The sequence below is a fragment of the Drosophila santomea genome, chromosome 2R (assembly GCF_016746245.2).
Source record: "Drosophila santomea strain STO CAGO 1482 chromosome 2R, Prin_Dsan_1.1, whole genome shotgun sequence".
In the NCBI taxonomy this organism is placed as follows: Eukaryota; Metazoa; Arthropoda; class Insecta; order Diptera; family Drosophilidae; genus Drosophila; species Drosophila santomea.
The window spans coordinates 13,993,408-14,532,519 of NC_053017.2; the positions used below are offsets into that span (position 1 = coordinate 13,993,408).

At 44.1% G+C, this 539,112-nt stretch overlaps 99 protein-coding genes, 3 long non-coding RNA genes and 3 other non-coding genes across 164 annotated transcripts in view; 42 read left to right on the top strand and 63 right to left on the bottom strand.

Moving 5' to 3' along the window:
* LOC120445903 (protein dopey-1 homolog) overlaps positions 1-1,168 on the top strand; it is a 9,857-nt gene extending 8,689 nt beyond the window's left edge. Inside the window, exons 10-11 of the mRNA XM_039626555.1 lie at positions 8-350; positions 416-1,168. Of these exons, the coding sequence (XP_039482489.1) occupies positions 8-350; positions 416-637 (565 nt within the window). The 3' untranslated portion in view covers positions 638-1,168. The remainder of the gene's footprint in view (positions 1-7; positions 351-415) is intronic.
* On the bottom strand, positions 1,132-2,625 carry LOC120445908. Its single transcript, XM_039626564.2, has 4 exons — positions 2,383-2,625; positions 1,614-1,681; positions 1,395-1,557; positions 1,132-1,314 (listed from the first exon to the last, which is right to left on the bottom strand). The coding sequence occupies exons 1-4, from the start codon at positions 2,501-2,503 to the stop codon at positions 1,214-1,216; spliced, it is 453 nt and encodes a 150-aa protein (XP_039482498.1). The 5' UTR covers positions 2,504-2,625; the 3' UTR covers positions 1,132-1,213.
* Positions 2,626-3,106: 481 nt separating this feature from the next.
* LOC120445907 lies at positions 3,107-4,482 on the top strand. Its single transcript, XM_039626563.2, has 4 exons — positions 3,107-3,408; positions 3,485-3,570; positions 3,738-3,891; positions 4,079-4,482. The coding sequence occupies exons 1-4, from the start codon at positions 3,222-3,224 to the stop codon at positions 4,210-4,212; spliced, it is 561 nt and encodes a 186-aa protein (XP_039482497.1). The 5' UTR covers positions 3,107-3,221; the 3' UTR covers positions 4,213-4,482.
* A 122-nt stretch (positions 4,483-4,604) lies between these two features.
* LOC120445906 lies at positions 4,605-6,770 on the bottom strand. The gene is made up of 3 exons (XM_039626561.2): positions 6,575-6,770; positions 5,142-5,651; positions 4,605-5,018 (listed from the first exon to the last, which is right to left on the bottom strand). Exons 1-3 carry the CDS (start codon positions 6,627-6,629, stop codon positions 4,690-4,692), a joined length of 894 nt encoding a protein of 297 aa, XP_039482495.1. The 5' UTR covers positions 6,630-6,770; the 3' UTR covers positions 4,605-4,689.
* A 1,580-nt stretch (positions 6,771-8,350) lies between these two features.
* On the top strand, positions 8,351-15,490 carry LOC120445904 (kelch-like protein 17). The gene is made up of 6 exons (XM_039626556.1): positions 8,351-8,575; positions 11,939-12,134; positions 12,608-12,791; positions 13,473-13,569; positions 13,742-15,074; positions 15,131-15,490. The coding sequence occupies exons 2-6, from the start codon at positions 12,109-12,111 to the stop codon at positions 15,342-15,344; spliced, it is 1,854 nt and encodes a 617-aa protein (XP_039482490.1). The 5' UTR covers positions 8,351-8,575; positions 11,939-12,108; the 3' UTR covers positions 15,345-15,490.
* Positions 15,491-16,082: 592 nt separating this feature from the next.
* LOC120445905 (prohibitin-2) lies at positions 16,083-18,862 on the bottom strand. Of its 2 annotated transcripts, none has more exons than XM_039626558.1 (7): positions 18,787-18,862; positions 18,539-18,683; positions 17,799-18,145; positions 17,500-17,733; positions 17,215-17,292; positions 17,050-17,149; positions 16,083-16,355 (listed from the first exon to the last, which is right to left on the bottom strand). In XM_039626558.1, exons 2-7 carry the CDS (start codon positions 18,669-18,671, stop codon positions 16,231-16,233), a joined length of 1,017 nt encoding a protein of 338 aa, XP_039482492.1. In that variant the 5' UTR covers positions 18,672-18,683; positions 18,787-18,862; the 3' UTR covers positions 16,083-16,230. The 2 variants fall into 2 exon arrangements, with proteins under 2 accessions (XP_039482492.1, XP_039482493.1); XM_039626559.1 differs by having other exon boundaries at positions 18,810-18,846.
* Positions 18,863-23,464: 4,602 nt separating this feature from the next.
* On the top strand, positions 23,465-30,220 carry LOC120445860 (putative inorganic phosphate cotransporter). 2 transcript variants are annotated; one of them, XM_039626501.2, is made up of 4 exons: positions 23,465-23,876; positions 28,365-28,501; positions 28,572-29,657; positions 29,749-30,220. In XM_039626501.2, the coding sequence occupies exons 1-4, from the start codon at positions 23,789-23,791 to the stop codon at positions 29,911-29,913; spliced, it is 1,476 nt and encodes a 491-aa protein (XP_039482435.1). In that variant the 5' UTR covers positions 23,465-23,788; the 3' UTR covers positions 29,914-30,220. The 2 variants fall into 2 exon arrangements, with proteins under 2 accessions (XP_039482435.1, XP_039482436.1); XM_039626502.2 differs by lacking the exon at positions 23,465-23,876 and adding an exon at positions 27,005-27,160.
* A 6,280-nt stretch (positions 30,221-36,500) lies between these two features.
* LOC120445744 (putative inorganic phosphate cotransporter) lies at positions 36,501-42,118 on the top strand. Its single transcript, XM_039626319.1, has 4 exons — positions 36,501-36,930; positions 39,801-39,991; positions 40,295-41,371; positions 41,434-42,118. The coding sequence occupies exons 1-4, from the start codon at positions 36,882-36,884 to the stop codon at positions 41,608-41,610; spliced, it is 1,494 nt and encodes a 497-aa protein (XP_039482253.1). The 5' UTR covers positions 36,501-36,881; the 3' UTR covers positions 41,611-42,118.
* Positions 42,119-42,473: 355 nt separating this feature from the next.
* Positions 42,474-44,499, top strand: LOC120445220 (putative inorganic phosphate cotransporter). The gene is made up of 4 exons (XM_039625476.2): positions 42,474-42,660; positions 42,737-42,873; positions 42,947-44,044; positions 44,107-44,499. The coding sequence occupies exons 1-4, from the start codon at positions 42,486-42,488 to the stop codon at positions 44,302-44,304; spliced, it is 1,608 nt and encodes a 535-aa protein (XP_039481410.1). The 5' UTR covers positions 42,474-42,485; the 3' UTR covers positions 44,305-44,499.
* On the bottom strand, positions 44,500-55,862 carry LOC120445219 (mucin-5AC). The gene is made up of 6 exons (XM_039625475.2): positions 55,484-55,862; positions 51,895-51,952; positions 46,423-49,820; positions 46,173-46,358; positions 45,835-46,115; positions 44,500-45,782 (listed from the first exon to the last, which is right to left on the bottom strand). The coding sequence occupies exons 3-6, from the start codon at positions 49,807-49,809 to the stop codon at positions 44,966-44,968; spliced, it is 4,671 nt and encodes a 1,556-aa protein (XP_039481409.1). The 5' UTR covers positions 49,810-49,820; positions 51,895-51,952; positions 55,484-55,862; the 3' UTR covers positions 44,500-44,965.
* A 6,565-nt stretch (positions 55,863-62,427) lies between these two features.
* On the top strand, positions 62,428-63,787 carry LOC120446346 (probable 3-hydroxyisobutyrate dehydrogenase, mitochondrial). The gene is made up of 2 exons (XM_039627272.1): positions 62,428-62,546; positions 62,619-63,787. Exon 2 carries the CDS (start codon positions 62,621-62,623, stop codon positions 63,593-63,595), a length of 975 nt encoding a protein of 324 aa, XP_039483206.1. The 5' UTR covers positions 62,428-62,546; positions 62,619-62,620; the 3' UTR covers positions 63,596-63,787.
* Positions 63,788-65,733: 1,946 nt separating this feature from the next.
* Positions 65,734-72,784, bottom strand: LOC120445771 (multiple C2 and transmembrane domain-containing protein). 2 transcript variants are annotated; one of them, XM_039626369.2, is made up of 12 exons: positions 72,451-72,784; positions 70,933-71,600; positions 70,587-70,695; positions 70,284-70,426; positions 69,391-69,585; positions 67,939-68,090; positions 67,365-67,880; positions 66,939-67,298; positions 66,763-66,882; positions 66,509-66,709; positions 66,238-66,445; positions 65,734-66,178 (listed from the first exon to the last, which is right to left on the bottom strand). In XM_039626369.2, the coding sequence occupies exons 1-12, from the start codon at positions 72,554-72,556 to the stop codon at positions 66,098-66,100; spliced, it is 2,859 nt and encodes a 952-aa protein (XP_039482303.1). In that variant the 5' UTR covers positions 72,557-72,784; the 3' UTR covers positions 65,734-66,097. The 2 variants fall into 2 exon arrangements, with proteins under 2 accessions (XP_039482303.1, XP_039482304.1); XM_039626370.2 differs by having other exon boundaries at positions 70,587-70,638; positions 72,451-72,783.
* Trnal-aag lies at positions 69,736-69,817 on the bottom strand. Its single transcript has one exon. It is a non-coding gene; the product is annotated as a tRNA-Leu (tRNA).
* Positions 72,785-78,814: 6,030 nt separating the features above from the next.
* Positions 78,815-82,974, top strand: LOC120445358 (flocculation protein FLO11). Of its 11 annotated transcripts, none has more exons than XM_039625703.2 (10): positions 78,815-79,049; positions 80,344-80,579; positions 80,685-81,034; positions 81,102-81,347; positions 81,407-81,539; positions 81,752-81,793; positions 81,890-81,991; positions 82,093-82,419; positions 82,525-82,599; positions 82,659-82,974. In XM_039625703.2, the coding sequence occupies exons 2-10, from the start codon at positions 80,354-80,356 to the stop codon at positions 82,853-82,855; spliced, it is 1,698 nt and encodes a 565-aa protein (XP_039481637.1). In that variant the 5' UTR covers positions 78,815-79,049; positions 80,344-80,353; the 3' UTR covers positions 82,856-82,974. The 11 variants fall into 11 exon arrangements, with proteins under 11 accessions (XP_039481637.1, XP_039481641.1, XP_039481639.1 ...); XM_039625707.2 differs by having other exon boundaries at positions 78,816-79,049; positions 82,525-82,603; positions 82,659-82,852; XM_039625705.1 differs by lacking the exon at positions 81,752-81,793 and having other exon boundaries at positions 78,816-79,049.
* On the bottom strand, positions 82,962-85,038 carry LOC120445359 (probable cytochrome P450 12b2, mitochondrial). Its single transcript, XM_039625717.1, has 6 exons — positions 84,821-85,038; positions 84,627-84,750; positions 84,319-84,565; positions 84,150-84,266; positions 83,668-84,094; positions 82,962-83,615 (listed from the first exon to the last, which is right to left on the bottom strand). The coding sequence occupies exons 1-6, from the start codon at positions 84,917-84,919 to the stop codon at positions 83,019-83,021; spliced, it is 1,611 nt and encodes a 536-aa protein (XP_039481651.1). The 5' UTR covers positions 84,920-85,038; the 3' UTR covers positions 82,962-83,018.
* A 327-nt stretch (positions 85,039-85,365) lies between these two features.
* On the bottom strand, positions 85,366-131,383 carry LOC120446956. 3 transcript variants are annotated; one of them, XM_039628210.2, is made up of 9 exons: positions 123,456-123,885; positions 122,980-123,259; positions 108,813-108,842; positions 94,902-95,907; positions 91,946-92,378; positions 91,428-91,643; positions 88,956-89,404; positions 88,372-88,565; positions 85,366-88,228 (listed from the first exon to the last, which is right to left on the bottom strand). In XM_039628210.2, exons 4-9 carry the CDS (start codon positions 95,225-95,227, stop codon positions 88,005-88,007), a joined length of 1,842 nt encoding a protein of 613 aa, XP_039484144.1. In that variant the 5' UTR covers positions 95,228-95,907; positions 108,813-108,842; positions 122,980-123,259; positions 123,456-123,885; the 3' UTR covers positions 85,366-88,004. The 3 variants fall into 3 exon arrangements, with proteins under 3 accessions (XP_039484144.1, XP_039484146.1, XP_039484145.1); XM_039628212.1 differs by having other exon boundaries at positions 94,902-95,910; XM_039628211.2 differs by lacking the exons at positions 122,980-123,259; positions 123,456-123,885 and adding an exon at positions 131,181-131,383 and having other exon boundaries at positions 94,902-95,910.
* LOC120446961 (elongation of very long chain fatty acids protein F) lies at positions 96,085-97,571 on the top strand. The gene is made up of 4 exons (XM_039628216.1): positions 96,085-96,159; positions 96,232-96,547; positions 96,619-96,803; positions 96,874-97,571. Exons 2-4 carry the CDS (start codon positions 96,505-96,507, stop codon positions 97,432-97,434), a joined length of 789 nt encoding a protein of 262 aa, XP_039484150.1. The 5' UTR covers positions 96,085-96,159; positions 96,232-96,504; the 3' UTR covers positions 97,435-97,571.
* Positions 97,580-98,764, top strand: LOC120446960 (elongation of very long chain fatty acids protein F). The gene is made up of 3 exons (XM_039628215.1): positions 97,580-97,714; positions 97,779-97,963; positions 98,026-98,764. The coding sequence occupies exons 1-3, from the start codon at positions 97,684-97,686 to the stop codon at positions 98,599-98,601; spliced, it is 792 nt and encodes a 263-aa protein (XP_039484149.1). The 5' UTR covers positions 97,580-97,683; the 3' UTR covers positions 98,602-98,764.
* On the bottom strand, positions 102,315-104,399 carry LOC120446962 (probable salivary secreted peptide). Its single transcript, XM_039628217.1, has 2 exons — positions 102,666-104,399; positions 102,315-102,610 (listed from the first exon to the last, which is right to left on the bottom strand). The coding sequence occupies exons 1-2, from the start codon at positions 102,852-102,854 to the stop codon at positions 102,440-102,442; spliced, it is 360 nt and encodes a 119-aa protein (XP_039484151.1). The 5' UTR covers positions 102,855-104,399; the 3' UTR covers positions 102,315-102,439.
* Positions 110,915-113,628, top strand: LOC120446958 (sodium-dependent nutrient amino acid transporter 1). Of its 2 annotated transcripts, XM_039628214.2 has the most exons (7): positions 110,980-111,674; positions 111,858-112,232; positions 112,391-112,580; positions 112,637-112,919; positions 112,994-113,170; positions 113,257-113,360; positions 113,412-113,628. In XM_039628214.2, exons 1-7 carry the CDS (start codon positions 111,166-111,168, stop codon positions 113,487-113,489), a joined length of 1,716 nt encoding a protein of 571 aa, XP_039484148.1. In that variant the 5' UTR covers positions 110,980-111,165; the 3' UTR covers positions 113,490-113,628. The 2 variants fall into 2 exon arrangements, 1 of the variants encoding a protein (XP_039484148.1); XR_005615899.2 differs by lacking the exons at positions 113,257-113,360; positions 113,412-113,628 and having other exon boundaries at positions 110,915-111,674; positions 112,677-112,919; positions 112,994-113,134.
* Positions 130,241-134,157, top strand: LOC120446955 (vacuolar protein sorting-associated protein 51 homolog). Of its 2 annotated transcripts, XM_039628209.2 has the most exons (7): positions 130,241-130,632; positions 131,517-131,622; positions 131,691-132,442; positions 132,498-133,134; positions 133,191-133,721; positions 133,774-133,886; positions 133,943-134,157. In XM_039628209.2, exons 2-7 carry the CDS (start codon positions 131,542-131,544, stop codon positions 134,049-134,051), a joined length of 2,223 nt encoding a protein of 740 aa, XP_039484143.1. In that variant the 5' UTR covers positions 130,241-130,632; positions 131,517-131,541; the 3' UTR covers positions 134,052-134,157. The 2 variants fall into 2 exon arrangements, with proteins under 2 accessions (XP_039484143.1, XP_039484142.1); XM_039628208.2 differs by lacking the exon at positions 130,241-130,632 and having other exon boundaries at positions 131,457-131,622.
* LOC120446957 (transcription factor grauzone) lies at positions 134,079-136,326 on the bottom strand. The gene is made up of 4 exons (XM_039628213.1): positions 136,126-136,326; positions 135,295-136,073; positions 135,017-135,211; positions 134,079-134,957 (listed from the first exon to the last, which is right to left on the bottom strand). Exons 1-4 carry the CDS (start codon positions 136,240-136,242, stop codon positions 134,282-134,284), a joined length of 1,767 nt encoding a protein of 588 aa, XP_039484147.1. The 5' UTR covers positions 136,243-136,326; the 3' UTR covers positions 134,079-134,281.
* Positions 136,327-136,492: 166 nt separating this feature from the next.
* Positions 136,493-155,355, bottom strand: LOC120444592. 4 transcript variants are annotated; one of them, XM_039624364.2, is made up of 12 exons: positions 155,218-155,355; positions 150,525-151,382; positions 142,697-143,032; positions 142,379-142,634; positions 141,725-142,323; positions 141,385-141,667; positions 141,076-141,319; positions 140,851-141,017; positions 140,070-140,336; positions 139,579-139,743; positions 138,385-139,484; positions 136,493-138,319 (listed from the first exon to the last, which is right to left on the bottom strand). In XM_039624364.2, exons 2-12 carry the CDS (start codon positions 150,720-150,722, stop codon positions 137,510-137,512), a joined length of 4,425 nt encoding a protein of 1,474 aa, XP_039480298.1. In that variant the 5' UTR covers positions 150,723-151,382; positions 155,218-155,355; the 3' UTR covers positions 136,493-137,509. The 4 variants fall into 4 exon arrangements, with proteins under 4 accessions (XP_039480298.1, XP_039480297.1, XP_039480299.1 ...); XM_039624363.2 differs by lacking the exon at positions 155,218-155,355 and adding an exon at positions 154,944-155,075; XM_039624365.2 differs by lacking the exon at positions 155,218-155,355 and having other exon boundaries at positions 139,579-139,734; positions 150,525-151,256.
* LOC120444593 lies at positions 145,064-146,136 on the bottom strand. The gene has a single exon (XM_039624367.1). The coding sequence runs from the start codon at positions 145,791-145,793 to the stop codon at positions 145,167-145,169; it is 627 nt and encodes a 208-aa protein (XP_039480301.1). The 5' UTR covers positions 145,794-146,136; the 3' UTR covers positions 145,064-145,166.
* LOC120444594 lies at positions 154,922-156,346 on the bottom strand. The gene is made up of 3 exons (XM_039624368.2): positions 155,989-156,346; positions 155,588-155,621; positions 154,922-155,525 (listed from the first exon to the last, which is right to left on the bottom strand). Exon 1 carries the CDS (start codon positions 156,250-156,252, stop codon positions 156,022-156,024), a length of 231 nt encoding a protein of 76 aa, XP_039480302.1. The 5' UTR covers positions 156,253-156,346; the 3' UTR covers positions 154,922-155,525; positions 155,588-155,621; positions 155,989-156,021.
* Positions 156,347-156,892: 546 nt separating this feature from the next.
* Positions 156,893-159,477, top strand: LOC120445586. Its single transcript, XM_039626077.2, has 2 exons — positions 156,893-158,871; positions 158,938-159,477. Exons 1-2 carry the CDS (start codon positions 157,094-157,096, stop codon positions 159,281-159,283), a joined length of 2,124 nt encoding a protein of 707 aa, XP_039482011.1. The 5' UTR covers positions 156,893-157,093; the 3' UTR covers positions 159,284-159,477.
* A 27-nt stretch (positions 159,478-159,504) lies between these two features.
* Positions 159,505-162,500, top strand: LOC120445583 (serine/arginine repetitive matrix protein 1). Its single transcript, XM_039626075.2, has 3 exons — positions 159,505-161,259; positions 161,403-161,622; positions 161,683-162,500. Exons 1-3 carry the CDS (start codon positions 159,646-159,648, stop codon positions 162,489-162,491), a joined length of 2,643 nt encoding a protein of 880 aa, XP_039482009.1. The 5' UTR covers positions 159,505-159,645; the 3' UTR covers positions 162,492-162,500.
* Positions 162,501-162,529: 29 nt separating this feature from the next.
* Positions 162,530-164,945, top strand: LOC120445585. Its single transcript, XM_039626076.2, is given in 3 exon segments — positions 162,530-163,547; positions 163,604-164,433; positions 164,436-164,945. Coding segments are annotated over 3 exon segments (2,190 nt in total). The 3' UTR covers positions 164,778-164,945.
* A 5,563-nt stretch (positions 164,946-170,508) lies between these two features.
* On the top strand, positions 170,509-176,647 carry LOC120446429 (ETS homologous factor). Of its 2 annotated transcripts, none has more exons than XM_039627392.1 (2): positions 170,509-171,088; positions 175,775-176,647. In XM_039627392.1, exon 2 carries the CDS (start codon positions 175,792-175,794, stop codon positions 176,323-176,325), a length of 534 nt encoding a protein of 177 aa, XP_039483326.1. In that variant the 5' UTR covers positions 170,509-171,088; positions 175,775-175,791; the 3' UTR covers positions 176,326-176,647. The 2 variants fall into 2 exon arrangements, with proteins under 2 accessions (XP_039483326.1, XP_039483327.1); XM_039627393.1 differs by having other exon boundaries at positions 175,778-176,647.
* A 2,072-nt stretch (positions 176,648-178,719) lies between these two features.
* Positions 178,720-180,188, top strand: LOC120445350. Its single transcript, XM_039625691.2, has 3 exons — positions 178,720-178,853; positions 178,908-179,299; positions 179,364-180,188. Exons 1-3 carry the CDS (start codon positions 178,825-178,827, stop codon positions 179,453-179,455), a joined length of 513 nt encoding a protein of 170 aa, XP_039481625.1. The 5' UTR covers positions 178,720-178,824; the 3' UTR covers positions 179,456-180,188.
* A 3,791-nt stretch (positions 180,189-183,979) lies between these two features.
* On the top strand, positions 183,980-184,606 carry LOC120446126. Its single transcript, XM_039626951.2, has 2 exons — positions 183,980-184,395; positions 184,467-184,606. Exons 1-2 carry the CDS (start codon positions 184,110-184,112, stop codon positions 184,544-184,546), a joined length of 366 nt encoding a protein of 121 aa, XP_039482885.1. The 5' UTR covers positions 183,980-184,109; the 3' UTR covers positions 184,547-184,606.
* On the top strand, positions 184,467-186,184 carry LOC120446125 (UBX domain-containing protein 6). Its single transcript, XM_039626949.2, has 4 exons — positions 184,467-184,608; positions 184,662-185,675; positions 185,743-185,891; positions 185,955-186,184. Exons 1-4 carry the CDS (start codon positions 184,552-184,554, stop codon positions 186,064-186,066), a joined length of 1,332 nt encoding a protein of 443 aa, XP_039482883.1. The 5' UTR covers positions 184,467-184,551; the 3' UTR covers positions 186,067-186,184.
* Positions 186,185-186,418: 234 nt separating this feature from the next.
* Positions 186,419-204,539, top strand: LOC120445652 (protein N-terminal asparagine amidohydrolase). 3 transcript variants are annotated; one of them, XM_039626196.2, is made up of 7 exons: positions 192,192-192,447; positions 202,767-203,120; positions 203,208-203,390; positions 203,467-203,675; positions 203,741-203,902; positions 203,970-204,083; positions 204,356-204,539. In XM_039626196.2, exons 2-7 carry the CDS (start codon positions 202,868-202,870, stop codon positions 204,365-204,367), a joined length of 933 nt encoding a protein of 310 aa, XP_039482130.1. In that variant the 5' UTR covers positions 192,192-192,447; positions 202,767-202,867; the 3' UTR covers positions 204,368-204,539. The 3 variants fall into 3 exon arrangements, with proteins under 3 accessions (XP_039482128.1, XP_039482129.1, XP_039482130.1); XM_039626194.1 differs by lacking the exon at positions 192,192-192,447 and adding an exon at positions 186,419-186,573 and having other exon boundaries at positions 203,970-204,539; XM_039626195.1 differs by lacking the exon at positions 192,192-192,447 and adding an exon at positions 186,428-186,577 and having other exon boundaries at positions 203,970-204,539.
* Positions 204,540-204,798: 259 nt separating this feature from the next.
* Positions 204,799-205,426, bottom strand: LOC120445653. The gene is made up of 2 exons (XM_039626198.2): positions 205,373-205,426; positions 204,799-205,306 (listed from the first exon to the last, which is right to left on the bottom strand). The coding sequence occupies exons 1-2, from the start codon at positions 205,421-205,423 to the stop codon at positions 204,821-204,823; spliced, it is 537 nt and encodes a 178-aa protein (XP_039482132.1). The 5' UTR covers positions 205,424-205,426; the 3' UTR covers positions 204,799-204,820.
* Positions 205,427-205,754: 328 nt separating this feature from the next.
* On the top strand, positions 205,755-205,825 carry Trnag-gcc. Its single transcript has one exon. It is a non-coding gene; the product is annotated as a tRNA-Gly (tRNA).
* A 156-nt stretch (positions 205,826-205,981) lies between these two features.
* On the bottom strand, positions 205,982-206,053 carry Trnaw-cca. Its single transcript has one exon. It is a non-coding gene; the product is annotated as a tRNA-Trp (tRNA).
* A 307-nt stretch (positions 206,054-206,360) lies between these two features.
* On the top strand, positions 206,361-213,430 carry LOC120444622 (heterogeneous nuclear ribonucleoprotein U). Of its 3 annotated transcripts, none has more exons than XM_039624425.2 (10): positions 206,361-206,802; positions 207,008-207,772; positions 207,901-208,752; positions 208,818-209,299; positions 209,364-209,492; positions 210,740-210,911; positions 211,431-212,317; positions 212,380-212,551; positions 212,617-212,690; positions 212,755-213,430. In XM_039624425.2, the coding sequence occupies exons 1-10, from the start codon at positions 206,661-206,663 to the stop codon at positions 212,917-212,919; spliced, it is 3,840 nt and encodes a 1,279-aa protein (XP_039480359.1). In that variant the 5' UTR covers positions 206,361-206,660; the 3' UTR covers positions 212,920-213,430. The 3 variants fall into 3 exon arrangements, with proteins under 3 accessions (XP_039480359.1, XP_039480360.1, XP_039480361.1); XM_039624426.2 differs by having other exon boundaries at positions 212,620-212,690; XM_039624427.2 differs by lacking the exons at positions 210,740-210,911; positions 212,380-212,551; positions 212,617-212,690; positions 212,755-213,430 and having other exon boundaries at positions 211,431-211,611.
* A 359-nt stretch (positions 213,431-213,789) lies between these two features.
* On the top strand, positions 213,790-215,826 carry LOC120446145 (peptidyl-prolyl cis-trans isomerase FKBP8). Its single transcript, XM_039626972.1, has 6 exons — positions 213,790-213,946; positions 214,070-214,567; positions 214,623-214,705; positions 214,759-215,068; positions 215,128-215,358; positions 215,417-215,826. The coding sequence occupies exons 2-6, from the start codon at positions 214,076-214,078 to the stop codon at positions 215,492-215,494; spliced, it is 1,194 nt and encodes a 397-aa protein (XP_039482906.1). The 5' UTR covers positions 213,790-213,946; positions 214,070-214,075; the 3' UTR covers positions 215,495-215,826.
* Positions 215,827-216,426: 600 nt separating this feature from the next.
* Positions 216,427-217,800, bottom strand: LOC120444480 (cystathionine gamma-lyase). Its single transcript, XM_039624159.2, has one exon. It carries the CDS (start codon positions 217,697-217,699, stop codon positions 216,518-216,520), a length of 1,182 nt encoding a protein of 393 aa, XP_039480093.1. The 5' UTR covers positions 217,700-217,800; the 3' UTR covers positions 216,427-216,517.
* Positions 217,801-217,917: 117 nt separating this feature from the next.
* On the bottom strand, positions 217,918-220,439 carry LOC120444478 (exocyst complex component 3). The gene is made up of 2 exons (XM_039624157.2): positions 219,359-220,439; positions 217,918-219,293 (listed from the first exon to the last, which is right to left on the bottom strand). Exons 1-2 carry the CDS (start codon positions 220,328-220,330, stop codon positions 218,049-218,051), a joined length of 2,217 nt encoding a protein of 738 aa, XP_039480091.1. The 5' UTR covers positions 220,331-220,439; the 3' UTR covers positions 217,918-218,048.
* Positions 220,440-220,654: 215 nt separating this feature from the next.
* On the top strand, positions 220,655-225,190 carry LOC120444479 (ubiquitin-like modifier-activating enzyme ATG7). The gene is made up of 9 exons (XM_039624158.1): positions 220,655-220,919; positions 220,973-221,494; positions 221,551-221,763; positions 221,886-222,030; positions 222,089-222,436; positions 222,497-222,661; positions 224,331-224,624; positions 224,693-224,809; positions 224,874-225,190. Exons 1-9 carry the CDS (start codon positions 220,723-220,725, stop codon positions 224,925-224,927), a joined length of 2,055 nt encoding a protein of 684 aa, XP_039480092.1. The 5' UTR covers positions 220,655-220,722; the 3' UTR covers positions 224,928-225,190.
* LOC120444481 (32 kDa beta-galactoside-binding lectin) lies at positions 222,679-224,196 on the bottom strand. Its single transcript, XM_039624161.2, has 3 exons — positions 223,781-224,196; positions 223,076-223,663; positions 222,679-223,019 (listed from the first exon to the last, which is right to left on the bottom strand). The coding sequence occupies exons 1-3, from the start codon at positions 223,870-223,872 to the stop codon at positions 222,734-222,736; spliced, it is 966 nt and encodes a 321-aa protein (XP_039480095.1). The 5' UTR covers positions 223,873-224,196; the 3' UTR covers positions 222,679-222,733.
* A 2,422-nt stretch (positions 225,191-227,612) lies between the features above and the next one.
* Positions 227,613-228,926, top strand: LOC120445798 (cysteine dioxygenase type 1). The gene is made up of 3 exons (XM_039626409.2): positions 227,613-227,800; positions 227,874-228,432; positions 228,506-228,926. The coding sequence occupies exons 2-3, from the start codon at positions 227,895-227,897 to the stop codon at positions 228,682-228,684; spliced, it is 717 nt and encodes a 238-aa protein (XP_039482343.1). The 5' UTR covers positions 227,613-227,800; positions 227,874-227,894; the 3' UTR covers positions 228,685-228,926.
* Positions 228,716-229,572, bottom strand: LOC120445800 (protein FAM136A). The gene is made up of 3 exons (XM_039626412.2): positions 229,431-229,572; positions 229,204-229,368; positions 228,716-229,143 (listed from the first exon to the last, which is right to left on the bottom strand). Exons 1-3 carry the CDS (start codon positions 229,515-229,517, stop codon positions 228,946-228,948), a joined length of 450 nt encoding a protein of 149 aa, XP_039482346.1. The 5' UTR covers positions 229,518-229,572; the 3' UTR covers positions 228,716-228,945.
* Position 229,573: 1 nt separating this feature from the next.
* On the bottom strand, positions 229,574-230,531 carry LOC120445801 (protein FAM136A). Its single transcript, XM_039626413.2, has 3 exons — positions 230,348-230,531; positions 230,123-230,287; positions 229,574-230,000 (listed from the first exon to the last, which is right to left on the bottom strand). The coding sequence occupies exons 1-3, from the start codon at positions 230,432-230,434 to the stop codon at positions 229,812-229,814; spliced, it is 441 nt and encodes a 146-aa protein (XP_039482347.1). The 5' UTR covers positions 230,435-230,531; the 3' UTR covers positions 229,574-229,811.
* Positions 230,532-230,572: 41 nt separating this feature from the next.
* On the top strand, positions 230,573-231,389 carry LOC120445799 (28S ribosomal protein S28, mitochondrial). Its single transcript, XM_039626411.1, has 3 exons — positions 230,573-230,931; positions 230,993-231,114; positions 231,172-231,389. Exons 1-3 carry the CDS (start codon positions 230,653-230,655, stop codon positions 231,353-231,355), a joined length of 585 nt encoding a protein of 194 aa, XP_039482345.1. The 5' UTR covers positions 230,573-230,652; the 3' UTR covers positions 231,356-231,389.
* LOC120445797 (probable inactive tRNA-specific adenosine deaminase-like protein 3) lies at positions 231,341-232,525 on the bottom strand. Its single transcript, XM_039626408.2, has one exon. The coding sequence runs from the start codon at positions 232,467-232,469 to the stop codon at positions 231,387-231,389; it is 1,083 nt and encodes a 360-aa protein (XP_039482342.1). The 5' UTR covers positions 232,470-232,525; the 3' UTR covers positions 231,341-231,386.
* A 234-nt stretch (positions 232,526-232,759) lies between these two features.
* LOC120444785 lies at positions 232,760-233,818 on the top strand. 2 transcript variants are annotated; one of them, XM_039624727.2, is made up of 3 exons: positions 232,765-233,083; positions 233,141-233,276; positions 233,349-233,818. In XM_039624727.2, the coding sequence occupies exons 1-3, from the start codon at positions 232,871-232,873 to the stop codon at positions 233,417-233,419; spliced, it is 420 nt and encodes a 139-aa protein (XP_039480661.1). In that variant the 5' UTR covers positions 232,765-232,870; the 3' UTR covers positions 233,420-233,818. The 2 variants fall into 2 exon arrangements, with proteins under 2 accessions (XP_039480662.1, XP_039480661.1); XM_039624728.2 differs by lacking the exon at positions 233,349-233,818 and having other exon boundaries at positions 232,760-233,079; positions 233,141-233,274.
* A 378-nt stretch (positions 233,819-234,196) lies between these two features.
* LOC120444784 (myosin-M heavy chain) lies at positions 234,197-278,886 on the top strand. Of its 4 annotated transcripts, XR_005615711.1 has the most exons (9): positions 234,197-234,738; positions 271,709-273,368; positions 273,428-273,622; positions 274,309-274,474; positions 274,548-274,701; positions 274,769-274,914; positions 274,974-275,187; positions 276,007-276,271; positions 276,586-276,726. XR_005615711.1 is itself a non-coding variant. In XM_039624723.1 (8 exons), the coding sequence occupies exons 1-8, from the start codon at positions 234,687-234,689 to the stop codon at positions 278,670-278,672; spliced, it is 4,674 nt and encodes a 1,557-aa protein (XP_039480657.1). In that variant the 5' UTR covers positions 234,197-234,686; the 3' UTR covers positions 278,673-278,886. The 4 variants fall into 4 exon arrangements, 3 of the variants coding, with proteins under 3 accessions (XP_039480657.1, XP_039480660.1, XP_039480659.1); XM_039624723.1 differs by lacking the exon at positions 276,007-276,271 and having other exon boundaries at positions 276,586-278,886; XM_039624726.2 differs by lacking the exons at positions 276,007-276,271; positions 276,586-276,726 and adding an exon at positions 276,447-276,565.
* A 5,439-nt stretch (positions 278,887-284,325) lies between these two features.
* LOC120446399 lies at positions 284,326-293,860 on the bottom strand. Of its 5 annotated transcripts, none has more exons than XM_039627338.1 (7): positions 293,539-293,860; positions 289,601-289,750; positions 288,404-289,545; positions 287,935-288,336; positions 287,482-287,766; positions 287,274-287,374; positions 284,326-286,695 (listed from the first exon to the last, which is right to left on the bottom strand). In XM_039627338.1, exons 2-7 carry the CDS (start codon positions 289,741-289,743, stop codon positions 286,537-286,539), a joined length of 2,232 nt encoding a protein of 743 aa, XP_039483272.1. In that variant the 5' UTR covers positions 289,744-289,750; positions 293,539-293,860; the 3' UTR covers positions 284,326-286,536. The 5 variants fall into 5 exon arrangements, with proteins under 5 accessions (XP_039483272.1, XP_039483268.1, XP_039483269.1 ...); XM_039627334.1 differs by having other exon boundaries at positions 287,482-287,772; XM_039627335.1 differs by having other exon boundaries at positions 287,482-287,772; positions 289,601-289,753.
* A 616-nt stretch (positions 293,861-294,476) lies between these two features.
* LOC120445516 (phosphoenolpyruvate carboxykinase [GTP]) lies at positions 294,477-297,147 on the bottom strand. Its single transcript, XM_039625973.2, has 2 exons — positions 296,834-297,147; positions 294,477-296,664 (listed from the first exon to the last, which is right to left on the bottom strand). Exons 1-2 carry the CDS (start codon positions 296,863-296,865, stop codon positions 294,753-294,755), a joined length of 1,944 nt encoding a protein of 647 aa, XP_039481907.1. The 5' UTR covers positions 296,866-297,147; the 3' UTR covers positions 294,477-294,752.
* A 2,791-nt stretch (positions 297,148-299,938) lies between these two features.
* Positions 299,939-307,716, bottom strand: LOC120446142 (phosphoenolpyruvate carboxykinase [GTP]). Of its 2 annotated transcripts, none has more exons than XM_039626967.2 (2): positions 306,842-307,716; positions 299,939-301,908 (listed from the first exon to the last, which is right to left on the bottom strand). In XM_039626967.2, the coding sequence occupies exons 1-2, from the start codon at positions 306,874-306,876 to the stop codon at positions 300,024-300,026; spliced, it is 1,920 nt and encodes a 639-aa protein (XP_039482901.1). In that variant the 5' UTR covers positions 306,877-307,716; the 3' UTR covers positions 299,939-300,023. The 2 variants fall into 2 exon arrangements, with proteins under 2 accessions (XP_039482901.1, XP_039482902.1); XM_039626968.2 differs by having other exon boundaries at positions 307,615-307,631.
* Positions 307,717-308,414: 698 nt separating this feature from the next.
* LOC120445590 (sodium- and chloride-dependent transporter XTRP3) lies at positions 308,415-320,713 on the bottom strand. 3 transcript variants are annotated; one of them, XM_039626084.1, is made up of 10 exons: positions 320,506-320,713; positions 315,643-315,962; positions 314,406-314,638; positions 313,771-314,348; positions 313,241-313,382; positions 312,810-313,171; positions 312,586-312,748; positions 312,323-312,526; positions 311,986-312,054; positions 311,282-311,826 (listed from the first exon to the last, which is right to left on the bottom strand). In XM_039626084.1, exons 2-10 carry the CDS (start codon positions 315,911-315,913, stop codon positions 311,821-311,823), a joined length of 2,028 nt encoding a protein of 675 aa, XP_039482018.1. In that variant the 5' UTR covers positions 315,914-315,962; positions 320,506-320,713; the 3' UTR covers positions 311,282-311,820. The 3 variants fall into 3 exon arrangements, with proteins under 3 accessions (XP_039482017.1, XP_039482016.1, XP_039482018.1); XM_039626083.1 differs by lacking the exons at positions 311,282-311,826; positions 311,986-312,054 and adding an exon at positions 308,415-310,761; XM_039626082.1 differs by lacking the exons at positions 311,282-311,826; positions 311,986-312,054 and adding an exon at positions 308,415-310,764.
* A 10,255-nt stretch (positions 320,714-330,968) lies between these two features.
* LOC120446619 (glutathione S-transferase 1) lies at positions 330,969-332,377 on the bottom strand. Its single transcript, XM_039627665.1, has 3 exons — positions 332,288-332,377; positions 332,100-332,208; positions 330,969-331,608 (listed from the first exon to the last, which is right to left on the bottom strand). Exons 2-3 carry the CDS (start codon positions 332,195-332,197, stop codon positions 331,029-331,031), a joined length of 678 nt encoding a protein of 225 aa, XP_039483599.1. The 5' UTR covers positions 332,198-332,208; positions 332,288-332,377; the 3' UTR covers positions 330,969-331,028.
* Positions 332,378-338,440: 6,063 nt separating this feature from the next.
* On the top strand, positions 338,441-372,594 carry LOC120445203 (NACHT domain- and WD repeat-containing protein 1). 6 transcript variants are annotated; one of them, XR_005615725.1, is made up of 20 exons: positions 338,441-338,609; positions 339,593-339,715; positions 352,033-352,596; positions 352,670-352,977; positions 353,395-353,570; positions 353,629-353,773; positions 354,306-354,471; positions 358,270-359,182; positions 359,279-359,736; positions 360,978-361,425; positions 361,490-361,619; positions 361,929-362,043; positions 364,001-364,183; positions 366,255-366,350; positions 366,406-367,489; positions 367,557-367,799; positions 367,869-368,185; positions 368,455-368,533; positions 370,631-371,231; positions 371,518-372,594. XR_005615725.1 is itself a non-coding variant. In XM_039625441.1 (19 exons), the coding sequence occupies exons 3-19, from the start codon at positions 352,402-352,404 to the stop codon at positions 371,556-371,558; spliced, it is 5,097 nt and encodes a 1,698-aa protein (XP_039481375.1). In that variant the 5' UTR covers positions 338,441-338,609; positions 339,593-339,715; positions 352,033-352,401; the 3' UTR covers positions 371,559-372,594. The 6 variants fall into 6 exon arrangements, 4 of the variants coding, with proteins under 4 accessions (XP_039481375.1, XP_039481376.1, XP_039481372.1 ...); XR_005615726.1 differs by having other exon boundaries at positions 370,977-371,231; XM_039625441.1 differs by lacking the exon at positions 370,631-371,231.
* A 2,247-nt stretch (positions 372,595-374,841) lies between these two features.
* On the top strand, positions 374,842-376,604 carry LOC120444907 (dynein axonemal assembly factor 3 homolog). The gene has a single exon (XM_039624899.2). The coding sequence runs from the start codon at positions 374,957-374,959 to the stop codon at positions 376,577-376,579; it is 1,623 nt and encodes a 540-aa protein (XP_039480833.1). The 5' UTR covers positions 374,842-374,956; the 3' UTR covers positions 376,580-376,604.
* Positions 376,594-378,126, bottom strand: LOC120444910 (mitochondrial ribonuclease P protein 1 homolog). Its single transcript, XM_039624902.2, has 2 exons — positions 378,111-378,126; positions 376,594-377,974 (listed from the first exon to the last, which is right to left on the bottom strand). Exon 2 carries the CDS (start codon positions 377,961-377,963, stop codon positions 376,614-376,616), a length of 1,350 nt encoding a protein of 449 aa, XP_039480836.1. The 5' UTR covers positions 377,964-377,974; positions 378,111-378,126; the 3' UTR covers positions 376,594-376,613.
* A 171-nt stretch (positions 378,127-378,297) lies between these two features.
* On the top strand, positions 378,298-381,981 carry LOC120444908 (pre-mRNA-processing factor 19). Its single transcript, XM_039624900.1, has 3 exons — positions 378,298-378,455; positions 378,520-379,873; positions 381,718-381,981. Exons 1-3 carry the CDS (start codon positions 378,437-378,439, stop codon positions 381,860-381,862), a joined length of 1,518 nt encoding a protein of 505 aa, XP_039480834.1. The 5' UTR covers positions 378,298-378,436; the 3' UTR covers positions 381,863-381,981.
* On the bottom strand, positions 379,906-381,705 carry LOC120444909. The gene is made up of 5 exons (XM_039624901.1): positions 381,572-381,705; positions 381,442-381,518; positions 381,276-381,385; positions 380,451-381,221; positions 379,906-380,395 (listed from the first exon to the last, which is right to left on the bottom strand). Exons 1-5 carry the CDS (start codon positions 381,609-381,611, stop codon positions 379,954-379,956), a joined length of 1,440 nt encoding a protein of 479 aa, XP_039480835.1. The 5' UTR covers positions 381,612-381,705; the 3' UTR covers positions 379,906-379,953.
* A 71-nt stretch (positions 381,982-382,052) lies between the features above and the next one.
* LOC120444911 (ragulator complex protein LAMTOR2 homolog) lies at positions 382,053-382,778 on the bottom strand. The gene is made up of 3 exons (XM_039624903.2): positions 382,620-382,778; positions 382,373-382,559; positions 382,053-382,307 (listed from the first exon to the last, which is right to left on the bottom strand). The coding sequence occupies exons 1-3, from the start codon at positions 382,685-382,687 to the stop codon at positions 382,185-382,187; spliced, it is 378 nt and encodes a 125-aa protein (XP_039480837.1). The 5' UTR covers positions 382,688-382,778; the 3' UTR covers positions 382,053-382,184.
* A 1,071-nt stretch (positions 382,779-383,849) lies between these two features.
* Positions 383,850-388,453, bottom strand: LOC120445402 (kelch domain-containing protein 10 homolog). The gene is made up of 3 exons (XM_039625817.2): positions 387,095-388,453; positions 385,139-385,696; positions 383,850-385,004 (listed from the first exon to the last, which is right to left on the bottom strand). The coding sequence occupies exons 1-3, from the start codon at positions 387,926-387,928 to the stop codon at positions 384,573-384,575; spliced, it is 1,824 nt and encodes a 607-aa protein (XP_039481751.1). The 5' UTR covers positions 387,929-388,453; the 3' UTR covers positions 383,850-384,572.
* Positions 388,454-388,905: 452 nt separating this feature from the next.
* On the top strand, positions 388,906-399,360 carry LOC120447020 (TRPL translocation defect protein 14). Of its 3 annotated transcripts, XM_039628339.2 has the most exons (11): positions 388,906-389,673; positions 391,225-391,292; positions 391,554-391,591; positions 391,928-391,965; positions 392,805-392,936; positions 396,887-397,015; positions 397,083-397,219; positions 397,640-397,853; positions 397,915-398,245; positions 398,323-398,507; positions 398,803-399,360. In XM_039628339.2, exons 1-11 carry the CDS (start codon positions 389,430-389,432, stop codon positions 398,856-398,858), a joined length of 1,572 nt encoding a protein of 523 aa, XP_039484273.1. In that variant the 5' UTR covers positions 388,906-389,429; the 3' UTR covers positions 398,859-399,360. The 3 variants fall into 3 exon arrangements, with proteins under 3 accessions (XP_039484273.1, XP_039484274.1, XP_039484275.1); XM_039628341.2 differs by lacking the exon at positions 392,805-392,936 and having other exon boundaries at positions 388,908-389,673; XM_039628340.2 differs by lacking the exons at positions 392,805-392,936; positions 398,803-399,360 and having other exon boundaries at positions 398,323-398,768.
* LOC120447021 lies at positions 392,943-396,506 on the top strand. The gene is made up of 2 exons (XR_005615903.1): positions 392,943-394,091; positions 394,147-396,506. It is a non-coding gene; the product is annotated as an uncharacterized LOC120447021 (long non-coding RNA).
* On the bottom strand, positions 399,348-403,285 carry LOC120447019 (GPI ethanolamine phosphate transferase 3). Its single transcript, XM_039628338.2, has 6 exons — positions 402,841-403,285; positions 402,137-402,780; positions 401,889-402,072; positions 400,211-401,819; positions 399,701-400,149; positions 399,348-399,640 (listed from the first exon to the last, which is right to left on the bottom strand). Exons 1-6 carry the CDS (start codon positions 402,985-402,987, stop codon positions 399,440-399,442), a joined length of 3,234 nt encoding a protein of 1,077 aa, XP_039484272.1. The 5' UTR covers positions 402,988-403,285; the 3' UTR covers positions 399,348-399,439.
* A 202-nt stretch (positions 403,286-403,487) lies between these two features.
* Positions 403,488-407,979, bottom strand: LOC120445959 (tumor protein D52). Of its 13 annotated transcripts, XM_039626656.2 has the most exons (8): positions 407,828-407,965; positions 405,814-405,816; positions 405,684-405,722; positions 405,437-405,561; positions 405,215-405,375; positions 405,034-405,093; positions 404,631-404,835; positions 403,795-404,386 (listed from the first exon to the last, which is right to left on the bottom strand). In XM_039626656.2, the coding sequence occupies exons 1-8, from the start codon at positions 407,835-407,837 to the stop codon at positions 404,279-404,281; spliced, it is 711 nt and encodes a 236-aa protein (XP_039482590.1). In that variant the 5' UTR covers positions 407,838-407,965; the 3' UTR covers positions 403,795-404,278. The 13 variants fall into 13 exon arrangements, with proteins under 13 accessions (XP_039482596.1, XP_039482589.1, XP_039482597.1 ...); XM_039626657.2 differs by lacking the exon at positions 405,684-405,722; XM_039626660.2 differs by lacking the exon at positions 405,034-405,093 and having other exon boundaries at positions 404,673-404,835; positions 407,828-407,964.
* Positions 407,980-408,639: 660 nt separating this feature from the next.
* On the bottom strand, positions 408,640-416,366 carry LOC120444392 (vigilin). The gene is made up of 6 exons (XM_039624014.2): positions 416,292-416,366; positions 414,130-414,217; positions 413,820-414,070; positions 411,882-413,735; positions 410,435-411,820; positions 408,640-410,348 (listed from the first exon to the last, which is right to left on the bottom strand). Exons 2-6 carry the CDS (start codon positions 414,164-414,166, stop codon positions 409,974-409,976), a joined length of 3,903 nt encoding a protein of 1,300 aa, XP_039479948.1. The 5' UTR covers positions 414,167-414,217; positions 416,292-416,366; the 3' UTR covers positions 408,640-409,973.
* On the top strand, positions 414,805-416,088 carry LOC120444407. Of its 2 annotated transcripts, XR_005615665.2 has the most exons (4): positions 414,807-415,184; positions 415,240-415,484; positions 415,554-415,900; positions 415,962-416,088. It is a non-coding gene; the product is annotated as an uncharacterized LOC120444407 (long non-coding RNA). The 2 variants fall into 2 exon arrangements; XR_006356458.1 differs by having other exon boundaries at positions 414,805-415,184; positions 415,262-415,484; positions 415,554-416,044.
* Positions 416,367-417,756: 1,390 nt separating the features above from the next.
* On the top strand, positions 417,757-419,515 carry LOC120444394 (protein immune deficiency). The gene is made up of 2 exons (XM_039624016.2): positions 417,757-418,537; positions 418,980-419,515. The coding sequence occupies exons 1-2, from the start codon at positions 417,878-417,880 to the stop codon at positions 419,139-419,141; spliced, it is 822 nt and encodes a 273-aa protein (XP_039479950.1). The 5' UTR covers positions 417,757-417,877; the 3' UTR covers positions 419,142-419,515.
* LOC120444873 (glutathione S-transferase 1) lies at positions 419,479-422,332 on the bottom strand. The gene is given in 3 exon segments (XM_039624853.1): positions 419,479-420,298; positions 421,943-422,137; positions 422,139-422,332. Coding segments are annotated over 3 exon segments (1,107 nt in total). The 5' UTR covers positions 422,318-422,332; the 3' UTR covers positions 419,479-419,565.
* Positions 422,333-422,463: 131 nt separating this feature from the next.
* Positions 422,464-423,236, bottom strand: LOC120444400 (glutathione S-transferase 1-like). Its single transcript, XM_039624022.2, has one exon. It carries the CDS (start codon positions 423,201-423,203, stop codon positions 422,535-422,537), a length of 669 nt encoding a protein of 222 aa, XP_039479956.1. The 5' UTR covers positions 423,204-423,236; the 3' UTR covers positions 422,464-422,534.
* A 174-nt stretch (positions 423,237-423,410) lies between these two features.
* On the bottom strand, positions 423,411-424,171 carry LOC120444399 (glutathione S-transferase 1). The gene has a single exon (XM_039624021.2). The coding sequence runs from the start codon at positions 424,133-424,135 to the stop codon at positions 423,467-423,469; it is 669 nt and encodes a 222-aa protein (XP_039479955.1). The 5' UTR covers positions 424,136-424,171; the 3' UTR covers positions 423,411-423,466.
* A 546-nt stretch (positions 424,172-424,717) lies between these two features.
* On the bottom strand, positions 424,718-425,936 carry LOC120444402 (glutathione S-transferase 1). The gene is given in 1 exon segment (XM_039624025.1): positions 424,718-425,936. A coding segment is annotated over 1 exon segment (669 nt). The 5' UTR covers positions 425,472-425,936; the 3' UTR covers positions 424,718-424,802.
* A 63-nt stretch (positions 425,937-425,999) lies between these two features.
* LOC120444401 (glutathione S-transferase 1) lies at positions 426,000-426,845 on the bottom strand. Its single transcript, XM_039624023.2, has one exon. It carries the CDS (start codon positions 426,806-426,808, stop codon positions 426,140-426,142), a length of 669 nt encoding a protein of 222 aa, XP_039479957.1. The 5' UTR covers positions 426,809-426,845; the 3' UTR covers positions 426,000-426,139.
* Positions 426,846-427,118: 273 nt separating this feature from the next.
* Positions 427,119-427,965, bottom strand: LOC120444405 (glutathione S-transferase 1-like). The gene has a single exon (XM_039624028.1). It carries the CDS (start codon positions 427,939-427,941, stop codon positions 427,282-427,284), a length of 660 nt encoding a protein of 219 aa, XP_039479962.1. The 5' UTR covers positions 427,942-427,965; the 3' UTR covers positions 427,119-427,281.
* A 374-nt stretch (positions 427,966-428,339) lies between these two features.
* On the bottom strand, positions 428,340-428,999 carry LOC120444874 (glutathione S-transferase 1-like). The gene has a single exon (XM_039624854.1). The coding sequence runs from the start codon at positions 428,997-428,999 to the stop codon at positions 428,340-428,342; it is 660 nt and encodes a 219-aa protein (XP_039480788.1).
* A 671-nt stretch (positions 429,000-429,670) lies between these two features.
* On the bottom strand, positions 429,671-430,419 carry LOC120444404 (glutathione S-transferase 1-like). The gene has a single exon (XM_039624027.2). It carries the CDS (start codon positions 430,392-430,394, stop codon positions 429,732-429,734), a length of 663 nt encoding a protein of 220 aa, XP_039479961.1. The 5' UTR covers positions 430,395-430,419; the 3' UTR covers positions 429,671-429,731.
* A 474-nt stretch (positions 430,420-430,893) lies between these two features.
* Positions 430,894-431,645, bottom strand: LOC120444403 (glutathione S-transferase 1-like). Its single transcript, XM_039624026.2, has one exon. It carries the CDS (start codon positions 431,598-431,600, stop codon positions 430,935-430,937), a length of 666 nt encoding a protein of 221 aa, XP_039479960.1. The 5' UTR covers positions 431,601-431,645; the 3' UTR covers positions 430,894-430,934.
* Positions 431,646-431,979: 334 nt separating this feature from the next.
* LOC120444398 (glutathione S-transferase 1-like) lies at positions 431,980-432,835 on the bottom strand. The gene has a single exon (XM_039624019.2). It carries the CDS (start codon positions 432,746-432,748, stop codon positions 432,077-432,079), a length of 672 nt encoding a protein of 223 aa, XP_039479953.1. The 5' UTR covers positions 432,749-432,835; the 3' UTR covers positions 431,980-432,076.
* Positions 432,836-433,528: 693 nt separating this feature from the next.
* Positions 433,529-434,312, bottom strand: LOC120444397 (glutathione S-transferase 1-like). The gene has a single exon (XM_039624018.1). It carries the CDS (start codon positions 434,267-434,269, stop codon positions 433,595-433,597), a length of 675 nt encoding a protein of 224 aa, XP_039479952.1. The 5' UTR covers positions 434,270-434,312; the 3' UTR covers positions 433,529-433,594.
* A 754-nt stretch (positions 434,313-435,066) lies between these two features.
* On the top strand, positions 435,067-435,988 carry LOC120444396 (glutathione S-transferase 1). Its single transcript, XM_039624017.1, has one exon. It carries the CDS (start codon positions 435,148-435,150, stop codon positions 435,868-435,870), a length of 723 nt encoding a protein of 240 aa, XP_039479951.1. The 5' UTR covers positions 435,067-435,147; the 3' UTR covers positions 435,871-435,988.
* Positions 435,989-437,375: 1,387 nt separating this feature from the next.
* LOC120444393 (chitinase-like protein Idgf5) lies at positions 437,376-438,980 on the bottom strand. Its single transcript, XM_039624015.1, has 3 exons — positions 438,825-438,980; positions 438,201-438,761; positions 437,376-438,131 (listed from the first exon to the last, which is right to left on the bottom strand). Exons 1-3 carry the CDS (start codon positions 438,952-438,954, stop codon positions 437,488-437,490), a joined length of 1,335 nt encoding a protein of 444 aa, XP_039479949.1. The 5' UTR covers positions 438,955-438,980; the 3' UTR covers positions 437,376-437,487.
* A 2,798-nt stretch (positions 438,981-441,778) lies between these two features.
* On the top strand, positions 441,779-442,136 carry LOC120445510 (bomanin-068). The gene is made up of 2 exons (XM_039625968.1): positions 441,779-441,919; positions 441,999-442,136. Exons 1-2 carry the CDS (start codon positions 441,868-441,870, stop codon positions 442,067-442,069), a joined length of 123 nt encoding a protein of 40 aa, XP_039481902.1. The 5' UTR covers positions 441,779-441,867; the 3' UTR covers positions 442,070-442,136.
* Positions 442,137-442,291: 155 nt separating this feature from the next.
* LOC120445511 (bomanin-065) lies at positions 442,292-442,586 on the bottom strand. Its single transcript, XM_039625969.2, has 2 exons — positions 442,490-442,586; positions 442,292-442,423 (listed from the first exon to the last, which is right to left on the bottom strand). The coding sequence occupies exons 1-2, from the start codon at positions 442,539-442,541 to the stop codon at positions 442,353-442,355; spliced, it is 123 nt and encodes a 40-aa protein (XP_039481903.1). The 5' UTR covers positions 442,542-442,586; the 3' UTR covers positions 442,292-442,352.
* A 495-nt stretch (positions 442,587-443,081) lies between these two features.
* LOC120445288 (bomanin-836) lies at positions 443,082-443,511 on the bottom strand. Its single transcript, XM_039625590.2, has 2 exons — positions 443,353-443,511; positions 443,082-443,289 (listed from the first exon to the last, which is right to left on the bottom strand). The coding sequence occupies exons 1-2, from the start codon at positions 443,414-443,416 to the stop codon at positions 443,123-443,125; spliced, it is 231 nt and encodes a 76-aa protein (XP_039481524.1). The 5' UTR covers positions 443,417-443,511; the 3' UTR covers positions 443,082-443,122.
* Positions 443,512-443,874: 363 nt separating this feature from the next.
* On the bottom strand, positions 443,875-444,299 carry LOC120445289 (bomanin Short 3). The gene is made up of 2 exons (XM_039625592.2): positions 444,140-444,299; positions 443,875-444,068 (listed from the first exon to the last, which is right to left on the bottom strand). The coding sequence occupies exons 1-2, from the start codon at positions 444,189-444,191 to the stop codon at positions 444,001-444,003; spliced, it is 120 nt and encodes a 39-aa protein (XP_039481526.1). The 5' UTR covers positions 444,192-444,299; the 3' UTR covers positions 443,875-444,000.
* A 1,056-nt stretch (positions 444,300-445,355) lies between these two features.
* On the bottom strand, positions 445,356-445,802 carry LOC120445472 (bomanin Short 2). The gene is made up of 2 exons (XM_039625917.1): positions 445,643-445,802; positions 445,356-445,579 (listed from the first exon to the last, which is right to left on the bottom strand). Exons 1-2 carry the CDS (start codon positions 445,698-445,700, stop codon positions 445,500-445,502), a joined length of 138 nt encoding a protein of 45 aa, XP_039481851.1. The 5' UTR covers positions 445,701-445,802; the 3' UTR covers positions 445,356-445,499.
* A 928-nt stretch (positions 445,803-446,730) lies between these two features.
* Positions 446,731-447,370, top strand: LOC120446660. The gene is made up of 2 exons (XM_039627732.2): positions 446,731-446,875; positions 446,930-447,370. The coding sequence occupies exons 1-2, from the start codon at positions 446,818-446,820 to the stop codon at positions 447,340-447,342; spliced, it is 471 nt and encodes a 156-aa protein (XP_039483666.1). The 5' UTR covers positions 446,731-446,817; the 3' UTR covers positions 447,343-447,370.
* A 42-nt stretch (positions 447,371-447,412) lies between these two features.
* Positions 447,413-448,258, bottom strand: LOC120446661. Its single transcript, XR_005615885.1, has 3 exons — positions 448,244-448,258; positions 447,616-448,175; positions 447,413-447,553 (listed from the first exon to the last, which is right to left on the bottom strand). It is a non-coding gene; the product is annotated as an uncharacterized LOC120446661 (long non-coding RNA).
* A 1,552-nt stretch (positions 448,259-449,810) lies between these two features.
* On the bottom strand, positions 449,811-450,230 carry LOC120445912 (bomanin Short 1-like). The gene is made up of 2 exons (XM_039626570.1): positions 450,050-450,230; positions 449,811-449,981 (listed from the first exon to the last, which is right to left on the bottom strand). Exons 1-2 carry the CDS (start codon positions 450,177-450,179, stop codon positions 449,905-449,907), a joined length of 207 nt encoding a protein of 68 aa, XP_039482504.1. The 5' UTR covers positions 450,180-450,230; the 3' UTR covers positions 449,811-449,904.
* Positions 450,231-450,557: 327 nt separating this feature from the next.
* On the bottom strand, positions 450,558-450,851 carry LOC120445913 (bomanin Short 1-like). The gene is made up of 2 exons (XM_039626571.1): positions 450,797-450,851; positions 450,558-450,747 (listed from the first exon to the last, which is right to left on the bottom strand). Exons 1-2 carry the CDS (start codon positions 450,849-450,851, stop codon positions 450,614-450,616), a joined length of 189 nt encoding a protein of 62 aa, XP_039482505.1. The 3' UTR covers positions 450,558-450,613.
* Positions 450,852-451,156: 305 nt separating this feature from the next.
* On the bottom strand, positions 451,157-451,522 carry LOC120446572 (bomanin Short 2-like). The gene is made up of 2 exons (XM_039627594.2): positions 451,444-451,522; positions 451,157-451,370 (listed from the first exon to the last, which is right to left on the bottom strand). Exons 1-2 carry the CDS (start codon positions 451,499-451,501, stop codon positions 451,291-451,293), a joined length of 138 nt encoding a protein of 45 aa, XP_039483528.1. The 5' UTR covers positions 451,502-451,522; the 3' UTR covers positions 451,157-451,290.
* Positions 451,523-453,220: 1,698 nt separating this feature from the next.
* Positions 453,221-453,674, top strand: LOC120446567 (bomanin Bicipital 1). Its single transcript, XM_039627587.1, has 2 exons — positions 453,221-453,284; positions 453,347-453,674. Exons 1-2 carry the CDS (start codon positions 453,227-453,229, stop codon positions 453,640-453,642), a joined length of 354 nt encoding a protein of 117 aa, XP_039483521.1. The 5' UTR covers positions 453,221-453,226; the 3' UTR covers positions 453,643-453,674.
* Positions 453,675-454,529: 855 nt separating this feature from the next.
* On the top strand, positions 454,530-455,415 carry LOC120446571 (bomanin Short 1-like). The gene is made up of 2 exons (XM_039627593.1): positions 454,530-454,587; positions 455,275-455,415. Exons 1-2 carry the CDS (start codon positions 454,530-454,532, stop codon positions 455,352-455,354), a joined length of 138 nt encoding a protein of 45 aa, XP_039483527.1. The 3' UTR covers positions 455,355-455,415.
* LOC120444879 lies at positions 454,851-455,830 on the bottom strand (the record flags this gene model as incomplete). Its single annotated transcript, XM_039624861.2, has 1 exon — positions 454,851-455,830. A coding segment is annotated over one exon (345 nt), but the record flags the coding sequence as incomplete, so codon positions are not given.
* Positions 455,831-456,687: 857 nt separating this feature from the next.
* LOC120446570 (bomanin Short 1-like) lies at positions 456,688-456,990 on the bottom strand. Its single transcript, XM_039627592.1, has 2 exons — positions 456,913-456,990; positions 456,688-456,844 (listed from the first exon to the last, which is right to left on the bottom strand). The coding sequence occupies exons 1-2, from the start codon at positions 456,968-456,970 to the stop codon at positions 456,768-456,770; spliced, it is 135 nt and encodes a 44-aa protein (XP_039483526.1). The 5' UTR covers positions 456,971-456,990; the 3' UTR covers positions 456,688-456,767.
* A 629-nt stretch (positions 456,991-457,619) lies between these two features.
* On the bottom strand, positions 457,620-458,484 carry LOC120446569 (bomanin Short 1-like). 2 transcript variants are annotated; one of them, XM_039627591.1, is made up of 2 exons: positions 458,357-458,414; positions 457,620-457,813 (listed from the first exon to the last, which is right to left on the bottom strand). In XM_039627591.1, exons 1-2 carry the CDS (start codon positions 458,412-458,414, stop codon positions 457,734-457,736), a joined length of 138 nt encoding a protein of 45 aa, XP_039483525.1. In that variant the 3' UTR covers positions 457,620-457,733. The 2 variants fall into 2 exon arrangements, with proteins under 2 accessions (XP_039483525.1, XP_039483524.1); XM_039627590.1 differs by lacking the exon at positions 457,620-457,813 and adding an exon at positions 458,195-458,294 and having other exon boundaries at positions 458,357-458,484.
* An 11,874-nt stretch (positions 458,485-470,358) lies between these two features.
* The window catches only part of LOC120446231 (trithorax group protein osa), a 77,300-nt gene continuing 8,546 nt past the window's right edge, over positions 470,359-539,112 (top strand). The window contains exons 1-3 of one of the 3 annotated variants that reach the window (XM_039627100.2): positions 470,359-470,828; positions 537,467-537,797; positions 538,900-539,112. The exon at positions 538,900-539,112 is cut by the window's right edge and continues 55 nt beyond it. In XM_039627100.2, the coding sequence (XP_039483034.1) occupies positions 537,747-537,797; positions 538,900-539,112 (264 nt within the window). In that variant the 5' untranslated portion in view covers positions 470,359-470,828; positions 537,467-537,746. Of the gene's footprint in view, positions 470,829-537,466; positions 537,798-538,529; positions 538,730-538,899 lie in introns of those variants that run through there. The other 2 variants (XM_039627099.2, XM_039627101.2) reach the window with 2 other exon arrangements.
* LOC122756426 (high mobility group protein DSP1) lies at positions 513,535-514,944 on the bottom strand. The gene has a single exon (XM_044005873.1). The coding sequence runs from the start codon at positions 514,942-514,944 to the stop codon at positions 514,768-514,770; it is 177 nt and encodes a 58-aa protein (XP_043861808.1). The 3' UTR covers positions 513,535-514,767.
* On the top strand, positions 523,029-523,573 carry LOC120446239 (protein GSKIP homolog). The gene has a single exon (XM_039627110.1). It carries the CDS (start codon positions 523,089-523,091, stop codon positions 523,437-523,439), a length of 351 nt encoding a protein of 116 aa, XP_039483044.1. The 5' UTR covers positions 523,029-523,088; the 3' UTR covers positions 523,440-523,573.
* Positions 526,964-527,727, bottom strand: LOC120446234. Its single transcript, XM_039627104.1, has 3 exons — positions 527,653-527,727; positions 527,417-527,569; positions 526,964-527,354 (listed from the first exon to the last, which is right to left on the bottom strand). The coding sequence occupies exons 1-3, from the start codon at positions 527,725-527,727 to the stop codon at positions 527,010-527,012; spliced, it is 573 nt and encodes a 190-aa protein (XP_039483038.1). The 3' UTR covers positions 526,964-527,009.
* LOC120446238 lies at positions 528,100-528,870 on the bottom strand. The gene is made up of 3 exons (XM_039627109.2): positions 528,795-528,870; positions 528,573-528,725; positions 528,100-528,508 (listed from the first exon to the last, which is right to left on the bottom strand). The coding sequence occupies exons 1-3, from the start codon at positions 528,858-528,860 to the stop codon at positions 528,170-528,172; spliced, it is 558 nt and encodes a 185-aa protein (XP_039483043.1). The 5' UTR covers positions 528,861-528,870; the 3' UTR covers positions 528,100-528,169.
* LOC120446235 lies at positions 529,241-530,080 on the bottom strand. The gene is made up of 3 exons (XM_039627105.1): positions 529,924-530,080; positions 529,714-529,866; positions 529,241-529,656 (listed from the first exon to the last, which is right to left on the bottom strand). The coding sequence occupies exons 1-3, from the start codon at positions 529,990-529,992 to the stop codon at positions 529,312-529,314; spliced, it is 567 nt and encodes a 188-aa protein (XP_039483039.1). The 5' UTR covers positions 529,993-530,080; the 3' UTR covers positions 529,241-529,311.
* Positions 530,297-531,055, bottom strand: LOC120446236. Its single transcript, XM_039627106.1, has 3 exons — positions 530,946-531,055; positions 530,734-530,886; positions 530,297-530,672 (listed from the first exon to the last, which is right to left on the bottom strand). Exons 1-3 carry the CDS (start codon positions 531,012-531,014, stop codon positions 530,328-530,330), a joined length of 567 nt encoding a protein of 188 aa, XP_039483040.1. The 5' UTR covers positions 531,015-531,055; the 3' UTR covers positions 530,297-530,327.
* LOC120446233 lies at positions 531,651-532,389 on the bottom strand. Its single transcript, XM_039627103.1, has 3 exons — positions 532,297-532,389; positions 532,067-532,219; positions 531,651-532,010 (listed from the first exon to the last, which is right to left on the bottom strand). Exons 1-3 carry the CDS (start codon positions 532,372-532,374, stop codon positions 531,666-531,668), a joined length of 576 nt encoding a protein of 191 aa, XP_039483037.1. The 5' UTR covers positions 532,375-532,389; the 3' UTR covers positions 531,651-531,665.
* LOC120446237 lies at positions 532,587-533,563 on the bottom strand. Its single transcript, XM_039627108.2, has 3 exons — positions 533,337-533,563; positions 533,127-533,279; positions 532,587-533,040 (listed from the first exon to the last, which is right to left on the bottom strand). Exons 1-3 carry the CDS (start codon positions 533,403-533,405, stop codon positions 532,702-532,704), a joined length of 561 nt encoding a protein of 186 aa, XP_039483042.1. The 5' UTR covers positions 533,406-533,563; the 3' UTR covers positions 532,587-532,701.

Genomic DNA, 539,112 nt, shown 5'->3' on the forward strand with positions numbered 1-539,112 from the left:
TTTGCAGCCAACAAATGCGCATGCCTTCTGGGATTGATGTGTCCTGGTCCGCTGCTTCTGGAACTAGCAATGGCTACAATTCGCAAACACCGATGCAGCACTGGCGATCTGTGCAGTTGGAGGCATGCAAGCTGCTTGAATTGGGATGTGTGCTGCCCGCCACCAAGCTGCCACATTTCCAGATGTATCGATGGGCCTTTGTGGGCACCGAGTTCGATGTTCACGAGGAGGAGGTGCGCCTGCCCAACGGAAGTCTGGAGAACCTGGCTACCTTGCCCAGCGCGCTTTATGTGCCGCATGTCAGGCGTGTGGCCAGGCTGATGGACATGAAGTACACCAGCCAGTCACCGGTGAGTAATTCCCTTCCACATCGTATGCGTCATCTAGCTAACCAATACCTTTGGATTTGTTCCAGATACTGCAACGCCCCAGCAATAGACACCTGATGTTACACTTTCAACAACTACAATCGCTGCAAGAGCTGTATGCCTTTTTCACCACGCTGGGTATCAGTTGTCCCCAGCCGCGTAACTTTGCCGACACGGAGAACGATGTGGCTAATTGCTTGATGGAGATCGAAGAGCTGTTGGCCAACGATTTCCTGGAGAAGTTGCCCAGCATAACCACGCCGAGATGAAAACCGGCCGTTGCCCACCGGCAGACACAGTCGCAGATCCAAGCGAGTGGGTCGCAATTCGAGCTCAAGCTGAACCTCAACCTGGGTATGGAGTCTGCCATGGAGTCGGGCAGTGCCGGCCAGGCTGTGCGCATTCTGGCCGCCGTGCAGGCTAAGCTAACTACCCAAAATGCCGAGACGAGCTTTACGCAGTCGCAAAACATCAATAACAGCAGCAACAATAAGAAGACCAACTTTCCATTTTATGTCTAAGTAAACAGATTGGAGCAGAAGACGATGCCGAGTATGATAGCTAGCTATATAGATAGAGAACTGGATCGAGAGTATATAATTGTCCGTAGTGTGATCGATCGTTTTAAATGTTGAATGTTTAAGAACGCGGTAGCCCAATAGCCAATAGCGCCCTGTATGTATATGTAACCAATGTATTTAACTGTTGATAGTTGATCCCGAGTCGATGTGAGTAAGAGATGTGCGTTAACGACAAACTGCAATTAAATAAACAACAAAGCATTTTATTGCATACACTGAGATGAACGGTGGGCTTCCCCAACAATTAATGTAGAATATCAAGAACTAAACCACATTTAAGGCGGCTGGCGTTTGTTTGCTGGCTTCGTTGTTTTTCAGCTGGAGGTAGAAGGAGTACACGAGTCGGGCGCTGAACAGGATAACAACTGAAAGTGTAAGGGCGAATGAATATCCATGACGTGTTCATTTTTGTTTACGCCATTCGGTGGTAATGGCCAATACATACGAAGTGTGAGGATGTAGATAAACAGGGCGCCAAAAGTGCTGTTTAATCCGGTCGCTTCACGGTATCCTCCGTAGTGGAAGATAACACCGAACACGGCAAATGGAAAGGAAATGACTTCGATGGCAGCGAATATCAGCCAGACCAACACCAGTACTGGCTTTTCCTGGAATTCCGCAAGGTGTTGGGTCAAAAGGGGAAGGGGGGGTGTACTGTTTTTACCTTTAGGGTTCCTATCAGCAAGCATATGTTGGAGACTACAAATATGACGAGTCCAATGAAGTTAAGAGCTGCAAGGAATTGAACGATGATGAATAAGAATAATAAAATATATGTTTGCATTATACAGTGAGCGTGTAAAGTATGTATTCAAAACAAAACTTGCTTCTTATCTTACTTCCGAAAAAATATGTCATATTTGTAACTAAAAGTAGTTACTATGTGTATGTAATGAGTAGTTATGCGCTACATGTACATATTTGTTATCAACAACTTTTACCGCATTTTCTACTTAAACCATAAAAAAACTTTTTCAAATGTCTATAGAAAAGTTCTATAGAAATGCTTCGAATCAAAGAGAAATCGGGTTTTAGATGTTTTGGTGACATATGGTGAATAAACTGTATAACGTCAATAACGAATACTATCATCATATATTTTAAATTAGTTTTACGCCATACAAAGCCAAAGTAAATTATTAAATTTTCCATGGAAAAAGAATTTCGTGGTGGAAAATTCAAGTCTGAGAGAAAATGCATATACACATCTAGAATGAAATGTCAGCTCGAGTTTGGCGGCGATGTCGTCATCGTTGGAGGCGATTGTATCCAAAGTGGTTGTGAATTGGAACGCGTTTGTCTCGAATGGATTAGCTCATTCGTTTATTTGGTATATGAATACCATGGGTGTATTGTATGTATATGAAAATAGCGTCTGTATGGGCAAACCGCTTGTGATAATAAACAAATGCCACGCCTTGCATTTCTCCTACCATTCGGAGCTAATATCACGCTAAAAGTCGTGGACACTAGCCAGTAGATCGCAATTGCCAGGCACCAGCCGCGCAATTCGCTATTGCAGGGCCCATTTTCCACCGTCAGGGCGATTTTCATTTTGAAACTTTTTTGTTTACAGTGAGTTTTCCAATTTCCCCAAATATATGGCACTAGAACCGGTTTGTAATCTCTTAGCGCACGGAAACACAACCGCACTGCGCAAGAATCAAATAACAACTGAAGCACCAATGCCTGTGCCGCTCAGAAGAAACATGTTCTTTAACTATCCAACAAGAAAATACTTTATTTTGGAGCGCTGGAAAACTATGTTTGATATGTTCTTAAAAATTGTATGAATATAGTAATTTTCTGTATGGATCTGTGTCTATATGCTACGTCACTTTATGGTAGAATGGATAATATGTGGAATTAAGCTTCAATATCTTAGTGACTAATGACTTAATTAGTTAATATCATCAAATTCGTACTTTGAAAGAGTTACATTTAAAAAAGTTAGTTTAAACATTAATATATTTCGTGACAATTACGCTAAGTAATTAACGCTAACACATGTTACAAAAAATAAAAATCAAATTTGAAAATCACTAATACACCTAACTTTAGAAAATCACATGAAATGCTGGTGAACAAGTCACAGTTTCCAAGCAAACTAATTGCACCAGTCTGGCAACGCCGCGATGCCCAAAAAGCTTTCATTTGTCAGTGAATTGAGGGAATTGCGACTTATTAAGCAATTGCATTTTCGCTACGCCGGCGAACTGAAGTTAAATTGTCTATCCGCATCCGCACTAGCTCGACATCAAGGAAACCCAAAATGCTGTCCAGGGTCTTCTGCATGCGCCTGAACACCTATGGTGTGGTCATTGGATGGCTGGGCGTGATTCTCTCCTTCTTGGCCACGATCATTTTGTCCGTCGCCCTGGGATTCGTCGATGAAATTGCGCAGCAGATCGCCAAGGATTCCAATAATTCCGACATGACGGCCACCCAGATTCGCAGTGGTAAAGTTCTAACCAACAAATGCACCCACAACACAACGCATATTTCATGTTTGATTGTTCTTTGTGGTTTTTGCAGTGCTAATCATCGTGTTCAGTGTTTACTTGGCGCTCAAGGTGATTAATCTTCTGGCTTCGGCCATGTTGGTTGCAGGTACCGTTAAGGTAAGTACTGGTATCAATGCGCAATCTGTATTATCTCTTATATATGCGAACTGTATGTCAAGAGCTAGACCTCTTAAAAACCCCACTATTCTGTGGAAAACCCACTAGGGCTCTGACACCATAATAACTGGGGATAGTTTCTAATAGATAGTTTACTTGCCCCACAGGAACGTCATCTGCTCCTACTGCCCTGGCTGATCAACAATGGAGTCCTGCTTGTCTTTGGAATCGTCGCCAATATTGCAATGTTGGCCCAGGTCATCGAAACTAAGCCATTCGTGGGCGCCCTTCCGATCATTTTGCTGGATGTGGGCCTGCTTGGTAAGTGAATCACCGCATTCTTACGCATACATACGCTGCAGCTATATCTGGAAATGGGTATACACATTCTCTGTTATTGCGAAATTGTGCATCCCCATTTCGCTTATCGCTCAACGGCTTGCGATCGTACAGTAATTGCACTTGGACACGATGCTAACGTAATCACCATTTCACCATCTCGTTTCAGTGCTGAGCTGGTATCTGTACTACGGCATCTACTCGCTCTTCAAGCAGATCCAGGCCTCCAGTGAGATCCAGCGCCCGCTGATCCCGCCGCCGACCCAGCAGACCAACTCCTATCCCAGCTACACCAAGATTTGAGCCCGCTTGAAACTTTCCATTTGGCGAGCTCTGATTAAATACTGTTCGAATGCTATCAATGGGGCTTCCCCAAATAACCCAATATTTCCCAAGCTAGTAACACCAAAATTATTTGCTACACGGTATTTCCGTTGCATTAGAGAACGAATATCCGTGTGTACATCCTATATATTTACTTGAACGCGATCGTGTCTATACGTATATTCGAACGAAATGGCCAATCTCTATATTTCGATTGGCTGCAAAAAATATATATATTTTGTATACATACTGAGATGGGAAATTATTTGAATGGCAATGACAACTTCTATATTCCCTAAAACTTTAAAACTTAACACACACTTGTTCGTTTTTGCTGCGATAGACTTTCAAACATATATTTCTACACACACAGAGGGCATAAATTAAATAGAATTTCGGGGCGGCATTCGCTGCAGCTACCTAAGTACCTAATCCGCTGCTCCGGCGGTCTCACTGTCATTTGCCCAGACCCAGCCACATGTAGCTGGGATCTATGAACTGGGAGCCGCGGTATCCCTGCGGATTGCGCGACACCAGCGATCGAATCTTCTGGGACGGCCTGTAGTCGCGCAGTGCTTGCAGGAGCTTCGATGTCTTCCGATCGTGCTCCTGCTGCTGCTGCTCGGAATCTCGAGGAGCGTCGGGCGGCACGGGCGGCAGGTGCAGTGGGTGCGGGTGCTTCCCCTCCAGCATTCGCGTCTCGGATTCGCCCAGTTGCGACTGCTCCGCGAAGCGCAGGTTCGCCTCCAGGCGGTTGAAAAATCCGCCCAGATTGGTCATGGCTCCTGGAATGCAGAACGAATGTCACTAGCAGCGTTGTGGTTCGTTAAGTGACTTCATTAACTAAAATATGTGAAAGAACCAAAAAAAAAAGGCTCAGTTGTGTGCTGGCCAAATCCCAAATTTACCAGCACTGATCGAGGGCATATATCGAAGCGACTCCGGGACGTCCTTTCGTTTCCAGCGCAAGTTGTAGGCGTAGGGATACGGAAGCGGCGGCTCCTCGTCGTCGGGTGGCCAGTTGGTGGGTTCCCTCTTGGGCTTGACGTCCGCAAATGGTGGAGCCGGAGATTGCCACTTGTGCTGCAGCTGCAGCTGCTTGCGGTGCTGAAGGTGCCACTGGCGACCAAACAACGCAGGATACGGGCCGAGATAGCTATCTCCGAATTGGTTATCCATTTCCGCTTCACTCGTTTTTGGCGGCGGATTTCCGCCATCGAAAGGATAAAGGTTGTCCAGAGTGCGTGACGTCGTCGGCGGCGCGACTGAGTACCTGTCCACACTTCCAGTGAAACCCCAGTCCGGATCCAACTCCCAGTCCCGTTGCCACTCCGCCGGAATTTGGCGGTCACGACCAGTGGTGGGTGATGTCGCTATCGCCACCTGTGCGCCGCCAAAAGGTGCGTTTCGCAGTGGACCTGGCGGTGGAGAAGCATATCGGCAGACGGGCCCCATTAATTGTGTGTGTTCCCGCAGGATTTGGGGTAGTCACTTGGGTATGAACAGGGTTGGCTTCGCCAAAACGACATGACATCCAATTTCCGCTAGTGCCCTACAGATTTTAATTAGTGATAGGCGCAATGGCGGCTAATAAAAAGGTCAGGTTTCCATTTGAAACAAGTGCCGCAAAATGAAAAATAGCCGAAAATGTGAGATAGTTACGATGAAGTTTGCCCCACGGGATTGATGTCATATCTTTTTTTTGAAATTCAATAAGCAGGGAAGAACCATTTACCTGTCATAGCACTTAAACATATAACTAAAAAAGCAAAAAAAAAATACATTTTTAGCTTATAATCTATTTAGATTTAATGAAGTTTCTTAGATGAGTTTTTAAATCATAACATCATTTTGATAAGAAAAGTAGTTTTTATAGCTTCTTGCTTGATTTACTTTCTTTATGGATAGGCTTCAAATTGAAATGTAAATTAGAAAATAAATCGTTTTATTAATAAATTTTAGTAGGTTCGAAAGATGTGCGGGTAAATTGATCCGATAAGTTATGTTTCAGGAAAAATGCAACTTAAAATCGGGAAAATCTTGGTTTCTGCCATTTAATAACTGAAATTTTATCTAAATCGCAGATTTATACACCTTTTAGGAGAAAAATGTTTTTAATATATATGTTTTTTAATATAATAATAGTATAAAAGCAATATGTAGCACAATAGTATTAGAATAGTATATTCTAAAGAAAGCTCTTTGAAGAGTTTATTTTATAAACCTTGGTTTCATTCGAGTTTCCTAATACCTACAACCATGATCTTTACTGATTTATTATTTCTTAAAATATTTTCTGTCTGTTGTGACCGTAACTGGAACTTGGTACTGATGGACTTACCTGCAAACAGCAAAACCATTAGCAGAATCCGTCGCCTCATTACCAGGTGCGACATTGTGTGGCTGATTTTCGAGGTCCGTGTTCTGGGTGCTGTTACATTTTACGGATACACCGATGCTAAATAGTTTGCAAACACATTTCAAACGATGGTGGCTATGCTTTCACGGTATATGGCTGCTCCCACGGCGAGGATCGAGTTCCACGCCGGAGGAGGGACGACTAACGGCCGAGTTGCTCGCATCGAGCGCTTTTATAGCTCCTCGCGGGCAGCGCACCAAACCCAACTCCGCCGGAATCCTTTCGGCCACCACGACCACGCTCCGCGCAGCTAGCACCTGTTGCCCGACGAAAGGAGCAGGACGACAGCAGGACAGGACGATAGGAGGACAGAGGGACTGGACGACGGGAGAGGACAGGATGGAAATAAAGGACGCTAGGGACATGCGCACCAGCTGGATGGCAGTGTCACCTTTGCTTGGTTTTTGAAGTGCGACTTGAGCTTCTGTAATTTTCTAATATGCACGGAAATGGCGCACAGCATTGCCAGCAATTGGGAGTCGAGTGTCCAGGCTGGATTCCAACCCACCATTGGATGCGAAGCCAAGCCAATAAGTCTCAGGTGTGCCAAAGGACCCTTTTCTTTTTTTTATGCAATTATCTTGTCATATTTCGCAATTTCTGCGGCAATAGAGATATTGCTCCAGGTGTAAGCCGGTCTTGCCACACGCCTTTGTTCCCTCGCATCCCAGACATCCATCCATTTAGCCATTTATCCATTTAACCATTCATCCATCCTGCGTTCCTGCATCCGGCTAACATGACGTCAAAGGCTTTCGAGTTTGGCCACCGTATTAGCATAATTGGGTCAGTGGCTGACTTCGGTGGCTTCCACCGGCCACTGTGAGCCACCGTGCATCCAACCATCCAACGATCCAAGCATACAGTCCAGGAGCTGCACCACCTTCGGGCCTTGGCCGCTCCACGCTCCTAATTGGATTTGCATGGAGCTTCTTTGTGACACGCTGGGCGTCCTAATGGTCCAGAGGTTTGGTTTGGCCAGCTTTGCTTTGGTTTGCTTTTGTTTGGCTGGTGAGTGACCCCCCTGCTCCAAAGGCAAAGGTTCAGTAGCAGCAGTTGGTTGGGGAACTGAAAGTTTGCCTCCACAGCGTTTGAGAAACTTAGAAGCACTAACTGTTTGTTAATTAGGCTTCAATTACAAGTTAGCTCAAGTCAACTCACGGCGCATCAGCATTCGTTCGAGTTATTCACAAACGCACAAAGTTACAATTTTTTAATCGATTTAAGATGATATTTTAGTTTTTACCATTTTTAGGCTGCAAGTAATTTTATACATTTCGACAGCACACGAGTCAGTAATATGCAAGTAAACCCTTTTTTGCTTGAATAATTGCAAAAGTATCAAGGTTGCTGGAATAATAAATAAAATACTAAGATAAACAGATCATTACTTAAAATATCCATAAAAAATCATTATATTTCTGATAATTCTGATCTAATAAAAATTGTTTATTATATAAAATTATTTTCCTAAATTTGCTTAAATTTTCGTTTGATTTGACCAAGTATGGAAATGTTGATTTTGCAAAACAATGGATATTTTATTAGATTTCCAGTGTAGAGCGTTAAAAAGTCGTTGAGAACGGCGAGCTTTTCTGCTGTTCCAAATCCCAAACATTCCGCTCAAAGAAAAGCTTTGGGGGTTTGGTTTTTGGGGCTCCAATTCCAATCAGATTCAGATTCTCGCTCAGTCGCTCTTGAGCTTTCGTGCCGCGAAGTTGCCGTCAGCACAGCGCAGTTGTTGCAGTTGCGACGAAAAATAATTGGCTTCACAGCAGTTGAAATTCGTAGTGAAAAGTGAACTCCACCCGGAAAAGCTAGCGAAGAATAAAAGCCACCAAAGAATAAAAGTGCAATTAAGATCAGGAAACTCCAGGAGGAGGAGCAATATCTGAGGAAAAAGCTATCAATTTTTGGATAAAGGTGCGGCGAACTCCCTTTTCCTTTAAGTTTTCCTTTTTTTTGTTTTTGGGTGGGAAGGAGAATGTGCACATGCCGTTGCATCTTAGAAACTTCCTTTTTGGCCCCACCATGGAGTTTTTCACAGGCCAGTGCGCCGGCGCCATGGGGAAAAACGGCTGTTTTTCACATTTCCCGCGCTGACAGCAGGTTGACGACCCACACCGATAACCAAACCCCAGAACCCAAACCCCAAACTCAGGCCTAAAATCCGAAATGCCGGCTTCCACACTCACTTTCGTTATGTGCTTTTCCCAGCCCCTATCGCATTTTCCACGCTTCCACGTTTCCTCGTTCCCTTTTCCCGTTTCCAACTTCTGGGCTCACCAATAGACCAATAGAGCAATCTGTCGGCTTACGCTGCGTATACTTAATAATGGCTGGCCATTGGTGTTCTTGTTCGTTGTTGCCGCTTGTTTACTTGGCCCACATCCCCAGCTGTAACCCTCATCCAAATTCGGAGGTGGGCATCTCTTTACCAAGCACGCACTGGCACTTGATGTTCGATTTGGGCGCGGGCGTCTTCGAGAGCCTCTTGTTCTTTCCGCTAAAATCAAAAAAAAAAGTGCTAAACATTTTTGGGACTTTTTTGTGTGCGACGAATTTTGCGTTCACTGCAAAGAGGTATTCAAAATAGTATAATAGCCTATTCTACACAAACTGTAGTTCTTTGATACCTTAAGAGCACCTGCTGAAATATTAATAACATTTATTTTCTATCTCATTTCAATATGTACATAATTTATGAAATATTGTGAACGTATACAGATTTCTGCGACATACTAGATTCTGTGAAATTTGTATAAATCAGCTACCGAGAACACTTAAGTTCGGCTTCATTAGACTGGCAGTTGCTTAGAAATCTATCCTATTCTCCCCACCTGAGTTAGCTGCTATAATCTGCATCTTATTCACCAACTTTTAGCTGTAAGTAGCGCTGAGTCCGCAGCTCGATTTCGCGATTTCCGCTCGATTGCAAAAGCAGTTGACCTTGGTGGGTCGCAGAATATTGCATTGCAGCAGCAGAAGCAGCGGCAAACTTAGCTGGTTAATCATCAATGAAGCGTGCAAGAAGCATGCTGGAGGCCCTCCGATTTGGCACTGTGATTTCAGTTGGCCGAATCACGTGGAGGTGAGGAGCATAGACATAGTGGATACCTCTCCACATATCCATAGGTGGCCAACAACAAATTGGGCGAGTGGTTGGGCAAAAAAAAAAAACTACAACCGGTTCAATGTTTGCACAATTTTTTTTGTGTGGCTCCGTGTGTTTTGGGTTCTTTTATTTGTTTTTATATTCCGCGGTTCTGCTCCGTCGCCAAAAAGCATTTAATATTACTGAATGAGTGCGGCTGGTATTACTCCCGTCGTCGGTTTACCCACATTTCGGACTCTACGTGCGGAGCATTTAATTTAAATTTCACACTCCAAACCGCAGATGTTGCTGGGGAACAGCTTCCCACTCTCTCTCTTTCTCTCTGCCAAGCGCTTCTTTGATAATCATATTTTTAGTTGGGTTTGTTTTATAATTAGTGCCACCCCCTGCAGCCTGAGTCAGAGACCCCCAGCTCATCGAACCGCTGAAGGTCAGCGAGAGTTACACCTTGGCTAAAACCCACTTCCTGCTCCACCCTCAGCACTTCCGGTTCCTGAACCTGCCATTGCGTGTGTGTTAGACATGATTGCCCCTTTAAGTACACAGAGAAAAAGCCAACTGACTTTGTAACCCAAAATAGGATTATTATTCCACACCATCTTTCTTCATATTTTAAACAAAACTTCACATCTTTCTTCGTATTTTAAACAAAACTTCACATCATGTTTAGATTAATATATATAATTTTCTACAAACAAGATTCCACCTATTCCTGAAAATATTATAAATATTTAAAAACTACCGTTGCTCAGTAAAGCTGCTTACCTTCATATATTTCATAAGCTAAATTTCCCAGCTCTTTGCCGCTGTGCATAAATGAGCTCGCCTAGCATAATTTCATTGTTTTTTGTTGGCCACAAACAACAGTTAGCCGTGTTAGCTTAGTTACTGAGACAACCGCACCGCATTCTGACCCTGGCTGAAAGCCTTTAATTACTCATACGCCGCGTGTGACGAAGAGTGCTGACCCCGCCCAAAAAAAACTGCCTGCAGAATGCAACTCAGAATGCAATCGAGGGCTGTCCCACGATGGCAACTGGCCTGCTTTTGCTTTGCCAGCGCAGTAAACATTTAGCCTAATGGGGCTTCTTTTCAAACTGGGGGGTTCTGAGGTGGTTTTTGGGGGCGTTTTGGGAGGGTGCTGAACAGAAACAGAAACAGAAACAGAAATTGAAACAGCAACAGTCGGCGTACATTGCCCTCCAGCACAATTGCGCCCTCAAGCATGGCAGGCCGCCTCGATGGCTGTTGCTCAGTTAACTAAAAACTAAAAAAAAAAAACTAAAAAACAGCGTACTGAAATTGTCGTTAATTCGTGTTGTGCGCAAAGTGAAATTTTGTATGTTTTAAGCAGTTGATGGTTGTTAATGCTGCTACTGCTTTTTCGTTGCCTTGTTTTGTTTTGTTAATGCAGCGATAAATTCGTGACGTTAAATTCACAAACATGTGCCAGAGACACGTTTTGTTGACCCCAAAGAGCACTTTCCAGACGTGATAAAGAGAAACGCTCTCTCCACATTTGAAGAACTACCTTTTTTTGGTTATAATTTCCTATACCCAACACCCTCCATAGAATCTGTAAATGTTTAAAAAAGATAAAATTACAGACAGGCTATTTCTACAAAGCTACTTTTGCATATTTAACAAGGTCAATGAACGCCTGAAATATCTTATGTAAATGAGATTCGACTCAAAAAAGTTTAATATACAGATATTGTACTCGTATTGCCTCAAAATAAACATTTTAAAATCAACTGTCACATAAACATTTATTAATTTATTCTGCTGCAGCATTTCTTTCTGTATACAAATCGCGTGGCTTTTTTGTTTGCCAACAAAATTGCTGACAAAATGCGCAAGTTGCATGCGACAAGCAATTTGGCGAGGCCACATCCTGCCCCATTTCCTGGGTCCTTCAAAGACTCTCCCACGCCTAAGCACTTCACATCCCGAGAACAGGCATAAACAATGGCCGGGTGGCACTTAACCCAGTTTTTAGTTTCATTCAGATGCTTCCTTCACTTTGACATGCCAAAAAGCCCGAGTGATATCATATCCAGCCAACCACCAATCCCTCCATCCATCTGACCCAAATCCAAAGCCATTCTCTTCCATGCGGGCGGCCACAACAATTGTCCACAGTATTGATTTTTGGCTTCCCCCCATTTCAGCTGAAGTTGGAGCTGAACTGCCAATATAAAGACTGAACCGTACCGAACTGAAGACACCAATCAAGGACCAAAACGAGGATATGTTTTAGGAGCAAGCTGCAGCACAGAGATAAGGGAAGTGCCGCCAGTAACCCCATCATTAGCATAAACATCGGCCAGACGAAGTCGCAATGTTTCTGCCCGTGAAATCCAATCAGTAAGTACACGGGAAATAAATCTAATATAGTAGCTTATAACTAAAAGGTGAAAATTTCTAAAGAGTGGTAATGATATTACCATACGCACCCATTGCCATATACTTATTCTAAAAGACTTTGAACTATGATTTCAATGCTTAAAGTTTAGCACATGATTTTTGTACTATGATTTCAATGCTTAAAGTTTAGCACATGAATTTTGTTCATTATTTTCTGTGCACCAAAACTGAAATTCAAGTGGCGACTTGGTGCTTCATGTTCGCTCCATTCAACCCCCAAAAATGCCAGCCCCCTCAAAGTGACATGAGCATAAACATGTAGCATAAACAACCCCTGGCGTTACAGCAGTGGAGCAGTTCCTGTTTCTGTTTTTGCCGACACCTTGTCGCCGGCATTACCATTATTATTATGTTTTCGCGTCTTGATTTTGTGGAGGCGATGATTTTACGAACTCATCACAATCTCGTTGCAGCGCTGGCGAGGCGAGTGGCAACAACGAGGATGTCACCACCACCAGCAACAACTCCACACAGACGCCCAGCGATCTGAGTCCACCGGGTCCCAATGAGGAGGTGCTGCCCCAGGCACATCACCAGAATCCTGGCCACTGCATCGCCTCCTTTGCAGCCATCAACCAGATGCGGAGCAATGCGCAGGTGAGGATGATTTCCTAGTTGGGAAATCAAACAAGTTATGGTCATGGCCAGATCGATTGCTTCTTTTGAAATCAGCAATAAGACAGAGTTCAAACGCATATATACCATTAATTGACAGATCTTGATATTGCCGTACTAATTGCATTAGGCGGGAACATAATTAAAATACTCGTATATATTTAGAATGGGCGCGTGATTGAGGTCGTCGCAAGTCCGACTTGACGCTGGCCCACATGGCGCATACATAATGTCTTTCGCGCGTTTCTCTTTCATTTTGGGCAGTCGGCAACATTAATTGCGACCGATGCCGCCCCCTCGCCCTCGCACGAAAGTTCAGCTGGGTGAGGCTATTAGAGCAAATTGCCATTTTACTGGCAATCCAGCAGCGGGTGGATGAGTTGGCCTTAACCAGAAGCGCGCCATGATGTAAGCGACACGTTGCCATTAAAAAGTGCCTCCACCATCGGGTTCATTGACTGCCCTGCACTCCCTGTCAAAAGTTATTGATGGAGAGTCCTTGCCAGGCTTCAAGATGGGGGTGGAAGTGGAAGTGCGGGATTTGGAGTACAAATTGAGCACGTAGTCGGGCATTAATCGGATTTGTAAGGGACACTTTGCCCCGAGTCTCAACAGCCTTCCCATTCTTCACTCCATTCACACTCTGTTTTCTGCCCATTTCAGCTGTGCGATGTGCGCCTGGAAGTGGGCGGCGACACCATCAACGCCCATCGAGTGGTCCTGGCCTCCGTATCGCCCTATTTCTATGCGATGTTCAACGGTGAGTGACCTTCTGTAACAAAAAGCAATGCAATCCTATCCAGGCACTTCCAGTTCAGCTGGTACCTAAAGAATACTGGTAACCTATGTAAATACGTATTACACAATCCTAGATATTGAATATCAATCCAATCACTGAAGCAATATGGTAACTGATCTTATACATTCACCAGATGACATGCTGGAGCGCACCCAGGGATTAGTCCGACTGCACGACGTGGACAGCTCGGCGCTGCGGCAGCTGATCGATTACACCTACACCGGCGAGATCACGATCACCGAGCAGAACGTGCAGGTGCTGCTGCCCGCCTCCGGATTGCTGCAGATGCACTCGGTGCGGGATGCCTGCTGCAAGTTCCTGCTGCGCCAGCTGCATCCCTCCAACTGCTTGGGCATACGCAGCTTCGCAGATGCCCACTCCTGCAAGGAGCTGCATACGCGATCGCATAAGTACGCCCTGCAGAACTTCCAGCAGGTGGTGGGCACCGAGGAGTTCCTGCTGCTGCCGTTCGAGGAGGTTCGCGAGCTGATCTCCAACAGCCAGCTGAACATCAGCTCCGAGGAGCGAGTCTTTGCCGCCGTTATCAATTGGGTTAAACATGACCTGGCCGCTCGACGACTCCACATTGCCGAGCTGATGTCGAACGTAAGGCTGCCGCTGGTGAGCAGGGATTTCCTCATGAGCTGCGTGGAAACGGAGACGCTCATGCGCGATGACTCCGAGTGCAAGGAGCTGCTCCTGGAGGCCATGAAGTACCATCTGCTACCGGAGCAACGCAGCATCATGGGCAGTCAGCGGACCCAGGAGCGTCGTCCGGAGGGCATGAAACCCTACGTTTTCGCGGTGGGAGGTGGCAGTCTCTTCGCCATTCACAACGAGTGCGAGGTGTACAATCCGCGCTCCAACTCATGGAGTCCAGTGGCTCCAATGCTGTGGCGACGTTCCCGATCCGGCGTAACTTCTCTGCACAAGCAGCTGTACGTCGTTGGAGGCTACGACGGAGTCAGTGATCTGGCCACGGCGGAGAGCTACAATCCACTGACCAACAAGTGGAGCAACATCACCCCAATGGGCACGAAACGCAGCTGCTTGGGCATCTGCTCCTACGATGCCTTGATTTACGTTTGTGGTGGTTACGATGGCGCCTCCTGCTTGAGCAGCATGGAGCGCTATGATCCGCTCACCGGCATCTGGAGCTCCTGTCCGGCGATGAGCACAAGGAGAAGGTACTGCCGACTGGCTGTGCTGGAGAATTGCATCTACAGTCTGGGCGGCTTCGATTCCACCAACTACCAGTCGAGCGTGGAGCGGTTTGATCCCAGAGTGGGTCGCTGGCAACCGGTGCCCAGCATGACGGCACGCAGGAGCAGCTGTGGCGTCGCCTCCACCGACGGGCATCTCTACTGCATTGGTGGTAATGATGGCACGATGTGCATGTCCAGCGGCGAGCGATTCAACCTGCGCAGGAACAGCTGGGAACCCATCGCAGCCATGCACTCGCGAAGGTGAGGAGTTCACATCAATAGTGCATCTTCCATTTATTAATTGGGTTCTTTTACAGATCCACCCATGAAGTGGTCGAGGTGGAGGGCGCCCTATTCGCCTTGGGCGGCAACGATGGCAGCTCCTCGCTGAACTCGGTGGAGCGATACGATCCGCGGCTGAACAAGTGGAGCGTGGTCAACGCAATGGTGGCTAGACGCAGCTCCGTCGGCGCCGCCGTCCTGGAGTGCTTCCATCTGGAGCGCGGACTGGTGCAGACGACGAACTTATGACCCTTGGCCAGCATAACCGAGTCCTTCGCCGCAGCTGCAGCGAGCGGCACTAGTAATGGCAGCAGCACCATCAACGGCATTGGATCCGGTGGTGCCATTCCACCCGCGTCATCGGGAGCGGGAGGCACTCTGACCGTTCCGAGCCGTGCCGAAGCTGCTGCCTTCACGGCCAACATTGCGCTGAGTAGTTCCGCGCCGTCGGCCAGTTCCACGCTGCGTCGCCATCGGAGGGAGACACCCGGACTGGCGGAGAGCCGCAGGGCCAACAGCAATGCCAGCAGCAGTGGCAGCGAGAGCGGAAGTACCAGCGGGGCCAGCGGATCCGGAGGAGGAAAGCCACCGGCGACGGCCTGATCGTGGTCCATGTCGCGTCGCTTCTAAGCCACCTTACAATTACAAATTAACACTTACATACAAAGCTAACCCCACGCGCCTAATGCAGGAATTTGATTGTTCGAGTTCGTTATGGATAGACTTTAAGAATATTTATATGACTTGGAGACCCCGGGCGGTGGCTCGATTGCTCAACCAAGAAGGAAAATCGCAGTGGATGCATGCCCATACACCATAACACACACACATGTTTCTAGTCAAGATCTCTCACATACACACACACACACACACACTTACACACAACATGGGAATGCCGCGGGGACACAACTCCTGGAGAAGCAACCTAATCTGCCTACAATTTACATAGATAAACCTCTATACACTTAAATTATATACTGTATACACTCTTATGTACTATTCTTATGTATTTTATACACGCAATTAAAACGATAAGTAAATGTTTCGTAATCATATGCGTCGTCTGTCGTCTGTTCTTTTCTATGTTCGATTTGTACTAGGATCTTGACAGGAAGCCCCCGCGCTAAGGAGTGGATCACATCATCCGCTCGGCCATGCTGCTCGCCACCTTGCCCACGTTCTTCTCCTTCTCCGCCGGCTGGGCGACCTTCGAGGCCATTTTCCTGGCGTCCAACCAGTCCTTGGGCAGACCGGTGCCAACTGCAAAGATTGGGGGATTGGGATTAGTGGAGGGATCGCTGCACGGGGACGCGGCTTCGTTTTTTCACGAGTCTGTGCCCCGGCAGTTAAGAGCAAAAATCAGTTGGTATTTGGTATTAAGGGGACACAACGATCGTCAGACAGTTCTCAGTACGCATTTATTTTCAGTTTCCGATTCACGTGACTCTCGATGATGGGACATGGAAAGTTAAATGCTGTTTGCGACCATCTGCCCGCATTGGTATCATTGATCCACAAAGAACTGTGCCGCGTTTCGATCCTTGGCACCCAGTGAACGGATGTGGGATGAAGCTGCCTCCGGGTGAGAAGGATGTTGCACTTGGCAGACAATTCGTGAAAAAATGAAGCCGATGCGCCGCTTGGGAGTGGTTAAAACTAAACGGTACTTAGGCTCTAGCTCAAAAGGAATTGCAATAAAAATTAATTAACAACGAATGCGGATCGCCTCCTAGTCCAGGTCATCGGCTACTGGGTTGCGCGATCGGGAGAAACGTTAACAGAACGAAATTTTGGTGGCAAATAGGAAGAGAGATGGAGTACGGAAAACGCGTTAGAAATTACTCAATTATATAGGCTATGTCTAAGTTCTGGCCAATGTGATTGAAACCAAAAGCACAAGTGTTTTCAACTTAAAAGTAAACTCTTTTTGTTAATCAAAACGAGAGCTATTTACTTTTGTAAACCTTCTCAGTCATGTCATCGAAGCCAGAGTCCTGGATGTTGAGCATCAAGCTATCCGCCGACAGATAGACCTTGTTCTGTGAGCTGGCAATCTGTTGATTGGGAGAAAGCAATTAATTACTTTTAAATCAGAGAATGTTAGAGAGTGTAATTCTACCGTGCGGGCAATGCTTTGAGCGGCACGCAGCTTGCGCAGTTTCAGGTAGGCTGGGTTCTGCTTCACGGCCAGACCTAAGTAAACATATCAATTAAGGAGAACCAGTAGGTGGCAATAATGTTGGCAAACCTAATCCCAATTTACATGTTTCTAGAAGGCCAAGAGTACACGGTGAACAAAGAAAAACAGTGAAGTTTTTCTAGCTCACATAATACTAACAGCTTATTAGTCAAAAGTAAATGGATGTAAAACGGATATTCAAATTAGTGTTTTGTAAAAGGATATCATTTTGGCAGCCTCGGCTTCTCCCTCAGCCTGCACAATCTTCTGCTGCTTCTCCTGCTTGGCGCGCTCCACAAAGAAGACAGCCCGCTGTGCCTCCTGCTGGGCCACTTGTTTGGCCTCAATGGCGGCAGTGTATTCCTTGCCAAAGCTCAGCTCGGTGAGGGACACATCGTCCAGAATGATGTTAAAGTCGCGGGCGCGCTCCACCAGCTCCTTGCGAATCAGCAGGGATACCTTGATGTGACAGACAAATACTATATACAAACTGAATTTACAATTGTAAATTTAAATATATCTACCTGCTGACGCTGGGTAATAAGCTGCGAGGCATTGAACTTGGCAATCACGCTCTTCAGCACCTCGTTGCAAATGGAGGGCAGCACCTTCTCGTCGTAGTCCACGCCCAGCTGCTTGTGCAGATAGGGCAGGTTCAGTGAATCGGGACGCGACAGCACACGCAGCGAGATGTTGATCATCTGCAGATCCTTGGAGCCAGTGGGCGAGGATATTTTGCGGGGACGCGAGCGAATGTCATAGATGATGGGATACTGGAACCAGGGGATGCGCACGTGCAGGCCCTCGGAGTAAATGTCGCTCTGAATGCCGCCCAGACGGCTGAAGATGATGGCGCGGTGACCACCCTCAACTGTTGAATGGAAAATGAATGAAGTGAGTGCTTTTTCTCATATATATTACTTATAATTACTTTGGACTTAAGACCCTAAAGTAAATAGAAATCTAAGTGGAGTTTGTTATGCAATCAAGGGAAGATGAAATGTGGGATTGGCTGACTATAACTAGTAACAAGTAAGTGAGGATAACTGATATTCCTTACAGGCATCTTATTAGAGTCTAATAGGAATATTGCAAATCAGATTGTTAGTTATGAAATCCGAGAAACAGCAGAAACACACACACAAGGGCATATCTCTCTATGCACTCTGTAATCATTTGAGGTTATGTGCACATGCCGCTAGTGGCCGTGTTTATGCGGTTAATCATTAAATCGGTGGATATATCCGATCGGCTATATGCTTACCGGTGTACAGGGACTGGCTGACACCATAGGCGGCAGCTCCCACGGCAGCCAGGACCTTCAGTCCGATTCCCAGTCCCGGCGGACCACCTTTGCCCAGCTTGCCGGCAAGATCGTTCAATTTGCTCTGTGCCATCTTGTTTGTCTTCTGCGGCGAGGAATTTCAAAAATAATTAGAAAAGTCGTTAAACGCAAAGCACTCTCTATAGAATTTGTAATAGTAATAATAGACGTATGATTTTTAGCCGTACAATATTGGGAAATTCTTACGCACGTTTGGTTCGGTGTGACCGTATGCGACGTTTTCACATAATCATTCGTTATTTGTAATCGATTGAAATGCAATGTATAAGCTACTATCGGTTTGTGTATTTGCTAACGAAATTGCAATTGCAATTGAATTAAAATATATTATATATATTTTCTAATAACAGAGTACTCGAAGCCAAAATGATTAATAATATGCTTTAATGTTAGTTATATTACTTTCTTTTTACTGAACAAATTGTTTGTGTAGTAGTATTTAAGTAGTGAGAAATACTGAACAAAAAATTAAAAATAACAAAATTTAAATTTGGCGCGTTTTGCACGCGACTTATGTACTATTTGTGCGCGATTTCCGTGCGGCTTGGGCGCGACTTGAGGATTGGACACAGCTTGAGTTAAACTTTTAAACATTTATTTAAGCTCTTTTACGAAATAAAAATAAAATATAATAAATACAAATAATTTATTTACATATAAACTCCATTACTTGACTCTCTCTGCTTGGGAGCTTTGAAAACGAACATATTTACATAATTAAAATAACATAAAAAAGAACTCGTGGTGCGTTGCCCCTAATCACTTAGAGCTGTGGGCCAAAGTTATAAATAGACAAACAAACGTAGTGATGGAATCTGCCAGGGTCTGTTTTTGTTTTTTTTGCAGCATTTAAACTCACCTGTTGTGAGTTTTTTGTAAAATTGTGACAATTACAATTTCAAGCGAATAGCTCCAGTGTGCTGGAGCGGAAAGGAATTCAAATCGTCCGGAGAAATTATTTATGCCCCTTATCGAAATGTTCGTGGGCCCTCTGGTTTTTGATTTCGTCGTGTTTTCACAATCTGATTTCAGGATTTACCCTCTGCGCAGTGTTTATTGGTTTGTATTTATGGCTTAGTAGCGCTGATACGGAAGTGGATGATTGGGGGCCCACAATTGCTTTATGGCCCTTGTCGCAAATTGGCCACTGATGGATTTGTAATTAATTTGAGGCCAGCATCGCGATTAGATAAGGGATGTGAAGCTAAAGGAGACACAATGTTTTGCTGCTGTCAAGTGGCGTGGAAAATTCCTCGAATTAGCTGCGCTAAAAGCGCCGAAATTCGGTTAGTTAGCTGACGCACCTGCCACCTTTCTTTTGATCACATCACATCAAATCACGTTAAGATGCTAACAGGTGCCCCTTAGTGGCTGCTAAATTTCGATCTGACGTCGAAAATTCAACTGCGGGCCTAAGACAACGTAGACCCAATTCGATCTGGTTCATTTCGAATTCGCAGCGCAAAGTTTGCATCAAAATATATGACGGTGACGTGTGAATTCGCACTCCCGGAATCCCCCAAGGAAATCTACATACTAAGCTGCACAGCACTGAAAACAAATTTGGGTTTCTGGCATTTATTAAATGAAAAATCAGTGTTGTGATTTCTGTTTTCTTGAACTGACAGATACAATAAACATTCAAGTTACTGCAACATAAATGTGTTGAAAAGCAGTCATACTATTATAATCAAATATGGGTGTTAAGCATCAATTTCTTTGCGTGCACTTAATACCTGATGAGTTCGGTTGGAAGACCGCAGAGACTCACAAGCGGAATACCCAATACCAAGTTCTGGAGGAGAGCTGAGCATACATATGTGGAAGTGGGTGGAAGTACCCTAGTCAATGTCATCTGAGCCAAAATCGACTATCAGCTGGCAATTAACATGCGCAACGAGCCGCTGGAAAAGCCAAATGCGATCGTTCGGTTGACTTTAGTATGGGCCAACATCGGATCGGTTGTACTTAGCTTAGTTATGTGCTTATTGGCGGGGCCAACAAAGCTTGCCAATTTAGTTTCCATTGAGCGACGACAGGCACTTGAACTTGAATTTCCATGTGACACGCCGAGGGGGTGTAAGCCAATGGTTTCGTATTGAGGAACTACCGTCGACTTGTCGTTGGCCAAGTTCAAGCCAAACAGCACGTTTTGCATATTAAGAACTTGGGCATCATTCATCACTTGTGCAATCAGATGCAGACTGCAAGTCTATATAGTATATGTGGTACGAATCTGTAATCCATTAGAACAACTGCTCATTTTGCTGGGCTGCAAAAAAAAATGTGTAACGGATTGTAATTGGTTGAAAAACACCCGACCGATAAAATCCGACGGAGGATGTGTAATTGCATTGACTGGCAATTATTCCGAACCAATACTCCGCCCCCTCTGCCACCTGACATGTGAAATGTGAAAAGCAAAAAGCTAAAACACAAACAAAAACAAAAGCACAGACATCATACGGATTTGGCAGTGGAGCATAGCGTGATCACTTCGTTGGGGGGTGGAAATTCGGTTGGGGATCGGAAAATGCTGCATCATTCGCCAGCGGAAGAGCTGCTCTATCGCAGACCTTTCCCATTTACATAAAACCCTATTCGTTGTGCTTCTCATAGGGAGCTATTTTAGTTACCAATGGATCTATTAACGGATCTATTAATATTTTGGGAACCTTTTGTGCCAAGCACGAGATGGCTGAATCCATAAAACATTCGGCTATCGAAACACAATTAATGCGGTGCAGCCAGCAGAGATTTCAATAATGCATAAGGCCGATTAAAAAGCGTTACTAAAACCAAAGTTAGATTAAATCAATATGTTTGTAATAACATTATGGTGAAATCGGTGATCACTGCGGGGTTTTTTATGGGATAAATTCCGAACAGTGCATGAGTTTACTAATTATTATTCAGTTTCTCTTACTTCAATTTCTCTTACTTCATAGAACTTGCGTTGTGTTATAATCTTGAATATATAAATCAAAGCAGAATCTCCATTGACTTAAATTTTAAAATTTAAAGCACAGTGTTAGCATAAAATATTATACATCAGCGTTCAACTGACACAATCAATGGTTTTCAACAGAGATTTGTATTATATATGATGCGACTTAGTCATATTGAGCTACACATAGCGCCCTTGATGGTGAACTTCCTGTAGAGTGAGTAGGGTATTATACCCACTAAAATACCCACTAAAAATGTTAAACGAAACCTAACCAATCGATTCGTGACCCGACCATCAGCAAGAGCCCAAACTACCTTCGCTCTCAGATGCTCGTAACTCGTTTGATGAGGTGAGATGAAATGAGAAACCCAAACAGCGGCATCATGACAAGTGTATTAGGAGGAGATCGGCAGTTCCAACCCCCCGCCTGGTACTGAGGCGGTACCAATTTCAGATTGGACACGATATCTGATACCATCTGAGCGGACTTAAGATCGTTTAGCACACCTATTCTGGAGCACGCGTCCACTTGATTCGATGCCTCCGTTGTTTAGCGACCGAAGATAATCAGTTTGTTTTCATTTCCAGGGGACACGAGACGGGCATGTGTCCAAATATCTGGCAGATACATCGCTCCAACGCTCCAGCGCTCCAGCGCTCCAATGAGCTATCTAAAGCACTTGTTTGCTCTGCTGACGCACCATTAGATCGAACTTTCATTTGCGGGGCCGTAAATTTGGCAATGTGATGTGTGCGAATCCGGACAAAGTCGGCGATACAATGAGATATCGGTGTACGCACGCGGCGTGGTTAAGATACTAAGTTGCAAGAAATGCCAGTTATTGTCTTAATAAAAACACAACAATGTGAATCGTTTTATAGAGAGAGGTAGATGAGATCCGAAACAAATTCCATTGAAGCAGCCAGGCATGAACTATGCATAACTAAGAATTTCAATCAGCACCTGCACTGTGCGACGACAGCCGAGAACATTTCTAATTGGGCCCCTTTTTTTGCGCGGATAAAAGTGAAAGTGCCCTAATGTCAAGAGCATTGCACTCCACTCTAGTCCAATCTCCAATCTCTGGCAGGAATTTCCGAATACCCCCAGATAGTTTGATAGATCGTTAAGCCTGAAGTTCCGTGGCATCCACGAGTACGGCAAGTGATCGCTTAACCAGTTTTCAAGCTACGCCACTCTGCGCTCTTTTTGTTCGTATTTTTGTTTTCGGCTTTTATTTTGTATTTTGTATTTTGTATTTTTTTTGTTTGCTAACCGGGGTTTCCCTTGACGCCCAATAACTCAATCTGTGTTTACCAAAAAGGTATCTGTGTTTCATTCACTCGAATAGCTGAAGACCCCCAGTCTGCCGGCTGTAAATTTTCCACTGGCCCATTTCGCTGCTGTGGAGGTGCATGCCATTGGCATCGCCCTCGGGATTGATACCAAAGAATATATCATTATGTCAAGATCATCAAATGAGCCTGCCTTTGATTGGGTGCGAGGTCCGGCCACTCGACGCGTTGTGCTCTACATACACTGGCACACGGAGTCCCTGACAAGTCCGGGTAATCTAAAGATGAGTTCGATAAGATTCGATTTCACGGATATCTCGACCACAACGCCCACCCCACACGCTGTCCACGAAGCGGGCAAGTGGTCTGCTTCTGGGGAATTTCTCTGTCCGCCGGATTTTTCACTTGGAGAGTGCTTTCCATGGAGTGTCAACTGGCTAGCTGGCTGGCTTGTTGGCTGGCTTGTTGGCTTGCTAACTGGCTGGCTCAAATCTCCGGTGACGTATTTTGGAGCGTGCGAGCACGGAGCGTGTGTTTGAGTGGCGATCGATCGAGCAGCGTATAAATGGAGTCCGCGCGCCGACTCATTGTTCAGTCGGTCTGAAAGCGCAGCGTCGTCGAGAGCGGTACTTTAGTACACTGACTATAGCACATAGTTAACATCAAATTGTAACGATCCGAGCCCATCGAAATCGGGCAGTAACGAAAGCGATTGCATCGGTTGTGAATATGGTGACATTTGCTTCGACCGCTGGCAAACATTTAATTACCACGCCGCATTAAGAGCGGCCCCCAGGCGTAAAAGTGATAGAACAATCCAACGAATACCAACCACTGCCAACACTCGTTTAGAAAGTAATTCATTTGAGAGAGTAATCACCAATAGTCAAAAGTCAAAAGCCGAAAGCCGAAATCCAGTCATCATGAAGCTCTTGTGTTGCGGTGGCAGCAATGGAACCATGGACATGGAGGCCAAAAACTCCACAAAAGAGGATGAGGCTGTGGGCAAACGTAAGTGGAACTATGGTTAGATAATTGTGATTACTGGTAGGTGGCGATGAAAGTTACTTAAGGTGGCTGTAATTTCACAGTTGTACACATTAAATAGGTTGATTGAAACCAATTTAACAAGTGCCTTACGACATGGGAGGTGTGCGCAAAGATTCACAACAAACACGTTTTACTTTCTAGAAATTATACGGTTTATACTCTAATTTATTTTACTAGCCATAAAAGCCAGTGACCATTCAACCGAGAACTTTAGTTCGGAAGTGATTTAACGATCTGTTGCATCAAGAAAAGTTATATAAAAGTCAGCCCTAAAGAAGAAGGTCACCTTTGAGTATTTTTTCAGTGATAAAAGCCAAAACGATAGGATCAACGTTTTGCCGAAAGTTTTCCAAACCTGAAGTTTGCTGTTCGATTATGATGAACAATTAATTTTGAAGTGCGGCCAGTTTGCTAATTTGACAAAATGTGATTAAATCTTAAGTGGCAGTGACGGTTAATTATTTGTTGCTGTTATTCACTTTATTTAACTTTTTGCGTACTGACTGCATCAAGTGTTTTCTTGGTGCCAAAATGTGTTTTGCTTGATGGGTGTTAGTCACTACTGGATCGAGTTCGAGTTCGAGTTCGACTTCATTATTATTATGGCCCAAACAGAGGCTGGTCATTAAATCTGAATTAGTTTAGATAGGATGAGAGAGGGGCCTGTCCGCAGAACGAAAAATCTGATAAATCGGACAGACAGGAAGCGGTTTCGTAAATATAAATCATCAAAGTTCGTATGCAAATCGCGACCCAGGGCACAAAACCACCCAACAAACCGGATAATTTCACTTTGTTTGGGTGTACGGGACAACGGGGCGTATGTGGAATACGAAAATCGCAGGTAAACAAACACAACAGATCACAAAGAATGCACCAATACTCGACAGGCTGTCTGAGGCGAATCCAGTTTAGTGCCGGCGACTAATGAGCAACTAGTGCACAAATACTGCTACTAAGCAACAGCAAACATCAGCTACGGATCCAGACTCAGACTCCGATTCACATTCAGATTCAGATTGAGATTGAGATTGAGATTGAGAGATACGATTCTTTGAACAATTAGAGTCGGCCGCGTATATGGCGAAAACATAAATCTCGCATATTTCCTATTATGTTCCTGCTTTGACTAAACCAAACCAAACCAAACGAAACAACAACAACCACACGGCAGTTGAGGGGGAAGTGTATATGGCTAGTTGGATATCTTGATGAAAGGCGGGGGGCCAAGCCTTTAGGGATAAGGCATGTGGCTAATTAAATATGCACATTTATCGCTAATAAATCGAATATCTTTATTTAGAGCTGCGTGCAATTATCGGGCGCCAAGTGGCCTGCATGCAAATTCATTAGCACTTGACAAAATGAAAATGAAAATGAAAATGACAAAATGCGGGGAACTCTTCCGTCAGAGCATAAATTACACATGTACGCTCAAAATAAGCAGCCAAGTTTGGATTACTTGTAATTGTATATTTAAATAATTTCACTAAATATTCAAATTGGCAAGGCAGGCGCCATGGCGCCCGCTAAATAACGCAAAAAACCTCACATCGAGACGAGGCTGACACCGCAAGTCGGGTCACAAATCACGGGTAGAACGGAAGGCTGTGTTGCTGATAGGCCACAAAATGCACAGCGAAAAAATGTGTGGACTAAAACAACAGATGCATCTAAATTTATTTACTTATGAAGGAAGTTTATGTTCAGCATTGCTTTTTATGCTGTTGTTTTACAACTAATTACCACTTTTTCTACTTCTGTGTACTATTAGAATTCAGTCACTTGACACACATTTACAAATCCAATATACACCCATTCAAAAACCATATTTTCCAATACAAATTAGTTGTGTCCAATGTAAGCCCCTGCGTTGTGGGTGGTTCTATCGGTTTGGAGAAACCCGCTTCGCCAGTTTGTACCAGATATAAACTAGGCCAAAAAGCAGGCTTATCAGCCGTCCATCCATCCATCCATCCATCCAACTGTCCATCCATCCATCCATCCATCCGTCCAACTGTCCATCCGGCCGGCGGCACAAGGTGGCCAAGTGAGTGGGCCTTGTCTGGGGCAAGTTGTGACATCTTGCCACTTGACGGCCATTATCCCCCGAACACCAACGACACCGGGCTATCATCGAATGGAAACCCTATCTGGGATGTCATCGAGTGGCGCTCACTATCTGGTCAATGTGGAAGTGAAGTGCCTGGACATTTGAAAGTCGTTGGTCTTAACGTCTTCTGAGCGGAGTTTCCACCTGTCACATTCGTCGTCTCCTTATCAGCCCCATATGATAGTGACGCGGAGAGCCCAAAGCTGTGTGATGATTACCCCAGAAGCGTGTCCAGTGGCCAAACTGAAATCGATTCATTGAGTGACTGAACATCAATGTGGGAAATGGAACGCAATTAAAATGCATAATTCCGTTTGCTTGATAATTACAGCACTAATTGCGTGACTTGTGGTTAGCGAAAGCTTTAAAGTTTGATGCTGGTTCGTTGTAGGCACTCCCCACCGTAGTAAACAATAACATTGCAGCTTTGGCCAGTTGGCTTTTGGCGCTTGAGCTTTGGCACTGAATGCAAAGCTTTGCTATATGGAATACGTTCCAATTGCCAACCGACAACCAACTTTCAAGTTCAAAGCTATCGGTTAACAATTTGAAAACCGTATGTAGGCAATAAATCGCAGATAATTTAGGATCTATGATAGGATCGTAGCATGCGCTCGCCTTGTGATCAGCATAATGCCTCAATGCCTCAATGCCTCAACTGGTTACATCAAAAGCTGGAGATAAGCACACCCCCAGGGGTCGAAAATGGGTTTGTGTTTTTGGGGTGGTTAGGTGGTGGGGTGCAACTGGCAGGAACAAGCAACTGCCACGCGCTTTTACAATGTCAACAAATCAGAGCGACAGCTAACGTCACAGTTCCAGATACAGATACAGATACAGATGCAGATACAGCTGTAGCCCCGAGCTATAGCTATGCCATATACAGATAGGCTTACCCATATAGCCACAAGATTAGCAGGCGATGCTGGTTAGATGATCTGACTATTTGCGTAAAGCACCTGCTGATGCTCCGCCAAGAAGCCATCAGTTAGTGAACAGGCTCCAAGCCGAACGGTAGTGCCTTTGCCTCAAATCCCACACCTTATATTCATTCAGAGTTAACTAGTTAATTGGCTTAGTGCACATCCCAGTATGGTTACCACTGTGAAGAATCGTCGCTTTGAGGATGAAGGTGGGTCCTGATTGAGGGTGTTATTCAAAGAGCTTAAAGGGAAGAAAGCTTAGTTGAGAAAATAGCATGGCTTAAATATAGATAGTCGTATAGTAAGGTGTGTAAATTACAAAGTGAAGTGTAATCTTTGAATTAATATAATAATAGATTGTGCATTTATACAAATAAATGTGCATAGCTTGCATTTCTTGTCTGAATTTCCAAGTATATGTATTATTAAATGTAATATATTTTTACGACTATTTACAAATGTATTCAATCGACCACAAAAGTATCCCCACATTACCACAGCTTCTTTCCACCAGCTCAAAAAAGATAGATTTGCTATGAATAGCTCTCCTTCAACTGGCAAGAAATTGCGTAGGAGCTCTTATCAGCGTTGATAAGAGAATATCCATAAAAGACGAGCCCCCGAATTCAGCTAGAGCAAATGGGAATTCAAAGTGCAAATGGGAATTAATTCGAGATTTTTAAATAGCCCTCTGTAAAGCGGTTGTAACTGGCTCTTCTAATGGCCCACTCACAGCTTGTTAATCTCTGTCGGCCAACGCGGAATTAAACAAACATCGAACATTAGCCCGACTACATGCAGATATAGTTTCATATCTAAGTAACGTGGGGTGAAAGGGGTGGAAAGTGGGAGGTGGTTGGGTGGTTGGGTGGTTCAGGGGCGCAGACATAGCCTCTAAAGTGTGGCCGACAATTTGGCGCCATATCTATGAATGGAATTTTTTTCGTAATCCAGAAACCAGAAACCAGAAACAGAAGCCGCCCCCCCGAATGCAAATAGAAAGGCAAATAATTCTGTCTCCAGCGCTTGTCTGGCTGATAAGGGATGATAAATTTATGCTTTAATTACGCCTCAAATGGAAGAACAATTACTAGAGCAAACAAACTGTCGGTCATAAATCCATTCACCTGGGGGTAGGATCTCGGAACGTAGAAGAAAAGTTCGTGTCCCGTGTCCGTATCTTGGCCACAGGCGACCTACAGGTGACCTACAGACACATCCCCGCAGTCATAACATATACTTAGGTACATATATGTAGGTACATGTGTCTATAATAATGCCGCTGATAATGCGACTGATTAGCTCTGCTAATCGATGTGGGTGATTGCCCATTGACTGGGCTGAAGATCAATATGGGTGTCAGATTACCCAACCTTACCTAATCGATACGATTGCTTTCTGATTGCTTTTTAGACTCCGGCTTGGGCATCCGCCACTTCCAGATCTTCCTGCTCTTCTGCGCCCTCACGGTGGCCTATGCCCTCCGAGTAAACCTCTCCGTGGCTGTGGTGGCCATGACCGATGCCGCGTCCGTGAATCCCGATTTTCCCGTAAGTATATACGTAAATCTCTATTGAGGCTAAGCAAATACTAATTACTTTTCGATCATCTTTCCTGCAGGAGTACGATTGGTCGGAGCAGACAAAATCCCTGCTGCTGAGTAGTTTCTTCTGGGGCTATGTGATCACCCAGGTGCCGGCGGGTCAATTGGCCAGGAAATATGGCGGCAAGGTGATGATCCTGTCGGGACTGGCCGTCTGCTCAGTCCTGAACATCCTGACACCCATTTGCGCAAGGATCGGAGGCTGGCAGCTGGTCTGCGCTTTGCGTGTGGTGGAGGGTCTGTGCCAGGGAGTGGTCTTTCCCTCCACCCACACGATCCTCTCCCAATGGGCACCGCCCAAGGAGAGAGCCACGTTGGGCACCTTTGCCTACTCGGGTAACCAGTTCGGAACGATCATCATGCTGGCCACCAGTGGAGTAATTGCAGCATCGCCCATCGGGTGGCCCAGCATCTTCTATATCTCTGGAGGAATTGGATGCGTGTGGGCGGTGGTGTACTTCTTCTATGGCGCAGGATCGCCACAAGAGTGCAAGAGCATCTCGGCTGAGGAGAGGAAGCTGATCGAGATGTCGCAGGCCGACGAGGTATCCAGTGACCAGGAGCAGCCGAAGGAGCTGTTGCCCACGCCCTGGCTGAGCTTCTTTACGTCACCCGCCTTCCTCGTACTGATCGTCGCCCACTCGGTGCACAACTGGGGTTTCTGGACCCTTCTCACCGAGATCCCCAGCTACATGAAGAACATCCTTAACAAGGACATCAAGTCGAATGCTCTCCTCTCCGCGCTGCCCTACGTATGCATGTTCGCCATGTCCTTTGTATTCTCATCGATATCCGCCCAGTTGAACAACCGAAACTGCATTTCAAGAGTTACGAGCAGGAAGCTCTTCAACTCCATTGGTCTGTGGGTTCCCATGGTCACCTTGATTGGCTTGGCCTACGTGAACCCAGATCAGTCCGAGGTGGCTGTGGTCCTTCTCTGCTTTACCGTGGGCATGAACGGAGCCACCTACCTGGGCTTCAACATGAACCACATCGATCTGTCGCCCAACTTCGCTGGCATCCTCATGGGCATCACCAACGGTGTGGCCAACATCATGAGCATCATTGCCCCGCTGATCGTCGGATTCATTGTCACAAATGAGGTGAGTCTACCATCGATGTGTAATCAATGTCAGGATATTTATGTTATCAAATTCCTTGACTAACCCCAATATCTTCCGATCTCTTTTCCAGCACGATCCCGAGCAGTGGCGCATTGTGTTCTTCATTGCGGCCGCCTTCTACCTGGTGGGCAATACTCTGTTTGTGATCTTCGGCAAGGCGAATGTCCAGCCGTGGAACGATCCTCCGGCGAAGCCTCGTCGCAACTCCACGCCCCAGGTGGAGTCGCAGCACTAGATGAACGGATGACGGGGACTTAGTTAAATGGGTATCGAAACTACTAGTCAGTTAGTTCCGCTCTCCTATAAAATCCAAAACTATCCACCCTAGTTGCAGCCGGGTGCAATGCATTCTCGCATTGGCCGTGTATATTTGTAAAGTGTATTTGTTAACTGTGACTATTTCGTATTTGCATTCCACTCGTCTTAAGTTTAGTTTGTTAATGCTATGTGATAGGATTACCCACGCAAAAAAAGAAAAAAACAAAAATTAAAGAAGAAAAAAAAAACAATAAAAAGAGCATGAGCAACATGTGAAAAGAAAACCGCAGAGATGTTTGATTCCCACATGTGGTGGGGCTTTAATGTGGGTGGGAAGTGTTTGATTTTGAAGGTCAGATAAAATAATATATTTCTTTGGCATATTTTGAGTTAAATGCTCAAATTAAGAATCAAAATCTTAGAAGTTATAGCAGCGAATTAGTTATACATTTACTGATCCTTTTTGAACTATGATATTCTAGATCATTTTTAACAACATTGTTGTGATTGAATCAAGTCAAAATCTTTATTTTAAGATCTACTTGTGCGAATTCAATAGTTAACTATACTAATATTAAGACTTAACAATTGGTGCCATTTAAATTACCTACAGCACCCACTAAATAGAAAATTAAAGAACTAAAAGAGTATAAGTATTTCTTAATCTAGTTATGGCTATATGTTTCTAAATTAATTTTATTTTTAAACGGATTTTTTAAAAATAGTTTAGATATTAGTTGCTTGACGATTTTATGAATAAAAGAGCTGTCAATGAAACTTTGGATTTGGCTTACCAAACGCCCCAAAAAGTATGCTTTAAAAATAGAGATCGCCGTAGAGAAATTTTGTAGAATGTAAGCTACATACACATGTAGATTACATGTAGACTTCGCTTAAGTAAACATAAGTTGCTAGGTGATCAACCACAACCAATGTCTACATCTTTAGGAACGTAAACCTGACCTTTTGGATATGGGATACCATATTCTTTCAATCCAAAAAAACACGCGCTGAGTACAACGTGAACATTCCAACGTTTTGCTGACGCAGCAAAGATGGCAGACTAGAAATCGCAGATTTGAGTTAAATACTTTACTCTAGGCTTCGAAGGCAGATAAAGTTGGATCACAAAACTAAGTCGAGCTGGCAAATCAATTTTGCAATCATTTAATCCCCATTTCGAGCGTATCTCGCATATTTGAGTGACGTGCACATTTTATAGCTTCGAACTTGGCGGGCTACTGGAAAGTGGGGAGCGAGGGGGGATTGGGGGAACATTTCAGTGGCGGAGCGAACTTGTTGATAAGCGGAATTTGAATAAATGCTTTTTTTCTTCCACTTTCAAGCACGCGATATGAACAAAGGCAGTGTTACGTATATGAGGCGACTTATGTACATACATATATATTTACTTAAAAGTATATATTCACACATGTATTTTTAGTTGTGTGACGGCAGTGAGCGAGTATTTGAGTCAACCTAATTTAAATTTGATTCCCAGTAAAACTATCATTTCGAATCGGATCTCGTGCTGGGTAAGTTACGAGTTCTGGGGACTTCGGCAATTCTCATTTTCCAACCACATGTGCAGGAATCTTGAGCTCTTAAGCTATCGCACGATAAGGGAATCCATTAAATGCCCATTTAAAGAGGGTTATTTTTATGAAATCTGAGGAGATCTTATCAAGTCGCAATAAAACCGTACAATTCTAGCATGCCGATTGTCCTATCGACCAAGTAATGTTCTACACTGTAAAAAATATAGTACTACCATATATAAGAAAAGCTTAACGAATAGGAGCTACCTCTCCGTTTAATTAGCATAAACTGAAAAGATAGGAAATCTCTCACATGTGACTGAAATCATTTGTAAAGATGGCATTATTAAAAGATCTCAAGGAAGTGAGATTTTCAGATTCAACGGTGCAGGGGCTCGATTGGGTTTCTGGCCTCGGTTTTTGGCCATCATCATAAACTGGTTGGTTGGATTGCGGGAGGTGGAGGGGATCCATTCGTTCGAGGCCCGAAATAAAGTGTGCAAATCTCGACCAGAATGGGGAATGAGCAATGCGTGATAGTCGGCCGACACACTATGAATCGGCAGTTTCTCGCGTGTCTCTCTCAACGGCGCTCCCCAGTGGTGAAATCATGGATAGCACACCCATCGGTCTCCAACTTCCCCCGATCTTGCCCCACCCCACCCCACCCCCCACGAACATGCTGGCCCCATCGCAAAAGTGCACAACTTATTTCGCGACTCGTTTTCTACATAAAAATATACAAGGAGAGCGAGAGAGGGAGCGGCAGCGGGAGAGAGAGACAGCACATGGTTATCACGTGAACGAGGCTCCAAGCGTTGGAATCGGGTGCCTTCGTCGTGTGCGGGAAACGTGATCAAAGATCGGCCGAGAGAGTCGCCCTCTCTTTGGTGCTTTCGTACCTATGGGTGTGTGTGTGCGTGTGTATGCGTGTGTGCATGTGTTTGTGTGAATCGGATTGGGGCCTGCAAAATGGCAAAAACAATTAGCACAGTGCGGCGCCCCATTCTCTCTCTCTCGCGATCACATTCTTTGTCCCCCTCTCTTTCACCCACTCTCTCCCTCCCTCCCCCCTCTCTCTGTCTTTGTCTTTAAGGTTATCGCTTAATCATTTTTGCACTGTTAACGCAAATAAGTGTTGTTTGTTGTTTTTTTGCAACAAATTATATTCGTATATTCGTATTTATATTCAAGCAAGTATTCAGCTGCCAGTGCGGCGATAATGAATTGTTCATTTTCATTTCACAGCCAACTCGATGGCGCTTTTAACTAATTTTCGATCCTATTCACATTTGCCGAGTCATCTTGGGCAATTTTCGCGTGATCTTTGGATCTGGGCTTTAGCCAGCTAGCCAAATGTGGCTAGATAGTGACTATGTAGTTTTAGTAGTTTTAGTAGTCCGTGATGTCACGCCGCAGGTGATAAATCAGCGCTACTGTTAGGGTCGCCTGCAAATGATAACACTTGTGCGCTTGCACAATAGAATGTGATATACGCCTTTCTTTATGGCTCCTCGAAATCTTCCGTGCGATAAGATTCTGGAATCTAGAATCTGGAAACGAGATTCTGCAGTCGCACTGCGGCCACGAGAGATTTGTCGAGTGACTCAAGGCAATTGGTTCTTGTTTTTTTTGTCCACCTCCGGCGGAAATAACCGCTCCCAAATGATCTATTTATATGTCCAAGCGACCGCAATTAAGTTGAATAAAAATTTTGATGAAATTTTTTTCCGCAAATACGCGTCTTTGAGTGTTTGCCAATTGGCGGCTGACCCACAGACATTTTTCCGCGGCCTCCGATGACAGGGTGCTAATAGAGAGCCACGCCCCCGATGGTGCCCCACCCACCTGGCGGATCAATACCCATTTATATGTACATATCGGCGATAAAAGTTTCCAGTGGAGAACCCACGCTAATTGAAATTGGCGGGTGGCAGTGGACAATGGACAATTGCCGCTGACTGGACACAATTCAATTATCTCGCCGACAGTCGGTAACTCAAATATGCTATAGGAATTCACACAATCGCCCATCGATTTGATGCCCCGCTGTAATGAGCCATTTGCCCAAACATTTAGATGCCACCCAAAAATATAAATTCCAATATTGTGATCAATTTATTTCGACTTGTTTGCATGCAAAATCCATCGCAGCCTGGACAAAAACAAACGACGATCAGATACTCTTTTCAATTTATTCGAATTTATTGCCCGCCCAACGGCCAACTGATATTGATCAATCTTAATTACCGCTATCTTTAGGAGCGGAAAAGTTTTCGTTTCTGCTATTTAAAGATGTTGGGTAACCGTGATTGCTTTTACGAGAGCTTCAGGTGAGGTGTGTTAATACACTTTCATTCATTTCGTTATGTCACTTACGTGATCCTTTTTTTTAATAAAATTGCCATGGCATGTCTTCATTGATTACAGGGAATGAAAGCAAAACTCTTTTAATAAAATACCTCCAACTCTCAGGGTCAAGTTCACCCTATTATGAGTTATACCCGCTTTAGAGGGTGCCAACAAAGGTAATTTCCATAGAACAACATTTGCGGAGAGCATTAAAATGCTGTCGGCGCCATCGCCTCAAACAATGTCCAAGTGTCCCGGGGACATCGTGATTAGCACTGGAAAAAAACTCCCGACGGCCACTGGACAGGAGCCAGAAGCTAGAAGAATCCATACTGATGGATACGCAACACCATCCGCTCGCAATTAGCCCGTTTAGAGGGTTTTTGTTTGGTTACACCTGGCGTATACGTAATGCGGCGTAAATAATTTTCCAACTAAGCGATATATGTAAATTTAAATAGGAAGATGTAAGAAAAGAAGGCTGCATATTAATTAGTCCAGAACAGGGCTCACATGTAAGGGCGCCATATGCCATATGGTATAGTGCTTTCAAAGTGCCTGCATCTGACCCCCCAGCCCCCCATTTCCCCTCGCCGATGATTAGTTGACGTCAAGCGGACTGACTGACTGTTTACCATTCGTGAGGCGATAAGCTGTACTCTGCTGTAACACTCGCATCCATCAGTGCCGACGCCTTATTAAGTGGGCGTGTCTCTTGATTAGATTGCCATCAGCGGATGGATCCGCATATTCACTAAATTTAGCCAGCCATAAATCCGTATTTCGCCCAAATCACTTACTAAAAACGTCCCATTAGAGGCGATGACCAATTAATTCTTTGGCCGCAGATCCGGTGCTGATAGCCAGGTTATGGATTGGGCCACGGGGGCTTGGCTAATCGAAATGGCCAACGAAATCGGAAACCGATAACGTGCAAATGTCTCGAGATTCGCAATCCGGGTACTGGACAAATGAACGTGCCTTGAAACGTGTGTGCCATGTGCCAAAATTGATTTGCCATCAGCGGAATGCACGGAAAACAAATAAATATATCATATGAGCAAAAGTCTGGCACTGTTATTGTTTTCGCTGTTTGTTTGTTCAAGAAACTCAATCATTAAGGCAACAGTTTGGCTGCGGAAAATGAAGCCCTCTACGATGAGCAGCATTTGTCTCTTTATCCTCAGCGGTTATAACTTAATTAATATATATTTATTTTATTTGAAGTAATTAAATAATGCAATGCAGGATAAAATTAAAACTTTAAAAGAAAATAATACTCTTTATTTCAGATATCCTGTGAGCTCAAGCACTACCTATTCAAAGGAAAGGCGTTTTCACTTAATCATTACTTTAGATTAAATCTTTCATTTGCTCCCTAAAATTCCCAAAAATATATACTTTTAAGCAGGAAAATGTGTACGAATGCTTATTTCTTTGTGTGTAAGAAGGGGATTGGGAGTGGGGAGCCTTATCAGCCAGCGGCTGTCGTCATTGGCCCCTGACTCCTGCACCTGCCCCTCCGCCAGGCCCTCATCCCTGCGGCGATTGTCAGAATCAGAATGAATTTGCAGAGCGTTTCCTGGGGGAAATGTGGGCAGAAGTGGACAGAAGTGGGTAGAAGTGGGCTGTGGAATGGGGACCGCCGGTGGTCGGCTCACATTTACTTAGTCGAAAATCAAAGTCTGAAGTGTCGGGCGCTGATAAGCATAAATAATTTGTTTAAAACATTTCATTTTCAGCAATTATATTTTGATAAGACGTGTGCGCGGGCAAGAGCAATGAGAACAATAAACTAGAGTGCCATAAAAACAAGAGAAGTAATTAAACTGGGCGAAGTCGCGGGGAATTTCGTGTCGACTTGAAATCAAAATGGCATCAATCAAAGGGTCTGTGTGCATGACGAGGGTGTCCATCGATCAGCCAGCGCATTGTAATAGATCGTCTCGAGGCTGGGTTATGTCATTAACCACAGAGAGAGAGTACTCAAAAGATGAAATGGCATGCCACTAGGATGACTGAGGCTACTTCGTTCTTATCAGGGTAATGCGATGACCTCGCCTGAGGTTTTCGTGGCACATTATCTTCGGCTGGCTCATGTCATGTTGTTTACCTAGGATTCCGCAGGATGCAGTCGTCCATTCATGCCACTAGACAGACGGAATTTGTATCTGGAAGATACCAGATCTGCCGACCAAAGGCCGCACTCTCTCTTTCAGCAGAAAGAGAATGGGTGTGCGTTTGCGTTTGCGTGCAGAGAGAAGCTGAGCAAACGATCTGTGTGACTAATGTTACAGCGCGCTGCAGGCATAATACCCAGAAATTCGAGGACTGAGGTCCGCGGAGCGCGGAGCGGAGCGGGTGACGGTAACCACTTGGCCCGAACTGATAACCATGTGCTGGTCTTGGTGTTGTTTACTTACTCCCGTTCGTTCGCCGGTTCACCCAGAGAGAAATCCACATCGAAACATACATATACACACACACATACAGGCGAACGCGGAGTATCTGTGAGTGCCAGCGTGTTCGGTTTGACTGATAGCGGAATTGGAACTCACGCGATACAGATACACCACACACTCTCTCCGGCGATTTGCGAGTGTGTTGGTGAGAGCGGCTGGTCCGAGTTCGATCATATTTATAAAAGAATCGACCACCGCCAGCTACTCAAGCAGTCGCAGTCGTTCGCCAGAACGTTCAAAACCCGCTCGTCGTCGCTGAACCAAATAGCAAATAGTATAGCCAGAGTTTTGAAAAGTCCTACGGTTAGAATCGCTGGATCCGTAATCTTTTCGCTGTTCGCATTTCGCATTTCGCTTTTTGCTTTTCAAACTAATAGGGAAAACACGCGCAAAGAAAATCGTGCGCACACACATGTGCGGCAACTTCATGACGGAACCGGAAAACGCTGCGTGAGAAACCGAAAAATTCCAGTGACCCAAACCAAACTAAACCAAACGCGAACGTTAACGTTTCGAAAGCAAAACCAAAAAAAAACCAAATAAGATCTAACAGATTATATATCAGATATATAAACTCAACCCGCGCCGCACACATGACAACTGCATTGACCATGGTGAAAACGGGTGGTAAATACGCCAACGGTGAGTAGTACACACACGCCCCCACCGAAGATCTACTAAGCACACCTCCAATCCACGATCCACGATCTCCGATCTCTCCCAGCCTCCAAGCCACATGCATCATATAACAACTGTCCCAAGCACGTGTCTTATGTAAGCGTCGCGATCGTTCGACTTGATCCGAGCTCGTGTTGCCGGAAATCGCTTAATTGGTTCTCTAACAGCACTCCCATATTCCATCTCGATCTGTATCTCTATCTGAACCGGCAGCTCGCTCTATTTCTAGAACCACTAGAATCACTTTTTTTCCCCCGTTTTTTGTTTGAATCCAGCCTGTGGAGCTGCTGAACTGAAAGCGTTGCTCCAGTGATTCAGAAATATCAAAAATAATTGTGCAGTTTATACAGCCATATAGACGACCTCCACTGCACAGAAATGCATCCTCCGAGATACAATTAAATTTTTCCTCAATTTATTTACGTGCGTTGTTGTTGCTCCTTTTGATTCTTAGTTACGCTGACAAACAAAATAAAATCACATTTTAGCACTTTCGGGTGATAAAAATAAACAAAAACGAAGAAAAACGAGAATAGAGCGCTGATGATCTGCTACCGTATATCTGCTGCGCCAATGAAATTAAGAATTTTAAATAGATCCCCCATCCCCCCTCCCACCACACCACCACACACGTGCCGGGCATGCGGGGGAGGGTGACATCGGGATGGGCAACTGGCAGTTCGCTCGCTCGGTCGGTCAGGTGATAAGCCGCAGTAAAGCCAATGACAAATTCGGGGCTGTTAACTAGTCCGTCGCCATCTGTACACTTACACGTTCCAAATGCATGTGCTCGTCTCAGTTACTTGGCCATTGGCAGGGTCTAACGGTAAACAAAATGGTTGGGTGGTTTGGGTGGTGCTATAGCGGGAAAAGCGACGCTGTAAGCGGCGATTATCTTATCACCCACCGCTCGGATGCCTTCTGCCGCCCGCCGCGCCTGGAAAACTCGACGGCGTTCCAGTTTTATCGGGGCCCCGTGCTATCGGTTATCAATACGGCACACTTGACTCACTTAGTGCTGTGTGTCCTTCGATTGTCCCGGCCCCAGGCGGTGACTGTACCCACTGGGGACCGCAGCGGACCGGCAATCAATCAAAATATACGCGAATATACTATAAATGGCAGCCAATAAACACTCCAAGCTGGTGCTGGTGCTCTTGCCTTTATGGCGGCTCATAAATGCTGATTGATTTGGCTCGGCATATGTATGTATATTCCGCAGAAAATTAGTTTGCAATCGTTATTGTGATCGTTGTCTGATTCTTTTCTGGGCCTCTTCGTCGCGAGACAAAAAAAAAAAGCTCTATATATCTTGGCCATAAATTTGACGGGGCATTACGCCTAAGGGGAAGACATTGCGCAAATAAATTTAAAAACGTGTCAGATAAAGCGTTCTCACACGACCACGAGTCATCGCATACGGCACGAAAAAATCGCGGCGAAAGAGACGGCACGCTTGCGGGGGAGAGAGATGGGGAACGAGCGTCAGAGAGAGATAGAGGGAGCGCCACTCAACAAGAGGAAATGGAAGTGGCAGCGGTAGTGGCAGTGGAAGTGGAAGAGAGAGCTCAAAGTTCGGACGTCAGTTTGGTTTTCGGACAGCAATTCAAATGTGAAATTACTGGAAACACAGTAAAACTCGTATAGCTGGAATCACCATTTAAGGTCTCATTCATGGAGAAATATTTATGGAAGCTGAGTTGCTCAAGTTATGCTATCAACAAGTCTCAGTCATAGTTTTTACCAAAACTTGAGTTTTTTAAATTTTTGAAATTACAAAATTCTGAGTATTACAGTTTTTTTTGTTACCCTGGTAGTTTAATGAAAAGTATGAAATAACAGATTTTGGATGTTCAAACCGTAGAGACTTAGAGACTTTCGACTGTAGCTGTAATTAATGGTTAGCAATCAAACTCGAGCTCCGGGGTTCAATAGACCCCAGAGCCGTGTAAGGCCGCGTTGCAAGGTTGCCTTTGGTGAGGCGGTGTTGCAATGTGCACCACCCTGCCACCGACCACCAACCACCGCCCACCGCCTGCCAGCCCACTCCTATTTATAAAGACTAAGCCATTTATGGCCAGAGTCGGACCAAAGTCGGGTTTAAAAATAGCCAAATGCACGAAAACAAATCCGCGTAAGGCAGCGACCAAAACCAAAAGAGATACATACGTACATATGTATGTGTGTACAATGTATGATGGCATGCCGCGGGCGGAGGGATCGGATCGTCACGTGAGGATCGCCCGACCGATCCGCCATCCGCCGGTTGCCCCGAGAACAGGTAGTGTAGTGTGTGTGTGTGTGTGGAACATAGTAGTACCTTATACTCTATACTCTATACTTTAGAGGTGATATAGTACAGCACCGTCTCGTTGCATTTTACACAACAATAGCAAAAGAGGACGTCTCTCAAAGTCCAATGCTCGTTTCCCAGTGTGTTTGTAGCCAAGTTTTTGGTCGAGTGGGTGTCTCTGTATATGTGCGGCTGCCACCCATCTCTTTCTGGCCCGCTGGCAAGTGCGTGCGTGAACAAGATTTTGACATAGTCAAAGTGTTTTATAAATAAACGCGCCCCACATACTTACATGGCGGCTACCAGTTTGGGGCTTACGGAGCGGCCAACACCGCAGAGAAAGAGAGCTTGCGATTGAGAGAAGCGGAGAAACAGAGAGCTCCGCGCGTTAATGTTGATAAGGGGCCGCGAGAGAGCGAGACGGCGAAAAAGCGCCACATGTGAAGCATGTTCCCCCTCCTTCCAATCACCCGTTACCAATACTCCCCACTTCGTAGACCTCATGGCATAACCAACTCATCCGATCTCTCTACCATTGCAGAGAAATTCATTGGGGTGAGGCATGTGCAGTGCATCCTGTGCTTCTTCTGCCTCGCGATGAGCTACGCCTGGCGGGTGAACCTCAGTGTGGCCCTGGTGGCCATGACGGACAACAGCACCGCCCTGGCTCAGAACACCACCGATCCCAAGGCGCCCTCCAGCGAGCCCGGCTTTGACTTCTTTAATTCGGAGGTAAGTGCTGGAACTCCTGAACAACCGATCTAATGATTCTCAAATTCTCCAAACGATCTGAAACTTTGTATTCACGTGTATTTCGTAAATTCCGAGTTGATACTCATGATACTTGTATTATCATTATCATAAGTATTACACAAAACCATTTCCGAATGCCACATATTGTACATATTATGTGGTTTCTGAGGTTTGCCGTTTGAGCTTTGAGTTGACACTGAACCATAAGTTTCCTATGTTTTGGAGGATCTTAGAGGTAATTGCCTTGCCCGAACCCCATCTCACGTATGCTATCCTTCACAGCGCTACTACAACTTCACCCAGAAGGAGAAGGGCAGCCTGCAGGCCAGCTTCTTCTTTGGCTACATCGTAACCCAGGTGCCCGGTGGCTATATCGCCCAGCGCTATGGAGCCAAGACCATGCTGATGTACGGATTGGGTATAGCCGCCATGATCACGATGCTCTCGCCGATGTCCCTGCAATTCGGATGGGTGGCCCTTGCTGTGATGCGATTCGTGATGGGCCTGGCCCAGGGTGCAGTGCATCCGGCCACGCATGCGCTGTTGGCCAAGTGGTCGCCGGCGGAGGAGCGAGGAATGCTGGGAACACTCTGCTACTCGGGCGCCCAGTTTGGAACGGTGGTGATGCTGGCCACTAGTGGCTTCATCGCCGACTCCGTCTTGGGATGGCCGAGTATCTTCTATTTGGGCGGAGCATGCGGCTTTATTTGGATGGTCTTCTGGTACCTGTTCTCGGCCAGCACTCCGGAGGAACACCGTCTGATTTCGGCCGGCGAACTGAAGTACATTACGGACTCGCGTAGCGATGGCAAGATGCAATCCGCCGAGAAACTGGCGCCCACGCCCTGGAAGGCCATCTTTAGTTCCCTGCCCTTCCTTTCCCTCCTGGTGGTGCACTGCACCCACATGTTCGGCTACTGGCTCCTGCTCATGCAGATCCCCACGTACATGAAGAATATCTACCACGTGGACATCAAGCAGGGTGCGCTGCTCTCCTCCCTTCCCTACATGGTCATGCTGCTCCTGAGCTTCTTCTTCGTCTGGCTATCCAAGGTGCTCCAGAAGAAGGAGGGCATGTCGCTGTCCTTCAACCGCAAGATCTTCAACAGCATTGGCCATTGGATACCGATGCTCTCGCTGATCGCTTTGGGTTATGTGCCGGCTAATAATGCTGCACTGGCGGTAACGCTGCTCACCTTGACGGTGGGCATCAGTGGAGCCACCTATCTGGGCTTCCAGGTGAACCACATCGATCTGTCCCCGAATTACGCCGGAACACTGATGGGCATTACGAACTGTGCAGCGAACGTGATGAGTGGAATCGCACCAGTGATCGTGGGACAGATTGTCGTTGATGAGGTGAGTTAGATGGCCATGATATGGAAATGAAACCCAATTAATATTCGAATATCAATCTTTAGACAAGCGTAACTGAGTGGCGATTGGTGTTCCTGCTGGCTGCCGCCTTCTACTTCTTGGGCAATCTTCTCTTCGTCATATTTGGACGCACGGAGGTGCAATGGTGGGACTCCCCACGCGACAATAAGGAGGATGCGGAGCAGGGCACGCCACTGGCGCCCAATGGCCAGGTCAAATAGAGCCTGCGAAGGCATGTCCATACCGCATCCAGAATCATCCGGGCTGTTGTTTCTTAGATTCGTAGGCGTAGTTAGTTAGTTAGACACCAGACAAGCTGAAAGTTAACTTTAGTGACGATCGCGTGCTTCCATTAGCGATATTATACGGTAATTGCTTAGTCCTAAGGCAGCGTAAATTATTATTGTTTGCAGTATTTCCATAATGTACATAATCCCAAAAAACAAAAAAAAAAAACAAAATAAGAAGAAAGATAAACAAACTATCAAACAAACCAATTAAACGTGCAACTTGAGATAACGTTCAGTGTAAATAGGGACAGAGCCCGCGACGAGCTGCAGCATCAACTCTAGTAATTGTTATGTTTTAGTGTTAAGTTAGGCATTAACGAAAACCAAACTTGTGATGAAAAAGTAAACTAAAAAAGGCAAAAAAGAATGATGAAGACAACACTAGCCATGAATAAAACAGCTCAATTCGCAGCTGTGAAACAGTCAAAATGTAACGAAATCATTTGTGTTTTATTTGAACTGGGTTTTGAATTTGATAGACAGCCACCTGTTTGCTATCGATTGAAGCGCACTATCAACTCTAATGAACTATCGCATAGTGGCGTTGCATTATAAGATGTTTTCACTAGTCGCGGATTTTCTGCTAAGCTAAAGTTTTGATGAAAAGCAAGAATATGAATATAGATCAAATTTCTTTGTTGTTATTTTTATGAAAAAGAAACAATGCAATGAGATTTATAATTTAATATGGTGATATAAATTAATATTATTGTTTGACGTCCACCCTGAACTTTCGTTGCACTTGTTGGAGCGATAGTTTCGATAGTTCCACCTCTACCATTGTGGGCAGCAGCTGGCACTTGTCTATGTTATCAGCTGTGTTATGTTTAGACGCTAGTTCCATCCATTCCAAGCCGCCCCTCGCAAAGAATCCAACACATCACCTGAGTTGGCTACGTGGAAGACACGGCACCTGCAACATGGTGCTGGGATGCCTGCCATGCTGTAATCACAATGGCTACCAGCAGATCGGGAACACTGGTGAGTGATGACATGACCTTCTGGCCTTTGTTTCCGCATCCACATACATTTCCTTACTTTCGCGCACTTTTTGCAGGTCCTCGGTTCGGAGTGCGTCATCTGCAGTGCGTCCTGGTGTTCTTCGGACTGGCCGTGGCCTATTCCCTTCGTGTGAATCTCTCTGTGGCCATTGTGGCCATGACCGATCGCAATGCCAGCAATCCGGATTTTCCTGTATGTATGCAGATAAGCTGAATGAATTATTTACTTATCATTTACTTATTTAAATCAACTTATAATTGCGCAGGAATTCGACTGGAACGAGAGTACAAAATCGTACCTGCTAAGCAGCTTCTTCTGGGGCTACGTGGTCACCCAAATTCCTGGAGGCTACTTGTCCGCCATTTATGGCGCCAAGTACATGCTCTTCTACGGCGTGCTCATCTGTTCCTGTTTGGCACTGCTAACACCCTTTTGCGCCGTAAGCGGTGGCTGGAAACTGGTAGTGGTGCTCCGTGCGGTCCAAGGACTCTGCCAGGGCGTCATATTCCCCTCGACACATACGTTCCTATCGAAGTGGGCGCCGGCAGAAGAGCGTGGGCGTCTGGTGGGCTACACCTACTCGGGCTCCCAGTTTGGAACCGTCGTAATGCTGTCAGTCAGCGGGTACATCGCCTCATCCTCATTGGGCTGGCCCAGCACCTTTTACATACCCGGATGCGTTGGTATCATTTGGTCATTCGTGTGGCTTTCGTTATGTTCCAGTACGCCGGCGCAACATCCAACGATAACGCCAAATGAGCGAAGGTTCATTGAATCCTCTGGACAGGCGAGAAGAACTTCGGATGCAGGCCGCGAGGAACAGACACGTCCGCCGACTCCATGGTGGAGCATCTTCACCTCCGTACCATTCCTAGTGCTCGTTCTGGCGCATTGTGCTAGCAACTGGGGCTTCTGGACTTTGCTAACGGAGATTCCATCCTTTATGAAGAACGTACTTGGCATGGACATCAAGCATAATGGACCGCTTTCAGCGCTACCCTACTTCGCCATGATCCTGCTTACCTGTGTCTTCATCTGGCTGTCAGATGCACTGAAACAAAGGGGCACAGTAATACCCTTGGGATTCTCCAGAAAGTTCTTCAATACACTGGGAATGTGGCTTCCCATGCTGGCACTTATTGGACTGGGATACATCACCGAGGGTGAGGCCAATGTCCGGCTGGCCATTGGTTTACTCACCGTTGCGGTGGGTACCAACTCGGCCACTTATCTGGGCTTCCATGTAAACCACATCGATTTGTCACCGAACTATGCGGGTACACTGATGGGCATTACAAATTGTGCGGCCAATTTTATGAGCATACTGGCACCGCTGATTGTAGGGCTAATTGTCTGGGATGAGGTAGTGAAATGATACTTTTAATCTTGAATAGTTATTTAAATGGTTTTCGTTATCCTTTGCAGACAAATCCGGCGCAATGGCGAGTAGTATTCTTTTTCACCGCTTGTGTTTACTTTGTTGGGAATCTGCTGTTTATGCTATTTGGACGCACAAGGGTTCAACCGTGGAACAGTCGCCCTACAACGAGAACTCCAACGCCTGGAGGAGAAGGAGAACGCGATGAAGGTACTGAGACTAGAGGTCCGCTCCTGGACGCGTAAAATGTAACACAAAAGGTGGCCTAAAGATTGGTTGTAATGTAAAACATTTGTACCTTGAAGGCGAAGCATTCCTTGGAATTGATAGATCGCAATTAGTTACGTATTACTAGTTATACACACAATACATATTTATGTCTACATATATACGGAATATATATACAATTTACGTATAAAGCATTAAAGCATTAATTTTGATTTTTCGTTTCGTTTTTATTGGTATTTGTATTTTCATTGTTGGTACACAATGATGTACATATGGTAGACTTATATGCTGGCTATGTGGTATCCTGACATAATGCTAACTCTAAAGTCTACAAACTAATTGTTCTAAATGGAAGTGTATTGGATTTTTGAAAGGGAGCTCAATGCAGGGAAAGTTTCTTAATGAAAAATTTCATTTGTGGTTATGGTTAACTTATTCAAAATTCTGTTTTAAAAAAATGTATTACTCTTCGATATTTCATTATTCTTGTAAGCTGCTTATTCCTAACATATTTTTAGTTAAAGCTAGGTAATTACAGCGGATACGTTTTTGTATTTCGGGCCAGTGCAGCTGGAGGAGCGGTCCTCCATCGTTCTGGACCCCTGAACCCCATCCGTATCCCCTCTGCCCCTATGTACATGATGAATCTTTTCACTTTCCGCTGCCGGAGGAGTGGGCTCACTGCAGCTTGTGGTTGGCGGGCAGATCCTCGGAACGGATGCAACGTCCGCGGTAGCAGATCTCCGTTTCGGAGGTGACTTTGGTCGACGTAGACGTGGCGTACACCACATGCTCCATTAGATCCTTGTGGAAGCTGTCCCTTTTGCTCTCCGCCACGGTGGCTTCCGTGGTGGTGGCTTCATCCGTTGGCGCTAGAGTCGTTGTTTCCGGCGGAGTCGCTGGACTGGTGCGAAGGATGCTTGTGTACTCCTGGCGACGTTTGCCCACGGCAGCTAGGGCGGCGGTAACTGCTTCTCCTTCACTTTCCTCTATGGCAAACAGATCGTGCAGCTGCTTCTTCACCTCGGAGAAGATGCTTGGCTGCACCTCCAGATCGTCCACATCCGCTGCCGTGTCCATGCGACGCGTGGCACTCTCCTCGCTCAAAGGAAGTGTGGAGGTAATGGTGGCCTCCTCAATGTCCAGGGCAGTGGTCACCTCGTACTCCTCGGGCGTTGTGGGGGATGCCACTGTGGTGGTCGCAACCGAAGACTCTGTCTGGAGCTCGGTGGTGGGCGTTAATGGAGTGGTGGTCTTGGGTAGTTCCACCTTTTCGCTGGCTGCTTGGAGAGCATTGTAGAGCTGAGGTCCCAGATTCTGGGACTCAGCCGTCTCGAAGTTCTCGGAGTTATCCGAGCCAGATAAGCGGTTCTTCTTCTGCCACTTGCCACGTCTGTTTAGGCGACTAAAAGTGGTGCTGGTGGTTTCAGTGGTTGATTCCTCGGGTGCCTTGCCCATCACTTCCTCCAAGAGCTCGGCAAAAGATTTCTCTGGCCTAAACAAATGTATTTAGTATATTGTTCGATTTATGAAACCACATTTCTTACTTCAGATTGGGTGCCATGATGGTGGTGCGCTGTATCGCTGATCCACCAAGATCAGCAGCCACGTTGACATCGAAGGTCTCTGGCTGATTGGTGGGTCCTGCGGTCACAATCTCCGGCTCACTCTCAAAGTTATGGGTTTCCGTTTTGTACTTGGGACTCAGTGGCTTGAAGCTGTTCGAGTTTGAGTTGCTGTTGGCTGTTTCCGAGGATGGCGACCACTGGGATTCCTGGCCTTCCAGTTGGAAGGGTTGCTTGTAACGACGACGATGGGTGATGGGTGCCTTATTGTTCAACTTATGTTAAAAGGAGTTTTAATATTTAAAAATAAATTCGCATACCACTGTAGCCTCCTTTTCCCTCGTCTCCTGGTTGTTGTAGCGACTCAGCTTGCGGAGATGGCTCTTCTGGGTGACCGGTTCAGATTCCTCCTCGGGCGCCACTGTCGACGAGGATGCAGGATGAGCAGGGCGACGCTGTCGCTGACGCACCTTAACCACTCGACGGGGTGGCAGACGGGAACGGATCTGAAGAAAGTGTTACATTTATTAGATGTATGTATTAGTAGAATGTGGAAATATAAGATCTTACCGATGGCCTCTCCTCAGAGGGCGTGGTGGAGGTGGCTGGTGTCTCTGTGGTTGTGGTCGTACGCAGACGTGGATAGTTTCTCCTCACGAATGGCGAGCGGCGTGTTGTGGTGGTCAATGGAGCCTCAGTGGTTGTAGTGGTCGTGGTCGTCGTTGTGGTTGATGGAGTTGTGGTGGCCAGAGTGGTGTAGATCGGGCTCACCTCGTTGCGCACGATGGCCTCTGTTGGATTAAGATCCTCCTGGTTGGGGAAATAGCCTGGTCCATAGTTATCCTTGGAGAACTCTTGGTAGTGCTGGGCAATCTGCATGGGTTCCAAGAGATTGGCGGGGAAGACGCTCTGCTCGTTGCCACCATCGATGCTGTTGCTCGGGGTCACCGTGTACACTTGCTGGGACTCCGATGCGGGTCCTTCGGTGGTGGCCTGTACATCGTAGGAGCTGGGAATGGCGGTGGGACTGGTGGGTCGTCTGGATGAGGCCTTGAATACCGGATAGTTCTGCTTGAGCACATCCCGCTGGTAATCAATGTCCTGATCTTCCTGTGGCTTGCCGTTCTTCGAGCCTTTCCTGGTCTTGGTCTTCAGAGTTTGGCGCTCCTCCGTTGTGGGCCTGTAGCGGATGCGGTTGGGATTGCGGATGAGTGGGTTCCGGGCACTGGTAGGACGACGAGTGGGGGTCACTGCTAATTCCTCGCCACCATCTCCGCTGCCGGTGGAGGCATCTGGGGCGGTGGTTCCTCGGCTGCTGTATGGCCTCCTGATGCGGTGAGTGGGCTGTTTGCCACTGGACTCGGATTCCGAATAGGAAACAGAGGAGGTAACCTTGGTCACCGCTGGCTTACGAGTGCGCAGCACTGGTCTCCTGGTGGGTCGCGTTTCCGGTTCCGGTTCGGCCAAAGGAGTGGTCGGAATTGGTGGCTGCAACTTGTCCTTCTCCTGCAGATTGTTAACCAGTCCGGGAATATCCGGAGTCAGAGGCGGCAGCTCCGAGGGCACATGGTAGGGATTGGGTTCGTACTCAACATTGCTGTTCTCCAGAATCTCGTTCTGAGCTTGGCTATAGCTAGGGCGATGGTTAAGTGGCCCCTGCTGAATCACGCTGTTATAGCCCACATCCGATGTGGTCACAGGAACGGCAGCGGGTGTGTACTGGTTCACCCTGTGCTTGGTCTTGATCCTCTGGGTTGTGGTGGTCGTGGGCAGAGGAGCCTCATAGTCTGCAGTGCTAGGAGTGTATTCGAAGGGAGGATTTGTGGTGTGAGGACGTTGGCGGAAGGCATCCTGTTGCCGGAAGTACTGTTTCATGCGGTGCTCCTCCTCAGCCGTGGACGAAGTTGGAGGACGGGTGGTTAGACGTGGAAGTGGCTCTTGCACCGGTTGCTGAACATACTGTGGATACAATTGGCCACTGGAGCCGGGGAACTCGATCTGTGGTCGCGTGCTGTAGGTGAACAGAGATTGCGGAGTAGCCGTCGTCGAAGTGGTGGATGTGGTGGTGGTCGTGGAAGTGCTGGAAGTGGAACTGGTGGTTGGTTTGCTGCCCAGGGTCTTGAAGAAGTCATCGCCTCCAATTTGGTTGAGCGAATCGAAGGGATCCTGACTTTGGGCTTTGGTTGGCGAGGGACGGTAGATGGACTGTTGCTGCTGCTGCTGCTGCTGCACCTGGACATTCTGGGGTCGCTTCTTCTTGTGCCTCTCCTGCTTGACGGGAGCCTTGGGCGAGCTTACCTCCTGGATGCCATCCTGCACATAATAGTAGCTGAACTTGTTGCCCCGCTCCGGAACTTGGCCTTGAGCCTGGCTCTGCGATTGAGTGGTAGTCTCGAATGGATTGCGGGTACTACTAACGCTGGCATACGGACGTTGGGGACGCGGAGCAGGTGATATTTGCTGGCTGGCAGCGATATCCTTTGCCCGGTTAATCACAATAGAACCCACATGGGGTTCTGGAAGCAGGATCTTATTGAAACCGTTGGGTGTGCGGTAACTCAAGGGCGCCACAAAGAAGGAGACATCACTCAAATCGCGACTGGAGGTGAGCTGCGACAGATAGGGCAGATCGAACTTCACATAGCCATCGGGAATGGGCATGCCAGCTGGGCCCACAAAGATTTCCGGTGTCTGCTTGGTGGGGGAATCAATTACGGAGATGCTGTGCGCACTCCGCAGCGCAGCAACCACATCCGATTGGGAGGGACGAGAGCTGGATCGCAACAGAAACATGGCCAACGGAGGCTGATGGGCCTTCGGCTTGGGCTTCGCTGTGGTGAATTGCGTCTGCGTCTGCGATTGCAGCTGAGGCTGTGGCTGTCTATAGTTTTGGAAGATGCTCTGCGGCAGGCTGGTGGTGGTGCTGGGTCTTGTGGTCGTGCCAGAGCTAAAGAAATCACTGCCCACACTGGGATCCTGGGTGTAGAACTGGTTGATCTGATAGGGATTCACAGCGGGCAGACCGGGATTCACATTGAACTTGTTCACCTCGAAGTTGGAGTTCGATCCGGAACCCGCTTGCTGACGCTGCTGGTTGTACAGGGTATCGTAGGGCACATAGAGCAGCTGGACATCCTGATCTCGGGAGGAAGTTGGCGCCGACGACGGAGCAGCCTTGTTCGATCCGAAGAGCGTATCCGGTTCGGGATCCACGGGAAACACTTGTGGGGTCACACTCTGCAGTGAAGCTTGAGTGGGTAAGGGTTTTCCCAGTGTTTTCGGAGGAAGAATGTCCTGGATGTAGTTTTGCTGATGGAGTGGCTTGTTTAGAGCCTGGGCCAAGGGCTTTTGCGAACCCAGCGAGTGGAATTCGGAGCCAAAAGGTTGGCTCTGCTGTTGTCCGAAGAGCGATGGCGGACTGAAGAGCTGCGAGGGACTTGGGAATCCTGGCGCTCCTGCTCCAAAGGTGTGCTGAATCTGGTAGCCCGTTTGAAGAGTGGGTGGTGCCTGAGCCTGTCCCTCACTGTTGCTGTGGAAGGGCATCTCGAACTTGAAGAAGGACTGCGAGGTGGGCTCCTGACCACCAACTCCAGAGGCCTTTAGCGTAGCGGGAGGCGGTGGTGGCGCCTGTCGTAGCGGCAGAGCCTGGCCCGCTCCATTGGGATAGCGCTGGAACTGGAAGGGATAGTCGAACTGGGAGCCCGGCTTGGTCAGATCACCGAATCGTGCGCTGGGCGGAAAGGTCTGCGAGTAGGTCAGCACACGTCCATTGCCCGTGCGATCCTTGCTGCCATCCAGCGGCTGGGCCAGGGGCACCCAGTCCAGGGAGTCCGTATCGGATGTGGCCACATTCTCCAGTTGACGCGACCATTTGGAGGAGGACTCTTGGTTTTGAGCCAGACTAGCCGTGGCCAATAAGCACAGCCAGGCGGCGGTGAGTTGCATGCCTCGCTTCATAGCTTAAGTGCCTGAAAATATTCAGAAAGAATATGGATTTGATGATACAAAATTCTGGTTTTATTATAAACAGAATTTAATGCAACCTAGTTAAAATATTGTTTAGTTTACACAGATTACCTATCATAAACTTAAGATAAATGAACTATTCCAATTTTAGAAACAGACCAGAGATCACCTGCTGTTTACCTGAATCGAAGGCAGTTTCGATGAAAACTTTGGTCAACTCAACCGACAATTATGTGAGTTTCGCAATGCAAATACTGAAGACATTAATGAATTGCAGATTGTTTTTTTGGGCCTATCAAAAGGTCATAAATTGGGGTTTCAAAACCGAAAATGCCAAAAAAAAACTATAATGCCAAGAGCTCGAAACCGGAACACTCAGAACCGGTAACTAATTGTCCCTTGTAATTATACGAATCCAAATGCTAATTTGCCAAGTTCTTTGAATGCCTAATGAGATCTTTTCCCATTATTCGTTCGATTGCCACACCCACAAGCCCAAGGTCGCTGGGCGTTGGATGCAGTTGAATTGCAAGCTCGATTCTGGGCGATTTGCATTTTTCACGATCGCAGGTGACTGGAGGGGATCGAGTGAAAGGCTTCTCCCAGTTTCGCTGGCTGGCCGGGTTGTAAATCAAGAGATAATTGCCGGGGTCTTGGTCTTCGGTACGGCATCTGGATTGCAGTGGATTGTAGTGGATTGGTTTGCTGGTGGTGTGGCAAGTGTAACTGTTGGTGCAACTGGTCGAGGAGCGGACTGTGGCCATAACTGCTCCGGCAGCCAAGTGGCCATAATTGTGCGCTTGTTTTCATTTGGCCAATGCGAGAAATTGCAATACTTAAGGCGAAATGGCAGTTCGCTGTGGCTTTTGGCTTTTCGCTTGGCTTTGGTAATGCGCCATTGAGTAGCCATGATCCATGAATCGCGATCAATGATCGGCGACAGATTTCCTCATTGCAAAACGGTTTTGCATACGGCTGGGATGCTAATTGCGTCATCAGTCGGCGTAATCATTAAGTAGTTTCTTTGATTTTTTTTTTTATTTTTTGAGTCCAAGACGGCCAGAAGATTCGCCATATGAATATGAAAACGAAAGTGAGTCTGGCAACTGACCAAACCTGATAACTGACCACTGACCAGTGAGCGCACAACTGCAGATCTGCGAGCGTCAAGCACTTTCGTTTTCACTTTTCCACTGAATTAATCGCACATACTCGTATGCCCCCCAACGAACGGATGCCGCATTAAATGGGTTAAACGAAAGCAAAAGTCCGCAAAAATCGAGCGCGCGCTCAAAAAAGAAAGAAAAAAAACCAGTAAAAATAACGCGAAATATATCGTAACAGCTACGAAAAAAACGGAACTTGCAGCGGTGCAGCCAAACGGGAGAGCACTGTCTACAGGTGGCACAGTGAAAGAAGAAAGTTCATTCGGCGGCCAGCTATTAAATGGGTACAGCCAGCTAGCCAGCGGGAGTGGGATGGCAGGAAAATAATAAAAATTTGACTCACTTGCGGTCAATATTTCGTACCGCCGCCGACCAAAGAAAACCAGTTATCAAAAGGTTCAACAAAGCAAACAACGTCACACCTCAGTGGGTTTTTTAGTTTTTTTTCTCCAAAGAGGCGGACTGCACTTGAAATCTACGGCGATCATCGAAAGTGAAATGTGACAATGCCCTCGGAAAAGGCGAAATGTCTGGGCCCCAAGTAACATGAAATTTAAAATTTCCCTTTCATTTCGGAGCACACACATCCATGTACGAATCGAAGCGGACTTTCCTCGCTGACGGGGGCGTGTCTGTGGTTGTCTCTTCGGCTTAATCGTTTTGGTAACTGGCCGAAAGCCACAGAGCCGGATGTAAACAAGCAAAGAGTTAAGCCGCTTAACTCTGATTCGTAGTACATGAAGGGATTATGGTATGCCTCCTGGCATTGACATTGTTTCATCGCTTTGCTGATCATTTGGGTGTGATTTAATTGGATTACCAGTGTCCACACCCTGACACACCACACAACACCTATCTAATCCGCGGGGGAGGAGGCGACAAGGTCACTGCGGCTCCATTGTAAACTTACCATAAACAGCGGCAGCAGTCGACAGCTAACTAACTTGGCCCAAAGATCGGCGAGGTAACTGCAAAGCAAAACGAAACAATATATCATTAGTTGGCAGGCGGGCGAGTAATTAAAAGGGATGCAAACACTGCGGAATACAAGATGTGTTATTTTCGGTGTGGCAATGCCACCTGCAGATACGTTTGTATCTCGGTTTCTAGAGCTATCTGGCTTTAATTGCATCTGGAGGCTGCAGTGCGGGCCACGCTTAGTTGGCCAAACATAAAACGCAAAAAAACACACCTACTTTAGGGGTATTTTTCTTCTATTTTTTTTTGGTTTTTGGTTTATTAGAGCGCAGAAAAGCAAGAATGTGCGTGACCCAAGTGACTCACTATTGGCAATCCACTTGAAACTGTGCCAACTGTCCGCCAGAAACTTGCACAAGTCGCACATTAAATATTGACTGATTGTATCGCTCGAGTGCCGAAATCCCCGATCTTTCAGTTACAGTTATGGCCAATTAGCGTGACTGGCTAACGATAACTCCGGGATTGATGGCCACTATATATACTCTATGCATATATCGTTTTTGCTGCTGGGCTTGCGAACGCATAAATTATGCAGAGCCAATGAACTCGTCGCCAAACAGAAAACAGAAAACAGAAAATGCAGCGAAATACAAATCCAAAACGAAAGCGACAATGAAATGCACTTTTCTGTCTGATGGCTGCCATTCAGCAGGGGGCGTTGCTAGCCAGGCCTGCCGGAAAGAGCAGCTCGATACCAGAAGAAAAACAGACGGAAAAACAGCGATTTCTTGTTCGACTAATTCCTCAAATTTTATGCCACAGCGACCCCGAAGAAATGTTTGAAATTATTAAACGAAATGTAAATTTCACGCAACGCAGAAAAATGAAAAAACAAAAACTTTCATTTCGCTGCTGCTTTCCAAATGAGGTAAGTGGCTCTTTAGCTGGTGGAGGTGGCTTTTTGGATTTGGTTTTGGTTTGCTATTGGCGGCGGCACCTGCTCAGCAAACCAAAACATGCCGCAAGCATTTAGCTTGCGTAATCCCAAGAATTTATGCTCGAGCATTTGAAAGCGAAAGTATTTCTCCATTTCTCCTCGACATTTATTTGGTATGCGGGGGTGTAATAAAAACGTAATAAAAACCGGATAACCGGATACGAGCGAAATTAGGCCCTTAAATATCACTTATCACCTGGCACATCGCATCAAATCGAATTGCGCAAATGATGGGCCAAGCTAATTACAAAACTATTGCCACAGTCGCTGTCGCCACTGAGCCGCAGATAAGTGTGTCCCAAAACAATGTGACAATTGCAACAGAGCGGTACTTAAAGTAGCTACTACTAGCTACTACTACTCTATATATATGAAAAACCATAAAGCAAGAGCTGACAAAACAAAGCAGCCGGGCAACTGGCGCAGCTGAAGAAAGCAAGAGTGGCTTGGAAAACGTATAGCCACAAGTACCCGTACGTCTCGAGTGTGGTACTCATTCTGGCCCAGACCAAAACCAGACTTGTGCAACACGGCAACTTTGCGAGGGTATCCACATAAACCGCCTGCCTGCCGCAGATAGATATATACCCAGATGAACATTAGCAATCAATCCACATCCGTGACCAAGACACGGAGTGTGAGAAAAAATTCAGTAGGCCAAGACACTTCAACTTGTCGGTCTAGAAGGAAAACACAGAGACAAAACGGAGCAAAAAGCCCCAAATGGTTGGTTGTTGGCTTGCCTTACCAGCCAGCCGGGTGCTGACTAATCAACTGTGTGGGTATTCCAGGGGTGCCGAAGGAGGATTACGAGGGTCTTTCGGAGGCCGTACATGCAACTGCAAATCACGATTTGGATTCAGCGAACTAGCAGCTATAAATGCCCGGCCTGGAAGGCATTTGAATTGATTTTGTTTCTTGCTCGGCGTAAATGCACTTTGAATCTGATATTGCTGAATGCATGGCAATTACTCACATTTAGAATTCAGTGCGTGTCACTAGTGCGAGATAATTGTGGTTTTGAAAGACCGCTGGCCATAATCGATATTAATCTTTGAAATTGAAATCTTTCTATATTGTATGACTTCAGTCATTGGCATAATTTAATTTTAATTTTGAACAAGTTGTAATATAAGCAAATAGATTTCTTAATTCATGAGTAATCAACACCAAAACGGGCGCGCATTATGTTCTGCAACGGATACCGTCGAACAAAGCGAACTAATGAAGCAAGTTTGTGTCTTAAGTCTTTTGTTTGGCTCGCTGCGAAAGTCGTAATCCGGGCTCAACGCTTGACAAATTGAACATTATGCGGTTGAGTAATTGAAAGCCGTGAAAGACGTAGACCACACGGCTAGGATCGCTGGGCACGTGCTGAGTGGCCGAGTGATGGAAGCTTCTGCAGCTACGCAAAGTCATTCGCACGTTTCACTTTCATCGGTTGGGGAAAGGGGGTGTGAGGGGTAGGAATGTGAATTGGCGGTGGAGGAGGCCAGTGGCAAATAAACACACATCAGGCGCCACATTAAGACATGACAATAAAGAAAAAGTGAATCTGAGTAGTATTATATTTTCTTGACACTTTCGCGGGTTTTGTTTAGCCACTCCCCGCTCTGCCCCGCTCTCCCCGCCGCTGCCTCTTTTATATCCCTCTTTTATATCGGCTGGCATTGGCCGATGCGGCGGCTACGTGATTTCAGTCCGCTGCCAAAGGCTACGATGTGGACTTTGCTGGACGTGGGACAGGCAATTGGCAATGGCCGGCCGGCGGCCATCGCCTGCGTTTATTGTAATTAGAAAGTATTTAATTTCGAAAACGCTGTCTGCTCGCACATAAAAAACTAAAACAACAATGTTGGCATAAATATAAATAAAGATATATAAAACGAAAAAGACGCTACGGCGTAATTTATGTTTTTCCCTCCGCTGTTTGCTCTCATGTTAAAATGACAAACGAACGAATAAGTGCACACATTAGTTCCGTTAAAGATCAGATGGCACATCGGAGATTAGGGAAAAGAAATGACTGGCCCTCGGAAGAGAGCTCTGTATGTAAATTGGCTCGATAAACAAGATTTTTCTTGTACGAAACATGAAATTTCTCCAGGTGAAAATTGGGTTAATGAAGTGGCCATGGCAATGGAGTTGGAGTTGGAGTTGGAGATGGACTTAAAGATGTAGATGGAAAACCCAAACGAACCCACAGAATACTGATGGACCAGTTTCTTTTCTTTTGGTCAGGGGTCTGGCCAGTGGCCACCTTATCTTTTAACGAGGAAGTCTGCCCATAAAGCTTGACTCAACTTGACTCTCTAGTGGATGGACGGCTGTTTGGTTAGATGGATGGACCATAAGTCTTTGGGCAAACAAATTGCATGCCAGTTAACGAGTGTCGGTGGGCAAAAACAAAATGAAATTTCCAAATAATTAGAGCATGAAAAAATAAACAGCAAAATTGCCAAGACAGCCAAATGCGTTTGAGTGTGTGTGGTTAGTTGAGTGAAGAGCTGAAATTTCTATTCGCCTTTTTTGGGAGAAAAAATAAATAAATAAATAAATAACAAATAAAAACCTCACTTACCACTCTCCTCAGTTGCCTCTTCTTCTTCTTCTTCCTGAACGACGGCTGATGTTTCTCTTTCACTTGGCTTAATTTAATTAAGATCCTAACTTGCCAAATTAGCAGCAATTCAAGCGTTTTACTTTTAATTTTTATATTATTTATTTTTTAGGTTTTTCTTGAGTTTCACTTAGACGTTATCCACTTGAAACGGCAGGACGCTCACGCACTTTCAGCATGAGATACAAAATCAAATGTTGCTGGTACCACTGTGCGTATACGCGATACGTATGAGTGTTACACTTAGAAATCAAGTTATCACTATCTTGCGTTAACAGTTAGCCGGAGCTGGTTTTTAGCCGCGTCTGCATCGTTGGCGTGCCGTTAACAGACTGAAGAAATGAAAAGCGTCGCGGGCCAAAGTAAGTAAGAGTGGTTCGCTCGTGGTTTTTCAGCCAACCGCCTCCGTCGCAGTCGACGCTGGCAGCGCAGTTAGCAGATCAGTGGCAGCGCAGTCGCAGTCGCAGTCAACGCAGTTAACGGCGCAACTAAAGCGGCTTTTACAGCTTTTGGGCCAACAAAAGACTTGGTCAAACCGACAGAGAGGTATGGCTCCTAGCTGAAAAGATCCTCCAATGATTTGTTGTGGTTAATTGAAATTAACAAAACGGGGATGGGGATAGAGATTTTGCAGGGGGGGGGCGAGGGGGTGTGTCCACAAGAATGCACTAAATGCAAATCGAGTTGGCCATAAATGCTAACGCAAACGTGTTTTAGCGTTAGTTGCGGCGATGCTGTTCCAGTTTTGCAATCTCTGGCTGGCGACAAGTTTTTGCCACATTTTGCTGGGAAAATCGATCCGACTGTGTGGGGGTCTCATGAATCGTGCTACACCCCTCGCTGATATATACTCGTATATATCTGCAGTTTATGGCCAGACATAACAACAACAATTCCATAATTCTGACTCAGTGCCATGTGGTATTCATGCGAGCCGTGCATCTAGCTTTTAATTGGCTTTTTAGGCTTTGCTCTGCAGCCAAGGTCGTTTTGTTGTTTCACAAATTCCATTATGAGTTTAATTGAATTGTTTGTTTTGGTTTTTTTTTCACTCTCGTACGCGTTTCCTCGTATTTTCGGTTGGTTTGTTAGGAAACCCATAAACCGATTGACATTTACCAATTAAAACGCGTAGAAACCGATTTTTTCTTCGCCGACCTTTGCCGCATTTCTTTTGTTACAAATTGGTTACAAACTTCATAAAACCTTTAATAACAAAAATGCGAAACTGTGGTCGAAATGTTTTATTAAGTGATTTAAGCACCATATCAAATAAATCGTTGTGTTATTTTTGCCAATATTTGTCTTTAATGTGCTACCATTACACATTTTTGTGCGAAGCTTGTTGCCAAATATTTCTTTGGTCTGCTAGAATTGGCCTTAAAAACGGGGCATTTTTTCCAACTTCTTTTGGGGCAATTAAAATATTCTCATGCCGGCAGCCGCACAATTTCCGCTAAGCAGACAATTGTCTAAGTGAGACGTTTATGGATCGTGGAAATCGAGCTAATTAGCATATCGTTCAGCGTCCGCCATTATCCATTATGCATTGGGTAACCCAAACGCGATGTTCGGACGCTTTTCAATCGCATTTTTTTCAATTTCAATTTTGCAGCAGCAATCGCGACGGGCGATGAGTGCATTGACAGGAGCAGCAACTTCGTCGCCGCAAATCCAATCAGTCAACTTGTCATAACGCCTGCCCACCTGTCTGTCCATCTGTCCGTCTGTACGTCTGTCTCACCTGCCAGGTCCCAGGTGGGCGTGAGTTATGTGCGGACTGATGACGTACGAGGAAGGTTTCCACCTCGCGGCCTGAGTTATGTGACGGGATCTTTTGGCGTTCGAAGATCGGAGATCATTCAACCGCGACTCGCGTCTTGAACTTCCGCTGAATGTTATTTAGTTGCCTTTGCAACTCTGTTTCTAGAACAAAGCACTTTCACCTGCCTCATCGATAGAGAATCAAATTCAATCGCATTCAATTGGCCACCAATGGTGGGGTAGGGGCTGCAATTAGCGTTGACCTTTTCACAGGTGTCTCATTGAAATGGCTCACACGCCCAAGGTGAGGCGCTGCCAAATGGCAAAGGTAACAGATCGCGACCTTCAGGGCCCTGCTTATGAATGGCTTTTCCCAAGCTCTTTGCGCATTTTCCGCGACGTATGCGGAAAAGAGTAACGAGATTTGCATAAAATTCGACACTAGTAGTTCCCACAGTCCGACATAAAATAGTTCAACTTAATTGGCCATGTTTTTGCTGGCATAATTCAGCCCAATTAGCCGTAGAATCTTTTGGGCCAGCTGCAGGTGCAGATAACCAGCAGATTGTGATTCGCAACTGATGCTGATGCTGATGCTGTTGCTGATGCTGATGCAACGCTGACAAGAAGACATAAATATCAGTTATGCAATCGAAAGGAGAGAGCTGCGTTGTCGATGCGTCGACGCATCGAGTGCCGAATGCATTTAGGCTCACGAAAGTAAGACAACTTTTTGCCGCTGCTCTGCCCCTCGGGTGATGCCCAAAATGCTGGCTATTTGGTGCTCTTGGCCATAAAACGCTTCCTGCTCCCGCTGCAATGCACCACCGGTCAAAATGTGGTCGAAATCTGGTAAACTGGATTGCCAGCGGAGAGCCTCTCGTGGCGAGAGGCTTCGCTAGTTGCCTTCCTTGTGTGTGGATTTGGGTTAGCCAAACATTTATCTGCCACTCGAGCTGTTGGTTGATGCTGGTTTTTATGTTGATGTCGCCGCTGGTCGAGATTCGGGGATAAAAATCAGGTGGGGGAAGTGTATCAGTGGGTGAAAACAGCGGGCGATTGCTCCAAACAATGGGGTTTTAATCAGCTAATTTTGTACGAGTTGTAAGTTAGATTTCCTAGTTTTTAGAGTGCCTATTCAAAACCTCTTTTAATTGGTAATGTACATTTTCAATGTGTTGTACTTGTCTATGAAAAATTAATTACCTTTTTTTATTGAGTATAATAAATTTATTTTATACATTGCAGCGTTCATAAACTGCCAGGCAATTCGAAGAGCATTCATTCTCCGCATTTCACTTTCATCAACTGAGTATTTTTTTTTTTGGTTCACTCTGCCAGCTGCAATTAAAATTTTGTAATACGGTGACCAAAAACAGAAAAAAAAGAGCACAGAAAACAGAAAAAGATGGAAAATATAACCCAAGCACAAACAACATCGCGATGAAAAATTACGACAAACAGAAAAAGACATTCGCTCTAAACGGTCGCATGGAATGTGTGTTGTTTTGTCGGGCAGCGAATAATTTGACCACTTTCAAAAATGATTTTCAATTTCACTAAACTATAGGCTGGTGGGCCAGGGTGTCGGCAATTTGGGGACTAAGTGAGCAGATACATACATACATACGTATGCGAACACATAATAATTATGCATGCGGCGTATTAAAAAGCGCGAACCTTAGAAACGATTCAAAACTCAGTCCGAATGAAATCGAAAATGAATTGAATCCAATTGAGTTGAGTTGATTTGGATGGTGACTGTGGCTATGGCGGGGGGATGATAATTTCACTTTCCTTTTCCCAAACTCGCTGCAGTGACTCCAACTGCATTTCAATTTTCCGCATTGGGCGTGTGTGTGTGTGTGTGAGTTAGTTTTTCATTTTCATATCGTTTTGGAGTGGTCTCTTCAGTTGGCATGTTAATGTAGGTCCGAACGTACATACATTCGATTCGAGAGCAGAGCGAAAGTCCAGCAGGCAGCAAAGTAGAGTCTAGCACAGGGAAACAATTAAATCCCATGAAAGTGATTATCGAACGCAATTTCACTGCCAAAAATTTGTGGCTTAATGTAATTTCAATTACGTGCTGCTGGCCGGAAATGAAATCGAAGACAGGCTGCCCCGAAACCGCCTGAAAATAAAATGTCAGTAGTCGCTCACGATGTCACAACCGCTGGCTGGCAAATTACATGGTAATGTGCTCCTCTGTGAGTCACGGATCTACGCGGTGGCATGCAGATTGTGGCGACCTGTCGCATTCATCAAATTGCGTGCAGCGAGTTCAGGGCGGGTCAAGTAACCAGATTCAGTCCGATTCGCAAATATAAAGGAAATGCGTAAGTATGAAAACATACTACTGCAATAAATAACTAATATGACTAAACTTCAAGGGATAGTAATACCCCTAGAAATCATCCATGTTGGATAGTTAAATCTATTACTTCCTATAATAATAATCCTAAGCTCTTGAAACGCACTGTACTGATTGCTTATAATACATTGTTTGCAGGCGCACAAAATTCAATCGCAATGTGAATTATTTCAGCCGCCTTCAAGTGCACGCTCTTTTATGTTTTATGTTTTCTGTGTTTGGTGTTTTGAGTTTCAGTGATTAGTGATTTGTGGGTGCGCGGTTGACGATGAGTGAAATTTCGCTGTCTGGCTGCCTGCCTGTGTTTGACATGGAAATTAGTAGCAGCAAACAGTAAGTGCGACCGCAGCGGAGAAATGTTATAATGTCTGCCTAATGAGCTTGGCACACCGCTGCGTATACTTGATGTACGATGTACGCATAAGAGTGTGTACAAATGCCATGAACATGTACATTTTCCAAAGCCAAGCCCCAAATGGTCCACTTGAAAACTCGTAGTTTTGCGCTTTAATGCTTCACTTCGCTTGTGTGGCTTCTTTGGCGCCTTTGGCTTTTTAATTTACAATTTTTTTTACACTTTACTTTTGGCTTGTAAATTGTAAATTGTTTCAAAGAGACGCGCTCTCGCCTGTTGTTGTGTTAATCATTCGCTGAATTGCACTTTATGGCGTTAGATAAGGGTCTTGCCCGGTATTTTGACAATTGACAAGCGATTATGTAAGTGAGCGCTGCCGGGCAACCGATGTCCCCCATTCGATGTGATTTTTGCGCCATTGTCGCGATCTCGATCTCGATACGCTCCACTCCCCAAATTGAAATGCACTTAGGCGATCGTCGCACGTTTGCGGATGCTGCAGACCCGCTGACACAGATAAATCACCAACAAATCATCAGCAGCGGTGCGAATAGAGATCGATTGTATCAAATATACACTTATACATACCTGTGTGGCGATATGGCTACTTATTAGCTCTCTTATTCAAATAAAGTTTTTTCTTTACTTGATTGAAGTCTATAATAATTTATATATACAATTCTTCAATTGTTGTGAAATTTGTATGAGATTTGGTTAGATATTAAGGGTACATTAATAAAATGGGAAAATAAAAGTAGGGATATGCATATGTACATACTTGGGTATTCAGTTTGAACTTTAGAGATCTATTCAAAGTAGTGTTTATGAGAACCGGTTTATTTTCTGTATTACCCTTGTATTTAGATATTAAATTATTTAGTTTTTCTTGTGTACTTTAGCTGTTTTCTTTTGATAAGCATAACTCATTCGCTGACAACGAGGTCCGGGGAATTGCGTAAGATCGGAGCCACGACAGGCGGGCCGTAAATTGGACGAGATTTTGCGAAACGCAGCTCGAGCAGTTGCAATTTCATGCATGCCGATTTTTATGCGAGCAGCAACATTAACAAAAAAAAAACAACAACTTTAGCAACAGCATCGAAACCTTATGACCATTGTACAATTTGGGCGAAAAAAAAGTATCTGGGCCAATTGAGATTCGAAAAGCAGTAATATAAATAGCACAGGAAAACAAAATCGCGAAACATCAAATTGTTTATTGTGGGATCAAGTATTGGCAAAGCTCAAGCGCAAGAAAGGTGCAAAAAGAAAAACTAAATAAAAAGTTGGGTGTACGATAACGATGCTCAGATACCCTAACAATGTGGACAAGCAAATTTATGAGCAAACACTTATAAATTTAATATGTTTTAACTAATTTTACAACGGGCATAAATGTAACAATGCAGTTTAAAGGCCCTAACCATGTAGTTAGGCCTTTCAAGGTCTAAGGTCTTTTCAGTTATTAGGCTATAAAGTTATGGTGGATCAAGGTACCACAGTACCTTGAAGGGAGTGTAAACTGAAACATCAGTTTGGAAATTGCTCGTGTGACTTTAGTTATGCACGATATTTCACGCAATTGAAGCGACTCGCAAGTTGCCATTCATTCATTCATTCAATTGAAGAAAGAGGCGTTGAATGAACAGAGTTCAAGCTGCGAAGGGATCAAATATTATTTACTCATTAAAGTTAAATGAAGATCAGTGGTTATAGAAGTATTTTGAATCCATTTAATTGAAACTGCGACAACTGCGTAAAAGCTTACAGTTTGGAAGCCACTGGTCTGAGCACTCAACGTCGAGCCGACACACCCACAAAAATTTCTATACCCACCCCCCCATCATCCATCATGCACATAAGCCCCCAGAAGCGGCGAAGGTCAATGAAAGTAAATAAAATCGAAAGTTTTGCTCACACTGATAAGCGAAACAGCGGCACGTGTCGCTCACTTAAAAAATAAATCAAATAAAAGCATTGGAAAGAGCAGAGCTAAAAGCTTTGGCCGGCGTCACTGGAACTCTAGATACAATACAATATATAATGTGCTTACCATATGGATGAGAGCTAGAAGCTACATATGTACTTATATAGAACTTGTTTTGATCCAGCAGAGTTGTCGCTACTCTAAAAGAAACCATAAAACTGAGAGTTTTTTAATGAAATATATTGGAACTTGATATAATTGATATAAATTTATATTTTAAAATACTTTTAAGTTATATGAAAAATTAAACTGATTTTTAAGAATTTTTATTTAAGATCAATTGTAGTAGTACAAGTTTACAGCTACTTAACAAATGTAACTTTTCTAAATAAATATTAATAAATAAAGACAAAAATTTGCTTAAAGTTTTTTTTACTATATTTAAGCGAACAATTAGCTTATTTAGTGTAGCCGACAACCCTCGAGAAATCGCTGGAATGAGCTGAAAATAGGCGGCCATCCAACGGCGGGGAACAGTGTGCTTCTGACAGCGGTCCGATCACGTAGAACTTGTTTCCCCTTAGATTTCTTAGACCAACAACAGGTGGGTGAGATCTAGTGGCTGGTTGCCCATTCGTGATTACATAACACTATGACACTGTGGAACTTTTTGCAGACATGTCGCTCTGTGTGATGTCCCCCGCTATGCTGAATGCCTGGAGTCAGACGCTCGTGAGGGCCATGTCCACCCAGGGTGGAGCCAAGAACATCGGCTTCGTGGGTCTGGGCAACATGGGCGCCAACATGGCCAGCAACCTGATCAAGGCCGGCCACAAGCTGCATGTGTTCGATATCTCCAAGCCCGCCTGCGAGGGTCTGGCCGCCAAGGGAGCCACCGTCTACGCCAAGACATCGGAGCTGGCCAAGAACTCCGACTTTGTGATCACCATGCTGCCGAACAACGCCATTGTGGATGCCTCCTACGATGAGATGACGGCCGATGGCGTCAACAAGGACACCATCTTCATTGACTCGTCCACGATCTCGCCGGATTTGGTCAAGTCGCTGCAGAAGAAGATCAGCGCCAAGGGTGCCCGTTTCATCGATGCCCCCGTTTCCGGTGGTGTGCCCGGCGCCGAGCAGGCCACCCTCACCTTCATGGTGGGCGGCACCGAGGCGGAGTACAATGCCGTCAAGGCCGTGCTGGAGTGCATGGGCAAGAAGATCACCCACTGCGGCGTCTATGGCATGGGCCAGGCCGCCAAGCTGTGCAACAACATGATGCTGGCCATCTCCATGATCGGCGTTTCGGAGGCCATGAATCTGGCGGTGCGTCAGGGTCTCGATGCCAATGTCTTTGCCGAGATCATCAACTCCTCCACCGGACGCTGCTGGGCCTCGGAGATCTACAACCCGGTGCCCGGCGTCTGCCCCACTGCCCCAGCCAACCGAGACTACGCCGGCGGCTTCTCCACGGCCCTGATCACTAAGGATCTGGGTCTGGCCTCCGGCGTGGCCAACACCTCCAACTCACCCATCCCGCTGGGTTCGCTGGCCCACAAGGTCTACCAGTCGCTGTGCGAGAAGGGACTGGGCAACAAGGACTTCTCCGTGGTGTACGACCTGATGAAGAAGGAGAAGTTCGGCCTTTAGGTTAACCACACAGACTACTACGGTAGTGGTGAGTGGTGGCCAAAAACCACGTCACCTCCACATCCAAACCAGTCCTGCATTTAAATATATAGCACTAAGTTTCCTAATTTCCCATTTCTATTGTGCCTGTTGACTATGCCTGTTCAATGCAAATTATACGTAAATTAAAGACGTATCGTATTGAGTGAAAAAGTTCCATGCTGTTGCGTAATCGTGGGCTGGTCTGATTCGGTCTGGGAATCGTCTGACGAATGGAACTCCGAGTGCTGATAAGCACCTACAAAATTCATCTGGGCTGCTTTGTTTTATGGCCACTTTTGAGTCCCCTGCAAATACAATTCCCGATTAGGGGTTATCTCCAGCGATTCAGCACTCGTGGCATTAGATTCCACATGGAGATAGTTTTTAATTCATAAAGCTTGCCAGGTAAACAGAGAATCGAGCCGAGCAAAACAAACAACATTGAAGTAAACGAATGGAAATTATGGCGTGGTTATCAAAAGCTCACCGATTGAGAAGCACTGGCGAAATATTTCGCAAGTAATTTTACGTGCCTAGCATTAAAGCTTACAGTTTGAGAAGCGCCACGTTGCCATAAACTGATTTCCATGAAAACACTTATTTTCGGTAAACACCGATATATGTACATATACCAACTCTTTGGGTAAAAATAAAATATTAATTGGGTTTTGCTAATTTTTTTTTTTGCTTATTGTTGTGACTTGGGAAGGTGTAAATTAATCTAAACTTTCTTCAAGAACTTGAAAAGCGGAATTTCTCAAATGTGTAACAATCTAATAAGAACAGAGAAACTCAAATATTGCATTAGACCCAATTTTAAGCTCATTTTAGGTATTGACAGTTTGTTTTATGATTTCATATAAATATTTGTTTACCAAAAAAAATGGGAATTTTTTTATAATACATTCAAATAAGTAGATAATTAGTGGAACCGCTGATAAGCCATATCGTAGAGAAGTGTTCATTTAAGTGGCTAGTTCGACACACACAGCCAGCTTTTATCTGCTACTAATTTTAAGCACAGCAAAGCCTAAGTGTCAAGTAAACAGAGAACCGAGCAAAACAAACAGATACAAAAGCGATTTGGTGCAGTATCTGGGCGCTTTTTGGGCGTTACGAGTGGGCGTGGCAACGTTTTGAAATACGCTTGTGCTTCTTTTACTTCTCTAGAATCTGTATGCTTAATTCCAACCTTTTAGCTTTATAATCGGGGACCATACGGACAACCCGGACAGACAGATCCGGACAACAGACCCCGGACAGTTACAGTTTTAGCATCACTCCGAACAGTGGTCAATGCAAATTTTGCAAAGCAACATAATTTGAGCGAAATCCGAAAAATATTTTTTGTTTTATTATTTTTACAATCATATATATATGTATTTAAAAATAACAAACTTAACTTAGGTGCTAATTAATTAATTGAGTTGGTATGTATGTATATAAAAACTTTGTTGCTGCTCTTTTTTGTGGGGTATAAAATAGTTCAACTATCTAAAATGTATCAAATCGATCAATAGGAGTGGGTTACATATCAATTAATTTATATATATTTTTTTGTATGGCTGGGCCGGGGCCTTTAAAGAGCTGATTATCCTAGACAAAGTTAATAAATATAAGTTTTAGAAAATGTTTTGAACAATCTTTCCGAGTGAAATAATTACAATAAATTTGGTAAGGATAAGGCTTAGGATTAGGTATACATATACAGTAAATGGTATATAATGAAAAAGCGTCCTTAAACGAGTCGAGTGCAATCGAGTGGTAAATTGTAAATGGAGTTTTGGGGGGAAACTTCGGTGCGGTACTGAGCTTCCGTGGGTTAAGTCACATTAAGTAGTAAGCCTAGTTGCAAAATTCTTTGAAAATATCACAAATTGAAATACACAATAAATAATTAATCGCATTTGGATCCGCGCGAAAGGAATCTGGTAGTTAGCAATTTGAGTTTTGGTAAATATACGAATAGATCTTTGAGAGAGGTTACCTTAGGTACATGCAATGTTTCAATAGACTCCTAGTAATAGATTCGCTATCCTTGTGTATGTACATAATCGCTTTGTGTAAATAGTTTGAGTTTTGCGCACATTTACATTAATATTCTTCTCTTGTGTGTATGTGTATATGTATATATATATAATTATATTAAAATAAGTAAAGCATTTTGGTGCTGCATAATTGAGTTTTAGGTGAATTGCGTGTTGTTGCCATCTATGGGTGGAACTGGTTGACTTCGATTCTTAACTAGCTAACTAACTTTGGTGTCTAATTGAATTCGCTATGGCTCAGACTGAGGCTCTTGGCCTGGCCAAACTTGTGCTTCAACTGGCTGGTGTTGGCCCGGAAGCGCTGCATCAGCTGCTGCTGCCTTCCGCCGGATACGGATCCATATCCGCTTCCGCTTCCTCCTGCTGCTCCTCCCAGTGCGCTGGACTGCAGCGGCGAAAGGGACGCCATTGCCGCATCAGCGCTGGTTATGGACTATGAACCTTTCAGCTTCTTCTTTGGATTGTTGCGCGTCTGATCGGTGGGTGCCGATGGTGGCAGCTCGCGATATTGGTTCTGTAATAAACAATATTATTTATAGTACAAGTAGCTAGTTAATCGCAATGTCCACTTACAATATCCTCGTTATCTGGCACTCGTGAAAGGAAGTCCAATAGCTCGTTGTTGGGAATGGTGTTGGGTCTTAGCAGACGTCTGGAGAACTTCATCAGGCCCCAGAAGAGCAGCAGCCAGCGGAGTGGCACAAAATGCAGGACCAGAATGGCGCCCCATAGTAAAACCACAGCCAGCCAAGTCAGTTCGGGGACGGAAAAGTTGAATGTGCTAGGGATTGCACGGTATTTATATAGACTGTGATATATCTATGAAAAAATAAATGAATCTCACTTGATGGTGCTCTCGCCTAAAGAAGCCAGGTAGCCGATGGTATTTTGAACGGTTTGGGAGACTTCTTGAATGGCCTGCAATCGCTCCTTGATGGACTTCTTTTCCTCCTTCTCCTTGTCGTCATCATCATCTTCATCGTACTCATAGTCGTAGTGAGCAGCTGCATCTGTGGTGCCCGTTATGAGGCGAAACAGCCAGTTTCTAAATGGCCATTAATTAGTACCAGGATGATCTCTTGCATACAGTATACCTACTTAAGTATGATGAGCAGCAGGACGAGGGGTACTGTATCCAGATCGCCGTACACACAGGCGACTATCCATAAGACGAAAGCTATGCTGGATCGCACTGGCGATTCCCACTCGAAGCAGCTCCTTTAGGAAACAGACAGTGAATTTAAAAGAAATTGTGATTTGAGCACTATACTCACTGCACATAGCGCGCTGCATCTAGGATATCCATGATTATCTCCTTGAGTCGGTTGACGTTGCGCAGGAAGAGCTGTCGCTTGAACTTGGCCTCCTGCTGGATCAGTTTTTCCTCCTTGGGCTGCAGAGCTCGACAAACGGCGCGGATCTCGCTCCAGACTACAGTCAGTTCCAGCTGGATTTGCGGTGAGTTTCCTTTGGCCCGCACACAGAGGTTCTTGTCCTTCAGCGTATACCATCGCTTAACGCCACTTTTGATCCGAAGGAGGGGAATGACTAGTTTGCCCAGGAACTCTACGCGATGGTCGCGATCCTCATCGAAGACGGTGATCTCCAAGACCTGTGTGATGTCTTTCACGTTGCTGCAACACGGATTTAATAATTTTGTTAGCAAAATATAAGATCGACAGAAGCTTAGCCTTACTTACAAAGTAAATATCTTATTCCAATTAGGAGTGAGTGTTTTGTACTCAGTTTGTGTCTGCAGTCGAGCGTTGCCCAGTTCCAGTACACAAAAGGGATCGGATTTTCCACCAATATCTGCCGCAGCCAATCCAGTGGCTCCAAACACCTTTACAGTCAGGTGACCCACATCGCGGAGATTTTGTAGGCATCTGAGAAACTTGTATCTATCCCTTAGCAGTTGCGCCTCTCGCGGATCCTCCTTGAAGGCCTTCAGATCGCTGATCGTCTCCAAGGCAGTGGTTCCACTGATGGTGAGCATGAGGTGGACTTCACCGGGGCAATCTTCAAGCGGTTTCCAAATGCCATGCGTGTTTTCGCGTTGAAAAACGCTGAGGTCGATAATGGCTTTGCCATAGAGGGTATTCCGGTTCCAAAGTGCGATCTCCAGGTTTTGATCTTCATCGAACAGGTGCAGATCGAACTGCTCCAGCCAGCGCTCCGTCCAGGAAGACTTGCTCTTGTACTTCTCATTGCCCAATCTGAATTCAAAAGTAAACGATTATCTTTCGATTTAACTGGTATTGAAGTGAGTAGTACCTGAATTTGAAGTGAGTATCATTCAGCTTGCTGCCATCTTCAGCTAAGGGCAAATCCTTGGCCTTAACCAGCAGTATGGTGACCACCGAGCTCCAGATCTGTGACTTCAATCGCTTCGATGACTCGGCCAGTTTCGAGTTGCGCTGAAAGTGCTGCAAGACATCCGGAAAATAAGACTCGGCCACCTCTCTGAGTTCATCGCATCCCTGCTCAAGTTGCTCCCGCAACTCCTCGTGCTGCCGCCTCACATGTTTGAGCACCATGCGAGGAGCCCGCTTGCAACCGGGCCAACTGTTGCCCAACATGATCCGCGCTCGAGAGCCCCAACTAAATCGTACAGCAAATTACACAGGCCCCAACACAAAGCCCAAAGCCACACTTCGCTTTCGAGGCTCCAACGGTGACTAAAACCATTTGGTAGTGAGGTCTAGCGATTGCGAGAGCAATACATACACTAAGTGCAATTTAACGAGGTATGCCGGACTAGACAGAGTGCTCTTACATATGCAGGTTTATGAGTCAGCTTTACACATTTCTGCTAATGGGTAATAGGTAATAGGTAGTAATATATAGGTATCACATCACAAATAGCATTAAATGTATGATACGAATCAGCAATACTCATTTAATTCATTTTCGGACCAATTAGAGTACCGAATATATATGCTTATTTATTATATCTGATTTAATCAAATACTTGATAGAGGCCGTGTTACCTTTTCTTGTATTGCATGTTAGCTACCTTGTTCTATATATATGTATATAAATTATAATTTTTACAATTTGTTGCAATTTACATATAACTGCAGTAAGCATTATCTTTTTTTGGATCCATAAATCATGTTGATTTTTTTCAATTTCCTGACCATAGGGTATTCATACTTTGACTTTCTCATATTTCCCCTTTTTTAAACGGCAACATACAGAGCCCCCTTTGTCATTTATTTGTTTTGGAGCGCCCTCGTTGAGAGATAACAAGCAATACCAATGGCAGCTCAAGCTTTTATTTGTTGAGCCACTGCGGTGATCGTGGCTCTCGCCTCATGAAAGCTAGTCATGATGAGTTGCCATAGTGGGAAAACCGCTCAATTGTGCGGCTTTAGTTCGGGTTAGTTGCGGCCACTGGATCAAAGTTAAAGCTTCGTGTGTGTCTATCCGAAAATAAAACCAGAAGCCATGTCAAACGGATTCCGCTGAGCCATAAATAAAGTTACTAGGTAAGCTGCCGCTTATAAATAAAATGTGGATTGTGGGTCGAGACTACATAGTTGAGAGGCAATTAAGGGTGCCAGACAAAAGGTAGCGAGACAATCGCTTAGCTCACTGTGGAAAAGCTCCGGGTGAAGGGCTGATTGATGGGCCAGACGAGCTGCTTCCGTCTTTCCCAGAGAACCCCAACCATTAGCGCTGCCGAACAATATGTTATAGTTGGATTTATGAGTTGCCACTCACCATTTCCTTGTCCTCCTGACTGCGCGGCCAGAGCGTCAAATTGATGAGTATCTCGCCCAGGCCACTTCCGCCATTTCCGCTGGAATCGCACAGCTGCAGGTGGATGTCCTCGGCCTTGCCCAATTCCAATTGGGTTAGGTCCAGCTTGGCCGAGCCCATGAAGTCGTCCTGCAGTCCCCAATCGTAGTCGAAAACCTGATTGGCAAACGTATCGATTGGGATAAAACGGAAATTCATTTTGATTAGATGAGATGATGGTCGCTTTTGGGAATTCGATGCCAGATTGCGGTTTAGACACTTTAAAACCTACAAAAATGGATTTGTGTAATAAAAAAAGTTTCCAACTGGCAGCGGTGGGATTCGAACCCACGCCTCCGAGGAGACTGGTGCCTTAAACCAGCGCCTTAGACCGCTCGGCCACGCTACCGTTCTGGCGGCCCGCGTCCGAATTCTTATCGCATTTTGCTATTCTTATCTGGGCCAAACTATTTGTGCCAGTGCACCAAGAACTTTGAGAACAACCATTTCATTTTATATCTGCTCAAAATTTAGACAGTGACTTTTAATTATGTTTTGAACACTGTTATTAGAGGCCAAAGTTCAACTAAGCATTATACATTTGAAGAATGAATTCCACAAGGAAATTAGTCATTCAACCTAAACCATTATGTTTCTTAACTTTAATTTTCTACCGATATAATGAAACTATGGCTAGAAGTATGAACAGTATATTTTTAAATCATTACTAGCTACTCTACTTTCTTGTACAGTTGTTTATCCACTACAACTGCTAATACTTCTGTGCCAGAATTTCTCTTTGTGCAGCACACAATGCACAACTTTGCCGAAGTGCCTGACAGGTCACCCCAAACTTTCCCAGGGACTCGACTCACCTTGACGATAATCGGCTGGAAGGGGTCCTCGATGGGCACGATGAAGACCTCGTCCCACACGGGATTCAGGTCCCGGTGAATGGTGCGCGACTTGTGGAGGAGGCGGCCGCCGACCTTGAACTTGACATAAGGATCACTCAGTCCTGCGGCAGGGACGAAAGACAAAAGAAAATTTCTCGCTGCAGTGCCAGTGCTTTGTGACCAGTGCTTAATTAAGCACAAAGGAGTGGGCAGGCCAGGATAATACTAATCGGATGTGGACGGGGGACGGGGGCAAAGATTTGGGTGCTGGGATGTGCTCACCATTCTTGTCCATGGCCACCAGGTCGCTGCCGGATTTAAGATGCACGCGCAGCTGAAAGAAGACGAATTGACGTAATTGGGCTTCGCGCTTGCGACGCAGTTCGTTGGCCTGATCGATTGCGTTTTCAGTGGCGGTTTTTCATTTTGCATTAATCAGTTAGTTAGAGTTGTGCAGCACAGCAAGTCGTTGTTGGCAAAAGCGATAATCGAAAATTGAAAATTTCAAACAAATTCAAGGAAATTTCAGTTAGTGCCATTGCGTAAAAGAAAAGGCGATAAAGTAAAGTGAAAACCAATTGTTAAAAGGAGTGAAGCAAAGAAAGAGATGCCGGATGATACCACCAACCTGCAGGGCCTCCAGTTGCTGTTGGGTGGTCAATTCCGGTGGACTGCAGCCGGCCGAACCGTTCTCCGGATGCTCATCGATCCTGCCCTCCATGGAGCCGCCAAAACGCTGGATAACCTGCGCCATCTTGGCCGTGGCACGGAATTCCCGGGCCAATGGTGAGCCACCAATGGTGGTGCTGCGATGCCGAGGACTCTGCGTCACGGAACTACTCTCGGAACTATAATCCGCCGCATAGTCGGTGCTTTCTTCGAGAAAATCACTGGGTGACTTGCGACCCAGACGATCTTTGCTCTTTGCGCGACTCCAGCGATGGCGAAGATTGTTGAAGAATCCGTGCGTCTTCTGCAGCACGCCCACGCCGCTGGCCACGCCCCCCGAACCAACACCGGCCAACTGCTGGGCCACAGCGCTCTTGGCCCTCTTCGGTGATATGTGCGGTGATTCACTGAGATGGCAATCGTGACCATTCAACTCCGAGGCGGATTTGCTGAGATGCTTGCCCAGGCGCTGCGATTGCTGCAACTTGGGCGAACCATGTGGCGAAAGCCGGAGCGGCGGTGTGGATCCGCTGATGGTGGAGCTGCTCCCAGGCTGCTGCTGGTGCTGCTGGAGCTGCTGGTGATCCAACTCCTCCTGCTCCACCTGGTCAACGTAGTGGATGCGTGCTGAAAGCGAGCGGGAGAAGGCAGAACGGGTAAGTGTTATTTCACCTGGCACGCAACTCCCACAATCGATTTAACAAAATTCCAGCGACCGATTGATAAATCATGTATTTACTACTAAAATCAACACTCATACGTATATACCCTCTCATACATATTATTCGCGGAATATTGAGTGTTTTCAGGCGATTCAATTGGCTCTGACATCACTGCTCTTTTGCGATTGTCTTAATTATAAAAATTACACAGAGCAATAGGAAAATGGAATGATTCTTTCCATTCGTTGATGTGGTCATCATAAAGTTGAAAATAAGCCACCACTTATAGAACTTAAATTGCTTATACGTACTATACAAGTTTTACAGCCCGAAAAGTATGACATTTGTTTTTACAAAAATTGGTATTTAAACTTTTATACTTTAAATATTTTTCCCATAAACTGCGCGGCACCGTAAACACTTTAATAGAAAAATGCAATTTTTAGTATATTTTGAATATTATTTAATTAAAAACGTACTAAAATAAAAACTTAATTAAGCGAGTGTTAACTGCTGACACTTTGATTTACGTGACTGTCAGCTAGGACGACAAATGAACTTGGAAAATAATGAACACTGCATTTAAAGAAGGGGACTTTAGTCCAAATTGCCAAGTCGCTTGACTTCATGATAAATCATTGCATATTTTGCTGGCATTTCGCAGTTTCCACACGCATTTATCAGTGGTTCGCCGCAGAAAAGTGACAGCCAGTTGGATTCAATCAAGCTATAAGCATTATGTACGAAGCTCGTTATATATCACTCTTGCTACATATGCTATAAGAGTATACACTACCCAGTGTCCCACAAACTACCTGTGACTGGAAAAATTTTATTAATTCTGTGGCACAACACAGAGGCTTGTGGCCTCGCCGCGTTCTTCGAGGACTTGAAGGAGTTGCCGAGATGCAGCGGTTGCATGACATGACCAATACTCGCGAGCACGAGCTAAATTGCACTGAATAATTGATTACGGCACTTTTTGATTGCTTTTAGCTGTACTTTCAAGCTACGTGTTATTTCATTTACTTATCACTGTCAGATATATCAGCACGACACAAACGCTTAGTGATTGTATCAGATTTTGCAGAATTGTGTGGCGACTGTATGATTTTCTCGCGATTTTCCAACGCGCAGCTGGGCGAACTGCACGCTGGCAGTGCCCCTAGAAGACTGCTTCGGATTCGGATTCGCTGTCTGGCGCTATGGTTCCATCACCCATCACCCATCCACCCACCACCCCATTCACCCAACCCCCCAACAGTAACTTTTGCTCTCCTTTGGCATTTGTTATTGTTAACGAACGCGCACATACAGTTACAGTTTATGCCAGTTTATGTGTGTGTGGGTGTGTGTGGCATTGGGTTGAATGTGAGTGGATGAGTGGGTGGTTGAGTGGGTGGTTAGTGGGTGGTTGGGTAGTGGGTGGTTTGCTGGCTTGGTGGTTGTGGGTGCTCTTGGGCGATTTTGCGGGTGGCCGCCCGGCTTTCCCTCTTGCATTATTAATGCCTTGCGATGCTGCAGCTGGCTATATTTTTCTCTCTCTTCGGTGCCGCGAAAATTGGAAAAGCATCCAACGATGGCGTCACCGAATGCAAATGTGTGTGTAAGCCCATTGGTGTGGGATAAACGACAAAGCTTTACGCACCCCGTGTAAAAGAAAAGCTTTAAATTTTCGGTATTTTCTCGGACATTTTACACTGCTTATTTTATTTTAATGAATGAAATGGAAGCCAAGTGCGAGTGAGAGGGCCACAATTCTTTGGGGGCCAAAACCGTGGCAAGGACATTGCTGCTGGCTGCAGTAGCAATTTGTCTGAGTCTTGTGCAACCGAAATGGGAATGTTCTCATGTACTTTCAATTAATTTAATGCAAGTGCAAGGCAGATTTCCCAACGCCCACATACAGGTGTGGTTTCCTGCTCGCCCCTTAAATTCCAAATATTTGTGGGCAACTTTTCCCGGAGGAGCACTTTCCGGCTTATGTGCCTGTCATTAGTTTTCCTCACACAACACATACGTTCAACCTACTTTTTTTGCTTTGCTACTGCTGGGCACATAAATATAAGGTTTTACGAGTGGTGGGCCCTTTAGTTTGGACAGCAGTGTTTGGCCCCCAAAAGTGTTGCAGACTTTTGGGCTCTGAAGTATTCTCGTCGCTTGCTACAAAAAAAAAATAAATTCATTTGATTCTTGACTGCGTTCTGCAATTAGCTAACTTTTTGGTCGCAAGTCAGCCAAACTTTTGTGGCCATAAACCTTGAGCCAAAGCGAAACATCCTTCAAATTATCGCACATACGCCATGTGGCCGGGCCTCATTTAATATCATTAACAATGCTGAGTGCCGTTTCGTTAGCTTGAAAGCACGTGCTTTCGATAAGCATAAAAACCCAATGTTTTACCGCCCTTTTTACGGCCCCAAAATAATGAAATTGTGCGTTCATATATATATAGGTATATCCTTTTCATCGCAGCAGGTTCGTAAACGCAGCGTCATTATTGTTTTCGTTTTTTTTTCGGCCATATCATGCAGGTTACCGTATCGGAAATTGGCCTGCGTAATCGCGCAGTATAAAGGAAACATCGGACATCAATTATGGATTTCGACATCGTGCACGGACTTTTTCTATCACAACTTTAGTCAATAAATCGAGCTCGTTCAAGGTCGGTCATCAATTATTTAGACATGGGTCAGCAAGTGTCATATGGCACTAATAGCACTGGCCCCTTGGCGCTTTCACTGTGCCATTCTTTCGACTTGCTCACCTGTTGACTTTTGCTGACATTTTAGCGATTCTATTTCCGTCCGAGTGCACTGTTAAAAGTATATTTACGCGCTATATTTATAATAAAACAAAATGTGGAAAATCACTTTAGACAGCATTTTAAATGCCATCTATTGTTACCAATTTTTGTATACCACTTTTCTCTTAATTAAACCTTTTTACACTTAGACCCATTTTAAATTCACGAATTATAAGAATTTTTTGCGTGTGTAGGCAAAGGTTTTTCACAGTTCCTTTCTGCATTGTTGTTCCCAAGTCTTTTTCTGCCCTTTGGCTTATTGGCCCTGTTTAGTTAGAAATGACGTCACTGCCATGCCACACATGCGAAAGTGGGAGACATGTAGCTGTCTGGGTGTCCCGCTGTTTGCAACTTTGCCGCTTGCCGTCGCCGTTAGCTTTGCAACACTGTACCCCACTGTGCGGCTTTGTTGTGGTTCTGATTATCATGTTTACTCAGCACGCAACGAACCGAAACTAGACTTATCACAGGCCTACTGGTTTAATCGCATATCGTTTGCCAGGGCGTTACTTTTGGGCACCCAGGTGGGCGTCCAGGCGAAAATGAATGAATAGCTTTATGGGCATCTTATAGTTATATATGTATGTTATATACATATATATATGTATATATATAAATATATTTCGCGCCAGACAAACGAGAGTCTTTCAGCCGTGCCAGATGGATCCGATATTCATAATTAGCACATTCTGGGCTGTCAGAAAGCCAAACAAAACAAATCAAACATCTGCCTCTGAGTTACTCGAGTTTCGATGGGAAATTCTTAAACTTTTTGCATTTTCCGACGCTGCATTGCTCTGGGATAAATGATTTTCCTCAATTTGTTTGCGACTCTGAATTATTCATGGAATTTTTTTTTACCATGCATACAATATTTTCTTGGTCACCACCACAACCGGCAGTTTAGTTATTTGTTTGTTTCTTTTTTTTGCCTTTCAGCCCAAGAACTGAATTATGCATGCATTATTTATGCGAATTGTGTCCTTATTTGAATCGGGAACTCCTTAAAAATGTAAAGCAAGTGGCGAACCACAGAGGCGGACGAGGACTAACATCCGTGGTTCAATTCTATATGTAAATTGCGTATACGCAGCGTGAGCCCAGCTGATGGACAGCTCGTTTGGCAGCTCATAAATGCAGAACATCTCCGATGGACTGTTGCTTAATTAACTGCCAGGATAATGACGATATTAAGCGGGATTATGCCAGAATTTGCGATGGCCTGGCTTACACTGATGCCCCATAAGAGTCTCCAAAGCTGGGATTACTCAATTTCTGTGTCTGAACGAGTATGCCTGCCCTTAGGGAGGATACTGCCAGGATATGTGCGGCAGTTAGGGAGCCACAATATGCTCTGGCCCGAAGCTTTCGTTTTAATTAACTGGGTTACCTTTGTGGGCCGGCCATTTCGGAGCCAAGTAATTACAACTCGTCGGCGAACTAAACAGCCAGAAGGAAAAAATCCAGAGAGAAACAGTAATAAACTAACTTTCTAAATTTAACTAAGCGAAATTTCCCAAAAGAGTGCTGTTTTACAGTTGCAAAGTATATACTTTTCTATTTATATATGAGCAATAATGTGCAGCGTAAGTACATCATTTATTTGTTTCTCTGTATGAGAAAATGCGAATTGCAGCCCAAGAACTTGTCACTGCGGGAAAACTTATTTTCCACTGGCACACTTTCCCCTAGATATGTGACAAAATCTTGCCAAGGGCGCCACTTTTGAAACTCCATCCTGACTTTATTCCCAGCTGCGTTTGAGCCAATTGCGACAATCAATTTACGCGTTCATGCTTGAATTGCTATGTCCAATTTTACATTTGCCAATTTGCAGATGGTGGCTGCAATTTCAATCAACGAATACATTGGGTGCTAAACAGCGGGAAATCTTAGGGCTGAAAAGGGCAGACACCTCGAGGCCACCAGTGGCGACAGTTTTCTTCGTTTTGCCGCTCTTGGCTGTTGATTTGTCAGATGGTCACATAAACAGGAACAAATTAATTGCAAAGTGAAGAACAGAAGAGCTGAGAAATGAGCGCCATGCGATAATTAAAAACTGTATGGGGCAAATAGCACGCGACATCTAGACAGACTATATAGCACATATATAGAAACTGAACTGAACAGAACCGAACAGAAGCGCCCAGTGTGTTGGCCACTTATTTTCATTTAGCCATGCCAACTGCCATCGATGTACTTGCGTGTCTCAGTGTGTCTCAGTGTGTGTGTTCGTGTGTGTGTGTTAGTGAGTGTGTGTGTGGACCGGAAGCGCAGCGGCATGCAAAGACGCCATAACTGCCATGACGAAACAGCAGCTGAATGTGAGGAGGGGGGGGGAGGGGAATGACCGCCGGAAAGTCCGCGGAACCTGTGCGTTTCAGAGGTTATCGGTCCTAACTCCTTGCTGACATGGCGCCAAAATCGGAGCGAGGGCGGTTCCAAAAGTGCTACGCTGCAAATGGGTCTTAGAAAAAACTTAACTAATATTTAACCAACTTATCAAGTTCTTAAGCTTAAATTTCGCTAATATTTTATTTCTATGTATCATAGTTAATTAAAAGAGCTTAAGGTATTAAGACATTCTTACATTTGCACAAGTGTTATGCCACATATGCGGTCACAATGAAGATATTGCTTATATAGGTTAGTAGACCATGAGTTATGTGTGAGTTTGTAAACGAATCTTAATGCCCCATTTGTCTGTTTGTCATCACAAACAACTCAAGCACCCCATTGCTGTGGCAAAATTTATGCGCAAACTAATTTAGCCAAAGCCGCACTCAACCCGCATAAAAATAGCTGTCCAAATTGTGCGGCGTTGGCTTTTGCTCAAGTGGCAGCAGCTCAGTTGAGCTTGGCCATTTACTCGTGGCCATATACCACACGCCAGCATCAAGAGCATCAAAGGGAGTTGGGCGGGGGCCCAAAGGATAAGGGATAACGGATTACGTGAGGTGGGCGAGCTGCTTAAAAATACCAAACAAAATATAAAACACACAAACGACGCAAGCTGTCACAGGTGGAAAAGAAAGGTTCTAGTCAGCCAGTTGTATTTGGTGGCTTATCAATGGCAATCGTGGGAGCCAAAACATTTTTATTTCGCCAAAAACACTTACACATCCTGACACACCACCACAGTTCACTATGTTGCTGTGTGTGTGTGTGAGTGAGGTCACCAAGACAAGTGCATGCGAATTCCGCGACTACATCCTCCTGCCTGCGCGCTTTTCCGAGTTTCCTTGCTGGCTGCTGGTTGGTACTCCTCGTGATTTTCCTATTTTCCCATTCACTAGCGCTTTGCCCTAGCGTTTTGCATTTGCAGTTGGCCAAATAATTTTTCACAACACACTGCACACGGTTAACATTTTCCTGCTTCTATATCCCTTTGCTATTTGCGGCGCACACACGCGAGATGAATGGGTTTTTTCAGCGGGCGCATAAAGAGGAGCATGAACGGAGTCCTTCCAGAAATTCACTTGCTGAACGGAGGGGGGCGGGAGCGGGAAGTCCCTTTGATTTTACACAGGAACGCGCGTTACGAGTGAGCGGGACGGAGAAGCGCTCCGCAGTGCCGTCCGCTGCCGTGGAGAATTTTCGCGCAACTGAACGCTCGTCGAGAGCTTTTCCCCGCTTGCTGGGCGGCGCGAGAGCTTTTGCCGTCGAGCGAAAAGCGAAATTGAGTGCAATTCGGTCGAGTGGCTGCTCAAAAGTGCCGAAAGGACGAAGGGTCCTTCAAACGGGATAAACAAGCCAGGTAAACACGATTGTCATTGGCGACTGGCGACTTTAAAGGGAAAGCTTTAATTTGCTGATCCCTTATTCATGGCAAATTCATTTGATTTAATCTTGCCATAAGCATATGCAGCAGATTTTTTAAGCCAGTCAATAAGAATGATTAACAGGATGATTAGTATATAGATGTGAGTGGGCAAACTGTAACAAATTTACCAATCAAACTACAAAAGTAAAATGGGCATAAATTTCTTTTCACCACTTCTAAAGCTTGTATAATTAATATTCTATGAATTAAGGGGTAATAAAAATATAACTTTTTAATACTTATAAATTTAAAGATTGGAAATTCTTAAAGCCAGCAAAATACCTGCTAGTAATAAAGATGTAATCATAGTGATAGTGATGATTACAGTGATCAGTGATTATATGCAGTGTAGATCTGCAATAGCAGATAACCATCGTGACTCGGACTTTCTATAAACTTCCTACAATACCCTGCAAGAAGAATAAGAGAGGCGAAAAAGAGAGAGATAACGCTTTTGACAGTTGACTTGACTGCTCGTCTTTGAGCCGAATAAAAACCGAATGAAAGCCGAATGCACGGCATAAGACGATTGCGGTTCGAGAAGTCACGAATCGAAAGCCACTGATCAGTCAGTCGGGAGTTGTGCAGCCGGTAGATCGTTGCTCCAGGATTTTTAGGCGGATTTGGTAGAAAGTTCTGCCAAAGTGTTTTAATATATCCAAAAACCGTTTGGTAACGGCATTTTTTTTTAGCAAACTATCGGCTGGTACGAGAGTTTCGATTAGGTTTGTGCTCATAGAATTGCACAAGGTAGCGGTGAGAGAGAGAGGAAATCCAAGAGACCGGTAAGTGGGAATGCTGCATAGTCGGCTGGTGCGGCCTCTCCGCTGATTCGCGAACGCCATTATGGCAGGAAAACGAAACTACCGTTATCAGCTCGATTTCCAGTGCCTTGCACTTTATACTTTCGCTTCCCTGCTCTGCTCCCCCTCCTACTCTTCCCTTTCACACCGCCTTCCTCACTCGCCGAAGAGCGGACTTCTGCACTTCCATCATCTCGTTACACTGGCTAACAGGATTTCGCTTCGATTCATTCCAGTGCGGCATGTGTGGCCGAATGTTTTTAATTTTGCATTTTATGGGAGAGGGAACAAGATACACTTTGATCCCGAGAACAAATTTTTGTGATAATTTTATTATTTTTGTTATTTTATTGAGCATTCGCGTATTTTCTGGGCGATGCAATAAGCGCTATAAATATCAAATAATTGACTGTTATGCTTGTGTAACTTTATATTATACAGCACGCCAGATTTCTTTCATCGCGCCAAGAATGGGAATGCGATGCTATCAATTTGAAAAGTAATTTATGTGCTCACAAGTGCGATAGGTATTATTTGAAATCACCAATAACCTAACTAGTAACCTCACCCACACAACGATTATTGTGATCTCCGAGACGGAGATCTCCCGTAATCAATGATTGGAACTATTCCGCCGGTCACAATCGTACAAAGTTCGGATCGTCTAATTATAAAATACTTAATTTGTTTTGATTGTTGTTGCTGATTCTGCAGCTAGGTCTTCTTAATTTTTGCCGTTAGTCATTGTCGGCGGAAGGCATTAGCTATGCATAGTATTAACATACATATAGCGACTATAAGTTTTGCCAGACGGCAGCAACAAAAAACAAAAGCAATCCTCCATCCGAAACTCAAACAAGTGCGAAGTTCCGATCCGCTCCGATAAGCGATCCACTTTCGGTTCCTCCTCCGGCAGACGACCTCGCATCGTCAGGTTTATTAATAAGGTATTACCGTACTATCCGCTTGTTCAGCTCCTAATCACGCGGCAATCCCGAATTTATGGCAGCTCTAGTAATTGCCGAGAATTAAATCGCTATTAAGTCGAATTATAAACAAGATTGCTCAGTACAACCACAATGTGTACTAAAAAGTGCATATACAGTGCAACATTAATATTTGAACCTGTTGTTTTATGATTTGTATCACAGATTAGGCAGATATAAAAGTAGTTTTCTACATTTCATAGGAAAGTTCTTAGTTCTTATCGCACTACCAATAGCTTTAGTTATAAATACATAGCCCTAATATAATAAGATATCTATATATTATATAGAATCAGCAAGATGGCACAAGATACGAAGACGGTGGCGGCAGCCAAGGATCAAAACCAACGAGACCATATCGACGAGGAAGAAGTCATCGAACTCCACAAGTCACGCAGCTTCTACGACCGGGTTCGCGAACAGGCCGAGAGATTTGCCAGCACGCAAATTGGCCAATTCGTGATCGAAAGGGCCGATAAAGCCCTGGCGATGATCGAGGATACTGCCAAGTGGAGTCTTCCGCAAGGTATGAAAAGATCAAATACTTTATTAAAAAATATATCATTATCATTATAAAATGAGATCATTCATCTTATAAATATATTAACATGGTATTTACTCCAAATTATAGAAAAGTCTGCCGTTCCCTTGGAACGCCCCTTGCCCTGGGCTGCATTCCTGATGCTCATCGTCCTGCTGCGGCTCACACGCATTTGGTTGTCGCTTGGAGCCCTGATGATCGGCAATGGTCCGATATCACCCACGGACATGGTCTACTTCATACAGACCAGACGCCGCAAGCTGCGGGCCATTCGCGTTCATGGCCTTAAGGTGATGAGGCGGCGCCAGCAGGAGGTGTCCTATGGCAGTGGCAAGGGTCTGACTCAGAAGCTCAATCAGTGGTTCTCCCGAGCCATGTGCCGTCCAGGAGTTCAGCAGGATAGCAGCAGTCGCCGGGTGTTTGTCCGCCATTCGGAGCAGGTAAGTTTGAGAATTAGCATTGGATTAGATTTTAAATCATTAATAAATGTATAAATTGCTGATGCAGGGACTAAGCAATTCGGTGGCTAAGCGCCCTCGGGAGGAGGACTGCAATGCCGATGCCGATGCCAACCTGACCATCGACCAGATGCTGGCCAAGTATGCCAACGAGAATTCCGAGGATGACTCCGACTTTGTGCCCAACGAGGAGGAGGAGGATAGCAGCAGCAGTAGCAGCAGCGGTGGTAGCGATTCCGAATCCGGCTCCAGCGAAGGAATAAGCAGCGGCGATGTGGATGAGGTTGTCAGCCAGGTGGGATACACTTAAGCCCCTAACTTAGTACTTCATTTACCTCCTGATTTACCCCGTAGGCCAAGCCGAAATCAGCTGGAGCGGTGGTGGAAAACGGAGTGCACAAGGCCGAGGAGAAGGAAAACGATAAGGGAAAACTGAACGTAACGACAACCAGCAATGGCAACAACGACAAGGAGCAGGCGGAAGTTGGTAATGGACATTGAACATTATTAAGACTCTTGTGCGTAGCCCCCTAAGTCTAGGTTAACTCCAAGTATCGATTATCGAATTAAGCGTTGATGAAAACTGAACTTGAAACGTTGTCATGAAATACAATACAATACCGTTGCAACAATACACCAAAACTCGTCTCCTCGAGAACTCGACTCAGTAATTTCCGTAGATCATCCATTCATTTGCAGGCCCCAAAAAGAACAAATTCGAAAGTTGCCACCAAGCCTCTTGTGAGTTTGGCCCACCTCGTTTCATTTCCTTCCCGTTGCCCTGACCTCGAATCTCTCTCTGTTTCTCCCCCGTTCCCATCCGAATGATAACGATAGCCACTGCTGCCCCCCAGCCGGATGAGGAGTGGAAATCTTCGCCAGGACACATGAGCGCCGCCGTGATGAGCACCCGACTGTACAACAATACCGCCGCTGCAGGTAACTCACGCGTGAATCGCACCACGTCGCCCAATTAACATTTTAACGTTAGTATTTTGTCTCTGTTTCTGTTACTCCGTGCATGTGTTCAAACACAACAGCCACCACTGATCCTGATCCCCAACCAGAGCCTGACAATCAGCCCGAACCCGAATCCGAATCCGAAATCCCATCCGAACCTCCATCCCACTCCCAACAACCCTCAACCGATGAAACCGATGACGATGCCGAGGACAGTTGCAGCACCAGTGGCAGTAGTCAAACCGGGATCACTGTCTACCGGGCCGATGAAAACCAGCCGGATACCCAAACTGCACAGATACTCGAGATTGCCGCCACGATAATTGATTCACATCTATCCAACTATCCCACTGTTGACACCCTAACTCCTGCCACCTCCTCCGAAGACATATTCTATAGCCCAATCGGTGTGTGTTCTTCAACTATCCAAGTTCCTTATGTGCTAACTAGTGCACTTTATGTTTTTAAGTATTTGTATTATGTTATAAAGAGAAGTCTCTTTCCCCATTTAGGTTCACCCACTTGCTTCAATACTAGCCTAGGAAGCCAGGCGCTCCACAAGCGGGCCAGCATTCAATCCGTCCTGGGCAAGTAATTAAAGAGCATTACCCATTTGTTAGCTGTCTAATAGCACTGTGTTCCTCAGCCCACTCCACGCCCACGACGGAGGTGAGAGATCAACCCACTGAAGAGGCAAACCAATCGGTGCCCCAAACACCTGAGACCGAGAAAACTCAACCGCAAACTCCGAAGGATGTCCATAATCAGAATCAGCAGCAAAATCAACAGCAGCGTCAACGCAATCATCCCCACCAACGCTATCGTGGTCGCAATCGCCGCTAGTCCTTGGAGGGATATCCTTGTCATATCATTCGATTTTCCTCCTAGCCAGCTAGCCGTTCTTCTATTTTTTTACATTCCCATATTGTTAGTGAATACTGCGAGTAAATCTCTGAACTTAACCGGTAGTCTGTACTTGAGCTTACGATAAACATATCACATTGAATCACCGACCGACTGGTTCCAATTTGAAGCGAATATCACCACAGGGTGCCAGGATAATGGTGCTCTCATATTCCATCGCAGTTTCAGGCACCCAGCTGACCTTGTAGTTGCGCAAAAGTCGCGCCAGGAGCGTTTCGATCTCCAGCTCCGCAATCCTTTTGCCAATACAGGTGCGAGGTCCAAAGCCAAATGGCAGGTATACGAAGGGGTTACGGGTTCGGGCTGCTGGACAAGCCTGGATATCCGGTGCCAAGTCGGACTTGAGCCAACGTTCCGGTAGGAACTCGGAGCTCTGGGCAAAGTAGTCATCGCTGTTGGACAGCTCCAGGACACCCATCAGGACACCAGTGCCACGTGGCACCTGATAGCCCGACAGCACAAGATCCTTAGGTGTTATGCGAAAGTTTCCCGGCGTAATGGAGGTGATACGCAGACCCTCCTTGATGCAGGCTCTCAGATAAGGCATGTTCTTGGTATTCACATCAGTCAGGGAGTCCTTGGGCGAGGGCATTATGCGGTGAAGCTCCCGACGAAGTTGCTCCTGCTTGGATGGATTGCGAGCCAAGTGATAGAGGATAGTCAGGCATGCTGATGATGTCTAAAAGAAAGCATTTAGTTGTAAATCCTGCCGTCTATGTTATATCTCATACCGTATCGATTCCAGCCATTAGCATGTCCATAACCATTGTCACAGCCACCTTCTTGTTGAGTGCCAGCAACTGCTCCAAAACGCATTTGGTCTTACGGTCCTCATCGTTACCAAAGCGCTTCATTGCCGTCTCTATGTAATTCGAGGTAATCTCGGTAATATCGTCGTAAGTTTTAAGAAACTTTCGAAAGCCAGCGGTTTTATAAAAAGGCCAAATGGAGGGCTGCACATCATACTGGAAGCTATAGTTAAAAAAGTCACCCATATGTTTAGCCAGAAGATCGGCATTGGAATCGGGATTATCACTAAGTAAACCCATGCGGGTGTTCAGTGCCACAAAGCTAATGGACTCGAAGGCCCACATCTTCAGCTGATTGTGAAAGTCAGTACTCAGGGTGTGGGTCTCTGGATTCCTTTGAGTTTCCAATCTAAAAAGAAAAGAGTAAAATGGTTTTAAATGCTTTTGATATGGGTAACTCCTACTTGTCTATAAACTCCTTGGATATCTGGTCAAGTTGCGGTAGATTTTGCCGCACATTCTGAACTTTCATAAGAACGGGATTAACCTTGTTGCGAATATCAGCCCAGTCCTGACCCTGACTAGAAATAAATCATTTTAATATACATTCCCTTTCATCAGATATTAGCTTACTCAGATACCAAACCACCAACACCCTTAAAGACATCGGGTCTGTGAGTCTTGCGATAGTAGTTCAAGCTCTCCAGACCGATGCGAATGGGCCAAACACCCTCGTTGCGGTAGGTCATCTCGAAGTCCTCGGGATTGTAAGTGAAGACTACGTTTGGTTTTCCCATCATTCCGGGAATGCAGTATATATCCCCGTACATCTCCCTCATGCGGCGGTTCATCTGAATCAAGTTTGTATTGCGGAGCGCTCCTATGGGATTATTGGGTAATATTTACTGATATGATATAAAATTTTTAGCCGAATAGCTCACCGCCTGGCATGAAAAAGGATAACATTCTCAAGGCGCTTGGTCCAGGTATTTCTCCATACGGCCTGGCCTGTTGCCATTTCGCATCTATGCGTGGCGTCGAAGTGTCCGCAAGTTCCAACTGGGTCTGCCGAATTATATAATCATTGTTTGTAAACAAATTTGTGCTCATCAAAAGCTCTTGCTCAAGTTATTACCTGCTGACTGAGAGTTCCACCAACAGATAGTTTCCTATTAATCCACAGCTGACTGCAAGGAACGTTTCGGTTGAAAAATTTGTTAGAATGTTTCCACATTCTTAGTGTATTTAAGCTGACTGTTTTTAAACTGTATATATTATTTATATACTATATAAAAGCTTGTAATTAGAAAACAGCCGGAACAAAAATGTACTTGAACTGCAACCGGTGGCGAGAACTTGCCAACTGAAACTAAAACTAGAGAAAATTTATTGCGCCGATTAAGCTTTTTCTCTAGAAATTAGAAAACAGAATTTTAGCTTTTCTCTACACTGCAAAGAAAAGGTTTAAGTTTACAGGAAAATAAATTATATAGAATATATCAAGGTTGACTTCATAATCTATGCCCAAGCATTTATGTTAAATCTATGTATTTTACTTTAAGCTTACACAGGTTTGTGTCCAAAACCTGTAGAAGCTTTCTACGCAAAAAAATACATGTGTGTAAAATGTATAAATTGAGTTCCCCTGAAATAAAAGCAAAATCTATCAGCAGATTTTCCGTTTTTCGAATTACATTTATTTATTGCATGCGTAAAATTTTCCATAGCATAAAATGTTGATTCTTGTTGGTTTTCTTACAATTTGTTGAATTTCTATACGATTTAGTTTCGTTATTAGTTGGTTTATTTTTGTGTGTGTGTTTGTTTTTTTTTTCAATTTTGGAATATTTTTTTATATGTATGTACATTGAAAGTTTGAATAAGTTGTAAGAGTTGAGTTATCGTTAGAGTTTAAGTTAAAGTTAAAGAAATAGAGAGTTGATTTTTAAGGTACATTATAGTTGTTGAGTTTTGCACGTTCAATTTAAGTAGACAATACATCAATAATATCAATTATATCAATATATATCAATATCAATGGAGGATCTAGAGTTGAGTTAAACTTTTGATATGTATTTCGTATGCAATTGGCTTAGTTCAAGTTAGAGGACAAAATGTGACTACAAATTGCTCTTTGAGTTTGAGTATATTAATATATAATTTCGCATTACTATAATATATATTTTAAAACGGAAATTGGTTCCATTTTGGGTTTTCTTTCCTGGATTTCGGTTAATGTACTTTACGCATCTGTATAAAAATATAAACAAATTAGAAATGTTCGTTGTCTTTGCTACTATATTTGTTTTCGCTTGGTTTACACAATTCAATACAACTCAGTGACTGACACAAAAAAAAAAATAAGTAGGAGAATAAAATATTCTGCGGAGGACCTTCAGTCTTGCTTTGAATTTATATTGCTTGGTTTGTTTCATTTGTTTCGTGGTTCCATTGTCGCTAGGAGATCAGCATTGGATGTATATGAGGAGATGCACTGTAAAAACAAAGTTTATACATTCCATAGTCTATTTTCTGTTTAGTATTGATTAAGCGCTAGTCGAGCTCTGTGCTGAAGATCCCTATGAACTGGTACTCAAACCTAATAGGTATTAATACGTACACATATCTCCATGGACAGTGTCTGTGTGTATAAGTTTGTGTAAACCGAAATTGGATGGAAATGGATCGTCACGGAAAGTATTAGCCTAGGTTAAGTTTTTCACATTGAGTTTGATATGCATATGAAATGTTTAAACGTTAGCCAAACAGCTGATAAGTGTGTGTACATATATATATATATATATATTTAATATGTGTATCTATAGGTAGAGTTGCCGTAATTGATATGGATTTCTCTCGTTAGGAATACAAAATAATCTGGCTTAAAAATGCATTAAAAAACTATCTTTGATAAACCTAACACTAAGTGGGTGCAGTATAATTATCTAAACAGACATAACTATTCTTTGTTTTAGGCAGTGCGATATTAACCTAGAATACGGCTATATTCAACTAGAAGTTTGTCTATGACGATTCCGTGACACATCGCTCACTACAAACTAGGTCAAAATCAAAGTCATTTACAACAAATTTGATGCTCGACTTACTGCCTACGATACGTTATTCATATATATATATATATAGAGAGGCTTGTATATTTATTTCTTTTGTATATTTGCCGACGTTTGCAGCTGATATGTTTCGATTTCATGGTTGGTTTAGCTTTTGATATGTAACATACGCACCAATTGCATTAGTTCAATCATATTCAGTATTCAAGTTGCTTGAGGACCTCGAGTACCCCTGATATGTATGTTGTGTATAAACTACACTATATTATACTATATACTATTTACTATGCAATGCTATGATAAACGTGATATGTTTAGTTTTGCTCATGTTTCTGTACGCACACATTTAATTCAGCCGACTGTTAGTCTAAATACATTTTGAATTGCCACTTCACTCCTAATTTCCATATCCATATCCATATCCATATCCCTCTCTCCCCCTCTCCTGCATCGTTCATCTGCATATATGTATATCCACAAGCACCCATCGCAATCATTTTCAATTTGTCCTATGCTTACATGCTATAAAATCACATTTAGTTGCTTAATTAATTTTTATCCTCTCGAACTGTTCACTCCTATTCACTCTTATTCACTCACACACACACACGCACACATATGCACGCACGAAGAGGGAGAATGAATATGTAGAACACAAACAGACGTAGAAAACGTGTAACCTTCGAAGTTCGAACATCATGTAGATATTGCTTTTCATTTCGCTACATATATACTCGTACTATATGTATATTGTATATATGTATATACGACATGTATGCCCCATTCATGCACACACATTTTCATGGCCTGCTGCACAGCAAAATGCGTGCAGTTTATTTTAGTATATATTTTTTTTATGCGGATCCTTGTTCCTTCGCTGGTTCTTTGCTGCTGCAAAGGCAAATTTGCATGTGGTGATGGTGATGGTGATTGTGATGGGGATCGGGTTGGGGACGGGTATGGGGATGGCAAGTGGGTGGCTGGGCTGGCCCGGGAAAATAGGAATGCAATTTTTCAATACGCGCACATAATTGAACTGTCAGAGTAGCTCGACTCGGCCAGGCAGAAATACTGCGCTCCGCCTCCCGCAAAAGTGTGCAACGGAAAAGGGCAAATGAAAGTCCTGGAAAACTTTGCACGTTTTTTTCTTTTTTTGCCATCGACCGCTTTTCCTTGTAATTAAATTGGCTGCACTGTGACCCAAACGTTTGACCAACTGCAGATTTATTGGCAGCCAGGCCAGCCAATTTACTCCTCCGGCCAGCCGAGATCCTCGCCCACCAGCTCGTAGAATCGCTGATTGTACTCGGCGAAGAACTTTCGCAATCTGGAGACCACCACGGGATCCACATGCGGGTGCTTCCTGCCCTTCGTCTCCCGGAGACAGCGATCCCCGTTGTCGTAGCGCAGACAGTAGAAGCCCTTGGTCTCGTTGAAGTAGAAGTGCTCGCTATTCACCCGATGCTCAATGCCTGAAATTAACAAATAAATGTAGTGCAAATTAATAACAATAGAATAAACATACAAGCAAGTTTTAAAAGCATTTAAAAGTATTAGTTAGAGTTGTAGAACAAACATAGCTGCAATCACAGAGCGCACTTCAAAAGTTACTCACCCAGGAAGGCCTCGATGCGTTTCAGCTGAGAAACCGGATCCTCGATGAGGCGATCCCCATTGACCACCAGTAGCTGCTCCCGCGGAAAGACCTCCAGCCAGCGATGGAGGTGGACATGGTACATGGAGATGCTGAGCGGTCGATAAGCCTCGTTAACGGTGCCATTGGGAAATATGGCCAGCTCCTCAAAGGACCTGCGAACGGGTTGAAAGGCAGGCGAGGGGATTTAAGTCTTCCTTTCGACAACGATGGCAAATTGAATTGCCAGCAGCTGCAAATGAGCAGCTCCCCACTTCCCCAACTCCCCCCACTCCCCACTCCAGCTGGACGACCATGTTAAACAGAGTCCTTGGCTCCTTTGGCTACCCTACCCTCCCTCCCCATCCTGCGCCACACACCCTCTGTCAACAAGTGAGGCCGCAAGAAGAAAGTTTCACCAGCCAGAGCCAGAGCCAGAGCCAAGGACAAGAGTCGCATTTTGGGCAACTTTCATTTGCAGTTTGCATTTCATTTGCATGTCAAGCAGCAGCAGCGAAAGGGGAGAGGGGGGAGCACGGGGAAATGGCTCAGTTCGGTTCACTTACTTGGCTGCCATTTGGGCGGCGCTCGCCATTGGCGACATTGTAGTCGTGGTCATCGCAGCTCCAACGACACCGCCGCCAACACTGCCCGACACTGCCTGTCTCCTGGCCAGCGAAGAAGATACCGTTCTGCCTTTGGTCTCCTTGGCGCCCGCCCCACTGCCGCCCACCAGGGCATTGTCATAGCCACGGGCCGACTGCAGTTTGGCATACAGCAGTGATTGTGTTGGCATCTTGGCAGCTGCGGTCCCACTTCCTCCACTTCCTCCACCACCTGCTCCACCGCCCGAACTCTCCCTTGGAGTAGGTGGATCCTTGTCGGCCAACGGCAGAATGGCAGTGGCCGCATGGCTACGCAGCTGCGTGTAGTCCGAAATGGCCCGGGTCACCGGCTCCCGGACAATCAGCAGCAGCTTGATGCTCGCATTCATGGCCCGGACGCGTTCCGGCACCTGGAATATATGAAGAGTCAGGAAGCATATTTTTAATAGGGCTTATTAAACGAGAAATATGTTGCAAGTATACTACGCAGAAGAACAGAGGAACACACTGAAACTGAAAGCTAGCTTTCATATAGCGATCGATTAAATGAAAGAAGATAAGCTTGCATAAAATATACGCTTATATGCGCATTTTCAGTAGAGCTAAATATACAAACGAATTTGAGTTAATAACATTGGTTTAAGGCATTTTGCCAAAATGAAATATTATAAAATTCAAAATGCACTAATGAAAAGCAGAAAACTTATTTACCCAAAACGTATAGTTTTTGCCTTATTATTTTATGCAAATATAAAAACAACCCGTCATATTTGGCGGAATAACAAAAATAATGAAAATGCCATGCGCTAAAAAGCGCATGAAAAAGACTTTAATTAAGTTGCGAGCTTGAACGGAAAAACGATATTTAATCCAAATAAACAGCATGTGCTTGAATATTTAAAGAAATGAAATGCAGTTGGCAATAATAATGAGGCTTTTCTGCAGTTATTTTCGATATTTTCTCAAGGTGGGCAGGTGTGTAAAGCTGATGCATCTGATGCTGAGCCTTCCTGCCTTCTTTCCAATTAATGAATTTATGCCGTGTACTTGCCAACACAATCGATAATAATTGCAAACTCTGGGCTGCTACATTTTCAGAGGAACTTGGTCGCCTACCCCCCTTTTGTTGGCTTTAATTTGCAGCCTTTTGTGGCAGCCACGCCCCCTGCCAGTCCCGTCATTCGCCCCCTGCTGCTGCACTTCCGCAGCAAGTGTGCTGTGAACAATTTAATTAAGCCGGAAAATATTGCCGTACAATGTTGGCAGAACGAGTCCATAGTCCATAGTCGCCGACTCCGGCGGGGTCCTTGAATTTGCCACGTTGTATAAATAGCCTCGCAAATGGGCGGAACGAGCCGAGTAAATAAAATTAATCAATTTCAATAAGAGCCACCAGGCCGTGCAACAAGTTCATAACTTTTTTCTGTGTTTCTCAATATTGTATTTTCTTTTGTTTTTTTTTTTTGCCTTGGTCGCCTGGGCACTCAAGCGTTTCAGAATTATTCACGTTGATGAACCATTTGCAGTTCGCATTTGGCCCCATGGGTATATGCATTTCGCTGCATCTTTAATGCAGCCAAAATGCATTTGACATATCAGAAGGGATATCAGGGAGCAGTTTCGTGGGTTTCAGTTTTGAGGCCAAAGTGCACCCCCGAGAAATGAATGCATTATTTATGCTGCTCCACAGGATAATTTGACATTTTGCGCCCAGGGAGCTCCGTTTTCGGTGGCATTAGCTCCCCATCCCCGCTTCCATCTCAATAAATATTAATAACAACATTAATGAAGATTTATGTGAATCACTGGAGTGGTAGGAGCTGCGACATCCAAGGCCCGCATCAAAATGCCAGACAAATTGAAATGCTGCCTCAACTGCTGCAGTTGAGCGACGGCGACAAGGCAGTTAAAATTGAAATGGAACTGGATAAAATATTGCCGTGTCAGGTGGATAGTGGATGCTAGGTAACTTGAACCACCCACTTCACCCACTTGATTCACCTTGGCCCGTGTGTGGCACATGCAACTTCCGGCTCGCAGCGAAATTGCATCAGGCCAAAAACCCAATTTTGTGACACTCTGCGGGCTGGGCAACAAATACAAGGCGACCGGAAAAGAAACAATAATAAAACCAGGCCCAAACCAGGCGATTCAGTGTTGGGGTGTTAGACCTGTAGCCGTTTGCCAAATGAATTTGCAAACATTTCCGCTCCGGCTCCCGACATGAACACGGAAATTGGCTGGGACATGGCCAGCGTTTCAGTTTAATTTGATAGATGGCCAGCCAGCTGCAGAAGTAGTAGTAGTGCTAAACTGGCAGACAGTTAATTAATAATTATGGCCTGGCCGAGAGAAAGGCAATCCTAATTGCCAATTAGAGATCAAAGCGTAACGAAATGAAAATGGAAAAATTGAACTAGAAACACTACTCACCTCTGGCGACACAAAGTAGCTGGGACTCTTCTCGATGGTGATCTGGCCACGGAATGAGTGCGGCATCTTCTTGCGATACCACTCCAGACCCTTCAGGTAATTCTCGTCCCGGTCGAAGAAGTGCACCTCGCCGCCGGCCTTCTGGATACGCGGATGCAGGTAGAGCATCTCCAGCAGCGCCCGTGTTCCACACTTTCGCACACCGATGATGAGTGCCTGGGTGCGGAAGTCAGGCCCAAAGAACACGAACATGCAAATTGCAGCAATTAGTCGGGGTACCAAACTGACTGCCACCACATACTAGCCACATACATACAGGGTAACTACATAGTTACCATGAAAGGCATGTAAGTCAACTTAGTATGTATGTGGATCTGGTTTGTGCTAGTTTAAAACATGTTACTGTGGCCTCATTACTCTATTTTCCGTCTCAATAAAAGTGGGTACATTAATTAACAATTCCTGGCTATATTGTAGGCAAACTATTTAAGAATTTATCAAATGTACTCAGCACTTACCTGTGGCAAACGTCGACTGGTTTTGGGAAAGTGCACACGGCTGGAGGGAAAGACCATCGGATGGCTGAGCTGATTGGAGCTGGGCACGGGCTTCACGAACACCGGCAGATGATTGGATGCGCCACCACCGCCGGCGGAGGAGAATGAGTTGCCGTTGGAACTGGACGACGACGAGGATGAGGAGGAGGAGGAGGATGCCAGTGATGATGCGGAGGCGGCCATGGATAGTCGATGCCTTTCGTGGACAGCCTGTGCCGCTTGGATGTTGTACACGGCACTGTCGTACAGGACGTGGAAGGTGAGGAACAGTGAGATCAACATGACCGTAAGGAAGACGACGGCCAATTTGGGACGGGACACGCCCACCACCAGGATGCAGTCCGTGGGCGAGGTATCAGGACCCGCCGGCCGCATTGCCGATTTCGGTAGCCATCTATTAAAGGGAAGGATAGAGAAGACATCGATTAGGATTTGGTTTTGGTTACAGCTAATTAGATAGCCCCTTCCTGAGCGTGCTGACTAATTAGGGCTGACGGTTTCGCAGCACTTTCTGCTCAACCCACTGCAGTGCACTGCTGCTAACTCCCGTTTTCCGGCTGCCTTTAGATAAATTAGCAAGACGACACTCTGGACGCAGTACTCCATTTGCAGCCGCCACCTGAACGCTCACGTCCGGCGGCGCTTAAGCGAATTCCATTATAAACGTTTCCGCTTAGACCGCAACAAACACGGGAAACACTGGCAGCATTATTATGAGCACCACATTGCAGCGCACTAGGCGTATACGTAACGTGGCCTAATGGATGACTTCATTTGCAGCATGCCGCAGCTGCACGGTGTATGGTGTATGGTGCACGGTGTACGGTGTACGGGTGAGCAGGTGGTCAGGTGACAGAAGGAGCTGCTGCCAGTCTGCGGCTAAGTGCAATTTCATATACGGAGTGTGCGGGGGAAAAGGCATAGCAAAGTGATGGTGTTAGTGTTGGGGAGCAGGGCATGGGGCATGAGGCGTGGCTGGAAAAGTGTGGCAACTGGTGGCTTTGCCTATGGAGCTACCCCTGCTGCCCGCTAAAGGCTGGCAGTGCCTCATCCACTTCGCATGCGACACCTCGTTAAAAGTAACGACACACTGGGCTGCAGGCCCGCAAGGAGTCGAGGCACTTCACTCGACGGCGCCGTTTGTGGCGCACGGAGCAACCTCAGAGCAAGACCGACCCACCGACCGACTTCCTGCCACTCTACATCCCCCCCCCCCCCTTCCTATTTCAACATCCCCGCCCTCCCTATTTCTACATTTTCGCCCTGGATCCCCGATTCCCTCAATGCCCCTAACCACTTTCTTTTTCTGCCAGTTGTCGACACGCTTTAAGTTCTTTTTATATTCCCAGCTGTTGTTTTTTTTTACATTTTCTTAACCCGTTTTAAGCCCGCAGCTGCAGTAACAACACTCAGAGAATAGCAAAGTACTTTTTAGAAATATAAATAATAAATGAGGTTTAGAAATAGAAATAATAAATAGGGTTTAGAAATATTAATTATAAATGAGGTTTAGAAATATAAATAATAAATAGTATTTAGAAATAGAAATAATAAATAATGTTTAGAAATGTATATAATAAAGAATGTTTAAAAAATATAAATAGAAATAATAAATGAGGCTTAGAAATATAAATAATAAATAATGTTTAGAAATAGAAATAATAAATAATGTTTAGAAATGTATATAATAAATAATGTTTAGAAATATAAATAATGCTTAGAAATATAAATAATAAATAATGTTTAGAAATATAAATAATAGATAATGGTCAGAAATATAAATAGTAAATAATGGTTAGAAATATAAATAATAAATAAGGTTTAGAAATATAAATAATAAATTAGATTTAGAAATATAAATAATAAATAAGGTTTGGAAATAGAAATAATAAATGAGGTTAAGAAATATAAATAATAAATAAGGTTTAGAAATAGAAATAATAAATAATTTTTACAAATATAAATAATAGATATTGGTTAGAAATATAAATAATAAATAATGCTTAGAAAAATAAATAATAAATAATGTTTAGAAATATAAATAATAGATATTGGTTAGAAATATAAATAGTAAATAATGGTTAGAAATATAAATAATAAATAATGTTTCTACAGATTAATAAGTAACTTTACCAGAGATCTTCGCTATATGCGTTTTGCACAATGCAGGCATTTGAAGTAGATCCCATATCCACTTCTTCCCACTTATTTCTCCCAGTGTACCAGCCCGGCTGCGACTGGCCTCGTTTCGCGCTCCACAAGGCGGCCCGCCACTTGACTGCGATCTGCATAAACGCAACGCCACCCAGCAAGGAGTGCCCCTCCCCCTCTGACTACTACTGCTACTGCTCCTTTTCGTCCTGTCGCTGTCACACACACACACTTTCTGGGTTGGCTGGCAGCCTTCCTTTAAGCCCAAATCCCCGGCGAACGCAAAGCTTTAAAGACGGGCTCAGGCACTCTAAGCCTGACAAAACTGGTATAACTTCCATTTCGCAGTGCTAAGCATTTGAAACGCTTCATTTGTCCCTGTCTCTAGTCCTCCGCCTGATATCCTTCTGTCTCCTGACCCCCACTCCCCCGCTCCACGGGTAAATATTTATAATTCCCAGATTCATTTTGAACTAAAGTGGGGACTGGTTTGCTTTGCTGTGCAGCAGCGCGGTAAATTCGAATCGAGCAAATGTTGGGCCGTTAAAGTTAATGCAATTTTCAATCGCGTTGTTAAAATGTAAATTTTATTAAACCATCCAGACGTGCGGCTATCTCCGCACCAAATTCCCACTGGGTCCCAGTTGGGTCGCTTGGGAAGATTGGGCTTGACCTTTTTACGGCTCCAACTTTTGGCCTTCTTATCGGCTGGCTACGTGCAAAAGGGAAATCTCCCAGCCCCAAATGATTTGTTGGCCGTACTCACAGGATATCCAGCGGCAATTTGACGGAGCAATCGCGCAGTGTCGCCTGATGTTGCTGCTGTCTCTGGTGGTATTGCTGCGTGTTGCTGCCACTGTTGCTGCCGCTACTGTTGCTGTTGCTGTTGCTGTTGCCGCTGTAGTGTTGCTGGTAGTGAAGGTGGGGATGCTGCAGCAACTGTTGGTACTCGTTTGGCTGCGTCTGCTGCTGTTGCTGCTGCTGCAGCTGCAGATGTTGCTGCTGGGAGTGCTGCTCGTTGCCATTACTGCTGCCGCTGCTGCTGCCGCTGCTGCTGTTGCTGCTGCTCGCACGTCTTTTGGCGGCAGTCATCAGAGAGGCAGCTGCGCTCGGCTGGAGAACGCGTTCAATGGAGCCCAAACGATAGCCGCTCTCGGCTGTTGCAGCAGCTAATTGGCCAGTGGACGTGGGCCAGCTCGATTGCAGCAACGTGCAACATGGGTTGCTGCCGGATGGTCGGATAGCTGGATTGCTGGTGGGCGGTTAGATTTATGGGCCAACCCACCGACACACCCACGCCGCCTCCACCTCCTCCACCTCCTTGGGGGGCAGGGGAAACTGCTCTTTTGTTTCGACCCTTATCGCAGGAGTTTCGTTTCGTGTTTTTTTGCGCTTTAATTAAATTCCAGGCAATCGAGGGGCTGGGATTCCTTCGGCTCTATGCGTTCGAGGTCACTGCTCACAGCGCTGGAAGGCTAACCTGTGACTGGGCGACATATTGAGCCTCATTTCCGACCGGGCAAGCAAAACGGAAGTTTCCTAACATCATCATCATCATCAACATCATCAACATCATCAGCATTGGTGGCACCAGGTCCTAACCTTATTGTTGTTCTGTAATTGTATTTGCTGCTGCTGCTGCTGATGTGGCTGTTGTTGCTCCTTTCCTGGGATTAAAGCCATAATGGCCTCGTCCGATTTGGCTGCTGCTGCTGCTGCTGCTGCTGATGTTGCCCGGAGCCATCGTCTATTGTCTGGCAAATGGCTTTAAACTACTGAAAAGAGTGGCAAAACAAAGGAATTGGTTAGGCAAGTCAAGGCTATAAATTATTGTTATATTGAACGTATGTATTAAGTTTTCAACAGTTTTATTTCTATAATATTTTTGATGATGTATATGCTGGCCATAAACCAGAAATTCTTTTCAAAATTCCTACCCTAGCCATATTTGCAGTTTTTAATACATTTGCTTTGTTTCTTTCGAAGATGAAACTGAGAACTGCAATGTATAGAAAACAGTTTTAGTAAGTAGTCTTTGAAAATCACATTAATTTTGAATATATACATTTTTTTTGCATGTCTAAATGCCCGGAAAGCTAACCACCTGACCTCAAAGTGGATGCGTGCAATGCGTGCGGGAGAATTGGCAACTTCGTTAGAAATTCAAATCTGGACGACTCTTGGTCAGGGCATTGCACTACGGGAATAGCTTAGAGCATATAGCATATAGTTGTGTGTGTGCAGGAGCATACATAATCAGGTGTCATTGTGTTTTGGGTCGGAATACATTGCGACTGCACTGCAAGTGCATTGGTATATAAGGTGGCGAATGGCAAACGCGCTCCTCAGTTGCATTCCACGGAGTCACCATGAACTCCACACTATTGGATTATTTGCGGAAGCTGCCGGCAGGTCAGCCTGTTGATTGCATCTGAAGTACCCACATATATACTCTATAATATACTCTATAATAATCCCCACAGATCCCGTGCGTCTGCCCATGTTGGGCACACCTCTGCCAGCGATTGGGATAGTTGTGGCTTACCTGCTGCTGATTTTCAAAGTGGGCCCCGATTTCATGAGAACCCGCAAGCCCTACAATATACGGAATGCCATGTTGATTTATAACTTTGGTCAGGTTTTAATGAACCTCGGAATTTTTATAATGGTATTCAATGGGCCTTTTCATCGCTTGCATTTCCACAAAGAATCTATTTTATGTATTTATGTTATTGCAGGGCACTTACTATCTTTTCATAAAAAAACTTTACAACTTCAGCTGCATGGACATGCTGCCCTGGGATCATCCAGATAAAAGTGTCGATCGCATGTTCACCTACGTTTACTTCATCAACAAGCTGATTGACCTGATCGACACCATATTCTTTGTGCTGCGCAAGAGCGCCAAGCAAATCACCGTACTCCATGTGTATCATCATGTATTCATGGTTCTGGGTGTGCCACTCACCTACTATTTCTACGGACCCGGCGGACAATACAACCTGATTGGTTACCTCAACTCATTCGTGCACGTGGTGATGTACTCCTACTATTTTGCATCGGCTTGGTATCCGAACGTGAAGAGCACCGTGTGGTGCAAAGAGTATATCACCAAGCTGCAGTTCCTACAGTTTGTGATCCTCTTCACACAATCTCTGCTGACATTGTGGCTGAGTCCTGGTTGCGGTGTGCCCAAGGTCCTGCAGTACGTTCAGCTGTGGGGTTCCGTTTCCATGATGGTCATGTTTGGGAACTTTTACTATCAAACCTATGTCAAAGCCAAGAGCAAACAGCAGTGATTACCAAATACATTGTAGCACTCTTCTTTACGCAATTGAGTCGGTCTCGGTTGAGTGTAACTAAGTGGATTGAGCGTTTTATTCTGGGTCTCTCATTCCGAAATGTAGGACAGACAGCGCAGTTCAAATAGCTGAATAATACATTATCTCATTTGATTTGGCTTCATTTCGATAAAGCAAACTGGATTGTTTCCAGACTGCTGAAACAGTCGCCAGCGGTTCCTCAAACAACAATCAACCCATTTAATAATGCTCCGATACTTGCGCTTACCTCCAGCGGGTAAGTTTGGTCATCTGCTGGTTTTGCTACAAAGTATATATAATTCTATTTGAAAACTCATCAGATCCCAATCCGATTCCGCTGGCTGGTTCACCATGGCCTATCACACTGATTTTGATGGCTTATCTACTGTTTGTCCTCAAATTGGGCAAGATCTTCATGCGGAACCGGAAGCCATACGACTTGAAAACGGTCTTGAGGGTGTACAATCTATTCCAGGTGCTCTACAATGGCCTACACTTCGGATTGGTAAGTTTTAAGTCAACACATTCTTTCTGCAATTAATACGAATTTTCCTTTTTTTGTTACAGGTATTCTACTATCTCTTTATCGAGCGCATTTGCAATCTGCACTGCATGGAGAGCTTTCCCGCCGGCCATGAACGCAAGCAAGTTGAACGCGTGTTGCATACCGCCTATTTGCTGAACAAGGTGCTCGACCTAATGGATACCGTGTTCTTTGTGCTGCGAAAGAGCTATAAGCAGATCACCTTTCTGCACATCTATCACCACGTGTTCATGTCCTTCGGGAGTTATGCCCTCACGCGATACTATGGAACTGGTGGTCACTTCAATGCCGTTGGATTGCTAAACTCCTTGGTGCACACGGTCATGTATATCTACTACTATCTGTCCTCGGAATATCCCGGAGTGCGGGCCAATATCTGGTGGAAGAAGTACATCACACTGACACAGCTCTGTCAGTTCTTCCTGCTGCTCAGCTACGCCATCTATGTGCGATTCCTTTCGCCGAATTGTGGGGTTCCCCGCGGCATTCTCTATGTGAATATGCTACAAGGCGTTGCCTTCATTTATATGTTTGGTAAATTCTATATACACAACTACCTGATACCTCCGAAGGCCCAGATCGACGCAAAGCAATCGTAGGCCTAAGCCATTTGAATATACGTAAATGCACATTAATTAGTCCACGTATTTAACTCAGCACTCGCTCTGACTTCTACTTTCTCAAATGTGACTTCGGACCGCAGCTACATATGTATGTATATCTAAGCTAAACGAAACAATAAAATGGTATTGATCCAATCTATTTCTGCATTTCAATATGGGGCTATGTTTATGGGGAAATCGTAGCATTGTAGATAGAAACTTTGGGCTATTGAACTTAAAATAATCAGCGCTATAATGGAGGCTTATGAAAATCTTAATTGTAGAGAGAACTAAACAATATCTTTACAAGTTGGATCGCGAGATAAATAATAAATACTTGAGATGGAGAAGGAAACCTTTGATCTGTTATCAGTTTAAATAACAAACAGCATTGTCATATCATGCGTGTTGATTTGGACTTTCGAATTGACTTGGTGTGTGAATTCGCTTCACACTGAACTCACATTTTAAGGGGAAAAGTACTGAATAAATATAGGAAAAAAAACGCGTGTACTAAAGTTTCATAATATTAAAAGCGCATGTACTAAAGATTCATAATATTCGCTAGCGGTGTAGACAATTACATGAGCAAAATAACAAATTATATTGTGCTGGTAATCGCATTCGTAATTTATGTTATTTTCCCAAGGTTTGTTTATTGTCAATGGCTTATAAAACCATTTTAAAAGCTCCTATTGAAAGGAAAATTTTTTGTAAAATAAGAGAACACCAATAACATATACGAAAGAGAAATTGCGAAACAAGTAATGCTAGAATTCCAATCAAGAGCTCTGCAAGTCGCAGCTTTAAGCTCCATCCATATGAATGAGAACGAGTAGTTGTAATCGAATAATTATTGTAAAATTACAACGAATTACTCATATGGCATTGTCTGTAGGACAGCTGACGAGAAAGCACCAAAAGTCCAGTGATATAATACAGTACTAAATGGTCGATCCTTTAAGTAAGTAAGATTCTGACAGTGGAGCTGAAAGAATTGATCAAACTGAGAATGTCTTGACTTTGACTGTGACTGTGACAAAGCCGTGCCACTTAAACATCGACGTAGTGAAAAGTGCACGCCGGAAAAACAGCTCCGGGCAATCAAATGCTGCCCCTTACTATAGTCTTTGCTTTTCCAGCTTTTCCTGCTGTTTTTGCTCGTTTGTTAGCACGTTGGAAAAGCTTCGCTTGATAAGCATAAGAAATGGTAGGAAACTAACAAGTGCGTTGGCTTGAGTGTGTGTGGTATGTGAGTGTGTGTGGGTGTATGTGTGTGTGAGTGTGTGTGTGTGAGTCCAACAAGCGACTGCACATAACAAGCTTCCATTCTATCCCATTTGTGCTGCTCCTTGCCAGCTGATAGGACAAACCGGAGGCGCTATAACCGTAGCTAAAGTCTGTTGCACTAGTCAAACCTAAGCCGGAAATTCACTGTGAGTGCAGAGAGAGAACATTTTTGCATTTCGAAAGAATCACTTAAAATAATAATGCATTTTTCTATCTGCAGAAAGCAGTACCTTCAGAATCAGTATCAAATTCCCTTATATTGGAGCAAAGGTATTTTTTATTCCTTATTGAATAGTATATAATTTTAGATCAAACATACTTTCAACTTCTGTATAAACACACCCATTTATTTGAATTATTTCTGTTAAATTGAAAAGTTTTTTCTCAGTGCATGCCATGCACAGAAACATAGAACATTCGCTAGCCGGCAATAGTATTTACTGCTAGAGAAAACGAAAACAATTGCCGCAAATATGGCAAATGGCAATTGAAAAACAAAAGTCCCTGGCGAAACGAGACCAGAAATCCGTTCGCCAGCTCCTTTCACACTTTCCAGCCACGCAGGACAAAAGGCCAAAAAACGGCAGCAGGGACGTGAGTGCGAAAAAAAAAAATCGAAGGATGCAGCTGCACACACACACACACGCACACATAAGCAAAAAAATGAGGGAAGTGTGGAAAAATGCACAAAATTGGCTGTGAAATGAACGAGATGAGGCGACGTGGCATGGCGTCTATTGTTGCCATCGAGGAAATGTAGGGGAAATGTCTATGACAGCAGCGCAACTGAGGTCAACACTTGGCTTTGTGTGCGCAAAAGGCAGGCCAAAGTCAAACGGAAATCTACATAAGACCCTCCAGTTGCGATTGACAGTCCTTGAGATGTTTCCACTCATTTTCAGTTTCCCTAGAAGTCTATGGCCTGTGACCGAGCGCACCGAGCACCAAAAACATCGAAACAGCTGGCTGGGCAATTAAATGGCATTCCGGAGCTCAGCATAAATTACTCAAATGCGAGTACGAGTATGCAAATGGCATTTGTGCGATTAACAATGCAAGCGTCAAGACCACTGAGCACACTACGCACAAAAGACACACATTAAAGTTATCTGAAATTATATAGCAAAGGGTAGCACACATACGTAACTAAGAGTATATACTATATATATTTGCAGGATATATCCCAGGTATGGCAAGACCGAGGGGAACTGACCTGGCTGCCTGGCAGCTTTCCCATAATTTACACTTTATCGAACGATAACAAACAACCTGCATAATGTATGGCTCTTGGTTTTGGCCTGAAATGGCAAGGAATGGCAGCTCACCTGGCCCACTTCTCCTTGCTTCTGGCATTGACTGGCGCTTGAGGTTACCGAAGGTAACCTGCGTAAGATCCTTCTCGCCTTCTCGCCTTCTCACCATCTAAACGGTTACCCGTAGGCAAAGTGTGGCGTCAATCAAATATGCCACAACTGCAACGCGTTGCAACCTTTTGGGGGCAAGTGTGCAGGACCTGTTAACCCCACATTTGCCAGTCGATTTGGCGACTTGGGAGACAAAAAGCATTTACATTCGAAAACCATAAACGATACAAACGCCGACCTTCTCGCCACTCGTTTGGGGAATATGGCATAATAAAATTTTAATTCGTTGCGATTGATGGTATGCCCTCATACGTAACCACCCCATACATATGTATATGTGTATATCGATGGTTGATTTCGCAGCGCCAAGGGAACCCAGCCAATACATTACATTTTATAACCCCAGCTAATTTGCATATATGCAGGCATACGTAGGACCATAGAAATAAGAGTATATGTATCTGCGTAACATTGATTGGATTTGTTTGACTTTCACACTGCCTGATGGCATCGCATCGAAGACGGGCGGTGTTTTGGGTCATGGGTTTTGGGTTTTGGGTTTTTGGTTTTCGGTTTTCGGGTGGTGAAAGGTGGGTTTTAGGGATTTCTGGTGGTTTTTAGGCGGTGGTGCTGGTACTGGTGCTGGGTGGCTAAGTGCCTGACATTTGCTAAATGGCAAAAGCGGCTGGCTTCACAGGCTTTTGCTGGTTATACTTTCCCCATTTGCTCAACCGAAAATTGTACTTGCCTCGTTAGTCGAAATGGCTGGGTAATTACGAGTGGTCGGAATTGCCCTTCAAACAACTCATCGCCTACTTGGCCTATAACCTTCAAAGTTGCAGCTAACAACGAGAAACCGGTAATGACTTTTGCTATCCTTTAAATAGATAATAACAACAACTTGCACTTAGTATCTGGCTCTAACGATCAATAATGTGGCATATAAAAGTAACTGGTGGTAACTATTTATAAGGTACTTAAACCAATCAGTCAGTAACTTTATACTTTTCCCCCGCCAACTGTAAATTAGCTGCAGTTCATTTGTCGTGTGTCAATTGTTTGATCATTTACATAAATACGCAATGAGTGTGCTTGCGGATATATATTCAGTATGTAAATAAACAAACTATCTGCATTTGCATATGTATCTGAGAGGCATAAATTAAGGGGCATATGTATAATTAAATGCCGTAGATGTCGATGATGAAACTGAAGCCCTGATTGCGCTGGCTCTTCAAGTGGATCTTGGCATACGTGGTCTGTGGTCCACCCTCGGTGAGATAGGCATGACCTCCATTTCCATCCCGAACCTGATCCGTGATCACGATTTGTGTGATGGTGCGTGCCAGTTTCTATGAAAAGCAAGCTTATGAAGGGAAAAACCCATTTCGAGTGTGAGTAACCCACCTTTTGTTCAAACACATAGTCTCTGGTGACCACGCGCAGGAACTTGGACTTCTCCGTAATGATCTCCCTGCGCAAATGCATATCCCTGTAGCTTCTGGCGCCCCACGTAATACTGTGACTACGGCCACGCCCCGCTGCCTCAGAAAGGGCGGCTAGCGAGATTAGTAGTAATATTGCGGAAATTTTCATTTTTCAAAATGATTTAACTTTTTCTTAGCACGATGCTTTTATAGCTGCAAACAGCTGCATTATTTCCACCCAGCTGTTTGCTAAAAACAATAAACAATGGATATTGAATAAAGTTGTGGCAAACAATAAACTACATAAAGTTGATTAATTGTGACACAAAAATTGCTGCTTTTATTCAGCATTTTGATTTACTTTTATGTATACAAAATAAAATGGTGTATAAAATATACAGACAGACTGGCAGTCGGAAAACAAAATAGCAATCAACATAAACAGACTTCTTTGCAAATAAATATGGTCTTACTCACTTTAATAATGAAACAGTTACACTTTAAGAAACATTTTACCAACAAAGTTATACATGACTATGTAGCTTAGCACAAATAAATAAGTAATAATTCACTGAAAAATGTTGCGTGGAGTGGCGAATAGTCATTAAATATTCATTTCACTAATATAAGCCATATAATCCCAGTCATTAGGCCAAAGCTATTCGGAACTCAACCAATATTTGCTTTAATTATGACCACAAAAATATGGTTTTTTGTCATTACATTAGCTTGGTAATTAAATAAGGAGCATAAATTTATGGCTTATTAGCCTTAAAATGTAAAACTTTAGATTCGGAACCCTTCGGGTCTGAGAAAATGCTCCACTTTCCACTTACCGTCCGCAGTCTCGTATTTTGCCAAGTGGAAATACTTTTGCCAAGATTTCCGCGACTCGAGACTTTTGTTTTCGACCCGGTTTTCTGTTGCTCTTGCTGTTTCTGCGGTCGGCTGCTTTAAATACCGCTCTGTGTGGGTGTCTTGTTTCGGTTTGGAAAGCCGCCGCGGCATTCTTTAAGGCAAATATTTATTTAATTTTAACATTTCCCCCACCCGCGCCACCCGGCGCACACGAGCCACTGCACAGATCCAATTTACTCAAGTACAGAGGCGCCCCGGTCGCGTATATTGTTGAAATTTTATTGTGCAAACATGAGAATGTCTCTATGTGTGCGCTGGTATTTGTGTTTTATGGTTGCCACGTTGGTTTTTCTCATTTGCTCACACACACACAACACACATACACATAGACAGACGCACAAAAAATGGCAGTAACACAAACAAAATGGCCGAGAAACCGTTGTTAAGTGTCTCTTATAGCTGCGTTTCATGCTGCCTCTGTGTTGGTGCATAGATTGTATAAGTGTGTGTTTGTGAGTTTGTATGAATGGGTGTGTGTGTGTGGGTGTGGGCTAAAAGATGTAGGTCTGCATGTGTTTACCGCAAAAAGAGAAGCAAGCAAACAAGCAAACAAACAAAAAGCGATTCGTTCGTTGGCAAACAAATCAGCAAAGCAAAATTTAGGTGGACAATAAAATTCAGCTGCAGGGCCTCACATGCAAAAACATTCACAAACACACGAAAAGCAATAAATATTATGCTGTCTTCTATTTGAGCATGAAATCGGATAAAAAGTACACAATATGTTTTGCATACGCACATATAGCACTGTAGCTACCTGGTAATATTTGTTATAACTTTACTTATATGCAATTCATTGATGGCAGAATATGTTACATTAACTTTAAATATATTTACTATAATTGCAGTTTCTGTTAGTTGATATTTTACATTCAAATCTACAACCTTTTCATTAGAAAAGTAGTAGTTCGTTCACCTTCATTAAAAAGAACTTGAATGTTCTTCTTTATAACGATGTAACCCCAATACAGCCAGTGAAATTCATTTTGTGGCGTGGCAATTATTGCATGTTTCCCATGGGTCACGAACTAATTGGATAAATTGGATAACCCTATCTCGTATTACTCTCAAAGCAGCCATTTCTCAAACGGCCAACAGAGTTCGGTTCGGTGTACAGTGATACAGTGTGTTCGTTGCTAACGAAATTGTGGCAAGGGCAAAAAACTTAAATTTTGCCACCATGCCGGCGCACTTCAAGCTGAAAACGCTTTAAATAATTTTAATTAAAACAAATGGCACTCGAAATAAAACACGCACATCAAACAGGAGTGGGTGGACCCACGGGGTGTGGTGGTGGGGGATGTGGATGTTGATGAATGGAACAGACATGCCGTGTAATTACGCTTGACGGACATGAGAGGGGTGAGCGAGGGGGGTGCAGGATCAGGGGCAGAAACAGGAGCCGGAGCAGCAGGACGAACCTTGTTTGTGCATTGAATCAAGTGGCGTCGCTGCTCTTGCTGTTCAAAATGCAACACGAACGAAGCGGCACACAGAAATAAATAACTTAATCACAATTTATTCATGATATATGCGATAATGTTTATGTCGGAGGCAGCATGACTTTTAAGAAATGTTCAGCAGATGATCTTCAAATCCAATTATAAATGAGTTAAGCAGCAGTAAACAGCATTTTAAGGTTTAGATTATTAAATTTAGATAATTTGCTTAAAGGTTTTTGTATAACATACAAATGATAAATAGCATTAGTAACAAATAACAGTTTTCTCATTACAGCTATTGCCCAAAGTTTCAGTTAAAAGATAAACAATTAGTATATCCACAACATCAGGGCACTCTTAATAGTAAATAGAAAAATCGATTACTGTGCAATTTTTCTCAATGCATCCTTGTTTGCAGGAGGAGGTCCTGGCGCCGCTCTTGTTCGTGACAAGTTGAGACAGAGGGCAAACATGGCGAACTACGCGCCGAGTGGACAAACTCCCACAACAACTTCATTTTGCGAGCTGTTGCCGAACATGTTGGCCAACTTCTCGCGGCACTTTTCACGCTCTAGGATGGCACACAGTAGCCTCCCAAATTGGCCAACTCCCAGGCATTCGCCACCTAAAACTGTGTCCTCCAACGCCCGGTGGCCGCACAAAAGCTTTAGGAATAAAACAAACCCAATTGTAATTAGGCTTGAGAGCTGACTGCCCGAGGGATGGGGCCAAAAAGTAGGGTGGTCTTCCTGAAATTACATTTAATCATTGTTATTTTAGGCCCTCCGATGGCTAAGTGCCACCAGCAGCACCATCACCAGCACTGGCCACGCCCCTTCCGCACGTAGATGCCACTAAAGCCAAACAAGTGTGCGTGGTGTGTGTGTGTGTGTGTGTGTGTGTGCAAGGGCACTAAGGACATTTGATAAAAAGCCACTTTGTGTGGCACTGCGCTCTTAACTAAAGCCGACAAAATCTGGCCAACAAAGGCGCATCCCATAACCCATTCGGATGATGAGGCTGCAGGGGATGGGGATGTTGGGGTGTTGGCTCCAACTCCCCTCTCAACTGGTTAACACTTTGAACGTGCTACATTTTGACAATATCAAAGTTGAGTGGCTTAACTGACAGCGCCAGCAAATTGGCTCTGTTTGGCAGCGAGGGCGGCGAATAAATAAAGTTTATAGGGTAAATATGGTAAATGGCAAAACGGACGCCTCAAGTGTCAGTTGTCGGCTGTCAGCGCCACAACAGGCATTCCTCCTCCGCATACTGGCCAAATGCCAGAATAATGCTGGCAAATAATTGTTAATAAGGCAATGCCACTATGTGCTGCCAGGCAGCCGCAATCCAAGCGATTGACAATGAGATTGCGCATACGCCGGGTGGGCAAGCCAAAAGAGATTTTCACTGCCAATTACGCTGCAAAATTACGCTGTGTTAGCCAGGCCAAGAGAGCTTGGCTAAAAAGCGACACTTGTTGAGGGCGGGCAAAGTTGGGCGGCTGTCAAGTTGAATTTAAGTACGTTTCACTAGCTGCCAAAGACATTTTTCTTGACTGCACCATTTTCATTTTGAACCCCAAAGAGCAAGAGCAGATTGCGAGATTGCTATAAAATTATTTTTTTTGGCATGCAAATTGCATTTGCTTGTGCTTTTACCATGCCATTTTCTTTGGCTGTCAACAGCGAAATGCAGATAAGTCGAAAACGAATGCATTTCCAGTGCCCCCGGAGCTGTGCCAGTTTTTCCTTGGCTAACAATGAAAATTACTTTTCATATTTAATTGCGCTCTCGCTATGTGCTGTGATACTAGTGGTACATGTGGCCAAATACCAAAGCCAAAGTGCAAGCCAAATGCCACATTAAATTACATCAAAGTCAAAGAAAACGTAAAGAAATGTTCCCCACCAAACTTGCAATTGAAATTTGTTTGCCAACTCAAACACGAACATGGAGCACCAGAGCACCGAAAAAAAAAAAAGAAAAGTTGGTGGAAATTAGACGTGGCAAGCAAGTAATGGAGACACCAGAAAGGAAATGCTTATTATTTGCATAAATTCCACACACATACACAAAGCCAAAGGAGCAAAGGAGCAAAGGACCAAAGTGACAGGCTAAAGAGAGGCGGTGAGTTGAAAGAGAGAAAGAAATGCAAATTGTGTTGGCAAATTTAAATGTCAGTCAACAATTCAGTTGTTAAACTCGCATTACCCACAAAGCCATAGACATTGCTGGCCGTGCATACCAAAAAACAAAAAAAATAAAAAAAAAGTGATGGAATGGAAGTTGTTACTCATACGCCCCGTGGTCGGTGTTGTTCCTAGCACTCGTTACTCATACGCCCCATGGTCCATTTTCTTTGGACTTTTGTCTTTGGCAAGCAGCTCTGCGCTTAATCGAAAAACGTGCGTGACTCCGTCTAAAGGAAAATGGAGTGTGGGTAAAGGGCGGCTTATCATTTTCGGTAAAGCAAACTTTCGACAACTTTTCACTTTTGTTAGGTATTGCCGCAGCAGCTTTTGGTTTTGCCATTCGATGTCAATTTAAAGTTTCTCCTCTACTTCCCTTTTCATCTCGTTCTTTTCTATTGGTATTTTTCTTTTTTTCCGTTTTGGATTTTACCTTTTTTTTTGTGCCGAAATAAAAGTTTTTGCGTGGCGCAAAGTTAGAGCAATTGTGAAAGGTTGCCGTGCTGCTGCATCCGGCATAATCGATTCGCTTTTGGCTTTTTCATTTTAATAACTTTTGCAGCAGCCATGGCAAAATAACAAGCACTGCAACAATTACGTGCCGCAAGTGCAAGAGCAGCAAACAAGCGGCAAACAACGAAACAAAACTAAACTGAGTTGCAACGAACCGAAGCAAGGCGAAAGCAGTGGCAATCGACAACAATGGCAACAAAGGCGGCCACAAAACCTGGATCAGCAGGCGCTGTGCGCCAAACTGCGAACTGCGAACTGGGTTAAACACTTGGCCGGAGTTTCCACCACCTGCTCTGCCATCTGCTCACCCGCTCACCCGGTCACCCAACCGATCCCTGGATATCCGTGTGCTGCGCAGAGTTTCCACCTCCTATCCCTTGACATTTGGCCGGGGCAACTAACTAAGTTGCCAATGCCGTTACTGTTGCTGCTTCGTTGGTGGCACCACCACAGCCACTGCCGCTGCCACAGCGCGATGCATTCAAGTGGATGTTACCTTGCTCATAATTGAGGCACGCGCTAAGCGAAACAAATAACAAGGGGAGCCGCACAAGCAGCTCAAGCACTGATTGCTGCCCCGAAAACCCTTTAAATTCAAGTTAGGCACTCAGCAAAAGAGGTGCTCGGCAGCAGGAACCCTAACTAAAAAGGAGTTTGAATACAATGTATCACGATTCAAATGGTTTCGTTTCCTATATTTGGTTGTTATTATATATTACAAAAAATTTAGAACAAATGTTGAAAGGATTTTTTAAAGAATATTTCCTAAAATGCCTTTTAATATTTTATTTTTTAGTAAAATATATGTTATGCCATAGTTGTGATATATATGTAGATCAGGAACCCAATAAAAATGAATAAAAGCTACATACACTTCTACGTAAATTTAAAGGTAGGATTAATATATAAAAATGTCCTTTTTTCTCACTGTAATGGGGCTGATAAAACGAGGTTGCGTACACACTGTAGAAAAGCCAGTTAGTTTCCCTGAAACACGTACTCGATTCATAAGCCAGCATAACACATCGCTGGAAAACTTATGTGTGTAGTTTCTCCACTCACCGAAAGTTAGTTTCCGCTTGGGCAACGCACCTGCAACGAAAATGTAATGAATGAAACGTAATTTATAATTAATATTAACGCATTTTCAATTCAATAATAAATGAGGCTAATTTATTTACAGTCCAATCACCGCAGGGCTCCAATTCCTACGATTGGCAGCCCAATTAAGGGGATTGAAGGTAGAATTTTCTTTTTTTTTTGCGAGCATTTTAATTCAATTCAAGTTGATTAACAATTCATTTAAAATTAAATATGAACTCAAATCGAGTTGTAACTGAAAATAGTCGAGTTCAAATGGGTAAGCAAGCAAAAAACGTGACATTTGACAAGCTTAGCAAAAAGTTGATTGGTTGGAAAATTGCGAACATAAACGGGACACAACACATATGTGTGTGTGTGGTTTGAATTACCAATAGATAGGCAGGTGAGGCGGAAGCGGAACTTGTTACAAAGTCCGTTGAAATCAATTTAAAAAGAAAACTTGTTAGGAGCAGAGCCGAAACAAGAGAACGCCAACGGAAACCGAATGGCCGGGGTTTCCATTCAGACAAGAAAGGGAAAACTAATTGCAGCGCTCATTTCATTTTTTTTTTCTTGTTAATGGGCCTGCAAACGAGCTTCGAGTTTCCCTCCTTCTATCGATCCTTGCACACACTCGCACACACACATGCTTACATCCCTATATCCACACATGTGTTTTGGCTTGTGCCATCGGAAAAAGTTTTTCCTCCCAATTTTATTTGCCTCATTTCGCTGCCATTGTTGCTGCTCGTTGAAAATCTGCGTGCGCAAGTAACAACATTTTACAGCCGCAATTAAAGTTAGTTAGCACACTGCCTTCAGCCCGTTTTTCCGCTTTTCCCGCTTTTCCACCCAACAAGCTAATGCACTGCACTTTAATTAACCCAACACCAGGAGAACAACCCAGAAATTACACATCCCATTCGCTTGCCACCCAACTAATGGCAATTTATGTGCGATAAATTGCGGTATGAAAACCATAAAAACAACTGCGACGACTCGAATAACAATCAACTAAATAACGAAGCACTTTAATGCGAAAAAATATATTTTTAATGCATTTAATTTTATTGTATGCAATTTAATTGCTGACCAAATTCACGCGTAAGCTGCTCACTTATAATAGTTGAACCACAAAACTCCCATTTTATTACCTTTAATACGCCACTTCATGTGTTAGCTAGAGGCTAAGAAAATGTTTTAAATAGTTGTATTTTATTGAAGTAGTTAATAATGTATATCCAAGTAGTTTAATACTTTCCGCCATTGAATGCAAACAAGTTGTGCTTGAAAGGCATTCGTGTGCATTATAGTCAATTACGAGGGGATTGCAAATTGCAATGCCCACGCAGTGAAGCGAAAGCCAGAGGCAATCGGCATTATCAAAGGCTTTTAATTGTCATAAATCTGCGAAAGTTGTTAAAAACCCATTTAAAATTGTCACCGTAATGGCACACTCAAGCGGCTCAGTGGCATTTAGCCAACTATCTGCCACATCCCACATCCCATCCCTTTCATTTCCTTGCCAGCCAAAGTAGTGCGCTTTAGTTTCTTGGCTCGGTGGCTTCTTCTTTTTTGCCAAGTTCAGTTGCTGGCTGGCAGGGATGTTAATTAGAAAACTCTTGAAAATTATTAAAAACTTTCCAAAGCTGTCAGACAGACGAGTGCTGAAGAGATACCACTGGTAAAATAGAACTTCAAATAGTTGCCAACTCGGTGGAAAATGTTTTTGAAGAAATTTCATAGCTCCTTTTTGATGGCTGCACCAAGTATAATATTTTACTCAAGAAATTACTTTTGAAAGGAAGGGCGGAAGAGTTTAATATTGTTTGTGAACTGCCATAAATCCGGACTTTTATTTAATTAAATATAATCAAAGATCTCTGCAGCCTTTCCAGATAAACTCAGCCAGCTGCCGTATTGCAAATTTCACAACTTGGCTCAATTTACGTCGTCTGAATTATATTATAGCATGTTGACAACGCCTTACCCCCTTACAAACTTGCTCAACGTCCAGTTTGAAGAGTAAAGAACATCTCTCTAATGGATCTGTATACAAATTGCCTCTGTTTCTGAATTTGATTCCAATTCCGACTCTGGCATCTGCATGCCACTTAGCACCTTTTATTAGTGCCAATTAAGACTCATTTCACGATGCGTTCCGTTTGCGAGTGTTTGTTTCGCCGACGAGATTACAGCCCCAGACTGTCCCAAACTAGATAATCAACCGCATAGAATTTGTGGCTCTGACACTGAATCCGGGCATCCAAGTTGTCAGGTATCTCGATTGCGGTTAGTTAAACGCGGTATCTCCAAGTGCACAGTTCTCGGCATGGCGCAGCTACAGATTTCCACAAAGTCGGAAAAACCCGCGGTAAAACCAGTGGAAAAACCGGCGGAGCAATGGGGAAACGGACTCGAGTTTCTCTTCTCCTGCATTTCATTATCCGTGGGATTGGGGAATATCTGGCGCTTTCCCTACATTGCCTTCCAGAATGGCGGCGGCACCTTTGTGATTCCGTACCTGATTGCCCTGCTGGTAATTGGACGGCCTGTCTACTATCTGGAGATTTCCCTTGGCCAGTTTACGGGTCGCGGCGTGGTCAAGGCCTTCGATGTGGCACCCCTGCTCAAGGGCGTGGCGGTGGGTCAGGTTCTGGCCACAGCCGCCTCCATCACATACTACTCCAGCATCATGGCCTTGACTCTGCGTTTCCTGCTGGCCTCCTTTGGCTCCCAGCTGCCATGGAGTAGCTGCTGGGAGAGCTGGGGCACCGATTGCCACGATGGCAATGCTCAAAATAGCAGTGGAAAAATGTCACCAGCACAGCTGTACTTTGAGCAAGTACCTCCACTTTTAATTCATTCAAGTACTTGTTGACAGCATTTTATTAGATTAATTAAGACAAGCTCCTGCTTATTTGCTGCATATTTGCTTGGTAAAATCATTAGTTAACTCAAAGCTAGCTTAAGTTATATTAAGTGCATTTTAAATATTTTAAAATATTTTCCATTCCTTTACAGACGCGAAATCCTCCATGAGCTGCCTAATATAGACAACGGACTGGGACTGCCCAACTGGCAACTGGTGGCCTGTTTGGCGGTGGCTTGGCTGGTCATCGGTGGCGTCCTCATTCGTGGCATTAAGAGCAGTGGCAGGGCGGCCTACTTCCTCGGCGTATTTCCGTATGTGGTGCTGCTCATCCTGCTCCTGAGAGCCGTCACCCTGCCAGGAGCCATCGATGGCATCATATACTTCTTCAAGCCGCAGTGGCGGGAGCTGCTGAACCCACTGGTTTGGTATGCGGCAGTGACGCAGGTCTTCTTTTCCCTGGCCATCTGCTTTGGCACTCTGATCACCTATGCCAGCTACAACAACTTCAATCGCAATGTTTACAAGTGAGTATATTTATTAATAACTTAAGATAACAGAAGATAAGCTGGGATACAGAATGAATGCCTGGAATGCATATTCCCTTAGCAGTTTGATTACAAAATCTAAAGCTAAGCCAAGAGATTTTTACGAGCAATCCGATTACCACCCCTCCAACCCGCAGTGACATTGTGATAATCACCACCATGGACTCCTGCTCCTCCATAATTGCTGGCTGCATCACCTTTGGAATACTGGGTAATCTGGCGCGCGAGACTGGCAACACGGATATTGGCAGTGTGGTGAAGGGCGGCGCCGGATTAGCATTCATCTCGTATCCGGAGGCGATTGCCAAGTTCGAGTATGTGCCACAGGTAAGGTATCGAGAGGAGCCAGCGCCATGGGCGCCCTAAAGCACAACTACCTAAAGATGTTCGCGGTCCTTTTCTTCCTCATGCTATTCGTCCTAGGCATCGGCAGCACCGTGGGCATGGGATCCTGCATCCTTCGCGTCATCCGGGATCAATTCGGCTTACGGGCCGCTCCCATTTGGAAACTGGCCAGCGGACTGGCGGTTTTGGGCTTTGCTGTGAGCATCGTTTACATGACGCCGGGCGGTCAGTTTATCCTGAATCTGGTGGACTTCTATGGTGTGTCCTTTACCGCCTTGATCCTGGCCATTGGCGAATTGGTGGCTGTTGCTTGGATTTACGGTAGGCTTATATATCCATCTTGGGTTAAGCCATTGTTAAAATTCCTTTTCTTTTTCTTTCCTTACTGTTTTTAGGACTTAATCGCTTTTGCGAGGACATCAAGTTTATGATGGGCATTGAAACCGGTTGGTACTGGCGCCTCTGCTGGCGTTTCATTACTCCTGGCTTGATGACCGCCGTGCTCATCTACATGCTCCTCGACATGTCCGCTCTGGAGTACAAAGGCGTGGGCTATCCCACCTTGGCTCACGGTAGGTCCACAATTTCCTGTACTTCCATTTTATTGAAGGGGTTTATATACGGCCGTTGTTTTCTTCTCTCGCCCCCCAACTAACAGTTTTTGGCTGTTTTTTGGCCACCTTGGGGCTGATTCAACTACCCGGCTGGGCCATCTATGCCATCTATAAAAAGCGTGGCCAGAACGGCCAGAGCTTCTGGCAGGTAAGTTTTTCCCACTTTCCTCGGGCTTTCCACCCATTTTCCGTCTTTCAGAGAGTACGTGCCGCTTGCAAGCCGTCGGACACTTGGGGACCGGCCAACGTGCAGCTGGATGTGGATGCCACCATATAGAAAATTAGCTCGGAACAGTCGGAACATTGCGTATACGTAATGGGTCCAGTAGTCGGGGGCATTATTATTTGATATGGTCTAGATGAAAATGGGTAGAGTAAAGTGAAATATATGAGGCTCGTGGAGTCGAAAAACAAAAGCGGGTTTATTCTGGCGGAACAATTTAACTGCCCGAAGGAGTTCAGCTGGCCAAAGGAGGAAGTCGAGGAGGAGCTGTGCTGCAAGCACTTTTAATTACCCCAGGGCAGGGCTCCAACTGGGCGTGGCAGCTGCACTGTTTCTTAGTTGTGTGTTTGTGTTTGTGTTAGTCCGCTTGGCATGTCAGTCATGTCAGCAATGCGGAAATGCGCAAATACTAAATGAATACAAGCAGCGATGCTGCTTTTCCCTACGACGACTCTTATAATACTCTTGCACATGAAAAGTATCTCTTCGAAAAATTAAAAAAAAATTATTTCCAATCTCTGAATTAGAATTAGAATATTAAAAATACTAAATAAAATATGAATTGCATTGATGCACTTGTTTTAAAACAAGTTGCTTTGCAAATATGCATTATTTAACTCTAAATAAGAATTGTATTAGAATATTATTATTAATATGGCCCATAAATAGCCAATCCCCAATCAAATGGAATAAATAGCTTCTTTTGCTGAACTTTTTCTTGCAGACACCATAGCTTACAATAAGACTCGCGCAGCGATTTCCATAAAATTGCCCACAATTTGCAATATCCTTTTGAAAGGATACAAAGTGCTGCAGCGCAGACAAGCGGGATGACTTGGAAAAGGATGAAAAAAGATGAAAAAATGTGGACTAGAGCACAGCAGGGCACTGTAAATAAAACATTTGGTTAGCTGCTGTTCGACACATTCGCATTCATTTGGCGGGCGGAGCGAGATGCGAGGTCGCAAATCAGAATGTCTGTGGCATGTGACAAAGTTGAAAAGTAAATATGCAAGAGGGCAAAAACATGGTTTTGCCGGGGGGAGGGGGTTGGGGGTGCTTGGATTTCAGGAAGTGGATACAAGCTCCTCACTTTTGGCTGTCCGCTGCAATGCTCCACACATATGACGGCGCATTTATTTACTACAACATTTTTTTTGTACTCTGTGCCCGTTTTTGGTTGTCGGCAAAAAAAGTGACAGTGTTAAATTTTTGGCTCATCCCCCGCAGCAGCAGATGAAATTGAAGTGTGTGTTGACTTTGACTGACGTGTCGTTAGCGCTGAAGAGCAGGGAGATTCCAGTTAGAAGCGTGCTTGCGTGTGGCACAACCACCCACAACGCCACCCACACACACACACACACACACACACTTTCCACACGTCTGTGCCACGCGGCAAACAACTTTCCTTCATTTCTTTCGTGCCTCCTTTTTAGGACTACCATCGTTGTTACTGTTGTCGTTGTTCATTGCTTTAACGATGCGCGTAAATCTTGACATACTTTCAACGCCGCCGCCGACGAAGCGGGCCAAAGAAAGCGGAAGAGACCCACTCACACACACACACACACACACACACACACACACGAGCACACGCCCATTATTAGTAATGGCCAGAAGAGCCGACTTGGCCCCTGTCAGCGCAGTTGGCCGAAAAGTAGACTACGCTTTTGGCACAACAGCGCGCAACATGCAACAGGGCCGTCTAAATGTCTATCTAGATAAAAATAGCCAAAAGCAAATCGAGAACTTGTGTACATATGCATAAAATAAGAAAAGAAACCTCGGAAAGTGCATAGAAGAAGTACTTAGTCAGCAGACTGTATATTCAAAAGCAGATTTGGCCAATCTACCTATTATAAGGCAAACCTATACATATACCAAAAACTAGAGACTAGGTTCAAGAATTTCAGGATCTAGGCATAAGAAGTTCTGCACAACACTGAGTGAAGAACGCACCAAAGCTGACAAGAGTTCTTTCCTGCTTGACTGACTCGAGCCGCACATGCAAAAGTACCTTTGAGTGGCGGTGGCCCAGTGCAAAGTGCTCATCAGCAGGAGCAGCATCTTTGGGATAATGATCATCATGCACCGCAGATGGAGTCGTACCTTTCAGCTACTTTCATGCTCCGAATCCGGAGCAGACTTGAGTTTCGGAAGCAGCTGCCAGCTGGTCTGCTGTCAGGATGTCTGCATCCTGCACAGGAGCTGAGAGCAGCAGGATTATAAATATGAACCGAGAGTTGAATGAAGGCGGAAAATCCGCTCCAACTACCATGTCTGGCTGTCAGCGGCAACTAACCGTATTTATTGGACTACTTGTATATGCTTTATTTTAGCCCGACAGCAGCTCAGTTCGATGACTTAAAACGTTTACCATGTTTGGCCCAAGTATCTGTTATGGCATTATGCTACGTCCAACATGTCGTATACGTTACGTATACGTACCGTATGCCCGTACGCCCGTATGCCACAACTTGTGCACTTTCCCAGGCCAATCCTCTCGATATCCGAATATCCCTGGCATAACCCACCCCTTGACATTGTCACTTAAGTGATATTTAATTGTGCTCGACAAGGATTCAGGTTCGGGTAAAAAAGGGAACTCAACTGGCAACGGTTGGTTAGGTTTTTTCATTGATTTCGTTTTGAGTCGATTATTTCGAGGGTCTCTCATCAAATACATGTATACTCACTTGTATGTGAGTAAGCACGTGGGTCAAAGCAATTACCTAATGAATTGAATCGATACTTTCACTTGCTCAACCCGCCCCTTCCCCGCCGTCGTCTTGATAGCATAAATTGATTTTAACGTTGCTGGCGCGTTGGAAATTACTGATTCATCTTGAGGCATTGTCTTGGGCAATTTATGTCATTCACGAGCATTTGCCGCTTATCAAAGCCACAATAAATTAAAACCGAAATGATCTGAACCCCGCAACGCATCCCCCTCGCTCCTGTCAGCCAAAGCCAATTACGCTTATTACATAATTCAGCAGCTGCCCACGCATCCAACAGATGAGGAAAATGTGGAAAAGCCAAGGGAAGTGGGTGGTGGGAGGTGGATGGTCGGTCGATGGGGGAGAAAGATAACCTGGGCGAATAAACGGCAGCAACAGCAGCGATGTCAGCAGGAAAAACCGCGATGGACACAAGAGGACCCAAAAGAAAGAAAGGTGCAAAGCTGAAGGATACGAGACAGAGGGATAGGGGGGTTGGGAAAAGTCAAGTCAAACAATTAAGAAAAGCCCAAGGAAGGGCGACTAAAAGCCCTGAGATGCCACTCCCTAACAGTTCGTTTTCCCATTTTCCTCCGTCCACTCGAGTGGGCGGAAAAATGTTTGTTGCCCAATTCGAGTTTCATTAGCAGTCGGAAAGGAGTTCGCTTCACGCTTTTAGCTGACAACCTAATGCGAATGTCGAAACAATATTTTCCATGTCTACTAATGTGTCAGCATGTGTGTTTGTGCACGGGAAAGCACGGGAAATTCGGGGGGAAATCCACGCCAAGTCCGGGAAAAAGCCTGGCAAAAAGTGAAAGCAGCGAGACAGTGAAATCCTATTAAGAAGTTTCTATCGCAAATTAAAATCTAAATACGCAAACAAAATGATGGTGACGTCTACGCCACGGGGAAGCCAGACAGCTAAAAACGCAAGAAGCACTCGGCACCGTGAGAAAAAATAGAACAGAAATAAAAAAGCAATAATAAAAATAGAAATTACAGATTATTTGCTTTTATGCAGGCTATTTTTGGATAATGTTTGCCGTTTACCAAGAAATACTAAAGATCAACATTTTGCAGGCAGCACAAATTGTTGAGTTATGGAAATTTCTTGGATTTCATTTGTTTATCTTGCAGCCTCTCTTCTCATATGTATATTTTTATAGATTTTCTGCGAAACGTGAGCAGAAAATTGTAAGCATTTAGATATGTCTGTTTTAAGTCTAAGATCAACGAAAAAAATTTGTGGAATATATTAAAGCTCATTTAAATGCTATTTTTTCATGCTTCTTATATATGGTACTATATCTATCACAAAAATCCAAAAACTTAAATCGGATTGTTAGTTAGCCGGATATTCTCGCTGTGTGCACAGCAAAGACGCCAAGGAATGAGCATTAACCAGGACAAAGGTGACTGCTAGCCAACAGACAAACCCCTCTCCCTCCGAAAAGGCGCACAGTTCTTTTTGGCCACGCCTCGCATTTCCCTTTTATTTGTACTGTCTGCTTACAGTTTGAATTATAAGCTAGCGAAAATTTAATAAAGCTTTCCCCCAGCCAAGAAACTAAAGGGGGTGATGGGTGGGAACTTTCGGGGCAGGACACGCTTGGCAAGGACATGAAACTCCGCCGTTGAAAAGGACAGACTATGACAATGTCAAAGAGTTTCGCTGCACGCAATGTGGGCGTGGCAGGCTACGGGCTATGGGCGGGGGGCTAGTTGTGGGCGGGAAAGGAGCACCTGCGACAGCAATAAGAACAACAACAAGAACGATTGACGGTAAAGTTTCTGGCCTGGCAAATGGCAAAAGTTTTGAGCCCTATCCATTCATATACCTATATACCTATATACCTTTATACTTCTATATCATTACATATATATTTATTTACGTTTTACTTTGCCCTTGCAGCAACTTTAAGCCTTTATTAAAGTGGCAATCCAAAGTCAGCAGGGAAAGCCAAGGCAAAGGAGGGAGGAACAGAATGACAGCAACAATTGACGGCAAAACAAACGATTGTCATTGCCAAGTGTGTGCGTCAACCTTTGAACCCGTCCCAGGGCATCAGTTCTGTGTCAAAGTACGTCCCCACTTTTTTGACTTTCCACTTTCCACCTCCATTGCCGCATTCCACGCCGCTGCTGGAAAATAGATGTCAAGCGGTTTTCCCCCCAGTCCGTTTAAATTGAATTGTTAATTCGGCACCGAAACCTTTTCCCTTTTCTTGCTCTTTGTGTGTGCGTGCGTGTTTGGCATCAATGCGATTTTCTTTATATACATTTTTTTCTTTTTTGTTTTGTGTTTGACTCGTTTCGGTTGAAAATATTTATGTTGAACCCTTTTTGTGGCAGCTTTTGTTTTGGCCTTTGTTGCGTTATGCAAACATTCAACTGCCAGTGACAACAGGACAGGAAAAGCATCCCAACTTTCCCCACCTTTTTCCCCCTACCTAAAACATCCCAACTGGTTATAACTGAGCTGGATTCAATGGGGAATACATATAGTTTGGTAGTTAGATGACTAGATGGCCAGATAGCTACACCTGCATTGGATGGCACTGTGTGGTGGTCCTGGCAGCCGATTCTATTAACTTTTTGCCCGTAAAACATTTGCATATCCCGACCGCAAGAGTCCAGTTTTCACAGTTTTCAGTTTGACTCCCGACAATCCGCCATTTCCACGCTCACAGCTCCCACATTGTTTGCCATTTGCAATTGAATACCTCGTGTACACTCCGTCCCTTGCCACCCATTGCCACCCATTGCCACCCATTCGCCATCCATTCGCCATTTTCCGCCCATATTCCGCCCACCTTGCAGCCATCTCCGCACCGTGACTAAAGCATAAATCAAGCGCAAAGCACAAATATTTTTCAAGTGACAACAAATATATAATGGCGATTCCCCGGACTTTGCCTCTTGGCCAGAACCGGAATACCAGAGCACCTGAATGGACGCTGCCGGAAGTCGAGTACCGTGCCTTTCTGTTGACTCTGTTGTTTTTTGGCTGGGAAAAAAAGGCGCCACCCAGGCTCTCATGATTTCTGCAGTAAGGTTACTCTAACTGGTTGGGGGACATTCCAAATTTAATATTACGATAGTGGGTGGTGGATAGTGGGTGGCGTGGGCTGAGGTCTTGAAACCTATTGCAAATACACACAAAATCTTGACTTTCAAGAGTTATCATAAAAGAGAAGAAATTTGCAGATGCTTCTTGAATATTAATATAGAACATTCTTTTGATTTAAATATTTTCTTAAAAGTTCCAAAAGTATGACCGCCTAAATGTAGTCATCTATGTAAATAAAAAACTTTTATATTTTTGGGAAACTTCAATAAATGTTTACTATTTTTGCGGTTTTCCTTCTTATAATACAATTTAGCATTGCCATCTTAGTTTCAGCGAAATCCCTTCTTTGCAGGGCATCAAAGGCTCGATTTTCCCGTGGCATTTTCCCAGGCTTTTCCGGCCAAAGCTGCTCCACTTTCCGCTGCGACGCTGCGGCCTGCGCTTTGCTGATTTCGTTTTGATTACGGCAAATTGTTTTTAGTTGCCTCCGTCGTCCTGTTTTGTGGCCAAGTTTATATTGCGGCATTTGTGCAGTTTGCCCAGTTCCGTTGATTTGCATTTATAGCCGCGGTAATCACAGGCCACAGGTCACAAGTCGCAAATTATATTCAACTCCAATTGCCGACCTTAACTCCGTCCTCAATATTGTTGACAAAGTCCCCAACAAATGAAAGTTGCGTGCCATTGCCATTAAGTACTGATAAATGCTTCTATTTGTTGAGTAATTTTTGGGTGGACTATGTGCATTATTTATTCTTCTACGAGTATTCCAAGGGACTGTATTTGTAAAATTACATGGTATAGTCGATCGTTTTGGTAAATATCTGCAGGGCAAACAAGTAATAACAAGCTGGTTTGTTTGCTTGCACCCGTTAAATAAATTTTTTGTTACAAGGTCTTTTTTTCGGTTTATGTTTAGTTTGCTGTTGGCGTCAATTAGCAAGTTTTACGATGCACAACTTTTTAATGAAATTAACACACCCGCGGGACCCGTTCCCTTTTAGTCTTCGTGGAGTTAAGTGCAAAAGTTAAGTGCTACTTCAACTCCAGACTGCTCCTAATGAGCGGGTATACTATGTACTAGTATACAACAAATATAGGTTGATAACCATGACTGGACAGATCTCTCTTTCTGTCTGTCTGTCTGTCTGTCGGAATGATGTGATATCTAGGCGGTCGGCACTGCCATTATTCTGCCATTTTGCTTAGCTGATTGGTTTGTGTGGGCGCGACTTCAATGGCGATCTATTGCGATTATAAGTAATACGGCGTAACAGCTTGGTTCCTGCACTCATGTCATACATATTTCAGTGCCAGTGACAGTCGGAGGTTAGCACGCACACATGCCACATACCACATGCCACATGCCACGCCCCCCACGACTTTCCTGCCACATATTAGCCATTCCACATATTATTATACAGATAGACTTGGAGTCGTTTGCGTTTCGATTAAACAAACCTTGTCGAATATGCAATGACATTGAGGCAAAGGCATGGGAAAATCTTGTGGAGTAAAATCAGGGCTGTTTCGTAGGTTATGATCCCCTAACACATATTTCAATCGCCGGAAAACGAAACTGTTACAAAAAAAAACACCAAACACATTTCTGTGACTAACTTAATTCAACTTAAGCCTTGCGGATTAATGGATATATTTCACAGACAACACTTTCATTAATGAAACTTTCTATCCCTGATTTTAGTTAAGAAATCTCAGCTATTAGATGTGATAGGGATTTTCTATATATATCTAAAGGTTGACATATATATCAAAAATAAATTGGCATTTGTTTAATAGCTCTCTGTTTCCCTTTTAACAATTTCAAATATAATGCATGCTTAACCCCCCAAGGTTGAATACTATTAAAAATCCTTTTTAATATGCAAAAGTGCTTAATTTTTGCATGAAGTTCAGTTTCAGCAGTGATTGCATAACTTTCGCTCGGCTAATTAGGCAAAACAAAGAGTAGTAAGCAAAGAAGAAAAGACAGCGAAAGGATTGTTGAAGGGTATGAAACGCTTTTATAGGCGGTCATATATATTGCATGACTGGTAGGTATGGAAAGGAAACAGGACATTAGTAGTTGTGTGGAAAATAGGGGAAAATGTCAACGCATGCAACATGCCCGGCGCCCAACTGACGCTCAAGGATACGCAAAACCCACTCACACACCGACAGCCCTGGATGTTGGTGTGTATCTGTAGAGTCGTGTATGTATGTATATCTATACGTGTGTGTATCTGTGCTTGCAGCTTGCTTGCGTAACGTAAAAATAGCCTTGAACTGCAGCCGTGCGCTTTCAATGGATTTGCATGCCGCCCACCATGTCCCCCACCTCCCAGTGCCACCCACTCAAGGTCACGCGATGCCTACCGCAAATGGAACAGTTGCGGGCCGTAAGGACGGGCTGACATGACGCCCATTATATAAGCCCCGGCGACCGACGCAAATGTCGCCGAGACACCCAGCTAATTGCCACTCGAGGAGTAGGAGCAGCAGGAGGAGGAGGAGGAACAACTAGAACTGCAATTGCAATTCCAGTTGCAAGTTGCAACATTGCAACAGCAACAAGGACACGCAATTGCATTATTGGCCAGCGAATGCCAACAAAAGTTGGTCCTTTCGACTCGAAAAACCAAAACGGAAGACGCCGCCAAACCGAAGATTTTTGCTCACCGAAAGCGTAATTCCGGCTAATAACATTAATTCCAATTTTTGGTAAATTTGCTAAAGACTGCGGGACCGAAAAGAGCAAAATCTGAATGGGAACCCTAATGAATATTTATATGTATTTGTTTGGCTTTATATTTGGAGCTGCCCTCGCCGCTGCTGGCCATTAAATGTCCCTCTTCCCTGCGTTTTCGCTCACTTTGTTCTATTCTGGTTTATTCCCGCCATATCCTTGCTATATCCTTGCCATTTGCTTATGCTGGCAGCTCTTTCATTTTGCTTTTTGCTCTTTGCTCTGCTCTGCTTCATCGCCATCGTCGTGTGCAAGTTGGCCATAAAAATGGAGTAACATTTATGACCCACATCAGGCGCACACAAGCAAAGGCAGCACACACACATACACGCAGAAGGACTCTGGACGCAGGGCGTGCACTGCGAAAAATTGAGCCATTATTTTGATATTTACCAATATCGATTATCATTTTTTTAACGTTAAAGAAAATTCTTTGATTTAAAATGTTTATTGTTTTAAAATAAAAGATTATATATCTATTATACCACAAAACTCTTTTAAAATGCATTTCATTTCTTAAAAGTTTTAAATTTCAATATAAGTTCCTTGACACTTTTTACTAGATTTGTATGTGTATCTTTCAATCCTTTTGGACCATTACAAATGATGTAATGCAAAACTATAAAAGAAAACAAAAAGGTATTGAGGTATTTTTCTCTGTTTTGCTAAACGAAAATGCTTCTGCGTGGGTGTGGATGGACATTAGGGAGTTTTAGAAGGGTAGGGAATGACGCCTGCAAGCGCTGGATTCACAAGGATATTTTATTTTACTGTTATTCCATTTCCCACTTCTTGTTGCTGTTGCTTCTACCGTCGCTGTTCTTTTGTTATTGCTCCTTTCGGCATTTCGACATTTACTTTTCGACTCGCAGCGCGTATCCTTGAACGTTTCGAAACCCCCCGTACTTTTTGTGATGCTAACCCGTTATGGGTTAAAGCTGTTTTCAAGGTTAAATATGCGTGGCATATCGGAATTCAGGAATTTTCGTGTGTTGAGTGACTTACCCTTTGCCCCATTAAGTATGCTACACTTTGGCTGCAGCACATGCAACATTGTGGCAGCTTTTCGTGCTCCTCCTTGCCGCTCCTTCTCCTCCTCGTCCTCCGTCTCCTCCTCCTCCTCTCGTCTTCGCCTCCTTTTCGCTCACTGACCCAGTTCGCTTTGTTTTGCGTGTTTATCTTGCTCGCTCAGGTTGTTTTTGCGTTGGCGGCTGCTGTTGCCGCTTGTTTTTTGTCTGCTTATATTTTAGCCCTAAACTACTTCTTGTTTTTGCTGTTGTTGCAACTGTGACCGAGTTAAAAGCACACACACATTCGTTTAATTAAGAAGAAGGACAAGACAAGGAATGGAAATGAAGGAGATTTCAGACCTAAACGACTAACGCTGCAAAATGCATTTCTTAAGGCAACTTCTTCTAATCTTCTCCTTTCCTTTCCTTCTCCGCTTTGCTTCTTTTTTTGGGGCCTCTACTTTCACTCACAATTGTGCTGCTAATTTCGTTACTTTCACTTTGTTAGGCCTTATGTATGCACGTGTGTGTGTGTTTTGGTGTATCGGTGTGTTTTGGCTTTTGAAGCACACGTGTGCGTTTATGTGTGTATCCGTGTGCGTCGATTAACGGCATTGATTTTTTCCAAAAAAAAGACAAGAACTCCACTTTAATTTCACAGATTCGATTTGTTTTCGTTATTCGATTATTTTGTGCACTGTTTCACGTTTCACGTGGACATTTAAGCATTTTCCGTTTCGCTTTGCTGTAATTTCGGCGATTTGCGCGCGCGCTGGGTGTACAGGTGTGCGTGTCGGATTGCGTGTTTGTGTGAGTGTCCGTGTGTTGGCCATGTGTTGGTTGTATACAGCTGCCCGAGAGCGAGGATTTCGCAGAGGCAGCAGCGCACGTCTGCTCTGCACGACGCTTCACACACTTCTAAAGGATCCGAGCGCCACTATTGCGTTTTTATTCAAAGCGCTCTCCCCCACCAAGAAGCTCTCATTCATTAAAATCCGTTCTCTCTCTCTCTCTCTCTCTCTCTGCCTCTTTCTCTGCCTTTCTTTGGGCGCCACAATGTCTACGCATAAATAATACGCACGTTGCACGTTAAGCATGTAAGTGCAAGAGGGAGAGAGGAGGTTCAACTCTCATTTCCATGCAAAGTAAGCTCCAGCAGGCAGGTGTCAAAAGTGGGGGGTGGGAGACGGAATCCTTAGGTTATCAGCACTTGCAGATATCCTTCCGACCGAAAAAACACGGGCTTTGTCAACAACAATCAACATAATATGAAATTTAAAAACAGTTAATACAAAATATAACAAAGTTAACATTTTATATGATGTTATATTTCATTTTGTTATTCATACAATATTTAAATGATCTTCCCGGTTTTCTCCTACACTAACGGCATACGTCATCATAACGGTAAACAAAATTTCGCCAGAGAGAAATTCCCATACAGCACACAAATTGCGTTGCCTTCCCTCTCGCTATTTGGCTCACGCGCACTACGCTCCTCTCGCTCTCTCACACTATTTTTGCTCTCGGCGCAGACGCACAAGGGATTCGCTTTCTCCCTGCCACCCACTACTAACATTTCGTCACTCTGCCTCTCTCTCTCTCTCTCTCTCTCTCTCTGTGGCCACCACTTGTGTTATTGCATGCGAAGCACGTGAATTTTTGTGTTTACTTTTTAATTTTCTCCATACTCTCAGCCTCAGTTGCCATTTGTTTTTATTGTTGCTCCTACCAGTCGCTATTGTTGTTGTTGTTGTTGTTGGTGCTGGCACCTATTGGGGCTTTTGTTTTTCTTTCTGGCATGTGTGGTCCTTTGTTTTCCTTGTGGGCCTTGCTTTGTTTTGTTTTGTTTGATTCCATTCATACGGAGTTTTCTGGGTTTTGGTTCAGTTTTTTTTTTCTTTTTGGTTCGAAACTATGCAAACCGTTTTCCATTTACGATCGACAGTGTGTGTTTGTGTGTGTGTGTGTGTAGCTGTGCATGTGAGAGATTTGTATGGAAATTGGCGCAAAATACGCCCCAAAACCGAATTCAAGTCCCCAGTTAGTTATGTGCAGCGTCTGCCTTTTCTGCATTCACATTTTCCAAGCACACACATATGCATGTGCATATGTATGAGTGTTGCATATGCTTTCTGACGAAACAAGGACCATTCCTTCTTTCACAATCTCGCTTTTAAAATGTTTAACTTTTCTTGCAATTAACATGATATTTAATGTAATTATTGCAGAGTAAAGTAATCTTTGTAACCTATTTTCTTAGGTAATAACATATAAATGTTGTTAGAAAACTATATAAATACAAAAATATACAATTATGTTTAGGGTAAGTAGATAAGTAAGATATATGTAGTATTACTTATAGATATTTTTACAGCAGTTTTCAGCGGATTTTGAGCGATGGAATCGCTCACAAAGTGCGCTATGGCATTTTCGATGTTTGTTTTGGGGAAATGTTAAATCATGCATGCTGATTGTCCTGTGGCCTCGAGGATGCCATAAGCAGCAAGGATACGCAGCGTAAAACAGCATAAAACAGCACATAAGCATCACAATCGGCAACAGCCATATTCGAATTTCGTTTACATTTTCAGCATTGTTTCGCCCAGCTGACATGTCCAAAGTGACGGGAAAAAGCGGAAAAAGCGAGTTGGATGCAAATGATGATGTTGCTGGTTATTGATAGCCAGCGTATCTGCCGAGTTTTCCCTCATTTTCCCCAACCATGACCCCCTACCTCTCTAACGGCTTCAATTTGGCCCCGAGAAAATCAACAGCATAACAACCGCCGCAGCAACAGGAATTCTGATTTTGAGCAAACGGAGTGCAGAGTAAACAAATAAACAAAGCACTACCCTGGAAGGGGGGGAAGGGGTGAAAGGGGTGGGTTGGTGGGGTTGTGGGGTTGTGGGAAACTGTATGCGAGCGGCGGAAACTCTAACCGTAACTCATGAGCCTGCTGCTCCCTGTTCCCTGTACAGGAACTATTTCCATGAGTAATTGCCGTTGTGCATGCGCCTCTGTCTGCAAAATGGAACTGCCCTTCATTCCCCATCACCATCACCATCACCATCAGGAATAGCAATAGCAACACCATCATCATTATCATCGCCAGCTGTATTTGTTGTCAGCTTCGGTCGGGCTTTAAGCCATTTAGCCAAAACAGACGGCTCAGTCTGCTCCCAGCAGGTGTATCCAGCCAGGTAAACTGTTGATTCCATGTGGCGACACGATTGCCGAGTATTTTCCCACAAAAACCCTGCGCTCCAACACAACATTTCCACGTGAGAACTTTGGCCTATGCCACCCATCTGCTATCTGTCCACGTCGGAATATATGTACATACATACCAGTTTATATATATCCATACAATTGAACTTCTCTAAGGGAATGCCCAAGCTGACACATAGATGCCTTAAATCTCTAGTTAATATAAAACATACCTTTATAAACATGAAGCAGAACACAAAAAGATCTTTATCCATTCACGGCGTAAGAAATAATGCCTTTTTGTGGCACTTCAACTGAATTTCTTCACCTCTCGGCCTTTGACAAAGGAGTTTCTTTCAGTGGACGGCGGCCATTCTCCGATTTCGTACAGAAATAGCATTCATTTGCCAGACGAAACGCTACAATGAGGGGTGTGGGGGGAGCGGGGGCCTTTCACGATGAAGTATAAACCAGATCCAGTCCCCAGATGGCCATAAAGTCCGACAGAATGCACTCAAACACGTAAACATTTCGTTGCTGGGCAAACAAACACAAAGCAATGTTCTGAAAAGTATGCTATAAAAATGCGAAAGTGACCGAGGACCCACAAACATTAGGCCATCAATTTCGGCCGGTTTTTCGGTTATTTTTGTCAACAGTCGATAACTAAGATGCCCTCTCGAAATCAACCCCTTAAAAAACAACACCCCTACTGTTACTCTAAATTTAGGCATAAAATGCTGATTATTAGACCATAAACGCTTCTATCTCGTTTCACTGCACAATTCGAATTTCCCAACTGTGGTCAGCACTTTGGGCCGTTGTGACTGCGGTTTGATTAGTTAGTTATTTTTGCAAAAACCACATATTGTTACAAACATAGTCACGGGGTGAACTTTAATTGCCCGATGCCAAATGCAAATTTCCCATCAAATAAACCGCATGCTAATGCACAAACAAATCGCATTAAATGGCAAACAATTTTTTTTACCCCATTACTCCGATACGGTTGAGATTCGATACGGTAAATGGGGAGTGGGAAAATGGAAAATTTTAGGAGGCTGATGAGCAGATGAGATGACTGGCCCCTCCCGGCTCCTGATTGTCACTTGAATATTCCGGGCGTGATCGATGCGCAAAGCTTTTGGTTTCCTCCACTTTGCCAGCGAATTGAATTCGTAAAAGAGCCACACGTAAGCAGTGCTCCGTCTCCCTCACACCCACCTGCCTCTCTCTGTCGCACTCTATCTACGGGTGTTTTGCCCCCCTCTCATGGGCAAAATTAATGTCAATTTTTATGCTTGATTTATGGCATCGCATTTATTCTTTTTCGGTGGAGAGGAGCCTTTTTAGCCCGGCTTCATTTGAATTCAATTGCTGGCGAAGATGCCACAGCGCTGATTTTGTCGCAGCAAATGTCGAAGGAGCAGGTCGAGTGCGGCACGTGACCCGCTAACCTCGAAAGCGCAATACACACAGCATCCTGCCCCAACCCCCCTCATTCCCCCCATTCCCCCGTCAGTCAAACACATCTGCCGAAGGGCAATAAAAAATTGACAACGCCAACAGACAGCAGCAAAAAGGCGTTGGAGGAGGTTCCAAGTTGGGCGGCCAAACAGAAAGAAAATCTTCTTACTTATAAAAGATATGTCGAAATAATCTGAAATTGTAAGCATGCAACCTGAGAAGTAATTGTTAAGTAGTGACAAAAAGCCTTTTCCTATGGCTTCTTTAAGATTTTCTGCAATATTTTCTCTGTGTAGGAAAAGCCAACTGCGCATTGCCCCAATCATTTGCCAAAAACGAGAGAGCTAGTGGCAATATAAACCAGCAACTGCCTATCACTCGACACAGCTGCAAATGTACAAAGTGCCACATTGCAGCGAAATTCTTGCTGCAGCTGCAGTGTCAACTGAAGTTGCATTTGCAACGCTTTTTCCCCGAATGCTTCACTCGGCGGGGGAGGGAAAATATGCATAGCCCATAGGTAAACACCTGCGGCCGGCACTTTGGCGCTATTAAAGAGCTCCCCAGCGGAGGCCAGAAGTAGAATCATCAGCCATTTTTGGCTGGAAGGCCGGAAGCACTTTGCGTGCAGATTTATGGCTTGCCCCAAGCCAATTCAACGTTGCAACGTGGGAAATGCATCATACATACACATACATAAATGCATGTATGCCACATGCGTGTGCCTCGTTTTATGGGCACACATCCTTCGGTTTTCCACGCTCCCATGCGCTTTTATTTTCGAATGCATTTAAATTGCATTTGGCTGATAAAACTGTCCGCACTTGACAACCTTATCGCAGCACTTAAACTCGTGGTTAAAAACCATGCAACCATAAATTTAATGTCGGATTTATTGGCGAGGGGTTATGATTAACATGCTATGCAAAATAAGGATAGTGTAAAAAACATGAATTCGTTTTTACAACTGGAACTGACAGAAATCTTCCTTTTTGTTATCTATTAAAATAATAACATTTATGATGCTCTAAACTTTACACATCTTGTGCTTTTATTAGCCATTTAAATTGTATTAGTTTCTTACCATAGTTTTAAGTTAATATAAATGATTTTAATTGAAGGATATACTACAAATAAATGTAATAAAAACATGTTAAATATGTCCATTGAATTGCTTTATTGCTTATGATTTGCTGCCATTTAAGTGAACTTATTTCGAACTCCCTCACTTTTTCCCTTTTGTGCCATTTTTTTTCCAGACGAACAACTTTTGAGTGTCAGCTGAAAAGCTCGAAGTGAAATCAGCCATGCCACTTGAGTTTTCCCACCCACACTTTCCTTTCGCCAAATCCACCCAGCCTTTGACTTTGGCTTAAAGCTGTGTGTTATGGCGCTCGACTTGTTTGCCTTTCATTTGCTGTCCACTCACGCAGCTTCACTTCAGTTGTTGGCTCCGGCCACTTGCCACTTTCCAGTAATCTCTGAAAAACTGCTCCACCTGCCACCCAACCACCCACCCACCGCACACCGCCCACTCCAATGCCGTACACATAATCCGTTTAAAATGAGCACTGGCTGTGTGCTCCAGTTTCCGCTGCTCCTGCTTTTGAGTGCACTGAAATTAATTTAACGACTTGGCGCACTTCAAACTGCACAAAACATACGAGTTGGCTGAGCGTGGGTGGTGGGGCAGCTTTCACTGTGCCGCACGCAGGCGAGGGGAGGAGCGCAGGTGGAGGAGAAAGTGAGGTGTGGAAAACCTGGGACAATGGCAACTTGACCTTGACACGTTCGACGCTTTCCACCGCCTTCACGTCCTCCAGCTTTTCACTTTTTTGTTATATTTCGCTCGGCTTACGTAAATTCAATTTTCAGTTTGATGAAAGCAAAGTTCAGGGCACACACACAAGCCCGTGTGTGTGTGTGTGTGTCGCTGTGTGCTAGGATCCTACCTTAGGATCCTGTGCCTGCAGGTATGCAATGCCATTTGCGCACTGAGAAAAAATACCCACATGTTGAAGTACTTAGGCTGCCTCTAAATATGAAATCCATTTAATGGAAAGCTTGGATTATCAAATATTGTGAACTTGTACGCCAAATAAGTAAGGATCCTTGTTACACCGCCTCGCTATACATTTCTTTCAGTGCACAGGACAAGAGTGGGAGGCTGATGGTATTGGAGAGCGTGTGATTTGCACAATCTGCACACAACTCGAAATTAAATTCGGCCCCGGCAACAGCTCGAACTTTTTTGCGAAAGGTCAAAATGTTAATGTATTTGAAATGAGACGCCGCAAAGGAACGAGAGCGAAAGGAGCAAGGATAAAATATAGTGCGAACGAGGGGAACGAAGGGAACGAGGGGAAAATTACGGGGCAACAGCATCCGAAAAACGAGACTCAGATGCGAGATACAGCACAGAGAACTTTCGGCCCTCGGAAAGTGGCAAAAACTTGTCCATGTTCATTCAACTTGACACGGTCGCCGGCGGGCAGACAAACTCCCACAGAAATAAAAACGACGCAGGCCGAAGTACAGAGAACTTAATCTTCTTTATGTGACGAGACTAAAAATACCCATTAAAAATCTTGTTTGTAGGGCAAACGTTTTCGCTGAAGTGATTTAATGATGTTTAATGGATAGTAAAGCTGTTTTAGTCAACCATTAAAACGATATGTTTCTATAAGCGTTACAAACTGCTTCGTAGTATCGAAATACCCAAGAACAGGGTATTGAAACCGTAACAAAAAACATGTCTGGTAGTGTGGAGGCGGTGGGCGTGGAATGTTTAATGCGATTTGCCACACGTAACTCAGTCTGGGGAGACTGTTGAATTACTTAGGATACAGAAGCCCACATCGTGTTCTACTTTTGTGCTTTATTGAGAAGGTGACACACAAAGTTATTTGCCGTGATTTGGGTCCAAAATGCACAGCATTGTCACGGGATCCGTCACACAATCTACAAAATGGTTAAGTAATTAAGTACATTTGTTAAATAACTTGTTGTTGTTACCAACCACCAGCCACAAAAGAGCTCCAAAGAGTTACAATTAGTGAGAAAACAGTGAGTAATAGCTCCATGTTGCGTACAAGTTAGTGAAACCTTTAACAATAATACTATTTATTCACAAGAATGATTAATTTCCTTATCAGTTTTCAATGGGAGCTTCCCAATAACAAAGCCAAGATTAAAATATAAATTTCAGAGAGCTTTTAAAATTAAGCTAGTCTCAGTTTCACGTCTCTCTAGATTTAATACTAATTTACCACACACCTATGAGCCTACAAATAAAAACAAAAAAAAAGAAAAACAATACGAAAGGTAATAAAACAAAGACTTGCACTGTAATTTTTATTGCTGCTTGACTATCCCATTGCACAAATAATGTCTTACTACTCATAGAAAAAGTTGGTGCATCATCGAAATGTATAATAAGGAATTAAGTAAATAATAAACACAGATTAAGCGGATACAAAATTAAAATTCTTTTGGTAAAAGGCAGCACATATTACTTACTTGGCCATCATAGTACAATTCTGTATTGTTTTTTAACTGTCTAAATTACTATTTTGTTCATTCATTTTCATTCACTTGGAATAGACACAATATTTGTATTTAATGTAGGCATCACTTAATATTTTTTCTTTAAAATAAAAATTTCGGCTATGAACACCGTTTGAAAAATGATATTGTGGCGCACTTACGTTATCGATAACAACATTGGAAGTCAGCTGGGAGTGTACAAATAATTGTGCGTTAACCAACACGCCCCAACCTATCGATATGTAAAACAATTCCGATAAGTCTTCAGCAACAACAAGTTTACGAAATTTAGTTTATTTATTTATTTAGACTAGTGGTAAAACAATTGTGAGAAATGGCTGAAACCAAAGCCAATCCCTTCGACATGGACAGCTCCAACTTCGATGCGGAAAAGTATCTGGAACGACTGCTCAAGGTAAGAATCCCAAAATGATAAAGTTGCAGCTATTAATTCTTCATTTTGGCTATTACTCACGAATTTAGGATTGCTCCTTGAAGCAAATTATGGATACGGAGGCGGCGGTGGTCAAGGACACGCAGACATTGCACTCGGATATGCAGACGTTGGTCTACGAGAACTACAACAAGTTCATCTCCGCCACGGATACAATTCGCCGGATGAAGGATGACTTCAAGCAGATGGAGACGGATGTGAATCTGCTGATGACCAAGATGCAGTCCATAACGACTTTCAGTGAGCAAATCACCGGAACGCTGCAGGGCACTAGATCGCAACTATGTCGCCTGTCCGAGAAGCACTCGCTGCTCAAAAGGCTTCAGTTCCTCTCCACACTGCCAGCCAAACTAAAGTCCCTAATTGAGGAACAGAACTACGCGCAAGCTGTCCAGGATTACCTGCATGCCCAGAAGGTGTTCGCCCAGTACGGTCGCCAGCCCTCCTTCGATGGTATTCAGCGAGACTGCGACGCCATCATGGCAGATCTCAAGGAGCAATTGCGAAATGACTTCCAAAGGGCGGGGAACACGGCGCAATCCTTGACGGAAATTGGAGAGCTCCTCCTGCAGCTGGACGAAAAGACCTCGGATCTGGCCAGCGAAATGCTGACTTGCGCGGGCAAACGACTGCACGAGCAAATCGTCATGCTGCAGGATCAAACGGAGCGCGATATGCTGGAGTTTGTAGACATGGGCATCGATGGTTTTCTCAACGATCTGGCGCTGGTAGTGACCTCCTACTTTGACATGTTCGTTGCCAAGCACTACGAGCATGAGCGGTAAATTAGCACTATGTTCAACTTACACGAGTTGTATTATCCATTCCTTTTTTAGCGATGACTTCCAGGAGAACGCGCTGCAGGAGTTAAATGTCTTCCTCAATCAGAACATAGAAAAGTATCTGACTCTTGTGCAGGATCGTGTTGAATCCGACATTGGCTACGGCGACACCCAGGTGATGTTGCGCGCTCTGGACCGTCTTCATCGGCGCCTTCAGGCCATGCGAAATATCTGCCGCGGCTTGGAGGTGCAACGCAACACAGTATCCATCATTATTTCAGCTGCCCACCAACTTTGCGATGCCCATGCCAAAAACCTCAAAGATCACTTTGCCGACAGCTTAAGTGCGGTGCGTCTATCCCTGGTTTCCGCCAAGAGCGATGCAGCGGCTGGTCTCAATCTCGGTGACCTGATCAGCAACCTTTATGTGTCCATGGTGGAGAAGATAAAGGGCGTACTGCAGGACTTGCTCATATTCCTGCGCACCGACTGGTCATTCAACATCAAGGCGGAACACAAGGGCGCCCTGTGCGTAGAGGGCATTCGGGAAAACCTACTCATTGGCTTCCTGCGTCACATTGCCAAGGTGATGTGCGGTTTCGGAGATGCCTCCAGCTCCAGTCCGCCCAATCTATTGCTGGTGCTGTCCAAAACATGTCTGGAACTCGAACAACAGGGCGTCCACATACTGGTGAGCTTTATCTGTCTCCTTTTATGTATTATTTTCCTAATAAGCCGAATCCTTAGATTGCTCTGGTGGATGACCTGTACGAAATCGACTCGGAGAACAGTGCAACACTTACCCACGAAACGGAGATATGTGCAGAGATGCGGGAAACGGCACAATCCCTATTAGACGCCTATGTGCGGCTGCAGGGCACGAACATTTCGCAAATGCTACGCAAGAGCGTGGAAACAAGGGATTGGCTTAACTGCCTGGAACCGCGATCTGTGCGGGCGGTGATGAAGCGGGTCGTGGAGGAGCTCGGCAGCATCGAGACGGTGGTGGCCAGTCTTTACGAGGCAAACACGAATGCTGCGTCAGGATTCCGCACCACAGCCAGCAGTGATTCAAGCCGAAAAACATATTTTAGTAACTTTGCTTCCACATCAAAGCCACAATATCGCTCGAATTGGTCAAATTACACGCCCTCGCAACTGGAATCCAGCTATGTGTCCAATATACATCGCTTGTTTTCGGAGCGAGTGGAAATCTTCACCTCAGTAGAGTTTACCAAGGCCTCAATTATAATGGGCATCATTAAAATCGGTCTAAAAGTAAGTAAATATATAAAATTTGGCGGGCTAATTACGTGATTTCTGTTTTTAGACTCTTTTGGAGTGCGTGAGGCTAAGAACTTTTAGCAAATTCGGACTCCAGCAGATTCAGGTGGATGCCCATTATCTGCAAATGAATCTTTGGCGATTTGTAAGCGATGAAAAGTGAGTTAGCTTCGATAATTGAAAGACATGAGAGACCTAACACACTTCTTTGACAGTCTGGTGAACTTCCTGCTGGACGAGATTCTTGGCTCAGCTGTCCAACGCTGCTTGGAGTCCGTTTTGATGGAGCCCAATGCTGTGGAAATTATTTGTGAACGGGGTTAGTATTTGTTTCCAGAACTGAAAGCAACATTCCACTTAAAATCTCCGTCTATTTTGTTAAACGCTGCTAGCCTAAGGATCTAAAAATAAACGTTCTGTTTCTAACTTAGATAATTATCTAAAATGTGTTGGAAATTGACTTCATTTTTCAGAAAAAATCTTTCAAATTCCCATGTCGCCAATTTTTAACTGAGCTGCCAGTACATCTAACAAATTTCAAATAGAAATCATTTTCAATCTGTGGTATCGGCGCTGAGACACAGAGTGAACTCGATGGTATCGCTCTTAAGATCCTCCTCGGTGTTTGCTAGCAGAATGCTGTGGGATTCCACATCATCGCCGTCGCCCGTTGAGATGGTCAACACACTGGGTGTCTCCTCGCCGATGGCTTTTCGTTTCTCGGTGCGTGCCTTCCGCGCTTCCTCGAACTCCTTGGGATGACACTTCCTACGATGCGTGTGCTGATTCGCATTGGAGTTAAAGGTCTTTGGGCAGTGAGGACACTTGTATAGAACCTCGCCCGTATGCATGGTCATGTGTTCCCTCAGTGTGATGGCCTTCTTGAAGGCTTTACCACACACACTGCATTCGTGCTTCCTATCCGTGAGATGCACATATCGCTGGTGACTCAGCATGGCGCTTCGATTGGGCGAAACCTTTCCACACAGATCGCAGGTTGCAGCAGTGCCATTGTGTCGCCGCACATGCTTCTTGAGGCTGTGCTTGTTCTTGTGCCACGATCCGCAGATGTCGCACTGTACCTTGGGCTCCGTGACACCAGCGTGCTCCAGCTGATGTCGCTGGAAGGCAGCTCGTCCACGTATAACCTGGGCGCAGATGTCGCACATAGTGCCATAGTTGCCATGAGCCATCTTGACGTGCGTGCAAAGCAGGGATTGGTTGGGAAATCTATTTGAAAAATAAAATATCTGTGATACAACTTCAAGATGGGTTATACCAAAGTGTACCTCCTCTCACAGAGATCGCACACCACATTGCGCTCCTTGTGGATGACGCGATGCTGATCCAATAGATACTGCTTAGTGTATCTTTTGGGACACTGCTCGCACATAAAAGTCTTCTCCTCCTCCGGATGATGCTTCAGCAGCTCATGGTTCCTCAGGCACTGTTTGTCTGCAAATCGCTTGTCGCACTGTGTGCATCTGTAATTACATGTTCTTATTGGTTAAGGATTCGACTAATGGGATTTCTGATTTAGATTGGCTCACTCCACTTTACCACTCACTTAAACTTCTCTGGATCGGCGTGACGATCAATATGATCGGTGAGAAACGAGCGCTTGTAGAACTTCTTATTGCAGCAAATCGCATACCCCTTGCGATGGTGCTCCTGCAGCATATGCTTGCAGAGCAGCAGGAAGGTCTCCTGCCCCTCGTGACAAACGTCGCAGGTGAGTCGCATGTGGGCAGAGATCTTGGCATCGATATCCAGCATGCACTGCTTGTAGTCCGCATAGCGTTTGCTTTTCTGTGGGGTTCCTTCTGTCTTGCAAGAGATTCGTTTCGCCCTCGATTTGTTCGCCGGTGGTTTCGATTTTTCAGGAGCTGGTGGAGAGGGCAACGGATGATGTGCTTTACTTTTGGCGGTTGATCGCGTTTCTCTGCGTTCTTCTGTGGGTAAGGTGGCTGTGGTTGTGGGATCATGTTCTTCATCCTGTTCTGTTGCAGGGTCTTCTTTGATGAACTGCTCCAATGGTGGGTTGGATTCCGTCTGCTCCGCCTGCTGCACTATCACTTCGGTGAGGAACTGCTCATTGGTGAAGGAACCAGCCTCGCTGTCGCTGGCATGTAAGCCCAGTTCCTGGTCCACATCCTGCTCCTCCTCCTGGTGCTCTGGTTCCTCACCGTGCTCTAGTTTCCCCTGATCTTGGCCAGATTTCAGGGAAAACCTTTCGGTGAGCAAACGATGTGCACTTTCCACGGCCACATAGAAATTGTGAAAATCATTCACCTGGTTCCAGCAGGTCAAACATATCACCGTGGATATGGGATCATCGCTTTTTGGCTGCAATTGTAACATTTACGTATGCCACCAAAATAACAAACCATGAAATTACCTCAAACCAAAAGTATTTGGCCAGCACATTGGCCACATTTAGGGAAAGGCCGACATCCTCGAATATCCGAATCGTATCCGTATCGTTCACGTTGTTCAGGCACAAACGGCAAATCATGCTTAAATAAATGCATTCAAGCTAAAACCAATTTATATATTTTTTTATATCAAATCAAAACATAAACACTTCTTCGATATATGAGATGCGATTATCGTGTGATGTTATCGGCCACGATATCGAATATGACCACAACAAATCGAAGTTTGCAGAAAACTGTGGGTCATCGATATCGAAAGTAGGCGCCAAATTTTGAAATGATTTTGAAGCTTCGCATGTTAAGTGCAAAAAATGAAAAGCACATCGGACATTGTTTGGAGAATTGGTAATTTATTTAAGATAAAGTTCAATTGTTTATTTATATAAGTATATAACTAATTGGTTTCAAGTTTGTAGTTTTTGTTTGTATTTCTTTTTGTTGTTGTTTACTTTCTACCTTCTTTCGCTCTAAATTAATTACATGTAAAATCACAGCAGTCTTTCATTAAAAAATAGATTTATCAATGTTGTGTTTAATCCGTAGAATATAACTCTAAACATAGATCGTGTGTATAATAACAGAACAAACTTTCACACTACATTCATAAAAAATGTTTAAAATTTAACGGAATCAAGAGCTTACCACTAATCGGAGCTACAAATTGCCACTGCAAACTAACTTTAGATTCAGTAATCACCTATATATATTAACATTAAGGTTATCTATATCTCATACAGATATAGATGTACGTATCGTCATTGAACTGAGTTGACAAAATAAACACTTTTATCTCGTTTACGAATTGCACAGAAGTCAAAATTATCATTAGTCGATATATATATATATATTGTATAGTTCTAGATATTGATAATCATTACGGCTAGAACGAACGTTGGTTTCCTTTGTATGAAATTTCGGCTACTGGAATGTATTTTACTTGCTCCTGTTGCTGAAAAACCTTGCGCCACCAAATTTGTATTACAAATTCACTAAACTATCTTGGCATGTGCGTTATTCGTTAAAATATAATATGTTAGCGAATATTTCAAATATTTCTACACGTATTTACACGTTCCTTTTTTTGAATTGAACTACCTAAGTATCGGTGTGGTCTACGAAAAAATTGAAAAATGTATTTATAATTGATATTCAAAATTTTGATTACGCTACTGAACATGAAAAACGGGAAAGGGATAAACTTTGTTAGGAAATTGATACATAACTCCTGTCCAATTGCTACTGGTTTAGGATGGCTATATCGTACATATCGACTTTAATCACAGCTACGCAGAGTTTAGGCAAGGCGAGTAGTCATTTTGGGTAGCTAGCAGGGCGGGATGCCTTAATTTAGCCTGCCACCTGCTGCATTGTGATGGTGCTGATCAACTGTTGGCATATCTTTCCGTACTCAAACTGGTCCCCGGAAATGCGACGAAGCTTGATGCCTTTGCCGGCGCCATGGTGATCCCGGCTGCGTCCCTCGCACACTTGAAGCTCGATCTGCAGGCCCCCCGAGTACTCCAAACTGAGATTTGTGGTTGGCTCGCCATATCCAGAGTGTGAGGCGAGTAGGGAAGCCGCCTCGCAGGCCAGAGGATTAGAGGTGGATGCATTTGAGGCACTGCTATGGCGCGATTCCGCTCCACTGTCCTCCGAGCTGATGCTGCCCTTGTGCAGGACAAAGCCCTTGGGCGGCATTGTCGAGTCTATGGTCTGCTTCACCATCTCCAAAATGCGTGTGGAGTCCAGATTGGAGCACTCATGTGGCAGCGGCACTTCATAGCACATCTCATCCGACATGCGCCGCGAATCGCACATGGAATCGGGCGTTAGATGACCACATTCCGTGTGATCGCCCATCTCCGAGTGGGAATCCGATTTAAAGCCAGAGCTGGCGGATGGCTCCTGGCAGGGCGACAAATTATTCGAGTCATTGCTTAGTGAATCATCAGAGAAGCCAAGCGATTTGTCACTGCCCCGCCGGCATTGGGCTTCGGTTTGAGCTTGGGATTGGGATTGGGCTTGGGTAGCATGGGAAGAGCTACTGGCTACTGGACAATGACTTCCAGCGCCCGATTCGCAGTCTAGGCTAGCCTTACGTCCAATGCCCCTGGTGATCGAAGGCATATCGCTGCTGGGTTCCGTGATGATAAGCCCCTATAAAGAGATTTTAGTGCAAATTTATTATTGTCTTGATATAAATAAATCCCTATTACTCTCACCTGCAGTGACATAACTGGAGTGTGCTGCTCGAGGGAGTCCTCACTGTCACGACTATTGTCCGAAGATAGAGCCACCAAAGTGATCTCGCTGCCCTGGACATCGGTGAGGCATATCTGCGGCGTAATTCCCCCCGTACAGCCCGCATATGGAGTACCCGTGCTGATAGTGTGACACATCTGCCCGTTTCCATTCTCCTCCTGGATGATGCACAAATTGGGCGAAGCTGGCGGCGTTGGCACGACCCTTACAGGTTGAGCGGGCGATAGGTTAAGCGGTTTCATGTCGTAGTACGCAGCCGTGGGCATGAACCAATTCGTGGCTGCATAGTCCGTGGGCTGCTGGTCCATGACACCGCCGCAAACATCCATGGACAAGTCAAGAGGTTGATTTGCAGCGGCGGCAGCTGCTGCTCCTTCGCTGGCGGCCGAAGTGCCCCTGGTGATGGAACCACCAGCACCACCGGTACTTAAACCAGAGATGCCCTTGGTGATCTGATGCAGTGGTGAAGAGCCACCGGCGGCACAGGGCAGGTATGGATTGGGAGAGCAACTACCGCTGAAGCTGGTGCTAAACACCGGCGACTGGCAGCCGCTGCTTGAGTTCGAGTTGCTGGCGCCCAAATTAATGCTGCTAAACTGGCCAACCAGCTGCTGTTGATGCTGCGGCTGCAGGGCCAGGGTCATAGGTTGATATTGCGTATAGCCACAGATCGGTTGACCAAACATCTGCTTGGCTGAGGTCAGCGAGGCATTCACAGCTCCGCCCTGCGGCATGCTAAGCGGGGACACACTGAAGCTGAGCATGTGCTGTTGCTGCTGCTGCTGGAGATGCGAGAAGTGGCTCTGGTCGAGATGACCTCCACTAACCGCCGCCGCACTCGAAGCATGAGCTGCCAGTCCCAGGAGCGGAGCCAGATCCATTGGCACCACATGCGTTGAGATTATCTTGTTGGCTATTTCGAAGCTAACACGCTGCTCCTTAACCAGTCGATCCAGGGCGGGCATCAGATTCTTGATGGCTTCCGGTGGAACTTCAATGTCATGGCCACGACGCAGAGCCAGCTGCAGGCCCATGCCAGGTTTGCCATGTATGGGCGAACCTATTAAACAGTTTAAGTATTTAAAAAAATATTTCATTTGAAAAGTAAGCTTGTGTAGAAGCTTGTTGCGTTTGTATTGGTCTTTTTATCTCACCTGGCAAACTGATCGAATTTTCTAAAAGCGGCGGACTGGGTGCAACCAAAAAGTTTCTCTGTGCAATACCTTTCTGCAGGGACTGGCATTCCTGCAGCGGTCCTTGGAACTGGCTCTTGGATCCCTCCGATGCTCGACGCACTGGACTGTATCGTCCTATTGTCGCTAGATGACAGGCAACAGGAATAAAAGAGTAGAGGATCGAGAGTGTTAGCCAATTGCAACTATTTTCTTGCTTATAAAATAGTAAGGTTTTCCGTTGTGGATTTACAAAGGGCTTCGAGTTACACATGTAACATCTCAAGTAACAAATACATTTAGTTATGTGAGTAATCAAATATTTAAAGTTTAAAGTAAAGTAAAATGAAGAGATTAAATGTAGAGAAGGTTAAATCTGAGTATATGTATGCAGGTTAAGATATTGGTTATTTTATCGTTTGTATACTTTGCTTAATTCCAGGATGAGCCAACAGAAAAAACTCAAGACTTACCACCCTCCTGGACGGTGGGCAACTTCGAGTGGATCACCCGATGGATGCGCCGATTGTTGGGCGCCACCAGGGGCACGGAACCACCAGCGGCCGCAACCAGGGGCAGCGAATGGGGCGGCGATAGGCCCTTTGACATGCCCATGGGCAGGGCCACGCCCACCGGGTAGGTGCCATTGGGGGGCGATTGACTAAGAGATATCAGGGTGGGAGGCAGATAGTCGCGGTTCATGCGAGACTCAACCTCGCGAATTAACTCGGGTGGAATCACTATCGTTTTTGGGCGGTTTTGGTAGAAGGGATTTGTAAGCAGCGAGTTCAGGAGCGGTAGCGGTTGCAGTTGTTGTTGTGGTTGTTGTGCAGTAGCGGGCAATGCAAAATTATCAATTGCAATAAACCAAAAATGTTTACATAAAACGAAAGTTAAAAAAGGCAAACCATCAAATTAATACAGTAATTAAATTATAATTAAATACAAATATACAAAATAAACAAGTGATCATATATGTATCTCTCTTATAAACACTAGGCAGCACATAATAATTTACTATATCACTGATTTTAAGCTATTTATTGAGCGCCATGCAGCTATAACAATTAAGCAATTGAAATATTTAAGCCAAATTTAAATAAATTTTAAATCTTCTTATGTAAGATATATGTATAAGCCTACTACAAGTTATATTAAATGGAATTTCGAAATAACTCATTGTGTACATAATCGGAATGATTCAAAACATTCATTGGATATTTAAAAATATTTCAGTTAGCCTCCCTAACGCACCTGGCGGCCTTTCGGTGACCGTGAGCAGTCCTGTTCGCCGCTGCCGCATATTGGAGGAGGTAGCTGGCGCCTGGGACTGTGATCCTGGTCCGGATCCATGTGATACGGAGAGATCCTCCGTGCAGCCCACCGTGTGGCGCTGAGTGCCTCCTCGCTTTTGCATATAGCTACAAAGAAAGAGAATGTTAGGATGCTCTTAAACAGAAAATGTAGACCCAAGTCAACCTTTGCAGCTCCTCGTTGCATTCGCCGGTGGCATTCTCCTGGCAGCACTGCATCTGCGCCACGGACTGTTCGTTGAGCGGTGACAACTCCTGCACGGCCAAAGGATCTGTGCCGCAATTCGGGTTGATATAGTAGCCGGCCGTGTCCATTTGCTGACCCTGAGCTGGACCCACAACGGTGCCCGTGGCGGGATAGTAGATGTGTAGATTTGCCCCGCCGTCCGAGGCGCGACGCCCAAATGAGCCTAGAAAAATGAGTGTAACATTTATGTGGTGCATGAATACTATCGTCAGATTGACGAATACTCACTGGCTCCCATAACGACGGGCGGCTTGAGCAGATGCTGGTCCTTGATGGTGAGGTTGTGCAGGGGCTGGTTCTGCAGCATGGGCAGATTGACTGGATAGTAGGGCACTGGCTGAGCGGGATCGCTGCACTGCGGTGGACACTTGAAGTCGATGGGCGGCACATGGGGATTGGCCAGCGCCTGCTCGTGCGCCACATCTCCGGGACCCACCGTATGGCGTCGCGTATTGGCTCCATTGACGCCTCCACCAGCATGTGCACTCAAATGCTGCGCATTGGCAGGAGGCTGGAAAAATTTAAGGTTGTTATCAAAAGTTTTTTAAGAATCATATAGAAGGCTTACATCATTTGATCGCGCCAGGCATTCGAGCTCAAATTCACCATATTTCTCCAGATCCACGGCGACATCGGACCAACCAAAGCCCAAAGCTGAGCTGGAGGCGTTGGCATTGCTCAGCGGACTGAGCCGGTCCAGAGATTCCTGCTTGACGGGCTCCGATCGATCCACCACGCCCGTCGTGATGCTCGTCTTACGGGATCGGGAGTAGGCTAGGCTGGCGTGGTGCTGCAGTCTTTGGTTTTCGCGTCGCCGTTGCTGCAGCTTGTCATGCAGCAGATTGTAAATGGCGTAGATGTTGTCGAATCGCTGCTCATGCACCGACTGGGCTATCATGTCGGCGGTCAGTCCAGGCAGTTGGAGCATGTGCGTCATCACCACAGAGTCCAGTTGCGGCGGTGAGTCCGACGCACTGCCCAGCGAGGATGTGGACGCCGATTTGGACACTGTTCCCGATCCGGGGGCACAGGACATGTCTCCGAAACGCTCCTCCTCCTGCATCTCTGACTGCCACTCGCTGAGCCAGCGATGCTTGATGATCTGTTTAATTGTGTATCGTCGATCAGGCTCCACCACCAGCATGTTCCGTATTAGCTGCTCGCATTCTGTGCAACATAAATTAGTTTATTGCTTGTAAATAGTTACGTTCAAATATCTCACCTTGCGACATAAAGAAGGGAATGCGAAACTTGCCCAACACTACGCGACTTTTCAGCTCCAGGATGGTCTTACCATCGAAGGGCAACGCTCCACAAACCAAGGCGTACAGCACAACGCCCAAACTCCAGATATCCGACTTGGGTCCATCGTATTCCAGGCCCTGGAAAACCTCTGGAGCGGCATAGGGCGGTGATCCGCACCAAGTTCTTAAGGTGGCACCCTCATCATAGTAATTACTGAAGCCAAAGTCGGCAAGCTACAAAGCACAGAAAACAACTTAATTCCAAATACTATCAATGTGATATGTAAATAGCATACCTTGATGTTCATGTCCTTGTCGAGGAGGACATTCTCGGCCTTGAGATCGCGATGCACCACCCCCCGCAGGTGGCAGTAGTGGACGGCCGAAACGAGTTGGGTGAAGACGCGTGCCGCCTCCGGCTCCTTCATCCTGCCATTGGCCACCAGATGGTCGAAGATCTCCCCATTTGGCGCATACTCGGTGACCAGATAGATCATCGACTGCGACTCCATCACCTCGTACAATCGGGTAATGTGGGGATGCCGCAGCGATTTCAGTATCGCTATCTCGCGGAACGTCTTGCTCAGGTACTCCTCGTTCAGACATGTTTTGTCTATGATCTTGATGGCCACCTGCAAGAAGATGTCGCGAGCAAACAGGAACAAGAATTTAGCCAAAAAACCAAAAACATCTCATCCTCCGCCGCCGACTGTTTGTCGTCTCACTGGTTTGTTTGGCCCAGGTGAACGAACGTTCGCGGTGGAGCAAGAAAAGCGGGCAAAATGAGATTTAAAAGGTACGCGAATCAGAAAAAAAAACTTCCGAAAATCAAGATAGATGTGTGGGTGGCACAGAAACCAAAAAAAATGTGTCTCGCTTGGCTAACACAACAGTGGGAACAGAATAACTGCAATTGCTGCGCTACTGATGTGAAATAGTTTCACTTCTATATTATAAATATATGCCATGGAAAGACGCACCAAAAAGAGGGGCAAGTTCAACCATATTATGTTCTTATAAATACATTTATACAGATTATAGTTACTATTTAAAAGAAATATGTAATTAATTTGTGCTCTTAGGCTTCATACCTAACAAAGGTATCGGAAAGTTGTGTAATTCAGCCATGTTTTACCAATCGAAAAGGGTTATTGTTTTATCTTAGTGTGAAACCACTGTAGTTGTTCCTGTTGCCAGGCGTCTATGTGCACCATACATGGTGCGCGTGCTCGGATCTCGGGATCTCTACGGATATGTGAGTATGCGATATGGATGGATGATGATGAGTGCGGAGCGGTGGCGATGATGTCTGCCGCCAAGACAAGACAAAAACATTCTTTGCTCACGACTTTCGTTCGCAGACGACGGCGACGACATTGCCATTGCCGTTTGCCGTTGCCGACTGTTTATTTGCTTTTGTGTATTCGCGAAACATTTTAAAAATTTAACACAATGTTAAATAATTAACAACACAACTGAGCGCACACTCACTCAATCGCCCCGTCTCTTTCGCCACAGCTGTTCCTCTCTCGCTCGATGACAATGAGCAGAAGCATCATCATCGCCACCGGTTTCTTTTAAACATTTTTGTTATTGTTTGCTCAACATTTAAGCAAATTCTTGCTGCTTCCTGAGTACTCAATGCTTTAATATATTCCGCTTTTTTAATGAAAAATTTGCCAAAATATTAGCATCTTTACAATTGCAGGGAATCTTAATTCAAATGCCGTTTAATAAATGAAATTCAATCACACTTTTGTGAGCATTTCATTGCGAGAGAGACTTTGAACTTGAGACAAGTGTGCAATGCAAACTATTTGTTTATAATAAAGACGCAGAGCGTTCTCACCGCCGGGCGTATGGGGCGTATGCGTAATGTTCGTTGAGCGAAGTAGACGAATGGCCGACGAAAACGAGATGAGTGTCAAACTTTTACATAATTGCATGAAACAATTGCTGATTCTGCACTGATATTACGTCCTACGAATCGCCAATGCCACGTGAGCCGGTTTGAACTTCAGCCAACGACGGAAAAGAAGGAAAAACAAAATCGAGGGAGGGGTGGAAAACAGTATGGAAAAACAGAAATGCCATTGCCACGTGCCGTTTGACCTTTCCCTTTGGTCGCCGGCGAATGCGATGAACCTCAAAGCCGTGCTCGCAAATGAGACATTTCAAAATAATCGCAACCAGAAATACACGAACAAGTGTACAAACATAGCAGTTGTGGCAGAAAATACCAGTGTCGCCGCCGTTTGGGAATCCTTCAAGCCGAAGGCGAAAAAAGTCGTATCAAAAGGTCCTATTGATTTAAAAGGCTAGCTCAAGGCAAGGTCTAAAATGTTGTTGATTACGAGTGTCGCCCATTACGAGTAAATAAGGGGGCCCTGAAACAATGTCAAGAATTTCAGAAATGTTTGTCTGCAAATCGCAGTGCATGGCAATCTACGAAACCAATTGCTTCGTAATACATTTTCGTAACTAATGTTGGCAAAGATTATTTGCATTTAAATTGGATTGGATAATACTTTGTTGTTATGAGTAGCATTTGAAACAAGTTACAAGTATTTCTTTATTGGTTTAAAAACAATACAATACAGTACAACATACATTTTTGGGATGATTGTGATGAGCAAAGTGAATAAATATATGACAATAGAGTGAGGACCATTATTAAACCTAATTTCAATGAATTTAACTTCAAGAAAACTTTGTAAGTTTTTAACTTTAGAGTTTAAATCAATATTATCTATGAAAACTGTTATGCTACATGCTACCTTTCCACAACAGCTTATTTTCACTTTCCAATTGATTGTACTGCTCCTTCAATTCGGCGAGCTCCTTTGAGTTCTGAGCAGCCAAGCGGCACAATTGGGCATTTAGGCCAACGATTCGTTCCCGCAGAGCATTCACTGTATATTGGCTAAGACGTTCGGGCCGAAAGACGTCCTCCTTAATAGTGGCCACAAAGTGCCACATATCCTGAAGCTCTCCGCGCTTTTCGCTGCAATATAGCTTCAGTTTTTCATTGAGCACCAGTTTCTCCTGTTCGATTTCGTTGATTAAACTTATTAGATCTGCTGTGGATGAACTGTTTGGTCGTGGATTTCGACCAGTTTCCGGCTCTTCGCAAGGAGCTGTGTCCTCATCATCTTTGAGTATGAAATTATTGGGATTCAGCTTGACTTGATTGCATTCGAGATATTTTTGCTGCGCCTTCAGGCGAGTCAATTCACAAAGAACAGCGGTGGGTGTTGGTTTTGGGGCCCTGATCTTGGGCGGAATTTTAACTTGATTCCGCTTGCGAGTGGGCTTTTCGGGCGCTTGAGCCCTTGGAGCCGTTGGCTTTTGTTCATCGTCTTTTGGACTTTCCATTTGGGGCTTCGGTAGCATGTGATTGTTGCACAATATCCAAGGAAAGAGTCCTTGCAACTTCTGCAGCGCTCGTTGGGTTGTTGTTATTTACACGCGGTAATCAAACGTGTTGCCAGCACACCCAACCACCCACCCACTCTTTCCACGTGTTTAATCGATATGCGACCTCCTTCGTTGCCACCTAACCCCTCCCCTCCTCTACCCACCGCTTTTCCGGCTGCTGTGCCAAATATTCGATGCTTCTGCAAGGGGTCAGTAAACTTTATTTGGCTTGGCGGAATTGTACAGATTTCCAACCGGTAGCGGTAACTTTCAGTGAAAATGGAAAATCGATTAGTACAATTACTGTTTCCATGTCAAGGCCTACTTAATTGCCCATGGAAAATGGGGCAAACGGGGTCGTGGCTTGAGGACCACTTGCGTGGTTAACCAATTCCTAATCAGTACCTCTGGAAGACAGGGGAAATCCACCTGCTCAATCCAAACTCAAGTGACGATCAAATGTTTGGCGCGCTAATCAAGTTTCAATCGACTAGCAAAACGTTGGCAAGGAAATACAGTGGGTCTTCCTTAAGTAAAATTTATATATACAGAAAGCAAAAGGATGCTAGATAAATGAAATATACATTTTATATATAAAAAATCACTAATTATATTCAATCAAATTCAAGTTAGAAATGTATAGATGTTATATAGTAAACTTCCCTTTATGAAAGCTCTACTGTAAACTAACTAATTATGGTTCTTTATGTACGTTTAAAGTTGCTTTTCATACAAAAGTGCTTGGTAATGAAGCTTGACTGTTTGTGCGGAGGAAACACATGAGTTTTTGTTGACTTATTATTTGTTTTGCTATCGCCTACAAATTCAAATCGGGTAGCATTAACTTGGCGCGTGCTGTTTGTCTTCCGTCTCCCTCCCACCCGCCAGTCCGCCACCCACTTACGCCCACCACACACTCCGCTGTGGGTGTGGCGGTGCGAGTGAGAGGGCGAACGCACGTGACTGATTTGCGAATTTACTTTTACTTGCGATGACAAAACATCGTGAAGGAAAAATCAGCAGAAGAAGCAACTACGCTGATAACATTTCTGGTTATCATTGGAATGAATGCCCATGTATGGGTGGTATTTTTCTGCTGCAGATAGAGCATAGTTTTATTACTATCTATACTACGAGTATATACTATGAAAATGGTAGGGAAAAGCATAAGGTCGACCTTAGATTTTTTTTGGGGTTTTGTAAACACAAATACGAAAAATATGATAAAAACCACAGACACAACAATGGTGAGCTGCAAAAAGCCGCGAAATTGTTAATAAAAAGGTAAATAAAAATTGTTAAACGATTTCTATCGCCCATCTCGCTCGCACACCATCTCCGTCCCGCTTGCACCCGCTCGTTTTCGGTCTGACGCGTGTTAGATGTTCAAACATGTTTTCGGTCTGCTGGCCAAAAGGCAACGCTCAGACGGCAGCTTAAGTATTTGCCCATAGCGAAAGATCAATCAACAAATGTGAGCGAGACGGTGTGAATTGAGCAGAAAGAGACGGTAAGAGCGTAGGGCTGCACCGAGAGAAATATTCGCCGAAAGTCGCAGATCTCATCTACGCCTTTGAAATATATTGCAGAGTACTCTTTTTAAACAATTCAAACTCATATTTGCAATTTTATATATAAATTAAACACAACAAGAGAGAACGCTATAGTCGAGTTCCCCGACTATCTGATACCCGTTACTCAGCTAGTGGAAGGGAGAAGGAGAGTCTTAAACACAATTTTTGGCGGTTTGTAGGCGTTATAGTGGGCGTGGCAGAAAGTTTTTTGACAAATCAGTAGAAATTTACAAGACCAATATAAAAATGAAAAAATATCAAAACATTTTTCAAAAGTGTGGGCGTAGCAGCTTTGGGCGGTTTGAGGGCGTTAGAGTGGGCGTGGCAAAAAGTTTTTTGGCAAATCGATAGAAATTTACAAGACTAATACAAAAATGAAAAAATTTCAAAACATTTTTCAAAAGTGTGGGCGTGGCAGTTTTGGGCGGTTTGTGAGCGTTAGAGTGGGCGTGGCAACATGAATCGACAAACTTGCGCTGCTTCTATGTCTCTGGAGTCTGTATGCTTAATCTCAACTTTCTAGCTTTTGTAGTTCCTGAGATCTCGACGTTCATACGGACGGACAGACGGACAGACGGACAGACGGACAGACGGACAGACGGACGGACAGACGGACATGGCCAGATCGACTCGGCTATTGATCCTGATCAAAAATATATATACTTTATATGGTCGGAAACGCTTCCTTCTGCCTGTTACATACTTTTCAACGAATCTAGTATACCCTTTTACTCTACGAGTAACGGGTATAAAAATGTATAAAATATTTTCTAGTCTTTAAAACTTTAAAATGTGATTTATGATACCTGACAAGGATTTTTTCATTCAATTATATCCTTTTCAATATAAATTGTTGCATACTTTCAGGAACGTTGTTACCATTTTTGTGAGGTAAAAGCCTAATTGCAGTTTATGATGTTCTCCTCTTTTTTAATTCGTTTTAAGAGTTACATTTTAAAAGCACAAAAAGTCCCCTGCTTTTCTCCATGTAAAAAATACGAGAGGAATATAAAGTGGCTACACTGCATGGCTGGTGCTTAATTGCATCAATTGGAGCATTAAAACAGTTGCCAAGGCAACTAGAGAAAAAATTCAATTAAACTAAAACTTGCCAATTGAGTGCGAACACATTCCGCACACAAAGAAAGTAAACTGAAATTCAATTTTAAACAGCACATGAAAGCGATCAAGAGAGCGTAGAACTCTAAACAAAGAAAGCAATCAATTAATACTATTTATATAGGCTTAGAAATGATAAAACGGTTTATTTCTATAAGATTTTCACTAGAGAAAATCATGTAAACTAGGTTATGGTTTGCATTTACGATACTCGGATCAAAGTACGTATCGCACACTTTCTTATCGCTCCTTCGGTTTAAACAAATAATCATTATTCGAGTTATTTACTTTAGTAGGTTCGCATGTGTGCGATGTGCACCCAAATTTGTGTGTACAAGTAAACTTTTGCCATTTTCCATTGATAATAGTGAATTATTGGCAAAATGCGCTTAAGAGAGATAAGCCACGGGCTCTAAGGCAATACACATACATACATATGTACATACATACATATGTACATACATATTCATTTGTATTCAGATCGTAACGTACTCATGTTTGACCAACGTACAGATAAAGCTATACTATATAGAGTGAGTATATATATAAGATAAGTGGGCACCATTGGACCTTGAAGTTGTCGAACAGCTGTGTTCTTATCAAGGGAAACTAAAATTCGTTACAGTCAACAAACAATTCGCAAGATCGAGGGAATATGATTCGATTTGTTTATCTGGTTTGAAGTGCCACTGGTGATTAAATGGGATTACTCTACCAGTTATAGATAACCATTACTTCTACAATTATTCGTTTTAACCCATTAAATGTCACAGCATTATTCATTAACGATCGATTTCGCCAGAGGCACGTGCTCATCGCAAAATTCTTCAACGCAGTCAATTATGCAAAAAATTATTGTTTGCTCTATAAATTTGCATGCTTTTTTGTGTTCGGTTCTGTTTTCATCGCTGTCAATGTAGTATTTCACTTGACAATCCCAATTAGCAAGTGTCACAGCTGTTCCTGTTGTGTTAGCACTTCGTTGAATGATTCCACCCACAAAGGCGGATAAAAAAAACGTTGTAAAAAGGTAAAAAATGCAGGTGAGGCAATCGCTTAGATGAACCAAGTAAGAAAAGACGCTTGATTGTGATTTAGCCGGCTCATCAACTTCAGTTGACTTTATGGCAGGAAATTCGCGGAGGAAAAAAACGATAACAAATGCATGTATCATCGCAAAAAAAACAAGAGACACAATCAAATTACTTCCTCATAAGGTTCACACACTCGCACACACTCACATGGCAGTAAGGTAATAAAAAATAAAAAAAAATAAAAAAAAACACTCACACTTTTGGGGAGCTTTACAAATGCGATTCAATTAGCATCTACCGATTTCCACCTCCGGATTCCCCTCTCATTTCCCAATCGAAGGCAAACAAAAAGCCAAGCCAGCGATACAGCATCAGAATCAGAAAGACCGAGATGCCAAAAACGAAACGAAACGAAACTCCTGATTGTCAATAAGTTGTGTAAATAATTATTGTACACATATTTACGCGGCAATAAACAAAATCATCAAAGAACAACAACTAAAATCAATTCGATCAGCGCAAATGCGCAAAAAACGCGTAAGAATATGCTGATTGGTTGAAGGCGTTCAATTTACATGTGCCTCAAAATGCTGAACCAACGTGATTGTTAGAACTACTATAAATCGTAATATTGTCTTATATATTTTTATAGACATTTACATAATCAAACAATCAAAAGAATTCGTTAATAATTGATTTGATTGAGAGGCCTCTTAAGCTTAGGTATTCAAAACTTTTCACTGCATTTTGTTAAGCGTCAACATTCTAGAATTAGGAACAGAAAGATACCTTCTCAGCCCAAGTTGAACTTCATAGATACTTTTAGATATATTTGACTTTCATCTTTACAGAGCATAATCCATATTTTAACCTTGCAGAGATTAGTCAGTTATGACTAACTGGTTATCGAGTTGTTAATTGAGTGGGAATCGGGACTTGTTTATGATATTATGATATTTGGATTGCTGATGGGCACTCACCTTTGTCTTGGTCACAATGTTGGTGGCCAGCTTGACCACGGCAAAGTTGCCCTTGCCGATGGTCTTCTCCAGCTCATAGTAGCCGACGCGAAGCAGCTTGTCCACGGATATCTTGCTGGTCGATGGCACCTTGTAGTTCTGCGGCGTTGAGGATGTGGCTGGAGCTGCTGCTGGCCCAGCCGTTGGTGTGGTGGCCATCGCAGCTGCTGCGGTTTCTCCTTTTGTGCCGTGGGAGGATGGGGCTTCACTGTACAGTGGCGGATGGATATCGGATGCGTAATTGGCTTTTCGCGCACAGGAAATTCACTTAAAATGCATTTTCTTTTGTCGCGCAGTTCAAACGCGAACGCGAGAGTTCATTTGCTGGCGGCGAGACTGACAAACCGGAGAATGCTGAACCGGAGAATGGTGAACCGGAGAATTGAGAACTGAGAACTGCGAATTGGGATGCGGGTTGGGGGTACGTGTTGGGGATGCGGGTGATTGGAGACGGGGGAGCCGCCGCCAGCAACAGTGGGATTTTGTGTGAGATGTGGTAGAGCGATGTGGACTCTAAAACTTAACTCGATTAAGAGGTCAATGGCAGCTTCTCGTTCGGACTTTCCAGCGGATTCTCGGCGGGCAGTGGGCCATGCCCACCTGGCAACTCCAATGCTCACTTTATTCTTTAGCTTTTTTATATTTGTTTTTTAATTTTTGGTTTTTGATTTATTGAAGCGACACTTCCTCGAACGTTTTATTTGTTCTCGATATTTTGCTGGTTTTACGAACGCCTTCAAGTCTCGAATTTAATGGCTCTTTGTTCGCTTTTGACGCAAATTACTTTTCACATTTCGATTGTGCACTTTTTGTCACCGCCTTGAGGGAAAAGAAGGAAAATTATTAAATAGGTATATCACTGTGTGTAGTCTAACGTTTTTGACCTTGGTTTTTGTCATTTCTATTTTTCTTTATCGCGGGTGGGCGTGGCGCATGTGTGCGTGTGGTTTAATGAGCAAAACAAACACCAAAGATAGCAAAAAGAGCAAAAGAAATAAACTAATGAAAACAGAGAGCTGTGTGTTATCTATTCGACCAGAAATCTCAAAGAAAACAAAAGGCACATGAATGTTTTTGCGGCTATAACCGCTTTTTGTACTTTGATTTGGGAAAGCTTCCATTTTATTTTATTATTTTAGTATTCAAATAAACAAAGTGATAACATTTTTGGTTCAGTGATTGTCCATGAAAAATATAACTTTTTAAACAAGGAATAACTTAGTTTATCAATCTTTTGTTATGCTAAAAAAATACATTATATCTAAAAGATATTTTTTAAATACAGTAATTTTTTCGCATATGATTAAAAAGGTATCTAGTGGATCTATTTCTTTTTATATTCCAATTTTTTTTTTAAATGATTAGTTGAATTTAAGAAAGTGTCTTGTCTACAAGATACAAATAGAATATAAATTTTATGTGAAGCGTGGTAACTTTTCAAGCTCAGTGTAACGCTAAGAAAACGAAGCGCGTTAAGACCATGATAAAAAAAAATGAAAACAGGGCCCATGTCTGGAGTTTTTTATTTTTTTGTTTTTTTGTAAGCTGATCGCGCGAAGGAGACAGCAAGTAATAGGGGCTCTCAATGGGTTAATGTACAGCATCAAGGTCGCAAGAAAACCGGGCACTTGCACAGCCACATTCGCACATAATCGTGAAGGGAAAGAGACGGGGAAAGCGGCGGGGTGGCAAGAGAGGGGGAGTCGTCAAAAAGCTCATTGAAATCAATTTAGAGCAGAGTGTGTGCGAAGAAGAGGAAGCAGGCGGCGACGACGATGATCAAACATTAACCCACCCAACCAACACTCGCCACACCACACTCGCATAATCCAAACAAATTGTTTTTCCCCGAAAACTTTCTCGTGATATTTTCGCGGGTGTGAAAAGAGCCGCGGCAGCTGGACACCTCGTTCCCTCTCGGTTCCTCTCGCTCCCACCGATTTTCTCACATTTCTAAAAAGGTTCTCGCGTACGCTTTCCTATTGTTTATTTGCATTTATCATTGGAAAGACACAAAACAGTTGTAGAGTTTTTGGGGGAATTAGCAAGCGGTTGGCATACCGGAGAACGAATCACCCGGAGTACGAAGTGCACGGAGTCAAAAGTCAAAACTGAATGAACTTCCAACCTGGAAGAAGCCGGAGAGGCTGCGACCTCGCTTCCAGTTCCAGCCAGCACACATCAACTTCCAGCGCAGAGCGAGAGGGAGCGACTTGAAGAGGGAGACAGAAAACGCAGGCAGCACTATGTGTGGTGCAGATGCAAAAGACGTCACCGGGTCAAAGGTGCTGAAAATCCACTAGATATCGCACCGTGTACTCAAAGAGGAGTAACGCAGACACTTTAAACTTTTGCCTGTTTATTTTCTTTTAATTAATATATTAATTATTCGTGTATGACAATATAGTAATTAAATCCTAGTTAATATATGGTTATTTAAAAAGATTTAAGTTATTCAAAAGATTGATTTTAAATGAAATGAAATTTGAATCTTTCGCCACAATGTACCTAAACATAAAAATCTCGAAACTATCTGATTTTAAACTATTACCTGTATAAAAACATAGAGAACCTTAACATTTAGAAAACGGTTTTAAAACAGCTTTTGAAGCATTCAACGTATGTATGTACATATCTGGCCAATTTCGCTGATAACTAGCAGTTGTTTTGGCTCTTTTTTACCAAATCGCAGAGACAAAAATGATTAAAAAACATAAAAACAACGGCAAGCGAAAGGCCGAAAAGAAACGACAAGTAAAATAAATGAGGCAGCAAGCCGAAAGCAAAAGAGAGCCGCAAAACCAAAGGCAGAAGCAACAACAACAACAATGGCAACAACTAGTGAACTTGGACTTACACAGCAGCCAAAGCCAGACAGAAAAGCAGACGGAAAGAGAGGGGGCGTGTGGGAGTGGGGGCGGCGAACAGTGGGTAGTGGGGCAGAGGAAAAGGGATAGGGCGATGGAGCAAAGCAAATATGCGAGAGAAGAGACAATCGTGGGTTCTCCATCGACTGACAAAGCCAAGAGGGAGAAGGCACAATCAGCAGGGCGCCCATTTGCATGTGTGTGTGTGAGCGGGGGCGCAGCAACAGCTTGTGTATGTGTGTGGGGGGCTTGGGACTCCAAGGAGTCAAGGAATTTCACAGGAAAACTACCGCAAACCGTATGAAAATTACAATTACCGGGACATACACAAAGGGAAAATTCGTTGTGGGTATCAATTGCAAATATATTTGTGTATCTTCAGAAAATAGCCAACTAAATTTACATTCTAAGAAATACTATAAAATTTTATTCCACTAAACGCCAATACAACAGGAAAAAAATAATTTAACATTTTTTAGACATTTATACCGACATTTTTAACATTCGTTGGTTATTTCAACGCGCCTTATGACCTAGAAAATATCTCAAAATTCATTTACAAAATAAAGCATAATGAGATTGCTTTACAATGGAAATAACATTTGGCAAAAAAACTGTGACCCATAAGCATATGGAATTTCGTGGGTTTTTTGTTTTGTCACAACCATAAGATAATAAATACAAATTTGTTTTAGGAATGTCCACGATAAACGTTTTAATTGATAAAACAAGATTTTACTCAAGAACCTAAACTTCTTTGCTCTCTGTGCAATTGCATATGTGTGAAGACAAGAGAAAGAAAAAGAACTTGTCGAGGTCGCACGCACTTACACACACACACACACACTTACACGCTGTTTACAGGAGAAAGCACCTGCAATTGATAACGGGTCGCCAAATGGTAAATAGTACAAGCAACTCATACGCAAGGCGTCCAATTAGACCACTCAACGGCAATTGGCTTTTCGCTGCCCCTTATTTGCGTTTTACCGGAGTTGCTATGACGTACGCACGCACACACACAAAAGCGAGCGAGCGAGTGAGAGCGAAAGAGGGCCCCCAACACAAACATACAAACACACACACATCCACTCGTACGCGCTCACACCGTTATGCATGGGAAAACGTCACGACTTCCAAAGTGGAAAATCGTACGCGTATTTTTTTTTGTTTTCCTTTTTCCACGACTCGGAATCGAAGGTAAAACTTGCCGCAGCGCACGTCACATAATTGCCATTCATGAATATGTTTTTAAGCTTCCGCATCTCGGTGGCCGTTGGAGATGGCCGCGTGGGTCACGAGCACGTTTATTGCACTCCATGTTGAGGGGATCGTGGAGGCGCAGATCGTGTCACGCGCTCATCACTGAAAATAGTTGCTCACCACACACACACACATGCAACAGCGCTGCTGCTGCTGTGTTGTTGTTATTCCGCTTTTCTTTCAGCCTCCGCAAAAACAAAAACAACAACAACAATAACACTCACAAAAGCTGGTCAAATACAAAACACACTTGTAAATTTATTTAATCTTCGCTCCGACGTTGCTTTTCTTTTTTTTTCGATTTTTTCATACGCTCTGGTCCCGCTTACACATTACGATTTCTATCTCTCCGCTCTTCTTCATTTTACTTGATTTCCATTTTGTCGCTGCCTCCGCTTTTATTTTAATTTTTTTTTTCGCCTGGCGAGATTTTTTTTCACGTTGAATTTATACTACATATATTGCATTTATATTATTGCGCTTATCACTGGCGCTTTGTTGCTGGCTTCTTGCCTTTCGCTTACATATTATATTCACTTGGTTGTTGGTGTGTGTTTGCACTGAACAATCCGATGCGGATTCGAATTCGCGTGGGCGCAGCGTGCGACGCGTAATTTTGCATTTAACATAAAACATGAACACACATAAATAAGCGCCCTCGGCTGTTCTATTGGAATTTTTTTTTCTTTTTTTTTGTGTTAATCGTGCCGTCGACGGCGATTCTGATTGGACAACACCACCTGCTCGCGAAGCAAAAACTCGGCACCGACTCAGTGTGGCCGTGTCGCGGAGCAGACAAAATGCTGAAATCGATGACGGCAGCGAGACAACTCTGTGGGAGAATGCGGTTATTAGCCAACACTGACAGCGCATTTAAATTCGTTATATATTTACCAACACATTCAGCATTCGTTTAAAACATTTAAATCTGTAAATAAAAAATATATTTGTTATAGAGTTGAAAAGTTATATAGAGTTGTAGAGTTATAAAATATATATACAAATTTTTTAGCCGGAAGTACTTAGCAACTTAACTTATCCAACATAGGATTATAAGTTTTATAAGATTAAAATGATGTAAGAGTCTTACAAATTAGTAACGGAACTATGCATTATTTTAATGGTATACTAGTTAAAAAGTTTGGGCAGTACTAAGATGTATATTTAAACTAGAGAATTTAAGAATAAAATCTTTAGTTCCGTTAACTAAGGGCTTGATTTCCTAGCATACTTTCAGGCGTCCATCAAAGGGTTGTATGTACAGAACCGAAGCAATTGTTTTAGAAAATACTCACCAATGAGTGATTGTATCCCTATCTCCTTGGAGCTTAGAGATTTAGTTGGCGCCTCTGGTTGGGGGCTTTCTTGGGCGGCTCCGCTGTTTGGGGTCGCTGACGAATCACCCTGGTGTTCTCCGGCACTTGTTGCACTTTCTGGATCAGGATGGTCTTTGGAATCTCGCGAGCCTCGTACCATCCGGGATTCACGGCTTTGACCCACGTACTGGCACTGCACTCGAAGCTACTCAAAAGTTTTGCCACACCGCCAAAGGACACCATTTTCCTTGTGAAATAAAACTTAAAAAATCTATGTAAAATATAGAACGATATGGAAGCCGGATGCTGTTAACTTGATACTTGGAAATCAAATAAGCTGATTTCATTGTCGGCTCATGAAAGTCCATTTCTACGCTTGCTTTTGTAACGGTAATTTCTCCTTCCTGCGCAGCCTGGAATACGCACCAAACTAATCGGCATCCTGGAAGGGCGCCGTCCATGAATGAAAGCCTTCCAGCTGGCCGTTGATTCAACTTTCCACCAGCAGCCACCTGAATGAAAATGGAGCCGGGAATTTCACTACACCACTAAAACGGAAATTGCGTAGGTGGAGAGAGAGAGAGAGAAGAAATGCGCGAAAGGACCAAAAGAGGAACCGGGAGTTACGCACTTGGAGCCGCGTGACGTCATTTCAAAGTTTTTGCATCACTGCGAGAAACTAGGGTATACAAACAGTATCAGTATCAAGTGCTTAAATTAATTTGAAAATATTTATTAAATATAATTGAATGAAGAGATTTCTTATTTAATAGTATAATAAATACAAATATTCGCTAAAATGTTTTTAATAAACTAAAAAATACTAGAAAATGTAAGGCAATAATTTTATTAATATAAGTAAACCTTTCTTGGCAGGCCGTGTACCACTTGTCAGGGTTTTTCCCATAACAGATATGGCACGAAAAGTGCATCCAAAATTTTCAATGAACCCACAAGCCCCAGATAAACCGGAAAAAAAGAAAAAAAATCTATTCAACAGCAAAGCAACCCAGCAGAAACTTTCAGAGTCGGCAGTCGAAGAAGGAAACCTCCAGCGAATTAATACGATTCCATCAGTTCCACAATGGTGCGGAGCAGGGTACTGAGTAATTCGGCGAAGCAGGCTTCGATGAATGCCTATCAGCAGTTGTGGCAGCAACAGCAATTCGCCCGCGGTCCATTGGATGCGGCAATGCCAGAGTATTGGCATTCGGTGTGCAACAAATTGGGTGGCGCTATGCCGCGAATGGCGGTGATGGCTCCGCCGGAAGTGAGTAGCCGGAAATTGAGTCGACTGCGGCGCCAGCTGATGAGATCCCCACGAGAAACCGCTCCGATTCAGAGCTTCATCCCCAACTACGGACTGCAATTTCAAAGGGGCTATGCCCACGCCGGAAATGGATCCTGTCCAAGTGGATGGGTTTCCAGGGCAGCTCTACTGACGCCAGGTTGCATCCTAGCCGCTTGTCAAAATCAGTGCTACGAATCAGTTGCATCCACCGCTCAGCAGCCGCATCTTCATCTGAATCAAGGCACTGTGTTCAATTATCCGGTGGCAGCTAATGCGTTGCAATGGCAACAGCAGCAGTATCAAGTGCAGCAGCAGCACAGGCAATTTCTGCAGCAGCAGCAACAAAAGACCGCACCAGTTGGTATTTTGAAGAATTCTTCCAGAGCTGCAGCTGGTCAGCAGTTCAAAGGTGATTATCATACCATCAGTCCTGCAAAAACGAAGAAAGTGACCATCGGGAACACTTGTGACACCGCTACCACATATCAAAAACCCATAGTGGAGCAAATCAAACTTAGGCCCGACATTCCACCGAAGCCAAATAGGAAAACCAAACTGATTACACTGAGAAAAGAGCGACAGCAACTACAGCAATTGCAGCTGCAACATGAGCTACTCAAACAGCGTGAATCCATGCAGAATCAAAAGGAGCAAGTGCATCCAAAGGATCTGCAACATGAAAAGATTTCAAGGAAGCAGCCACAAAGTCAGAAAACCCATTTGGAACCAAATACATGTGAGAGCTTCAATTTTGGGAAATTAGCAGATCGTTTTATCAAAGGTTTTAGCTGCGATTCGGATGCCGAAACTCCCATGTTTGCGGCAGCCAATGCTGAAATCAAGCCAATTAATTTAGGAAATGACAAACCATATTCAAAAAACTTCTCTTATGAGGGAACAGAAATCAAAGCTAAACAGGGAACAGAAGTCAAAACCAAACAGGAAAAGTTGGAGTTGTCCAACAGGGAGAGTAAGTCATCATCGCCAGGCTTGTTTGATCGCCTTTCCAAACGAATGGAGTTGGAAAATGATAGCAGCACAATTACACTGACAACAGAGCAGAATCCATCAAAACCAGCATTGCACAGTCGCACTTCTTTGACCGACAAAGCCACGAATACTGGACCCGATCCACTGAAAAGGTATCTAAAGCCCGGACCGCAGAAAGCCATATCGACCACCTCAGCAACCAGTAAAGGATCGAGGAAGATGAACATCAACGAGCTGCTGCGGAAGGAGAAAGTCAAGGGCCTGGATGACAATCCCATGTGGCACTCGCTGATGCAACTGGTGGCACACATGTGCGAGGCCAAGGAGAAGGAGAAGGGCGAGGGGGAGCAGAAGAGTCGTTTACTGGCAGGATCTGGGCAGGATGGTCTTCGGAAGCAATACTCCGTATACCTAATGGTTACCTCCGATGAAGACGACGACGACGACGAAGATACTACGTTCACCAAGGCAAATGACGAACAGAAGGGCAGTGCTCCAAAACTGGGTAACCATCAGGGGATTCATGGTGGAAACGATTACTTCAAGCGGTGCAGCAATGTTTACCAGGCTGAGCATCCCAGGTAAATTCAACTCAAATATCTAGTTATATATTCTCGAATTATATTCAATCCCCTAACTTACCTTAGGCTAGTTCGTCGCAAACGCTCGAGAAAGAGATTGAATCCCCGCCTGCGTGATCTTTCCATTCCGTATCCCAGCACGCAGACGCAGTTGCCAATGAGAAGACCACTGCACTGGCCCAAGCCAGATTACTCCAAGCCACAAGGTCGCACCAGTCGTACTAGGAATCCATCACGTGCTCGATCCCACTCCGCAAACAAACCCATTGTAGGCAAGAGAAGTCAGAGGTCCTTGAGAGCTAATCTCGACGAGAAGCGAAGCTGGCGCTTGTGGCAGGATCTTCCGATGACCGCCAGAGCTCTGAATAGAGCATATAGTCGCATGCTGACCCGAAACTCCACTGATATATAGAACATCTAAAGCTTGTTTTGTTAACTGACAGACGACAAATCATAATCAGTTCAGCGACCAAAACCAAAGTGCAGCTTGGTTTCTCCTCAAAGTTATGTAATCATTTCGTTGAAGAACAAAGCTGACCTTTTGTTTTCGTCTTTGATCTGAGATATTATTCCTGCTACAAATAAAGACTGCTTTCGGCTGAAAAAGTCAACTTTGATTTTTAAGTCATACCCACACATCAAAAATGTTGGCGTATACCGATGTTTTGTTACACACATTTCCCGCATAAGAAATAACTCTAAATTAAAATATACTTGTATAACCAAAAAAAACAATTGAACAACGCATGTTTAAACAACAAGTTCCAGTGGAAAATGGCAGAACTTTCTGGGAAATACTTGGCCATTGAAAATGCAGCCAGTGGTTTAAGCTCGAGCACCGACAACAATGAAATATCCAAGGATCCAAAACAAGGAACTAAGCTCAAGGAAAGTGCTTCGTTCGCAGGTTTTGGATCCCATTTTGTCGGTCTAACGCTTCATTCGGAGAGGAGAAGGAGGGTTTCTGGCGGGGATTGCGAGTACCATCAGCAGCCCAATTTACTGCGAAATCCGTTGGTCGTCAGGAGTGGCCATCTTCCAGACGACGAAGAGTGCCATCCCAGTTGTCCTTACCGAGGAAATTATCAGACACAAAACACTTGCCCGCAGCCATCGAATCAATATTATAATCAGAACAATCAGTGTTCAGAACCTGCACACAATCACTCCAGTTATTATGACAATAGAAACCATAGAACACACCAGCAAAACCATGGAGCACCATGTCACCAATGCTATGAGCAACAGACGCGCACCCAGGTGCGGTCCCAATCCCAGCCAAGGGATCGACATGGAAGTGAATGTGGATGCGATCGGCCAGCGGGCAGGAGAGCCTACAGGACACCCTCCTCGCACTACATGGAATACAGGGAGTTTCAGCACAGTCCCAAAAAGAATCCTGCTGTAGAAAAGCATAAGTACAGTGAATATCCTGCAGACTCGCAGCGTAGGAATCGATTGCAAAAGAAGACCTCCGATTGCAGTTGTGGATGTCCAGAACCGTTGCCAGAACGCAAACGAGTTCAGAAAACCAAACGCCTGCAAAAGCAGCACTCCGAATGTAGCTGTGAGTCTGAGGAAAAGCAGCAGGTTCAGAGGAGCAAACGAATGAAGGTATCATCCTCCGATTGCAGCTGTGAGGTTGAACGTGCACCAAAAAGGCCGCCAGTTCATAGGAAGACTACACCGGACAAAGCTTATTACCTAAGGAAACCCACTCCAGCGGCTCAATCATGTCCCGTTCGCTGTCATGCTCGCTCCCACATCCAAGGACCAGCACCTCCACCTCCACCACCTGTGCCCAAGCGAAAGTGTCCTGCTGCTGCACCGCCACCGGTTTCCAAGAAACCCACACCCAAAACCAAGCCAACCTGCACACCAAAAGCTAAAGCAAGTTCACCAAGGAAAGGATGTAGTGCCTGCAATCGCTGTTCCGACGAGGAAAGCGATGCCACCGACTACTTGGAGCACAGTCGTTCCCAAACGCAGGTACTTAGGAATCCACTGGTTCAGTCTCGTTCCTATGATGATCATGGAGCGCCTCCCTACGAGAGCTGCAGTGAGGAGTGTCCTGCCCAGCGAAGAGCACGATCGCCAAGTTGCAAGCGAACCAAGCCGGAAAACCGCAGTCGTTCCTGCAAGGAACCGCCAATCTGCTCCAATGAAACGCTGATGGAGAAGCCCGTGAAAAGCTATCGATTCAATTGCCCAGAGAATGGCAAATGTGCGTCGTGTCGCAAACTATGCCCGAATTGCAACAAGGTTCTGGCCCAAAAGAAGAAGACTCCCTCGGCCAAGAAGTACGCTGCATCGGTGGCCCAAAAATGCTGTCCCATGTGCGGATTGCTACCCATGATGCCAAACATTTCCATTCCAAACGTGGCCAGTGTAAGTTCAATGAAGCATAGTTCAAATGATTACCTTCCATAAATAGATTTTTATAGCATACCATTATCATAAAATATCTTTTCATAACAGCTGCGCTTTAAACTCTGAACTGACAGCTAATTTTGTATGGTTTTCTCCCGAAGGGCAACCGCATCATCTACAAGACCTTGGGAAGATGTCGACCGAGGAAGTTGCCCAAGTCCAGATACGAATTGACCATTTGCTGCAAGAAGCGCTGCCAGGGAGGTCGCAACTCGCACTACATGACCGGCACTATTGCCACGGGCTTGAAGAGAAGGGCCAAGGCGGCGATGACTGGGGTTAATCCGGTGGCGCCATCAGGGATGTCAAGTCATAGACAGGGTTAGTTTGATCGTGGCATTTACACATCCTTCCTCTAAGTTTTTCGTTTTTTTATTAAAGGTGTCAGAGCATCTCCTTCTCCAGCTCAAAACATGCCCAGTCATCATCCGGTTTACCAGTCGACAGGACATGTAAGGAGTCCGAGCAAAGCAGGTCACTCTAGTCCAGCAACTTCTGGCCAGCAACGTGAGAGACCAGCTGCTCCACCACCATTTAAGATGCGCTCTCCTTCTGCCAACCTGGTGCAGAAGTCCGAGAAACGGGAAAGGGAGCAGATTCCTTACCAGGAAAGGACAAGGGCTGCACTGCCCGTGGTAGAGATCCATAGTTCCGTTAGAGGTTCCTCGCATCCCAGGGAACATGCCCACTCCTATAGAGCTCAACCAGAACCAGGACCATCAAGTAGAGCAGAACAGAATAGAACAGAACCACCAGCATCCATTAAATCCAGAACTGAACCGCCTGAGATACCAGCATCCTTAGTAGCACCCGCTTCCATGGATGCGGATATTAATGAGTCCGTTCGACGTGGAGCTTCCTACTTGGGCACCGAGTTGAATCCCTTCTACAGAGGCAGTTTCCTAAGAGTACGTCAGTCAAGGGATTCACCTCAGACCCGCTTGAGTCCCATTCACCAGCGCGGGGAGAAGATCTCGAAGGTGCCGAAGTCGCCAAAAATTCCGGGAATGGGTATGCCCGTAAAATATACGAAACTAAGTCAGCTGCAGGCATGGGTATTTGGAGACCCCTTCGTAAAGGGTAACAACGATTCGGGAGCCTGGAGCTGGCGGCAGATTTTTGGCCGCAGAAAGAAGCGCTCCACGGCCAAGGATAAACCTGCCAAAACAGTGGAGGCGACCAGTACATAGGCCTAGAGTCTGATGTCTGAATTGGAACTCTTTGAAAAATGAAACATTTCGTCAAAAACAAAATTATGGGCCATTTCCGAAGCTCAGAGCAGCACAGAAAAGATGCGGCTCAGGGCAGCCAAACAGATCAGGCCGAAGTGTGTCCACAGCCACGTCCTGCTGCCCAAAGATCGTGTCCTGGCAGCTTGAATGTACCCGAGAATATGTACGTGCTGAAGAACTGCGATCGATGTCAGGACTACAAGGTGCAGCCCTGCAATTGGAATTGCAAGTGTCGCTCAAGAGGAACTCACTGCACAGGTCATTGCGACATTTCGTATCAGGATAAATCGCCAACGAATTCCCAGGAGAGCATTCCAGAGGCGGTGACACCAAGGACCAAGTCGCCTGAATCCTCAAAGTCCCAACTTGACCTTGCCTCACAGCGGCGAGTGGGCGGCAACTGTGCCATATGCCAGTTTTGTGGCCAGGAGGAGATTCGCCAGCCAGGTCAGAATATGTGTCCGCAGTGCAATGAGAAGATCCAGGCAGCCGTGGACAACTACCATGTGCAGTGCCACGGACAATGCCAACCGATAGCGGGGCAACCGTGTCCCTTTCAACAGGATCACCAGCACTCGCAGCCACAATATCAGCCAACTGGTCAGTGGCAACAGTTGAGTGGGAATCCATATGAACATGGTCAGCAGCATCAGCCAACTGGTCAGTGGCATCAGCTAAGTGGAAATCCGTATGAAAACAGTCAGCAGCAACCGGGCGATCAGCCCTTCAACATAATTGTGCTGCAGGATTGCAACAATCACTCGCTGATCGATCAGCTAACTGCTGCCATTAGTCGCGGTGGTGGTCAAGTGCATGTACCCACGGAGGCGCATAACACCTATCCCAACAACCATTCCAGTAACTATCAAAGCAACCCACTAGCTGGCTACATAGACTACGAGTACGTGGACCCGAATCGCAAGGAATATGCTTACGAGCCGGAAAGGGAAGATCGCTACGACTACGGATATGATGTGGGTCCTTGGCGGCGGGATTCCTTCTACCAAAGAGATGGTAAGTTTATATATAGTACTACTATACTTTAAGTAAAGTGGAACATATTCATCCAGGCTACGAAGACGACGGGTATCAGAACTACGCACCATGCAACAGCTACGATTGTCCCTCCAAGCACAATCAAAGTCCCGATTACTCGACTCAAACTAGAAACCAGTCATCCGATTATGGCCAATCCCAGAGTTGCACCTGCAACTGTCAATTTTGCAGGAAGGCCTTTGAGAGCAAGGATAAGCTGGCTCTGCTTATAGCCGAGGCACTGGAGATCTTCATCAGTCATAATAGAACCAAGGCGGAAAAGGTGAATCACCACGAGCAGAGTCACAAGAATGAGTCGGTCAAAAATGCAGATCCAAAGACTAAAGCAAAGAAAAAGAGGGCTAGAAAAGCTGTGAGTTCGGAGCCTGGTGAAATGACTCCACCAAAGTCCAAGCAGGAAAGTCCAGAAACTCCAAAGTCCAACAAGGAAAGTCAATTGGGATCCGCAAAGAGTAGTAAAGGAAAGATTAGCTCGCAATCCACGCCAAGTAGCAAAACGATATCCATGCAAAGTTCCGGTCCCAAAATTGCCAAATATTTGGGCAACCCAGGCAAGGTGCCATCAAACCAAAACGATTCCAGCCACGATGCAGATAGTGTGGATTCCCAAAACAAAACGCCTTCGTTTTTCCTGCCCAACTGCGAGGAGCATCGCTGCAAGCACGATTGCACAGGGATGTGTTCGCGAAAGCCGCATGATTGTGAACGAGGTTGCAAGTCCAGATGCCGCGGTCCCTGCTCCAAGTCAGGCGGCGGAGATGGACGTAGTCGCCGGAAGGCATCCGGAAAGCGACAGCGAACCAATCAAAGACACTCCCGTTGCCAGCAGTGCAACCAGGCTGGTGAGGTCGCCAGTGGCAGGAAGTGGACGCCAACGATTGTCCAGCAGGCATAGCAAAGAGCAACAATCGAAATGCTGGAGGCAGTGGCATTGGCAAGAACGCCCTCTTGGGACTCAGTCCCATTGCCCACTATCGACCCGGAATGCTGCAGTTTCCCGTGAATTACCTGCTGGCGGGCACCAACTTCCGGCGCCGACTCGTTCGCACCGCCGCCGGCGTAACGCTGCACCAGAAACCCTACGTGGACAAGGCCGATGCCAAGGATCTGCCCAGCTTTCCCAGCTGCAAGAGGAGGAGCAGCAGTCCAGCAGCAGAGTGTCGAGCGCCCGTTAGAAAGTGGCTCTGAGCTGCGGAACGCGTCGCCGAAATATATGCATTGTTGAGCACCGAAGGACCTAGAGGGTATCCTTCGGTCCATACAGTGCATACGCTCGCGCAGTCGCGTGGTGGCTTATAGTTTTCTTTATCCAAATTCCCAAGTATTTCCCAAGCAATAAACCGGCTAACCAACCAACTCTATCGATTGTATTATTTTATTAATTATTATAATATTATAATGACACCCCCTAGTACATAAACACCAACTACTCGTCTTCTCCCACACACAACTGCATTAATCTGCTTGCTTGACTGCCTGGCTCGTTTGCAAGAGTCCAGCAAATTTCCAACTAATTTCCGGATCTTCCGGCTTCCGTCTTCCGGCACTGCCGTTTCCGCTTCCTGTGGCCCAGATTAACCGCTTTGAGCGGCGCAAATCAAACGAGGTGGCCAGCGATGAGCCGGGACAAACAATTAACGCCACAGGCGTTTTCTCATCGCCACCGACCAAAAGTCACTAATCACCGGCAATATTTTGGGAGTTTTCAATCCGTACCTGATGAACCGGTACGTGAACGGACAATGGACTCGGCATCTAAATTGAGCCTGCTGCAGCAGCTTCCTGCACTGCATTTCACACTGCCTCGAAACGAGAAACTAATTTGGTTTCCCTGCTGCGTTCGACTTGCCACATGTCCTGCGGAGCGGATGGCGGTACAGGTACACTGGGGAAAAAGTCGAGTAGTGGAAGATTAATAGTAGTGGAAGGGTCGAGATTGAAAGTGGAAAATGTATACTAAACATTGTTCAATATTTTCTTATTTAAGCTGGAAGCATCAGAAACAACATTGTTTAATTTACACTTAGTCCTTATAAATCAGTATCCTCATATGGTATGTAAAAAACTCAATCATTGTTAGTTGATAAAAAAAAGTGTTGTACCTAACATATGAAAAGTATAAAATACTTTTAAACATACCAAGACCATAAGATAGATGTGTGATTCTCAGTGTATTAATGTTGATTGCAACGCACAGCATTCTACGCACTTTTCTCCGCTCAGCAGGACATCCTTTTCCTTGTTATTGTTGTTTGACAACATTTGTTTTTACAATTCCCTGCGTTTCACGTCCTTCTTTTCTTTTTTTTCTTATTCTTACCCCTGCTCCTGTTTTTTGTGTACAGGGTACGCGCCTTCCCAGCTCGATTCCCGTTTCCGCTCGGGAGTAGCCTTCATTTGTGCCCCGCACTCACGACCTCGAGCAACAGATGAATCCTGAATCCTTGTGAGTCCTGAGTTGTGAGTTGTGAGCTGCTGCAGGAGGCGGACCTAATCCCATGTGTTGTTTGGCGAACGGGATGCGGAATGCGGGCCAACAGGCAGGAAATGCAATTGTCTAGGCGCAAATATTTGGCAAATGCGCCGAGCCATTCCTTCAGCGGATGCACGTATCCATGAGTTGTCGATTGCTATCTGTATCCTGCATCTGCATCTGTATCTGTATCTGCCCATTGTGCTGTTTGTCTTTGCCAAACGGAATCCGTTAGTTCGTTTTCAATTAATCGATTCATGAGTTTACATCTTAAACATCGCTCTAATTAATTCATTTATTTTATAATTATAAATAAATAAGTTGTGCTATATTATAAGTATCTTTCACAAGCTTGGAGTTGCTCATAAAGTATCTTCATCTGCAAAAATAGTCAGTAAGCAATTAGTTAAATAGTAAGTAGTTAAGTACTTCCCTAAGCCCATAATCACTTCCCTTACACTCCATAAAGACATCCTACTTCCCCACGAGGCGATCCGCCCACAATCGTGATCGGATTGGAACTGTGTAAGTGGTTTAACTAACAAAGAACCTTCGCCTCATTAGGGATTTCCCTTCGGAGACAATCCGCTGAGCTTTCCACACCGGTTTTTTCAGTTTTCTGCTATTTATGTATGTATGTGCGTTCTATGGATGTGGATTGTTCTGGGGCATGTTGTTGTGGGTTTTCGTTAGTTTATTGCCCGGTGGGTTGGACTACAAACCATTTACGTGACACGTTTTTGTAACGTTCCCATTTGTGGACAATGGTGTTGTTGCCGTTAATCAGATTCACGGAGCATTTCTTCACCGCCGTTCTCTTTATTTACTTTCATTGTTATCATTTGAAAATGCCTTAATCCGAATTTATGAAACGAAAGCGGAAGTCGGCTGCGGCTTGTTGCCCCATTGTCTCCGGTATTCGGTGCCCAGTTTCCCAGATTCCCAGTCTCCCTGGTTGATATACCCATCAGATCTTGCCTTGGAATCTCTGCTACACTCGAGATAAATCATTGGCAAGATCACATTAGATATAAGAAAATTCTATTAAAGGTTCTATAGTTAAAATAGCTGAGTTGTGTAAGACTTATGTGACTTATTTATTAGTTAATATAGAACATTATGACATTATACCTATTAAATGCCTTATAATTAGTAAAATAATATTTTCTAAATTTAAAATAACTTTGCAAACATGATACTATAATAAATATAATTTAATAGGAAAATACCATATTTTTTTAAGTGTATAATCCCTTGCCTACTGTGTGGCCTTTCGTTGCCATGTTTGTGTCTGCCCGTTTCTTTACGAGCGCGTCTTATTTTTCCAGCTTTTTTTTTTTCATTTACGGTTACTTGATTTGCTTTTATTATTATTCTTCTGATTGATTCGAACGTTTTCGTAATAAGATTTCAGTTGGAAATTTGAGAAAAACCCGGAAAAACGGCGAGGAAAACGGGGAAAAAACATGACAGCTGCTACGCCATCGCCGTCGAAATTCTCCGAAGAAAGACGCTGAAAACTTTATGACGGAAGATGCCACACAATCTGTTTATTGATTTATAGTCTGGCGAAAGTGCCAATAAAACTGGAGGCTGTTTGGGGATTAGTTCTACGCTAGTACGTTGGGGCATCCCCTCGATGGGATCGTTAAAATTATCATGCTATTCCAACACACTCGCTGCATCCCATGTACATATAGTACTTTCTGTATATTTTTGTAGACCTTTAACGACTCTGGATGCCTAGATGGAGCTAAGGAAATTTTCGAAACTATATATATGTGGCTCGTAAATCGTTTAGTTTGGGGTTGGTTTGGGCTCTATAAATAGCTGGCGACACCCCGAATATTGTATGAATGGATATTTTTGGGAATTTCCTATATATTTCCACGGCACACGCCCCCCATTCCCAAATCCCAATACAAGTTCCCATCCCCGGATTCCGATCTTCATCCCCACACAGCTGGCAGATGTAGAAACATGAGTGTAAATCAACTATCGTGGCCGATCGTGTTGGGGGATTTAACTTCCTTGGCCGGCAATTTATGCGCAAACACAATCCGGACCCGGGCACGTAATTGAAAATCAACAAAGCTAAGCAAATATCCAGGCATTCCTTCTTCTTTTTGGGCAATTATCAGCCGGACACACAGAAATTGCCTCACTGCGTCACGTACGTGCGCCTAAGTAAACATCCTTTTCGTTTCTCTCCTTCCACTGCCTTATAATACATATACATATGTATATTTTATTTTTTTTTTGGCAACTCTCATTGCACATCCTGTGTCCGAGGCGATTCTTATCGCCTGCGAGATGCCCGTACCTAATGCGTAGATTCAAATTCCGATTCCTGGCCAGACAATAGGGAAAAAACGCTGCAATTGGATGCAAGGCAGCTGCTTTGGCTTGGGTTCGTATGTGGACAGGATGAGCAGGGGATTAACTGTATGTGCACTCAGAGAAACTCCATGCAGGATTATACAATTAATGAATAACTATCCAAAGAAAGGGTATCCATGCTGATAGTACAGCTAACTTCCAATGAGAAAAGTATATTAAACGTTAGATCACTTGTATATTGATACAAGTAAGATACTGTTAGCCAAAACATATAAAATGATATTAACCCTATATGATTCAATCTTTAATTCAAAAGCAAAACCAATTCCTTTTTAGCTTGGTACATTAATCATAAATTTACTGATATAAAGAACTGCCTAAGTGACTTGCTTTCTGGGCAAGGATTTTTCTCCGTGTGCGCCTATCTACGCACGTCCTGCGCATCGCAATTAGAAATGATTAGAGCGACGCCGCAATCAATTAAGGCAAATGGTACCTACTCAATTTATTTGCCCGGCGATCGACAACTGCTGATAAACAAGCCATTAGATGCACTTGAGATCGCAACAGGACACCGCTTCAAAGAGGAGCTGCAGCATCTGCGCTGCAACTCGAGTAGTGCAGCTCATCCTGATCCTGCGCACCTCCGCACCTTTTTTCAGGGCGTACGCGTGCCCGTGGGCGGGGGCGGCAAAGGAGTAGGGGGCGTGGCCGTGGTCCTGCAACTGCTGATAAAATTTCCAAGTAAACTGGCGTAACTCGATCAGCGGCATGATCCCGCCTCACGCGATGCTTGAAAGGATTCCAGCACGCACTTGACAGCTCCTGGCACATGGCTGACCCATAGTTTACATATATACAATATATATATATATATATGCCATATGCTATACCATTCCAATTCGAGTCCCCAAAAAGGATCTCCAGTAATCGCTTGGCATGCGTGCCAGCCGCAAAACATTGAAATGCTTTTTAGTGCGCGGCAGGAAAAGGATTTCCTGTAATTACTCGGCGATCCATGCTGGCTGAATAATTAGAAACGTTCAACGAAATTAATGAGTCAGTTACTCACAGAATAAATGAATGCACAAGTGCAGGGGCCTAATGATAAATCTTTTAAAATTGTTAATGTATATGCTGATAAGTTAGGTGCCAAGTCGGATCTATCCAGTGAAAATCTAGAATAATTAAAGGAAAAAAGCCACTTTCAATTAGAAACCAAGATATTCTTACTGCAGAAAGATATGCCCCTCAAAATGTTATGCATAAGTGTGATTACAATTTTGTTTCGGATTATATCATGCTTTTAATAACTACTTCTTAAAATACTTTCGTATCAGCTGCGAAGAGAAGTATTAAGCCAATGGTATTTCGAAGCAAAGAACTAATGGATACTCGATGACAGCTTCCAAAAAGAGATTTTTGGAACATTCGAATGCAGGGATTAACCCAACGGATTGCCTTTCTCTGGCTCTGGATTCATATGGCATATGAATTGTTCGTGTCCCTAATACCCCTATAAACAAGAAAACAAATACCATAAAGTCTGTTTTCAAATCCCTTAATCCTTGAACAAAAAGTTCATGCAGCTAAAGTTAACCCACATTTCTGTAGGCCAAGGGATCAGTCTTATTTCCTCCTGCCCGAGAACCTTTTTTCATTGACCTTAGCTGTTGACTCAATAAGCAGGAAAGGTAGTTCGAAATGCGGGTCTGTATGTACACAGAGAAAAATTCACATTTGTATATATGCATATTAAGTCAGAGTAATTCAGTTTTATGCTATATTTCTTCACTTTAAAATATATGATATATAAATATGATATATTAAATTATATATTAAATAAGGTAGTACTTTACTTTCAAAAAAAAAAAAGAGAAGTAATACAAAAATGCAAACAACTTATTTCTATAATAATATGTTTTCTAATAACTAAATATATATATTTTGAAAAGTTTTTCATATCCCAATTTCTTTCAGTGCACGATCTTCAAACATGCCCACAGCTGTTTGCGAGAGAGATTCGAAGTTCGAACTCGAATTCGAAGAGCGCGCAGTCAACAAAAACCGCTGCACGAACACGATCGCAATCAGTTGAGAACGTGAAGCGCGCGCGAGTAGACGCAGATAGAGATACATTTCTGGGCATTACTCACTAATCCGCCAGATACAAAGATACGTTTCGCAGTACGCCAGACGATTGCAACTGGCAAACTGGATTTACCACCCCAAAAAAATAAACGAAAAAGAAGAAGTAATACAAGAAAAAGTAGAAAACCAAAACAATAGCCGCAACTACAAGTCGTGTTAAGTGAAAAACGAAGCCAATTGCAGTAGCGACCGAAAACTTTCAAAACCCGAGCCATAGCGAAATAGGAAAAGTAGTTCAGAGCGTGAAAAGTACGTTATATGCTGCAAAAGTTGTGAAACGAAACGTATCCGAGAGATACAATCCCACTGGGAGAGCAAAAGCAAAAGCAAAAGCGAGAGCGAAGCAAAGTGCAGTTTCCAGTAGCAAATACCATTTAGCAACCAAACATATTTATAACCCAAAACGAAACCAAACAAATAATAAAGGCTGATAAATTGAATACAACCGAAAACACAAATTTTCCAACAACTCAACCTCGACGACGATTCGCAAGACAAACTATTGTTGGATTAACATTTATTTTTTCTGATCAAGGTAAGTCGGTTTACATAATTTGTTTTTGTACGGCCATCATTAACACTCAAAAGCATTCCGAAGGTTTAAGTTGACTTGGCTTTTATAGTTGCTATGTATGTAGCTGTCTTGCAGTCGAAACTGAAACGACAAAAGTTGACTTTGGCTAATTGACCTCCAAGCTTGTGTTTTCGTAATCAAGCGGCAGTTTCAACATGGAAAGTTCACGTAGAGTTTTTGTATGCAGATCTCAAGATCTATCTTGAGTTTAAGCGGGCATTTGCAAAGGCAAAAGATACGACTAAACACCTTTTGAGCCACAGATACAGTTCCCGAAAGAGAAAAGACCACCACCTTATGCAGCTCGACTTATCCCATATAATGCCATACAATTTCGTTCTGTGCACACACACAAAGCGACACTTAAAATGCCAAGACGGCAGCTGCAAAAACAGAAATGTTGCGGCCAAGTCGATAAAGATGCATTCGGCTGGATGGTTTCGTGGTTTCCCCAGTTATTGACCCGTTTCTCCTTCGTTCTGTTCCTTTCAAACATTCTGGCTCACATTCTGAATGCGCGCGCATGCGCAAAGGATATGTAGTTGGGTATCTATATGGGCGTCGGGGGTTGCAGGAGTGGCATGCCCCGCATGCCCCGTGTGTTCTGGGTAATCTTTGCAGCTGCAGGATGGAACGAGCATGATCTGCACCTGGCCTCGCCCGCCTAATTAATTTCCCAGCTGACTCAGCGCGCCTTCAGTGTGGCACTTTGTGGGGGGAAATGACAAACCTCTCTGACTATGCCACTCACATTGATAAGCACTTACTGCTGTTACTGGGCCACTGGGCGGCGCAGGGAACCCACTTCCTGCTTACCCATTTGCGAGGAGGAGGAGCTGGTGGTGGAGCTGGTGGTGGAAGTGGAGCTGGGGAATCGACTCACTTCGCGGTGACACGTGCGAGGCGCAAACAGAGGAACACACATGTATCCCCCACTTTCTTCGTTCATTTCATTTCATTTCATTTGGTTTCGTTTCAATTTGAATTTACTTGCGCTGCTGCACAGTTGACAAGACTCAAAGCGATTCGAAATGCATTTGGCGCCATTTGGCCGCACGGTACTTATATTTTTAAACGCATCAGCGACAACAAGACCGAAACTCGTCACACATCCGTCCATCACACATTGGGGGCCACAGTGGCGCACACTGCGCGAAAAAGTGCTATGATGACAAATAAGAAATAAAAGAAATATCAGAAAAGAAAGAAATTTCAGAAATAATAGAACATAATTGTATCTAGAACTGTTTAGGATATATTGAAAGAGAATGATTTATTTAAGAATTTTATAGATTAGATTAGATTGCATTGTAGATAAATAGATAGATGTTTATGCTACCCATTTGATATGTGACTCTGAGTGGCACAGTGACTTTTTCTCTCAGTGTGCGGGGAAATGATGAATGGGGCTGTTGGGGGCAGACAGAGACGGCGATAGCAGACGTCAGGCAGACGATGCAGTTTCGCTGCCTTCGCCTCGATGGCGTTACATGATTTGTAATATCAGCAAACATGCGTCACAACAACTACAAGAACAGCAACAACTACAACAGCAACAACAATGGCAAGATGTGGCAGCATGTGCACAAATGGAATCCGGTTCGCTAGACGAGGAAAAAGTGTTTATTTTTAACAATATTCAGCAGATTTTCATCTGTCGTCGTCTGATGCACTCCGATGAATGGGCGAGTTTGTTTGCCTTGAAGGCTGGCCAATGAAAATGAGACTTGCATTTTGGCAAATGCAACAAAACTACCAATTAATATATATCCCTAGTCATTTGTTACAAATTTCGCCGATTATTCGCTGACTTTTCACAGAATATAAATGTTTATTTGAAAAATAAGCAAACATATCTAAAGCGCATTCCATTAGTCGCTATAATTACAGTGATTCTCCAAACGGATGCTTACACACACAATATTTTACAAATGTAAATAAAATATTTTTTGAAAATTTTCGAAAATTATATGTTTTGACTGTCGCCCACATAAATTCATGGCAATTTTGATTCACAAAGAAATGAATCTGTTTCGCTGAAGCGGACGCCGCTTGAAAGATGAAAAGGGCAGCCTGGAGAAAAGAGGAAATTGTGGGGCATAAACACCCGCCGACAAAAACAGATACAAGATACAAGATACACACACTCGCGAAAACACCGAGAATCACATATATTTGGCGGATAGCAAATTACGCACTTAAAGTGCTCGCCAAATGACAGGAAACGCGTCATTTTTACGAACTTCAAATTACGATTTTTTTTACGTTTCCTTGTCTTTCGAACACTTAAAGTTATCCAAGTGTGTGTGTGCGTGTGTGTGACTGTTGGTTTAGTGGCTGCTACTAAGTAGCACGAGTAGAGAGCAGACTGTATACTTTTGTGGATGCAATTAAAACTGGCGCACATTTCCTCATTTATTTGTGCGAGTGTATTGGCGGGCATTTCCTTGAAAAAAAAAAAAGAAAAGGGACATGAGGGCGTGCATCCTGTGCGCAGCGGATATGCGACTCAACTTCCTGCCATTTGACTTTTGTCAACCGAATAGTAACTGAAAACCATTTCCCTTTCCTTTTCCTTTTCCTTTTTCCATTTCCATCCATCCACCGAAAACAAAGCGAAGCGTGAAAAACAACGCGTGCTGAGCACGAGCTGCCGATCAACTCGAATGTCAATGCCATATGCCATATGCTATATATGTACTTACATATGTATGCTATAGGGTATACTATAGTTTGCTACCCGACAACACGAATCAATCACTTGGAGTCTCAACTTGGTTGAGTTGGAGGTGGAGCTGGAGGTGGAGGTGGAGGTGCCTTTCAGTCAACGGAAGCCTCGCAGACAGCTCCGTTTGACAATTGCTGACTAATCTGCTCCGCTTTTCCGCTTTTCACACGCTTTTCCTGCACGTGGGCGTAAGTGTTTTATTGGCTTCAAACGTGGGCGGAAGTGATTGCTTATCATAAAGAGATTACACACTAATAGGAGTTCATAGCGTAGTTAAGATCGTATTTTAATATATAAGTCATTTTAGATTCCGGCCATTTTCGCTGTCAGTGCTTCATGGGTGGGCTTAGTTTTTTCCTTGATTGAATTAAAATCAAAATTTCATGAAATTAAATGAAATTCACTGAGTGTCTGCCTGCTGTGGACCGCCTGAGGATCGGCCAGACTTGGACTTTCTTAATGGGTCATTCTCCACCAGGGGGCTTCGTTGAGGGCTTTGTTATTTCCACCTAATGGTGTCTGGAGTGTCGTCTTACTGGATTTTTCAAATAGTTTATGGCATCCGCTGTGTGAATCACCATTTGGCTTTGATAGCTGCTTTCCAATCCACATTCATCTTAACTTTGTCTTCGCTGCATAAACATTTCTATAGATTTCTAGGGCTTATTACGCTGAATATTATTAAACAAAATCAGGAGAATTATAATTTTGAAAACACACTTATCAGAATTAGCGATAAAGATATGCCCTATTTCCTTTTCCCAGCTTGAGTCACATTTCGTGGGAATTTCTTTGAAGCCGGCGAATGAGCTGTGTAATTAAAAACCACTGCGACTCCTTACGCATTTCCTTTTTGGAACGGAAGCTCCCGGCGGCAGTTCATTCCGGAAAACTATTAAGGTTCCCTTTTGCCCAGCTTGGACGCAGTTCTTCCGCCGGCTTCCAGTTCCCATTGCCATTCCCATTGCCATTCTTACCCACATTCGCATTGACACCTTTTATGATCCGTCGGCGGATGTTTCTTATATGTGTGTATATACATTTATTTTGTTTAATACCCCCATTTCGGTGGCTCTTTGTTTTGCTCGCCACATTCGCAGCTGCCAATTGGGCGGGTAATTATTTCCGCTCCACTCTGTTTTGACCTCACCACCACCTCCTCATCCTCTTCCTCCGCGTGCCGGATTCCCCTGATCTCTGACCATCTTGCTTGTAATCGCAATCTTGTCGCAGCTTGGCCTGCGTTTCCATGTGAGCCACATGCCGTTACCGCTGGCCCCGCCCCCCCTCTTTTCAAACCCCCCTCCCCTTCCCACAGCCATTCAAATGGGACCGCCGATCGATATGATAGACAAAGCCAAAGCCAGAGCTCCGTAATGATTATTCAGCGCTTCCTTTCGCTCGATCCGCTGACGCCGCCCATTCCGGCAGCAAGGTCAGATTTAATAACGAAATATTAATGCGAAAAGGAAGTGCTGGCAGCCGAATAGTCGAATGCCAGATACCCTAATGCAGAGCATTGCAAAAGTTATAACTTGCATAGCAAACTTTCTTGTTAAGCTAGCTATAATAAGTTTATAAACTGATTTTGCGAGGTTTCATATATTGCACAGATATGTAGAGTTAACAAAATCAATATATTATATTAATCTTCTTGCCAATATACCCTGTAATCGCAGAGAGAGAGCGAGGGTCAACACACTTGTGATGTGTACAAATCGGCGTATGCGTGTTATTATTATTAATATTAGTATGTGCCTGTTGTTTCTTGCTGTTGTAGCGATTAAAACAATTGCCCGCTTGTGAAAGCATTTCCGTTGTACTAACCCACCGCCCCCCTCTCTCTCTTTCGCAAAACTGAAAACTGAAAACTGAAGTGAATCACTCGCATTAATCAGCAATTCTTACTCCACTTCCAGAAGCGAACGGAAGCGACATGCAAGTGGAATCGAGCTATCCCAAATACGCCGGACGTGTGCCACCTTTGGACCTCACCCAGGTGAACGGTGCTCAGGATCTGTGGGGCGGCACTGGTGGCGTCAGCACATCCGCCAGGCGCCACCTGCATCATCCCTACCAAATGCTGGACAAGTGCCGTGGCGGCGTTACCCTGATCAACACCACATCCAACTCCTCCCACTCCGCATCATCCTCCTCCTCCGCTGATAATAATAACAATCGACTGATGAGCGCGGATGATGGCACCACCAGCCTGCTGCATCCCATGGGCTCCGATGGTCTGCCACTGGATCCGCGCGATTGGACGCGGGCGGATGTGTGGAAGTGGCTGATCAACATGGCCGTATCCGAGGGACTGGAGGTGACCGCCGAACTGCCACAGAAATTCCCAATGAACGGCAAGGCATTGTGCCTCATGAGCCTCGACATGTACCTGTGCCGCGTTCCCGTGGGCGGCAAGATGCTCTACCGCGACTTCCGGGTGCGACTCGCCCGAGCAATGGCCCTGTAATCATACGGATTTTGGGATCATATCTCACGGATACCCATGCTCTATGGTTGTACATATCTCTAGGATACGTTTCTAGTTGTAGTTCTAGTTTCTAGTTCAGCTAGCTGTAATGCCTAGTCGTTAGTTCTGCTCGTCATCTAAGTATTAGCGATAATAAACTGCATTTCAATATTGTCAACTTCCACTTCCAATTGCATTTGGATTTGGATTTGGATTTGGTTTGGAGTGAATAGCACAAAAAAAGAGTGAAGTTATAATGCTGTCCTATTAGCTAAGTAAGTGCGCATATGATGAAAATATAAAATGAAATTTTATAACTGAACAAGCTGTTGTATTTATTGCACAAACTTCGGGGTAATTTACTAATTAAATATATTTGTTTTTAAATGTAACTTTACTTCTATAACCAGCTATATTTCAACAACCATTACTTTTCATTCCGCTCCACGAATCCTGAATACTCTTTTGAGTAGCGACTTTGGGACTTAATGTTCTGTTTTTCCGTTTATGTCTTTCACAATTCCCCCAGACGAACTCACTCACATTGACAAGTGAAATATACGCTCGACCAATTAGCACATCATTAAGTCCCAACAAATGCTCCAAGATGAAATTTCGGATGGAGTGGGGCCCAACACTCACACCCTCACAAACAGACACACACAAACACACTCGAAGACAGACTGAATCTCACAGACAAGTGCAGTAAGCTCTTTGTTATTGTTGGCCAGAAGTTAGTGGCAACATTTGTTTAGGCCCTGGCCATACATAGATCACCAGAAAGTGTTTATTTTCCAAAGACTTTTTCGGCTGTGTGAGTTTTGTGGGTGGGGAAACAGGAGTTACGACTCGGCAAATAGGGAAAAGTGCTACTACTAAAGATATTTCACAGCAAATGAGAAAAAACTTGGCAAATATACGCATATATAAATGGGTATTGAAAAGAAATTGTTAGCACCGCAAAACTAAATAATGGTTGCTTAAACAAACTGTAAATGATAAATTCTAAATAATACAGAAATTTAAAAAGAAATATGTTTAAGTTATAATTTCTAAATAATACAGGAAATTAAAGAAAAAAGCTGAAGCCTTGCAAATGCAACCCAAATTTTCCCATTTCAAATTCAGCGGTTGCAAAAAACGCAGCGGAACAATTATGACAATAGCAATAACAATAACAATAACGGATAACGATAATCAGCATCGGTAGTCAAATAGAACCCGCATAGATACAAAGATACATCCGTGTGTGGACGAGTGAGAGCGAAGTACATAACATATGTGTATATATGTACATACATATATAAAGTATATACAGATTCAAAGCGCTCCATCCGCCCGTGCATCCGCTCATTTGATTTGGGTTTTTCTTTTTGTGCCTCCTATGAATGGGCAGATACACAGATGCATAGATACCCAGTTACCCAGCTACAGATACAGATACAAATACAGATACAGCTATAGATACAAGTACAGAATCAGATACATTTGGATGCTCTTCCTGCTGGCGCTGCTGTTTCAGCTTTTTTTCGCTCCATGTGGCCCATTGTCGCTGGGCTCTGTAAGTTTGCATTTCAGTGCAGTTCGTCTGCTGGTTTTTCGGGAGCATCCGGGATGTAGTTAAAGGTAAAGGAAGTGAGACAAATGAGCCAGACCCAAATGCCCTTACTCACTCGCTGGCTTGTAAAGCAGAAACCCAAACATAAAACATCATGCAGCAGCAACAGATGTCGCAACCTGACACATGCCACGGCCAGGGGCACAGACCACAACCTTGTCCACCAGCTGACGCCGCTGCATCCAAACACTCTGAGGAGGGCCACAGTTCCACAGTTCCGCAGGAACTGGAACTCCAATTACAAGTCAGCCGAAGCAGCAGGACTCATTTTCTGGGGCAGGTCAAGATGTCTATCGAGTTAGGCTTAAACTGCTCTGTTTTAAAAACCAGATTATTGTACCTTCAGCACACGAATTTAGTTATAAGATCAGATGCTTGAGTTTAGATTCACCGAGAAGTCTTTGAACCAAAGGAACCTGAAGTCCAATTACAATTCAGCAGAATCACTAGGACTCGTCGAGTTAGGTGTAAACTACTGCACTTTTCTTAAAAACCAGATTATTTTACTTACTAGCTAAATTATAAAACCATAGATTATTAGACTTATAACACACGAGTTTTATTATAAAATTCATTCACATTCTTGTATATTCATTGCGAATTGTTTTTGCATGTTTCTATACAGCCGGATGCATGAATTCGCGTTGATCAGATAAGAAAGTTTTAAATCATTTCCTTTTTATATTCATCTTTAGCTTATTTGTTGCAGATATTTGGCCCGCAATTCTAAGAATAATTTCATTGTTTTGCTGATGAATAATGGGTTTGCAGTAGACAAAATAAATCAACAAACTGCGATTTTACAATCAAAGCAAAACATTTTTCATCTTTTTTCACGCCAGAAGTAATAGTTTTATAAATTGCTAAGTGCAAAATCCGCAATGCAGACAGACAATAGCTTTTTTAAAAGGTACGTTGGCTTAATACTATACAAAATCTCTAGCAGCATTTTCTTCCGCTTTAGTTTCATACCCGTGAAGATCTACCAATCGGCCAGTTCGCTATATATGACCTGCATATCGAAAATGCCACGAAATGCCATTGAGCCGGAATGCGATCAGAGTTTGGTGATTGAACAGGCGCTGGTTTCCTCCGTGGATTCAACTCTGCGTCCTGTGGACTACGAGAGAAGGCAGCGGGAGGCGCGTGAGATACTAATCAAATCGCAGGAGTATCTGCTCCAGCACATGGACCCCATGGATGCAGATAGCCACCTGACGGATGACGATGAGGATGCGCAGTGCGGGAGGAAGCCAGTGCGTCTCAAGTCGAAGATACTGCTAAACGAATACGAAAAGCGGTACGAAACGCCGCCACAAACTGAACTGGAGGACTTGGTGCCCATCAAGGCGATTGGTATGTATGAATTGGTATCATATCATCATATATATATCATATAAGATAGTGATTCCAATCGCAGCTCAGTGTTCATGGTTTGTACTGCGCCTGTTAATCTTGGCTTGTAGCGTATTTGTGCTGATCCTTTGCGGCCATTATGACTACTTCCTATGACCGATCAGCAGATATATGAAGTATGTAGTATCTATGAATCGAAATGTGGCGAATGCGGTAACCAAAACAAAACGTCGAATCAAGTAAATCATATGAAGACCGGGAAAAATTGAGGAAATGCCGCTTATGTAAAGTAGAATATCCGCTGGCAGGCGAACGGAAGGCGAGGTGCGAAAACAATAAAAACCGGACGGAAGTGGACAGGGACGGAAACCGAACGACTACACATAATAGATACATACATACATATATATGTATGTATATATAGTAAACCATAGACCAATAGATAGACAAACGGCTACTGGGCATTTTGAGTCTGCTGTCTGTTGCCAATTTGTCGAAATGCTTTTTCCGCTTTTCCGGCCCGGCGCCGTAATTGAATTTCGTTTCGTAAAGGAAATGACTTAACCAAAAAAAGAATAAGAAATCTCTTTTATTTACGCCATCTTCAAGTGGCTCAGGAAGCTCCATAGGATGGGTTTTCAATTGCACAACAACAGCGACGAATGGAAACGAGCTCCAGAGCTCCAGAACGCCAGAACTTCAGAACTCCAGAACTCCAGAGCAATGTTATATTTTTTAATTAGTTCATTGCCTGCACTGGCGCGATATTTCCCACGAAACTTCATCTGTTCCATGGGGTAAACAAATGAAGTGAATCAACAGAAAAAAATGAGGGAAAAAAAAACAAACTGAAAATACAGAATTATGGAAAGAGTTTTTCGAAGCCACACACAATGCTTTTTTTTTGGGGGGTGGGGGGAATTGCCACTTGTTGTTCTTTCCTCGTTTGTTTGTTCTGGATCAAGAAAAATATGCTAAACATGTTTGGGGCAACAGCATCGAGGAATTTACGATCCCCACTCCCTTATCAAACTAATGCATATGTTTGAATGCATAAAGCCCATCATTACGACCCACGCAGGTGAGTGAGTCAGGTGAGAATCGAATGCCATTAAGTATTTCAGCCATTGGACACCATTAGGAGTTTCAGAGTTGAAAATAAAAGCATTGAATTACGATACCCGCGTGGTGGAAAGTCTCGAGATATTTTCTACAGCTTCAGGCGGTCCACAGCGGGAAAGTCAATTGGATAAAGTTAAAAGTGGATAATTAGTAACTTAAGAATTCAGAAACAACGTAGAAGAATCAAACTGAGCCGGCGAATTGCAGGGGGCCAAATTCTTGCCGCTCACATTGGCGACTTCCGGCCGCATTAGATGAATTATTATCATTTTTTTTGTTTCAGCGAATCCACCAAGAGCACTTGAAGTTCAGCGGCTTGTATTTCTCGGTTTTTTTCTTATTTTTTTTTGGGGGGCTTCTCAGGCATTCTCACTCCCACGCTCATGGGAGCTGGAAAAGCTGTGTGTGAATGTGGTTATATGGTTATTTGAGGGAAATGGCCAAAGACAAAAGTCTCAGGGCAGCCGAAGAAACTGTCATTGCCAGCAGAACCCACACACAAAGAGATACTACTCGGTTTCTTAAACTGGATGTATGAATGGATGGGAGAATGTTATGCATAGAGAGCAGAACAGCAGAAGAACAGAGGAAGTTCATGGGAACGAACTTTGTGGCCCCTGTAAGTCAAGTGTGAAGAGGTGTTGAGGATCCCAAGGGGGATTCCTCTGTTCGTTCCCTCTGCGTTGCAGCAAGTGCATTCATCTAATAGATACGAGTGCCGGCCATGAATACGACAATTAATGCACCATCCACCATTCACCATTCATGATTTGCTCCTTCCACAAGCGGCAATCCAGTTGAGAACACCCTCCACACGCAGAGAACTAAACATGTGTTTATGGAAAACATTGAAGCAACTCATATATATGTGAGAATGAATGAATATGTTTTTTCTCCTGGTGTAGCCCATAAACTCCTCTGCCCATCCAATTGCTTGCTTATGCAAGGCAACGTGACTGTGTGGGCGTGTCATCACTTTCAATTTTGCGGCCAATTTGAGTGACACTTTCTGCCTGTTTGTCACGCCGCCTGCGTAGCCAAAGATTGTGGCAGGGGGCGGGGTAGTGGGGAGTGGGGAGTAGGGAGTGGCATGAGGCACGGAGCCACCAAGGAGGACCATCATCATCATCATCATCATCATCGTTGTCGTCATCAGGAGGAGGCCTAGAGAAGCAGCAACTTTGTGTCTGCTCGTCGTCTGCGGCGCTTCCGTTTCCTGTGCATAAATTTTAATGAGCGAGCCAGATTCCCCTCCCCCTTCCCCTCCCCCTCCACCAACTCCAATCAAGACACTATCAATGCGAGATAAGAAATTAAATAAATTTCAAATGACAAGCAACAGTCGTCAGTGGGGGGGAAATGGGAAACCCTTGGCTGTTTCAGTGTTTCTTACCTCTTACCTTGACTTTCGCACAAAGTCACGGCTATGTTGGCCCAACCAAATTGGCACAACCAGTTTTGGCCACGGGGAGAAAACAAAAGAAAAGCCGAGGCATTGGCCAAATGCTTTTGCTGCTTTTACTGGCTTTCCCAACCGTGAAATTCGTGGCAAGAAGCACGCCAGCCGCAGTGCAGGTGGGCCACACTGATCGACAGGTGAAGTATCTGCCAGATACATTTGCCTAATCACTTTTCTACTTTCTTCTACAGAAAGTTCAACTCAGGAAGGCTTAAGTACAAGCATCTCTATTATACAAAAGTAAATACTAAGCTTCATAACGAAGGCATATTAACTTACATAATGTACATAATGGGTATTATTTCAGTTGGCTTATATTATCCCGAATTCCAGCATACCCCTGCATTGCTGGGAAGCCAGTTCCCCTCCCCCTCTCCCCCGCAGACTTGGCCACACACAACTCGCCGTCTTCAGCTGGCGATTGGAACTAGTTTTTCAGGTTCGGCGCATGGCTGATAACAACAATTGCAATGCGAATGACGCCGGAGGACGGCGCATGCGCGCCACTCTTGCATTCCTTTCGATGGCTCTGGGTGCGCAGAAGCCCCCCTCTCTACCCCCCCTCCTTCTTTGGGGCATTTGTGGAATTTTAATTGTGCAAAAAACAAAAAAAAAAAGGAGGGGCAACTGCAATTGCAAGCGATGCGATGCAATGCGATGGGCTGGAATGGAATGGGATTGGGAATGGCTGGGAATGACGTTGAATGATGGTTAGTTGCAGCCTGGTTGCAAGTGAGAACATATCGCGTGATGGTGATAGATATAATGGCCATGGGACACACTGCTCTTCTCTTGCAAAAAAAGATGCAGCTGGGGATGGGCATGGAGCTACAACCACGCCTTGGACTCAACTCAACTCAACTTCAGATTGCGATGGCAAGCCATCCAGAGCCAGATACAGAAAGCAACGGACCAGAGCAGAACGAAGTCGATGGAGGGAAAATCTTACACGCTGCTCGAATTATAAGTCGTCGACATTTTGCCCAACAGTCGCCACAGAAAAATGAGCCAGCATAAATAGAGCCAGCCAAGGCAAAAGCGAAATGGAATAGAATAGACATTTGTGTCTGTGTTTGCTGTTGTAATTGAAGTTGCAGAAAGCCAGCAAGCCAGCAAGCCAAGCAGCCACAAAACCTAAAACCTAAAACAAGCAGCAACAGACGGAGATGGGGGCCATCTCCGCATCCACATTTACAGCCACATCCACATCCACGTAGCCAGTGGAGCGCAAGGCATGGCGCATACGGAAGCCATAAGCTGCAAGAGATTTCTCTTCTCTGGCCTCCGCTCGACTTTCGGCTGGCTGTTGAACCCGCTGGTTAGCTGAAGCGTGAGCTACCCGCCCTTCAGATAGACATCCCCATTCGCCCCATTGGCCAAATCACTTGGCCCAAAAATGTGCTCAAGGATGCCAGCGAAAATCAATCGCAAAAGATGCGAAAAAGGGATCAGGGCCGAAAGGCAGCGATGCGCAGGCTCCGATCGCCGAAAATTACAGGAAGCAAAAGCACTTGGCGAAACGATCGAAAATCATTCAATTACGACAGCTGGCCCTGCATATAAATAATGGGCGTGTGCTGGCCAAAATATCATGATGTAAGCACACTGTAGAAAAGGAGCAATGGGTTTTCAAATTATCCTAAAAGAAACAAAGGCGGCAAATATAAACAAAAATATGGAATCTTATTTATTATTGAAGTCTTATATTGCTTAAAAGTCATAAAAAATATTCCAAATTTTAATTAAACACCTGAAAATTACCATAGGCAATTATAATCATTTCTGCTGAGCATAAATCATAAATTCCCATCTCCAGGAACTGAATGAGGTCAACAGCAGGTGCATAAAATAATTACAGGATGCGGGTGCAGAAATCAAGGCAATTCGAATGAGGTCAGAATCCCCAAGGCAATCTATAAATTATTGCTCCCCTTTTGAAAACCACAATTTAAATTCACAGATGGCGCCAAAACAGCACTTTCAGATATTAACCAGCACTGGAAAGCAGTTTACCCCAACTCAACTCTGTTATCGATAAGTAAGTTGTTGTTACATTTTCAGTTGGTATTTTTCCCAAGCCCAACGGTATTTACACACAGACCAGCAACGGGCACACCAGCAAATACGTAAAAAAAAAAGGCGAAAAAATTAGGATAATGCAGCGAATATAAACAAAGGATTGCGGAAAAAACGTTTTATACAAGATCGTTGGCACTTACCCAGCAGGCAATGAGTTTCCATTTCTACGTGGAATCGCTCAATACAACGTTGCAGTCGATTGCGCGACAAGTGGAGCAATTTGCTGGCGTTGCACTGAACGCAGCTGTCGATCTGCGTGGAAATCTGGAATCCTTGACCGGTGATTTTCGCTGGGAAAACGGACCCATCGCCTTCACCGATCTGCAGGCGACGCTGCTGAAGGTGCTCATCGTCCTGCTGCTGGGCACCTGCGTACTAGCCGGCTACTCGTGGTCCGTTTACGGCCAAGTCATCACGGAGAAGTTTGTCAGGCCAAGTAGGCAACAGCTTGAAATCGGGATGTTACATTAGGTTTGCTAAAACAGAGATTATGGTCTTGCATTGCAGGCACGCTCAAGGAAATCGAAGAGCTTAAGTTGTCGGTGGCCAAGTTGAAGCTGCCCAAGGAGCACTCGCCGCGCATCTAGAAACCATGTCCAAGATTAAGAAGTTCTTTTCGCGGAAGAAGGAGGAGGCGGCGGCCTTTAAAGTGGGTTCTCATTAAACCATATAATATAAATTACTTACCAAGTTCAATTGCAGCTCAAGTTAACTGGCAGCGGCATGGGCACTGGCCACAAGCTGAACTCCCCCAAACAGGAGGCTCCTTCGAGCAGTTCCCGCCAAAAAAAGTACGAGGCCTATGTGCCACCCAAGCGAAATGAAATCAGTAACGAGGCCAGGGCAGCTGCCAGTGCGGCACTGGCTCGCATTGACAAGAAAACATCCAGGGAATTTAATACCTCGCTGTCGGCAGTGAAGGCGCAGGCTAAACGAGAGCTGGAGGCGGAGCGTCGTCAGAAGGAGGAGGCAGTGGGCACGGCATCCAGCATAAGCACATCCACATCGGCTTCCGGTGGCGATACACGCAACCTGGCCTGCGAAGGCGTCTTCTTCCGCTGCCCCCTAATCAGCGAGGAGATTCTACCGAAGAGCGCGTGGAAGGCCCGCATCAAAGAGTTTCTCTATCAGCAGCTGGAGTCAGATCGCGGGCTCACCGCCTGCCTGATCATCCACAATTGCAATGTGAAGGAGAAGGCCGACGAGTGCATTGCCACGCTAATCCGATATCTGGAGAATCTAATCAAGAATCCCGAGGAGGAGAAATTCTGCAAGATTCGTATGTCCAACAAAATCTTTAGCGAGAAGGTGCGCTACGTGGAGGGTGCCCTGGATGTACTGCAGGCAGCCGGCTTCACCGAAGTCCAGATCGATGATGAGCCCTTCCTTCTGTGGACCAAGGAGCAGACGGAAAAGGATCTCGACTTGCCCACGCTGGTGGAAGCTCTCAAGAACTCTGAAACCATTCCCCTGGAGCTGGATCGCAACATTAAGGTCCTACTTCCGTCGCAGGCACGTCGTGTTGTCCTGCCCGACGAATTCTACCGCCTGGCACCGGAGGAGATCAAGAAGGAGCAGCAGCTGCGAACCGAGGCCATTGCCCAGTCGCAGATGCTGAGGACAAAGGCGATGCGGGAGCGCGAGGAGCAGCGCAATTTGCGCATGTATCGTTACGCTTTGGTCAGGGTTAAATTTCCCAATGGACTCTTTATACAAGTAAGCCACACCGTGATGATGTCATGTGCAGTAATTTTGTGTAATAAGGTGAATCATCCATTTCCAGGGCACTTTCAATGTGTACGAGAAAATAGCCGATGTGTTTGAGTTTGTGCAATCTTGCCTGGCGGACGAAAGCCTGGACTTCAGCCTGGTGGCCACCAGTGATGGCAAACTGGGCGAAGAGGACCTCGAAAAGACACTATTCGACTACAAGTGAGTGCCGGCATTACGTTTTTTTAACTGCCTGACTAATAGGATGAATCTCCTTCATTGCAGACTCATTCCCAACTCGCTGCTGCTGTTTAGCGCCAATGAAGTGCCCGCTCCCGTGCAGGCGGATATGAACTACTTAAAGGAAGATCTTCTTATGCTGGTGCAGGCTATGTAGGAGTGCTTTAACCCATCTAATCAGCGGTATTTGTCCCTTGCATTGTAATGGAGCTGTTGTTATTTATTACTTTCAAACCTATTATTCAAAATCAATTATAACGCACTTTTCAAAAAAAAAATAAGATTCTTTATTTAGGTGGGTTGTTAGGTTCGTTTGGTTGCTAAACACTAGTCAAGTTTGTTACATAAACATATATTTTTATTTAATTTGTTTAATATATATTTATAACATACTTTTGTTTATTTAATTTGTTTAATATATTTTTTAACATACTTTGAAACCACTGTGCAGTGAACAGCTGTTCGGTATCTTTTCGCCTGCGGTATTTCAGGTGGGCTTTTGCGCTTACCTGCATACGGTCTTACTGTGTGCAAAAATAAACAAAAATTGCAAAGCTAGCAAGTAGAAATTAACTTAATATTATTAAACTATGCACTTAAATTGTGAACTGTGAGGTATTGTGAAAAGTGCACGAATCGGGTGACCACTTGGTGCTATGTAAATGTGAGTGAGTATATAAGTCTGCCCAGAATCATGTGTTTGTGCCAAAAACAATAACAAAGTGCGGCCCATTGGATTCAGGCCATATTTTCATTAACAAATGCCCAATTGTTGCTTAGTCACATTAGTCACACTTAAGGGTTGGTGCTCATAAATAATGTTTTTAATAAGCGGCGCAGATGTTACGCCTGCTTTGGTAATTTCCCGCACTCGTTTGTGCGGTCAGCTCATCGCGTGGTTTTCTCTACGAACTTGTGGTCCGCTGCCATTTTCCACTTTTCCTGGCCATTATCGAATTACTAATAGTATGTGGGTGCAATTTGTTGATCTGACTACAAATGAACACCAATTAACAAGGCGCTTGATTGGCGTGCTCTCACATTTCTAGAACCACTGGGAACTTTGCCCCACATTTCAATACGATCTTCTATGATCGATTTGAATTATGAACTTAAAGCAACATTAGTATTCCCAATTGCCATACAACAAATTTTCAAAAACTATATTTCGAAAATATAGCTAACAAAGCGTACAGCTGCAAGCTAAGATAATGAATAACTTTATTTTCAAAGTCTGTTTGAGTCTTGAAATGGGAAAGTATTTGAATTTCGTGTGAGCCCCAAAACTGGAGCAGTGATCCCAATCCCAAGCTTAGTTCCTCGCTGCCACTAAACAAACAGTTGCATTTAATGAACCAATTTCGCAGTTGGCCTTTACTGTCTATCACGGCGGCATCAGAAGCGGCCAATTCAAAAGTCTGTGGAGGAATGGAAGATGGAAGATGGTGGAGTGCATCGCCCAGGCTCCGGGCACTGGCTATTTGGCATAAATCTCGCTTGATCTTGGGAAGAAGTAAATAGAAAAGCGCCCAAAATCAAACATTAATGAATCTCCACGGCTCAGGGCTTAAATTAAGCCAAGCAATCGCGCCAAATCGAAACACGCAGCCACGAGAAGGTAGAAGTTACAATGCCAGCAAAGCCAAATAAAAAGCAGCCAGAAAGTCAGATAGCCAGAAAACCCAGAGAGCCAGAGACTGCAAGCCATCGCCATCGCATAAATTGGCCTGGGCTGGAGCCAAAGATTTCATTGCTGGCCATTGCTTATTATGGCCAGGCATCGGATCTAGGCCTTCATTAAACGGCCAAAGGCAGCGGGCTCAGCTGCACTGCGAAAAATGTCACCAAAGTTCGCACTCTTCAAGTGTTTAAGTGGCATGCCACAATGCCATCCAAATAGAATAGCTTACTTATAAGAAATGTTTATATTTACGCTCAAAACTTAAGCTGCACTTGCTAGCATATATTCGATGCAAGCCTATTTCTCCCTGTGTACGAGTTGCGATACAAAATGGGCTGTTTACACTAGCGAGATTTTTCTCATTGCTGCGGCAACTTGTTGCAGGCTGACTTCCTGGTTTCTGGCCAGCTGCAGCCAGGCGAAATTCCAAAATGATACGAATAGTTTGTTTCTGTCGGCAGATAGCGTAAAATATGTGGGACATCCTGAGGATCGTTGTTCGCTTTTTTTGGAGGGTGGGAAGGTTAGGGACTTCAGGGTTAAGGATTGGGGGTTAGGGATTAGCAGAATGCCATGTGGCAGGTTACCAATGGCAGGTTAGCAATGGCAGGTTGCAACCTGCACGTGCCTCACCTCGCTGCGCCGCCTGATTGAACGATTGAGAGATCATCACCCGGGCGGAATATCTGGCGGCATATAATGATGATGATGAGGTGCAAATTGCCGCTGCCATGAAATTGCAAATCAACTTTCCTGACTCCCGATTCTGCACTTCATTCTAAATTGTTTGCTCAACCCAGCAGCACAGCAACTCAGCAACTCTGCTGAGCTCTTCTTTAGTGAATCCTACGGCGCTGGTGCAAAAATTGCAAATCGAATTTGCCAATTGCCGGGATGCCTGGATGCCTGCACTCTCCGGCTGATTTGTTTTTGTGGTTTGCCACGAACCAAGCAACCACCGCATTGCCCACCAAAACGGCAACAATTGCTAACCCGCCCTTTAACAAGCATTTGCTCTTGCTCTGCCAAGCTCGTGACCCATTCCCATTTCCATTTCCATTCCCACACCCAATCCCTTGCCCTTGCCCACTACGGAGTGCCGAGAACTACTCCAAAACGCCGGCATGTTTATGACCCGGCTCGAAATTGAAGTGGAAATCGGTTAGTTCGGTTAGCTATTCGATTTGTTTTTATCGCTCCACGCAAGCGCCCTGAATTTACATAATTCTGCCTGCATTTGAACCCTGAACCAAAGGAAAGGCCAAAGGAAATGCGATCCCGAATGGTGAGCTGGATGCAGTTCACTCCTGGCGGAAATACTTCCCCTATGACGGGCAAAACAAACAAATACGAGTAAGCATAATTAAGGCTTTTGCTTTAATTAACACTACTGAACTTGGGCGACACAACTGGCATAGGAAGAAATAATATTTGAGGAAACCGGAAGCTAATATACTCTATACAATGTAAGATGAATAAAACTTGAACTCTCATATATGAAGAATATTTATGAATTATTAATAGAACTTGAACTCTCATTTAAACACTATTGATACCTTTAAATATTTAACAGATCACTTTAACATAAATGACTTTAAGATATTGATGTGCTCCAGTTTACCCTGCCATGGAACCTATCACAATTCGCAATCAAATAAGCGCTTCCGGTCCACTCAGCGAGTGTTTTATGAATGAAAATCTTGTCCCATTGTCTCATCCAGCTCCTCATCCTCCTCAGCTTCCATCCTCCTCCTCCTCCTGCTCCTCGCCATCCATCGCTTCATCATCATCGTTGTCCAGCAGTCGATGTCCATCGTCCGATCGTCACGCTCATCGCCAATTAGTGCAATCAACAGTGCGGATGAGATGGTGGGTGCGGTTTTCTGTAGCGGAGTGGAGGCAACCGGTCGCTTCATCGGGTTGCCTTTGCTTGGAGCTCAATGGTAGTTAGGCAATTGCTAGGGAAATCTTGCAAAGTTCACTTTTCATAGGATTAATTGACGCGGTCGCCCCTCTGTTTGTCAGCATAAATGCAACACAATCGATGCTGTAGTGAAACAAAGTTTAAGTAATTAAGAAATAATAATATATAGGGTTTTGGACCTAGGATTATGTTCAAATACACATCCCAACATTTTTTTAGTAATACAACTTACTATTGTAACTATCCAATTTACTGGCTTAATCCCAAATCTTCAGCTCTTATAATTTACCATACATAGAAGTGCACTTTTCCGATTTGGAAGTTATTCGGAATTAATTGGGTTTAAAAATACATCTATATACTTTATAAGATTAGAAAGGCATCCTTCTTCCTTTAGATACTTAAAAACGATATAAGACTTAACATGCAAAACGCGTTGCAACAAACTTGCATATTAAATGCCGCTGTGATCAAACAGCATAATTAAAAAGATCAGATATTGCAACAGTCGAATGTATGTACATTTTATTGGCTATTGCGACCAGCGGCTCGTTCAATTTATAACGTAGCCCCTCGATAAACTCAACCTAGCGACTGCAGGCAATTTCAAACACATTTGCAATTTGTCAAATTTTGGTAGCCGGTGCCAAGATAAATTAATTTCGGCATCGATTTGATCGCTTGTCTCTATGCTCATTTTGCATGGCTGTGTGAAAAGCAGGGGGGTTAGGATAGAAGGGGGTGGGTGGGAAGGGGAGTTGGCTAAGTTTGGCTAAGACCATGTTAGCCACAAGCCAACATGGCTTGGCGCATTGTAAATGTGCTTTAATGACCACCGGTCAGCAAATCTCATTTTTTGTCCAGGGACCTCTTGCTGTTTCACACACACACTGAACACTCGCTGTAAGAAAGAGACGGACAAGGGGGGCCAGAAAGAGAAGAAGCTATAGCTTGGCACGAAGATTTTCTGGTACCAGCAAAGCACCCTCCTTCCCCCCTGCGAAACGCCCCTGCGTCCATCACTGGCCAAAATAATGACCACTGTCCACATGGTGCAAAATTAGACATATTTCCTTCTTACTTCGGGTGTTATGTGCCTGCCCCGCCCCGCCCCCTTGTGCCGCCCCTCCCCCTCCCCCCCCCCCTTCCACTTTGCACATCTTTGCTCACCTTTTGCATTTTCAACACCGAAAAGTTTTACATTCGGATTTTCCGCAAGTGGCGAGAAAAATGACATTACAAATTGTGGGACATTTGTCTAATTAAATCCCTGCCTGCTCCAATAACGAGAGCTTAGATTACAATCTCACAGCGGTGCGTAATGGCTTTTGAGCCAACTTCCTCTTGAATTGGGTTTACGGAGGGGGGTTGGGGGAGGTGTGGAAAAGGTTGCATTTTGGGGAAAAAATGTTGGGAAAATTGAGTTGGCAGGAGGTCGGCATGCGGAATGATGATGGGCTGCATATTGTGCTCCACTTTCGGGGGATTCTTTGTGAACTGAAAAAGCTGCCCAATACAATCTATTTCTATTCGAAACTTCATCATTTCTAGGACCTAAGTCGGTCATATATCCGCTTAATCTGAACTCTCTTAAAAATGGATAAACACTGAGTGTTAATCTGTTTTAGTTATATAAGAGTTTTATAATAATATAAATTCTGGCTTAGGTATGTTAAATTGAGCTTTCATATCTTGGGGTCTTGTTATCATACAGTTTACTTGATAGATATGAATACTTAATACCCACATGTAAATTGGTTTGATACATGTGAATATTTTGTCTGCATTAAAAGGATTTCCATTATTTGTGAATATATATGATTTTTTATACAGATATACTAAAAATATTAAGGTAAAACCATTTAAAAACATGTATTAAAGCATGATTTACTTTAGAAAATTACTATTTAAACAACAGTTTAGCTAGCAACAAACCAAGTTTTTGTACAGAAATTGTTCAATAACATTAAGCCTATCAAATATATCCAGATTAGGTTTATAAAAATATAATAGACGCTGATACGCTTTAATTAGATTAATTTCCGTGAATGGTTACAGATTGTTATAACTCATAATTTCCTGCACAAAAGAACCCCTTTCTTGTAGCTCCTATTTCGAATATAGGGGCATTTGGTGCGCGTACATAGAGCGCTGGCCACTGACCAATTAGAAGGAGCAAAGAAGTGCAACCCCATGTGGATGAGTGACCACTTGGCCCACGCGAGTGGCACAGTGGACCGGCATCTAATGAAATTAAGATAAACTTAAACCCCACTCAAAGCACTTCACTCAGTTTCAATCGAGTTGGGATTACTCACCTGAGGAAAACCACTCAATAGACGACTGATAAGAACACGTGTTGCTGCAGCAGCCGTCTCGCTCGCACCACCCCAGAGAGAGGCTCCACAAGTTGGGAGAGCGAGAGGCTCGGTGCGACTGAGCTGGGCTCGGGAGAGCGAGCAACTGGTCTACGGGGTCCAATTAGATTGCCGGCAACAAGCATGCGCTCCCTTTCTGCCCCACGCACGCTCAACTGGAACTGGAAACGGTTCCAAAGGCTTTGGCGCTGGCGCTGCCGCTGCTCTCTTTTATTCTCGCCGAGTGTCTTTTGGGCCCTCCATTCGCCAGTCGCCAGTCGACTTCGACTCGGACTTTCGGCTCAGTCGCTTGTCAGTCGCTTTCCGGTTTGCGTCTCGTCGTCTCGCGGAAACTTTGGCGCATTCGCAGATCCACACAAATAACATATATGCCAAGTCAGTTATTCTTAAAATATATTAAACAAATATCCTAAAACACAAGTGTTAATCCGAAGTTTCCTATAAAAAGCATTGTATAGAAATGCCGATGGCTTTGTGAAACAGAAACAGTGAAAGATAACAATCATTGAGATAAAGATAGATCCCATACAGTGCAGTGAGAAATTGGAAATCAATGTAAGTTCTAGGCCTACAAAATACATGGATTTTAAAGATATATTATTCAAAATATACCAAATGTTCAAAGAACTCCCTAAGAATATGATCATATGATGTAAGAATATGTTCAAGAAATGCTTTTATCAGCCTGAAAAACAAATGGGTATTTGCAAATTCCAAAGAAGCCTATGAGGTTATTAATACGCCTCCAGAATAATAATCTTTGTAAAGCAACGAAAGTGAGTTCTGCCTATCTTAGCTCCCAGATTCAAATTCCCAGTTTTAGTAGCAACACTCACGAAAAACGAATGCCTTTCCTTATCTCGCATCGCTTGAGGATCGTTAATATTTATGGAATAGGGAATATGGTATATGGAGGATGGGGATGGCGATGGGGATGGGGATCCGAGCGAGTAGCTGATAAGCAAACGACGCTGATTATTCCACAATATGCATCAGAGATCTATATTGTGTTAGAGCTCCATTCAATGAGCGTTCGCAGCGTCTTATCTACGATTCTTCCGCCGGGTTTTCCCCGACTATCGATCACCATGCGAACGTTCCGCGCCGTTTGGAAATTAATAACTTTTGTGAGAACAACTGGCAGCGGAGCAGGCGCACAGTGAAAATCATGTTCGAGTGATTAAATTAATTAATGATATAGACACACTGCGCAATAGTGTCCACGCAGCCGCACGAGGAGATCGTCGGTGTTTGCAGATCCCCAGACTTGGCGATCCTACAGCGACCAACGCCACATGATGCGGATCGCTGGATTGCTCAGATCCCGTGGCCAGAAATCCAAGAGAACACCAGCTGAAGTTGCAGAGGCGAGCAGATCGTTGTCTTAACTTGTCGTACACGATGTCTTATACGTGTAGCAACAATTTATTTCGCTGGCCAGCGGATCGATGATCGCCAGTGCAATCGATGATCATGGGCTCTGGGATCTGGGAAACAGGAATCCCTGGCGATCAATCAAGCCCGTCTGGATGATCAATATTAGCTGGTCTAAAAATAATTGTACCCTGGCTATCTTTATCTATAAGATGGAAGAAGGAAACACCGAAGAACAAGTAACTAAATGGGTTCGTTTAGTTTTCAACTGATAGCCAGCTACACTGTTGTAGTTGTGTGTTATTTAATAGGCATATAGTACAGAGTATAGCTAAGTAAAAATAGATTACATTTTTGGTTGAGTCAGAGAAAAAAAGGAACTTTTCTAGATGCCTGTCGCTGTCCAGTCGCTGATAGGAAGTTCGTAAACAAATGATTAATTCAATTTAATCTGACAGATTTAAAAGTAAATGCGTTAAACTTAACTCAAGAATTAAATAAATAATTAGCAAATATAAAAAAGGCATATATGAATAAAGCATTTATTTTTTTACGAAATTGTAGCTCATAAATTGAATGTATAAAAATACCTTATTTATTAAAAACACTGATAATACAGCAATGGACAAGAAATGTCTATATAAGCCGCATGAGTCAGATCAACTCAGTTCACTTCACTGAGATGTCGGAAGATCTAATTTGGCTTGCCTTTTAGGTTTGTTAAGACTTTACGACTTGTGTAATTAGTTTTTCCCTCGAAGATCTTTTATGGCGACCGCCAGACTCCAACTAGTACTTACATACGAGTATATAGATATGGATGTGCTAACGCCCCAAACAGACAACTCTCTCTCCCAGTTACATTGGTTTTAAAAAAAAAAAAGAAGTAAAAAACACAAAAATAAGTTGCCATTAAAAATTGGAGTAACTGTTTTTCCAACTAATATCTGTGTCCAAAGCGCTAATTGAAGGCAACTTCACAACTTCATAGGCGACTCTCCCAGCAGCCAGCTCCTCCGGGTCAAGGGTCAAAGTTCTTTCAGCTTGCGAGTGTGTGTGTGTGTGTGTGTGTGATTTCCTTGAGACAATATAGGGGGCCGAAAAAGAGCTGACTGACGACGACAAGTGCCCGTCCGTCCAGTGAACACCCCTTTTCCGAGTAAGCTGTCAAAGACGGCTTGGTCCGCTGGCCAAGAGGCTTGTTTACAGCCATCGATGTCGATGCTGATGCTGAATTAATTAAACTAACTCTCGGCTAACTCGAATGGGGGCCACACGTAACCCCCAATGGCAGCCAGGTGAGTGCAGGCAGCTCAATTTGGTCAGTGTAACCCGAGGACAATGACTTGGACTCCCTTTTTGGCCCCAACTTGTCTGCCGTTGACCGAGCACTCGTCAGAGGTCCTTTGCCAGAAAAGGGACATAATTGCTGCCATAGATTCTCGACAGAAGTTGAAAGGTTGCATCAGCATAGGATGTTCTTACAGCGACTGGAAAACGGAAATGAAATCTGAAATCACTTGGGTGCAGAAAACCCAAGGATATTCAATCGATGTTTAGGCTGCAATGTTTGTTATGTTCTGCTTAAACTAATAATTGCCAAATAAATATATATATATAAGCTTTTGTGCTGCTTCTCTGTCCTTTGGGAGTGCAATTTTCACTAATCTAACCATCTCATTGGTTAACATTTTAATTTCCTGCTGCGACTTTGGGTGAGGGGAGAAGGGTCAGAGATTTTCTAAAGCTTCGGCAACTACTCATCCTCGTCCTCATCTATTTTGTGTGTGCGATGGTCTATTGATTGGAATATTCATTGAATAGTTTCTAAGCTGATTTATATGCCATTGTGTGTATATGTGTGTGTGGTGCTGTCGATTTAATAAATATTTAATTTCAAACTCCGGCCCTGTCTTCTGATGGCTCCTAAATCCACACATAAAAGATTCAATCAGCGGAAGGAGCACGGACCAGTTGCCAGTTGGAGGCCAAAGTGCCGACGATGATGATGTTGTTATAGCCGGTGTGCCATAATGCCGGCCAGCGAGTAATCCCCAGAGCTCCTGAGACATCGTAATTTGCAAAATGCACAATCGCTTCCTATAAATCAAAACCCAAGAGGAGACGCACACCGGCCAGCAGACGAGAATCTATTCAGATCCCAACGCGCTGGACTGCAGCATTCATATATATTTCACCTGGCCAAATCACAAAAGGTTCCTTTTCGAAAGCCTTTCAAAACGAAATCAAGCACCGAATAGCTGCAACGTCGTCAACCGCTATCAATCTCGGGTGAAATGGAGCTGCGTCCGCTGGCCATTAGATGCTCCCAGGTACAACTAGCCGGCCATTCCGTTTGCTCCATTCTGTTTGCAGGAAACCAGGCAGAGTCACAGCCACATCCAGAGCCAGTGCCAGAGCCAGAGTCAGAGCCAGAGCCATCCAATCTCCCACAATCCCAACCAGCTTCACAGTCATCGCAGGCCAAGTTGCCCCGCTCAAAGGAAAGCGCCCGTCGCAATAGATCGCACATTGCAGATAGAGGCGTGCCTGCCACTCCACTCCACTCCACTCCACTGCACTGCACAAAATCGAGGAGTGACAAATCTGATGGCGAAATCTATATACCCTAGAGTGGAGCGGAACCAAATGCTAGTAATGGCTAGTACTCAAGAAAAGCGAACTAAGAAGTGGCAATTCGGAATAAAGTCTACGAGGAATTTATAAAACTAAACATGTACATATATGATAGGCTGAGATGAGATATAAAATGATATATGATATGATGAGTTATAATATGATATATGATGTGATGAGATATACATAATATGATATCATAGTTTGGCTATGCTATCGAGGATCTGATATGCAAAAAGACTAATTTTTGATGAAGAATACATTCTAAACATCTTCTATAAGTGACATAAAAACTATGCTAATTTCTATGACCAAAGATTTCCTAAAAATGTTCCAAAAAGATCACTGAATTTTCGAGTGATAACACCTTATCATGCCACCCTTTATAAAAGGGTATACAAAAGGCAAAGCCAAACAATGAGCTGCAACTTCTGGCCACAAAGGATGAACGCAGCGCGTACGCCGGTTGGGGAAGAAAATGATATAGAGGGGGCAAGAAGAAAGAAGAAAGAAGACGTAGGAGAAGGAGAAGAGAAAGGAGTTGGGGACAAGAGCCGAGAAGAGTTGGATAGATGGAGCCGCAAGAGTCGCACATTCGGCGAGCGCCTTCAGCAGTTGTTATAAATTATAGTGCCGCATGCGGAATGAATGCCCAAGATCAAACCGGTGGTGGCGGTGCACACATCGCATATACCCAGGTACCACCGTACCTGCAGGGGGAGGGTCTATTGGGCGGTTGGGCGGCTATAAAAACAAACCTCCGCCCCCGCACGTAGTTATTTGTGGTTGTTGTTGTTGTTGTGGCATGCTGTGGTTGTTGTTGTAGTTGCTGTTGCATGCTGCCTGTTGCATCAAAATATTTAGCAGTGTACCGCTATGAAATTTGGTATTCCAAGAGGCACCAACATGCCGCCTCAGTGGTGCAGGCCACTGGAAAAAAATAGCATACTTTTAGCTACTTTAGTTTAAAGGGATTTAGCTTCTCTTTTCTCATTTCCATACTACTATTTTTTATAATTGTAAAAATTTTTAGTGCATACACACCTACTGAATCTTTTTAAACTACTCTTGATTCTTGATCCATTTGGATTTTGTCAGAATTTAAAGAATTTCTAAGCCTCTTTTTAGCTTCAAGTACTTGAAAGTATTTTAAAGTGTTTACCGAAATCCAAAATTTAGAAATCAGCAACTTAGGAATAAACTCCAAAATGATGTTACTTGTATAATATACATTTTTCGGTGTATTTTGGCGGTGGTGCTGCAGTTGGGTTGCCATTACCATTACCACGTTGTAGGCATGTTGTAAATGCCAGCCGACTGCTGTGGATTTTTGTCGTTTTTTGCTGCTGCAGTTGTTTCGTATATATGTTTTGTATGTACATATGTCGGTGTGTGTGTGCCTTTTTGGCCATAAAAACAGAAATGAGCCCACGGAAAACATGTCCAATTGCGCTAGCAAATATTCAACGCTGGCGGCGCATCAGACAAGAGCAGAAACGCAACTGCAATGGGCGATCCTTGATCGGAATTTGCTGCAATTCGAGACTACTACAAGATATTTTGTCTTGAAAACCCTTCAAAATAGGTATAGATGACAGAAGAAACTGTTTAAGGACATTTTATAAACATTGATTACATTCAAAAGATGCTCAGTTACTGGGGAGCTTTATAATGATCCCTGCAAAATCATTCAAAGTGAAATGTTCTGATCACAAACGAATTTACTGAAATTACAGATTCTCGGCTGCTCAATAATATTACATATGTATATCAAGTGTGCAGCGATTTTCCGAGAATTTCGCAGTTCATTTTTTTTAGTACGTAAAGCGTAGATCGCAGTCCATAAAAGCCAAACGAGTTTAACTTAGTTGGAGTAAGTCAGACTTTGGTTTCAGCTAATGCAAAGCGACGGCGCGTTTGTTTGACGAGTGCAACTGCGGAGGAGAGGACGACAAACAAAGTGCCGCGGTTGTCAAGCGGCAGCAGCAACAGCAACAATATCAGAAAAGCAAGGAGGAACGCGTTAGTCAAGTGCCACGACTATGAGATACCCATTATCTCAATCTGATCTCAGATGTACAGCTTATTCCAATAACGGACAGCCAAACGGACAAATGAACGGACAGATGTACACTATATGTACTTCAAGAGGAATAGATTTCTGCCTGTCTGCCTTCAGTGCCTAGCATACCCTCTCCAACCCCACGAGTAAGGGGTATCAACATGTAAATACAAAAAAAACAAAACCGAAGACAACGACTGCGTTTGGCACTGTGTGCTATGCTAATTACTGGACATGACGGCAGCGCATTGCTTTCGGAATCGACGGACCCCAACCACATCCACATCCATATCCACATCCACATCCAAATCCGAAATCCATGTGAACAAAAGGCGCAAGCGTTTACGCACACTCTGCTCCGCAGTCGCATTTGCATTTGCATAAGCAGCCATAAAAGCGGAATAAGGAAAAAAACCCAAAAGAAAAAAACAACCAGCTGGCAGCGAAGGCATTTGCTAAAAAACCAAAACAAAAAAAAACAAAAACCTTAAACAACAAAAAGTGGAGGCAGCGGCAACTTAGCAGATACTACACGACAGCAACAACGGCAGACGATCCCAACTTAGTAATGGGACAACGGACTTAGTCAGAATTCGCCATTCTGGGGGCTCACTGTTCAGTGCTCACTGCTCAGTGCTGTGTGAAAATGGATTTCCTTTTCGGCCAGGTCCGTGGAATGGTGCAATGCAAATGCCGCCAAATAGGCCATTTGTCCCGAGACTCTAAATAACTTACTAAATAGGATCCTTGTCGATGGGCGCTTAACTAATAGCCAGCGAGAAAGGCCAGCATTAATCATTTATAAAAAGATTTCTTTTCAGGAAATAAAAAAGATAAACTGAAGATATTCCAAAGAAGTTATAGTAAAGTTACTCTCAAGACTCAAATGTTTGTTAGATCAAAATTAAAGATGAAGAATTTAGTTTCTATCTATTCAAAGGCAATATTCAAAGATTTCTTTTTAAGAAACTAAAAATGAAACTAAAGATATTCTAAAGAAGTTAAAATAAAGTTATTCTTAGGACTCATTTAGGTTTTCTAGATCAAAATTTAAGATGAAGGGCTTAGTTTCTACCTATTCAAAGGCAATAATAACCCACATTTGCAATAGTAACCAATTCAAATTATGGCCACAATGCTGGAACTTCAATTCTACTCCTTGGTCATTTGAACATACCTATTGCCGTTCAGCTTTAGAATGATTGACAGCCATAAGTTTCAGTTGCTTTTATTGCATTTCTAATTGAATGAGGCGATGACAGTACGCGTATAATGAACCTATCATCATTAATCATTATCTGGATGAAATAGAATTATAAAATTGAATTGCTGATTTGAGCACATTGAGCACCACGGGGTGCACGACGATCGGTAATTCTAATTAGAGCTATTCAGCAAATCTCCAACTGTAGACTGTAGACTGTCTTTCCATCTTCCACCACGAATCAGAGTCGCTGCTCTAGACCAAAGATAGGAGGTTAATACAAAAAAAAAAAGAGGAAACGACACGAAAAACATGGCCAGAAATGTCAACTTGAATTCAGTCTATTCCGTAGCTTGTTGTTATTTCTTTTGGCTGATTTTGGCATCCCAGAAAGTTGTAACCGCCGGTAAGGAACACGAAGCCCAGCTTCCACTCAATGTTAACTTTCGATTTCCATTTTTATTTTCCTCTTTGCCATGGGTGACCATTTCTCGGGGGGATTTCTGAGCTGGCTCAGTTCGGAAGGTAGCCAGCCAGCCACGGCCTCACGATATTTGCGTGCCAAAGCGAAATTGTGTGGAAGTCAATTGGCAGTCACGTTTGGGCCAAAACCATTGGACCTGGTCTCTTTTTTTCCTTTTTTCGACCAGGGCCAAAACCATCCACTGCAGATGGGCCAAATTAAATTGTCAGTGCGGCATTAAATGCCAGATTATGGGCATCAACACAAGTGGCGGGGAATTGGCGAGCAGAATCTACTCCACTCTTATTGTTGTATAGAGTTATCTTTCGATTAACAAGCGATTGAAATTAATTTTACAATATTTCCGCATGCTGGCCATGAAATGTGTGGAAAACAATGACAATTGCAACAGCAGCAACAAAAGGAAAATCACGAACCCGGAAGAAGGCCTTCAGTTTTTGGCCAAATCCAAGTCCTCCAACTCCTCCGCTCGCCCTGTCACATCACATGTTGCTGTTGCATTTAGATTCCCGCCTGCAATTTCTTCATTTTGCCCGGAATTTGGAATTTTGGCCTGGCAAAGAACCGGTTATGTTGTGTTGCTTGTTCGCTGTTAGCTGAAAATTTGTTCGCGCTCTCGTTGACAATTGTGTTGTGTAAAAACCAAAAAAAAAATAACAATAAAAATAAAAGAACTGTCTAAAAGAATTTCAAGTGTGCGGCCAGCTTGTTCAGACACATGGACAGATGAGCTGCATGGCAGAGGCTGGGTGTAAATTACTTGGCCAGAACCAAGAGCCAAAAACGAAGAGTTAAAAACCATGAACCAAGAAACCAGAAGAAAAGTAGCAGTTGTAGCTGTTGCTGCTGTCAGTTGCAGTTGCAGTTGCTGCTGCTGCTGCTGCCGTCGTTGTTGCACTCGTCAAAATTGCAATCAATCATGTGGCCAAGAATGCCCGGCCAGTAGTAGACAAATGGAACCTGTTTGCTGGCCGGGCTATCAGTGTTAAATCTACAAGATCATTTCGCCAGCTCGGCCACAAACCCATAATTTGTGATTGTTATAAGCCAGAACCGTAACGAGTTTTACTGACCAGTCTGCCAGTGCTCCTAATAGACTCGTCGCCGGCCTAATGAATTGAATCGTTTCTGATGGCCTTGTTTGCTGCGTTTTTTGTGTTTTTTCCCCCTTTTCTTAGCCATCCCATCATCTATCCGTTCGACGGCCATCGATCAGCAGCGGATTGGGGACTCCTCTTTGACTAGCTGAATGGCTGGGATTTCTTGGGATTCTGTTGGATTTCTGGTTCTGCCAGGACGGCCTATCAAGTGGAGGGAATCTCTGGTCCAGGCACGAACTGACTGGCAAGACCGCCCGCTCAGCCAGAGTCAACAGAACTTTTGGGTCTTTGATTAGGAATCAGTTTTGGCGGAAAACTCGGTCATCCTGCCTCACCTACATAGATCGGCTGCATTCTGTGGCTCCTTTTCCTGCTCCATTCGATTGCCTAGCTGGCTGAAATGCATAGAAAAAATTTAACTTAAACTAGAAGCATTTACAACAAAATTACTTAAATTGCTATGAACTAAATCTATTATTTTTTGTAATTTTTGCCATTTTCGGGTAGTAAAGTTAGCAGCGAATAAAAAACCTGCCAATCTACACATCGTTTAGATAAACTAGTGTTTTATGAGCTATTCCAATAACTTAAACAAAATGCTTCTGAATTTTTAAATAGCTTTAAGTTCGATTTTTGATTTATACAGCACTTTTCTCTCACTGTGACCATCCATCCTTTGGCTGCGAGAGTGGAGCGAGCCTATCGCCAACTGTCATCATTTTCAAATTATTTCTCGTTGAATATCTAATCAAGATTCATGCATGATCGCGGCTAAATTGCTTCCAGGCAAGACCAGACCAGGCCAGCATAACAATTGCTATCCTAGCTGGGTTCCTGAGCCATCCGCAATCCACCATCCAAGTGCAGCATCCAAGTGCAGCATCCAAGTCCAAAATCCAAGTGCAGCATCCAGCATCCAGAGCGGGCTCTTCACGTTTTGCTGTTTGATTTTTCCACAACGTTTTCCATTGTTTTCCGCCTCGAACGGAGTTCGAGTTCTTTTTGGTACGGGGCTTTGTTTGCTCTTTTCGTTTATTATTTTTTGTTCGTTTTGGTTTTTTTTTCGTTTTTTTTTTGGACAAGCAAACAACGATTTTTGCATCGGGAATTAGCTCTGACAATTGTTTTTTGCGCTGCCCATGTAATCATTTATGTTTATGAGCCCCTTGCGATGCTCGTATATATATATGCACTTATACTTGAACTTTAACTCGTCTTTATTTCACTTAATTGAAACTAGACAGCATCCGTAGGTAAATAATTCAATTACCCAGCGGGGCGGTGACTCAAGTCGAGTTGCAATTGCACTCAGCAAACCGGGCAATGATGTTCGGCATTATTATTATTAAATTCTATTAAATTTGTTGTTCATTTGTTGGTTAATTCGCCGCTGCGTCCACTTAATGGTTATTAACTTTCGTGTGACATCTGTGACTTGGGGTGTTCGCCTCAATTGCCCGTCATATGGGCAGTGGTTAGCACTCCGTAAATTGATGACCTCCCTCCCCCCGCCAGTGACCTTCTAATTGTTTCATTAGATTTCCACCACCCTCCCCAACCCCCTCTTGAGAGCCGCAGCAGCGGAAAGGGAATCGATCCCCTTTTGAGCCACGCCTCTGCGAACCAATTTCAGGGTGTCCATTGTTGGTTAACCAGCGGTGTGGTGTGGTGTGGTGTGTGCAGATGGGAATCGAATCAGCCGCAGGCCCCCAACTTTTGACATTTTTATTTGCACTTTTCGTTTCGAGAGAGCTGGCTAAATTTACGAGTCAGCCGTGGCAGGATCGAGGTGTAAACATATATTTCTCAGGCCCGGCTGCATGAAATTATTATCAAACATGCAAATCTGTGGCGGTTGCGGGCATCGTAAATTGATTTTTATGCTGCTGCTTCTGTTGAAGTTTCAGTTTGAGTTTTGAAGCAAGGGGGAGTGGGGAAAATAGTACTTATATATCCCAACTCCTTTGGATTCTAAGTCTCATGTTGTGGTACCTCTATCTCCACCTCTTCCAGTTGCCTGCCACTTGTCTTGCTCGAGAGACAAAAACGCCAAGTAATTGAAAGCGAAACCCTTGCGAGAGGGTCAAGGAGAAGGACTAAAGAGGACAGCCAGGATGGTGCTCGTGCTGAATGGTGTGCTGCAGGACGACTGCCCCATGGACACCAACAGCCTGTTCCTGCAGCATCCCGTCTACAGAGACTACGCCCAGCAGCTGCACTCCATCCAGGCCAAGTCGGTGGGTCCGGTGGGTCTGCTCTACGTGGGTCAGCGGGAGATGGCCGCCTCCGCGCCGCACGACAAGCACGTCAACATCATCGGTGCCGACGATGCCACCACCTGTATTATCGTCGTCGTCCGACACTCCGGTGGGTATCCTTTGTCCCATAAACAAGCGTCGTTTGGCTCATTAAACCGGTGACTAATAATAAACAATTGCATACCATTCACGACAGGATCTGGTGCTGTGGCACTGGCGCACTTCGATGGCAGCGGCGTGGACGAGGCTGTGTGCACCATGGTGTCGCGGGTTCAGGAGCTGGCCGTCGGCTATCCGGAGGGTCGCATCGAGTTGCAGTTGATTGGTGGCTATCGGGATGCCAAGGGATACGGCGAGGACGTATTCTTCAGCATTATGCGTAAGTTCATTTTCAAGCTATATTCCAAGCTATATATGAATTGAATTCATCATTTGCTGTATATTTGACTTGTCAGAATCATTCCACAATCACCTACTGGAGATCGATCTGACGCAGGCTTGCGTGGGCGAGCTGAATACCATGATGCGCGGCGAGATCAACTGCCCGATCATCTACGGCGTGGGCGTGAACATCAAGACTGGTGAGATCTTTCCGGCCTCCTTTCCCGACCGAGGACCCGACCGGGAGCTACGCGATGCTCGCATTTTCATGGGCGCGCAGTCGGTAAGTGGAGCCATTTGGCATTTGCAACGTGTTAGCTTTGCTAATCACTAAGATGTATTCCATAGGTTCTGGATATATACGACTCTTCGCTGGGCATGCTACGCATTGGACCCTTCAACTACGATCCGTTGCGCGGCGCTGAACTGTGGCTATCACAAACGGATGAGTTTCTGCTGCAGCACCTGTCCTCCAGTCCAGACGTGGAGCCGCCTCACTTTGCGCCTCAGGTATATGCACTTCTATATGCATCTCTATGCAAGCATACTATAATAACACTTGTTGTTTCAATTGCAGACGCGTGCCACCATTAGGTTTATACAGGAGAATCAGTTCCCCGCCGTCACCGTCTTCAGGGACAATCGGCCGCGCTACTTTCGACGGGATGACGCCACGGGCTTCTGGGTGCTGGTTAGATATTAAAGCTTATTTTTAGTGTTTAGTTGTTACGCAGTTCGAAAATGTCGCAGATGTGTTAATTGATTGGTGCATGTGTTAATTGTCGCTGTCCATCGCAAAATGCTTCTGCTTGCCTTTTGTTTAAGTTTTGATCGTTGAGTTGATTGTATTCGGCTGTAATTGTCATTGATTTCCTGATTAACCAATCACCTGTTAATCTGCTGTAATTATCGGCCGATTAGCAATTGCAATTGATGAATGCGACATAATCTCTCTTCAATTAGATACAAGATTGAGTTCCGACGCTGGAGACGGTTGCTTGGGACGAGCCTTAGAAATGGATCTGAACTGGGAACGTAAAAGCGATATATAACGATAAATAAATAACTATTACAATTCGATGTGCACATGTGCATGTAAATATTTATGTGAAACCCCATTAAAGAACCTATTACTATTTAAAAGAGATTCTTAGCTAAATATATATATGCGCATACTCCGTGTAAACGAAACGAAACAATTTCGAATGCAATCATTTTAGCTGTAACTATAAACTGTAATCAAAAATGTAAGAAAAATATATAAAAATGGCTTGGCTATACATACACACACAAGGAAATAATTGTATTTTTCATCTTTGGATGGTTTTAAAAACTACTTTTATTTATATAAACTGACTTACTTTCGGTAGAAAGTATTACCTTGCCATTTATTTTCCCTTGTTATACATTTTTAAAACCTGTTTAAAACTATTCATCGGCTTCTGCTATACTTACAGTAAGCTCAATTCCCCCCCAAATTTTGCCATCTTTCATATACAAAACCGAGAATCTGTTAAGACCTTTGAAGACAATGGGTGGCCAATCGTCGGTAGAAACAACGCCGTCTTTCACAAAATATTCACCCTTTCGAAAAGGACACATTTCAGCACCGGTAGTGGGTAAATTCGATTTGGTCGATAATACACGGAAATAGGAAATGTAGTAGCGATCGAAAAATTCGCATGGTTTGCTTTTGACATTCACAATTCCTTTAACCCAAAATCCATTCTTAAATGCGTGGGATTCGAATAGAATTTCATACGTTTCGTCCAAGTCTTCTAACATAGTAACAGTTCCATTTATCTTGCGCTCCCTGCCGAGCAATCGTAGCTGGTATATAAAAAGGGTTTTTGTATTTCCTTCAATAGCATCTATCGACTCAAAGCGGACTTCATAGTTGCTTTTCCTTGAGCCCTAAAAGATGAAAATTAGTTTGTTATTATATTAAGTTTGTTTTATTTTTATTTTATTTATTTTTACCACTGAGACTGTCCACAGGATCAACAATCCTAGTATCCACCATGGAGTCATATTCCTGAATTCAATCAACCAAATTGTGAAATATTGAGGTCTGTCCTCTTAATTTATAGATTTAAGGCAACAAGAGTATGGCATGTCGATCTAATGTTTTCCAAATTTAATTACAACTGTGTGTTAATAAGCACTTGTTCTGCTAAAGGGGCATGGCTAGAATAGATGTTGCAAAAGCACGTTTTTATTTTAGAAAATTCAACAAGTGTCATAATACCAAATACATTAAAAAATCGCAACATTATTTTAAACTCCCTTTTTTCTTTTCCACAAATGAACAACTGGTTTTGCAAGCCAAGCATATATTTATGCTAGGCCAAGCTGTATTTAAGCATCGGTGGTTCAGTGGTAGAATGCTCGCCTGCCACGCGGGCGGCCCGGGTTCGATTCCCGGCCGATGCAACCGCTTTTTTTTTATATATTTCTAAATTCAACTAAAAAATAGAATTGTTTTTTTGTTTTCCTTTAAACATATAAAAAAATTTATACTGCAGCTTAAAGAATATTTGGTATAAAAAATAACTTTGAATTTAAATAAAAATATTATACCCCATCAATTGACCCCGACGTGATTTGAACACGCAACCTTCCGATCTGGAGTCGGACGCGCTACCGTTGCGCCACGGAGTCGTTGTCAACATTCGCGCCAAATGGCCAACATACGTAAAGCCAATAAAAAAAATGCACTTTGTAACGTACGTATTTGTACTATTATCTATGTTTTGAAGATAACGTTGACTTTTTTATGCTCTTAATTCTGTTAAATATAGTATAAACTATATAACCAGCAATCATTTGAAATTTTTTTTGCAGCGCACAATCAAACGGTTGTTGCACACCAGCGCCATCTGCCGCTAACAATGTGCAGCCAGGGTATCGATAAGCGCACAAGCACATGTATCGAACGCCGGCACTGCAGCCCTGCGTTTTCGTTTTTCGCAATCGCAGCCAACTTCACTTCAACGCGTTCGGTATAAGATTTTGGGCCATTTATTTATTCGCAACGAATGCGAATGTAAAAGCGAATATTTCGGTTGATTTGTGCGCGCACGGTGCTAGCAAACATTGCGTCTTAACTTGGGTGATATTTCCAGCGCGAGTGCCATTTGCCTGACAGCACAATTTGGCCAGCAATTCCCCCCAAAATTCATTTTTTCGCATCGCCAGCTTTGCAGCGGTGCATTGGTGTGAACAAGAGTGTGTGTTTCTGCCGCCAATCCAAAGTTGAAGCGCAAAAATGGATGTGGCGAAGCTGGAGAAGATGAAGGTGGTGGACCTGCGCAACGAGCTCCAATCGCGTGGCCTGGACACCAAAGGAGTCAAAGCTGTGCTCGTCGAGCGCCTGAGGGCATATGTGGAAGGAGGAGCCGGCGACGGAGGTAAGTTTGTGTGTATGCGTCATTTGTGCGCCCGTTTTGTGTCTGTGTATGCGCGTGTCACTGTGTGCGTGACCCGCGTCCAGGTCATGCGTGTGTTTTTCTGTTTCTGTTTGTGTTCGTGTTTGTGTGTGGCTTAGCGTGAGTTAGTTGTAAGTTTTCCTTATATAACGCGCCAGTAATCACTTTTGACTTTTCCCGCCTCCAGAAAATGCGCCGGTCACACCAAGCCGCCGACAGCGTCGCACGCGCTCCATGTCCCGCTCTCCATCGCCGGTGCAAGCGGCTCCCGTGGCCGCAGAACCAGTGCTCGATACACTGGAAGAGGAAGAGCAGGCGGAGGAGAAGTCTGAGCCAGAACGTGAACCGGCAGCCGAGCCGGAACCGGAACAAAGTGAGCCGGAGGAAGCTGCTGAACCAGCTGCAGAGACAGAGGACACAACCGCAAGCCAAGCGGTAAACGAGGAGTCGCAGCCAGAGGCCGAAGAGTCTGATGAAAAGTCGGAAACGGACGACAAGGAGGAGAAGGAGGAGGCCATCGAAGAGGAAGTCCCCGCCGTCGTTCCACAGAATGAAGTGGGTGATGAACCCATGGAAGAAGATCATGATGCTGCTCCTGTGGAGCAGGAACCAACGCAAACTGACGAGCCTGCAGAAGCAAAACCAGCCGAGAGCACTGTGGCCGAGCATCAGTCAAATGGCGACAGCTTGAAAATGGACGTTGATGAGGAGGATGCGGCCGCTCCAAAAGCAGAGGAGGAAACCGAGACAGCAGCAAAGCCTGAGGATCAGCCCCAGGAACGGCGCAAGCGATCGCACAGTCGCTCCAAATCCCGATCGCGCAGTGGTTCCCGCTCTCCCAAACAGCGCAGCAGCGTAGGTGACAAGCGTGACTCAAAGGCAGCTGCCGAGGAGCGGACAGTTCCTGAGGACGAGCCCACCATCGAGGAGAATAAAGTGGGATTGAGCTGGTGTAAGTAGACTACTGGCATTTATATTTACACCATGTACCACAATTATCTTATCCAAATCATAACCAATATTTTTAAGCGCGATATACACATTCTCTGCAACTAATAACCCTCTGTATTTATATTCCAGTTGATTCCGATTTGCATTTACGCATCGACCCAACCACGTTTGCATCGGCCAAACCTCTTACCTCGGAAATTTACTCGTTGATTTGGTCCGGAGCACGCGCAAACTACGGAGTGCGTGAGGGCAAAGTATGCTTTGAGGTGCGCCTTTCCGAGGAGTCGCTGCCGGAGAACTCGCACTACTTCCGGGATGAGCCGAATGTGCGAGGATTCCGCGTGGGATTTTCAATGCCCCAGAGCTCCTTGTTGCTGGGCGAGGCCGAACATTCATTTGGTTACTGCGAAACCGGGCGTAAGGCCACTCAGAGCGAGTTCACCGACTACGGCAAGCCTTACCAGCTGGATGACGTTATTGGCTGCTATTTGGATCTGGAGAGTGAGCCATGCACAATTAATTACACTCTGAACGGCGAGGATCTTGGCGTTGCGTTCGAGTTCGAGAAGAGCATCCTGGGCGAGGAGGGTGCCCTGTTTCCGCACATCGTAACCAAGGGCTACGAATACTCTGTGAATTTCTCTGATACCGAGCAGCTGTTGGTGAATGCCGAGAGGCCAACGCGCAAGCGCCGCAAGCCACGTAAGGACGAAGACAAGGATAAGGACGACGATAAGGATGACAACGATGGCGAGAAGTGGAAGGTCTTGGACGAAGCCACGGCGGATGATGATGAGCTGGAGAAAAAGGATGAAGATGGCAAGGCTTCTTCGGAGAAAGATGAAGAGGAAGTCGAAGGTCCTGAAAAAGCCAAAGAGGATGAGTCGGCGCCGAAACCGGAGACTGAAGCCGAAACAAAAGTCGAGGCTCCTGCTGATGTTGCTAAGCCCGAAACAGAAGCTACCGAATCTTCGGAAACTGGTGATTAATGATTAAATAATAATTATCATACAATAGTATACTAATTTTTTGGGTTTTCTTTTCAGCTGAGACTTCTACTGAAAACTCGGGAGAAACTGCAGCTGTGGCAAATGGTGATGCTTCTGCAGAAAAGGCCAGCGATGAAAAGGTATCTGAGGAGACGAAACCCTCGGAGACCAATGATGAAGAAGATGAGGACGGTCCTTCGCCTAACAAGCGGCCCAAGACCGATGGAGATTCGGAAAAAGCGGAATCCGAGAAGGAAAAGGACAGGTCGCAGACGACCGAAGATGAGTATGAGGACGTCGTGCCCGAGCCAAGAGATACGGCTGCTCTGCTGGAAGGCTATGTATTGATCGGTTTAGTACCTGTCGAAAAGCTGGTTTCCGGTCCCCAACGCCTCGGATCCCGCAAGGAATGTGAAGTCATTTTGCTGGTTGGCTTACCAGGAGCCGGAAAGACCCATTGGGCCCATAAGCATGTGGCTGAGAACGCCGACAAGCGTTACGAGTTGATTGGTCCCGACGCATTTATTTCAAAGATGACGGTAAGTTTTTTTTTAGATAAAGCTATGTGCTAAAGACATTCTATACTGGCCTCAATAATTGCAGATCGATGGCGCCTCCCGCAAGACTGTGCACAAAGGTCGATGGGACAAGGTGTACGAGATATGCTTAAATAGTTTGGCGGCTCTGGAAGATATTGCCATGAAGCGGCGTCGAAATTTCATACTTGATCAGGTAAAACATAAACTAATGACTTACAAACACCCGAAACAAAACACCAGTCCACAAACACACAAGATTACACTATGAACGAACGATAACCAAACACAAAACAAACGAAACAAGCGAGAATTATACGTTGATGATGACTTTGGCGCCCACCCAACACACTGGGGCTCTGATCCCCTCGGGATTGAGGGCGTTCTACCGGCAGGGCACAACTATATTGTTGTACAAATTTTTTTTATTGTACATTTGAGTATGAAGTATTTTTTTTTTTTGCTCATTGCTCTAACTATAGAGATCCCAAGTGCCCCCAGTGGGGCACCAACTTGGCATGCAGGTATGTCCTAATTATAAGTCGATCCGATAATTAGAGTGCTTAAGTTTGAGGCAGTAAGTATCTATGGAATTCCCATTAGGTTAAGTTTAACGTGCAGGTGCAACAGTTGACGGGGCAGTTAAGAGGGCATTGTAAGAAAAGTGGGGAAGGAAGTGGATATGGAAATGGCATTGGAGAAAGATGAGTGAGTGAAATGGAAATGGAATGGAGTGAAGTAAAGTAATGAAGGAGGAGAAGGAGCGAGCGGCATGGAAGCCACTGTAAGTAGACAAACACAAATCCGATCGACGAGTCGTTCGCCTACAATCTAATCACATATACGTATTAGTACCTACTATCTCTACTCTATCTCCCTCTCTAAATGCCAACTATTCTCATATATATGTATGTGTATCTACAGAGAGCTATGCGATGCCTCATCCTACAGCCAGCAGCACAGCCAACCGCAACTACTTTTCTCTTCCCCCCTCTAGTACATTACATGTTATCCTTATGCAAAGTATTAAGTCAACTGTTGTTAGATGTGGTCGCCGGGTTAACCCGCGGCCACTAGGTATTATGTTGGTGTGCGCACCACTTCCATCGTAAGGCCCCATCCCCTGCGGAGTGCGGGCAGTGGAAAGTGTGTGTGCAACACACCGTGCAACAGGTATGTGTTAGTTTGTAAGCGCAGAAACCGAGCTCTATGCGAGTGCGGGTTCGACAGGATCCTATGCGGACTGGGTCCTGCAACTGTCGCCTGGCCAAGCGGGCCGTATCATCAACGTGTTTCTCAAGGGGCTTGCTATCCGTTCGACGACTATCCCAACAACAACCAAACCAATTTCCAACCAAACAACAACTGGCAGACAATATCTGAACCCAATTCAACCAAACACCAACCAACCAACCAACCAACCGATCAACTGTATTCTTGTAGACCAATGTGTATGCCTCGGCCCAGCGACGTAAAATGAAGGGTTTTAACGACTTCAAGCGAATTGCGGTCGTTTGCATACCCAGCGAGGATGAATTGAAACGTCGCATCGCCGAAAAAGAGGAAAAGGGAAATGCTTTTACAGTTAAAGAATCAACAATTAATAATTTGCGAGGTAAATATTGTCCACCACACCAAAGCAACGAATTGAAAAAAATATATATCCAGAATAATGTACGATCGTATAAACTACTTATGTTCTACCTATCTAAATAAGGAGACATTCTTGTTAAAATGAAAAACAGTATAAAAACTTATGTAACGTATTTAGTTTGTAAGCAGCTGCACTTTATGTATCTATACGTAATTGTAACTGTAAGCCCTTAAAAATATCTCATAATTTAATTACTATTATTGCCATTATTCATTAACATTTATTCTATAACAACCCACTTGGCAACTGGAACGTATAAAGTGTCCAAATTTAATCACAACTTTTTGTTGTCAAACCTGATAAAATCGCATTTCTTGAAAAAAAAAACTAAACTTATACGCCTCTTAACGTCCGGTTGCCAAAGTTGACCCCTCCTGTCCCCTGATGCTCCATATACAATAACTCCTAATTTGTAATGATAATGAGCGATTTTAGCACTTGTGCAGCCTTACTGATGATGTACACGCAATCTTTTTCCAGCCAACTTCACACTTCCCTCGCTGGAGTTTGGCTGGTTCGATGACATAAACTACACGGAGCTGACTGGAGACGAGGCCAAGAGCGAGGTCAAAAAGTACAACGAGAAGGGCAAGAAGGCCATTGACGCGGAGAGGTCGCGCGACAAACGATCCCGAGGAGGTCGCGACAACTATCGTCGTGATGACCGGAATCGGAATCGGTACAATGATGACCGACGTCGTGATTATGGTGGCCAGCGGCACGAAAGCCGATGGAGCGACTCCCGCCGGGGAGGCGGCGGTGGCGGCTACTCCAGCAATAGTGGTGGCGGCGGTGGAGGCGGCAGTCGTGGCTACGACAATCGCCGCAGCTACAACAGCGGCAGCGGTGGCCAGCAGAATTGGGCGCAGAACAGTCGCAGAAGCGGCTATGACGATCGCGGCTATGGTGGCGGTGGCGGTGGCGGTGGCGGTGGAAGCGGCAGTCGTGGCTACGACAATCGCAACCGTGGATACGCTGGCGGCAGCGGTGGTGGCGGAGGCGGCGGCGGCGGCGGTGGTGGTGGCGGCGGTCAGCAAAACTGGATGCAGAACAATCGCAGAAGTGGGTATGACGATCGCGGCTACGGAAGCTCGCGAGACTATCGCGATCGAGACCGCGGCAACGAGCGCAGTCGAATGGGCAGTAATGACCGGAACAGGGGCAGCAGCCAGAGCAGCTATCGCTCGGGAGGTGGTGCTCATCAACAACGGGATTTTCGGCCTGGCCACCGCGACACCAAAGAAGATAGTCGCGGTGGCTATGAGCGGTCAGCTGGTCAATCGCTACCCAAGTATGGCAATAACACCGCTGTAGGCGGTGGCTACGATCAGTACAAGCAACAAGGTGGAGCACCTGGCGGAGGCAAGGTACGTGTGGGGCGCAAATCATCGACCATTGACATTTTGGCTAACCGAAATCTCTACTCTAGGCCTCCCTTAGCGGCAAGTGGAGTACGTACAGCCAGCACCATCAGCAGCAGCAGGCGCCGCAACATCAACAAACTGGCGTCTGGCAGACTCAGCAGCAGTCACAACAGTACCAACAACCTCAGCAAGCAGCGGCGGGTCAGCAACAATACTGGGCCTATAACCAAATGCAGGGTATGTAACGCAGAGTTCGACTACTCAAGGCTATAGCTATAAGTGTTCGCTCTTTGTTTTTTCAGCAGGTTATGGCAACCAACAGGCCTGGCAGAGTGCCGATCCGCAGCAGCAACAGCAGTGGATGTCCTGGTGGCAGGTAAGCAGGAGAGGAGTCTTGTGTAACCACAATACTAATGGCATCGTTTCTTTAACAATAACAGCAGCAGCAGCAGGGTTCTGGCGGAGCAGCGGCCGGCAATGGCAGTGGCGGATCAGGCGTTAATGTGGGAGGCGCTGCTGGTAACAATGATGGCGGTGCCGCCAATCATTACTGGTCTCAATATTCGTACTCCACGCAGTCCAATGCGGGTGCCGACAAGAAGTAGAAGATGTAGAAAGCACTATGCAACCGTGTTCCACCACCATCAGCCCAGACCCCTCTACGTTGTCGCGAAAGGAGTAAACCACAAATCTGAACTAATCTTTATATAATAGTTTTAAAAGATTAACAAAAACCGTAAAACAAAATTAATTTAGTTTAGCCAGTTTGGGCTAGTCGAAACCAAACAATTACGAGGGCTAAACCCTCAGTCAAAATTATTACCTAACCCACAGATGGATTGTGTACCATTAAGAAGACTATTTCATTTGAAATTGAACCTGAATGTTTCGCTTTTCATTTTCCACACAAAAAAAAAAGAAGCATTTTCTATATGACAGTGACAAAGCAATTAAATGAAACACGGTCTTTACTCTGGCACTACGTATCTAGGCAGTACAACTTGTTTTAACGTTTATTACGATTATTGTTTTATTTTTTACAATCAACGCAAACAATTGAAGGAAAGCATTAGAGAAGAAACATTAACGAATAAATCTATACATTGAAAAAATTTATTTGATCGACTTTATTTCTGGGTGAAAGGACAAATCATTTAAACTGGAAAGACGCAGCTAAGTTTAAATTTTGAATTAAGCACTACTAATTAAAATTTCTAAGGAAATATTTTTATTTTAGTTTAGAAAGTTATGAAGTATTGGAATACAGAATTTTATTAAACTGAAGCTGAACATAAGCTTTTCCTTATTAATATTTATAAGCAATAAATAGCATTAACTAGAATTCAAATATAAAGAAGAGCATATTTGTGGCTATTTGATATTTATGAGTGATCGACTAAATAAATAATTGCTATGATAATATTTTTATATATGTATATATCACTACCGGTGCGGTATTGTGGAATTTTCCGCCCACGGGCACACTGCAACCTGGTCACACTGGTGCGCTAGCTGGCAGAAATTCGTAGAATTATTTTTCGTTTCCCTGTAACTTTCTTGTCGTATGTTGCTTTTGTAATAAAATTAAACCATTTTTGCTACTAAAATCCGAGACCACAATCAGATACAGCTGTAAGTTGGGATTACGTGTGTCTGTGTGAACCGCAAGCCGCAGCAATCCGCCCACTTTGCCTTTGCCCTTTGTTCCGAGTTCCACTGATTTACATACTTTCGCCGCCGCCTCGCCAAGCATAGGTAATTATGGATACGGAAAAGTCTAGCAGCAGCTCCTTCGAGGATCTGACCAACGCCGAGGACACCAAGGACATTCGCAAGGTGGCAGTGGAGGAGGCGGCCGCCGGAGATGGCGCTTCCCCGGCATCTGTTTCTGGAGACGATCCGAAGACGGCGGAGGAGGATGCCGAGGAGGAATGTGATATACTGGGCAACAAGCAGCTGATTAAGCGCACCATCAAGAAGGCGCCGCAGGACTCGCTCAGGCGTCCGATTCGCGGCGAACTGGTTACCGTGAATTTCACTGGCAAACTGGACAACGGCACGGTAGTCGAGAAGGAGATAAACTTCCAGTGTCACGTTGGTGACTACGAGGTCGTCCAGGGATTGGACATGGTTTTGCCCATGCTGCAGGTCGGCGAAGTGGCCCAAGTCAGCGTGGATCCCCGCTTTGGCTACGGCTCCCTAGGACTGAAACAGGACGGGGAATCCACGTACCTGGTTCCAACCGATTCGCATGTAAGTTTCGACTTTAATTTCCATAAGAACTCGTTAAATATTTCATTTTTTGCAGCTTACCTACGAAATAGAGCTTTTGGATACCAAATACGAAGACTTTGCGGACCTCAAGAGCTTTGAAATACTGCGCAAATATGGGTATGTTACATTGCATTGTTTCTCGGTTCTTAATAAATAATTCATCTTTTCAGTACGCGCAAGAAAGAACGTGCCAATTTCTTCTACAAGCGCTCGGAGTTCACCACCGCCATTCACCTGTACAGACGTGCTCTGGACTTTCTGGACAATCGGGATGGGGATCCCGAGGCCGAGTTCGACAAGGAGGACTTGGAGCTATCGAACAGCGACACGCAGACCCTGCTGGAGGATCGGTTGATTGTTTACAATAACCTGGCAATGACTCAAATCAAGATTGGCGCCTTTGACGCAGCTCTGCAGTCTGTAGAGCATGTGCTGCGGTGCCAGCCAAATAACTCCAAAGCCTTGTACCGCAAAGGCAGAGTAAGTTGTTGTCTCAGCAGCATAGTTTTCCGTTTACTAATTGACCTATGACCCCGCAGATACTGGAGGGCAAAGCTGACACCCAGGGCGCCATTAAGCTACTGCAAAAGGTGGCTACTCTCGAACCTGACAATCGAGCCGTTCAATCCGACTTGGCCAGACTTTTCATCAAGGCTCGTCGGGATGAACACAACGAAAAGGAAATGTATCAGAAGATGCTGGGTCAGGCCAAGAAAATGGAGCAGAAGACTGCCACCAGGCAAAAGCAGCCTCTTGTAGACAACTCCAAGGTGACAAAACTAAATAGGTGATTTAAAACGATGTGTTAAGCCGTATATTTCTTTTCAGCTGAAGTTACTTGGCTATCTCATGGGTTCAATATTGATTGGAGTAGCTGGCGTCGCTATTTATCGTTACAAGTACTAAGGACAAGCATTGCACACGAACTACTGGTTACTTTAAGCAATTGAAATGCATTTTTTAAGTATATATAGAAGGCAAAATTATGAATGTTGGAAAGCCGCAGTTGCTTATTATAATGATATGGCTCTTGTTGTACATTTAATGATATGCACACTTCACAATAGTATGTATCTTTCAAATAGTATGGTTTTGGATATCGTACATATAATGTTAAAGCTTAAGTTTAATCAACTACATTCTATCAGACGTGTACCGGGAATTGTTCAAATAAACACAATTTTCTCATCATTGTGTTTCATACAGTTCTGAAATAAAATAAACCAACACAATCGAAATCAGACCATATTTATGAACTTGCCATAAGGCTCGAAAGCTTATGAAAGACCCCACATGAACGTAATGATTCTGATAAGCAACACTGATAAGAACTCCTAACTTGGTAAAATATTCTGTTTTTTCTTCGTTACTTAAATAATGCATTTTTTTTTAACTAAAACACGCTCTAATCTGAAAGGCAAACGAACTGTTGTAAAAACACATCGGAACATCCGTTCAAGAGATATGATTTCCCTCTATCGCGACTTAGAATAATTAAATGATGGTGCGAATTTAAATGTGCTGATTCATTGTTTGCGTATGGCCATCGACATGACAATGGGTATTTTTGGGTCTGCCAAGTCTGTATCTATGGGGGGTCGTGGAGGTAATGCAGCTGTCTTGAAACACGAACTTATCAAGACATCAACAATTGTTGAATCTCAGTACGAGCGCTTAATCAACAATAATAACTAAATAACAGCAGTAATAACAAAGCTCTATTTACCACACGTTATCAGTTCGCTATCCTAAAAGATAGCACATCGTGTTATACATTCGATTCCAGACGATCGATATATTTACTTTGTTTATGTTTATAAGTAATGCTCATAAATTCATTCATTTGAGACAAAACACTTTTATTGGGGTTATAAATATACAAATTCATAAACTTTCGGTCGAGGAAAAAATACATGTGATGTGAGTAACTTAAGCCTTCGATGCAACTTCTAGGGCCTGCTCCAGATCCTTGATCAAATCCTCGGCATCCTCCAGACCAACAGACAAGCGAACTAGGCCGTCAGTGATTCCCAAAGTTTTCCTGTCCTCCGCCGGCACAGAAGCATGCGTCATAATGGACGGCAACTCGGCCAGACTCTCGTAGCCGCCCAGGCTCTCCGCCAGGGTGAACACCTTGAGGGCCTTGAGGAACGCCGAGGAGTGCTTCAGCTCGCCCTTGATGTAGAAGGAGAACACGCCACTGTATCCGTAGGTCTGCTTGAGGGCGATCTTGTGCTGCGGATGGGAGGGCAAAGAGGGATGCAGCACCTTCTCCACGAACGAGTGGTCCTCCAGGTACTTGGCAATCTTCAGAGCATTCTTTTGGTGCTGCTCCATGCGCAGTGAGAGGGTCTTAAGACTCCTGTTGACCTGGTAGCAGTCGAATGGAGATGGCACAATGCCAACGGCGTTCTGCAGGAACTTCAGGCTATTGTAGAGCTTCTCGGAGTTCATGGTGATGCCACCCATGACCACATCCGTATGACCGTTCATGTACTTGGTCAGGGAGTAGCAGACCAGATCGGCGCCCAGCTCCAGGGGTCGCTGGAAGTAAGAGGTCAGGAAGGTGTTGTCGACGGCCAGGATGAGATCCTCGCGGACTCCATGGACCAGCTGCGCAATAGCCTCGATGTCGGCCACCTTAACCAGCGGATTAGTTGGCGACTCGATCCACACCAACTTGGTCTCCGGCTTGATGGAGCTCTTAATTAGATCCAAATTCGTGGGATCCACAAAGGTGGCTGAGATTCCCAGGCGAGTGGCAACCTGACGGATCAAGCGGTTGGTTCCTCCGTACACATCGTCGCCCATGATGATGTGATCGCCGCTGCTCAGCATGGTCAGCACAGCGGTGGTGGCTCCCAATCCCGACGAGAAGGTCAGCCCGTATTTGGCATTATCCAAGGCGGCGAAACAGGTCTCCAGCACGTTCCTAGTGGGATTGCCACTGCGGGAGTACTCATAGCCCCTGTGCTCGCCCGGAGCATCCTGCTTGAAGGTGGTGCTCAGCGATATCGGCGGAATCACGGCGGCACTCTTCCACTGCTCGGGGCTCTGGCCCGAGTGGATGGACTTGGTGGCGAAGCCGCTCGGCTGGACTCTGTAGCTCATCTTGTCTGGTTAGGCGGATCGTGGGGAACTGACACGTGGAGAGAGCCCGTCGCGAATATATATACTCCTGCCAGCTGTTATCGCCTAGCCGGTTCTTAATCATTTCGTCCGTTACAACACTACACTCGCCGACAGTGATGGCACGCTAGCTATTAAACGGACAAAGATCTGTTCTCAGTACAAAACAGCTTCTTTTACTTTCCTTAGAACTTCTGTGATTATGTATACAATAATTTATTTGTTGATAAAGCACAATAATATTACAATCCCAGCTTAAGAGTAAACACGATACTGAACAAAAAGGGACCTGCGGAATGGGTTGGTTAGTGTCTTCCAAGTATTCCAGGGTCTACCACAGTTTGTCGCTGAACACGATCTCCTTGAAGATGCAATCCTGCTTGGCAATGCTGACCATTGCCTTCTTCGACTTCATGGCATCCTGCACCTTTTCCCGCACCTCGGCCGCCTTCACATCGTTGCGAATGTAGAACAGTCGAACCAGGTGGTCCTCGTTCAGAGACGGATAGCTGCCCAGCAATGTGTGCAGATCCAAGACGAGGAGCTCGATGTCCGAGCTAAGCAGAGCCGATAGCGTGGATATCAGATCTAATGGAGAGTCGCTGAGCGAAATCTTCGGGGCGATTTTCTCGAAGAAGAGCTTAAACCGCTTGGACTCGGTCTTGATTTTACGGGTGATGGCATCGCACTCGGCCCGTGGCTTTGACAGTCGCTTGGAGAGCAGCGCTCTGATGTAGCGCTTGGCCAGCAGCTTTTGGGCCTCGTTGATGACCATCTCGAAGTTGTTGGGTCGCAGGTGGTTGTAGTCCTGGAAGTAATCGTCCAGCGTTACGCAAATGGTGTCCACGGCAATGTTACTGGCCAGCCACTTGGCGGTAAATAGGTCGTTAAAGTGACACTCCATGTCCAGGAAGGCTTCCTCCAGCAAGTAGCTAGCGGCATGAGCGCGGATCCGCTGGAATGTGGCAAGCAAACGTTCGAAATCCTCATAGTGCTCGGTGCGCGACTTGGGCCAGTAGAGTTGCTTCATCTGCTGCGCCAGTTCAACCATTTGCTGACTGTTATTCACGATGGTGATGATGTAGTGAGTAAAGTATTTAATCTGGTCCCGATTGCGGAAATGGTGTTCCTTCAGCTCGATTACGTTCTTTAGGTACGTCTGGCCAAAGATCTCCACCTGCTGAATGCTCATTACCAGCGCCTTGAACGTCAGCTCCTGATGAATCGTGTTGGTCACCTGCAGATGCTGGTCGATCATCTGGAAGATGATAACCGGCGCTGAAGTGTGGTAGTACTCCTCATCCTGATCGGGCACTGTCTCAGTAAACCACTCTTGCTTCTCCGTTTCTGCGGCCTTGGTCATCCATTCCTGAAAGTTTCTCTGCATATTTTGCAGGTACTCATCCTCCAGCGCCTTGAGATGTTCGGGACGCAGCAGAGTACCTATCTGTCGGTGTACATCCACATTTAGATCGGGATGGGACATCAGCTCCACGCCAGGATAGGTGTGTGTAACCCAAGCCATCATTGATACATATTCATTGCCTTCCAAGCCAGAGCGTACAATGTTGTCCAGCTAGAATGAGCAAATATCAGTGGTAAGAAAACATTGTACAATTTAAATGTTTGGCGGTTACTCACATAGCTGGAAAGTCCCTCGTGATAGAACTTGACGTATTCGCCGAATATGTCGTAGTGCGGCGGGAAACAGGGCACACAAAGGGACTTTACCACGCGCAGATCCTCGAGAATAATTTGTCGCAGTATCTCCAGGTCTCGTACTAACCACATCTTGTTATCCGCACGCTCCTCCAACTTGGATCCCTCTATGCGCGTTACCACCGACTGCTGTAGCACGTCCATGATCATGCGGCGCCAAGCCTTTGGTCTTCCAGGCGGCAGAAATCCGGTGACCTTTTGCTGCTGCAGGGCGAACTGGTCGTTTTTCTCTTCCCGCTCTATGATTCGTAGTGCCGTAACTATGATGGTGGGCTTCTTGCGCAGAGTGTTCAGCGTGCGGCTGAGAATGAGGCGCAGTTTCTTCTCCAGCTCTTGGGATACGGTGTCCACCTTCTCGAAGTGTCGCTTTAGTGTGATTTTGTCAGAGGCATGCTGTTTGGGCTGCTTGTGCAGCTCGTAGAGGAGATCATCCCTTGAATTCTCCAGATCCGCCAGGCACTGGTGGGCATTAAGCAGTTTGTCATCCTCGATCAGCGCCATCGTCTTTTGGACGCTGGCATCGACGTTGAAGATGTGCTTCAGGTTCTCCATGGCGGTGGCGTACTGCGAGTGCTTTGTGTTTTCCTCCCGCACAACTTCCAGGGCGTCGTAGACCTCGGGAACGCCCCTCAGCAGACGCTCCACCTCGTCCATTCGACGCCTTACCTCGCGTACGTCCTGCATGCAGGTCTCCAACTGCTTCAGTCCCACCCTGACACCGTCGAGTTGTCCTTGCATCCCGGTTTTGAGGAGCGCCTCCACGGAGGCCTTCTTGCGGGCGATACGGTGGCGATATTGTTCCACCTTCTCCAGCTGACCTGGTCGCTGCAGCATGTTCTGTATGTCCTTGAGCGCAGCCTGGCGAGCCTGCTCCTCCAGCTGCTGCAGATCCATGTTGAATTGATTTGGTTCACTTTCGGTCTCTGTTTTGCTCAATCTTCGTCAGCAGTGCAAGTGCAAGTGTGACCGTAGCGCCGTCCAGCTAGCTATCTCACTTCGACAGTCCGATAACCACAGTGAAACCCCAACATAAACTATCCTCTAATTAAAAATTGTTGTACTTGAAATGTTACTTAAGTAAATAACACCACATTTTCACTTATACTACAACTTTCTACAATTATAAAGTTAGACGACGAGTTTCAATTAGCCAAAAGAGCAGAGTATCCGACATAGCATAATCAACTATACTAATCGATAAGTTTTCTTGTTGTTGGCTTATCGCCATCGAGAGCTTTGTTTATTATTTGCATCCAAAAGAACGTAAACAACGCCCTAAACAAAACATGAGTACGGAGAACGAGACTATTTTGCAATTTGCTCCGTGGGAATCCTTTGTGTCGCCCACTTTCTGGCACAAGCTAGCGGAGCTTAAGCTGGACCATGATCGCCTGTCCGACTCAAAACGCTCCATTACTGGCCACTATACAAACCGAAATGCAAGTGGCTGTCTCCTGGAAGTGGACTACACGGCCTACAACAGGTGAGCTGGGATACTCACATTTGATCAAACGCGTCTAAATTCCCACATTTTAGAACGGCACAGCCACCAAAATTCAGCCATGCCGCTATTGGCACCATCTACAATAAGAACACAATCGAAGAGTTCAAGGCCCTGGACAAATTACAACTGCTGGCCGATGAGGGCAAGGAACTGCTGGCTGATATGTGCAGTGGTGGGGTCTTGAGGGATCCCAGTCTGCTAACCCGCTTCTTTGTTCTCTCCTTTGCCGATTTAAAGTGCCACAGCTACTACTATTGGTTCGCCTTTCCCTGCCCGCTGACGCCCACCTTAAAGCTCCAGGGTGCCGTCCAAAAACTGCGGGACTTAGACAATAGTAGTAGCTATATAAGCGCCCTGAAGACCCTTCCCACTGAGTCACAGAACTTCTTTATTCTGTATGCTAATGTGGAGAAGAATGTTTTCGAAACCCGTAATTTGAGTTCCCTGGACGAAAAGGATGTCGAGTTCTGTTATTTTGGGTTTGCCGATCCCAGCGAGTTTGAGCATCCAGCTTGGATAATGCGGAATTATGCTGCCTTTCTGCTTCAGCAATGGTAGGTTGTGACATTAACTAATGGTATCAGTACAAAAAGTTGTCGGTCTTTCACAGTCCCTCTTTTGTTGGAAAACCGCTAAAGTTTCTTGGCCTGCGACACAATCAACAAATGAGCGTAGATGACAGCCTTGTATGGCAGGTGATTCAAACTGAAGCCAGCGATCTTAGCCAAAGCGGAGATATAAAGTTCGTGGGCTGGGAGGTAAATAAAAATGGCAAAATGGGACCGAGAATGGTCTGCATGAGGGACAGCATGGATCCAGCAAAGTAAGATAACAATTGATAAGAACTATCAGTTCTTTGAGGCGTGTCCTTAGTGTTAGATACCCCATAATCATCCATTATCGCGACAATTGAAAGTATCTTACATATTACACTATTTTCTATAGGCTCGCTGAGAACTCTGTAAACCTCAACCTAAAACTCATGAAGTGGCGCCTAGTTCCCGATCTTAATCTTGAAATCATCTCCAAAACAAAATGCCTGCTCTTCGGAGCTGGTACTTTAGGATGCGCTGTAGCTAGAAATCTGTTGGTGTGTCTCTATGTGAAATGATTTAACTGACCTCACAACTAATTTAAAAATTTTTTAGTCCTGGGGATTTAAGCACATAACCCTTCTGGACAGCGGCAAGGTTGGCTTCTCCAATCCAGTGCGTCAGAATCTCTACACGCATGCAGATGCTGTGGCCGGCAATCGGATGAAGGCCACTACAGCTGCTCAGAGATTGAAGGAGATCAATCCGTCTGCTGAAACGGCGGGTTATGTGTTGGAGATTCCCATGCCCGGGCATACTATTGGGGAATCTCTTCTAGTCCAGACGAAGGAGCATTTAAAGGTTATTGAGCAGCTTGTGCAGGACCATGATGTAATTTTCTTGCTCACGGATTCGCGCGAAAGCCGCTGGCTGCCCACCCTGCTGGGAGCGGCAAAGGAAAAAGTGGGAACAACCATATACACAACTTTCAGAACCGATGTACATAATGTTTTTCTCTTTTAGATTGTCATCAATGCAGCCTTGGGCTTTGATAGTTATCTGGTAATGCGACATGGCACTACGCGAAAGGAGGCGGTAGATGATGGCCAAGAAATCGAGGGACTTAAGTGCATTAATGGCGATCAATTGGGTTGCTATTTTTGTAACGATGTGACGGCCCCCGGAAATGTAAGTTCAGTATTTCGTATAGTTAAAGATAGCTCTTGTATTTTCAGACTTCATTAATTGTTAAAATGGTTACTAAACACACTCGTAATCATGGCGGGAATATTTTTCAAAGCCAGCGCACGTAGGATCCCCCGTCTGCAGGTGATCCACACCGGTTATCTGCACCACCAGGCCGTTTATGCTGGTCACCTTGAAGCCCACTAGATTCATCATGGCATTTGGTGTGCGCCAGGTGTAGCTGAAGAAGTTATAACCATCCACGGCGGTGAGAACCTCGCGTTCCGTAAAGGCGAGCGCCAGCTTAAATTGCTGATTGAAGACAAAGGGAAAGCCTCCATGCCGCTCCTCGTTTCCGAACCTAAAAAAATAATTAGTTAACGCCCAGAAGGGTACGGCCTTATAAAGTTTACTTACTCAAAAGTTTTGTTCATAGAGTTGCGCACTACTGCCTTTTCATCGAAGCGCACACTAAAGTGTAGCTCCTCGCGCTTGGTATCCGAGTCCATGAACTTGATAATGAACTGTCCCTTTTTATTCTCGAAGCACCGCGCGGTAAGGACGATCACATGGCCTGGACTAAACAAAATTGGCTGATCGTTACTGAACGCCTTAAAGTAGTCCGAGGCGTGGACGGCGGGCCACGGATTGGGAAACACAGTGCGATGATCCACCTGTTTAATGACTTGGATCTGATCACGGATCTCCAGTGCACGAATCGCTGACAACGGCATGCGGTAACGGAATCTGCAGAACTCCCGGCTATTTATCGAGATGGCAAAGCTGTCCTCGCAACACAGGATGTATACCATAAAGAACTCGCCACTGACGATGGGATTGGGCAATGTGTTGGGGTCCAGGACTTGAGTCTCCTCCTCGCCCCAGGCGCCGTTCACCCGGGAATTCCTAACGATAACATCATTCCGAAAATAGCAAGAAAAGCGTAGCCCAATATCCGCGTTCGGATCCACCGTACTCTTGGCCGTGCAGAGGTTTATGTGGAACCTAACAGAACCAAATGATCACAATCGATTAGTCACGTACTGATAAGAAGCCCAGTTTGACAAGGAATTAGTCATAAAACGAAAGAGCAGTCTTACACTAACACCGGTCACCTCTCACCTGGCTGCTCCATCGATGGTCTTGGCCACCACCTCCAGAACATGACCAAACTCCAGCGGATGCGAAAGATTGCCAGCGAATTCCGTCAACATGATTCCTTCCAGCAATTACCAATTGAACTAGCTTTTGCCTTGGCACTGAACAAGCACAAAATGTATTTTATAGTTGATAGTCCGTGGGAGAGTCCGGAGTTCCCCGGCTCTCCCGCACGCCAAAACTTTATCTAATCAGTGGCGGGCGGAGCGGCGGGTTACTCAAGTAACCGATACAACCGCTAAAGTTTCTACACTCTGTGTTTTTTCCTTTATAATAAGCCCTGCTATTTGTTTTGTTCTCGCTCGAAGGCGTCATCTTTGTTTGCTCGGAGCATGTGTTTGTGGACACTAAAAAGCTTTAAAAAGCTCTCGATCTTACTACTGCACCGGCGTCGAAACTGTTTCAGTTTACACTGAGAAAAACTGTGTATGAAGCTTGATTAAGATAATGTATACGTACAAATTCGGATATAGATACTTATTGCATTTCGTACTATTTCATTTCCACATTCCAGTCTCTCAAAGATCGCACGTTGGATCAACAGTGCACCGTGACCCGACCCGGAGTATCCAACATTGCGGCTAGCTACGCGGTGGAATTGTTGGTGGCTCTGCTTCAGCATCCTCGAAAGGAGCTGGCACCGGCCTACTATGCACAGAGTGGGCGTGGCAAGTCGGAGGAGGCGGCTGGAAAGGTGCCGGAAGGTCTGCTGGGAATTTTGCCGCACTCCATCCGCGGAATGCTGTGCAACTACGAGAATATTCTGCCCGCTACTCAAAAGTTTGCTCAGTGCATAGCCTGTTCAGCGGTATGAAATGTCAATCTTTTAAATATGTTGGTAACACTTTCAAAAATATAAAATATCCCGCTTTACAGGCCGTTCTGGATCAATATAAGAAAGAGGGTCATGCCTTTTTGATAAAAACGTTTGAAACAGCCAAATATCTGGAGGATTTGACTGGTATCTCCGAATTCAAGCGGCTAAACAGCGAGGTTTGTTTGACTTTAGTCTCATATCTCTATGATTTATATAAAATTTGTTTAATTTGTTGCCCAGATTATCGATTTTGATGAAGAAGAATTCGACATGTCCGATGACGACGAAGATTAGGATGCTCCCAAAAAAAATGCCCCAATTTTGCCTTCAAAGCAGCAATATTTAATATGAAATGCAGCTTATTTTGGCTTTAATTTTCTGCAGCATTTAGAGTTCAATGTCTATACCAAAAATGTGTGTACTTTAATGCTTTTATTTTATCTAGTCATTAAGAAAATTGTGAATCATTCAAACGAAATTGATGTGAAAATTAGGCATAAGAAATGTGTGAATTTACTATTGAAAATTGTAATAATTAAAGTGCTCAAGTATGGGAACATGTGTATTTCCGTTAATTTACAAGTCGCAGCCTTTAACCTTTGTTTGTTCGTAGAACACGCTTTTCTGCTGATAAGAGCACTCATTTAAAGGCGAAAATATTGTTCTGATCTGAGAATTCCCGCTTATGCGGTTGACAAATACGAAAATATTTTTTCGATTCTCGATCGGTCATTAAATTTGTTATTAGTTGCATTATTCAAGGCGAAAACACGCAAACAAAGACGAATGTTCGTATAAAATTGTTTTGGGAATATGCAAATGATTTACATAGTGGGCCAGGTATGCGAAAAGAATAGTTCAAAGTTGAATAAACCCGGCTAGAAAGCCACGAACTGATCGCATATGTTAATCTGCTGATGATACTTCGGTAAAAATGGATGCCATCCAGAAATACGCTCACAATTGTTACATTTTAGAGAAATACGTAAAATAAAAAATATAATTTTAGTACAGCAATATAAAATGTTTGAAATTTGTATTAAATGGTATTAATAAAAAAAGAAATAATTCTAATAAACCACTCGAATATATGAAAATGGTTTTAGGCCAAGTGTTTTGAGCTGAACAAATATTGGCAACCAGTACTTGACACACAATTCGTGTGCGCTTTCAAGCGATTTGATAAAGCCTTTCATCATTTTGACCCCAGGCAACCAGGCCAAAATGGAGCTAGAGAATTCCAACCACTGGCCAAGACAAAAGGCTCTCGGCCATTTCTCTTGGCCAGAAACGCAAACACGAAAGAAGATCGGCCGAGAAAGAAAAAAAAAACGGCACGGCTCCATAATTAATATTAATAGTTGGATTGGGGGAGAAATGTATTGAAATATCTGGCATCTGGCCGCTCAACCTCGGATCCAATAGGTAGTAGTGGTGGTAGCATAAATTTTGGGCCTGGCCAACTGAGCAAACAACAATGAGCCAAGTTGAGTTTGAGTTTCGCTCGCGGCTGTAAAAAGCGCTCAAAATGCCATTCGAGCTGCGATGCCGCTGCCAGCGTCGTTTTTTGTCACTCGAATTGCGTTTTGAGTGGTTACCCGGGGTTTTGCTGGCCAAGATCTTCATAAATTGGTGAAAGATACCCAAAACGGGCACATAAGCTCGGCGGCGCGCATCCAAGTGGCAACTACCCAGTGAAAAGTCCAAAAAGTGCAATTCCCAAGTCCTCAAATCAAAAGTGTTTTTCAAAAGTGAATTTCAATTTCAAGCAAAATTATTCAGTTGCCTTAGCTAAGAGTGAATTTCAAACAAGTCTAATAAAATGGTAAGTCCTTTATCCTTAAGATCCCACAAAATCACTTTCCCTGCTGAAGTGGCAGGAAAATCAGAAATGTTAACTTCAATCGTAGTTTGTTGAACTGTTTCGAAAATTGGCAGCGGCTTTTCACGAATTTTCCAAGCCATTTGTTCGCATAATATTTACACAAATGGCAGTTCGCAGCTTTTAGTTTTTGCTACGACTTTGCTATTGGCCTTAACCTGTTGCGAAAGTTGGCTGCCAAGCTGGCATTTTTATGCTTTTCGGCCATTGCAAAACATTTTTCAAATGCCAAAACGAAATACCTTGATGTGGCACCAAGGAGAAAATATTTAATAACAGGGCCTAAAGGCCGTAAAAAAGTTATTACTCTTCATGCAACTTCACTTGCATGACACTGCAGTCAAAATTAAGTGTTTTCTTTATTTCGAGTTTTCACTTGAAGTTATATAATTCGTTCATGGGCTTAATGCATATCGTGTTAGGAAGAACAATGAAAGAACCCTTTTCTTTGTTCATTTGATTTCATTTAATGGAGAAAGTAAGGTCAGTGTTAGTCACTAATGAACTTCCTGAACAACAAAGACATCATCGTAACCTTACTCAACGGATCGGCTGACAAATGCAATTAAGTGAAATCTGTAACACATCTGAAAGTAGGCAATATTTTATTGAAACCAAAAGTATCTTAAAGTCTAGTTCCAGAACTGGAGAAAGCTGCGGTTCTTTTTTCAATGAATTTAAGGGAAAATCCCTGATGCACAGACCCGCAGATCTTGAGGCCAAATGCGTCAGCATCCAGATTCAACCAGCTATCAGTTATCAGTCGGTATTAGCGAGCGTATCAGTGACAAAACTCGTATCGCCAAATATTTTTGGGCCAGAGAATATATGTGGAATAAATTTGTTTTTTATTTGCAAACGATCCCATTAGATTGCCGTTAACCTCTTGTCAGTGATTCGGGCACATCTGTTGTGCTCCTCCTGGCAACATTCGATGTGGGTATATAGCTGTGGGTATTGGCAAAATCTGCTATTGATAAGTGGGATGGACGATTATCGCCGGCGACTTCTTGTTTTTGTTATTGCTTTGGACTTGCGCCTCCGATTTACGTCCGATCCGAGCTGATTATGCAGCCTGGACAGGAGAGCGAAATCTCCAGAATTCAGTTCGAATTTTGCGATCCGAGGTGGAGCGTGTGCGGTCACTCGAGGCAATTCAATCATCTCCAACAGCAACGAATCGGAATATATTTATATATACCCATATAGCCATTATCAGCGATCATCGACTTTACAACGTAATTCATCTAAATCAATTGAGAAGTGATCTTTGTAGACTTTATAGGTAGTTTTCCACGCCCTTCAGCCTCAAATGATGCACCACACTAACTTCCGCTTCCCTTTCGAAACATACTCAGGTCAACCAGAGCAAGCCCAAAATGGCCCTGTCCAAGATCGACTCCGAGATCGAGCAGGTGGACCAGGAGAAGTACCTGCGTCAAGCCACCAGCTACTATCAGGCGCTGGAGAAACCGCTGAAGTACGGACCCGCGGTGGATTCCCTATCGGACTTGGTGGCCGCCCTTCACCGGGAGTTCGAGTCCAACTATGTTAACATCGAGATGGTGAATCACCTTATGCTCAGCTACAAGTCCAATCCCCGCGAGTGGCGCAAGTATGCCAAGTTCGATCGTTACACCTACACGCGGAATCTTGTCGATGCGGGCAATGGAAAATTCAATCTACTGATTCTGTGCTGGGGCGAAGGACACGGCTCCTCGGTGCACGACCATGCCGACTCCCATTGCTTCATGAAGATGCTGAAGGGGGATCTGCGCGAGAAACGCTATGAGTACCCCAATAGATCTGCCAGGGACAATGGCCGGTCTCATCATCCCGATGGCGAGATCGACAGCCGAGAGCTGGTGGAGATTGGCGAGACACCAATCGCCGTTAACGATGTGGCCTACATAAATGGTGAGTAAACTAGAAACTTGAAAATGTGGGTCTTCCAATACTCACTGCCATCGCTTCGTTTTGTTTTGCACAGACAATCTGGGCTTGCATCGCGTGGAGAACCCCAGCCATTCGGACACCTCTGTGTCCCTTCACCTGTACTGTCCACCCTTCGACACGTGCTCCGTGTTCCAGGACAACCTGAAGAAGACCACCGCCAAGGTGACCTTCTGGAGCAAGTACGGCGTGAGGACGAAGCAGAACGAGCAGTAGATCCAGCAAGATCCCCAAATATAGCCACTCGTATTGTTGCATATTACTAAGAATCTTTATTACTAGATATTTAATGAGCTAGGGCCCAAGAAGATCCGGGAGTTAAGCAATCAAGCATGGAGAGCAAGGGCCACGTTGGCGCTGATAAGTACTCATTCCATAAGCTATCCCGGATCACGATTAGTGTAATTTAAGTGTTAGCTGTACCAAAAATATTCAATAAATAAGTGAACCATTGACAACTCCTGGCTTAAATCTCGTTTAGGCATCCATGTTGCGTGATCTTTTCGGTGGACCTCTGTCCAGTGTTTGCTTGATTGACTTGAGCAAGCCGGGAATCAGGTTGATGTACTTGTCCACACAGTTGTTCGTGCAACTCTCAAACATGTGCTGGGATCGGGACATGTCCCGGTCACTCGGATTGCTGGGCAGTTGGGACCGCGCATCGCTGTTGCAGTCCTGCGTATAACCAATCCAGTTACAGAAAGAACTGATTAATAATTATTAATCTAATCCTACCCTGACACAATTTTGTAGTCGGTTCTGGAACTGGCCCAGCTCGTGCTGCAAAAAATCTTGGGCATCCATCAGAGGTCCAGCGCACTTCTCGATGCAGTTCTGTACGCTCTCCAGCGTTCCTCGATCATCATCGCAGCAGCGGGCGGCACAGCGGTGCATCGTGGACTTGGTATTGGAACATTGTTAATGCCGGAAATGCATAGTAGGCAACTGGGGGTCAGACTCACCTGCATTCTGCGCAAGTGGGTGCGGTACATGTCCTCGATCATTTCGCTAATGGCGCCCTCTAAACGCTTCTTCTGTTGCTCCACCATCTCAATTTAAAATTTGAACAATTTCGAAAGAACAAAACAAAATGTTGATATGACAGTTTTCGGTGTACAAAGTATGTTTATTTTTTTAACTGATGGCAAAACATGACATTTTTCCGAAGATTGTTAGCACAACAGTTGATTGCTACTTAAGACTTTCAACAATTAATAAGGTAAGTTTTGTTCTGTATTCTTAAAAGTGTAAGCAAATGTGAAATGATTCCAGAGATGGTACACATTGCACGGATTTAAAATAAACGAGTTCAACAACTAATTAGGTAGTAAATGCAGGCTGGGTTAAACTTGGGGAATGCCCTCGGGTCCCTTGGAGAGCACAGCCTTCATGGTCTTCATCATGCCGGGAATGAGGCCCACATGCTTGTCCACACACTGGATGGCACAGCGCTCGAACTGGTCGGTGTACTTGGCTATCTGGTCCTCATTGGGGTTGGGTGGCATTTTCACCTTCACATCGTCGTTGCATTGCTGCGGAAGACAAATGGGATTTAAATTCGGTTCTAGTGATGAAAATTTAATGTCGCTTATTGCGTTTAGTTTGACAATAAGATACATTATCCCTGCAACAAGTGGGTGTGATGGATACTAACCATGACGCAACGCTGAAGTCTGCCCTGGAACTCCCCCAGTTCGTGCTGGACGTAGTTCTGTGCCCTCGTCATGGGTGCGGAGCAACGATCCACACATCTCTGGACACTGTCCACGCTGGAGGTTCCATCCTGGCAGCACTTGGCCGCACACAAGTGCATCTCGTTCTGGAATTTGTTGAAAAGCAAGTCAGTGTTTGGATATTCCTGAATGAGGACCCAAATTACCTGCATTTTGCGCAGGTGCGTCTTGTCCATGTCGTCGATCATATCCGTCACCGCGGACTCAATTCGCTGGCGCTGTTGCTGGATCATTTTGCTGGTTTAATTGTTAGCTACCTATGCCTTACAACCGATTTCGTAATATCAAAATAAATGCCGGCAGCGTGTTTTTTGTAATATTCGATTAGTGATGAGCCGACGCAGCGGCGAATTATCGATTTGCGGTCTATCGATGCTGCTCTTCTTCTTTGGTTTTCCACTTGGGTTTTTGGTTTCTTGTGGATATTCTTAGTAAATAATAAATTAAAACCATGTCGCTGTTGCAAAAACTAAGTAGATCCGGTGTACCGATGGCTTCATTAACCTGTCGAGCTCGTATGCCAATGGCCATTCGGTTTCTCAGCGGGGACACAGAAAAACCGGCGGAGGCAGCTACTCCCGTAGTGAATACGGAAACAGCGGAGATTGGTAGCAGCAAGGGAGGATTCGCCCGTGCCTTCGACAAGTACACGGCTCCTGCCACGCCCCCACAGCTGCCGGAGGACAACCAGACCTTCGCCTCCCTGCTGCGCAACTCCAAGTTAATAGATGTGGGTACTTGATTTAAATAATCCCATTGTTTATGTAATAACCTGTTGATTTCTGGAGCAGCTGGGCAACGCTGAGGGCAAGGTGGTCAGTGGCAAGATCTTCCATGTGGTGGGCGATGATCTCTACATAGACTTTGGCTGGAAGTTCCACTGCGTCTGCAGTCGTCCAGCTCGCAATGCCAGGTGAGTTCACTCAAATCCCCTGTCCGCTTTATCCAATGAACCACTCTTTTATTTTAGCGACTACGTACGAGGAGCCCGTGTCCGACTGCGCATCAAGGACTTGGAGCTGTCCACCAAGTTCCTGGGTTCGTCCAAGGACATTACCATTCTGGAGGCAGATTGCCAGTTGCTGGGTATCCTGTCCACGCCCACCCGCCAGTCGACGGCCAAAACAACGCCGAAAATCGAAGATATCCTATAAATCCTTTATTAAAACCAAGGTTTGTTAAACGTTACGTCAAGTCTTCGTCCTTTTCGGTTGTGAACTGAAACACTTCGTAGTGATGGTTGAGTTCCCGCACCGAATGCAACTGGAACCTCGTGGCTAAAGCTCCGTTTTCAGAGTTCTTAACGAAAAATACTCTTTTCGCTCTGCTATGTACCAGGGCCATGGAACACATTAGGCAGGGTTCCTGCAGCAGATAGACATCGTAGCCGGTGCACAGATAGGGTCCGAATTTGGCCAGGTTGTCTGCTCCTTGACTTGGGTTAGCTTCTTTACATTCTCTCGACTTTTCCGCCCCGAATGTCAGGTCTTTGCAGTCTTCGTTGTTCATCAGGTAATCGTAGTAGGCTTTAGGAATACCCCGCAATGTGGTCTCCTCCTTTGAATCTTCGGTGAATATCACCTCCGTTTGTGTGGCGCCGCCTTCTTGACTGCGAGCCACAAAATCGACGAGCATCATGCAGCAGTGCTCGTGTGGCTTACAAGCTTCACCGGTTCCAGCAATAGAAACTATGCTCGGTTCTCGCGGATCCACGCAGATGCCCACCGGCCGGTTGGCATTGACATCCCGTGAGAGCCGCAGAAGCAATTGGCCCATCCTTTTGTGAAATGTGCGTTGTGCGGAGCTGAAGTTGCTGCCATTCCTCAGTGACTCCGAGTAGTGATTGGGATGAAACTTGCAGGGCCAGTGCTTAAGGGTCTTTTCGTACTGCACCCGCAGCCGAGGCATTCGTTCTGGCACCTCCACCACCCGGACACCCTGGCACAAAGCACGGAGCACGTGCTCCGAAAAAGCGAACTGTTCCAGGTGCTGTTCGAGGCTTTGCGATACTCCGAGCTCTGAGCTGGGACAGATGAGTACGCTGCGATCCTGGACGCGCTTCAGGTGCTGAAAGTGGGGCAATTTCTGGGAGAGCTCCTGGATGACCGCCTGGAGCTGTTGCTTCGTCTCCAACTGGCAACTGTGCGCCTTGATGAGCGCAATGTCCTCGTCGAACTCATCGGAGAGGATGGCCCGTATGCCAGTGATGTCTTCATCCAGACGTGGTGATTTCCGAGCACGTTTGCTTGGAGGCGCTGTTATATCCATTATTTACTTAATTCCTCGATTAGAAGAATGCTAATTGGAAACGATAGTTTGGTCAACTCCACACTGGTTATCGATAAGTGCCAATCGCTGACGCTGAAACAGCTGATCGGTGAAGCGCCGAAATTTGAAAAACGACCTTCGTTTGAAATAAATTTGGGAATAATTTAGCCAAGGATAATACCTTAAAAAGGACTATTAAACAATTAAATTCAATTAATAACACATTTGTTCATATGAATATCTGTTGCTTTTTTGATTACTTGCAACCATCTTATATATAATCAAATATGTAATTTTATGTCTATGTAAGCAGTGCCCAATTTGATAACCAAAGTTTATCTCAAAATTCCAGTAAAATATGTGCTTGTGATTTCTAGTCAAAACACAGAGGAAACATCGAAATGTGTCTGCGTTTGTGTTGCGGCTATTTGTCGCTCTACATGGGCTGCATCTTCATTGGCTTTACGGGGATGCTTGTGGCCATAATGGTCTTCTCTGTGGGTCTATTCGAGCTGGTCAAGGGCAATGAGGAACTATTGCTTGTGATTTTGGCAATGGTCTTTGGCATTGTCAATGCCCTCGCCAAAATACTTCTTCTCTTCGGCACCATGTGGGTGAGTGAATATGTTACTAAATTGAACTTGTAACCATATCCAATCGCTGCTCAACAGGATATGTGCTGGGCCATGCTCCTGTCCTTTTTGATAGGTATTGTGTCCCTGGCTGTTCTCGTCGCATTTATAGTGTTCTTCTACTTGCTCTTGTTGGAACCTCTGCACCTCCTGCTAGGATGTTTGATAAGCATAAGTAAGTAGGGAAATGGAGTTTTGGATTATGTTGATCCTAATATACAATATATATATATTTTCCTCTTTCCAGTCGAGATGTACAACGAATGGGTCATCATTTCAACCTGGTGGTGCTGTCGATCGTGCACCCACGACTGCTAGGAGTTGCAGTTGGTTCCACTGGTTGCATGTTGGGCATCGAACGTCTTCGAACGTCTTCGAACGTACATACAACTCTTTGCGATCTTCAAATCGGTTGTAGTACTGTGAGCACCAGAGAGAACTTGTATCCGAAGCACAACGTTGAGATACAGATACATTCGGCTGTTCCGACTTGAGTGCCTTTCAAGTAAGTCAGTTCACTCTGAGACGCGCGCTGGATATGTCGTTCCTGGAGCCCTCGAGCTGTTCCAGCAAATGAGCGTGTGTGTGCCAGTGTATCGCCCCCTACCCGTCAAGGAAAGAAAAAAAATTCAAAGAAAAGAAAAATATCGGAAGAAAAAATCAAAAATTATATCTGAAAATACACAAGTGTATCTGCAAGTGCAGTCGTATCTGTGAGACGAGAGTGTTTTCTATTTGCCGCAATTAGAAGTAACGGTGCGAAGGTGATTTTCACGGGAGAAACTGGAAAATCAGCGAAGCGCGAGATACTCGTATCTGCAATTTGTGTTTTCGTTTTGTTTTCGGTTTCGCAAATAGCAAGTGAAGAGCCCATTAATTTTAATCATTGATCGTTTGACCACCGGTTTAGGAAAATTCCCACAATTTGTTCTAAGCCCAAATAAAAAGTAATCAAATAAAAGCCACAACCCCAGAGACACAAGTTCGCAAGCCGGTTTAGTCATCCAAAAGTTCCGAGAACCGAGCGCAACGTTGAGATACATTCGCGTTATTCTCATTCCGTATCGCTGGTGACCAGCTGTTGTCCACAATGCCTCCGTACCTGCTGGATATTTGCCTTACCCTGGAGCTTCGTAGACCGCGATAAGATATCGCCAACTAGTGGTGAATAAAGCCAGATACTCGTACTCGAAACTGCGAAAAAAAAATCCATATACGACAAACAAACGGAAAAGAAAATCGCACAGTTCGGTGCCAGTGTTTAAAGTTAAATCGAGTGCTTATCTTATCGGCTAGCCATTGATTGAGCTTTGCCTTTCCGCTCGGCTTTCTGCTCCGGGTGAAGTCATTTGCCCACAATTGGCCCGTTTTAGATACTGTATCTGCTGCGGCCGTATCTAATGCAGCAGCCAAAGCAGTCGCGATAATAACGACCTCCTTCAGTGTCAGTTGCTCTGCAATCGCCGTCTAAATTTAGAGCCAGATCAGGAGAGTGGAAAAAGATCTGGCCAAAACTAAAACCAAAACCAAACCAGACGCACTCGGAAATCGTAAATCGTAAATCAAGCAGCCGGAGGAGACCAAGATGGACATAGAATCCGATTCGGACACCTCGGAGAGATGGGAGGACTTTTTTGGTAAGCGAGCGGGATCACTGAACTTCTGCGTGCAGAAATGACATGACTCAGCGGGCTGGGGAGTTGCACTGAGGAAAAATCACTTATCAATCACGGAGAATGAGTAGTATTTTGGTATTTGAGCTATTGAGCCACAATAATGGGGCATTGCATTTCAAAAGCATTTGAGGGTATTGAATAGTAATAGGAATCTTATTATTTCGCACTTTACAATGGGCTGGGTTAAAAATGGGTGTTGGCGATTTTACTTCCTTGACTAATTATTAATAATATATACAATATACATAAAATATTGATATGTATGTATTTTTTCCTGTGTGAAGACTCTACGCATTCTCCAAGAACTCCGAACTCCGAATATGGACTTGCGTACAAGAACAGACCATCAAGTTGGCTTTCTTTGGCTCGTCGGGTTGGGGGATGGCGATGGAATGGGAGGATTGGGGATTGGGGGCTGGTGCTGGGACTGGGACGGGGACTGGGGCCAATGCATTTGGTGGCTCGACGGCTCCATTCCGTTCCGTTCCCATAACTGTACAAAAAGTGGGGGGAAAAATAAAATAACAACCCACTGAGTGGCGGTGGCATTGCGTGAATTGCGGTGTAACGGGTTCGCTTTGTTTTTGCATTCCGCTTTTGCGCAGTCCGAAACTTTTTTCGACATTATTTAAGCGCTCGAAAAGTCGGTTGTAATGAAATTTAATGATAATACATAATTTCGGGCCATTTTGACCCACATTACCATACAAGTGTGGCCAAGAAAAAGGTCTGTCTTCGGATTTGCAATTTATGTTTTGGCTGCCACCATTCGCGGTTTGCTGACCCACTTAATTTGTAACGCCGATTTGCTTGCCACTTTGGGGGGCACATGTTGGTTGCATTTGTTTTCCTTCTCGTCGAAAGCTTTCATTCAATTAGTGCATTAGTCATAAGTCTTGACGCTGCGTTTCTTTTGTTGACTTGTTTTATTACTATTGCACGCCCGCTAACAGCGGATGTTAGATAACACCGCCCCTAGCACAACAGCGCTGTGAATAGCTCTGTTAGTTAACCCATGGTGGGCCAAAGAAGTGTTCAAAACTTACAAGAATCTAAAAATTCCAAGAAAGCCAAAATTTAACAAAAGTAATATTGAAGTGAACATTTCAATCTATTTAAGCATAAAAAAGGATTATTATAACAGGTGCTAATAACATTTTTAAAGTGGTTTGTAAATGTTTCATTATAGAAATTCTGTTCTAGTCAATTTGTAAATAGAAAAGATGATACCTTCAAATAAGTTTAAACTTTTTGTAAGCTAGCTTCAGAAAAATGAACGAATAAAATAGTTTTAAACGGGTTAAGATGGTGCGTCAATTATTGATAACGGACACGGCGAATTCAACCAGTGGCCTCTGTTATATCAATTATACGAGCATTCCCATGAGTAGGGCGAATGAATCATGTCATGCATGTATGGGTGATCGGGGGGAACAGGGACCTTTATAGGTTTGTTCCGCTGATCCCACCAGCTTAGATGGCAAACTCATAAGCCAGAGGCGATTGTGCAAGTGGCTGGCATTTGGCGCGGCCACCAAACGTGACTCCATCTGCTGTCGGCATGTCCAGGATATTACCGATTGCATCGACCTATAAATAGAACACGCCGAAAGATATCGCCGTCCGTCAGTTGACCGCATGCACTATCAAATGTCACCAGTACGTCTTCTTTTGCCCTTTATGTCTGTGTATCTGTGTGTCTGTGTGTCTGCGTGTTTGTTTGCCTCTTCAACGACAGCGACTTCAATTTCAGACAAACAAACAAAACGGGCAATAAGAAATTTTCATCTGTGGACACAAGTGTACATATGTATGTATGTAGGGGCAAGGGGGCGGGGTTCAGGTCAAGTCTTTGAATTACCTCTGGTAACCACAAACACCACGGGAGTCTGTTCATTCGATATTGTTAAAGATTGTGATCTGAGGAAACCTTTTTGGGGGCCCTGCGGTTCGTTGTCGATTCTCTTGTGACATTTATTTGGCTGACATGGCTTTCATATTTGGTTTATTCAACAAATACTAATAGATATCGATGGTAGTGGGGCTAAGGCGTTGATAAGATTTCGCCGCAGGTATTTATTGACTTTTTGATAAAGCCGACAAGGCCAGCACCGCAGACCTGTTCGTACATATGTAAGCACACATTTGTGACATGTGCGTGGCTGCCAATTGAAATTCCCAAAAGTTTAGGGGTCAGTTTTGCAGTGCTCCACTTCCGCAGCCGCAGGGCAAAAGGTCCCAATTACAAGCAATTGACGAAGTTCATCTAATTAACCGCTGGCATGGAGTTCGGTTTCATAATCGGCGGGTTCATTGGCCAATTGGATGTTAATGCCATTACCTCACCCAGTTGGTGTGTTGTCGCAGATCGCAGGAAATGGCCAAGTCATATGCTAGATACAGATACTTTCTTAAAGAATTATAAGTATGTATAGAAATTCCGTGTATCTTTAAAATGATAGTGTCATTCCAGAACTAAGGTATTTTGATATTCTTTAAATAGAAAATACTTGTAGTAACCCAGCTAAACCAGCACATAGCCAAGTTGGCACCACTGCGACGGGGCTATAAGTCTTGCCCCCTAATTGCCTGCAACCAGACTCTGGGATTTTGGAGTTGGAGCTGAAGTTGAAGTTGAAGCTGAAGTTGAAGCTGAAGTTGAAGCTGAAGTCATATCCCAGAACCAGAACCAGACCAGACCTCAAGTGATCTGTGTGTGGGCCGCCAGTCGGCGTTTGTCTGACGTCTGACGACGTTTGTGGAAGTCCTCTCCTCTCAGCACCCAGTGCCTCGACGGCTCTCTAATTGCATTTCTCTCAGTGCAACGGCTTGTGTTGTGGGCGTTGCAGAAGGTCGTAAAACCCGAGTATTGTGCACGCACGTCCCAAAAGGTTTTTCTCAATGAAGTTTGAGGAGTCTGTCTGGCGATATACCCTAACCCAAATGGGCGTTAGGAAGTAGTAAACTTTATACTCTGAATAAATTTATTGATTAAAAGTTCTAATTAATAATAAACAGCACATAAAAGTTTATGGATTGCTTGTTCGCCTGAAAAAGCACATGTAATGCGTTTTATGGTAATTAAGCATTAAATTAGGCATTTATTTAAAAAAAACAGTTTGATGATAGCAAGCATGGTAGCATACTAAGGATGGTGTACTTTTTTGCAATCTATAATATATTTGCATTAGGAACAGTGCTTTCTATATTTTTACTTCTTTTATTAGGGAAATATCTTTGAAATGCATATTTTCGAGAAGGGTATAGATATCTGACGGCCTGTCATATTTCCTTTTTTTATGTTGCAGTGGTACCTGGAGTTTAATGAACGCTTTTGCCGCTCACAATTCTATTTGGCAGCAGATTTACAACTTCCTTGCAGAAATGCCATTTGCTTCGGCAATTTACGCCCACCTCTGGGAATGAGGGGGCGGGCTATGGATATTGTACCTATGACATGCACTTAAGCCGCTTAGAACCTACATAATCGTATATATGGGTACTTGATTTTATATAGGTAGCTAACGTACTGATCGATAGAAACTGCCTGATGATCGTGAGTCATGTTGAATTAAAAAGAGAGCTGTGAAAAGTTATGTTATCGAGCTTTTTTCTTTCTTTTTTTTTGTGTTTGTTTGGGTCTTGCGTTCCTAGCAGAGCTCGCAAATAACAGTTGACCGTTTCTTGCAGTCACCAAATAACTGTTTTTTGCGCACCACATGCGCAAATAGTCAGACAAGAACCGTTTTCCAGTGTCTCTTGAACGAATGCACGGTGCTCAACCAAAAACACAATTTCGTGTTTCTCTTTTGCTCTGCTCATCGCTGACCGTTTTGCAACGAGCGAAGATTTTTTGCATTTGTTAATGTTAATGTTAATTCGCTACTACCTGTAAAGCTAAACACTGAATAAGTACTAAATTTAAAGTTATATCTATCTATCTAATAAATATGTTAAAAATTTTAACTTAAAATTGTTGCAATGGTTTGTTTGCACGGAAGACAAAAGACCGTTTGCGATGAGCCTTTCGTTTTTTCGCTCTTCTGCTGACCCTCATCGAGCGAGCGTTCAGTTGGCCCGCTCTCTCTGAGTTGTTGTTGAGTGAGCATAACAAGAACAACGCGACTGAGAACTGTTGACCGAAAACCAAAACAAAGAGAAACGAAAAGTTCTGTTCAGAGCGAGAGCACACGTGCATCGTCTTTTTCGGTTGTGTTCGAGTGCAGACCGCAAAACGAAAAACGGTTGACAGTTATTTGCGAGCTATGGTTCCTAGTGAAAGTAGTCACTGCAGTCAACCGGGCTGCCGGGCTCCCTCACCTCACGAGCCGCACCTTTCTCCCTCCCACTTTTCCATTCCATTTCACTGGGCATTCACTGGGCACGCATGCGCAGAGCATTGATCGTCGCTCTCGCTCGCACTTGTGGGCAACGACCTGCAGAGAATCTGTCACGCTTCGCCGATGTCTCTGTCCCTGTCTCCATCTCCATCTGTCTCAGTTGCTCTTAATGGCCACCTATAAAACCCATCCCGCTGACACACTTTCGCTTTCATCGACTGCAATCGGCGATCTCTGACATAATGGCCACGATTTGCATTAATGCTAAGCGATTATTACTCGGAAGACACTGAGAGAAATACACGAAATACATGCTTGGGTATTTCCAAATAGTTCTATGCACTGAGGCAGATTTAGTTGTTAAACATAGATTTTACTAAAGCATTGCATTTCTCCATTTGAAATCTAATTGCTTTTTATATCTTTCTAACGCCTTATTATATAAGTGATGGGTATCTAATAGTCGCAACACTCGACTACAGCGTTCTCCCTCGTTTTGTAGAAGAACAATAGCAGTTTTTTGTTCGTTTACTCAATCGTGGTACACATCCATATTTCCCATTCTCATTTGGCGAGTGAAACTGAAGCTCTATTTATTGATTAATTATCCCCCATTTCGTGGTTTCGGTCAACGGAATTGGGTCATTGCAAATGGCAAAACACAAAATCAGCGGGAGCCAAGTGCCTGGTGGTATCACTAACTTTCCCGGCCGCATTTCGGCCAACAGCAGGGGGCGGCTTATAGCTGGAGTCAAGGTCATAACTATCATTAGTGAACACCTTTGGTGAACGAACACCTTTTGGAAAACCTGAAGCGCTATATAACTTTTACCTCCATCAGAGTGACTAATAGAAAAGCTTTTATTGCTCAAGTCTTTAATTGCGCCTTAAAGTACTTGTGTATATTTTTGTTCTTTTTTTTAATTGCTCATTTGAAGTGTAAAAAAATTCGATTGGCTTAGGTCGCTATGAAATAAATGCCAAAAATAGCTAAATTGGATAAGTGAAAACGCATTTCGTTTTGAAGCGTATCGTTCACTATTATTGCGAAAAATTTCCGCATTGCCTTTAGTTCTCTCTTTTGTTGTTTCGAAAGTGAATTCAAATGGTGGAAGTTTATGTACATAATTTCCATACAATAGCAACGTAATTTTATAAACGACTCGCTTTCCAACTAAGTATTTCAATGGGCTATCGCACAAAACTACTTTTGCACCCATTCGCCCCATTATAATAATTAAAATATTGCTGTAACCACTTAAAGTCGGCACAGAGCTGACATTGATCCATGGCATTGAAACTTCCAACTGCCTTACAGTTCTGAAACGCACTGTACTCACACACATATAAATACCAAGCAGTTGGGTGTAACGAAGTTTTTTGAGAGGCCAACCTTCAAATGTCAGCGACTGTTTTACATTGAGTCTCTGCCGCGATTTAAAGTTGTAAAATGCATACGTAAAACAATAAAAAATTTATAAATTTACACATCCCATGTGGAGTGACTCGAAATTCCAATCGCAAAATGCAATCTTTCTGCGCAAATGTTAGTCACATTGTCGCAGATTTCTCATTTTTCGTTTGCCAATCAAACAAAGCCAACTCGTCTGGACATTGTTTAAGTATTGTTTAAGTATTCATATGGCCACAAAAATTGTTTACCTTTGGCCAAACATGGGCAAACACAGCTGTTTGGCAACAAAAAGTCAGAGCCACATACAAAACAAATTGCGTTAGAATTGTGTTTACTAAGCTCTACAAAACGAACAAATGCAAAATTCTCTGAGCCGAAAAAGCTCTAAAAATATGCTGCTGAACAGGTTTGTTATTTTAATTTCGTTTTTATTTTTTTTTTTTTTGTTTAGCACAAAAGTTCAACAAAATTGAAAGAGAGCGAGTGGAAAACGTGAGCAGCTGTGAAAAGCAAACAATGAGAAGCGAGAATCTGAACTTTGCTCAAGCCAAATACAAAAGTTGCTTACATAAGAACTTTAAACGAGGCATAATAACCAAAAAAAAAAAAAAAACGTGTTAAGTTTTATTTGGTAACCGATCTTAGCGCTGTGGAAAATTCCTTTTTCATGACAGCAATTATGACATTGTATGAGTAAGCAGTTTAATTTTGATCATCATAAACAAGGTTTTAAAACATGTAAAAGTCACACTAGTCAACTTATCAGTTTAATTTTCCAATCAAATTTTAAAGTGTGCTCACTTATCGATCATTGATTCATGATCACCTGCAGAAGACGCCGATCATAAGCATACATCTTCATGTTGTTCGAAGTCGAGTTTCCAGTTTTTCGGCCACTCCCCTCGCACTCACGCCCACCTGCTAAATGCCAGTATAGGTGCATTTGCATGATTTCCACATTAAAACAATAGAGAACGCTTCATTCAACTTACTCGACTATCCGATACCCGTTATTCAAAGGCAAGTGCTGTAGCAAGCATGTTTAAACTTTAATAGAGTAATGACTCTTTCCAACTGAACTTTTAGTTAGCTATTAATATGTTTCTCATATAGCTTACCCATTACTTTTATAGAAAAGTGCCACAAATTTTCGAGTATGCAAGGTGGCGTCTGCCCAAAAATCCATATTTCAAGTGAAAACTGGTTGTTGATGTGTGTGTGTGTGTGTGTGTGTCTGGTGTTTGAGCAATCTGCGTGATCAATACACGACGCTAATGTACAGATCATGAGCACTGATTGCGCCTGCTGCATCGGAAAATGAAAAATCGGAAAAACTCGTTGTCGTCTGGAATCTCTTGGCCTGCTGCAGTTTGCAGTCCATAGTATCCAGTGTGCCATCCTCCTTCCAGTGCGGCAACTTGTTCTCCAGTGCTGCAGTGCTGCAGTGATGCAGTGAAGATCATCGTCATGGACTCTCGACTCAACAATGATCATCACGATGATCGCGGCTCGTTCTCTCCTCTTATTAATTTCCAGCACAATCTGTGCGGCATATCATGTCAAAAATTACAAAGACTCGCTTGTTCAGGGGGCTGGGTCAAACACACACGAGTGTGTACATACATATAGATATAGTACATGGATGTATACTCGAATGGTTTGGAATTTATGAGTTTGCTTTAGGTACCGCCGCTCTAATTAATTCGAATGAACATCGTCGGTTTGGCTTCGAGGCCCATGACCTGTGCACCAGTTTCCCAATACGCGTATTTGCTCGGAAAATTAACGCCACGCCTTGTGGGCTCATTAAAAAATGGCAATCAGCGTGACCATTCCGTGCCCAATAGTTTGACTATTTGGCCAGTTTCAGCTAACGAAGGCACTGAAAGAATTATGTGATTAGTTAAAAGGGGTTTCCACAATTAGGAAATATTTAACTATATATATAATGGATTTTATTTTCAACTTAAAGTGAGGTTTATTTGAAGTTTAAGACTATTTTCGCTTTATCCTATGAAGTACTGCTTTTTTTTTCCACTGTGCCCAGCCTTCACCTTCACCTTCGATCTGGGGCTTCAAACTCATTTGTATGTCGCTGACGCTTTGTAATTTAAATGAATTTGTATTTAACAACATTATTTTCGGCCTTTCGACTGGCAATGGCCAACGTGGCGTATGATTTTAATGATACCCAGTCAAGTCTAAGGTTACAACGCTCATTTGTTGTAATCCGAACTGTGGCTCAAGTTCTCTGGCGGATGGATTTCCTACATTCATTTCGCAGCGATTACTGAACGATTACACCGAGCCAATATATCCATGGGCTACAAATTGTGCGGACATGCTAGCATGGATGTGGTCGAAAAAAAAAAGTGAAAGAGCCCCAAAGACTTGGTCGTGATAACACGTAGGCCACAAACAAGGCGCGCATGCGAGTGCCACGCCCCCTCCCATCGAATGCAAGATCGAGCTTAGTTTTTTTTAGTAATTTTCCTCATCTTTGGCACGCCTGTGGAGCTCTCGAAGCCGAGCAGCGAGCAACACCCACTCGATATGGCCGACAGAGGTTTATCTCTTCTCGACTGGCTGCACAGTCTTATTTGGTGGCATTGCCTGGTTTTATGACCTCCCCAGAAAAGCAGAAACCCGAAAAAAATAACAAAAAAAAAAGTAACGAACAAAAAGACTACGGTTACGCCTCTCAAGTCAGGTGCCGCACCAAAAGCTGCGGTCTCGCATCTCGAATCTCGGATTTCGGCTTAATGGCCAGCTTAGACTAAGGCACATTTTTCTACTCATTTTTATGGCCAGCGTATAAATCTGACCCCTATCAGTGGTGGGTTTTCCAATGGTCTTATCTACAGAATCACACTTTCGGGGCGATGGAAATTTTGATTTACAAGATCCATTTGAATTCATTATGGAGTGTATCGTTAATTCATGTTGCTCCATTAAACTGATAAACTTGGGACACCCAGTTGATGACACAGCAAAAAGGAATTCCGAACTACTCTCTACTGAAATGGTTACCTTTTAATCATTTCCCACCTTTAAAATGCTGCCAATAGCAGAAATCAAGTCAAATGCCATAATGAGCGATCGTAAAATGCTCAGCGAAACGCGCACGTAATGCTCATGAATTCATTTGCATTTGCCAAACATGGGAAAGAAATGCGAAGCCAAAACTGGCACAAATTAAGTGAAAAGTAGAGACATATCTGTCGGCACCTTTTGGCCGATCATGTTTGACACAAATCAAATCGAAACCAGAAAGCGCGCCAAACACGAAACAAATCAAATTAATCCAAATCGATGGCCATTAGCAGGCGGAGCACACGACGGGCATAAAAAACATAAATGGCTCGGGAAGCTTATCACTGAAGTTGGACGTGTTTCGAGTGGTTGAGTGACCTGGACCAGCGTGTCCAGCTCCTCCTAATTAGCACCTCTAATTGCGGTCCGAGGTGCAGCTCTAATTTGGGTAGAGTAAACACTGGGAGTAAAACCTTTATTTAACCTTTTCTCGCTTGCGCAATCGCAGCTTTCGGTGGCTACGGTGGCGTATGCGTAATGTGCTTCTTTATTTACTTATTTTGTTTTTGTTTTTTTTTTTTGGGCATTTTGGTTATTCCGAGTGCATGCTTTCCTTTTATTTGTCAATGTCGTGCAGTTGGCATTACGCCATTATTGTTATTGTTCCGTGCCATACACTCCCCTTACACTCTTTCAATCTCTCGGCCACTTTGGCTTATATAAACCAATTAGTCGCCTTGGCATTTGCATTGAAATGCATAATTTATGAGTGCAGAAGACAGGCAATTATTATTATCCAGCTGAAATCCCAAAGTGTGGCAAAAGATATGAAAGAAATGTTTTTCACTCACACGAACCTTAGGCGCAAATGAAGCAATTAAATTCAACAGATGCAGAATCATAAAAATTATATTTTAATGTGTCGTTTTTTTTTTCTTGTTGTCTGCTCCTCTCTGTGGAATATTATGTTAATTTCTATGCGCGAAGCATAAAATTTTAATTTCGTGTAACTTTAATAGGCCGTAAAACGTTTAACTTTTGAATTTTAATTACTTTGCTTTCGATGATATTAGTAAGCTTCGTATAGATCATGCTGGTTCTCCAGATTGTATCGCCCATTGAATTGGCTTTCACATCATCGGCGATGCTGCAGTTCTGGGCGATTTATTACGGCCAAGCCAGCATAATCTGTGTCCAATGCGGGATTTCTTTCTTTTTCTTTTTACAAGGGAAATCGCTTGAATTTTGTACACAAAGAAGTATAGATATGAAGAATAGACGCAAAATAAATATTTTAAAATCTTAAAAATATAAGTAATAGTACTGATAATCCTTAAATAATCCCATTGAACATTTACATTTTATTTTTCTGAGTGCACTCTCATGTTTGGATTTTGGCCAATTCGTCTTCAGTCGAGTTGATCCAAAGTATCTGTAAGCTTCTTTTATAGCTCTTGCTGCTGCCTAATTGCTTTTCTTACTCGTTTCACCATTTTCCTTTCTTTGCAGGTAAGCAGCCCACAAAACTCTAGAGAGCACCACTGACCCACTTGCTCGGCGACAAGTGGCGCCACCAGGGGATCGCGCAGAGATTTCCAATCCCGCAGGGCGGTTTCATACCTAAATCAATCGCATCGTATTGGATTGGATCTGATCTGCATGTGGGATATCTTTATTGCCATGTGTCACCATTATCGCAGTGTGCTTTCCACCCATCCAATCCAGCCCCTTCATGAGTTATGGTCCCCCATTGCCAGAGAGATCGGGTTAATTAAATGCGCTTTTCCCTCGCCGCTGACAGGCCGACGACTTTCCCAAACATTCGCCCTCGCTTGGTTGACAAGATGATGCTGGTATCCAATACACTGGCACTGATAAGATCTCGAGATCGCCGATCCATTGACTGCTCCATATTTTTGGCTAATGCGGAGGTGCGAACCTGTTCTCTAATTGGGTTAAAATGTAGTTGGCCTGGCCCAAAGGCGGAAATCAGCCGGCGCACAACGGGCGTTGGCCATTTAGCAATTGATGTTGCAAATGGCGAGTGGCATGATTTATTCGTGAGCCTGCCGACTGACCTGATTTCCGCTGGCATTTTTAATGATGCGAAAAGTGCCAAAAAGTGATAGCTGGTCTTGCCATAGCTATCTTGGGAAATAGGAGTGGTATTTGCAGTCAAATGATATCCAAGAAGCGTGAAGCATCTGGAGCTACTATATATCTAGTAATTATAACCACTATAGTTTATAGTGGGTAGCTATGTTATATGCGACACAAGGGCAGCTATGTGAGTGATCTTTAATCGGCTTAGAAAACGTTCAGTGAGGCCATCTGGGAACCCTCACATCGGTCGACTGTGTCAAATGAACCTGTCAAACGTCAGCAGACATTCACTTTCTCCTCGGCGCAGCTGGCGCCTGGCAATGGGTGGTGGTGGTTGGTGGCTTGGTGGCTTGCAGGTTGGAGGTTGGTGGCTATGGGCTGGAAACGGTGGCTGGAGGTGAGCTGCATCCTGTGCCGCGCTAGATTGCAATTTGTTTATGCGCCCAGCACCCACCCACACACTGCGAATCAGTCGGTAGGCAATAAGTCAAACGCCGCCGCTGAAAGTTCAACAAATTATGGCAAGCTAAAGGTTTCAGTAAACGCCGGCATTTGTTGCTATTTTTGCGCTTCCGTTGCATGTTGCAATTGTATATTGCATACTGTAGACTGCAGACTGCAGACTACACACTGCATATTGCAAATGGAGTTGAAGTCAGTCAGGCAGTCAGTTAGTCAGCCGGCTGTCTATCATTTGCCAGGCACTCATGCCTTTCATTTTAGCCGCAGACAATTGCCATGCCTCCCCGGACAGCGGCGATCACCCACAATATGCAATCCCGATTCCCGCCATCCAATGCCCTCCTTCCCTCCACCCATTTGCCTGCATTTTCCAACATTTTCCTGCATTTTCCTGCCCTCAAAGAGGCCGCTCTTTCATTTTTGCCCGCTCGCAGTGCAATTTCTATTTTTGTAACGCTTCGTTTTCATTCATAACTTTGCGTTGGGCCTGAATTTCGATCGGGAAATGCATTGGCTGCCCACAAATTAATGCTAAACTCTGTTTAAGTTGCACCACCACCATCACCACCACCATCATCACCACCCCGAAGCCCTCTTATGCAACATGCGATCCTTTGATTTCTGCATCTGCTGCTGCGTTTGGCGGCAATGAGGAAGTTGTCTTTTGTGGGTGACTGTGGCAAATGGCCAGCGCCTGATTATGATTATGGTGGGGTTAAGTTTCTTCGCGATTCGCTGCGGTTTTTAACTTTTTTCTTATTTTTTGGCACTGCGAGGCGATTGCCCGCCGTGATAGCCCAAATGTGTGGCAGTTCGAAATAATCGACTGAAGTTATAATCTTTTATATTAGTGGACCATTACGTTGTCTATACAAAAAAGAGAACTGCCTGAAAAGGTCAGCAATTGCTTGGCGCTTTAATTTAAATCAAGTTTTTGATGCCTTTTGACTGTTAAAAACCTGAGATAAAAGCATTTGAAGTAATGAAACACAAAAACACTAAGTTAAGTGAAAGAAACATACTTTTAAACCTTATACCACGCAGTTGTCACTTGTTTTTGTTTTTATAGAAAGTAGGAATATTTAACAAGAATTCCTTTCAATATCGACGAAAGTAACTCATTGATTGTTATGGTCTAAAAACAAGATTTCGACTTGGCAGCTGCACGTCCTCGACCTTTTCGCGAGTGAAGTGGCTGCTGCCAGCTTTTCAATAACAATAAAGGCGAGATCCCCGCGCCCCACTCTCTAAATCACCTTGTCAGTCCGACAATGCAGCCTGGCGCGTGCTTCTGGCCAGGCCCAGATAAGGCCCAACCAGTCCCAGTTCCTCGGGGATACGCAGATGCAGATGCAGATGCCAGACGATGACAGCTCCAAGCCGAGCCAAGCCAAACCGAGCCAAGCCTAGCCCCCATTTGCCTGGCCCATTAAACGGCAGCCCAGGTGGGCGTCGCCCCTCATCCTGTCCTTCACCAGGTCCCCTTGCCACCGCCTGCTCCTCATCAACGGCAGACAACAATGGCAACGGAGGCGTCATCTACCAGACTACGCCGGCTAACAAATGTGTCCGCGCTGCTTGATGATGGCAGGTTCCAGGATCCGCGTAATGAGTTACCCACACTTTGCTCAGTATGCATACAAATTGCAGAAGTTCTGTAGATGCATTCCGCATCATTTAGTAATTTATGTTTTTAAAAAATCTCATTGTGTATGTTTTTAGAGTGGACCCAAATTCCTGGGGGTAGGCGACTGACTCCATTTGTCAAGCCAAAGCTTAAGCGCCGTCATGTGCATTAATTGTGGCAAATGTTTGCCCGAGCTCTGCTCTCAGACCAAAACAAACAACTGGAGGGCCAAACTATTTTGGCCAGTTGTCGGCTGGCTAGCAGCTCATGATTTTTTGGGGCGGTCTTGAGTCTTGAGCTTGAGCATGAGCGAAAGTGATTGCAGGCCGCCGGCGGCATAAATCCTGCAATGAATAATTTAGTCGTTCGCCAGTCGCGACCGTGGAATCGAATGGATTGTATACAACAACGAAACGTACTGTTTGGGGCAAGCATTTAAGCCGCAGGAGTTGCGCCCAGCCCCATTTTGACCACCCAAGCGTCAGTGGCGGCGGCGCCTTGGCGGCAAATTCATCACATGAGTGTCCCCCGCTTCCGAGATGCCGAGAAACCGAACCATGTCCCTCGTCGCCGACCTCTTAAACCCCGGGGCGACTACGCTAAATCGTGTGTGAATGGCGAATTGACGAACTGCAGTGGGGCACAGTGGGGCAGAAAAGTGAAAGTTGTGCAAAAATCTTACTAGACAAATATAAGTGCGTAAGTCTGTGAACGAAAACATAAGGTTTATATAAAGACATATGCAGATTTAAACACTAAAAGAACAGTTTTTACGATATTTTACCAAAAAAACCCCTCAAACTAGCTTCAAAGTGTCAATGATGCCAATTAATTTGTGGAATTTTAAATGCAACTCCATAATGATGCCAATTACTTCCTTTACTAGTGAACTGCAACTCTGGCAGTGCTGCCAATTTTTCAAAATATAACAGAAATCCACATATTTTCTTTGTGTAATTTCGCTTAAGTTTAGTTGTATAAAATAACGTAAATCTCTGAGTGGCTGACCACCGTGCAGAGCTTTGCTTTAATGGCCCCAACCTGGCTTGGCCGGGCTTGACCATTACGGCGACCAATTAGTCATTCGGCACTGGTCTTACATGTCATCCGTTGCAGGGGTTTGGCCAAAGAGACAAACAGCATACAGGCAGGCAGGCAGGCTGTAATTTGTTTGTCAATTAAAAGCGCCGGCAACATGCAAAACATGCCTTTTGTGCGACTCACTTTCGCAACATGTTGCACGTAGCCGTAGTTGCCGTATGAAAGCGGGGTCACAGAATTCACCGGCGCGGGGTCACCATTGCAAAGGGAATGGTGTTGTTGCAATGTGCCAGGGGAAGTGGCCACCGAATGCGGAAATTGGCGACAGCTGGCGCTCACTTTCCATGGCATTTGGGCGACTTCTTTTGTGGTTCTGCCTTGTCAACGCTAATGGTGATATGCAAAAGGAAAACTGAAAATCGAAAGCGGTACACAACGGCAGCGGCAACAACAAATCACAGTGCCGCTGTTGCAGCTCATTATTTTAACGGTGCCGCCGGCGGCACTTTCTACCGACTGTCCAAAAATAAGCAGCCATGTTGCATATAGTCTCCATACACATTTGTATTATTTTTGTTTCCACTTCATTTTTTTTCGTTTTTTTTGTGTTTTTTGCTGCTCTGCGCTTTTTGGCCACAAATCCTAAAATGGCAACGGCGACATGTGCGACCGACTTAGCCAGGCAGAGGTGACAAGGTGATGGTGACATGCTCGCCGGCTGAGGATGGCAGCGTGATTGGAACTGGAGGAGTCCGGTCTCAAGTATTCGGAAGTTGGCTAAAGTCATAGCTATTAAAGTTGTTCACCAACTTATGGCTTTAAAGGAAGTATTCCGGCTTAATCCTGTCAGAAATCGTTATAGAAAATTATTTATTTTAACGAAGCATTCATGCGACTAAATGCTTCAACAAGAAATGAGATTATTTCAAAAAAATTTAAAAGATTTTATCAAAAGTTGAATGTACATATGTATAGGCTGTGGTATTATTTCAATGCTGATTCTCATTGGAATTTTAAGTTAGTCACTACTGTGATGGCGAAGCGTGTAACTACATATGTACTTTTATATTCTGAAATATAAACACGTCACTACTTTTGCTTCCTTTATTTTTATAAAACCTACTAATAATGTACGCTGCAAAAATATGGGAATTCAAAGTAAATCATTTCCTGAAGAAAATACCGCTTTGTGAGAAATATTGCGATGCGATCTCTCGAACATTTCCATCCCTAGCAGCATTCGCAGTCGCAGCTGTGTTTTTTGGAGCCAGGTCGGAATCGAAGTCGGATGCGTGTGTTTGCCTTTCGGCGAATAAATCTCAAATATAAATAATAAGCAAATATTTTATATTTACCTTTTCAGGCAGACTCCGCTGGTCTTTGTGCCCGTGGATCTGCTGTCGCTCTTGATGCCCAATTTGGTGTGGATTTGGATGTGGATTTGGTTGTGGCGACGAGATTGGCGACTTTAGTGGGTCAGGCGGTCGTTTGAGGGAATCGAAATTGAGACTGGCGCCTCGCTGGCATCGATTGATTTCATATGGTTGCCGTGCAATTAAACCCGCTTGGATGTATGTATGTATGTATATGTATGTACGAGTATATTCATATAGCTGCACTGCATCATCCACATGTATAATGGCGGCTAATTCGATCTCAACGAGCCCCCAGAGGCGCAAGGAGCCCGATTCTGATCATTCAATTAAAATATTTCAGAGGCGCAGAGCAAAGCCCCGGAGCTGAATTGATTGATCAAAGCGCAGAGAGCAATAAATAAAATGAGAAGTGAATAAAATGAATAAATGCAAGTGCCAGCTATGCGCCGCACATGTTTAACACTTTGCACTTCCTCGTGGAGTGGGCATGGAATTCTGCTTTTCGCCGTTGTGCATTGGAATGCGAAATTAATGAAATCACATGCAGACGAGAGTCGGTCGGCATGGAGGCGAGGGGCAGGAACTGGGGGATACCAGGGGATACTAGGGGATATCAGGGTATATCAGGGGATACCAGGAACCCCGGCGGACGAAGATGAGGTGGCCACAGCGCCGCTGACAGTGATTAATGTACGCAGCAGGAACAACAGAAACTACCCGCACAGAGGAAAAATTAAATTGAACTTGGTCAGTAAATGAGATTCAATATAGAAGTTTTCAAGCTTCGCGAAACAAAAGTACACGGGTATTTAAACAAAATGATTCAATCAAGTTTGCGTTCCGTTCGCCTTCCTGCTTGTTAAAAAATCTTGAAATTTAAAGTTATGTGATATTATAAAATGTTTTAATTTAAAGATATGTGATTGTTATAAAATGTTGAAATTTAAAGTTATGTGACTCTGTTAATGAAATGTTATCAAATTCCTTATGTTCGTAAACAAATTGGACAGAATATAGTGCAAGCACAAAGATATGAAGAAACCAAAGCCGCGAGAAATAACTTGAGTGTGACTTTTCTCCCCAGCCCTTCGACCAACGCACACTCACATTAATGACACATTAAGATCCAGAGAACAAATCACGGTCAAGTGGTGCTCCAGTCACTTGGGTGGCTTATTAAAAGCGAAAATAAGACACTCACAATACGTTTCGAGAACGACAGATCGAAAGTAGCTTAGGTCCACAAAAGGCAGCGAAACGAAACGAAATGGAATGTTAAAAGGGTTACCACAAAACAAAGAAGCTGAGGAAGCTGAGGGCCAAGAAGACGAGCGAGCTTAAGACCCATTAAAGTGAGTCAAAAGTAAAAGCCGTGAGACAGTGACAGTGTTGGAGATAATCCACTTAGGAGATACACAACAGCAGATATATGGTGTGGAAAGCTTCCGTCTTTGGGTTCATAATTCCCAGCAAAATTAGTGGACCACAACACTATTGTTCATTATCTACATTACATTTCCGAACTTATTTATTGGGAAATTATTCAGCCAGTTGACTCAACGCCATAGACTGAATCACTTGAGATTTGGCAGCCATGTTGATGACCAAAGGAACTGAAATTCTTCTCCTGATATCCCAGATATTCCTTTTCGTCAACATATAATTATGACCGTCTTCGTAATCAGCCGGCAAGTAAATGCCAGAGAAAGAGAGAGTTAAATTACCAACCTGCTAATAACAAACCTTTGTTTTGCGACTGAAATATTCGGTAATAAGCAGAAAACAGAAATTCAAAGCAGACGCTCTCTGAAGAAAGTATCGCATTTCCAGATCCCGAAACCCAAAAAAACACAGCCCCTGGACTTGGGTTACACATTATACAACACATCGCCATCGGCGAAACAATAAGCAGACGCAACTCACATGGTTTCGGTTTGTTTTCCGCAAAAGTCCGACGACAGTGGCCACTTATAATTTGTTTCATTAGCCAGCGTGAAATGCACTTTTGGCCAGCTCGGCATCTCCACGTCCAGCTCCTTGTGGCTTTTCCAGCTGCAGCTTGGTCAGTTTTCATAATTTTTCATAATTTCGCGTGGGCAGCCCAGCATTTGCATTTGCATTTACATTCACATATGCATTTGCAATCGCATTTGCCAGCCGACCGACTGACTTCCTTACAGCTGGCCTCCACTTTCTGGGTCCCCGACTTCAGTTTTATGTCCTCAGCCTCCGCAGCCTTCGCAGCCGCCCAGTGACTGCCACGCCCACTGGCGAGTGTCCACCGCCAACTGCCCACTGTGCGAATGGGCGGCTATTTTTCATTTCAATTAAATTCGCACTGCGAATCAAATCGATTGCCGGCGCATTTAACGCCTGTCGCATTACTTTGCGAGCCCACTGTTTGCTCTTACGCAGCTACAGTAGTCAGTCTATGAGGTGCGACAAATGTTTGAAACATGAATCCACCTGTTATCAACCTTGAGAATGTATAAATACTCATAACCTTAAGTTTGAAACCATCATTGCTGCACAGATGGACTGAAAGATTTTAAGACACATGAAAGTTATAAAACGTTTTTCTGCTGAGCAATAGACTTTTTAACCTGCATTTTTAGATCTTTTGAAAGAATTTTTTTCACCGTGCATTTGACATGTTGTACCGGCATAATAACACTTTATTACCTCGCTTTTAGTACTCTGTTTTTCTGCGGTGGCACAGTTTTCCAGCCAAGCGGCTCCTTCCAAGTGCGTGGTGCAGTCATCATTTGTTTGGGCTGGTTTGGCTAATGACATGTGCCTGGTCACGAAATGTGCTCCAGACACATTTGTTGCGCCCAAATGGTAATAGAACTCCACGCAGCTAGCGATGACAACGTGTAATACGAGTATGTTCCGAATCGGAGAAGTATTTCCAATGGATGGGGACATTTTTCAAGGAAGAATGTATGGAGAACTCACAAGAAGTCGATCTAGAAGCATCTATAGTACCATCCCTAAGCACTCTTCATTTCAACTCCACTCAGACGCGTGTCTAATTTATTATTTTGACCTTTGTGTGCTGCCCCCCTTCCCCTCTCACATGGAGAATTCCTTCTGTTGTTTTAATTATTCACCGTGCTAAACACCTCAATTAAACAGATTGCAGTGTCAGCGTGTTCACCCCTCTCGGCAATCGCGTGTCAAAGTTGGATTTCCATTACAATGGCACATTACAGTGTGCGCAAAGTCACCCTGTTTATATGGCGATTTGTGCTGCACTGTGGCTGCGTTTTCAAGGAGTGTCCTTAAAGGGCGGAGCTGAGCAACCCCCGGTTGGATACGGATACGGATACCCACCTCAGCAGCCCTCGATTATTTGTTGTCCCAGTGCACGAGTGCGCCAATTTCCCGGGAACTCCCGAAAGCACGCAACAGTTTTCGCCGGTCGCTCCCAGCATCCCCACGAGGTGGGTGGAAAATCTCATCCCCTGTTTTCCGCTCCTCACTCGAGAGTTGAATACACCCGCATCGCCACTTTCACAGAGTGGAAAATAAATATTTTATATTGATATTTGCTTTAACCAATATTGGTTACATAGAAAATAGTTATTTTTCATCAGCATTGTTAGTATGTTTACTTAATATTTATTTCCTAAGGAAGTGATCATAAAAATACAAAAAACCAAAATACCTTTAACTACCTGTTAAAAATGTTAAATGCCCAAGTATTTTTTTAAAGTAACATTTCTTGTGCCGAAGACAACTACTTTCGAATGAGAACTCAAACTTGGTAGCCAAGAAATAAAGGAAAGGTTACTCTGATAAGTCGAGTGTTATACAACAATCTCGAGATGACAATATGCAGTTGATTTGCTTTTCTTGTTTTCCGCTGTGTGACGAAATCTGTTTCTGGTCCCCCCATTGTGTTCACATGTGGGGGAGTGGTGGAGCGGGGAGGTGGGGCAAAACACTTTCACCGCTTACCGAAGAGCGGGGCTTCCACTGCATTCAATACTCGTAAATCAAAATACTCCACTCCATCGCCATCCCCATCCCCATCCCCATCTCCATCTCCATCTCCATCTCCAACTCCAACTGCAGCTTCATCTTCAACTGGAAGCAGCAGTGAATGCGACTATTACCCCAGTTTGAGGTCCAACCCTTGAGATGCAGATACGGCTGCACAAGGGGCCCACACAATGCATCCGGCAGATACGGTGCGCGCATCTGCGAGATACACGCACAAGTGCAGCGCCAGTTGACAGTAGTCACCCCCTAAGCGGGACGACCATCGCCCACGCGCATGAGCACTCAATCCGCAGCACTAATACTCTCTTTTTTCACTCTCTCTCTCTCTGGCATTTGGTCACTCTCTCTCTCTTTCGGGGCGACTGTTACATTTTGATTTGGGTTTCGGTTGGGTTTTGTTTTCAGTTTTTAGTTTTCAGTTTTCAGTCTCACGTTGACCGGTGAACATCGCACAGGAAACGAACAGTGAAACCTTCGAAAGTGCGCATTCTTGCAGCTGACCGTGTTTTTTGTTTAAACATATGAGGAAAGAGCAGTGAAAATGTGTGCAGCGATGCGTTTTTAAATTGTTTCTGAGCAGCCCCCCCTGGAATATACATATATGCATGCCATATAGTTTGCTTCCGTTGCGCACCAATTGTTACTGCACCCCGCCCCCGTGTGACACGCCCTCCCCCGCTGGCAGGCAAACAGAAAAATAACAAAAGTAAAAAATAGAAAAAAACCCACAAAACCAAAAATGTTTACAGTGTTTGGCAACATTGTTGCCCCGAAACGAGGTCAATGCATTTCCAATTGCCGATAACGAAAAGTGAGGCGAGCGCTCGAAAAACCGAAATGTTAAGTTCAAAGTTAAGTGCAGTGCAGCGCCCCAAAAGCATTTACTTTAAATCATAAATGAATGAAGAATTTTCCACTCGAGTGAACAAACTTAAATGGCCATTCGTGTGTGTTGTATCTACAGCTGTGTATCTGTATCTGTGTCTCGGGCAATAATTGCATGCCATAAAAACCCAGCAGCAACTTGTTATCAGTGCGGCTGCTGTGCCTTGTAATCGCTGGGCCTCCTCCACTTGAACTATATCCCGTCTTTATTGGTCTTTATTGGATTACCGGATTACCAGTGGATGGAAGCGGGTTAAGAGCGGCTACAGTACGCCCCACATACAGCAAACAACGCCGACAGCCAGGTGAGTGTAGTGGACATGGGCGAGCAGCAACATTGTTGCCGCATCGATATGTTGACCCGGCGTTGCCCAGCGAGTGCAATGCTCTCCACGACAAACTGTGTCACTGTCCACCCCCAAAAATGAACCCACGCCCGCATCCCAAAGATAGTTCTTAGTAGTACACACAGAGATTGGGTTATTTTTGGAGCGAGTTTAACCAAGTGGTTGCAGACTTGTCAAGCTGAACATACACACAGTGAAAATTGGTGAACTACTGCAAATCAACCACCCAATGATGATAAGTAAACATAAGATACAAGTATTCTAGATACTTTTCGTTGCACTGAAAACAGCCGCAAACCCTTTGGCTCCCCCGCAAAGGCGGCGATATAAATCTTTTCTATTGAAATCGAACATCAAATACCCAGCGAACAAGCGGAGGCGGCAGATAAAACGGATTAGCGTAGCGAAGAGCGACAACACCACTTTAAATTAATAAACAAAAGTCAATGACTGCTCTTTGGGGCGGGGGAGGGGAAGATATATGGTATAGAGTATATGGTATATATGGTATATGGTAATGTGATATTGGGCCCAAGTACGCGGCACAGACGATAATGGCGAGCGAAGACCGCATAATGGGTGTACGATTTCCTAGCTAGATTGATGCAGATTGAGCCATAAGCCCGCAGATGCCGTTATAGTCATTGATTAGCCATATCCATGGCAGTTAATTAATCAGGCCGCGATTTGGGGTCACTTGTATCTGCGAGTCGTGCGGGGTGTGAACTATGCGCAATTGGCTTATCACCAAAGAACCAAAGAAGCCCCAAAGTGAACGGATTGGGGGTTTGGGGGCGACGCCAAGATAATGGCCAGTGGATTTAGAATGGCGAACAAAAGAAGTTCAATGCGCTCGCACGAACAGTTGAATTACAGTGAGGCCTCGCCGAAATCGATGGCCGTTGCCGATAAGCGTTTCTCGCATTAGTACCTGCCATTTAGGCCACACCGTGACCAATTTTCCCGTCCGGCCCTTTTTCCGCAGGGAAAGCCCATGCAAATGGAGTGTTTTTTTTTTGGGGGGAAATACCGGAAAAGAGAGCTGTTCGCTTGTTTTTGCTGCACACCGGAAAAAAATATGTGAAATACATATCTAAAAATATTATTTTAAAAAGATACTTTTTTGTGCTCTCTTAAGTTATTTAAATTGAAAACACAGTTTGCATATGAGTTTAGTAAGCAGATTTCTTTACCATGAGTAAAATTTGTTGACTAATATTTTGTATTGTTTTTTGGAATGTTTAGAAGTTTCGTACATTTCTGCTTTCCTATCAAGCAATCATTATCAAGTGAAATGTGTGTTGGGAATATGGAAGTGGGTTTCCTTGTTTCCTCGTGTAGAATTAGCTGTAAGCAGCTGTGGATGCAGCAGAACAGCTTTATTTTGGCAATTGCAATTCAGTGACAGCTGAAGTGGGGCCACAGGTTTCTTTGGGGCCCACCAGCCCGGGCATAATAATAACCCTGAAAGTTTACTGACTTCCGTTGCAGCGACAGCAGCGGCAACTGCCACACCAGCGACGTTGCAACACCAAGCGACAGCGACAGAGTTGGGCCTTAAGCCCCGTAGGCAGCAGTTGGCCAAGATGCGGAGGCATGGCATGGGGCATGGGCCAGGGGCAAGGGCGATACCATCTGCGGACACCCATGCTCCTTTGTGGGGATCTTGGGGGGATATCTGTGCGGCTGGGAACGGAGCACGTAGGTGGCGCTAGTGTTGTTTATGCAGAGGAGGAGGCGTTCGCATCCATTCTCCTGTTGCTGCTGCTGCTGCTGCAGCCTTCTTGCCTCGTGTCGTCTGCAATTTGTTGCTGTTGCTGCTGTTGGTGGTGTTGCAGTTGTTGTTTCGAGTACCTGCAACCTGCGGCTAGAAAGGAGCTGCGATGTTAACAACCGTTGCTACGGTTTGGGCCCAACCCGCCGCAGAACCGTGTTAACTGAAAAGCGGCGACTGCATTTCCACACGTTCCCCGGCAGCAGCAGCGACAATGACATGACAGCAGCAACATCGGCAACACCAGCAACATTGGCAACACCAGCAGCATCTCTATGCTGAGCCAGAGATCCCATCTGTGTATTTATCTTAATTAGGCGGGCGTTGGCCAAGTAAAAATGCATGAATCACTGGCGAACGGAGTGACAGGGCTCGAAAGAGCCAAGTCGTAAAGGAGGCCTAAAAATAGCAGCTGCATTCGTGGGTTAACTGCTAAAAACTTGATTATGTTAAGCGAATATGAATTAATTTAAATGCAGCTTTGCCGTGGAATTCCGAGATATGTATACCCAAACAAAAGATGGTCGAAAAATGGTAGAAAACTGGGTTCATTTCATTTATTTAAAGATAATCTGTGTGGCGTTAGTTATCTAAAATGTAATTGAAAATCCATAATAGCTCATATATCTTTTGCTACGTATCCTTAAGCCAGCGAAACCAATTCCCCCAAAGGCCAATAGCAATTAATTAGAAATCGCCGAGCGACGAAAATTGATTTTACTAATCAAGTTGAACACACACACATAGATACACACAGAAAGCGGCATCGAGAAAATGACGCTTTAAAAGTTTTTCGCTGTTGCCAAACGCACCAAAATTAATCAAGCGCTAAAGGCAACAACAAAATATTCAAAACCCAACAAAAGTAGACATAAAAAAAAAAAGAAAAACAATTTTATAGGCAGCGCTTGAATGCCCAAAATGCATATCGCTTGGATTCCAATACGAAATATAACGTCGCATGGCATTTTTTGTTTTTTGTTTTTTGTTGTTTTTTGGTTCCAGCTTGTTGCCTGATTTTATTTTCAGTTTTGGACATAATTTACGTGATCATGGCGCGTCGATAGCAAGAAATTATCGACGCTCATGCGCATGCGCAGCCTGCCCCATGTTGCTGTTGCAGTTGCAATGCTTGTTGCAGTTGTCGCTGTTGCTGCTGCTGCAACTGCTGCTGCTGCGATTGCCATTGCTGCTTGGTTTCTAATTGTTGCGCGCGTTTGTGAAATTTATTGCGTTTCGATCGGTTTTCCTTCGCCACTCACGTAACGCCAAAAAAAGCGCCAAAGAGTCGCGAATCCATTGCTTACAACTTAATTTCGCCTTGGCGATTTGCTGGCCGCGATATGGCCGCGCAAAAAGCGAAACTTATTTTTATGTTAATGGCTTTGGCGGCGAACGCATTTCGTGAAAGGAAAAGCTCGATCGTTTTGGGGTTGCCCCCCCCTCAGGTTGCCTGGTAACCATGCGCCCAAGAGGGCGTGGCAGGCACATGTTTCCTGTTCAGCCGCCGCATTGCTGTTCGCTGACTTTGCGCACTGCGAGAATCAGAACAGCAGTCGGTAAGCAGCTGCTCTTTGTTTGCATCGCCGATCGCTGAACCGGGCTCCACTCTCCCCTTGACAGCTTTGCTCCCCCCATCCCCGCCAGATCCCGAGATCTGTTGGAATTTATGGCCAATATGGGGAATGACTCATCCTGGCGAGCATGCATCACTCCCCTTATCCTTCTCGGATTCTCAACTTCTCAACTTCTCCACTTCTCCACTTCTCGAGCAGCGTGTGAACGAAAGACAGACTGCCTGGGGGTAATCGATATGCTGTTTGTTGTGACTGTGACTGTGGCACGATAAACATCCGCCGGATTCGATTTTGGCAACCTGAAACACATGGAGCGCTGTGATTTCTGGAGGGGAATGGTGGATTCTATGGCCAAGGTTCTTTGCACATAACTACTAAGCATTTCTAGCGAACTCACACTGTTTACCAATAATATTCTTTGCTTTTCTTTGGCATCTCGCCCCCTGTAATCTCCATTAGGTTCTCGCATCTCCGTTTGCCACATGCAGCACATAATTTGTGCTGCGTTGCATCTGCAACTCGGCAATTTTGCAATCATCGAAATGCAATTCGAGTGCAATCATTTATCTGCCGCCTGGCTGGCACAATTTTTCATATTTTTTCTCCCCCCATTTTCACCGGCGATCGAATCCTGCGAAAGAGTAAATATTGAAGCTGGGAGGAGTCTGCAGGCCCCAAGTTGCAAGTCGCAAGTTGCAAGTCCCAAGACAATCGATTACCGGACTGCGGCGCAAACGTAATCAGACAAATTCAATTTACGGCAATTTGCATGCCGCGTTCGTTCGTGAAAAATGACAATTGCTGTGGCAGTGCGGCGATGTTGCAGTTGCAACGTTGCAGCAACGTTGCTGCCGTCATTCTAAGGCTGCGCCCGTTGCCAAGGCTGAATTGTGTGTTTTTTTCTTTTTTTTTTTGGCTTTATCCGCCTGGCTACCTGGTTCATGGCTGTTGCACATTTGGCGCCTTATCGCCGCGCTCGCATCTGCTGGCAACTTGCGGCAGCAACTTGCAACAGCAACAGCAACAGCAGCAGCAGCAGCCACTCGCGATGTTGGCAGCAGCAGGTACGAGTTTTGTTTTGGCCATTGCAGGAAATGAAAAATTGGCAAACATGCCACGCTTTGCTCTCCACAGACCATGCATATGTTGCACATAATTGGCGTTTATGCCACAAGCGACGAAATGCAACCTGCAACTAATGTTGCTGATGCGTTGTTGATACGCCTGGATTTTTGCCGCTTTTTGCTAGTGTTTCTGTTTATTTTCTTTTGGATTTTTGTGGCAACTATAAAGTTGGCGGGGGTGTGTCGCCTGCAGCCGAATGCGATTACTTTTGGCGCACTCACTTAACCTTTGAACTGGCCATGTTGTCGCGGCGCAAACGTGATTAAATTTAATTAACATTTGCTTCCTAAAAGGTTGCCGTAGCTATGTGAAATTTAGTCATTAGTTGTTGTTATTGCGCGCCCATTAGCCACGCCCACCGCCGATCACGATCCGCCCGCCAGCTGCAGGTGCCACACGTTGCCATTGCCATTAGAGTGAGCCAAAAAAAAAACAGGCAATATGTGGTTACATCCCGGCACGACCGAATTAGCATAACCCAAACGGGGTTAGACTCAAGTCTCAAGTCACACAAAAGTTGGCGCAGTTGGCGGCGATAAAGATGGCGTGTCTGCGACACACGAAAAGAATTTAATTAGGCGACTGCGTTCTTTTCTGCTTGGCTTTTCCATGGCTTTTCCAGGTCATCAGCTTGCCACACGCCAGCTAGACAAATGCTACGAAAATGCGAAGAAAATGCGGGGAAAGAGCTACGAAACTGTGGAGAAAATGCGAGGAAAATGCTACGAAAATGCCATCATTAAGCGGAAAGCTTTGCGGCATGTCAACACGGGCATTTGCCGTAAATCAAAGGCAGCAAAATTCTACAGATCCCAACAGCAAATCTCGTTCCCCATCTCCATCTCCACTCCTTCAGCACAATTTGTTCGAGGAACGAGCGCCGGAATGTCGCAATCAAAATTTCAACATCATGTTGGGGGCAACAAAAAAGTGGGAGAACTATTTATAGCTGCAGTCGATCGCCAGTCCATTGGGCCAAATGTTTCTGAAGTCGATTCTCTGGCATTGCACAAGCCCACGGAGCGAGGGGCCAACCTCATCATAATAATGGAATAGAGGAGCGCTCGAAACTCACTTGAATGCCACTCTGAATATGCTTCTAATTGGCGCAAATTATTGAAAAGATCTTCTCCAGATTGTGGCCCCTTTGGAAGCCTTTGGAAATTGGAAATTGCCAGCAATTTGTTTCATCTGCAGAGAGAGGCGCAGCATAAATCTTCTATTGCGTCTGCTGCACTCCGCTGACTCTGAATAAAGTATTAAATTACCATAAATTAATATTATGCCCAGGCATTTAATTAGGCATCCAGACACAGGGGATACTCGTAACAGAGAGGGGAATGCCAAAAAGAAATGGGGGGCAGAAACTACGGCCAAGGCTTTGACACTAAACTTGACCCACAAAAAGCAATAGAGTTGTCTCTGTTTTATGGATCAATTAAGACGGGAGAACTCCATTCTGGCAAAACTGTGTGCAAGATTTGGGTTGATAGAATCTCTGTTGCACAGCAAGAAAATTTGGATAGTTATTTAGCTAATTTGAATAGTAAATATACATCTATCTAAGTGCAATTTGTTTTGAAAGCTTTGTGTTTAAATGTATAATTTGGCATTTGATTTGTTTGACTAGAGTGCGCATATTACGCTTTTTCTCTGAGTGTCGCTTTCAATTGAACTTGATGAATGTGTTGCGTGCCTTAATTCGCCGCGAGTGTGTGGCAATGCCAGACGCCCATTGAGGCACTGGCTCCACATTTTGCGGAGGTGGACACACTCCGTGGCGTCCACTAATTAGTCACAATTTCCAGCGACATGGCCAGTGTCAAAGGTCCGACGGATATTTTTAGCCATCGTGTTGCCGCATCATGCTGCGGGCAGCAGAATGTTGCACACCGCTGCGCATGTGCAACCAATTATTAATTGCATATGCAACATTGCAGCATTCCTGCAGCCTGCCAGAACGAAGGAGTTGGCAGTGATGGTGATGGTGATGGTGGTGGTGGTGGTTGCGGTGGAGTCATCTGAGTCAGCAGTTTGCTCCATGGCGCCGATATCCGTCGTCAGAGGCGTCAACGGCGTGTGCCCGTCTCTTTCTTGGCCAGAATGTGTGTGTGTGGGTGGGTGGACTATTAGCCAAGCGATTCGCAAGCCCGCAAAACGTTATAGCCGCTCACCCAGCAGGCAATTTGCCATATGCATTCCGCCACAAAGCCATGCCCAATCCTGGCCAGAACACGAAGAGTATCAGTGGATCGGTGGGTTGGAGCTGCGCTTTCTAGTCGCGCATTGCTTATTAAATTACAAAACAACGGCCCACACATAAATAAACGTGGCAGCCTCTTCCCTGGCCAGGCATTAGATGATGGCAATAGGAAATGCCTGCCCCACATCCCCCCACACCCCTCACCACCCTACCCACCTGGTGTCCTCAGTCTTATGAAAAATTCCTAGCGCTTGGCGTCTATAATTAAGCGTGAAATGTTGCTGGCGTTACGCCGCATTCCTTGAGCCAACTGAAGCCCTTTGGCTATAAAAGCGGACTCGAGAGCACGAAGGAAGTGCCACGGCTCCAGCTCTGGACACGGGTGCACTGAGAGAAATATAGCCACCCTACTACTATGCTCAAACTGGATCTCTATAATCACTTGGTAGATCACTGTGATACAACATCTACGATAGAAAGTGACGTTTCTCATATTTGCTTTATTTGAAATTTATGGGCTTGTTAAAAAACTTGTATACCTTCAGAAACTAAATCGCTTAGGGGAAAATCTAAAATTACAAATTCCATTTTCTCTTAAAAATAAAATGCAATAAAAATGCACTTTATTACTAAACCGCTGAAAGTAGTAACTACTGCAGGAGGACACGTTCCATATTTTTCGGTGTAAAGTTTATATCCCAAAGACGAAGACGAAGGCCAAGAGCAGGCACTTTTATGGGTTTTCTTGTGCAGCGGCAGCAGTTCTTATTAATTGCAAGTGTCCGCACTTACTTTGCAGCATGTTGCAATTAGAATCTCGACTCGGAGCCGTACAGCCTGCCACTGCGGGGCAGCCTCTTTGTTGACGGAAGTCAATTCAAATTAAGACCCCGAGGGCCCATCGGCACCAGAGTTCAACGATCTGGGACATTGCGACGCCGCAATGGCAAACTGTTGCTGTTGCAACATGTGGCAACAGGGCCCCGCGAAAATTGATTTCTCTTGTTAGGGTTTTAGCGCTTTTTCGGATACCCATCGCCATTTGAGCTAGCCGAGGCTTTGAGGCATTCAACCAACATTGAACATTCTCAGCCCGGCGAGAGGCAGTAATTAAAATAAATTGCCTGCCCAGCGCAGTCTTGGCCACATCTAGTGTTGGCCATCGCCATCTAACGTAGCTGTTGATAGAATTTGCACCAGGACCGGCTGTCTTGTTGCTCCTGCTCCTCACAGCCATCAAATTAAAGCGCTAAATTGTTGCTCGCCTTTTCCTGTCTTCCATCACCATGCCATCGTCGTCTGGTTTGCTTCATTAACATATGTTTGCCGCCGATCGGTTTTGGCTATACTGCATACTAGACACTGGGTACTGGATGCTGGCATCTGAAATCCGGGGCATGGCTGGCCGATAGAATGGGTAGTGAAATTTTATGATGCCACCAAACCGAGTGTGCGAGACGACTGGTCATCGATTAAAGAAGTGGCCATTATTTGATTGTCTTGGCAGTGGCCTGACCTGCTTTTTATGGCCACGCCGCCAGTTTTCCACATGCCAATTATGGCTGCCACAAAACAGCATTAAACAGCAGAAAACAGCTGCCACGACCACGGTGGTCGTTGTGCCAATCTTGGCCCGAACTGGATGACAGTCGATGGCCTCAAACCTGGCCTCAACTTCTCGCTCCTCAATCCTTTGGCCAGCGGCAGTGTAGATTTTCCAGCGAAAATCTTTGCAGCCGCCACGCGCAGCGCAGCTCAGTGCATTGACCATTAATTGATGCCTTTCATTGGATGCATTGACATTGGATCTAGCTGCGGCATGTGGTCCACTGCCTTGGGCGGCGATCTGGCACAGCACTGGATGGATAGTGCATAGTGGAGCAGCAGCTCCAAATGGGGGATGGCAGCGCATTCCGCGGATGCGGCCTTGCTAAATAGGGGCATCTATTGGCCATATTGGCCATCCTCGGGCACGACTGGGAGTGCAATTTTCTCTCGATGATCTGGCAGAGGCCAGATCATTCCAAAGTGGCATTCCTAGCAGCAAAGAATCACATCATTCACATGAGTTACTTAATAGTAGCATTAGGTTTTGGGTTTTTTATGATAATAGCTTACTAGGCTTACATGTGGCTTGCACTAAAGTAAATAGACTGTTTAGAGTTTGGCCCATTCAATATTACTTGGAACTTGACCGCGACGTTCGATGAACCCAGACGCCGTCGTGAACTTAAACCGATTGAGATTGACTTGTCATAAAGCGCGGGGCAAGCAGAACTCGTTAACCATGTTAAGAGAGATATCTTGGCCAGAGCCCCAATGCAAATTTATCCAGCATGTTTATGGAGCTCATTAGCGGTAAGCCATTACCGAGAAGCCAATACCAACTGTCTGGGTTGTCCAGCTCCTATCTAGAGTCAACACTACCCTCGACTGGGTCCGCACTCAACTATATCGCGGTGTGGTAGTATATCTTGGCCTTCAAACCAGACAGACGTGGTCTCTATCTGTGCGACAACTCCCACTCCCATTCCCGCTCCTCCCGAATACAGCAATCCAGCAATCCAACAATACAGCAATCCACCTACCACTCCACCTCCAAGTGGCTAAGTGAGTGATTGACTGACTGATGGCTTGACTGGGTTACCAGCGTGTCGCCCACGTAGATGTAAGATTTTCGGCGACTGCGACTGCAATCCCTTATGCAATCGTGCTCCACATTAATCAATCAGCAGAGCAGCGGCAAAAAGCCTTAAGCCCTGACTGACATTTCCTGGCCGCTTTCAGCTCATTGGCTTGCGTCTCTGCGATGCGTGTGCGATATGGGAAAATTGAATTGAAAATTGATTTCGAAAGCGAAAACCGCAGCGCTGAAACCGCACGAAAATGTTTGCCCGTCCGCAGAGATTAGCGTTTCTTGGCCCTGGCCAAAGACCAAAAACCAAGAAGCAAAAACCAACAACCGCTTTCCATATTTGCAGCTTCGTTTGGCTAATTAAATGCGATGGCCTTACATAATGGCGCCAATACCACTAACTTTTTTCTTTGCTCACCCGCCTGATATATCTCAATTTGCATGGCAATTTCACCCAGCCCTTGAACTGGTCATGACCATGTATGCAGATCCAAGGAGCCACCATATTTGGCACCGCCAAGCGGCACAAACTTAAGGTGAATGCCCCCGACATTTTCGCGAGATTAGTTTTGCAGTCGATGCGGCTATATTTAGTGGGCAAAGAAATTTGTTCACACATTTATGCATTTTTCGCGCAGTTGCCATTCATCACGGACAGTGTTTTACGGCCAGAAGATCCTCCAAAACGCCACAATCACGCAGCTCGTCATGTCAAAGTCAAGGGAGGCCATTGAAAATGCACGAGATGCCTGGCCGCCGAAGGGAAGTTCCTCAAAAACACGTCGGCCTGCACCTCAACTCCGCCTCCTTGGGCTGAAGTGCAAAGTGCAACAGCTCCGGCTGCTCCACTCCACTCCATTCTACTCCTCTCTACTTCTTGCTACTCCACTCCACTCCACTCCAGTCCAGTCCACTCCTCCTCAGCTGAAGTGTCGCCTGCCAGGATGAGGAAAAAGAGAGAGGCAGGCACAGTGCATTTGTTGCAAGTAAAACTTATATAGAAAGATGTTATTGTTGCAAGTAAAACTTATATAGAAACAGCATTTGTTGCAAGTAAAACTTATATAGAAACTGCTTTTGTTGCAAGTAAAACTTATATAGAAACTGCATTTGTTGCAAGTAAAACTTATATAGAAACTGCTTTTGTTGCAAGTAAAACTTATATAGAAACTGCTTTTCTTGCAAGGAAAACGTACATAGAAAGAGGTTATTGTTGCAGGTAAAATTTATATAGAAAGATTTTATTATTGCAAGTAAAACTTATATAGAAAGAGGTTATTGTTGCAAGTAAAATTTATATAGAAAGATTTTATTGTTGCAAGTAAAACTTATATAGAAAGATTTTATTATTGCAAGTAAAACTTATATAGAAAGATTTTATTGTTGCAAGTAAAACGTTTATAGAAAGATTTTATATTAAACTGCATACACTGAAATAATGGCTCATAAAAAGCATCAACACTGCAAGCTATTAAAATCTGAAAATGTATTCCTAAAATACTAAAGAACGAGCTATTAAAATCTGAAAATATATTCTTGAAATACTAAAGTGCAAGCAATTAAAATCATAAAATATATTCCTCAAACACTAAAGTGCCATTTATTAATTCGTAATTAAATAGTGCGACTGTGCTATACCCATGTGCCATTTAATATTGCCTAGAAAGTAGAACTACGTTCCATTTGGAACACGTTTTTCCCACCATCTGGAATCACTGTGCCGGCGGGGAAGCCAAAGTTAATTTAGAATCAGCAGTCAGGCAATGTTTTATGAGATTTTAGCACTTTTCAGCTGTGGCATGTTTCGGCCAGGCAGCGAGCGGCTCTTTAATGGACACGTCTGCCCCATGGAATTTAGCACGTTTTGCCACTCGCTCCGTGGAAAACTAATATGCCAGGCCGCTCTTGGCCGCCTCCAGTGACATTTATGGCTTCCCAACCTGGCCTGAAAGTCTGCATTTGGCTAAGAGTAAGGCTGTGTCAGTGGCTTTGGCTTTGGCTTCACGTGCAAATATGAACAAGATTTATAACATTTTGGCGGCGACATTTTCCTAGTTTTTTTGTTTGCTGCCGCTTTAAAAGGATTTCACTTTTTTGTTGGCCAAATCCAGGGGGCTTGGTAGAATGGCTAGGATGGGTGGGATGTATAGGATAGGGGTCTGTGCCAAAAGCAAAAGTTGCCAATGCGTTGGCCTGGAGGAGCGCAGCGCACAGCCGTCGTTTAAGTGGCTCCGATCCATGGATATATCCAGCCAGGAGCTAAAAATAACACACAAATCCATTGCCCTCCGTGAGGGAGGCGCATCTTAAGGAATTTTTATGCTTATGCGTCTGCGAGATTCGCTCAATTTCAAAAGAATTTCCAGCCTATTTCTGGTGGAGGCTCTTTTAGCTCTTTAGCTGGCGGAAAGCGGAAACGATCGTTAATCCTCGGGAAACTATCAATGACTCATAACGAAGATTAGCTGCAATTGGCCGGGTTGAAGAATGGCTCTTAGTTTTTATGGCCAGGCAAAGCCACTTTAGCCAGAACTCAAGTGCAATCACATTTTAATTACTTTCGATGCATTTTTAAGTGTTTCAAAGTAATAATTCCGAGAGCATCTTAAATAACTATTTACAGTTTATTAATAACTAAACCAATCTTTTTTATATTTTTATAGAAATATATTTAATGTTTGCCAGCAAACTATAGACTTTTATGTTTAGTACGGTTCTACGAAATGCATGTTTCCGATTTTATAACTTGATTTTAAAGGCCCATTTATTTTTATTATATTTCTTGGAGGCCTACACTTCGAAGTTTCTCAACCAAGCAAAATGTTTTCCTATCGATCGGAATTTCCCCATCTTTTGTTGATACTTTGTTGTTCAGCTGTGTGTTTTATTGCCTGCAGTTTTTCCCGACACATGTGCCTTGAATATTTGCCAACTCTTGTGACCATTTGCCAGACGGATTCCACTTCCGTTTTCCAATTTCAGTTTCAGTTGCAGTTTCTGTTTCAGTTTCTGCTTGGGCTTCTGTTTATGGCCATATCGTTTGAGTTAAGCGCCATTAAAGTTGTGGCTTTCAGCTCGTCGTCTTATCGGGGGAAATGTGTTTATGTGTTTATAAGTCGCGTTCGGCGACGCATTGAATAACATTTTAATTGGGAGTTGCAAAATGCGTGCCCATAAGGCAAGCGAACAGGCAACACGTATGGGCCCAAGTTCATAATGATAGCTGATAACCTGCACACAGAAAAAAGGTGGCATTCCAAATCGCTTTTAATTTTAGCATATATGTATGCCTGAGAGATATATTGATTCATTTAAAATCTGTATGGTATGTGGAATGTGGGTGATCTTTTTCTTCAATCCCTCTAATTTCCAACTGCTGAAGGAGGTTATCAAATTTTTCTGGCTGTGTAGCAGCTCCCTAAGCACCGGACTTGCCATGGCGCCAGTTGCCAAGTTGCGGCAGACAAAATGAAATGGCGATTAAAATATCAATTGCCAGACGCGGACCTGGGACATCGATGATGGCCACTAAGCGCATTAATTTAATGCTCTCAACAGCTGGCCACGCCGTGCATAAATAAAATGTCATCGCATACCAATCCAATGCATCTCATTCCGTCTCCGGAGGTGCAACGTTTGAACGCTGTCGATTTCGATTCGAATTCGGTTTCGGATTCAGATACAGCTACAGATACAGCTACAGCTACAGATACAGCTAAAGCTACAGATACAGCTACAGCTACAGCTACAGATTCGGCTGGCGATGACAGCACTTTCCCTCGCCGCGCATAATTCAATGTCGCAAGTGTGGCAAGTCCAGAGAGGCCAACTTATGAGCGACTTGCACTTGGCTTGTAAATCAGTCAGCAGATAGCAGCTGCATCTTCGGGGCCGGCTGACCTTTAACTGCAATATGGCCAGCTATTTTTAGCCACAATCGCGTAATCTTTAGCCCGTACTACCAGTTCGACTCCGGCTCTGTGATGCGAGCCTTTTGGGGGCCTTATGAAATTGTGTCAGGCCCGCCATAAATTGCCGGCTTTAAAGGGCATTAAAGGGATTTGGATTTTGAAAATGAAACCACCTCCAGCTCCAGCTCCAGCTCCTTCTCCTTTTCCACTTCTGGCCCTGACACCCTTTTTTCACTTTTTGTGCAGCCGTGAGGCTACTCCAATTGCAAATTGCAAAATGCAAAATGACAGAGAGCTTACTTTGAATTTTTTCAGTTGTCCGGTTGACAGGCTGCATTTGTTGCACTCCACTCCGTTTAAAAGTAGGGATAAATATAGTTAGCTATGTTTATTAGCAACACAAAACAGTTTTTATTTAAGCTGTGAGGCCATTTTTGGCCAAGTTATGGCGAAAACGCCGATTGAAAATATTCTATTTTAAAATAAAAATGTTCTTTTTATTTTTTGTTAAAAAATAATGCGTTTTTTTCCGATAGCACTAAAAATAGTTGTCCAAAAGTGGAATGCCATACCTCGTTGAATTCGTAGCAACATTTCCTATTCACATGTTCTCAAAAAAGGAAAATGTAATTTTTTGCCATTTTTCGCAAATTTTGGATGATGGTACCCCTCATCAAAAAATGCAACAAATTTAAAAATTTGTTTTTTTCGAAAACCGAAAAAGTAAGTTTCTACCTACGTGTGCGAAGATCGCCGGCTGGATTCCAGATACCAGATTTCAGATTTCAGATTAGCCCGGACTGGCCAACATTTTGTCCAGGTCTCGACGGAATTATGCCATAAATAGTTTGGAACGACCACAGCTGTTGGCTTTTAATTAAATGCTTGCCAGCAAGTGGCAATGATTTGACACTCAACTTGCACAGGGAAAAATATTTACGTAATGCCAGATCTTTTGAACTTTAAATTAGCAAGCAAGGCAAGCTAAGATAACGAAATCAGGTTAAGTACATGTATTTAAGAATCGGTGTTTCCTGAATAAGTTTGCAAGAAATAGTTTAAGTACCTTTGGTAGCAATATGGTTCCTTTTTCTTTACCGTGCATTAAAACCCATTGGAGAACCTGTCGTCGCGGCCCACGTTTCAGCAATTAAGCAAAACGCTTCGTCGTGAAAAGTGGGTCAGCCTGCAGGATGACGGCAAGCAACCAAGTTAGTAACTGGCATCCCAGTTAGCAGAACTATCTATTCGCAGCTGGATGAAGGAGCGAGCGAATGCAATGTGTCTGCGTTTGCGGCCCACGCAAAATAATCAAACAGAATGGTGGAAAATTAAATGTACAAATCATGTTTACGACTTGTCGTCAGTCTGCCCGAAAAGACAGGCGGCACAGCGGCGGTCTGACAGTGGGCGTGGCACTACTCATGCCAACTAATTGTTGTTCGTGGCTTTGGCAAGATGTTGCCCAAACCAGGCAAAAGCCGTAGAAGAAAAAAAACAGGGGCGACAAAGAAAAAACCAAGAGAACCCAGGCCACATTGACACCATTCGCAATTAGGAGAAAAGTGCCCCGTCGGCTACCGGGGATATGCTGAATCTGGCTGTGGATGTGGATGTGTATGTGGTTGAGGATGATGCTGGTGGCTGGTAAAAAAAATCTGAATAGCTGAAAACCGGTAGCCGCGGTAACGTGGGCCGCAGTTTTGTCTTAAAAAGTTAATTGCCTGATTTGCTTAGCCTCTCCACGCCGGGAAGTGAGATGTATGGTCCACTGGTCTATGGTCTATGGTCTATAGTCTATGGCCGGTTGGGATGTTGGGCTGTTGGACTGCTTGACTGCTTGACTGTTACGCTGCTGGGTTGTTAGCCAAATGTGCTAGGAGATAATCACATAAACAGTGGCCTTAATGAAGCTTGGGCCAAGACGAAGCATTCACACTCACACTCACACTCACTCTCGCCGATGCATTTGCAGTTGCAGTTTCAGATGATGCCTGGTATTTTATTGATATTTTTAGAACCCACAATGAGAATGCGATATAGAATACCGGCTTGAACTGCAATTTGCAGGCCATCATTAAAAGTGCCTGCATGCACCATTGACTGTTGACTGACGCGATCTGTAATTTATGGATCAAGTTCCCCCCATGTCGATAATGTTATTAAATCCGCAGTTGTGAGCGCATTTGATTAATTGAACCGTTTGTGAGAAATGATGAGCGAGCCACGGAATGTTCATGCCAATTGCCGTTGACTCGGGTCGTTGTTCTGCCATGTTGCAGCAGTTGCTGCCTGCCAGCCTGCCTCATGTTGCCTCATGTTGCTTGTTGCCTGTTGCCGCTTTGCTGCTTGCTTGTTGCCTTGCGGTTTTAGCCATGTTGCGTTGGCATATCAATTCACATGTCAGGCCGCCAGGCAGGCGAACAGCAGCAACCTACTTATTTATGCAGCAGACCAGGCCAAGTAACTCCACCACCAGTTCCAGCTCCGAGCCCAAAGCTTCCAAGCTCCAACTTGGACTCGGAGCCAGAATGCACACACACTGACTGATGGCCACGTTCTGACTGCAGCTCGTTGGCCATGCATCCTGGGGCTAAACAACTCAATACATCAGCCATAACCATGCCGCACCGTTCGCCGTTCGCTGTTTGCCCCGGCATAAATCATTTTATGCAACAAAATGATGGCAAATATCGGGGGATTACGAGCATGTGTGCCGCGCAGGCCCATCAACATTGCAGCACCTCCAATCGCCTGGTATCGATTGGGGTTGGGTCTCCACAATGACTTGGGGTTTGGGATTGGGAGGGGGAGTGGGAGGGGGTCATTAGACACCGCCCACTAGCCACGCGCTTACGAGGTTAAGAACTCGTCGAGACTTATCATCCAAATTAGTCATCACCTCGTTGTTTGCTTTCATATAAAAATTGCGTTCTAAATTCATTCGTAGCTCGTGCTCGTTTAAAACCTGCGCAAATTATGCTGCCTTTTGTGAAAAAACGAACTGTTGTTTTAAGTGTATCGTTTCCTAGCACTTTATACTAAAGTTCCCATTATTTTCGCATTGCAGGCAGCTCCACCGAGTTGGCACCCTCGCTGCTGGGCATCTACGACACATTGACAAACAGCTTTGCCGCGGGGGGCGTGGCAGCTGCTCCCACAGCGACATCTCACGAATCGAAAGCATCCAGCAGCGGCGACTCGACGCCCAAGAGGAGCAACAGTAACTGCAGCAACAGCAGCAGCGGCAGCACTGCCTCATCCACTGGCAGCTGCTCGAGTGTACCCACTAGCGATGATCAGTCTGCCAGCTACACGCTAGCCGGCTCCAGCAAGCATTTGAGCCACCAGGAGCCACCTGCTCCGCTGGTGGTTGCTGGACTGCGGGACGAACCGGATGGCGCTCAGTTGAGCAGGTTGGTGCAGCGCCGGAGCCAGGAGTCGCAGATCCACGGCAGCAGCAGCAGCATAGCCTCGAGTGGCGGCAGCAGTCGACGGGGTAGCAACATTCGCATCCTTTCGCCCAATGTGCACCGCATCATCACGCACTCGGATATCCAGCCAGTGGAGGCGGTGTCCGCGGAGGCACTGAAACAGCATCAGCAGCAATCCCAGCGGAGTCCCACCCACGGCCGGTACACAAAGACCGGTCATAGCGGAACACCACCGACCGCCAGTTCCACGCCCAAGCTCAAGCTGTCGCACATACCGCTGTCCAAGATCACCGGCAAGTTGTCCACCCAGTCGGGCAGCGAACTGGTGTCCACCTTCGATTCCAGCAACGAGTATCTGAACTCGGTGGCCTTCGCCGCCTTCGAGAAATCCAAGCCGCAGGACGAGGATCGCACACCAACGAACAAATCGGTACCAGGCACTCCCTTCCATTTCGATGGGCATCCGTTTCAAGGACGCAAACTAACCCTGCCCCGCTACGATTCCCAGCAGAGCATCAAGCTGATCGAAATGGAGCAGCTGGCGGCCACCAGTGCGCAACTGCTGCATGCCAAGCCCGCCACGCCCGGAACTCCGGCCATGCCCACGCCCACGCCCAATGCCACCAAGCCCAAGGAGTTCGTGTGCAGTGAGCCACTGAGTCCCGTGGATATAGTGGCCACCATTAACTTCGATCTGGTGGCGCAGCATATGGAGCGATTGACGCTGGCGGATCCAGGAGATCTGGATCCACGGGCGGAGCTCATAGAGGCGGTGAACAAGACACTGGTTAGCAAGCCGCTGGTCAGGAGCTCCTCCGCCGCCTGTGCCTCCACGATCTGCAGTTCACCGCTGCTGACCTATGCCCGCACCAAGAGCTTGGGCGCCAAGGCCAGCACTCTGGGCGGCGGAGTGCCTCTCAAGCTGCCCACTGCCGAGCAGCTGGCCGAGCTGGAGGAGGCCAACAAGCTGTCGGCGGAGAGTCTGGACAGGCTGACGGACATCAAGCCCAAGTTTGCCGCTCGCCTCAGTGAGCTGGCCAGGCTGAACAATCGCCCGCTGTCCTCCTCCTCCATTTGCTCCACCTCCTCCAGTTCCAGTTCCGGGTCGGACCAGCTCCTCAATGGCAAACTGACGGCCACATCCTACTTGGCCAGCGTGGAAAGTCTGGCGGAGAGTGAGAACGAGCTGGGCGACCAACACCATCCGCCAGCGATGAGTGTGCTCGAGAAAACCTGCCTGGAGATCATCGACTCGGAGCGCAGCTTCGTCGAGGATTTGGGTCAGGTCATCAAGGGGTAAGTACTCCCGCAGCTCTACTCAGGATCTTAAGGATCTAACAGTGTATTATTTGTAGGTACCTGCTCGACTGGAAGGAGCGTGCCTGTCTGCGCGTAGACGAATTGCAAATACTCTTCGCCAACATTGAAGAGATTTATGAATTCAACTCGATGCTTCTGCAGCGACTTATCAACACGGGAAGGGATCCCGGTAGAATTGCCAGGTGCTTCATTGACCTGCGCGATGGCTTTGATGTGTACACAACCTACTGGTGAGTATATCGGTCTTTACTAGGAACAGTTTGGGGAGTCCTTGGAACTTGCCTGTTATTCATTGAAGTGAATAATGATGGTGGCTTACGCCTGACCTAGTTGGGTATTCTGGCCAAGATCTTCACTCTTTGGCTTGGCGTGTTCGCGCCATCTTCGATACTGTGGTTTGTGGCCATAGCCAGTTGCCAAGAACGGTAACGACGACCAAAGCGATCTCGATAGGCTGGGAGTTAGCAAGCAATAGGCTAGGAGTTAGCAAGCAATAGGCTGGGAGTTAGCAGGCAATAGGCTGGGAGTTAGCTAGCAGCATGACACGAAACAAAACGCCACAAAACGTCATCGATGACGATGAGGATTGCGATGGCGATGGCGATGGCGTCTCTTGGCAATCCAAGCACGCCATGTTCCATTTAAACGCGGACGTTTACCTTCGTTTACCTGGCCGCGTTGCCAATTTGGAGAGCGGGATGCGATGGCAGCGGTTTGATTTGTCGCCTCCAATGACACGCCGCATTCATCATCGTGCCTCCCACTGCCTCCAAACTGCCCAATACTGACCACACTGACCACACTGACCACACTGACCACACTGCTCCCAGCGACTGATTTGAAATTCAGATTTAATGCTGCCGACCATGATGAAGACCTAAAGCACATGTCATAAATCCCGATTCCCCCTTTGCAGCACAAGCTACCCGGAAGCCATTTCGCTGCTGACCAAGTTGCTGCAGGCCACGCACACGTACTCACTGCTCGCCTCCACGCAGAAGCTGCTGCAACATCGCCTGCCCCTGGGATCCTATCTGCTGAAGCCGGTGCAGCGCATCCTCAAGTACCATCTGCTGCTGGACGTGAGTGTGGTCGATCCGAGTGGGTGATCCTTAGTGACAGTCCCTAACCATATAACCCTTCCATCCCAAACAGAGTCTGCGCAAGCACTGCGATGTGAAGGAGGTGGTCGAGGCGCATGTGATCATGCGCCAGGTGGCGCACAACATTGACCAGGTGAAGCGAAAGCAGGAGCAGCAGAGTCGCGTCAAGGAGCTGTCCGGCATTCTGGACGGCTGGCTTGGGCCAGGTGAGTGTGGGAGCCACTTTTGCGTATTCTGCGCCCCAAACTAAACCACTTCCCTCATCCTTCACAGAACTCACTGTGCTGGGAGAGCTGCGCCAAGAGGGTCTGCTGATGGAGCAGCACAACAAACAGCGCCTGGTACTCCTATTCGCCACCATGCTGATCATCACCAAGCAGAAGGAGGACGGCCGACTGCAGTTCAAGACATACATTTCGGTGAGTTTGTGCAGATCCTTCGATCCATGAGCTATCTTCGTAATGCAACCAACTTGCAGCAAAACAATCTGATGCTGAGCGAACACTTGCCGGGTGAGCCGACCAGCTTCTATGTCATACCCTTCGACGAGCCGCGCCATCAAATCAAACTGACGGCCCGGAATCGTGACCAGAAGCGCATCTGGACGCAGCACATCAAAGGTGTCATGCTGGAGAAGCTGGACATACCGATGCGCGCCAAGGAGCTGGTCTATCAGCTGGGCAACGAGGAAGGTGAGTGGAGTGCTTCCCACTTGGCCAACTTGGCTAGCTCGGCTTAACCGCGGCTTGGCTCTAGGGCTCTTGCTGTTTTAGCTTTTTATACTTTGTTTTACTTTTCGTTTTACCCCCCTTTTGCCCACGTTTTTGTTGTGTTTCTTTTTGTCATGTGGCCAAAACACTTAACGATTTGGATTGGGGACTGCACGAGATGATGAAGTGCCCAACAGTTATGCACATGCGGGTACTTGTTATAGTTGGGTAATGCCTGTCGGCCGCGAAGAAGGAGAGCCACTTCGCGAAAAGTGCAGGAAAATTAAGTTTTCTATAAGTAATCGTTCCAACTAACCTCAACTAATAACTGAATACCAAATTAAACGTAGTTTGAAAGTATAAACCTAAAGCATTTGTACAAGAAGTGTGCTATAACCATAAGTTTTGCTATAGAGGCTGGTTAAGTAAGAAACATTTTCTCGCACTGCACCCCGTTTGGCGAGGCTCTCCTTAATCCCGACCACATGGAGGACTTATGATTCGCACGCTCCAGCTGCGACCAAGTGACATAACCAAGTGGCAAGCGAGTCTTTCTAGCTAGCCTTTCGCCAAAATCGTGCCAAATCTGTCGACGCCTCGGCGGCGCATTGATTTATTACTTGGAAGTATTAGTTGGATGTAGGAGCATTTTAATTGCGAACCACGGGCGCCCACTTTCCTGAATCGTTGGGTGTTTTTGGCCACACAAACTAGCGTGCTTAGTTGGTGTCCTACTCTCGTACTAATTCCAAATATTGATCTAACTCTACTCTACGAAATGCTATATGTTTACCGTTGTAGTACTACCAGTGATGCATTCTAAAACTAAACACCCCAAAACCAAGAAACGAAAAAACTTTGACTAGAGCTTAAGGCGTTTTAAGGCTAAATACCCCACACCCCAGAGACTGATAACCCAACAAAAAATAAAATAAAACGAAAAAACGAAAAAACCAAAAATAAAATCCGATCAGACAGAAACTAAGGGCTACAACTAGTTGTTTAACAAGCTATATCGTAATCGTAGTGTTCGCTAAATGTAACTCTCTGGTGTCCGAAGAGCCTAGTAAGTATTGCGAGAACCGTACTTGGATTGCTAGCTTTAATTGGCCGTCTAACTCGAACGGGGTCTGTGTTTTGTTTGCATGCATCCTAACCCTGAACACATAATCGTACTGAGAACGCCACTTACTAACCAGTTGAAACTAATCAATCAATCCCAATGACCGCATGTTCCACAGCTGACTGATACCCTAGAATGCATTCGCACTGGTGTTTTTGCTTTTCGCTCACAATCTCCCACCACTCACCCCCCACCGCTTATCATTGCCTGTGAACCACTGAATCAGACCCAGACTAATGGATTGTCCCTAAACGCAGATCGCACGCCAGATCGCAGCACCTGGAAGTGGAGCCTTCACTCCGGAAGCAACTCGACGCCCACGTACCTGGAGCGCAGGAATGCCTGCCGGCGGAGTGAGATACGGCAGCGGAACTCCAAGTTCAAGCGGAAGACGGTGGCCAACTCCAGTTCCTTCGACAGCTTCAATGAGTCCCTGGAGCAGGAGGAGGAATCGGTTAGCCAGGCGAAGCCCTCAAAGCCTCTGGCCAGAAATAACAGCCTGGACGATACGGCTCTGCAGAAACTGGCTGCTGCCATGCGATATCGCAAACGGGATGCTGCAGTGAAGGAGGAGACGAAGACGCCGGTCAAGGAGCCGGAGTGTAAGTGCAACCAGGATGAGCGGGTGGAGGAGTGTTCCTGCATTCTGCGGGATCGGGATCAACGCAGTCGCAGTGCCAAGTCGCACTCGCCCGTCTTCAGCTACAAGGCACTCAAGGAGCGCAGTAAGTCGGTTCCCCGGATCGGTGGCTTCAGCTTGGATGAGGAGGCGGAGAGGGAACGCGAACAGGACGAGGATAGTGCCGCCTCTCTGCGGGGAAGCAGGCCCGATCTCACCGAGCGCAAGACCAAGGGAAAGGGATTCTTCGAGGTCAAGCAATACAATCACAAGACGATGCCCAAGAAGATAGCCAATTTGAAGAAGCAACGAAGTAGCACCACCAAGAGCTGCTCCAGATTCTACATGGATCTCAGCGAATTCGATAGCAGCAGCGCCACTGTGCTCAAGATAACCGAATCCACCGAGGAGCTGCGTCCAGACGGGGAAATCGAACTGGCCCAGGAGGCCGCCACTCTAGATGACTCCACGCAGGATCAGTATTACAATCCAGATCAGGAGACCGAATCGCTGTCCCCAGCCGAGAAGTCGAAACGAGATGCGCAAATAGTCCTTGACTTACTGAAAAACAACAAGGAATTCGAGAGGATATACAACAAACAGCAGAAGAGGCGCGAAAGCCCAGTGAGTCCCGTGAGTCCCGATATAAGTCGTGGACCCATCCTGCCGCCGCCACGCCCACCATCGCGATCTCCACCACCCCTGGAATTGGAGGAGCAGAAGAAGAAAACAGTCGAAGAGGTGGATTCGGTGGGCGAGGAGCCCATCTACGAGACTCTGCTGCGCAATGTCCATGTGCCTTACAAGTTCTCACCAGTGATGGGGCGAGCCAAGTCATCGCAGATGCTGAAGAAGAGATCGAAGACTGCGCCCGCAGCTTCGCGACCGGAATCGGACTACGTCACCCTGGTTTACTCGCCCGACGGCGTTCTGCAGCGAGTGGGCGAGGAGACAGTGCAGCGGGACAGCTGCAGTTCCTCCACCACTTCGACATCCTCGAATGGATCGGGATCCACACTAAAACGTGATAGCCAGAGCACGGTGATCAATCTATCGATGGAGACGGTGCAGGAGCATGGATCACGACCCTTGCCGAAGAACTCCGTTTCGGGATCGGAGAGTTCGCTGCTGCCGCGAGCCCTGAAGTCCATAGACAACCTGAGCATGGCCTTCGGGCGCTCTAACCGACCGCCGGAGCGCCGGTTGTCCGACGTGAGCGAGATGTGCCGGCAGAGTGTGCTGCATCGCCAGGGCAGCGAGGCGGTGGGCGAGAGGATGGCCCACGTGGACTACGCTGATCCCAAGACGCTGTTTGGCCTGGGCGTACTCAACCACTCGGAACGTGACTCGGTCTTCTCGCTGACCTCCTCCTCCAGCGACAGCATGTGCGAGCAGCAGCGCAAGCGATCTGGAGTGGAGCCGCCAGGCGCCACCTTCGAGTACGAGCAGCAGGTGGAGGATAGCCTGGAAAACGATTTCCGCGACTCGGCCATTTATAGCGATGACAACGAGAAGCGTTCCGGCGACTACGATGTCCATCTACGTCGTCCCAGCAGTCCGCCTCCTCCGCCGCCGCCGCTGGGACCACGTCCCCATCAGTCTGCGCCACAGATTGCACCCAAGCCGCCCAAGGATCAGCTCATCCAGCAGCGATCAGGCGTCATCGTCTGCCAGTCGGCCTCGCGCAGCTGGGTTCTGCAGCAGATCGAAAACTTCAACAAGTAGGAGGATCCTAGTGATGCACAGAGGAGCCGTTGTACACGACCCATTGCCATAAATGAAATTCCTTTATTATTTCTACATGTACATAGTTCTAAGTGTCTGATACACACTTTGTATGCAATGCTAATCTTAGATAATCTTAGTCGACTGTTTTATATTTAGAGCTTAGTTGCATAAACGCAGAGTCATTTAATAAAGTTCGTAATCAATTTGAAAATTGTCGAATACTTCTTTAGCACTGTGAGTTTGAATTCGAAATTTACACGTTTTTTGACATAACTAGACATCATTTGACCTTACTTGACATGCTGTTTGTGGTAAATAAATTGCAATGTATTTGCTGTCATGTAAAATGGACCTTACAACACAAAAGAGCTTTTCACCTTTCGAAACGTGGTTGAAAAGCTCTTTTTATAATTAACGATAAAAACTGCCCAAAGGTATGCAAGTAAAAATAAACATTTGAGTACAACATAGGCTGCCGAAAAATATGCAATAAGAAAGCTTCAATTCTTAAGGGGAAATTATTTAACTAAAATTCAAACTTCACTAATTTGTATATAGTGTTTGGTTACCCCTAGGATATTGCTCCCCTGTGATGTTACGATACAATATTATGATGTACGTATTCTTCACTTAATAAATAAAAATAAAAAAAAATAAAAAAAATTCTGAGAATCTTATTTAAGGGTTTCCTTTCCACTTTTGTCGCGTTTGCAAGCACTTTGCAAATTTAAAGTCAAAAATGGTCAATACCATTAATAACCATTGATGTAACTTTTTATAGTGTGGTTTTGTTTATAAGATATACAATGATAAATCATTAAAAATCATTGTTCAATATCTTTAATTATTATAAGCTAACTGGAAATCCGTTTCTTGTTCAGATTAGTTGGCAAACTCTCTCCTATTGCTCGAAATCACGACCAGCAACAGAAAATTATCATAATTGATCTGATTTGAATGTTAATCCTGTTACCTGCTAAATGGTCTGATTGACAATTACTCGCCTGATAATTACGACAAAATGAAATTTATAATTTAAATGCCAGCAAGTGCCATGACGTAATCCACTTATACAGACCGGAATATTTTTGGGTGGCAAATATACGGCTGTGCAGCAGCTTTCCACTGATTATGCACACCATTTTGACCATTTCTCTGGAGGATCCGCCATTGGACAATGATGAAAATCAGACGGCCATGTGCCCATGGCGACCGTAACGTCAACGTAATCTGCCGGAAAATTAAATGCGATGTGTATCCCCGACCAGTGCACACATATCAACATTGTGTCAACACGGTGCTTCTTCCACCTACAAACGACAAAGAAATCCACGTTAATTTCCGTCTGCATAATTCATGGACCAAATGACCGTGCAATTACGAGTCGCCCACTCAAATCCACATTCGTGCAAACAGTTTAAACTATTTAACGCATTTCCAGTTAGCAGAAGTTCAAGAGTGCCATCCGTCCGCTTCCATAACATTTGGTTAAATTGTCCGAGCGACCTGGCCGAGTGTCCTTGACAGTTGCATGCACCTAATGGCGCAGACCAGGAGCAGCAGGATGCAGCTGATGCCAGAAGGCCAAGCCGGGTTCACAGCTCATTTCAAGGGGGCAAGGTCGAGTGTCTGGGCCAAAGACCAAAGACCAGCTCCATTCAATCGGTTTGCAGCTGAGTTTTCCAGGACCATGGGAGCTCCCATGGTTTTCCCCCATCGCCCCGAGCATTTTACCAATCGTGAGCTGACTGCATTATGTTATAACCCCGCTGGCATAGAGGTTGCCTTCTCTACTTTCCTGTGCCACTGACGTCGCAAGGCGAGCAGCTTACCTGCTCACTGTTAGTGAAGACAGGAAAAACACACTAACTTACACACAGAATTTCAATTTCTTTGACACGTTTTTGTTGCCCTTCGTTTGCAAAACGCTCAACAAGTGCCAGGATGCCGAGCACTGGCGCCTGAGTATCTACTACAGGCTGTCATGCACTGGAAGAAAATCTATGTTCCCAAGCTCACGTGCTTGTACTTAAGCATCTTATGTTGCTTATTATAAGGAAACTTATCTAGTTAATATGAAATTACAAAGTTTTCGACTTGGTAGATATGAGTTGTTGCTAATTACACACAAAGTTAAACCTTTTTTTCTATTAACTTTCACTTGAATTTTGAGTTAAAATTTTCCAACTAAATAGGGCTATAAGTGATTCAAAAAAGCCAAGGGACAATACATTTTTATCTTTTTAAGAGCATTTTAAAGCCACTGAAGATTAGTTTTATGGGAACTCCATAGAAAATGATATATTATATATGATTTGTGTGTCTGAATGAGTGAATGATTTATGTGATTTGCTCTGCTGGAAATACAACGCAACGAGTGCGAATTATGATTGATTGGCAAAAGTAATTAGCCAAAAGTACATAGTGGCACACTGCATTATTTTTCCCAGTGTTACTGAATATTGGGAGTGTAACAGACAAGCTTTGACTTTTATGGCCCCCGGAAAATCTCGCCCCCAACCCCCCTGAACCTGCCATTCTGGCACCCCATTTGAGCTCCCTGGCCACTGCCATGTCTGCTCGCTGCTCGGAAAACTCGGGAAAAACTTTAGCAAATTGCCATTTTGGCATTTAGCTGCAGCAGGAGGAAACGGCACCCCGCCGCCAGTTTTCTTACATTTGAGAGATTATTTTGTCGTGGCCCTTTCGCTTTTCGCATTTAATTCCCTTCACTCTTCACCCTTCGTCCACCGCCGATCGAAGTTCGTGGGCCACAGTCGAAATTCCGCTTGTAATTTGCATGCCGCGAGTGCCACACCCACTCGCCCAAACACACGCGCGGCCGCCCCTTTTCGCAGCTCTTTACGCATTTTCGTATCGTTAGGATACCCGGTGACTTTTTGCGGCCTGCCCGCCAGCCGACGAAGAATAAACAATGCCCCAGCCCCACCGACGACAACTTCCTGTTTCCTGCGCCACGCAAATTTCCAAGCAGATCCTGGGACCCACAAACATCAACAGGCGGGCAAACAACCCGGCCAACCTTTTCTCATTTCCTTTGTAAGCCCGAGCGTAGAAGTCCTCTATATATAGTATGTAGAATATGGGTATAGAGTATGGGGTATAGTATAGGTGTAGGCGCAACTTGTTGCTGTTGCCTCCCAGCTATCGCAAAAAGCAATTTCATGCCAATGCGATGAATTGACAGCGACAGCAGGAGCAGCCAGTGCTCGCTGGATGGTTGGATGGCTGGATGGCAAAAGGAGCGACCTCGTCTGCTGCCGCCGGCGTTTGATCCTGATAACCCAGCACATACGGGCGGACAGGTGTACCATATGAGCAGGAGTAGCAGGAGGAGCAGGTGGAGCAGGAGGAGCAGGAGGAGCAGGAGGAGCAGAAGGCGCAGGAGGAGCTGGTGGAAGAGGTGGCATAGGTGGGTCTATCCGTCCAATCCATTCCACATGTCCAGCTCTTCATTACGCTTATGGGGCAGGACGCACGACGGACTCATCCGGTGGCGGTGTACGGCCACTCACATCCTTAAATGCCACTAACAGGGAATAGGTTTTTCTGCTTTTTCAGGATACATGATATCCGCTTCTTATTTGCACATTTTTCGAACAACTAAGACGATAATAAACGAGGGAACAGAATAATGGAACTGAGTTTATTGGAACATAATGTTTTAGATCACTATGTTTATTGTTTGCTATCTAAATGTTATAGTTCTTAACAAAATAGTTTATAATTACAAGAAATTATATTATAATTGCTAAACCACTGAGCCACGTTTATATCAAGTTCATTCCTTAATTTAGCACTTTATAAATAGCTTTCAATAAGCTCAATTCATTTGCGTTACTACAGTGACAAGTTGACAGTCAACTTATTGCTGCCCCAGTGAAATTCCAGAACTTTGGTGTCCAGCCTAATTGGCATGCTAATGCTAGGGTATGCGGCATGTCGACATGGCCTTGCCGCCATTTGTTTACCTAGTCCCTCGTTCCGCCGTGCAAATAATCATACTTCAAAGGCAATAAATCGTTATTTAAATTTCATTTTCCACACTGCTTAAAGTTTCATTTCGTAAATTTCAGTTGCGTCGCCGCTGCGGGAATCCCTGCCAAGGATTCAGCTGTATCCTGGTAGAGGCAGTGGGTGGAAAGTATGCTTTAAAAATTCGGCTTATTTGGTTATGAATCCCCCGAGAGTGACGGCTGGCGGCGCGAATATTTCTTCATCTGCCATGCGAGAATACCTGAGTGTTCGCTTGTTTGTTTGTTTGTTTGTTTGTTTGTTTGTGTGTCTGAGTGGCCCGGCCCTTTTCTGTTTTTTCTGTTTTTTTCTCCTTTCTTTCTTTTTTGAGCTTGCCTGGCACTAGGCACACATCCATACATTCACAAGTGTGCAGATGGCCAACAGCTTTTGGCCCTAAATAAAATTGTATGTACTCTGGCATCCTTTATGATCCCTTTTCCGGCTAGCTCGTAAGGTATTGCCTCTGCGTTGCGACGGACAGAGTAATCCGTTTGGAAACGTAAAAGGATAATGCAGTGTGTCGTTATCCCATGTGCTATACTGGTATAATCGATGGCGCAGATTCGAGATTGGATGTGGGCATGGCTGTCCAGCTTCTTAATAAGTCTCATACCTGTCCGCGTTTAATTAACACAATATCCAAGCCAGTTTAATTGTGCGCCTGGCATTTAGCTCCACGAAATATCCCAGCTTAATGGCTCAGTCTTTAATCGATTTTTGTCGACTCGATTATGATTGCGATGCGGGCGGATGGGCGGGGTCATGGGCCATCCTTGGAAACCCTCAATGACTTCCGCGCCCCAATGCCAACGTTGCTTATTTTCATAAGAATTTACACTGCCCGGGGGAGGTTGGTGCTGATTAAGGAATGACTGCGCCCGCTCGGCGATATTCATTTAGGCTTGTTTATTGAACTTGGAATTAGTTTGATTTGGTGGCCACTGACTCCGCGAAGGACGCAGGACGAAGGACGAAGAAGGTGAAGCGACACAATCCACGCTCAAAACGAAACCATTTGCATGATGATCCCGGGGCGGCAGCCACGCGGTGCGTTAAATGTAATAAAATAAGCTCATTAAAATTATGAGAGCCAGCAGGTGGCGGGGTCGGTGAGGCGACTCAAAGTTTCGCCGATAAGTCTGCAAGAGAAATCTGGGCTCTGGTTGCCATGCCATTGTCAGGAATGCCGCCGAGTCCACTGATTTTGGGCCATCAATCAGAGCCGGATTGTCAACTTTTCAGCAGCTCCGGACCGACATCTTCGTAAGTTAATTACGGCCATCCAGCGACTGTCGATTGATTCTGCGATTTTGGGATTCTCGGAAAATCCAATATTGTGTCCGGAGTGTTTCGGGTCGCAGGAGCGTGAAATCCGGCCAAGTTTTGGGTGCGATTGACAACAAGCACTTAACACATTTACACACTCGCCTGCTGCCCTCCCCCCGCCTTAATGAACCACAAGTGCGCAACAGCTGAGAGGCTGAGGAGGCCAAGACATCAGTATTTCAGGAGCAGTCGCATCAGTTGGCATTGAATTTGCGGTTGCACCCCGTGACCCCGTGACCCCTGACCCCTGTGCCCTGCAAAGGAAACACAAGTTAGTTACAGAGCGTCCTTGTCCTTTATTTATCGAATGAAGAGATCGAGTCGCGACGAGAAGGGAAGGGAGACAGGATGGAGACGGAGGTTTAGGTGGAGATGAAGGAAAGTTTTATACACCAAACAAGTAATCGGATTTTATCTCCGTGTACTCTAATTAATTTGCTTTTTCTGCAGCCTCATCTCGGTGACGGGCAAAAGCGTACAATTGTGGATTATATACTATGCAACACAAAACTGATTCTCTTTGGTGAACATTCCCTTGAGTTGTACAGCGCTGCTTGGCTTTTGTCTTTGTTTGGAAAAATATATAAATATACATCGATCTTTACACATATGCATAGGTATATATGTATATATATGTATTTATATATATACATATTGGTATTTGTTTGGATATCTTTATAGCTACGCTTTAGGCCAATTGTTATGGTTAAGTGGTAGCGGTACAATTTGCATCGTTATTAAATGGCATTTCACAATAAATTCGGTGGGAGTTCATAGCTGGCTCTGTGATTCGATTGTGGATTCCTCAGCAATTTGATTAGCAAATCAATTTAGCAGCGACCCGGGCGCACGCGGCGTATGCGCGATGCAGATTGCCACAGTGCGGCTGCGAAATATTTGAATTTATTTGAACTTTCGCGTTGCGTTGCGTTGCAAATTAAAACTTTCGCCGTAGCAACTTTCTGTTTTGTTTGCTAAATGTTAAAAATGATAAAGTGCACTCGACAGAAAGGCGGACGTGAAGGATGGGAAGGATGCGAAGGATGTGAAGGATGCGAAGGATGTGAAGCGGAAGGAAAGGGGTAGAGCAAACATGAGTGCACAGCCGTCGAGTGCTCGACTTTTGGACGAGTCCGGAACGGTCCAGGTTCCATGGTCCTGGGCCAGGACTTCAATCCCACTCCCATTTTGGATCCTCGCATTGCCCCCTTTAATGTGTAAGTTTGCGTATGAAAATAGTTAGAGATACGTTTGGTTTTCGCATTTGCTTGCCTTTCGCATTTTGTAAAAGGTATTTTTCAAATATATAAGCGTATGAGTTCAGAAGTGTTAGAAGTTCCATCCGAGCACGGTCGTAAATTTATATATATGTATATGTGTATATGTATCTAACTCTAAATATATATATAGTACATATAATGTATAATATATGGTAGGTACACGTAAAGATACACATCAATATACTCGTAGTAACGTCTGAGTGAAGTACTTTGATTAAATGGTATTCCCTTTAGTTTAGTTTAGTTTTGCTTGGTTTTTTACTTTGTTTTTTTTCTTTTTAGTTTTTGGCTTAGACTAACAACAGTCAACATTCAACAGTCATTCCGATATGAGATATTCGTCAATTGGAAGAATTTCTTTGCGAAGCAGGTGGAGCGTTTAGTAACCCTAGCCTAGACAATAAACTTATCCCGAATAGAGGTCACGTGTATATGGTATGTATGTACTACATATGTATACTATATGCTGCTTATGGCCACTATGTGTATACATAAATCAACATCTATAAAGTTTCTCGCGTCCTGTGGGGCCTGCTCCTCAAGCGTTTCAATTGACAGCGCATTATTGGAATTGAAGTTATTCGCATTGGAACACATATATGTTAAGTATGTATATGCAAGTACGCATTAAAAAGTACACCTATAAATAAATAGTATCTGCACACTTTTTCCTTTTATTTATTTTTTTTTGAGTTGAAGGCTGCACACGCCTCGCTGGATCGCTGGCATGTTGGATCAATGGATCATTGGATGATTGGATGATTGGATCATTGGATCAGGGCTTATCAATCTGGCCTTCGTCACCCAGTTGGAGGAGCGTCTGGTGCCGATAAGCCGATCCAAAAACATCCGCCATAAACAAAGACGACTATCGCCGAATCTGGAGGCCTGACCACAGCCAATGACTTGCCAGAAAAGCCAGATTCGAGCCGACATTCAACTTTTAATAAACGCAGTTCCACAAAAGGAGATGAACACATCTCCGCCTCGTTTCCTTTGCGGTACCCATCTGAATGGCATTTGGAATATTTTGCAGCCAGCCACCGCAGCCCTCGCAGCGTTGCTTTTGATAAAATTCTCTTTTGTATACAGTTTTGTGGCATAATTTTGTGGCCCAGGAATGCCGGGCGATATAAACGAAGACATCGAGGTTGGCTCAGCACATGTGATTGGGTTTCGCCCGGTTTACATCTTTACATCTGGGCATCTTTACATCTCTATAGCACATGGAGATTCTCGCAGCTCTTCGACTTGGAGATGTCGCTGAGGCAGATCTTCTGCAGCAGCTCCTTGGCCAAGTGCAGCGATATGTGGGTGCGAGAGGTCTTCATCTTCGAGGCGGTGGCCTTCTTCTCACGCTTCTCTTTCAGCCGCATCTGTTTTTAGAGGGTTTAAAGAAGTTTGTTTAATTAAAGTATATGGCACATTACAGCAGAGATTGATTGCTATAAAATGCTAGAAAATACAGCTTTCTTTCATAGATGTGTTAATTATATATATGCAAAGATGTCTCTTTATTAATTTTACGACCTAATCAACTAGTAACGGAAGTATCCTGCTCCGCGTTAAGTAACAATGCCCAATCACCCAATCGAGTTAGTTGGCCGAGTTTCCTTCGGCCCCGCTTACCGCACCATTTTCATTAATTAGTGAGCTGATCCGGAAGCAGGCCCACCGTAGCCCCAACCCACCCCCAAAACCCAAACCCAATCCCAATCCCAATCCCAATTCCAAAGCCTGCCCAACCCAAGCCGAAAAGCAAGCCATCCCGCAGCAGCGTGGTAAATCCATTTAACTCCATTTCCTGCACAATTTCGGTGGGTGCATCGGTGGGTTGCGTGTGGTTAGCTGCTTGCCCCAAAGACCGCAGTCGAACCTCTGCCCCACTTGCCCCACTTTGCCTCACTTTGCCCCACTTGCCACAGCTTTCCCACCACCTGCAAACTCAACTCACCTGCTTCAATATGCCGACGAGCAGCTCATCGACGTTGTGCTGTATGCCGCTGGACGTCTCAATAAATTTGGCATCGCGTGAGGCGGCCAGGGCTTTGCCCTCTTGGGGTTGCAAAAGTGAAATGGGGTTGTGGAATGAAATGAAATCAAGCCATCATAATTAAGGCACACACCACCCACACCCACACCCACACCCACACCCAACTTACCCTGCGATGTGATAAGGCGGGCGCGAGCCAGATCCGCCTTGTTGCCCACCAGGATGACGGCCTTGTCCTTGGTGTAGTTCTCCTGCCACAGATAATTGATGATTTCCTCGGCCACGCGAAACGAGCTGCGGTCAACCACCGAGAAGACAACGACACAGCCATGCGGCTCGTATGTGGAGAGGGAGTTCTCCACGCTCATCTCGACGCTGGGATGATCGATGAAGACCATGTCCGATTCCTCATCGTCCAGCAGCACGCTCACCGTCTTCTCGCCGAACTCGTCGTCTAAAACTCAGATCAGAATTAAACTCTAAAGACGACAGTGGCAGCCGGGAAGCTAGGGGTCGGGCACACACATAGGTTCCAGCTAGGGGTTCACTCGGCGGCTACTCACTGCGCTCTGCGGACCATAACCCAGACCATAACCCGGACCCACTTTGGCATACAACTTACCCAGGCTGGCGTCATAGGTGTGCATGTACTCCGACGTCATGAACTGATTGACCAGCGCCGTCTTGCCCACGCCGGCATCGCCCAGCATCACGACGCGATAGCGGGCTGGCGGCGGTGGATCCAGATTCTCCGAGTCATCCGGCGTCGCCGGCAGGGAGTCCACATTGGCATAGCCCGCTCCGCAGCAGCTGCCCTCGAAGGGGGAACGCTCGCTGGCCCGGCTGTTCGTCGAGTTGACGCTGGTGTTGCTGCGCGATCTTCGCGAGATTATCGAGTCGCCGCAGTTGACCACGTTGCCCTTGCTGATGGAGAAGTGGCGCAGGCGGTACAGGTCATCGCTGGCCCGCGGATTGTATGGTCGCTCTGGAAGGGAACAGACGCGCGGACGAACGTGGTCGGGCACTGAAATGGATTGCAGATAGATGGTTAGGGTTATTTATCAATCGATGTTGAAGATTGGCATTCTCACCTGGCAACTCGAGGAAGTTCGATGTTCTGCGCTGGCGACCGCGATTGGAGCTCTGGAAGGCCAGTGGTCCAACATCGTCGTTGGACACGATGGAGGCATTGGAGCAGGCGCTCTTCATCGACTCCCGCGAACTACGCCGACTGGCCAGATAGGCCAGTCCACCCTTGGAACTGCCCCGGCGACGCGGCTTGTGCTCCACATGGGCCTTCGGCTTGGTGGGCTTGCAGCCACTTAGCTCGTGGTCGGCATCTTGGGTCAGGTCACTGGTGGACTTGCGGTAGCGCAGTGAGACGACGCTGTCGGAACAGGTACGATCCAGCGTGGAGTGGGAGCTGTGGAGCACCTGGTAGCCGGGATTGGAGGTGATGTTGATGGCATGGCGACGTTGGCGTCGCAATTGCGGCTGTCCGGCCTCTTGCTCCGTTTCCGGCTCCGTAAAGCTAAAGCTGGTGGTGGTGTGGGTCACCATGGTGCTATTGGTGTGCTGGGTGCCCGTCTCGCCGGATTCCATGGACAGCTGCGTGCAGTCAGTGACGCAGGAGTCGCGCTTCAAGCCATAATAACTACCACCCGCCGATCCCGATGCTGCTCCTGCAGCCGCACTAAGATTTCTGGCCTCGATCTTGCTGATCACCGGCAGCTCCCACTCATCCCGCTGGCGCTTGTTGGGTGCCCCTTGGGCGTATCCACCACCACCTCCTGCTCCGCCCATGGCCATAGCCAACGCCATGCTCTCATCCACGCCGGTTGTGGTCAACTGGGGCACCGGATCCAGTGGGCTCTTTGTACGCATTAGCTTTTTGGAACCCTGTCGCCGTGGCGAACTGGGCGGATCGTAGTACAGGGCTCCATCGTCCGGTGAGATCGGCTCGTAGTACTCGAACTTTCTGCCGTGACTGGGACTCACTGCATCGAAGACGAACTGGCACTGGGACTTTGGGCTGCGGGCCGTGGTGCGTCCACTGAGCAGGGAGGCCGAATCATCTATCGATCCCGATGGTGGCGTCTGATAATAGGAGCTGGGCGTGGAGCTACTGACATCATCGCAACTGTCCTGGGCAAAGGTGGTGGTGATCTTGGGACTCCTCGGCGTATCGTAACCCCCATAGTTATAGCCCGACGTCGGACCTCCATGGTATTGCCTGTTTTGGGATGTCGCATCAAGCTAATTGGTCGCCATTTCATTGTGGATCTCACCTGGGCAGCTTGGGCGTGGCTCCTTTGCAGGGCAGCGGATTGCTGGCAGCTCGAGCAGGCACCTTGTGGTGCGAGGAGTGGGTTTGGCCATAGGATCCTCCACCGACAGCTCCCTCGTCCCAGCTGCGCTGTTGCTGGGCCATTTCACGACTACTGGGCAGTTAAACATGAATTACTCAGTGCACTTGGAGGAAAGTCTATGCACATTTAAAAATATCTAATATATATATATAAAATACCCATATATGATAATATGATGATAACTAACATCTTTATAGCAGTTTATTAACGCAGTTTGGTAAGATAGAAAACATGTTCTTAGTGAATCAATTTTTGCTTGTGCATCTGGTGGGATGATGAAATGAGATGAGATGAGATGAGATGAGATGAGTAGATGAGATGGTAACGCGTCGCTGATGGCCAACTCATGTGTAAATATCATGGGCCATTACTCATCCTCATCATGCACACACACACACAAAAGTGCCTCCTGGCCATGGCCCAAACGGGGCACAAAGTAAACATAATTTATGGCTTTATCTGTATTTAATCAAAATAATGAAAAGCGGACCATAGCAGCCGAGCCAGGGCATTATAACGCCCACAAGTCCGTTTAGCCAGCAAAACGGGGCGACGACTGCTGTGGCCGCAAGTCATTTTCCGACTTTGGTCAGCTGGAGAGACAGAAGAACATAGAGGAAGACATAGATGCCCGGGGAAGTGCTCTATTTGGCCAGGCAATTATTGTTAAATGTGTGCGTTCTCTGTCGGATGGTGGCGTAAGTGGCTGCCCCCATTATCGCTCCACATCCCCAACCCACCGAGTCATCCAACCACCCAGCCACCCAACCACACCCACAAGCTGTCAGCACATTCACACACCACGGGATGCTAACTTATGCAAAAGTTGGCAACAATCCGCTTGCGGAAAACTTCGGCAACAAAGTTGCCTCTAATGGGATTTGCCAGCCACGACTAGTTTGAGTTGCAGCCACTAACTGTTGCCTACATTTGGGCGCCCTCGGACTTGATTATGCCGCCAGATGGATGGATGGCAATGGCCAAGTGTTGGCCACTTCTTTAGCTCCAATTGAGAAAGCCGTCAAGTGGCTTTCCCAGGGGCTATGTTTGGCCAGCACTTAAGTTTTACGATGGCGGAACATCCCGTGGCGATTGCTGCACTTTTATGCTCTCGTGCCTCATGGCTGTTGCATGCATATGTTGCAGTTGCAGTTGCTGTGCCCCCGGGGACACGTGGCTCGTTCGAATTTCCACTTGCTACTGCTGCAGCAGGCTGTCTCACGTCCGACCTGCGGGCCATTATTATCTATCGCGTGTACAAATAGCCCTGCCACCAACACACACACACAACGCACACACAATCACCCATACAAACACACATCCATATGCGTGAGTACGTGCCCATACGGGAAAGCAAATAGTGCGGAATAACCGTCGCTGAATACCTGGCAGTTGTTTACCTGTTGGATGCGGACCTTCGTGGTTTTTGCCACTCGGAACTCTTGGTTTTGGCCACTCGGAACTCCACGCCGTGTAAAATTTGGTATATTTTTATATAGGGAGACTACGAGACTACGTTGGTTTGATTCAACGATTTAACACATGCCACAAATCGCTATTCACATTTCATTTTTGCTTTGTAAATTCAATTGAAAAGCACCAAGGTTGCGTGGAGTTTTGCTTCGTAACTCAAAGTGACTTATGTAGGTCTTGCGTAGATTGTCTGGAATTAATTTGAATGCATATTCATGAACTCAAAAGTTGGACGTTTAAAAGTTTATTCACTCAAGTCCTTCAATCTTTGAGACAATCTTTTCGTAAATTCCACTTACAAGGCATCAATTATTCGAGTGATTGATTCAAGTGTTTAGCAACTTGTTGTTTTCCCTACCACTGCCACCTCTACGCTTTTTTCCCTATACCCATAAATTTTTTTCTTTTTTATTTTGCATTTCACGTAATATAATGGCGTGTTGCCACCGCAACGAATCGACCAATGGGGTTGGATTGGAAGATTGGTGGATTGGGGGATTGGGGGATATGGTTCGAGGATGATAACAAAAATGTTGACGGAAAAGTGGCCATGGGTCCAGTGGCTCACCTGACCCACGCCATCTCGCTCTGGCCAACAGGCAGGTGGGCATGGCGAGCATCTGCAGACAACAAATCAATAGGAATATCTGTCGCTTTCGCTTTCATTCTCGGTTTCGTTCTCTTTGGGCGCATTCAAGTCCTCAGCAGTTAGCAGTTCGGTCCGCATCGGCTTTTTTCAATGCGGAATTGTGTATGCATAAAGGCCAACGGAGCTGGCTGCCTTGGGGGATTTCTTTTCTCTCTTCTTATTATTTTTTTTTTTTTGGCCAGCTTATTGTATTAGACCTGGGTCCTGGGGGGTGGGACAGCCCGAGAAAAGGTAAGCTTGTGTAAGATAATAATTGCTACAGATTTGTGAATTATAAAGGGAAATGTGAGTCCTTTCCGAGTCCCCCGGCAGCGCATGGAATTATTGATGGATTCCATTGACTTTAAATCCAAACCGACTGTGGTCCATAACTTATGCATGGCAGGGCGCGATGTGTGGATAATTTGAATGGGGTTAAGCCCCATTTGCATATACAAATGCCAATGCGTGGGGGGGCTTCAATCAGGTTTATGGCCCCGGGTTCGCCTGCACTGGCACCTCTTCGCTTTTCCGACTTTCCGCTTTTCCGCATTTCTGCTTTTCCGCTTCTCTGCTCTTCTTCGCTTTCCGTTTTCCAACTGCGGCTCTTCCCCTTCTTCCCCCTTGGTGCTCCGGCTGGCCATCATCATCATTCCGGATTGGAGTACAAGGTGGCCAGAGTAATGACTCTTCCTGCACGGACCGTCATTAAGTTGCAGGCCTCCATCGCGTCATAAAGAAGTTGGCGGGACAACCCTTTGGTAAACTTTGCTTGTAATTAAGCCCGCACCCGTTAAACGCATACTTAACACCACCCCCCTATATTCTCCCCCCAACTGCCCCCCAACGCAAGCTGATGGGGCACTTTCACCCCCCTGTCTGTGCTGTAAAAATAAACTGAGTGTGTGCACAACACAAACAGGGAAAGTCCATAAAACACTTAAGATCTAGGAGTATGTATATGGCGGGGTTGTTGATTGGGGGATTAGGAGTTACTGGTTCTGGGCTGGTCAGTTCGCAAATTACAAATCGTGGCCAAAGTCACGTCGCAAGTTGGTCATTAGCCGCCACTTGAGTCCCGAAGCTCCGCCCACGCATCGATTTTATTGCAACACATAATTCTTGAGGCCGGGGCCATTTGTGCAAATCTCATGTTGATGGCATATTAAGTGACCTCCGGGCTGTTTTTCAAAACCCCCTCCCCCCCCACAGCACACCAGCACCCCCCTTACACTAAGCCACCCACTCTAAGCCACCCAAACGAGCAATCCGCATTTGGTGGCCCCAAGCGCCTGCCAATTTGCACTTTAAACGGCCGGCGGGTGGGCACAAAGTGATGTCGTTGGATAGACAGAAGCAGAAACAGAAATGGCGCAAACTTACGTGTAATTAGACGCGTCTGGGCGCGAGGATTAGCAATTAAGCGAATGTCCTGTGAGCGCAACAAGTGCCGTCGCCGTAGGGGAGGGGGGGGAGAGGGGCATGCAAAAAGGACGAAGTGGCGTTGAAAGAGACACAGGACACGAGTAATCCCAGCTGGGGGTGGGGAGCTTAGTACTCTAGTACGGGGGTGTGGGTGGCAATTGCCGTTTGGGGGCAAAGTGAGAGCAGCGCATAAATCAACATGTCAAATCGCAGCTTACAAAGTGCCGTGCAAACACACACACACACACACACAGACACAGAGGCACACTAACACACACACAGATCTCGCGCTCATTTGAGCACACACCCAGCTAGAAAGACTGAAACTCACTTTTACTCCGCGTGCCGCATTACAGTTTAATGTTTACCATTTTCATCAAATTTGTCGGATAATTCGGTCTGTTATAGCAACTTGGCTAATTGTTTAACGCCAACAATGCCACCACGACAAGCACCAGCACACCGATACTGGCACACCATCACCATAACAAACACCATCAGCAGCACAAACACTAGCACAACACAACACACCACACAACACAACACACACCGACGAGCAACAGTTTGCACGGCCAGCCGCTCGGGGCTTTCTGCACTTCCGTTTCCGCTGGCGACTGCCGCACTCACCAACTTCCGCCCGTTCGAAGCTGCGGCGGCGGCTGCTCGAGCTGAACTGTGTTGTCCCCCGAATTGTTGGCTGCCGTTTTCCTGGCTCCCGATTCCCGTGCATCCGAAGTGCTGGAAAAGCTCCGATGGCCGAGCTTTTCGCCGCCTTCCAGTCGCCTGGAAAATGGAGCCGACGGGAGCTAGCGAATGCAGTGGATAGCACTGTAGTTGCAGCAGATGATTGGGAAATCATCTAGCTGTTTCATCTTATATAATACGAATGTTAAATAATGCATTTATTGTTTCATCTTATTATTATGCGAATGTTATTATTGTATTACAATGTATTTATTGTATTACTATAATCATATTAAGTATCTTAGTTACGAAACAAGAGTTAATCTACTTACAGATGTCACATCTTACAATTAAAACATTTCAAAATCATTAGCCAAATACGTTTATAAATGTATCTTAAAACGTATTAAAACTTGTTTATCTATTTAACTAATTTGCTAATAATAAATTGTTGCTAATAAATAAATCGTGCAGCTATGAAGCACGACCCACTATATTAAGCTATGCTTACTTATAGCTTAGAATGTTTATAACTTTCAAAAAACATCCAAGTTTCTTGTGATGAATAAATACTCATATAGAATGTAGGTTATAAAATCGTCTTGTTTTATTTTTTTGATATTTTTTGTTTGTTTGGCACTACTTGCTAATCTTATAGCTGCTTATATAATAAATAGTTGGAAGTCTTCGGCTTAAAAACTAGGGAAACGACTAAATAAGGTATTTGGGTATTGGGATATAGGGCAGGATAACAAGTTGGTGAGTATATGGGGCTTCAGTACGGGATAGCACAGTGGGTGAGCAGGTATGTATGTGGGTAGGTAAAGATGCTGCAGATGGAACGCTCCTCGATGATTCCGCTTACAGGTTGGCCACGCGGGTGGACAGCTCGTCGAGCTGCTGGTAAATGCTGGCCGGAAGATCGGCGCCCACCTGCGACTCGAAGTAGGTGCGGATCTCCTTGACCTCCTGCGACCAGAACTGCTTGGGCAGCGAGAAGATCTCCTCCACGTCCACCTTGTCCTTCATGCCATCGAGATTGAGGGCACCCTCGGCGGGAATGTGTCCAATGGCCGAGTCCACGTAGCAGGATTCGCCATTGACCCGGCGCAGAATCCATTCCAGCACACGGGAGTTCTCGCCGTATCCGGGCCACATGAACTTGCCCTCGGCGCTCTTGCGGAACCAGTTGACGTGGAAGATCTTGGGCACCTGGCCACGCTTCTCCATGCTCAGCCAGTGGGCCACGTAGTCGCCAAAGTTGTAGCCAAAGAATGGCCTCATCGCGAAGGGATCGTGCATGATCACCTTGCCCTTGTGCTCGGCGGCAGCAGTGGCCTCACTCCTCATCGCAGCTCCAATGAAGACTCCGTGGGTCCAGTCCCGAGCCTCATAGACTAGGGGCACTCCGGCGGGACGACGTCCTCCGAAGAGCATGGCGGAGATGGGCACTCCCGCTGGATCTTCCCAGGCTCCATCGATAATCGGGCACTGGGCAGCCGGGGTGCAGAAGCGGGAGTTGGGATGCGCAGCAGGCTTGCCGCAGTCCTTTGACCAGGGCTTGCCCAGCCAGTCGGTGATCTGGACATTGGGTGCCAGACTGCTCTCCATGCCCTCCCAGTAAACTCCACCATCGGAGGTGGAGGCGACGTTCGTGAAGATGGTGTTCTTGAACACCGTGTTCATGGCAATGGGATTGGTCTCCATCGAGGTGCCGGGTGCCACGCCAAAGAATCCATTCTCCGGGTTAATGGCACGCAGCACTCCCTGCGAGTCGAACTTCATCCAGGCGATGTCGTCGCCCACGCACTCCACCTTGTAGTTGGCCAACGAGGGATTCAGCATGGCCAGGTTGGTCTTGCCACAGGCCGACGGGAAGGCGGCAGTGATGTACTTCTTCTCGCCCTTGGGATCGGTGATGCCCAGGATCAGCATGTGCTCGGCCAGCCAGCCCTCCCGCTTGGCAATGGTGCTGCCAATCCTCAGGGCGAAGCACTTCTTGCCCAGCAGCGAGTTGCCACCATAGCCAGATCCATAAGATACAATCAGATTCTCGGCTGGCTTGTGCAGAATGATGGTGCGCTCGGGATCACAGGGCCAGGATGGCTGCTCCACCTGTCCGTTGGCCGGGGCGCCCACAGAGTGCAGGGCGCGGACGAACTCCTCCTTCTTGGCCAGCTGGCGCAGGACGGCGGCTCCCATGCGTGTCATGATCCTCATGGAGGCCACCACGTACGCGGAGTCCGTGAGCTCGATGCCGATCTTGGAGAGCGGCGAGCCCACAGGTCCCATGCTGAAGGGCACCACGTACATGGTGCGACCCTTCATGCAGCCGGGGAAACGCTGCTGCACTGCAGCCTCCATGTCGCTGGGCGAGATCCAGTTGCCCAGCGTTCCCTTGACGCCCTCCACTGGCGTGGGAATCGTCTCCTCCCGCCGATCCGTGCAGATGAAGGTGCGCGACTCCACACGAGCCACATCCGCGGGATTGGTGCGAGCCAGCCAGCAGTTCTCGTACTTGGGCAGCGGCACAATGGTGCCCGCCTCCAGGAGGCTCTTGATGAGCATCTTGTTCTCCTGCTCGCTGCCATCGCAGATGTGCACCTGGTCGGGCTGGCACATGGCGATACCCTCCTCCACGAACGCACGGACGCCGGCGGTCAGCGCATCCACATTGCCATACGAGATGGGAATGCCACGGATGTGGCTATACAGACCGCAATTGTCCTGGCGCAGCTTGTGCAACTGGGGCAGACCGCACACATTGCCGGAGCTGAAGAGGAGGAGATAGAGGAGGTGGGTGATTAAAATTGCAATTTAATTAACTGACTGCGTGTAGTGGGACACCAAATAATGGACTGCATTAAATATTGATTGCCATTAAAATCGCCCATTGAATGCGCGTTTTGAGTGACCTCTTTCATATATGTTTGTATACTTACATAATTTTGCTTTGTTCAATGAGCTCAGGCATTTTGTTATTTGTGTTGTATTTTCTGAATTTCTCTCGAAAAAAAGTTTGGAATATTTTTGTTAAATAGTTTTTTTTTTTGGCACTTTGCTTAATTCGCTTATCACAATTTTTGGCGGGTGGTGGGTTGGGTGGGTAATTATCACAATTAGTGTTCTACTGTCGCGGGGACTTTGCGTTCATATGTTCTTCCACAGCTTTTTGTCAAACATCAACTTGAGTTTCAGACCACTGAAAGTAGGCTTTTCACTTGATCTTTCCATTTACTCTGGCCACGAGTAACTGATGCCAACTGCTCCGATCCGGGGCCTTATATACCCGCACCCAAGCCCATCGAGGCGACTAGAACCAGTCGCCGACAGCCGGCCGCCGATCGCCTCGGAAATCGGGTTTTACGATCGCCACGCCGCCGAGCGAGAGGGTCAAACTCCGGACGAGCTGATTGGCTGCCGGCGGAGGCTCGGCGATTGTTTTGGTTTTTCACAGCCGTTCAGCTACATTCAGATGGGGGCTATGGGCTACTCATTGGTATATGGGGTATGGGGTATGGGTATGTCCCCACTTGGCAACAGCAGACGACGACTATTGTTTTCGTGTGGCGTTTTTTTAGCTAGTGCGTTTGCATTGATAAGCGTTTGTTGTTATTTTGAACACCCTGATATTTGCCACTTTCGCGCTGTTAATTTAATTATTCTGTTTATGATTTTGTGCGATACAAGTGTGTGCGAAAAGCCGCTGCGAAAATAGAAACCAGTTCACGGACAGCTGAGGCAACAACAGCAGTTGTTGTTTGTTGCCTCCCTGCAGCTGGGTAAATTCTGGATGAGTCCATAGCTGCATTGGCCACATACAAGATACATACAGATACAGATACATTGGCCACTCATACAGATACAGATACATTGGCCACACTCATACAGTTAGATACATTGGTGCAACATGGGCTGGTTAGCCACCAGACTCACACACGCGCCCTCCTACGCCTGCTGACCACATGTGTTTGCCTCTCGTTTTGTTTTGGCCATTTGCCAAATCGAAAAAACTTTCGCTTATTTGCAGAATCGGTGACGGAAAATTTGTATGCTAATCCGAGCCCCCGCCCCCACTTCCCCTCACGGCAAGCAGATGAGTTGGGGGGGGTATCTCCTCAATTGGCCATGGCCGCCTTGGAGGCCAGCATTCGCATTCATGTGACTCGCGGGAGGCGCACCAAGAATAGCATGGCCCGGATGGTTGTCATGTGGCCACTCTTGTTCTTTTGTCTCTGGGGAAGGAGAAATGAAGGTGCTGCCGGTGGTGTGACTTTGCTCCCCCCAATCCAGTTTACCAGAAGACCCAGAAGCCCCAGAAGCACCAGAATCCGCTGGAATCCGCCACTCTAGGAAGAAGTTCAACGTAAACATTCGGGAAAGTTTCTGCCTTTTCTTCGCTTGTGTGCACATTTATTTTTAGCAGTGCTATTTCTAATATTACATCAACTTGCTGCTTGCCAACTCTAATTTTAAACTCCAAGCTAACTTCAACTTTATAACAAAGAAACTGTATATAATTAACAAATAAACTAAATGCTATTTTAATTAAACTAAATGCAATTTAAATCAACTTAATGCAATTTTAAATAAACTAAATGCGATTTTCAATCAACTAAATGCTATTAAAATCAACTAAATGCAATTTTAAATAAACTAAATGCGATTTTAAATAAACTAAATGCAATTTTAATTAAACTAAATGCAATTTAAATCAACTAAATGCAATTTTAAATCAACTAAATGCAATTTTAATTAAACTAAATGCAATTTAAATCAACTTAATGCAATTTTAAATCAACTAAATGCAATTTTAAATCAACTAAATGCAATTTTAATTAAACTAAATGAAATTTTAAATCAACTGAATGCAATTTTAATTAAACTAAATGGAATTTTAAATAAACTAAATGCAATTTAATTAAACTTCTTATACATAATTATAATAAACCAGCTCTCGTTGACCGCTCACTTAGCCTAGACCCAGAAGCCACTGGCGCCCAACGTCCTTGGAGAAACCTGATCAGATGGTTGTCCTTGGTCCTTGGCTGCCCATTCCCCCATTCCCCCATTCCCCCCTCCCATTCCCCATCCCTCATTTTTGACTCCCTTTTGCAAACAGTTGAGTTTCGCATTAAATCGAATTCGTCTACACGCGTTGCCGCGATTTTCGGCTCGTTTATTTATAACTATGGACTTGTTTTTCTAGTTGGGCCTGATAATCTTCATCATCGTCGCTAATTGCTGGACTCAGACTTGGACTCGGACTCGGACTCAGAATCAGACTCTTAACTGCTCCGCTCCTGTTCCCAGCAAAGCCGCCCACTTGGCGCATTTCGATGATTCGGGTGTATTTGGAATGTACGTCAATAGACGATCGATTCGCTTAATATATGCATAATCAATATGCGATCGGTTGGGCAAAAGGCATTGGGGATGAGGCGACCGGGTGGGTTATCAGTGGACGAGCCTCTGAGTTCGTCTAAATATAGATCAGACCCGGATTTGTACGGTCGACCAGGAAAACTTTCCAAGGGAAAACATAGCCATGAGGATCTTTGCACTGCCTATGAACTATTTTTAGGGATTTGCTTTCTTAGCTATTTGACCTTTTGGGTTTCCTGGCTAATTGCACTTTTGGTTTCTGGACTATTTGGCCTTTTGGTTTCTTGACTATTTGGCCTTTTGGTTTCTTGACTTTTTGGTGATAAGTAACTGTTCGCCCCATAGTGCAGATCACACCACACGCTGCCAATTCAGCAATCAGTCCTTGGCAACCCACCCAAAATGGCAAATTGTCATCCATAAACATTCTTTTTTTTTATTTTTTTTGGCTTTTTCTGGCATTTATTTGCTTGTTTTTCATCGCGTCGATCTGTTGATAAGTTAGGTTAAACGGCATTATGGATTTATACGCTTGTTTACGCCAATTGCGGACGGGCCTCCGCCGGGGCGACCACTGATAAGCCGCGTCCAAGCCACGCCCCAAACCCAATTTCGATGGCAATCCCAATCCCGAACACAATCGCGAATAGGCACAAGTCGAATTTCGCTATAAAAATCTCGTTCGTTTCGTTTTATTTTAGGCAATAAGGGGTCTTAGATTAGGAAATAACCTATGGAACACACACATCACATGTCAGCCACACGCGCCTTCAGCTCCCTCAGCTCTTCGGCCACGGGACCTGGCAGATGGTGACCCACCTGCTCCTCGAAGTACCGCTCTATGGCAGCCACTTCCTGCGCCCAGAAGTCCTTCGGCAGATCGAACAGCTGGTCGAGATCAATGTCCTCCTTCAAGTTCTCCAAGTTCAGTGCATCCTTGCTGGGCAGCCGGCCAATGGGCGAGTCCTCAAAGCACTGCTCGCCCTCCACCCGTCGAAAGATCCAGTCCAGAACTCGGGAGTTCTCGCCGAATCCGGGCCACAGGAACTGGCCCTCGCTGCTCTTGCGGAACCAGTTGACGTGGAAGATCTTGGGCACCTGGCCACGCTGCTCCATGCTCAGCCAGTGGCCCAGATAGTCGCCAAAGTTGTAGCCGAAGAAGGGTCTCATCGCGAAGGGATCGTGCATGATGACCTTGCCCTTGAACTCAGCGGCAGCGGTGGCCTCGCTCCTCATCGCAGCTCCAATGAATACGCCGTGCCTCCAGTCGCGAGCCTCGTACACCAAGGGAACGCCACTGGGACGACGTCCGCCGAAAAGAATGGCGGAGATGGGCACTCCTTCGCTGTCCTCCCAGGCGGGATCGATGATGGGGCACTGAGAGGCGGGTGTGCAGAACCTGGAGTTGGGATGGGCAGCCGGCTTGCCGGACTCCTGGGACCAGAGTTTGCCCAACCAGTCCGTGACTGTGACGCCCTTCAGCTGATCCTTCTCCATGCCCTCCCAGTAAACTCCACCATCGGATGTGGAGGCCACGTTCGTGAAGACAGAGTTTCGGAATATAGTATCCATGGCTATGGGATTGGTGGCCCTCGAGGTGCCGGGCGCCACGCCAAAGAATCCATTCTCCGGATTAATCGCGCGCAGCACTCCCTTCTTATCGAACTTCATCCAGGCGATGTCATCGCCCACACACTCCACCTTGTAGCCCGGCAAGGTAGGTGTCATCATGGCCAGGTTGGTCTTGCCGCAGGCCGATGGAAAGGCGGCAGCAATGTAGATCTTCTTGCCCTGCGGATTGGTGATGCCCAGGATCAACATGTGCTCGGCCAGCCAGCCCTCCCGCTTGGCAATGGTGCTGCCAATCCGCAGGGCGAGGCACTTCTTGCCCAGCAGCGAGTTGCCACCATAGCCAGATCCATAAGATACAATCTCATTTTCCGCCGGCTTGTGCAGCACAATGGTGCGTTCGGGATCGCAGGGCCAGGATGGCATCGCCTGGACTCCACTCTTCGGCGTACCCACGGAATGCAGGCACTTGACGAACTGCCCATCACCGGATTGCAGATATTTAAGCACAGGATTGCCCGCGCGAGTCATGATCTTCATGGACTCCACGACGTATGGTGAGTCCGTGATCTCGATGCCGATTTTGGAGAGAGGTGAGCCCACTGGACCCATGCTGAAGGGAATGACATACATGGTGCGACCCTTCATGCAGCCGGGGAATCGCTCCTTGATCGCCGCCTGCAGATCCTCTTCCGCCAACCAGTTACCCAGCATTCCCGGTGTGGCCTTCTCCGTAACCGGTACTGTCTGCTCCTTCGAGTCCGTAGAGATGAAGGTCTTGCCCTCCACTCGAGCCACATCCGCCGGATTGGTCCTGGCCAGCCAGCAATTCTCGTACTTCGGCAGCGGTATGATGGTGCCCTTCTTCAGCATGATGCCCTGGAGCAACTTGCTCTCGCCCTCAGTTCCATCGCAGATGTGCACCCTTTCCGGTTGGCAGAGATCCACGCACTTCTCCACGTACTGTTTGACGGCCGGGGTGAGGATCTTGGCATCGCCATACTGGACGGAGAGGAAGCGACAGGTCAGGCGAAAGTTCAAGGTCCGGCGTGGGGAGACCAATCTGGAAGAAGACCAGAAAGTTTCTACTTTAAAGGCTATGCTGGTATCTTAATCTTAGGTTCTTCTTTGGAATAAAGTAAACTCAATATGGTTGAATATTAGACTGGTTAGGTAAAAGGGTAAATACAATTCTCTACCTATTTATTCAGCTCACGATAACGACCTTTTCAGATACTCTACCTACAGCTACCGCCAGTCGTACAGCCGACTAACCGAAACGCGCACAACTGTACCCCTTTGGCGGACCTCGTAACGTGAATTTCAAATTCTAAGCGGTAAGGCAGAGCCGGCGGAAAAGAGCCAGCGCCGTGAAAGAAACGAATACAAATGAAATCCGAATACAAACAGCAAAAGATACAGCCAAACTGGCTGATCAGCTGTTCGCCGTCTGGTCGTTCAGGTTTTGTTTGGGCTCCACATCTCCACAGCTCCACCAATCCACCAATCCAAACTCGAGAAACTGGCTCGCCGCAATTCGCACAGAGCACTGGGATGCGGGGAATTGGAGCTGGGAGGAGGTGGTGGCCATAAAGGGGTCCCCAGTCGATGCAACCTTCGTGTAGCGGCCAGTCCACGTCACTTTCATTAGAAGCAGGTTCAGGCGGGGAGCTCCCCCATGCAGCATGATGCAATCTTTCATCATCTTTTCGCGGCATGAGCAGCCACTGCTCCTTGTGCTCTCTGTTTTGGTTCTGCAGATAGGCCAGATAAGCGAGGAGCAGGTAGTCTGCTCGTGGAATGGAAATGGGTATGGGTATGGGTTTGGGTATGGGTATGGTATCTATGCGACATGGTAACCCATGTTTCCAGCGGAAATCGTCGAGATACATGTGTGTATACGTATTATGTCTGTGGGTCTGCAACTCGCACAGTTTTTGGGTGTCACTATCACAAGCCAGACGGCTGACTGTCGGTTACATGGGGTCCAAAGTCCAGTGATTCCCCGCCTCCGACTCACCGACTCCGAATAATCGCTTACACGCGCTCAGGGTTGCCCCACTTGTGACGTCAGTCGATTGTCTGGGGAAACATGGAAATACCCCCCAAAATAAATGAATGCATGTTTTATACTGTTTTCAAACTGCGCAGTTTTCACTACATTCGCACCTACATATTGTAGATACTTATAGCAAGTTGGCCTGGTCTATATTAGCATAAGTTGTCTGCATGGTCGCGGTGTGCGAGGTGAATGATAAACGCCAGCGATGTCTCTTCGTGTCGCGGCTTTTGCCAATTCTGTATCCTAAATAGTGGAGGATGGGCAATTAGGCAGCTTAATGAAATGAAAATGAAAATGAAAACTTAATTCAATCATATTAACTGGCTTTTGTTTGGGGGGCTTTATGGCCAGCGTCTGGCTTTTATCGTGGCCCATGCGTGTGAGAATATAAGTTGCCAGCCTCGAAGGCCGTAAAAACTACAGTTAAATAGTCCAACGATATTTATGACGGCACTGATATGGATGAGTGGGCAGCATATTGGCGTACCGCTTGAATCCAAATCGTACCGCTTCAGTATCGCTGTTGACACCAGCAGCTAATTGTTTGAGCAGCACTCGAGTGTTCGCTTTGGTTTTGATTAGGGACACGCGCCTCAGTTGGATGCTGAAAATCCGCTGCGTATTCGAATCTATTTCGGGAGATAACAGTCGAGGAATTTCTGCTGGCCTCTTGAAATGCCAACTACAGACCCTCCTCCTTCCTAATGACGCCACCAATGTTGACCCTCCCAAATACCCTGCCAAGGAGCTTCACAGAATGCTCCACTTCTTTGGCACAACATGAATGAGTAAGCACTTCGAGTGTATTTCCCACTTCGCAGACTTTCTCTAGTTGTTTACGCTTTTTATTGCAAAAAATACGCATTAAATACATTCGTTGAATTTTCAGCGCGTGTTCCACTGATGTATGTGTTTGTGTCTTTTTATATGGAAAAAGAACATATCAGGCTAAAAATAGTAAGTACGAAAATGTCCGCCCCAAAAAACACTTGGCAACAGTCATGGGGGTGTCAGCTGATTCATCAGTTTTTCCTCAACCAAAAACTGTACTTGCAGTCTGACGAAATAAACGAAACTGGTTCCATCACAGGGTTCATTAGCCTTGCCCCTTTGCCTCAGAATTCAATGAAAGAACCCGCCCAGCACTCAGTATCTGAAATTGAAGGCGAAGGGCAGCCACAATCTGCGGCTTATCAGCTGGAATAGTATCAGCAGACCATCGAGGGGTGGGGGCGACAATTTTATGGATACTTAAACCAGAGATGGGATACTTATTCATAAAGCCCAAGCAAAGCCAGAATGTGAGCTGGAAACTGTTAAGTTACATGTGAGCTACTCAAAGTTGCTGTGACGTTAAGTTTGTTTAGAGGAAAATCTCTTATCAGTGCCGCAGATGCAAAGTTTTCCGCTAGCAAGATTATTATTCGCATCATCATAAGTAAACAGACTATTGCACACTCCTAGTAAAACTTTGTTTTTATTATTAAACTGTTTGCAAATAACAAAGAACACAATGCAGCATGGGTAATCCATTTACACTGCCTTCCTTGTTCTCAAAAATACCTTTGTTGCCATAAATTCCTGCTCCCAATAAACTGCGCAGAAAGTGCGGTGGGAAATTCAGTGTGAACTGGATTTTACGGCACCCAGTCTCGAGGATGTTTTCTAAGTACTATTAGAATGCTCATTACCGCATATCAAAGTCCACAGAGTGGCAGCGACTAATTTCGTATTTTGTTTACCGACTGATAAGCGATTCCAGACTGCCCACGCTTCCATATAGGAATACATAGTACCTACTCGTAGATTAACGAGTGTGTTATACTGTGTATAAGGTAATGGTTGAATGCGGGTCTGTGTTCTGTCTGGTATATTCCATCAGTTACATGGAGTAAAATCCACTTACTTGCGAAAGCATTTCAATTGGTTGCAAACGGCTAATTTAATGAATGAAATGATTCATTTTTGTAGAGGAAGTGCAAACAAATCGTCATTAGATTGGGGAATCTTATCTAGAAGTTTCTGGGAATTCTGGGAAATTGTGGTAAACAAACCATTAACTGATAGGAGCTAATCGTTAGCAGACTATGAGCCTAGTTTCCCACATACAAATGTTCAGCAAAGCATTCGCTGATCGATGGGGCCTTCCAAAAAGGAGTGTGGGTCTCTTAGCCGATAAGCGGAATTAACCTTAATTATATTTAGGGAATTGTTTTTATTCCTCGCCTGCATAAGTAATGCTATTTGCTTTGGCAAATTCGCAAACGGGGGCTCGGCCTGAAAAATAGATTCAGAGGCTCGCGTCGTCAACAATAATATTATTCGTTTTGTTGTTACTTCACCGACGACGTCGCAGTATCTAAAGGTTATCATCAATGGCAGTTCCATAAAACGAAAAAGTATCTATTGGATACTTGCAGCCTATATATATACTTTAGTGTTACTTGCGCTGCAATTGGCCTACAAGTGGGTGGGTTTGTGGGCCAAAAAGAGGCTCCAAAACACGCCACCCCATGAAAACAGAAGCCAAACGTAAAAAAACAGTCAACAGGCGGCGACGAATGCGAGGCGTTGTTGCTAAGCGGCCTCAAAAACCCATACATGCAGCGCTTTGTTTTTATTTTGCCCGCCTAATGGCACACACACATACACAAAAGAGAGGCAGAGCCAGTTGGACAACTTGCCAGCGATCGCACACACACGCACAGTCGCATACGTCGAGAAAACGAGTCAAAACAAAACTGCAAAAATAATAAAGAGCATGTTGGAGAAGAGGGGAGGCGGTGGATGGGGGAAGCACTGATAAAGAATGGAACAAAGGAGAAGACGGCAATCGCGAAGCTTTTCATTGAACAAAACGTTTGGCGAAAAAAGTGTTGCATAAACAAAGGCGCAGCCAAAGAACTTTTACGGCTTTGGCCACTCACCTGTCGCCTGAAAGTAGGCAGCAAAAGTGCTTCGGTGCGCCCGCGAAGCAGAAATATTCAACGAACTACGCGTAAGCTACAGTGAACTTTAAGAAATAGATACTGCCAAGTGTAAATAAATAAAAATAGTATTTAAAAAATTATTCCTATTTTACTTGAAAATATTAAGACAATTTGTTGGCTTCAAGCTGATAGTACTATTGTATGACAGACGAGCTTTTGCTGAGAGAGTATCTCTGTTACACATGCAAATACCCCAGCCACCAAGAGATTAAGAATACATGGCATCCGAGTGCAATGATCTGGGGAGCTTATAGATGACATTAACATTGATGGCGGTGCTGTTGGGGGTCATTTTGCCACTTGTTTACATGAATGAAAGTGTAACGGACGCCTTGCGACTGGCAGAGCGTGGAATTTTCCCGCCACGCGATAAGAGTGATTCAATACTATTAGTACGACATTTTAGTTGAGGCAGGTAAGTTACTAGGCAATGACAGCTATTAAGTCGGGTTCACCTTAGGGCTTGTAATCCAAGTAGACGGCTCAGTGCTATTAGGCGATTTGGAATACCCCTTTGGTTAGAAATGGTGGGAGTATTGGTTTGATCGAAAACAACTTGGTTTCAAAATAAGTCATTTAGTAATAAGATGAGATGATTCGCGTTGAAGAAAACTGATACAATATCCTAAAAACAAATAATTTGTATATTATGCAGTGTGAGCATTTTCCTTCGCTAAGTGGCATTTTGTGTCTAAGAATTGCCTTTAAAGCGATTAGATTAATTTCTGTCAAAAAGTGAACTCCGACTGAAATAAACATTATATCTAAAGTTAATCAGCTGTTGAAAGAAATACCTCATAATAGGAATGGCTGCTACACGGTATTCGGCTGTTTAGCTCACTTAAGTTAATGGACTCGACTGCAAGCTGTTAAAATATCCCTTTGGGGTTTCGCCACCCTGGAATCCCGCCAATCCGGCGGAATCCGAATCCCATTAGACTCACCCGCTACGCAGCAGCTGCGCGCCTTTGAGCAGCATTCTGTCACCTGTTCGCGTTGGCTTTCACTTTCTTATTTTGCCCGCTAATAGTCGTACTCTTGGCAGCCAATGCAATTGCAATTTTATCTCCGCCTTAATCAATTTATTGCGCTTCGTTTGGCCGCAGTGTTCCCTCTGTTAATTTGATGAAATTGCCAAGCTAATTTGAATTTATCTCAGCCTCGTCTGCAATGCACTCGGATGTCTCTGGATGTCTCTAGATGTCTCTGGCGCACTTGTTGCGCTTCGGTTACAGCTGCAGCCACGCCAAAAGATTATGTTTCGGATTCAAATTCAAATTCGGATTCAGATTCAGATATAGCGGAGCACTTGTTGCTGCTCTGGCACAACGAGCCAAACTGACTTTATGCGGCACTCGCTGCGCTCAAGTAGCATGTGTGCGCAGACGGCAGCCAGCCGAGCATTTTGCTTGGGTCTCAGCTCCGTTCCCTCGCTCTCATATGAGAACGATCCCATCCGATCCGATCCTATACTCGATTCGATTCGATTCGATTCAATTCGATTCGATTCTTGCCGCCGAAGCATATGGTGTATATGTTTTGCTTTCCCTCTGATAAGATAAGAGACCACACACTCTGCGGCCGTTGCATTTGGGGCTTGTGCTACGTGCCGCCCACTGCATATTCAGCAGGTGGTTGGGAAAAGCTCAGCAGGGGGGTGGGGGTAGGATTGGGCTTGGAAAACTCGGAAAACACGCCCCCCTTTGGGCAAGCTTACCGGTCTGGCTGGTCCGCGAACCTATTTTGCAATGTCTGCGCTGTTATCACACCAACTCTGATTACTCCATCGCTGAGCAGCAGCTCTACTACACATTTAAAAGTACAAACAAAATGTTGTGACATAAAAAGCAAATTATATAAAATCAATCAAAAAAATGTTTCAAGTAAAAAGAGGACAACGGATACTTAAAAGGGCAATTGATATTAGTTTCTTATTATTATATAATTTTTTCTATTTTATTTTTATATTTGTTTAAAATACTATTATTATTGTAAGTGCCTTGCATATTTTGTTTCAGTGCCTTTTCTCTTGCAAATTAGTTGCTCTTACCCTGCACTTTTCTTATCACTTTGTCCATATCGTGTGGCTTCCATTTGGGCAATATCGTTTTACTAGTGCCCGTACTATAAACATAGACCAGCGACATTTACGATGCTGGTTTCCAATAAAACCACTAACCGAAATAGCCAGTTTTGAAGGTCATGCAACTCCTTCTTCGAAGCCATTTGGAGACTGAATCTGGCTGGGGCCTGACTTCTTTAATCAGATGAAACCAAATCAAAACATAACAAAACAAATCGAAACTTTCGCCTGGCTGATAAGCGTAATCGGGAATTGTTAGCTCGCGGTCCAAGGTGCTTTGACCAGGGGGCAGCAAACCAAATACAAAATATTCTGTTCTATCAGAAACCCATAAGAACCTGAAGATTCGTCTGCCGCGGATTAAACGTGCCAGCTGTGGTACAGTGAAGCCCCACAACCATAACCAGAAATAAGAACGGCATGAACTCCTTTTGCTCTTCTTCAACTTAACGCACTAATCATGAAATATGTTTATTAATAATAATTTCTTGCGTACGGTACAATAATGTTTCATATAAGTATTCTTCACGTTGCAGTGTCTGTTTTTTTAATACATTCAAATTTACACGAGTCCGGGTCTTTAGCACTACGACAATAATTGATATACAATATTTATAGTAGAGCTAGGTATATAGATTATTATGTACTGTATATATAGATTTAATGTTCGTATATTTAGTGGCGTAAACAAGTAAACTATACAATTAGGCTTGGTACTATGTATTTGGTTTCGGTTTCGGTTGCATTTGCATTTGCGTTTGCATTGCGAGGATTCGACTTTATTCATGGATAATATGGATAAGGTGGGGGAAGGGGCAACTAACTGTTTTGGGGGCCTCTTACTTTACAATTGTGTAAACGTACATATAAATCTGATGGCTAATCGGATCCTCGATTGGAACTGCTTTTGATTGGCGGTGTACAAAATGGATACAAATCTCCCACAAAAAAAAAAAGACAAGTTATAAATGGAAAAATTCCTGCTCTGCTATGGGGAAATCAACCACGTCGATGACTACAAATCTCTCTAAACTCGACGGGCCATATATCATAAGTATATTTCTATATTTGTCTTATTGTCTTCAACGTTCTGTCGTCCGTCCTTTTGCATTGACTTTGAGTACTTCGAAATTCCATGTGTTTTGATTCAGTTGTCAGTTTTCAGTTTGCATTTTTCATTTAGCATTTTTCAGTTTGCATTTTTCATTTAGCATTTTTCAGTTAGCATTTTTCATTTTTCAGATATCAGTGTTGCACTTGCCTTTGCCTTACCGAAATAAGAGAAAGTTTGGGGGGGAGGGTATTGTGTGATAACCATTTTGCGGAAACCGAATCGGAAATATGGAAATATGAAAAAGGACTTTCGTTCTAGGTATCCTGTGCAGTGAACTGAAGTAAACAATGGGGTGCCGCTTAACAACTAGTTAAATATTAAACGCTTTATGGTTTCCCTTCTTCGATAGAACTTTACAACCACTAAAACTATTCACAGCAGTTTATAATTCTTGATTTGTTATTTTGTTTAGCTCTGTCAGTGTGGGAAAATACTTTCTTTTTGAGTGGTTTTTCAACGGGGGAAATAGTTTGAGTGGGTGAGTCTTTGGGTTTGGATAGTGGATGAATAGTCTTAACAGCTAAACATTGAGGATATTATTTAGAATATCACACATTCCATGTATCATTCTCTAATCAGTATTAGTAAGTATAGGTATTTGTTTAACTCAACTAGAACTCGAAGTGTTAATATTGTGTCTCAACGCTCTTAACCAGTTTAAAAGTTTAAAGTAATTGTAACTCGTGTAACTCCTTTTAGATTACATACATACATATATTAATTGTAGGTCTGTTGAGTTCTACTTGAGATTGAAATAAAAACGGCAGATCTCTACTAAAACTAAATGTTGAGTTTAACTCGTTGGAAATGCGCTGGCTAAGTCGACTATAAGCGTTTGCCGTCGAAGAGCTTTCTCCGCAGGATTGGGGAAATTGTGGGGGTTTGTTGGGGGATTTTGGGGTTGGGAGAGGAGTCGGAAATACTTTCAGTTTTGCATTTTGTGTGTTCGAGTGTCTAAGGGTAAAGCTTTAAGCATTCCAACTAAATGCTACATAATTGAATTTAAACCATTTGCAACCCGTATTAGATAATACCTATCCTCCTCCTGCGGCACATTGTACTCGTACACTGTTTTGTTAAATTTAGTTTAGTTTTGGGCTTAGTTCAGTTTGTGTTAAAATACGATTTAACAATTCTAGTTACGCACTCGAATGCAATTCTTTCGCTTACTCGGTTTATTCTGGTAATTACTTAGTTTAGTTTTAAATTAAGTTAAAATACTTATAGTAAATATTTATAAATGTTTGCGCTCAGCTCGGCACGCACTCATCTTACCGCTCGTCTCAGTTAAATTGGTATTTCACTTGCCATTTTGTATCGGTTCGCACCTGGACCTGTATCTGCACCTGTTCCTGGACATCTACCTGTATCTGTATCTGCATCTGTAACTTTATCCGTATCTTTTGCATCCGTTTCTATATCTGCGCCAATTGGGGAGTGGAGCTGTGGCTTCTCTAGACATCGTACGCATCCTTCTTGTAGTTGTTCTTTCTGCTTGTTGGCACATTTAGCACGTTCGATGTCTTGGTTGTTGTTGTCGGACGCATCATCATCATCCGCATGGTCATGGGCTTGTCCTCCTCCTCGTCGTCGGAGAAATCGCTCTGGGTCTTCACATGACCACCCAACGCCGGACCGCTGAAATCGTTCTCGTCATCCTCGTCGTCCTGCTTGGAAAGGTGGATGGGAATAAGGTTGAAGGGTGTCTTCAATATGTCAGACATCAAATGGGCGGACAGAGTCCTCTAGGAAATCAAGAACTTCTTACGAAATTATAGTACATAAATCAAATGAGCTGACACCACGCTGCGTATACTTGATATTCTACACAAGCTCAAGCGAAAGCTCTCTACACGACCAGCGACTGGCCACGAAAGCAGAATTTGTAAATTAAAACTACTTGAAGTTCACTGCAACTGTACTGTAGAATGTAAAATATATTTACATTACATGTATGTTTCAGTGGCGGATTTTTTATGTGTTCTTGGTTGCTTATTTAAAGGTATTTAAGGCAGTCATTTAATTTTAATGAATGTAGCTTTAATCTTATAAATCCGCCACCGACATATGTGTTGCATTTAAGGTTTTAACCATACCAAAAGTATTTAAACAATTAACAAACAAACGAACGAACCAACAAACAAAATGTAAATGGACAGATTTCGGTTGTCTCCCTGTTACATTACCTGCATATTAGCCACGATCAGCCGCCAATTGGGTTTCTATATGTCCACGAACTGCCTAAATCTATGTACACTCAATGCCCTACTCCTGCTGAGCCGTCAAGCGATTTTGCTAGTCTTTTCCCTAAACTTAGATTTTGTAAATAATTGTTCAGGCCTTAACCGGTTTTGGTTTGAAAGAGCTGTTTTTTGTTTCACTATTGTTTGCTAGCTACGATTAATTGCTGTGCGTTGATTAGTTCTTTGTGGTATTGAGTACAGGTAATTGCTTGGTAACCGAGGATGAGCAATTGGTTTCTAATTGAGTCGAGGCACATCCTTAGTGTTTTCGGTTTTCTCGGTTTTACAGGGTGTTCAGTGTTCGGTGTTTCGTGTTTCTGGGCCATGCGAAGGGCATTAGTGAACTAATTTTAGAGCTATCCTAGTTTTAACTGGTTGCTGATTTCTTTGGGGTTCTCTAAGACTTGGCGCTGCACTTAGGTTCGTATCCATGGCTTCGATTTCGATTTCGTTTTTCTGGTTTGGATTCGGATTCGGTACGTTCTAATTCTAACATTGACCAATGAAAAGTGGACACGGGAGCACAGGGAAAGAAGAGCAGAGAATCGTGTGATTAGCTTTAGTGTATTCAGAGATGTGCAGGTGACGGGATCGGGGTAGTGGGATCGTGGGCAATAGCCTTTCTAACCAGGACGAGGCACAACTTACTTCAAAGTCTCCAATTGTGAAGCGTGTCGCCGCTAGTGAATCTTGCGGTGGCATATCCGGACTCATATTCTGTACGACAATGAGCGTGAGTTTTTTGGTAATGTATTCGGTTATTGGATGTAAGCATTGTAAGATAGGAAAAACAAGCGCAAGAGTGAGGAATTTTAGTTAGGTGAGAGAAAGACACAATTAGTCACACGTATATAGACCAAAAATAGAGAGAGATGGGCGTAACCTTAGCCTAACAACACAACAAATGTTACAGGAAAAAACTCAAATCGAGACTGAATCGAATCGAAAGTGTTGTCAATCGATTTGAGCACGAATCTGCACTTACATCGTCATCATTGTCAATCATCTCCTTGGTGGAGGCGGTTGTCTCGTTGCGCCGTATCGATCCTTGATGGATATCGAGGTCCACCTTCAGGCACTGGAAGCTACGCATGAGGAACACGATGGGCATGGGCAGGACGCCAGCCAGGATCATGGATAGTGCGATGGCCATCACCCAGTTGGGGTAGCTCTTCTGCTCAATCATACCCTGTAATTCGATAAAATTCCATTTAGTCAAGATTTAAAGAAGAGTGTCACGCTGCGTACCAAATCGGCATTCCAAGCACCGTAAGTGGGATTCCTAATGACCATAAAGACCACTGAAGATACCAGGATGCAGACCATAATGACGGGACCAATGTACCGCCAGGTCCACTGCCAGTAGCGACCAGGTCGGTAGCCAGTCATCTGGTAAATGTCCTCTGTGAAGCTGTGGGAGAATATCCTTAGCATGTTGCCCAGCTTCTAAAGTAAGTAAGACCAAAACTCACCGCTCGTGTCCGTAGATAAAGATGACGGCTATCATCTCCATTAGCGCCACGACGACGAGGCCAATGGTGCCGGCAAAAGAGTCGAACATCTTGAGCCAGTACTCCCCGGCACCTGTGCAGAAGATGAAACCGACAATGAAGCAGAAGAGACACACCACGCCAGTGACATGCTGTTTCTTAACCCGCTTGATAATGTCAATGTCGAAGAGGGTGCACAGCATGCCCTCCAGGATGCCGATCTGTGATCCCAGTCCCAGCGACAGCAGCATGGTGAAGAAGAGCACGGCCCAGAAGGGAGCGCCGGGCAGCTCCACGATGGCCTGGGTGAACACGATGAAGGCCAACCCAGTGCCCTCAGCAGCCTGCATAGGAAGGATTGTGTATAAGAACCTCCACACCATGGATAAGCCACCAATTCAGACAGTACTCACATTGTCCAGTTCGTGTGCCAAGCTGCACTCGCTCAACTGCAAGCGGACGAGCTCACTGCCATTCAGTAGATTCATGGCTTGTTCATAGCCCTGTGTGTCATTCAGACCCAGCAGTTTGTTCTTCACCAGGATTTCCGTGTTGCTGGGGCGAGGCAAAACCAAAATAAAAAGGAAGAATAAATAAGCAAACTATGAGCGAACCAGTTGAAGTCGGTTAGAACCACATCGGTGTGGAGGCAGTTCAAGAGCAATTGTGCATAACTCAACGTGGGTCCGTTAATTGATGCAAATTGACAGACACGACCGCGATTCCATATATCGATTCGAATACTATCAATGGATGGGCGCAGAGAGCACCCACCGAGCCGGCATTTCATTGATACGCAAATAGAACAAAAGACAAACAGTTGCAATACGCCGGTTACAACTGGCCAACTGGTCAGCATATTGATGACCCAGCTAACATAATGGAACGAACCACAACGAATCCACTGATGCGTGCCACCCACTGCCGCTCCCCATCGACTCACCTGGCTATACAACGATCCACATTGACGGTGGCCTTGAAGCCCAGAATGGCAAAGATGACCACGCTGGCGTAGATGGCCGTAACCGCATTGCACACGGACACCAGGAGCACATCCCGCACACAGTTGTTCTTGGGCGTGTTGTAGCTGCCGAAGGCGATCAGAGATCCAAAGGCCAGGCCAAAGGAGTAGAAGACCTGTGTGGCCGCGTCCAGCCAAACCGTGGGCTCCAGTAACTTTTCCACCTTCGGCGTATACATGTGCATCAGTCCGGCGCCCGCGCCTCGCAACGTGATGCCGCGAATGAAGAAGATGGTCAGCACGATGTAGGGGAAGAGCGAGGTGAAGTAGACCACCTTGCCAGAGCTCTGGATGCCCTTCATTACGATGAAGAAGACAATGGTCCAGGACAGCATCAGGCAGATCACGATCCACCACTTGAGGCCACCGGGCTCATCCATGGACGGCGCTGCATCCAAGGTGGTGCGGTACCAGAAGTACGTCGTCTCCGACGATTTGGCGCACTCCTCCAACTCAAAACCGGTGCCGTTCAAGGGGCAGGATGACCACGGCAGCGGATACTAAAAAGGTAATTTAATAGTTTAGAAAAGATAGTTATTTCCAACGAAAGCACTTACGCGAAAACTGTTGAAGAGGTAGAAGAACACCCACGTGATGATCACGTTGTAGTAGAGAGCCACAAAGAGCGTCACTATGCACGACGAGATGCCGATGCCACCCAGCCAGGGATGGATGGTGTTCCACACACCCAAGGCACCCAATCGCATCCGCTGGCCGATTCCCAACTCGATTAGGAACAGCGGTATGCCCTCCAGTATCAGCATAACCATAAAGGGTATCAGAAATGCACCTGCAACGGGAAAATTAAGGCTTAAGTTCACTGGGAGAAATTCGAAGTATATTTATATCTGTCTATTTATAATAAGTTGTTATGTATATATTATATATATTTTCTTAATAAAAAAATTCCTAAATGAACTCAACATATTTGCACAGTGTAATTTGTTCGCTGTGCATGATTAAATCGCTGGCGGGATGTGACACAAAATCAATGAAAAGCCAGCCGGAAATTTGCATTTCTGGCCAGGTCGGGAAATATCTGGTTGGCCAACTAGCTCATGAAGGGTATGCCAACTTCGATGCCCAGTCAAGCTGTCAATTGTAATTGAATTAAAAGCTGGGTGGGCTTAAATCGCCATCAGAAATGTGCGTACCCACCCACTCCACGCCCACTGATCCACCCAAGGCCATCAATTGGGCCCTTCCGCCGTCGAATGCCAGGCAATTAGTGCACATTAAATCCCATAATGTTATTGTCAAAGCTGTGCACCTGATTAGCTGCAGTTCGTTGGCCAACTGATATTGGATATGACACATGTCGTGGGGCATGGGGCGGTGTGGAGCGGTGTTGGAACGGGAATTGGGGGGATTTAGAGGAGGTTTAGGGGGGAATAACCAATTTAACGTTATCGCTCAGGTGACCCGTGCAGTCAAAGCGACATTGATTTGGAATACTGCTCCAGTTTGCGCTTTTTATCTCGGTAATCCGAGGCTTAGTGCAGAATGCCAGGCAAAAGTGCACAGACCTCCAAACAATCATAGTTCGTAATCGATAAGGTATTTTTGCATACCCAACTAATCAAGATATAATAAAGTTATATTATGAAAAAGTATGCCTAACATCTTGAATGCCAAGCATTCGAGTTTGAAAGTAATAACATTGATGTTTCAATTTGAAAGCATTCATGTTCAATTTAAATGCTGCTTTCCCTAACCAAACTTAATTAAGTTCCATTCTGATTGATCAAGTTAAAAGCTGAATCATTGACATATCAAATAGCATTAGATACTCACCGCCGCCGTTCTGTTGGCACAGGTAGGGAAACCGCCAGATATTGCCGAGGCCCACCGAGTAACCGATGATGCTGAGGAAGAACTGCATCTTGCCGCTCCAGGCGGCGCGTTCCGGCTCATTGCCCGGTATGTCCACCGATTGCACGGAGTTGCGCTGGGGGGCAGTGAGTACGATGGTCACTCCATGGGTGCCATCGCCACGTGCCCGTGTGTTCAGTGGGGCCATCTCGTGGCCGTTGCGCGGCGCATCTATGATTTTGGTGGCAGCCATCAACGTGCGGATGTTACTATATTCCTGGCGAAGTGTCCGTGGTTACCGTCTGCGGAAAAGTGGAGCAGCCGATTATGAGAAATGCCAGGACTCGCCCCAGACCCACTGTTTGATCGATACTCCTCGAGTACCCAAGTGTGTGTGTGTGTGGTGTGTGTGTATGCTAGTGTGTGTATGTTGTGTTGTTTGCCCATTTGTGTGGCGGTTCGTCCTTGAGACCGCTTCTAGTGGCTGCTAACTCAATTTGTGTCCTAATTGTTTGCCATTTGGCGGATACTTCGCCGGTTAATGGAAACTTTTCGCCATTCTTTTCCCTGTTCCCCATTTTCCCCTGACAGCTTTCGTAATTTGATTAATATGCAAATTTGGTGTAGTGCCTGGGGAACACATATGCCAAGTATGCTCATTAGTTTATTCGTAATGAAGTGTGCATAAATTGGATTGTGTGTTGTTTTGCTTTCAAGTTTATATAGAAATCTTACGGATAAATCCGAAATGTAATGCTATCCAAAATAGTCCCAACTTATTCTTTCGGTGTACGGATTAAGGCACGTTGTTGGGGGTCAGAGGTTAATTAGATCCTTAGTTTCTGCAGTAAACAACCCAGAAGCTCCAAGGACTGTTTACGAGCCACTAAGCCGCCCCCCACCACCCCCCTCTTTCGAAGCGTGACTTCCTGAACCTTGTTGCTCGGTGTATGGGGGTGAGCCCAAAATTGAAGCCAACACCACAGAAGGTCGTTTTGAATTGAAAGAGCAACCAAAAAGAGCAAACTTGTGGAATGGAATGAAAGGGGGGTGGACACAAGCCACGGTTCCATGTGGGCGCCATTTACTTGGAGGCTCGTCCTCTGTTGCTGACGTAGTAAATTAGGGCTAGAGAGCACACGGAACACGGCACAGAGAGCGGAATGGCCATGGGTGTGTTGTTTGGGGCAGCAGCTGTGTGGCAAGAAGCAGCAATTCACCACCGCGCGAGAGAGCCACAGAGAGAGAGAGAGAGTAGAAAGCTTCGTGGAGCTTTTGGCGTCCTGCCGCTTCATTGATGGCCACTGCGGGGGGAATGATTTCCCGCAGGGGGGAAGGAGCTATATATTCTCGTTCTATTCTGCTATATTTGGCGTATACGTAATGCGCTATGACGTCTTTTGATGGCTGCCTCATTTTCCGCAATTGCGTACCTCAAAACACATTACACCCAGGCGGCACATTCGTGTAAATATTTATCCAGTTACACCCACAGAATGTATCTTACGTATGCAGAAACCAAAAACTACACCACCAGCTGCAAAGACTCCGATTAAGTTGCATGGAAACGGGGTATGGAGCGGTAATCAAAGGACGCCAACGTGCACTTTTCCGCACTTCTTCGCACTTTTCCACCGCACTGAGCTGGCGGGGGGAAAACTCTCGTCCTCCGATTGCACAATCCGATTGCTGTTACGTAAACCAGTGTGTGAAAATATTAAAGTCCTGTGATTGCTGTGCTGTTGCTTTCTGCGTCGCAGTTAAATGGATGGATGGGTGGTTGGCTGGATGGGCGAATGGGTGGTTGGGTGGATGGGTGGTTCTTTTTCGCTCAATCACCGGCGTTTCTAAATAAAGCTCTGGCCAGGATGTGGCCGTGGCCCTGTCATTGGAATGAGCTAAATCACTTGGCCGCAGCGCAAAGTGGACTGAAACACAATGGTTTAACCATTGCCGTAGGAAATTACTCAATGAGGGCTCAAGATTACCACTGATTGGCTGTGACAGGACCTAATTGAAGAATTGCTTTACGGAGGCTTGCATAACTCTGAGCTCTAGAATACAAATCCCATCTGTGCTGAATTTAAATGAATGGAAATTTACCAAGCCAAATGACGCTACCCCAATCTCACACACAGGTAGAAAAGCTTGGGTCCTGGGCGCAAAAAAAAATGGAAAAGGACAAACACAATTGCGTCGTGGCAAAATTGTAAACCCATAAAAAAACAAAAGTTCATCCCCTTTGAACTCGCAGACTAGAGGAAACGTATTTAAAGCTCATTGCCAGTAAAGGTGAACTGCAAATAGCTCGCAAAGGCAAAAGTACCAGGTAGTATTAAAAGTATAGTATAAAAGTATAGTAGTTGGTAGTGAAAATGAAACAAGTAGGCGAATCTGCTGACATGGCGTGCTGCAAGCTAAATCGATAAGAACGGCTTTGCTGGTAAGGTGGAATCCAGGGGGAGGGCCAGCTGTCTTTTCCTATTTCTGCATAAATCATGCAATTTGATTGCCATTGAAATTCACTCTGTTTACGCAATCGATTTTGCACATTTTATTGGCCTTTTGTTTACGCTGCGCCACTGCGAATGAATTCACTGCGAATCGTTCAAAAAAAATTGTTGCCTCTTCGAATTTGAAATGCCAAACTAATATACCCATATTTGTGGCTATTTTCGGAACCACATTCACTCAATATAAAAACACAGAGCGGTGTTGCGCAACTTGTTTGCTGGCTGTGGCTGTTTCTGCTGCCAATATGCACTTTTTGCCCTTTGGCTCTTGATAATTGATTTGGCCATCGTTTGGCGCCAAGGCGCGAACTACGCCGAAAACTCTGCGAGGACAATTGGCACCACCACCCCCGACCCCCCAAAAACACCACCCGCAAACCACCCAAAAGCACATCCACACTTCCGTTTCCGCTTGACCTTGATGCACGCCACTGTGGATTTTTGTGAAACTCTGCAAGCACTTTCAACAGACAATGGTTCCCGCTGATAGGTGTCGAAGTGTCGAATTACTTTCCCAAGCCACAATTTCGATTGCTTACGCTGGCTAAACATTGGTCAGCTGCTGCTCGAAGAATAGAAGGTTTGTTTTGCAATAAACATCAGTATGTAAATAAACGCAGTCTACGCTCTTATGCAGAAGTGTGGAAAGTTTCCACAGATTATTATTGCATTTGAAGCTCAGTTCTAGGTCTTTGAGTATAACACGAGTGTTTTCCTATCGTTGAAATTAAACACTACACAAAGCTTGGCCCTTAAAAATACAATTCTAGTTTTTAAGTAAGCCTAAAAGGCATGTCTACGTTTTAGTTAAAAACTGATTAAAAGGCATGTCTGCGTTTTAGTTGAAAACTGTTTACTAGGCATGTCTACGTTTTAGCTAAAAACTGTGTGCAAAATATTGAGTAAAAATATTTTTTAGTTTAGATATTGCTGATATATCAAATGCTTGGTACTATTTAAATTTTTAAAAAATTGTAAATTAAATAATAATATTTTCGAACTCAGTAAAGTAATCAAATGTGAGTTAAAAACTCTATATATTTGCTAAGTAATTGCAGGGCGTGGTGAAGCATTTGGCCAGAAATACAGACCCTTTCAGCGCCATAATAATCCTTTGTGCGACTTAACCTTTTGCCCCACGGAAGCAATCGATAAGACGCAAGTGTTTCACTCCCAGCACCAGCACAGCATTAATTTTGCATCAAACAAAGTCAGTTTGCCCAAAACAGGCGGACTCGTGCACTTGTCTGGCCGAGAAGATTGCCAAAAGAGCAGTGTACCAGTGTATCCTATATGGACCATGTGTAAGCCCATTGTACATATTCAACTTTCGCTCTCACCCTAGAGCGAAAGAGATGGCAGCAGGGTGTGGGAGAGAGAGGGGGTGAGAGAAGGGAGGAAGCGAAGTGCAATCAGACGGGCACAAAGTTCAATTCCTTGTGCTACCCACTAATTTTTGGCACAGCATCAACTGTTGGCCTGTTGAGGTCGATGGGGAGGGTTGAGCTTTTTGGCCCAAAACATCCCCTCGGCCAATGCCATTGCCAGCCCCAATGCTTTCTTCTTTATCAGAATCTCCAAGAGAAAGAGAATGTCAAAACGAAATGGATGATTTAGGATGTTGTATCTTTTTAAGGCTATCTGAACTCTTATGAGACAAAATGTAATATTTACCCTTTCTGAAAAATATTAACAATAAATTCTATGAAGTACACGTTCCCACTTTTAAATTATTAAATTAATAAACAATCTTAGTTCACCCTTAAAAGAGTTGTTTAGAAAAGGTTGTATTCTTTTAGTATGAACAGCGTAAGTGAAAGCAGCCAACTCAAGTGAAATCGCTTAACGAAATCAAATTAAAATTTTTGTTTACGCTGTTCTTTCAGTCAAGTGATTAAACGTTGAATGTGTAGCGATGCCAAAATCTGATTTTGTTTCCCATGTTCGTACAACGTACTATATATAGTAGTTTATGTCAACGTGCAAAGTTGAATGTATGACAGAATTTTGCACTTTGTTGGTTTTTGGAATGCGAATTCGCTGTAAATGCACAAAAATGCAGATTTCGATTGGCGCTAAGGGCACGAAACAAATGAAATTAACATAAAGCTAAGTTCACTGTTTTCACGGAAGTCCACGTGCATCCCCAACCTCGAGTTTCACTGACACAGCTCCCAAGATAAGGAGAGAGAGCGTCAGAGAGTCTGTCCTGAGAGAGATGGAGAGAGAGAGAAGAACAGGGAGGGAGTCCTTTTGGGATGTGTGTGTGTGTGTGTGTTGGTGGGCAGGACACGTCAGGCAGAAAGTTTCGCCTCGCTTTCTTGTTCCGTACCAAAGTTCGTCTTGGCTGTGGGTTTGAAATTTCCAGACTGCTCTAAAGCGGATTTTTCACACACACACACTCGCGCGCTTTGGAAAATCACTGAATTTCGCTGATTTCCGCTTTAATCCAGGTAAACGCTCGATATCAATTTCGTACGACGAATTTCAGCGTTTTTCACACGGAGCTTTGCTCGATTTTCACGACCGTTGATTTGTGCTTTCCGTTGTAAACTAAATCCAAATCGCTTGGCGCCGCACTGCGAAGCTTGCGAATTGGCATGGTGTGTTTGAATCGGTGGTGAACTAACCACCACCAACGCAGGAACATCCACTACACTCACATACACACACACACGCACACACGCACACACACACGTCAATGCGTTGACGCAGGACTCTGCATGGAAATTTTTGGGCTGGCAGCGGGCTTAAATTGGGCAAAGCTTCACTTTCATTGATTGCCGCACGCGGAAAGGAGGCCAAAAGCTGCAGGAGCACGTGGCTTTCGGGGGTTGAAAGTTCAAATGCCGCCGCTATCGCCTGTTGTGGTGGTGGTTGTACAGAGGGAGTGCGAAATGCTGGGAGAGAAAACCCAGAGGGACTACTACTGTATTTTCCTCTGGAAATATAAATATTTTATACTATTAAATAAATTGTCAATCAATTAAAAAAAAACACACAAATTTAATACTAAATATTAATATATATATAAAATATATTAATTATTAATAATAAGAAGACTCCTTTCAAATGAACCGCCAAATATAATCAAATTCAATTGCAGTCTTTTAGGCGCTTTCTGCTACCGCCCGCCAGGTGGCGATTGTTCCATGTGTGACCAGTTATTTGTTTTTATATCGATAGGGATTCATCGAGAATCGTAATGCACCGCGGAATTTAAATAAATTACATGTTTTATAAATGCATATATTTATATTTTCCCAAAAACTAAAAGTTTCAACAAAATCTTAAAAAATGGAATTGCATTATATTTTATTAAGCACTATTAATCAAGATTTTCTTTAAGTTTCTTAATATAATCGGCATATAAATTTCTTATAAAACATCCATTTTCAATAATAAACATTCATAATAATTTTGAATCATTATAACAGTAATAGAAAATTTAAGCCAATACGAATCATATTGTATTTGGCTTAAAGTCATGAAAAAATCTCAATAAACCCGACAAAAATGTTAAATACTTTACCCCAGCTCCGAAAAGGTTAAACATGTTGCCCATGTACACCAGCTCGTAATGTTTTCCGTGGCCAGAAAAAAAAAGAAAAACAACGAAAACCTCGCGAGCAACAAAGCTCTTTTTTTCTGCCTCGGAAAAACCAAATCACAAATATTGTTTGACCCTCATTATGTTTGAAATTTGCTTTTCGAGGACCAGCCAGCGAACACGAGGACATTAAAGATAGGATGTGAACAAAAGACGCTTTCTTTGGTTTTTGCACCGATGCTTTTAGTACACTTATCGAATAGTCAAGGAAACAATCAAATAATATTTCGGTTTTGAAATGGAACTCTACAATATTTTCGTTATATTAATGTGAATTTACGATATTTTCGTTTAGTTAGAAAAAATGTTTTATAAATTATAAGTTCATTGATATTAAACTAGTTATTTTAAATATATGTATAGGTGTACTCCTACGAGTTATTCAAGAATGTCTTTAATTTGTTTAAATAGCATTACATTGAAAACCTATAACCCTATGCAGAGTATCCTTTTCAGGAGTCAAAAGGAGCGAAAGTGCTTAAAGCCGAAGAAGAGGGTCGAACAAGAGGCAAGTCAGAAAACAAGGGAGGCCTGTAAGCGAGTAAGATGTGCACAAAGTTAGTTTTCCCTTCCTTGTTCGCTTTTCCTTTTCCTTATTATTTTTTTTTGTTTTTTCTGTGTTGTCCTGCTCGTAAACTCATTTGCCTGGCACGCTGACAATAACAGGGCAAAAACACCCGGCGGCAAGTTTACAGAATATATAGTAAAGTAAACATCTTTGGCGGCCCGTGGGCAGCCCGAAAAATAAGGCTCCCGCCTTAAGAATAACAATGCAATTTAATATAAATGTCGTTTTTGTTTTTACCCGCGCCATGCTACTTTCACTGAATTTTCGTAAGAAGATGTTTTTCGTTTTGCATTGACACGCAGTGCGAATAATACGCCTGGGCGTATGCAATGAAAAATTCAACTTTTGCATAATCTGGAATCACTTGCTCACGCACGAAGGTAAACAAATTTGCACGGCCATGGCTGAAGGTAAATGAAAATGTACTAAGACTGAGGCACAACGCTTAGAAAATTATGCAAAAATAAACAGGGATAAAAAATGTTGGATCAAAGCCCGCACACAGCCGGGAAAAAATTCAGAAATAATGTTTGACTAAAGAAGAACATTTTGACATGAAGCAAAACTGCATAACCAAATATGCTCCATATGGGCCAAGCTAGGGATTTTGATATATAAAACCTACTCCTCTGTTAATACATACTTTAAAACATTTATTGATAGATTTGTTCTCAGTGCACGCCCAAAGTAAAAAGTGCGATAAAAACAAATGCGTCTGCCTCGCGGCACCGAGCATCTTCCTCGTGCTCTCCTCGCCAAGGTGATTATCCATAATCCCCCGAAAAAAGCGTCCGTGTGGCGGGCAGGATTGAAAGACTAAAGACAAAGTTTTCCCTCGCCCAGCAGAAAAGTATGGGCACTGCTCCTGCTCCTCCATCTGCTCCTCCATCTGTGACTTCTCCATACCCTCCATTTCTCTACTGCCCCCCAGTCATGTTCCCCGGAACAGGGACACCATCTCCATTACACAGCCACATCCACCTACTTTTTCGCCAGCCAGATATCCCACCTGTCTGGGATGAGATTCAAGCGTTAATATTTTCAGCTGCGCTGGAATTTGTAGTCTGGCAGCGATAAAGCATCTTTTCGGTGACAATGAATCGGGGATAAAGCATTTTACGTGCCACCGGCTGCCAAATAAAGTGCTCCTCTCCTCTCTCTACCTCCAGTTGCGGATGCGGGTTGTTTTTTCAGCCACGTCGCTGATTTCGCATAAATTATGCAAGTACATTTTACCCGAGAGTGTAACATGCAGGCAACCGAGTCTGCGGAGCGACCAAAAGGACCAACAGCCAGTCCTCAAATTCTGGCTTACAAATTACCAAATGTGCTTTTTATGCAGTGAAAACAAGGCATTTGCGGATGTGGTTGTGGTGGCTTCACATTTAGCTGGGCTTAAGCAAAGCACAGGAACATTTTCCATATTAAACCTTTAGTTTTTTTTTTCATATTTCTTTCTTTAGCCAAGAAAATCCAAATATTTAATATTTGCTTTCTGCAGAAAGCTCGGTAGAGAAATAAAGCCAAAAAAAACCACATGAAAGGCATTTGTATCGAATGCTGATACAAAATTAGTTTTCGTTTTTTGCCAAACCAAGTGTGTTAATGAATTTCCATGATACCTTTGGGTTAGCCAAACAACATTCGGATCGAATCGCATGAAAACCATTTTAATGTGCATTTAACTGGAACACCGCAAACCCAATTTCTCATATTCCGCAGCAGGCGGAGCAGCATTCCACTCCACCTCCCACCAGAGGCAGCCATTGGACCACCACCCACTGGAAACCAGCCTCCCAGGACCGCCCATTGAGTACCTTTTTGTGACAGGTGCACCTGCTACTGACCCGTCCTCGCCAACAGGTTGCAGGTGAGGTGAGGTTGCCCCACTGGCCGGACTCTGGTTGACTGGCCAACTGGCCAACTGGCGGTTGCCCCTGACACATTTCCGAGGACATTGTCTTCGGCCAGGAAGTGCTTCCTTGCTTCCTTGCATGTGGAGTGATATAAACCCATTGCTTTAAGGGGCACAACGAAAAACGTATCTTCTCCTGCCATAAACGTGGAATTTTATAGAGGCACCCCCCACGATTCACCTTTAAATTGCTAACTATAATTTACCTTCTACTATTTTATGATAGCAGTTTTTAAAGAGATTTCATTTGTTTCGATTTTAAAGGATATGAAAAGACTACATACACCAATTCGCTGGAATAAAATATGTATGTTGGTTTCAACCATTTTAAAAGGGATTTATATCACGTTTTTTCTGCGAAAACTTCGATTAATTTTCGACGCATATTTTCACGTTTTTACAGCGTAGATTCTATTTGCAGGATATGTTGACATGTTGCCAAGAGAAAAACATTTGTAAAGGTCATATGTATTTATAGAAGGACTAGTAGCAACAGGATTGTGTTTGGATTCCCAAATTTCGCCCAAAGAGTTTCAATAACTAATCCAGTAATTTGTAAGCAACACCATGAATAGGTGAGTGCTTATATAAGCGCCCGAGAGTGGCAGTCAAACCAACGATTATCCGATTCCAATGGCCCAAAGGACCTTCAATGCACACGAACGCTCGTCACATTGGATTGACTTCTGTCTGTTTACGCCGGCCATTGTGGGCTAATTTGGAACGGTTATGTAATTTTCTGGGCATTTTGTAGGTATTTGTACCCTTATTGGGACTATCGATGGATTCGGTGGAGTGACTGGAAGGGCGCGGATCCTAGGGCATCGTAGGAAAACCTATTCAAATCCAAACATGATGCGGATTGGACTGGCATGTATGTATAGTTATGCAAATTACACGCCCGCACACATGACTGCACGGCGATATCCATGGATGGGGACAATGGGACTCCGGGAACGGTGTGTGCCTGGATCCAAAGCAAACGATTTGAATGGTTTTAATAACTTTACACACTCACGCACACCCAGACATCACCACGTGAGACAACAATAACAACGAGTGCGCACAACAATGGGCTTTGGTAATGCGAACTGAATGAATATTCACGAAAGTGAGTGTGTGTGTGTGCACGTGTGCGTGTGTGCCTTTATATATGCCACACATTCTACAAATACGACCATGGCCAAAAATGTAATCCCCCACTATCCTCGGCGCACCTGAGCTGGCCATGCTAACGAGGATTAGACAAAGTTAAATGCGAGTTCGTTACCGAGCTTCCTCATTTGGGCAGCCCGTATCCGGACCCATTTCAAGATCTACACAGCAAACAATCCCCATCGTTGTGGGTACAAAAATAAATTAATTTTAATTACAACAATTACCATGAGATTCCAAATTATAGTAAGTACTAGGCGACGCTTTTATTAGAATCTAGTTTTAAATGAAGGTTCATTTGTTCTACAAATTACATGTTTTTTTCAGTCCACTACTTTTGCACACTTCAGTTTCAAATAAACTCCCCCATTTAGACAGCTGCATCGTATACTTTACGTATATCTAATTCCAGTGCATTAAGTGACGTGAGAATTTACTACACGCGCGGCGAAAATGCGTCTAAAAATCTTTTGCAAATAAAGTGAAAGTCAAAAGATAATTAATTTCCGTTCAATCCCCATTCTTTGGGGCGTCAAAATGTTTTGTTGCCAACTTATTAAGAAGCACCATCAGCTTTGGGTGCAAAAAGTTCAACATAGTTGCTAGAATGGCAGCCTGGCAGAGGACTCTTTCATTGGGCATAATGCTCATAATTAAACCAGCTGGGCCATTTCACCCCCGCTCCTGGGACAGGTGGAATCCGTCTGCGGGAAACTCAAAACCAATTACCAGAGCTGCCCCAAAAATGGCAAAAGAGAAAGAGATTTATACGGAAAATGGGGGAATGGGGTGCGAGTCACGTATGCAAAACACGTATACGTCATGTGGGCCATGAGTCAGGCAATTACAAAAGCTTTTGTGTGTCTGGCCGTGCGGCAAGAAGGGGTTGCAAAAATTTCGGATGCAAACTGAATGCATCTGGAATCTGGCGGATGGCAGCTGGCAGCTGGTAGCTGGCTCCTGGTGTTGTACAAACGATAACACCAAGCCACAGGAGATGCACTGCCAGAAAACTCTAAAAACTATAAATATTCCAATTGAAATTAAAGCCTTTTAGTGTATATAAAAGTTGATTATAAAAGATGCAGTCTGCGGCAGGTTAAATTACGTCACTTACACTTAATAAACTATTATGCATTACCAAAAAGAAAGTAAAGCAGACATAACTTAATATCCAAAGCATACAAAAAATAATTTAAAATACCATAAAATAAAATGTTTAAACTGGTGAACTTGAAATGTGAAACATAAAATGTATGTTTTTTTCGTCTTGCAGTAGCGATTGAAATCAAAGAACATTTGCAAAACCATTTATGCTGGTTTTTTTCCAATTCCTAGCAACTGAATTGGGCGACATTGCCGCCTTGCCATAGATAAACCAATGAGTTGAACCCCAAAATGAAGCTGGCAGGCCCAATTTTGCGGTTCTGCTGTGGCGGCAAATGAAAGTTAATTGGTTTAAGGAGATTGCCCATGGAGACAGCTAGGTGGCCAAGTGGCCAAGTGGCAATAGGCACTCCACGGTGGCAATGGCAATGGCAACCAACCAAAGTGCCTGGCGGAGCGCAATGAGGCGGATGCGTGAAAACGGCGTGAAAGCCAGAAGCTTCGCCTGCTGCCGGGGGCCCTGTAATCAGGAGCGGTCTTCGCTCGAGTCATATGGCAGAATGAATTCATTTGCAAGTCAGCCTAGAGCCTAGAGTTTCCGGAAAATGTCCCCGCTTTCCCACGCTCACACCGAATTTTCCCAGCCGCACTCACACTCCTGGGCAATAATTTGCTTTTTGTTGGCTCTAATTGGAAAAGTTTGTTGAGCACTTAGTGTCAACAAATTTATTGTCTATAATTGCTGCTTTGCGAGAATCCATTCCTTTCCTTTTTTTTTTTTTGCGGCACTTGGGTTGCAAGCAAAGTTCAAACATCGCTGGCAGCCGTGAAATGGATAATGAATGAGGCACGAATGCCCGGAATGCGACACATCGTCGACTGCCAGGGTCCATTATTCAAGCTAATTACACTTGCAACAGCGTGTCCAGCAAAAGTACACTTTCAACACATTTGCCGAATTAATTAGTCAGCATTGAAGCAGCGCGTACAGTGACTTACAAAATAGTAAGAAATTGAGATATATAAGGGCTATTGCTCCTACTTGCAAGTAACTGCAGGTTTAAATTATTTAATGCTTAGACGTGGAAGTTTAAAAAGCCAGTTAATATTTAATGCAATACATTAGTGCTTAGATTGCAATCAGTTAATTTAATTATTATTACTTTTGAAATGGGTCGTCTGCTCCACTTTTCACGGCCATTAAACATTGATCCCTAGATCACATGCAGATACCTCCATTTTCCCCAGACACTTATACAGCCGGCAAGCACTTTATCCAACTGCTTTATATATGCCTTTTGCCCGACCTTCGCTCCATTCGATATTGATTAAATGAAAGCGCACTGACATGTCAACGGCAATGAGAAAGTTTGCTCTGCACTCGGACCGGAGTCTGGGATTCAGCAGTTACAGATCAACTTGCCTGCATTCATACATATCCAATTATGCAAATGCAAATGTTGCTGCTGTCAGCAGGCGGCATTCGAATGGCGGCGAGCACTTAATCAACATGCATCGAAACCAGGCGGCCCGGTGTCCTGGCGCTCGCAGGATGCAGGATGTTCTCGCAGCGACCTGGCCCCGTTTTGAATGGCAGGCCTCGGCACAAAAGCCCACAAGTTTGTGCGGCCGTTTATCAGCAGCCAGCCAGACAGGCAGCAAACTATCCGAAGGACATCCAAGCGGACGGACAAACGGACGGACAAACGGACGGACAAACGGACGGACAAACGGACAGGACAGGAAAGTTGAGCAGGATAATCGCCTTTCATTGTACTGGCACACTCACAAATGCACTCGCTCGCTACGAGCTATAGTTGGGTTAGTTTTTCAAAACAGATTTAGTTTCATTGCCGGTGATTAGTTCGTACCCCCGTCCATTTGAGTGGGCATCTTCAGCATTATGTATGGCTGGCTTTCAGCCAGCCTGTCCCTGTCAATTGTTGAGTACGCGTGTCGGACTACACATCGAATCGGAACTAAAGGTCCGGACATCGAACACGGACATGCCAACGAGTGGAGACATGCATGCCCCACGAGAGTCCTCCCATCCCGTCCCGTCCCTTTGTCCAGCCATTTGAAGAGCAGAACCATGTCGACGCCAAGTGGCCCACTCCAATCGACGCAGTGATGGCAAATACCTATGATGATATGCCAATTTGCATGCAGTTCTGTGTGGATTACCTCTTGAGCGACACAACCTTTACTTTACTCGTTTTTAAGAAGTTCGTACTCATAATAACACGTGTAAGTGCTTAACAAACAAGGCAGATAAATAAAGAAGGTTTTTTCATCAAACCATCAGTATTGCCTTTCGATGGCACAACTGATTCCCATCACTGATTGCTGTGATTGGAAAGCCATGACGAAATTATGTCAGAATTATATAGCAAACTTCCAAATCGTTAACGTTGATTAGCTTTGTTTGGCTTATGGTAATTGGTCAGATTGTGATTTGCGCACAATAAATGCGTATTCCAATTAGTTTAATGAGCCCGCTTCATGGCCACCCGAATGCCAAATTCTAAATGCCAGCAAAATATTGAATTTTGTTTGGCAATTGCTGCATGGATGTTGGCTCAGTGAGAAGTTAATTTCATTGTTAAACAAACCGCAACCACAGAGCAAACAATGAAGCGAACCCGACACAAGGCAGCAAACAGATGGCCGACGACGTTTCAACTTTAAACGAACCGGAAATGGGCGAAGGTCCTGGCGTTGTGGCGCTCGGACGTCCTGGTGTCCTGGCGTCCTGGCCACCGAAAAAGGCATCATTAATCATGGGTAGCTACAGTTTTGGCCCCGGTTTACTTAACGCTCCTGGCACGCGCTTAGCTTGCCTTTTTTCCTTTTGCGGCATTAAATTTTAATCCCAAAAACACACTCGCCGCCCCGACACAAAAGGGAAAAAAAGAAGTAAAAGTAAAAGCCCTTCGGATCCCATCGTCCCACGCCGCACAGTTAATGGCATTTGAAAACTGTGAAAAAACCATGATGAAAATGTGGCCAAAATCGAGTTCCACGCACCGCTGCTCCTCGGCGGCAAAACTTTTGTCCCGCAGTGTTGCACTTCAATCGAAACGTAGTGCCTCCCTGCGGCTGATGCCTGTTGCCTGTTGGCTGTTGCCTGATGGCTGATGATGGCTGATGGCTGTTGGTTACTGCGTTCTGGATACTGGACACTAAATACTGTACACTGGATACCGGATACTACTGGCTGCACCCAGTGGTGCCGCCTCGTGTCGCCACTTCTGATCGACAATGACTGGCGGCCATAAGTGCAGAGTGAAGTGTCACATCACGTTTGCGAAAAGTCGTCAGCCATATCCGCGTGCATCAAGGCAGAATGTGTGCAAAAAGTCAGATGCACTTTGCAGCTCCCACTCGCTGGGATGCATTTACTTTTTGCACATGTGCCGAAAGGTTTTTTAAATATTTATTGGTGAACTGGGAATGCATTACTTGTGGCAAGCGCAGGAAGGAATAAAAATATACCCTTAAACTGAAACATTAATGCAGAATTGGAAAAGAACAAGCCACTGAGCTTAAGCGGTATGTCAACCAATAACAGATTAGTGCTAAAATATAAACTCATTACCTCAAGTTTGCAATATAAAAGCTTCAACCGAGCGTTTGTGTAATCTTCGAGTACGCAGTATAAATGACATCCTCTTGAAAGTTGGAAAACAAGTTTAAATAGACTTCAACTGAAAGAAAATCCGTGTCGCACTTGCGAGTTGTTTCCGTTCAAGTGGCCCAAACCAAAAGCAAAGTCAAGGGGCTGCCGCAACCAGCCAAAGGAAAAGCCAAAGCCAAAGCCAAAAGCCGAAAGAAGCTTTAACAACTATAAATGCGATCACTTACAGCTTGTAATCAATAACGAGAAGCGCCGCCAAACACCGACAAGTCAAACAAACAAACAACAACAATGGCCAGGAGCCGAACGGACCCAGGAAAAACTTTCTGGCTTGAATTTCACACACAAACACACACACCGCACACTCACACAGTCAATGGGCAAGTTCAGGTTACCGGTTGCCTGCCTGCGCCGCGGCATTTTCCCATTTTCCCCATAAAAAAGTTTTGCCATTACTTTTCGACCAGCTGCACATAACTGTCGCTCTCGCAGTCGCAGTTGCTGTCCTTGTCTCCGGTTCTATTCCCGTCTCACCTACAGCCACCACCCCCAACCAAAGCCACCCACCACCCCCAACACAGTATCACATCTCCTATTATTGTTTGCTGTTCGGCCTTGATTCATCGTCCTGGCTGCTGTCTCATGAAACTCATGTTTTTATTACACGCAGTATTGATTGATTGTTCGAGATGGATCTACTGCCATACGTTCCCAATAACGGTACTGTTTGTTTAATGTGCTAAATTAAAGCTTCCGATTTTCTAACCAGCCATAAAAAAAAGAGTTAAAGTCACAGGACCATCTTGATTTCCTTGCAAATGCGATTGTATTATGATAAATCTTCTTCAAAGCCTTAAGTACGCTTACTTCTGCTGTCGCTCGGCCAGAAGTCCCTTGACCAGGCCCACCAACATGTCCAGACCTTCCTGGTTGCTCTTCTGGTAGTACGGAAGGGCCTGGATGCGCTTGACCCACTCCACCAGGCGAGGGAACTGCTCCGCCTCGATGGGCGCGAACGCCTCGGCCGTGGACACCGATGCAATGCAGCTGAGATCGGCGATGGTCAGCTTGTCGCCCACCAGGTAATCGCCGCTAGCCAGGCAGTGCTCCAAGCCATCGTAGGCCTTCTGCAGGTAGGCCACTCGATCGGCGGGCACCTCGCCAACTCCGAAGTAGATCACCGGCTCGACGATGAAACGGATTCGCGGGAACAGGTGACCGCAATCGTAGTACAAACGTGCATCCACCAGGCGACGCTGCACCGCATCCTTCGGGTACAGGGAGTCATCGCCCGCCGGCGCGTACTTATCCGCCAGATAGGCGCAGATGATGTGCGAATCACTCACGATGGTGCCATTATCATCGAGCACGGGGATCGTGTGCTGCGCATTCAACTTGAGGAACTCGGCGGACTTGTGCTCTCCGCCCTTTACGTTAACCAGTCTGAAAAAGAGAAAAGCAAAAGGAATGTGAGTGAGAAGAGAAAGTGAGTGAGATAGCTGAGGAACGAGAGTACAGCGGCCGAGGTTCACAGAGTCGTTTAACCATTAGTTTGTCAATAGTTTTTGACCATTTCATGATCAGCTTTCGAATTTACTCATCCATATGTATTCCTTATTTCTATTGTGTCATAACTATTAGCTACTTGATTATATTGTGTAATACTGCACAATCAACTGTTAGCAAATGTTTTTAATGACAACGTTTCTTATTATTTGACAGCATAATCCCACCATCTGCTATCCTAGCTACTAAGTACCTTAATGTTGAATTATTAAGTAATAAATGGAAATGGCCAGCATATTAAGCGCAGGGCTTTTAAGACCCCACTGCTCCAGTGGAGGGTTAATGAAGAGAGTGGTCGCGGGGGAGACCGGTTTATCAGCTACTGTGATGGTGGAATGGGGGATGGTAGGGTGGGTGATTGAACTTACCGCAAGTCCAACTCCAAACCAAGAGCGGCGGCCGTCAGCAGAACAGCACGACAGGGGGGACTGCGGGGGGCGTAGTAGAGGATGGGCTTGGCCGACATGATACAAGCAGCTGAAATAGATTGGTTAATTACTTATTTGTGTGACCAACGAACTAAAACGAAACACAAATATTATGCCACTTCATTTACTTTCTCGCTTAACTAAAACGCAACCGGCTTAGCTGAGGGTAAAAAGACAACTGAAATATTAAAGAGAGACAAAAAAGTTGATTGTTGACGTTGTCGAAGTTCAAAAAGCTCATCGAGTTCTCCAAAGAGCTCACAAAAGAGCGCCCCACTACTTATGATCGTGCCATCGAAGCTTTAAAAAAGCTCAACCACTGTAAAAGAGTCTGTTAATCTCTCTCTCTCCATAAAAGTATCTTTAGTATAACGGTTATAAGTTCTGAAAATGTATCTCTAAGACTAGCAGAAGATTACATTAATTTCATTTTAAAAATTCCTTTAATACCTAAGACGTTCATATACAACATCAAAAATATATCAAATAATATGAAAATACTTAGTTAACAATACTGCTTACTAAGTTCCAGCAAACAAATTTGAAATTCATTAAACATTTAATTTTGAAGAAAGCGCTTTAACCACCGATCGAATGAGCATCTTTTTTGGTCCACTGGAGTTTATGTCACGCATTGAAAAGGTGACTAAGTAAGCCGATTCCATTGTCCCCCCCGGCAGCCCTTCTACGAGGTGAACAAAATTAAATTTTTAAGCGGATTTCGGAATTAGTTAATGGTTAGGGCCAGAGGGTTTTCCCCATTCAGGGATTCACTTTGCCCGGCTGCAGGAGCTTTTTGTACGTAAAGTGAATATAATTGGATTTCTGATGCTCGGCATCAGGTAGATAGAGACATTAATGTGGAATGCAGGGGGGCCAAAACGTCGATAATGGTTCGTTTTGGCCTTTTGCCCCATCGAACTCGAGCTGCGAACTCCGAACTGAAAGTGCCGCTCACGTCGAATGCCTTTAAATATTTGGTCACGGGCAACACCGGGGGATGCGACACCGAAATGAGAAAAATGTTTGCCCAGGTATGCGGGCGGGTGCCGCACCCCCCAAGCCCCCCATTTTCCCATTTTCCGCCCATCTAAACCCCAGCCCACACCCCACCTCCACCCAATCGTTTTTCAGCTTTTCCCGTTCGAAGACAAATTTGTGAAAGCAATTTGCAGTTATTAAAGCTTTTAGTGGGATCAAAAGCAAGCTGGCTGCGTTCTTCGACCTCCTTCGAGTACAAGGCATTAAATTTAATTTGGTAATTGAATAATTTCTGTGACAAACACGAACTCAGGCGAACGCAGAGCCTCTGAAGTTTTTCGTCTGCCTTCAGGCGATGGGGCCAAACTATGTACAAGGATATGTACGTGTATATGTCCCGTGGGTCCTGAAAGCATTAACTAATTGATTGCCACTTGACGAGTGACATTTATCTTCATAACTTGGATTTTTTTCGCCCCGTTCAGGGTGCTTAATTGAAATCACAACCAGGACTATCCAGCAGATGCTCTTTCACTGTTCTGTGCATGAGATTAATGGTAATAGGATAGCCAGGACTACTCGGATGTGGCGACGAACTAGAAAGCAACGCCCACGTCCACGTGGTGCCACTGAGTCAGCTGTTCGAGTGCAAAATCCAGTGTAATTAATGATCCTTTGACGCGCGGGACGAGTTGTTGTCCTGGTGTCCCGACATCCTTTCACTGCCACCCATAAATATTACTTAATTCACATTCAGCCTTGGCATTTATAACAATTAAATTGTGGGGACTACTCGGCTAATTGTCCCTCTAAAATAAACAAAGAACGACTGGCAGTATCACTGCTATCCTTAAAGTAAAGCCAAATACACAAGAGTGTGTGTTTCGCCCCCAAAATCAGATAAGCACAATGAAGATGTCGAAATGCCTTGAATCCTGCAGCTTTTGTCTCTTCTTTCATTCTGCTTTTTATTGGAACTGCGAACGGAGGATATTCAGCGACTGAGGGCAGTTCACTGACTAGGCATATTAATCGGCGCTCAAATTAAAAGTGACATCCCATTATTTAGATATAGATATGAATCCGGAACGGCAGACAAGTCAAATGAAGGGCAGCCCTCTACAAAAAAAAGCCCAAATCGATGGCTGTCGATGACAATGGTTATCAGGCTGAAAAAGGGAAGGACGAGCAGAGGTCCTTCGGCTGTCCCTGTAAATTAAGTGACGCATTCCTCGGAATACAAATTGTCTCAGTGATTTAAAAGATATTTGGCACATCAAATTTATGCGCAGCAATTATTGATGTGAATGATAAAATGGACATTATGAATTAATAAATATTTCATGATATTATTTAAAATGTATTTTGTCTTGAATCACTCTGTCAATAAATGCTATGATTTTTGTTTAACATAACTTTACTGAATTGTAAACAAAGAAGCAAACTGAGCATTTGGTAATTAACAATAGTGTTCACTTTAAATATATTATAGAATATGTACATAACTGAATTTAAAAGCCTAAACATTGTTGTGCTTTTCTTACTTTTTAACCTTTTTAAAGACCAACTGCCATTACCTAAAAATCAACAAAATATGTCTTTTAAATGAGGTTCTGAATTCGGAAAGCCTTCACCATTTTACATCCTCAGAAAGGCGATTACATGTGGGACTTCGACCTTGAGACCTTGAGATATTTTTTCGATCCCGACCCCCTCGTCCATCAATGCCAGTCGACGTGCTCCTTTGACCTTCTGCCTGCTGAAACTGTCGGATTCAGGACTCCAAACTCAGGACGCAGGACACAGAACTCAGAACCCGTAAGCCAGTCGAAAGCATCTGTTTTTGCATCTCTCGGATGCGACAGGATGGCTGGCAGGCAGGCTAAGGACTTTAATTTGTTTGATCCGTCTGTGCTTATCAGGAAAATCCACTTGCTAGTCGCTGAATTTATTGAACTTTATTGAACTGTAAGAATACGAGCATAAATAAAACGTAACACATGGGGGAAGTACAGCGCACGGAATGGCATGGAAGCTGAATAAAAGAAAAACCAACTTCGATTGCAGGATATTACAGAGTGCGGCAAATCTACATCCCCAATCGATGAATGATGGAGGGCCATTTCCCATGGTCATATACACATGTGTGTGTGTGTTTGTGTGTGTGTGTGGTTGGTGGGTGGTGTGTGAGTGGGTGGTGGTTGGGGCATTGCGGCCATTCGCGCTTTTACGACCCACCTGAATGAATGGATTTTTAGGGCTTTTCGAATATGTATTTTAATGGAGCCGGTGGCTCGTTGTTCTTGCTTTTCTAAACAAAAGCATTGGCAATTTTATTGGGTTGATTTTTTGCGCCACTGTTTACTTTGGGCTCAAGCACTCGAAGCTGCTGTTGGCACTTTCTGCCTTGTTGCCATTGATGGATTAGCACTGTAAGCCGAACAGGTGGCAGGCGGCCAAAAACCATGTTTTTGTTTTTTTTTTTCGGTCATGTATTCGGCGCCCGTTTCATCACTTTTTCGAAGCCTTTTGGCCATTCAATGCATCAACAGAGTGACAGGCAGAGATGCTGTATCACTGTTTTATGACCGTACACACAGATGTGCGTACAGGAAAAACGTTCTATCAACAGTTGCGGTCCAATATGTATTTTTTCTCCACCTTCCCATGGGACACACAGTTTTGCTATCACCATGAATGTCATAAGCTGAACGGTACACTTTTACTTTAAATTTAAAAACATGAATATGAAATCCCAGTCTTAAATACAATATGCTCCATTTAATGCCATTAAATAAACGAGCTTCAATAATTCCTACTTATTTTCACTTAATCACAACATCCCGCCGCTTCAACTGAATTCAGCATCCGAACTCATCATCCCCTTAGCCATTTTAGGATCTGCTTAATCCCATTAGCACTTCCCAAACAATTCAATGCGAAAAGCATTTCAATTGGCAGCCGCAAAACTGGAGTTTCGTTGCTAGTTTGACACTCAGCTAACCAGTTTGCACTTTGGCCAAAAAGTTGCCGTAGCTTGGCTAAAATAAATGTTTGTGAATACTGGTTTGCAAAAACTAAATGCTCTTATATACATTTGTAACATTACGAAAAATTCATTTTTGCTCATTTCTGGCAACGGATTATCTGGATATTTTATTTTATGGCGCTGAATTGGGAATATTTATGTGCCGTGGCGAGAGTCTTTAGATTTATGGGTCGTTAACCAGATGGAGGTGTTTGCTGCCTTGGCCAGCAGCATCGCCTGGCCAAGACCCTTTTGGCCATAAATCCTCAAAAGGCAGCCGGGCCACGTGTGGCATGTTATCTAATGCCATGTACATGGCCAGCAATTAACGAGGCAAATATGTACTAATTGCGTATACGCGTTGTGGGCCACCACAGACAGAAAATGCTAATTAAGATGTAGCCCGGCGTGCACGTGCACTTGATAAATCAATTAATTTATGCAACATCAGCGGGCAGCCCAGTGCATTAGCCCAAGGATCGCAGGAGTCGCTGGAGCAGGAGCAGCAGCTCGCAACACAATGCGCCGCAGGACCTCCAAACACATCCATTTAATTACATCCCACGGTGGCGAGGACTCAACCGCCCGCATCCCGTCGGCTCCTCGGGAAAAGAGCACGCAGCTTGATCCGCAGCGGGGTGCAGGCTTATTAACTACAGAAATTGATTTTATCCAGGGACCAGAGAGCAGCCATTTCAACGGACGCAACCAACGCAACCAACGCACCCAACGGGGACCATCCTGCTTATGCTAATGCCCCGGGGCATTCGTGACAACCCGTTGGCTGACTAATCGCGCTTAATTTGCAGCAGACGGTACACCCGACACCTGAGCTACTGAGCTACACAGCTCCACAGCTCCTGATGCTTTAAGGTGTCCTGCGAAAATGAACAAAAGTTCATTGCCCTTCGACTGCGCAGCTTCTGTTTCTGTTTCTGTTTCTACTGCTGCTACTGCTGCTCTGCAGACGCGATAATAAAGACCTTTATGTAAATGTCTATATAAACTCGTGAAAGAGGCAATTCGTTACCAGAACTATGTGATTACAGTTGGAGCTCGTCGTGGGCACCATTTAGTGGAGTGTATCCTTTGACGACCCATAAATCCAAGCGGTCTAAGGCGAGCTCTTAGGCTGCTATATTTGAATCACTCAATATACTTAATAGAACAAGAAATAATAAGAATTTTATGACTAATTCATTACTAGTAAAATAGGCAGTAGTTGAACGCAAGATACTCTCCAAAAAGAAGGAAAACCAATTGAATATATTTAGAAGTATTGCCATCTTTTTCAAGATCAAGATTATTAATCCATTCTTTAGCCACGATCTTTTCTCAAAGAAATACTATCAGATAAGTATAAACTAATTCCACAACGCTAAACAGTCTGAGGCAGTAACGAAGAGATAACTATGCCATTGTTAGCCGGAATGAATGGTTGGCTAGAATGGTCATGGGCAATAACAAAGCTATGCCCGCAATTCTTAAATGGAATTGTCACCTCGTCGGGCGCCAAAGAGGCTCAAGACGATGGCGAGGGGAAGTGGGGTTCTTGGGCCACACAGTGAAACGGTTTGGAAGTGGAACCCGAGCCGCAGGCTCCAAAAGCTCACCGCATTCGGCGGCTCCAGCGATTTGTGCCTGGGCATCGAGAATTCGAAAAAGCGAACAGTTGTCGAGCTGATTGGGGCACTGGCATCCGAATGTGGATCTGAATCTGAATCCGAATGCGAATTGGAGCCGCACTAAACAAAACCCATTGAGCACTTTGTGTGGCAATGACAACACGGGGCAGCAACATGCCTTGTGGGAGTGTATTTATTGTTTATCTTATCTGGCCGCCACTTTTGGCCAGAAGCAGATGGCCTAAGGCCAAAAAGTGTATACAGTTTATATCGCTCGATATTAATTGGCCGAAAAGTGCCGGCATTTTGAGGTGTATGCGAGTGTGTGTGTGGGAAAGTGCACTCATCTTTCGCAAACGGGGCAACACGATTAATGGCTGGGGCAACATTCAGTCGTGTTCAGTCGTGTTGCCAAACAGCCGGCAACATGGAAGTCTGCTTTGAGCCACAAGTGTTTCGGCCCACTCCCCTTCTGCTGATTTCGGCCTGATTTCGAGGAAAACAAAGCAGCAACAGCCCCATGAGCTTGTGCTTCTTGCTCACTCGCTCGCTCTCACTCTCCGTGTGCCATTTCCACGGTGTTTCTGGGCCGAAAGCTTTCGGCTTTTCCGAGCTGCTCCGCCGCTCAGTTGCTCGTCGAAGTTGAAAGCGTTTGGTGCTCGCAGCGGAAAAGCGGACCTGGCACCCAAACAAATACATTGGGCAAAACAAAAAAAAAATGAATAAATAAGGAAAAGCTGGGGAAAAACTTTGAAAACGGGCGCGCGAACAAGTGAGCAGCGGCGGCAGAATCAAAATCAGCAGCCGAAGTGAAGTGTAAATAAGTGAAATACCCAGCACACACACACACACAGATACACACACAGACATACAGACACCGGAGTTTGGGCCTTGGTATTAGAACGGAACGGGGTAGTTGTTTATATTTATATCCAGTTTCCCCCACTCCCCCCGCAGCAGGTGCGACATTCCTTTGATAATAGACGTTGCCTAAACGGCATTGCATTTCCCCACCTGCGTAACTAGCTTTAAATGGAGTGTATCTCAGGATACACAACTGATCTTCCAGCTTAGCGAACTAAATTTGAGATTTAAATTTAGGCTTCCTTTAAGATTTAACCCTTTTCTGGCCATAGAAGTTGCAGCATATCCCTAATTAAAGGTGTTGTCTAAATGGCAATGCGATTTCCGACCCATTTCTCGGCTCTGCAACCCTTTTGCATTTATCAATGTCTCCGGCGGGGTTCTGGCTTGGGTTGGTTTGGTTGACTGAGATTGATATGGGAACAATGCAGCCCGATAAAAGGGGCTACATAAAAAAAAGAGAAAAACCAATTAAATCAACCACTCGGAAAGTTAGAACGGCCAGCGAAGAACCCTTAAAATTGCAGCGCGCAAATTTTAATTGGAAAAACTTGCCTAATTGAAGTTTAACAAACAAAGCGACTTGGGTGGGGTGAATGCAAATCCTGTCTGGGACAGCACAAACTTCGTTCTAATTTTCAATTAAATGAAGACAAAACGAGGACCAAAGCGAGGAAAAGAAATTGTGCCAAGTGCAATGACCACTGCTCCGGATCTCGAGGCCCCCAGGATCTGTTCATTGTTCATTGTTGGCTTTCGCCTGTGCGGATTCCGTGGGCGCTTCAGCGTTTTCGTATCTGAAAACAATTAAAATATGCATAAAATGTAAATGTGGTTGAAGCTGCCCAACTGAAGTGGGGCCAGCATCAAAGTCAAACGCCAAGTGTCCTTTCTATAGCCCACAACGATACCGTTTCTGTTTATCGAATTTATAGCACGTCAAGCGGAAGGCGGAAGTGCACAGTGAAAAAGTGAAAATAATTTGTGCATAAATCAGTTGAGAGAAACAATGATGGAATAAAACGGATAGCCGGACTTTGCATAAAATTCGGCCGAAGGTAAGAACTGCGAGTCGGCCGCAAATTCCACTCACATTTAAGCCGCAATTCGATATCAATAAACGCACTCAGGCCGAAATTCTCGAGAGTCTTGTTTATTTGGCCGACGGTAATTAGTTTCCTCCCTTCTTGGGCTACCAATCCACCGTTCACCACCGCATCCATCTACCTCCCCTCCCCCCCCAAACACCAAACGGTTTGGTCTGGCAGCACATGCGGCGTATGCGTAATATTAAGATAATTGAATGGGCCATGACAAACAACAAAACCGACAGCACAAACGAAAATGGTAATGAAAATGTTTCGTTTTTTTCGTTTTCGTTTTGTTTTTATTTTTTCTTCTTTTTTACTTTTCTTCCTCCGCTTTCTTTGCCTCGTCTTTCTGCCGTCATAAAGCATTTTCCGACCTGGCTTGGCATATCCTTTCATTGCCTCTCATGTCGAAAATGGCCAATAAAAATGTTTACGACGCACGCACACACACACACAGACACTCAGGTAAATTCATGGAAAATTGGCTGAAAGAAGCGTTGAATACTTATTAAAAAATTACCCAAACTCAGGCGTACATAAGCATTCATGTGCATGGGCATGTACAACTCTTAACGATTCGCCAAGTTCATTATTTAGCATTTACATAAAGAGTTTACTGTCTGATAATTCAGCGAAGCCATCGCAAACGCCATATGTGCTTATTAAATGATATGTCCATTAAGATAGGGCTTTCTGGCATCGTGCAGAGCATTCGCTGCCTTCTAATTAAAGGTCTGGGCAAAAAGTTGATGAGGGTAAATTGGCTAGTAATTAATCGCCATTTCATTTAGGAGTAAAATTAGGCAGGACACCGTACCTAATATAAATTAAGCCACAGACACAACTTTGTAATATACATTCACCCCATTTAACAAAACATTAAAGTAATTTTCCTTTGGCTATCAACTATCTAAAGTATCTTGAAATCGCTTTCCTTTCATTTTTGTTTACCAGTAAATTAGTTCCAGTGAAGTAATACAGCAAATACAGAAAATACAGCAAATACAGCAAATTGGCAGCAAAATGTCAAAATCAAGTAGCCAGCAAAACAGAGACAGAAACTTTTTGCGGGCCAAAGGAGTTTTCCAACATAAGCGGATAATTGTGATAAGACTTTAATAATCGATTTAGCAAGGAGCTCAGCTAGCAGTTTGTTTTCCCAGCTCAAGAAAGCGAATTAGCACCATCTACGAGATGATATATTTTATTCATGGCGTATGCGTAATTCGATTTTCGCCGATGCTGTCTCTCTGAGCTCTATATAAACATTAAAAACTTTGTTTATATTCGCTGCAGCAAATTGTGTATGTGTACACACATCCCAAAAATCCTGCACGCTCACACATTATTCGAAACACATAAAACTCGATGGAGAAGAAAAACAATGAATTGCAAAAGAACGGCAACAAACAAATGCAGAATGCCTTTGCATGTTTTTAATGGCTCTCAAATTTTATATTTATTGAAACTATAAAAAGTTTATGTGCGAGTGCCGTCGAACCAAATCCTATAGCAAATCGCCAGACTTGAGTAATGCCCGTAGGTCAATTTTACAGCCAGTTTAATACGTCCGCCCAGGCAATCCATATGTTCGTAAATATATTAATTTGTTCCAGACTTGGCACCTTTTTTATTGCATCCGTTTCGTTCTTTGTTGTGCGAATGGGCCGCGAAAAAAATTCTGAGTGCTAGTGTAAACATTTTTGGGGGGAGAATGGAAATCGTGAAAATCTAGTTCAAGTCAATTTCGCTACTTGCCAAAAATGAAAACGATCTAGACAGAAAGACATAGAGTTATAAACTGACAAGAACGAATTTGAAAGGAATCGTGGGAATTATAAGCAATAATTTAGAAACAATATGTACTTTAGCTTGTGTCAGATTATTTCAACTGGAAAATACATCTTCTATTCCACGCCATATGTGCCAAATGAAAATTAGTTATTTATGAGTTCGGTTTTACCAGAAAATTAATCATATTGGGAAATTTTGTAAAGTCAATGACTGCGCAAAATAAATTAACTGAAACATAAATTTTTATAATTTTAAAGGCGCAGGAAATAAGAAGTAACTTCAAAATAATAAATACCTTTTGATCCCTTTTATATGCCAGTTTCAACGGGTCAAGTTTTGTCCAATTAAATTATACGAAAAGTGGTAACTTTATCGTCAAGTTGAAACATTAAATGCCAGCCCCAGCTAAATTAATCAGCGACCTTGTTATTTTTTGTGTGGCTGGTTCAATTAGGTAAAGTGCGGTGTGTTTTTGCAGTCGCTTCAACTTCGCCAACGCGGCGTATGAGTAACGCGCGTGTAGAACATTTATCTGCCGAACACACTTTAGATGCAAAGTGAGCGCTTAAAACTTTAACCGAATGTCCTGGGTGCGCCCCTGTCCGCTGAAACGAAGGACAGGGGGCGAGTGTCCTGTCCTGCTGTCCTTCAGTTGAAGCTGACAGGATAACCGTCATGACTGGAGGGTAAAGTGCTATAAATCAGCACTCGAACCACTTAATAAGCACGACCAACGCACCCACACACACAGCCACACACATCACACACACACCTTCTACCCTGTAAATGCACACACTTGATCCTGGCTTTTACACAAGGTTTTTTTTTCGCATTCGCCGCATTTTTCTAGGGTTTTCCCCGCGCTTTTCACGGCCTTCAGAGGAGCGAGAAATGAATTATGGCAACGAAAACAAAGAGAAATATGCGAAGGGCAGCGAAAAGCTGCTGCCAGTATAAAAAAAAGAATTAGTTGATTGTAAGTAATAGAAATATTAACAAATGCCGACAGGGAGCGTGGTAAAAGCAGATAGAAGGAATTAATTAAAAATATTTTCTAATTGCATTCGAAATGAATGTTTTAATTGAGCGGAAAGCGCAATTGACTTTAAATTTAGGTCAATTGAACACAAAACTTTGAATTTTCTGAATATTCTTTATAAAACCAATGAAGTGAAGAATTCGTTACTATGCCCAAATATGGATCTCATGCTTAAGTAAAAGTCATGCGCCTTTAAGTAGAATAAATCAATTTAAAGCAATGTGAAATTGGTAAATGAAAATAAAATTTCTCTCTCTGCATGGAATGGGGGATCCTCAGCTGATTGATGAAGTTTTCATGGGCGTGGCAGCGAAATGTTTTCGTCACGCGCCTTAATTGCCTCGCCCGCCTGGCGGCCAGCAGCTGTGGGCGGAATGCGGTGGGCGTGGCTGGGCCGCCTTTTCTCTGTTTTGATTTTGCGCTTGCAGAATTTATTCCACTCTTTTTTCTGCCACCGCATCTGTTTAGCATAAAGCAATCGTGAATTAGCCATAATTTGTTCCCAACTTTGTGTGTGCGAGTGTGTGTAAGTGTGTTTGCTGTGCTTATCGCCGTCAAAATAAAAGCTCATTAATGCGGCATTCGGAAGATTTTAAATATTTGCCCAGCGTTTTGTGTTATTACCATTTTCCAGACGACGTCGCTCCGCCACACCACGCCCCCCTCTTGCACATCCGCCACCGCCCCCTTTTTAAATGGTCGTTGTATTATGGCCAAGTGCTCGTGGATGAGCGACCGTGTGTTTGCGTTTGCATGTGTGTCTGTTTGCTTTGCGGGTGTCTGTGGGTGCCTCGATTTTAATTAAATATGAAATGCGCTCGGCTTCGCCGGTCTCCGCTGGGTACAGCTGGAAATGGATACACAAAAATCAAATAAACAAACTAGCCAGCGCTTTGCATAGAACTGCCGATGCTCTACAAAATAGTTTTCATACATTCAGTAGCTAAGGCAACTCTGATTAACTGGCCTTAAAATTAGTGAATAAATTCAGTAAAAGTTATAACTATGTAACATAAGGAAACAATTTAAGCCAAGAGGTATGATACATATGCAAGCAAGCTACTTGAATCATTAATTCCTTTTAACTGCAACAATATATTTATAAAGAAGAATGTAACGGGTGTTTTTTTTAGAGGTATAGAACTTTAAGTTGGCATTACTGTTCAAGATGGCGACCGATTTAACAGCTGTCAAGTGATTTATTCTCAGTTTGGTTTGGCAATTCGTCATGCGTGCTTACAAAATCCAACTCGTGCAAGAATTGAAACCAAACGATCATCAAGCAAGGCGTAGATTCGTCGAATGGGCCCAAAACGAGATTGCTGTTGTTCCCGATTTTTCATAAGCCTCCAAGATCTTGTGATTTAACACCGCTAGACTACTTTTTGTGGGGCTATGTAAAGTCATTGGTCTATGCGGATAAGCCACAAACGCTAAACCATTTGGAAGACAACATTCGCCGTGTTATTGCCGATATACGGCCAAATGTTGGAAAAAGTCATTGCAAATTGGACGTCCAGATTGGACTACATCCGAGCCAGCCGTGGCGGTCATATGCCAGAAATCATATTTAAAATGTAATGCCACAAGATTATCTTTCATGTCAATAAAATTCATGTCAATCGAATAATCCATCGTTGTTTTATTGCAATTTAAAGTTCTATACCTCTAAAAAAAACACCCTATATATCTATAGAAGAATTTTGAAATACTAGCCAGATGCATTTCATGCATGTCTTCTATAAAAGGCTTTAAAGTGTCACGCCCGTTGGTATGCCACTTCCGCTTCCGTCTGCTTTCCTGTGCCCCAATTTCCGATGCGTCCGCCAACTCAGAACGAAGTGAAACGTGGAAGCCGACAAAGCCACAGATGAGTATGAGTATGAGAAGTTGTCTTCGAGGCATTAGTCATTTCGCCAACTGGCCCACATACCCCATTCAAACCATTCCAAGGAAAACTTGGCTAGAATAGCTGGCTAAAACCGTTTGGCAGTTGCAATCAGGCTTAGTCACGCTGTCTAAAACTATTTTCTGCCGATCGAGTAGAGCTTTTCCACAAGTTATGTGTGTGGAAATCGTTAAGCCAATCAAAACATGTGTATGAAATCCATCAAACATTTGTACGATCTATGTATACAATTTCCTTATACAACAAATTGTGAAGTATTGTTACAACATATTATACATAAATTCCAATAGTTTGTTTTTTGATATTTAGTTTATGCTTATTTGTATCCTTCTCAAAATTGTTCCACTGCCTTCATCAGAGGTATTATGCAATCCATTTGCCAGTTCTTTAAGCAACTATTAAATTACAAGGCTACATACGTACAACAATTTTTCCCTGTCAAAAGAAAAAAAATATTATAAATATACTTTTGCTGAAAACTTTGCGTGCCCGAGACGGCAGTGAGTGTGTGAAAATGGAAAATGCAGCTCATAAACAAGGACTGTTGCATGCGTTTTCGACGTGGCATCCATTTGCAGGACCGTTGTCGCCTTTTGGTCGCTGGTGGTTGCAAGTGGTTGCTGGTGGTTGCTTGTTGCCCAACGCAATCTGCACCACTTGTTTATGGCCGTTTAATGAATGTTGGCACTTGGCGTGCACCAGCGATATCCACAGCAACTCTGCGAGTACGAGTATATGGCTGCAACAATGCCGTCCAAAAGGGTTGGGCCAACGAAATGAAACGCAACGAAGCCAAACGAGCCGGAAAAGCCTTGGGAAAAGCCTCCGGAAAAACCAATTTGCTGCCGAGCGGCCTTAGACCGCAGAATGGGCGTGTTCTAGCTCGTCTTTTAGGCCAACTCCTGTACTATGCATGCAAATCTGTTTGCAGCGCAACCTGTCGACAACAAAACATCGCAATCACTCTGGGAATTGCATTTCAAAAAGTCCATGACCTATTTAACAACCAGATTGTTCATAAAAAATACCTTTTTTTAACAATTATTTTTCATTTAATATAAATTCGAGTGCATTATAATCTATTTCTTTTTTAAGGTGCATTTCCATGTTTGTGTCAAGGTAGTTTATTATCATAAAAAGTTACATAAATGAAATATTGTTACCAAATAATGCAAAGTTTGCTTTGATAAAGGGGCAGCAACTTTTTACCCAAATTTCCCTTTCTTTGAGTGTTGAATTGAGGGCACGAGAATTGACTTTTTCTTGGCATAAACGTTTTTTTTTTTACATTTTATGGGCAATAAGACAAGTGTGGCGACGAGTATGCTGCTGCCTTTTCCAAACCCAAACAAATAAACAACGAGCTTAAATGAAAATGGAAATTAAAATTTCCCTGGCGCCAGCAAAGTTTCGCTGCCTTAATTTGGCTAATGAAAAGCGCAAAATGTTGTCTCAATACCGCGATATTCACTGTACCGCAAAAGTGGATAATTGAGTGGCGCGTAAAGTTTTTTCAACTCAAAAAGCCGCAATTGGATGTACCTACTACAGCCAGCACGTATTTTCGTGTTCAAATTTGTCTGTAATTTGAAATGAAAACGTGGCAAATCAATAATTTTGAATTATCCATTCGGGCTGCGCTGCTTTTTCCGGCTTTTCTTTCTGCTGGTGGCCTAATTGGAGCACACGCACACATTCCCATGAAAATGGAAATGATTTGTGATTTCTGATTTGTGATTTCTGGCGATAAGTGGGTGAGTGCTCGCTGGGGAATTGAAATGGGGGCAGGGGGGCATACACGTAGCACGCATCATTAACTTGAAAGCTGCTTATCATATTTGCTTATTGTACAATTACGCGTTGTATTTCAGTGGCAAAAACACCCTGAAAGTTTACATAAAATAAAGACAGCCCCAGAAATGCCCGCAATTTCCCACTTTGAATGCCAGACATTTTGGTTTCATGAAAATGACTTTAGCCTCGAATTCCTAGTAACCGCATTAGTGCTAGGTTCTATATAGCAATTACTGATTTTTTCATAACAGAGCTTTGTTTTAAACGGCTTAAAGAATTCCTCAGGGTTTTGTTCCTTTGAAAACAGATTTTGTACTGTCCAAATACCAGTTGTTTGCAATCGCTTAAATTTAGTTTGATTTTCTTTTGAATTGTTCACTGAAGCAAGCTGCATTGCTATTTCTAATTCATATCACAAACGAGCAGAAAAAAGATTACGATAGAAAATGTGTGTGAGATTTTCAGGTTTATATATCTTTTATTTTTCTTAAACATTTAGCAAAGCACAGTCAAGTTATCTTTGTTTTCTAAGCACCAAAAACGACTTGAACCTTCTGGAAAATAATATTTAACTTGGCTGAATAAGATTGCTTAACCATTCACTCAAATAGTACGAGTATTCCAGAGCCCTCTTCAAAGCACTCAGGACACCTGACACCTGCCACTCTTGCCGAGTTTCCCATCAGTCGCATTGTGAATTCCCTGGGCCTTACATAAAGGCTTGAACGGCCTCAAAGTAAATCCTTAAATAATTAAATACGAAATGGCGGGCAAGGATTTTCAGCTCCTTGCCGATCGGGCGACAGAGCGAAATTCTTGCCGTAATAACAATGTGTAAATAGAATCAAAATTGTTGACTCGGGCAGGACAAAGTTTGCTGAAATCGAAAGGGGAGAAAGAGAGAGCCATTTGTGCAAAATGTTAAGACTACAATAAGTTAACACGCACACACACAGGCCAATACACCAGTCGAACAGAAAGACAGACATAAAAAAGGAAATTCATTGACATGAAATTCGGGTAGCATTTTACGTGACAATGCCATGAAATCGAATTTGCCAAGCGACCGGAAATGCGCACAGAAATGTGTGTGAGTGTGTGTGTGCTTAAGCGCGAGTCCTGCAGACAGACAAAGGGGGCGGAGACCCAAGGGGGCGAGGCAGCCACTGCCGTCGACATGTCTTCTGATTTATGCCGCACTTTCCATAAGTTTTTCATGTTTTAGGCCGACTCGCTACCCTAGATTTGCCTGCGCCCGCTCAATGTATTCAGCCATGAATTGCGTGAGCTGCCTGTGCAAGCTTATTTACTTTTGACAGTCATGCTGCTTGGTGTTGCTGGTGGTGCTGGTGGTTCTGGTGGTGCTGCTGACTCTGCCAGTCTCTCAAACAATCTGGCTACTTTTTCGTGGAAAACCAGAAACTGTTGCATATTTCATGAGGCTGTATTCTCGCTATATTTCTCGACTGTCTAACAAAGGTATCGCAGTACCAATTGCGATACATCTTAAGTTCAAGGAGTTATGAAATTCCGCTTAAATCGCTTGGAGTTACTTTAATTTCGTAATCCACTTTCTGCCCTAAATATCTGTTAAGTATGAACACAATGAGTTCTTGTTCTTCTGCAACACTTTAAGTGACTTCAAAGTTTATTGTAAACATCTCAAATCAAATAGTTGGTTACCCTTAGACACATTCTATCGACTTAAAGTCACACTTGCTTCCTGAGTTAGCTATAAAGCTGTCATCCCTGTTACCACCACCACCAAGAAGTAAAAGGGCTGAGGACGCTGGCAACCAAAGACAAAGGCGCAAGGGAGGCGACAAGTGGGCACCGAATAAAAGACACACTTGGAATTGTTTTTGCATTTCTTTTCTCCTCTCCCATTTTTCCTCCCCCCCGCGCCGCTTTGCTACCTGCTTGGCATAAGTAAAATGCGGGCCTGGCAGCAGCTGCTTTTTGAATTTTCGAAGGTGGGCGATGACTGTGGCGATGACCTTCAGGTAAACAGAGCACAGAAAATTGTCAAAGACCATGGCTGAAAATTAAAAGCTCCCGGGAGAATGGAGCACAATTGGTTCTGGCTCGTCAAGTGCCCGGGTTTGAAAAGGGTTTGCAAGTCAAGGGCCATCGAATATGGTGGCGAACCCACACAATTGACTTCATTGAGTGCTGGGATGAGACCGCAGTGAGCAGCGAGGTCCTGGCCAGCCAAGTACAGGATGTGCAGTCGTATTCCCTTCATAAATCAAAGCTCGATTCATGCAAATTGCTTGCTCACTGCCAAATGCGTTCGATCACGTAGTTGATTACAGGAAGCTGGCCAGAAACGAGCGTTGGCAATTTGGTGTCGATTGGCAACGGCAACTGCGGGGACAACAGTTAAGGCCCAAAAATTGCTCAATTTTCTCGGACGAAAAACACAAAAAATGGTAAAAACAGAAGCGAACCAAATCAATTGTACCGCGACTGAGGCTGAGCTGGCGAAACATTCGGCAAATGGCAGCTCATTTTGTATTTATCAAAGGGACCAATGAGGGGGCAAAAGCCCACGTCTGGCCTGATGGCAGCATAAACTTTTATTTCAATGAGAAGTTCTATTGCACCGTGGTCGAAATGACTAACTCCTAATCATAATCCAAGCAAATAATTGCACAGCTTAAATGTGTATATAAAAGATGCATTGAAATAGGGATTCATAGGAGGAGAAAATGACTTACAACTTGATTTTCTACATTTACCTTAAGCTTTCTTCATAATACGCATACGCACCGTGGGCTCGTGCTGAGGTACAGCTCTGTATCTACTGTGCAGTTTGCCAGTCCCAGCTGTTTACAAAGCAAGTGAAACACACACACACACACTAGCATACTTGCCTGCTTTCCTTCGCTTTCTCCCGCTGTCTCGCCACTTCCGCTGCACGAGACAAGCGAAAAGGAGAAGCAAATTCTGTGGCATACTTTTTGGCTGAGCTTCTCCTTGGCATACAAATGCAGGTAATAACGGCTGGGAAAACTTTCGGCTCGTTGGCATTTGCAAATGAATGGCGACTGTTCTAATTTTGGCATGCCCGGAATATTTGCCTGTTGTTATTTTCCCTTCTCTTAAATATTTATTCAAAAAATGAGCAGCTAAGCGGGCTGAGACACACTCACACACACACACACTGCATTGGATTTATTATTAATGCCCCCCCTTGAAACATACGTTCCAAGTTAGCCCATTCCGTGTTTGGTTACTTTTCTGAATTTAGCTGACTTTGCCCAACTGTTTGCCCAAGGCCCATTCAGGATTTCCCATTCCCATTCCTATTTTTCCCATTCCTGGCGCTCCTTCCGTTTTGCTCCTGCCTGTTGCGGCCTCTTGCTTATTATCATTTATTTACTTATTTATGTCTAGCGCGTCAGTGCCAATATTTTATTTTCATTTTAGTTTGCGGACGCTGTGCCAGCTACTCATTCCGTTGTGCAAATGGCCAGGGGTCAGAGGTTGGGTTCCATCAATAAAGTTGCCAAGCAAATATGGTCAAATCCAGTCGAGATTGGCTCAATAACGCCTTTATTGAATTGTGAATGGCATATGTTTCCACTGACGTGGTAAATTCGCATTGCAGACAAACTAAAAGTACTGCATTAAAGTGGGATTTTCCTTAACCATAAAGGAATGCATTACATAATTTATGTGCAAAGCCGTAATCCCCAACATTCTTCCCTTGTTCGTATTTGAATTGAATAGTAATAACCTCACCTGTTCCATTAACAATTCAGTATCTCTTTCTGAACATTTTATCGATTACATGGAAGGAATGCAGAAGGAATGCATATTGCAATGTCAGCAATACCAAGCTTTCTTTATTCCAAATGCCAGCTAGCAGGCGCTGAAAGGTCCTTTTTGCTTATTAATATTTAACAGGATATCGATGGCATTGACAGCACGCTCTGCACATTCCGTATTCAATGGAACCCAGTTGGCCCACCCATACATTTTGCCCATCCAGCAATGGGTGGCCATTTGACATCCACAGTGGCCACGTTGTCCAAGATACTCGTACAACAGCCGAGGTGGAGGAGTACTGGCACAGGCAGCACAAGGATAAATTGTGTTTGCCTATAGTCATTAATATCCACCTCCCAAGCCAGCGATAAACATTGAGTTCTACATTCCCTGGAACTTTTGTTGTTTGACAGTTTTGACGAAACGCCAGCCTAAATCGTCGGAAATTGACTAATAATGGGGTTAATCGCCGATAACGATCATTTCTATTCAAGGTAAATTGTCTGTTAACCATGAATGCAGGGAACTAGCTATTACGTGTATGCATGTGTTTATAAATGATATAAGTTCTATAGACGGTAACTATTTGAATAGTCCAAGGGTAAAAAGTTGCGAAAGAAATCACTTAAAGCTGCTTCTATTTAATGGTTTTAAAGCATACTTTACCTGCGTTGTTATCAACGTTTTTAAAAGCACATTGTTTCCACTCACAAGCAAATGAGTAATTTGGTCAGCATACCCTATCAAATATCCAATTATGAGTCGTAAAAACTTTGGCGTGGCTTTATACACCGCTGTAGACAATAATGCCTGTCAAGCATATTGTTTTCAATGGGTTTTCCACCTAACTGTGAAGACATAAAAATCCCGATAGTTAACGTTGTTGCTCATAACGCCTTTAATGGCTAGCTTAGCTGGCATTTTAGTAATTGTCCTGATAAAAAGTAACATTTCTTTCGGGCAAATATCTGATCGCCATTACACGAGCTTAACCACTTTTGGTCTGTGGCCAGCTGAAATGGTTCTTGCACTTGGCCAGGTCGTATAATTTTCACATCATTGGGAACGTTTTGACTTGGCTGTTGGCTGTTGGGCGGGCAAGTCGCTCATTAAGCTTAATTCGCTGGGAATCAAATATTTAACAGATAAGCCAGATTGAGACGGCGAAACACGTGTGTGAGTGTGTGCTGCGAAGGCTGATTGAAACTGACACCCCAAGCACTTGCACCTCGCCATGGAGGTATATAAAATGGAAGGGCAGGGAGGAGCGCAGGAAACGCAGGACCACGCCATGTCCTGTCCTCCGCCGCTGTCCTAACGAGCAATTTAGCCAACTCATTGAAGCGGAATTAATGGCAATCGATTTTGTTTGGCGGTCGGCAGACAGCTTCTTATAGGACGAGGGGAATGGGTCTTCATTAGTGGCAGGACGACGGCAGCAGGATTCCAACAGGACATGCCCCATTCCCCACAAGCCAGCCCACCAGCTTTCAAGTCCGTGCTTATCTTAAAGCCAGCATTTGGGCAGGCTCAATTATTTTTAATCGTTTAAAGGAATAACTTTAGGATTTTATAAACCTAAACATTCCTTTTTCCAGCAAGAATACGATAATAAATAGTACGATTATTACTAAGCTATAACTTTTAGACGTGCGAAAAATATACTTTTCACACACAATTTAGGGCAACATTTTCGCCCCTTTTATAGAATGCGAAAATGTTTCAATCAACAACTGAGTCAAATGCTAACACTTGCTGACTTGTCCAACTTGTGCACTCCCCTTCTTTTTTTTATTTTTTTTGGGCCACAAGTGTAAAGTGTGTATGGACTTATCCCTCGCTTGATCATGGGTTGAAACTTTTCTTGTCTCGCTTGGCTTCGTTTTTTTCATTTTGGGTTTTTTATTACGTTTCGGGTTATGCAAAAACTTTGCCATAAATACAATTTTTGCTCTTTTCAATTTGTATTTGCAGCTGAATCGAGAGTGATAAACTTTTTGGCCCGCTATGCCCAGGCATCGTGCGGTGGCGACGAGCGCGGCTGTAGATATAGATTCAGATACTGATTCAGATACATATGATACAGATACAGATACAGATAGAGAAGCAATTTTATTTGCCGCTCGCATTGAACATGTGCCAAAGCTGCGGGCTGCTCGAAGCTGACTCTGGTAAAACCGCGACGAGGACGACGATGCCACTTGATTTCGGCCAACTTAAATAAGCTGGCAAAGGAGAGGCGAGGCGCTAGCACACCACATCCACTCAATCACCGACACAGGCGCGCAAAAAAACAAACAAACAAATAAACTAGGCCAAAACTAGGCAGCTCGCAGCTCGGAAATGGCGGCGCCCATCGACGAGAGTGTGCTGAATGCACTGAGGGGCGTGACCAGCGCCCACACCCGCCTGCCCAAGCCGCTGCTCATCAAGATCTACGTGGCCAGCCAGAAGCAGGAGTTCAACCAGGAGCGTCGCATGCTCCTCGAACTGGTCGGTCCCGAGCTGCAGTCCCTCTACGATGACCGGCAAATTGAGGTAGCTATGACTTATCAATAAGTAGAACAACATCTTTAATCTAACATTCATAAACTACAATTTGATTTCCCAGCTGGAATTCGTGGACATGCACTTTGGCACTGGCGACCTGGAGGTGCACCAGCTGGAGCGGGATCCCTACTTGATCCACGACTATCTGCACGAGATCGACACCTGCCACGCCCACACGAAGAGCGTCTTCTTCATGGTGCTCGTGGGCGATGGCATCGGTCGCCAGCTTCTGCCCACCAAAATAGACGAGGACATCTTCTCCGCTGTCCTGGCCGATCAGCAAACCTCGGCCGACCATGAGGCACTACTGGTTAAGTGGTACGAAAAGGATGCATCTCAATCGCAACGGCAACTCAAGCAGGATTATCGGTAAGCTAATGAGTCAAGCAACACGACATAAACAATTTATAAACCACAATTGAAAATTCATGAAGAGAAGTAAGCCAGCTGTTGTTTATTGATCTGCTACACACACATGTCCTGCATTGAAGGTTGTTTTTGTTTTCGCTTGCGAGTCAAACTGCAAACCGAAATAGTTATGAACAAAGTTGGCCAATATTTGTCAAAGTTCCGTTTCCGTTCCATTGTGCCATGTTTGGCTGAAATTATCCATGTGCCACATTCGCATTGTTTGGCCACTCAATTGGAGCTGAACTTTGGCAAATATTTGAATGGACGTGTATGGGAATGGGGATGGGTAAATATGGAAATGCCAGCACTTGCTTCGACATCTGCAGCTTGTCCGCCAGTTATTGAAACCCCTTTTTTTTTTTTTTTTTTTTACAGGCTGATGGCCGCGGATGCCTGGCTGGCTGAATCACAGCGAATGCAGAGCTTTTTGGAACAGGCCTTTCAATCACTGGTTCAAGGATCTGGTGCATCAGGACGATCGCCTGAGTTTGTGCAACGGGTTCAGCAGCTTCGACGCTCGCAGATCGAAAGGGAAGTCGCCCAGGCTATGGGTAAGTTATTTATTTATTTGTATTTTAAATTGTCACATTCTAAATATACCCTTTTTAGCTCTCACCAGCGAGAAAATCCTGGCAGTTTTCCGCGAACGAGCCGCTCAGTGTAGCAAGGGGGATGTGGAGGCGGCAGAGCGATTGCGGAAAATCAAGGACGAACTCACCATGAACCTTTCCACAGATAATCACACTACGCTCGTGTAAGTTTTCCGCATGCATATATGTGTCAGTTATTTAATTTCAAATCCAACCAAGGGGAGTAACTTTTGGAAAACAAAAAAATTCAGTATATCGTTAGTTGGATGCTCACTTGCAAAATCCACTACTATCACAACTTAAAAAACTTTAATTAATCACTTTTGATAATGTGAAAAAGTTTCATTATGATAACTTTTAGCATCTAAAAAAAATAGGGCAAGGCAATATGCAATGTGCCAATTAAAGCATTAAAGGCTCAGCTAAATCATTTTTTACTGCCATATGGACGGGGATTTACTGAAAATCATTTTATATTCAATTAAACAAGCTAATCAATAGATTAGATTCCGATGACGTGCAATAGCTGAAATCGAACGATGTCATAAAAGTGTGGCATCCATGTATATTTTATTTAATATTTTGTGCACGCATTCGTCAGAACAATTGTCACACCCATGACATTGCTGGTTCTCAGAGTTTTTTGGTTAGAAGTGCTGGCTAATTAGGGCTATTACCAATTATTACCAATTGCAGGGTGCCTGGAAATGCGGCCAGCGAGGCCATCGACCCGGACAACGAGGACCACGAGTCCTACTTGAGCAAGTTCAAGAACAAAGTCACCGACAAGTTGCGCCTGCTAATCGAGGCGCACATAACCAATGATCCCGACGTAATCAAGGGGAGGAAAAAGACTGTGCAGGTGAGTTGGCCAGCCACTTTTGGGCCATTAATACAGCAGACAGCTAACAAAACGCCTGGAGCCGCGAATTAAATTAAATGTATTTTGGCCCAGCATTTGCGCCGCTTTTCGAAACCACAGAACGCTTATTTAATCAACAGCAATTCTGATTGTTATTTTTCGGTTGGCCAGCGGCCGAAGCGAAGAATCATAAATTAATTCCAAGAATTTCCCACACACAAAGTTGGGCGATTCGAGGCTTTATGATTTGGTGTTACCTTGTTTTTTATGCCTTCTTGCGGAGCTTTTCTTGGGGCACTCCATTGTTTATTGTTCAGTGGTGGCGCCACAAAGTCTCAAGTTGTTTGCTAATAGCTGAGCGTTAATTAAATGTTCGGCATGTGGCAGGTGAATTAGGCTTCAAAGCAAATGTTTCAGCGTAAAAGCTGGGCAAGTAAACAAAGAGCTGAAAAAATGGGAAATCTAAAATGTTTGAATGAATACCACTTCAATTTGCACAGCCACAAAGTGGTCATTTGCAGACTAAGTCGTTATTAAAAAGAATAAAAGTATAAAAGAAGAACACAAGGCACTTTTGTGCATATTTGCTAGCAAAAGCTGGTCTCTTTATATCAACTTTTACCTGAAATATGTTGAGATTTTCGTTGGGCAATTGCAATTTCCAGGAAAATTCAACTGAATCCGTTCACGTGCAAGTCCCTCTTATGCATACAGTTGTGAGCAAAATAAAGTGGTTGAAATAAAAAATCTAGAGATGCACTTTATTTATAATTGTGAAGAAATTAAATTAAATATGAAAGTTGGTCGTTTGATAAAAGTTTTCCCACATTTTCCAATTTTTTTTTTGCAACAAAATTTAGATTTGTATTATGTTTTCTGTTCTTTTCCAAAATGAGCAGTTTGTTTCGCTTGTTTATTTGGAACTAAAACTATTATTTTGGCCACAACTGCAAGAGTGTGTGTATGAGCACAAGAGGATGCACGAAAAAGTATGCTTTGCATATGACAGTTGTCGAAATTGAGTTTGCAAGAGATTTCCTGCAATAAAAACCAATTGAAATCGAGTTGGCCCAAAAACGTCAAAATGGCCGAGGAAATCGTTTAGCTCAAGGTTGCCGCTACCGCCCGCTTGGCAGCGCCACTCAGATCGCCATCCGTTCCAGTTGCGGTTTTCCAGCATGGCCCTGCATTGCATAAGTTCACTCCCCGCCACTCGACGACCCCCATTTTGGCCCCCGCCCCCCACAAACGCCACCTCTTGTTGGCTTTTGTTGAAAGCATTTAACATTTCAGCTCGGTCGCAGCCGAAGGACGAGGCGTAATGCGAACTGGTCGCTGCCATTAGCGGGCGAACACAAGTGGTGCACTCGAAGAAAAAACTAGTAAAACTGGAAAAAAATAAGGATTTCATAACTAGAAATATGGCATATATATGAAGTTCTTACATTGTAGATCTTATATAATGGCAAACTAGCTAATGGTTTCTTAGTTAGAACCTTCCTTATGTATTAATCTAAAACTAATAGCTTGTCGTGCATTAGACCGTGTTGCAAGTTACATGTTGCCGACTCACTGCCTCAAGCTCCAGCCTCGCCCCAGTCATTTTCCTTTCACGGCTCTCCTTGACGGCCCCGCCCCCGCGCCCCCTTTTCACCGCCACCTCTGACATATTAACACACTTACACTTGAGCACAATGTAGCCACGCCCAGCCAGGTCGTCCCTTGTTTGCACTTAACGATGCAGCAACGTAAACTGCATTCAGGCCCGGTCAACATCCCATCCCATACCATGCCATCCCATCCCATCCCATGCCATACCATACCATACCATACTATTACATCCTTCCCAGCAGCGATGCGGATAAAAGTGTTGCAAAGGCAAAACCCATCTGATCCACCAGCGCCGCGCACTTTGACAAAATGTTGTGGCATTCGTTGCCGCAACCAAGAAATATGCAAAGTGCTCAGCACCCACTCCACCCCCCTTCCTCCTCTATGCCAAAGCATAGAACCATAATCCTCACCAGGTGCAACACGTCGTATGCGCAACCTCTGTGCGTGCATGTGACTCTGGCACTCTGCGAAAATGAAATTAAAGCAAGTCAAATGCCAACTAATTAAGCGGCAACTCAGGTGGCTTTAAGAGGGCAGCGTTAAAGGACATGCAGGACATACACAGCTCCCCAGGTCGTATTGATTGGGTGAATGTGTCACCGAGAAGTGCATTACACGGAAGCTGTCAAATGAGATTTGCAAAGCAAAAGCCGCTTACTGGCGAAAAATGGTGAAAGAGACTCCGCCACAGACTCAGACGCAGTCTGAGCCTCAGATCCTGACAAGGCCAGGATGACTACTTGTTAGTGCCAAAAGTGCCACAGCCAGACAAGCTGACTGACACTCGCCGAAAAATTACGAGAGCTATTGAAATTCATAAATAATTATTTTCGATTTTTGAAATATGCTTATACATTTAAACAAATTGCAGCTAGGTTCCTGAAAAGTGGGACAATTATGATTTAATTATAAGTGCTATTGAATATAATTATTTTCGATTTTTATACATTTAAACAAATTTTAGCTCAGTTCCAGAAAAGTGGGATGATTATGGTTAAAAAATTATGAGAGCTATTGAAATTCATAAATACTTATTTTAGAATTTTTGAAATATAAATACACATTCGCATTATACCCAATTTTCACTTATTAAGTGGGCTGATAGATGTTATTATGAACTTTTAATGGCATAAAAAGCTTTAAATTTTTGGGAACATTCATACTTTGAATCCTCAGTTACTCCGTGTATTGAACTCAAAATATTTAAATGGGTATCTACGTTAGGGGCGACATACTTTCAGAACTTAGCAAGTCTGTTTTTCCAAGTACAAGCCGCTCAGACACCTGCACAGCAGGTGGGCAGCCTATCGGGGGGAGGGGGTTGTGGCAGAGGCACAGGTAAACAAAGTTGCGTGGCAAACATACTGAATGCCACTCACTGGCGTTCCAAGTGATGGGGATACTGATGCCGATGACGTGCTCTGGTCTCAAAGGCGGAGGCGGGCGACACTTGGCCATACGTGTGCGACTCTATTTTATTTACTCACAGCTGCGAGGAGATGAGGGTGCAGATGAGCAGGTGGAGATGGATAGGAAGAAGGACCTCTTAGAGGTCACCACACAAACGGAAGCTGGTCCGAGATGAATGCCTAAAGGATGCGGATGGAAGTGACACTGCTCTGGGATTATGGCTGCCGGTGGCAAATCCAATTACGGACAAACCAAAACAGCTACCGGTTTTGAGACATTCCAAGTGTATTTCTATGCAAATGACTCTCATATGCACGCAATCAAAAATAATTACATTCTGCAAAAAAAATAGTTACCTGCACACAGTTGACCTTGTTCGCCGCACTCAAATGATCATTTTGAAATATATTTAAAGCATATCATAATTATTTATACAGACTCTCTTTTTAACTGCAGCAATCACATTTTGTGGGTGTGAGCATTGAAAAAATGTACTGCCAATTATAGTGATTTAATTTGATGCCTGTCGCACACAATTAATAATTGCAGATGGCATCACATGGTAATTAAACAGGACATTCAATTCGCATTTCGCCCGCTCACAAGTTGTGCCGTATGTCAAATAAAACGACACAGATAAAAGCTATTAATAGCTTAAATAACTCTAATTAAATTATATAGCGAGTTATGCATATCAAAAAAGCGTTCTATAAGCACTCCACTTACTTACTAACAGTTTTTGTAGTTTTTATTAATTTTTGCTTTGCATTTCAGGAAATCTTTCACGAGCACGCCACGCACCTACGAATCCTGCGGGAGCACACGGACAGCGATGCTCTGGTGGAGTCGCGGGTGCCCCAACAGCTCCGCCAGAATCTGATGGCCAACTTCCGGAACGGCAGTCGGCATGCGCCGTACTTTCTCTGCGGCGCCGATGGCAGTGGCAAGAGCGCCATCCTGTGCCACCTGTACGGCCAGGTGGGCAGCTGGTTTGGATCCACTCGCGTGCACCGGGTGATTCGCTTTGCCAAGGCCACGCCCCGTTCCGCCTACAATCTGGAGCTGCTCCGCGTGATTTGCCAGCAGATCTCAATCATCTTCAACATACCGGAGGGCTATCTGCCCAAGGACGCCTCCTTTGATCCGCTGTATATCAACACCTGGTTCCAGAACCTTTTGCGTCGCGTCGAGGATATGGGCAATGATGTCCTGTTCCTGTTCATTGACGACTTGCACTTGCTGAATCCGCTGGATTGCGATATTGTGACGGCTCTATCGTGGCTGCCCACATCGCTGCCCTGGAATGTGCAGATCATATGCAGCTCCACCACGCCCGTGGAGCAGCTGAAGTTTACCCCAATGCAGCGGGATCGCTTCAAGTCCGTCGAGTACCAGTTCGATTTGAATCTGGGTGACTATGCCACAAAGCTAAAGATACCGCCACAATGCATTCCAGGCGACGTCAGCTTTGCCCTCTATGTGGAGCAGCAGTTTGACCAGCTGGAACGCCACTACGGACGACAGGCGGTGGGCGATCTGGCCAGCTACATCTCCTGCTCGGAGTACGGATTGAGTGAGACGGAGCTGCTGGAGCTGCTCATGCCCACCGACGATCCGGAGTCGCTAATTGAGACCAAGAACGGGCACTTTAGCTTCGCCACCTTCAAGAAGATCCATCGCGAGATGGGTAAGTCAAATGCTCTATTGATTATAGGATAAACGGTGTCAAAAAGTTTTTTAAATGATTAAATGAATTTATTTTATATTTGCCCCTAAATTGCAGACCTTTTGCTGCTGCTGCACGACAAGATAATGTCCGGCAAGGTGCTGATCCAGTGGCGGCACAACTACTGCTCCTCGGTGGCCAAGCGGCGGTACATGGACGTCCAAAGGACGCGTAGCCTGCACTGCGAGCTGGCCAATCTCTTCTTTCCGCAGGACGAGGACGAAAGCACGCTGGAGAACGAGTCAAATCGCAGCGAGAGCAAGTCGGTGATCAGCCTCAAGGACAGAGAGCGCGAAAAGGACTCGCTGTCGGCGATGTCAGCCGTTTCCGCCGGCCGGAAGTCATCGTCCACCCATCACAACGACGACACATCCACCTTCTACAATCCCATTGCCGCCGATGTGAGCTACAGCATGCGGCACGTGGAGGAGAGCTGGCACCACCTGATGCGATCCGATGACACCACCCGCTTCAAGCAGATCGCTGTCTGCAACTTCGACTTCCTGCTGGCGGCGGTAAGCTCCCCAATTAGTTCCCCCCTACCCCAGCAGTTACATCTCTGTTTCGCAGTGGGGAATATGGCAATCAGTGGAGCTCAGCATTGGGCTGCTCTTAATTGCCTGGTAATTTGGCAATCAAACAGACCGTCTTCCGTTTACATGTCAAAATTTAGCACCATCAAGCGGGCACAAACTTAATTTGCACATTCAAAGGGCGGGCTGATGAAGTGAAAGCTGGGAGCGAAACTAAATGATGGCCAAAAATGATTTACATGCTATTGATTGTGCTGTGCTAGTCAGACGAGCAATAAAATGGTTGAGTGGTAAATAAAGTTGGCTTCTTGGCAGTTAAAAGTGAAGGTAATCGTTAGACAAACTTAGCTTACTTAGCTAACAAGTAATTAAGGCTATTTAAATACACGTTTAGGTAGCGTCTTCTAATTTAAATAAATAAAACCCAGAAGCTTTAGTCAACTTCATAATGACAGAAAACAGCATTACAATCCACAAAACTGCCAAGCTGTTTGATACTTTTAATTGGAAAAGACAGGCGGACAGACAGCTAAAGTCCAGCTCAATAAAAGCCTCACGAAATTAAAATGTGCTAATGAAATTAGAAAGGATATTTCACCGTTCCGAAAATGCAAATTCAAACAAAAGTCAAGCAAAGCTCGTACAGCTGTTGGCTCTTTTAATTCGGTTGCCTAATTGTTTCGCTGCAGTTGGCCATTTGCTATTTGCTGCTATTCCCTGATCCCAAAGCTCCTTTAATTTCATTCCATTTGGCTTCATTCAGTGCGGCAAACTCATTATTCGGCTCTGGAAAGTATGCAATTAAACTTTTGTTTCTCTCGCGTGTGTGCTGGTGTGCGAAAGTTTTTGTGGATGTGCCAACTGCCAGCCAATCAAATTAATGATTTTGTTTGTTACATTTTCGTTCTGCGCGAATTGAATATTCTGATACATTTTTAACTGCCAATATTCGCATTCCCAGCGGCGAGCATGGAATCCTTTTATTGACTAAACGACAGCGCACATGAATTAAATAGGCATCAATTTGCATATAATTAGTGCGTGGCTAAATACAATTTAAAATTGTATATTCCAATCGATTCAACACTTCTTTTAATTCAAGTTAAAATAATCATAATTTGCGTGGAGCATTTAAATAAGCCTAATTAAAGAACTTTGAACTGTATGAATACAAGTGTTTAGTGTAGTATTTTTGAAAGAAAACCCATTATTCCAAACGGCAGGTGCAAACCGTATCTATCAGCTACCTACGCTGCCTGATCGAGCACGTGCGCTGCTACATCCTGGACAGGGACATCGAGCTGATCTACTACACGATCCGGAAGTCCAGCGACGTCCTCACCCGCGATCCCATGCAGCTGGGCTCCCAGCTGATATCCTGGCTGCGTCCCATTAGCGAGCACGACGACGACGACAACTCGCTGCTGAGCATGACGGTCCGCTCGGCGACAGCCTGGTGCGACGGCTATGCGGTACCGCTACTCGTACCGCTCACCGGCTGGCTGCCCGCTCCGCTGCCCTCGCAGATCCGCACGATGACAGTGTCCGGCACGGGTTGCATACGCGCTGTGTGGCTGGCGCCGTCCAAGCAGCATCTCATCCTGGCCACCAGCTCCGGCGACGTGCAGCAGTGGCACATCATGAGCAACTCGCTGGATCACATCTTCAAGGGTGAGTGGTGACGCCATGTCCCGCCATTAGACGAGCTAATCGCCACACGCGGCTTGCTTTTTAGGACACACGGCGGCGGTCACGTGCCTCCTGGTGGCGCCCCAGTCGGATTCGGAGCTGCTGCTGACCGGCTCCGAGGATGCCACTGTACTTGTGTGGCACGTAGGACTCCGCGAGCGACGGGCGCACATTAAGTGAGTACACGGCGAGAAAAAAGGGTGGAAAAATGGTTTTTCTCACAGTTGTACAGAAGAACTTCTTTAAAATGAAGGCACACGAATAACTTATGGTTACAGAATGCTGGACACAATCTTTTCAATATCCGTAGTAATTCCGTGATTAATAGACCTAATATATTTTTCTGTGTGCCGGTCGTCGCCTTCGTCGCTTTATCGTTACACCATTTTCCCCCGTTTCGCCGCCACTGGCGTAATTTGTAAATCTCTGCAGGCGCAATTTATCTAAACAACCTCCGCTTCTCCACATTCATCCATTTATCCCAGGAACGCCCACACGGCTCCGATTACGGGCGTGGCAGCCGGCGCCAATAACACGCTCATCATAAGCAGCAGCGAGGATGCAAGCATCGCCATCACGGACCTGGCCAGCGGCAAACTGGTGAGCAAGCACGAACACAATGGGGCAGTCACATTGGGGCACTCACATGGGGCACTCACATGGGGGCATTCACTTTGGGGCAGTTGCAAGGGGGGCATTGCGCTGGTAGAAACTAATGGCCGCCATAATGGTCACTTTCAGCGAATTAAAAGCGGCACAATGGAGACCATATAACTTTTGGAGGGATTTTTATGCATGGCCATAAGCTAATTTGAAAACAGATTTTTGTTGCGACTCTAAGTCCCGCGTTTGGTACACCAAAAGCCAGTGGTTATATGCAAATTTATCTGCATGTCAAAGTTCTCAGGCACAAGACCTTTTGAATAGGAACAACAGCATATTATTAATTGTTCAAATACAGAAATACAGTCAGTCGAATGTCCTATTGTCTGTCTTAGCCCAGTTAAGTTGCCTTCTGTTGGCAAATTTATTTGATAACTTAAGTGCGTACACTCGAAGCCAGTTTATGGCCTTAAATAACACCTTTCAATTTCAGGCATTTATTTACATTTATAGAAATCGTAAATGCGAAATCGGTTTGTTTATCGCCATGTAAATGAAAATCAAATAGCACTCTATTTGATTTCAACAATTATTGTTTGAGTCCCCCATTCGAAAATGCATGGAACGCATTCATTCATTTTGGTGCAATGCGAAACGCATTTGCTGAGGCTAATTGCAAATCCTCGCCGCAAACCAGATCAAACAGACCGAATGCATTTGCATAATTTCTCTGGGCCAAATAAATTCCGCCTAACCAGTCGACAGCCTTTCATCAAACAGCGGGCAAGGTCACTTTGTTGGACTTTGTTGGGTGGTTTGAATTTGTGTGGTGTGGTGGTGTGGTGGTGGAGTGGTGTGGTGTTGGGGTGGTGGTTCTTATGTGGAGGGCTGAATTGTTGCCATCTGGCTGACATGAGTGTGCTGCTCGTTGAACATGGGTTTACACGTTCCGCCGCCTGGCAAATGAACCGTGTCAGGAACTGGTGTCCTTTCCTCCTTTCCTCCTATCCTCCTATGTCCTAGTCCCTGTTCCACTTTTCCCACTTCCGCCCCGCCATAAGTCATACTAAGTTGATATTTCAGAGACGCACACATTAAACTGTGATTACCCACAATGCGCCATGTTTGCATATCACACGCGTGTGTATGTGGTTGTGGGTGTGGGTGCCCACGTCCTTGTTCTCGTCCTTGTCGTCGTCCTGTTGACACACATATAGAAATTAGATTTATTGCCACTCTGTTGGCCCCGGGCATATTTTAAAGTCAATTTCGCTGAGTCGGCCGGCTGCTACACGCTCCTTTACGCGATTTTAACCGTAGACCGTAGACAAGGCTGCAATACTCTGCTCCTGCCTCACCGGAAGTGTCATACATACTCACGCACACACACTCACATACACACACAGCTGCAATTACGCGCACTTATTGAATTAATTACAATATTACGTATACGCCGTGTCATGCCGGCACATCCATTCATGTCGCCACCGTTGCTGCTTTCTCCTCTCCTCTCCTCTCTTCTCTTAACTTTTCTGTTTTTTTCTGTTTTAAGGTCCAGGTAATTTATCAAACTTTTGGCATTTTCCGCCGTCGCTTCCTGGGAAGGGAAACTCGCATGCTAGGTGGTAATTAACTTAATGCATACGAAATGTGACAAACAAAGGGAAACACGAGTGAGCGGAAGTTACGGCAAACTGGAGGGCAGCACATGGGACACGCAAGCCAAGTCCACGTTCCCGTGCACTAACTGGGATTAATATTTAAAATCCGATCGTTTAGTTGGTATTAGAAACAAATGGCTTTCGATGGGTGGGCCTGATAAAGTTGCTGTGCTTTTCGAAATCAAATTTTATCTAAACTTCATTTTAAGTGTGCATTTTATCTAAACTTTATTTTAAGTGTGCAAATAAGCTTATGTTTAAATCATTTATATTTCGATTTGTTTGCCCTCCAGAGACACCGCATCACCCATCATCGCGGTGCAGTGAGTGGAATCGTGGTGGCCGGAGCTTGCGATGTCCTCATCTCGGGCGGCGTCGATAGGACAATTTGCGTGTGGGACCTGGAGAATTTCGCACTGCTGAACACTATGCAGATGACCAGTGCTGTACTGCGTATTGATATTTCATGGAATTCGGTGAGTTGAAAATGCCACAATTAATTGTAAAAGAAATATTATTTTGAGAATTTCGCCTTGTGCGGCAAGTGCATCCTGTGTGAATTCCCCACGCACTCGCACTTGCACTTTATGTGGCTTCGCAAAAATTTAACGAAACAAAATTCTGGCAAAGACAAAAGTTGAGTCCTCAAGGGGATTGCCTCCGCTCACCAATATCAGCTGAAAAGCAAGCAGCTTTAAAAGCAATTCCTGCGTTCGGAGACAAAAAAATATAATAAAAAAGATGGAGATGAATGCCAAGCTTTAAGCCATATTCCACTTGAGTGAAGCGTTCCAAGTATAGTAACCCAATAACGAGAAGCGCAATTTAAGTACACATAAACACCAGAGACAACGTGGCAAATATAAAAGTGAAATCCTGCAAGTTTAAAGCGAACACACAATAGATGTAGATACGAGTATGTTACAGAAAAAAAACAGCTGGGTGACTTGACAACTCGGGGATTTCTTTGCTGAAATTCTAATAAGTGAATCCGGCTTGGGTACGCATTACGCTCCAAATCCTTTGTTGTCAATCAGCTTGACAAAAAAAAAACTTGATGTCTGCGTATGGGTGTATGTGTGCTGTATGTATGTGTGGGTTCGTGCCTGCCTCTATCAATAAGTATTGCATACTTAGCAGCAATTTGGCACGCAAAATAATATCAAGATACCGGCGGGAATCTTCCGGCTCCCCAACACTGTTGTTGTCCTTTGTCAATGGCAACTGTGCTCGGTCCTGTCCCCATCTCATCTTATTCCCATCCCACGCCATCTCATCCCATACCACCTCATCCCAACGGCTGGCAATTGATGCGTGCTTCCACTTGCCACTCGCTCCTCAAGTTCCGCAGTGCCCACATCCATCTGCTCCCAGCCAGCAAATCCACAATAGACAGACAACAGGAAAGAACCACTGTAATTCAAGGTGCGCCGGGTCGGCAGCTCCTGGCTCAAGGGGATCTCCTCGGATGGCACATACCAGTCAGCAGTTTGTGCACTTAAAAAAATAGAGAGTAAAGGTTTTCTTATGCTTGATTTCAATTTTAACTTAAGTTGTCTTATTATTACTTTTAAATATTTGTTCCTCCATGTCGCTCTGATATGCTGCATATCTAAAATAAATTTAAAATCTCTATTTCACCTAAAAATATAAACATTCTTTCACGTGCTTCCCAGTTTGCTTCCATTTCACACAACGTAAAAATACTGAAAAGTCTGAAAAATTCAGAGACAAGGTAAAAAGATAGTCCGTGGTAGCGATTCAATTACCATTGGACTTTGGTTTTGGCTCCTTCAGATCCAAAACTCGTGATGTCCTTTGCCGCAACCGAAAATACAATTTCGCACATTAAACAAAAGTGCTGGTGAAAATTGAGGGAAAATTGCCTATAAGCAGGCGAAAAAATTGCTTCGCGATAACAAGGACATATCCGCATGGGCGGGACTTTCCGCCTCCCCCAAATTGAAATGTAATTTTACACAGCCACGCATACATGCATACATATACGTATTCGCTGGGCACACACACTCATACACGAACACTTCACTTTGTTGCGGTGGTGGGGGGAAGGGGGTGAGCAGCCCCTTGGGCAGGATTCTTAGCCGAGGAAAATGGCAAAAGGAAATCAACTTTCTTGCTCTTTGGCCTGCATCCTGATGGCTTCGTGGCACGGCAGTGACCCCGCCACTCCCCTCAGAAAAGCTTCCTGTGGGCTGTCCTTACACAAAATGAAATGTTTCAGCCTCCGTAGCTGAACTGGTAATATGCAATTTATTAATTTTCGATTAACTCGTCAACGGCCCTTAACGATTCGCAATTAAATGAAAAATTCACAATTAATAATACCGAATGCGGCAACAAAATTTTAATCATCACTTTCTGTAAGATAAAAATTGCATTCATATCATTTCGACTTTAATATACACAAATGTTAATTAAGGCCTATGAAAAATTACTATTACAACTAGTAACGAAACCAAAAATTCGAAGTAAATTCATTTTAAATTTGGCATTTTAAACTGAAAACTATATATCATTAATTTTAAGGTCTTTCTGCTGGCTTTGTGTGAGGACAATGCGCTTTATGTTCGCACCCTGGCCACCGGCAAGGAGTTGCATACTCTCAAAGGACACAAGTCGAAGGTGAGTGCCGCTTTATACCCCTACAGGATGCTGATCCTTAGTTTGGACCCCCCAGATTCGTAGCATTTCCATTGGCAAGGACAGCCAGCGTTGTGTGGTGGGCTGTGATGATACACGGGCGCTGATCTATGACATGCACGCCGGCAAACTGGTAAGATCCCTGCCTCCGAATCCGGGACCAGTGACCGCCGTTCATGCGATGGATAATGATGATTTCCTGGTCACCGTGGGCGGCAACAAGATCACCTTCTATTCGTTCCGCAACGAGGAGCTCTATGTGAATCCCTATTCGAGGCATCCGCGTCGCAAACGCAGCCTGAAGCGTCATGCGCAGGCGCAGCGATCGCCATCGACCACATTGCCACCCATTACCTGCTTCGATTTGTCCCGCGACTCCCAGCAAATGGCCATTGCCTCCGGACGCCATGTCCACCTCATGAGGATCAATACGCCGGAATACCAGTGCACATTGGAGGGCCATACGGCCGGGGTCTCTTGTCTCAAGTTTGCGCCGAATGGCGAGTTTCTGGCCACCGGTTCCGAGGATCGTATGGTGCACATTTGGAATCTGGCTCTGGGCGAGATCAGTCACTCCTTCAAAGGCCACACTGCACCGGTGGTCAAGGTGGTGGTGCTAATGGACTCCTTGCGAGTAATATCCACGGATCGCGACTCCATGCTGCTCGTTTGGATGGCCCATTCCGGCAATTTGTTGCAGACCATCCAAGGACCCTACAAAAGTTTGTCCGTAACCAACAACATGCGATTTGCCGTCTCCACGAACGGTGACAACACACTGAAGATCTGGTCACTCACTCAGGAGGACGAGAAGTACTCCGTTTCGCATTCGGACGAGATCACATGCTTCGAGATCAGCGCAGATAGTGTGCACATCATCAGCGGATCCCGGGACATGTCCTTGAAGGTGTGGCAGGCAACGGGCGGCAAACTCAGCCAGGTGCTGGTGGGGCACAGTGATGCGGTCACTTGCGTGGCCGTTTCGGTGACCAATAAGACTCAGGTCCTGTCCGGCTCGAAGGACATGAATCTTATCATCTGGGACCTGCTCACCGGCGAGGAGGTGCACACGCTGGCAGGACATCTGGGTCCAGTGATTGGAGTCAAAGTTTCGGCAGATGGTGAGTGTTGCACACTTAAGCATCGATTCAAACCCGATTGATCCTGATCCTACTGCTTTAAATACAGGTTCCACTGCCGTTTCTGGCAGCGATGACAAGACCCTCATCGTGTGGGAAACCAAGCGCGGACTAGCTCTGACCTCGCTTCAAATGCACGTGCCCTTCACCCACTTCGACATTAGTCTGGAGGTGTCTCGCGTCCTCGTCCAGCTGGTGGACAGCTACAATCTTCCCGTGATTTGCTTGCATAACACTCCGGCGCAGTATGTCAAGCTGCCCACGTATTCGGGTCCTAGCAAGGATGTTGAAGGTATGACTTGCACCTTTTTCACAGAATTTATAGGTTACCTTTTTCCACATCTTGATGGATCACCCACAGACCTGAGACCGCAGGGTCCCAAGCGTCAGATGAAGCGGCTGCTGAAGAAGGAGGTCTCCCTGGACACGTACACCTGGCAGAAGAAGTACGGCCACCTGACCTCCTCGGTGATGATGGCCCAGGTGGATGAGCGTCTGAAGCGGCGCTTCAGCGTTTCGGCCAGCATGGAGGAGATCTCGAAGATAGCCGAGACCAAGACAGGTGCTTCCCAGGCGAATCTGGGACCGGAGCAGGCGGCTCTGGCGCAATCGCAGCACTTTGATCAACTGGAGGCGCTGTGGAACAAGCGCTCGCCGCCCAGAAGGCGTCACAATGCGGTAAGTGATGGGCCTAGATTGAGCACCTTACTCTCTCTATTCGAAGGAGCACCTGGAAGGACCTTAGCTGCAGTTGGCTTTAGTGTGTAGTACTCCTTTGGTACTCGTAGTAGATGCGCTCACCATTTTGGTTTCGTTTCGTCTCTTCTTTTCGTTTCATTTCGCTTCGTCTCTGTTTGCTTTCACACACCAATGTGCAATCCGCAATGTGCAACATGCAACATGCTATGTGCAACCTGCAACACCTGCAATGTGAACCCACTTAACAGGGTCTCTCGAGGCAAACCTCGCTGGTGGAGGACCGGCTCGAATCGTCGGACGACGACGAGTACCAGGACGAGCGCGCAGGTATGTTGTCCGCCTCCTACGATAACATCCACCACCTTGCACGTTTGCCCGGCCTCCGATCCCTGCACGATGCATGGAAGACCAACAGTCTGCGGGTGCCACGTCGCAGCGCCCGCACCAAGTTCTATGTGAGCACACCACCACCACAGAACTCGCAGAACAGCAGCAGTCTGCGGCTGGACACGCACGTACCCGGACAGTTTACGGATGGTGTGGTGGCTCCCGATCTGGTCAGGGATCTTCTGTCCGCGCCACCGGCCGTCGAGTCACCCCAAAGGATCTCGCTGCGGCAGTTGCTCCACTGGCCAAGTCTGAAATCTCGAATCTGGCGACGCCAGCGCAACTGCCAGTCCCTGCAGCCAAACATAAGGCTCAATCCGCCGGAAAGACTGCGGCCCACACCCATCATTGTGGTGGAGAACTACGATGTGCGCCGTGTGCAGCAACTCCGCACGGATCTCATCCTGCATCCGCAGTCGAGCAGAGCCTCAGTGGGTCACATCGAGTTGGCCGGCAGCGAGCAGCTTCTGGCCAAAAAGGCCAACTATTGGCAGCGCCGCTGGCAACTTTTGCGCCACAAGGCCGCCAGCACAACCAGCACCACCACCACCACTTCCATCACCACCAGCCGTTCAGAGTCTAGTCACCCACACCGGGATACCATGAACTCCCATTCGAATAACAGCACTCCCGATCCCACGGCAAATTGCAACGACTGTGTGGCCCAATGACTGGCTAAGACCCAACCACCGACCACATCGAACAGCCACACCACCACCACCAACAACACTCTGCACCTCTTCCGATTTCCAGCACCCCTTTTGCCACTCTTTTTACGTAGTTTTGGCCATGCCTAGTTGTTTGCCAGTAGTCCAACTTAAACGTATTTATTTTAATAAATTTCCACAAGGTTCATTTCCTTTTATTTTTATTACTCGTTCAATTATATTCAATTATCTATGGTCAAATTGCCCGGAAACTCTGTTCAGGTAAGTACACTTTGGAAAATAAACAGCGAGCTTTTATAATTAAAAGGCTCTGGATGCGGGAAAAATGCTTAGATCAAAAACAGACTTTAATATTTACCTGTGTAATATGGTTACCAAGAAATGATAACATCTTAAAGTATAGGTAAAAGTCCATTGGCATTCTGCATTTGTTTAATTGAACTGTATGAACAGCAATGAGGCTTGTGTTTCATATTTCAAATAACGAATTCAACCGAATGCGAGAATTCAAGAAACTCAATGAGTAAAAGTGCAAATGACTAGGGGAATAAGTGTGCGAATGCCAATTGCCATTGTTAATAGTAATTAGTTTTGGCCCAGGTAATGACAAGCCAACTCTGCGTGTTTTCGACTGTAATGGCTTTCGAGTAAATGGCTGCATCATGAATATTAAGTGCTCATCCAGAACGGTGGTCGTGCTCATTTCGCATTGGCCAGCGCAGAAAATGGCAATCAATGAATTCGCAACGCGATTAACTCGATAAGCAAACAAGAGACCAGCGCATCGCTGGTCGGGTAATGAATTGAGCGAATTAAAACCAATCAATTCCAGTCGAGCGGAATCGATTCCAAGCGAATCGAATCGAATTGCATCGTAAAAAAAATGGAACGGGGTCAGGGACTAGTGTCCACTGGAGGTAAGCAGCTCGTTCTTCCAGCTTTTCGTTCAGTTTCAACCATTCAACTACAAGGACATGCGAGGCGATCGGCGAAGCAATCGAACTGTACATATATATGTACCATATCCTTAAATGTAACATACCATAAGGTGTTATGCGCTTTCGTTCGATCACTAAGTATTTGTTAACACTTTCGACTCCTCTCGATTTTATAACGATTTTATACGCTCTCTCGATGTGTACATATAATATATATATATATATTTATAAAACTTCCTGCATATTTTTGAGTACTCGTTCCGTTTTAAAGTTGTTGTCCACTTTGGCCACGTTTCTGCTGCTAATCCAAACAAAAAAAAAAACAAATAAAACCGATGAAAATGAAGTTCCCATTTTCCATTCCAATTATCCAACTCCGACCGAACGACCATCACCACCACCAACCACCAACCACCACAACCAACCAACAGCCACCGCCCACAGTTCGAAAACCAGTTCCCGCAGCTCACTGCTCCCATAAACCAGTGCATCCGGATCCGGATTCCGGAACAGTAGGAACGGCCACCACTCTGAATAAATAAATACTAACCATAATAACCATAATAAACAAAGAAAAGAAATGAAATGAAAACCATTTAGTTAAGTTTCCCCACTCGATTGGCATGCTATCTCCAGTGTTTTCCGCAAATTCAAAGCTAGTTCACCTTAAACAAAGAGCACTTTGCAAGAAACCAAACACCGAACGGCACCCCCCCAAAATTGACTAACTCAATTCGGCTAATTTATGGTTTTTTGGTTCCAATTTTCGTCTTCTAGATGACTTCGACGATTTCTTTCAGTGGGGATAGGACAAGATTATTAGGATATAGGATAAGCTATCACAATGTTATTGCTAGGCATTAGACACACTATATATACCTTTTTGAGTAACACGGGCATACCTCAAATGCAAATGCTGAACTAAAGAAACACTTTTGAGAACTCTACACAGTTTATAACGTACTCGTATAAATAGCATATTTATAATCGACAAAACAACCCATGCACACACCTCCGGCTGGATATCCTCAAGTAAGTATGCCATCAGGTACTGAAAATAAACACAAATTTATTAGCTGTGCCACTAGAGTCAGTTCCATAGAGCTTAACCATCTTAATTTGGCCAAAGGCCGCAGCGATGTATCGTTTATTTGGCAGCAAGTGTAGATGCCGGCAAGTAATTCGATGTTTGGGGCATGCCACTACTACACACTATACCACATAGAGTGTATAGAGTCTAGAGTTTAGAGTCTAGTGCAAATGCCAGTAATCGCTGAAATTCTAAAGAACATTCCCCATTTGTTGTCAATTTATGCAGATCATTTCGCTTCAGGAGGAGGAGGATACCACAAGGGATAAGACCTGAGTCAGCAATTAAATGGAGTACTTATCCAAAAAGCCAAGCAATAAGTGTGCAGACGAGCATAACAAATAACCCATCTCCCATCTACCAACTCCCATAACCCATTTCTCTATGTAGATGTTAACGATGATAAAATGAATGTAGTTAAATCTGATAAACCACCGTCTCAGACTTTGTAGGAATTCTAGTGTTAAGTAAGCCCATTTACAAATTTTATTGTTGTAGAGTGTGTTTTATGTACCAGAGCTAACAAAGCCAGAGCTAAATGTTAATTGTACGAGTATTGGACCCAATAACGCAATAACTTAGAATCTGTTCAAATGAGACATGCAAATACGAGCTCTCTAAAGGGGTAAAAAGCGTAACTATGCTTAAAAACACAAGTGAAACAACCAGATAATGATAACCACACCAACAACACTTGCACACAAAACACACTGAGAACATTGATGGTTAACTAAGAAATTAGGCAAATGAATGTATATAATTAAGCTACTACTCGTATGTTCGCTGTAGATTTAGTATTGCCACGACCTCAGTTCGAGTTGCACTTTTTCGGGTCACGGGCTTGCACTTCCCTCGGATATATGTAACTTCAATAACTTTCTGACAATCAGAGGTTCTAGCCTGGAACGAAAAATAAAATAATAAAAGATGAAAATAAAAAAATAACAAAATAGTTGAATAACAAAATAACAAAATGCAATTGCAAAAACCACTCGAATCTGAGTGGGACATAATGATATTTCTACACTGGATATTTCCATGCATGCCGCAAGTGAAACTTCGTTAAACTAAGAAACTTATTCCTATGTAGCGTAGTGTAGTGTCCACAATCTCTGTAGCTGAGCCACGAGCATCTCCCGAGGAACTTTGCACCTGGATACGAAAACGGACAAGGATATGGCCACGGAATCGGATAGCGATATCTAATCATAAACCAAAATAAAAAAAACAAACACACAAAAAACACACTCAGAAATGTACACCCTGTCAATGTCTATTAAATCGAAATTAAACTCAACTTTACTGGAGAACGAAAAACAGGCACTTTTCATTTTTTTTATTTGGGGCACAAAACTCGTATTAAATACTTTTGATGAGCAATTTTTCAAAATTTATGTTCTATCGTAAAGCGTAAAGAATGGAGTTGCAGGTCAAGGTTCAGCCGAAGTCACATGCATCGAGTTGCCAACAATTAATTCAGTTTCGCCTGTTTCATTATGCATGGCTTACAGCCATACAGCCATACAGCCAGCACTCTTCATTATTCGGCCCATCTGTCCCGATGTCGCCGGGTATTGTTTGTTTGCAGTTCTCCGGCCATTATGACACCATTTGCCAAGCCCACGTCAAACAAGAGCCCAAAGCGTCCACATCAGCAGGCATCCGCATCGTGGGTGGGATATGGGTGTTATGGGTGTTATGGGTGATATGGGTGGTTAGATGGTTGGTTAGATAGTTGGTTAGATGGTTGGGTGGGTGGATAAAACCGCAGACGCAGCCATTTTGTTTGCACTGTCTAATGAGAAAAGTTTGCGGAAAGCATTGACAATGAACGCTGCTGATAAGTGTGGTAGTGCGAGTGTGCTTGTGTGTGTGTGTGTCTTCCAGGTCCAGAATAAAGCAAAACCCATGCATACATACATCTGTAATACAGATTCTGTATGTTCCTTGATCGATTGGCACACATTCGTTTAATGAGCTACAAGGAAATGGGAAAAAAGTAGTGGCGAGCCTTGGTCAACCCTTTGCTGCCTCGGCCTCTCTAATTACTTTTGTTTTTCGGCAAAGAAGGCAAGTGACAGGAAGGGCGGCCAGGGGGCGTGGCACTGATGAATTGAACCCACTGAACCGCAGACAAATCGAGTGGATGCTCCACTTGGAATGCAGGCTTTCGAATGCCAGGCTTTTGCCTTGCGGAGAACTTAATGACTTGTGCGGTACCAGCTTTTTCCAACCAAAAAAAAAATACAACTTAAAAATGCCAGTGCTTGGAAAGACTTCACAAAATGACTACCCATCATACTACATCATGTGAATGGATTTTTCAGCTCTGTGGCCGTCTAATTGCTGCTGAACATTGAGTACTAAACGCTTTAAGTGTCCATTTGCCTGTCATTTTCCATTACACTGGCAAAATAGTTTAGGCACTATTTCGTCAAACTATTTTTGCATTTAAATCAATAAATATCCTTAAAGCGATTAAATCGTAAAGGGTGACAATAGCAGAATTTTTCAGTAAAGTTGTTTGCTTATATTTTAATTCACACGTTGCCGGCTGAACTTTCATTTCAGTGTAATTTCTAGGCTTTCACTTAGGCATAGCTGAGCACATACAACGAATGCTGTCTCTGCGAGCTATCATCGTCAAATCACGCATACGCAGCGTAAACCCGGGTAAAAGAGCGGCATTTGAAAGGCATTGCAAACAGGCGGAAAACTTTATGGCGAAGTCTTAGTCATGTATTAGAAACTTCCAGACATTGCCAAAGAAAAGTTACCAAGCTCAAAAAGGGAGACGCGAAAACCCGAATGGAAACACAGACAAAGTATCAGGATTAAGTGAGCCACTTGCCGCGGGCTTTAAATCCATTCGGCCAACACGATTTTCCCGCAAGCAAAACGATGAAAGAACATCGCCAAAAAAAACTACTCGCATTATCTTATCCGCTTTGGATATTTGTTTGTGTTCAGCGATTTAAAAAAATATAAAGTAACCAAAAACTACAAGAGTGGAGAGCGTGGGCAGTTTGAAAAGTTTGACCAAGAGTAGTAAAATCATTTGAAAATCTAAAAAATCATGCAAACGAAACACTTTTAAACATTCCTTTCAAAACTTTTTAGTAAGAGAAGATAGTTTGCTCTTGGAAAATGCTTTTTAAATTAAACACCCCCATAAGTACACCACGTTCATTCCACAGCACAACGCCGTTTGCCGCAGAAGGTTATCCAATTAGGAATCCGAGGGAAATCCCCGATAGATTCGCTGCTGCTCGCTTTGCCAATCAGCTGAAAGCAAACAGCCAAGTCTGAATAATGCATTACCCGCCACTTCCCGCCACTTTCCTCCACTTTCCTGCACTTTCCCCCACACCATGGTGAAGTGGATGCCCACTTCCCAGTTCCCTGCAGGACGAGCCATTTGTCCAGCACCCGCTGCAAGCCACTGATATCGAAAAGCAATTTCCGTTATGATTGCTCGTGCTCCCTAATCCCCGCAACGGATGCACGCAAATGAGGGACTGAAGCAGGAGCAAGACGTTGCCGGGACAACGACGACAACAAGTAGTCCTGGCAACTGCCATCAGTCAAGGGGCTACAGTCAGTTTACCAAATAAATCCCAACGGATCCAGGCTTCATCGAAAAACTAAATCCGAACGAAAGCTCAAAATGTTGTGGGGACTCAGTTCCGCGTTGGATTTGTACGAGGAGTACCTGAAGGCCTTCAAGATCAAGGATGAGCCGCTGCCGGAAGATGCGCATTCACGCGAGGAAGCGGAAGAAGCAGCCGGCGATAATCCATTGCACACGCTGAACATACTTATCTGCGGCGGAGCTGATCCGCGCCATGTGATCAAGACGCTGGCCAAGAGATACACCCATCGCATCCGACCCAAGCTCAATATATATGTACTGGATGGATGCGCCGAAATTGAAGCTAGGCACATGCTGCTCCTGGGCGTAGCCTTGGAGGATCCCGAGTCCTTCAGCTTGGTGAGCAAGGTGCACTTGTTCATGGATCTCTACGGGAATGCGGTGATCCGCCCCAGCTCGCACCATTACATGGCAGCCAAGGCACGCACTCTGCTCAAAATGGTCACCAATGAGGAGGAACTGCAGCGCCTGGCGCCCATGCTCAATATAGAAGGACTGAAGTACAAGGAGCGCGATGGCTTAGAGATGGCCTTCAGTTTCTGGCAGCCGCATCCGTGGAATATCTTTGAGGTGACCGCCTACTGGGAGCAGCGGTCGAGGGCCCTGCTCGGCACGCGTTATGACCATCGCAATGGTGCCTTCGATTGGGATTTGAGCATGACCCTAAAGGATCGTGGTGGGCAGCAGATCTGTTCGCAGGAGTACCGCTACTTCCGCGAATCCGGCGTGGCTTTCGTTTTTCCGGAATATGAGCAGTGCAAGCCGAACAAGACGCTGGCAGCTGGATTGGTGCGAAATGGACGCAGCTTTATCCATCGCGGCTATGTGGGCGACATCCAAACGGGACCATTTTGTGGCTTCGGACTGCGCACCGTCGAGGAGCGAATGCATCATTCTGTGCACGGAGACAATGATTATCGTGCCACTGACATCACCGAACGCAATCTCATGGAATTCTTCCATGAATTGCAGACCCAGACTGCCTACGAGCATGATGCCACTCGTTCCCGGAGGTATGGGTCCGTGCAGCTGCTGATGACGCCATTGTTGAACCACCAGGAAGTGGACGCTGCTGGGCAAGCGGCCTACGACAAGCCGTGGATCCAGGTGCCCGGAGTAACAGTGCACTATGTGTCGCCCATGGAGATGGTGCAGCTGCAGCAAGGCGCCGCTCGGTGGAACAATATGTTCGATGTCGTCTATATGGCCCATAACTACTACTCCTTCTTGAGCAAGGACTTCTTCCAGGCGATGCGTGCACAGGCCCTTTTCGTACTGGAAACCAAACTGATGACGGTGGAGCGCAGGGATCGTGTGCAGGAGTACGAAGTTAAAGCCAAAGAACTGATGAAGCAGGCTGGCCTTAAGTCGGCCATCAACTACCAGGCTATTAACTCGAAGAACATGTGGCTGAAATACAAAAAGACCGATAAAGATGAGCCAGAAGATGAAGCTGAAGCTGAGCCGGAAAGCATTTTGCAACCTGAAACAGACGCGGATTTTGGAGAACCTGCTGAAGAGTACTCTGGTCTAGTCATAGAAGAGATTCCCTCATCGAACCAGACAGTTGCAGCCATTAAGAAGGAAGTAGAGGCAGAAGGTCCACTGCACCCCATGAATATCCAAAAATCCGATTAAATAAAATATGCATATTTATGAATACAACGTAACTTTAATTTTGTCTCTGCTTTTTCTTTTGCTTCCCCGTTGCCCAAGTGTCCAGTTGGAACTCCAGGCCCTCCCGTCGCTGCCTTACTTTTTGGGGAGACGCAAATGAGCTAGCCTGCCGGCGGTCCTCTTCAAAATCCAGCAGATGGTCGATTCGCATATTGAGCTTTCGGGCCCGCGTGCCTGTGCCCCAGTGATCCTTCTCCCTCCGATTCTGGAACTCATTTTCCACGACCTTCCGTCGTGGCACATGCTTCAAGGCCGCATCCCAGTCGCCGGTTTTCTTGAGGTCCAGCATAATGTTGATCATCTGGTTTAGCGTTAGTGATTTTCCCGAACCGGCTCCCCACTGCAAGTAGCGATCCAGTGGCAGTCTCGCCATTCGTAGTCCCAATCGCTTGGCTTTGGCCAGCGAAAGGGGTTCGTTATTCATGGTGTCTACCATGGCACCCACGATGTAGATGTCATCTGGGTTGTAAGTGACCAGATCCTCGCGGCAGTGGGGCGTTAGGTAAACCAGGTTCTGCTTGGGAAACAGCTCCGTAAAGCACTGGCTATGCAAGTTTATCGGGAACTCTGGATTATGCATGGTGGGGATGTAGCGTTGGAGGCTCTGCATGCATCTGCTGTTCATCTGGGCGTTGCAATAGTGCATGTCGAAGGGCTCATCGTTCATCCGGTTCTCCGCAAAGCACAGCATCAATTGCTTGGCTGCATAGGAGGCCTCCCGATTGTTCATGTGCTCATCGTAGGAGCAATCCAACACCAATTTGGGAGCGAACTGCATGGCCCGTGTGAGCCGGTTGTTCTGCCAGTGGTTAATTGTGCTATCGTAGATACGCAGGAACAACGACGTGTGCCCAAGACCATAGATAATGTGCGTATTCTCCTCGCGCTCCTTTCGCAACTCCTCCATGCGCCGTTCGGTTTCCTCCGCTCGCACTGCCTTCTTCCGCTGCTCAGCCTCCTTCTTCATCTCGATTTGCCACAGATAGGCGAAGTACTTGATCCGAGCAGATTTTGTGGGCAGCGTCAGCACGTGCTCCCAATGATGATCCTGAAAGAATTCAAGTGCCGGCACACGCCGACCCTCCTGGTGGGCAATGTCCGCCTCCAGCTGCAGCACCTTTAGCCGCTTATCCCGCTCCTCCTTGGTCTCAGCTATGACATCATTACTAAACGCTGGAGCGGGCTGGGAAAACGGATTGACGAACTTCTTTTGGGCCTCCTCTGTGCCGGCTGGCGAGTCCTCTGCGCTGGAGTCTCTGGTGGCTTTGGAGGCTTGCCTCATTGGTGCGGCACTTGCCTTAAGCAATTGGCTGCCCAGACGCCACTGCGCAAGATGCTTTAGCATTTTAAAAATACCTTAATGGCAGTGAACTATGTTATAAAACTATATCGTGAATTAAATAACAGAAACAACGTGCTAGAGTTGCCAATAATCGTAAATTGCGTGCGCGCACCGGATTGGCAAAGCGGCCCAAACAGCTGATTGACTTACGTTTCGTTACTTATCACTTTAACAGTCAATGTTACTTTCTATGAACACGTTTTTTCTGTATTGAATATATAAATAATGTTTTATTATCTGAAGATTTAAATATGAGAACTGTAATTCAAATCTAGCTACTTTTGCCTATGCCAACTTCTAGCCAAAATCTCATTGATCTGGCAGCCCTGTTTTCGATAACTCCCGCGTGACCCTGTGACTGGCAGAATAACAAGAAGCGGCTTTGCCGACAATTTTGCGCTTGGCTCGGGAAAAACGTGTAAAACATTTAATTTACTAACTAGACTACGCGAAAAGCGACATAATCACAAACAGCAATGGCTTTGGTTTGCGCACGTAAGTGAATAAATTTGATTTTGATTTACAGATAGCCACTATGAATCGCACTTTCCTTTCGCAGTGACAAACGAAGTCCCCGAGACGCCCGTGGTTTCTCCGTATTCGGGAGCCGTATTCGAAAAGCGGGTGATTGAGAAGTATCTGTTGGAGAATGGCTGCGATCCCATCAGCGGCAAAGAGCTGAAGCCGGAGGAGCTGATCGAAATCAAGACGCCGGCGGTGGTGAAACCAAAACCGCCAAGTGCTACCAGCATTCCGGCCACTTTGAAGACGATGCAGGACGAGTGGGACGCCCTCATGATTCACTCGTTCACACAACGCCAGCAGCTGCAGACGACGCGCCAGGAGTTGTCCCATGCGCTCTATCAGCACGATGCCGCCTGTCGTGTGATTGCCCGCCTCAACAAGGAGGTGGCCGCCGCTCGCGAGGCTTTGGCCACGTTGAAACCACAGGCGGGCATTGCCAATGCGCCCACGGCCATACCACAACCGGCCTTGGCCTCTGAGGCTGGCGGCGCTGCTGCCCACCCCATGGAGCAAGCGGGCATGAGCGCCGAGGTCATACAGAAACTGCAGGACAAGGCAACGGTGCTCACGCAGGAGCGCAAGAAGCGCGGACGCACTGTGCCCGAAGATCTGGTTACAACGGATCAGGTTAAGAGCTTTCTTACCGTGGCATCCCATCCCGGCCTACACTCGGCCTCCGTTCCCGGCATCCTGGCCCTGGACATCAACAGTGCTGATCACAGTAAGATTCTGACTGGAGGCAATGACAAAAACGCCACTGTGTTCAACAAGGACACCGAGCAGATGGTCGCTATCCTGAAGGGACACACCAAGAAGATCACCAAAGTCATATATCATCCCAACGAGGATACAGTCATAACCGGCTCGCCCGATATGAACATACGCATCTGGCACGTGCCCACTTCGCAGACGCAGCTGCTCCTGCGCTGTCACGAAGGACCCGTTACTGGACTCTCGCTGCACCCCACCGGCGACTACTTGCTGTCCACATCATCCGACAAACACTGGGCATTCTCCGATATCCGCACAGGTCGCCTGCTCACCAAGGTAATCGATACGGCCGAAGTCGGACTGACGACAGCGCAATTCCATCCCGATGGTCTGATCTTCGGTACGGGCACGGTGGACTCGCAAGTTAAGATCTGGGATTTGAAGGAGCAGAGCAATGTGGCTAACTTCCCTGGTCACACCGGTCCCATTTCGGCCATCTCGTTCTCGGAGAACGGTTACTACCTGGCCACCGCCGCAGATGATGCCTGTGTGAAGCTGTGGGATCTGCGAAAACTGAAGAACTTCAAGACAATCCAGCTTGATGACGGCTACGAGGTCAAGGATCTGTGCTTCGACCAAAGCGGAACCTATCTGGCGATCGCCGGCAGCGATGTCAGGTAAGTGAATTTGTTATTCAAATCATTCACCATTTTAGTATGAAATTGGATACAATGAATGAGTAGTGTTGTTGTTCAGCTTAGACTTTGTTCTTCCATCGCTGCTCAACCTGCTGATCATGATGCTTCTTGAAATGCGCCATCCAGTTGTGTAGTCGGTTCTGCTTAACTAAGGCACGGCGGGACATCTCCTTCTCCGCTGCCATGCGATGTCGAACCTGCTGCTCGACGCTACGCAGCTTGCGCGGCTCAATGTGGTCCAGTTTGGCCAAGAGTTCCAGAACGTAGCCCTGGATTTTCTCCACCTTGGCCAGAGTCGTGTCCTGTTCGTCCTCGTACGTGGACTTGGGTGGCGGCGGCGGAGGCTGCATGTCTTCCAGAGTGCGCCATTGCTTGGACGACTTCTGGGCTGCTGACTTGATTGGCGGCAGCGTTACCTCTCGCTTTTGCTCCGGCTTAACTTTGTTTTGGATTTCCTTGAGGATAACTGGTATTATGCTATTCAGCTTGATATTCAGCTTGCTGGAAATGAAGAAGATAACTTAATTGACTTTAATATTTACCCATCGTAACTTACTCCTTGCTGTATCTCTGCTCGTAGTCATTCAATAGCCCCTTGGCACGCTCCTGCAGACCTGCCACCCTTCGCTGCAGGAACTCGGGATACTTGAGGAACACATTGGCTTTCACCTGGCGTTCGTATGTCTTTTGTGCCTTGTCTTGCAGGATGGCTACGATGTGGTTCAGAAGTGCCAACTGCGAAAAGCGCCTATTGTAGTTGGAGACCTTTAGGCGATTTCGCTCATAGCCACGTATCCAGATCTCCGCATTGAGATGATTCCGCTTTGCCAAATACGGTCGCACTATCTTCTCCATGTAGTTTTGCACTTGACGCACTTGCTCGAGACCTGCTGGATGTCGTTCAGTGATCTCCATAGCGACGATTTGCTGCGGCATGCTTAGTTTATTGCTGGCATCATCTCCTTCCGCTTGCTCCTCATCCACTGTGTCATCAAAGTAGCTGATCAACTTGAGCAAATACTGAAAGCGACCGTAGACTTCCTGCACCTCCATCAGCACTCGCTGGTGCTCCAGCTTCACCTCGTTTAGCTCCTCGCTTAATTTGCTCTCCTTCAGGATCTTCAGCTTTTCTTGGGCCTCTAGCATTTTCTTAAACTCCTCCGCCTCCATTTTCTTGAGCGAGTCGTCTGCAAACTTGTGAAACTCCTCCGACTTCTCGTATAGATTATCCTGGTATTCCTTCTCCCGTTTTCGGTCCAAAAAAAGTTCTTGCGTGGCATAGTACATAAAGCGGTTGCGCGTAATCCCCCTCAAGAGTAGTATGTCCCTGAAAAATGGTGAGGATAAAGGACCACAGTACATAGTTAATTATATGACTTACGTTTTCATACGAAACTTTCGTGCCAAACGCTGCGAACTGGCGTCTTTGATGTAATCGGGGTCGATGGTGGTTACCACACAAGGAGCACGCGGATTGGCGATTTCTCCGCGCTGAGGAATAATAATTAAACTTAACTTTGCAACTCTTAACATGGATTTCTTCTCACCGCATTGAAGTCCTCAATCGATAAGTTAATGGGCTTTGGAGGCTCCGGTTCCACATGGGTCTTGGGTCGCACGAAATCTTTAAGGACCAAGCGTTTACTGAGTACTTATACTTAATATTCATATACTTACTTTCATATTCGCGGTAAGCCTTTCTTTTAAACTTTCGCATTGCTCCCTTAAATTCGCACAGATGGAATGGATTCCCTTAGTAAACTTGTTTATTTGGTTGCCACGATACAAATGAAAGTCTGACGATTTCTGCGATTTATTTACAGAGTTTACCTGTGCAAGCAGTGGCAGGAACTGAAGGTATTCAACGACCACACGGCCCTGGCAACGGGCGTAAGATTCGGAAAGCATGCTCAGTATCTGGCATCCACCAGCATGGACCGCACCCTGAAGCTTTACGCCATCGAATAAGCACTTGCAGAGTCCACACTTAGTAATTAAGTCCACAATTTCTTCTACAATATATCCTAATGATCGTGTGTTTTCTTGAACAAAACTTGCAGAATAATAAACCTGACCCTCTATCCAAATAATTCGTTTTACTCCTGAAAATCAGCAGATAAGCTGTTCCTTAAATACAAACTAAATCCTAAAGGACGCATCAATTCAAGTATTAATATATTAATCTTTAAGCTCTCCTTTTTCCAAAGACTATTCACATATTTCATTCAATGTTAATGCATACACTTATAAACTTATTCAGTTCGGAACTTGGTACATCCACGTTTAATCCTTACGAGGCCGAGATCTGCTTGAGCGGTCGCTCCAAGTAGGAGGCCAATGACATGGCCTTCTGCTTCAGGAGACCCAGTCCCACAGTTTGTTTGGCGTACAGGCACAGAAGGACACTGGCTACCTGTAATATGGCATATATATAATATGATTAAAGAAGGAATTCCTGCTGGAAGAGGATCCACCTACCTGCGTGATGGCCACATGCCCGTTTTCGCAATCGATGAGGACAAAGGTGAGGCGATCTTCGCGGAAGGCGTTGCGTCCATGCTTCTCGTAGGCTGCCCATATATTACTGGCTATGGCCGCCGTAATCCTGGCATCCTTATCGCCATAACCGGAGTAGGCCAACAGAGCTCCTTCCTGGCTGAGCAAGCTGCGGAGTTAAGGATAAAAGTGATTATTGATGGAATAGGCCGGCAAGTGGCTTTCCTACAGCGTGTTCTCCACTCCGCCGGTGTTGGCCTGGCTGAGGACCTGCGTCAGAGCTTTGGGCTTCAACATTTTGTGTCCTTTTTAAGCGGAAAATATAAAAACAACAGAACTACGCCTTCACAAGCACTGTGTTCTGAATGGCAACGAATTCAGCTGATAAGGCAATCGCGTTGCGTTGTGAATGGCAAAATGTGGCGCCATCTATGTAACGATTTAAGGTTGATAAACAAATGCCAGTTTGAAATTATTTTGTTTTTGTAATCAAAATTTATTATTTCTTGTTGTTTAAGTGCTTTACTTTAAGCATTCGGTAAAATGATCACATATGTTATTTTTTATTATTTTAATTTTGGAAATTAATAATGTTGTCAAAGAATAGTAGGGATAATTTGTTTATGGAAATAGGGCATACACAAATTAAAAATGTTATATTACATATTATGTTATCTGAATAATATATAACTTAACAATAAAAAATATATTAATTGTGGATTGCGAAAAAATAAACATTTTAACTATTCCTACTATGTAAAAATTCACAAAAATTTGTAAGTTCAAAGCTCAAAGAATTTCTTTTTAATTTTATAGGCGTATTTATAATTTAACTTTAATGATTTCCAGTTTATTTTTAATATCTGTATCCCTTAACTACACTTGCTGACTCAAACCATAATCCCCGGATAGTTATGCTTCGTTCTATCAGCCACTTTCCTTCGAGACACTTATCTCTCCCATTCAATGGCTAAAATGGCAGTCGAGCTATCTTTAATCCATCCATAGCGAGAATTTGAAGGCGTATTTGGTGACGTCATTGCCAAACCAGGTCACGGATTTACTACGCAGCATAACTGCTGCACTCTCCCCCGTTCATCCACGCCCTGCTACTCCCATGCGACGGATGCATCAACACTCCACGGGGTCACAGCAGAGCAACAGTCGTCGTTGTTTTCAACCACCGAATTGGAAACGCCTCAGCGTCCGAATACCTGTACTTTGGGCCTCTGGTGCTACGCAGTTCGGCAGTTAGCCGAAAATCCTGGCTAGCAGGGTGCATTTTGGGATTGCAAATTGCGCATGACTCAGCAGCGACTGCCTGCCTGCCTGCCCCATCCTCTCGAGGAATTCCGGACCAGGGACAGGGTTTATTTGGCTGCAAAGGCAAGAAGAAAGTGGGTCACTGGCAACTGCGCCGTGGATGATCTGCTTGATACCGAGTGAAACGGCAATGGTGTTGCATTAGAAATTTATTTATTAACTTAGATTCAACCAAATTTAGTCTTGGGTAATATAAATCGAGCAAACCAACGTTCGCCACGGGGGCGAGCAGTAGCCTACGCACTGCATTGGTACATGATATCGCAATATTGATGTAGTCTTATGTTAATTAAATATTACTACCGCTAAGTATTATGTACACTTTGACAAAAATACATCGGGGTTGTCCCCTCTATATGACATTGTTTGGTGTAGCCTTCATTATGGGTTTGTTGGTTTTTGTGTGTGTGTTTTTTGGGATGTGTGTTGGATTTAAAGAAGGGTGAACATTATAGCAGGGCCGTGTTTGGATATAGCAAGTAACTTTCGAGAACCCGGTAAGATATTGTGGGATTTTATCGAGAATTTGTTGTGGGGTGCGCTGGCTGATCTGTAAGCTGAAGTTTAGAATACATACGCATGGCCTGTATCTGGCTGTTGTTGCGCTAGCTAAACGTAATTACAATCTTATTTACATGCTAAACCTGTCCGCATGTTTCTTTCGAGTATCAAAATACACATGTGTACAACTATAAATGTCCTTCGTATTCGATCACAGCGCGCGCTCAATGTGAAACAAAACTTTTAAACAATAGTAACGTAAAGTTCTGCAACTGAAAGAGTTTCGAGAAGGTATGGCTCCGCTACCCTCCTTGATTTCGCTTTATTTCGCTTTTTCGTGGGAACAGTGGAAGCAGGCCTATTGCGTTGTGGAGCGGGCACGTTTTGGATTCGAGTACAGCGAAATTAGCATGGACGGGTCTGGCTGGCTCATGTCCAAGCGCCTCCTGCGCTGCGGCGGTAGACGTTCCGCAAAACGTTTGGGTATACCGGCTCCCAGTAGCGTTTTTCGGTCGTACAAGTCCAGATTGTCGTTATAGTATGTGATGGCGTCCCAGCACATTTCGCTCAGCTTGGGCACTGTCATCCACATCTTATACAGATCGTTGCGGCGGCGCATTTCCTTTTCCATGTACTCAATGCCGCCGAACACGTACATGCATCCATTATCCGAGTGGGCAGCCGAATGGAAGTACAGGGGGCGGGGCAGGGTGGCGGTCTCGATGCGGTACCAATGCTTAGTGCGCAGATTAAGCTTCCAGATGTCCGAAAAATATGTGGAGAAGTCGCCCTGCAAAAAAAGGATTTCTTTAGTTGCTGCATTGAAAGCTTAGGTGGTAAGCATAACAAGAAGGTGGTGTAAATTCCATCTAAAGTCTTATGGAAATATCATTGGGTAATGTTGTTCTATATAATGTAACTCACTTGCAGACCGCCCGTGATGAAGGCCTCGATGTCCCCAGTGGAGGACTGGTGTTGGACACACGAAAAGCACTTTCGCGGCTTTGGATAGCCCCTGTTGCCGTCGACCGCAACGGCGGCACGCTGATCGGGATACGTTTCGAAGTAGTCCCAGCAGTTCGCCTTCAGGTTGTAAGCCGGAATGCGCTGCAAATCGTATACGGAGTGCGATGTGCCACCGCCCAGCACAAATATGTGCTTGCCATCATAAACGACCTCGTGGCGGTAACGTCCCTCCGGATCGTCACGCATCTCCGGGCGACTTATGTACACATTCTCCCATATGCCAGTGCGCAAATCCAAACGATAGACATCACAAGTGTAATCAAATCCCGTTGTTCCGCCAATTGTGTACAGGTAGTTCTTGTGGATAACTATACCCGGTCCATACTGAGCCGTGGGCAGATCACCCTTCACCTGCAGGCGATCCACGCCCGGTGTCGCGCTAGAACTGGCCGTTCGGTAAACGTAGCAGTCGTTGGAGCAGGATACTCCAAAGGGATAGCCAGTGCCGCCATGAGACTGCAAAAGTAATGGGAAAATGAGAATTCCATTTGTTTTCAAAAATTTAAGAAGATAAGACTGGGATTTTGAAAAGATAATTTAAAAAAGAATAAACAAAATGGATGTAAGCCTATTATCTTAGGCTTAGGCTTTGAATCATGACGTACATCATACTATTGTATCACCCTTCCTAGAATGTAAGTAAGCTAAAAATCTCGTTGTTTATTACACTATTTAACTATATATATAGATATATGTGTGTATATTGAGAGTTAAGCGGGTGGCACCCACGCCCCTGACATTGCTGCCAATGCATTTAATTAGCAGATACTCGAGCTGCAGCAGCTTATCATCGCCTGGTGGTAAAAGAGAGGCACAGAAATGGGAAAAATGGGGGGAGGGTCAGCAGTAGGGAGGAGGAGGAGGCTGTGCTGCAGCCCCGATAAGCGGAAACATGTGTCTCCAGTGTGTTTTCGTGTGTGTATGTATCGGGGCATGATTCGTCATCAAATTATAGCTAATTGTGGAATGCAAGGGAAGGGCATTGCTGCCAGCATGAAATGCCAACGGCTCCCGTTTGGATTTGCTTTCGGTTAGTTTCCTCCCGTTCCGTCCGAAAAGTACAAAATAAAAAAAAGCGCGCGCACTCAGCTGGCTGCTGGGTGGGTAAAAATGGTAAATACAATGTTTTCAGTTTTTCCAGCAGCAGCGCGAGGTGGGGAAAGCTGGAAAACAAGTTGTTGCATGCGGCAGCAGCATAAACAACAACTGCGTAGTAACCAAAGTGGAAAAAGAGGGTTGCCTGGCATGCGCAGAGGCAGAAGGAGGAGGCGGAGATGCAGCAGGAGAAGGAGGAGGTGCCTTCCGAGTGAGAGGCAAACGGCAATGGCCATGGGCAGCTGTTTGGGTTGACATTTCGGGTGTTTAGAATGCATAAACAAAAAGCAGAGGCGGCCGTGTGGAGACTCGGAATAGGGCGTGGCATTGGCCCTGGCGATTTTCATTGCCCAGAATAGCCCTCTCTCTCAACTAATTCACGCTCATTCGTCTGTCGAGATATCCACGATCAGCTGTGCCTGATTTCTCTGCTCATTTCACCATTCAATTGTGTTTTCTACTTAAAGCACAAACAAGTTTTTTTTTATTGCAATTGATGGTTTGCCTAACCTACACCGTAAAGAAATATGATCATTTCAAATACTAGCGATATAAACAAAATGAAGCAGAGATATCTTAAACTGAAGACCATTTCTGCTACACTTTAGAGATCACCATTTTTAATCGAATTGGTGTTTCTTTGTGTTTACCAACACACCCAATGAGCAAAAGAGACAATCCAACTCATCTATTTTCGTCTGCCTTCGAGCCCTCGACCGCACCCCCCTCTCTAGCGATTGGCATTAAATAGATACTCACAATCAACACGTTATTGTGAATGGTCAATGCATTGGAGGCCAGCTCCACGGGCATATTGGCGGCATTGCCCGCATTCATCTCCAGTCGCCAGGTCCTCGTGGCAAAGTTGTAGCTCCACAGCTCCTGGAAGAGAAGGCAGCGGCCGTTTCGTGCGGCAGAAACGGCGCTCCGCGGATTGTAGCCACCCAGGGAGTACAGATACGAATTGGAGGCGATGATCCGATGGCCACTGCGCGCCAGGGGGAAACCACCGGGCATATGCTTATCCCTGTACTGGCACTTGACAAGACGCAACGGCTTGAAGGTGTACATGGGCGGCGGGCTGGCCACCTGAGATTGCTGCTGCTCCGGCGACAGGAAGACATTCAGCACACTCTTGGACAGCTCTTTACCCTCGTCCAGCTCATCGCTGGAACTGGTCCAATCGTCCGAGTACATTTCTTCGAATTCTGATTCCGAATCTGTATCGCCATAGTCCACATCCACGTCCACATCGTCGTCTTCCTCCTCCTCTTCCTCGTCCAAATCACTGGCTGCGTCCATGAGCTCCACGGCAGCCTGAATGGCATTGAAACGGCCTACAAGCTCCGCGTTATCCTGCTGCTGCGGCAGTGCCTCCTCTGGCTGACCCACTTCCTCCTCTGGCATGTCCTGCTCCATTATCAGATCGTTATTATTGTTATTGTTGTTGGCCAGCTGCGCCTGGTGGTCAGTTATGCGGGGCGTCCTGTAAATCTGGGCCAGGAAATCGCAGATAAACAAAAGAAACGTCCAAGTGTGACGCAGTTGGTTGAATACGATGCACTTGAGTTTTGCTGGTTTTAGTATGTTCATAACACGCTTGCTGTGTTTGGAGTGTTGATAACGTGACAAACAATTTCGGGTTTTCGGTTTTGATCCTGCTTGCCACAGAGAACAGAACAATTTTGTTTTTATTTTCGTCAAATGTGGTTTTTGATTTTTTTCAGTTTGCTGTGGGGAAGGGGGGCTGAAGCGACCTCGCACAGCTGGCTAACTAAGCTGTCGTTGTTGTTGTGGTTGTTGATTTGATTTCTGCTGCTTTTGTTGCTATTGTTGTTGTTTTCGTTGTTGCTACTGCTGTCATTTTGACACACACTCCCTCTTGCTCGCACCCACACACACACGTACGCACATGTGTTACGTTACGTGGTTTGTGAAAATGTTTGCCCGTTAGCAAATTCAACTGCTCGTCAATTTAGCTCGCGCTTGGCTATTGAAATTTCACTAGTTGTGGCACGCTGGCGAATTGTTAAATTATTATTGCACTCGATTGCTCCCGCGCATCGTTTCGTGTGCGACAAACTACGCTTTAAATTTAGAACTGAACATTGGAGCAGTGTGGCCGTGGAATTATCGATAAGTTACCATAAACGGTCACGCTGCATTCGAGTGCATTTGAACTGGTGGTGACACGCTATCGATGGGCCATTGGGCTATCGATAGCGTTACATATTTTTTATAAATAAGTTGCGGACAATTAAAAGAACTTATAAAATTACAATTGACATCAAATGCGCTTATTTTGATGTAAAATAATAAGCATTGTGAAGGAAATTATTTAAAATATAGATTATATCAAAATATCCAAAATATTCAAAATAAATATTTATTGAAAAATAAATAATGACATTTTAATAACACAAGGATTGAGCGAGGGTTGAACTAGTAACTATCGCTATATAATTGTGTATAAATATAATAGAATCATTAGTTTATTTTCACATTAGTGTGACCGTTTGCGCGCAACGAATTTAACCGTTTTCCCCCCATCCAAATGCGGCCGCACTTTATTCCAACAGTATAAGACCCCGTCGGCACACATTTTCCACACGATTCTGTTATTTGCTTGTGTAATAAACGGATGCGGTGTCAACTCGTAAAAATGCAATACCACCCCAAATCGAATAAACTTTGATATCGCCCAAATACTCGGATGTGGTACGGATTCAGACAGTAGCGTATAACGCTGCCGACTAGTTGGTCAAGTTGTTAAGTTCCTCCACCTCCGTCGGCCTTTCTGAGAGCATCCCGCGCAATCCCAACTCTGGGCATGATTTCAGCGCGCCAGTGCGGCATTTGAATTGCAGAGCGCAGAGCGCACGAGTCGAGTCGAGTCGAGACACCAGCAGGTGCCCAGGATCGAGACCAGGACAGCAGCAAAAGCACGAGGAGTCGCAGGAGTTGCGCGAGTTCCACAGGCATAACCTTAAAAGGCACGTGCATCGCGCGTAGAAGAGTTCTCTGCGTGCCACCACATCGGCGGTTACTCTCCTAAAAGACAAACACGCAGTACGAAATACCCGAAGACGAAGACATGGCCACCCTCCTCAGCAACGGCCAGCAGTCGGTGATGGCCACCACCAGTAATGGTCAGGAGCAGCAACAGAAGCAGCGCCAGCGCCAGCAGGACGAACTCGAGCAGCAGGAGCAGCAGCAGCAGGTCGAGATCAGAAAGTCAAGCTCACCGAAACCCGGAGCCATGCCCAGCTTAAAGCTGAACAGGATGGGTTCGGTGTCACCGAAAGATAAACGAGTCTATAAAATCGTCCTCACTGGCGGTAAGTTTACCCAATTTTTTCCCCATGTTTCAAATCAAATATATGTATATACATCATATGTATACATACCTGTGATAGCTCTCTGGGTTTGCTGTGTATCTGTTACAAGTGTCCTCGTTAACTCGCATCCTCGTGGCCCACACACACCCGATTGCGATTTGTTTACGATTTGTGTCAAGGTCGCGAGTTTCCACCAACGGGTACAGATTTTGTCCTGCGCGCAGCTTCCCAGGCTTTCCCAGGCCACCTTCTTCAAGTGGCAAAGTGGTCGTTCTGGCATATTTTGTGCTTTGTATTCCTGTAGCTACCGGCATATTTTGCGGCGCTTCAAAGAACTATTTACAATTCGTATGTGAAGAATGCATACGTGAATACGTAGCAAAACCTGTTTTTGCCGACCATCATATGAGCGGCAATTGGGCGCGTGGTCTAATCATTTAATTTGGGCCCAAGTTATGGCTGTGATTAGAAGCCCCACACAACACAACAAAAAACGAAAGCATTGATGTATTGACGGGCCTATCTGCTCCACAAATACTACTTGTATTATCGCTTATGGGACGGGCTTCCTTCGCCCGAGAGCTCTAATCATTTTCGGAAGAGGCTGATAAAAGACAGGCCACATCGCCACGTGTGTCACTTGTCCGAAAATCCCCACTAAATTATAGTAAATACCCATTCAAAGAATTTCTTATCGCTTAAAGCTGTGCCCCTCACCAACGGACATGACTCTTTTCAGAGTGCATTCGGAATCGATTTCCCGCGATCGGTGCGCAATGCATTCAGCAATGGGCGTAATTGCCTCCAGGGTCAGTGCGCAGACCTAATCGAGTGATATGCACAGCGCGGAGAAACTCAAGTGCACTTGATTTGCTGGAATTTGGGCCGCAAATCGAAGTGATTCGTTTCCGCCTCGTCGATCCAAACAATGTATAGAATCATGCTGACCTAGGGGCTCCACATTTCTTATCCAAGACGGCAAACTGATAGTTTACTTGAAGTATAACTTATCTATACGAAAGTGATTGAATTCCCTCTAATACTCGTTCTTTTAATTCATGAATTTTAAATTTAACCGCAGTAAAACGATTTAGGCAGGTTTCAGGTGTTGTCTTTAATACGTAGTTAATAGTTTTGTTGCCGAATTAATTAATGTTTTTGTGCTGTTCGTAAAGTTTTATAGATTTCTGTTAACGCATTTACAAACCCAATATACTGGTTCAAGCCTTAATTTATGTAAACTACAAGCACGTGCGAATTAGTTTAGCTAATTAAAAATAATCATGCTAAAGGGACGTGGTTCTTGAAATGTATTCTTAAAAACCAGCTACTGCTTCCTTGAAACTTGTTAGCAAATCTTTACGCATTAACTCAGCACATTTTATATGAGTTATAAAAAGTATTTAAGGGGAATTTACCCACAAGTTTGAGCGCACCTTTCTCCCTCTTTTTCCTGGCAATCCAAGCAGTATAGAATTCAAGAATGTAACCTTAGCCCGGTTGCCAATAAACAAATAAAACTAATGAATTGAATACATTATGCATTTTCAGGGCCCTGCGGCGGAAAGACGACGGGACAGTCCCGCTTGTGCACCTTCTTCGAGAACCTTGGATGGAAGGTGAGTGTCGTGGGTGATTCTATTTTGGGGAGAATGTGAAATGGGAACTGGGGAATGGGAACTGGGGAATGGGTAATGGGAATGCCGGTCCTAGACTAAGGCAAGTTAGCGATTGCTTTGGGCCGCGGGCAGCTCTGTAAGTAGAGGAGGAGGATGAGAAGCCATGGCGATAGCGGGATTACCTTTAGATAAATCCCCTCATTACAATTCTATTGTCCCGAAAACTCGAAACAAAGCAATGAGCATGTTAAATATTTTCAGGTATTCCGCGTGCCTGAAACGGCCACTGTTTTACTCAGGTAAATTCCCTCTCCACACACAAACTCTTACACTCAAATTAAGAAATTAACGTAATCAATGCAGGGGCAATCAAAGCGAAAGGTGCCGCTCAGGAGTTCGCCACCTGAAATTGGACCAAGTAGCCTTGTCTGCCGCTCGTCTTTTACCTGAGACGATGATGACCATTGCGATACAAACTTAATTTCATTCGAGTTCCATTCTCGATGCTCTTGAACTTTGAACTACTTGGATCGACTTGATTTGATCTACTGCATACAAATAGACTTTCATGTGAATGATGCTAATCCCCACCTTTATTTCTCTCTGTTTCTCCCCCAAAACATCCGAATATCTAGTGGCGGTGTGAAGTTCTCCGATCTGACCGAGAAAGAGGGTAAGTATTGGCGGTGCAACCGACCGGGAGACCAAAAAGAAAAACTTGCTAGTTGACGGAGGAGCAGAGGAGAGAAGTGAAGAGAACAGAAGAGGAGTCTTACAATGCAAGCATTTTCCGAGTCCACACACATATACCTCATTATCCGAGCACTGTCAAGTTCGACATCAAGTTTTCTCGAAGCAACGAAAATAAATCAAAATATTTACTTGCCGAGCGACCAACACAAAGTATCCCTATACTATACGTACAATATATGCTAGGGGTATTTTTAAAATCAGCCAGCCAGCAGCATACTATAGATAGTACGAGTATATCATCCAATGTACGTATGTATGTATATATCTGAGTATTTTGGCCAGAAGGCCCCCCCACAAGAAAGTCACGTCTTCAATGAAACTTACGTAATGCCTTGGGACACGATTCGAATTCCCAACTCGATATCCTGATTGCGTGACTCGGGCTCATTTCGCCAGCAGTCTTCCTTTTTTTTCACTCGCCAAGCAATTTGTCAATTATGGTTATTAATGGATTTGTCAATGTGCTTTGCCGGCGATGGTGGGATATCTAAATTGCCAAAAATACAATCAGATAAGATATAGAATGTAGCTCTAGGTCTGATCACATGTCCGCCGATTAGTCGCAATTCCTTACAAAACCCTCATGAGTAATGGCACTTGCAAGCAGGACAATTAAAGCCTTAATGAGTCACAACCGGACGGTTATTCTACATATATCTACATATATATATGAATATATAGTAGTTACGGCCAGTGGCTAATCTAATACACCCACTCACACACGCGAATCACCAACCCAAATCAACAACACACTCACAGACCCGCCCACGCCAACCACGTTCGTTTACAAAGATCTGCCCTTCGCCGCTCCGGAGCACAGTCTCATCGACCTAACCGCATCCTGTCCGCGCTGCTTGGCCAAGGCTGCATCCCGGCCCAATGGCAGCGAAGGTGAGTGCCGTGTGGTGAGCCGCCGTGGGAGCCACAAGATCGCTTCGGTTCTTATATCCTCGTTTTGCAATCCGCTTGGCTCCCCAAAACTACCAAACTAACAAACTCGTTTCGGAATCAATTCGAATTGAATCGTACTGATGGGGGAACCGGAGTTCGATGCCACGTCTTGTCTGTGCCTGTGCGTCCTTGAGCTGCTTTCGCCCAATGCATTTGTTTTTAAATCGGACAAAGTCTTGAACAGAACTTTCCCGTATCTTTGCTTTGTGTTCGTCCCCAAATGACTTGACATTTAACCAACATAGCGTTCTGTTTGGCCCGCGCAAACAATGCTCTTTAATGCCCCTTTCTATATAATGTGTGTACTTGTATTTTCTGTTTGTTTTGGCTTCGTTCTATGATTTATGTGCGTCCCCATAACACTTGTGTCCACTAACACGTCGTAATCGCCGCGATCTGTACAATGTGTCTTTATCTAACCGATCTGATATATCTCACATATCTGCTCACTTCAATAACAATATTTCACGCCGAGCCTCTGCAATTCGTTTAGTCGCTACCATTTCAGTCGGGTCTAAATGGGCCATTTAAATTTAGCCGCCACGATGACAGAGTGTATATCCATCTATATATCCACGAATATTTAATATGTATATATTATATGTTCAGATTAACACGTGTGTGTGCAAAAGTGTACACCCACTCTCAAAAGTGCGGATTTTTGAGACTTGGCAAAAATCCGTGCTGAATGTGTTTACTTTTCCTTACGTGATCTGAGATTGTTAAACGATTTAAACTTTTGCCTATCCATCCAGTTGGTTTCAATATATTTTATTTTTCCACCTTTCTAAAGTAATTTATTAATGCCTTGCCAGCCAGCTTTTGCTATACAACTGCTGACTAATGCTACTTTCTGCTTTGGCAAGCTTCTAATTTGTTGTTATTCTCGAAAAGAACAGCGTTTGTTTTAAATTTGAAATACACATAGCCTGCTTACGCCAATGCCCACTGTATGTGCCAAATAGAATTTTCGACTTTCGACCATTGTTGGCCAGTCAGTGAGCCATGGCCACATGGCAATTTCCCAGCCGAAAGCCATTTTCATTTTCATTTCGCCACAATTTTGTGTGTGTGTGTGTGTGGGGGCGTTTCGCTGTGGGTATTTATTCTATATAATTTGACTGGCTAATGAAATGTGTGGTTATTGTAGGCGAAGAATGCGAAATGATCTAGCGCATCACGTGCCTGCTGACGCGAGTTCGACATCCGCTTCCCAGCCAAGCCACAGTGGACCCCCCCTGCGACGACCCTGTGCGCCCTGAGCACACCACCCATTGTACCCCCCAGACTTTTGTTTACCCTCTCTTCGCAGTTGGGCGCTAAATGCGCTCCATTCAATTAGTTTAGTAGTGCTCCGATTGACACAGTCGGGCTCGCAAATCTAGAGCCATGAGCACCGTTGATGATTAATACAATACATTAAAATTATACTGTAATGCACAAAGTGCTTTCTATTTGAATCATTACACTGAATTCTAAGAATAATTTATATATTTTTGAATGTCTCACAAACGTGCTAACAGCACAAATCGCTCAACCACAAGTGTTCACATGCGTATATATATGTATATATATTCGTGCTGATACATATAGCTTCCATATTATAGAAGGCTGTGATAGCTAATATATTAGGCGGGGCAAGTCTTGCCAAGAATTCTCGTTTGAACTTGTTATCGCTCGATGTCTGTCAGTCGCTTTGCTTGGCGTGGCTGTGGTGTGTCCTCTCTGCTCGATTGATTTCCCGAAATTGATTGCTAAACGATTTTGTTTTCTGAGTTTTGCCTGTTTGCCTGTTGATTTGCTTTCCTTTGCCTTCCCCTCCCTCAAAACTGAAACCCTTCACTTCCCCAAATACCAATCCGACTTCTTCATTATGGAAATTAACTTGGCTAATTATGTATTTATCTATGTTGTTTGCCTGTGCCTAAAGAACCTCCTAATCTGCATACGATTTGATTGTCTCGAGAGTCCATTAAAGGTTGGCTGGGCAGTCGCAATCATACACAATCTGAATTCACACACACACGCCGGCTTTAAAACAATCATTCAGATATTTGGTACACAGAGAGAACAATCATTCAGATACTTGGTTCACAGGGAGAACAATGTGATTTGCTAGGCATATCATAGATTGATTAAGAATGATATCTGCACTGCCTCCAAATAAATTTAAACTATATCGCGAATTAGTTATTCTTATCACCTGCTACTTAGTCCACTCTAGTTTCTTATCAGTACCAGAAAGCTTTATTATTTTTTTCCCTGTGCATAGATTTCCATTCCCTGATGCGCAATAGCTGGTGAAATTGCAAATACGCGTACACCGCTCTTACATACATCTCCTCACGTTCCTGTACATTATTTTCTCTTGCATCATCGTTGCTAATTGAATTAGAATTGGCAGGCCAGAAGAATAGACTCGCAAACCAAAACAAAACGTTCAGCGTTTCATTGGGCAAAAAAAAAAGCAGAGAAACAGAGAAACAGCAGTGCGTCCCACCAATTGATCGATTCCACCTGCCACCCGATGCACTGCGTCAAGTTCAATGCAATTGCCGTGCACAAAAAGCAACTAATGCCCAAACAAAGGGAGCTCATTGGGCAGCAAAGTTTTCCACGCGACAGGGAACCGCAACAAGTGTTGCCTCCGTCGATCCCCCAAAAGCACCTGACTTTATAGACACCCAACCACACACGCCCACCAATCTGATTTATTTACCCCCATTGGCGCACAAATGCAAGGCAGCCACAGTACACACTCGCTAGCTGAAACCGTAAAATCAATGCACTTGAGAATTTGAATAAATAGCTCAGTCTGCTTACGTACTTAAATAGATTAATATATTGAAACACTCCTGTTATTTTTGTTACTATTTGTACAATCTGTAGAATGTTCCAGTTAGCGAATTTCAACTGTTTTAGCAAGAGCACGATGATGACATAGCTTATCGCCAAATGGCAAACTGTGACTCCCTGTCTGTGGGAAAAAGCCCCCTCATGTCGACTTGGATCAGCGATTACAGCTCACTCGTCTCAATTGCCTTGGATGGCTGACACATGAAGCTCTACTTTGACTCAACGAGGCTATTGAGTGTTTATCCACACAGCTTCCTATATGCCATTGTTGATTTCGGAATGAAAGCACATTCCTAAGGCAAAAATCCATTATTCCATTAGGAAGATTTCTCAAAAACAATTCGCCAACTGTGCGCATTATATTGATCAATTTTTAAGCAAAACATTAGTCATTCCTCATTTTTCGAATTACTCCACATTTTGTTGGCTTTTGTGTACATTTATTATTTTATTGAGCTTCAAATTACTAAAAACAATGGAAAATGTGCTGGCACTAAACTGCCTCTAACCGCTTTTTAAATTAGTATCAGCATTGAAATTGAATTCCAAGCAGATGGAACGTAAAACTCAGGCATTCAGACATTAACAACTGGAGGAGACGAATAATGCTGAGTACTCTTTAACCCGCCGCTGATTAGAAACTGTTTACTTGGGGAAAAAAATATTCTATTCACGACGGTTGGGCACAAGTTGATTGAACCCGAATGATTTGAATTCGATTCGCGCTCACTTGTATGCCCAATTCCATTGACTCGAATTGAGATTAGGTTTCATCGCTTCAACTTGACATCGCTGAACTCAGACACTGGATACTGGCCATCGTTCATCAAGCACTGTCATCCCACTCGAATCAGAGCCCAGTCAATTAAGTTTCTTACAATTCGATGCCACCACCACCAGCAACACCACAGTGTAAAATTCCCTTCGATTCGAATTTGCTTGCATTTGTATTTCGATTTCTATTTGTTTGGATTGTTAAGCAAATTGTTTGAGAGTCCAAAGAGTAACGTTTCCTTTTCATCTTCGCCACGCAGCCTACAAGTTCCAGGAGAATCTGATCCGCACCATGGTGCAAATTGAGAACACCTACTTTGAGCTCGGCAACTCGAGCAATCGCAACTGTTTGATAATCTGCGATCGCGGCGTTATGGATGCCAGTGCCTGTGAGTAAACAGTGGAATTTGCCACCCGCTCGTATTCCAAGAATAACATTTGATTAATCCTTTGCAGACATATCAAAGGATAAATGGGAAAAGATGATGGCGGGCAACAAGTGGAATCCGGTGGAGATGCGTGACAATCGCTACAACCAAATCCTGCACTTGGTTTCGGCTGCCAACGGCGCCGAGGACTTCTACTCCACAGAGGTGAGTTGCAGGCCACGAAATGGTCGGTCGGTCGTCACTACAAATTTCACCTGACCAATTCTCTTGTCCGCACCAATTAAACGCCCGAATACGGTAGAACAGAAAGCGCCACTATCAGGTATCCAAAAATGGCTGCACTTCTAAAATCGGTTGCCACAGTTGGTCCTGAATCTCAAAGTCCCTTCAGTCCATGCTGTCTCATTTATCTTTGTTAATATTACATAAATGTATGGCATATTATATTTCAGTATATAAATGCATAGTCCTTTTCCTTTTGTAAAAACATTGTAGTTGTAGCGACTGTGTAGAGTGGCAGCTGCATTTTCTAACTATCGCTAGTGGCCTTTGCGTTGGGCTAATGGTTATACAAGTTTACAATTTGATTATGGTATTAACTAACCTCTCGTTTGGTCATTGCAGGACCACGCCTGTCGCTCGGAGGGCGTTGATTTGGCCAGGGAGCTGGACTACAAGTCCGCGGCCGCCTGGGTGGGTCATCCCTACTTTGATGTGATCGACAACTCCACCAACTTCGAGACCAAGATGAATCGCATGATCGAGTCAGTGTGCCAGAAACTGGGCATTGATATTGGCGACCGTTTGCAGGCCACGTCGCGCAAGCTGAAATATTTGGGTAGGTCCAATTGGCGGACATTACCTTACGGCAGCCCGTGTAACATTGCATTTTTGTACAGTGGCCCTTCTGCCGCCGGACAGCGAGTTTCCGCCCTTCCAGGATTTCGATGTCGTGCATCATTATCTGCAATCCGCCGGACCCAAAGTGCAGGCGCGCCTTCGCAAGCGGGGACAGAAGAACCACTGGAGCTACATCCACACGCAACGGCGTCCAAACGTTCACGGGCAGGCCCGCATTGAGGTGAAGACGCAGCTGACGCATCGTGACTACATGAACTTGCTGGCGCAGCGTGACGACGCTCACTTTACCATCTACAAGAAGCGCCGCTGCTTCCTCATCAACAACCAATATTTTCAGCTTGATATTTATAAAGAGCCAGGCCATCCACGGTGCGTTTAAATTACTACTATTGTATATCAAGAAATTTGTAATGATTTTAATCGTTAATTTTAATGTACATCTGCAGCTGCAAGGGATTGGTGCTTTTGGAGACGTATTCATCGCTCACCGGTGATGCCCTAAAGAACTGCATGCCCAAGTTCCTGAATATTGTTAAGGAGGTGACCGGCGATCCGGACTACTCCATGTTTAATCTATCGCTCAAGGAGGACTGGAGCACCACCAAGAAGTTTTGCCGATCGGCGACGCACGGTAAGCAGGACGAGCAGTCGCCACAGCCGCCAAAGCAGTATCATCCGTACGACGAAAACAGCGATTAGGGCATGCGGCCATGCGGAGTCAACATAATCCATAGCCAAAGAATATAGAACCAAAAGTTTCCCGTTTCCAGTTTCCACTTTCACTGCTGTACATACTATAAGCCTCCACTGCATGCCTCCACTTCATTTCACTTACTTTCCTTTTCAAAATTTCAAATTGATGATAATCGTTTTGGTCTCACACATTTTGATTTCCGCCTGACTGTGTTTCTCTTTTGATTTTGTAGTTAAGGGCGCCGCCAATGGAGTCTCGAGCACGCCGTTGCTCCTCAATGGTCAGTAGGCGTCCGAACTGTCCCTGAATCTCTTTTGCACACGCATGTTTACACGGCAAAAGCAAGTTATAAGAACACCAATGACCTGGCAACAAAATGTACAAACAAAAATAAAATCTTAAAAACCGAACGGATGTCGTTCCCAAGCCATCAAGCAATCAGAGCTTTGGCCAACATCCCCTCCCCAAAACAAAAAACAAAAGAAAAAAGCAAAAAACGCCCACACACCCTGTTACTTATTTGCGTACTTAACCCCAGGAGGATGAAGGAAGCGTGAACTAGAGGCATATGTGTCGAGTCTATAGTTTGGGAGCCCCACACGTACTTAATTTTCTTGTCATGTTTGCTCGTGTTAATTTTGTAAGCCATACCCACTAGTAACTAGTAACTATGTAAATCCATGGATCCGCGATATCATGTGACGTTTTTGTGTCTTTTGGAATATTTGTGAACCAATCATTTTAACTCTAAGCTAGAAGTAAATAAGATTACGACTACAAGACCACCAAACAGTTGAATTTTCTTATTACTCGTGTGTGTTTGTGTGTATTAAGGTCAAAATAAATAATTCATTTCTTTTGGGCTGAGACTAGTGGACCTTGGCCTTGTTGATGCGCTTAATGAGGGTGTCCACAGCACGATGGATGCGTAACACCAGGAGATAGCCCACAATCAGGGCAGGCAGACTGACGAAGGTAGCGAGCGCCTCGTAGATGAAGCGCGGCGCAAAGATCTTCCACACCATCAGGTGACGGCAGTGAATCGTGCAGGCCATCATGGCACAGAAAATCTGTAACGCATTCGGTTAATCAGTATTCATCTAAGAGTATGGGTGACTGCAATCGCTTACCTTGAGTCCCTGTAGCATGAAAAACTGGGTAGCCAGCTTGAAGCCAGCGCCCAGAAAGACATCTTCGTACTCGTACAGAGACAGTTCGCCACGAGTCATATCAAAGCCCACAGCTTCGTTGGCCAAATCCGACATGGACGTGGTCGCATCCACTTTGCCGCCACTCCTGCAGCTTCGTATGAGGTTGGGAAACAGTGCGAACAGCGAAAAGGTCTCTGTGCTGAGCAGGGAGTACATGCAGAAGAAGAAAATGGGTCCGCAAAAGGTGTTTAAAATGACCAAGGCACCAGATACTAAATTCGACTGTCCGATTCCAGTGGTGCGACCCACGAAGGCGGCACGCCACTCAATTTGCGACAGCGTCGTCTGATGCGAGGTGGCAAAGAAACAGAAATGCGCCAGCAGGAACCAGCCAACCAGGGCCGTAAAAGTGGGCTGCACACAGCTCTCTGTAAAGAAGACTCCCATAAGTAATCCATTTGAGGAAACTAAACTAAATCACACACTTACCAAAACTAGTGGCTGTTCGATAGCGCAGTATACCGTGCACGCTGAGCAGGATAGCGCCCACGGCCACACAGACAACCAAGCCGATGGAAGCACGCGGTTCTAGAAGAACTATCATCACCAAGGCCAAGAAGACGCCAAAGGCAATGACAATGGAGGAGTAAACGGTTGCTAGTCCGTAAACCACCGGGATCTGACTACGCCTCTCGTCGTCATCGCCCTCGTACATACGCTTCATTTTCCTAAAGATTTCCGGTACAATGCTTTCGTTTCCGTTGATGGTCACCGTATGGGAACTCCTCGGTGGAAGCACAAAGGTCATTAGAGGAGCCCACGAAACCACAATTATCTGCAGCAACAGCAGACCATAGATGACCAGAGCCATGGCATCGATATGCGTGCGCTGGATGTTTTTGATGGAGCTGTTGGCGAGCAGGATATGGCCGCCGGCGCAGATCGAGGCCACCGTGGGTCCGTAGCGAGCCAGCAATACGTTTGGCAGGTTACCGGTCAAGTTACCGCACGAGCGCAGATACAATCGTGTGAGCGTGGTGTACACCACCAGTACCACGACGGCGAGTATGTACGTCTTGGCCGTTCCTGGCTTTTTGATTGAGAATCCGGCTCCGCCGGCGTTGACAAAGTCGGAGCAGTTGCCTTGCTCCTCGCGGCAACGAAACAGCGTGTAGGCAAAGCGTATTAAGCATATCGCCAACACGCTGGCCAGGATCAGCCTTAACGCTGTGGAGCGCAGAAATTGTGAAGCCTTGAACTTGGTCCTGAAATCCAAGCGGGCGCTCAACCGAAGAAGTTCGTGCGAGAGCAATAGAATCGCTGCCGCCAGGAGGTATGACAAGATCTTGGCCTCCTGGATGACGAAGCTGTTCGAGAAGAACACAGCCATCGAACCGAAAAGCAGCAGACGCGTGGGCATGTGTCCAAACCGCTTTATCGTCGACCAGTTGGTGGCAATGTTAGTCCAGTGACGTAGTGTGTGGAAAGCCAGGATGACGGCACTGGATAGGGCCGTAAAGAAGATCACTCCCTGCTCCTCTGTTTTGAATGAGAAGGTCTTGAAATAGCGATACCCAAATACTCCAGCGGCCAAGTTGATTAGGTATACGTAGAAGACCTCCTTGGCTTTGAAGATGTGCCCAAAATCAGCGGGCCGAGAGTTGTTTACCACCAAGAAGATAAAGAACAACGGCAGGAAGGTGAAGAGCAGTCCCTGCGACATCTGAGTGGGATCAAACCTGACCCAGATCTCTCGACAGGTGCCCAGGATGTCTCGCAGATTGGTATTCAAGTCGCGTATAAAGGATTTGTAAGCAACCTCGTTGTAAACAGTTTGCACCCGGTGGGAGAGGAGTATGAATTCAGTCTCTAGATGGTCCATCTGTTCCACGTTAAATGTGCGCTTGTTCTCCAACGCGTATTGGAAGAAGTAGCGATAGATCTGCTGGGCATTCTGCCAAGAATGGAGCAGAAGGGTCTGGAACTTGTTCAAATGCGGTACTTGCAGATCGGGTACAATGTTAAAGTTGACTAGGCCCAGGTTGGAGTACGGTATCGGGACGCCGAGTATGGTGGCCAGCGTGGGGACCAGATCAATCTGGAAAGCAAATATCGTTGCTTATCACTGTGACGTGACGCGCCGTGATTACACGTTGTCTTATCTCACCTGCTGCAGCATTTCGCTATCTGAGCCCGAATCATTGCCATAAAATCTGTGCTGCTTGGAGTAGGCAAACAGCAGTGCGTTGGTTTCGTCATCGGTATCTCCGCCATGATCGCCGGATGCCGTCATTCCATGGTCGCCCATCACCAGCAGCGTGGTGTCATTGTCCATCGCCGCCACCACGGATCTAAATGCATAATGAATATGATTCTTGCACTTAATAAATGCACAATAAATGTGATGGCGCCTACCTTATCACCTCGTTCACCTCGCCCAACTTGCGCGCCATTTCCTCATGCATGGGTCCGTGCTTGTGTCCGCAGTGGTCCACGCCGAGAAAATGGGCCACCAGCACCTGCCAATCGTCGCTTTCCAGCTCCTTGGGCAGGTTCTTCAGTATCTGATTATCCACGCTGTCCAAATCGAATATATCGAAACTGGGATAGGAGTACGATCGCTTAAAGCGACGCGGATACAGATCTGTCCAGGTGCTATCCCCAAGAAAGACCACCGGCAAATCGCTCTTGACTATTTGGTCGATGACATTGTCCTCGTTGATCTCCGGCGAGGCGAAATTGGAACCAATGTCGATGAATGTGGGCAGACTGCCGGTGGTGAGTCCTTTCAGGCGCTGCAAAGTGGTGGTTGGCGGATCAGCGCGAAATCTCATTAGACGGGCGTGGTCAGGACTCTGCTGCAGCAGCTCCTGGAGCACCAACAATTTGTTCTCATAGGGCAGGGGATTCGTGACGTTCTCCTTGTAAAGGCCAAATTCGTATTTAAGTGCATCCACAACCAGGACGATGACCTTCGACTTTTGCGGAAGACACAGATTGGAGGAGGCGTTGACATCCTTAAAGATTTCGTTCACAACCTCAGCGGTGAGGACGTACTCCTGTTTAGGGACAAAGGATTTGAGATGCATTCCCTGTTTTAGTCATCAGCTATTACTTACAGCATTGGGATTGGTGGACAAGCGACGACAGGTGCTCGTCTCCGTTTTGGACACTCGGGCCAATAGGAATCCCCGCGAGAAAAGCAGCACTCCGCTGCTAATGAGGAAGGCCAGCCAGATGAGCACGAACAAGTACGTGAAGTTCATCTTACGGCTGCGATTAATTAACTAACTAGGCACACAAAACGCTTAATGAGTAATAAACTTTTCAGCATTTAGAACAATGCTGCTGGTAGGCGAGAATACTTGCTGCGGCTGGCCAGCCGCTTTCCGTTGTATAAAACTATGTAATTTAATTGCACTTTACTTCGGAGCGATTGATTAAGTCTCCGGCATCACGATGCGTTCTGCTTGCTCGCTGTTTTCATTTAAAATTCCTCATATCTAAAGATTTTCTTGTGGGCTGAAGAAAAAACTGAGAAATATGCAAGAACCCTTGGTGGCGTTGCCACCTCGCCAAAGCAAGCAGCTGTTTCGTGTTCATCCCTGGTCCTAAGCAGAGTTGTCAAGTGAGGTCATTTTTTTTGGCGGTACTTTCAAATCTAACAGAGGATTTGGAAAAATATCTTTTTAATCCATTTGCAGTATAATTAACTTAATATTAGTTAAAGTCTCTAATAGTAAGCTAAGCCAATAAAAATACATTATTTCTCTTTATGGGGCAAAAAATTTTGCATTTATTCAAAGATTTATTCATACACATATAGCAAATTTGATCAGCATTAGCAACAAATTGGGTGCGATTATCGTCTCTCCCTCAAACTTTAGCAGTACGAGCTCTATCCACTTAAGATTACCAATGGATTTTGTATTATTTGCACGCAAGCTCTGATCATAAGTCAAATATATAGTTCTAAATTAATTTGGAATCGGCTTTTCAACGGAATTGGGAACGCCATCTAAACACGGAACTCAACGCCTAGAGAAGAAATAAAAACGTAAAACAAATGTATATTCACTTTAACCGCAATGCTTGATTTGCTAAAGTTCTTTACTAAATATTGGAAACATTTGGGAATGACATCAGGTTGGGACACCCAATGTGGTTTAGTCTTTAAACGTACACTTAGATCGATAGTTATATAAACGAATGTAGCAAGCCCTTCGATCTTCGATCTAGCGTGGCTTTCAATTTAAACAAATCATGCAATTCGATGGTGTCTTCAAGGCAAATACAAATAGATGCGTATAATATGTGCTTCCCTTGGCAAACAAAATATGACGCGCAGATTTAAGTTATATTAAGTTATATAAACCGTATCGACACACGTGTATATATGATTTCTGGTTAAATAAATTCTGATCCTGTTGTTAGTGCGCAGACACGACAATTCGCTTTAGTTAAATAAGTTAATAGAGTGGGTGCGTGGGTCTGTTTGTGTGTAGTATAGGTTGCTCCACATTATCGACGCGCTTGGCCTTGCAGTTGCCCCGAAATCTATTTAGTGATTGAGTCTGTGGGTGAATTCAGACCCGAGGATGTGTTGTTCTCGTCCAGGGCATCTGGGAAACTGGATACCGAACCCGAGCGGGATGTCACCTTGGTCTACAATGGAACAGAAAACCGAACAGATTGTAGTAGAGGTGCAGCAGCATTGTCGCAAGGAGTTCGTTGTGTAAGCAAGCAAATCAACCGAAGGATCCCAATTCAGAGTGCGTTTAGAGTGGGTGAGCAAGTGTGAAAGATTTGTGGTTAGTGTTAGTGGTTAGTTAGTTGAACGGGAACCAAAACAGAATCGCAACAGTATGAGAGATGTGTAAAGACAGATATATAATAAAATAGTAGTTACCGCATGAGATTGGCACATAAAATTGTTGTGTTCATAGCTTACTTTAACGTTCTCGTAGGCAGAGCCCACCGAAGCCTCGATAGAACGCATCGATTCAGAGTTTTTCATTTGCGACAGTTTCGACGAAATGCCACTGGTGATGCTGCCAAACACCGAGGCGGTCTTCTCGCCCGTGGACTTTAACACCGACTCAGTGCGTTGGTATCTAGGGAAGAGAAAATTCCAGCATTAGTAACTCATCTGGATAGTTCTGCTAATACACAAAGTGGGCAAACGGAGGTGCTTTAGTTACAAACAGGCGAGAGTAGGTTATTGTGTTAGAGGAAGTTGCGTGAAACACGGCGTTAGTCCGAGAACTCCAAAAGTACCCAATAAAAATGGCAGCCTGAACCCAATTACTTACAGTGGTGCCTCGTACACCGTTTTAGTAAACGTGCCCACGCTCTGCTCCACCGATTGGTAACTAAATAAATACACATTTCAGCGTTTCAACATGAGTTTGAAACAAAAAGCATGGTTAGAAATTAAAACTTGGCTAGTCGGGTTAATTGCCCAGCAGAAGTACGCGCGGCTCATCCACTTACACAGTGCTCTCCTTGAGGTTCTTAAGGCCCTGGTTCATGTCGTCCGTCACCTCCTTCCAGACGGTGATGCCCAGCTTGCGCTTGAGATCGGAGGCATGGCGCGTCTTAGACGCTAGGACAGTTCGCAGCGTGTTGATCTCCTCCTCAACGCGGGCGAGCTCCTGGATTTCAGGGTTTGGTTTTAGTGTTTGAGCTGAGTAATCAAATTATGATGCATCTTACCTGACTCCACTCGGCCCGACGCTGCTCCTTTTCCTCGACGGAAAGCGCAGCGAACTCGGCGGCAATTTCTGCGGATGCCACAGAATTAGCTGGAGATGCTGGCTCCGACAGGTTGGCTGTATTATCTGCACATAAAATAAGAGCCCATTAAATATTTGCAAATTGAAAACAACACGAAAACTGGGGTGCTGTGTGTGTGGGGACTGTAGCTTAATTTGAATGTTGTCTGCGGGCAGTGTTTAAGTACCTCCTTTGAAAGCAACTTCCTCAAAGACTTTGTCATAGGCTGAATACACCGAATTCAGTTGTATATATGTACAATTTGCAAAGACATGAGTTGGTTAATTGGTTAGAACTGGGTTTTGGTTAATACTCACAAACTGACGAGGCGAAAGGCAGGCGAAGGAGAAAGAAACAAAGAAGTTAGTCTGGTTAGTCATGGTTGAAAGTGGATAGCGAAACTTATGAAAGCCCCTGGAACAAAGGCCCGACCTAAGCCCCCGAATTTGGTACCTCTACGTCTATGCCCAATGTTGAGGAATCTCTTGTAGTTATCACTGTTCGATATTTTCGCCAGATACGGCTTGGAGAAGTCTATGAACGTGACCTTAACGTCGCGCATGGTTCGCTTGGCAAAGAACTTCAACCGGAAGCGTTTGGCCATCGATGAGGATGGTGCTTGATTGGCCAACTTGGCGCCAATGAAGTCCGCCTCCACGGCCTGCAGTTCCAGGCTATTCGTGTAGTCCGAATCCACATCGTAGAATATCTGGTCGAGCGTCAGATTACGCAGATATAGCTCAGCTTCGCTCTCCTCCTGCCCATCTTCGTACCAGTCCAAGACGGATTCGCTGGTTTCCAGATCCAGCGACGGTGTGCTGGTGAGATCATCGATGCCAGGCAGATAGGAGTCTTCAATGAACTCCAGGCTATTCGGTTCCGATTCGCTCATTATTCTGTGGCAATAGCGGCGCTCTCTTTCATCTTTGGCAGCAACTTTCTATTTTGAACGTGGCAGCTGCGGCTGGCGCAGGAGGAGCATGCCGTCTTGGCCCAGTCCTAAGCGTGTATCACGTTACCACGGTCAGCAGCGAGCACATTTTCTTGGCCCTGCTTTCCAGCTGAGCTTTCAGTTCTTGCCCCTCCGCGTTCCACATAAATTCCCCTCCCCATGCGATCTCAGCGGGTTTGTGGTTCTTCTGCTTCTGCTTCTGTTGCTGTTTCTGTTTCGGTTTCAGTTTCGTTTTCGCTTTCGGTTCTGGGCCTGCTTCCACGCTCTTCCACAGCCGAATGCCAACTGACTCGATCTCGGCTTAGAAATTGGTAGATGTGGATTGGCTCCGCTTGCTGATGATTCGTGTCAGCACGAAAGACGGGAAATGCCACAAAAAGAGCGCTAAACAAAAGGGGCAACAACAGACGGCAGCAGCAGCAACCAGCAAGACTACAGTGAAGCTGGACTAAAAGCCACAGTTACGTTGCTCTAAAGCAATGAACTTTTGAAATGTGGGAGGTACACCTTATTCACTTTTTACTGTACATAACTGTTTTGGTTTGTTGGAGCCAAACGAAAAGGAGGAAAATAACACAGTCTTCATAATTTAGCTTCTTGCTAAATAGTAATTACCAGTTTAGATTTTTCCGATCTTTCCCAGCTTCCTACGAACATCTAGCACTGTATGAGCACAAAGCCACTGTGCCACATATATATACATATATATATTTACATATATGTGAATATGGGAGTTAGGTCTGGTCTGCTGCGAGTTCTTGCTGCTCAGAAGTGCCTGTTGTTGTGGCAGGCCCAATCCAATCGAGAAGTCAACAAGTGGACGCCAATTACTGAATGGTTTCGGTGTGGCAAAAGAGCTCCGAACAATTAGTTCATGGCACCATGGCGATAAGACCGGTGGGTGGAGGAGGCGTTTCCAGATGATATGCATATCATCGACGCCCCGCGGATGTTGCGCTTTTCACAGCCACGTATGCATGGATGTCGGAAAAGGAAAATGCCATGTTTACGTTAGTGTCTTGAATGCCACAACGAACATGCCCCCATCCACCATATATGTATATATGGACATCCATGGCATGTCGCAGAACTCCCACGGTATTCCGAGCAGTTTGAAAGCCTTTCACCCTACGCAAATCGGAACCATGACTCATCTGCTGATTCCCAAGCGCACCAAGGTTAACTCATTGTGTATTCTGGCCCTCCCTAAAACTGTTTGCAAAGCCGCTGCTGAATCAGTGTCCTACAATAATAATGCTGCCTAATTGCACGAAAGGTCTAAGGTGTCCAAATCCACCCAGGTCACAAGAGCCCACGAAAACATGTGCCGCTGCAATGTAATTGCATGGATGCACTGCATCCGTATGCCACACACTTACGGTCCTCCATTGCGGCGTAGTTTCCGGAAGTCTGCGGCAATTTTGTTAAATATTTCGATGCGAACTGCACGCACTTGTCGCTAAAGTTTTAAGTTGAAAATAATTTTTGTGTTCCTTGCTAAGCTATCGATGGCAGCTTAAATAAATCGACGGAATGCCACTATCGATAAGAGCTTTCGGTCAAAAAATTCCATTTGCAATGCACATAACAACATACACAAAATAATAAAAACAAGTGAGAATATATATTTAATTCGAAATAAATGTTAAGAAACTGCTGTATATAAAATTATACTTAATGGAATTTCAAGTTTTGTTATCGATTGTACCACAACCAAACTTGTTGCCGCTTGGTAGGAAACTAAGCAGCATATCGCTGCTGTGACACCACTAGCCAGAGCTGCCAGATCGCGCCTTCATTTAAACAGAACATTTTGGTTTAAAACTTTTGTATTTCAAAAGAAATAAGACATACGGTTGTATCTGCTATATCTGGTTGGAAAATTATAGTAAAAAAATCGAATCGTGAGTGAAAATATCTTGTTTTGCAGACTGCAATTGCCATTTGACCGTCGTCTCGTACATTTGATTTTGTCCGTTAATATAGGAAAATATATACATTTTATATAGTTTGTATCTTTTACGTTCTTAGAATTACTAATGCAGTTGTTGTAAATATGTATGTATATTTTTAAAAATTTACAATATCAGGTCTGTTATTCTTGGTGTTATCATACTCTTTTTCTTTTCGAACAGAAGCAATCCAAATACTAAACAAAAGTGGAACAAAAGAAAAACGTTGCAAAAGAAGATCCGATTTGTTTACGTTTTTTATTGGTTTTCATATGGTTTTTTTTTGTTTTTTATTGAATAGTAATAGTAAAAAATTAAAAATTTCTCTTATGCTTGGTGTTTCAACTGTCGGATATTGCGCGGTGTAGAGTTGAGAAAACTGAAAAACCATCACCCGATACTCGTACAAAGTACTGGAAGAGTTCCAAATCTTTTACTTGATTTTTGATATTTTTTTACACCGCGACGCAAAGAAAATTAGTTAAGAGGAAAACATAAGTCGAAAACAATTTAATATAAATCAAGGGGATTGCACAAAATTAAAATGTCGGTACTCATTTTGAAATGTGAACAGAGTCGGTGTGTGTTTTTCGGGTTCTGTAACATGGCTGTGTTTGTATGGGAGAAGGGAGAACGCTGGAGGATTGGGGAGCAGGAGCAGGCGTGCGGGAAATTTAGTTTATAAATGTAAGTAAGGTGTGTATTTGCGGTTTAAATAAATCGCCATCTCCACTTCCACTCTCGCCCCGCAACGTAAGAAACGTTTTTACAATACAATCAACGTTCATTTAACATTTACTTTCGCATAAATCATAATAATCACTTAATTGGGAAGGAGGAAAATAGAAATTCCGAATACGAAAAATATGAGTATGGTATTATCAAAACGGGGGAGATAGAAGGTAAATGTAAATAATTAACATTTTATGCTTACAATTACTTTCGTTCTTGAACGTTTTTCGCTAGTCAGTTTTAATTCAATTAACAAACCATTTGCTGAACTTTCTGCTTACTTTTAGGGAGCTTCAACTAATTAGAATATTATTTGTTGCAATGAAGAATGGTTATATAAAAAGAAATTGGCAATTAAGTGTTTTATGTATAAAGTGGCCGGGGTTTGGCCAACACATCGGGGAACGGAACTGGGGGCGTGAGTCAATTGTCTGTTTCGATTCTCGTGTTCTATATGTTGTATAAATGCAATTTCATATGTGTGAGCATGTGTATGTGTCGTTGTGTGTGAGGGTTATTTTTTCTTGTTTTTGTGTTTGATTGATCCTATATCAAATCATACAAAAATAGTTGCTTGCTTTGTCATTCTCGTTTTCTATTAACCTGCACAAATTGCGTTGTAGAAAAGCTCCTGGGAGACAACCTATACCGTTTTTTTTTTGACACTAGTTTTCGACTAAAGAGATGTCCGCACGACTGCCGCTGCTTTGCCGCTCATTGCCCGATAATCCATCCAGTTCCAGTTCCAGCTCCTGGTCCATCTCCAGCTCCGATCCCCGGCGCACCCCGACGTGTAGTATTGCTGCTACTGCTGGCGATCGGGACACTCGGCCCGATGCTCTTAGTTCTTGGGGCCCCACACTGAGGTGATAGCCGCGGCGGCCACTGGAGCTCCGCCAGCAGCGAAGTGCGGGAAGTCCTCCTGCGACTGAGTGTTGGGCGCAGTTAGGTTTTTGCCCTGCTTCTGCTTCTCCCACGGTGCGTCTTTGATAACGAAAACGTTCTCGCTGGCACCTCCTTCGCCGGCTCCAGATCCGGAACCAGTTAGGAAGGCACCAATCGTCGGTGGCGTTAGTGGCACGCTCTCCAAGAAGTCACGCTCGAAGTCCTCAGCCATGCCTAACAGCAGCTCACTGACGTTTTCAACGTCCTCTGGGTGGCCAATGATGGTCACAGAATTGATTTGCTGGTCGGCACTTGGAAACTTGATGTTCACCTGATTGCATTAAGGGGTTTATTAGTTAAAAAGAAACGCCATGTATTTATATCTTGAAAGCAAACTAAATCTTCCGGGTAACGTACCTCATAATCCTCCATGATCTTGCGAATGTTGCGTCGGCGTTGGCCAATGATGTGGGGGTGGATACGTTTATCGATCTCGATAACTTCGCGATGAAGGGAATCGGGGTCACCAACAATCTCCAGGATGGCATCGCGAGCTGCCTCGCAATTGGCCTGGTAGCCGGTAATAGAGATTATGCAGTCATTGGGTTCATCCCGCTTAGGCAGCGAAATGTTGACGTCGTGATCGGCACGCAGCTTGTTAATCACAGCGCCATGACGACCAATGAGCTTTGAGTGGAACTCCGTATCTACGTCCACCTGGAGAACATAGGAGCGCAGCTCACGGTCGGCCTTATCAGCCTCGTAATCCACAATCATTTTCTCCAGCGCTTCGCGGGCCTCGGCGACGCGAGCGGGTGTACCGCACACCTTGATCACATCCGATTTAAGCTCACTAGGTGGCAGCTCTACGTGCACATCGTGCTTGGACATAAACTGACGAACATTGGCACCACGCGGTCCAATGATGGTACGATGGAGGTCGAAAGGCACCGTCAACTCCTCCTCGATGGGAATAAGATCAAGCAGAGCCTGCTTTGCGGCCTCACACTTCTCGATTCTGCCCGTGATTCGGATAACATCGCACTGACGAATCGGCTCCTGCTCGGGTTCCTTCTCGGCTTGCTGCTCTCCTTCCTGGCCTTCCTCACCTCCGTTTTCGCCGCTGCCTCCGTTGGTCAAAACCTCGACGGGTTCGGTGGCACCACGATCAGGGAACTTGATCTGCACATCGAACTCGAAGGTGACTTGTTGAACCTTAAAGCCACGTGCACCCATGATGGTGCGATGAAGCCGCTGAGGGATCACCACCTCGATGGTGGTCTGCGCTTCCAGATCGGCGACGATTTCCTCGATGCGCTGGCGAGCCGCTTCGATGCAGTCCTTGGCACCCTTGATCGTCACTATATCAGAGTTGGTACCGACACGGGGGAAGGAGATCATCACACCGCCGCACTCCTCGGAAATGCGGTGCAGGATGAAGCCACGTTTGGCAACGAAGTGCTTGTGGTGCTTGGGATCGACAGAAACCTCACCTTCGGTTACTTCGTCGCACTCCTTGATGATCGCCTCCAGCTGCTCACGGGCCTTGTTCACGCTGTCCTCCTTGCCAATGATGGTGATCACCTCCTTGTCAGTATCCTCGTTTGAGGGGAAGATAATGCGGGCACCAGTGGCATCGCGAATCTTACGGATAGAAGCGCCATTCTTGCCGATCAGGAACTTGTGATGCTGCTGCTTTGCGCGCACCTCGGCGGTAAAGGAAGCCAGCTGCCGTTCGTTGGCCAGCTCCAATAGCTGACCCTTGGCCTTCTCCACATCGTCCTTGGGACCGCGAATAGTGACCTGAATTTAATTAATAAAGATTTAATAACACATCTTGGTCTAGAATTGGTACTACACAAACCTTATCGCTCTTGGAGTCGCTGTTGGGGAACTTGATTGACACACCACCGCATTCCTCCATAATCGAGGAGATGAGTTTGCCGCCAGTGCCGATGATTGAGTTGTAGTATTTGGGCGGGATTTGCACCTCCTCGGTAACAATGTCGGAGAGCTCGTTCTGAATCTTTTGGATACGTTCCTTGGCCTCGAGCACGTTCTCCTTCTTGCCAGTAATGACAATCACTTCGTTGGTGTCACCCTCGGCAGGCAGATCAATTTTAGTCTGGGTCTCATCACGGATCTTTTTGATGTTAGCGCCACCCTTGCCGATAACGAACTTGTGGAACTGCTTAAAGATGGGCACCTCGATAATGTGCGACGATTCCTGGATCTCCTTAACCAGCTTGAGCAGATCCTTGTGGCACTTGTCCACATCTTCCTTTGGACCACGCAGCTTAACAATATCGGTGTTCTCCTGGGGCGTAGGTATCGTGATAGTAACCTGACGGTAACGATCCTTCACCTCGCGAATCTTCTCGCCCTTAGCTCCGATAATGGAACGATGGAGACGGCGGTCGATGATCACATCCTTCGATTTTTCGTTTTCCAGTTTGTCGATTTTTTCTTGTAATTCAAGCTGCGCCTGCCGTACTCCCTCCTTGGGTCCCTCGATACGGATGTTGTTCTGGCCCTCGCGCTCCTCGATGTTAATGTTAACCTTCAGCTCATCCTTAAGGCGATTCACATTGGCTCCAGCCTTACCGATAATGTGCTTGTAGAACGAAGGATTAACGGTCATCACCTCAAACGTAAAGTTCTCCTCGTAGTTGTTGATGATTTCGGACAAGTAAGCTACAGCCCGGTCAACGTTCTCGGGATCTCCCTCCAGCTTGATCTTGTCCTCCAGGCAATTTACGTTCACGTTGGGACAGTCCTCTTCCAGCTGCTTCATGTTGGCGCCCTTGCGACCGATCACATACTTGTGGATCCAGTGTGGCGCATTGATCTCAACAGACTTGACCGAGTTGGACTTTTGATAGACAACGGTTAGGGCATTTCCCAAGGCCACCTGCGGTCCACGCAGAGTGATCGTCTCCGAGGGGGAGTCGTTCGGCGGCATCTCCACAGACACACCGGTCAACTGCAGAATCTCGGCGATGGTGGAGCCCTTGGGGCCGATGACGTAGCGGTGCTTCGGCTTAGCTACCTCCACACTGACCGTAGAGCACTTCTTTTCCATATCCTTGAAGATGGCCTCCACCTTGGCCTTAGCCGCTGCGACCGCGTCCTTCTCGCCCGAGATGATAATCTCATCCTTCTGAACCTGCTGCGGCGGCACGTTGATCCTGGCGCCAGTCTCCTCCTGCAGCTTATTAAGGTTCTCGCTGTAGGGGCCCACGATGAAGGGATGGTAAACCTTGGGCACCGTGATGCGGTCCGACGACTTCTTGTACTGTTCGGCTGAGAGCTGACGTATCTCCTGCTCGGCCTGGGCAATACCCTCCTTTGTTCCGGCAATCGTGATGAACTCGCTCTCATCGCCCTGGCTGGGGATGTTAATGCGCGTCGCAGTAACGCGCTCAAGTTCGCGCAGACGTTGGCCGCCCTTGCCGAGGATGACGCGGAAGTGCTCCCGAGGAACGGTCACCTGCCGACTGGCCTGCGTGGAGAACCCCATAAGGATCTTACGGCGGGCATCGAGCAGCTCGCTCTGCTTGCCCTTAATCAGGAAGGTCAGCGACTGGTTCTTGCCGCTCACAATCTCGATCTGGGCTCCTGTCTCCTTGGTGATCTGCTGGCAAATACGCTTCGACTCGCCCTCGCCGAACTTCTCCGACTCCGTGGACTTGCGCTCCTTGCAGGGAACATGCACAATCTGTTGAATAAAATTAGATCGTTTAATATATAAAATCTATAGAACCAGAAACAAATCGTAATGGAATGTCTTTTTTGATCTTACATGCGTTTTTTGGGAGCTTGTCACACGAGCTAGAGTCGAACCGGAAGCTCCGGATTGCGATTGAGCCGAGGTGTTGGCCGGCAGGGCCGGAAACAGGTCGTCGTAGCTAAAGGCGGGTGTGGCATTGCCAGTACCGCCGCTAGTGGTGCTAGTGGGCGTGGCCACCGAAGTGGGCGAGGATGGTTGCTGCTCGTTGGCCACCTGCTCTTGGCCATTGATGAGAGCGATGGGCTGCTGCTCGATGGTAGTTGCTGCAGTATGATTTTTGGTTAGTAATTGTTTGGTGATATCTAAGCTTCGAAGAACTCACCGTTGTTAGTTTCCTCCATCACTGCTGCTGCTTGCATTACTTAAAAAAAGAGAAAAGTCCTTTTTCGTTCCAAGTCGTTTACAGTACACTGAAATTGAACAGTAGAGTATATCTTATCAAGTGCACAAAACATTTACAACATACTGGACCCTATTAAATAACCTTGTTTATCAGCCAGCGATAAAGCAAGCAACCAGGAACACAAAAGTTTCTAGGGGATTAGCGAAGTGCTGGTCGATCAATCAAAGAACAAATAGTTCAATGGCATTGTTTTTTTTTTTTTGGCAAACACGGCTTAAAATAGGCCTGTTTAGCTTCAGTTTTCATCTCTTCCTTTTGTCAGTTGCCCGCAGACCTACCAAAATCGCAGAAAGTTGATAAGTGCGACCCCCGAAGACCCGCATTTGGCTGCCACCAACTGATAAAGAACTACATATGTACATACGCATATTAGAACCGCTTGGCTACAGTAAACAAATTAGTACAAAGATAATTCATTGGATATGCGGCGTGACTTATGTAAAGAAAATTAAAGAAGTGCCCTAAGAACAAGTTAGGCAACTGTTGCTTTCTTGTAAAAACGTGAGAAGTATTGAAATTCTGCGGGTCTGCTTGCTATTTTTAGTTTCTCCTTAGTATGTTACCAATAATATTCAAAACCAAAATATTTATTAGGTTAGGTCATAAATAACATACTGAAAAAACTTCTTAAGCTTATATTCGTAAAGTTTCCTGCGACTGAAGCAGAATCTTTCTGGGAGATCTTATAGCATGGGACCCCACTGTAAACAGTGCGTGTCCAAAGGAGGTGCGTCAAATGGATTTTCTGCTGCTGATAAACCGAAATACAGTTGCTTTTCAGACGGACTTTCTGCACCAGAGCCCGAAACTAAGGCCACGTAGTGCTTGGATCGGCGAGATGAGTGCCTGAGTGCTCGACTCTCTGCTTTTCGGTGGTGATAAGTGGACGCGGCCAATGGGCCACGCAGGCAGATTCCGGAGCTGAGTGATAACTATCGGCCGTTCTGGCTGATAAGCTCCACCATAATATTGCGGTACGTACACACACACACATAGACACACACGTTCAGAAATTTAAGCTGCTATCAGTCGGATTTCGATTGGGTGAAAGGTTGGGAACTGGCGAATGAGAAAGAGAGATCTCAACCGAGGAGCAGCAGAGACAGAGACCATGCACTTGTTCGACCAAAGCTGTTTTCTAAATCAATGCCCAACGAGTTTTCGTAGCCTACATTTTCCTCTTCACCGAAAGAACAACAAAGATATGGCTGCCTCTTTATTGAGTGTATCTTTGTATGTATGGACAGAGGCGGTGGCAGGATTTATAAAAAGGGGTATGTTACCTTTAAATCGTACTGTATTTTGAAGTTTAAAAAAAACTTAAATACATTTATATATTGCAGATAATTGCAGTTGTTGTAGGAGTCATAAGCCTAGAAAAAAAACCCCCTGTCGACGCCCCTGTGGTCGCTCATGAAAAATGTGTCAAACGAAGAGAAATGAAGAGCGCAAGAGCGACAGGGATAGGAACAGTGAGAGGAGAGAGCGACAGCTTGGCGAAGTAACTTAACGGAGCAGGGAGCAGCTCCAAATAAAACCGGATGATAGCCGGCAACTACAACAAAACGATCGAGTGCCAATGGCGTATATGCATGTGACTGTGCTTGTGTGCCTGCACATTTCTGTGTCGCTCTTTTGCTTCTTCGGGAATGCGGTTGTGTGTGTGTTGCCACCTTTCGAGAAGGCACAGGTAAAAAACGAAAACAAGCAACATACCTACATACATACATAGCAAATACCATCGTTCATAGGTTCGTATGTGACGCCTGCAGCGACGCTGACGTCGACAAATGAAGACAAAGCACAAAAACAATGCGCTAAAGTTCAGCTTTAAACCAAAAAAAAAAAAAAACAACAAAATATACAAAATTGGTATGCACATATCGGATGGATTCTTGTTTCTGTAATTTCGATACAAAGATCCCAAAGACTAAAAAAAAAAAAGAAAAGCTTGACGTAGTCAGTTTTAGGCATGGAACCGTTAACTTGGGCGTTTTTACGTTGTTTTTTTTTTTGGCAAAACACTTGTGTAAAATGTAAAACTATGCAAATTAACCCTAGGCAAAGGTTATTCAACTTACGGTACTGTAAAATCCAAAAATCCGGCCTAGTTTACTCTCCTTTGACCAAATCCAGTTTGATAACTTGGGTGTCTGCTGAAAAAGCCGAAAAACAATTGCTTGAAATTAATGCAATTAGCGGATGCAGAAGATCGTGGCATCACCAGGATGGATGCCCTACAAAGCATTTGGACGGTCATTTTGCGTTATGCACATCCCCAATAGAAAGTCTAATGTTATTTGTCGTAGAGAGCGCGTTGTTGCAGAGAGAACGGTGCAGGGGGGAGGCCAGCATATGCGGGCCACTTATTGGACAATTGTTTTTGTGGCAGCAGCGGCAACAAAATTGGAGCAGCGCGTGGGCGTGTTTGTGTGCGTGCGCCTGAGTGTGTGTGAGAGTATGGAAATGCGGAAATCAGTGCCGTATGCTTTCCAGGTGAAAGGTTGTGTGAATCCTCTTTTCCGGCACGGGGCGGGGCCTCAACTCTGCCTCCCCCCTTCGGAAAATAGGAAAGTTAAAGTAAAAAAAAAAGGCAGCACGCGCGCCTTCCAATCGGACAAATATGCTTATATATGCACGCACACACGTATGCACGGGATTTTACGTCCCTCTGTGTGCGTGTGGGTCGTCGACGTCGCCGACTTTTGTGACTGTGTGGGTGAGCGCGAGTGCGCCGCCCGTGTGTATTATCAACCATTGAAAAACACGTTGTTTTTCGCCGTCCGCAACACAAATTTGAAGAAAATTAGCGGCCCGAATTTTCTTGCATCGCTTTTTTTTTTTTATAATTTCGCCACTGCTGCCTCTTTTTCTTCTGCTGGCTCTGCCGTCACCTCCACGCCGCTGCCGGCCCTTTATAACTGTAAATCCGTGCACTCTCTATTTCGCTCGCCGCAACTTATGCAATTCCGGCTGCAATTACACCGCCGCACGGATCACCGGCCAATGAGAGTTGATTTTCGCACTGGAATCTTGATAAATTCACACCCAGACTTTCTATTGGAAGGCAGAACGCACGGACGCGGAACTCAACGTTACCGACTCCAAGTAAAATGTGAATGAACATGAGCGAACGTGGCAAATAGAGATGGGCGATAGGCCGTAGCGGGTGCAGGGTTGTCGCTGATTCCCATCGCGAGCGAACTGTCAAATCGAACTATCGACTGTTGGTGTTGAATATTATGGCCGGCTTTTGGGGATATTCGAAAATTAATTTAATAATTATAACATACGTCAATGTAGATATCTAACAAACACCAGTTTTCAAAGGTGAAAATCGTTATTAAACGCTTATAATAGGATTTTTTTTACATGCAAATTAATAATGATTAAGAAACAAAGTAAAAATGCTGAAATGTTAAAATACATTTTTTAACAATAAGAAATGCTTTTCAGTTAAATTTTTTATCATTCAAGACATTTTTACAACGTTTTACAACGATTTATTATTAACCATCGGCTAGGCTTATCGATAGTTAGTTCCATCCTAGGCCTACCACCACCAAATTGAAAAAGAGCAAAGAATCACAAAGGCAAAAAACTCCCCAATCTGTGGAATTTCCGGAAGCGAGAGCACATTCACAGCTACCAGTTATCAGCGAGCAGCATGTCGAAGCTCAGGAACCTGTTGCCCACAATCTTTGGCGGGAAGGAGGCCCAGAATCCGAAACCCGTGGAGGGACGTTTGGAAAAGGACGCAGCTCCTGTGGACGACAACGAGTCAGATAACAACAACAGCGCAGCCCTGGCGCTGCCCTCTTCCGCTGGCACGCCCACTGCCTCCGCGGATCTGACCGAATCTGTGCTGCGCGAGCTCAGCGATCCCAACTACAACTCAATGGATGTGGTGCAGTCCGCCAATATTCCGGGCACCCTCAGCAACGCGCAGACAAATAACACAATGAACGTACACAGCGCCCAGCAACAGGTGGTCATGAACTTCTCGAATGCCAGTAATCTGCACTTCGGCTCCGTCTACAACTTCAACCAGAACTTAAGCGCCTGCAGTTCGCGAAAGGGCAGCACAAGTGCCACAGAGGAGTCGGTTGCCTCTCCAGAGGGCAAGCCGCGTCCCAGTGCGGCTCGCAAAACGGTCAGCATTGTGGCCATGATGCAGTCACAGGAGGAGCCGGATGTGCGTCTTCTCGACGTGGTTTCCACGCACTTGGGAGAGGGCTGGAAGCAGGTGATGCGTGATCTGGGTCAGTCGGAGGGACAGATCGACCAAGCCATCATCGATCACCAAATGCATGGCAATATCAGAGAGGTAAGGCTCGTGATGTTAAAAATTAACTGACTTGTTCTTTAATCAACCAACAGAAAAGAAATCACTTGAAATCATAACAAAACTGTAAGCACTGTACTCAAATTAATATGCAAAACAGTAGACTATGTCGAGATGATTGTGACGCATCAGACTAATTTGAATTACTTACTTAATGACTCAAATGGCAGGATCACAATTAGGTTTTCATGCTTCATACTAATGAATTGGTTAACTTTACAAATCTTAAATGATATGAATTAGCTTATATTATTTTCAGCTATTTATTTTATATAATACTGATAGTGCTTCCACTTGTTGGTCTGATTAGATTGCTTGTTAAGGTGTATAAATGTTACAACTCTGTTGTCGAAGTACTACAACATTATATTGAAATCAGCAAATCCCTAAAATTAAAAAATTAACACTTGCTTTGTTCCTACAGGTGATTTACCAGCTGTTGCTCCAGTGGGTGCGAAGCTCGGAGAACGGTGTGGCCACCGTTGGACGTCTTACTACGCTGCTGTGGGAGTCCCAGCATCGCGATTGCGTGCAGCGCATGAAACTGGTTTGGAAGGCCCTTGAGAAACGAAAGACAAACAGCTAGCCAGTGAGAGGGGTTCATTAGTAAAGATTCCAGAACGAAAACGATGCATTCGAAGTAGCCTCTTGATGTCCAAGCCAGCCGAAAGGTGAAAACTGGAAATGTTTGTTAACCCGCCAACTTTTGCTAGATTCAGAGCGGCATTTGACGTACGACATCGAGTGGTAGAGAGATGAGACCATCGGGGTCTATGTGTGCAATATTTGATTTATAAATCCAACCTATCGAATAAGTGCGTAGAATTGCATTGATTGTTATTACTGTAGTTTAATATTTAAGTTGTGATATTTGTTTCGAAAAAAGAACCAGCATATTGAGCTGGAATATGAAAGCATTTTTGTAAAGATTATACAAATATAAGCTTTATTGTTACGTAATCAGAACACATCTCATCATTTGTAACCTATAAGCTAGCTAGAGTGCACAATTACACAATCTTTGTTATCTTTGAGCTAAACATGTCGATCAACATCTGTGCGCCGTTGCCGTTCACCCACTGGTAATTGGGCAGTGCGGCCATCCTGTCTAGCCAGCCGTTCAACTTGGGATAGCGCTTGGCATCGATAGCGGCCAAGCCCACTAGGCTGGAGACGGACGAGACTATACTGTAGTCGGCAATGGTTATGCCCGTACCGCAGAGATAAGGCTGATTACCGATGAACGCTTCCAGAAAGTCATAGGCCTCGTAGATGGCGTCAATCTTTGAGCGCGGCACCTCCGTCTCGTTTTTGTAGAACAACGGAATGCCAATGTTCCGGATGCAGCCCTGGAACAAGACACCCGACTCAAAGTGCAGACGTTGATCGACAAGGGCGCGTTTAAAGTAATCCTTGGGATACAGGGCATCATTCTTGGCATAGCGCCTAACCAGGTAAGCGCAAATGGCGTGACTCTCCCAGATGAACTTGCCATCGTCCTCCAGCACGGGCACCGTGTGCTGCGGATTCTTCACAGTGAAATCCTTTGTCTTGTGCTCGCCGGCCAGCAGATTCACGAGCTTATACTCATACTGAAGGCCCAGGGCGTCAAGGGTCAGTTTGCAGGCCCGCACCGGCGGACTAGGCTCCAAACCGTACAGTACTAATTTTCCCATGGTAATTGCTATCAGGTGTCCGTCCACTCGCCTTGGCTGTCGATTTGAAACTAAACCTGCTCCGACTATCGCAATTACCGATCGGGCAACGATCCGTTAATTTTATTCCCATTTTATATACGCTACTTGGGTATTCGAAGCTTTCTCACTTTGCCGACCGAGATAATTAGGTTTCCTTTTGATAGACATAATATTTATTTAAATATGCCATATGTAATGGGACTCTGTGTTATTGAAACACAAAGAACTATCTATTTTCAGGAATTTCAGCAAAGATAGCACATAGATTAGAAGATCTTTATTGTCGAACACTTCATAAGGTGTTAAGTGTTTTGGTTTATATTTCATTTCTTATCATATTTGGTTTAAATGTTATGGAAAATTCTTCCACTTGAGCTATTCGATCTGTATGCTTACAGCAGAAAAATGTTGCGGTTTTTGAAACTGTCTGTTAATCAAAGTCATAATCATATTCCAATTGTTATTTTTATGGCAGCATGATGGAGATAATCTGTTGCATGACTGGTGTAATTAAAGTGCTTATATCATTTTTAGGACATAGCTTTTGGAATTTCTGTGCTTTTGGATGAGTTTTCATTTTCGTTAGTTTTATTGGGAAAGTAAAACTTTTATTAACGAATATGCACTGCACTGCACCCCGCACCCAACACCCAACAACATTTTGGAGATAGTATTCATTTAATTTTGGTTTTTCTCTTGGCCACGTTATCGTTTATTATAATTCAAAACGTATATCCATTACATTTACAAACCCCGGACCCCGCACCCCGCACCACGCACCACGGACCCCGGACGCCACACCCCGGACCCCGCACCCCGGACCTCGCACCCCAGACCCCGGACCCCGTACCCCGCACCACGGACCTCGCACCACGGACCCCGGACGCCACACCCCGGACCCCGCACCCCGCACCCCGGACACCGCACCACGGACCCCGCACCCCGCACCCCGGACCCCGCACGACGGACATCGGACCCCGCACCCCGGACCCCGGACCCCGCACGTCGGACCCCGCACCCCGGACACCGCACCCCGGACCCCGGACCCCGGACACCGGACCCCGCACCCCGGACCCCGCACCCCGCACCCCGCACACCGGACCCCGGACCCCGGACACCGCACCCCGCACCCCGGACACCGCACCCCGGACCCCGCACCCCGGACCCCGCACCCCGCACCCCGGACACCGCACCCCGCACCCCGGACACCGCACCCCGGACCCCGCACCCCGGACACCGCACCCCGGACCCCGCACCCCGGACCCCGGACCCCGGACACCGCACCCCGGACCCCGCACCCCGCACCCCGGACACCGCACCCCGGACCCCGCACCCCGGACCCCGCACGACGGACCCCGGACCCCGCACGACGGACCCCGGACCCCGCACGACGGACCCCGCAACCCGGACCACGGACCCCGGACGCCACACCCCGGACCCCGCACCCCGGACACCGCACCCCGGACCCCGCACCCCGCACCCCGGACCCCGCACCACGGACCCCGGACGCCACACCCCGGACCCCGCACGACGGACCCCGGACGCCACACCCCGGACCCCGCACCCCGCACCCCGGACCCCGCACCACGGACCCCGCACCCCGCACCCCGGACCCCGCACGACGGACATCGGACCCCGCACCCCGGACCCCGGACCCCGCACGTCGGACCCCGCACCCCGGACACCGCACCCCGGACCCCGGACCCCGGTCCCCGCAAAGAGTGGCTTGGTGATGCTTCTCAGTCCGTTAACAAAGACCACTCCCGACTCGAAGTGCAATCGCTGATCCACCACAGCACGCTGGAGGAGATCCTTTGGATAAAGACCGTCACTCTGGCCATACTTGGACACCAGATAGGCGCTGATGGCGTGTGAGTCCCAGATCATCTTCCAGTGTGGGCACCGTGTGCTGGGGATTCTTGCGCAGAAACTCAGGAGAAAGGGTCTCCTTGGCCAGGGTATTTATTTTGACATATTCGTAGGGAATACCAAGGGCGGCCAAGGTCAATTTGGCGGCCCGCACCGGAGGACTAGCTTCTGTTCCGTACAAAATCAAATTGGACATTATGCCCCCAAGAGGTTGTCTCTAATACTAAAAGTAGATGGCAAAGAGGCTTCATATTTATTTGATTTTGAAAGAGAGCGTGGAAGAGACACCTTTTGCAAGAGAGTCGATAAAAACCGGTAATCGTGCTCTTTTGTATTCCTATATATTTTAAATTTGTTTATTTACTTATTATTCTTTAAGAAATACTTGTGATATATTTATGTGCATAAGTAATTTACTTTGATGCGAAGGTGAAGTTTTTCTGCTTAATAATGGACCCAAATGCACGAGCTCCATTGCCGTTGGCCTCCTCGTAGTAGGGAAGCTGTTGCAGTCTCTTGATCCAGGCAGTAATCCGTGGGTATTTGGCCGTGTCCACCTCCACAAAGGCCACCAGCGAGGACACAGTGGAGATGATACTGAAGTCCGCAATCGTCAGCTGATTGCCGGCGACGTAGTCATTTCCAGCAAGGAAGGTCTCCAGAAAGTCGTAGACATCAATAATCGCATCGTAACGCTCCGTGGGAATCGTGGTCCGACCAGCAAAAAGTGGCTTGGTAATGCTCCTCAGTGCGTTGGCGAAGATCACCCCAGACTCGAAATGCAATCGCTGATCCACCACAGCACGCTGAAGAAGATCCTTCGGATAGAGACTGTCTGTTTTGCCGTATTTGGACACCAGATAGGCGATGATGGCATGCGAGTCCCAAATGAAATGTCCATCGTCCTCCAAAGTGGGCACCGTGTGCTGGGGATTCTTCTTCAGGAACTCCTCGGAGAGGTTCTCCTTGGCCAGAGTGTTTACCACCACGTATTCGTAGGGAACATCCAGGGCAGCCAAAGTCAATTTGGCCGCACGAACTGGCGGACTCGCTTCCAGGCCGTAAAGGATCAACTTGGGCATCTTGCGCTGGGAGGTGTCTTCTGTTACTAAACGCAAACTTCGGAATGACTCTATATATATTGGATTTTGAAAGAGAGTGATCAAGAGAGTGATAGTGAGAGTGATCAAGAGAAGTGAGAGCAGCAGATAAAAAAGCCAGCTAGCTTATCTCCGCTCTTCTATTGATTTGTGTACAAGTCAATAATTAATTTCACCACAAAAATTCTCTAGACTTTTCTTAACAATTCTTTATTGTTACTGTGTTAGGTGTGAAAGTGGACATATCAGATATCGAATGTGAAATTGGTCTTCTTGAAAACGGCCACCAACTGGCGTACGCCCTTGCCATTGGCGCCCTCGTAGTAAGGAAGCTGTTCCAGCTTCTTGATCCAAGCACTGATCCTGGGATACTTGGCCGCATCAAAGGACACAAAGGCCTCCAGGGAGGCCACAGATGAAACGAGACTGAAGTCCGCGATGGTCAGTTGATTTCCAGCGATGTAATCGTTGCCCTTGAGAAAGGTTTCCACAAAATCGTAGATCTCGAAGATGGCATCGTATCGCTCCTTGGGTAGCTTGGTCTGTCCCTGGAAGAGAACTGCCTTCGAAATGCTCCTAATGCCATTGGCAAAGACCACTCCGGACTCGAAGTGCAGCCGCTGGTCAACAACAGCGCGCTGGAGAGGATCCTTAGGGTACAGGGCATCGGAATCAGCATATTTGGTTACCAAATAGGCGATGATGGCATGCGAGTCCCAGATGAAATGACCATCATCCTCCAGGGTGGGCACCGTGTGCTGGGGATTCTTCTCCAGATATTCCGAAGAAAGTTGTGCACGAGCAACAATGTCAACGTTTACATATTCGTAGGTTAGGTTTAGAGCGGCCAAAGTCAGTTTCACAGCGCGAACTGGGGGACTGGGATCCAAGCCGTATAAAGTCAATTTTACCATCTTGTCGCAGTGGGGTCACTTTTCGAACTAACCCATAGCTGTTGAGCACCTCATATTATAATACTTGGGATCAGCTGAAGAGAAAAGTTAAGAGAGATTCATGTGCCATATAAAATCTACGAATTTACTGCACTTTAAGAGTCAATAATGATATGTATGTATGTATGGGAGTATGTAAACATGCATATATCTCTGTCTTACAAACTTTACTTCTTGAGTCAGCTACACTTTTGCACTCCCTTAACATTCGCTTTTATGTTTATTTATAACCTATCCCAACATCTACAGTTAATAAAACTGATTAAAAGGCTTTTAGCGCAAACATATGAGCGTACTATATGAATCACATAGAGTGAAAAACAACAAGTTTTCTTTGATAAGCGCTTAAGCGCTATACAGAGGGCGTAAAGAAAATACAAGTCATGCTGACAGAGGCGAATAAAATGGAAAGCCCTCGAAAATGTTGGTTGCCGGCAAAAATATAATACATATATGTAAACACATATGTAGTATATATAAAGCTACCTGATATACTAAGTTCTCTTTATACTTAGCAAACATTTTATTCTCTTGTTACTTCCAGGGAACTAAGTTCTCTTATTTTCTACAACGATATTTTCTCTTAGATCCAAATTTTATTTCATAAATTTGTATTTCAATTTCAAAGCTAGGCTGCAAAAGTGAAATTGGTGGACTTTAGAATGGTCTCCAATTCCCGGGCGCCTGTCGCATTGGCCTCCTCGTAGTAAGGCAGCTGCTCCAATCGCTTGACCCACTCAATGATCCTGGGGTATTTCACCCGATCGATGTCCACGAACGCCACCAATGAAGTGATGGACGAGATAAGGCTGAAATCGGCAATGGTCAGCCGGTCCCCGGCAATGTAATCCTATCCAGCGAGGAAGGTCTCCACAAAGTCATAGATCTCGACAATGGCATCGTAGCGCTCCTTGGGTATCCTGGTCAGGCCATTGAAGAACAGCGGCTTGGTGATGGCCTTAATGCCATTGGCGAACACCACTCCTGTCTCGAAATGCAGCCGCTGATCCACCACAGCTCGCTGGAGGAGATCCTTCGGATAAAGATCGTCATTCTGGCCATACTTGGACACCAGATACGCGATGATAGCGTGTGAGTCCCAAATGAAGTGACCATCATCTTCCAGTGTGGGCACCGTGTGCTCCGGATTCTTTTTCAGATACTCCGCAGAAAGTTGCTCCTTTCCCGAGATATTTATGTTCACGAACTCATAGGGCAGCTGAAGGGCAGCCAGAGTGAGTTTGACCGCACGAACTGGCGGACTGGGATTCACACCATACAGAGTCAACTTGACCATGTTTGCACACTGAGCTATCGTTCTCTACTGACTCTTGGGATCGAGAACGTGCAAATGGTATTACCAAAAAAAGAGAGCATGGCTAAGAGACATTTCTAAGAGTATTTCTGGTCATTAACTTTATATACACCTGTTGGTCCTTTAAGAGTTAATTCGTTTGGAGGAAACATAATGTTTTGATAAAACTCTTAAATGATTTAAAATTAAATACTGCTCTGCTGGAATTATGCAATCATTTTATATGGTATACCAGTTCGTCGAACCTTAATCAAAGTTGCTTAAGTACTTTTCCTCAAAACAATCACACTGATAATGCATATGTGATTGTTGATAAGAAGCTATCAATTATGTTTGCCATGAATCAAGTAAACATGCTAAAGATCTCAAACAGGTGTATATGGTACGGAGAGTCATGCTTACAATTATTGACAATCGCTCAATAACATAATGAGTATAGTTCAACTTCTATGGAAAAATACGAGCAGTATGAAAATCGATGCGTATTAATAATAGAATTTGTTATGAAACAGTTTGTTTAATGGGTGCTTTGCATAATTTATTTGATAAATTTTAACAAAAGGTATAGGAAAAGGTATTCTGATGTCGAATATTGATTTTGTGATAGCAAAATGGGGTCATATCCAATTAAGGTGTTAAGCCATAAGCGTTTAGGAAACTACAGTGAAGTTTTTGGACCTCAAGAGCTGCACGAATTGGGCAGCTCCTTTGCCATTGGCCTCCTCGTAGTAGGGCAGCTCCTTGAGCCTCTCCAGCCAGGCGGTAATCTTGGGATACTTGGCCTGATCCAGCTCCAGAAAAACACCAATCGAGGTGATGGTCGAAACGATGCTGAAATCCGCTATGGTCAACTGATCGCCGGCCATGTAGTCGTGATCATCGAGAAAGGTCTCAACAAAATCATAGATCTGCTGCACATGATCCACTTGATTGCGTGGCAAGGTGGACTCGCCGTAGAAGAGCACCGGACGGGTGAGTCTCCTTAGGGCCGACTCAAAGATGACACCCGACTCGAAGTGCATCAGTTGGTCGACTTTGGCACGCTGCAGCAGATCCTTGGGATAGAGCTCATCGCTGGCCGCGTACTTCTCCACCAGATAGGCCATGATGGCATGCGAATCCCAGATGCAGTCATCATCGTCCTGCATCAGCGGCACCGTGTGCTGTGGATTCTTCTTCGAGAAGTCCTCGCTAAAGTTCTCCTTCTCGAACAGATTGACGAACACATACTCAAAGGGCAAGTCCAGAGCCTTCAGGGTGAGCAGACATGCCCGGGTGGGCGGACTGGCGTCCAGGCCGTACAGCGAGATCTTACCCATTCTCCAGCGAACTTACAAGTGAGTGCTACGTACGGTGGCAGGACGAATATATATAGCTATCTGCCCTGGTCCTGGGAACCTGCCAAGCTGTCAATGGATTTTTAATTAAGTCCGCCTCCCATTCCCAAGCAATTGAACTGTACAAGCGGAATACGAAAGGCCACGCACTCTGGGAACAAATTTTTTGAAATTAAATTATTTACACTTAAATTACGGCAATGATTTGGCCTAAAAACAAGGACCCTAAACCACATGACTTAATAGTGTAATTAATGTTGTATAACAGTACTTCTGTACTTCTACAGCAAAGTTTATATTTTAATATACTTCATAGTCTTTTATTATATTTTGTTTATACACACATTTTTTCTTCGAGTGTGGACGGTGGCAAACGTTTGTCAACAACTTTCTTTAATTAGCAGAGCATTAAAAATTGATGCAGCAACGCACTCGGTAATTGTGGGAAAGGCTGCTTACAGAAGGGTCAGCTGGTCCTTCAGCAAGTCCACGTACTTCCTGGCCCCCAACCCGTTGGCTTCCTCGTAGTAGGGCAACTCCTTGAGGCGCTCCAACCAGGCGGCCACCTTCGGATACTTCTCCGCCTCCAGGGGCAGAAAAGCTGGCAGAGATGAGGCCGTGGCAGCACAGCAGAAATCCGCAACGGTGAGAGTGTCCCCGGTTAGGTAGGGATTCTCGCCCAGGAAGGTCTCCAAGTGGCCATAGCCATCCCTCACATTGTCGGCCTTCTCACGCGAAATCTCCGTGACATTATTGCAAAAGTACGGAGCACAGATGTTTCGCAGGGCCATGAACAGGGCACTGGCATCGAAGTAGAGGCGCTGATCCACCTGTGCCCGCTTCACCAGATCCTTGGGATACAACTCATCCGTCTGGCCATACTTGCCCACCAGGTAGCATACGATGGCATGTGAGTCCCACACCAGAACACCATTGTCGTCCAGCAAAGGGATGGTGTGTTGGGGATTCTTCTTGAGAAACTCCTCTGTGCGATGCTCGCCTGCCAGGAGATCGACCTCCTTGAACTCATACTCCAGTTGCAGGGCTCGCAAGGTCAGCTGGCAGGATCTCACTGGTGGACTAATGTCCAATCCGTACAGCACAATACCAGACATGATCCAACTAAAACGGTTGTAATAGCGAAATGAAACTGATTTCAGCTAATTGCAAAGTGAGTATTTATACCTTTTTAGGGCTTCGCAATGGCTCCAACTCAGTGCATCCGACACTGAATGTTCCAAAGAACTCAACACGATCCTGATTGGGACTGCAGTCCAAAGTACTATTATTTTCTAGGAAAATGCCTTCAGCGATTTCCAAACAACAAGCCCTTTCAGTAAATATATCATATTCTATGTGCAATAAATCTACACTGAGGAGAATTCAAGTATAATCCCTTACATATGATGAGTTAGAGTTCCGTTAAGAAGTTTTGGAAGCGGAATAATTGTTCTATTCCCATAGTAATAAGAAAAAAGTTGAATCTTACAATATATTTGGAAGATAGTGCGTATTATACAATTATGAATTTCTTGCTCTTGAAAATGTTGGCCACCAGCTCCATTCGCGATCCGTTGGCCTCCTCGTAGTAGGGCAACCTGCGGATGCGCAGAGCCCAGCCCGCCAACTTTGGGTACTTGGTGGCGTCCACATCACGGAAGAGCACCGTGGACGTAAGCACAGTGATAACGTGGAAATCAGCGATGGTTAGATTACTTCCAGCCACAAAGTCATTGCTTTGCAGGAACACATCGAGTGTCCTGTACACCTCCTCCAGGGCATCAAATCTGGCCTTGGGTATCTCGGTCTTGCCCTCCATTAACGGACTGGCGAGTGCACGAGCGGTGCTGACCAGCACACTGGAGTCATAGTGCAAACGCTGTTCCACAGTGGCCCGCTTTTGAAGGTCCTTGGGATACAGGGTATCGTCCTTGCCGTATTTGCTCACCAGATAGGCATTGATGGCATGGCTATCGTTGATAAAGAAACCATCGTCCTCCAGCGTGGGCACAGTGTGCAGTGGATTGATCTTGAGATATTCCGGCTTCAGGTGCTCGCCGGTCATCAGATTCACAATCCTGTACTCGAATTCCAGACCCAAGGCGCTAAGGGTTAGCAGGACCGAGCGTACGCCAGGACTTCCATCGAATCCGTATAGAATGAGTTTGGCCATTTTCCAGTTTCTTATTTGCTTTTCCAGCGGCAGGTGTAGCTCTTAACTCTTTGAAATGCCTAACCACTGTGGGGCTTTTATAGCTGGGGAGCTCTCTTAAGTTAAGAGAGTTTCTCTGTGCTGTAATGACACGGCAGTAAACCCGATTGGATGACATCAGCTCATATTTCGATTACGGTGCTCTTTCAATAATAAGTCAGAGGTCTCTGACGTAAGGGAGAGCTGAACTGACGATTTCTGTTTCAAAGCTCTTACCAACTGCTCTTTGTACATTCATACACACAATATTTAATGATTAGATTTTCGTTATAGGCCAGTAATTACCACAAGAAAAAGCCAAAGTACTAAGCTAAATGCTTCATGTACTGTTGGCCTTTCGAGCTATTGCTATTAACCAGATGCTGTAACATGAGGAATTAATGAAGATCGAATGAATTCCAATATTTTAACTGATCTTTTGGGGCAGCTTTAGTTTAACATATTTTACTGAAAAATCCATCAACTCTCTGCGCACTATAGTATATAGTATATATTGTAATCCATATATCATATCTGCCGCCAGATCGAACGCAGCAATCAACCTGCAAACCAAAAATCGACAAAATAAACCAGTAGTTTCTCTTATCGATTCACTCAAAACAAGTTTTGACTGATAGTAAACAACATTGTCGTACAAAAGTCAAGTGGTTATTATATTTGGTTCTTATTTATTTTTGTCTATACTAAAATGGCTTAAACAATAGTAAAGTTCTTGCTCTTGATGATCTCGATGAATTGGACAGCACGAGAGCCATTCGCCTCCTCGTAGTAGGGCAGCTCCTTGATACGCTGGATCCAGGCAGCCAGATCGGGATACTTGGTGGCATCCACCGGCAGGTACAACAAATTGACGGTCATAGCGGCGATGACTTGGAAATCGGCAATGGTCAGGTTATCGCCGGCCAAATAGTTGCCACTATTCAAGAACAGATTGAGGGACTTGTAGACACCCTCCAGGGCATCGATCCTCGCCTGTGGAATCTCCGTCTTGTTCTCCCAGAAGAGCGGGAAGCTGATGGCCCTTCCCGTCGAGGTGATCACACTGGAGTCGTAGTGCAGACGCTGATCGACGATGGCTCGCTTCTTCAGATCCTTGGGATACAGCGAATCATTCCTGCCGTACTTGCTCACCAGGTACGAGTTAATGGCATGGCTGTCGGACAGGTAGAAGCCATTATCATCCAGGACGGGCACAGTGTGCAGCGGATTGATCTTGAGGAACTCCGGCTTCAGGTGCTCCTTCTCCAGCAGATTGACGACCTTGTAGTCAAAGTCCAGGTTCAAGGCCCTCAGGGTGAGCAGCACCGCGCGGACCGGAGGACTGCCGTCGATTCCATAAAGCGTAAGTTTTCCCATGGCTGTATTGTGCTGTAAGGCGTTTGGCTACTAACTGTTTTATGACTGTCCCAACTTACAGCTTTATATAGCCGCTCAGGTGGTGCTCTTCAATTAAGAGAGCTTTGCAACTCTGTGATGACTCTGCAGCTTGGCAAACTGAATGCTTGGAACGCCCTTAGCCGTCGTATACGTAATATTTTTGTATTTCACGTTTTGGAGCTTTACAATATAAAGCTCTCTTGGCAACAAATTAAACGTTTATATTTGTTTACCCATTTGGGATCAAAGAACCTTGTCATAGTTTAAACGATAAAATAGAAGATTGTGTTAGGCAATAAATCAGCAATTATCGGAACTATAATGTTTACAACCATAAAACCGATCTTAAACATTTTAAATTATCTTTTCTGTTACAGATTCTCTCTTATTTTTGTTTTCTTCAAAATCTAGTCAACCGAATAAATAAAATGTTATATGTATTATGATTTAAAAAAATATATTTTTATTTAAATTTCAGTTAGAATACATTTTTGATTTAAATTTGTTTAGTACAAGTAACTATTGCTCCAACTTTAAGACGGGTTTCAACAAATCGATGTACTTATTCAAGCCCCGCAAATTGTCCTCCTCAAATTGGGGCAACTTCGAGAGGCGTTGGAGCCAAGCAGCCACCTTTGGATACCTTTCCTCGTCGAGATCGAGGACAGCGGCCAGTGAGGATGCAGTAGCTCCGCAACAGAAATCAGCTATGGTCAGCTGCGAACCGGTCAAATAGGGATTATCCCCCAGAAAGTTCTCCAAGTGGCCATATGCATCCTTGATGTTGTCCACCTTCTCCTTGGGAACCAGACTCACTTGGCGAATAAAATAGGGTATACTGACATTGCGCAGCGACATAAACAAGATACTGGCATCGAAGTACAAACGCTGATCCACCTGAGCGCGCAACACCAGATCCCTGGGATATAACTCATCCGACTTGGCGTACTTGTCCACCAGGTAACAAGCAATGGCATGTGAGTCCCAGATTAGGGCTCCATTATCCTCGAGAAGTGGCACGGTGTGCTGGGGATTCTTCTTAAGGAACTCATCCTTGCAGTGATCTCCTGCCAGCAGATCCAGTTCTCTGTATTCATAGTCCAAGTTCAAGGCTCGCAAAGTTATCTTACAGGCGCGAACCGGCGGACTAATGTCCATGCCATACAAAACTATTTTATCCGTCATGTTGCGATCACCAGAGAGACTCAAGTTCCACTACATTTTAACGAGCTTAATTAAACTACAAATTGGGTGCCCAGAGCTTGCCCCATTCGTATCTTCAATAAACTTTTGTAATTGTACACTGAAGATATCAACTAGAACGTTCATAAAATCCGTGATAAAAACATTGGGGTCGTGTTCCCCAAGTGTGAGATAGTCGTTGCTGATTCAATCTCCAAATAAAAGTTTTGCCCAGAAGTATGCACTATATGATAACTTGCTATAAGTGGACCCATTATTGTAGTTCCTAAACATTCTATAACAACGGTAGGTACACAAAAATCCAAAACAAAGATAACAATTACGGTATTCTTTTCTTAAGAAAAAGTTACAATTTATTAGGTAAAGAGTTACTTAAGAAATGAAAGGTAATGAGTATATAATGTATGTACATGGTGGGTCAAGTGGTTCATAGTACTAAATTGGATTCCCTACTGTATTTAGGCACCTAGTTTGGTCCACTTGCTGCGAAGGAAGGCGACGTAGCCCTGGACCGGCTCCTCGTTGATCGCCTTGTAGAAGGGAATCTGATTGAGGCGATCCAGCCAAGCGGATACCTTGGGGTACTCCACTGGCTCGATGTCGACGGCAGCGCGGAGGGCACTAACTGTGGGCCCAGAGATCAGGTCAGCCAGGGTCAGCAAATCTCCCACCAGGTATGAGCTGCTGTCCAGGAAGGTTTCCAGCAGTTTTAGACCCCGATGAATAGAGTCCAGCTTCTCCTGGGCCACCTCAGTGCATCCTGTGGTCCAGAAGGGAACCACTACGTTGGCTAACCCAGGATAGATTACGCTGGCTTCGAAGAAGAGGCGTTGATTGATGACCGCCCGCTTGGCCAGATCCTTGGGATACAGTTCATCCGTCTTGGCATACTTGTCCGCCAAGTAGGCGGCAATGGCATGCGAATCCCAGAGCACTGTTCCATTATCATCGAGCACTGGTACCGTGTGCTGGGGATTCTTCCGCAGGAAATCCTCGCTCATGTGCTCACCCGTTAGCAGATTCATCTCCTTGTACTCGTACTCCAGATCCAGAGCCTTCAGGGTCAGTTTGACGGCCCTCACACAGGGACTGAGGTCAGTGCCGTATAGTACGATTCCCGAGCTGGACATAATGTGTGTGTGCTGAATGACAAGCGATTCTATAGCGACTGATACCCTGCCCTTGGATTATATACCAAATGGGGAGAGCTTTCACGATGGACTCCCCCGTGCGGCATGTAAAGATGAAAGCTTTCGATTTGGTTTGTTGGTTTGTTTGTTTGGCTTCAAGTGAAAACTGCTTTGTTCACCATTATACGCTTTTTTTTTGCTTATTTCACCAGGGGGTTCTATATATAAACATGAGTTGCAAACCCCCTTTGAACATGAGTTTGTACAATTTTTATTTGAGTATTTAATGAACTTTCCTGACGAACTTTGCAGCATATGTCAGAGCTTTTTAACGGATTATGGTATATTTTGTGAACTCAAAATGGTCCTTTTTGGATAAGATATTCAATACATAAATTGAAGATTATTGAACTACTATTAGGCCTGGTGTATTTGCTACATAGCAATTTTTTTTTTAAATCCCTTATAGGTACAAGCACTCAACAGGTACATAATATATTGAGTTAAACTTAATTTAAGCCTGATCTTTTTACTCTCTCTCAGGCACAAACCTCTTTGCTCAAAGCTTTTCAGCGAATATAGAAGTTGAGGCTGTTTATTTATATTCTGTGCAAATTTGGCTTTCTTATCGGCATATCGAACATATGTACTCTCATATACCAATGTTACCTATCTATGTAGTTCGTTTATTAAAAAAAAGATATTCTATATACATACCAAAATGCTTATAATTCAAACAAAATCTTTTATGTATTTTATATTTTTTATTTCTTAAAGAAGTGTATGTTTTAAATATAGTGGTGTACATTGATAAATAAAATTTAAGCTCGAGCTTGAGAGCGCTGCTCACTTATCGCCCAGCTTGGTCCACTTGCTGCGCAGGAAGGCGACGTAGCTCTGGGCTGGAGCCTCGTTGATCTCCTTGTAGTGGGGCAGCTGGTTCAGTCGCTCCAGCCAGGCGGTGACCTTGGGATATGTCGCAGGATCTATGTCCACGGCAGCGGGCAGGGCGCTCACAGTGGGCCCCGTGGACAGATCGGCGAGGGTCAGTGACTCGCCGGCCAGGTAGGGGCTGTTGCCCAGGAACGTCTCCAGCAGCTTCAGACCCCGATGTATGGTGTCCAGTTTTTCCTGTGGCACTTCGGTGATGCCATTTATCCAAAAAGGACCGCTTACATTGGCCAAGCCGGCATAGATTACACTGGCGTCAAAGAAGAGGCGTTGATTGATGATCGCCCGCTTGACCAGATCCTTGGGATAGAGTTCATCCGACTTCGCATACTTGTCCACCAAGTAGGCGGCAATGGCATGCGAGTCCCAGATGAAGGTACCATTATCATCCAGCACTGGCACCGTGTGCTGGGGATTCTTCTTCAGATATTCCTCGCTCAGGTGCTCGCCCGCCTGCAGATCCACCTCCTTGTACTCGTAGTCCAGATTGAGGACCTTCAGGGTCAGTTTGACGGTCCTCACACAGGGACTGAGGTCTACCCCATATAGTATGATTCCAGAGCTGGACATGATGTGTGGTTTACCCGGCAGCGTTTTTCTCTCGACTGATCTATGTATTTACTGTATATAGTACACACCTTTTTTGCCGCAAGCTTTCCGCTGAATGAGAGAGCATTTTGCGAACCTCAGATAAAAAAGCTCGAACCCATGTGTTTGTTTGACCCAAACAGTTAAAGAAAAAAACTTTGTATAATATATTTATTTCATCATAAAAAACATTGTTTGCATTCAATGATTAGTTCTGGAATCGTCTATATTTATAAATTTTAAAAAACCTTATGCAGGCAAATATAAACAAATATATTTAAGTTAAGGCAGCCTTTGTGAACTCACAAAAATTGCTTGTCAGAATAAAATAGTTTAATAATGTTACTTGTTTTACACTTAACCATAGTATAGATTTGAATCATGTAGAAACAATGTAATTTTACAATTGAAGTCTTCCTGAACTAAGCTTGAAAGTTCCTAAAAGCTCTAGAGCATAAAAATATAAGCTCAACCAATTTGGGGGAATATGTGGGGTATCTCAATGGATAATAGTAGCATTAAAAAGATTAATATTTTTCTATCAGTATAAATAATTTGCCCCTTTGGTGCTCCACCCATGATCAAATAAATCACGGTGACATTGATCAAATATTGACGTAGCTATAGATAGCAGAGCGAGCGACTTATCTTGGGCATTAATAAACAATTAGGCAAACTTAAACTTGCAGCATTATGACGTCTTTGTGGTAATTATCAAGAAACTAAGTTTAGTATCTAATCTTATCGCGTTTAAAAGAAGTTCTAATTATTTAGCCTGCCTTGAGTCAGTTGTGGATGGCCCACTGTCTGCTACGAATCTCAACCTAACCAGCTAGAAGGCAAATAGTTAAGCAACCACGATGGTTAACCTGATTCTATATGGCACCGAGTCCAGCCCGCCGGTTCGAGCCGTTCTGCTGACCCTTCGTTCGCTCCAGCTGGAGCATGAGTTCCGCACGCTGGACATCCAGGCCGGCGATCATCTGAAGCCGGATATGTTGCGCAAGAATCCGCAGCACACGGTGCCCATGCTGGAGGATGGTGAGTCGTGCATTTGGGACTCGCACGCCATCATCGGTTATCTGGTGAGCAAGTACGCCCAGTCGGATGAACTGTATCCAAAGGATCCGCTGCAGCGTGCTGTCGTGGATCAGCGATTGCATTTCGAGACCGGTGTCCTCTTCCACGGCATCTTCAAGCAACTGCAGCGAGCTCTGTTCAAGGAGAATGCCACGGAGGTGCCCAAGGATCGCTTGGCCGAACTGAAGGATGCCTACGCTTTGTTGGAGCAGTTTCTGGCGGAGAATCCCTATGTTGCCGGTCCTCAGCTGACCATCGCCGACTTCAGCATTGTGGCCACCGTCAGCACTCTGCATCTGAGCTACTGTCCCGTGGATGCGGCCAAATACCCCAAGTTATCCGCCTGGCTGGAACGTCTCTCCTCATTGCCCTTCTATGAGGAGGACAATCTGCGAGGAGCCCGCTTGCTGGCCGATAAGATTCGCGCCAAGTTGCCCAAGCAGTTTGACAAGCTGTGGCAAAAGGCCTTCGAGGACATCAAGAGTGGAGCTGGAAAACAGTGATGCGGAATCCATGTGAGAGCGTTGCCTAAAGTAAAATTTTATGTAAAAGATAGTGGACATCAATGTATTAACAACTATCTCAGCTGGCACAACGATTAAAAATGTATTACCTTATCAATTTCATTTAAATAATCATTTGTTTTCAATAGGCACACAACATTTTCCCAGTGTCTGGGCTCACTGTATGTATTGTGCGGAGATAACTTAGGACTTTGTAGCCATTTTAAGTGCAGTTCAAAGTGTTCACTTTTTTTTTAGGACTTCTACTTGTATATGTATATATCTATAAAGTACTATCTAACGTGAAGTGCATTTCCAATGGCAACGCAGCCAAAAGTTTACAACTTTTTGCGCTCATTAAAATTATAAAATTTCCTCCTCCACAAAGCGACACAAATCAGAAGAGTGTGCGGGGGGGATTGGGCGGTAATGAAAAGCGCAAAGTTTTCCTGCCGTGTCGTGCATGCTAAAGTTGTTAAATCATAATTAATTTATGACGGCGCCATCCGCCGAAGCAGCCAACATCCCCCCCCAACTCCCCACTCGCCTCCGCTTTATGGCACTTCCAAATTTGCCTCTTATCTGCGGGTCTCGGCTCTCCAACCCCCAAGTCCCCAAAAGGGCGGCGCCGTCGTTTAAAATACTCTTAAAAACGGAGCCCAAGTCTAAATACCTGCAGGGTGAAGTCCGTTTCCAAACCCACGGAAGTCCTGCAGGAGATGCTGGCGTGAGCGGAGATGGAATATATAATAATAGTATAAATAAATAAAGAAAAAAAATCAAAAGTTTAAGTTTCTAGTTGCCGTTGGTTAGGCATCTATGAGCATTTGTTGTTTCAGTTTTCTTATTTTTAATCATGCCAGTTGGTAGATGATTCATTATTATGTTTCGCTCCTTATTTATAAAAATGTTTAAGCCTTTCTAGCTTTAAAGCAATATATTTTCTTTTTAAAACCTTAAGCCGGGTTTTTCAGAACTCGTGACTTTGTGGGCATCTCAGGGACTTACCTTGCGTCGCCGCGTTTTATGCGGCTCATTGCAGCGGAGTGGTGGCAGGCAAACTAATTGGTTTAATTTCAACTTTTACTTTGGCCCAGCCAGTCGCCATGCCACCCCGTAGCTCCAACACCACCCAACCACCCTCTCGTCCTTGCGAGCATGGCACCCTCCCTCCCTCCTCCCCCCTAAATTCCACCCAACGTGTCAGTGGCATTTGAGAAGTTTGCTTTGCCTTTCGCTTCGCCTGGCACTTCAGTTGCCTTCGTGGCGGCAGGAGGCTTTTACTTTTACCTTTTTTCGCCTTTACAGGATTCCACTTGGCCGGTTTATTTCCTGCTCCGTCTCCGTCTCCTTCTTTTTCTCGCATCTCAATTTATCCTAGTTTTCATTAAATAAACAACTGCTTTCTTATATTTCCAAAGAAAGTAAGACACGCGGAAGCCATTTGTTAGCTCGTTAAGTGGGCATACTTTACTAATTTAAATTAAATTCTTTTAGAAATTCAATGAAACTGTAAAAATAGAACATTTAATTGCAAGCAAAGAGCAGTGGTTTTATAGCTTAAATGTAATGCTACGCCGTTTTTCTATAGCTTAAATTTAATGCCACGCAGTTTTTCTATAGCTTAAATTTAATGCTACGCAGAATTGGGAATTTTTCGCCAGCACATTGGCCACGAAAATCATCCATGGACAGGTCATGGAAGGCCACTCCGCCCAATCCCTGCGCCTGCACGAATGCCGCCTTGATGGCCGCCGTCATGGGATCCTCGTAGCCCACCCAAAGGCCATTCTCGTCACGATCATCCGCCGCCCGGTACGCATAGATGCCAAAACGCTTGGTGGGATCGCCCACTTTGCGCAGATGCGGCACCTCGCGTTCCTGCGGTTGCTGCTGCAGCAAATCACAAATTTCCGGCCAGCTAAGCAATCCGGATGTAACCGTTTGCCTACCCGGCGGTGCAGCTCCATTGGCCGCCGGAATGGGTGGATAGCCGGTGATGCCGGAGCGACGGGTCATGTTCCAAGCACGGCCGTAACTGGTCACGCCCACGTGCAGCTTGTGGGCACTGATGGCGGATGTCCGGTTCAACCAATACTGCACCTGGTGCTGCACATTGTGACTGGGATCCCGGTCGTACATGGCATACAGTGGTGTGGGCAGATCTGCAACTTCGGGATCGCGTTCCGGTGTCTGGAAGTCGTAGGTGCCCAGGTTGACAAAGTCCACGTTACTCAGCACCGTTGGAACATCAATGAAGACTGCGGTAAGTGAAAGTTACCAGCTACTACTAGTTGCTAGTTGTATGTTTCTGTAATGATATCACTTACGTTCCGCTGAAACATGGGGCAGCATGCTGACAGTTAGCAGTTGGCCAGCCCGCCGCAGATCGGATTGCAGCTCTGCGAGAAGGGTGGCAAACTGCTGGCGATGCTCCTCCGACTTGTCGTCCACCGATGGCTGTTTGAACCAGCCACGAATCGTTCCCCACACCCTCTTGATCACGCCCTGATGAAACTTGGACCTATTTTTGGGGAACTGCCAGGCGAGATCGATGCCGTCGAAGCCGTGGTTGTTCAGCTCCGTCAGTACGCTCGCCTGGAAGCTTTTCCGATGCTCCGGCTGTTCCAGTAATCTCAGATACTTGTCACTATCTGCCACGCCCTCGCTGTCCACATCCCGATCGCCGCCCACCGACAGCAGGAAGCGGACATGCGGATACTTCTGGCGCAGAGCAGTTATGTGGCGATAATGCTGGCGATCGTTGGTCAACGATGGATCCAAACTATTGATCTTATAGGTCTCGGCATCAATGCCCGCATAGCCGTACACCAGAAAGTTGCAAAACTGTAGAGCGGGCTCCAGTTCAGCCAGCGACATTTGGGCGGGGCCTGCAGTGGAGATAACCCCTGATCCACTTGACACACGTTGAATAAAATTAGGCGAAAACTCACCTTCACGCACAAAACTCTTCGCATCGTAGAAGCAGACCAGTTTTCCCACCTCGGCGTATATGCTTTGGAAAATGGCGAAGAAACTGCAGAGCAGTAATCCGCCATATGGATTGTTTTGGATGAACAACATGCTACGTAGTACCGCTTAGCACTAAGTTAGATTCACAACTGAACTGGGGCGACGATTTGTTTTGATGAGCATCAGTCGAAACAAGCGCTGATAAGAACTTATTTAGCTTGGTGTTCTTATTTATAAAAAAGCATAATTAAAAGACATGTTACTAGAAATTCGTAGTACATTCATCCAATAGCATTGCATACTTTTAAGCGAAATTCCTTAAGAGCGCATCCTAAATGAATGTTTCTAGCTACAAGTTCATTTCAGATATATTTCAAACATAACCCTGTGAGTCTGTAAATATAATGAATGAAATATTTCAAATTTCATTTGAACTGAGCTACTTAACCACCCTCCATTATCCACACTTGCCACAAAACTGGCAAACAAACATCCACCATACAACCCACACACACAGATTAGTGTCGCTCAAAGTAAAAAGTGGGTGGTCGAATGGGGATGGCTTGGGTTATCAAAGTGTCACTTCCACAACTTCAATGCCAATCCGAAGACCTGCACTCAGCACCAATTTATCGATTCCCGCAGGACAATAAAGTTTGCTCATGCTCGTAACGCTTAAGCACATTAAAGCCCTCGACTTCAACGACGGAATGATGAGTTGTCACTCCGCCCAGGAGTGGGCCGCCACAACTGGGGGTCACCAGCACTCAAACATGGATGGCCGTGTCCATGTCCATGTCCTTGGTTGTCCATCCCCCCAGTTGATTAGCAATTTTGCTCACGTGACGGCAAGGGGCCAAATGTGTTGACTGCCAACTTCCAACTGCCATGTCATTTGATGGAAATGGAAGGGTCAACTTTTGCGGGATGGGATCAGTGGTTGGTGGCTGTTTTTGCTTTGAAAACCTTTTGGGAAACCAAGTCGAATTGCTTGTTTGTCAGTCCCACGGATAATTTACTTTGTTACTTTATTTACAAGAGCTCGCTTCATTCGTTTTGAACTTAACAAATAGCACTTACGTACAATAAAGTGTTATTTTAATAAAATTCAAATCGATGAAGTTTAGTACAAAACTGCACAACTGTTTTATAATTAAACTGTTGATTGTGGTTTTCTGTACCTAGGCCGTTTTCACATGGCACGCCCAAGTGAGAGCAACAAAATGAATTCCAAGTTTATGCAAAAGGCCACAGTTGGTTGCATCATAAAGCCAAATGGTGAGAGCCATAAAACTAACCGCAGCACAAAAAAAGGACAATAAAGGAAGCCAACGGTGGGAAAAAGCCAACAGGAATCAACAGTATGTAACCACAAGCACGGACGCTTAGGCAATCAACTAACAAAATGCACACATGTTCGGTGGCACTGCTTTCTACTTTCTACTTTCTACTTCCAACTTTCTACTTTCTAACGCCCATCCCATTCCACCCCATTGCCAGTGCCACGCCCACTGCGAAGTCGTACATAAATGGTTATCAAGAATGAAATATGTTACTTCTTTTCATTATTTTAATAAAGAAGTTCAGACTTACGTATTTTTACAATGGGGTTTCCATAATCGTAGGTTTCTTTACCACTCCCTTTGTAGATTCTTCTGTCAATACAAGTATATAGTATACATATTCTTGATCAGGATTAATAGCCGAGTCTGTTTTATTTGAGTTTATAGAGCATGAACATGACCACTTGAGACCCCCGACTTGCCGCATTTAAACACCACTCGAGTTCTTTGAGCAGAAACATTTGGCCGGCTTTAAGCGTGCCACAACGGTAACTGGTGGCTGGATTTAATTCGTGAATACCAGCTCGACTCGATGATTAACTTTTTTCGAGAGACTTGTGGCAGCTGCCGCTGCCCGCAGCGCGTAATTAAATTGTTAACGCGCACGTGTCGGCTGGCCGTCTATACAGGCGCACATTTCACACATATTACGTATACGCACATGTGTACGCTCATTTGGCTCGAGTTCATTTATCCGTAATGCCATCTACGTTGACAAATGTGTGTGGAACAACAACAAGAAAAACAACAACAACATCGCTTAGCGCATGCGGCACTAATCCTGTGTGAGTGGAAGCTGGTTGACTGCGTTAAACCCTTTCTCCGCCCCATTTGCATTCACCTTTCTTCGTGCAACATCACCCACCACCCCATCACCAAAACCAAAGCCCTAAAAATCGCCTCAAGCCCCTCGAAACACCCAAAAAACTCATTTTGCATGAAGCTCGACTGGTTGTTTTTTAATGCTTCATTGGCTTAATTGCCAGTCATGTGCAAACACACGTACACTGTAAAAAAAACATTGTGTTAAAATTAAGTAAATAACTAATTATAATAGAAAAAGAAAAAAGTTAGTTAGTCACACCTTTTTCAGTCAAACTTATTATAAATTGCCTAATTACTTATTGTGGGGTGTGGGGTGCGGGTGTTTTCGCCATAACTTGGCCAAAAATGGCCGCACATCTGAAATAAAAACTGTTTTGTGCTGCTAATAAACATAGCTGACTATGTCTATCCCAACATTTTTGGAATTTTGTTACGAATTCAACGAGGTATTACATTCCACTATTGGACAACTATTTTCACTGCTATCGTAGAGTAACGGGTATAAAAATGGTAGATCGAATATATAATGAAACCTTTGATAACAAAAAATGTTAAGATTATTTATAATGATTACAAATGTATGTAAAAAGTGCTACAATCAAATGAGAGAGATTTAAAATTTCTCCGAAATCAATAACTGTTTGCAAATCACAGACGAAGATCTATTTAATGCAAATAAATCGATCGGGATGTGCTGTAAAAATCAAGTTATGACGCATTTTTATATATTGTAAGGGTCAGGAATTAATTGAAAAAGTGCGCAATTCACTAATCAATCCCACTGGCGCGGCTATAAAAGAGACCTGTTCGAATCAATAGGTAGTTTTAGTCGCTAAATCGTTGAAACACTCACAATATGAAGCTGCTCTCGATCGCTTTTCTATTGGGACTTTGGGCCTTAGCAAGTGGTAAGTGCTCATTGAGTGTTCCAGAAATAATCAAAACTTGTTTCTAATCAAACTCTTTTCTTCATTTATGTCCTTGTAGCCAATCCAATGAGTCCTGGCAATGTGATCATAAACGGCGACTGCAAAGTTTGCAATATTCGAGGCGATTAAAGTGTGCGAAACTCAACCGAATTTGTGTGGGATTATGACATAAAATAAAATCACTGAAACAACAAAATGTAGTTTATAATATATATAAGACATTTTTAAATTTTTCAGCGCAATGTATTTAACAGCTAGTCGTTGTGACATGTAGTCGCATTTAAAAGACCTCCCAAGCAAATGTTCCAACTCTTACAGTTCATTGTACAAATAAAATAAATAAGAACCATATTTTATGCACAATCTTTATTTTCCATAAGTGTGATTTACACATAGTTTATTTAACTCCATTTTAGCCGCCGTGAACATTACAATGGCGGCAATCTCCATTGATAATGACATTACCCGGATTTAGCGGAGAAGCTATAGCAATAATCAAATAATATTTATGAAATTGGTTTCATATCTATGAAACTCACGGATACGTACCCACTGCCATGGCGAGCAGACCGAATAGAAAGATCAAGGACACCCACTTCATATTGTTGGCAACGTTTCAAATGGAACTGATAAAAATGCACTTCATTGGTTTTCTTTTATAGGCACCTATTAAGGTGCATTTAAATATCAGGTTTTTCCCTGATAGTAAGTATCTAAGCTATTGCAAGTGCAAGTTCAAGTACAAGGTCGACAGGGAAATGCCCTAGAAAAAATGTTTCCCCTGATAAGGCGGTACATATTATAAATATAGCAACACAAAATGTAGCGATAATGACATCAATCAGTCGAATATAAATTAATAGGTTAATGTAGATGTGTTTTGATTAGGAAACACAAAACGGTTGTGCGCTCAACCCAAAATATAAATCAAAAACAGATCTAAATATCATTTAGATACAAATTAAATGCTCTATTAGTTAATTTTTTTATTCTTTTAATATATGAATTAATCTTTAAGTTCTCAGAAATTAAAATAATTAGGCGAATTTTATAGGAGGTTAAATATATGAATTATGATGAGTCTTAAAGTTCCCATTTCGTCGCAAGTTCTAAATGCCAAGAAATTAATATTAAAAAGATCTTAGTTCCCACATTTTAATATAGTTTTGATTACATGGCAAATTAAATGAATATATTATATATAATTCCAAAGAGCACCGCTCCAGATGTCAAAGTGTACGACATGGAAGCCGCAGAGTTATGATCTGGAGGAGTTATAATTCCCTCATCATTATCGGGCCTATTACAGTCGATGCATTTTCCATTGATATACACCTTTCCCGGCGTAGCTGCAATTAAGAAATGTTTAGCTAAAAATCTATTAAAATTTTTTTATTTTGTAAAATAATTACCATTTACAGCTACCAGAAGGCAGAAAAGCAGCATCAAAGTTACGGCGAATTGGAGGGGTTTCATGTTTTTGCTTCGGGATTTCAAATAAATGTGACTGCGAAACTGCGAGTGCTCTGCTTTTTATATGGAATTAGTACATAGTGCATATAGTATTAACTTATTAAATATATAATCTTTTAGTGGGATTCTACAGAAGGCGTTTAAAGAAAGATAAGGAACACTTACTCTTTATTCAGTAATTATTAAGTATTAGTAATTCTGTAATTGTAATTATATGATATGATAACAATAATTATATGATTATTTCAAATTTTATTTTAAAAACATTTATTTGGATTGTCAAAATAGGGTATTCCCAATCGGCAATATTGCAATAATTGCAAAAGATTGTTTTCCTAGAACTTTGTAACACATTTTGTGGCTAGAAACTATTTAAGAGGTTTGCTGATTAGGTATCCCGGCTGCCCTTTGGTTGTTATCTATAGAAATCAATAATATTTTCCCATAAAAATAGAATGTTGTTTTGTTTGAATATTTGTAATTTGTTCAATTGGTTCTTGGAATTTCTATTACATTTTTGACTTAATAAAATGTGACTGTATGTGAACTTCAAGTGGCATCTTTCTTCAGCTCCATCTTTCCTGCCCTTAGGCCCTCACATTGCAGACGCGGCAATCGCCGTTGATGATGACATTGCCAGGAGTCAGGGGATTGGCTGTGTTGGAAATATAATTGAAATCATAATTAAATAACATATTTAGCTTTTGAATAGCTGGGATTACTCACCATTGGCCAGGGCCAGCAGACCCAGAACAAAGGCAACTGATAGGAATTTCATGTTTTTGGTTTTGTGGTTGGTTTCTGAGCTTGACTCCGGAGGATATGCAGCTAACAACTGATGATGAAAGGGTTGAGCTGCACGGCTTATATAGTTCCATGCCCCAGTGCGCCCAGTCGTACTGAGCTGTCTTATCAACCTGTTGTTGGCAGCGACACCTGGAAAACTCTGGCCGAGATTGGGATTCTCCCCAAGCCCAAGTCCAGCCCCAAGCCGCAGTCAGCACCTCAAACGTAAAATCCCCAAGTTCAGCGGTGCAACGTTCTCAATGAAATTGAGCGTAAACAAGTGCAAGCTGATAGCCCCGGGGTTCGGCGATTGGGAAAGGGAAATCCGAGCTGGTCCAGAGCGCGATTCTATTCACGTGCGGTGGCCAGACTGCAAACCTGATTGCATTTGACTTGGCGCCCCAACGATTCGTTTTTCCCAGTATCGAGACCAGTTTTTATGCGTTCAATTCCGCCGAATCAATAAACTGCCATATTAGCACTCAGTGTATTAGCACGTTTTGTGCGCAAATGGGTAATCAAGGTACTTTGGCGAAGTCTGGTTTTAACTCCCAATAAATCCAAGTGAAATTCCACAAAAAAGCTTAACTTGATTCAAATAAATATATATACAATTTATAATCATATGCTCTTGTTTTGCTTTTTATTTTTATTTTAATTTTTTTTTTAAATTTATTTCGATTTCTGCAGATTTTAAACTAATTGTTAAACTAATGTGCCCATCTTATAATGGTGATTAAGTTAACTAATTATTTTTAGACTATAGGTTAAGTTAACTAATTATTTTTAGACTATAGGTATAAGTAGGTAGAAAATTAGTATAGGTAATCGAAAATAACAATTGCTTACAAAATATGTGTGTAACAAAACATATGTATGTATGTTATTAATAATAGTACAAATAAGTTAAGAATAGGTTATCAACCTGCAGTGCAACAGTGCGGATGAGTAATTTGCTATGTAGTTTTATCTATAAGGCCAAGAATTATTCTCAAGCTTCTATTATTTAAAGATAATTTGTTAATTATTTTATTTGCCCACCCTGTGTTTTTGTAATTTAATTACAACATTTAATGTAATGTAATTTAGCTTTTATTTGATTTATTATTAAACATTTCTCTTGAGCAGCTGAAAGAAATTTAAAATACGAAAATAGTTTTATTTTTCCATCATTTTATTTGTAACTGGCAATGTGTTTTACTACTAGTGTTCATTTTAGTACAAGTGTGATAGTATAAATATGGTGTTCTGGATTTGAGGTAAGTTTTGGCCCTTCTTCGAGTTTCTGGCGAGCACTTTCCTACTTTCCACCGTGCACATTGCAGTACTTGCAGTCGCCGTTGATCACCACATTTCCTGGATCGGGCGACAGGGGAACAGCTGAGGAGGAAAATGAATAATTAATTATGCAATCAAATAGCAGTTAAATATAGTTATACTAACCGTTGGCCACAGCCAGCAGACCGAACACGAAAACGGTGACGACGGAGAAGAACTTCATATTGATGCTGGGCTGTTTGTTGTGCTTTTTAGATGACAGGTGCGCAGGCAATTGATTGCATTCAACTGATGCTCTTGGTCAGATTTGCCTGATCTTTTATAGCTCAGCCTCGCATCTTGGTGCAACAAGTGTGCACTGGGTGGACGGCGGCTTTTGATAAGCCCCATTGAATTGCAGGCGCTTGGGAAAATACAGAAAGTTGAGCGTTTAATTGCAGTTTGTTTTGCGTATTTAAATCTGGAAATTCCAGTCCAGCTTATGGGATGCAAAAAGGTGTGTGTTGTTGAACTAGCTGGTAGTTCTAGAGAAAACCATTAGAGTTCTTGGAAGTATTAATATAGTTGCAGTTCAATATACTTTTTAATCATTTACCTTTCTTCCTAAGAACTGAATAATTGGTTTATGGTTTTGTTTACAAAATAAACTTGTTTCTATTTACCCCAATCTTAACCACATGCAACTGGAAATCGCTAAAATTAAAACAAACAATGGCAGTAACAATATTTTGCATATATTTCGATATAGAAATGTGCGCTCAGAGAAATTAAAACCGGCTTATAACATTTTGAATACAAAGTTTGTACGTTCTGCAAATTAAATTAACAGGTATACACTTAAAATAAAAAACGAGTTCATTAAACTTTATTTTAAATTTATTTTTATATAATAAAAATGCTCGAAACCTAAATAGTAAAATATTTGCCCATCAATTTAGTTAAAGCAATTCATATCTCCTTGTAAATATTTAATATAAGTTGTTGATGAAATTAAATAGGAAGTCTTTGTAATGTTTAAAAACAGTTCAAACTTAAATGACTATTATTAGTAATTAAAATCTAATAAACATATAAGAGATTATTTAAATATAGGTAAATAATTGAAATAAAATTGCATCAGCGGCTCTGTAAATTTTATTGACAGGTAGTCGACTTTATTGATTCGAAAAAATGTGATAATTTATAGTTCTACTTAATCAGGCAACAGTCAATAGTTCAGCTTTGTTTTAAGTCAGATCGGTTTTAAACTTGTATGCATTACATACAGATAACAGATCTGAGCTTATCGGGACGGCTATATAAGAGGGCGACGGTGATCAATCAGCTTAGAGAGCCGCATAATGAACAGCCTGACGTTATTGGCGCTATTGTTCTTGGCCACGTTGGCCTTTGTCCACGGTCGGTTTGAAAATTAAAAGGTTTCACCTTGAAAACTAACCATTTTTTCTCCAGCTGGCAAGGTAACAATCAACGGCAAGTGCGTCAACTGCTCTCACGATCAAACTACTACCACCACCACCCACAAACCCACAACTGGAAAAGGAAGTAGGGGTAGAACCACAGCCAAGCCCAGCTCCAAAGCACCTCCATCCCACAGTCGTCCATCATGGGATGACGATGATGATGATGACCTTGCCGGCGGCTGGTCACTGCATCAATCTTCTGGAGGAAGTCAGTACATTGGCAGGCGTTCCAAACGCCAGTCGCGCGGTGGTCAGTACATCGATTTGGGCGGATCTGGCTTAGGCGGAGGAGGAGGAGGAGGCTGGCCAGGATCTGGCATAACCACAATCGATGCCAGAGGCTATCCCGGCGGAACCCTGGTGCGCAACAGCGATTGCGTCGGTTGTAATATTCGTGGATGAAATCAATAAATTATTAACATCCAAATTATATACATCCATATATTAGATATATTAGAAAGGAGGACTCTATGCTATTTTATTACAACTGGAAAAGGCATTTTACATTCTAGGGTTTATTTAATTACAATTCTCTATTTGCCACCGCGAACATTGCAGTGTACACAATCGCCATTGATGATAACATTTCCTGGATCGGGTGACAGCGGAACAGCTTCAAAAAAGATGATTGTTTATTCACAGGATCAACTAATTCATCTTTGAGATTCTACCCACCTTTGGCTAGAGACAGGACACCAAGCACAAGGACGGTGATGACTGTAAAGAATCTCATATTGATTATCAATAAATAGATCCGGGTTTTATAAGCTGCACACCGGACCAACGAACATCTATAACTGATGCTCTCGATCTACGGAACCAGATCTTATATAGTCGATAGTAAAATCGGAGTGACTCAAGTGCAGTAGGAAATGAGAGCATTGATTGAGAGACTATAATGAAAGCTATTAATTATGCACATTAGGAATAACATTTTTAACAGCTTATCGGAGTCCTGTTCCATATTTTTTCTAAGAAATTTAAATACATTAGTTGGTAGCTACGCACAAATAAAACTTGTCTTGTTTTCCTTTCTAGTGCGAATGCATTTTTCTCTCTTTTTATGTATTTATTTGGTTGTGTGACTTCAGCATAAATGGTTAAAACTATTGTGTTTCAGTTTGAAGTTTTCTCAATCCATGGGCAAGAATCTTCCTACTTTCAATTGTGGAAGAAGCAATCAGTTGATGTCGGGCTGTTGATGATCAGGGTTTGATCGGGCGACAGTGGAACAGCTGACAAACAAAAATTCATTAGTTTAATAATTATAATTATAAACCTAATATGAAATAGTTTTACTCACCGTTGGCAACAGCCAGCAGACCAAGTACGAAGACGGTGACGACGGAGAAGAATTTCATATTGATTCTGGATGGGTTTCTCACTGAGCAACCGATTGGATTCAACTGATGTCAAATTTGTCCAAATCCACTGCTTAAATAGGCGTACGTCGGATCAAAAAGCCACGCAAATGCAGTGATAAGCCACGCATTTTGGGAAGTTTTTGGTGATTGGTGACTTCTGGAAAGCCGAAAGATTTATAAATATTCTAGGGCATTTTCTGGTATTCCCGTGTTTTTCACTGCCGAGATATGAAGGTACAGCTAAATAAATAGTGCTGCAATTAAGGGATCACATTCATTGATTCTTCTCAATTGTCACAGCGATAAAATGGTTTTCGATTTTGGTTCCCCTACTGGCGTTCATTTCCCTCGTCGAATTGGGATATGCCGGTAAGTTCTATCTGTAAACTTTACTTTTCCGAATCTCCTTTCTAATATATTATATCATTTTAGAAACATTTAGCATAGCTGGTATCAAAAGAGATGGGATTTGGTTTGATAGTAATACATACCAATGGAGATTCGCCCGTAAGATACTTCATCCTTTCGAATCTCCTTTGTAATATATACTTATATTTTAGCAACTGTTACCCTAACTACTATCTCAAATGACAACATTCACGTTCCCGGGGACTGCCATGGCTGCCAAGTATACACGAACAAAAGCTATCAAGGGAGGTTGTGGTATTAAGTTGAAATATAATTTTAAGTATTAACTTGTGCGCGTAAAACAAAAAGAAATAACCACTATCTATCCTTGGTTGTGCCTCTCCTGGCTTCCAGTACAAAGCAAATGGGAATACTTCCCTTATTATTTCATTTTTTCACAGCCGGAAATGTGATTATCGGCGGAGTATATAAATTCCCCCAACTCTAAACCAGGTGCTCTGGGCGCTCCATTCCGGCGACCTGCAGATTTAAAATTATTATTTTGGGGCTTATAATCTTATTTACCTATAATTTATAAGTAACACAAGAGAGAATGCTATAGTCGAGTGCCCCGACTATATGATACCCGTTACATAGCTTTTGGAAGTGCGATGGAGAAATTACTATATTGACAGTTTTTGGCGAGGCAATATATTAGTATATATAGATCTGAAAATTTGTTTAAAACTTTAGTATTGATCGCTTTAAGGGCGGCAGAGAGTCAGAATTAGAGATAATAGGATAGAATCCATTATAGTCAGACATGGCCATAGACATGGCCATAGACATGGCCAGATCGACTCGGTTACTGATACTGATCAAGAATATATATGCTTTATATGGTCGGAAACTTTTCCTTCTGTCTGTTCCGTACTTTTCACCGAATCTAGTATAATCTAGTGACTCAAGTGCGAGCAATAGACGATGAGAGCATTGATTGAGAGCCCCTAAGAAAAATGAAATCTATAGGCTATGCATATTATGTTTAATCCATATTTTTCTTAAGAAATTTAAATAAATTTTTTGTTTTGATTAGTTTGTAGCTACACACAATTAAAAGTCGTTATGTTTTCTTTTCTAGTGCGAAGGGAAGTAAATACCTCTCTTTTCATGTATTTATTTGTTTGGCATAAATGGTTACAACTATTGTGTTTCAGTTTGAAGTTTTCTCAATCCATGGGCAAGAATCTTCCTACTTGCCATTGCTGATGGTGCAACGTGGGCAGTCACCGTTGATGATCAGGGTTTGATCGGGCGACAGTGGAACAGCTGGCAAACAAAAATTCAATAGTTTAATAATTATAATTATAAACCTAATATAAAATAGTTTTACTCACCGTTGCCCACAGTCAGAAGACCGAGTACGAAGACGGTGACGACGGAGAAGAATTTCATATTTGTTCTTGATTCGATTGAGATGAACTGATGATTTCGGTTAGTGGAACGGCCACTTATATAGCCGACCATCGGATCGAAAAACCACGCTTATCAGTGATAAGCCACCCATTATGGGAACGTTTTTGGTGATTGATGACTTCTGAAAAACCCTGCCAAGAGTTATCTGTGATAATTTCTAAACCTATTCACCTTTGGTTGTGCCTCTTCTGCCTTTTGGCTTCCAGAACTAAAGTAACTTACTTACGTGTTTTGCTCTGCCGAGATTAATAGTTATAGCTGTATAAGTAGTGCTGCAATTAAGGGATCACATTCATTGATTCTTTTCAATTGTCACAGCGATGAATTGTTTTTCGATTTTGGTTCTTCTACTGGCGCTCATTTCCCTCGTCGAATTCGGATATGCCCGTAAGTTCTATCTGTAAACTTTATTCATCTCAATCTCCGTTGTAATATCTGATATTATTTAAGGAACAATTCACGAGATTACCATTAGAAATGGTGACTCAGGATCTGACATAACCACCATCGATGCCAGAGGCTATCCCGGCGGAACCCTGGTGCGCAAACCCGCGAACATTGCAGTTTACACAATCGCCATTGATGATAACATTTCCTGGATCGGGTGACAGCGGAACAGCTTCAAAAAAGATGATTGTTTATTCCTTTATTTTTAAGATTCTACACACCTTTGGATAAGGACAGGACACCAAGCATAATGGTGATGACTGTAAAAAATCTCATATTGATTTTTATTAAATAGATCCGGTTTTATAAGCTGCACACCGGTCCAACGATCAATCTATGGAACCAGATCTTATATAGTCGATAGTAAAATCGGAGAATCGGAGTGACTCAAGTCCAGTTGGAGATGAGAGCATTGATTGAGAGACAATAATGAAATACATTAACTATGCACATTATGAGGAATAACATTTTTAACAGCTTATCGCATATTTTTCCTGAGAAATTTAATAAATTTTTTTACTGATTAGTTGTGCGTAGCTAAAAATAAAAAGCAAAATAAAACTGTTTTCTTTTCTATTGCAAAAGGAAGTAAATTCCTTTCTTTTCATCTATTTGTTTTTTTGGCATTATAAATTCTATGTGTGACGTTAGCATAAATGGTTATAACTATTGTGTCTCAGCTTGAAGATTTCTCGATCCTTGGACAATAATCTTCCTACCTTCCACCGCGCACATTGCAGTACTTGCAGTCGCCGTTGATGATCACGTTTCCTGGATCGGGCGACAGTGGAACAGCTGCCAAACACAATTTATTAGTTTAATAATTATATTTATGATTATAAACCTAGTTTGAAATAGCTTTACTCACCGTTGGCCACAGCCAGCAGACCGAGTACGAAGACGGTGACGACGGAGAAGAATTTCATATTGATTCTGGATTGATTCGATTGAGATAAAATGATGATATTGGCCAGTGGGCACCGGACTTATATAGCCGGTCGGATCGGAAAGCTACGCAAATGCAAATTCAACATAAAAATTGAATAGTCAATGGAATCGAGATAAATTTACGTGTGTATCAGGTGTGTTCGGGTTTTCGCATACTCCATATGTCCATAAGCTTTCGTTTTATTTCCAGCTAGCTAAAACCAAAGTGCGAGCTTTAGTGATTGCGTACTTCTGAAAAACCCTGCCAAGAGTTATCTGTAAATTGAACTGGTTTCTGGGGCGAATCCCGCTGCTACGAGGGTCGTTTGATAAGTCCGTGACTTTTTGTATTTGCCGCGCACCTGCTCTAAATACAACACTGCTCCTGTCAGCAGTTATCGATTAACAGCTGACTGTAAAATTTTGAGAAAGCTGCGTTTTTTGGTTTGCGTTTTATAGGCATTGAAAGCAGACGATCTCGTGAATTTTAACGAAAATGGAAAAAAGTGAATTTCGTGTGCTAATTAAGCATTATTTTTTGCGTAAAAAATCCATCACCGAAACCAAGGAAAGACTTGATAAATATTATGGGGACTCTGCACCATCAATTTCAATGGTTAAGAAATGGTTTACTGAGTTCCGTTGTGGTCGTACCAGTACAAGTGATGCCGAACGTTCAGGTCGCCCAAAAGAGGTCGTCATGCCAGAAATCGTCGACAAAATCCATGGAATGATATTGGATGATCGGAGAATGAAAGTGCGTGAGGTAGCTGAGGCTGTAGGCATCTCAACTGAACGGGTACATCACATTTTACATGAATATTTGGACATGAAAAAGCTTTCCGCGCGATGGGTGCCGCGATTGCTCACACACGACCATAAGCGCAACCGTGTGACCATTTCAAAGGAGTGTTTGGCGATGTTCAACCGCAATCCAAACGAATTTTTGCGCCGTTTCGTTACCGTAGACGAAACATGGATCCACCACACCACACCAGAGACCAAAGAACAATCAAGACAGTGGGTTTCTCCGGGTGAACGTGCACCAAAGAAGGCCAAGGTGGGTCTGTCGGCCAACAAGGTCATGGCCACAGTTTTTTGGGATGCACAAGGTATCATTCACATCGATTACCTTGAAAAGGGTAAAACGATCACCGGCGAATATTATTCAGAGCTTTTGGACAGATTCGATATTGATTTGAAGCAGAAACGACCGCATTTGGCGAAAAAAAAAGTGCTGTTCCATCAGGACAATGCACGGGTGCACACGTGTGTAGTCAGCATGGCAAAATTTCATAAATTGGGCTACGAACTGCTACCCCATCCAGCATATTCTCCAGATTTAGCCCCCTGTGACTATTTTTTGTTTCCAAACATGAAGAAATGGCTCGGCGGTAAGAGATTCGGGTCAAATGAAGAGGTCATCACAGAAACAAACGACTATTTTGAGGGCCTTGAGAAAACCTATTATTTGGAAGGAATAAAAAAATTGGAAAAACGCTGGACTAAATGTATAGAGCTAAAAGGAGATTATGTTGAGAAATAAAACGCTTCTTTGACGAAAAAAATATATTTTATTCAAAAAGTCACGGACTTATCAAACGACCCTCGTATCTACCCTCGGATGTGCCCCTTCTGCCTTCTGGCATCCAGAACAAAACAATACTTAAAAGCTTTTGGATTTGGTGTGTCTCGAGCAGATTCGTCTTGCACGCAGATTGAGAATGAAGTGCCTGATTGTGTTCTTTGCAATTGTCGTTGTCCTGGCTTCCCAGGCCACAGGTAAGAATCAGATGGACCCCTCTCACTGTCACAATTTGCTTTATCATTTCATTACTCCACAGCCGGAAATGTGATTATCGGCGGAGTATGCCGGGATTGCAGTCCGCCGGTGGCGGACAACTTGGTGGTCGGTGGCCAAACCTACAGGACGGGCAGGCCGGGCCAGGGAACAGTCTATATTAATTCCCCTGGCGCTTATCCAGGAGCTCTGGGCGCTACATTCCGGCGACCTGCAGCTGGCGACGGACGAGGCGGTGGCATCCAGTATCCGGATGGCTTTAGTGGTCGCCTGCCTGGTGGCACTTACCTTCACAATAAGGATTGCGTGGGCTGCAGCATCAACGTGGGCGGGGATTAATCCAATTATACCGTGCTTAGAACATAAAATACCTCGCATTTTAAATTTTTCTGGCATGAATTCTCAATAAATATTAAATAAATAAATGATTAATAAATTCTTAAAGGATAACCTTTTGTTAGTAAACTTATAGCACTTCGTACAGTATTTTGTTATGGGTTTCATCTGCGTCTTAGCTGGGGATTTAGTTTAAGTTTTGCTTAAAAATCCAATAAAAACTATGAGAAATTTGATTTTGTAGCGTTATTACTTAACACTTCTTTTGAATATATGATGCTATTTTATTAATAATTATACCAGTTACTCGTAGAGTAAAAGGGTGTACTAGATTTGTTGAAAAGTATGTAACAGGCAGAAGAAAGCGTTTCCGACCATATAAAGTACATATATTCTTGATCAGGATCAATAGCCGAGTCAATCTGGCCATGTCCATATGTCCGTCTGTATGAACGTCGAGATCTCTTAAAAGCTAGAAAGTTGGGATCGATCTGCAGAACAACTTTTTGCGACGCTATATATATCGATATTTTTTCACATTTTTGTTAGTTTTTTTGCCACGCCCACTCTAACGCCCACAAGCCGGCAAAAACGGTCAGTGTTGAAATTTCTCTTCGCACTTCCACTAGCTGAGTAACGGGTATCAAATAGTCGTGGAACTCGACTAAAGCGTTCTCTCGTGTTTGCTTTTGTTCTGGAAACCAAAAGTCAGAAGAGACACAACCAAAAATGAATAGATTTGGGATTCACCACAGATAACTCTTGGTAGGCCCCAATCACCAAAAACTTCCCAAAATGCGACGTACGCCTATTTAAGCAGTGGATTTGGACAAATTTGACATCAGTTGAATCCAATCGGTTGCTCAGTGAGAAACCCATCCAGAATCAATATGAAATTCTTCTCCGTCGTCACCGTCTTCGTACTTGGTCTGCTGGCTGTTGCCAACGGTGAGTAAAACTATTTCATATTAGGTTTATAATTATAATTATTAAACTAATGAATTTTTGTTTGTCAGCTGTTCCACTGTCGCCCGATCAAACCCTGATCATCAGCCCGACATCAACTGATTGCTTCTTCCACAATTGAAAGTAGGAAGATTCTTGCCCATGGATTGAGAAAACTTCAAACTGAAACACAATAGTTTTAACCATTTATGCTGAAGTCACACAACCAAATAAATACATAAAAAGAGAGAAAAATGCATTCGCACTAGAAAGGAAAACAAGACAAGTTTTATTTGTGCGTAGCTACCAACTAATGTATTTAAATTTCTTAGAAAAAATATGGAACAGGACTCCGATAAGCTGTTAAAAATGTTATTCCTAATGTGCATAATTAATAGCTTTCATTATAGTCTCTCAATCAATGCTCTCATTTCCTACTGCACTTGAGTCACTCCGATTTTACTATCGACTATATAAGATCTGGTTCCGTAGATCGAGAGCATCAGTTATAGATGTTCGTTGGTCCGGTGTGCAGCTTATAAAACCCGGATCTATTTATTGATAATCAATATGAGATTCTTTACAGTCATCACCGTCCTTGTGCTTGGTGTCCTGTCTCTAGCCAAAGGTGGGTAGAATCTCAAAGATGAATTAGTTGATCCTGTGAATAAACAATCATCTTTTTTGAAGCTGTTCCGCTGTCACCCGATCCAGGAAATGTTATCATCAATGGCGATTGTGTACACTGCAATGTTCGCGGTGGCAAATAGAGAATTGTAATTAAATAAACCCTAGAATGTAAAATGCCTTTTCCAGTTGTAATAAAATAGCATAGAGTCCTCCTTTCTAATATATCTAATATATGGATGTATATAATTTGGATGTTAATAATTTATTGATTTCATCCACGAATATTACAACCGACGCAATCGCTGTTGCGCACCAGGGTTCCGCCGGGATAGCCTCTGGCATCGATTGTGGTTATGCCAGATCCTCCTCCTCCGCCTAAGCCAGATCCGCCCAAATCGATGTACTGACCACCGCGCGACTGGCGTTTGGAACGCCTGCCAATGTACTGACTTCCTCCAGAAGATTGATGCAGTGACCAGCCGCCGGCAAGGTCATCATCATCATCGTGATCCCATGATGGACGACTGTGGGATGGAGGTGCTTTGGAGCTGGACTTGGCTGTGGTCCTACCTCTGCTACCTTTTCCAGTTGTGGGTGGTGGGTAGTTTAATATTAATTAAGTAATTTGAAACGTAAACGAGCAGAGTTTTTGGTGGCGCTTGCTGTGCAGCCATTGCAGTTTCCATGATATATAATGTCTCCATTTTTAATGGTAATTTTGTGAATTTTTCCTTAAATAATAGCAGATATTACAACGGAGATTCGGAAGAATAAAGTTTACAGATAGAACTTACGGGCATATCCAAATTCGATGAGGGAAAAAAGCGCCAGTAGCAGAACCAAAATCGAAAACCACTTCATCGCTGCGACAATTGAAAAGAATCAATGAATGTGATCCCTCAACTGCAACGCTATTTATACAACTGCATCTTCATATCTCGGTAGTGAATAACACGGGAGTAGTAGAAAATGCACAATAATATTTATAAATCATTGGGTTTTCCAAAATCCCCCGCTCTTGATAACCCATCGCACTTAACTGAGCTTTTGGCTCGGTTGAAGTGCAACTCAAAAGCTTCGGCTAACCTGCTTCGCTATTTTGTTAATACATCTACTTAGTTATAGTTGTGATGAGAGCAGCGAAAAAAATAAGAGTGACGTGGGGGAAACTATTTTAAATATTATATTTACTGCATATTATTTTCAAGCTGGTTCATATGGGAATCATATGGGAAATAGAGCTCTATTACTGGACGAGCAATTGATTGAGAGCCCCTGACAAAAATTAAATTCATTAACTTTGCATATTATGTGGAATAACATTTTTAACATCCTGTTTCATATTTTTTTAAAGAAATTTAAATACATTTTTTGTTGGTACACACAGTAAAAACTCGTCTTGTTTTCTTTTCTAATACGAAAGGAAGTGAATTCCTTTCATTTCATGTATTTGTTTGTTTGGTATTACAAATTCAATTTGGGACTTCAGCATAAATGGTTACAACTATTGTGTTTCAGTTTGAAGTTTTCTCAATCCATGGGCAAGAATCTTCCTACTTGCCATTGCTGATGATGCAATCTTCGCAGGCACCGTTGATGATCAGGGTTTGATCGGGCGACAGTGGAACAGCTGGCAAACAAAAATTCAATAGTTTAATAATTATAATTATAAACCTAATATAAAATAGTTTTACTCACCGTTGCCCACAGTCAGAAGACCGAGTACGAAGACGGTGACGACGGAGAAGAATTTCATATTTGTTCTTGATTCGATTGAGATGAACTGATGATTTCGGCTAGTGGAACGGCCACTTATATAGCCGACCATCGGATCGAAAAACCACGCTTATCAGTGATAAGCCACCCATTATGGGAACGTTTTTGGTGATTGATGACTTCTGAAAAACCCTGCCAAGAGTTATCTGTGATAATTTCTAAACCTATTCACCTTTGGTTGTGCCTCTTCTGCCTTTTGGCTTCCAGAACTAAAGTAACTTACTTACGTGTTTTGCTCTGCCGAGATTAATAGTTATAGCTGTATAAGTAGTGCTGCAATTAAGGGATCACATTCATTGATTCTTTTCAATTGTCACAGCGATGAATTGTTTTTCGATTTTGGTTCTTCTACTGGCGCACATTTCCCTCATCGAATTTGGATATGCCCGTAAGTTCTATCTGTAAACTTTATTCATCTCAATCTCCGTTGTAATATCTGATATTATTTAAGGAACAATTCACGAGATTACCATTAGAAATGGTGACTCAGGATCTGACATAACCACCATCGATGCCAGAGGCTATCCCGGAACCCTAATGCGCAACAGCGATAGCCTCGGATGTAATATTCGTGTATTAAATCTATAAATTATTGAAATAAGAAGAAGAACTCTATATTTTGTCAAATTATATACATCCATATATTAGATTTCTTAGAAAGGAGAACTCGATGAATTCTTTGCTATTTTATTACAACTGGAAAAAGACATTTTACATTCTAGGGTTTATTTAATTACAATTCTCTATATGACACCGCGAACATTGCAGTGTACACAATCGCCATTGATGATAACATTTCCTGGATCGGGTGACAGCGGAACAGCTTCAAAAAAGATGATTGTTTATTCACGGGGTCAACTAATTCATTTTTATGATTCTACACACCTTTGGATAAATTGATATTGATTTTTATTAAATAGATCCGGTTTTATAAGCTGCACACCGGTCCAACGATCAATCTACGGAACCAGATCTTATATAGTCGATAGTAAAATCGAAGAATCGGAGTGACTCAAGTGCAGTAGGAGATGAGACCATTGATTGAGAGACAAATAAAACGCAAAATAAAACTGTTTTCTTTTCTATTGCGAAAGGAAGTAAATTCCTTTCTTTTCATGTATTTGTTTTTTTGGCATTATAAATTCTATGTGTGACTTCAGCATAAATGATTACAACTATTGAGCTTCAGTTTGAAGATTTCTCAATCCATGGGCAAGAATCTTCCTACTTGCCATTGTCGATGATGCAACTTTTGCAGGGGCCGTTGATGATCACGTTTCCTAAATCGGGCGAAAGTGGAACAGCTGACAAACAAAAATTCATTAGCTTAATAATTATAAATTTAATATGAAATAATTATACTCACCGTTGGCCACAGCCAGCAGACCGAGTACGAAGACAGTGACGACGGAGAAGAATTTCATATTTGTTCTGGATTCGATTGAGATAAACTGATGATTTCGGCTAGTGGAACCGCCACATATATAGCCGACCGTCGGATTGAAAAACCACGCTTATCAGTGATAAGCCACGCATTTTGGGAAAGTTTTTGGTGATTGGGGACTTCTAGAAAACCCTGCCAAGAATTATCTGTGGTAAATCCTAAACCTATTCACCTTTGGTTGTGCCTCTTCTGCCTTTTGGCTTCAAGAACAAAACGTGGGTTTCACTGCCGAGATAAGGAGTTATAGTTGTATAAGTAATGGTGCAATTGAATTATCACATTCATCGTTTCTTCCCAATGAAGTGGTTTTCGATTTGGACGGCTACTGGCGCTTATTTCCATCGTCGAATTGGGATATGTGGGTGGCATATTATGCACACTATACTATAATATTTACTTTACCATATATGCACCCGAAGTTTTTAGTTTTATATCAATGGAATGGTAAATGTATGTGTCATCTAAATTTATTTATTTTAATTAAATTATCTCAATCCCAAAGACTGAAAATTATGTATTAACTTGTGCACATAAAAAATAAGAGATAACCATTATTCTAAAGTGTCACCGATTTTCTGTTTAAAAATCTCCTTTTAAAAATTGAAAGACAGGAGCTTAAGGCATTGTTCTTTGTGTCCGGGCTGCTTCAGTGTACTAAATTAATAATAGCCAAATTGCAATGTTCTCGTAAATTTGTCGTAAACTCAAGACTGGATCGTAAATCATTTCTGGGGGTCCCGAGGAAAGTTCCGTTTTGGCTTCTGTTTTATGCCTCATTGGTGGAAATATTTCAACAAAAAGGCATAAAAATTGCCATCATATTTGGCTTTACCCGGAACCATGCCTTTCGAACACGTGTTTTTCTCGTTTTTCCTTGCGGCAAAGGCATTTCCACGAACCGCTTTCCGCGTGTCCTGTTTCCTGTGTCCTGTGACCCGTGTCCTTTGTGAGATGTTTTATTGCCAAAGAAAACCGAGCGAAGGCAAACCGCTGTGCGCCTGTAAATGACTCCCCAGGCACCTTTATATTGACTCGTAAAATTGCGACATTTAGTTGTATGTGTGTGTGTGTGGGTGGGGGGAGGGGGTGGTGAGGGGCAAACAATCCAATCCCTAACCGACTTTTTCGGCCTGTTTTTTTGAGGTAGAAAGTCACGGTTTTCTGGGGGGTTTCTCAATGCTTTAAATTTGATTTTTATTTGCTCAGACCGTTGTTACCGGCAAAGGATTTTTTTTATAGCGCACAAAAACTCTTCGTCCTTCTAGTCTTTGATTTAATTCAGCGGAAATTGAGTTTTGGCTAGAACGAAATTGGTGCGCAAAAATATCAAGTGGAGCATGAAAGGAATCAAACACTTGATAGATCTTTGCCACTCCCTTTGTGCGTAATATGAATGTTTTTCTTTTTTCTTTTTGCTGGAGCTTTGATTAATTTCGTTTTCGAGGTATGAAAAATTTAATTGAATTTTTCAAGTGTGCAACCGATAAGGACTCAATTTTTAATAATTACATTCATTTCGTTCGTTTGTTCGTTTCGCTTGCCGACGGCACATTGCGCATACGCACAGTTGCACATGCACATTTTTCGTACGCGGTTTCATTCCTTTATTTGAATGATTTTTTATATAAGCACACCGAGTGAAAGCGGCTTTGCATCATGACTTTTTCCATAATTATAGCGATTGAATGGTGAACAATTTTTTAATGCTTTGTACTACCAATTGTTGATATTCCCTCAACGTTCTTCTGTATGCAATGGAATGTTTGCGTTGATACGAAATCGTAGCGTAAATATTAAATGTCATAAACCCTATAATATTTACACTGATCAACTTTTTCATGTGTGTTAAAAGATAGATAATATGCAATAACATGCTCTTACGTAGTTTAGCTTCACCCAACGAAATACCATTTTCTCATTTATTCCAGCAAATGTCATTGCAACCTAATTACGCACATCGAACTTTCTCCCCATGGGAAAATCAAATTTTGTCAAACACAATGTGCCCGAAACTTTTCGGCCGGATTCGAGGAGCAGGACATGTGGCCAGCAATACCACTGAAGGGGGTCGGTAAACAATTGCCCAGTCACGCCCCTGAGGCAGCCCATCGCATTTTCCACATCCACCAAGAGTACCACCACCACCACCATCACCATCATCACCACTCCACCCCCCCAAGGCCGATCAACTGGTCATTCAATTTTGCAGGACCACCGCCCTTGGGCGCCTGCATTATGCAGCTTACCTCGGACTGATTTCATTTTCGTAATTACCTCACCGACTCGCAGAACGCCCCAAAACGCCCCCACTTCTCTGCAGGCTGCTGCAGTGAGAGAAAATCCCATGTATTCTCAAGCAGTTTCAACATTTATAAGTGCCTTAATATAATATATTTGATTACTGGCAGTATTTCTTATTGCACGCTGTGTGTGTATTACTTCTTTACGTACATAACAAAATATTATTGTAAAATACAATTTAATTTTCGCCAAGTTTTTTTAGCTCCAGAATTTAAGGAATTTTTTTTTTTTTTTTTCATTTTAATCTATAAGTTTACTTACAAATCTAAGCTTAAGCTCCAAAACTATTCAATAAAAGTGATAGGTATAGATAAGCAGATAACTAACCCAGCATATCTAGCTTGGGTTATTAAACGTATGTATTCTTACATATTTTTCAACAGCAATTATTTCGCTCAGTGTCCGGTTACCCTTTGGGTTATCGACAGGTGGCGCACAGAGGGCTTGTGCTCATTGGAGCTGGCTTAACGAGTTGATTAAATGCTGTAATTGATGAAATTGCGAATTGGGGGGATGCAAAGGTGTAAATGATCGGCTTGGAATGCCGCCTGGATAAACATGTCATTGTCGTTAGACGATGCCGGTCGATTGGTTCAGCTGCAAAGTGATTTCGAATGGGCCCAGCCATCATCCCATCCACTCATCCATCCATCCACCCATCCACCCATCCAGCCATCCGACTGTCCAGCGAACCCATGTCTCCTGCTCCTCATTGGCCATCATCAGTGGGCATCAATCAGAGTAGCGCCGGGAATGCGAGCGTATTCATTTCATAAATATTTGCGGCAAGGGTCGTGGCACAACCGACTGCATAAAAGGGTCGCAAAAAAAGGCAAACGAGAAAGGTCGGGATAAAAAATGATTTAAAAATTGAAAGGATTATGGGTGAGCGGCAACGGAGCGCGTTAATGTTGATGCTCGGATACTTGGATGCTTGAATGTTTGGATGTTCGGATGGTGGGATGGTGGAATGGTTGGATGGGTTCCCTTGGGTCGTATGCTGGGGACCTGGGGATGGGTCTGCTGGTATGTGGCTGGTGTCGCTGTCAGTCAAACAAAACAAAACAGGACTGAAACTGAAATCAACGAGTATGCCAAACGGGCTTGCTTTTGTTGGCCAACAATATAATTTGAACAGGAATGAAAAATAAACGAGCCGCACGAGATGTGATTTTTTTTCGACACAGACAGAACAACAAACACAATAACGAAAACAAAAAAATAAAAGGAACATAAAGCGTGCTGTTTTGGTATAAATCAAACGAAATATGTGAACAAAATGGTTTTTTATTTCGATTCGTGAAACCGGAATAGACATACAAAATGTGTGGGCATCCACGGTGGCAGCTAAATGAAAAAAATTACTTATAAAATCTTTAAAAATGAATTGGTTTGTAATTAGTAATAAAAGAATTGTTTCAAATTATTATTATTCCTTATTATTTTTCCTGAAATACACATGACTTATATATTATTTTTCAGAGAGCATCCACTGTACTTACCATTCCATTTTCATTACCTTTCTATTTGTCCTTCCCAATCCTTCCCCTCTGCCAGCCACTGTGCAGTGACGCCTTTTATTTGAACACTAAAACAAAGACACTGAAAACAAATTGGTTATTTTGTACTTAAGAAATAAAAATGTTTGAAAGCAAGTTACTAGAACGTGTTATTGGTTAACTAAAGCATGTCTTAGTCGGATTTTTATACCTGAAAGTAGGCACAATATTTATGGAACTGCAGCTCCTGAATTTTTTGCCGTGTATCCACATGGGTGGACTTTCCTTGGACATTGTGTGCATCTTTATCCCTTGGAACGGACAACTTCTACGGCTGCTGCTGGCAGTTTGCACAACGATAAATGTTATAACTGAGCTGGGGATTTGCAGCTACTGTTCGCTCGGTAGCTCGGGATTTTGGGAGTTTGGGAGTGGAACAGCTGGCGCTTTTTGGCCTGGTCTTGGTCTTGGAGTTGGACTTGGACTTGGATGGGCAAAACTCAATTTATTGTCGGTGGCCGCAAGCAGAGAGAGACTGCCCCTTACACTTGCACCCTTCGCATAAAGCTCCCCGCCAGGACATTATCCATCTATCACATTTTGTGTAGCTCTCTGCTCTCTTTCATCTGCGCCTGTGGCTGTGTTTGTTCGGCTGGCATTTCCACATTTCCCTCGTTTCCACATTTCCACTTTGCTTCAGCATCACCGACGTCGGCAGGACTTTATGATGTCCATTCTCGCTTTTCGGCGTTGACTGCTGAAAATTGAAAATCATAATCGCATCAACTTTCTGCACCGAAAACTTTCCCCGCTGTCTGTGAAAAGTTCTCAAAATTTCTCTGCGACTTTCACCCTCCCATTCCCGAGTGTAGGCAGTGCACAAAAGTCTGAATGCTAGAAAGATAATTTGTTGAGATTAGTTTTACAACACAATGCGTGGGTATGCGGTATGTGGCATGTGGCATGTTAATATATATATGTTTGTGTGTGTGTCCTCCTTGCCGCTGCTGTGTGTCTTGGTTAACCTTTGCTCATTGTGGTTGCCTTTTATCAGACAAACCGACAAGCAAACGACGACTGTGGTTCTGACCAACTTTCGTGCATATAAATTATGTGCAAGTTGATTATAAAACAATGCAAAACTGCCCCAAAAGTTTTCAGCTCAAGTTGACGTTAGCTTTGATAGTTTTCCCTGGACCCACTGAGAGCCACCTTTTCCCAGTGGTTCAGTGGGTGGCACAAATGAAATGGGGGTGGCTCATGAGGTGGCTTACAAAACGGGGTTGGTTTATATTTCATAGAAAATCCATTGTGAGGGAATATCTTTTGTGAATGGAAAAAGGGGAAATATAGTGATTTCCCTTTCAAGACTATTTATTTGGTGAATGCTGTCACTCCTTTTGATTCCACTTTAATTCAATTTGCGAAAGCCATTCAAGGACTTCTACTTACAAAGGCTAAACCTGACTTTCTTTAAGGCTGTCTCAGTCTTATAACTTCATTTAGAAGTATACGTATCTATATATTCATGACAAGCTACTCAAGTTTGTAAACAATACAAAGGAAAGCTTAATGCTCGCAGTGTTTAAGAAAGAGATACTTTACGTTAACTAAAAGTTGCTGGCACCACCTATCACGTTGCCATCTCTGTGTGGCCAATCAGTAGCCAGCAGTGTGTTTTCTACACTAAGTGGTGCTAGCCCCCCTTCCCCCTGCCATTTCAGCTCCACCAAACAGCTGCCCCTGCCCCAAAACCCCCGTAGAAAATTAGCGTCGCTCCGTTGGCCATAAGCCTGTCATGATGTGGCAAGTTGGCAAGTTGGCAAGTCGGTGCGTCTGCCTGCCACAGAACTTGTGGTCTGCTTTGTGCCATGTAATTGTTGATTTTATGCGTACGCCCGGCCATTAACGTGTTGCCTCAATCCAAAAGCCCCAATCCAAAAGCCCCCAAGACCGCCGAGCTGTTGGCCGTGAAAAGCGAAGCGGCAATTAGGCCAGTCACAACTAGCGTGTCCACTGCCATCAAGTTCGGGGATGCGGATGAGGTGGGAAAATTATTGTATCGGATGTGTAAATTTGAGCAGACCATTTCCAGTAATTCCTGCACACGACGGTTGGAATGCAAAGCTACAATTTGCTACAAATGTCAGATATAAGTGTAGCCACTTACAAGTGCAAGCCAAAGTGAAAAGAACAGTTGCAACTATAAGTTAAATGCATCGAATTATATGCTGTATACTTAATATTTCAGTATAAAATTACACACTGTATAATTAATATTTAAATTTAGAATTACACACCCTATATTTAATATTTAATTTTTCAAGCTCGAATTCAAGCTTGCTTATGTATGTTCCAATTTTGTAGATACTAGTACCATAATAGCTCTTGTTATATTATATTTGAAAAGACCCTTAAACAGCACCAAATAAAATCTGTATTTTGTCAAATATCTCATAGATATACGCTTATTCAGCTCAATGTATCATCCTTCAACCAGCACAAGTATTTATAGCCGGTGTCAAGCCCTTAGTTTGCGCCAGTTTTGAGCATCATCAACATCAGTGTCATAAAATTAACATTAAAGTGGCAAAGGGATCATAAAAATAAAAATGAAATCAACGTATTAACTACACAATACACACACACACACAAACCCCACACACACAATCATACTTACAACCCCGCAGTCACTCAAACCATTAGGTCGACGAGGGTGGTGAAGGGGGGGAAACACAAGGATAAGCTGGGCTCACGCCACATGGAAAATGGAAAAGGCAACGAAATAAAATCAATTCAAATAAAAAGCATAAATACGACCACAGGAAATGAAAATGACGACGATGACTGCGGCAGAGCAGCCCAAGGGTGCGTGCCCAAGAAGGACGGCGAGCGGGGTGGGAAGGGGGAAAAGCGGGGAAAAGCGAGGAAAAGCGAGGAAAAGCGGGAAAAAGCGGAAGAGGAGGGGTGGAGCTGGTGGGCGGGCAAACATGTAAGCGCACATTTTACGGCACAAGCATTTTCGCTTAATAAAATGTTAAGTGGGGGAGAAAAAGCGACAGACAAAAAGCAGCGACAGTTGATGAAGGGCAAAGGGAAAGCCAGGGGTGGATATGGGTGGTTGGGTGGCCGAGTGGGTGAGTGGTTGAGGTGGGTGGGTGGCTGGTCCGATGGCCGGGTTGTTGGGTGGTTTGGGTGGTATGGGAAAACCATCCAAAGGACAGACCAACTGACGAAATGACTGACAGTCGCCGGGGGGGGAGAAGTCGAGTCTGGCAGAGGCAGAGTCGTAAAATTATATTTACAACACAAACAAAGCTGTCGACAAGGCGTGGCAGCAGGGGGCGGCATTCGGTGGGCAGAGGGCAAGGGGCAGAGGGGCGTTGCAAAAGGACGATGAAGCTCAACACAATGATAAGCATGAAGCGGATGAGAGACGCACACAGTGCGAAATACTAGGATTCAAAAATTAATTAACATTTTCTCAGCTCAAGTAACTTGCAATAAAATTTGTTGACTTTTTTGAAAAAATTATAGAAATTTACTTTGAAAAAATAAACCGAAGCTTAGAAGGAAATTATTAGGTGCTTCAGCAATATTTTGAATTAAAAAAATGTAGCACTCAAAAACATATTAATAATAAATATTTAATAACCGACTCCCTCATTAAATATTAACCACATATTGAGCGGTTTTATGGGCATTCAAAATTTCTCACAATGCAAGCACAGATAAAACGAAAGAGACAGCAGTGTGCAGAGCGAAAGAGAGGGAGAAGGTAGCGCCAGCAAAAAGGACGACGCTTTGGTCGGTCCCTCGCTTCGTTTGCTTTCACCCGGAGAAAGGGAGAAGCGCAGGGAATGGAATGGAATGGAAAGGAGAGAGGACGAGAAGAAAAGCTGGGGCGAACAATTTCCCGCACTCAAAAAATAACAATGGCGCGTTGAAAATATCCGCTTCCGTTCAGAAAGCTACCAAAAGGAAAATACCCAAGCAGAAAGAGACGGCGTCCGAAAAAAAAGAGGGAGGCGAAAAAAAACAGAGATAGAGCGATGGAGATAGAGTCGTGGCAGCTGGGAATTTTCGGCGGGGGTTTTTCAGCGGGGGCGAATTCGAGGGTGTGCACGTCACACTCCAAGAATTTAATTCAATTTGAGCACAATGAAATCATATTTTGCAACAAAATGTGGCAAAAACGGGGAATGGGCACTGTCAAAATCACAGAGCGCAACGCTTTTCATTTCGTTTTTCACATTTTCCACCCGTCCGTCCACCGGAGTGACCGGCTCAAGGATGAGTTTTTGTCCCGAATATGTTGGCATTAATATTTATTTATCCGCCAGCTGAAGTGGCGCCCCTTTATTATTCATACAGTGTCCTTGGCGGGTGGGGGAGGAGGAGGAAGGTGGCGGTCTTGTTTAAATAGCGCATAAAATAATAATGGCTTCATTAGCATTCCCATTCGAATTCTATTTATTTGCCCAACTTTTCAACGCACATAATTACATAATTTGCTCGGTGCGGGCGGCAGGATATACAATGTAGATATACATACATACATATGCATTTACGAGAATGTATGGCTCAATCGATGTGCAACATTTTTGGCCAGCAACACATACAAACAAACGCCCCTTGGGGATAATTTTCATTTTGGGCAGGCAACACTCTACAGTGACTGGCAGCAAATTGCCAATTTAATTTTGTTTAAAAGTGTGTCTTCAAATATTTATTTGGTACAACCTTTAGGTGAAAATAATGTCACAAAAAATAATAATTATTATAAGTAATATGAATGTAATATTCTAATAGTACAGATGGTGTAGAGTAGGCAACATTTTGTGCCCGCAAGTGTAGCAGGATTTGTGAGGCTTTTTGAGGTCCTCTCGTCCTTTGGCCAGGCACTGAGCCGTAAACTGAGGGCATCCACTGGCAACGGACCATTCCGGAGTGAAATATTGCCAGCATTGACAAATGTTGTTTGCCTGAGCACCCTTGGGCCCAGGACGTGCGTGTCCTTCCAGCACACACACCCCCTTTCTCGGCGCCCACTTCCTGAACTGTGTCCTGTGTTTGTGTGTCAGCAATAAAATGAAAAATATTTGAACTCTTGCAAAAAGCGCACAAGGATATCAATTCCCCAAATGCCTTCGATGTGAGTGTGCGTGCATAGTCAAATCCAACTAGAAATCACAATCACAGCAATAAAATTTAGAGAGCGTGCACGAATGCCAATGGAAAAACAAGGAGCAAACACTTTGCCCAAGTATATTTGGTTGCAGCAGCACAAACAAGTTTTCCGGCAAAGGAAATGCCAGCGAAAAGCGTCGAAGCCGTCTTCACTCGCCAGGAAAAGGATGAAAATATTATGAAACAGGGCTGGATTTAAAGAGGAACCGATAGGGTTACTAACAAAATCATGGCTACAACATGTAATTTAAAGGAGTTTTAAGGACTCCATTTTAGGATGATATTATAGGGAAAAAGGGCATAGTGCACATGGCTCCTAAAAGGCGACTGCAAATTTATTACGCATCACGCCTATAAGTAGGCAACACTTATTTCGGTAATTGTGGTGCAAATGCATGCAATTATTTCTTGGCATTATAAATGTAACAAGGAGCCTAATTAAAGAAATATTTAAACAAATATAATTGTACCAGCTTAGTTAGACTAGGCGCTCCTGATCAGAAACTTAGGCAAAGTGGAATTTATTTGACTTTTGCTTCGACGAGTGCCAAAGGCAACTTTCAAAATGCTGATGACGAATTGAAAATGCCCATGCTCTGCTTTTCTCCCTAAATATGTAAATCTATACATATGTATGTATGTATATTTATACATAGCGAGGATATTTCTTGGCCATCATCATAATAATAAGCCGGTGGCACAGGAAGGCGAGAATTACCACTGTCAAAGTTACACAAAGGTCAAATGGAACATTATGGCTTTATTTTGCGCCTAATAAATCTCATTATGTCATTATATGCTGCACCCCCAACCACCGCCCACCAACAAAAAAGAAGAAACAAGGGGAAAACGGTCGCAGGACGAGGAGGCGGTGAAGGTGGCGGTGACGGTGAGGTGTGGTGCGTGTGTTTGCCAGCGTGCGTGTGGTGAGAAGGTGAAAGACAATAAGAAGGAGCAAACGGAAAGGAAGAACAACTACAACAAAAGGCAACTGACTATAGGCGAACGACATGCCAATCAGTAATCAATCCTCAGGACCCCACCAAAAACAATTTGCAGAGGCATAGCAATAACAAGAGCAACAAACGCAATAGCACAAACAACAACAGCGGACAAGTGAGAGACCACACGACGGCACTGTAAACAAATTGGAAAGAGATGAACATACGTAACTGCGCAATATATATATATGTCATATGCAATATGGCGTCGGCAGAGCAAGAGAGCGGGAGAGCACACTAAAGAGCGCACGAGCGAGAGCGAAAAAGCCGCCATTAAAGAAATGCCGCTCAGAGGCCGTTTGTGTATGTGCATGGGAATGCCAGTGTGTGCGATGTAAGGAGTGAATGTGTGTGTAGAAAATGCCGCAGGGTTGTCAGGCCGCTAAAAATATTAAAAAGTATATTACGTTTATTATTAGCAATTGGCAACTTTATTGCGTATTCAGTGTTTGAAATTGACGTTGCAATATTGGAGACCCTATCTTATAAATATAACAACCCTTTCAAAACAAAATAGTGAGCGAAATATATTTGTTATTTTCCTACGTATACCCGACAACCCTGCGCGTTGCTAGCCAACTCTCGCCTCTCAATTTATGCGCTTTTGTACGCGTTGCTCCTTCGGTTCGTTCGGACAGCACGGATAAAACGCTGTCGCCAAACAAAAACATAAAAAACACTGAGCGGATCAGGTTCTATTATTAATTAACAAAAACAACAACCCAAAAACAACAAGAAGGACTAAGGTCTGTGGAAAAGAAGTAAGCAAAGCTGTTCCTTAGTGTGATTTCCTCATGTGCATTTAATTTAATTCAACTCGACAACAAAATAAAAAGTGTTGTTGGCCTCTCGCTCTCCGGTCGTACCGCGTATCTGTGTGTGCGTGATTTAGTGTTTCGTCGCGTTTTAAGCAATTAACCCAAAGCAACGTAGAAATGCCAAAAACGCATTAAAAATTATTACTCGTCGCTGTCTGTCATTCACAACAGAAAAAAAATGAAAAGAGAAGAGTAACAACAGCAACGAGGAGGAGAAGGAGGAGAGCGACAATCATACACAAGTGCTATTTGCCGCTACTCATAAAACAAATTACCCACTTGGGCCTGACTTGTGCGTGCGTTTGTATGTGTATCTCTGTGTGTTAAAAGAGCAGCGTAATCATCATCACCAAAAAAAAAAAGGAAAAGAAAACTACTTAAAAGTAGTAGTAAAAAAAGAAAGGAAAAGGAGACGAACTAAAATGAGAGTGTGGCACTGGCAATATGTTGCTGCCAATAACAACAACAGCAACAGAAGCTTCATCAGTTGAATAGTACCGGAATAAAATTACTATACAGCCACTGAATGTGTTTGTGTGTGTGTGTGTGTGTGTGTATTGCGCTCTCTCTCTCGTTCTCTCTGTCTCTCGCTCGCACTCCCTGCCGCTGTGTATGTGCAAAGCTTTTTTATGTTTCGCACAAACATTGCGGTAAAAGAACGCCGACAAACGACGAACTCGTCGTCGCTTTGTCGCTCTCGCCAATTTCCGCGCGTGTGCAAGGTGAAGTCGCGTCGCGTCAGTCCGTCGGTCGTTTAGTCTCTCTTCGTGTCCTCCTCCCCCGACCCCGCTCGCCGTATCTCTGTCGTGCAACAACTCCCCCGTGTATTTTTTTTTGTATGCCCCAAGCTCTGTTCACCGCCTCTCTGGCTATGCATGTACACGTGTATATGTGCGGTGGAGCAGCTTCTGTTCTGCCAAATACATATGTACATGCGGAGAGAAGGCAAAGGCAACAGAGCTTGGACACGCGCTCCCTCTCTCGCTGTCTCCCTCCCTCGTCTTACTCAAAGTGCCGTTTTTTCGTGTATTTGTAGAGAAATAAAGAAAAAACAACAACTAACCTCATAAAAAAGTTCATACATTTGTCGCAAAAAATAGAAAAGAGAAGCAAATGCAAAAAGTGTCAAAGAAGTGAAAAACAAGCAAAAAAAGAAGAAGCAGCAGCAATAGAATCCAGCAGAAGCAGTGAAAAGCAGAAGGAAAAGCCAAGTTTGACTCTCTCTCTCTTTCTCGCTCTTACATAAATGGAAAATAATTCCTGAGATTGCGCTGCTAGGAAAATTTTGCGGATTTGCATTTCACCTTCCGTTAGCTCCGGGAGCTGGGAGTTTGGGAGTTTCTTTTGTGGATTATTACGCCCTCTCGCGTGCTCTCTGACTCTCACCCCCAACCCCTCCCCACGACAGTCGCTCACTGTGGGTGCGAGCAGGCCAGCAAGCCAAGGAATCATCACCTGCCCATCGCCACCCACTGCTCATTGCCACCCGACCCCCGCGCCCTCTCTTCATTTTTGGATGCTGTCTATAAATCAGGAACGCGCATATCCAGAGCAGAAATTGCGACTATTTTGGATTTATAAAAAGGTAAGTTACAGTAATTAACATTAAGTATGGGGTTCATAAGAAAATGGCCAACCTTTAGATGCAATAAAATCTCTATTGTTTAAGCTTACACATCTCAAAGATACTCCACACTTTCTCTCTTGCTCGCACAGCACAGATAGCGATAGCGCCAGAAAGAGAGGAATCAAGAGTGGGAACGAAAGAGCATGAGCCTAAATTGATTTCCAGTTTGATTAATTACCGCTTGCCACTTACCGCTGCCGCGTTTAACACAAGTATTTCGTGTACACATTTTTTTTCGAGCTAATGCCAATTAAGGCGTTTCAATCTAAGCCGATTTGTAATTAAATGGAGTTTTTTTGTTGTTATTTCGGGCGATTAGAAAATTGACAGGCCTGGTGGTGTGCTTGTTTTTTGTTTTGTTTGTTACCTTTTTGAGATTTATTGAAGTGGATTTAATTTGGGTTTTTGTTCGGCACCAATGGAATGGAATTTCGTTTTGCAAGTGTAATGTGGGAAGACAAGCGGAATTCGCGGGTCATCAAGAGGAGGGCGTTGTGGGAGGGGCGGTGGCGGTGCAGCGGGGGGCATGGGAATCGTTGTCGAAATGGAAATGCGAATCGGAATCACGCTCACCTAATGAAGCCTGCGGCGACGCGTCAAGCGAACCGAATGCCAAACAGCGCACACGGCGAACGAGCAGCCGAACGATGAGCGATAAACAAAACGGGGGAGCCGTACGGTGCGAGGGAGGTGGGGTTGTTGGTGGGGCGACGATGGGGAAAGGGGGAGGCACTGGGCGTGTTTTGCATTTACTCGAATTATGAAAATGAATATCGGGTTTATGTTTGTGTGTGTCCCATATGTCTGATAAAATGGAAGTGCGAAAAAGTTTAAAATTGTTCACTTATTTTCCATTTCAAATATATCAACAATACTTCACAAAAAAGCACAATGACAACTATTTTAATAGATGGTATTACTAAAAACCAACTAGGTTTCAACGAATATAAGCTTTACTGTAAAAATCTTTCACTTCTCTCCATTTGGCCATAAATTATGTGCCATAAAAAAATACATTTACTTAACGAGCATTTCGACTTCATTATTCAGCTTATCTGTGCAAATTCAAATTCTACTACTACTACTACTCTACTAATTCCGGAAGCAAAATCTCCGTTGCCTTATCTAAAGTTTATTTAAATTTAAGTTTATATCGTTTGAGACAGAGCGTAGGGTTGTTGTTTGCGTTTCTCGTTTCGTTTTGTTTGCTCATTTTTCGATTTAATTAAGTAAACATTGCAGACGCATTTCGGGTAAACATGCCAAAAGTGTTTATTTAAACAACTGTTTAGTCATAAATGCATAGATACACTGGGCGATACACACAGCTACAGATACGCACACGCAAATACAATTAAGCGACTATTAGGCAGCGCTCTCTTGGCCCGGCCATAACACTAAAATATTTTACACAAATGGCCGGTACAAAGTAAACCGCACAAGGGGGGCTTCATAGTGCCGGGGAGCAGGGTGGTATGATTGTTGGGATGAGGAGAAGGGGGTGGGGAATCTGGCTTCCAGTGGCGCACACAATCGTGACGCCAACTTAGTTACGGTCATTAGCACCAGCAGCAGCAGTAGCAGCGAGCGAGCCAAACTGAACCGAGCCGAGTTTGTGTGTAGAACTGCATGCACACAGATATGGAAACGAGCCCGGGAACATGGTAGCACACTCATATTCTTACATACATACGTATTAATTTGTCACACTGTGCGCCGCTAAAAGTTGCGAGCAATGGCCAAGTTAGTCAGCCAACCCGTCAGATACAGTTGATATTCGGCAAAAAAAACTTTAAAGTGTCACAGTGCCAACTAAGCTAGGCAAGCCGAGATAAAGATAGACTGTAGTTCAACTTTCTTTGTTATTCTTTCACTTCCATTTTCTTATGATATATTAGTACTTATATTAAATAACAAAATTTCAGCCTAATTGATTCAATTGAGTCACATTTTGTTAGTTTTTCAAACATACTTCACTTCGGCCAACTGTGCAGTGCCGCACTTGCCCCACGGTAACCGCAACTGCCGCAGATGGCGGCCAACAATTGCAGCCAAGAGCCACGTTAACCGACTTTGGTTTGCGCATTTGCCGAGAGCTCCAGCGTAATTGCCCGTCGCTCCCTCTCTTTTCAGCACACTTAAGCCTGCTCTTTTGCACCCACAGCAAATGTGTCAATTGGCTGACAAAATATTATACGAATATAATTACAGTGTTCATAATTTGTAGCATATGCCCCGGCGCTGTTGTTGTTGTTGTTACTACTTTTGCTACAAAGCTTCGTACATATATTATTTATGTTCTTTTCGCTTTTAGCGAGCAGTAGTTACAGAAAAGCCATGGCAATCTGGCATTGGCCCCCGTATGCAGACATTTATTTGTCCATTTGTCTGTCGAGGGGCCAAACAAATGCCAGAGCCCCCGACTACTGGGGGCCCCACCCAAAGGCAAAGCACGATTAGACTTAATTGATTTGTTCAATTTTCATAAAACGCCCCGACAGTGACAAACGTTGCTTCGTTTGCAAGTCAGTTGGTTCGTTTCCGCCCCCGTCTCCTCCGTCCCGTCCTTCCGTCTGACTTTCCGCCTGTCTAACTGCCTATCTGTCCGCCCATGCGAATTAGCATCGAGCTCGAAGTTTGCAATTTCAATTTCAGCTCAGCTTGGTTCAGCTAAGTTCAATTCAGTTTCAGTTCCAGGCACTGTGAAAATGGATTATATTCCGTTTTCTCAGCTCTGACAAGCGATAGTCAAGGGAATACTGTGTGCAAATTGAATTGAAACCTTTTAATTTCACTGAATTCGATTGGAATTGATTCTATTTATTTCATTTAATACAAAAAAAGAACAAGCTAGAAGCTTGTTATTTGCTTACACAATTCCCAAATGCATAATCTTATTGATAATAGAACTAAGTGGTACTTAATTTGAAACCCGTTTTATGCGCTTAGAATAAAAAGAAACCGCTGTTTACGTCTGTGATTTATTTGCACTTAACTTATTTCAGATAAGATAAGTAAAGAAAAACCAAAATTACACTAAATCATTGAGACTACATAGTAAAACTTAGTTGTAGGAAAAAAGTGTTGTACTATTAATCATTTTCCTGTTATAGTTTCCGAATTTTTAAGTACTAATAAAACGGGTAGAGAACTTAAATAATATGAAATCCCCAAAATTCTACGAACATTTTCCGAACCTCAGACATAAAGACAAATTGTGAAACTTGTGTATAAGCCTTCATCTAAATCCATTTGCTGTCATCATGACAATGGCTGAAAATGTTTGCACCACTAAATCAAGTGAAACGAACCATAAATAAGCAATTCGAACTATTAATAAATTGCATTAAATTTGCAAATTCTGAAAATTTGCAAATGAGCTAAAAACAAGGGCAGCCGACACAATGGGGGTTTTTAGGGGGCTTCGCGGGGTCTCCGGGGGCTAATAACAAATAGCCGGCAATCAACAAGAGCGTCATTAAAAAAGCAAATTTCTGAACACGCTAAACACATGTAGGAAGGCAAGAACAACAATAAAACTACAACAACAGGGGCACGAAAGCGTTCAACGTTCACTAGATAATGTGGGCCAACTACAACAATACAAATAAGACAAAAAAAAAACCATAAAACCCCAAACAAAATACAACAACAGCTGACGATGATGCAGAGGCAAAAGGCGAGAGATACACAAATATACAAAAACTTAATTCCCATCACGAGAAACGAAGCAAATTGATTGTGATGATGTTTTTTTAAATTGACTCTGGGCCTGTGGAACGGGTGGGTGGGGAGGGGGTAGGGGAGGGGGTCCATACACGTACACACACTTGAGCATATTGTATGTGCATGTATTGTGTATCCGTGAGATACAGTATCTATGGGGCGGGCATGGGGTGCCGCCTGCCAGCGGGTGTCGGATCGCGCAGTCAGCCATGTAAATGAATGCTTTTGATAATTAATTTATGCTGCCAGCCACAGGGCGGCCCGAACATGCAGATAAATTATATTATACTCACACACGGCCAATATCAATTTGCATATTTTTATATATTTCGCCGTTTTGGCAGATGGGCAGAGGCCAAAAATGAGACGAAATGAAAGCTTAATAAAAAACCACATTTAATGTCATTTGAACACGTTTAATTTTATGCAACATATACATGCGTATTTATTTATTCCTCGCCGCGCAAATAACTCAATTTAAACTGTGACTAGTGGGTAGGGGGTTGAGGGGCTATGCAAATTCAATAAATAAGAACAATTAATTATAACGTGTAAATAAAGCAATATCACATTGCGATAATCTCAATTAATATTTATTTTTTATGACACAGTATAAATAAAACGAAATGAAAACAATGCCTGATAAGCAGCCGCTGCAGACAACGTAAACCAAAAACGAGCAAAAATCAACTGAAATTCCATTGTGCAATGGAACATTTCCTAATTACAAAATTGATGCCTTTTTCTGCTGACATAAGTGGTAGCAAACAATTATTTATTGCATTATTTTCCCTAGGCCATCAAACGTGGTTCTCTATTTAAATACTGAATCAGTTCAGTTTTTATACTGAATTTTCAAATTAAAAAAGAGCTCTATTGAAAAATACAAAATAGTTAAACAAAAAGAATATATATCATATTTATTTTAAGCTTTATTAGCCCGTGCTAATTGAGCGCACATACAAAAATTGTCTCGCAATTTGATAAACGAGCTAAAGTTTCCATAACAACAGCGGCGGGAAAAAACCTCGTGTAGATTTTGACTTGTTTATGTCTTATCTAAGTTGATATGTTGTTAAATTGTTTTGGTTTTTTTTTTTTTGCCTTTCATTCAGACACACGCGCCAACAATTCGGAGGCCAAAAATAGCGAAAAATCGAATAAATTTTAGTTGGGAAAAAGTAGAGAAATTCCGGCGCCTACAAAAAGGTATCATCTTATTTAGTTTCGGTTCAGTATGTTTTCAGTCATAATCCGTGCCGAAAGGCACCACATAAAATGTATCTATTGGTCATGCAAAGGTTTTTCAGATTCTTTTCGTGTGTCCCATAAAACTCACTCTGTTGTTGTCTATTTGCCTAGCGGCGGATTTCAGTTGTTTTGCATGGGGAGAGGGGGGAGGGTAGAGAGAAATCAGAGGCGGTGTAGGTGGGGAAGTTTTGGTCTGTGAGGTTCGCAGTCCATCAAGCTGACTCGTTTTTGGCGAGTTTATTTGTTTGACTGGCGCGTCGTCGACTTCGACTCGGATTTTTCTTGGTTATTTATTTTTTCCCTCTAAATACCAGCTAAGCATTTGCAACCAACAGCAACTACAACAACAACAATGAGAGCGCCTGCTGAGCCCAATGCTACTGAAGCTTTAACTGCTTCCTCGGCTCCTCGGCCCCTCGGCTGCCTCATATTTATTTTGATATCTTTTATGATTCTTTATTTGGCGGCTTTAGCTTCCCCGCAACGCAAATGAAACTCACAGCGAGGTATCTTTTGGTTTTACTTTTTTTTTTGTTGTTTTTTTTCTTGTTTTATTTTTCTGTGTGCAGCTCCACCGCCACTCATTTTTTGCCCCCTCGCCGCGCCTCGTCGCTGTCGCTTGGGGAAAATGTAAATAATCAAGCCCATGGAGAAGGCAACTTTATGGTCGATATGGATGGTTTCACTGCGGAGAGGGCCCTCGACTTCTATAGTGAGTGCTCCTCCACAAAGCAGGGAAATTGTATGGAAATGCGAGAGGTTAGTTTTGTGAATAGTTAGCCAGGAATTGTGAAAACTATGTATTTGCCTTCCTCAGATTGACGATAATCCTGGAAAAATACTAGTTTATAATTAACTATTGCCACCGCAATTGGCAGCTGCTCAGTTTCACTCTCCGTTTTTTTGTAGACACCATTTTTCGCCTGAAATAATTAAACAAACATACACCTCAAGCCCAAAAAGAAAAAAAAACATGCCGACTGCCTGCTTAAGCTTTATGGCCATAAAAAGATTATGCCATATACATTTCTCAGTTTTTTTAAGTTTATTTTTCGTTTATCTGTTTTTTGTGTACCCACGTTTATTTTTTTTTTTACCATATATTTTAATTTTTTCCCTGTATTGTTGATTTTGGTTGGTTCGGTTCATTACAAAAGTTTCGCCGCAACAATATTTCATGTTTATTAATGGGGGGCTTGTCTTTTGTAAATTGTTTAATTTTCTGCGATTTTTTTGTGTAATTTACGTAAATTGCCTTTTGTATTCGGCATGATTATCGTGTACACACACATTTAGATGGATTGATGTATATAATAGTTATTATCCACATGATTATTATGGACATTTGCGTGATAATTGTAGGTATCGAGAAAAAATAAGATAGTTCGTCGCTTTCTGTCTCTTTCAATCAATAAATTGCTTAATATGACATGGCTATCTGCAGATAATTTCAGTTTTCAGCTATAGCTTTTTTCAACTTTATTTTATATTTTTTCGATTTATTTCCACTGTCGTTTTGTGGTTGCATTAAATAATTATCATAATTTATAGGCATGCAACAACAATTACGAACTTGACTGGTGGGAAAAAGGGGGACGGGATGAGGGGGGCCAACAAATTAGTTGCATTTCAATTGGCATAAACTGAAGTCGGCAGCTGTGGCTCGCTTCCAAATGATTAAGTCCAGCGAGAGAGGTAGAGTACGAAAACAGGCTGAATTCCATAGACTTGCTCTATTGACAGGCGGTATCCGATGGATACACACACTTGCCACTCTTGGCTTTATTAATGAACGGCAATTTGATTTCATTTTTCCAACATCCAGTTTTGTGCTTAGCGCTAAAAGCGCCAAAAGAAACGATGGCAAGATAAACAGCATTCAAAACCGCGCTGCTCCTTCGTCTTTTCCCAGATTAATGAAGCTGGCATAAATCATGGAAAACGCTTAAAAAAAGAGATCGAAAAAAGAAGAACAAAATGCGAATAAACGCGAAAATACAGAGCCAAGGGGGCAACTTGGCATATTTCAGCAAATATTTATTTGGGGGCATGACAATTTCACACTCGATTGCAGGCAGTAAATCAATAAAAAACGACATCAACGAAATGCCAAAGAAAATTAAAAACTTTGACTTGCTTGGAACAAAAAGTCTTATTCAGCTCATCTAAAAGCTAATGGCCCCAATACACTGAAATGCAAGTAATATATCGAAGTACGAACAGGTATTAAAACAAATTCTTACAATTAGGCTCATCTGGAATGTTTTGTATACACATAATTATATATTAAAACAGATGTTTGGGAAACCTTGCATTCTAGTACATGTGATATATTCAATTTTCAATTAGATTTTAATTTAAAAACTGCGTTTTTCTTCTTGTGTGCGTTTGTACAATAAATCGCGTGCCGTTTTTAACACTTTGACGTGCACAATTGAAATTGCGAAATGGCTTTTTGCTTGTTGCGCTCTGCACGGCCCCTCGTTTGCCCCTACACCCCTCCCCCTTCTAGCCGAACAAGCAAATTAGCTGCAACATTTTTCTTTTCCTTTGCATTTTGCAAAGTGAGAAGAAACACTTGAGGCAAAGCCAAGCAAAACGCAACGAGAAAACAAAAAAAAATAAAACGTCTAAACCGAAACAATGCCAAAAAGGCTGCGAAAACAGACACCCTTACTCTTTGGTTATTTTGTTAGCTTGTTTTTGCTCTTGGTGGTTTATTTTTTTTTTGTTTGCCAATTGCAATTGGCTTTTAGTTATTTTTGTGTATTTTGCTTGCTATTTGCAAATCTCAATGCAGCAGGGAAAATGTGAGGTATGACTACAAAGCAATTTGCAAATAAGTTGAACAAATATTTTCTCATTTAACCCGTTTATGGTCATCAGCATTTTTCGAACTTCTTGGGGATAAAAAGATACAGATACAGTTACGGATATGGAGTACACTTTGTATTTGTTATTCTGTGAAAGCAAATAAAATGCCTTTTCTATCTGTCTATCTCATTTCGCACTAATAAATTTACAGACTGCCACACGAGAAACGGCAAATTGCTGCCACAAATGGGAGCAGCAGCTGCCATCGAAAAAATACACTTCAAGTCAACGAAACTATAACTCATAGTTTAAAAAAAAAAGGAAAAAAAAGATACAATAACGATTGCATATATAAAAAAAATAAATTTCAGTAACTTTAAATCAATGTGTCGTAAATTCTACTTTAGTCATAAAGTTGATTGTATGCTGGCTTTACAATTCATGGAGTTCCGGCATATTTTGTGAATATTTTTACTTGGTTTCACTTGGTTTTTGAGTGTATCTCTGCGCAAAACGAGATTAGGTTTAATGAAAACGACCGCTTGTGTGCAGCTGACTCCGGCGGTGTTAATTTTTCCGTCTTTTTTCCGCGGCTGTTGCAACTGTTTGCTTGCCACCATCACCCGGCAGCTCCATAAAAACGCTGAGAAATTTGTTGCATGCTGCGTGCGTGCAGCCCAACTAGCTAAACTTGCAACTTGTTTCACAGCATGCCACGAATTTGTGCACTGCCTGCCCCCTTTTCTCTCCTGCTCAACACTTAACCGAATTAGTTTCAATTGCACATTTTTCAAATGCCTCGTGGTGGTTTTTTTAATGTTTTTCTTTTTGGGTTTTTTCTGTGTTTTTTTTTTTTTTATGACTGAAACAAAGCCAAAAAGCAAACCAGTTAACAACGAAAGCAACTTGTCTTGGATTTGCCTCGATTCGAAGCGATTTCTTTCTCTGTCGCGGATCGGATTACAATTTGTTGGTCAAGTGGAAAGAGAGAATGTGGCGCGGCAAAGTCTGCCGGCAATTAATCACCATGCAATCGCCAATTATTCGATTCCAGTTCGTTCACAGTTTTTGTTTAGCTTTTAATGCATTTTTAATGGCATTTTATATGTTTCCTGTTTTTACGATGCCTAATTAAACTGAATTGTTCAAAGTGTAGAGCATAACACGATCATTTGCATACAACACCGTCGGTTCAAAAAGAACTGATCTTTAACTTGATATAATACCTTGGAATTGAAGTATACGGTGACAATGAAATAATTAGCAATTTAGCAATGCAAAAATCGAATGGGTTTTTCGGTTAAGTGCTTTTCAAACAGCAACGGATATCTAAAGATAAATTGATCCGAAATATACCCAAAAAAAAAAAGTAATCTCTTAAGCCAGGGATATACACAAATAAATACGTATTTAAATCGTTATAAACTTTGTGGTTGAGACTTACAAATGTTTCCCTTCACACTTTTTTTGCCATCCTCCGCCTGTCTTTGCTTTGTTGGCCAAAGTTTTCAGCCAAGTTCGCCACTGGAGTTGAGTTTCTGGCTCAGAGGAGTGGAGTGCGGAGTGTGGAGTAGAGTGGAGTGGATTGGAGCATTGCTGGATTCGAGGAGACATGACATGGCGGAGGGCTCTGTCTCTGGCTCAGGCTCTTTACTCCGCACAGATCCCCATAAAACTTGCAACTCTACAAGGAGCAACTTGAGCGCCGTGTGATGAGGAAAAGAAGGGGGGTGGAAAAATCGGGACGGAGTGGAAAAAACTTTGTCGTTTATATTTCGCTTCCCATTTGCCAGTCCTCTTGCTGTTGCATCCACTTTTTGTTTAATATTAATGTTTACCCCCACCACTTCTCGAATGTTTTCTTCGTTTATTTTTTTTATTTTTCATTTTTTGTTGCTTTTGTTTGTTTTGGATTTCATGCCACGTTCTTGGGTTCTGTGCAGAAAAAGAATTCTCTTGTTCTTGCCCCGAGTTTTTGTTTTTCTGCCTTTTTTTTTCTCTTGTCGAGTTTCTTTTTCAATCCAACTCCCCTGGTCTGCTCTATCTAAAACCCCCCGTTTCTGGTCCAAATTGTTTGTGCTTGCTCATGCGAAATGTTTTCGCCGGTTTGTGCGAGTGTGTTCTCGGTTTTCAGACCGCTTCTTTTATTAATTCTTGCCTCATTTTCGTGAGCATAAAATGTGGATTGTATTTGCTAATTCATTGTTTTGCCCCGCTGTGTTCGCTCTGGCCTTTTCCGCGAATTGACCACATTTTCCCCATTCGGCTTTTCCAACGCTCAACTATTTACATATATTTTTTATATAATAAAAGCAGGACAGCTATCGTTGATACTGGTATAATAAAATGCAATCGCTTTCAAAAGCCTACACCCTGATTTCCCTTTCATGACACTTTAAAAATCATAGAGCTACATAAAATCGGCGGTTAAATACGCTTAATAAAGCGCTCAAATCTCTGGTGAACAGAGTGGGGGATCCAAAAATAAGTGGGGAGGGGGGAAGATTGAAGGAGCGCCGGATGCCGCACAAAAAGGCAGAAAAAAAAATAAGAAGGGAGAAAAGCCGAGAAGAGGGAAAAAAATAAAGGTGAAGTGGTATTAAATTTCATATGCGTCGTTGCTCTTTGGCTCAATGTCTTGTAGCCCATTATCTGATGGGCAGAGCTGGGGCATCTGGGGGAAACTGGCAAAACTGGGGAACTGGGGGCCAGAAAAGAACACTTAAGCCTGAAATTGGCAGCTATTCGCCTTGGCTCTTCTCTGTCCGCTTCGTTTTCTTATTTTCATTCTCTGCAACTCGGCTCCTCGGCTCCATTGCTCCAATGCTCCTCTGGCCCGACATCTACTTATGTCGACTTGTTATTGTTCGACATAATGGCAAAATATTGTATTGCCAACATTTTTTCTCCCTGCTCCGTCTTCTGGCTTCTTCTCCTTCGTTAGCTCCTCTCCTCAGTTTCTCGGCTCGTTTTGATTTTTTTTTTTTACATACACTTTTGGAGGGCATCATTATACGGTTTGCAAAATTATGATACATTCATATAAGGTCTTTTTAATTAAACAACTTTTTCGAAATACATCGATAACTTGCCAGTTAATGTCTGCAGCATATATTAGGTTATAATTTAGTTATAATAACCAGTAATTTCTGACTAAAATCGGTAGCCTGAAGGGCATAAACACTTCGACTTGCCAATGCTGGCACTTACTTCATCATCGTTTTTATTCTCCTATGTGCCCTGCTCTGTTTGGCCGCAAAGTTGGCTAAGAAGGGGAATGGAGTGGGGTTGGTTTGCCAGCAACAGAACGAGAGCTCACTTGACAAATGACTGGAGTGGAACTCGAGTGGGGCACACGGAATAAGACCATCAGCCAGCTCCAAGCCTCCTTCGCCGTCGCCGCCTCCTCCTCCGCCCATCGCCACTGAACAATAGCAATAAAGTGCGTTAACTTTTTGGCAGACAATAGATTTCATTTCTGGCACAGACCAAAATGGTTATCCCAGCCAACAGTTACCAATTCCATGCACAATGGTTTCCCGAAGGGGGCGAGTGTGTGCGGAATTGTTTTATTATTGCCCTCAGGCATTTCGAATTGAATGCCTGAGTGGGTGCTGCTCCCTCCCCTCTTCCCATACTCTCCATACTCATACTCACCCTCGCCTCCCTGTCTGATGTGTCAGCTGTGAATGAACGTGATATGACCACTACTTAGTGCGCTATTTCGTGGGGGACTAACCCTAGGTTAGGGATCGTTTTTCATATAACATCATTTCACCGAATATGGCCACAGATTTGACACATGGTACGTGAACTTTTCATAATATGAAATATTGGTGAAAACCACAGTTACATAAACTGCACAGTTTATCAACATAGTCTCTATGATTCATTCCCTTTTGAAATAAAATTGTATTACATACTAAACAAACGATGAGTCTTTGACTACACATCAGTAAATTGATAATTTAAAAAAGAACTTGCTTAATTATTGTGTAACCTTTAAGTGAATTAAATTCCCTTTTTTTTCCCTTCAATGTTCGCATAAAGAATTCATGGCAATGGGTGATTTGTGAATAGAAAAAAGAGGAGCAGCATTCCATGCCATAGTTCATCGCATTCAGTGAACCGCGCCTTGGTCCTTCCACATATATACACATAAATAAATATATACATATGTAGATGTGGAAGTATGTAAGTTCTGTACCCCTTTGCCTTCTGCTCGCATGGAGGCTCCCATGTTTGCCATTGTTCGCAGTTTGAATGTTTAATACTTGTACGCTGGCTGGCAACTTGCCCTACTCCCTCTCGCTCTCTCTCTCCTGTGGCCCCTCTGTCTCTCCCCCTCTTTCTCTCTCTAATATGCCGGCGCTTTGTCCTAACCACACAACAAACTGACTGCCACGCCCCCAACTCCCCAGAAGACCCCACCTCCTCGGGGGTCTCGTGTTGCATTTTGCAACTTGCTGATCATTTTACACACTTACGAGTTGCTGCAGAGTCTTAATATGCTTTCAGATATGCATCAGCATTACACTGAAAACAATTTAGACGTGGTTGTACTTATTTTATAGTCTCTTCTTTGGATCAACAAACCAATGAATTTTCAAACCAATAGTTGTAATGGGATTAAAATGTATTGTATGTATGAGTTACTATAAGTTTTCTATAGTTTTCTCAGTGTTCCCTGCTGAAACTGTATTGGTGAGTATCTGTGTGCGCAACTGAAGACGTTGCCATCATCGTTGTTGTTGCCACTTCTCCCCCCTTCCATCTGCTGCTTTTTTGCCAGCTCGTGTATTTGAGCATTGAACTGGAAATGCGCTACAAGCCCCCTACGAACGCCCCACTTCACCCCTCGTAACCCTCTCTTGGCCCAGAAATCGCATGGCCAGCCAGAACGGCGCAGCGCACAATTTGCATGCCAAACGCCCAACGGATACAGTTCAACAAACAGCGGAGGACAGTTAAATAGCGCTCTTTAAACTATCTAGCTATAAAATGTTTACTAATTTTTTGAGATATTTCTGTATTGAATTCCTGCTCGATTAAAGTAACAGAGGACAATTTCGGACTAAAAGATTATTGATGATATGTATGTACCCATTCCTATGACCTCAGCTGTACACCAAAGTCATCGAATTTCCCGCATCACTCGCCCCTCTTTATCATGCAATCGCCAATTCCATTGCTTGATTCTGATTTTCATTCGCTTCGAGCATATTTGCCTGACTTATCAGCATTCTGTAATGGTGGCAGCGTGAGTCGTGATTGGAATATCGCGAATGGAAGTGAATCCCCATCAAGTTAACCAGAGTAAAAGGCCCAAAGTTTGTTTGACCTTAGGCAAAACAAAACTCAAATTAAATCAATTAAGTCATTCATTGCCTACTTGATACGTTATGGTTTTATGTGCTTATTTAAGTGCATCCAGGCATAAATGAAAGTTAAGTAAATCATTTGTGGCTTCAATGATTTCGATATGAATCAGTCAAGTAATTAAATATATTATTGGCAGAGAAATCGAATGTAATAATAATGAAAATGGCTTAAAGCTTCTTTTATATTAAGTACTGAGTTACAATGATTTTAAATATTTTTATTATATGCTAATTGGTATTTTTAGCATAACAAAAGCATCACGCGACCATCGTTGAATGTTGTATTTATTTTCCCCAACCCCTTCCACATACATGCCTTTTGTGGCGACTGTTGGCATTTTATTTATTCATGTTCTTTGCTGGCCCCTCTCATTCAATATCGAAAGATATGCATGTGCGTTTGGGACTCGACGATTTGCGGCCACTTGAGCGGGAACGCCGAGAACCCAAAACAAGAACGTTCCCGGATCCGAACAAGGGCCAAAAGTCAAGTGAGTCGAGTCGAGTAGTTTTCGATATTTTCCATTCGGATGGACTGACTGGGCAGCAGCTGGTTGCCAGGCTGACTGGCTGCCTGGATGGCTGGATGGCTACTGTTTCCCTTTTCACACATTGCCCGAGGAACTAATCCGCAAATCAATTAATTTTCATGGTACTTAGCATGATTTCTTTCCACTCGCTGCGCGCATCGATGGGGCAGGATTGGTCCATTCAGGAAACTGGTTTCTGCAACAAAACATGCACTCAATCAAAGGAAAATTAGCATTTAATATGCCAAAAAGCCGAGAGCTGGGGTGTTTTTCCTGTGTTTCCGACATGGAAGTCCCCCTTGGGAATCGAAATCGAGCGAGCAACCCTCCTGTGGGCAATCCTCCATGTCTGCTGTTGTTTCATTCCTCAGGTTTCCTTCCCTTCAGCGCAAATAATTTTGTATTAAATTTCCCTGGAACTCAAACAAAGGACATGGACGACATGGAGGTCAGAAGAGAGTTTTTCGGGAAGGGGAAACAGAGAAACTGAAATTGATTGCAGTTTCAGGATTTGGGCAAACCCTCCCCATCCCATTCCCATTCGCATTCTGCAGCAGCAAAAAGGTGTCGGCTATGTAATTATACGTGCCGCATTGTCCTGTTCCGGATCACCCTCCTGCGAGTCCTCCCCTTTCCTCCCCTTGTTTACTTATTAAGCATATTTGTTGCTTTTCCCCTGCTCTGTGGCTTTTACTTTTCCATCGCCAGCTGCGCACATTTTCCTGCTCCTGCTTGCTTTGCTGGCTTTCCTTCTCTGGTTTTCCTCAGGTAAATTAGCTGGACAAGGACTGAAATGTCCTTGGCTTTGCGTGGCTCGCCTGAGATATTTATACCAATTATCTGTAATTAATCCCAGCGACACATTAATCAACATTTTTCCGCGCTCCTTAATTATCAAAGTGGCTACATTTGCATCAAGGGATGGTAATCTTGATGATTAAGTGCTCCACATTTTAGTACTTAGCTTGTAGCGGTCCGTAAAGAAAATGCTGTTAATTAAAGCTCACAAATTTGGGTTCAAGTACTTTTGTTATTTTACATAAAAGTTCATCTTTATTACGGTCATAACACAATCGATAAAGAATACTCCCTACAGTTTTATAATTAAATTCAATTCTTTGCTGTTTAAAGTAATATCACTTTGTAGAACTTGAAAGGAGGCAAAACTCGCCTGTTTTTGTGTCTTTTTTCAATTTAGTCACCAAAACTGAATGAGGAAAGACAAAGTCCTGGGAGACAAAAAGCTATACAAAATTAACAACCATTCTCCACCATCCATCGCAACTTCAAATTGGAAGTGCGTTGCCAAAATGTTTTGCATGGCAAGGACATCACGTCGTCAGTTTGTCGGTGTCTAGGCATCTCCACAGCCCTGCTGTTGATTCTCCTAAACGATCCCTATTTGCTCGGCAAGACAAAAAGACAGGAAAAAAGGAAGCAGAACGAAACTCCGTGCTAAACAATGGCATACAAAAGAAAAAAACACATGAAAAGCATACATTACACGCTCGAAGTAACCCGAGGGGAACTCACTAAGGGAAACAAAAACAGAGAAATGGAAGGGATAGGTCTAGGAATAGGGATAGGGAAAGGGATGGGGTGCACCCAGCAGCGAGGGGAGGACAGGATAATATTGTTGTTCACATGTCGGGTTCCTTTTTTTTTTTTTCTTGTTTTATATTCTAAGTGAATGTGGAACGTGTGCAAAGGACACATACGTAGCCGCACTCAATGGTAGAGGAAAATGGAAGGTAATGAGAGGAAAAGGAGTCCTTGGGAGGCAAAGTATAGGGTGTTCCTAAGGTAACACGATGCGCAGAACTGGAAACATGCTCAGATTTATTTACTCACAGGCAATCTAATTGTATTCGACGGATAAACTCACACCAACAGAGTGTGAAGCACACGCAGTCAGGCAATTTATCGTTTATCAATGTGATAGAGTTGTTGTTTTATAAGAAGGTAAAAGAAGAAATATATAAACTACATATGTATATTAAACTTTCAGAAAAAATGCAAAAAACATTCTATTGTCTATTCTATTTTCTCTGTAGAATTTTTCAACATTTTGCTGATACATGGTTGAGTAAGCATTTTGCTAACCACAAAGCACTTGCCCTTAAGCGTTGAAGCTGCAAAGCTGAAACGGATGAAGTCCTGACCAAATATAGGATATAGCCTCTTGCCCCTGGCGAACAGATTGTTTTTTTTTTTGTTGAACGGATAAGCTTCTTGGCCACGTCCAATGGAATCATTTAATTTGCAAATGAAATGATTAGGGGGGCAAATGTGTGCACAAAACTGCAAACAATGATGGGAAACACGCGTGGCATTTAGATTCCCTTGTCAGTTATGTTTTGCCTCGCACTCTATAATTTTATTCCATAATCCCAGGATCCCAGGAAATGTTACAAATCCGCTGTTGTATTTGTTGTAGCATTTGCTGTTGATTACGGTAACCGCATCGCCAACTTCCTGCTGCTTCCTAATACTCGTATTTGCAGCTGGCCTTTGTAGCGATTGTAGCACAACCATATCCCCGACCTTCTATGCATTTATCCCAAAAATCCAGTCAATCAAAAGCGTGCGCAAACATCCCAAGGGGGAAAGTCAAATTTGCCTGGCATTTCGCATTCATTACTTATGCACAGACATACAGACAGACAGAAAGACAGACGGACGAACGGAGCAACCCTCATAAATTCGGGCCGAGAAAAATGAGAATACCTCCGGGGATCTGGAAAATATATATGTATATATATGTACATATATATGGGCTTTGAGGGGCGAGTGGTGGGGTGTGCTGAGCAACCCTTAAGCTCTAGCCCACTTCCTGCTGCAGCTTCCCCTCTGTTAATCGTTATTTTGGCACTTTTCCGTCGCTTCTGCTGCGCTGCTGCGTAATCGCTTTTCACCATAAAAATCTAAAGAAGATATTTTCCCTCTGCCTAAGAGGGCAAGAAAAACAGAAAAACGGGGTTGCTGCGAAAGTCAGGGGACCAACGTCCCGTTCATGGCGTAGCACATTTTCAAATTATCCTCAATGAAATTATGAAGCAAAAAAAAAAAAAAAAGGGTCGCCGTCCGTCCGTCCGTCCATGTTTTATTTCGTCTAAAGGGAGAGGGAACAAACCGCTTGAGTCAAATATTTTTGATGAGGGTCATAATTATAATGAAACAGGTCTTGCATACAGACAAGCTCAGAAGGGGACGCAGTGGAAAGACTCTTGCCTTCCCTGGCCCACAGTGCACTGTGCGAAAAGATGAGTACTTGTAGTATTGTTTACTGAATTATATATATGTATTTTATATATATTTATTTATTTGTATTTTATTAACCATCATCTAATGAAATTTATAAAATGTTACGCTTTTGATGAATCATACTAGAGAAACAATATTTTTTGCAGTGTTTATTCCCCCTTTCATTCTTTAAACACACTTTTCCCCTACTCCCATTTGCTCGCCGTTCCGTTCGATCCCTCGATGTAGCCGTTGTCTCAACACTTTTGCGAGTTTACGAAGGGGGAACTTTCATATATATAACGCATGATTCATGCTACGTGCACCACCACCCTTCAACTTGCCTCGAATCTTACCCTTCTTGTTACTTTTTAAATGCAAAATTTATGGGCGGTGGTGGTGGGTGGGGGCTACGAATGCTCGCCCTTTTTGCACGCTACATCGTACCGTGTTTGGGCTCTTTGTTTTTTTGGCCGCGAGGGGTGTTGTACGGGATTTTGGTCATAATTAAAATAAATTTTAAACGATTGCCGTGCTTTGATTATGTTGTTGCAGCGGGCGAGTGAGTGCGCGAGTGTTTGCTGAAAATTGAAAAGTAATGCCACTTTTGTCACTATTGGGTTTGCCCTTCAGGGCAATTATCGCTGCTCCCTTGAAGCTCTCCTTTTGGAAGTGAAGTGCGAACGCGGAAGAGGATGGTGGTGGAGGAAGGTGCTCCGAGTGCTCCGTGTGCTCAGGGGCAAGAGTCGGTCAGGCGTGGCACTGCAATCAAGTTGTTTATGGCCGTGTGGCAGCTACCATCTTCACAGTCACTTTGTCCGTCCGTCCGTCCGTCCATCCACTTGAGTTCATGCCGCAAATCACGACATCAAGAATCGTGTGAGGGCGACGAGAGCGGAGTGTTCGACATTTGGAGGGGCAGACCTTCTCGCCTGGCACCTCTCTCGTAGCCATTAGCACGCAAAAGCCCAGCTACACTTCAGAAACGCGAAGAGTGCCCAAGAAAAGGGGATTTAACTAGAGAGATAGAGGGTTTTTTAGAAGCAACTTGCTTGGTTGATAAATATAATCTTTATAAAATACAATATAGTATCTAAATTATATAAAAACGCGCATTAAAAAATCATAGATCAAATGCTCTAGTTAGTCTTCATAATAATACTATTTTTGGCACACTATTCAATGATAATGTCTAAAGAATATGTTTGACTTGCAAACGGAAATGCAGGTGAGCAGGTGATCTGCGGACCTCGATTTTTCTTAAGTGTACTTACACACACACATCTTCTCCCCCCCCAAACAACCTACAATTCTTGGCCATCCGTTGGCTCGACTACTTTAATAACAAAGTAAATATTGTTCATTAGTAAATATTTACACGCTCGTCGCATGTTTGCTCATATTAAATACAAGATATAGAGGTTTTGGGTGGCGGGTAGGTGGCTTGGTGGGTGGGGAACGAGGAGTGGGGATGGAGGCATCTACTTTGACTTGGGATTGTGTGTTTGTGTGTATGTGTGTGTGTGTTTGGTTTACGTTCTTTCCACAACGCTTTATTTATTTATGTTTCCATTTATTTATTTATGCGCATTCGCTGGCTCTCGGTCGGCAATGTGCGTGTTGAGCTATTAAACATTTATCGATAAATTTTTACAGCTGTCTATGGAAGAGGCAAACTAGGCGCGGAGGTGGTGGGGTGGAGGTGTTGTGGGTGGGGCGGCGGAAAACTGAGAGGGTGGAGTGGGTGGTTGGTTGCATGGCGGGAAATGTGTGAGCGAGTGAGTGTTTGCTTTATAATTTATGTGCATACCAAATGAAGCATTTACGACACGCAGCACTGGAGTGCCACGCCCCAATTTGCTTCAAGAAATTCGGTTGCATATGTTCCACAAAAAGGGGAGGGAGGGGAAGATGGGGATATTTGTGGCCCCCAAACCGGAAGGGAAGTTGAGCATATTAGGGGGCATTAGCCGACCTAAACGCTTCCTTTGCTTTGATGAATATTATCGAATGCGACGTGCTTATCTAATTGAGTGATTTCTTGCGTACGCTAAGTATTACATTTCTTTCTATTTGCTTACTATTATCACTTTAAAAAAAGTTAAACCCTTGTTACCGTTTTGAAATGCCGTTCGCTGAAATATTGTTTTTTTATATATTGTTTAACATTTTACTGACTTATTTTAAACGCGCAATCTGCAAGTACTTAATTTTATTTTACTAACGTACTAGAGTACTTATTAGCAAACATAATAAATATAAATAAATATCAATATAATAACACAGCCTTCGGACATTCACAACTTTAAAAAAGTGATGTACGCTCGTTAAATATTACAAATTTCATTAGGTACACGACAATATGGTGTTATGATTTATGGGCTAACAACTATTGTAACTAACATAAACAATAGCAGTAAACGTAACTTGCTGGCTTTAAATAAATGTTGATCAAGCACCTACTAAATATTGTGCCCCGAACAGCGCTATTCATCACTAACGAACTTAGTGCCTTTAAACATTTACTTTATCTCTGAGTTTTAACAATCAGCCAAAAGGTTTGGGTTCGGCGTGCCCGCACATTTATGAGCCATAACTCATGCGCAGACTAAGCGATGATTTCCATTACTTTGCCATCGGTCGTCACCTCGCTCACCTTACACGAAAAATTTCATTGATTTGCCGCGTGTCACTTGCAACTAATTGCCATTAGGCGCCGCTAAATAATTTATACGGCACAATAACACAACAACACGACTGCACACACACAAACTGAAAGGGGGAAATTCGATCTTGTCTCGTTCGCTTGTTCGTTCGTTTGTGGCATTAGTGTCATAATTTATTTCCATATAGAGTTTACGGTTTGCATTCGGCCACTTGCAGCTTGTGAACATTATGGCGCTGCAACATGCACGGCACGAAAATGGAAAATCGAAAACCGAATAAACCGAAAAAACCGAAAAAACCGAAAACTGAAAAACGAAACGAAATTGCTGGCAGAATGAAACGCGTTTTGCGGCGCCGCGGCTTCAAAAACCAAATTGTAACCAAATGCGGTGGCTCGAAGTGGAATGAATGGGGTGGGGCGGGGCATTGGAGGGGAGGGGAGCTGAATGGATGGACGTATGGACGGTCACTTGAATTGAAACCGCAGCGGCGGCAAAAACCACACGCCATCAGTTCACCTTCTGTTGCGCCCCTTGCCTCCCCTTGCCGCCCTTGCCACCCCTTGCCACCCCTTGGCTGCCCCTTCCATCCGCAGGCATGTTAAATGCAACCGAAGCAACGAAGCGTGCAAATCATGTTAGCCCCTGCCACGGCAACCAAAGCCCCGCAACCCTCCCTTGCACTTGGAAAAATAAAGCTCACTAAAATTGAACTATAAAAACTAATTATAACGCAAAGAAGCCTAAGCATTGATAAAGCAAACTTAGAAACTAAACATAGAATTTATAGAAATATAAATATTTATATTATAGAAATATTGAAAAAGCATTTCGCTGCACAATTTTGCCGAGTGTACTTGGCTGTCGTTTCAGCCCCTGCAGCGCACACTCTGCGCCCCCCTCTCGCCCGCCACTTTGCCCCCTCTTGCGTTGCACGCTTTGCAATGCAAACGACCGCAGGGGTCCATATCCCAATGCCATAAAAGGTCGCCCTCTGTCTGCTGCTGGCTACCGCTGGATGGGGCGGATGAGGGGCACGAGCAGCAGGAACAGGAACAGGGAATGGTTGTGGTGGTGCTGTCTTGAGAGTGGAGTGTAGTTCGTTCGGATTACAGTCCGCTTCGGTGGTGGCAATTGCGTGGACAACATGACGCACAATGTCCACCAACTGAAGTGGTTTTATTTTTCATATCGCAGGGCGTCATAGATTATCGGCATAGTTTTTCCTTTTGACGCTCTAATCAAACACGAAGGTCTGAAATCGATGTTGAATGAAGCGGAAAATAAGTGCAAACGAGCTATTTGATATCCATATAGTTGTTTAAATTTATTTACGCTGACTGAAGGAGCGTGCAGTTTAACGATTATCTTTTTATACGAATCTCGCACACAACATCTGTCGAATAATTGAAATTGTGGTTGACTTTGCATTTGCTAACTTATCAGATAATAGATTCTATACGATTTTTTTTAAAGACAAACAAACTCGAAGAAGGTACATTGTGATGTGCCTGCAAATATTTTTTGTAGCTCATTGTTGGAAATTTCTATGTCAATGTATGTCTAGCATATTTGCTTAGGTGTGAATTTATTATTTGTGCGACACCGTTTGGGTGTGAAAGATATCGTGAGGTAATCAAGGCACTAAAAAGTCTCTATAGATTTGCTAAATATTATTCACTGGCAACTGATAGCATAACAAGCCTATTTTTCAAGCCATTTCCCCACACCAACTAGCCCAAATTTGTCAATTAGCTCACATACATGAATGTATATTGCCCGAACCCCTTGATTTTTGGCCCTCCAAAAAATCTTTCAATTAAGTCACACTCTACAAAATATCTGTCTGTTTTCGGGTAGTCGAGCGTGTGACGCTGTGGCGCCGAATTCAGAAAACCCCCCCTTCCAAAAAGCCTTTTCGCCATGATGTGACATATTATTAAGCATTTAAGGCACTCGAGTGTGAAATTACACAGAAATAAAGGAGGGAAAAATGTAGTGAATGTGTGGCTAATAAACAAGAGCGGGCAAAATGAAATTAACCCGTCCGAATAAGCGGCACGAAAGGTAAATGGAAAATTTGTCATTTATAATGAATGCGTGGCTAATATCAATAATAAATGTATAAGCACATATACAGATACAGATAGAGATACACACAAGCGACGCCCACTCACACAATTGCAATGGGATGGGAGTGTATCGAGACAAAAAGCCAATTTAATGGCCATAATTCCGTTGTAGCTGCTCTGTGGCTGCCGTGTTGTCTGCGACACAAAATCAAATTTAGTGACATGAAAGCACGTCATGAAACGAAACGAAACCAAACCAAACGAATGAAACGACAAGCGAACAAGTTAACAAGAGCAAACACTCACGTACATACTCGTACATACCCATACCCCGTATTCACCATATTCACTCTGAGCCAACGAATGGTGTGCGGGTGGAGGGAGGGGTTTTTGGGGGCTGTGGAAGGGCGGAACGGAATATTTTTATACGTCCGACAAAGACCACCCGCAAAGGTGCACTGAAAACAATGGCGAGCTATTTTTAGATCGCAAATATAAAAATATTTGATGTTTTCATTAGCGTGGTTTCAATACAAACCAATCAAATTGTAAGTAATTTAATTTGCTACAATTTAAATTCACTTAGTTCAGCAGCATTGTTTCTCCATGTGCAACGAGAATGAAACAGAATAAGAACAGAGGCGTTGGAGCGGCAAGAGAGGGGGGGCCTTTTTCACTGGGGGAACAGCGACAGACGTGTGGCACATTAAAAACCGCAAACGAAAAAAAAAAATATAAATACTTTTTGTGCTCGTCTTTCGTTTTGTTCTCTGTTTTGGGGAAAGAAACGAGTTCACTGCGCTTCAAATGGCATACATGTCGTTCATTTTTTGTTCTTCCCACAGTCCCCAAACCGACCGGCCGTTAAGAGCCCCATTTTTGGTGGGGGCCAATAAGTCACAGGTTTGTGAGCAGAGAAAGCATTAAAAGGCCCCTGGCCAATATTTATTAACATGAGAGTACACGCTTAGCGCATTTGGTTGCCTCAAATATGAAATATTCATAATGGGTTAATAGTCGAACATACTTCAATATTGCTAAAAATCCTTTTAAAATATGTAAAACTTTTTTATGTGCATGGATCTTACATATATGATATTCAGAAATATGCAAATGTTGGGTTTATATTTATTTAAAATTTGTTTCTTTAATCAGTGCAGCGTTCCGTAAACTGTGCATAAATCATGTTCCTGGTAAATGCAATTGAAAAATTCGCAAAAAACTAGAGAGGGAATATGAAATCTATTGAATATCCATCGCGGCCACGCAGACAAATTCAATTTGCCTGGTCATGCATGCATAACCAACTAAATGTCTAGCCAATATTGTGCATAAATAAAAGGGGGAAAACGTATTATTTGCATAATTAATTTCAAGCGGTGGCAAACAACGCACAACGCGCAACGTGGCGTATGAGTGATGGCGAGTGCATAAATCAGGCAGGAAAAACGCAGCGGCACACCCGCAGTTTCTTTCTTTATTTTTTGGACAGTTGAAACCAAACGATTGTGTCATAAAGCGGTATTTCTTTTATTTTGTATCCACTTTTCGTTTGGTGTTCAGTGTAGCTTTCAGTTACCTTTCCATGTGTACAAACGTAACAAATGTATACATATATATATTTATTAACACTTCAGCGGCAAAATACAACTGGCTATTGTTAGGGCAAGCAATTTGCATATGCAAATTGATTTTTCCGCACTCAACGTTGAGTGACTGAGCCGACGAGCAGAAACGAGCAAAAGTTAAAGCTTAAAGCCGCCATCTAAAAGACGTTATTAAGTGGCGCCGGAACGCCTTCCCACGCAAACATGCACCTATTTAATTAATTATTTTAATTGCAGCGAATAATGGCGGCACTTAATCAATAATATGAGTGGCGGCGGCTCTCTCGCTGCTTAGACTACTTAATGACGGCCACTTTGTTCACTCCCCAGACATTTGGTCACCGTGCAATTTGCATAAATTAACAAAGCCAACCGACCGCACTATTCCGCTTTTTTACGTCGCCCCCGAGACCCCCTTTTCCTTCACTATCGCCATGCATTTTGCCCCACTATCTATTGATAGAGATTCTGCCACCTGGCCAAGACACTTGCTGCGACTGTGCCAAAAGCATTCACATTATAATCAGTGCCTCAAAGTGTTAGCACACACTCGGCGTCTAATAAGCTCATAAATAATGCCGGATTTTCCAAACGAGTTTTACTTGTGCGTTTTCTGCATAGAAGATTGTAAAGGTGAGAGGTATAAGCTGTTTTCAATAAACATGCATCATTACATTAAATCATTTTAAGGCTATACTTTAACTGCAAATAAAATAAAGATTAGCTTATATTTTCTTTTGGATTTTCCAATATTTTATTGCAGTTATATCTGCAGGCAGAGTTCATTGAAAGCCAAAACCGACTGCATCACTTTGCATACCGACTAATGCCAAAATATTTTGGCCAGGCCAAATAAAAAGTGGCCCTAGTCGATGCGATGGCTTAAGTCTTGAGTGGCTGCCTTCCAATTGCCAAATCGGTTTTAGGGAGCAACTATGTATACATATTTCTGTGAACACAGCAGCGACTGGCTGCCATCGGTGCATATTTCTTTTTTATTTGTTTTTTTTTATTTTATTTATTTTTTTTTTTGGTTATATTTTTGTTAGTTTTTTCTATGGGGGACCCCGTTTCAAGTGGCTGCTGCCCGTCGTCTGGGCTCTATAATTAAATTGCCAAAGTGCTGGCAGCAATTTTAGGTTTATTTTTTGGCACTTGGTGTTGCTCAATTTAGCAACAACAACAACTACAATAACAATGACGACGACAACGACGGCGGGCAAACAACAAAAACAACAACTGAACTGCGCCGCCCACTACCGCCCACCCACAATTATTGTCAGCTACAATTTGCATTCGTTGGCATAATTTAGCGGGCCAAAAACCAAAAGAAATATATTTGAAAAAAAAAGAAAAAGAGAAAAAAAAGCAAGGAAATACGAATTTCTTTGTGCATACAAAACGATTGGGCTGCCACTTTAAAGGCGGGCCGAAGTGGGGGCGTGGCCGTTGTCAAATGCAAACAATTAGATAAATTGCTTTATTTGAAGCTATTCAAATGAACCAAACCGAACCACAGCGCAGCTCAGCGAAGCCAAAGAACGTTTATTAACCTTTTGAACTCATTTGAGGCGAAGCTCATCAATTCAATGAATACAGGCGAATACAGCGAAGAAGAAGATGAATCTCTTTGCGGCTCGGGGGCAAAATGATGTTGGGGCAGCATGAAAACTGTAGAACGCCAAAATGCTTAAATCTGTGGGTATATTTATGCTAACTCTTTGTCTTTTGTGCTCACAACGAACTGTACACACCCTTACAAGAGTTTTGAGTTGTAAAATGTTTTCATAAATTTACAAACTGTATAGACCAGATTTCTTGCCATGTTTACTTCTAATAAACTTTGTCTGGGGTTTGGAACCAACGCATTTATATTGTACAAAACTCTTTCTCATTAGTTGATTGTGTTTTAATGTTGGCGTTCTGCACAACATTGTTGCTGCTAATTATGCAAATGAAGTAGCATTAGTAGATGGTGTTAACTGCTTTGAGTTTTATAGACGTTGCTAGTTATGCGCCTTTACAAGTATTTTAAAAAGAGGGTGTTTCGCACTTCGTTTCCCTTTTTTTGCTGCCCTTGCCAACGTTCTGGCTGATGTTTTTTCTGTGTTTTTTAGTTGTATTTTTTGTTTTGTTTTTTTTTTGGTTTATCAACTCGCTGAAGCCCAACCCAAACCAACTCGACTCGATTCGACTGCTAACTCAGACTCCAGCTTTTATTTTAGCTTCAAGTTGGACGGGGGCTCTGGACGACAGGCGGCTCTTTTGCCTTTGCCTTTGCCTTTCGCTGCCATCGTCATCAGCCTCATCACGAAATGGGGAGTGGATCTAAAGGGGAGTGCGGTGCGGTGCAGTGGTGGTGGAGTGGTGGAGTGGTGGAGTGGTGGGGCTGCAACTGGGGACAGGCAAATGGGCGGCAGTTTGAAACATTTTTCATTTGGCTCGCTGGTTGGCTGGCTGGCTGCCTTTGCGATGGAGCCTCCGTTTTTGCCCCGCAAACACCGCACAATCCCCCTCCAAAAAAAAAAAAGCAACTGACAATGGAAAAACCACAAGTTTTATTATTTCTTTTTTTTTTATCGTCTTTCTTTTGGTTGTTTGCTTGCTTGGTTGGCTGGCTGGCTGACTGGCTGGTCGGTGCAACTCAACTCTGCAACTCTGAAATATTTTCTGTTGCCGCTTCTGTAGCGGCTGCTTCTCTTCGTTCTTATTTTATTTCCGGTCATTAAAAGTCAATCTCGAGAGGTCTCGTAAATGACATTGTCGCCGCTTTCAGTCGGCTAATTGAAGCTACTTGAGGGGCAGTCCGTCCGTCCCATCGACTGAAGTGCCAGTGGCAGTGGAAGTGGAAAGGCGCCAAACGGGGTTCCATTTAATTAAGTTATTCGATGCTGTTTGCCTCCACTAATCTCTTCGCTCGCTGCGGCTGCTCATCATCATCGTGGCCGTTTCAATGGTTTTTCCTTAGTTGAAACCCAAAACATGACTGGCCATTCCTCTTTGATTGATGGCCCGGTTGGCACAAACAGTTAGTGGTTCTTCTGGCCGCCGAAGAAATGGTGAAATGTGTGGGCTTTATGTGGCGTGGAAGTGTGATTAGAAAGTTGGCACTCAGTTTAACCTATGACCAGACATAAAAGCGCTTAAGGGCATGAAAACAAATCTTAAAAAGTAATCAATTTAATCAATTTACTAATTGTCTCAAATATTTTCGATTAGGTATAGGATTCCAAAAATAAAAGGCAGTGCTTAAATTTGTGTATTAGCATTTCTTTTCGGTTCGCTGATTCATAAATTCGAGTTCTAAGAATGAAGTAGCCAAAACCAGAAGCTCTGTCGAAACTCTAGCGAAAACCAGTTCCATAAAACATTTTTAGAAGCTACTAAATCAGTTTTTTATGGAGTTTTGTAAAGAAGAAATTATAGTACTTCGTGGCTCGTTGTTGTTTTGTGGCAGATTAAGTTGAAAGAGCCATTTACTATATGTTTCTCTGGCTCTTTTAGACAGATTTGCAATTGTGTTGCCAATCACAGATGGTTGTTATTTGTGTTTGCGCACTTGTCGCATGATACCCACCTCTTACCCCTCATGCCCCTCACACTCGTGCCCCTGAAACAACTTGCCCATTCAATTGTCATTGCGAATGTCAATAAATTATTTATGCGTCACATTAATTGCCTCTGCGTGTGTGTGTGTATGTGGTTATTGTGGACAACCTCTTTCCCCTTCTTTCTCGCTGTGCATATTTTGTGACATGAAATTGAATTTTATTGTTTTAAATTGCGCCTTTATAATACATTTGTACAAACCTATTTTGCATTTTGCTGAACTATCCTAATGCTTTTCTTCGTATTTTCTCTATTTGCAGGTAAGTGGCAATTAGCTTCGGAAAAAGTTACCAAAACAACGAATGTGGTTCGAGTAAGTTCACTTTTTCACACTGCTGCCCGTGGAGCGGGCTGTTTTTAATTAAAAAACTTTTGCAATTAAAATTATTTTCGCTCGCAAAACTTGGCAGAGAAACTAAAATGGCAAAATTGCACACCAACTAATATGCATAATTATTCTGTTAGTGTGGGTGAGCGGTGTGTGTGTGTGTGTTTGATAATTTAGTAAAACTATTTTATGTGGGTTGCTTTCGACCCTTTTGACACCGCAACTTTATATACACCCCTTGAATGAAAGTAGTGAGGAGCATGCCAGACACAATCTTCAGTTCAAAATCAAATTAGCAGTTTCATTAGCGGGGTATCATTAAGTGCCATTCTTCGATTAGTACGTTAACACTCGTCTCTGGTTTTTGTTTGGCTGTAGAGAAAGCAAACCAACGAAGCCACACCATCACCCACAACATGTGTGTGTACGTATCTATGTATCTACAAATCTAGATGGGTATATAGAATTTTCCCTCCATCAGTCAAAAACATAAAACTTTCAAAACCGCAACTCTCGCACACAAACACACAAGTTGGTTGGGTACACACGAACAGAACCGCAAAAAGTCTGCAAAACCAAAACCGTAAATAAAAATAAAATAAACGGAAAATATTCCCCATTTCGGGGGATTTGTTTTCACCATTTGCGGTCATTTTCCATTGCAAAGAATATGTAATGAAATTTTGTGCATTCCATGTGGGACAGAAGCCTTTCTGTTGTGCCATAAAACTGTTAAAGAGTTTAAGATTTGCAATTTTTATTTGACTCCACTGAATAGTTATTAAACAGCAACTTTCAGTCAAAAAATATATAAAAAACTTGTTAATATAATAGTTTAAGAAAGGCGACCAAATTCAGTGATATTAAAAGCCTAATAAGTTAATTTGTGACTCTTTTGGTTCCGTTCTGTGGCCAATAAAACAACCTCGAACTTCTGTGTTTTTTTTTTGCCTTTTACCAAGTCAATTCCGCTGCGAAAAGTTTTGACAACGTTGGCGTACACAAATTTTTCGTTGATCTCACAAAGCAGGAGTAATAAAAATTCAAATAAAAGAAAAATAAACTGAATACGAAATTTCATGGCCCATACTGAAATTCTCCCCCAAGCACATGCTTTTTGCTTTCCATTTTTCTTTTTTTTATTATTTTTTTTGTGTTTGGGCCATAAAATTTATGACAGTTCGCACATTTGGCATACGAAAATGAAATACACTCCAAAATAAGAAACAAACCGGCACATGCACGTCGGATAAAACTGTCGGAATTACGTGTGAAAAATGTGTCCAACAAAAATAAAAGCAAAGTCGGAATATGAATCGTACAACAAAATCAGACGCCGCGTGTAATTTCAATGGAAAAATGTTCAAGTGCCTGATTGTGAGTTTGTGTTTCGGGTAAAGTCAAAGCAAAGCCCCACCCATTTACCCGCCGGCCGAATGCAAACACACTTTTAATTAATAAACAAACAAGTTAATTTGTTTTATTATTTCCCAATGCCCCCCTCGCGTTTTTCAAGAGATTCTCAAGCACTTGAAAATCGATTTAACTTTGTGGTCGGTTGGCCGAGGAAAACACATCGCCACTCATAATAAATGGCCACCAATGCTGAGCTGAGATGAACAATTTCTAAAAATACATCTCAAATTTTAAATACATTTCGTGCACAGGATGTGCTAAAAAAAGGTCTCACCATGAAATACCCTCACTGTTCGGTGTATAACATTAATATAAATGAGGGTCTTAAGTTTAAGATATATTGCGATTTATTTGACTTAATTAGTACATTCTGAATGACTTTTGGCTAAGTAAAATTAAAAGCACCTGGCTACTACACTCAAACGAAGTACTTGATTTGCGAACTGCAGGGTATTATTCACTTGCTGACATGTTCAATGCGGCGTATGCGTAATATTTTGTTTTCTTTTCTGCTGCTGAAAAATTGCTAAGGCAAATAAATATGCAGCAAGGCGCTTGGAGGCAATAAATGTTTTCTGTTTTGTTGAATTTATCACAGCCATATATACTATAAGCAGATGGATCCATTGTGTGCGCATATATATGTTAAATTTATATATATGTATATATATTTATTGATATACAAACATATACATATATTGTGAGTTATTGCATTTGGAGGCCAATTTTATTTTAAATAAAATTATAATTTTATTACTACGATGTGCGGCACGAAATTGTTTTGTATTGACTTCGAAACAAATTGCCAAAAACCCGCACTTTGTTGTCTTGTTCGTTGGCCTTTTAATTTATTTAAATTTAAATCTATTTCGCCTTCTGGTGCTCGATATAAAAAAAGAAAATAAAATGTATTTTTAAATTTGTATTTGTTTTGTTTGTGTTCCGTTTGCCTTTGTGTTTTGCGAAGACAAAAAGTGCGACGAGACCAAGTTGAACAATAAATTAAAATCACATGAAAATCTGTATTCCGTCGGTCGCTCACTAAAATTCCGAACATTTTCGCCTGTGGCACATTTGCATACCAAACTTGACACTTGTCTGCGTTGGCGGTGGTCGGAGGGCGGTGGTCGGTGTTTTTGGGTGGGCGTGGCACCGCCGGAACAGCTGTAGTTTATTTTATCTATCTCATCCGTATTACTATGGCAATGTGACGTGATGTTCTCGGAAGCATCATTGAAATGAGGCAAGTTTTAAGAGGAGAACAACAAACTTTGACAAGCCAAACATTTATCAATGCCAGCAGAAATTTGTTTGACTTGACTCTTTTTTGATCGCCCAAAGGATTTTCGGTTAGTAAAGAAGGAATGGGATTTATAACATGCTTGAGAGGCCACATAGCCACACTGACCTTCTGTTGACATTTTTAGGGGAAACTTTTCATCATTTATTATTTTGGGTTAGGTATCGTATTCATGCGGTTGGTTAAAGTTTGGGAAAAGTTTCGGCTAAGGAAATGGGATTAACCAGTTTCCGAAGTTTTAGTTAAGTTCCAAACAGGGTCACTTAAGTTTTCACACATAGCCATACAATCTTTCGATAAAATATTAGGATTATGGTAAACCACCTTTTGTCCTTTTAGAGAGGTTATTTGAGTGTGTTAGTCAGGCATCCAGCTTACTTTTGAATTGCATAAACTATTGCCGATACAAGGAATCTTGCGGTGGAAGTGGAAGTGGGCGGGCAGTTAAATTGCAAGCCGTAAACTTTTACATAAGACACATGCCAAGAAAATCTAGGAAATGTCCCTTTTTCTCGCACGGCAATACCCTGTAGTTGTGCTGAGCATGATTAAGACTTTGAAACTTTACAACTTATTGAGAATTTTCAAAGAAGTTTTTATAATGTTTTAATGCCCTGATGCCAGTTGAAGATTTTTAATTGGAGCCCAGAGTAGAATGGAATATACTTTTAAGTGTTTATTTTACCTGGGGCATCCAACTGTTCGATTCCACAAGTTCATTTTCACCCCCTTTCCCCCTTTTCGCCCGTCTTTCTCGTTATTATTTTCCTCTTTCTCTCGGCACGAAAAACTTTTCCCTTGAGTTCACTTAACTACTTCCTTCTGCCTGGCAACACAAACTGAAGCGCACTTCAATTCAATTTTGTATGCCAACTTGGACTATCCTCAGCTCTTCGTTTTTCCTCCCATTTTCCCTGACATTTTCCCCACGCTTTTCCACCTCCCCACCTCCACCAAACCCTTTACCCTTAAGCCTTTCGAGCGAAATCAGTGCAAGGAGTGGGTGGTGAATGCAGTCTGCTGGAATGGTTTTCCATGGATGCAGGAAAATTTCTGCCATTTTCCCTCTAGTGTTTTACAGTTGCCCTTTTCTTCAGTTTCTGTCCGCCACCCCCCTTCCCCTTTGCCCCGCCAAAAGGGAAGTAGGGAATTCCTTCTTCGCTTTGCAATTTCCCTTCGAGCTATCCAAACGTTGGCACACAGCCCAAAACGACTCGAGTGACATTGTTGACTCTGTCTGCATTTGTCGCAGTGTGCTGTTGTCGCCCACACTTTTTCCACTTTTCCCACTTTGCTCCTTCACAGCAAAGAAGAGAACTTCGTTTTCCACCCCGAGATGTTGCTGCTTAATTTGATTTTCACAAGTTGCTGTTGCAAATAGCCCCTTGCTGTTGCTGTTGCTGTTTCCACTGCTGCTGTCGCTTGATTTACATATATTTAATCGTGGCTGCAGCGGCAAAAGTTTCGCTCGTGGGCGTCAACTGATTCGAAAGTGGCAGACTCTTCGCAGTGGCCAAAGTAAAAGGCCCTGCTGTTTCCCAAGCTGCTCATGCTGATCAGCGTTGCCGGGGTAACAACTCCACCAGACCAGACCAGACCTTCATTATGGCCAAGGAAAAGGAGCGGAGGCCAGGGGAACGCGAAAACTTGCAAAACTTTGACTAGAATACTTTGTCACAGCCAGCGAGTGTGTGCACTGTGGTTTGACATGGAAAAAGGGAAAGGAGTTGGAAATGAATGTATTCATATGCACGACAGTTTTGTATGTAAAGAAGCTCGGGGAGCCAGACAAACAGCAACAAGCTGAAGTTGTTTATCTGCGCATAACCATTTCATCTGCATGTTAAGCAGAAACTGTCGAAAACTAAATGTTGCTTCTTGATTAAAGTACACCAAGCAACTACACTGAGTTATTGAGACGAATGTCCACATGGCGTACAACACAATTGTAAAAAGTGTGATAAAGGTTTTTGTAAGCACACAAAAAACCAAACTTTATTAGATGAAGTTCTGCAAAGCAGCTTTTGCATTAGGAGCTCAGCAAAGTGAATTTGCGAGGGCTTTTTGTCGGGTGTTTGTGTGCCTGCATTATCACACACCCCAACCAGCCATTCGTGTAGAGACACAGGATTTGTACGCATTATCCTGACGACTTTTGCATAAAGCCTCCATTTATCTCCGCTCCGCTCCACTCCCACTGAAAATCCCTGTTGAGGCAGCCAGACAGGCGAATGTGTATGTGTGTATCCTTTTGCATCTCTGGCCGCCGCCGCCTCTCTGCTGAATTATTCAGCTTAGTTCCGTTTGCTTTTAATTAACAAAATGCTAATTCCGAATTACGTAGACCTGACGACAAAAAAAAAAGAGAACAAGAAAACAGCGACGCAAACTTTTGCACAGTTGGCAATTTAATCTATTAGAAGTCAAAGGGATGGAGTTGAACAGCCGAAAGAGAGTGAGAAAAATAAATAAACTAAACTGAAGTATCAAATATTGGGCTTCGAAAAGTGTCCCATTCCGTTTGCAATGCTCCTTATGCTGGGTCTCATTTACCCTGCTCTAGCCCCTGGAAATTGCTTTCAGCTAATTTGAGTTCAACATGCAATGGATATGTGGATATATGTATGCCATGCCACATGTACATACATATGTATGTATGTATGTATGAATGATTGTGTGTATGAGTTTCCACGCCATCGGGGTTGTTTGGTTTTCGGATCTAAATGGGCGATGGGTGATGGAAAACCACAGAAGAGCAAAAGGGTTAAAAGGGGGAGTGATGGAAAGTAAGTTATAACTGAAATAACAATAAAAATAACATTTGTTTCGGGCTCGAGGAAGTTGGGCACGTGCCTAGCTCTCTCCCCTATCCATCGATATAGAGTGCCAGAGGAGTCCTCCTCCTTCCTTATAGAGGGTGGCTCAAGTGGTCGAGGGGTGTGGGTTGGGGGTTAAACACAATTGTCGGCACTCGTCACGTTTCATTTTGTGCGTTCACGCGTGCACCCAAACCATGTGCTTCAGAAAAAAAAAAACACAAAATTGTACTTCATTTCCCTGGCAAAGTTAAATCCAAAGTTGAATTTTCGATTTAACAGGGGAACTCTTCTTGGTGTGTCGGAAAAAACAAATATTGCTCATATGGCAAATAGAAGAGAGCGACATTTGGTTTACTATTATAATTTTATCAAGAAATTTACAACCGAAACATTTTTATTGCGCACAAAATGTGTTATTTATGGTATAAACACACATTGCTAAATGCAAATATTGATTACACTTGCCATTCTATTTCAAATAAGGTCAAATATTTTAGCATAAAAGTTTCACTCCGCCATTAATGAACATCTTGTTGTGCTTTAAAGCAGCTAACGAAGCGACATAAAATATTTGTCATATGTGTCAGGGCAGCGGCAATGTCCACAAATCGAAAAGTGAAGGAAAACCGGGAAAAACAGTGCCGCACACGCCCACCTAAACAAAAGCCGCCCACCGCCCCCGTTTGGCCTCCCCCGCATTTTCGTCCTCCTTTTGGCCTGTGGACAAAACAGGAGCAACAAAAACAATAATAAAGCCAGCAGCAAATGCCCCTTTGTTGTTGTCACTGCGACAAAATAAACGTCAGGGTGGGATTTTCCTTGGCCAAAGGGGGACAAGGGGGTTGGGCTCTAGTTTGGGCTCGGTTTTGGGTTTGGGGTTCGTGTCCTCACACAGGAAGCGACACACAAGCTGGCAGGATATTTTATATTTGTGCACCATGTGTGTGTGCGCCAGGGACAGCCATTGTAAATTCCAGCTGCCTTTTCCTCCTTTCCAAACGGATATGCCACGTACGGGGAGCAAGGAAGAGCGCAAGGGGGCAAGGCGGGGGCGGCGCAGGAAGAACAAAAAAACAAGGATTCCATGTGTATATGTCCTGGAGCAGAGCGCACAGGATATGCCCTGCCTGTGGTTTGTTTCCTCCGCTCCCCTCCACAATCCCCCTATCGCTGCCTGTCGCCCCGCCTTTTGTCGCCTGCACACGGCGCGTATACGTAATGCCTGATAAAATGCGAAATGTGCGAATAAAACGAGTTTCTCTGTGAGCTGCCAAGTCAGGCGGCAAATCAGCTTTAATGGGTGTTCACTCTAAGTCGGCTTTAATTAGGCGCACCAATGAATGTGTGTGCTTGTGTATGTGTGTGTGTGCTTATTGCAAATTAACAATAAACAATTTTTAATTCAATTTCAATGTGGGCGATGGTCAAACATAAAGAGGGAACAACCATTCTGTTGGGGTCATCATTAATTTATGCGCCACGCCCATCGTTTCACTTTGTGTGAGTGAAGTGGGTGGTTTTGTTGGCTTTCGGTTGCTTTTGGCCACCCTTCCAACTCAATTAATTTGCTCCCATTTTGCTTTTAGTACTTTTGCGTTAATATACATGCCCGCTGTTGTTGCTTTAATTAGAGGACCTTTTTTGCTCATTTTCCTTATCCACCCAGCCTAATGACACAACCGAAAGCATTTCCTTCTCCACTTCTTTCTCCGCTTTTACCCCACTTTCTTTCTCAGCTAATTGACATATGGTAATGACGCTGACGTTGATAATGATCACCATGGCGGAGATGATGATGATAATGACGACGAGGGTGTGAATGTAGCAACCTGTATTTACCAGTTAATGATAGACCCGCAGCAAGCTATGTATGTGAAATTAACTTGAACTTGAACTCGGTAAATTGGAATACGTTTAAGGGTTAAGGGAACGCAGTCATCTAGTGGAAGGCACTGGAAATTGATTACACACATTAGAGTTGTGCAATCGAGAGGGTAGCAAACGCTAAATGCTATTACTGTAATTATGGATAGAAATAATAAATCAAATGGCATTGTTCAAGCTTCTCGAATGTCAATGAATATTTAAATAGTCTGTTGTCGCTTTTGAGAGCTACCATGCACATATTTTTTTATTCTATCAATAAGGAAGACAGCATTTTAAGTGCAAGAGAATATCGCATAAACGGCGCTCATTATATTTTCAGTTTTTTTTTTTTTAAATCAAAGGTACTTTGCTTCTGGTCTTGCACCGCATTTAGCTCCTTTTTTCCTACCATTTGCCATTGGCAGCTTGTTTCTGTTGTTTTGGCCTGCCTTTTTGTCTTGATTGCAATCGTTTCTTTTTTATTTTTGCAAATTGCCTGCTAAACACGCCTACCCAGAAACACCCAAAACCCGCAAACCGAACGTTTCGCCCCGTTTTTCAGAAGTGAACAGCTCGAGCAGGTCTCGCACGCGATTTTAATGACACGGCACTTAAAATTTAATCGAGCAAACTGCATTGCTTCTCGATATAAGAGGACCGAGCGTATAAACACATACGTGTAAACCCTACCCCATTTCCTCCCATTCCGGCATTGATTATTGTTTTCGTGCATATTTGATTTGTTGGCTGATTTTTCATTTTGGTTTTGCTGCCGTAGTTTCTGCTACGTTAATTGCACACAATGCCAACACGCTGACTAGCTGACCGTTGTGATAAGTTTTTCTTTTACCACCCTGCACTTTTCACGCTAGAATCGCAAATGAAAACATTGAACAATTGGGGCGGTGCAAATAATGCTTTTCTTTGGTCTATCTGTAAGCTTGAATAGCTTTAAAATAATTTAATTTAATCATTTAAAAATGTTTGGACGCTATTAAAAAGTCTATAAATATTATAACAATTATTTTATATTATTTGAAGATCTCTATAATATATTATAATAAATATTTAATATTTTTTGAAAAACTCTATGATGAGTGAGTACTTTAATGTTCGTTTCTGCAAACTTGTCGAGCATTGAATGTGCTTGCTGTTGTTCTCGTGCGGTGAGGACATTGACCAACGCGAAAGGTGGAAACTTTGGCACCCAATGACCAGAAACCGCAGGCAGGACGACGTGGGCGTGGCATTATTCCGCCCACAAATTGAGGTGGCACACACGACGCAAACAAACAAACAAACAAGCATGCCGCATGCACTTTAAAGCAAATGGAAAGAGAAAATCGAATGGGAAAAAGAGTAAAGTGGGGGAATTTCCTGCATTGCCAGCTATTGTTTGAGCAGCATTTGCATTGATGATTTACAACAACAGGCATTTCATTTAGCAAATTTATTGCATGTATGTATATGTTGTTGTTTCGGTTGCTGTTGCATTTCATGCATCGTGAAGCATGAAACAGCTCGCGAACAGCAGCATGAAAATTAACAGCGTAAAAAAACTGAAATAAATACAAAATAAAAAAAAAAAACAAAATTAAAACGGAAAGGAAAACGGCGCCCAGGGGCATTCATAAATTTCAATTGTGCACTTCTCTTTTGCGGATTGTGGTATTGAAATGCTTGACATTAATTAACAGCAAATAAATTAAATTACACTTCTGCCGTGAATGAACTCTTGCAGTATTGTACAAGAATGTTGCGATATTATTCCTACCCTATCAAACGAATAACGATAATTACACATCATTATGAGGTTCGAGAAGGCTTGCCAAAAAAGAAAAAATGTAAATACGAGTATACCTCAAACGTCCCACATAAATCTTTCAGTACTCGGTGGGAAATTGGCAAAGTTCCCAAAAAGATTTGCTCGAAATTTGAACGGCCTGTGACACGTTTAGCCCGAATTTTACATATTCATCCATTTAGAATATTTGGCTCCTCAATTTTTTGAAACGTTTGAATGCTCTTCTTTGGCTCTTGACGGCACATTAATGCCAGTAAATCTTTGGAGCATTTACGTTATTATATCGAGGGATTATGCGATTATGGTGCGGGTGTTGATTTTCCGCCCACAAACCGCGTTTGATCTTCGCAGCGGGAAGTGACGATTGAAAATCGCTTTTCCCACCAGATGCTGTTTGTTTTCCTTTTCGTTTTTGCAGCCAAGCAAATGAAAATTTCAAGAATGCCCCCCATTCGATTATTTATTCATTTTAAACAGAGCAACGTCAAGAACGGAATAAATTGGAGGGAAAACCAAATCAGAAACGGAAGCAGCCAAACTTTCTGTTCCCCAAAATTCAATAATAAATTGATAATAGCAACGAAATTGGAAATGAAATGTGAAATATTCCCAGAGAGAACGTGTTTCCAGAACATTAATGCCATTTCGCATCAGTCTAATCGAACGGACTCATTTGTCAATAGAATGCCAGGGGGCTTTGGTGGGTTAATTAAGAAAAAGGGGCTGTCTATCATCGGACTAAGGTGTGGAGTCTCCAGCTATTGGGTTTCAATTACTGCCGGTTGCTACCTAGTGGACCTGCCCTAACAAGCGCCCCTGTGCTGTACGGTGGGGAGAAACCTCTAGCGATGGTCGCGTGACTCACGAGCAAGAAAATGTCGCAATAATAAAAAATAAAATAAAAAAAGTCATGTCAAATTGTTTTGTTAGATTTAGATATCTGGCTTTGAGAAAATATTTCGTCCAACATAGTTTTGATCACATATCTAGGAAGCAAAATTAGCACTTTATATATATGGATAAACTCTACTCATGATTCTTGACCGTTTGCTTAGATTTCCTAGATATCGCTAAACACACTTTGCATAACTTATTCGAAAGATTTCAATCATCTCTTAACCTAATTATCCAACCAAATAGCCAGCGTTCAATTGGGCAACACTTTTCAGATAGTGTGACAGTGTCAAGCAAAGGAAAAGTGGCAGGTAAACCAGTCACGTATAGTTTGTAATCACGCACACACCTCTGGCCCAGGTTTGTAGATGCCTTTTACATATCTGATATCACGCAAAAACAGAGAGCTTGGCCCGGTGTGTCTGCCCATTCATTGCCATGTTTGCCCACGTCGTCGCCAGTCGTAAAATGCAAATTGCATGCAATCAACGCGTTTTTCGTTTAATTATTATGAGAATTTTGTGCTTTTTTTTTTTATTTTTTTTTTGTTTGTACTTTTTCGCTGGCACGGAACGTGCCAAGTGCCATTCGCATACGGCAAACGGCGGCAGCAAAAACAACTTGATCCGCCCGGCGGATTTTCAGATACAGTACCGGGTATTATCGGCCTTTGTCTGGGCCGCCTGGGGGCTGCCATTTTCAATTAAATTACCGGGCATTGGGCGCAAATTGCGGTGGCTCGTCCACATAGTAGCATCGAGCTGTTCTATGTAGTATATATGTATGTATGTTGGGCAGAAATAAAATTCCACTCTAATTAATTTACATTATTTATCGGTTTCGCAATACTACACCTCCAATTGGGGGTCACTAATTAATATAATACTCCCTGCCGCTTTGCGCCACGTGATCTACATGCAAGTTGAACCAAGTTGTAAATTGTGCGAGCATTAACTTAAATTTAGACTTCATTCAAAAATGACAGAGTCGTTTTATTTCTGCTGTTTATTTTCCTTTTTTCGTTAATCAGCAGCCGCTCGCTGACTTGGCTTTAATTTATCGCAATTTTTGGGCAAGAGACATTGAACTCGAAAGTGTGTGAAGGCATTTTATTTATTTGTTTCTGTTTCGGTTTCTGTTTCTGTTTAAGGCGTGGGCGGTCGGCAATGAAATGCAAATGTTGGCTAAATAAATGAGCAGGGAAATATGTTAATTGGAACATTGACAGCTAAGTGATTTTTTCGTTGATTCCGAGAACAAATTTCTGGGGCTTAAATTTAGTAAATGCTGCAATTGTTTGCGTTCGAATTCTAGCAAACGAAATATGAGGGCAGGTTTCTGTTCTTACACAACTTATAAATTTATAAATATAGTACTTAAATAAACAACGATAATTATTCGCGTCTAACCATCTAATACTAAATTGGTCAAAGAGCCACAGAATAAATTGTAATTAGCAGACAAATAAATTAAAACTATAAGATATACTGCATTTTTCATTTTCATTTCATAGAAGCAAACAGAAACTTTTACATAAAACTTTGAATCAATGTGTCATGTTTTTTTTTTGGAGTGGGTAACAAGCAGTTAAGTAAAACTATTCCAACCAAATCAGGGCATCTCGCACAGAACTGACTCCCGTGGACGTGGAAAGAGCACCAAGAATTTTCCATAAAAAGGCATTCTCAATTTGGTTTCGGAATTCTCATACTTCACAGTACGTGACTGGGAGTTGTAATCTGCAGGAAGGAGCGAAAACCACATAACACGCACACCACTCGAATGGAGAATAATATTTGAATTGCAAAATGGAGTGGACAAAACACAAATATAATTTGTGCAGTATATGCAAAATTGATTAGATTGGGTGCGGTTTGGCCTGGAACAATGTTCGCTTTATGGAAAATTGAAATTAGTTGACTTCATCCCATTCACATCCCCATCCCAAATACCCCGTCCACACAGGAACACACACAAGCCTGACACATTAAATGGCATGCATAATTGAATTATCGAGTGGGTGAATTGTGGGTAAAATGGGGTCGATGGTATCCCGATACCACATATAGTACATACATACATACATAGTACCTACATATAGTACATACTCGCACAACAATGAAGGTGTTTTGCAGGCTCCAATTTTGCCCAGTTGAAACAATTCGATGTCAATTGCAGGGCGTAATTAAATGGAGTAGGGAGTCCACTACTTCGTAGTGAGTTTGTTTGTTTGAAATTTAATAGAATTGCCCGAGGCGTTTGCATACGTGAGTATCTCGGTTTCTGTGAGGATTTACGAGCCATTCACAACATTCACATTCACAACCGACAATGCAAATGGCAATCCTGCATGTCCTGTTCGTCCTGTCGCCTGTCTGCTGCTGCTCCTGCTCCTGCTGCTGGCTGTCCTGTGGAAAACTGCTTGTGTATGCACATATGCAAGTCAAATAAACGTAATAATAAAATTGTTGCATACCCCCGGCACTGAATGTGCCACGCAAATGAGCAGGACGGCAAGTTGCCACTTTGGGGGTTGAGTGCATGTATCCGATACACGCATTTTCAATGCATTATACATTATGCATTTTTGCATATATACAATAGAACTCTGCAGCATAAGAAGCTTTGCAATTGAAAGTTACTCAGCTTTAACGTACTATTAAAATATATCAATACCACCCCCTACTGCATAAACTTTATTTAAGCTGTAGAAATATGTTTTTTCTTCCTGCAATGGAATTTGAAATTAGCATAAGCCTTTTCTTTTCCATCGTGATTGAAGTTCCACCCTTCAATCTTCAATTATGGTTCTCTATCAGTGGGCGTTCACCATACATACCTGGGTTCTGTTAATCACTCGACGGCCAGCGAGTGAGGAAAGGGAAAACAAAGCGCTAAAATAACAATTTAACAACTTGTTCAAGACGAGCAACTTTGCCTCCCACCTGCCATCCCGCCGCGTCCATGCCCATTTACCCTTACCACCTACCAACTTCCACCAACCCGGTAAAACCGCTCAACCTCGTTATTGTCATTACCATTATATGAATGTATGCATGAACAATGCCCGGGTAATTATTGTTTTGGGGACAGACAGGGGCGATTGCGTGACTCGGGCACATTTGTTTTGTTTACGGAAAGTAATTGCAAAAGTTGTTTCAATTTTGCCCAACAGCGATAGCAAGCCAACCGAAGAGGGTTAACAACAATCGCTCTCGCTCCTGTAAACTGTAAAGTCAAAAAAAAAAAAAAAAAACATGAAAACATGAAAAAAATACTGGGCATTGGAGCAGGCAAACAATGCATAATTGGCATCAGCTTAATGCTTTAACTTGCCGAGTGCCAGTGGCGAAAGAAAATAAAATGAAATGCAAAATGCTACCAACCGCCCACCCAAAAAAAACCAGCATCAAAAACGCATTTACCCCGCCCACACAAACGATGGCGTTGGGCAAAAAGTTTTTAGTTCAACGGGGTAGCGAAAAATATAAAAAGGAAAACTATATGTGTGTATAAAAAAAAAAGAAGAAAAAATTGTAAAATAGTGAGATGGGCGTGTGGGAGTGGCCAACGTTCTTTTTGTGCCATTTTCTTCGTTGCTTTGTTTAAATTACAATTTTCTTCTGCTGTGCGCTCTCTTTTTCGGCACTTTTTCCCCCGCGCTGCACATCCGGCGCAAAAAGTGCATGAAAAGCGCAAAAATGGCACAACTACTATATATCTTCTTCCTCTTCCTCGACTTTATTTTTTTTTTTTACTTTTGTAGCTGCATAGGAAAAAAGAAGACGAAGAAGGGGAGAAGCAGAACAAGTCGGACAGGCGGACTGGCATTCAGTCATTTTAGCATTTCAGCCATTCAGTCAGCGAGTCATTCGCATGTTTTCCTCTTGGTTAGGGTGATTCAGGGGATTAACAGCGAGGAAAACTTTATTCCAATGGCAAAAATGTTTTAAATATGAAACGGTTTGCTTTTTAAGGCAACACATTTTACAGAGTGACCAGCTTATTATAGGAAGCAATAATTACCCTTAGCTAAAATGCAAATGGAATTTAAAAGTACAAAATACATATTTTCTTTTTTGCTGACGCACCCTGACAGATGCGCCTCAGTTTATTCGGATTCGCATTTGCCTCTGCATTTTCCTCTTATGCAAAAAAAGTGAAAATATGTTTTTTTCCGAAATGGACGAAAATGTTTGTGAATTATTTAAGGGAAAACCAAAGCATCGCAATCTAAACAAAAAGTGAATGTGCAGAAATATTAGGAGCTTGCTGTTGTGTTAGGGCACTTAAAATTTAACATGCTAAATGAATTTAAGGCAGAATTCTGCCGGCCGTCAGATATTTTTCATCTTTCCATTTATTCGCTTGCATCAGCATCTCTTGCTACATATTTTTTGATTTATTATGTGTGCGTCACTTGGAAAGCTTTTAATTGAACATTAAATGAATGCCATTTATTTGTTTTCTGCTCAAATACATGAACACATAATGTAGTTATTTAATTCCAATTGTAACTAATTGAATACAATTATTGTTGTCTCGTTGTAGGTCGGTATTCAATTACACAGATTTCAATCAATATTTTCGATAAGTGGGGCGCGTAAGTTGCAATAATTTATTGTACACATGTGATCTTGTTTAAAGTAATTGTTATTAGAATGTTAATTAGTAAAAATAATTTTATCGTGCACAAAAAAGGATGAAGTTCAATTGAATTACACATTTGAATACGAGTAGCCATTTTCTTTAGGCTTTTACTGGCTTTTGCTTTCCCATTGCATGCGACTTTCTCCCTGACTGAGCAAATCTAAAAATGAAGGGACAAAGAGTGAGTGAGTCATTGAGATAAATAGCCAGAGCATTTGTCAAATTGAAATCAAATCAATAGCGGCAAATCAAATTGAAGTCTCGCAGCGGAAAAATCCGAAAACACGAATCAAACTTTGACTTGGCAATAGAAGTGCGGGGTGGGGGGAGTGGAAAAAGGGAAAGATCCGAAAGTGCGCCAAATGCAACTAAGCGATACATAATACCGTAAGGAAAACAGAAATCCCCACCGAAAACCCCGCCGATGCCTGCCAGATAAAAGATGATTGAATGCAACTGGCTGGCGCTGAGTCCACGAATTCCCCGCCAAAAATCCCCTGTCTTCTTGTCTGATTAACATAAATCGTGCTGGCTGCCGCTGCCGTTGCCGTTGCCGCTACCCGACTATATCTTATTTCGATTTTTTCCCTCGCCTTCGGTTTGTTTAGCTTTATTTTTTTATTTCATTTCTGTGACTTGGTTTTGTTTTGTTTTTCTTTCTCTCAAATGAACTACGGGCTTATGCAAAAGCTCAGATGGCGGCGGCACAGGCAGCAGCAGAAATTGAATGGAAGCGAGCTGAAAAATAAAAAATAAATAAAAACGAAAGGCACCACTGAAATGAAATTCAGATGGAGGAGAAGGAGCTCCATGGAGCTCCAGCAGGAGTAGCTGGTCGGTCGTCCATGTGGATGGTAGATGGGGGATTGTGGATTGGATAGAGTGGATATGGAGTGGTGGGCAGAGGCAACAACACATCAGTGCCTGCCTGCTGACTTTTATTGCAATCGCAGGTTTCGAATGCGGCGCAGTCTGCAACTTCGAATACGGAGGCCAAAACTTAACCCATTTTCACGCCAGCTGGCTAAAAAGTGACTGCTTTAAATCGCTTAACTGATTTAAAACAGTTTACAATTAACTGAATTAGAATTGTTTCTATGGGTTAAACAATAAATGAGTTTCAAGATGGTTCTTAGAACGCATTAAAGCAAATGAATAACAAAAAGATAATGACTTTCCAATAAAGTTATAATCATTATGCATACATGTCAAGTTGCTGTGAGTAAAACCAATTTGAGTTGCAACAATGTAGACTGCTTCCTTTGTCTTCAAAATCGAATCTTTTTAAAAGCAATCGAAAATCGAAACCAGTGACGGGTTAAACTTTTTGCTGATGAGCATGAGAATGATGTTGCTGTCGGGCTCCTCAGGCTTTCATCCTTTGGGTTCCCTTGCTTTTTTATCTTTTTGTACGTTTTGGCTGAGGTTTTTTTTTTGTGTTTTGCGTTTTTGTCTTTCCCTCACTTTGGTTTGAACTTCATTGTTGGCTCGCTTAAAATTCCAAACAGCAAATTGCAACTGCCAACAATTTCGAGGCTATCAGTGGCATAGCATCAGGCAACCACGTCGCTGGTGGCTGCTGCTTCTGCTCCTGCTCCTGATGTTGCTGCTGCTGCTGTTGCTGCTGGTGGTGGAGATGCCGATGTTGCTCCTACCACTGGCAGTAATTTTATGCAAGATGCTATCTCAACACACCTCAACACGCCTGCTGGCGGAGAGGCAGAGAAATGCATGTAAGCCATTTCACTGGGTTCTGCCATGCTTCTTGGCCATGCTTGGTTGGTCTGCTGTTGTTGTTGTTGTTGTTGTTGTTGTTGTTGTTGTTGTTGTTGCAAGTATGACAAACAGCCTGCTGCCGTCTTTTGAATGGAATTCAATTCCCATGCAGCAGGGGCAGCGGCGGCACAGCAGCCCAGCAACTCTAGACGTCTCTCACATCTCGTGCCTTTTGTCTGCCTTTTATCTGCTGATGTTGCTGCCTTCGTTGCTGCTGTTGCTGCTGTTGCTGCTGCTGCGGCTGCTGCTTCTCGGCACAGCAATACTTGTTTAGCTTGTTTGCCGCTGCTGCTGCGGCTGCTGCTGCTGCAGTTATTGCCATTGTATCTTGATGCCTTTCAAGTGCCAATTGTGCGACCGCCCGAACCTTTTTATTTCAATTTTTCCCCCCCATTTATATATATATTTTTTTTTTTTGCGAGACAAACTCATTGCTTATTTAATTTAAGGTGGGAATTTCAGCGTTTTCCCCTTCTTTACTTTTGTGTCACGAGCGAATTTATTCAAATTGAGTTGATAATAGTTGCGCCACAGCTACTGCCACTGCTGCTGCTGCCGGCAATGCCATTCAAGTGTTAATTGTTGTCGGCACCCTTTTGAGGATCTGAGAAGATTTGTTGGGTATTTAATAAATATTTGCACAGCACAACAACGAACGACTGTCAGGTTTAATCAACAATGAGAACAGCATTTGCTCTCCTATTGCCAGCTCCTAGCTCTAGACCCCAGTAATTCACGATTTCCTGCTGTAATTGAAAAGATACCAAGACAAGTTGCTGCTGCTGCTGTTGCTGCTGCTACGGCAGCAACATTTCAACCAGTCGACGGCAGTCGCGGTAGTGCATTAATTATTCATGAGTTGTCGCGCAGGCGACATTGCAGCTACAGCTACAGCAACAGCAGCAACAGCAACATTAGCAGCAGCAACAACTCAGAGACAGCGGCAACATAATTATTCATGCGCGCTTATCGCCAGAAAGGTAGGCAACACCATTTTAACCACAAGCGGATTATAATTATCAACAGTTGCCATCAGAGCTGACGGACGGACAGGCGGACAAACGGACAGACAAGCGGACAAACGGACGGACAGGCGGTCAGTTGCTGCTACTTGGAGGCGCAGCAGCAACATGTTGCTGGCGGTGCACAGTACACGGCTAATGACTATGATGATTAAGATGATGATGATGATGATGATGACGACGATGATGGTGAAGCCAAAAACGCGCTGCAGCAAATATAATTACACGGCCAACAACAAGACAGACAGCTGCTTTAATTGATGTTGATTGCTATCAACAACACTGCCTCCGAGTTCTTCGCATTTTGTCATAGTCTCCAGCACCAGCAGCACCACCAACAGCACGCTCAATTGTAATTCTTTTCATTGCCCTCTTTTGTCAGAGGTGGAAACCTTTCCAAAATAATGTACTGTAAAAACATGAACACAAACAATGGGAAAAAATCTTTTATTGCATGTCAGCGTGACATTAGGAGCAATCTTGGCCCAAACAACTAAATTAGCATTACTAAATTGTGCTCGTATAAAAACTAAATCGAAAACGGAACCTAATAAATGCCCACGCTATTAAATATATAAAATGGGTAAAAACAAAAACATAACTTAAATAAGATAAATAAATAAACACTCGGTTTAAAAACTTATCATTAGAACTAGCTCGTGGCAACGAAAATCGCAATCAAGTTATTATTATTAAATATTGCATGTGTTAACACCGTAGAACTAAGCTCATTAAAGGAAAGGCATTAAGTCAGAGTTATTAATTATATAAGCTGCTTACAATTCAATATAGCAGCTTTTGTTTTTATTTTTCATATCAATTTAAGAGACAGGCTCATGTTATGTTATGGCTCATAAATAGGATTTATTGGAGAGCCAATAAAAAGTGGAATTAACCAAATTCAAGTTGAAAGCTCAACAAATAACAAATATATAACATTAATGTGCAAAATAATATGCAATAAAGGAGGGACATTAATTTGACATTAGTGGACAAGCTGCTTACATTTTAACTTAATTTCTTTTGGGCCTTAAATTTTTTTCGCTTACGTATTTCTTTTGGCACCACGAATATAATGGCCCATAAATTGGATTTATAATTTAGCTGCTGCAGCTAATGTTCGCACATATATATTTTATGCTTTAATATACACATTTATTTTCCGGACCATTTGGGTTTATTACCCCGAGCGGTAGTTAAGTTATTTTCGTGGTAATTGAAACTCGGAAACGTTTGTCAAGGCAACTTTTTATTCCACACTTACATATATATTTTGCCGGCTTAACAGAAGTCCTGTGATGAATCAATCAAAGCTTAATTTGCCTTTGGTTCCACGCAGTAAGCATTTAAATTTTAATTAACATTTTTGAATTGAGCAAAACGAGCATTTCCCTTCTCTTTCATTTTGCGTATTTATCCCGTAAAAATCTCCATTCAGGCCATCTCTTTTGCTCTTGTAATGGAGTTTTTGTAGTGCAAGGGGGGGAAGAGTGAGCAAGCAGGAGAGAGAGAGATTTAGAGAGAGAAAGAGAGCGAGCGAAAGAGAACGAGTAGCGGCAGCCATGTTTGTTGTATGGCGCTCACTCATTAAAGCCTGGCTGTGCGAGCGAGACAGCAACAGGCTGCTACAACTTTTGGCGCATGTTGAGCTGCGCATGCAAAAAAAGCAAAAAGGATGTGGAAAAGGAAGGGAACGGGAATGCGAGGGAATAGGATTGGGAATGAGAAAAAGGAAGAGATGGAGAAGGAGGTGGTGGGCAAGGTGGTTGTACAGAAGGGAGTGGTGGGGTGGAGTATATGATGGGAGAGCTGGGGGAAATGGGAAACTTTGCGACGCCTGCTGGCTTTTAGTTTGCCTTTTAAATGTTTAAACGATTAAGTCGAATTTTAATTTGGCCGCAAAGCATAACACGACTTTACACACACACTTCTTGTTTACTGCCTTCTGCATGGGAGTGTGTGTGTGTATGTTTGCGTTTGTGTTTTTTGCCCCTGGGTGCGGACCGAAAACTAACAGAAATGTAAAGCAGGCAATAAAGTGGCAACACGCTGACTTTGCCCATAAACTAACTAACCGAATCTGTTTGGGGGCGTCGCTTTCTGCTCGCGTTTTGTTGTTGCCTGTCCACTTAGAGATGGAAGTGCAGACGATTAACGATAGACATGCAAATCAGTGGGACCAGGCCAGTGATTTATGCTTGTTTGTTCAATCAATAGAAAAAGTGAGACTGCTTAAATTAACTAGTGTTTGCTGTAAAATAATTAACAGTGGTACACAGCTAAAATATCCATATAAGCACTTATTTATGCTTTTATAGAAACATCTTGCTTGTTTCGTACGAGAACTGTGGGAGTTTCGTTGACGAATAATAATACCATCATTATTGTGAACACTAAAACCCATAAAGATGGTAATTTTATGATTTTCTTTGTTGTTAATAAAGTTTAAAGTTTTCGCTCCCAACGCCTTTGGGAATCGGTCCAAATGGATGATATTTAAACGACTCTCTCCACTTTGGGCTACAAGTGGGGTGGAGGCTGAAAAAGTACTTCAGCAGCCAAAAGATGACTCGTCGTTTTTCCTTTCTCTTTTCCACCATGCCCATCTCTGTTTTTCATTTGCTGCCGACACTCATTAATGTTTAAAGTGTTTTATGATATGCATAATTGCTTGTACAGATAATAAAGTTTTCCGCCCGACCATTGACCACCCTCGCTTAGCTTTCGGCCCCTTGGGTCATTTGTCCATTCACTTAATTAAAATGCAAATGGAAATTCCTCAAATGGCCTGCAGTGCGACGGAAAAGTCATGGGACAGCTAAATGCTGGGGAAAGAGAAACGTGCATAGCTGATGATCCTGTTGATGACAGGTTCCTCGATATTTTTTCAGCAGGGGATACAATGTGTTAGAAATTTGTAGCTTTAAACTACTTACCGCATAATTCATTTCATGGCTATCTTGAAGGGGAATTTCCCACAGCTTATTTTTATCAGTGTACGCCAGATATTCGCGGAAGTTTTCCCCCTGTGCATTGTCTTTGTGACTCTTGTATCTGTATCTGTTGCGACTGCTACCGAGTTTACGACGCGTGAACGGCAACAGCAACTCATCCACAAAAGAGGCGACAAAATCCTCTGCTTTTTTATTTATTTTTTACTTCCCCCTTAACAAGAGGGGAATACGATCTTCGATGCTTCTGCTTCATCAGCTTCTTTCTGCCTCCCCGTTTTTTTCTTTTTTTTTTGTGTTTTGTGTTTTATCAGTTTTGTTTTTATTGTACAAGCGTTTCCAGTGAATTTTTTGATGATATCTTTGAATGTTAACATTCACAAAAGCGTAAAAATTTCTGCCCCTCTTCCCTCTTTCAGCCCTCCAGATACCCTCGCAAACCCCTCTTCTGGCATTAGTTTATATATCGGCTTTATGAGGCACTTTTTACTGCTCAACCTCTGCTCTGGACCCTTAGTCCTCCATGTGTGTGCGTTCGTTTGAGTATTAAGTGAAATTCTTTTGTGTCGACAAGCGAATATAAAATTCACACAGTGCCGAACGTGCCGCAGAGAAAGAGGGGAGAATAAGGCAAACACTGTAAGAAAAAAGGTGGTTTAATATAGGGTATAAAACCCAAACTAAAATACATCTTGCAATGTCAAGTTGATTAAGATTTTAAACAGCTTACATAATCATACCTTTGATTTAATAACTGGAATTCTCTTTGATATGAAGAGCCTTAAAATCGTACATCATTTTGTTTTTATATTGATTTTGCATGCCATTTACCTTTGGCGAATATTTGTCAAAAAGTTTTTTTTTCTGTGCATGGGAAAGAGGAAGGGAATCGAAGTCACACAATGGATTTTAGGGGGAAGGACGAAGGGTTGGCGGTTGTTTAACTGGCAACTGGGACTTGATGATGATGCCGCTTTGCTCCGCATCTTTCCTCACCTCTTGTCTCTTTTACCTTAGTTGTTTTTATTTATTTTTTTTTTTTTTGGATTTTTACCTGGCGGGCACAATCTCTCACAATAACAACAACAAAATCGGGGAGGGTAAAAAGGTGCAAAAGCAACAACAAAGGAACCGAAAACGACCGGCTGACGGAGTGAGAACAGCAACAGCAACAACAACAACGAAATACACCCAATGACAAGCTGCTCGGCAATTTGACATAATTTATACGTCAAATTACTGCAAATTGATGCTAAATGGCTTCAAATTGAATTGACTGGCGCAGAAGAGGCAACAACAACAACAACAAATGTATGCGAACGGAAAAAGTGCCAACAAAAAGGAGGCAACAACAAAAACAAAATGTAGCGCCCTGGCGGCAAACATGGCAACAACAATACCGACTTGAAAAAAATCAGCGAAACCAACTTACCGTGTCGAAAGCTGTTGTTGTTGTTGTAGTTGTTGTTGTGCTCACTCAAACGAAAACATTTTGAATTTTCAACGTGGGGGCATCTTGTGTTGCTGTTGGTGTTGCACGTGTTGCCATTGCCGATAATGTTGCTCTGGTTGTTGTCGAAGTTGCTTTCTGTTGCTGTTGTTGCTCTGCTTGCTTACGGTGTTGCAGGGTGTTGGAGTTGTTAATGTTGCTGCTGTCTGTGTTCTTAGTGTTGCATCTAGGTTGCTGTTGCAGCTTTGGTTACTGCGGCTCTTTCTGCTAACTTTGCTGTTGCTTTTAATGTTGCATCTTATAATAAATCTTATAACTTAAATCCCTTGAAGTTTTTGAGTTGTGGATGTGACTTGGGTTTGTTTGTTGTCCTTTTTATACGCTTTTAATGCAGCTCTAGACGTGCACTACTTTCCACTAGTCACCCAGAAAAACGACACCCAAGAACAACAACCTAAAAGTAGCTTCAAGTAGAAGTAAATTCCCTTTGAAGGTGCGAAAATGTATCTGGACGGACAACATTACGGACACCCTTTGAATTGAACTTACCTGCCATTCCCGCAACCTTCTTCCCTAATAACAGGGTACAGAGGAGCGAAAATTACCCAGTTATCCGCAAATTGGAGCGATCTCAAAAAGGAACTGGCAAAGATAAAGTCACGGCATACCCTTTTTTTCCACTTTAATGATTTCCCATACAACTCAGATGGTTATTTAAAGAACATCATCCCATGAACGGCATTTTAAATACACATTTTTAGAAACGAACCCTTAGCCATTTTTCACTAATTTGGAATTTTCCCCTCTCCTTATCGTTGCAGGTATGCACTTTTGTCTTAAATCAGATGACCTAGGATGTTCGCAAAACAGCTCAATAGCCGGCACACCCACTCAGTGTCTTTCACACCTTTAGAAAATGTAGCTGGCGAAAATTGTGTAGGTAAAAGGAAAAGGAAAATAACACAAAAAAAAATCCATTTCAGCGCGAAAAAAGAAAGCCATAAAGTGTGCAATCGCCATGAAAAAAGTGCAACTGTCAACGGAACACAAAAAACTTTGTTGTTTACAATTTGCCGTTGCAGCAGCAGCAGCAGCAGCAGTGCGCTTGCAAAATATTGAATTCAATTTAAAGCGCAAGAGGCGTTCATAAATCTCCGACAATTGTGGGCCCAAGGAGCGGTAGAAAGGCGAAAGGCGAAAGACCCCGCGGGCGGGTACTCGGTGGAGAATCGGTGAAAGAGTTAAAGTCGGATTATGGTCATGTACCGAACTCCCTTAACAGCCCATGCCTTCCCATCCCATCCCATCCCATACCACACCATACCATACCATTCCGAAACCATTATTCTCTCCGCAGTCGCCTTCTCATCCGCTCACTCATTTATTCCTTTTGATTGCAGTCGTGCGAGTGAGATGCAAGCGGGGGGAGATCGTAAACTGTCAGCGCAATTAAAATAAATTGAAACTGAACTTTCGCACACACAGTGAAAAATGATTCAAAAACTCCTGACTTTAATAAAAAATATATTTCTATGAATTGTAGTGATCAAGATGCCAAGTCTATTGCCATACCAGTTTTAAAACTACAACCCAATTCAAAATCCCAAAGATGGTTGTTCAGATTGTAGTCAGATAGCGAAATGGCTTATTATAAAAACCAGGCTATCATAATATTATGTATGTATATATATGCAAACTTATTTTCCACTGTGTGAAAAGGAAATTGAACAAAACTTTTCCCGCCCAGCTGTCGCATAATTCATCAACTATTTAGGCGGCAACAGAAGGAAAAATTAAAGAAAAATTTGCGTGTGTGTCGCAAAAAGTTTTTCATTTTTAGCATCTTGATTGTTTGAGGGCGGGCAAGTGAGAGAAGGTTGCGAGGGGCCCTGAAAGATGGAGCAGAGAGCAGGAACTTTGCCTGGTAGCCGGGCCAGAAAACGGCTTGGCTTGCCTGCCATGGCCATGGGCAACTAAATGAACGTTCCACAGTCTTTGGTCTTCGGTCCCCAGTCCTCTGCTGTCCGTACGCTGTCCGTAAGCTGTCCGTCCCTTTTGGTCCGTTCCGTCTGTCGGGTAACCCATCTCTTTCCCCCGTTCCAGCGACCGTCTCTTTCTGTGCGCTTACCTTCCTTCTCAGCCCGTATCTCAAATTGTTCAACTTCATCAGCAAAAAGTAAGGGAAAAGATGCTGCTGCTATGGATTGTGGATATGTACTGTGAAAAATTTGGATATTTTAAAGTTCTTTTTTATATAAAAATCCAAATGATTTACGAAATCAAGGACATTTCAGTGCTCTATGTTATACAAACCAACGTTGCAACTTAAAACTAAAATTGTTTCAAAGGTACAAGTCACATCTTATACAGTTGAAAAAAACTATATGAAACTATACATATATTTGCTGTGTATCAAATCACACCAAGTCAAGTTTCCCTCTACCCCTCTACATATATATTCCCTGATCTCGCCCTACTCCTCATTCGATTGTCATGAGTCTGAGCCCGAGACTCCTTTGCTTTTGTCCTTTTTGTTTTTCAACGGCAGCAGGCAGCGTCAGGAGACTAAGACCCCGAGGTCCCAGAGCACTTGAGCTGGGTTTCTCTGCGTTGAGGAAGTCAAGGCGGCAGATATGGTAGGGAATTGGTAGGGTTCGGTGGGGAGGGGGAGTGAAGGGGCTTAAGAGGAGCCGAACGAGGAGTTAAGCGGATGCATAATACGGAATAATGTCTTGAAAACGAAAAGGGAATGCTGTGCATCATTCGGATTCCGATGCTACTAAGATACCCTTCAGCTAAAAGGGCTGTGATGTGCAAAACATACGCATGTGATTCGGATTATTTTGGATTAATTTCACGTAATTAATATTACAGTGAGATGAGGGCTTCATTGCAACGCCCTATTGATTTAATGCAGGTAGTAATTAATTCATGGAATGGGAAATAACCAGAAGAACCAGATTCACACAATACAATGGTATGTTCAATACTGTCAAAATCCCCAGCCTTTTCTGTCCAAAATTCGAGCATAGAAATTTCTAGGATGGCTCTCGTCCAGAGTGACGAAAACGACTTCAATGCCCTTCGGGAGGCGCAAAGGATGGTGGACTCGTGCCAGGACTTTGCGGACCACTTGATCGTGGCCGAATTCCTGCCCCATTGTCACGGGGTAGCCTACATCAATATTCGCACCCTGGAGCAGGTCATCTATTGTGTGCAACTCAGTAGCGTCGGCTATAGGATCGTGTCCTATAACTTTGACGATGTGGCCGATGAGGTGGCCAATTGTGACACCGTCTATGCGTCCGCCCATCAATTGCTGTCAGGGATTAGTCCGCTGTATGGGGAGAAATATGGCTTTGGACGAGAGCCACTGCGGAAGCGAAAGGAGTAGTAGTCCCAAAAGTGGGCGTGGCATGTGAAGAATTTGTATACTAATTGCTAATTGCCGCCCCAAAAAGTGATAATTAAGCGCTTTGCAGGTAAATGACTTGATTGCAATAATAAAGCCTGAAGCTGCGAGTTGGATTCGGGGTCTCCCATTTGATTAATTGCTGCCAAGTGAGCACAGATGGAGGGGAGACGGTGGAGCACGGGGCGGGGCGGTGGCGGTGGCGGTGGCGGTGGCGGTGGCGGTGGCGGTGGCGGTGGCAGGGGCAGGGGCAGGTTGCCAGTTGATTGACTCAACTTGGCACTCTCCGGACCTTTTGTAGCGAAAAAAGTTAACAAGTTTTTGTGCCGTTCCACTTGACTGCCGCCGTCGAAGGAGGCGAATGAAGATGCAGACGGTTGGAGCTACAAGCTACAAGCTCCAATCCTCGAGCACCGTACATCGCACGCCGTACACCCAACCAAACCGAAACCAAAACCAAACCCAACCCAACGCCGCCGAACTCAATGCCTCTCCAGCCCCAACTTGTATTCCTCATTTTGGCCGGGGCACCAAGCCAACTAAGGTTTTTATCTAGTTGAGTCCATCTAGTCGCTTTTCCGTCCGTCCCACGGGTGTCTGCTGTGGACAATTCACAGATACACATACGCTGAAAACACACAGATGAACAGACGCAGATACAGGCGAACATCAATAAGAACGCTCGAACTGATGTGGGCAATAAATCAATTCATGATTTAAAACTACAATCAAAGTGAGGAAAGTTAGTCAGTTTATTTTCACTTTTGTATGCAACTTAAGGCTTCTACAATTTATGACTTATCCTGAAATATTAGAAACTGAGGTTGTCAAGTGACAGTTTGCTGTGTGTAAGCTCCACTGTAGTTGGGCGAACGCATTTGCTTTGGCGTCCGTATCGGCCATGTCTATCTGAGCTGGCTCTCCACTTGTCTATGCTCGTATATTTGTCCATTGAAGCATGCAATTGATTGCTGCAACGGCAACGGCAACAGCAGCAGCAGCGGCAGCAGCATTATCCCCAACCTCTGTATATTGCCCCTTTGGAACATGCCCCTTCTCCGCCTCTGCGCTTTAATTGCCTTTTCATTGCAGCCCGTCGGCCTTTTGACTCAGTGCATCCAGCCCCCCTTTTGCCTCATCAGTGTGTGTGTGTAATTTGTGGTTGTTGTTCTTTGTTAATGCATTACATGAATTTTAACAAGCTTTGCATTCTGACTGACTATCCCCCCTTTTTGCCCCATTCGTGTGTTTGTTTATTGTAGCCGCATCTCTGCGAATGCAGACATAATTTAACCTTTGCCTGTCTCAGTCTAATGCATTTCATTTTGCCAATTTTCAATCAATGAGCATTGCAAATGGAAGGCGCACTTTAGATGGGCCACTTTCAGAAGATCTTCCAGTTAAATTAGTTGAAGCACGGAAAACTTGGTTATAAAACTAAGATCGTTTACAGAAATAGCCATTTGGCAACGCCAAACGAAATTGAATTAAAATATTTAAAATGAATATCACTTAATCAGGAGACCAAAACAAGTTCTATTTCGATTTTAGTATTTAAGTGAACTCGTTAAATGGCAATAATAAAAACAAGTTTTTATAAATGCGTTTGAAGTAATTATTCGTCTAACTTTTTAACATTTGCGTGCAATTTCATGGTTTCCACTTTATAAATGGCCAATAGTTATTCAAACAATAAACAAACTGTGGGAAATGAAAATAATTATATACTGTCACTAAAATTATCTAGTGAAATAGCACAATAAAATGCTAAACTGAGCTTATGACACTTGCAAATAATTTTTACATCCATATTTTCCTTTTAATTATGTCTTTCAAAACAATTCATATTTGAAGACATTTCACTTAAAAACGATATTTTCCACTTTCCTCGCTTTATTAGGGACAATTAATATACGCAAAAAGAAAGAAAGTGAAAATGACCCAACATTTTTTTCTGCGTGCACCGCTCCCTGGAGTTTTCATGGAACCGCAAATTTTCCGTGTTAGTCCAACTAATTGGCTGCGTTTTTGGTTAATTAGCACACCAGCAGCTCCAACAAACCATGACAACGTTGTCCGTCGAAAATGAAATCTCTTTGCTGTCGCACACGCGCTTTTATTGGCACTCAAATTGGCAGCTAAACTTTGGCAACAACGAAAGCAACAACGATGATATCAACGCCAAACGGCAACCAGCAACTGGTAACTGGCAACAAACAACCAAAGCCACAGCAACTTGCACAGCAACCGAACCATCGACAACGACAACTATTTTGTCTGCATTAAAACGTTGTAATTATTTTATGCCAGATAACAATTTGATATTGTCAATGCTGCAAAATGTTCAAGTCGCGAACAGATGGGACAGCCGCGGTATTCGCGGGGCAATCGAGTGCAAACTGTGTGAGTTAGATTGATGGTGGCTAAATGCAAATTGGTTGGTTGCTGTTGCCGTTGCTGTTGCTGTTTTCTGTTTACTGCTCCCCATATGCTAATCAGGGTGAGCCAGGCGAGTTTAGTTGCAGCGAATTAAATGGCTTTTAAAAGCTTGTTAGATCGTCATCTCTCGCATGTAATGCAATGAAAACACCGTTTTGCACAAGCTAACCATTAAAAAGCATATTAAATCTGCTGATATAAACAAGATTTGCTATACTTTACTGGCGTATGTATGGCAAACGAATAAAGTCGGGGAATTTTCGATTTCATTTCCCTCGTATTTGGCATTTTAAATATAACGTTAAATAAAATTCTTCAGAGATCTGTAAAATCGCCAGTGATTTCCATGCAAAGTTGGCTCACTCTAAACTGATTTTTTCGCCGAGCCAACAAGCGGAGCAGTCGGAAAATGGGGAAAACACAGTGGCAGCCACAAGTTTTTCGAGGGGAGGTGGGGTTGCGGTGGGGAGGAGCCGCATGCTGCTGTCATCAGTTGACAGCCAGCAGCAGCGTCGCCTTCGTCGTTGTAGCTTTTAACAATTTGCAATAAATTAGCCGAGGCAACTGTGCAGAGTTTTCACTTGAAATGCAACTCGAATTTCATTTTCAAGGGGTCGAAACGAGGGGAAAGTGTACAGGAAAAAAATGGAGTGACTTTCTTCGCTTTTAGAATTTCTAGTGTAAGCAGTGCTACCCACTTATGGGTGGGTGGCACTTTTTGTTAATTAATCAATTAAATTAATTTGAGCTAGTTCGATTGTTTTGACATCTTCCATTTGCAACAACCTTTTTCTCAGTGCCAGCGTCACTTGGTGCAATTTTTGCGCGACGTTCCCCTCGAACTACCACTGCCGCAAACACTATTTTTCTTACCACAACAGTTTCCAAACATGTCTTACCAATTTCACACTCCAACTGCCTGCCTGCCCGACGTCAGTTGGCCTAAAAGCGATTTGTACCTGGCCCGGTTCCTTTATTGGCCCCTGAGTCGGTCGGCGGATTTTATGACGATCTCATCGCAGCTGGAATTTGGCCCACACCTCGGAAATGCCCAACAGCAAAAACAGTTGGCAATAGAGTGAAAGATGTTCTGCGATTTAATGCTTTGGGTATTTAAAACATTTTGGTTCTGACCCGCAGAACGGCGGCAATGGTGACTTCAATATCTGGCTGGGCGGTGATGATGGCTTCGCATTTATAGTAGCCGTCTGACAAATAATCCGGCAATCCCTTGCCGTTCAGAGCGCAGCGGGTGAAATTGTAGGTCGCCCTGGGCCAGGGTGGTACATAATCAGTTTCATAGACCGGCAGATCGGTGCAGTTTCCCAAGTTCGGCATAAGCAAGTCCTTGTAAAAGGTGTTGATGTATTCGATGAACTTCTGCGGTGGTATGGACATGGGAGTCAGTTTGTAATCCGACTCGTCACCGGAGTAACTGCTCAGAATACGCATTTCAACCTGAAATTAGTAATTTAATAACTTAAATGTTTCGGAATAAATGATATTGGACCAGGAGTTACCGTCACACTATCGTCCATATCAATATTCCAGAAGAATGTGCCCGAAAATCCAAACTCCGACCTCGAAAGGCGCTCAATTCGCAAGTTCATGTCCATGGCACTGGGATTTGAGGTGGTGCCTCCAATCGACAATGGCGTTGCCTCCCAGTTGGCCTAAAAACAATTAACCATATCCATATTTCATTGAACCATTTAAGAAACCAATTGACTTTGTTTAATGAACAAATTTAACTCACCTTTGCTGCACAGCCATTGTAATTGTTTGCAAAAATGCCCACGAATAAAAGCGAGGAAACGCAAAGCGAAAGCATTTCTCTTTAAATAGACAATATTAGTCGCAACCTTCTGGCTTTTATAGTATGCCAATTCAGATTAATCTTTCAAAAACATTTGTCGCACGAAAACTTTGTGTTCAATTGTCCACATAGTTAGATTATTGTAGTTGGAACAGGTGTAACTCATGTCAAACTTATCTAAATTTACTGATCGCCACGGAATTACCATCCAATTTAAGCAAATTACACAAGTTCACAACTCGTAACATGTTTGCATGGCCTAAAAAATGCTTGTTGCTCTCGTTCTATGGATAAGCAGCAATTGATAATGATGATACATTTTGATGATAAAGACAAGTTTTATAAGTATTAAATAAACGCAATTTAATTTAAATCAATTCATTTTACATAATATAGTATATTTTGTAAAGGCGAAAAAAAGGGTTTGCTTTTCTAAGGAGCCGCATTAAATATGTTATTAAATAACCTTAGGCGAGACCTTGACGATTAGCGTGAAACCCCAATCCACCTGACCGGTCATCTTATAGTCTAACTTGAAGAAGCCTTCTGGTGCGATATCTGGCAGTCCCTCGCCACTGGCCACACATTTGTCCAACTTGTATACATTTCGTGGCCATGGAGGCACAAAATCGCCATCGAACTGCACCATATTGGAACAGTGACCCACATTCTTGATGAACGCGTCCTTGTAGAAGCCGTTTAGGTATTCGAAAAACGGCTGTTTGGGAATGGACCAGGGCATCATTTTGTAGTCGTCTTCGTCACCCGATGAGCAGTGATAAACGTCTGCCTCCACCTGTCCAACAACGATATGTAGTTAGTAACTAGTAGGGAGATAATATTAAAACCAATATCTTCACCATGGTGTCCATATCCACGTCGTAGTTCCAGTCCAGTGTCATGGAAAATGCGTAATCGGCGCGTCCCAATCGATCAACCTTTGTGGCAATCTTCAATAGATTCTCATCTGAGCTGTAGGATGTCAAGGATAAGGGCTCGTATTCCCAGTTACGCTGTCAAATGAGCACAGAAACTATAAGTATTTTATTTTATAGAATATTTGGTAGAACATCCTGGCATACTCCTGCTTTGCAGCCATCGATCAGCAGCGTAGCGAACAAAAACAGCAACGAGAAACACGAAATCATTTAGGCGAACTTGAAAATACATGAACTTCCAATCGGCTTGCATTTATATAGCAAACAGCGGTCGATCGCATGGCAGGGTATCGTCTGCGACTTGTATCAATTATATAACTCCCTGTTACATTTTGGGCTGTCATGTCGAACAAGACTGCATGCCAAAAAACATGCAAAAATGTGTGGACTCTGAATATAAAATGTAAGTTTGCTGTTTGCTGGGTGGGTCTTCAGCTACAATGGGCCAAACTTACAAACACATGCCAAAGATTTGATTTTCACAAAATAACTGAAAGTTCTCTTTCAAAAGTTTTTACCAAGGCTAGGTCTGTGAAAATCAATTGGTCTTGAGTATTTCTTGCCGCCTTCAAAAACAAAAACTCTATAAGTTTATCATTTTTACGATTGATTTTATTAGATATAAACGCTGAAAAAAAGGTGTTTATCTGAGATTACAATTTTACATCAAATTCGGTGTTATTTTAAAAACTGAGGTAGAGTTCCATGTCGGTTGATTTGGTCCGTAGCATTTTAGTATAATCTTGTAGAATCCGGAGGGAACAATTTCTGGCAATCCATCGCCATCAATCACGCATTTGTTGCCGAAATAGGTCTTCTTTGGCAATGGCGGCTGGAATTGGCCCTCGAATTGCGGAACATTGGAACAGTGCTTAAAGTTCTTCATCGACACATCCTTGTAATAGGTGTTCATGTGGTCGTAAAGAGATTGCTTCGGAATGGCCCAAGGAAGCAACTTGTAATCGTTGGCATCGCCCGTGTAGCTTCGAAGGACATTGGCCTCGACCTGCAGAGTAAACTCAATCCTGTTACACAGGACTATCCTATAAAGTAGTACACCTACCATAGTTTCCTCAGTCGTATCGTAGTTCCACTCAACTTTGGCCGTCAGTCCATACGATCTGCGATTGATGCGCTCAATCTTGACATCTATCTTCATTAGACTCTCATCGGATGACATGGCTTCGGTCGATACCGGTTCGTAGTTCCATTTGCGCTGGAAAATTGTTCAAAATATTACACGACATTTGGAAGACATGAATACTGAACGTACCTCCGTTTGGCACTCACTTATAAGCAGGAGTGCCATACAAATTTCAGCAACGAAACACCGAAAAGACATAATTAGAAAATTAAACTGAGCAATGGATCATGGGGCTTTATGCTTATATAGCCACGGGCATTGAAAAAATGTTCACTTTGTCACGTCATTTAATCATTATAAAACTAACTAAACTTACATAATTTTATAACTATTATAGCAATTAAATACGTCTACTACATTGAAACACTAAAGCCTAATCCAACTTAAAATCACCATGTGTTCCATTTACATTCCATAATACACAAATATATTTATACGATATAAAATTCAGCAAAAAGCTTATCTAAGCACTCTTTTTGGATTTAAAAAATATTTGGCAGTATTTGATAAGTTGACTTTTTATTGCTACATAGCTAAAACATTTTGTTTATTATTTTAAAAACTCCGATTATACTCCACGATGGCTGATCAGGTCCAGTACAATTAAATATAATCTTATAGAATCCTTGTGGCACCATATCCGGCAGTCCATCGCCTGCAACGGTGCACTTGTCACCGATATAAGTTTGTTTCGGCCATGGCGGTTGGAATTCGCCTTCGAACTGCGGCACATTGGAGCAGTTGGCTAAGTTCTTCATGACCACATCCTTATAAACGGTGTTCACATAGTCGTAAAAGGATTGCTTAGGCACAGAGTAAGGCAGCAGCTTGTAGTCGGACTCATCTCCCGTGCTGCTGCGGTAGACAATGGCATCCACCTGCGGGAAAAGGATGTGGTAAATCACTTGCGGAAAAAGCCATATTAACACCATGTCCCACCATGGTCTTCTCAGTTACGTCATAGTTCCACTCCACCCGGCCTGATAATCCGTACTGTCCACGCCCCATGCGAACAATATTGGGCTCTAGCTTTATCAAACTGTCATCCGAAGAAGTGGCGCTGACCAATATAGGTTCGTAGTCCCATTTGCGCTGGAAGAAATAATTAAATTACAAGAAATATAGTTCATTCGTTTGAATACTGAACTAACCGCTGCTTTGCATCTACTGATTAGCAGAATGGCCAATAATATTTTGACTGTCGAGTAGCCGGAATCCATTTGGCCAATTTGAAAATGTGTAGTAATGTGCTGCGCCTTGTGTTTATATAGCCTGTTCTAATAATGCACGACATTATTATCAGATTTTTCTAAACAAGTAGATTCTTTACAAAACATTTTTCATAAATTGCATGCAATTTCGATTTTATAGGGATTCATTTGATGCGAATCAGTGGAACATGCTCAGTTTTTATACCCGTTACTCGTAGAGTAAAAGGGTATACTAGATTCGTTGAAAAGTATGTAACAGGCAGAAGGAAGCGTTTCCGACCATATAAAGTATATATATTCTTGATCAGGATCAATAGCCGAGTCGATCTGGCCATAGTCGTCTGTCCGTCTGTCCGTCCGTATGAACATCGAGATCTCAGGAACTACGAAAGCTAGAAAGTTTAGATTAAGCATACAGACTCCAGAGACATAGAAGCAGTGCAAGTTTGTCGATTCATGTTGCCACGCCCACTCTAACGCCCACAAACCGCCAAAAACTGTCAGTGTTGAAATTTCTTCTTCGCACATCCACTAGCTAAGTAACGGGTATCAGATAGTCGGGGAACTCGACTATAGAGTTCTCTCTTGTTTTCGTATTAAAAAGTGAACAAGAACATATTTGATTAGTTCTTTAATAATAACACTTTCAATTTACTTCAACTAGAACATTTTGTTAGTTAGTTTAGCAACTAATGTGAAACCCCATGTGGGCTGTCCTGGACCAAATTTAGTGAATACGATCTTGTAGAATCCAGGTGGAGCTATTTCCGGTAGTCCATCGCCAACGATCTTGCACTTGTCGATCTTATAGGTCTTCTTTGGCCAGGGCGGTTGAAATTTGCCTTCGTATTGGGGAAAATTGGAGCAGTAGCCCAAGTTCTTGATGATCACATCCTTATAGTAGGTGTTGAGGTAATCATAGAAGGGCTGCTTGGGAATCGCCCACGGTAGCAACTTGTAATCACTCTCGTCGCCCGAATTGCTGCGATACGCTTGTACCTCAACCTAGGTAATATATTAGGAAATCAATTATAATTAACAAATTAATGTTGATGACCTACCATCGTTTCCTCATTAGTGTCATATTTCCACTCAATGATGCCAGAAATTCCATAATCTGAACGCCCCAGACGTTCGAGTTTAGCTTCGAATTTTAGCTTGCTTTCATCCGAAGAGGTTGCGGTAAACGAAATTGGTTCGTAATCCCAATTTCGCTAAAAAAAAAATAAGAAAAAGTATGTATATATTTAATGTATGTATGTATTTAAAAAATGCATATTGATAAACTTACTGCTGCTCCTGCCAAATGAAAAAAGATACACAATATGCCGATTCTAGTTGAGATTGCAAAAAAATCAGAAGCTGCCATTTCGCTTGAATTGGATTTGATAGTTTCAGTGAAAAAAACGCCCTTATATACCGGATTTATAATCTGAATTGGATAAACTCACGAACCTCATGTTCGGAAGATATTTACAATGTTTGCAATTCACATAAAAAAAACCCGACTAATGTCAAACATTCTACCCCGTAAAACGAACAGTAACGTGTTTGTAATTAAGCAATAATTAAGATTTGAACTGACTTTGATGCTGATTTTATTGCTATTTATGCCAACTACTTTCTACATGCTATATGTATACAGGAATATAGGTACATTTGATAATACATAGATAAGCGATCGCTCACGTGGAGATCAAACAAGCTTTGTGGTTATCTTCACAATGAGAATGAATCCCCAGTCCACGGGATTCATCATGGAAAAGTTCACCTTGTAGTAGCCCTCGGGAACAATGTCCGGAAAGCCATCACTATTAGCCACACATTTGTCCAACACGTACGTATTCTGCGGCCACGGTGGCTCGAATTTGTCCTCAAACTGGACGAGATTGGAGCAACCGCCCAGATTTGGCAGCACCACGTCCTTGTAGTGATTGTTCATGAACTCGATATATGTCTGCTTCGGAATGCTGAGGGGTATAATCTTGTAGTCGTTTTCATCTCCGGAGCTGCTTCGATAGGCACTTGCTTCAACCTGCAAGTTATTAACAGCATTATTCGGTATTCCTAACTATTTCTTTTGATATAAATCAATTAATTCATGATTTTATTCATGCTCACCATGGTGGTATCGTCTGGCGTGTAGTTGAATTCGATGTTGGCCGAAATGGCATACTCACCGCGGCCAACTCGGTCCACTTTGGCCAACATCTTCAGCTTACTGTCATCCGTAGAGTAGGTTTCAATGGACAGAGGTTCGTAGTCCCACTTGCGCTGTTAGATCGAGCAATAGATTTTTATCAAACTTCAACACATAGTTGGGCTAGTTACCTTGCCATTGCACTGATCCATAAGTATAAATACTCCACCAATAGAAAGCAGCAGCAAACGTGGTAGCATTTTGGCCCGAATTCAACTACGCTAAGCCGGTTTTTATGGTTTATATAGCTAGGGTTTTATATATATCTACGGCACGTTAAATGTTTTCGGCTTGTTTCGCTTTATCAGATTGTACAACTGCCAATTTGGGATAGCAACAAGCACGCCATATGAGTGTTGTCGTTTGTTATTTGTTAAATATATAGAAATTAAATCTACATTTCAATTGGTGACATCAATTGTAAATATTCTACAATTGCAAATTGTACATACATATTTTTAAAGTTGAAGTTTTACATTTATGAAGTGATTTTTATAAAAAGATTTGCGGAAGTCCGTATTTTTACTATGAGAAAGCTTAAGGAGTAGAGGGGAAACGCAGTTTTTAACGAATCTTACTTCTGCGATATTCAAATCCCAAGAGACCTCAACCCTCAACGGATCGATAATTCTTGATTCCCCTGGCGGGAATCGGGGCTCTCCCTGCTTCCCAAACTACTTGTGTGTAACTCATTAGGTTCGAGATCCACAAAGGGAACTCGTAGCTCGTAATTGAGGACAGCAAATTGCTGGTGACACGAACAAAAGATCTGTTGAGGGAATGAAGTCATAAATTCCAGACCCCTTCAATGAACGGAAAGGGGCGCACACACACATTTCCTTCAAGTGATCAATATATTGGAAAAGCAATTGAATGTGTCTACTATACCCGGCATCGAGATCAGCTCTCAGCTCTTCCTTTCCTTCCCTCCTCATCTCGAGTTCCTGCCATCTGAGGCTCGTTTTCAGACCGTTGCCTAAGTGGCATTATCGCCACTTGTGTTGCCCAGGCACTTGGCGGTGGTGTGGCATGCCACAAGGAAAATAATAATACAAAAACAAAAAAATAATAAAGAACAGAAAAGGGAACCCGCTGCACTTAATTTAATTGAACGCCGAGCAGCCGCCGCCTCCAGCGTGTTGAGCCTAAACAGCCGCCGCCAACGCAACGCAATCGCTATCGCAATCGCATGGGTTGCGCTTGGGGAAAATCAAATTATCGCGATTCGAGCCGAATCAAAACAGAAACAAGAGCCAAGAATTATTAGCGAAACGCAATTTCTTTCTGTATTTTTTCTTCTATTTTGTGCCCGAACAATGCGGATCACAATAATGCTTCCTATTGTGTATAAATTACTTTCCAAGGACTTAAAGAGGATAAAAGGGAGTGATCGAAATAATAAAAAGGCAATAGTTTAGATATGGGATTATCGGCTTATATCTATTAATAGCTCCCAAGATTCCGCAGTAAAGGAAGGGATGATATGTGTATCCTTCATCTGTTTGTGCCAGATTACAAAATGTTTCTATTTGTGGCGCGCATCACTATTCTCTTGACCACAACTGTAGCTGCGTGTGTGTCGGATGCTGGGCCTTCAGCCATTCGTTCACTTCGTCTCCGCTTGTTGGCTGCTGTGGTTACGATCCATTCTGGATCAAAAACGCTAATAAAAGCGCACTGGGCAACTCCCCGGAGGCGTTCATTTAGCAACCGCAGAGGATCAATCTTGTACAACAACCATCTTGTGAAACAAAAAACGATACAACAAGCTACAACAACAAAAAAAAAAAAAAAACCAAGTTGATGACGATGACGATGATGGCAGTGAAGCCAAGCGATTCCAATGTTTTCGACGATGTTAGCGTAAATCTTTAGCCTCACAGCCCCTTGTTCTTCATTGGCTTCGTCGGCTTCTTCATCATCTTGGGGACTTGGAGTTCTCCTGCTGATTTTCAGTCTGCCAGCGATGACGTGTTTTAGCTACATTTCATGAAAACTAGCTCTTGTTTCTTATAGTACAAAAACCTGTGCTCATCAGCTACTCAAGTATAAAGTTCTCTTAGACTGTTACTAAGAATCTTTGTACACTTTTGTATCAAAATATAACCACTATAGATATATTTTCATAATTAGTTGTAGTATTACCCATATGTTTTTCGCATAAAAGTAGCTATTTCTAGTATTTCATATCTAGTTACTTTTCGGTTGGATTTGCTTGGGTACTGGCCGATGTTTAGTACGTGCGGACAGGGAGTTTGGCCATAACAAGAAGACGCTGTCAGTTGGCTCTGCCATTCTAGTATCTCTTCCCTGGCTGGGCACTGGAGAAGTGGGGAGCAGTATTATGGTATCGGGAGGGAGCTTGGTCGCAAACCCAATTTAAAACACGACTTGAACGCTGACCGGCGCTGTCTTTGTGCCTTTGGCCAGCCAGCGAACCAGCCAGTTTCTTCTACCTGGGCTCGCCAAGTTATCTGGTTACCTTTTCCATGCCCCTGGATGCTCGCGCTCCGCAAAAACTACTTGGAGTCGGGAACCTCGGTCGCATTCGGTGGAATGTCGATCGCACGATGGAGCAAAAGTGGCGGGGGCTATTAGTAATTTATTGATTTGTCTAAATTATGGTGTGTTTCAATCTTCGTGTTCGTTGGCGGCGTCTGTGAAAAGTATCGGCAATGGATGTTTTTTTTTTTGTGTGTTATTTTTTCTCTTTCACTTTTTTTTTTGTTTTTGTTGGTTCGTTCGGGGTTTAACCCTCTTGTTGGCACGTTAATGCCACATGCCACAACTCGCAGTGCCACCCACATGGTGTGGTGGAGACCGGCGTGTGGAGTGCGTAATAGCGGATTATATGGTGTCCGAGTGAAGGGGCTCAGTGGCGAATGAAAAGATGATTGCCATGGGAACTGAAAAGCACTCTTGTCTGGACTTAAAAACTCGCATTTGGATGAGATGAGATTAAATGCGGTAGTAAAATTTTGCAATGCGTGGTCAGCTTTTTATTGTCATGCCGAGCGCAGTCAACAACTCAATTAATTAAGTTTCTGTATTCAGTATTCAGTGTATTCAGTATGAAAATGCGAACATAGCTCGGGTGACACAAACAAAAACAAAAACACACAAGTTGGCAGAAATAAAAATCCATCGTCGGCCCACACAGAAAAAGCGTGTTTTGCTGTCTGTGCCACTTAATTATCATAAAATGTTAAGCACATGCAAATTTAATTGTTGTTGCTGCTTTAAAGTCGTACAAAGCGCAGAAAAATTGAATGAACCAACAGAGATTCATGCAAACCAATCAATCAAACTAATTGACGAATTGGTAGTGGGCCAAAAAACAAACACAGTATCATAGTAAAGGTGATTTCCCTACTCATTCAATTAGTATTTCTTACATATGACTAATAAACTGAAACATAATGTTTAATACAACCTTTTATAAGCTATACAATTAGTGCTATCTAAATTTCTCGAAAACTCTATAGCCTCTTTTGTGTGTTTTTCTCAGTTATAGACGCCATTAGCTTTTAAAGCCTAGAAAAACATAAAGCTAAGCCTAATAGCCGACAACTGTGCTTGACATTTGTTCTGGCATTAATGTTCATTTGCATGGAAATAAATAAATAAAAAAGAAAAAGCGCTAAGTAGTGAGCTGGAAACGATGACGTCAACGTATTCGGTGTGTGCCATAGATAGATGTGTGTACAAGACCCTCGTAGAATTCCCAGAGTCGTCGCCACTGACGTTATCTAATCGCCAATCGGAACGGCAACAGAGCTACTGTGCGAGCACAGCACATGTTTAAATCATATACCCCATATTGGGTGGCACTTGAGATCGGTGGGAGTAGTCGGAGTGATACTCGTTCCTATAGCAGAAAGGCCGCCGTTTGCGTTATCAGTACGAGTATCAGTAAATTGTGCAAAAGTGCCTTAATTACCAGGTCGTTAAGGGGTCTGCCATCCATCTCCCCTACCTTCTATAAATACCTCGAGTCTATGTGTATCATGACCCGAGAACAGTCCATGTAAATCACAGTCAACCATGGTTTATAGTTAACCTCAAACACGTTGATTGGCGGCGATCGCCGCCGATAAGCGGCAATTGAATTGAGCACTTGAAAGAGCGACAAGGCTCTAATCTCGTCGAGCACTTGGATCGAGTGGGGGCAGCACTTTTCATTATAGCGTTAACCGTACATACACATATCAGCCAGACTGCATTGCAACAACTAATCCCTACTACGTTCTCTATCTTGCAGTTTTGAAAATGAACCATTTGGCCCGAGGGCCGAGGCCCTGTGTCTCCCTGCGTCGTTGCCTGGCTAAGAAGTCATCAGTTCGTCACACAAGGCAGCGTCCGAGCTCATCGCCACCCGCCATCAGTGCCATCAGTGTCATCCGCATCCGCGCATCCAGCAATCGCAGCACCTGCCCAAGCCATCCGTTCAGCTCATCCGCCGGCAGCACGTTCCTAGGCACCACCACTGGTAGTACTTTGGGCCGCCCGCGCAGTGCGGCCGCCCGATCGTTTGCGTCTGCATGGAGTCAATGAGACGTAACGAGGCGAACACTAGCCACCACCCGAATAAGGTAAGCAAACTCAACTCCCTAAGGGGAAAACTATTTCACACAGCATTTCAGAAGTATTTCAATCAATCACACTCGGTATTGATTGCTTATCAGTAACTTTTTCATTTAAAACGTATTTAAACTTAAAATTTGTTTTTACTACAAAGCCAAACTTTTCAAATACATATCAATGACGTTTGTTTAGACTTCTATATTTAAGTGTACTATATTCTACTTTTTTATTGACAGTAATAACGGTACTGCTCAGCTACTAACTAGTGGAAAGTGCTTATAGTTTTTATAGGACCTTTGATAGTTGGTAACTCTCTTTACGTCCCTCCACTGTATTTAGTGGGCGATAGATAAGAGCGTAATTATTTTATTGTCATCATTTGGGCCCACTCGAGTGGCGTTTTTTTCGGGCTAGTTTCTCAAGTAGCCACTACACTTTTGCAGTGTGCGATAAGCGAAAGTGGCGATAACGAACTGACCAGCGAACTACACGCTTTACTCTTTTATATATGGGTTTATTGGGTCAGTTCAGGAAACTGATTTATTAGTTAAAAAGGGTGGAATACAAAAAGTAAGCAACCGAGATCAACGGTCAGTATTTTCCAACACTGAAAGCGTTTTGTTTTGTTTGCCTTCGTCTCTCCGCCGCTCTCATATTCACGCTCTCCCTCTCTTCGCCCGTTTTCGGTGGTTGCTCTCCGGCTCTTTCCTCTTCTTCTTCAGCTTTTTTTTTTGTCGGTTTTCCGTTCAGTCTCATCCGCCAAACGAAAAAGGACGCCGCGGAGAAGGCTCGCGCAAAATAATCGAGAGAAATACGACGTTGCTTATTTATTTATTGTTTTCGTTTTTTGTTTTTCTTGTAAGTTAAAATGTTGAAAATATACGCACGCACAAAACTATAAACTAATTATGGTTATGGAATGGAAAAGAAGTTGGCAAAGGTAAAGAGCGAAAGCGGCGAAAGAAATAACAATTTCTGTTTGAGTTTTTTTTTCATTTTTTTTTTTGAGTTTTCTTTACATCATGCTCTACTCCTCACACTTACGCACGCACACCCATACATGAGCTGCAACTTATTTTGTTGGATGTCTTTTTTTTTGTGCAATCGCAGGTGGCCCTGAATAGCAGCAACGTAGCAACGGAAAGCAATATTAAGAATAATAAATTGTTAGCTAATTTAAGTGCGGCAGGAGCAGCTACAGCTACAACGGCAACAACAGGAACAGCAACAACAACGACGGCGACAACGGCGAATCAAGCGCTGAATTTCAATAACAAAACGAAGGCAACAGCAACAACAAACGCAGCCGCAGCATCGGCGAAT

Bases quoted from the DNA above. Each gene is read 5' to 3' on its own strand.
- LOC120446239 (XM_039627110.1), top strand. From the start codon at position 523,089: ATGGCTCTCGTCCAGAGTGACGAAAACGACTTCAATGCCCTTCGGGAG.
- LOC120446569 (XM_039627591.1), bottom strand. From the start codon at position 458,414: ATGAAATTCTTCTCCGTCGTCACTGTCTTCGTACTCGGTCTGCTGGCT. The intron at 457,814-458,356 runs GTGAGTATAATT...TCTTTTTTGAAG, and splicing joins TCTGCTGGCTGTGGCCAACG to CTGTTCCGCTGTCACCCGAT.
- LOC120444399 (XM_039624021.2), bottom strand. From the start codon at position 424,135: ATGGTAAAATTGACTTTATACGGCTTGGATCCCAGTCCCCCAGTTCGC.
- LOC120446660 (XM_039627732.2), top strand. From the start codon at position 446,818: ATGAACAGCCTGACGTTATTGGCGCTATTGTTCTTGGCCACGTTGGCC. The intron at 446,876-446,929 runs GTCGGTTTGAAA...TTTTTTCTCCAG, and splicing joins CACGTTGGCCTTTGTCCACG to CTGGCAAGGTAACAATCAAC.
- LOC120444785 (XM_039624727.2), top strand. From the start codon at position 232,871: ATGTGTCTGCGTTTGTGTTGCGGCTATTTGTCGCTCTACATGGGCTGC. The intron at 233,084-233,140 runs GTGAGTGAATAT...GCTGCTCAACAG, and splicing joins TTCTCTTCGGCACCATGTGG to GATATGTGCTGGGCCATGCT. The intron at 233,277-233,348 runs GTAAGTAGGGAA...TCCTCTTTCCAG, and splicing joins AGGATGTTTGATAAGCATAA to TCGAGATGTACAACGAATGG.
- LOC120445959 (XM_039626650.2), bottom strand. From the start codon at position 406,388: ATGAGCGAATCGGAACCGAATAGCCTGGAGTTCATTGAAGACTCCTAT. The intron at 405,562-405,949 runs GTACCAAATTCG...TTTTATGTGCAG, and splicing joins CATTGGGCATAGACGTAGAG to ATAATACAGCCAACCTGTCG. The intron at 404,836-405,033 runs GTAAGTAATTGG...TCTCTTCCCTAG, and splicing joins ACGGTGTACGAGGCACCACT to ATACCAACGCACTGAGTCGG.
- LOC120446145 (XM_039626972.1), top strand. From the start codon at position 214,076: ATGGATACGGAAAAGTCTAGCAGCAGCTCCTTCGAGGATCTGACCAAC. The intron at 214,568-214,622 runs GTAAGTTTCGAC...CATTTTTTGCAG, and splicing joins TGGTTCCAACCGATTCGCAT to CTTACCTACGAAATAGAGCT. The intron at 215,069-215,127 runs GTAAGTTGTTGT...ATGACCCCGCAG, and splicing joins CCTTGTACCGCAAAGGCAGA to ATACTGGAGGGCAAAGCTGA.
- LOC120444908 (XM_039624900.1), top strand. The intron at 379,874-381,717 runs GTAAGTGAATTT...ATTTATTTACAG, and splicing joins ATCGCCGGCAGCGATGTCAG to AGTTTACCTGTGCAAGCAGT.
- LOC120444784 (XM_039624723.1), top strand. From the start codon at position 234,687: ATGGACATAGAATCCGATTCGGACACCTCGGAGAGATGGGAGGACTTT. The intron at 273,369-273,427 runs GTAAGTACTCCC...TATTATTTGTAG, and splicing joins TTGGGTCAGGTCATCAAGGG to GTACCTGCTCGACTGGAAGG. The intron at 275,188-276,585 runs GTGAGTGGAGTG...CCCTAAACGCAG, and splicing joins TCAGCTGGGCAACGAGGAAG to ATCGCACGCCAGATCGCAGC.
- LOC120445350 (XM_039625691.2), top strand. From the start codon at position 178,825: ATGCAGACAGACAATAGCTTTTTTAAAAG. The intron at 178,854-178,907 runs GTACGTTGGCTT...CTTCCGCTTTAG, and splicing joins GACAATAGCTTTTTTAAAAG to TTTCATACCCGTGAAGATCT. The intron at 179,300-179,363 runs GTATGTATGAAT...TTCCAATCGCAG, and splicing joins GGTGCCCATCAAGGCGATTG to CTCAGTGTTCATGGTTTGTA.
- LOC122756426 (XM_044005873.1), bottom strand. From the start codon at position 514,944: ATGGCAATAACTGCAGCAGCAGCAGCCGCAGCAGCAGCGGCAAACAAG.
- LOC120445908 (XM_039626564.2), bottom strand. From the start codon at position 2,503: ATGAAAATCGCCCTGACGGTGGAAAATGGGCCCTGCAATAGCGAATTG. The intron at 1,558-1,613 runs GTAAAAACAGTA...GCGGAATTCCAG, and splicing joins TGCTGATAGGAACCCTAAAG to GAAAAGCCAGTACTGGTGTT. The intron at 1,315-1,394 runs GTATGTATTGGC...TTACACTTTCAG, and splicing joins TATCTACATCCTCACACTTC to TTGTTATCCTGTTCAGCGCC.
- LOC120445800 (XM_039626412.2), bottom strand. From the start codon at position 229,517: ATGGTGGAGCAACAGAAGAAGCGTTTAGAGGGCGCCATTAGCGAAATG. The intron at 229,369-229,430 runs GTGAGTCTGACC...TCCAATACCAAG, and splicing joins CCCACTTGCGCAGAATGCAG to TCCACGATGCACCGCTGTGC. The intron at 229,144-229,203 runs GTAGGATTAGAT...GGTTATACGCAG, and splicing joins GACTACAAAATTGTGTCAGG to GACTGCAACAGCGATGCGCG.
- LOC120446399 (XM_039627334.1), bottom strand. From the start codon at position 289,743: ATGGCCCAGCAACAGCGCAGCTGGGACGAGGGAGCTGTCGGTGGAGGA. The intron at 289,546-289,600 runs GTGAGATCCACA...ATCCCAAAACAG, and splicing joins GCCACGCCCAAGCTGCCCAG to GCAATACCATGGAGGTCCGA. The intron at 287,375-287,481 runs GTAAGTTGGGTG...TGCAACCCCAAG, and splicing joins CCGCCTTATCACATCGCAGG to AGGGCAAAGCCCTGGCCGCC.
- LOC120444478 (XM_039624157.2), bottom strand. From the start codon at position 220,330: ATGGATCTGCAGCAGCTGGAGGAGCAGGCTCGCCAGGCTGCGCTCAAG. The intron at 219,294-219,358 runs GTGAGTAACCGC...TGCTCATTCTAG, and splicing joins ACGAGGGACTTTCCAGCTAT to CTGGACAACATTGTACGCTC.
- LOC120446142 (XM_039626967.2), bottom strand. From the start codon at position 306,876: ATGCTGCTCAAAGGCGCGCAGCTGCTGCGTAGCGG. The intron at 301,909-306,841 runs GTGAGTCTAATG...GTCTTCTTCCAG, and splicing joins GCGCAGCTGCTGCGTAGCGG to ATTGGTCTCCCCACGCCGGA.
- LOC120444592 (XM_039624364.2), bottom strand. From the start codon at position 150,722: ATGGCCACCACACCAACGGCTGGGCCAGCAGCAGCTCCAGCCACATCC. The intron at 141,320-141,384 runs GTGAGTATTCGT...TCATTTTTCTAG, and splicing joins GCCCGTCGTTATGGGAGCCA to GCTCATTTGGGCGTCGCGCC. The intron at 140,337-140,850 runs GTGCGTTAGGGA...CAAAAACGATAG, and splicing joins GGTCACCGAAAGGCCGCCAG to TGATTCCACCCGAGTTAATT.
- LOC120445586 (XM_039626077.2), top strand. From the start codon at position 157,094: ATGGTGCGGAGCAGGGTACTGAGTAATTCGGCGAAGCAGGCTTCGATG. The intron at 158,872-158,937 runs GTAAATTCAACT...AACTTACCTTAG, and splicing joins TACCAGGCTGAGCATCCCAG to GCTAGTTCGTCGCAAACGCT.
- LOC120446233 (XM_039627103.1), bottom strand. From the start codon at position 532,374: ATGGCAGCTTCTGATTTTTTTGCAATCTCAACTAGAATCGGCATATTG. The intron at 532,220-532,296 runs GTAAGTTTATCA...TTTTTTTTTTAG, and splicing joins TTCATTTGGCAGGAGCAGCA to CGAAATTGGGATTACGAACC. The intron at 532,011-532,066 runs GTAGGTCATCAA...TATATTACCTAG, and splicing joins ACACTAATGAGGAAACGATG to GTTGAGGTACAAGCGTATCG.
- LOC120444911 (XM_039624903.2), bottom strand. From the start codon at position 382,687: ATGTTGAAGCCCAAAGCTCTGACGCAGGTCCTCAGCCAGGCCAACACC. The intron at 382,560-382,619 runs GTAGGAAAGCCA...TTAACTCCGCAG, and splicing joins GGCGGAGTGGAGAACACGCT to CTTGCTCAGCCAGGAAGGAG. The intron at 382,308-382,372 runs GTAGGTGGATCC...GCCATATTACAG, and splicing joins GGCATGTGGCCATCACGCAG to GTAGCCAGTGTCCTTCTGTG.
- LOC120446956 (XM_039628211.2), bottom strand. From the start codon at position 95,227: ATGACTGCCGCCAAAAGACGTGCGAGCAGCAGCAACAGCAGCAGCGGC. The intron at 92,379-94,901 runs GTGAGTACGGCC...TCCCTTTAATAG, and splicing joins AAATTGCCGCTGGATATCCT to ATGGCTACCGAAATCGGCAA. The intron at 88,229-88,371 runs GTGAGTAACTTT...TGTTAATTTCAG, and splicing joins ACGCATCGAGGCCTTCCTGG to GCATTGAGCATCGGGTGAAT.
- LOC120446570 (XM_039627592.1), bottom strand. From the start codon at position 456,970: ATGAAATTCTTCTCCGTCGTCACCGTCTTCGTACTCGGTCTTCTGACT. The intron at 456,845-456,912 runs GTGAGTAAAACT...TTTGTTTGCCAG, and splicing joins TCTTCTGACTGTGGGCAACG to CTGTTCCACTGTCGCCCGAT.
- LOC120446958 (XM_039628214.2), top strand. From the start codon at position 111,166: ATGGCGCAGCTACAGATTTCCACAAAGTCGGAAAAACCCGCGGTAAAA. The intron at 111,675-111,857 runs GCAAGTACCTCC...ATTCCTTTACAG, and splicing joins CCAGCACAGCTGTACTTTGA to ACGCGAAATCCTCCATGAGC. The intron at 113,171-113,256 runs GTAGGTCCACAA...CCCAACTAACAG, and splicing joins CTATCCCACCTTGGCTCACG to TTTTTGGCTGTTTTTTGGCC.
- LOC120444622 (XM_039624425.2), top strand. From the start codon at position 206,661: ATGGATGTGGCGAAGCTGGAGAAGATGAAGGTGGTGGACCTGCGCAAC. The intron at 208,753-208,817 runs GTGATTAATGAT...TTTTCTTTTCAG, and splicing joins TACCGAATCTTCGGAAACTG to CTGAGACTTCTACTGAAAAC. The intron at 209,300-209,363 runs GTAAGTTTTTTT...CAATAATTGCAG, and splicing joins CATTTATTTCAAAGATGACG to ATCGATGGCGCCTCCCGCAA.
- LOC120445652 (XM_039626194.1), top strand. From the start codon at position 202,868: ATGGTGCTCGTGCTGAATGGTGTGCTGCAGGACGACTGCCCCATGGAC. The intron at 203,391-203,466 runs GTAAGTTCATTT...TTGACTTGTCAG, and splicing joins CGTATTCTTCAGCATTATGC to AATCATTCCACAATCACCTA. The intron at 203,676-203,740 runs GTAAGTGGAGCC...TGTATTCCATAG, and splicing joins TTTTCATGGGCGCGCAGTCG to GTTCTGGATATATACGACTC.
- LOC120445801 (XM_039626413.2), bottom strand. From the start codon at position 230,434: ATGATCCAGCAACAGCGCCAGCGAATTGAGTCCGCGGTGACGGATATG. The intron at 230,288-230,347 runs GTAATTTGGGTC...AACAAATTCCAG, and splicing joins CGCACCTGCGCAAAATGCAG to AACGAGATGCACTTGTGTGC. The intron at 230,001-230,122 runs GTTAGTATCCAT...TGTCTTCCGCAG, and splicing joins GACTTCAGCGTTGCGTCATG to CAATGCAACGACGATGTGAA.
- LOC120445583 (XM_039626075.2), top strand. From the start codon at position 159,646: ATGGCAGAACTTTCTGGGAAATACTTGGCCATTGAAAATGCAGCCAGT. The intron at 161,260-161,402 runs GTAAGTTCAATG...TTTCTCCCGAAG, and splicing joins CCATTCCAAACGTGGCCAGT to GGCAACCGCATCATCTACAA. The intron at 161,623-161,682 runs GTTAGTTTGATC...TTTTTATTAAAG, and splicing joins GATGTCAAGTCATAGACAGG to GTGTCAGAGCATCTCCTTCT.
- LOC120444404 (XM_039624027.2), bottom strand. From the start codon at position 430,394: ATGGGAAAACTTACGCTTTATGGAATCGACGGCAGTCCTCCGGTCCGC.
- LOC120446957 (XM_039628213.1), bottom strand. From the start codon at position 136,242: ATGATTTGCCGTTTGTGCCTGAACAACGTGAACGATACGGATACGATT. The intron at 136,074-136,125 runs GTAATTTCATGG...TTACAATTGCAG, and splicing joins CCAAATACTTTTGGTTTGAG to CCAAAAAGCGATGATCCCAT. The intron at 134,958-135,016 runs GTACACTTTGGT...TTTTTCAAATAG, and splicing joins TGCGATCTCTGTGAGAGGAG to ATTTCCCAACCAATCCCTGC.
- LOC120444393 (XM_039624015.1), bottom strand. From the start codon at position 438,954: ATGTTGTTCATCCAAAACAATCCATATGGCGGATTACTGCTCTGCAGT. The intron at 438,762-438,824 runs GTGAGTTTTCGC...TCTCCACTGCAG, and splicing joins GAAGAGTTTTGTGCGTGAAG to GCCCCGCCCAAATGTCGCTG. The intron at 438,132-438,200 runs GTAAGTGATATC...CACTTACCGCAG, and splicing joins GCCCCATGTTTCAGCGGAAC to TCTTCATTGATGTTCCAACG.
- LOC120446619 (XM_039627665.1), bottom strand. From the start codon at position 332,197: ATGTCGGCCAAGCCCATCCTCTACTACGCCCCCCGCAGTCCCCCCTGT. The intron at 331,609-332,099 runs GTAAGTTCAATC...TCTCTTTTTCAG, and splicing joins GGTTTGGAGTTGGACTTGCG to ACTGGTTAACGTAAAGGGCG.
- LOC120445289 (XM_039625592.2), bottom strand. From the start codon at position 444,191: ATGAAATTCCTATCAGTTGCCTTTGTTCTGGGTCTGCTGGCCCTGGCC. The intron at 444,069-444,139 runs GTGAGTAATCCC...TTTCCAACACAG, and splicing joins TCTGCTGGCCCTGGCCAATG to CCAATCCCCTGACTCCTGGC.
- LOC120444480 (XM_039624159.2), bottom strand. From the start codon at position 217,699: ATGAGCTACAGAGTCCAGCCGAGCGGCTTCGCCACCAAGTCCATCCAC.
- LOC120444909 (XM_039624901.1), bottom strand. From the start codon at position 381,611: ATGCGAAAGTTTAAAAGAAAGGCTTACCGCGAATATGAAA. The intron at 381,519-381,571 runs GTAAGTATATGA...TGGTCCTTAAAG, and splicing joins GGCTTACCGCGAATATGAAA to ATTTCGTGCGACCCAAGACC. The intron at 380,396-380,450 runs GTAAGTTACGAT...CTTCATTTCCAG, and splicing joins GAGCAGAGATACAGCAAGGA to CAAGCTGAATATCAAGCTGA.
- LOC120445402 (XM_039625817.2), bottom strand. From the start codon at position 387,928: ATGAACATACTAAAACCAGCAAAACTCAAGTGCATCGTATTCAACCAA. The intron at 385,697-387,094 runs GTGAGTATCTAT...TTACTTTTGCAG, and splicing joins TTCACAATAACGTGTTGATT to TCTCATGGCGGCACTGGCTA. The intron at 385,005-385,138 runs GTGAGTTACATT...CTTTTTTTGCAG, and splicing joins TCATCACGGGCGGTCTGCAA to GGCGACTTCTCCACATATTT.
- LOC120446955 (XM_039628209.2), top strand. From the start codon at position 131,542: ATGGCTGAAACCAAAGCCAATCCCTTCGACATGGACAGCTCCAACTTC. The intron at 131,623-131,690 runs GTAAGAATCCCA...TCACGAATTTAG, and splicing joins ATCTGGAACGACTGCTCAAG to GATTGCTCCTTGAAGCAAAT. The intron at 132,443-132,497 runs GTAAATTAGCAC...TTCCTTTTTTAG, and splicing joins AAGCACTACGAGCATGAGCG to CGATGACTTCCAGGAGAACG.
- LOC120446236 (XM_039627106.1), bottom strand. From the start codon at position 531,014: ATGGATTCCGGCTACTCGACAGTCAAAATATTATTGGCCATTCTGCTA. The intron at 530,887-530,945 runs GTTAGTTCAGTA...TATTTCTTCCAG, and splicing joins TCAGTAGATGCAAAGCAGCG to CGCAAATGGGACTACGAACC. The intron at 530,673-530,733 runs GTGGGACATGGT...CTTTTCCCGCAG, and splicing joins ACGTAACTGAGAAGACCATG to GTGGATGCCATTGTCTACCG.
- LOC120445907 (XM_039626563.2), top strand. From the start codon at position 3,222: ATGCTGTCCAGGGTCTTCTGCATGCGCCTGAACACCTATGGTGTGGTC. The intron at 3,409-3,484 runs GTAAAGTTCTAA...TGGTTTTTGCAG, and splicing joins GGCCACCCAGATTCGCAGTG to TGCTAATCATCGTGTTCAGT. The intron at 3,571-3,737 runs GTAAGTACTGGT...CTTGCCCCACAG, and splicing joins TGGTTGCAGGTACCGTTAAG to GAACGTCATCTGCTCCTACT.
- LOC120445799 (XM_039626411.1), top strand. From the start codon at position 230,653: ATGTCGCTGTTGCAAAAACTAAGTAGATCCGGTGTACCGATGGCTTCA. The intron at 230,932-230,992 runs GTGGGTACTTGA...TTTCTGGAGCAG, and splicing joins GCAACTCCAAGTTAATAGAT to CTGGGCAACGCTGAGGGCAA. The intron at 231,115-231,171 runs GTGAGTTCACTC...CTTTTATTTTAG, and splicing joins CGTCCAGCTCGCAATGCCAG to CGACTACGTACGAGGAGCCC.
- LOC120445771 (XM_039626369.2), bottom strand. From the start codon at position 72,556: ATGCAACCGCTGCATCTCGGCAACTCCTTCAAGTCCTCGAAGAACGCG. The intron at 70,696-70,932 runs GTTGGTGGTATC...GCAATCGATCAG, and splicing joins AGCAACTGGAGGCCCTGCAG to GCCAACGAACTGCGTCGCAA. The intron at 66,446-66,508 runs GTGAGATTCATT...TGCAATCCCTAG, and splicing joins TTAGGCGAGAGCACCATCAA to CACATTCAACTTTTCCGTCC.
- LOC120445590 (XM_039626082.1), bottom strand. From the start codon at position 315,913: ATGGCTGCCACCAAAATCATAGATGCGCCGCGCAACGGCCACGAGATG. The intron at 314,639-315,642 runs GTGAGTATCTAA...TTCCCGTTGCAG, and splicing joins GTGCCAACAGAACGGCGGCG to GTGCATTTCTGATACCCTTT. The intron at 310,765-312,322 runs GTAAGTGCAGAT...CACCTTTCCAAG, and splicing joins TGATTGACAATGATGACGAT to CAGGACGACGAGGATGACGA.
- LOC120444397 (XM_039624018.1), bottom strand. From the start codon at position 434,269: ATGTCCAGCTCTGGAATCATACTATATGGGGTAGACCTCAGTCCCTGT.
- LOC120445472 (XM_039625917.1), bottom strand. From the start codon at position 445,700: ATGAAGTTCTTCTCCGTCGTCACCGTTTTCGTGTTCGGTCTGCTGGCT. The intron at 445,580-445,642 runs GTTAGTATAACT...TTTCCTCCTCAG, and splicing joins TCTGCTGGCTGTGGCCAACG to CTGTTCCCCTGTCGCCCGAT.
- LOC120445912 (XM_039626570.1), bottom strand. From the start codon at position 450,179: ATGGTCGGCTATATAAGTGGCCGTTCCACTAACCGAAATCATCAGTTC. The intron at 449,982-450,049 runs GTGAGTAAAACT...TTTGTTTGCCAG, and splicing joins TCTTCTGACTGTGGGCAACG to CTGTTCCACTGTCGCCCGAT.
- LOC120444394 (XM_039624016.2), top strand. From the start codon at position 417,878: ATGTCGAAGCTCAGGAACCTGTTGCCCACAATCTTTGGCGGGAAGGAG. The intron at 418,538-418,979 runs GTAAGGCTCGTG...TTGTTCCTACAG, and splicing joins TGCATGGCAATATCAGAGAG to GTGATTTACCAGCTGTTGCT.
- LOC120447019 (XM_039628338.2), bottom strand. From the start codon at position 402,987: ATGAACTTCACGTACTTGTTCGTGCTCATCTGGCTGGCCTTCCTCATT. The intron at 402,781-402,840 runs GTAAGTAATAGC...GTCCCTAAACAG, and splicing joins TGTCCACCAATCCCAATGCT to GAGTACGTCCTCACCGCTGA. The intron at 399,641-399,700 runs GTAAGCGATTGC...AATGCGTTACAG, and splicing joins TCATGCTACAGGGACTCAAG to ATTTTCTGTGCCATGATGGC.
- LOC120446125 (XM_039626949.2), top strand. From the start codon at position 184,552: ATGTCCAAGATTAAGAAGTTCTTTTCGCGGAAGAAGGAGGAGGCGGCG. The intron at 185,676-185,742 runs GTAAGCCACACC...ATCCATTTCCAG, and splicing joins CCAATGGACTCTTTATACAA to GGCACTTTCAATGTGTACGA. The intron at 185,892-185,954 runs GTGAGTGCCGGC...CCTTCATTGCAG, and splicing joins AAGACACTATTCGACTACAA to ACTCATTCCCAACTCGCTGC.
- LOC120446572 (XM_039627594.2), bottom strand. From the start codon at position 451,501: ATGAAATTCTTCTCCGTCGTCACCGTCTTCGTACTCGGTCTGCTGGCT. The intron at 451,371-451,443 runs GTGAGTAAAGCT...TGTGTTTGGCAG, and splicing joins TCTGCTGGCTGTGGCCAACG to CTGTTCCACTGTCGCCCGAT.
- LOC120446346 (XM_039627272.1), top strand. From the start codon at position 62,621: ATGTCGCTCTGTGTGATGTCCCCCGCTATGCTGAATGCCTGGAGTCAG.
- LOC120446962 (XM_039628217.1), bottom strand. From the start codon at position 102,854: ATGAAAATTTCCGCAATATTACTACTAATCTCGCTAGCCGCCCTTTCT. The intron at 102,611-102,665 runs GTGGGTTACTCA...TGCTTTTCATAG, and splicing joins ACTATGTGTTTGAACAAAAG to AAACTGGCACGCACCATCAC.
- LOC120445905 (XM_039626558.1), bottom strand. From the start codon at position 18,671: ATGGCACAGAGCAAATTGAACGATCTTGCCGGCAAGCTGGGCAAAGGT. The intron at 17,734-17,798 runs GTAGATATATTT...TGTCACATCAAG, and splicing joins TTATTACCCAGCGTCAGCAG to GTATCCCTGCTGATTCGCAA. The intron at 17,293-17,499 runs ATATCCTTTTAC...TGATATGTTTAC, and splicing joins AAGCCGAGGCTGCCAAAATG to TTAGGTCTGGCCGTGAAGCA.
- LOC120446126 (XM_039626951.2), top strand. From the start codon at position 184,110: ATGAGTTTCCATTTCTACGTGGAATCGCTCAATACAACGTTGCAGTCG. The intron at 184,396-184,466 runs GTAGGCAACAGC...CTTGCATTGCAG, and splicing joins GGAGAAGTTTGTCAGGCCAA to GCACGCTCAAGGAAATCGAA.
- LOC120445797 (XM_039626408.2), bottom strand. From the start codon at position 232,469: ATGGATATAACAGCGCCTCCAAGCAAACGTGCTCGGAAATCACCACGT.
- LOC120444398 (XM_039624019.2), bottom strand. From the start codon at position 432,748: ATGTCCAGCTCGGGAATCGTACTATACGGCACTGACCTCAGTCCCTGT.
- LOC120445744 (XM_039626319.1), top strand. From the start codon at position 36,882: ATGACAACTGCATTGACCATGGTGAAAACGGGTGGTAAATACGCCAAC. The intron at 36,931-39,800 runs GTGAGTAGTACA...CTACCATTGCAG, and splicing joins GGGTGGTAAATACGCCAACG to AGAAATTCATTGGGGTGAGG. The intron at 39,992-40,294 runs GTAAGTGCTGGA...TATCCTTCACAG, and splicing joins TTGACTTCTTTAATTCGGAG to CGCTACTACAACTTCACCCA.
- LOC120444593 (XM_039624367.1), bottom strand. From the start codon at position 145,793: ATGCTACCGAAGCCCCAAATGGAAAGTCCAAAAGACGATGAACAAAAG.
- LOC120445219 (XM_039625475.2), bottom strand. From the start codon at position 49,809: ATGAAGCGAGGCATGCAACTCACCGCCGCCTGGCTGTGCTTATTGGCC. The intron at 46,116-46,172 runs GTATGCGAATTT...TTGAACAATAAG, and splicing joins GGGAAAAGGAGGCTACAGTG to GCACCCATCACCCATCGTCG. The intron at 45,783-45,834 runs GTAAGAAATGTG...ACATTTGTTTAG, and splicing joins ATCATGGCACCCAATCTGAA to GCCAGAGAAATCTTTTGCCG.
- LOC120445516 (XM_039625973.2), bottom strand. From the start codon at position 296,865: ATGCCTGAGCTCATTGAACAAAGCAAAATTAT. The intron at 296,665-296,833 runs GTAAGTATACAA...CCTCCTCTTCAG, and splicing joins ATTGAACAAAGCAAAATTAT to CTCCGGCAATGTGTGCGGTC.
- LOC120446238 (XM_039627109.2), bottom strand. From the start codon at position 528,860: ATGATTTCGTGTTTCTCGTTGCTGTTTTTGTTCGCTACGCTGCTGATC. The intron at 528,726-528,794 runs GTATGCCAGGAT...CTCATTTGACAG, and splicing joins TCGATGGCTGCAAAGCAGGA to CGTAACTGGGAATACGAGCC. The intron at 528,509-528,572 runs GTGAAGATATTG...GTTGTTGGACAG, and splicing joins ACGTGGATATGGACACCATG to GTGGAGGCAGACGTTTATCA.
- LOC120444874 (XM_039624854.1), bottom strand. From the start codon at position 428,999: ATGGCCAAACTCATTCTATACGGATTCGATGGAAGTCCTGGCGTACGC.
- LOC120446571 (XM_039627593.1), top strand. From the start codon at position 454,530: ATGAAATTCTTCTCCGTCGTCACCGTCTTCGTACTTGGTCTGCTGGCT. The intron at 454,588-455,274 runs GTGAGTAAAACT...TCTTTTTTGAAG, and splicing joins TCTGCTGGCTGTTGCCAACG to CTGTTCCGCTGTCACCCGAT.
- LOC120445510 (XM_039625968.1), top strand. From the start codon at position 441,868: ATGAAGCTGCTCTCGATCGCTTTTCTATTGGGACTTTGGGCCTTAGCA. The intron at 441,920-441,998 runs GTAAGTGCTCAT...ATGTCCTTGTAG, and splicing joins ACTTTGGGCCTTAGCAAGTG to CCAATCCAATGAGTCCTGGC.
- LOC120444405 (XM_039624028.1), bottom strand. From the start codon at position 427,941: ATGTCTGGTATTGTGCTGTACGGATTGGACATTAGTCCACCAGTGAGA.
- LOC120445288 (XM_039625590.2), bottom strand. From the start codon at position 443,416: ATGAAACCCCTCCAATTCGCCGTAACTTTGATGCTGCTTTTCTGCCTT. The intron at 443,290-443,352 runs GTAATTATTTTA...TCTTAATTGCAG, and splicing joins CCTTCTGGTAGCTGTAAATG to CTACGCCGGGAAAGGTGTAT.
- LOC120444401 (XM_039624023.2), bottom strand. From the start codon at position 426,808: ATGGGTAAGATCTCGCTGTACGGCCTGGACGCCAGTCCGCCCACCCGG.
- LOC120446960 (XM_039628215.1), top strand. From the start codon at position 97,684: ATGCTCCGATACTTGCGCTTACCTCCAGCGG. The intron at 97,715-97,778 runs GTAAGTTTGGTC...AAAACTCATCAG, and splicing joins CTTGCGCTTACCTCCAGCGG to ATCCCAATCCGATTCCGCTG. The intron at 97,964-98,025 runs GTAAGTTTTAAG...TTTTTGTTACAG, and splicing joins ATGGCCTACACTTCGGATTG to GTATTCTACTATCTCTTTAT.
- LOC120444481 (XM_039624161.2), bottom strand. From the start codon at position 223,872: ATGTTGACGGAATTCGCTGGCAATCTTTCGCATCCGCTGGAGTTTGGT. The intron at 223,664-223,780 runs GTGAGAGGTGAC...TGGTTCTGTTAG, and splicing joins ACCATCGATGGAGCAGCCAG to GTTCCACATAAACCTCTGCA. The intron at 223,020-223,075 runs GTAAGTAAACTT...TTATTTTTTTAG, and splicing joins TCTATGAACAAAACTTTTGA to GTTCGGAAACGAGGAGCGGC.
- LOC120444479 (XM_039624158.1), top strand. From the start codon at position 220,723: ATGAGTACGGAGAACGAGACTATTTTGCAATTTGCTCCGTGGGAATCC. The intron at 222,662-224,330 runs GTAAGTTCAGTA...TCCACATTCCAG, and splicing joins ATGTGACGGCCCCCGGAAAT to TCTCTCAAAGATCGCACGTT. The intron at 224,810-224,873 runs GTTTGTTTGACT...TTTGTTGCCCAG, and splicing joins TCAAGCGGCTAAACAGCGAG to ATTATCGATTTTGATGAAGA.
- LOC120444403 (XM_039624026.2), bottom strand. From the start codon at position 431,600: ATGACGGATAAAATAGTTTTGTATGGCATGGACATTAGTCCGCCGGTT.
- LOC120446567 (XM_039627587.1), top strand. From the start codon at position 453,227: ATGAAGTGCCTGATTGTGTTCTTTGCAATTGTCGTTGTCCTGGCTTCC. The intron at 453,285-453,346 runs GTAAGAATCAGA...ATTACTCCACAG, and splicing joins CCTGGCTTCCCAGGCCACAG to CCGGAAATGTGATTATCGGC.
- LOC120445359 (XM_039625717.1), bottom strand. From the start codon at position 84,919: ATGTGGAAACATTCTAACAAATTTTTCAACCGAAACGTTCCTTGCAGT. The intron at 84,566-84,626 runs GTGAGCTATTCG...ATAATCCCATAG, and splicing joins ATCCTTTTTCATGCCAGGCG to GAGCGCTCCGCAATACAAAC. The intron at 84,095-84,149 runs GTAGGAGTTACC...TTTTCTTTTTAG, and splicing joins TCCAAGGAGTTTATAGACAA to ATTGGAAACTCAAAGGAATC.
- LOC120446961 (XM_039628216.1), top strand. From the start codon at position 96,505: ATGAACTCCACACTATTGGATTATTTGCGGAAGCTGCCGGCAG. The intron at 96,548-96,618 runs GTCAGCCTGTTG...TAATCCCCACAG, and splicing joins TTTGCGGAAGCTGCCGGCAG to ATCCCGTGCGTCTGCCCATG. The intron at 96,804-96,873 runs GTATTCAATGGG...ATGTTATTGCAG, and splicing joins ACCTCGGAATTTTTATAATG to GGCACTTACTATCTTTTCAT.
- LOC120445203 (XM_039625438.1), top strand. From the start codon at position 352,402: ATGGCGGCGCCCATCGACGAGAGTGTGCTGAATGCACTGAGGGGCGTG. The intron at 364,184-366,254 runs GTGAGTTGAAAA...ATTAATTTTAAG, and splicing joins TTGATATTTCATGGAATTCG to GTCTTTCTGCTGGCTTTGTG. The intron at 368,186-368,454 runs GTAAGTGATGGG...CCCACTTAACAG, and splicing joins CCAGAAGGCGTCACAATGCG to GGTCTCTCGAGGCAAACCTC.
- LOC120445913 (XM_039626571.1), bottom strand. From the start codon at position 450,851: ATGAGATTTTTTACAGTCATCACCATTATGCTTGGTGTCCTGTCCTTA. The intron at 450,748-450,796 runs GTGTGTAGAATC...TCTTTTTTGAAG, and splicing joins TGTCCTGTCCTTATCCAAAG to CTGTTCCGCTGTCACCCGAT.
- LOC120445358 (XM_039625703.2), top strand. From the start codon at position 80,354: ATGGCACAAGATACGAAGACGGTGGCGGCAGCCAAGGATCAAAACCAA. The intron at 81,035-81,101 runs GTAAGTTTGAGA...TTGCTGATGCAG, and splicing joins TTGTCCGCCATTCGGAGCAG to GGACTAAGCAATTCGGTGGC. The intron at 81,794-81,889 runs GTGAGTTTGGCC...TGATAACGATAG, and splicing joins AAGTTGCCACCAAGCCTCTT to CCACTGCTGCCCCCCAGCCG.
- LOC120444396 (XM_039624017.1), top strand. From the start codon at position 435,148: ATGGTTAACCTGATTCTATATGGCACCGAGTCCAGCCCGCCGGTTCGA.
- LOC120445906 (XM_039626561.2), bottom strand. From the start codon at position 6,629: ATGTCGCACCTGGTAATGAGGCGACGGATTCTGCTAATGGTTTTGCTG. The intron at 5,652-6,574 runs GTAAGTCCATCA...CTCCACCGCCAG, and splicing joins AATGGTTTTGCTGTTTGCAG to GTCCACTGCGAAACGCACCT. The intron at 5,019-5,141 runs GTAAATTTGGGA...TCTGCATTCCAG, and splicing joins TATGCCCTCGATCAGTGCTG to GAGCCATGACCAATCTGGGC.
- LOC120444907 (XM_039624899.2), top strand. From the start codon at position 374,957: ATGTTGTGGGGACTCAGTTCCGCGTTGGATTTGTACGAGGAGTACCTG.
- LOC120445653 (XM_039626198.2), bottom strand. From the start codon at position 205,423: ATGACTCCATGGTGGATACTAGGATTGTTGATCCTGTGGACAGTCTCA. The intron at 205,307-205,372 runs GTAAAAATAAAT...TTCATCTTTTAG, and splicing joins TCCTGTGGACAGTCTCAGTG to GGCTCAAGGAAAAGCAACTA.
- LOC120445220 (XM_039625476.2), top strand. From the start codon at position 42,486: ATGTTATCAGCTGTGTTATGTTTAGACGCTAGTTCCATCCATTCCAAG. The intron at 42,661-42,736 runs GTGAGTGATGAC...CACTTTTTGCAG, and splicing joins CCAGCAGATCGGGAACACTG to GTCCTCGGTTCGGAGTGCGT. The intron at 44,045-44,106 runs GTAGTGAAATGA...TATCCTTTGCAG, and splicing joins GGCTAATTGTCTGGGATGAG to ACAAATCCGGCGCAATGGCG.
- LOC120446235 (XM_039627105.1), bottom strand. From the start codon at position 529,992: ATGTCTTTTCGGTGTTTCGTTGCTGAAATTTGTATGGCACTCCTGCTT. The intron at 529,867-529,923 runs GTACGTTCAGTA...ACAATTTTCCAG, and splicing joins TAAGTGAGTGCCAAACGGAG to CGCAAATGGAACTACGAACC. The intron at 529,657-529,713 runs GTAGGTGTACTA...TTTACTCTGCAG, and splicing joins ATACGACTGAGGAAACTATG to GTCGAGGCCAATGTCCTTCG.
- LOC120445860 (XM_039626501.2), top strand. From the start codon at position 23,789: ATGAAGCTCTTGTGTTGCGGTGGCAGCAATGGAACCATGGACATGGAG. The intron at 28,502-28,571 runs GTAAGTATATAC...TCTTTCCTGCAG, and splicing joins CCGTGAATCCCGATTTTCCC to GAGTACGATTGGTCGGAGCA. The intron at 29,658-29,748 runs GTGAGTCTACCA...TCTCTTTTCCAG, and splicing joins GATTCATTGTCACAAATGAG to CACGATCCCGAGCAGTGGCG.
- LOC120446234 (XM_039627104.1), bottom strand. From the start codon at position 527,727: ATGCTTTCGCTTTGCGTTTCCTCGCTTTTATTCGTGGGCATTTTTGCA. The intron at 527,570-527,652 runs GTGAGTTAAATT...AATTGTTTTTAG, and splicing joins ACAATGGCTGTGCAGCAAAG to GCCAACTGGGAGGCAACGCC. The intron at 527,355-527,416 runs GTAACTCCTGGT...TACTAATTTCAG, and splicing joins ATATGGACGATAGTGTGACG to GTTGAAATGCGTATTCTGAG.
- LOC120444400 (XM_039624022.2), bottom strand. From the start codon at position 423,203: ATGCCCAAGTTGATCCTTTACGGCCTGGAAGCGAGTCCGCCAGTTCGT.
- LOC120446237 (XM_039627108.2), bottom strand. From the start codon at position 533,405: ATGCTACCACGTTTGCTGCTGCTTTCTATTGGTGGAGTATTTATACTT. The intron at 533,280-533,336 runs GTAACTAGCCCA...TCGATCTAACAG, and splicing joins TGGATCAGTGCAATGGCAAG to CGCAAGTGGGACTACGAACC. The intron at 533,041-533,126 runs GTGAGCATGAAT...AATAACTTGCAG, and splicing joins CGCCAGACGATACCACCATG to GTTGAAGCAAGTGCCTATCG.
- LOC120444594 (XM_039624368.2), bottom strand. From the start codon at position 156,252: ATGGTGTCCTTTGGCGGTGTGGCAAAACTTTTGAGTAGCTTCGAGTGC.
- LOC120444910 (XM_039624902.2), bottom strand. From the start codon at position 377,963: ATGCTAAAGCATCTTGCGCAGTGGCGTCTGGGCAGCCAATTGCTTAAG.
- LOC120445511 (XM_039625969.2), bottom strand. From the start codon at position 442,541: ATGAAGTGGGTGTCCTTGATCTTTCTATTCGGTCTGCTCGCCATGGCA. The intron at 442,424-442,489 runs GTACGTATCCGT...TTATTGCTATAG, and splicing joins TCTGCTCGCCATGGCAGTGG to CTTCTCCGCTAAATCCGGGT.
- LOC120445904 (XM_039626556.1), top strand. From the start codon at position 12,109: ATGTTTCTGCCCGTGAAATCCAATCA. The intron at 12,135-12,607 runs GTAAGTACACGG...ATCTCGTTGCAG, and splicing joins CTGCCCGTGAAATCCAATCA to CGCTGGCGAGGCGAGTGGCA. The intron at 15,075-15,130 runs GTGAGGAGTTCA...GTTCTTTTACAG, and splicing joins GCAGCCATGCACTCGCGAAG to ATCCACCCATGAAGTGGTCG.
- LOC120446429 (XM_039627392.1), top strand. From the start codon at position 175,792: ATGCAAGTGGAATCGAGCTATCCCAAATACGCCGGACGTGTGCCACCT.
- LOC120444392 (XM_039624014.2), bottom strand. From the start codon at position 414,166: ATGCAAGCAGCAGCAGTGATGGAGGAAACTAACAACG. The intron at 414,071-414,129 runs GTGAGTTCTTCG...ATCATACTGCAG, and splicing joins GATGGAGGAAACTAACAACG to CAACTACCATCGAGCAGCAG. The intron at 410,349-410,434 runs GTACGTTACCCG...TAATGCAATCAG, and splicing joins AGATCATGGAGGATTATGAG to GTGAACATCAAGTTTCCAAG.
- LOC120445798 (XM_039626409.2), top strand. From the start codon at position 227,895: ATGGCCCTGTCCAAGATCGACTCCGAGATCGAGCAGGTGGACCAGGAG. The intron at 228,433-228,505 runs GTGAGTAAACTA...TGTTTTGCACAG, and splicing joins CGATGTGGCCTACATAAATG to ACAATCTGGGCTTGCATCGC.
- LOC120447020 (XM_039628339.2), top strand. From the start codon at position 389,430: ATGGCCACCCTCCTCAGCAACGGCCAGCAGTCGGTGATGGCCACCACC. The intron at 392,937-396,886 runs GTGAGTGCCGTG...TTCGCCACGCAG, and splicing joins CCGGCCCAATGGCAGCGAAG to CCTACAAGTTCCAGGAGAAT. The intron at 398,508-398,802 runs GTAAGCAGGACG...TTGATTTTGTAG, and splicing joins TTGCCGATCGGCGACGCACG to TTAAGGGCGCCGCCAATGGA.